This window comes from Pseudophryne corroboree, chromosome 3 (assembly GCF_028390025.1).
Source record: "Pseudophryne corroboree isolate aPseCor3 chromosome 3, aPseCor3.hap2, whole genome shotgun sequence".
In the NCBI taxonomy this organism is placed as follows: domain Eukaryota; kingdom Metazoa; phylum Chordata; class Amphibia; order Anura; family Myobatrachidae; genus Pseudophryne; species Pseudophryne corroboree.
Window position 1 is genome coordinate 377,204,376 of NC_086446.1, and position 575,991 is coordinate 377,780,366.

The window sequence follows — 575,991 nt, forward strand, 5'->3', positions numbered from 1 at the left end:
CTGCTGTTTATATTGATTTTTGCGCCTAATTATGTGCCCCCCCTCTCTTTTTACCCTCTTCTACCGTGTAACTGCAGGGGAGAGACTGGGGAGCTTCCTCTCAGCGGTGCTGTGGAGAAAAAACATGGCGCTGGTGAGTGCTGAGGAAGAAGCCCCGCCCCCTCGATGGCGGGCTTCTGTCCCGCTTTCATGTACAATTTTGGCGGGGGCTCATACATATATACAGTGCCCAACTGTATATTATGCAAACTTTTGCCAAGAGGTTCTCTAATTGCTGTCCAGGGCGCCCCCCTCTGCGCCCTGCACCCTACAGTGACCGGAGTATGTGGGTTTAGTGTGGGAGCAATGGCGCACAGCTGCAGTGCTGTGCGCTACCTCATATGAAGACTGGAGTCTTCTGCCGCCGATTTCGAAGTCTTCTTGCTTCTGTCACCGGCTTCTGTCTTCCGGCTCTGCGAGGGGGACGGCGGCGCGGCTCCGGGATCGGACGACCAAGGGTGCGATCCTGTGTACGATCCCTCTGGAGCTAATGGTGTCCAGTAGCCTAAGAAGCAGGACCTATCTTCAGTGAGTAGGGCTGCTTCTCTCCCCTCAGTCCCACGTAGCAGAGAGTCTGTTGCCAGCAGATCTCTCTGAAAATAAAAAAACCTAACAAAATACTTTCTTATAGCAAGCTCAGGAGAGCTCACTAAGTAGCACCCAGCTCGTCCGGGCACAGATTCAAACTGAGGTCTGGAGGAGGGACATAGAGGGAGGAGCCAGAGCACACCAGTATCCAAATTCTTTCTTAAAGTGCCCTGTCTCCTGCGGAGCCCGTCTATTCCCCATGGTCCTTACGGAGTCCCCAGCATCCACTAGGACATTAGAGAAAACATAATACTAAAGCAATGTGTTGGCAATTCTATATTTAATTTTTCTGACTATGATAAGACATTTAAGCCGATCTATAATATTTAAATCTGGGTAGGAGTCATTTGGGATGATCTTCTCTGCGGAATTTGATGTTAAAACCCCAGTGACCTTTGTCCAGACAACAATTCTTTTAACAAGAAGCATTTATTATGATTATCATTATTATTATTATACTTTCTTTATATGGCGCCACAAGGATTCCGCAGCACCCAATTACAGAGTACATAAACAAGGACAAGTACAGGGTAAATAAACATAGCTGCATCCGCAGGTGACATAAGTATCAGGGTGGCAGAGAAGCGAGGGATTTGGTGCAGTTGAAGATTATTAAAGTAAGAAAAGGTTAACACATGAGGGAAGAGGGGCATACTCATGAGAGCTTACATTCTATGGGTGGAATTCAATTATTTGAAAAGTCAGTTGGGTGTCTGTTTTTTTTCCTGTTTATTAGATAGGAAAAAAACAGACACCCATCTGACTTTTCAAACAATTGAATACCCCCCTATAAGTCTATTTTTAAGACAATACATGATATGTATTGCCTTGAAATATAAAAATAATCAGTGCATTAAATCCAACGGCAAACAGGGCAAAAACCAACAATAGTAAATAAGCTCCCAAAAAGCAAAAAAACACACAAATTAATATATGACAGTGCAAAGCCTTCAGTAGAGCACATGCAATTTTTACCTATATTTTCACAAATGCGCCCCTTTGTACAAGGAAACACATGAATTTAAGTAACAAGAAGTTGGTATGGGTAGGGATGCAAAATGTTGTATTTTATTACCTAGTTGTTCTTTTTAACAAGAAGTATGAGTCTATTTGTAAGACAATGGGCCTAATTCAGAGTTGATCGCAGCAGCAAATTTGTTAGCAGTTGGGCAAAACCATGGTGGTCATTCCGAGTTGTTCGCTCGTTGCTGATTTTCGCTATGTTGCGTTTTGTTGCTAAATGCGCATTGTACGCAGCGCGCATGCGCTTAGTTATTTAACGAAAAACTTAGCAGTTTTGCTGTTGATCCTGCGGCGCTTTTCAGTCGCACTGCTGATCGGTGAGTGATTGACAGGAAAGAGGCGTTTCTGGGTGGTAACTGAGCGTTTTCCGGGAGTGTGATAAAAAAACGCAGGCGTGTCAGGGAAAAACGCGGGAGTGTCTGGAGAAACGGAGGAGTGGCTGGCCGAACGCAGGGCGTGTTTGTAACGTCAAACCAGGAACTAAACGGACCGAGCTGATCGCAATCTAGGAGTAGGTCTGGAGCTACTCAGAAACTGCATAAAATATTTAGTAGCAATTCTGCTAATCTTTCGTTCGCACTTCTGCTAAGCTAAGATACACTCCCAGACGGTGGCGGCCTAGCGTTTGCAATGCTGCTAAAAGCAGCTAGCAAGCGAACAACTCGGAATGAGGGCCCATGTGCACAGCAGGAGGGGGGGCAGATATAACATGTGCAGAGTGAGATTTGGGTGGGGTGTGTTCAAACTGAAATCTAAATTGCAGTGTAAAAATAAAGCAGACAGTATTTACCCTGCACAGAAACAATATAACCCACCCAAATCTAACTCTCTCTGCAAATGTTCTATCTGCCCCGCCTGCAGTGCACATAAGGGGTCATTCCGAGTTGTTCGCTCGGTAAATTTATTCGCATCGCAGCGATTTTCCGCTTAGTGCGCATGCGCAATGTCCGCACTGCGACTGCGCCAAGTAAATTTGCTATGCAGTTAGAAATTTTACTCACGTTTTTTTCTTCGTTCTGGTGATCGTAATGTGATTGACAGGAAGTGGGTGTTTCTGGGCGGAAACTGGCCGTTTTATGGGTGTGTGTGAAAAAACGCTACCGTTTCTGGGAAAAACGCGGGAGTGGCTGGAGAAACGGAGGAGTGTCTGGGCGAACGCTGGGTGTGTTTGTGACGTCAAACACTGAACTGATCGCAGATGCCGAGTAAGTCTGGAGCTACTCAGAAACTGCTCAGAAGTGTCTATTCGCAATTCTGCTAATCTTTCGTTCGCAATTTTGATAAGCTAAGATTCACTCCCAGTAGGCGGCGGCTTAGCGTGTGCAAAGCTGCTAAAAGCAGCTTGCGAGCGAACAACTCGGAATGACCCCCATGGTTTTGCCCAACTGCTAACAAATTTGCTGCTGCAATCCACTCTGAATTACCCCCTATACACAATAAATATTGCATTAAAAAGAAAATAAATTGGGCACAAAATGTCCAGTTTGTAAACCACCATACTAAACAAGCCCCAGAGAGAGAGTTTTGTGGGTAAAAAATATTTAAAATAAAATAAAATTAAGATAAAAACAATATAAAGCTTGGTACACACTTAGAGGGGTATCCAATTAGCCCTGATGCTGTTTCAGGCAATCAAAACGGGTGGATATCGCGATTAATGACCAATGGTCATTATCACGGTATTCAATTAGAGGCAGCTTTGATCGGTCAAAATTGGACCAGTGATCATGCGAAAACACATAGGATCGGGGTTAAGTCCCTGATCCAATGAGATATCGCGGGCCGGCAGGCCACTTAGCATGGATTATGCTTCGGGTGCCGGAGGAGCCCGCAACATTGGGGATAATTTGATACCTTCCTTAGGGCCTAATTTAGGTTGGATCATTATTGAGACAGAAATTGCGATTTTCTCAATCCTGTTTCTACTAATAAACGCATGTGAAGAGCCACCCAGAAGGGTAAAACACACACAGATGCATTTGCAAATTTGCGTAAGCATTCGCATAATTGCACTACATACGCAGAAACCGATAATCATCGCCCACCATCGACAATACCGGTTGACCCATGCCTAAGCAGGATATATGCAGCTGCAGTTGCAGCGGCGCCATGTTTTTAATCACAGCTGTCAGATGCCCACCACAAAAACGGCCATGACACACTTGCATTTTTTTTTACCTACTCCCCACAAACGCCATGTAACTTCCCACAAACTGACATTTCCTGGCAATCGCCAATCGATTGCAGATAGCTGGCCCTGTGATCGCAATGCGTTTGCATTTCCGCCTTCGTGCACGCAGCACAGTCATCCGATAATCGGACTGCAACTGAACGTGAATAAGGCCCTTAATGGTGTGTGTAACCAGCGACCAGCATGGCTGATTGAATTATATATCAGCCATGCCGTACACATTCACCTGTAACTCATCGTTTGCCAGGACAACCCGGCAAATGACCAGCGGGAGCACGCAGTAGTGGGTACACACTGATTATTCGATCTGCCGGATCTCACCTATCCTGCAGCCTAACTCTAACCATCCCCTTCGGCAGCCTAACCCTAACCATACCCTACTGCAGCCTAATCCTAACACTGCCCCTAATCCTAACACTGCCTAACCCTAAAACTAATCCTAATACGCACCGCCGGGATCTGTTGGCATTGTGATTGTCAGGATTCTGACCATCGGGATCCTGACCAGATCCTACAACAGGTCATGTTTTGTGGATTTCGATAATAATTCAAAGGTGAGTTAATCTGTTTTGCTGGGGTAGCAATTATCCCACCTGCTACCACTGACCGAAATTCCCAAAACATGACCTTTTGAGAGTTCTTGATTTCTGGAGTTGTCAACCACTGTAATAGAGTCTATGAATGTTAAGATAAGAGGGTTAACGCCAGAGCCATACTAAAAGTATACATAAAAAGCTGATCTGCTCTGACTATACGCTAAAAGTTGGATCAGCACTAAATTCAACAAACACGCATTCATCTTGGCCATAGCTTCATTGGCTTCAGCAGTGTGAATTACCCGGTCATCCTGAGTAACCTAAGGGTTTTGGGCCCCATTCATCAGTCGGCCTGTTTCCCCAACCTGCCGTCACTGCCGATCGGCGGCCAACGATGATCGGCCATCTGTGCACTGATGTTGCTTGCTGACTGGTAGCTGCATTAGAAGTTGTTGCATTCCACAGGAGCTAGCTGCATATATCAGCCAGGGTATCAAACTTGTAGAATTTTACAAAAGTGTTTGAACCCGACCAAGTAGCAGCTCGGCACAACTGCAATGCCGAGACGCCTCGGGCAGCCGCCCAAGAAGAGCCCACCTTCCTAGTGGAATTGTTAGGGTCTCCTGCTCTGTGCTGCCACGTCGTCATGGCAACCGGGAGACAAGTGCTAGCGGAGTAACCTGAGCGTAGCTGATACTCCGGTTCGGGTCTTTTGCTGTGCAGTGGTTACAGGCTCTGTGCACGGCAGGGGATCCGGTGCTGGTTTTTGTGCTCACAGTCTGTGAGGTCTGAGTGGGGCGTGGACAGCACCTGCTATATAAACCCTCTTCTCAGGTTAGGCAGATGCTGCTGAATCTTGTTGGTTAGTCAGTTCCTGAAAGCTAGCTAGTACTGTGTAAACTTTGTATTTGTTTGTTGCTTACTGCAAATAGGCCTTGGGATTTGGTATTACACTCTGCCAATCCAGACCTAGCAGTAAGACTGGAGTCAGTCGTTTAACCTGCTGGGGTTCTTTTGCTACTCTGTGAACCTAGCAAGTTTGCGGCTGCATTCTCAGACTTGCCTGCCAAAATCCTTTCTCACTGTGCAAGGTGTTCAGGTGCAGTGGCGTCACAAGGCGGGTGCGGGGGGTGCGGCCCGCACCCGGGTGTGACACCTGGAGGGGGTGACACCAAATGTCAGCTCCTCCGCAGTGACAGGAGCCAGGTGCTGCAGTGTGAAATTCCGTTACAGCACCCGGCTCCTGTCATAGCAGAGGAGCCGACAGCACACTGAGACCGTCTCTGGGGGAAGCCCAGCATCTCCGGAGATGCTGGGCACGCCCCCAGAGTGACGATCCCGGTATCCCCGCGAAGCCACGCCCCTAGCTGTAAGGCCACGCCCCCTTTTTTGCCGCCCCCTTTTTTGCCGCGATCGCGGCAGTACATCAGGGGTGCGCACCGGGTGTCACCACACCTGGTGACGCCTCTGTTCAGGTGTCAGTTTAGTGGCAGTAAGCTGAACCAGTGCACTGCAAGTGAGAACTAGGATTGTGGAGACTCTCCTTGTGTCTATTATTCCATCTCTGACCAAGGAGTTTACTGCCACACCCGTTGATAACCCTTTTGGGTTTTGCTGTTGCCCTTAGCAACAGCATTTCGGGTTCTCTACGTATTAAATCACTACATCTCGCTTCTTTCCATCTGAGCATTCCTAATACTAGGGAGACACCCAGTTTCTTAGCCTTTGGGCTTCTCTGTTCACTTTGTGTTTATTTTGTTACCCTATCACCTTCTGTGTATGTAATGTCATATTCCCCAGTCTGTCTGTGAGTTCATTTGTTTTGCATCCCTCTCCGTTCAGACACCAGTACATTCCTGCTGGCACTGGTGTGCATAACATATTCAGCAGCCAAATACTCCTGTTGAAATTTTGTGGGAATATGGAGCATACCCCTCAAAATACTTTGCAACAGGTGGTCGATCAGGTGCAGGTCCTGACTCGACAATTTAATGATTTGTCCATTAAAATGCACACCTCGCAGGCCGCTGGCGGAGCTCCCGCAGCAGCAGTACCTTCAGGGGTTAAGGAGCCGAAAGTAAATCTCCCGGATCGTTTTTCTGGAGATCGCTCGCAGTTCTTTTGTTTTAAGGAGAGCTGCAAGCTATATTTCCAGCTTAGGCCTCAGTCTTCTGGGTCGGAGATTTAGCGGGTGGGCATAGTGATTTCCTTGCTACAAGGAGACCCACAGGTCTGGGCATATGGGTTGCAGCCTGACTGTCCGTCGCTTAAAAGTGTTGATGCTTTTTTTACGGCACTGGGCATGTTGTATGATGACCCTGACAAGACTGCCTCAGCCGAGGCTCAGATTTCGATCCTTAAGCAAGGGCGAAGGCCAGTTGAGGTTTATTGTACGGAGTTTCGGAGGTTGGCCCATGATACCCAGTGGAATGACCCAGCCCTGAGACACCAGTACCGAAGAGGTCTTTCTAACCAGTTAAAAGACCAAGTGGTACAATATCCCTTGCCTGATAGCTTGGATCAGCTCATGCAGTTATCCATTCGGGTGGATAGACGGCTGAGAGAGCGCAGGCTTGAAAGGGAGACCGAGGTTTCTTTCTTTCCCAAGGGAACCTCAGACTCTGAGGAATTTTCCGAGGAGCCTATGCAGATTGGGGCTACCCGCCTCTCCTCGCGTGAGAAGACGCGGAGGAGACAGCAGGGGTTATGTTTGTACTGTGGGAATAAAGGTCATGTGGTAGTATCATGCCCAGAAAAGCCGGAAAACTTCAGGGCCTGAGGGTGATGGGAAATATCCTGTCAGGCCAGAAGTCAGAATTTCCCAAGAAGACTTTTATCATTCCGGTGACCTTGAAGATCCTCGGTCAAACTGTCAAGACTGAGGCCTTTGTGGACAGTGGGGCCGACGGGGTTTTTATGGACCGCCAATTCGCCCTGAAACACTCTGTTCCCTTAGTACCCTTGGCATCGGAAATTGAGATTTGTGGGTTAAACGGGGAACCATTATCCCAGGGTAAAATTACCTCTTGCACTAGCCAGATTTCTTTGTTTATTGGAGCCACACACTCTGAAAAATTGTCCTTTTATGTGACTGTCTGTACTTTTGCCCCATTGGTGTTGGGGTTACCCTGGTTAAGGGCCCACAATCCTCAATTTGACTGGGTCTCTGGGGAGATTCTTAGTTGGGGTACTGATTGTTTCAGGAGTTGCTTGAGCCTTCCAGTCAGGCTTTCGCTGCTAAGTTTGCCAGGATTGCCAGGATGTTATGCAGATTTTGCGGACGTGTTCTCCAAAAGAGTTGCAGAGGTACTACCTCCCCATCGCCCCTATGACTGTGCCATTGATTTGTTGCCGAATGCTAAGCTTCCCAAGAGCAGGTTGTACTCCCTGTCACGTCCTGAGACTCAGGTTATGGCAGAGTACATTCAGGAGAACTTGGCTAAGGGATTTATCAGACCTTCACAGTCTCCAGTTGGGTCGGGGTTCTTCTTCGTGGGTAAAAAGGACGGTTCGTTGCGACCCTGCATCGACTTCAGGGAATTGAACCGTATCACGATTAAAAACTCATACCCACTGCCTCTCATTTCGGTCTTGTTTGACCAGCTTCGTACTGCCACCATTTTTTCTAAGATTGACCTACGCGGTGCGTACAATCTAATCCGAATAAGAGAGGGGGATGAATGGAAGACTGCCTTTAATACCCACTCAGGGCATTATGAATATTTGGTGATGCCTTTTGGGCTCTGTAATGCCCCGGCAGTCTTCCAGGACTTCATGAACGATGTGCTCAGGGAATATTTGGATAGATTCTTAGTTGTATACTTAGATGACATCCTAATATTCTCCCATTCCCTGGAGGAACATCGGAAGCATGTACGCTTAGTCCTCCAGAAACTCAGAGACCACCGGCTTGGGGCGAAGCTGGAGAAGTGCGAATTTGAAGTTCAGCAAATCGCATTTCTAGGATATATTATCTCCCCAGAAGGTTTCCAAATGGAGGGTTCCAAGGTACAGGCAGTCCTGGATTGGGTGCAGCCCACTAGTTTGAAGGCGCTTCAGCGATTTCTGGGCTTTGCAAATTTTTATAGACGATTTATCGCTGGATTTTCGTCTATAGTGGCGCCCTTGGTGGCACTCACTAAGAAAGGGGCGGATGTTGCTCACTGGTCTTGTGAGGCCAAAGTGGCTTTTGCCCGTCTCAAAAGGGCATTTGTCTCGGCCAAGGTGCTGCGACACCCAGATCCAGAGCGTCCTTTTGTGGTGGAGGTGGATGCCTCTGAGATGGGTATTGGGGCAGTGGTCTCTCAGATGGGGGTGTCTGATAATCGCCTTCATCCCTGTGCTTACTTTTCCCGTAAATTTTCGCCTGCCGAGATGAATTATGACGTGGGTAACCGGGAATTGTTGGCTATTAAGGATGCACTCGAGGAGTGGAGACACTGGCTTGAGGGGGCTAAGTTTGTGGTCTCAATTCTCACCGACCATAAGAATTTGGCATATTTAGAGTCAGCGAAGCGCCTCAATGCCAGGCAGGCACGATGGGCTTTGTTTTTTGCTCGCTTTCATTTTTTGATAACATATCGCCCTGGGTCAAAAAACATCAAGGCTGATGCGCTCTCGCGGAGTTTTGCTCCAATCCAGGAGACCACCGAGGAGCCATTGCCCATTGTGTCCCCATCATGTATTAAAGTGGGCATTACCCAGGACCTCTTGTCATTAGTCCTTAGAGCACAGGAGCAGGCTCCTCCAGACCTTCCGGTAGGTCTTTTGTTTGTGCCTCCTAGGTTAAGACAGCGAGTGTTCCTGGAATTCCATGCCAAGAAGTCGGCAGGTCACCCGGGTATTGCCAGAACTCGGGAGTTGCTATCTAGGGCGGTGTGGTGGCCCTCGTGGCTAGGGATGTGGATCAGTGGGTTCGGGCATGTGACATCTGTGCCCGAAATAAGACTCCTAGAGGGGTTCCTGTTGGCCCATTACATCCACTCTCTATTCCATCTAAGCCATGGACCCACATTTCAATGGATTTTGTGGTGGACTTGCCCAAATCCTCGGGGATGACAGCCATCTGGGTTGTCGTTGACAGGTTTTCGAAGATGGCGCACTTCGTTCCATTGGTTGGGCAGCCATCGGCCAGACGCCTGTCTGAATTATTTATGCTGCATGTTGTGCGCCTCCACGGGTTGCCACTTGATGTGGTCTCTGACCGCGGATCCCAGTTTGTGGCCAAATTCTGGAGGGCATTTTGTTCCGATCTCCAGATTTCTGTCAGCTTGTCGTCAGGCTACCATCCGCAGTCTAATGGGCAGACTGAAAGGGTGAACCAGTCCTTGGAGCAGTTCCTCAGGTGTTATGTCTCCAAGTGTCAGACTGACTGGGTTGGTCATCTGTCCATGGCGGAGTTTGCCTATAACAACGCGGCTCACTCTGCTACAGGGATCTCTCCCTTCCTTTGTGTGTATGGGCATCATCCTAAGGCCAATTATTTTGACCCCCTGGACTCCACGCCTGGTGGTTCCTCTGTGGTTTCGGTCCTTAGAGGTATTTGGAGGAAAGTGAAGAAAGCCCTTGTGTCTGTGTCATTAGTGACCAAAAGGGTTTTTGATAAGCGGAAAAGACCCTGCAGCTTCAAATTAGGAGACTTCGTCTGGTTGTCTACCAAGAATTTGAAGTTGAGACAGCCATCTCATAAGTTAGGCCCCCGGTTCATCGGTCCTTATAAGATCACTAGGGTTATCAATCCGGTGGCATTTCAGTTAGATCTACCCCGTTCTTTGGGTATCAATAAAACATTTCATTGTTCCCTTTTAAAACGGGCGATTAGTAATCCTTCTTCCAGTGGAAGACCTTCCCTTCTTCTGATACGTGGCCAGAGGGAGTTTGTTGTTGAAAGGATTCTTGACTCCAAGATGGTTCGGGGTCGGCTGTCATTTTTGGTGCACTGGAAGGGGTATGGCCCGGAGGAGCGATCGTGGGTGCGCAGTTGTGATCTTCATGCCCCCAGACTGTTACGCTCTTTCTTCTCGCAGTTCCCCGATAAACCCGGTGGTAGGGGTTCTTTGACCCCTCGTCAGAGGGGGGGTACTGTTAGGGTCTCCTGCTCTGTGCTGCCACGTCGTCATGGCAACCGGGAGACAAGTGCTAGCGGAGTAACCTGAGCGTAGCTGATACTCCGGTTCGGGTCTTTTGCTGTGCAGTGGTTACAGGCTCTGTGCACGGCAGGGGATCCGGTGCTCACAGTCTGTGAGGTCTGAATGGGGCGTGGACAGCACCTGCTATATAAACCCTCTTCTCAGGTTAGGCAGATGCTGCTGAATCTTGTTGGTTAGTCAGTTCCTGAAAGCTAGCTAGTACTGTGTAAACTTTGTATTTGTTTGTTGCTTACTGCAAATAGGCCTTGGGATTTGGTATTACACTCTGCCAATCCAGACCTAGCAGTAAGACTGGAGTCAGTCGTTTAACCTGCTGGGGTTCTTTTGCTACTCTGTGAACCTAGCAAGTTTGCGGCTGCATTCTCAGACTTGCCTGCCAAAATCCTTTCTCACTGTGCAAGGTGTTCAGGTGTCAGTTTAGTGGCAGTAAGCTGAACCAGTGCACTGCAAGTGAGAACTAGGATTGTGGAGACTCTCCTTGTGTCTATTATTCCATCTCTGACCAAGGAGTTTACTGCCACACCCGTTGGTAACCCTTTTGGGTTTTGCTGTTGCCCTTAGCAACAGCATTTCGGGTTCTCTACGTATTAAATCACTACATCTCGCTTCTTTCCATCTGAGCATTCCTAATACTAGGGAGACACCCAGTTTCTTAGCCTTTGGGCTTCTCTGTTCACTTTGTGTTTATTTTGTTACCCTATCACCTTCTGTGTATGTAATGTCATATTCCCCAGTCTGTCTGTGAGTTCATTTGTTTTGCATCCCTCTCCGTTCAGACACCAGTACATTCCTGCTGGCACTGGTGTGCATAACAGGAATGGGCCTATACCGAATTTGGTACCGGCAATCCAGCCGTAGAATGAGCCTGCTGAATCGTGTTACAGATCCAGCGAGCAATAGTCTGTTTAGAAGCATGCGCGCCAATCTTGTTGGCTGCCTACAGGAAAAACAGAGCCTCTGTTTTCCTAACCCTAGCCGTCCTGGCTACTTAGATTTTTAAGGCCCTGACCACATCCAGGGACTTGGAATCCTCCAAGTCACCCGTAGCCACAGGCACCACAATAGGTTGGTGCAAATGAAAAGAAGAGACCACCTTAGGCAGAAATTGAGGACGAGTCCTCAATTCTGCTCTATCCACATGAAAAATCAAGAAGGGGCTCTTGTGAGATAAGGCCGCAAACTCCGACACCCGCCGTGCAGATGCCAATGCTAATAACATAACAACCTTCCAGGTGAGAAATTTTAATGCCACCGTTTGAAGAAGTTCAAACCATTGTGATTTAAGGAACTGTAACACCACGTTAAGGTCCCATGGTGCCACTGGTGGCACAAAAGGAGGCTGGATGTGCAGCACTCCCTTCACGAAAGTTTGGACTTCAGGGAGAGAAGCCAATTCCTTTTGAAAAAATATAGATAGGGCCGAAATCTGTACCTTAATGGAGCCTAATTTTAGGCCCATATCCACTCCCGTCTGTAGGAAGTGGAGAAAACGGCCCAGATGGAAACCTTCCGCAGGAGCATTCTTGGTTTCACACCAAGATACATACTTCCTCCAGATACGGTGATAATGCTTCGCCGTTACCTCCTTCCTAGCCTTTATCAGAGTAGGGATAACTTCCTCCGGAATACCTCTCTCTGCTAGGATTCGGTGTTCAACCGCCATGCCGTCAAACGCAACCGCGGTAAGTCTTGGAACATGCAAGGCCCCTGTTGTAACAGGTCCCCCCTGAGAGGAAGAGGCCACGGATCTTCTGTGAGCATTTCCTGAAGATCCGAATACCAGACCCTTCGAGGCCAATCTGGAACCACGAGTATTGCTTGTACTCTGTTTGGTTTTATGATTCTCAACACTTTTGAGATGAGAGGTAGAGGAGGGAACACATAGACCGACTGAAACACCCGTGGTGTCACTAGGGCGTCTATCGCTACTGCCTGAGGGTCCCTTGACCTGGCACAATACCTCCGAAGCTTTTTGTTGAGGCGTGACGCCATCATGTCTATTTGAGGAAGTCCCCAAAGACTTGCTATCTCTGCAAAGACATCTTGATGAAGTCCCCACTCTCCTGGATGGAGATCGTGTCTGCTGAGGAAGTCTGCTTCCCAGTTGTCCACTCCCGGTATGAAGACTGCTGACAGAACGCTTACGTGATTTTCTGCCCAGCGCATAATTCTGGTGGCTTCCACCATCGCCACTCTGCTCCTTGTCCCGCCTTGGCTGTTTACATGAGCCACTGCTATGATGTTGTCTGATTGGATCAGAACCGGTAGGTCGCGAAGAAGATACTCCGCTTGTCGTAGGCCGTTGTATATGGCCCTCAAGTCCAGTACGTTGATGTGTAGACAATCCTCCTGGCTTGACCATGCCCCCTGAAAATTTCTTCCTTTTGTGACTGCTCCCCATCCTCGGAGGCTCGCGTCCGTGGTCACCAAAACCCAGTCTTGAATGCCGAACCTGCGACCCTCTAGAAGGTGAGTACTCTGCAGCCACCACAGGAGAGACACCCTGGCCCTGGGGGACAGGCTTATCTTTCGATGAAGGTGTAGATGGGACCCCGACCATTTGTCGAGAAGGTCCCACTGAAACGTCCTCGCATGGAACCTGCCGAAGGGAATGGCCTCGTAGGCTGCCACCATTTTTCCCAGAACTCAAGTGCATTGATGAACAGACACTCTTTTTGGTTTTAGCAGGTCCCTGGCCATGTTCTGGATGTCCTGGGCTTTTTCTATTGGTAGAAAAACCCTCTTTTGTTCCGTGTCCAGAATCATGCCTAGGAATGATAGTCGAGTCGTTGGAAGCAACTGTGACTTTGGCAGATTGAGAATCCAACCGTGTTGATGTAACACTCTCAGGGAGAGTGACACGCTTTTCAGCAATTGATCCCTTGATCTAGCCTTTATCAGGAGATCGTCCAAGTACGGGATAATTGTGACACCCTGCTTGCGCAGGAGCACCATCATTTCCGCCATTACCTTGGTGAAAATCCTCGGGGCCGTGGAAAGCCCAAACGGCAACGTCTGAAACTGGTAATGACAGTCCTGTACCACGAAACGCAGGTATTCTTGATGAAGAGGAAATATGGGGACATGAAGGTAGGCATCCTTCACGTCCAGCGACACCATAAAATCCCCTGCTTCCAGACTGGATATCACAGTCCGGAGTGATTCAATCTTGAATTTGAACTTTTTTTCAAGTATAGGTTTAGTGATTGGCCTAGGGGAACCTTGACAATCAATTGCTGTTGACACAGCTTTTGAATTGCATCTAATACCACTTCTCTCTCCGGGGGAGAGGTTGGCAAGGCCGACTTGAGAAATCGGCAAGGGGGCACCTCTTCGAACTCCAGTTTGTAACCTTGGGATACAATTTCCAACGTCCAAGGATCCAAGCCTGACAGGACCCAGACCTGGCTGAAGAGACGAAGATGTGCCCCCACCGGTGCAGACTCCCTCCGTGGAGCCCCAGCGTCTTGCGGTGGATTTAGCAGAAGCCAGGGAGGACTTCTGCTCCTGGGAACTAGCCGAAGCAGGTGTTCCCTTACCTCTGGTGAGGAAAGAGGAGCCCCGACCTCTTCTGGACTTATGCGACTGAAAGGACTGCATCTGATATTGTGGGGTTTTCTTTTGCTGTGGGGGAACATAAGGCAAAAAAGTAGATTTACCCGCGGTAGCTGTGGAAACCAGGTCCGCGAGACCGTCCCCAAACAAAACTTCACCCTTGTAAGGTAAAACCTCCATATGCTTTTTTGAGTCGGCATCACCCGACCATTGGCGGGTCCACAGAGCTCGCCTTGCCGAAACTGCCATGGCGTTGGCTCTGGAGCCAAGCAGTCCCACGTCTCTTTGAGCGTCTCTCATATACAAGGCTGCGTCCTTAATGTGGCCCAAAGTCAGGACAACGGTATCCTTGTCCAGGGTATCCATGTCAGCCAACAAGATATCTGTCCATGCTGCAACAGCGCTACAGACCCATGCCGATGCTATTGCCGGTCTGAGTAAAGCCCCTGTATGTGAATAAATAGACTTTAAGGTAGTCTTCTGTCTACGATCTTCAGGATCCTTAAGGGCCGCGGTATCAGGAGACGGTAGCGCCACCATCTTGGACAGACGCGTTAATGCCTTGTCCACCCTGGGCGAGGATTCCCAACGTGCCCTGTCCTTTGCAGGGAAAGGATACGCCATAAGGATCCTCTTGGGAATCTGCAGTTTTTTGTCTGGAGTTTCCCAAGCTTTTTCAAATAATTCGTTCAGTTCATGAGATGGAGGAAACGTTACCTCAGGTTTCTTTTCCTTATACATGCATACCCTCATGTCAGGGACAGAGGGGTCATCTGTGATATGTAAAACATCTTTTATTGCCATAATCATAGAATGAATACTTTTGGCCACCTTAGGGTGCAACCTTGCCTCATCGTAGTCGACACTGGAGTCAGAATCCGTGTTGGTATCAGTGTCTACTATTTGTGATAAGGGACGCTTTTGAGACCCTGACGGGCCCTGTGACCCAGCCACATCCGCGGATTTACTCCCTGCTGTTTCCTTGGACTCAGCTTTGTCCATTCTCTTATGTAATAAGGTCACATTAGCATTTAAAATATTCCACATATCAGGGGTAATTCCAAGTTGATCGCAGCAGGAATTTTTTTAGCAGTTGGGCAAAACCATGTGCACTACAGGGGAGGCAGATATAACATGTGCAGAAAGAGTTAGATTTGGGTGGGTTATTTTGTTTCTGTGCAGGGTAAATACTGGCTGCTTTATTTTTACACTGCAAATTAGATTGCAGATTGAACACACCACACCCAAATCTAACTCTCTCTGCACATGTTATATCTGCCTCCCCTGCAGTGCACATGGTTTTGCCCAACTGCTAAAAAAATTCCTTCTGCGATCAACTTGGAATTACCCCCATCATACCAATCATGAGTCGGCGTTGCCGACGGAGACACCACAATCATCTGCTCCACCTCCTCCTTGGATGAGCCTTCAGCTTCAGACATGTCGACACACGCGTACTGACACCCTCACACAGGGATATATCTATAAGGGGACAGTTCTCCAACAAGGCCCTTTGGAGAAACAGAGAGAGAGTATGCCAGCACACACCGAGCGCCAACTGACACTGGAAACAATTCCCAGATTTAGCGCTTCTATATTAAGTCAATCGTGTAATACACTCACTGCGCCAAAATGTGCCCCCCCCCCCCCTCTGTTTCTGCCCTGTATCACCGTTCTGCAGGGGAGAGTCCGGGGAGACAGCTTCTCTTCAGCACACTGTGGAGAAAATGGCGCTGGTTAGTGCTGTGCGACCAAGCTCCGCCCCCCTCTAGTGGCGGGCTTCGGTCCCGCTCAAATTCACAAACAATGGCGGGGGATGAACATATTCACTGACACCGCAGCCCATATGTATCTAACATGCCAAAACAAGAAGTATATATTGCTGCCCAGGGCGCCCCCCCCTGCGCCTTGCACCCATCAGTGCCTGCGTGTGTGTAACTTGTGGGAGCAATGGCGCGCAGCGGCTTACCTCATTGAAGATCTGAAGTCTTCTGCCGCCTTAGAAGTCTTCTTTCTTCGTTATACTCACCCGGCTTCTATCTTCCGGCTCTGCGAGGAGGACGGCGGCGCGGCTCTGAGACGAACGGCAGGGGGAGACCTGCGTTCCGATACCTCTGGAGCTAATGGTGTCCAGTAGCCTAAGAAGCAGAGCCTATCATTTAAGTAGGTCTGCTTCTCTCCCCTCAGTCCCACGATGCAGGGAGCCTGTTGCCAGCAGTGCTCCCTGAAAATAAAAAACCTAACAAAATTCTTTTATCAGAGAAACTCAGTAGAGCTACCCTGTAGAGCACCCATTATCCTCTGGGCACAGAATCTAACTGAGGTCTGGAGGAGGGGCATAGAGGGAGGAGCCAGTGCACACCCATACTTAAAGTTCTTTAGAGTGCCCATATCTCCTGCAGAGCCCGTCTATACCCCATGGTCCTTACGGAGTCCCCAGCATCCTCTAGGACGTAAGAGAAAGGAGAAGGAAAACACAATATGATCAATGGCACTGCAGTAAAAATAAGTTGACATATCACTGGAACAACACAGAGCAAATAGCCAGCAAACTAAGTAGTATGCGCGCAAGGGGCGAGTGTTGAGTAATTAATTCACTGTATCTTGACAGGCAAGGGACTTTGACTCACAGGCAATAGAAGGGAGGTTAACACTCAGTGGGGAGAATTCAATACAAAGTGATATGGCGCTGCGCACATTTCGTCTATTCGGTAGTGCCAACATCGCAAATTTTCAATTTGCACCCCATAGAAGTAATAAAAATAAGATTTTACTTACCGGTAAATCTATTTCTCGTAGCCCGTAGAGGATGCTGGGGACTCCGTAAGGACCATGGGAACAGACGGGCTCCGCAGGAGACATGGGCACCCCAAGAAAGAATTTAGTTCCTGGTGTGCACTGGCTCCTCCCTCTACGCCCCTCCTCCAGACCTCAGTTAGAGAAACTGTGCCCAGAGGAGCTGACAGTACAAGGAAAGGATTTTTGTTAATCCAAGGGCAAGATTCATACCAGCCACACCAATCACACCGTAAAACTTGTGATAACAACCCAGTTAACAGTGTGACAAATAACATAGCATCAGTTCATGCCCTGATGCAACAATAATGTAACCCTTATTGAAGCAATAACTATATACAAGTATTGCAGAAGAAGTCTGCACTTGGGACGGGCGCCCAGCATCCTCTACGGACTACGAGAAATAGATTTACCGGTAAGTAAAATCTTATTTTCTCTAACGTCCTAGAGGATGCTGGGGACTCCGTAAGGACCATGGGGATTATACCAAAGCTCCCAAACGGGCGGGAGAGTGCGGATGACTCTGCAGCACCGATTGAGCAAACATAAGGTCCTCCTCAGCCAAGGTATCAAACTTATAGAATTTTGCAAAAGTGTTTGAACCCGACCAAGTAGCAGCTCGACACAGCTGTAGTGCCGAGAACCCCCGGGCAGCCGCCCAAGAAGAGCCCACCTTCCTAGTGGAATGGGCCTTGACCGATTTTGGTAACGGCAAACCAGCCGTAGAATGCGCTTGCTGAATTGTGTTACAGATCCAGTGAGCAATAGTTTGCTTTGAAGCAGGAGCACCAATCTTGTTGGATGCATACAGGACAAACAGCGACTCCGTTTTCCTGACCCTAGCCGTCCTGGCCACGTAAATTTTCAAAGCCCTGACTACATCAAGTAACTCGGAATCCTCCAAGTCACGTTTAGCCACAGGCACCACAATAGGTTGGTTCATATGAAAAGATGATACCACCTTTGGCAGAAATTGTGGACGGGTCCGCAATTCCGCTCTATCCATATGGAAAACCAGATAGGGGCTTTTATGTGACAAAGCTGCTAATTCTGACACACGCCTAGCCGAAGCCAAGGCTAACATGACCACCTTCCACGTGAGATATTTTAACTCCACCGTTTTAAGTGGTTCACACCAGTGTGACTTTAGGAAACTTAACACCACGTTAAGATCCCAGGGTGCCACCGGAGGCACAAAAGGAGGCTGAATATGTAGTACTCCTTTTACAAATGTCTGAACTTCTGGTAGAGAAGCCAACTCCTTTTGAAAGAAAATGGATAGGGCCGAAATCTGGACCTTAATGGAGCCTAATTTTATGCCCAAATTAACTCGGGACTGTAGGAAGTGAAGAAAACGGCCCAGCTGGAATTCCTCCGTAGGAGCATTCCTGGCCTCACACCAAGAAACATATTTTCGCCATATACGGTGATAATGTTTAGATGTCACGTCCTTCCTAGCCTTTATCAGCGTAGGAATGACCTCATCCGGAATGCCTTTCTCTGCTAGGATCCGGCATTCAACCGCCATGCCGTCAAACGCAGCCGCGGTAAATCTTGGAACAGACAGGGCCCCTGTTGCAACAGGTCCTGTCTTAGAGGAAGAGGCCACGGTTCTTCTGTGAGCATTTCTTGCAGATCTGGATACCAAGTTCTTCGTGGCCAATCTGGAACAATGAGGATTGTTCTCACTCCTCTTTTTCTTATTATCCTCAGCACCTAGGGTATGAGAGGAAGAGGAGGAAATACATAGACCGACTGGAACACCCACGGTGTCACCAGGGCGTCTACAGCTACTGCCTGCGGGTCTCTTGACTTGGCGCAATACCTCTGTAGCTTTTTGTTGAGGCGGGATGCCATCATGTCCACCTGTGGCAGTTCCCACCGACTTGTAATCTGTGCGAAGAACTCTTGATGAAGTCCCCACTCTCCCGGGTGGAGGTCGTGTCTGCTGAGGAAGTCTGCTTCCCAGTTGTCCACTCCCGGAATGAACACTGCTGACAGTGCGCTTACATGATTCTCCGCCCAGTGAAGAATTCTGGCGGCTTCCGCCATCGCCACTCTGCTCCTTGTGCCGCCTTGGCGGTTTACATGAGCCACTGCGGTGATGTTGTCTGACTGGATCAGAACTGGTTGGTCGCGAAGCAAGGTCTCCGCTTGACGCAGGGCGTTGTATATGGCCCTTAGTTCCAGGATGTTGATGTTCTCTTGACTTGACCACAGACCTTGGAAATTTCTTCCCTGTGTTACTGCTCCCCAACCTCGGAGGCTTGCGTCCGTGGTCACCAGGACCCAGTCCTGAATGCCGAATCGGTGGCCCTCGAGAAGGTGAGTACTCTGCAGCCACCATAGCAGTGACACCCTGGCCCTGGGGAACAGGGTGATTAACCGATGCATCTGAAGATGTGACCCGGCCCACTTGTCCAGTAAATCCCATTGGAAAGTCCTCGCATGGAACCTGCCGAAGGGAATGGCCTCGTATGATGCCACCATCTTTCCCAGGACTCGAGTGCAGTGATGCACAGACACCTGTTTTGGTTGCAATAGGTTCCTGACCATGGTCATGAGTTCCTGGGCTTTTTCTATCGGGAGATAAACCCTTTTCTGGTCTGTGTCCAGAATCATACCCAAGAAAGGCAGACGAGTCGTAGGAACCAACTGCGACTTTGGAATATTGAGAATCCAGTCGTGTTGCCGTAACACTTCCAGTGAAAGTGATACGCTGTTCAGCAACTGCTCTCTTGATCTCGCTTTTATGAGGAGATCGTCCAAGTACAGGATAATTGTGACACCTTGCTTCCGCAGGAGCACCATCATTTCCGCCATTACCTTGGTGAATATTCTCAGTGCCGTGGAGAGACCAAACGGCAACGTCTGAAATTGGTAATGACAATCCTGTACCGCAAATCTCAGGTACGCCTGATGAGGTGGATAAATGGGGACATGAAGGTATGCATCCTTTATGTCTAGAGACACCATAAAATCCCGCCCTTCCAGTCAGGGCCAGTGCTAGGGTGTTCGGCGCCCCCCTGCAAACTATAAATTTGCGCCCTCCCATATTCCTTTGGCACGCGCCGGGAAAAGGGGTGTGGGCTCACAAGTAAGGGGCATGGCCACACGATAGTACCCCCATTTAAAATGACACCACAATGTAGCACAATCTTATTCCTCCGATACATAATGCCCCACCCGTAGTAGTAGCGTCATATGTAATGCACCCCAGTAGTAGTAGCATCCTTATACATAATGCCCCCCCAGTAGTAGTAGCCTCCTTATACATAATGCCCCCCCAGTAGTAGTAGCATCCTTATATGTAGTGCGCCCCCAGTAGTAGACGCGTCTTTATACGTAATTCCCCCCTAGTAGTAGTAGCAGCGTCCTTATACGTAATGCCCCCCCAGTAGTAGTAGCGTCATTATGCGTAATGCCCCCTCTGTAGTAGTAGCGTCCTTATACGTAATGCCCCCCCAGTAATAGTAGCGTCCTTATACATAATGCCCCCCTAGTAGCGTCCTTATACGTAATGCCCCCCCAGTAGTAGTAGCGTAATTATGCGTAATGCCCCCACTGTAGTAGTAGCGTCCTTATACGTAGTGCACCCCCAGTAGTAGTAGCCTCCTTATACATAATGCCCCCCTAGTAGTAGTAGCGTCATTATGCGTAATGCCCCTCCTGTAGTAGTAGCGTCCTTATACGTAATGCCCCCCTGTAGTAGTAGCGTCCTTATACGTAGTGCACCCCCAGTAGTAGCAGCCTCCTTATACATAATGCCCCCCTAGTAGTAGTAGCATCCTTATATGTAGTGCGCCCCCAGTAGTAGACGCGTCCTTATACGTAATTCCCCCCTAGTAGTAGTAGCGTCCTTATATGTAATGCCCCCCCAGTAGTAGTAGCGTCATTACGCGTAATGCCCCCCCTGTAGTAGAAGTGTCCTTATACGTAATTCCCCCCTAGTAGTAGTATCGTCCTTATACGTCATGGCCCCCCCAGTAGTAGCGTTGTTTCACAAAATGCCCCCCCCCTGTAGTAGCGTCCTTACATGTAATGCCCCCCCTCAGTAATATCGTCATTATACGTAATGCCCCCCCAGTACTACCATCCATAAAGTGCGCGTACACAGACATACCTCACACACACACACATATATACACACACACAAATACACACCCACCATATATACAAACACACACTTCTCTCTCACCCTCTACTTACCTAAGCCAGTCTCCCTCGGTACAGCAGCCTGGTCCGTGTAGCTCCACCCCTTCTGGACCGTTTAGCTCCGCCCCTTCCGTCCCATTTAGCTCCGCCCCCTTCCATCCCGTACACAGCCGCTGTCACACAGGTGAGGGGAGGGAGGAGACTTTTCATGCTGCAGGCGCCGCTGCCAGTGACTGTCATACAGTGACAGACACAGCAGCAGCAGCAGCAGGGGGGCCAGGACGGCGCAGCAGGGAAGGGATGCAGAGCAGGGGGAGCGCCTCTCTGTCCCAGCGCCTCCCTGCACTGCATCCCTTCGCTGAGCGGGTAGCGCCGGGCCTGCTTCCAGTCTTGCGATGACCGCTCTTAGCGATTCCATCTTGAACTTGAACCTTTTGAGGTATAGGTTCAGGTATTTTAAATTCAATATGGGTCTGACCGAACCGTCCGGTTTCGGGACTACAAACATGGTCGAATAATAACCCCTTCCCTGTTGAAGGAGGGGAACCTTGACCACCACCTGTTGAAGATACAATTTTTGAATTGCTTTTAACACTATTTCCCTCTCTTGGGGGGAAGCTGGTAGGGCTGATTTGAAATATCGGTGAGGGGGCATCTCTTCGAATTCCAGCTTGTAGCCCTGAGACACAATTTCTATTGCCCAGGGATCCACCTGGGAGTGAACCCACATGTGGCTGAAATTTCGAAGACGTGCCCCCACCGGGCCCAGCTCCGCCACTGGAGCCCCAGCGTCATGCGGTGGATTTCGTAGAGGCCGGGGAGGACTTCTGTTCCTGGGAACTAGCTGTGTTGTGCAGTTTCTTTCCTCTGCCTCTACCTCTGGCAAGAAAGGACGCACCTCGGACTTTCTTGTTTCTATGTGATCGAAAGGACTGCATTTGATAATGCGGTGCTCTCTTAGGCTGTGAGGGAATATAAGGCAAAAAATTTGACTTTCCAGCTGTAGCTGTGGAGACCAGGTCCGAGAGACCCTCCCCGAACAATTCCTCACCCCTTTAAGGTAAAACCTCCATATGCCTTTTTGAGTCGGCATCACCTGTCCATTGCCGAGTCCACAGGACCCTTCTGGCAGAAATCGACATAGCATTTATTCTAGAACGCAGAAGACTAATGTCTCTTTGAGCATCTCTCATATATAGGACAGCGTCTTTAATATGCCCCAGGGTCAATAATACAGTATCCTTATCTAGGGTATCAATCTCCTCAGATAAAGTATCCGTCCATGCTGCTACAGCACTACACACCCAGGCCAACGCGATTGCCGGTCTTAGTAAGGTACCCGAATGTGTATAAATGGACTTCAGGGTAACCTCCTGCTTGCGATCAGCAGCATCTTTAAGGGTAGCCGTATCCTGTGACGGCAGGGCTACCTTCTTGGATAAGCGTGTTAAAGCTTTGTCCACCCTGGGGGAGGATTCCCATCGTAACCTGTCCGTTGGCGGGAAAGGATACGCCATAAGAATCCGTTTGGAAATCTGCAGTTTTTTATCTGGAGATTCCCAAGCCTTTTCACATGACTCATTCAGTTCGTGTGAGGGGGGGGGGGGGTACCTCAGGCTTCTTTCCCTTATACATATGCACCCTCTTGTCAGGGACAGGGGTTTCCTCAGTGATGTGCAAAACCTCTTTTATTGCTATAATCATATATCGAAGAGACTTAGCCAATTTTGGCTGTAACTTTGCATCATCGTAATCGACACTGGAGTCAGAATCCGTGTCGGTATCTGTGTCAACAATTTGGGATAGTGGGCGCTTTTGAGACCCTGACGGTCCCTGCAACATAGGGTCAGGCACGGGTTGAGACCATGACTGTCCCAATGCCTCAGCCTTGTCAAATCTTTTATGCAAGGAATTAACATTATCATTTAAAACCTTCCACATATCCATCCAATCAGGTGTCGGCGCCGTCGGCGGAGACACCACATTCATTTGCTCCCGCTCCTCTCCCATATAGCCTTCCTCATCAGACATGTCGACACAAGCGTACCGACACACCACACACACAGGGAATGCTCTTTCTGGAGACAGTTCCCCCACCAGGCCCTTTGGAGAGACAGAGAGAGAGTATGCCAGCACACACCTCAGCGCTATAAATCCCAGGAATAACACAGTAACTTAATGTTAACCCAGTAGCTGCTGTAAGTATAGTTTTTTGCGCCTAATTATGTGCCCCCCTCTCTTTCCAACCCTCTTCTACCGTGTATCAGCAGGGGAGAGCCTGGGGAGCTTCCTCTCAGCGGTTCTGTGGAGAAAAAATGGCGCTGGTGAGTGCTGAGAAAGAAGCCCCGCCCCCTCGGCGGCGGGCTTCTGTCCCGCTTAAACTGTACTTTTTGGCGGGGGCTCATACATATATACAGTGCCCAGCTGTATATATGTGTACTTTTGCCAATATAAGGTCCCCAATGCTGCCCGGTTCCGGTATGAATGGTCGACCATGTTATTGTCGACAGTCATTAGGTCGACCACTATTGGTCGAAGTTCCCCAAAAGAAAAAAAAAACGTAAAAAAACTCATGTCGACCTTTTCATGCGTCGACCATGTGTCCATGTCAATGTCGACCAATAGTGGTCGACCTAATGACTGTCGACCATAATATGGTCGACCATGTGAATGGATACCATGCTTCCCAGGGCGCCCCCCCCCCCCCCCTCCCCCCTTACAGTGACCGGAGTATGTGAGGAGTGTGGAGCAATGGCGCACAGCTGCAGTGCTGTGCGTTACCTCTCGTGAAGATCATGAAGTCTTCTGCCGCCTGTGAAGTCTTCTTTGCTTCTCATACTCGCCCGGCTTCTGTCTTCCGGCTCTGCGAGGGGGACGGCGGCGCGGCTCTGGGATGGACGGCGAGGGTGAGATCCTGCGTACGAATCCCTCTGGAGCTAATGGTGTCCAGTAGCCTAAGAAGCAGGACCTAGCTTCAGAGAGTAGGGCTGCTTCTCTCCCCTCAGTCCCACGGTGCAGGGAGTCTGTTGCCAGCAGAGCTCCCTGAAAATAAAAAACCTAACTAAAATACTTTCTAACAGCAAACTCAGGAGAGCTCACTGAAAAGCACCCAGCTCCTCTGGGCACAATATCAAACTGAGGTCTGGAGGAGGGGTATAGAGGGAGGAGCCAGTGCACACCAGGAACTAAATTCTTTCTGGGGGTGCCCATGTCTCCTGCGGAGCCCGTCTGTCCCCATGGTCCTTACGGAGTCCCCAGCATCCTCTAGGACGTTAGAGAAACATGCAATGCCGACAGGCACAGTGTGCCATTCCAGAATTACATATTATGTCCATCACTTTCAGTTGAATTTCCCCCAGTGAGACTATACCCAACATACAATACAATACAAGCACACTTGCGACACGCGATGGGAGCCGGCACTGGCAAGTGCATACACACTTGCCGCTGCCAGGGGTGACGTTGGCGGCCATTCTGCATTTGGCAGCGTTGCCCTCATTAGCAATGTCTTCTATTGGCACTGCAGGAGGGTTCACAAATAGAGCGCACACACTTACCGATGTGGCAGATATATCGTTCCGATCTGCTTACAAAAGCTATAGGTAAGATCTTTTCAATTATATAGAAAGTCAGTTGAGGAGTGAACTTTTGGGGCGTGGGGCTCCTTGGGGCATCACCACCTGACTAGGGAGGCCAATCCTGGGACACTTTTTCAATCCCGGGTATCAGGATTGAAAAAATGGTCAATCTTGGGATTCCCGGAATACGTTTGCTTCCAGTGTCGTCGAACCCCCCCGTGCCCATAACTTACCACCATAGTACCTGGGCAGGCAGGTAGCCAACTTCCTCTGGTTCGAGGTCCGTGCAGCGGGCGGGTGACTGGCTGTGACCTCTGACTTCACATCACGATTACATAGAGGACATTATAGAGCACATCGCATAGTGTGTACCCACCTTAATACTCAGCAGCTACTTTCACTTGCCTAACACTGATTTCTCACTTCTATCCCTTATTTGTGTGATGCCCTGGGGTGGTATGGCTGTGGTGGATTGAGGGTGCTCTGCGCCAAAGAGGCGAACCCCTATAATGTTAGGGACCTGTCCGATGAGGTCACCGTGAAGAAGGTGGGCAGGCTCATATGTTGGCCAATCTATGCGAAGAACCTCGGATATGATGGTTGTTATAATTTTAATGGTGTATGGTGCACCTGCGGTCTTGTTCCTATACTGCTCGGTTAAATGCCTGGAGCTATGCAATTGCCACTCACGGTAAACTTGCGTCTAGTCCCGGCAGCACTATAAGGGTAAAAGCAGAAATCTGTATTAAGTGCACCCTTTGGGATAAGTTGCGGGTTTACGGCAGGCAGTAATTAAATAGCTCTGGGCACGTAATCTGGGAGCCTGCGTGGAAGGAGGGCCCTGAATGTGAGAGCTACATGCTAAGATATGTGGTGGTGTGAGATTACCCCATCACTTATCTGCACCTTGAGCCGGACTACAGGCTAAAGGTGCAGATAAGTGCCAGAAGAAACCACCAGTACCCTATAAAACAATTTCTGTTGATTGAATTTTGGGAAATAAATAAATAATGCACCTTCCAAAAGTGTGATCCTTGCAAATTTCCAAAGCTGTTTACTACCAGGGGCTTGCAAAGCTTGTATAGCAACCATCTGTGATTGTCTGAACATATTTCATGGGGGGTAGGGGGAACGGGAGTTAGTAAAATCATACTTCCTGTTGCCCTGTAAACTAGGCATGCACCACATCAGCCAGCAACTCCATTTCGTTAGCCACATATGGCTGTGAAGTCAGCCATAATGGTTACTTCAGACAAATGTACAGGATACATCAAATAGTTTGATGCTGTTTCGGAATTATAGGGGGTAATTCTGAGTTGATCGCAGCAGCAAGTTTGTTAGCAGTTGGGTAACACCATGTGCACTGCAGGGGGGACAGATAAAACATTTGCAGAGAGAGTTAGATTTGGGTGGTTATTTGGTTTCTGTGCAGGGTAATTACTGGCTGCTTTATTTTTACACTGCAATTTAGATTTCAGTTTGAATACACCCCACCCAAATCTAACTCTCTCTGCACATGTTATATCTGTCCCCCCTGCAGTGCACATGGGGATCATTCCGAGTTGTTCGCTCGCTAGCTGCTTTTAGCAGCATTGCACATGCTAGGCCGCCGCCCTCTGGGAGTGTATCTTATCTTAGCAGAATAGCGAATGAAAGATTAGCAGAATTGCGAATAGAAATTTCTTAGCAGTTTCTGAGTAGCTCCAGACTTGCTCCTACACTGCGATCAGCTCAGCCCGTTTCGTTCCTGGTTTGACGTCACAAACACGACCTGCGTTCGGCCAGCCACTCCCCCGTTTCTCCAGACACTCCCGCGTTTTTCCCTGGCACGCCTGCGTTTTTCCACACACTCCCAGAAAACGGCCAGTTTCCGCCCAGAAACACCCACTTCCTGTCAATCACACTCCGATCACTTCAACAATGAAAATTCTTCATTCGGACGTGAGTAAATCTACTAAGTTTTGAGCAAAAATACTTAGCGCATGCGCACTGCGTACCATGCGCATGCGCATTTTCGCCTTAATCGCTCCGTTGCGAAAATCGACAACGAGCGAACAACTCGGAATGACCCCCATGGTTTTGCCCAACTGCTAACAAATTTGCTGCTGCGATCAACTCAGAATTAGGCCCATAGTTCACAGATTTGGGAAAATTGGTGTTTATTACACAATTAGCAGGTGATTCCATTAAGCGCAAAGTCCTGAGGAAGCCTCGTATTATGCATCTTCACGGGATATTACAAGCATAGCATAGTTGCCTACCCTCCCTCATTCTGCAGGAGACTCCCGGAAATAGTAGCAATCTCCCTGACTCCCTGAATAGACCAGCAATCACCCTGATTGCACCTTACCCCCATACTGTAGCTTTTACATTCTTGGGGAAAAAAAGAAAAAGAAATCAGAGATACATACATTCAAATGGGCTCATCAGTGCCATTACCCTGTATTGGTTATAAGGCACAATGATCCCTATAGCTACATGCATTTTAAAATAGAATTTTAATTACTTACCGGTAAATCCTTTTCTCGTAGTCCGTAGAGGATACTGGGGTTCCATTTAGTACCATGGGGTATAGACGGGTCCACTAGGAGCCATGGGCACTTTAAGAATTTGATAGTGTGGCTCCTCTCTCTATGCCTCTCCCACCAGACTCAGTTTAGGAAACTGTGCCTGAGGAGACGGACATACTTTGAGAGAAGGATATAAAGGATAGTGGTGAGATTCCGAACCAGCACACACAAACTAGAGGAAAGCTATGCTAACCCAACTTTAAACAGGAACAGCAACAGCTGAACCAACAATACTTAACCAAGAAACAGTGCAGGAAGAACGAAGCACCGGGCGGGCGCCCAGTATCCTCTACGGACTACGAGAAAAGGATTTACCGGTAAAAAAAACTATTTTCTCTTACGTCTTAGAGGATACTGGGGTTCCATTTAGTACTATGGGGATGTACCAAAGCTCCCAACGCGGGTGGGAGAGTACTGAGGTTCCTGCAGAACTGACTGACCAAACTGAAGGTCCTCAGAGGCCAAAGTATCAAACTTGTAGAACTTAGCAAACGTGTTCAAACCAGACCAAGTAGCCGCTCGGCAGAGCTGTAAAGCTGAGACACCCCGGGCAGCCACCTAGGAAGAACCCACCGATCTAGTAGAGTGGGCCTGTACAGATTTTGGAACCGGCAAACCTGCCGTGGAATAAGCATGCTTGATAGTGAGCCTGATCCAGCGTGCAATTGTCTGCTTTGAAGCAGGACACCCAATTTTATTGGGATCATAGAGAACAAATAGCGAGTCGGATTTTCTGTGACGAGCTGTCCTATTTACGTATACCTTCAAAGCCCTCACAACATCCAAACACTTTGAAGTAGCAGAAGTGTCGGTGATAACATGAAACCACAATAGGTTGTTTAATGTGAAACGCAGACACCATTTTAGGAAGAAATTGCTGACGAGTTCTGAATTCGGCTCTGTCCTCATGGAAAATTAAATAGGGGCTCTTGTGAGACAAAGCACCCAGCTCCGACACACGTCTTGCCGACGCCAAGGCCAACAGTGTGACAGTCTTCCACATAAGATATTTTACGTCCACCTCCTGTAACGGTTCAAACCAGTCCGATTGGAGGAATTGCAGCACCAAATTGAGATCCCAAGGTGCCGTGGGAGGCACAAAGGGAGGTTGGATGTGCAGAACACCTTTCAAGAACATCTGGACCTCAGGGAGAGAAGCCAACTGTTTTTGAAAGAAAATGGACAAGGCCGAAATCTGGACTTTTATGGAGCCCAGACGTAGGTCAACATCCACACCTGCCTGCAGAAAAAAGCAGGAAACGTCCCTGATGAAATTCCACCGCAGAAAAGATTCTGCTCTCACACCAAGAGACGTATTTCTTCCAAATACGGTGGTAATGCTTAGACGTTACCCCCTTCCTGGCTTGGATCATAGTTGGAATAACTTTGTTAGGGATCCCTCTTCTGGCTAGAATTAGCCATTCAACTTCCATGCCGTCAAACGTAGCCGCGGTAAGTCCTGTTAGACGAACGGGCTCTGTTGCCGAAGATCCTCGCCAAGAGGAAGAGGCCACGGATCTTCGAGGAGCATCTCCAGAAGGTCCGCGTACCAGGCCCTTCTTGGCCAGTCCGGTGCAATGAGTATTGCTTGAACCTTTTACCTTTTTATTCTTTTTAGAATTCTTGGGATCAGAGGAAGCAGAGGAAACATGTACACCATCTGATAGACTCATGGAGTCGTCAGAGCGTCTACCGCCACTGACTGTGGGTCTCTCGACCTGGAACAAAACCGCTTGAGCCTCTTGTGGAGACGAGAGGCTATCATGTTGATTTGTGGAAATCCCCATCGAAGTGTCAAGCACCTGAACACTTCCGGGTGAAGGCCCCACTCCCCCAGGTGCAGGTCGTGTCTGCTGAGGAAGTCTGCTTCCCAGTTGTCTACTCCCAGAATGAAGACCACTGACCGCGCCACAACATTTTTTTCTGCCCAGAGGAGAATTCTTGACACCTCTGACATTGCTGCTCTGCTTTTCGTTCCACCCTGTCAGTTTATGTACGTCACTGACGTCACATTGTCCGACTGGACCTGAATGGCCCGATCTTTAAGAAGATATGAGGCTTGCAGAAGGGCATTGTATATGGCCCTGAGTTCCAGAATCTTGATTGGAAGGACAACTTCCTGACATGACCATCTTCCTTGAAACTGCACCCCCTGGGTGACTGATCCCAACCTCGGAGGCTTGCGTCTGTGGTTAACAGGATCCAGTCCTGAATTCCGAACCTCCGACCCTTGACGAGGTGAGAGGTCTGTAGCCACCACAGAAGGGAGATCCTGGCTTTTGGCGACAGACGAATCCTCTGGTGCATCTGAAGATGCGATCCGGACCATTTGTCCAACAGATCGAGTTAGAAGGGTCTTGCGTGAAACCTTCCGTATTGTAGCACCTCGTAAGACGCCACCATTTTCCCCAGTAGGCGAATGCATAAATGCACCAATATCCAGGTTGGCTTCAGGACATCCCGAACCATTGACTGGATTACCATTGCCTTTTCCAACGAAAGGAACATTTTCTGCGACTCCATGTCTAGTATCATTCCCAGGAATGGGAGCCTCCGTGTTGGCTCTAGGTGAGATTTCGGAAGGTTCAGAATCCACCCGTGATCCTGGAGAAGTTTGGTTGAGAGGCCAATGCTGTCCAGCAACCTCTCCCTGGACGGCGCCTTTATCAGAAGATCGTCCAGGTACGGAATTATGTTCACTCCCTGCTTGCGAAGTATAAACATCATCTCTGCCATCACCTTGGTGAACACCCGCGGTGCCGTGGAGAGACCAAATGGCAGGGCCTGGAACTGGTAGTGACAGTCCTGTAGTGCAAACTGTAGATAAGCCTGGTGAGGCGGCCAGATCGGAATGTGAAGGGACGCACCTTTGATATCCAGGGACACAAGGAATTGCCCTTCCTCCAGACCTGAGATCACCGCTCTCAGGCACTCCATCTTGAACTTGAACACTCTTAAGAACAGGTTCAAGGACTTGAGGTTCAGAATTGGTCGTACCGAACCGTCCGATTTCGGTACTACAAACAAGTTGGAATAGTACCCTTTGTTGTGTAGATGAGGTGGAACTGGAACAATGACGTGAGTCTGTACCAGTTTTTGAATGGCCTGCTGTAAAGTTATACTTGCCTCTTGTGAAGCTGGTAAGCCTGATTTAATGAATCTGCGAGGTGGGAGCTCTTGGAACTCCAGTCTGTAGCCCTGCGAAATAAGATCTATTACACAGGGATCCCGGCACGAACTTGACCAGATGTGACTGAAAAATTGTAGTCGTGCTCCCACCTGACAGACCTCCAGGCCTCGCGGTCCACCGTTATTCTGAAGGCTTTGAGGAAGCAGAGCCTGAGCTCTGTTCCTGAACACCTGCAGTTGCTGGTTTGCGTGGTTTATCTCTTGCGCCTCTGGAGGCTGTAGAATCACCTCTGGATTTTCCCTTAAACTTGGCTGTCCGAAAGGACTGTAAATTTGAAGCTGAATAAGCTTTCCTGGCTGGGGGAGCTGCCGAAGGAAAATACGTAGACTTACCCGCAGTAGCTTTGGAGATCCATTTGTCTAGTCTGTCTCCAAACAAGGCCTCTCCTGTGAATGGTAGGCCTTCCACGCCTTTCCTGGAGTCCGCATCAGCAGTCCACTGGCATAGCCACAAGCCCCTGCGTGCTGACACTGCCACAGCGGTGGTGTGTGCATTAAGCAAACCAATCTCTTTTATGGCTTCCACCATAAAGTTTGCAGAGTCCTGTATATACTGCAGTAAAACAACATCCCCCCTAGACAAGGAATCTAACCCCCTTATTAGGTTACCTGACCATTTAGCAGTGGCTTTTGTCATCCACGCACATGCAATAGTGGGTCTTTGGGCCACCCCAGCAGCTGTGTACAATGATTTGGGGGTAGTCTCAATTTTACGATCAGCCATATCTTTTAGGGAGGCTGCACCAGGGACAGGCAATACAATTTTATGTGAAAGCCTAGAGACTGATGCGTCCACTATCGCGGATTTTCCCATTTTTTCCTATCCTCCAGAGGAAGAGAAAAAGATGAGAGCAACCTTTTAGGGATTTGAAATTTCTTATCAGGATTAACCCACGGCTCTTCAAACAGGGTATTCAATTAATTTGACGCAGGACTTCTTTTTTTTACATTAAAATAAGAATTTACTTACCGATAATTCTATTTCTCATAGTCCGTAGTGGATGCTGGGGACTCCAAAAGGACCATGGGGAATAGCGGCTCCGCAGGAGACTGGGCACAAAAGTAAAAAGCTTTAGGACTACCTGGTGTGCACTGGCTCCTCCAAGCCTCAGTTAGGATACTGTGCCCGGACGAGCGTACACAATAAGGAAGGATTTTGAATCCCGGGTAAGACTCATACCAGCCACACCAATCACACCGTACAACTTGTGATCTGAACCCAGTTAACAGCATGATAACAGAAGGAGCCTCCGAAAAGATGGCTCACAATAACAATAACCCGATTTTTGTAACAATAACTATGTACAAGTAATGCAGACAATCCGCACTTGGGATGGGCGCCCAGCATCCACTACGGACTATGAGAAATAGAATTATCGGTAAGTAAATTCTTATTTTCTCTGACGTCCTAGTGGATGCTGGGAACTCCGTAAGGACCATGGGGATTATACCAAAGCTCCCAAACGGGCGGGAGAGTGCGGATGACTCTGCAGCACCGAATGAGAGAACTCCAGGTCCTCCTCAGCCAGGGTATCAAATTTGTAGAATTTAGCAAACGTGTTTGCCCCTGACCAAGTAGCTGCTCGGCAAAGTTGTAAAGCCGAGACCCCTCGGGAAGCCGCCCAAGATGAGCCCACTTTCCGTGTGGAATGGGCTTTTACAGATTTTGGCTGTGGCAGGCCTGCCACAGAATGTGCAAGCTGAATTGTACTACAAATCCAACGAGCAATCGTCTGCTTAGAAGCAGGAGCACCCAGCTTGTTGGGTGCATACAGGATAAACAGCGAATCAGATTTTCTGACTCCAGCCGTCCTGGAAACATATATTTTCAGGGCCCTGACTACGTCCAGCAACTTGGAATCCTCCAAGTCCCTAGTAGCTGCAGGCACCACAATAGGCTGGTTTAAGTGAAAAGCTGAAACCACCTTATGGAGAAATTGAGGACGAGTATGAAAAATTAGGTAAGGGCTTTTATAGGATAAAGCCGCCAATTCTGAGACACGCCTGGCTGAAGCCAGGGCTAACAGCATTACCACTTTCCATGTGAGATATTTTAAGTCCACAGTGGTGAGTGGTTCAAACCAATGTGATTTTAGGAATCCCAAAACTACATTGAGATCCCAAGGTGCCACTGGAGGCACAAAAGGAGGCTGTATATGCAGTACTCCCTTGACAAACGTCTGAACTTCAGGAACAGAAGCCAGTTCTGTTTGGAAGAATATTGACAGGGCCGAAATTTGAACCTTAATGGACCCTAATTTGAGGCCCATAGACAGTCCTGTTTGCAGGAAATGACCCAGTTGAAATTCCTCTGTAGGGGCCTTCCTGGCCTCGCACCACGCAACATATTTACGCCAAATACGGTGATAATGTTGTACGGTTACATCCTTCCTGGCTTTGATCAGGGTAGGGATGACTTCATCCGGAATGCCTTTTTCCTTCAGGATCCGGCGTTCAACCGCCATGCCGTCAAACGCAGCAGCGGTAAGTCTTGGAACAGACATGGTCCCTGCTGGAGCAGGTCCTTTCTTAGAGGTAGAGGCCACGGGTCTTCCGTGAGCATCTCTTGAATTTCCGGGTACCAAGTCCTTCTTGGCCAATCCGGAGCCACGAGTATAGTCTTTACTCCTCTCCTTCTTATGATTCTCAGTACTTTTGGTATGAGAGGAAGAGGAGGGAACACATACACTGACTGGTACACCCACGGTGTTACCAGAGCGTCCACAGCTATTGCCTGAGGGTCCCTTGACCTGGCGCAATATCTGTCCAGTTTTTTGTTGAGGCGGGACGCCATCATGTCCACCTTTGGTTTTTCCCAACGGTTCACAATCATGTGGAAGACTTCTGGGTGAAGTCTCCACTCCCCCGGGTGAAGATCGTGTCTGCTGAGGAAGTCTGCTTCCCAGTTGTCCACTCCCGGAATGAACACTGCTGACAGTGCTATCACATGATTCTCCGCCCAGCGAAGAATCCTTGCCACTTCCATCATTGCCCTCCTGCTTCTTGTGCCGCCCTGTCTGTTTACGTGGGCGACTGCCGTGATGTTGTCCGACTGGATCAACACCGGCTGACCCTGAAGCAGAGGTCTTGCCTGACTTAGGGCATTGTAAATGGCCCTTAGTTCCAGGATATTTATGTGAAGTGACGTTTCCATGCTTGACCACAAGCCCTGGAAATTTCTTCCCTGTGTGACTGCTCCCCAGCCTCTCAGGCTGGCATCCGTGGTCACCAGGACCCAATCCTGAATGCCGAATCTGCGGCCCTCTAGGAGATGAGCACTCTGTAACCACCACAGGAGAGACACCCTTGTCCTTGGAGACAGGGTTATCCGCTGATGCATTTGAAGATGCGATCCGGACCATTTGTCCAGCAGATCCCACTGAAAAGTTCTTGCGTGGAATCTGCCGAATGGAATCGCTTCGTAAGAAGCCACCATCTTTCCCAGGACCCTTGTGCATTGATGTACTGACACTTGGCCTGGTCTTAGGAGGTTCCTGACTAGGTCGGATAACTCCTTGGCCTTCTCCTCCGGGAGAAACACCTTTTTCTGTACTGTGTCCAGAATCATCCCTAGGAACAGCAGACGTGTCGTCGGAATCAGCTGCGATTTTGGAATATTTAGAATCCATCCGTGCTGTCGTAGTACTACTTGAGATAGTGCTACTCCGACCTCTAACTGTTCTCTGGACCTTGCCCTTATCAGGAGATCGTCCAAGTAAGGGATAATTAAGACGCCTTTTCTTCGAAGAAGAATCATCATTTCGGCCATTACCTTGGTAAAGACCCGGGGTGCCCTGGACAATCCAAACGGCAGCGTCTGAAACTGATAGTGACAGTTCTGTACCACAAACCTGAGGTACCCTTGGTGAGAAGGGCAAATTGGGACATGGAGGTAAGCATCCTTGATGTCCAGAGACACCATATAGTCCCCTTCTTCCAGGTTCGCTATCACTGCTCTGAGTGACTCCATCTTGAACTTGAACCTTTTTATGTAAGTGTTCAAGGATTTCAGATTTAAAATGGGTCTCACCGAGCCGTCCGGCTTCGGTACCACAAACAGCGTGGAATAATACCCCTTTCCCTGTTGTAGGAGGGGTACCTTGATTATCACCTGCTGGGAATACAGCTTGTGAATGGCTTCCAATACCGCCTCCCTGTCGGGGGGAGACGTTGGTAAAGCAGACTTCAGGAACCGGTGAGGGGGAGACGTCTCGAATTCCAATTTGTACCCCTGAGATACTACCTGCAGGATCCAGGGGTCCACTTGCGAGTGAGCCCACTGCGCGCTGAAATTCTTGAGACGGGCCCCCACCGTGCCTGAGTCCGCTTGTAAGGCCCCAGCGTCATGCTGAGGACTTGGCAGAAGCGGGGGAGGGCTTCTGTTCGTGGGAAGAGGCTGTCTGCTGCAGTCTTTTTCCCCTTCCTCTGCCCCGGGGCAGATATGAGTGGCCTTTTGCCCGCTTGCCCTTATGGGGACGAAAGGACTGAGCCTGAAAAGACGGTATCTTTTTCTGCTGCGAGGTGACTTGGGGTAAAAAGGTGGATTTTCCAGCCGTTGCCGTGGCCACCAGGTCAGATAGACCGACCCCAAATAACTCCTCCCCTTTATACGGCAATACTTCCATATGCCGTTTGGAATCCGCATCCCCTGACCACTGTCGCGTCCATAATCCTCTTCTGGCAGAAATGGACATCGCACTTACTCTTGATGCCAGAGTGCAAATATCCCTCTGTGCATCTCGCATATATAGAAATGCATCCTTTAAATGCTCTATAGTCAATAATATATTGTCCCTGTCCAGGGTATCAATATTTTCAGTCAGGGAATCCGACCAAGCCACCCCAGCACTGCACATCCAGGCTGAGGCGATTGCTGGTCGCAGTATAATACCAGTATGTGTGTATATACTTTTAAGGATATTTTCCAGCTTCCTATCAGCTGGTTCCTTGAGGGCGGCCGTATCAGGGGACGGTAACGCCACTTGTTTTGATAAGCGTGTGAGCGCCTTATCTACGCTAGGGGGTGTTTCCCAACGCGCCCTAACCTCTGGCGGGAAAGGGTATAATGCCAATAACTTTTTAGAAATTAGCAGTTTTTTATCGGGGGAAACCCACGCTTCATCACACACCTCATTTAATTCATCTGATTCGGGAAAAACTACGGGTAGTTTTTTCACACCCCACATAATACCCTTTTCTCTATCGTCCTAGTGGATGCTGGGGTTCCTGAAAGGACCATGGGGAATAGCGGCTCCGCAGGAGACAGGGCACAAAAGTAAAGCTTTACGATCAGGTGGTGTGCACTGGCTCCTCCCCCTATGACCCTCCTCCAAGCCTCTGTTAGATTTTTGTGCCCGGCCGAGAAGGGTGCAATCTAGGTGGCTCTCCTAAAGAGCTGCTTAGAAAAGTTTAGCTTAGGTTTTTTATTTTACAGTGAGTCCTGCTGGCAACAGGATCACTGCAACGAGGGACTTAGGGGAGAAGAAGTGAACTCACCTGCGTGCAGGATGGATTGGCTTCTTGGCTACTGGACATTAGCTCCAGAGGGACGATCACAGGTACAGCCTGGATGGTCACCGGAGCCTCGCCGCCGGCCCCCTTGCAGATGCTGAAACGAGAAGAGGTCCAGAATCGGCGGCAGAAGACTCCTCAGTCTTCTAAAGGTAGCGCACAGCACTGCAGCTGTGCGCCATTTTCCTCTCAGCACACTTCACACGGCAGTCACTGAGGGTGCAGGGCGCTGGGAGGGGGGCGCCCTGGGAGGCAAATGAAAACCTAATTTGGCTAAAAATACCTCACATATAGCCTCCGGGGGCTATATGGAGATATTTAACCCCTGCCAGAATCCACTAAAGAGCGGGAGACGAGCCCGCCGAAAAAGGGGCGGGGCCTATCTCCTCAGCACACAGCGCCATTTTCCTTACACAGCTCCGCTGGTCAGGACGGCTCCCAGGCTCTCCCCTGCACTGCACTACAGAAACAGGGTAAAAAAGAGAGGGGGGGGCAAAATTGTGGCAAAAATATATTATTAAAGCAGCTATACAGGGAGCACTTATTATAAGGCTATCCCTGTCATATATAGCGCTTTTGGTGTGTGCTGGCAAACTCTCCCTCTGTCTCCCCAAAGGGCTAGTGGGGTCCTGTCTTCGTTAAGAGCATTCCCTGTGTGTCTGCTGTGTGTCGGTACGTGTGTGTCGACATGTATGAGGACGATATTGGTGTGGAGGCGGAGCAATTGCCAAATATGGGGATGTCACCTCCTAGGGGGTCGACACCAGAATGGATGCCTTTATTTATGGAATTACGGGATAGTGTCAACACGCTAAAGCAGTCGTTTGACGACATGAGACGGCCGGACAATCAATTAGTGCCTGTCCAGGCGCCTCAAACACCGTCAGGGGCTGTAAAACGCCCTTTGCCTCAGTCGGTCGACACAGACCCAGACACAGGCACTGATTCTAGTGGTGACGGTGACGAATCAACCGTATTTTCCAGTAGGGCCACACGTTATATGATTTTGGCAATGAAGGAGGCGTTACATATAGCTGATACTACAGGTACCACTAAACAGGGTATTATGTGGGGTGTGAAAAAACTACCTATAGTTTTTCCTGAATCAGAAGAATTAAATGAGGTGTGTGATGAAGCGTGGGTTGCCCCCGATAAAAAAATGCTAATTTCAAAGAAGTTATTGGCTTTATACCCTTTCCCGCCAGAGGTTAGGGCGCGCTGGGAAACACCTCCTAGGGTGGACAAGGCGCTCACACGCTTATCAAAACAAGTGGCGTTACCCTCTCCTGAGACGGCCGCACTTAAAGATCCAGCAGATAGGAGGATGGAAAATATCCAAAAAAGTATATACACACATACAGGTGTTATACTACGACCAGCTATAGCGACAGCCTGGATGTGCAGTGCTGGGGTAGCTTGGTCAGAGTCCCTGATTGAAAATATTGATACCCTGGATAGGGACAATGTTTTACTGTCTTTAGAGCAAATAAAGGATGCATTTCTTTATATGCGTGATGCACAGAGGGATATCTGCACACTGGCATCACGGGTAAGTGCTATGTCCATTTCGGCCAGAAGAAGTTTATGGACGCGACAGTGGTCAGGCGATGCGGACTCAAAACGGCATATGGAAGTTTTGCCGTATAAAGGGGAGGAGTTATTTGGAGTCGGTCTATCGGATTTGGTGGCCACGGCTACAGCCGGGAAATCCACCTTTTTACCTCAAGTCACTCCCCAACAGAAAAAGACACCGACTTTTCAACCGCAACCCTTTCGTTCCTTTAAAAACAAGAGAGCAAAGGGATATTCATATCTGCCACGAGGCAGAGGAAGGGGGAAGAGACAGCAACAGGCAGCTCCTTCCCAGGAACAGAAGCCCTCCCCCGCTTCTACAAAAGCCTCAGCATGACGCTGGGGCTTCTCAAGCGGACTCGGGGGCGGTGGGGGGTCGTCTCAAGAATTTCAGCGCGCAGTGGGCTCACTCGCAGGTAGATCCCTGGATCCTGCAGATAATATCTCAGGGGTACAGGTTAGAATTAGAGACGAATCCACCTCGCCGTTTCCTGAAGTCTGCTTTACCAACGTCCCCCTCCGACAGGGTGACGGTCTTGGAAGCCATTCACAAGCTGTACTCTCAGCAGGTGATAGTCAAGGTACCTCTTTTACAACAAGGAAAGGGGTATTATTCCACTCTATTTGTGGTACCGAAGCCGGATGGCTCGGTAAGACCTATTCTAAATCTGAAGTCCTTGAACCTGTACATAAAGAAGTTCAAGTTCAAGATGGAGTCACTCAGAGCAGTGATAGCGAACCTGGAAGAAGGGGACTTTATGGTATCCTTGGACATCAAGGATGCGTATCTCCACGTTCCAATTTACCCCTCACACCAGGGGTACCTCAGGTTCGTCGTACAGAACTGTCACTATCCGTTTCAGACGCTGCCGTTCGGATTGTCCACGGCACCTCGGGTCTTTACCAAGGTAATGGCCGAGATGATGATTCTTCTTCGAAGAAAAGGCGTATAAATTATCCCATACTTGGACGATCTCCTAATAAGGGCAAGGTCCAGAGAACAGCTAGAGATGGGTTTAGCACTGTCTCAAGAAGTGCTAAAACAGCACGGGTGGATTCTGAATATTCCAAAATCCCAGTTAATTCCGACAACACGTCTGTTGTTCCTAGGGATGATTCTGGACACGGTTCAGAAAAAGGTTTTTCTCCCGGAGGAAAAAGCCAAGGAGTTATCCGAGCTTGTCAGGAACCTCCTAAAACCAGGAAAGGTGTCTGTACATCAATGCACAAGAGTCCTGGGAAAAATGGTGGCTTCTTACGAAGCAATTCCATTCGGCAGATTCCACGCAAGAATTTTCCAGAGGGATCTGTTGGACAAATGGTCAGGGTCGCATCTTCAGATGCACCAGCGGATAACCCTGTCTCCAAGGACAAGGGTATCTCTTCTGTGGTGGTTACAGAGTGCTCATCTATTGGAGGGCCGCAGATTCGGCATACTGGATAAGGTTAAATTCATTTTCTTCACCTAATTCACTCATACCTAATTCACTCATAAAAAAACTCGACAATTTCTGAGCGTTATTTGGGGGGGAAAAATCGTCAGTTAAGTGGTTAAAACACCCCTGTATGGAAGTGTCCATAGTAGGATCCCCTTAAAGACATTATGGCTCCCTGATAAAACGCATCGATATGAGCAGTGATCAATAACGATTTACAGATGTTAGTGGCACCTGGGTTGCTAACAGCAAGAAACTCACATTTGCATCTGTCAGAAAGAGAAAAAAACCCATATCTGTAAAAATCTTAAATCTTACTGGGTGAGGTATGAGGCTCGTACACATGGGCATTTTGCCTTCAACGAGGTGCTCTCGGTTTGACCATCATAACTGGCTCATGAAACCCTATGAAGGGGATGCTGACATTTCAAAAATGAATGCTGTACGTACTCTGCATACATCAGTACAAACTGCATCCGTGTCTGCCGAGCATATACTCTGAAAGCTTCTGTGTAATGCTGGCACTTTCTTCACAATGCTCAATAATCCCTATCTGAAGTGCTGGCCCAGCAGCGACCACGGTGAATGGAGATGACGCTAAATGGACCACATGCACCAGGCAAGTTCTTCTGTATGCGCCCTTACACATACCCTTCAACTGTACCTTTTTCGCAGGTACAGTAACTTTTTTTTATGGTCTGTACCTATTTTTGACTCTCCAAATTTCCATTAAAAGTATAGAAAAAGGGGCGTGGCCATGCCCCCTTTACCCATGCTCACGCCCCTTTTCCTAATTTGTACAGATTTTTATGTGTAAAATGTTGGAGGGTATGCCTTACATGAACATGTAGCAAACTAATTATGGAATAGCATTTTGAGGGTGAATCTAAAATGCAGGCAAATTGGTTGTTTTTGCGTGATGCCGCGAAAACCTGATTACCTTATGATATGGTGAAGATCTGAGTAACATCAAGCGGGAAGACGTTCTGCACACTGTTTTTCCATCTACAGCCACAACTGCCATCATTAGGTGTAAGAGACCAATCAAAATAAGGTTTTTTTGTATGCACAACAATCACGCTACACTGCCACAGGACAGAACAGCTCTATGCAATCACATTATTGAGAAGAGAGACCTGGCAAAACAAACCCGACCAACCAATCAGCTTCTAGCTGTCATTTTACTGGCTTGTAAAATTACAGTGACAGTCACAAGCTGATTGGTTGGTACTGTATTTCTCTCCAAGCATTGACAAATGTCCCCCCCCCCAAGGTCTAAGTACCTCTCAAGAATACCAGCCATAGTAAATATTACTGAAGCACATAAAAGTAACAAACAGCAGTTTTAATACATCTCCCCCATAGTGACAAAAAATTCCTTATATCGATGATTCAACTCAACATGTATTTTATACCATTTAACCACTTTGTTTCCATCACCGATTTACACTTGTCATCTGCATATACTTTAAGAGGGTGATTAAATTGTTGTTTGGGCACCAGCCACTGGAATGTGCCCGCCGGCAGCTATTCAATTGTTCTGCCATTCAGGCGCGAGTGAGGCGGCCGTAGACATTTTTGTCTGTAGCCTTCCAAGGTCAGGTTGCAGACTTTTTGGGTGGCCCCTCTGGGAGAGGGCAACCAGCTTGGCGCAGTAGGGGGCGGGGAGAGCTGGGGTGACGTGGCATAGGGATAACGGAGTATAGCTACATAGTGGAGGCAGCACATTGTTCTACAAAGCCAACATTACAGGCATTGTACAGTGGGGGGCATGGCTGCGATGACACAATTAAGCTGTTAGTCGGCAGCCGAGGCCCGGGACTGGTACACGTTTTTCGGGAGCCTCCCGGCTGTTCTGGGAGGGTAGGCAAGTATGCCCATGGTGGTGAGCAGAAATGTGCAAAGTATGATATTTGGACGCCCAAATGGCACTTTTCACGCTGCATGCAGGATTTTAGTCAGGTTTAGCCACTTTGCACAGCTAAAATTGGTGCTTTTGGGCATATCAGAAGTAAATGCGCATTTGATAGAAGCAACAAATAAAACGCTCAACCAAAAAATAAGAATTTACTCACCGGTAATTCTATTTCTCGTAGTCCGTAGTGGATGCTGGGGACTCCGTCAGGACCATGGGGAATAGCGGCTCCGCAGGAGACAGGGCACAAAATTTAAAAGTTTGACCACTAGGTGGTGTATACTGGCTCCTCCCCCTATGACCCTCCTCCAAGCCTCAGTTAGGATACTGTGCCCGGACGAGCGTACACAATAAGGAAGGATTTTGAATCCCGGGTAAGACTCATACCAGCCACACCAATCACACCGTACAACTTGTGATCTGAACCCAGTTAACAGTATGATAACGTAGGAGCCCCTGAAAAGATGGCTCACAACAATAAACAACCCGATTTTTTTGTAACAATAACTATGTACAAGTATTGCAGACAATCCGCACTTGGGATGGGCGCCCAGCATCCACTACGGACTACGAGAAATAGAATTACCGGTGAGTAAATTCTTATTTTCTCTGACGTCCTAGTGGATGCTGGGGACTCCGTCAGGACCATGGGGATTATACCAAAGCTCCCAAACGGGCGGGAGAGTGCGGATGACTCTGCAGCACCGAATGAGAGAACTCCAGGTCCTCCTTAGCCAGGGTATCAAATTTGTAGAATTTTACAAACGTGTTCTCCCCTGACCACGTAGCTGCTCGGCAGAGTTGTAATGCCGAGACCCCTCGGGCAGCCGCCCAAGATGAGCCCACCTTCCTTGTGGAGTGGGCATTGACAGATTTAGGCTGTGGCAGGCCTGCCACAGAATGTGCCAGTTGAATTGTGCTACAAATCCAACGAGCAATCGTCTGCTTAGAAGCAGGAGCACCCAGCTTGTTGGGTGCATACAGTAAAAACAGCGAGTCAGATTTTCTGACTCCAGCCGTCCTTGAAATATATATTTTCAATGCTCTGACAACGTCCAGCAACTTGGAATCCTCCAAATCGCTAGTAGCCGCAGGCACCACAATAGGCTGGTTCAGGTGAAACGCTGATACCACCTTAGGCAGAAAATGAGGACGCGTCCTCAATTCTGCCCTGTCCGAATGGAAAATCAGATATGGGCTTTTATACGATAAAGCCGCCAATTCCGACACTCTCCTGGCTGAAACCAGGGCCAGTAGCATGGTTACTTTCCATGTAAGATATTTCAAATCTACCGATTTGAGTGGCTCAAACCAATGGGATTTGAGAAAATCCAAAACTACATTGAGATCCCACGGTGCCACTGGGGGCACAACCGGGGGCTGTATATGTAGTACTCCTTTTACAAAAGTCTGGACTTCAGGAACTGAAGCCAATTCTTTCTGGAAGAAAATCGACAGGGCCGAAATTTGAACCTTAATGGACCCTAATTTAAGGCCCATAGATAATCCTGTTTGCAGGAAATGTAGGAATCGACCCAGTTGAAATTCCTCTGTCGGGGCCTTCCTGGCCTCACACCATGCAACATATTTTCTCCAAATGCGGTGATAATGTTGTGCAGTCACCTCCTTCCTGGCTTTGACCAGGGTAGGGATGACCTCTTCCGGAATGCCTTTTTCCCTTAGGATCCGGCGTTCAACCGCCATGCCGTCAAACGCAGCCGCGGTAAGTCTTGGAATAGACACGGTCCCTTATAATTCTCAGTACCTTGGGTATGAGAGGCAGAGGAGGGAACACATACACTGACTGGTACACCCATGGTGTTACCAGAGCGTCCACAGCTATTGCCTGAGGGTCTCTTGACCTGGCGCAATACCTGTCCAGTTTTTTGTTGAGGCGGGACGCCATCATGTCCACCATTGGTCTTTCCCAATGGACTACAATCATGTGGAAGACTTCTGGATGAAGTCCCCACTCTCCCGGGTGAAGATCGTGTCTGCTGAGGAAGTCTGCTTCCCAGTTGTCCACTCCCGGGATGAACACTGCTGACAGTGCTATCACATGATTTTCCGCCCAGCGAACAATCCTTGCAGCTTCTGCCATTGCCCTCCTGCTTCTTGTGCCGCCCTGTCTGTTTACGTGGGCGACTGCCGTGATGTTGTCCGACTGGATCAACACCGGCTGACCCTGAAGCAGAGGTTTTGCCAGGCTTAGAGCATTGTAGATTGCTCTTAGTTCCAGTATATTTATGTGAAGAGACGTTTCCAGGCTTGACCACACGCCCTGGAAGTTTCTTCCTTGTGTGACCGCTCCCCAGCCTCTCAGGCTGGCATCCGTGGTCACTAGGACCCAGTTCTGTATGCCGAATCTGCGGCCCTCTAACAGATGAGCACTCTGCAACCACCATAGCAGAGAGACCCTTGTCCTTGTCGACAATTTTATCCGCTGATGCATCTGCAGATGCGATCCGGACCATTTGTCTAGCAGATCCCACTGAAAAATTCGTGCATGGAATCTGCCGAATGGAATCGCTTCGTAAGAAGCCACCATTTTTCCCAGGACTCTTGTGCATTGATGCACAGACACTGTCCCTGGTTTTAGGAGGTTCCTGACGAGTTCGGATAACTCCCTGGCTTTCTCCTCCGGAAGAAATACCTTTTTCTGAACAGTGTCCAGAATCATCCCTAGGAACAGCAGACGTGTCGTCGGGATCAGTTGGGATTTTGGAAAATTCAGAATCCACCCGTGCTGTTGGAGCACTACTTGAGTTAGTGCTACTCCGACCTCCAGCTGTTCTCTGGATCTTGCCCTTATCAGGAGATCGTCCAAGTAAGGGATAATTAATACGCCTTCTCTTCGAAGAAGGATCATCATTTCGGCCATTACCTTGGTAAAGACCCTGGGTGCCGTGGACAATCCAAACGGCAGCGTCTGAAACTGATAATGACAGTTTTGTACCACGAACCTGAGGTACCCTTGGTGTGAAGGGCAAATTGGGACATGAAGGTAAGCATCCTTGATGTCCAAGGACACCATAAAATCGCCTTCTTCCAGATTCGCTATCACTGCTGAGTGACTCCATCTTGAACTTGAATTTTTGTATGTACAGGTTCAGAGATTTCAGATTTAGAATAGGTCTTACCGAGCCGTCCGGCTTCGGTACCACAAATAGCGTGGAGTAATACCCCTTTCCCTGTTGTAGAAGGGGTACCTTGATTATCACCTGCTGAGAATACAGCTTGTGAATGGCTTCCAATACCGTCGCCCTGTCTGAGGGAGACGTTGGCAAAGCAGATTTTAGGAACCGGCGAGGTGGAGACTTCTCGAATTCCAACCTGTAACCCTGAGATACTACCTGCAGGATCCAGGGGTCCACCTGCGAGTGAGCCCACTGTGCGCTGAAATTCTTGAGGCGACCCCCCACCGCCCCTGAGTCCGCTTGTAAGGTCCCAGCGTCATGCTGAGGCCTTTGCAGAAGCCGGGGAGGACTTCTGCTCCTGGGAAGGGGCTGCTTGCTGCAGTCTCTTACCCTTTCCTTTGCCTCGGGGCAAATATGAATGTCCTTTTGTTCTTATAGGAACGAAAGGACTGCGGCTGAAAAGACTGCGTCTTTTTCTGCTGGGAGGGGACTTGAGGTAAAAAGGTGGACTTCCCGGCTGTTGCCGTGGCTACCAAATCCGATAGACCGACCCCAAATAATTCCTCCCCTTTATACGGCAATACTTCCATATGCCGTTTGGAATCCGCATCGCCTGACCACTGTCGTGTCCATAGACTTCTTCTGGCAGATATGGACATCGCACTTACTCTTGATGCCAGAGTGCAGATATCCCTCTGTGCATCTCGCATATAAAGGAATGCATCCTTTAATTGCTCTATAGTCAATAAAATACTGTCCCTATCCAGGGTATCAATATTTTCAGTCAGGGAATCCGACCAAGCCACCCCAGCACTGCACATCCAGGCTGAGGCGATTGCTGGTCGCAGTATAACACCAGTATGTGTGTATATACTTTTTAGAGTATTTTCCAGCCTCCTATCAGCTGGATCCTTGAGGGCGGCCGTATCAGGAGACGGTAGCGCCACTTGTTTGGATAAACGTGTGAGCGCCTTGTCCACCCTAGGGGGTGTTTCCCAGCGCGCCCTAACCTCTGGCGGGAAAGGGTATAACGCCAATAACTTCTTTGAAATTAGCAGTTTTTTATCAGGGGTAACCCACGCTTCATCACACACGTCATTCAATTCCTCTGATTCAGGAAAAACTACAGGTAGTTTTTTCAGACCCCACATAATACCCCTTTTTGTGGTACTTGCAGTATCAGAGATATGCAAAGCCTCCTTCATTGCCGTGATCATATAACGTGTGGCCCTACTGGAAAATACGTTCGTTTCTTCACCGTCGACACTAGATTCGGTGTCCGTGTCTGGGTCTGTGTCGACCGACTGAGGCAAAGGGCGTTTTACAGCCCCTGACGGTGTTTGAGACGCCTGTACAGGTACTAACTGGTTTGCCGGTCGTCTCATGTCGTCAACCGACTTTTGCAGCGTGCTGACATTATCACGTAATTCCATAAACAAAGCCATCCATTCCGGTGTCGACTCCCTAGGGGGTGACATCACCATTACCGGCAATTGCTCCGCCTCCACACCAACATCGTCCTCATACATGTCGACACACACGTACCGACACACAGCAGACACACAGGGAATGCTCTGATAGAAGACAGGACCCCACTAGCCCTTTGGGGAGACAGAGGGAGAGTTTGCCAGCACACACCAAAGCGCTATAATTATATAGGAACAACCTTATATAAGTGTTGTTTCCTTATAGCTGCTTAAATATATATAATATCGCCAAAAAATGCCCCCCCCTCTCAGTTTTTTACCCTGTTTCTGTAGTGCAGTGCAGGGGAGAGCCTGGGAGCCTTCCTAGCAGCGGAGCTGTGTAGGAAAATGGCGCTGTGTGCTGAGGAGATAGGCCCCGCCCCCTATTCCGGCGGGCTCTTCTCCCGGTTTTTCTGAGACCTGGCAGGGGTGAAATACATCCATATAGCCTCATGGACTATATGTGATGTATTCTTTTTAGCCAGAAAATAAGAATTTACTTACCGATAATTCTATTTCTCGTAGTCCGTAGTGGATGCTGGGGACTCCGTCAGGACCATGGGGGAATAGCGGGCTCCGCAGGAGACAGGGCACATCTAAAAAGCTTTTTAGGTCACATGGTGTGTACTGGCCCCTCCCCCTATGACCCTCCTCCAAGCCTCAGTTAGGTACTGTGCCCGGACGAGCGTACACAATAAGGAAGGATCTTGAATCCCGGGTAAGACTCATACCAGCCACACCAATCACACCGTACAACTTGTGATCTGAACCCAGTTAACAGTATGATAACAAAACGAAGTAGCCTCTGAAAGATGGCTCACAACAATAGTAATAACCCGATTTTTGTAACAATAACTATGTACAAGCATTGCAGACAATCCGCACTTGGGATGGGCGCCCAGCATCCACTACGGACTACGAGAAATAGAATTATCGGTAAGTAAATTCTTATTTTCTCTAACGTCCTAGTGGATGCTGGGGACTCCGTCAGGACCATGGGGATTATACCAAAGCTCCCAAACGGGCGGGAGAGTGCGGATGACTCTGCAGCACCGAATGAGAGAACTCCAGGTCCTCCTTAGCCAGAGTATCAAATTTGTAAACTTTTACAAACGTGTTCTCCCCTGACCACGTAGTCGCTCGGCAAAGTTGTAATGCCGAGACCCCTCGGGCAGCCGCCCAAGATGCGCCCACTTTCCTAGTGGAGTGGGCCTTTACAGATTTAGGCTGTGGCAGGCCTGCCACAGAATGTGCAAGTTGGATTGTGCTACAGATCCAACGTGCAATCGTCTGTTTAGACGCAGGAGCACCCATCTTGTTGGATGCATACAATATAAACAGCAAGTCAGACTTTCTGACTCCAGCCGTCCTAAACTATATATATATAAATATATTTTTAGGGTCCTGACAACGTCTAGTAACTTGGAGTCCTCCAAGTCCCTAGTAGCCGCAGGCACCATAATAGGTTGTTTCAGGTGAAAACCTGACACCCCCTTAGGAAGAAAACTGGAGACGAGTCCCAGTTCTGCCCTGTCCGAATGGAAAATTAAATATGGCTTTTGTAAGACAAAGCCGCCCATTCTGACAATCGCCTGGCCGAGGCCAGGACCAACAGCATGGTCACTGTCCATGTGAGATATTGGTCAACAGCATGTTCACTTTCCATGTGAGATATTTCAAATCCACAGATTTGAGCGGTTCAAACCAATATGATTTTAAGGAATCCCAACACTATGTTGAGATCACACGGTGCCACTAAAGGCACAAAAAAGGGGTGTATATGCAATACTCCCTTGACAATCTGGACTTCAGGAACTGAAGTCAATTCTTTCCGGAAGAAATTCTACAGGGCCGAAACTTAAAACCTTAAAGAACCCCAATTTTAGGCTCAAAACACTCCTGTTTTCAGGAAGTGTAGAAATCGACCTAGTTGAATTTTCTTCGTGGGGCCTTCCTGGCCTCACCCACGCAACATATTTTCACCACATGTGGTGATGACGTTGTGCGGTCACCTCCTTCCTGGCTTTGACCAGGGTAGGTATGACCTCTTATGGAATGCCTTTTTCCTTCAGGATCCGGCATTCAACCGCCATGCCGTCAAACGCAGCCGCGGTAAGTCTTGGAATAGACATGGTACCTGCTGAAGCAAGTCCCTTCTTAGCTCCCCAGGCCCTTAGTCCTCTGTGAGCATCTCTTGAAGTTCCGGGTACCAAGTCCCTCTTGGCCAATCCGGAGTCACGAGTATAGTTCATACTCCTCTATGTCTTATAATTCTCAATACCCTGGTTATGAGAAGGAGAGGAGGGAACACATACACCGACTGTTACACCCACGGTGTTACCAGGACATCCACAGCTATCGCCTGAAGGTCTCATGACCTGGCGCAATACCTGTCCCGTTTTTTGTTCGGGCGGGACGCCATCATTTCCACCTTTGGTCTTTGCCAATGGTTCACAATCATGCGGAAAAACTTCCCTATGAAGTTCCCACTCTCCCGGGTGGAGGTCATGCCTGCTGAGGAAGTCTGCTTCCCAGTCGTCCACTCCCGGAGAGAACACTGCTGACAGTGCTATCACATGATTTTCCGCCTAGCGAAAAATCCTTGCAGTTTTTTCACTGCCCTCCAGCTTCTTGTGCCGCCCTTTCTGTTTACGTGGGCGACTGCCGTGATGTTATCCCACTGGATCAATACCGGCTGACCTTGAAGCAGAGGTCTTGCTAAGTTTAGAGCATTATAATTTTGCTCTTAACTCCATCTATGTGGAGAGAATTCTCCAGACTTGATCACACTTTCCTGGAAATTTTTTCCCTGTGTGACTGCTCCCCAGCCTCTCAGGCTGGCCTCCGTGGTCACCAGCATCCAATCCTGAATGCTGAATCTGTGGCCCTCTAGAAGATGAGCACTCTGTAATCACCACAGGAGAGACACCCTTGTCCTTAGATATAGAGTTATCCGCTGATGCATCTGAAGATGCGATCCGGACCATTTGTCCAGCAGATCCCACTGAAGAGTTCTTGCGTGAAATCTGCCGAATGGAATTGCTTCGTAATAAGCCACCATTTTTACCAGGACTCTTGTGCAATGATGCACTGACACTTTTCCTGGTTTTAGGAGGATCCCGATTAGCTCGGATAACTCCCTGGCTTTCTCCTCTGGGAGAAACACCTTTTTCTGGACTGTGTCCAGAATCATCCCTAGGAACAGTAGACGTGTCCTCGGAAAAGCTGCGATTTTGGAATATTTAGAATCCACTCGTGCTGTCGTAGAACTATTAAAGATAGTGCTACTCCGACCTCCAACTGTTCTCTGTACCTTGCCCTTATCAGGGAAGCGTACCAGTTTCTTTTAAGAAGAATCATCATTTCGGCCATTACCTTGGTAAAGACCCGTGGCGCCGTGGACAATCCAAACGGCAGCGTCTGAACTGATAGTGACAGTTCTGTACCACGAACCTGAGGTACCCTTGGTGAGAAGGGCAATTTTGGACATGTAGGTAAGTGTCCCTGATATCCAGTGACACCATATCGTCCCCTTCCTGGTTCGCTATCACTGCTCTGAGTGACTCCATCTTGATTTGAACGCTTGTATGTAAGTGTTCAAATATTTCAGATCTCACCGAGCCGTTTGGCTTCAGTACCACAATATAGTGTGGAATAATACCCCCTCCCTTGTTGTAGGAGGGGTACTTTGATTATCACCTGCTGGGAATACAGCCTGTGAATTGTTTCCAATACTACCTCCCTGTCGGAGGTAGACGTTGGTAAAACAGACCTCCGGAACTTGTGAGGAGGAGACATCTCGAATTTCCAATGTACACCTGGGATACTACATGTAGGATCCAGGAGTCCCCTTGCAAGTGAGCCCACTGCGTGCTGAAACTCTTGAGATGACCCCCTACCGCACCTGAGTCCGCTTGTACTGCCCCAGCGTCATGCTGCGGACTTGGCAGAAGCTGTGAAGGGCTTCTGTTCCTGGGAATGGGCTGCTTGCTGCAGTCTTCTTCCCTTTCCTCTACCCCTGGGCAGATATGACTGGCCTTTGCCCGCCTGCCCGTATGGAGACGAAAGGACTGAGACTGAAAAGACTGTGTCCTTTTCTGTTGAGATGTGACTCGGGGTAACAAAAGGTGGATTTTTCAGCTGTTGCCATGGCCACCAGGTCCGATGGACCGCCCCTTTATACGGCAATACTTCCATGTGCCGTCTGGAATCTGCCTCACCTGACCACTGTCGTGTCTTCGTCTGGCAGATATGGACATCACATTTACTCTTGATGCCAGAATGCAAATATCCCTCTGCGCATCACGCATATATAGAAATGCATCCTTAAAATGCTCTATAGACAATAAAATCTTGTCCCTGTCAAGGGTATCAAAATTTTCAGTCAGGAAATCCGACCAAGCCCCCTCAGCGCTGCACATCCAGTCTGAGGCGATTGCTGGTCGTAGTATAACACCAGTATGTGTGTATATACTTCTTAGGCTATTTTTCAGCTTCTTATCAGCTGGCTCCTTGAGGGCGGCCGTATCTGGAGACGGTAACGCCACTTGTTTTTATAAGCGTGTGAGCGCCTTATCCACCCTAAGGTGTGTTTCCCAACTCGCCCTTACTTCTGGCGGGAAAGGGTATACCGCCCATAACTTTCTATCGGAGGAACCCCACGTATCACCACACACTTCATTTAATTTATCTGATTCAGGCAAAACTACAAGTAGTTTATTCACACCCTACAAAATACCCTTATTTGTGGTACTTGTAGTATCAGAAATATGTAACACCTCCTTCATGCCCTTAACATGTAACGTGTGGCCCTAAAGGAAAATACGTTTGTTTCTTCACCGTCGACACTGGAGTCAGTGTCCGTAAATGGGCGTTTTTACAAGCCCCTGACGGTGTCTGAGACGCCTGGACAGGTACTAATTTGTTTGCCGGTCGTCTCATGTCGTCAACCGGCTTGCAGCGTGTTGACATGATCACGTACTTCCACAAGTAAGCCATCCATTCTGGTGTCGACTCCCTAGAGAGTGACATCACCATTACAGGCAATTTGCTCCGCCTCCTCACCAACATTTTCCTCATACATGTCGACACACACGTACCGACTTACAGCACACACACAGGGAATGCTCTGATAGAGGACAGGACCCCCTAGCCCTTTGGGGAGACAGAGGGAGAGTTTGCCAGCACACACCAAAATGCTATAATTATACAGGGACAACCTTTATATAAGTGTTCCTCCCTTATAGCATTTAATATATATTTATATCGCCAAATCAGTGCCCCCCCTCTCTGTTTTAACCCTGTTTCTGTAGTGCAGTGCAGGGGAGAGCATGGGAGCCTTCCCCTCAGCCTTTCTGTGAGGGAAAATGGCGCTGTGTGCTGAGGAGAATAAGCTCCGCCCCTTTCTCGGCGGGCTTTTCCTCCCGTTTTTTTAAGAACTGGCCTGGGTTAAAATACATACATATAGCCTTAATGGCTATATGTGATGTATTTATTTTGCCAAATAGGTATTTATATTGCTGCCCAGGGCGCCCCCAGCAGCGCCCTGCACCCTCCATGACCATGTCAGTGAGCCGTGTGACAACAATGGCGCACAGCTGCAGTGCTGTGCGCTACCTCTCTGAAGACTGTGAAGTCTTCTGCCGCCTGTTTCCGGACCTCCGTCTCTGCCGTCTTCAGCGTCTGTAAGGGGGATCGGCGGCGCGGCTCCGGGACGAACCCCAGGCTGACCTGTGTTCCGACTCCCTCTGGAGCTCAGTGTCCAGTAGCCTAAGATCCCAATCCATCCTGCACGCAGGTGAGTTGGAGATCTCTCCCCTAAGTCCCTCGTTGCAGTGATCCTGTTGCCAGCAGGAATCACTGAGTGAAAACCTAAAAAAACTTTTCCAAACAGCTCTTTAAGAGAGCCATCCAGATTGCACCCTTCTCGGACGGGCACAAAAACCTAACTGAGGCTTGGAGGAGGGTCATAGGGGGAGGGGCCAGTACACACCATGTGACCTAAAAAGCTTTTTAGATGTGCCCTGTCTCCTGCGGAGCCCGCTATTCCCCCATGGTCCTGACGGAGTCCCCAGCATCCACTAGGACGTTAGAGAAAGGTATTAACATTGCTGCCCAGGGCGCCCCCCCCAGCGCCCTGCACCCTCAGTGACCGCCGGTGTGAAGTGTGCCTGAGCGCAATGGCGCACAGCTGCAGTGCTGTGCGCTACCTCATGAAGACTGAAAAGCCTTCAGCCGCCGGTTTCTGGACCTCTTCTTACTTCGGCATCTGCAAGGGGGTCGGCGGCGCGGCTCCGGTGACCCATCCAGGCTGTACCTGTGATCGTCCCTCTGGAGCTAGTGTCCAGTAGCCTAAGAAGCAAATCCATCCTGCACGCAGGTGAGTTCACTTCTTCTCTCCTAGGTCCCTCGTTGCAGTGAGCCTGTTGCCAGCAGGACTCACTGAAAATAATAAAACTATCAAAACTTTTACTCTAAGCAGCTCTTTATGAGAGCCACCTAGATTGCACCCTGCTCGGACGGGCACAAAAACCTAACTGAGGCTTGGAGGAGGGTCATAGGGGGAGGAGCCAGTACACACCACCTAGTGGTCAAACTTTTAAATTTTGTGCCCTGTCTCCTGCGGAGCCGCTATTCCCCATGGTCCTGACGGAGTCCCCAGCATCCACTAGGACGTCAGAGAAAATAAAATAAAAAATGTAATCACCACATTAAAGTTTCAACCACAGTGACAGAGCATTAATTAGCTTCTTTCCAGCAATCCTGCCCACAGTGCGTATGTAACGAGCGCAAACGTGGTACATGAGTGAGAAAGCTATCAGGTGGACACAGCTACAGCATGCAGCAGTCAGTTCTGGCTCGGTGGGTCGTTTTCTATTATAACTCGCCCATGTCATATTATTCCTAATAGTTGGAACCCCTAAGTACAAGTGTGGATATGTTATATAAATTAAGATATACTGAACCCAAAACTATACTGGGGTGTTTTCATCCTGATCGTTGCTGTAAACATGACCAGGGATAAGGAAACAATTATGATAGGAAAAATGTATCTTCTCCCCGCCATCTTCCAAACACCCTGCCCTTACCGCCGGGCGGGAAATAAACGATTGCCTGTGTGCACGAGATTTCTTCCGCCCTGCTACTGTCTACCGCACAACAGCCTAGCAAGCGCACAACGATTGGCCAGTCGCTCATGTTGTCAGCCAATAGGCGGGCATATCGGGAGGGACTGTTGCCGGGATGGTTTTGGTCCACGAGACAGGCCCTTTTGACTAACGGCCGCTCGGGGGCGGGGCCATGCTGTTTTACAAGTGACTGGAGCGCGGCGTTACCTTCTGGTCAGTGTCAGTCCGCCGACTGAGGACGGGGACCGGCGATTGCCATGGAGGTGAGACACCATTACTGTAATACTACCACCACCACCACGTACTGTACATCTCGGCTGTTGCCTCGGTAGTCGTGTTTATGATGTTACAGGGCAAGATTTGTAGGTAGCCTCCCCTATAGTCAACCAGTTTAAGGTCGCCCCTCGTGAGCTCCTAATCAGGACAATGGTAGACGATTTGTTTTTTCTTCCAGTAGTTGGGGCATGCTGGGAATTGTAGTTTCTCAACAGGTGTCAATATTTCTAATGCCAGAGCTGCATGTGGTGTTTCACTGCCATACGGGTAGACACATGCCCAGTCCTGTGGTAAATACCCAGCTGATCTCATTCGGAGCAATAGTTCCCTGATCCTCTATTGAAATTGTAGGGGAGCAGCAGCGGGTGTGCAGTTCCCGAACATAAAACATCTCAGCATTTCAAGTGAGGGGCACTTAAATCATTTCATGCCTTCATGTAGCAGTAAACTGCAGACTGTTTGTACTGGTCTGGTTTTATCCCAGTTTAGGATATGAAGGGTGGTTTTATCCCAGTTTAGGATATGAAGGGCAATATGTTCTGTACAACAATAATACATTTGGTTCCACAATGGTTTTGACATAATCTCTCATTTACAAAACAACATGGCTTAACCCCACTGGTTGATATCATGCAAGCTGCAAAGTATGCAATATGCAGTTCAGAGGGGGTTCAGTATGGTATACCGGCGGTCGGGCTCCCGGCGACCAGCATGGCCGCCGGCTTACTGACAGTGTGGCGAGCGCAAATGAGCCCCTTGCGGGCTCGCTGCGCTCGCCACGCTACGGGCACGGTGGCGCGCTACGCGTGCCACGCTATTTTATTCTCCCTCCAGGGGGGTCGTGGACCCCGACGAGGGAGAATAAGTGTCGGTATGCCGGCTGTCGGGATTCCGGCGCCGGTATACTGTGCGCCGGGATCCCATCAGTCGGCATACTGAAGAACACCCGTTCTGAGGATACAGAGAGCGATTGACTGCCCCACCACCGCTCCAGTGGCTTCAGTTACACCCAAGCCACTATCTATGCGATGTACATTCCTTCAGGTGCTCCGTGTTCTCCCCCCCCCCCCCCCCCCCCTCCAGTCCAAAAACATTTTGGTATACTAATTGGCCTATTGCATAATGTTAGGTGCGAAAAAAGTCAGTGGACGCTAAACCCAGTGCTTTTGGGTGCCCAATAAAACAATTACCGTATATACTCGAGTATAAGTCGACCCGAATATAAGCCGAGGCACCTAATTTCTCTGACGTCCTAGTGGATGCTGGGAACTCCGTAAGGACCATGGGGAATAGACGGGCTCCGCAGGAGACTGGGCACTCTAAAGAAAAGATTAGGTACTATCTGGTGTGCACTGGCTCCTCCCTCTATGTCCCTCCTCCAGACCTCAGTTAGAATCTGTGCCCGGCCAGAGCTGGGTGCTCCTAGTGGGCTCTCCTGAGCTTACTAGTAAAGAAAGTATTCATTAGGTTTTTTATTTTCAGTGAGCTTCTGCTGGCAACAGACTCACTGCTACGTGGGACTAAGGGGAGAGAAGCAAACCTACCTGCTTGCAGCTAGCTTGTGCTTCTTAGGCTACTGGACACCATTAGCTCCAGAGGGTTCGAACACAGGCACCTGTCCTCGATCGTCCGGAGCCGCGCCGCCGTCCCCCTCGCAGAGCCAGAAGATCAGAAGCTTGAAGACGAGGAAATCGGCGGCAGAAGACTCCTGTCTTCATTTAAGGTAGCGCACAGCACCGCAGCTGTGCGCCATTGCTCCCAGCACACTTACACACTCCGGTCACTAGGGTGCAGGGCGCTGGGGGGGGGGCGCCCTGGGCAGCAATTGAAGTACCTTTTGGCAATAAAAATACATATATACAGTCTGGCACTGTATATATGTAAAAACCCCCGCCATTTTTTTACACAGAAAGCGGGACAGAAGCCCGCCACTGAGGGGGCGGGGCCTTCTTCCTCAGCACACCAGCGCCATTTTTTCTTCACAGCTCCGCTGGAAGCAGCTCCCCAGGCTCTCCCCTGTAGTATCCAGGTACAAGAAGGGTAAAAAAGAGAGGGGGGGGGGGGGTACATAAATTTAGGCGCAAATAAAACATATAAGGCAGCTATTGGGTAATCACTTATTATAAGTGAAAATCCCTGTGTTATATAGCGCTGTGGTGTGTGCTGGCATACTCTCTCTCTGTCTCCCCAAAGGACTTTGTGGGGTCCTGTCCTCAGTCTGAGCATTCCCTGTGTGTGTGCGGTGTGTCGTTACGGCTGTGTCGACATGTTTGATGAGGAGGGTTACGTGGAGGCGGAGCAAGGGCAGATAAGTGTGGTGTCGCCCCCGTCGGGGCCGACACCTGATTGGATGGATATGTGGAAGGTCTTAAACGACAATGTCAACTCCTTACATAAAAGGTTTGATGACGCTGCAGCCTTGGGACAGCCAGGGTCTCAGCCCGCGCCTGCCCAGGCGACTCAGAAACCGTCAGGGGCTCATAAACGCCCTCTATCTCAGATGGTTGACACAGATGTCGACACGGAGTCCGACTCCAGTGTCGACGATGATGAGGCACATTTACAGTCTAAAATGACCAAGGCCATCCGACACATGATTATTGCAATGAAAGATGTATTACACATTTCTGAGATTAACCCTGTTAATACCAAGAGGGTTTATATGTTTGGGGAGAAAAAGCAGCCAGTGACTTTTCCCCCATCTGATGAATTAAATGAATTATGTGAAGAAGCGTGGAGTTCCCCTGATAAGAAACTAGTGATTTCTAAGAGGTTACTGATGGCGTACCCTTTCCCGCCAACGGACAGGTTACGTTGGGAAACATCCCCTAGGGTGGACAAGGCGCTGACACGCTTATCTAAAAAGGTGGCCCTGCCGTCTCAGGATACGGCCGCCCTAAAGGAGCCTGCGGATAGAAAGCAGGAAGCTATCCTGAAGTCAGTGTACACACACTGGTACTCTACTGAGACCTGCTATTGCTTCAGCCTGGATGTGTAGTGCTGTAGCAGCATGGACAGATACTCTGTCAGACGACATAGATTCCCTCGACAGGGATACTGTTTTGCTAACCCTGGGCCATATAAAAGACGTCGTCTTATATATGCGGGATGCTCAGAGGGACATTTGCCTGCTGGGCTCTAGAATTAATGCTATATCCATTTCTCTGACGTCCTAAGTGGATGCTGGGGACTCCGTCAGGACCATGGGGATTAGCGGCTCCGCAGGAGACAGGGCACAAAACTAAAGCTTTAGGATCAGGTGGTGTGTACTGGCTCCTCCCCCTATGACCCTCCTCCAAGCCTCAGTTAGGTTTTTGTGCCCGTCCGAGCAGGGTGCAATCTAGGTGGCTCTCTTAAGGAGCTGCTTAGAAAAAGTTTTTAGGTTTCTTATTTTCTCTATCGTCCTAAGTGGATGCTGGGGTTCCTGAAAGGACCATGGGGAATAGCGGCTCCGCAGGAGACAGGGCACAAAAAAGTAAAGCTTTTACCAGATCAGGTGGTGTGCACTGGCTCCTCCCCCTATGACCCTCCTCCAGACTCCAGTTAGATTTTGTGCCCGAACGAGAAGGGTGCAATCTAGGTGGCTCTCCTAAAGAGCTGCTTAGAGAAAGTTTAGCTTAGGTTTTTTACTTTACAGTGAGTCCTGCTGGCAACAGGATCACTGCAACGAGGGACTTAGGGGAGAAGTAGTGAACTCACCTGCGTGCAGAGTGGATTTGCTGCTTGGCTACTGGACACTAGCTCCAGAGGGACGATCACAGGTACAGCCTGGATGGTCACCGGAGCCGCGCCGCCGGCCCCCTTGCAGACGCTGAAGAGAGAAGAGGTCCAAAATCGGCGGCTGAAGACTCCTGAGTCTTCATAAAGGTAGCGCACAGCACTGCAGCTGTGCGCCATTTTCCTCTCAGCACACTTCACACAACAGTCACTGAGGGTGCAGAGCGCTGGGGGGGGCGCTCTGAGAGGCAAATAAAAACCTTATTAGAGGCAAAAAATACCTCACATATAGCCCACAGAGGCTATATGGAGATATTTAACCCCTGCCTAACTTCAAAAATAGCGGGAGACGAGGCCGCCGAAAAAGGGGCGGGGCCTATCTCCTCAGCACACAGCGCCATTTTCTCTCACAGAAAAGCTGGAGAGAAGGCTCCCAGGCTCTCCCCTGCACTGCACTACAGAAACAGGGTTAAAACAGAGAGGGGGGGCACTGATTTTGGCGATATTGTATATATATATAAAAGATGCTATAAGGGAGAAACACTTATATAAGGTTGTCCCTATATAATTATAGCGTTTTTGGTGTGTGCTGGCAGACTCTCCCTCTGTCTCCCCAAAGGGCTAGTGGGTCCTGTCCTCTGTCAGAGCATTCCCGGTGTGTGTGCTGTGTGTCGGTACGTGTGTGTCGACATGTATGAGGACGATGTTGGTGAGGAGGCGGAGAAATTGCCTGTAATGGTGATGTCACTCTCTAGGGAGTCGACACAGGAATGGATGGCTTATTTAGAGAATTACGTGAGAATGTCAACACGCTGCAAGGTCGGTTGACGACATGAGACGGCCGACAATCTATTAGGACCGGTCCAGGCGTCTCAGAAACACCGTCAGGGGTTTTAAAAACGCCCATTTACCTCAGTCGGTCGACACAGACACAGACACGGACACTGAATACAGTGTCGACGGTGAATAAACAAACGTATTTCTCATTAGGGCCACACGTTAAGGGCAATGAAGGAGGTGTTACGTGTTTCTGATACTACAAGTACCACAAGAAAGGGTATTATGTGGGAGTGAAAAAACTACCTGTAGTTTTTCCTGAATCAGATAAAATAAAATGAAGTGTGTGATGATGCGTAGGGTTACCCCGATAGCAAATATTGGCGTTATACCCTTTCCCGCCAGAAATTAGGGTACGTTGGGAAACACCCCTTAGGGTGATAAGGCGCTCACACGCTTATCAAGTGGCGTTACCGTCTCCAGATACGGCCGCCCTCAAGGAGCCAGCTGATAGGAAGCTGGAAAAATATCCTAAAAAGTATATACACACATACGGTGGTTATACTGCGACCAGCGATCGCCATCAGCCTGGAGATGCAGTGCTGGGTTGGCTTGGTCGGATTCCCTGACTGAAAATATTTTATTCATGTAGAGCATTTAATAGGATGCATTCTATATATATGTATGTGAGATGCACAGAGGGATATTTGCTCTCTGGCATCAAGATACGTGCGTTGTCCATATCTCCCAGAAGATGTCAGGGACACGACAGTGGTCAGGTGATACAGATCCCATACGGCAGATGGAAGTATTGCTGTATAAAGGGAAGGAGTTATTTGGGGGTCGGTCCATCGGACCTGGGGACCACAGCAACAGCTGGGAAATCCAACCTTTTTTACCCCAAGTTACATCTCAGCTAAAAAAGACACCGTCTTTTCAGCCTCAATCTTTCCTTTCCCATGAGGGCATGCAGGCAAAAGGCCAGTCATATCTGCCCAGACATAGAGGTAAGGGAAGTAGACTGCAGCAGGCAGCCCTTTCCCAGGAAAAGAAGCCCTCCACCGCGTCTGCCAAGTCCTCAGCATGACGCTGGGGCCGTGCAAGCGGACTCAAGGTGGGGGGGTAGTCTCAAGAGTCTCAGGGCGCAGTGGGATCACTCGCAAGTTGACCCCTAGATCGTACGAGTATTATCCCAGGGGTAAAGATTGGAGAGTCGAGACATCTTCTCCTCGCAGCTTCCTGAAGTCTGCTTTACCAACGGCTCCCTCCGACAGGGAGGCAGCATTGGAAACAATTCACAAGCTGTATATCCAGCAGGTGATAATCAAAGTACCCCTCCTACGACAAGGAAAAGGGTATTATTTTTCCACACTATATTGTGGTACTGAAGCCAGACGGCTTGGTGACACATAGTCTAAATCTAAAATGTTTTGAACACTTACATAAAAGGTTCAAATCGAGATAAAGTCACTCAGAGCAGTGATAGCGAACCGGAAAAAAGGGGACTATATGGTGTCCCTGGACATCAAGGATTACCTCCATGTCCAAAATTTGTCCTTCTCATCAAGGGTACCTCTGGTTCGTGGTACAGAACTGTCAATATCAGTTTCAGACGATGCCGTTTGAATTATCCACGGCACCCCGGGCCTTTTTACCAAGGTAATGGCCGAAAAGATGTTTCTTCAAAGAAAAAAGGCATCTAAATTATCCCTTACTTGCACGACCTAAAAAGGGCAAGTTCCAGAGAACAGTTGGAGGTCGGAAGAGCACTATCTAAAGTAGTTCTTCGACGGCACGACTGGATTCTAAATATTCCAAGAATCGCAGCTGTTTTCCGACGATACGTCTGCTGTTCCTAGGGATGATTCTGGACACGGTTCAGAAAAAGGTTTTTCTTCCCGAGGAAAAAGCCAAGGAGTTATCCGACCTGTCAGGAACCTCCTAAAACCAGGAAAGGTGTCTGTACATCAATGCACAAGAGTCCTGGGAAAAATGGTGGCTTTTTACGAAGCAATTCCATTCGGCAGATTCCATGCAAGAATTTTCCAAAGGGATCTGTTGGACAAATGGTCAGGGTCGCATCCTCAGATGCACCTGCGAATAACCCTGTCGCCAAGGACAAGGGTATATCTTCTGTGGTGGTTGCAAAAGGCTCATCTATTGGAGGGCCGCAGATTCGGCATACAGGATTTGATCCTGGTGACCACGGACGCCAGCCTGAGAGGTTGGGGAGCAGTCACACAAGGAAGAAACTTCCAGGGGGTATGGACGAACCTGGAAAAGTCTATTCACATAAACATTCTGGTACTAAGAGCAATCTAAAATGCTCTAAGCCAGGCGGAACCACTCCTGCAAGGAAAACCGGTGTTGATTCAGTCGGACAACATCACGGCGGTCGCCCATGTAAACAGACAGGGCGGCACAAGAAGCAGGAGTGCAATGGCAGAAGCTGCCAAGATTCTTCGCTGGGCGGAGAATCACGTAATAGCACTGTCAGCAGTGTTCTTCCCGGGCGTGGACAACTGGGAAGCAGACTTCCTCAGCAGACACGATATACACCCGGGAGAGGGGGGTCTTCATCCAGAAGTCTTCCACATGCTAATAAACTGTTGGGAAAGACCAATGGTAGACATGATGGCGTCTCGCCTCAACAAGAAACTGGACAAGTATTGCGCCAGGTCAAGAGATCCACAGGCAATAGCTGTGGACGCACTGGTAACACCTTGGGTGTACAAATCAGTATATGTGTTTCCTCCTCTGCCTCTCATACCAAAGGTATTGAAGATTATACGGTGAGGAGGAGTAAGAAATACTAGTGGCTCCGGATTGGCCAAGAAGGACTTGGTACCCGGAACTTCAAGAGTTGGTCACGGACGACCCGTGCCCTCTACTTCTGAGAAGGGACCTGCTACAACAGGGTCCCTGTCTCTTTCAAGACTTACCGCGGCTGCGTTTGACGGCATGGCGGTTGAACGCCAGATCCTAAAAGGGAAAGGCATTCCAGAAGAAGTCATTCCTACCTTGATTAAGGCAAGGAAGGAAGTCACCGCGAAACATCACCGCATTTGGCGAAAATATGTCGCGTGGTGCGAGGATCGGAGTGTTCCGACGGAGGAATTTCAACTGGGTCGTTTCCTACATTTCCTACAATCAGGATTGTCTAGGGGTCTCAAATTGAGATCTATTAAGGTTCAAATTTCGGCCCTGTCAATATTCTTCCAAAAAGAATTGGCCTCAGTTCCTGAGGTACAGACTTTTGTTAAAGGAGTACTGCATATACAGCCTCCTGTGGTGCCTCCGGTGGCACCGTGGGATCTAAATGTAGTTTTAGATTTCCTCAAATCCCATTGAAAAAGGTGGATTTTAAATATCTCACATGGAAAGTGACTATGTTACTGGCCCTGGCTTCCGCCAGGAGAGTATCTGAATTGGCGGCTTTATCTTATAAAAGCCCTTATCTAATCTTCCATTCGGATAGGGCAGAACTGAGGACTCGTCCGCATTTTCTCCCTAAGGTGGTATCAGCGTTTCACCTGAACCAACCTATTGTGGTGCCTGCGGCCACTGGCGACTTGGAGGACTCCAAGTTGTTGGACGTTGTCAGAGCCTTAAAAATATACATTTCAAGGACGGCTGAAGTCAGAAAATCTGACTCGCTGTTGATACTATATGCACCCAACAAGTTGGGTGCCCCTGCTTCTAAGCAGACGATTGCTCGTTGGATTTGTAACACAATTCAACTTGCTCATTCTGTGGCAGGCCTGCCACAGCCTAAATCTGTTAAGGCCCATTCCACAAGGAAGGTGGGCTCATCTTGGGCGGCTGCCCGAGGGGTCTCGGCATTACAATTCTGCCGAGCAGCTACGTGGTCGGGGGAAAACACGTTTGTAAAATTCTACAAATTTGATACCCTGGCAAAAGAGGACTTGGAATTCTCTCATTCGGTGCTGCAGAGTCATCCGCACTCTCCCGCCCGTTTGGGAGCTTTGGTATAATCCCCATGGTCCTTTCAGGAACCCCAGCATCCACTTAGGACGATAGAGAAAATAAGAATTTACTTACCGATAATTCTATTTCTCGGAGTCCGTAGTGGATGCTGGGCGCCCATCCCAAGTGCGGATTATCTGCAATACTGTACATAGTTATTGTTAACAAATTCGGGTTATATTGTTAAGGAGCCATCTTTAAGAGGCTCTTTCTGTTATCATACTGTTAACTGGGTTTAGATCACAAGTTGTACGGTGTGATTGGTGTGGCTGGTATGAGTCTTACCCGGGATTCAAATTGCCTCCCTTATTGTGTACGCTCGTCCGGGCACAGTACCTAACTGGAGTCTGGAGGAGGGTCATAGGGGGAGGAGCCAGTGCACACCACCTGATCTGGTAAAAGCTTTACTTTTTTGTGCCCTGTCTCCTGCGGAGCCGCTATTCCCCATGGTCTTTTCAGGAACCCCAGCATCCACTACGGACTCCGAGAAATAGAATTATCGGTAAGTAAATTCTTATTTTCAGTGAGTCCTGCTGGCAACAGGCTCACTGCATCGAGGGACTTAGGGGAGAGAAGTTCAACTCACCTGCGTGCAGGATGGATTGGCTTCTTAGGCTACTGGACACCATTAGCTCCAGAGGGAGTCGGAACACAGGTCTCACCCTGGGGTTCGTCCCGGAGCCGCGCCGCCGACCCCTCTTGCAGATGCTGAAGATTGAAGGTCCAGAAACCGGCGGCAGAAGGCTTTTCAGTCTTCATGAAGGTAGCGCACAGCACTGCAGCTGTGCGCCATTGTTGTCACACACTTCACACCAACTGTCACGGAGGGTGCAGGGCGTTGCTGGGGGCGCCCTGGGCAGCAATGTATAATACCTTATTCTGGCTAAAAATACATCACATATAGCCCCTGGAGGCTATATGGATGTATTTAACCCCTGCCAGGTCTCAGAAAAACGGGAGAAGAAGCCCGCCGAAAAGGGGGCGGGGCCTATTCTCCTCAGCACACAGCGCCATTTTCCCTCACAGAAATGCTGGTGGGAAGGCTCCCAGGCTCTCCCCTGCACTGCACTACAGAAACAGGGTTAAAACAGAGAGGGGGGGCACTTATTTGGCGATATGTATATATATATATTAAAATGCTATAAGGGAAAAACACTTACATAAAGGTTGTCCCTGTATAATATAGCGTTTTTGGTGTGTGCTGGCAAACTCTCCCTCTGTCTCCCCAAAGGGCTAGTGGGGTCCTGTCCTCTATCAGAGCATTCCCTGTGTGTGTGCTGTGTGTCGGTACTTGTGTGTCGACATGTATGAGGACGATGTTGGTGAGGAGGCGGAGCAATTGCCGGTAATGGTGATGTCACTCTCTAGGGAGTCGACACCGGAATGGATGGCTTATTTAAGGAATTACGTGATAATGTCAACACGCTGCAAGGTCGGTTGACGACATGAGACGGCCGGCAAACCAATTAGTACCTGTCCAGGCGTCTAAAACACCGTCAGGGGCGTTAAAACGTCCTTTTTACCTCAGTCGGTCGACACAGACACGGACACTGACTCCCGTGTCGACGGTGAAGAAACAAACGTATTTTCCTTTAGGGCCACACGTTACTTGTTAAGGGCAATGAAGGGGATGTTACATATTTCTGATACTACAAGTACCACAAAAAAGGGTATTATGTGGAGTGTGAAAAAACTACATGTGGTTTTTCCTGAATCAGATAAATTAAATGAAGTGTGTGATGATGCGTGGGTTTCCCCCGATAGAAAATTATTGGCGGTATACCCTTTCCCGCCTGAAGTTATGGCGCGTTGGGAAACACACCTTAGGGTGATAAGGCGCTCACACGCTTATAAAAACAAGTGGCGTTACCGTCTCTAGATACGGACGCCCTCAAGGAGCCAACTGATAGGAGGTTGGAAAATATCCTAAAAAGTATATACACACATACTGGTGTTATACTGCGACCAGCGATCGCCTCAGCCTGGATGGGCAGCGCTGGGGTGGCTTGGTCGGATTCCCTGACTGGAAATATTGATACCCTTGACAGGGACAGTATTTTATTGACTATAGAGCATTTAAAAGATGCATTTCTATATATGCGAAACTCTGGCATCAAGAGTAAGTGCGATGTCCATATCTGCCAGACGATGTTTATGGACACGACAGTGGTCAGGTGATGCAGATTCCAAACGGCACATGGAAGTATTGCCGTATAAAGGGGAGGAGTTATTTGGGGTCGGTCCATCGGACCTGGTGGCCACGGCAACAGCTAGAAAATCCACCTTTTTTACCCCAAGTCACATCTCAGCAGAAAAAGACAGTCTTTTCAGCCTCAGTCCTTTCGTCCCCATAATATCTGCCCAGGGATAGAGGTAAGGGAAGAAGACTGCAGCAGGCAGCCCATTCCCAGGAACAGAAGCCTTCCACCGCTTCTGCCAAGTCCTCAGCATGACGCTAGGGCCGTACAAACAGGTGCGGTGGGGGGTCGTCTCAAGAGTTTCAGCGCGCAGTGGGCTCACTCGCAAGTGGACCCCTGGATCCTACAAGTAGTATCCCAGGGGTACAGATTGGAAATTCGAGACGTCTCCCCCTCGCAAGTTCCTGAAGTTTGCTTTACCAACGTCTACCTCCGACAGGGAGACAGTATTGGAAACAATTCACAAGCTGTATTCCCAGCAGGTGATAATCAAAGTACCCCTCCTACAACAAGTAAAGGGGTATTATTCCACACTATATTGTGGTACTGAAGCCAGACGGCTCGGTGAGACCTATTCTAAATGGAGTCACTCAGAGCAGTGATAGCGAACCAGGAAGAAGGGGACTATATGGTGTCCCTGGACATCAAGGATGCTTACCTCCGTGTCCAAATTTGCCCTTCTCACAAAGGGTACCTCAGGTTCGTGGTACAAAACTGTCACTATCAGTTTCAGACGCTGCCGTTTGGATTGTCCACGGCACCCCGGGTCTTTACCAAGGTAATGGCCGAAATGATGATTCTTCTTCAAAGAAAAGGCGTCTTAATTATCCCTTACTTGGACGATCTCCTGATAAGGGCAAGGTCCAGAGAACAGTTGGAGGTCTGAGTAGCACTATCTCAAGTAGTTCTACGACAGCACGGGTGGATTCTAAATATTCCAAAATCGCAGCTGTCTCCGACGACACGTCTGCTGTCCTTAGGGATGATTCTGGACACAGTCCAGAAAAGGGTGTTTCTCCCGGAGGAGAAAGCCAGGGAGTTATCCGAGCTAGTCAGGAACCTCCAAAAACCAGGAAAAGTGTCAGTGCATCATTGCACAAGGGTCCTGGGAAAAATGGTGGCTTCTTACGAAGCGATTCCATTCGGCAGATTTCACGCAAGAACTTTTCAGTGGGATCTGCTGGACAAATGGTCCGGATCGCATCTTCAGATGCATCAGCGGATAACCCTGTCTCCAAGGACAAGGGTGTCTCTTCTGTGGTGGCTGCAGAGTGCTCATCTACTAAAGGGCCACAGTTATGCATTCAGGACTGGGTCCTGGTGACCACGGATTCCAGCTTGAAAGGCTGGGGAGCAGTCACACAGGGAAGAAATTTCCAGGGAGTGTGATCAAGTCTGGGGACTTCTCTCCGCATAAATATACTGGAGCTAAGAGCAATTTACAATGCTCTAAGCTTAGCAAGACCTCTGCTTTAAGGTCAGCCGGTATTGATCCAGTGGGACAACATCACGGCAGTCGCCCACGTAAACAGACAGGGCGGCACAAGAAGCAGGAGGACAATGGCAGAAACTGCAAGGATTCTTCGCTGGGCGGAAAATCATGTGATAGCACTGTCAGCAGTTTTCATTCCGGGAGTGGACAACTGGGAAGCAGACTTCCTCAGCACGACCTCCACCCGGGAGAGTGGGGACTTCATCGAGAAGTTTTTTCCACATGATTGTGCACCGTTGGGAAAGACCAAAGGTGGACATGATGGCGTCCCGCCTGAACAAAAAACTGGACAGGTATTGCGCTAGGTCAAGAGACCCTCAGGCAATAGCTGTGGACGTTCTGGTAACACCAGGGGTGTACCAGTCGGTGTATGTGTTCCCTCCTCTGCTTCTCATACCAAAGGTACTGAGAATTATAAGACATAGAGGAGTAAGAACTATACTCGTGGCTCCGGATGGGCCAAGAAGGACTTGGTACCCGGAACTTCAAGAGATGCTCACAGAGGACTCAGGGCCTCTGCCGATAAGAAGGGACTTGTTTCAGCAAGTACCATGTCTGTTCCAAGACTTACCGCGGCTGCGTTTGACGGCATGGCGGTTGAACGCCGGATCCTAAGGGAAAAAGGCATTCCGGAAGAGGTCATTCCTACCCTGGTCAAAGCCAGGAAGGAGGTGACCGCACAACATTATCACCACATGTGGCGAAAATATGTTGCGTGGTGTGAGGCCAGGAAGGCCCCACGAAGAAATCTCAACTCGGTCGATTCCTGCATTTCCTGCAAACAGGAGTGTCTATGGGCCTCAAATTGGGGTCCATTAAGGTTCAAATTTCGGCCCTGTCGATTTTCTTCCAGAAAGAATTGGCTTCAGTTCCTAAAGTCCAAAAAAAATTGACAAGGGAGTACTGCATATACAACCCCCTTTTGTGCCTCCAGTGGCACTGTGGGATCTCAACGTAGTCCTGGGATTCCTCAAATCACGTTGGTTTAAACCGCTCAAATCTGTGGATTTGAAATATCTCACATGGAAAGTGACCATGATGTTGGCCCTTGCCTCGGCCAGGCGAGTGTCAGAATTGGCGGCTTTGTCTCACAAAAGCCCATATCTGATTGTCCATTCGGACAGGGCAGAGCTGCGGACTCGTCCCCAGTTTCTCCCTAAGTTGGTGTCAGCGTTTCATCTGAACCAGCTTATTGTGGTACCTGCGGCTACTAGAGACTTGGAGGACTCCAAGTTGCTAGATGTTGTCAGGGCCCTGAAAATATAGATTTCCAGGACGGCTGGAGTCAGGAAAACTGACTTGCTGTTATCCTGTATGCACCCAAAAAACTGGGTGCTCTTGCTTCTAAGCAGACGATTGCTAGTTGAATGTGTAGTACAATTCAGCTTGCACATTCTGTGGCAGGACTGCCACAGCCAAAATATATAAATGCCCATTCCACAAGGAAGGTGGGCTCATCTTGGGCGACTGCCCGAGGGGTCTCGGCTTTACAACTTTGCCGAGCTGCTACTTGGTCAGGGGCACACCCTGGCTGAGGAGGACCTGGAGTTCTCTCACTCGGTGCTGCAGAGTCATCCGCACTCTCCCGCCCGTTTGGGAGCTTTGGTATAATCCCCATGGTCCTGACGGAGTCCCCAGCATCCACTTGGGACGTCGGAGAAAATAAGATTTTACTTACCGATAAATCTATTTCTCGTAGTCCGTAGTGGATGCTGGGCGCCCATCCCAAGTGCGGATTGTCTGCAATACTTGTACATAGTTGTTGTTACAAAAAAATCGGGTTGTTATTGTTGTGAGCCGTCTGTTCAGAGGCTCCTACGTTTGTCATACTGTTAACTGGGTTCAGATCACAAGTTATACGGTGTGATTGGTGTGGCTGGTATGAGTCTTACCCGGGATTCAATATCCTTCCTTATTGTGTACGCTCGTCCGGGCACAGTATCCTAACTGAGGCTTGGAGGAGGGTCATAGGGGGAGGAGCCAGTACACACCACCTGATCCTAAAGCTTTAGTTTTGTGCCCTGTCTCCTGCGGAGCCGCTAATCCCCATGGTCCTGACGGAGTCCCCAGCATCCACTACGGACTACGAGAAATAGATTTATCGGTAAGTAAAATCTTATTTTCTGCCAGGAGGGTCTTATGGACTCTGCAATGGACAGGAGATGCTGATTCTAAAAAACACATGGAGGTTTTGCCTTATAAGTGTGAGGAATTGTTTGGGGACGGTCTATCGGACCTCGTGTCCACAGCGACAGCTGGAAAGTCGACTTTCTTGCCTCAGGTTTCCTCACAGCCTAAGAAAGCACCGTATTATCAAATGCAGTCCTTTCGTTCTCAGAAAGGCAAGAGGGTCAGGGGCGCATCCTTTCTTGCCAGAGGCAGGGGTAGAGGTAAGAAGCTGCACCATGCAGCCAGTTCCCAGGAACAAAAGTCCTCCCCTGCTTCCACTAAGTCCACCGCATGACGTTGGGGCTCCACAGGCGGAGCCAGGTGCGGTGGGGGCGCGTCTCCGAAACTTCAGCAACCAGTGGGTTCGCTCACAGGTGGATCTCTGGGCTGTACAAATTGTATCTCAGGGATACAAGCTGGAATTCGAAGCGACTCCCCCCCGCCGTTACCTCAAATCAGCCTTGCCAACTTCCCCCATGGAATGGGAGGTAGTACTGGCGGCAATTCACAAGCTGTACCTCCAGCAAGTGATTATCAGGGTCCCCCTCCTTCAACAGGGAAGGGGTTACTATTCCACACTGTTTGTGGTACCGAAACCGGACGGTTCGGTGAGACCCATTCTGAAGTTAAAATCCTTGAACACTTATATAAAGAAATTCAAGTTCAAAATGGAATCGCTCAGAGCGGTTATTGCAAGCCTGGAAGAGGGGGATTTTATGGTGTCGCTGGACATCAAGGATGCTTACTTGCATGTCCCCATTTACCCACTTCACCAGGAGTACCTCAGGTTTGTGGTACAGGACTGTCATTACCAGTTCCAGACGTTGCCGTTTGGCCTGTCCACGGCACCGAGGATATTTACCAAGGTAATGGCCAAAATGATGATACTCCTTCGGAAGAAGGGAGTTAGTTATCCCGTACTTGGACGATCTCCTCATAAAGGCGAGGTCCAGAGAGCAGTTGTTGATCAGCGTAGCACTCTCTCAGGAAGTGTTGCAACAGCACGGCTGGATTCTGAATGTTCCAAAGTCGCAGCTGATTCCTACGACGCGTCTGCTTTTCCTGGGCATGATTCTGGACACAGAACAGAAGAATGTGTTTCTCCCGGTGGAGAAGGCCCAGGAATTAGCATCTCTGGTCAGGGACCTCCTGAAACCAAAACAGGTATCGGTGCATCACTGCACGCGAGTCCTGGGAAAGATGGTGGCTTCATACGAAGCCATTCCCTTCGGCAGGTTCCATGCCAGGATCTTTCAGTGGGATCTGTTGGACAAGTGGTCCGGTTCGCATCTTCAGATGCATCGGCTGATGACCCTGACCCCAAGGGCCAGGGTGTCTCTTCTGTGGTGGCTGCAGAGTGCTCACCTTCTCGAGGGCCGCATGTTCGGCATACAGGACTGGGTCCTGGTGACCACGGATGCAAGCCTCCGAGGATGGGGGGCAGTCACTCAGGGAAGAAACTTCCAAGGGCTGTGGTCAAGTCTGGAGACTTCTCTACACAAATATACTGGAACTAAGGGCCATTTACAACGCCCTGAGTCAAGCAGAGCCCCTGCTTCGAAACCGGCCAGTGCTGATTCAGTCAGACAACATCACGGCGGTCGCCCATGTAAACCGCCAGGGCGGCACAAGAAGCAGGATGGCAATGGCAGAAGCCACAAAGATTCTTTGGTGGGCGGAGAATCACGTGCAAACACTGTCAGCAGTGTTCATTCCGGGAGTGGACAACTGGGAAGCAGACTTCCTCAGCAGACACGACCTCCACCCGGGAGAGTGGGGACTTCATCAAGAAGTTTTCACACAGATTACAGTGATCGCAAAAACGCGCTATAGCGCGTATTTTACCCGCTTCTGCTGTCCAGGGACTCACTTATCTAAAATGGGAGGGTCCCTGAGGACGCGCTCCGTAGCAGCAAATCAGTGAGCCTGTGCTTTTAAATAGAGGAGGTGGAGCCTTACCGCTCCTCTCCTGGTTGCGTGCAGTGCCTTCACAGGGTCCCGGCATGATGGCGCGGCTCCCTGGAACAGTGTCACGAAGACGGTGCGTCTCTGCTATGGCCGTATTTCAGGGGGATCCAGCGGCTGGCAGGTGCGTGTGTGAGCGCCGGTGCCTGTATGTGGTTGCTGTGTATGTGCTGCGGGGATGGGGGGAGGTGAGTGCCGGTGACTGTGTGCGGGGGGAGAGGTGTGAGCTGGTTGCTATGTATGTGATGGGGTGAGGTGAGTGCCGGTGACTGTGTGCGGGGGGAGAGGTGTGAGCTGGTTGCTATGTATGTGCTGCAGGGGTGGGGGGTTATTAGAGGTGAGCAGCCACCTACATGTTTCACACTGGGCTCAGACGCACTGACCCTGGTCTGGCCCCCCTGTACCCTGACCGGCTATGAATCCTGGCAGCACAGGAGGGACTTTGTCTCAGAGATGGAGACTGCCTCCGTCTCTACAGTAAGCTCCGCCCCCTCGTGGATATAATGCCACGATTCGCGGGTGCATGGGGAAGGGGGCGGAGCCTAACACCATTAAGTGCCTTACACATATCAGTGACCTACTGCTGCTGTAGCCCAACAGGTATTGTTTATCCAGCTTTATTCATCTCTCCCCCTCCTCCCCCACTTGGATCCCCTCCCCCTGTCTTCCTGACTCTCCCTCTCTATCTTCCTGACTCTCTCTCTCTCTCTCTCTCTACCTCACTGACACCCTCTGTCTCTGGCTTGGTCCCCCCCCCCCCCCCCCCCCTTCTGTCTTCCAGGCTCTCTCTATCTCCCTCCCTGACATCCTCTTTTCCTCGCTTGTTTCCCCCTCTCGCTCTGTCTACCTCCCTGACTCTCTCCTGCTCGCACCCCCTCCCTATTTCTGTCATTTTGACTCTCTCCCTCTCTTGCTCCCTCTTCTCTATCTCACTCTCTCACTCTCTGACACCCTTTATCTCTCTCACTCACTCGCTTGTACCTCTCTGTCTTTCTCTCACACCGTCTTAATCGCTCGCCCTCTCCCTCTCTCATGATAGCAACAGTGTGCACAGTCAGTTTTATTGGTGGGGGCCTTTGTTGCCTGGAACCCCCACTAGCCTTAATACGTCAGTCGTTGTCACTCCTCCCCTTGGCACCCCCACTGACATACGCGATGACTGTGGGCACCCCCTTCCCTCGCTGACACTCACGATCACTGTGTATAAGTGCTCTACCTGGCACAGTGTGAGTGATGTACTGCAAACTGGTACTATTATGTGGCCACACCCCCTCCCCCACGAAGTCACACCCCTAAATTTTTGCAGCGCGCCTTCGGCGCGCACAGTCTATACTTTATTTGTGGTACGGGGGCACCAAAATGTCTAGTTACAGCTTTGGTGCAAGTGTCATGTATACTACACAGCCCAGCAACATAGTCACCCCTTTCCAACACTTTAGTAGTGTCCACATCAAGTCCTTGATTTTATATTTGAATAATTAATAAGAATATTCTTTCCGGTGGGACCCAAAAAAGGACAGGTAGGACCCCAATTTTTAAAAGTATGGGGTCCCTGGGACCCACTTTTTTTTTTTGCTCAGCGCGATCACTGAGATTGCAAAGCGATGGGAACTGCCACAGGTGGACATGATGGCGTCCCGCCTCAACAAAAAGCTAAAAAGATATTGCGCCAGGTCAGGGGACCCTCAGGCGATAGCTGTGGACGCCCTAGTGACACCGTGGGTGTACCAGTCGGTATATGTGTTTCCTCCTCTTCCTCTCATACCCAAGGTACTGAGAATAGTAAGAAAGAGAGGAATAAGAACAATACTCATTGTTCTGGATTGGCCAAGAAGGACTTGGTAACCGGAACTGCAAGAAATGCGCACAGAGGACCCATGGCCTCGGCCTCTCAGACAGGACCTGCTGCAACAAGGGCCCTGTCTGTTCCAAGACTTACCGCGGCTGCGTTTGACGGCATTGTGGTTGAACGCCGGATCCTAGCGGAAAAAGGCATTCCGGATGAAGTTATTCCTATACTGATAAAAGCTAGAAAGGACGTGACAGCAAAGCATTATCACCGTATATGGCGAAAATATGTTGCTTGGTGTGAGGCCATAAAGGCCCCTACAGAGGAATTCCAGCTGGGTCGATTCCTGCACTTCCTACAGTCAGGGGTGACTATGGGAATAAAATTGGGGTCTATAAAGGTCCAGATTTCGGCCCTATCCATTTTCTTTCAAAAAGAACTGGCTTCACTGCCTGAGGTTCAGACGTTTGTTAAGGGAGTGCTGCATATTCAGCCCCCTTTTGTGCCACCAGTGGCACCCTGGGATCTTAACGTTGTGTTGGATTTCCTGAAATCCCACTGGTTTGAGCCACTTAAGACCGTGGAACTAAAGTATCTCACGTGGAAAGTGGTCATGCTATTGGCCTTAGCATCGGCTAGGCGTGTGTCGGAATTGGCGGCTTTGTCATGTAAAAGCCCATATCTGATCTTCCATATGGACAGGGCAGAATTGCGTACTCGTCCCCAATTTCTCCCAAAGGTGGTATCATCGTTTCATTTGAACCAACCTATTGTGGTGCCTGCGGCTACTCGGGACTTGGAGGACTCCAAGTTGCTGGACGTAGTCAGGGCTTTGAAAATATGTTTCCAGAACGGCTGGAGTCAGGAAGATTGACTCGCTGTTTATCCTGCATGCACCAAACAAGCTGGTTGCTCCTGCTTCAAAGCAAACTATTGCTCGCTGGATCTGTAGCACGATTCAGCTGGCTCATTCTGCGGCTGGATTGCCGCATCCAAAATCAGTAAAAGCCCATTCCACAAGGAAGGTGGGCTCTTCTTGGGCGGCTGCCCGAGGGGTCTCGGCTTTACAGCTTTGCCGAGCGGCTACTTGGTCGGGTTCAAACACCTTTGCAAAGTTCTACAAGTTTGATACCCTGGCTGAGGAGGACCTTGTGTTTGCTCATTCGGTGCTGCAGAGTCATCCGCACTCTCCCGCCCGTTTGGGAGCTTTGGTATAATCCCCATGGTCCTTACGGAGTTCCCAGCATCCACTAGGACGTCAGAGAAAATAAGAATTTACTCACCGGTAATTCTGTTTCTCGTAGTCCGTAGTGGATGCTGGGCGCCCGTCCCAAGTGCGGACTTTCTGCAATACGTGTATATAGTTATTGCTTAAATAAGGGTTATTGTTATGAGCCATCCGTTGAGTGAGGCTCAGTTGTTGTTCATACTGTTAACTGGGTAGGGTTATCACAAGTTGTACGGTGTGAGTGGTGTGGCTGGTATGAGTCTTACCCTGGATTCCAAAAATCCTTTCCTTGTAATGTCAGCTCTTCCGGGCACAGTTTCCCTAACTGAGGTCTGGAGGAGGGGCATAGAGGGAAGAGCCAGTGCACACCAGATAGTACCTAATCTTTTCTTTAGAGTGCCCAGTCTCCTGCGGAGCCTGTCTATTCCCCATGGTCCTTACGGAGTTCCCAGCATCCACTACGGACTACGAGAAATAGAATTACCGGTGAGTAAATTCTTATTTTTACCACAAAAACCTGGGAAAACTTATTGACTCGAGTATAAGCCTAGGGTGGGAAATGCAGCTCTAGCCGTACACAGCCCTCATACTGCCAGATATGCCCCCACAGTGCCAGATATGCACTCATGCTGCCAGATATTCCCCCACAGTGCCAGATATGCACTCATACTGCCAGATATTCCCCCACAGTGCCAGATATGCCCCCTCAGTGCCACATATGCCCCCCCCAAGTGGCAAATATGCTCCCCCAGTGCCAGGTACAACTTGCCCTCCGCCGCTCCCACGCTGTTTTGTGAAGGAGGGACACGGAGGACACAGTGCACGCCTCTCCTGTGTTCCTCCTGCATCTCCGGCGGCGGGTCTGTTATATGAAGTGCCGGTTCGTGAGCCAATCAGAGCTCACTAACGGGTATTTTATTTAATAGACCCACCGGAGACGCAGGTGAGACACAGGAGAGGCGCGCGCTGTGCCTTCCGTGTCCCTCCTTCCCAAAGACTCGAGTATAAGCCGAGGGGGCTTTTTCAGGAAAAAAAATGTGCTGAAAAAGTTGGCTTATACTCGAGTATAAATTGCCCCCATAAGCTCTAATGGAACTGGAAATTGTTACATATGTTCTACGCAGTGCTGCTTGAAAGAGTTTGGTGGCTCTATACATAAATGGTGGTACATGACACCACATACATGACAAGAAGAATGTCTCGCCTTTGGAACTACAGTACATCTGAAAATTCTCGGTATGGCCATTGGTGAGGTTTGCAGGTCCACAGGGAAATTCACATGGTCTAAAAAGAATAAAATCCACCCAGTTACCACTTCAAGGACCATCCCCAATACTGTATTAACAAACCTTTCGATTTCTATTTAATATTCCCTGTTCTCAACACTTCTGTTTTGCACATGTGATATCCATGTATATGCTCTGGAAAGAAACACTGAACACTTTGCACAAAATGCATTTTTAGGAAAATTACACACTCATTTTTGTAAATGATGTCAACCTGGCCCAATCCATATTTCTCTAACGTCCTAGTGGATGCTGGGGACTCCGTAAGGACCATGGGGAATAGACGGGCTCCGCAGGAGACTGGGCACTCTAAGAAAGATTTAGTACTACTGGTGTGCACTGGCTCCTCCCTCTATGCCCCTCCTCCAGACCTCAGTTAGAATCTGTGCCCGGCCAGAGCTGGGTGCTTTTAGTGAGCTCTCCTGAGCTTGCTAATAAGAAAGTATTTTAGTTAGGTTTTTTATTTTCAGAGAGCTTCTGCTGGCAACAGACTCTCTGCTACGTGGGACTAAGGGGAGAGAAGCAAACCTACTAACTGCGGCTAGGTTGCGCTTCTTAGGCTACTGGACACCATTAGCTCCAGAGGGATCGAACACAGGACCTGACCTTGTCGTCCGTTCCCGGAGCCGCGCCGCCGTCCCCCTCGCACAGCCAGAAGTCAGAAGCCGGCGGGTTGAAGCAAGAAGACGTCAAAATCGGCGGCAGAAGACTCCTGTCTTCATATGAGGTAGCGCACAGCACTGCAGCTGTGCGCCATTGCGCCCACATTACACCCACACACTCCGGTCACTGTAGGGTGCAGGGCGCAGGGGGGGGGGCGCCCTGGGCAGCAATTGAGTACCTCCTTGGCAAAAGCAGCATATATACAGTTGGACACTGTTATATGCATGAGCCCCCGCCATTATTTTTACAGAAAATCGCGGGACAGAAGCCCGCCGCTGAGGGGGCGGGGCCTTCTTCCTCAGCACTCACCAGCGCCATTTTCTCTCCACAGCTCCGCTGAGAGGAAGCTCCCCAGGCTCTCCCATGCAGACTAACTGTAGAAAGAGGGTAAAAAGAGAGGGGGGGCACATAAATTTAGCGCATTAATCATATATACAGCAGCTACTGGGTAAACACTAAGTTACTGTGTGATTCCTGGGTCATATAGCGCTGGGGTGTGTGCTGGCATACTCTCTCTCTGTCTCTCCAAAAGGCCTTGTGGGGGTCCTGTCCTCATATAAAGCATCCCCTGTGTGTGTGGTGTGTCGGTACGCGTGTGTCCACATGTTTGACGAGGAGGGCTATGTGGAGGCAGAGCAAGTGCAGATGGATGACGTGTCGCTGCCGACAGTGCCGACACCTGATTGGATGGATATGTGGAAGGTGTTAAATGATAATGTAAACTCCTTGCATAAAAGGTTGGATAAAGCTGATGCCTTGGGACAGTCAGGGTCTCAACCCATGCCTGATCCTACAACGCAGGGGCCAACAGGGTCTCAAAAGCGCCCACTATCCAAAATTGCTGACACAGATATCTACACGGATTCTGACTCCAGTGTCGATGACGATGATGCAAAATTGCAGCATAAAATGGCTAAGGCCATCCGCTACATGATTATAGCAATGAAGGATGTTTTGCACATTTCAGAGGTAAACCCTGTCCCTGACAAGATGGTTTATATGTATGGGGAGAAAAAGCAAGAGGTGACTTTTCCCCCGTCACATGAGTTAAATGAATTATGTGAAAGAGCGTGGGATTCCCCCGATAAGAAAGTGCTGATTTCCAAAAGGTTACTTATGGCGTACCCCTTCCCGCCAACGGACAGGATGCGCTGGGAATCCTCCCCTAGGGTAGATAAAGCTCTCACACGCTTATCTAAGAAGGTGGCCCTGCCGTCACAGGATACGGCCGCCCTAAAGGATCCTGCAGATAGAAAGCAGGAAGGTATCCTGAAATCTGTTTATACACATTCAGGTACTCTACTGAGGCCGGCAATTACGTCGGCTTGGATGTGTAGTGCTGTAGCAGCATGGGCAGATAATCTGTCTGAGGAGATGGATACCTTAGACAAGGATACCATTTTGCTGACCCCGGGGCATATAAAAGACACTGTCCTATATATGAGGGATGCCCAGAGGGATATTTGCCTACTGGGCTCTAGAATAAATGCAATGTCAATTTCTGCCAGTAGGGTCCTGTGGACTAGGCAGTGGACAGGTGATGCCGACTCCAAGAAGCACATGGAGGTGTTACCTTACAAGGGTGAGGAATTGTTTGGGGACGGTCTCTCTGACCTGGTTTCCACAGCTACGGCTGGGAAGTCAAACTTTTTGCCATATATTCCCTCACAGCCTAAGAAAGCACCGTATTACCAAATGCAGTCCTTTCGATCACAAAGAAGCAAGAAGGTCAGAGGTGCGTCCTTTCTTGCCAGAGGCAGGGGTAGAGGAAAGAAGCTGCACCATACAGCTAGTTCCCAGGAACAGAAGTCCTCCCCGGCTTCCACTAAATCCACCGCATGACGCTGGGGCTCCACAGGAGCCAGGAGCGGTGGGGGCGCGTCTCCAAAATTTCAGCCACCAGTGGGTGCGCTCACAGGTGGATCCCTGGGCTATACAGATTGTGTCTCAGGGATACAAGCTGGAATTCGAAGTGATGCCCCCTCACCGTTACCTAAAATCGGCCCTGCCAGCTTCCCCCATGGAACGGGAAGTAGTGTTAGTGGCAATTCACAAGCTACATCTCCAGCAGGTGGTGGTAAAGGTTCCCCTTCTTCAACAGGGAAAGGGATGCTATTCCACAATGTTTGTGGTACCGAAACCGGACGGTTCGGTCAGACCCATATTGAATTTAAAGTCCCTGAACATTTATCTGAAAAGATTCAAGTTCAAAATGGAATCGCTCAGAGCGGTCATTGCAAGCCTGGAAGAGGGGGATTTTATGGTGTCTCTGGACATCAAGGATGCTTACTTGCATGTCCCCATTTATCCACCTCATCAGGAGTACCTCAGATTTGTGGTACAGGACTGTCATTACCAATTCCAGACGTTGCCGTTTGGGCTCTCCACGGCACCGAGAATATTTACCAAGGTAATGGCGGAAATGATGGTGCTCCTTCGAAAGCAAGGAGTCACAATTATCCCATACTTGGACGATCTCCTCATAAAGGCGAGGTCCAGAGAGCAGTTGCTGATCAGCGTAGCACACTCTCAGACAGTGTTGCAACAGCACGGCTGGATTCTGAATATCCCAAAGTCGCAGCTGATTCCTACAACGCGTCTGCCCTTCCTGGGCATGATTCTGGACACGGACCAGAAGAAGGTGTTTCTCCCGGCGGAGAAGGCTCAAGAGCTCATGACTCTAGTCAGAGACCTCTTGAAACCAAAACAGGTGTCGGTGCATCGCTGCACACGAGTCCTGGGAAAGATGGTGGCATCATACGAAGCCATTCCCTTCGGCAGGTTCCATGCAAGGATCTTTCGATGGGATCTGTTGGACAAGTGGTCCGGATCGCATCTTCAGATGCACCGGCTGATCCCCTGTCCCCCAGGGCCAGGGTGTCTCTTCTGTGGTGGCTGCAGAGTGCTCACCTTCTCGAGGGCCGCAGGTTCGGCATACAGGACTGGGTCCTGGTGACCATGGATGCGAGCCTCCGAGGGTGGGGGGCAGTCACTCAGGGAAGAAACTTCCAAGGGTTGTGGTCAAGTCAGGAGGCTTGTCTGCACATAGATATCCTGGAGCTAAGGGCCATATACAACGCCCTGAGTCAAGCGGAGCCTCTGCTTCGCAACCAACTGGTGTTGATTCAGTTAGACAACATCACCGCAGTGGCTCATGTAAACAGCCAGAGCGGCACAAGAAGCAGAGTGGCGATGGCGGAAGCCACCAGGATTCTTCGGTGGGCGGAGAATCACGTGCAAGCACTGTCAGCAGTGTTCATTCCGGGAGTGGACAACTGGGAAGCAGACTTCCTCAGCAGGCACGACCTCCACCCGGGAGAGTGGGGACTTCATCACGAATTCTTCACTCAGATTACAAATTCATGGGAACTGCCACAGGTAGACATGATGGCGTCCCGTCTCAACAAAGAGCTACAAAGGTATTGCGCCAGGTCAAGAGAACCTCAGGCGATAGCTGTGGACGCACTGGTAACACCGTGGGTATTCCAGTCGGTCTATGTGTTTCTTCCTCTCATACCCAAGGTGCTGAGAATCGTAAGAAGAAGAGGAGTGAGAACAATACTCATTGTTCCGGATTGGCCAAGAAGGACTTGGTATCCGGAACTGCAAGAAATGCTCACAGAGGACCCGTGGCCTCTGCCTCTCAGACAGGACCTGTTGCAACAGGGGCCCTGTCTGTTTCAAGACTTACCGCGGCTGCGTTTGACAGCATGGCGGTTGAACGCAGGATCCTAGCGGAAAAAGGCATTCCGGAGGAAGTTATTCCTACGCTGATACAGGCTAGGAAAGACGTGACGGCAAAGCATTATCACCTTATATGGCGAAAATATGTTGCCTGGTGTGAGGCCAGGAAGGCCCCTACAGAGGAATTCCAGCTGGGCCGGTTCCTGCACTTCCTACAGTCTGGAGTGACTATGGGCTTGAAGTTGGGATCCATAAAGGTCCAGATTTCGGCCCTATCCATTTTCTTTCAAAAGGAACTGGCTTCTCTTCCTGAAGTTCAGACGTTTGTTAAGGGAGTGCTGCATATTCAGCCCCCTTTTGTGCCACCAGTGGCGCCTTGGGATCTCAACGTGGTATTGGGTTTCCTGAAATCCCACTGGTTTGAGCCACTTAAGACCGTGGAGCTGAAGTATCTCACGTGGAAAGTGGTCATGCTATTGGCCTTAGCTTCGGCTAGGCGTGTGTCAGAATTGGCGGCTTTGTCATATAAAAGCCCCTATCTGGTTTTCCATATGGACAGGGCAGAATTACGGACTCGTCCGCAATTTCTGCCAAAGGTGGTGTCATCTTTTCATTTGAACCAACCTATCGTGGTGCCTGCGGCTACTCGTGACTTGGAGGATTCCAAGTTGCTTGATTTAGTCAGGGCTTTGAAGATATATGTAGCCAGGACGGCTGGAGTCAGGAAAACTGACTCGCTGTTTATCCTGTATGCCCCCAACAAGCTGGGTGCTCCTGCTTCAAAGCAAACCATTGCCCGCTGGATCTGTAACACGATTCAGCAGGCTCATTCTGTGGCTGGATTGCCGCATCCAAAAACTGTGAAAGCCCATTCCACAAGGAAAGTGGGCTCTTCTTGGGCGGCTGCCCGAGGGGTCTCGGCATTACAGCTTTGCCGAGCCGCTACTTGGTTGGGTTCAAACACATTTGCTAAGTTCTACAAGTTTGATACCCTGGCTGAGGAGGACCTTGTGTTTGCCCATTCGGTGCTGCAGAGTCATCCGCACTCTCCCGCCCGTTTGGGAGCTTTGGTATTATCCCCATGGTCCTTACGGAGTCCCCAGCATCCACTAGGACGTTAGAGAAAATAAGATTTCTCTGACGTCCTAGTGGATGCTGGGAACTCCGTAAGGACCATGGGGAATAGCGGCTCCGCAGGAGACTGGGCACAAAAGTAAAGCTTTAGGACTACCTGGTGTGCACTGGCTCCTCCCCCTATGACCCTCCTCCAAGCCTCAGTTAGATTTTTGTGCCCGAACGAGAAGGGTGCACACTAGGGGCTCTCCTGAGCTGCTTAGTGAAAGTTTAGTTTTAGGTTTTTTATTTTCAGTGAGACCTGCTGGCAACAGGCTCACTGCATCGAGGGACTAAGGGGAGAAGAAGCGAACTCACCTGCGTGCAGAGTGGATTGGGCTTCTTAGGCTACTGGACACCATTAGCTCCAGAGGGATCGAACACAGGCCCAGCCATGGAGTCCGGTCCCAGAGCCGCGCCGCCGGCCCCCTTACAGAGCCAGAAGCAAGAAGAGGTCCGGAAAATCGGCGGCAGAAGACATCCTGTCTTCACCAAGGTAGCGCACAGCACTGCAGCTGTGCGCCATTGCTCCTCAGCACACTTCACACTTCGGTCACTGAGGGTGCAGGGCGCTAGGGGGGGGCGCCCTGAGCAGCAATAAAAACACCTTGGCTGGCGAAAATACATCACATATAGCCCCCAGGGCTATATGGATGAATTTTAACCCCTGCCAGATTACACTGAAAAACGGGAGAAAAGGCCGTCGAGAAGGGGGCGGAGCCTATCTCCTCAGCACACTGGCGCCATTTTCCCTCACAGCTCCGTTGGAGGGAAGCTCCCTGGCTCTCCCCTGCAGTCACTACACTACAGAAAGGGTTAAAAAAGAGAGGGGGGCACTAATTAGGCGCAGTATTAACAATACAGCAGCTATAAGGGGAAAAACACTTATATAAGGTTATCCCTGTATATATATATATATAGCGCTCTGGTGTGTGCTGGCAAACTCTCCCTCTGTCTCCCCAAAGGGCTAGTGGGGTCCTGTCCTCTATCAGAGCATTCCCTGTGTGTGTGCTGTGTGTCGGTACGTTTGTGTCGACATGTATGAGGAGGAAAATGATGTGGAGGCGGAGCAAATTGCCTGTAATAGGGATGTCACCCCCTAGGGGGTCGACACCTGAGTGGATGAACTGTTGGAAGGAATTACGTGACAGTGTCAGCTCTTTACAAAAGACAATGATTGACACAGCCGGCTACTCAGCTTGTGCCTGTCCAGACGTCTCATAGGCCGTCAGGGGCTCTAAAGCGCCCGTTACCTCAGATGGCAGATACAGATGCCGACACGGATACTGACTCCAGTGTCGACGGTGAAGAGACAAATATGACTTCCAGTAGGGCCACACGTTACATGATTGAGGCAATGAAAAATGTTTTACACATTTCTGATAATACGAGTACCACCAATAGGGGTATTATGTTCGGTGAGGAAAAACTACCTGTAGTTTTCCTGAATCTGAGAAATTAAATGAGGTGTGTGATGAAGCGTGGGTTTCCCCCGATAAAAAAACTGATAATTTCTAAAAAGTTATTGGCATTATATCCTTTCCCGCCAGAGGTTAGGGTGCGTTGGGAAACACCCCCTAGAGTGGATAAAGCGCTCACACGCTTGTCAAAACAAGGGCTCTACCCTCTCCTGAGATGGCCGCCCTTAAGGATCCTGCTGATAGAAAGCAGGAGGGTATCCTAAAAGGTATTTACACACATACTGGTGTTATACTGCGACCAGCAATCGCCTCAGCCTGGATGTGCAGTGCTGGGTTGGCGTGGTCGGATTCCCTGACTGAAAATATTGATACCCTAGATAGGGACAGTATATTATTGCCTATAGAGCATTTAAAAGATGCATTTCTATATATGTGTGATGCACAGCGGGATATTTGCCGACTGGCATCAAGAGTAAGTGCGCTGTCCATTTCTGCCAGAAGAAGGTTATGGACACGACAGTGGTCAGGTGATGCGGATTCCAAATGGCATATGGAAGTATTGCCTTATAAAGGGGAGGAGTTATTTGGGGTCGGTCTTTCAGACCTGGTGGCCACGGCAACAGCTGGGAAATCCACGTTTTTACCCCAGGTCGCCTCTCAACATAAGAAGACGCCGTATTATCAGGCCCAGTCCTTTCGTTCCCATAAGGGCAAGTGGGCAAAAGGTTCCTCATTTCTGCCCCGTGACAGAGGGAGAGGAAAAAGGCTGCAGAAATCAGCCAGTTCCCAGGAACAGAAGCCCTCTCCCGCCTCTGCCAAGCCCTCAGCATGACGCTGGGGCTTTACAAGCAGACAGGGAGGCAGTTTTGGAAGCCATTCACAAGCTTTATTCCCAGCAGGTGATAATCAAGGTACCCCTCCTGCAACAGGGAAAGGGGTATTATTCCACACTGTTGTGGTACCGAAGCCGGACGGCTCGGTGAGACCGATTTTTAAATCTAAAATCTTTGAACACTTACATACAGAGGTTCAAATTCAAGAGAAGGGGACTACATGGTGTCTCTGGACATCAAGGATGCTTACCTTCATGTCCCAATTTACCCTTCTCACCAAGGGTACCTCAGGTTTGTGGTACAGAACTGTCACTATCAGTTTCAGACGCTGCCGTTTGGATGGTCCGCGGCACCCCGGGTCTTTACCAAGGTAATGGCCGAAATGATGATACTCCTTCGCAGGAAGGGAGTTTTAGTTATCCCTTACTTGGACGATCTCCTGATAAGGGTAAGATCCTAAGGTGGTTTCAGCGTTTCACTTGAACCAGCCTATTGTGGTACCTGCGGCTACTAGGGACTTGGAGGACTCCAAGTTGCTGGACGTAGTCAGGGCCCTGAAAATATATGTTTCCAGGACGGCTGGAGTCAGAAAATCTGACTCGCTGTTTATCCTGTATGCACCCAACAAGCTGGGTGCTCCTGCTTCTAAGCAGACTATTGCTCGTTGGATTTGTAGTACAATTCAGCTTGCACATTCTGTGGCAGGCCTGCCACAGCCAAAATCTGTAAAAGCCCATTCCACACGGGAAGTGGGCTCATCTTGGGCGGCTGCCCGAGGGGTCTCGGCTTTACAACTTTGCCGAGCAGCTACTTGGTCAGGGGCAAACACGTTTGCTAAATTCTACAAATTTGATACCCTGGCTGAGGAGGACCTGGAGTTCTCTCATTCGGTGCTGCAGAGTCATCCGCACTCTCCCGCCCGTTTGGGAGCTTTGGTATAATCCCCATGGTCCTTACGGAGTTCCCAGCATCCACTAGGACGTCAGAGAAAATAAGAATTTACTTACCGATAATTCTATTTCTCATAGTCCGTAGTAGATGCTGGGCGCCCATCCCAAGTGCGGATTGTCTGCAATACTTGTACATAGTTATTGTTACAAAAATCGGGTTATTGTGGTTGTGAGCCATCTTTCCAGAGGCTCCTCTGTTATCATGCTGTTAACTGGGTTCAGATCACAGGTTGTACGGTGTGATTGGTGTGGCTGGTATGAGTCTTACCCGGGATTCATAAATCCTTCCTTATTGTGTACGCTCGTCCGGGCACAGTATCCTAACTGAGGCTTGGAGGAGGGTCATAGGGGGAGGAGCCAGTGCACACCAGGTAGTCCTAAAGCTTTACTTTTGTGCCCAGTCTCCTGCGGAGCCGCTATTCCCCATGGTACTTACGGAGTTCCCAGCATCCACTACGGACTATGAGAAATAGAATTATCGGTAAGTAAATTCTTATTTTTACTCACCGGTAAATCTATTTCTCTGACGTCCTAGTGGATGCTGGGGACTCCGAAAGGACCATGGGGAATAGCGGCTCCGCAGGAGACTGGGCACAAAAGTAAAAAGCTTTAGGACTACCTGGTGTGCACTGGCTCCTCCCCCTATGACCCTCCTCCAAGCCTCAGTTAAGATTTTGTGCCCGAACGAGAAGGGTGCAATCTAGGTGGCTCTCCTGAGCTGCTTAGAGTAAAAGTTTAAATAGGTTTTTTTATTTTCAGTGAGATCTGCTGGCAACAGGCTCACTGCATCGAGGGACTAAGGGGAGAAGAAGCGAACTCACCTGCGTGCAGAGTGGATTGGGCTTCTTAGGCTAATGGACATTAGCTCCAGAGGGACGATCACAGGCCCAGCCATGGATGGGTCCCAGAGCCGCGCCGCCGTCCCCCTTACAGAGCCAGAAGACTGAAGAGGTCCGGAAAATCGGCGGCAGAAGACGTCCTGTCTTCACTAAGGTAGCGCACAGCACCGCAGCTGTGCGCCATTGCTCTCAGCACACTTCACACTCCGGTCACTGAGGGTGCAGGGCGCTGGGGGGGGGGCGCCCTGAGACGCAATAAAAACACCTTTTTTGGCAAAAAATACATCACATATAGCTCCTGGGCTATATGGATGTATTTAACCCCTGCCTATTTTTACATAAAAAGCGGGAGAAAGGCCGCCGAAAAAGGGGCGGAGCCTATCTCCTCAGCACACTGGCGCCATTTTTTCCTCACAGCTCCGTTGGAGGAAGGCTCCCTGACTCTCCCCTGCAGTCCTGCACTACAGAAACAGGGTAAAACAAGAGAGGGGGGGGGGCACTAAATTGGCATATAAATATATACAGCAGCTATATTAGGGAAAAACACTTATATAAGGTTATCCCTGTATATATATAGCGCTCTGGTGTGTGCTGGCAAACTCTCCCTCTGTCTCCCCAAAGGGCTAGTGGGGTCCTGTCCTCTATCAGAGCATTCCCTGTGTGTGTGCTGTGTGTCGGTACGTTGTGTCGACATGTATGAGGAGGAAAATGGTGTGGAGGCGGAGCAATTGCCTCTGTTAGTGATGTCACCCCCTAGGGAGTCGACACCTGACTGGATGGTCTTATGGAAAGAATTACGTGATAGTGTCAGCACTTTACAAAAGACTGTTGACGACATGAGACAGCCGACAAATCAGTTAATACCTGTACAGGCGTCTCAAACACCGTCAGGGGCTCTAAAGCGCCCCTTACCTCAGGTGGTCGACACAGACCCAGACACGGACACTGACTCCAGTGTCGACGGTGAGGAAACAAACTTATTTTCCAGTAGGGCCACACGTTACATGATCACGGCAATGAAGGAGGTTTTGAACATTTCTGATACTACAAGTACCACAAAAAAGGGTATTATGTGGGGTGTGAAAAAAAAACTACCCGTAGTTTTTCCCGAATCAGATGAATTAAATGAGGTGTGTGATGAAGCGTGGGTTTCCCCCGATAAAAAACTGCTAATTTCTAAAAAGTTATTGGCATTATACCCTTTCCCGCCAGAGGTTAGGGCGCGTTGGGAAACACCCCCTAGCGTAGATAAGGCGCTCACACGCTTATCAAAACAAGTGGCGTTACCGTCCCCTGATACGACCGCCCTCAAGGAACCAGCTGATAGGAAGCTGGAAAATATCCTTAAAAGTATATACACACATACTGGTATTATACTGCGACCAGCAATCGCCTCAGCCTGGATGTGCAGTGCTGGGGTGGCTTGGTCGGATTCCCTGACTGAAAATATTGATACCCTGGACAGGGACAATATATTATTGACTATAGAGCATTTAAAGGATGCATTTCTATATATGCGAGATGCACAGAGGGATATTTGCACTCTGGCATCAAGAGTAAGTGCGATGTCCATTTCTGCCAGAAGAGGATTATGGACGCGACAGTGGTCAGGGGATGCGGATTCCAAACGGCATATGGAAGTATTGCCGTATAAAGGGGAGGAGTTATTTGGGGTCGGTCTATCGGACCTGGTGGCCACGGCAACGGCTGGAAAATCCACCTTTTTACCCCAAGTCACCTCGCAGCAGAAAAAGATACCGTCTTTTCAGGCTCAGTCCTTTCGTCCCCATAAGGGCAAGCGGGCAAAAGGCCACTCATATCTGCCCCGGGGCAGAGGAAGGGGAAAAAGACTGCAGCAGACAGCCTCTTCCCACGAACAGAAGCCCTCCCCCGCTTCTGCCAAGTCCTCAGCATGACGCTGGGGCCTTACAAGCGGACTCGGGCACGGTGGGGGCCCGTCTCAAGAATTTCAGCGCGCAGTGGGCTCACTCGCAAGTGGACCCCTGGATCCTGCAGGTAGTATCTCAGGGGTACAAATTGGAATTCGAGACGTCTCCCCCTCGCCGGTTCCTGAAGTCTGCTTTACCAACGTCTCCCCCCGACAGGGAGGCGGTATTGGAAGCCATTCACAAGCTGTATTCCCAGCAGGTGATAATCAAGGTACCCCTCCTACAACAGGGAAAGGGGTATTATTCCACGCTGTTTGTGGTACCGAAGCCGGACGGCTCGGTGAGACCCATTTTAAATCTGAAATCCTTGAACACTTACATAAAAAGGTTCAAGTTCAAGATGGAGTCACTCAGAGCAGTGATCGCGAACCTGGAAGAAGGGGACTATATGGTGTCTCGGGACATCAAGGATGCTTACCTCCATGTCCCAATTTGCCCTTCTCACCAAGGGTACCTCAGGTTTGTGGTACAGAACTGTCACTATCAGTTTCAGACGCTGCCGTTTGGATTGTCCACGGCACCCCGGGTCTTTACCAAGGTAATGGCCGAAATGATGATTCTTCTTCGAAGAAAAGGCGTCTTAATTATCCCTTACTTGGACGATCTCCTGATAAGGGCAAGGTCCAGAGAACAGTTAGAGGTCGGAGTAGCACTATCTCAAGTAGTACTACGACAGCACGGATGGATTCTAAATATTCCAAAATCGCAGCTGATTCCGACGACACACCTGCTGTTCCTAGGGATGATTCTGGACACAGTACAGAAAAAGGTGTTTCTCCCGGAGGAGAAGGCCAAGGAGTTATCCGACCTAGTCAGGAACCTCCTAAGACCAGGCCAAGTGTCAGTACATCAATGCACAAGGGTCCTGGGAAAGATGGTGGCTTCTTACGAAGCGATTCCATTCGGCAGATTCCACGCAAGAACTTTTCAGTGGGATCTGCTGGACAAATGGTCCGGATCGCATCTTCAAATGCATCAGCGGATAACCCTGTCTCCAAGGACAAGGGTGTCTCTCCTGTGGTGGTTACAGAGTGCTCATCTCCTAGAGGGCCGCAGATTCAGCATTCAGGATTGGGTCCTGGTGACCACGGATGCCAGCCTGAGAGGCTGGGGAGCAGTCACACAGGGAAGAAATTTCCAGGGCTTGTGGTCAAGCATGGAAACGTCACTTCACATAAATATCCTGGAACTAAGGGCCATTTACAATGCCCTAAGTCAGGCAAGACCTCTGCTTCAGGGTCAGCCGGTGTTGATCCAGTCGGACAACATCACGGCAGTCGCCCACGTAAACAGACAGGGCGGCACAAGAAGCAGGAGGGCAATGATGGAAGTGGCAAGGATTCTTCGCTGGGAGGAGAATCATGTGATCGCACTGTCAGCAGTGTTCATTCCGGGAGTGGACAACTGGGAAGCAGACTTCCTCAGCAGACACGATCTTCACCCGGGGGAGTGGGGACTTCACCCAGAAGTCTTCCACATGATTGTGAACCGTTGGGAAAAACCAAAGGTAGACATGATGGCGTCCCGCCTCAACAAAAAACTGGACAGATATTGCGCCAGGTCAAGGGACCCTCAGGCAATAGCTGTGGACGCTCTGGTAACACCGTGGGTGTACCAGTCAGTGTATGTGTTCCCTCCTCTTCCTCTCATACCAAAAGTACTGAGAATCATAAGAAGGAGAGGAGTAAAGACTATACTCGTGGCTCCGGATTGGCCAAGAAGGACTTGGTACCCGGAAATTCAAGAGATGCTCACGGAAGACCCGTGGCCTCTACCTCTAAGAAAGGACCTGCTCCAGCAGGGACCATGTCTGTTCCAAGACTTACCGCGGCTGCGTTTGACGGCATGGCGGATGAACGCCGGATCCTGAAGGAAAAAGGCATTCCGGATGAAGTCATCCCTACCCTGATCAAAGCCAGGAAGGATGTAACCGTACAACATTATCACCGTATTTGGCGTAAATATGTTGCGTGGTGCGAGGCCAGGAAGGCCCCTACAGAGGAATTTCAACTGGGTTGTTTCCTGCATTTCCTGCAAACAGGACTGTCTATGGGCCTCAAATTAGGGTCCATTAAGGTTCAAATTTCGGCCCTGTCAATATTCTTCCAAAAAGAACTGGCTTCTGTTCCTGAAGTTCAGACGTTTGTCAAGGGAGTACTGCATATACAGCCTCCTTTTGTGCCTCCAGTGGCACCTTGGGATCTCAATGTAGTTTTGGGATTCCTAAAATCACATTGGTTTGAACCACTCACCACTGTGGACTTAAAATATCTCACATGGAAAGTGGTAATGCTGTTAGCCCTGGCTTCAGCCAGGCGTGTCTCAGAATTGGCGGCTTTATCCTATAAAAGCCCTTACCTAATTTTTCATACGGACAGGGCAGAATTGAGGACTCGTCCTCAATTTCTCCCTAAGGTGGTTTCAGCTTTTCACTTAAACCAGCCTATTGTGGTGCCTGCGGCTACTAGGGTCTTGGAGGATTCCAAGTTGCTGGACGTAGTCAGGGCCCTGAAAATATATGTTTCCAGGACGGCTGGAGTCAGAAAATCTGATTCGCTGTTTATTCTGTATGCACCCAACAAGCTGGGTGCTCCTGCTTCTAAGCAGACGATTGCTCGTTGGATTTGTAGTACAATTCAGCTTGCACATTCTGTGGCAGGCCTGCCACAGCTAAAATCTGTAAAAGCCCATTCCACACGGAAAGTGGGCTCATCTTGGGCGGCTGCCCGAGGGGTCTCTGCTTTACAACTTTGCCGAGCAGCTACTTGGTCAGGGGCAAACACGTTTGCTAAATTCTACAAATTTGATACCCTGGCTGAGGAGGACCTGGAGTTCTCTCATTCGGTGCTGCAGAGTCATCCGCACTCTCCCGCCCGTTTGGGAGCTTTGGTATAATCCCCATGGTCCTTTCGGAGTCCCCAGCATCCACTAGGACGTTAGAGAAAATAAGAATTTACTTACCGATAATTCTATTTCTCATAGTCCATAGTGGATGCTGGGCGCCCATCCCAAGTGCGGATTGTCTGCAATACTTGTACATAGTTATTGTTACAAAAATCGGGTTATTGTTATTGTGAGCCATCTTTTCGGAGGCTCCTTCTGTTATCATGCTGTTAACTGGGTTCAGATCACAAGTTGTACGGTGTGATTGGTGTTGCTGGTATGAGTCTTACCCGGGATTCAAAATCCTTCCTTATTGTGTACGCTCGTCCGGGCACAGTATCTTAACTGAGGCTTGGAGGAGGGTCATAGGGGGAGGAGCCAGTGCACACCAGGTAGTCCTAAAGCTTTTTACTTTTGTGCCCAGCCTCCTGCGGAGCCGCTATTCCCCATGGTCCTTTCGGAGTCCCCAGCATCCACTACGGACTATGAGAAATAGAATTATCGGTAAGTAAATTCTTATTTTCTCGTAGTCTGTTGTTGATGCTGGGCGCCCGTCCCAAGTGCGGATTTTCTGCAATACGTGTATATAGTTATTGCTTAATAAAGGGTTATGTTATGTTGGCATCCATTGTTGATGCCTATTGTTGTTCATACTGTTGACTGGGTAAGTTTATCACAGGTTATACGGTGTGATTGGTGTGGCTGGTATGAGTCTTACCCTGGATTCCAAAATACTTTCCTTGTAATGTCAGCTCTTCCGGGCACAGTTTCCTTAACTGAGGTCTGGAGGAGGGGCATAGAGGGAGGAGCCAGTGCACACCAGTAGTACTAAATCTTTCTTAGAGTGCCCAGTCTCCTGCGGAGCCCGTCTATCCCCCATGGTCCTTACGGAGTCCCCAGCATCCACTACGGACTACGAGAAATAGATTTACCGGTGAGTAAAATCTTATTTTACTTCTCACCTAACTATTTATGCAAATGGATACATTGTTTGTGCTGAGCTTTATGCACTTATATGAATGTTTGTATTTTCTACAGAATCTACTACTGCCTTTAGGAAAATTGGTGATCCTAAAGCTATGCCTTAAGGGACTAGTTATCGAGCATTTTTTTGTAAAATATGTAGAAATAGCGTTTTCTGTATAATTTAATTTACTGTTGCTAAATACTAACAGATTAATGCAGGAGGTTTCACAGAAATCGAATGCAGAGGCTAGTTATCACTGCAGACTGCAGTCCCCATTTTCTCTTACGTCCTAGAGGATGCTGGGGACTCCGTAAGGACCATGGGGTATAGACGGGCTCCGCAGGAGATAAGGCACCTAAAAAGAACTTTGACTATGGGTGTGCACTGGCTCCTACCTCTATGCCCCTCCTCAAGACCTCAGTTAGATCTTGTGCCCAGAGGAGAATGGGTGCACTGCAGAGAGCTCTCCAGAGTTTACTGTGGGAAAAATAATTTTGTTAGGTTTTTTATTTTCAGGGAGTCCTGTTGGCAACAGGCTCCCTGCATCGTGGGACCGAGGAGAGAGAAGCAGAGCTGGCTTGTAAAGTTGGGCACTGCTTCTAGGCTACTGGACACCATTAGCTCCAGAGGGAGTCGGAACACAGGTCTCACCTGGGGTTCGTCCCGGAGCCGCGCCGCCGTCCTCCTCACAGATGCTGAAGATAGAAGCCGGGTGAGTATTGAGGAAAAGACTTCAGGCGGCAGAAGACATCAGATCTTCATGAGGTAAGCGCGCAGCGGTAAGCTGCGAGCCATTGCTCCCAGTCACACACACAAAGCAGGCACTGAAGGGTGGAGGGCGCAGAGGGGTGGGGGGCGCCCTGGGCAGCAATAAACCTCGATTTGGCCATGAATACGATGGATTAGGCTGTAGGACAGTAAATCCGCGGACCCCCGCCATTTTATTAGTATATGATGAAGGGACCGAAGCCCGCCGTCGGGTGGGCGGGGCTTGATCCTCAGCACTAATCAGCGCCATTTTCTCCACAGAGGCTGCATGAAAAAACGCTGGCTCCCTGTTCTCTCCCCTGCTGAGCTTCACAGGTTGGAAAAAGGAGGGGGCACTTTGGCAACGCAGTGAGTGGAGATTACAATTATAAACATATAACAGCGCTATCTGGTCATATATTCCAGTGTTTTTAAGCGCTGTTTGTGTGCTGGCATACTCTATCTCTCTATCTCTCCTAAGGGCCTGGTTGGGGTTTTGTCCCCTTATAGGTAACTCCCTGTGTGTGTTGGGTGTCGGTACGTGTGTGTCGACATGTCTGAGGCGGAAGGCTTCTCCAAGGAGGAGGTGGAGCAAATGAGTGGTGTGTCCCCGTCGGTTGTGCCGACTCCAGATTGGATGGACATGTGGCATACGTTGCATGCAAGTGTGGCATCTTTACATAAAAGGCTTGATAAGGCTGGTTTAGGGGGGACATCAGGCGGTCAATCCTCAGATTGGACCGACTCACAGGGCCCGTCGGTGTCTCAAAAGCGTCTCTTAACACAAGACACTACTACCGACACGGATTCTGATTCCAGTGTCGACTATGACTAAGTAAAATTGCACCCTAGGGTGACTAAAACTATTCAGTGTATGATTGTGGCAATAAGGGATGTGTTGCATATTATGGATGAACCCTCAGTCCCCGACACAAGGGTACACATGTTTAAGGAAAAGAAACAGATTATTAATTTTCCCACATCTCATGAGTTAAATGAGTTCTTTGGAAAAGCTTGGGAGACTCCGGATAAGAGACCCCAGATCCCCAAAATAATTTTTATGGCATACCCTTTCCCTAAGCAGGACAGGGAGATTTGGGAATTACCCCCCACTGTGGACAAGGCCCTGACGCGCTTATCCAAGAAAGTGGCGCTACCGTCTCCTGACACAGCGGCCCTTAAAGACCCAACAGATCGCAGGCAAGAAACTACCTTAAAGGGTATTTATTCTCATACGGGTGCTGTGATAAGACCGACGATTGCGTCGGCATGGGTGTGTAGCGCAATTGCAGCTTGGACAGATGAGCTGACAGATCAATTTGATACTATGGATAAGGATACTATATTCCTAACTCTAGCCCATTTAAAAGACGCAGTCTTATTTATGAGGGATGCTCAAAGGCACATTGGATTGCTAGCTTCTAGGGCCAATGCCATGTCTATCTCAGCGAGAAGATCCTTATGGACTCACCAATGGACGGGTGATGCGGATTCCAAGAAACATATGGAAGTACTACCCTATAAGGGGGATGTATTGTTTGGGGATGGGCTGACGGACCTGGTTTCCACAGCTACAGCAGGTAAATCAAATTTTTTACCATATATTCCCCAACAGCAAAAGAAACACCATATCAGATGCAGTCCTTTCGGTCGCACAAGTCCAAAAGAGGTCGGGGATCATCTTTCCACGCCAGAGGTAAGGGCAGTGGCAAGAGAGCACCTGCTTCGGCAGGTGCCCAGGAACAAAAGTTCTCCCCGGCTGCTCCAAAACCCACAGCATGACGCTGGGGCTCCCCTGAGGGAGTCCGCACCGGTGGGGGCACGTCTTCGACTTTTCAGTCAGTCCTGGGTCAGTTCGGACCTGAATCCCTGGGTGTTGGAAATAGTTTCCCAGGGTTACAAATTGGAATTCGAGGAGGTGCCCCAGCGTTGATTTTTCAAATCGGCCCTACCAGCTTCCACATCGGAAAGGGATGTAGTGTTAGCTGCAATTCAAACGCTGTGTATACAGCAAGTGATAATCAAGGTTCCCCTGCACCAGCAGGGAAGAGGTTACTACTCAACCCTATTTGTGGTCCCGAAACCGGACGGTTCGGTCAGACCGATTTTTGAATCTGAAATCCCTAAACCTGTACATAAAAAGATTCAAATTCAAAATGGAATCACCCAGAGCGATAATAGCCAACATGGAGGAGGGGGAGTTTATGGTGTCTCTGGACATGAAGGATGCGTACCTTCATGTCCCCATATATGCCCCCCATCAGGAATACCTGAGATTCGCTGTACAGGATTGTCATTACCAATTTCAGACGTTGCCGTTTGGACTTTCCACGGCCCCAAGGATTTTCACTAAGATAATGGCGGAAATGATGGTGGTCCTGCGCAAGCATGGAGTCACAATTATCCCATACTTGGACGATCTCCTGATAAAAGCGAGATCAAGAGAGAAATTGCTGAGCAGTGTGGCGCTCTCTCTGAGAGTGCTCCAGCAACACGGTTGGATTCTAAATCTACCGAAGTCACAGTTGATTCCGACAACTCGTCTACCGTTCCTAGGTATGATACTGGATACGGAACAAATGAAAGTCTTCCTCCCAATAGAGAAAGCCCAAGACATCCAGAACATGGTCAGAGACCTGCTAAAATCGAAAAGGGTGTCAGTTCACCAATGCACTCGATTTCTGGGGAAAATGGTGGCGGCCTACGAGGCCATTCCCTTCGGAAGGTTCCATGCAAGAACTTTTCAATGGGACCTTCTAGACAAGTGGTCGGGGTCCCATCTGCATTTACATCGGAAAATAACTCTGTCCCCAGGAACCAGAGTGTCCCTCCTGTGGTGGTTGCAGAGTGCTCACCTGCTGGAGGGTCGCCGGTTCGGGATTCAAGACTGGATCCTGGTTACCACGGACGCGAGCCTCCGAGGATGGGGAGCGGTCACACAGGGAAAGACCTTTCAGGGTCTTTGGTCAGACCAGGAGTCCTGTCTACACATCAATGTGTTGGAACTCAGGGCCATTTACAACGGCCTTCGACAAGCGGAGAGTTTTCTTCGAAACCTTCCGGATCTGATTCAATCAGACAATGTCACAGCAGTGGCTCATGTGAACCGCCAAGGCGGGACAAGAAGCAGAGTCGCAGTGGCGGAAGCCACAAGGATCCTTCGCTGGGCAAGAAATCACGTAAGCGCTCTGTCGGCTGTCTTCATTCCGGGAGTGGACAACTGGGAAGCAGACTTCCTCAGCAGACATGATCTCCATCCAGGAGAGTGGGGACTTCATCAAGAAGTCTTTGCAGACGTAACACATCTTTGGGGAACTCCTCAAATAGACATGATGGCGTCACGCCTCAACAAAAAACTTCGGAGGTATTGCGCCAGGTCTCGGGACCCTCAGGCAGTAGCAGTAAACGCACTGGTAACACCGTGGGTGTTCGACTCGGTCTACGTGTTCCCTCCTCTTCCTCTCATCACGAAAGTGTTGAGGAACATAAGACGAAGAAGAGTACAGACGATACTCGTTGTCTCAGACTGGCCTCGAAGGGCTTGGTACTCGGATCTACAAGAGATACTCACAGGAGACTCCTGGCCTCTTCCTCTGAGGGTAGACCTGTTGCAGCAGGGGCCCTGTGTATTTCAAGACTTACCGCGGTTACGTTTGACGGCATGGCGGTTGAACGCCGAATCCTATCAAAAAACGGGATTCCAGAAGAGGTCATCCCTACTTTAATAAAGACTAGGAAGGAGGTGACGATAAAACATTATCACCGTATCTGGCGAAAGTATGTGTCTTGGTGTGAGACCAAGAATGCACCTACGGAAGATTTTCATTTGGGTCGTCTTCTCCACTTCCTACAGACAGGAGTGGATATGGGCCTGAAATTAGGCTCGGTTAAGGTACAGATTTCGGCCCTCTCGATTTTCTTTCAGAAGGAATTGGCTTCTCTTCCAGAAGTCCAGACGTTTGTAAAGGGAGTGCTGCACATCCAGCCCCCTTTTGTGCCTCCAGTGGCACCATGGGACCTGAACGTGGTGTTGCAGTTCCTTAAATCACACTGGTTTGAACCGCTTAACAAGGTTGAATTGAAATTTCTTACCTGGAAGGTGGTCATGTTGTTGGCCTTAGCATCAGCAAGGCGAGTGTCAGAATTGGCGGCTCTATCACACAAGAGCCCCTACTTGATTTTTCATGTGGATCGAGCTGAATTGAGGACACGTCCGCAATTTTTGCCTAAAGTGGTTTCGTCGTTCCATATGAATCAACCTATTGTGGTGCCTGTGGCTACTGGTGACCTGGAGGATTCCAGATCCCTGGACGTAGTCAGGGCCTTAAAAATGTATGTAGCCAGGACGGCTAAAATTAGGAAAACAGAGGCTCTGTTTGTCCTGTATGCGGCCAATAAGATTGGCGCTCCTGCTTCAAAACAGACTATTGCTCGCTGGATCTGTAATACGATTCAGCAGGCTCACTCTACGGCTGGATTGCCGGTACCAAATTCGGTTAAGGCCCATTCCACTAGGAGGGTAGGCTATTCTTGGGCGGCTGCCCGAGGCGTCTCGGCTTTACAACTTTGCCGAGCTGCGACGTGGTCGGGGTCAAACACTTTTGCTAAATTCTACAAGTTTGATACCCTGGCTGATGAGGACCTAGCGTTTGCTCAGTCGGTGCTGCAGAGTCATCCGCACTCTCCCGCCCGATTGGATGCTTTGGTATAAACCCCATGGTCCTTACGGAGTCCCCAGCATCCTCTAGGACGTAAGAGAAAATAAGATTTTAAACCTACCGGTAAATCTATTTCTCCTAGTCCGTAGAGGATGCTGGGCGCCCGTCCCAGTGCGGAAACTCTGCAAGACTTGTATATAGCTGTTGCTTACATAATGGTTATGTTACAGTTGACATCGGTCTTGGACCGTTACTGTCGTTTGTTCATACTGTTAACTGGTTATGTATATTCCAGGTTACATGGTATAATTGGTGTGGGCTGGTATGAATCTTGCCCTTGGATTGCTAAATCCTGCCTTGTTATTGTCAATCTCCTCTGGGCACAGTTCTCTAACTGAGGTCTGGAGGAGGGGCATAGAGGGAGGAGCCAGTGCACACCCATAGTCAAAGTTCTTTTTAGGTGCCCTATCTCCTGCGGAGCCCGTTTATACCCCATGGTCCTTACGGAGTCCCCAGCATCCTCTACGGACTAGGAGAAATAGATTTACCGGTAGGTTTAAAATCTTATTATTATCAATAGGGATCCCTGTGTACCAAACTCTGAAAAGCAAAGCTTTATGGAGTTTGGCCCAGTTGGTTTATGCCATCTTCAGATGGTGTAAACTTCTTTCATGTTCGAAGGAATGGGATCTATCAGTCCCTGTACTGCAGACTCCAGATACTGACATTGGGGGTAATTCTAAGTTGATCGCAGCAGGATTTTTGATAGCAATTGGGCAAAACCATGGGGGTCATTCCGAGGAGTTAGCTCGGTAAAAATCTTCGCATCGCAGCGATTTTCCGCTTAATGCGCATGCGCAATGTCCGCACTGCGACTGCGCCAAGTAAATTTGCTATGCAGTTAGGATTTTTACTCACAGCTTTTTCATCGTTCTGGCGATCGTAATGTGATTGACAGGAAATGGGTGTTACTGGGCGGAAACAGGCTGTTTTATGGGCGTGTGGGAAAAAACGCTACCGTTTCCGGAAAAAACGCAGGAGTGGCCGGAGAAACGGAGGAGTGTGTGGACGAACGCTGGGTGTGTTTGTGACGTCAAACCAGGAACGACAAGCTGTGAAATGATCGCAGATGCAGAGTAAGTCTGGAGCTACTCAGAAACTGCTACGAGGTGTGTAATCGCAATATTGCGAATACTTCGTTCGCAATTTTAAGATGCTAAGATTCACTCCCAGTAGGCGGCGGCTTAGCATGAGCAAATCTGCTAAAATCCGCTTGCGAGCGAACAACTCGGAATGACCCCCCATGTGCACTGCAGGGGAGGCAGATATAACATGTGCAGAAAGAGTTAGATTTTGGGTGGGTTATTTTATTTCTGTGCAGGATAAATACTGGCTGCTTTATTTTTACACTGCAAATTAGATTCCAGATTGAACACATCACACCCAAATCTAACTCTCTCTGCACATGTTATATCTGCCTCCCCTGCAGTGCACATGGTTTTGCCCAATTGCTAACAAAAATCCTGCTGCGATCAACTTGGAATTACCCCCATTGTGTACATACACAGGGGTAAATTTACTAAGGTGGGAGATTTTTAGAACTGGTGATGTTGCTCTTAGCAACCAATAGCTTATATCTATTTTCTCTGACGTCCTAGTGGATGCTGGGGACTCCGTAAGGACCATGGGGGATAGCGGCTCCGCAGGAGACTGGGCACAGCTAAGAAAGATTTAGGACTACCTGGTGTGCACTGGCTCCTCCCACTATGACCCTCCTCCAGACTTCAGTTAGAATCCTGTGCCCGGCTGAGCTGGATGCACACTAGGGGCTCTCCTGAGCTCCTAGAGAGAAAGTATATTTTAGGTTTTTTATTTTACAGTGAGATCTGCTGGCAACAGACTCACTGCAGCGAGGGACTAAGGGGAGAAGAAGCGAACGTACCTAACTGGTGGTAGCTTGGGCTTCTTAGGCTACCATTAGCTCCAGAGGGATCGACCGCATGGAACCGGCCATTGGTGTTCGGTCCCGGAGACGCGCCGCCGGCCCCCTTACAGAGCCAGAAGCAAGAAGAATCCGGAAAATCGGCGGCAGAAGACATCAGTCTTCACCAAGGTAGCGCACAGCACTGCAGCTGTGCGCCATTGCTCCTCATACACACTTCACACTCCGGTCACTGAGGGTGCAGGGCGCTGGGGGGGGGCGCCCTGAGAAGCAATAAATACACCTTGGCTGGCAAATATATCACAATATATAGCCCCAGAGGCTATATATGTGATAAATACCCCTGCCAGAATCCATAAAAAAGCGGGAGAAAAGTCAGCCGAAAAAGGGGCGGAGCTATCTCCCTCAGCACACTGGCGCCATTTCTCCCTCACAGCTCCGCTGGAAGGAAGCTCCCTGGTTCTCCCCTGCAGTCTACACTACAGAAAAGGGTAAAAAAGAGAGGGGGGGGGGGGCCACTAAATTTAGGCGCAATATACATATAGCAGCTATAAGGGATATAATTTAGTTAATCCCTGATTTATATAGCGCTCTGGTGTGTGCTGGCATACTCTCTCTCTGTCTCCCCAAAGGGCTTTGTGGGGTCCTGTCTTCTGTCAGAGCATTCCCTGTGTGTGTGCGGTGTGTCGGTACGGCTGTGTCGACATGTTTGATGAGGAGACTTATGTGGAGGAGGAGCAGGTGCCTATAAATGTGTTGTCACCCCCTGCGGGGCAGACACTGGAGTGGATGGACTTGTGGAAGGAATTACGCGAAAGTGTCAACTCCTTACATAAAAAATTTGACGACATGCCAAATGCGGGGCAGCCGGCTTCTCAGCCCGTGCCTGCCCAGATGTCTCAAAAGTCATCAGGGGCTCTAAAACGCCCGCTACCTCAGATGGCAGACACAGATGTCGACACGGATACTGATACCAGTGTCGACGACGAAGAGACTAATGTAATGTCCAATAGGGCCACTCGTTATATGATTGAGGCAATGAAAAATGTTTTACACATTTCTGAGGTGACCCCAGGTACCACAAAAAAGGGTATTCTGTTTGGGGAGAAAAAACTACCAGTAGTTTTTCCCCCTTCTGAAGAATTGAATGAAGTGTGTGAACTAGCGTGGGCTTCCCCCGATAAAAAATTGGTAATTTCAAAAAAATTACTAATGGCGTACCCTTTCCCGCCAGAGGATAGGTCACGTTGGGAAACACCCCCTAGGGTGGATAAAGCACTTACGCGCTTATCAAAAAAGGTGGCACTGCCGTCCCAGGATACGGCCGCCCTAAAGGAACCTGCTGACAGAAAGTAGGAGGCTCTCCAGAAAGCTATATATACACACACTGGTATTATACTGAGACCAGCTATTGCCTCAGCATGGATGTGCAGTGCTGCAGCTGCATGGTCTGACTCCCTGTCAGAAAACATTGACACCCTAGACAGGGACACTATATTGCTAAACGTAGAGCATGTTAAAGACGCTGTCTTTTACATAAGAGATGCACAGAGGGATATTTGCCGGCTGGCATCAAAAATAAGTGCACTGTCCATTTGTGCCAGGAGAGGGTTATGGACCCGGCAGTGGACAGGTGATGCAGATTCTAAAAGGCACATGGAAGTTTTGCCTTATAAGGGTGAGGAGTTGTTCGTGGATGGTCTTTCAGACTTAGTGTCCACAGCAACAGCTGGGAAGTCAGCGCTTTTGCCACATGTCCCCTCACAACCAAAGAGAGCACCGTATTATCAGGTGCAGTCCTTTCGCCCCCAAAAGAGCAGACGGGGTAGAGGCGCGTCCTTTCTGCCCAGAGGTAGGGGAAAAAAGCTGCATACAGCCACTTCCCAGGAACAAAAGTCCTCCCCCGCTTCTTCTGCTAAGTCCGCCGCATGACGCTGGGGCTCAGCAGGCGGAGCCAGGTACGGTGGGGGGCCGTCTCAAAAACTTCAGCAATCAGTGGGCTCGCTCACAGGTAGATCCCTGGATCCTTCAAGTGGTATCTCAGGGGTACAGGCTGGAATTCGAGACATCCCCCCCCCCCCGCCGTTTCCTCAAATCTGCCTTACCAACGACTCCTTCAGAAAGGGAGGCCTTGTTAGAGGCAATTCACAAGCTGTATTCCCAGCAGGTGATAGTCAAGGTGCCCCTACTTCAACAAGGACGGGGTTACTATTCCACAATGTTTGTGGTACCGAAACCGGACGGTTCGGTGAGACCCATTTTAAATTTGAAATCCTTGAACACATATTTAAGAAAATTCAAGTTCAAGATGGAATCGCTCAGGGCGGTTATTGCAAGCCTGGAAGAGGGAGATTACATGGTATCTCTGGACATCAAGGATGCTTACCTGCATGTCCCCATTTACCATCCTCACCAGGAGTACCTCAGATTTGTGGTACAGGATTGTCATTACCAATTCCAGACGTTGCCGTTCGGCCTGTCCACGGCACCAAGGGTATTTACCAAGGTAATGGCCGAAATGATGATACTCTTTCGGAAAAAGGGAGTTTTAATTATCCCATACTTCGACGATCTCCTGATAAGGGCGAGGTCCAGAGAGCAGTTGTTGGTCGGCGTAGCATTATCTCAGGAGGTGCTACACCAGCACGGTTGGATTCTGAATATTCCAAAGTCTCAGCTGGTTCCGGCGACACGTCTACTGTTCCTGGGGATGATTCTGGACACAGTCCAGAAAAAAGTGTTTCTCCCAGAGGAGAAAGCCAAGGAGCTGTCGTCTCTAGTGAGAGGCCTCCTGAAACCAACTGGGTCCTGGTGACCACGGATGCCAGCCTTCGGGGCTGGGGTGCAGTCACACGGGGAAGAAACTTCCAAGGACTTTGGTCAAGTCAGGAGACTTCCCTACACATAAATGTTCTGGAACTGAGGGCCATTTACAATGCCCTAAGTCAAGCAAAGCCCCTGCTTCAAAACCAGCCGGTTCTGATCCAGTCAGACAACATCACGGCTGTCGCCCATGTAAATCGACAGGGCGGCACAAGAAGCAGGACGGCGATGGCAGAGGCCACAAGGATTCTCCGATGGGCGGAAAATCACGTGTTAGCACTGTCAGCAGTGTTCATTCCGGGAGTGGACAACTGGGAAGCAGACTTCCTCAGCAGGCACGACCTCCCACGGGAGAGTGGGGACTTCATCCAGAAGTCTTCCAACTGATTGTAAACCGTTGGGAAAGGCCACAGGTGGACATGATGGCGTCCCGCTTAAACAAAAAGCTAGAAAAATATTGCGCCAGGTCAAGAGACCCTCAGGCGATAGCTGTGGACGCTCTAGTGACACTGTGGGTGTCCCGGTCGGTTTATGTGTTCCCTCCTCTTCCACTCATACCCAAGGTACTGAGGATAATAAAGAAAAGAGGAGTAAGAACTATTCTCATTGTTCCAGATTGGCCAAAAAGGTCTTGGTTCCCGGAACATCAAGAATTAATCTCAGAGGACCCATGGCCTCTGCCGCTCAGACAGGACCTGCTGCTGCAGGGGCCCTGTCTGTTCCAAGACTTACCGCGGCTGCGTTTGACGGCATGGCGGTTAAACACCGGATCCTAAAAGAAAAGGGTATTCCGGAGGAAGTCATTCCTACGCTTATAAAAGCTAGAAAAGATGTAACCGTACAACATTATCACCGCATATGGCGAAAATATGTTGCGTGGTGTGAGGCCAGGAAGGCCCCAACGGAGGAATTCCAGCTAGGTCGATTTCTGCACTTCCTACAGTCAGGGGTGACTATGGGCCTAAAACTGGGTTCCATTAAGGTCCAGATTTCGGCTTTGTCGATTTTCTTCCAAAAAGAACTGGCTTCACTGCCTGAAGTTCAGACATTTGTCAAGGGAGTGCTGCATATTCAGCCTCCTTTTGTGCCTCCAGTGGCACCGTGGGACCTCAACGTGGTGTTGGGTTTCCTAAAGTCACATTGGTTTGAGCCACTCAAAACCGTGGATTTAAAATATCTCACGTGGAAAGTGGTCATGCTTTTGGCCTTGGCTTCGGCAAGGCGTGTGTCAGAATTGGCGGCTTTGTCATGTAAAAGCCCCTATTTGATTTTCCATATGGATAGGGCAGAATTGAGGATTCGTCCCCAGTTTCTTCCTAAGGTGGTATCAGCTTTTCACTTGAACCAACCTATCGTGGTGCCTGCGGCTATTAGGGACTTGGAGGACTCCAAGTTACTGGACGTAGTCAGGGCCTTGAAAATTTATGTTTCCAGGACGGCTGGAGTCAGGAAGACTGACTCGCTATTTATCCTGTATGCACCAAACAAGATGGGTGCTCCTGCTTTAAAGCAGACTATTGCTCGCTGGATTTGTAGCACAATTCAGCTTGCACATTCAGTGGCTGGCCTGCCGCAGCCTAAATCTGTAAAAGCCCATTCCACGAGGAAAGTGGGCTCTTCTTGGGCGGCTGCCCGAGGGGTCTCGGCTTTACAACTTTGCCGAGCTGCTACTTGGTCAGGGGCAAACACGTTTGCAAAATTCTACAAATTTGATACCCTGGCTGAGGAGGACCTTGAGTTCTGGTGCTGCAGAGTCATCAGCACTCTCCCGCCCGTTTGGGAGCTTTGGTATAATCCCCATGGTCCTTACGGAGTCCTCAGCATCCACTAGGACGTCAGAGAAAATAAGATTTTACTCACCGGTAAATCTATTTCTCGTAGTCCGTAGTGGATGCTGGGCGCCCGTCCCAAGTGCGGACTGTCTGCAATGCTTGTATATAGTTATTGTTAACTACAAGGGTTATTGTTGAGCCATCTTTTGAGAGGCTCTGTTGTGTTCATACTGTTAACTGGGTATATTATCACGAGTTATACGGTGTGATTGGTGTGGCTGGTATGAGTCTTACCCGGGATTCAAAATCCTTCCTTATTGTGTCAGCTCTTCCGGGCACAGTATCCTTACTGAAGTCTGGAGGAGGGTCATAGTGGGAGGAGCCAGTGCACACCAGGTAGTCCTAAATCTTTCTTAGCTGTGCCCTGTCTCCTGCGGAGCCGCTATTCCCCATGGTCCTTACGGAGTCCCCAGCATCCACTACGGACTACGAGAAATAGATTTACCGGTGAGTAAAATCTTATTTTCTCTGACGTCCTAGTGGATGCTGGGGACTCCGTAAGGACCATGGGGAATAGACGGGCTCCGCAGGAGACTGGGCACTTTAAAAGAAAGATTAGGTACTATCTGGTGTGCACTGGCTCCTCCCTCTATGCCCCTCCTCCAGACCTCAGTTAGAATCTGTGCCCGGCCAGAGCTGGGTGCTCCTAGTGGGCTCTCCTGAGCCTGCTAGTTAAAGAAAGTATTTGTTAGGTTTTTTATTTTCAGTGAGCTTCTGCTGGCAACAGACTCACTGCTACGTGGGACCGAGGCGAGAGAAGCAAACGTACCTGTTCACAGCTAGGTTGCGCTTCTTAGGCTACTGGACACCATTAGCTCCAGAGGGTTCGAACACAGGCAGCTGTCCTCGATCGTCCGTTCCCGGAGCCGCGCCGCCGTCCCCCTCGCAGAGCCAGAAGATCAGAAGCTGGAAGAAGGTGAAATCGGCGGCTGAAGACTCCTGTCTTCATTGAAGGTAGCGCACAGCACCGCAGCTGTGCGCCATTGCTCCCACTGCACACTACACTCTCCGGTCACTGTCGGGTGCAGGGCGCTGGGGGGGGGGGGGGGCGCCCTGGGCAGCAATTAGAGTACCTTTGGCATAATATACACATAATACAGTCAGGTACTGCATATGTGTAAACTCCCCCGCCATTTTTCAGTCACAGACAGCGGGACAGAAGCCCGCCGCTGAGGGGACCGGGCCTTCTTCCTCAGCATACCAGCGCCATTTTTTCTTCACAGCTCCGCTGGAAGGACGCTCCCCAGGCTCTCCCCTGCAGTCTCCTGGCACTAGAAGGGAAAAAAGAGGGGGGGCACATAACTTTAGGCACAAAAGGTGTATATTAAGCAGCTATTGGGAAATCACTTGTGTAGTGTGTATCCCTGAGTTATATAGCACTGTGGTGTGTGCTGGCATACTTTTTCTCTGTCTCCCCAAAGACCTTGTGGGGTCCTGTCCTCAGTCAGAGCATTCCCTGTGTGTGTGCTGTGAGTCGGTACGGCTGTGTCGACATGTTTGATGAGGAGGGTTATGTGGAGGCGGAGCAAGTGCAGATAAATGTGGTGTCGCCGCCGTCGGTGCCGACACCAGATTGGATGGATATGTGGAAGGTCTTAAATGACAATGTAAACTCATTACACAAAAGGTTTGATGATGTTGCAGCCGGGGGACAGCCGGGCCCTCAACCCGGGCCTGCCCAGGCGCCTCAGAGGCCGTCAGGGTCTCAAAAACGCCCACTATCTCAGTTGGTTGACACTGATGTCGACACGGAGTCCGACTCCAGTGTCGACGATGATGAGGCACAATTACAGCCTAAAATGACCAAGGCCATCCGATACATGATTATTGCAATGAAAAATGTATTACACATTTCAGAGGTTGACCCTGTCCCTGCAAAGAGGGTAAATATATTTGGGGAGAAAAAGCAGCCAATGACTTTTCCCCCATCACATGAATTAAATGAGTTATGTGAAGAAGCGTGGTCATCCCCTGATAAGAAAGTGGTGATTCCCAAGAGAATAATAATGGCGTACCCTTTCCCGCCAACGGATAGGTTACGCTGGGAATCCTCCCCTAGGGTTGACAAGGCGCTGACGCGCTTATCTAAGAGGGTGGCCTTGCCGTCTCAGGATACGGCCGCTCTAAAGGAGCCTGCGGATAGAAAGCAGGAAGGTATCTTGAAGTCAGTGTATACACACTCTGGTAGTCTACTGAGACCGGCTATTGCTTCAGCCTTGATGTGCAGTGCTGTAGCAGCATGGACAGATACTCTGTCAGAGGAGTTAGATACCCTGGACAGGGATACCGTATTGCTGACCCTTGGCCATATTAAAGACGTTGTCTTGTATATGCGGGATGCCCAGAGGGACATTTTCCTGCTGGGCTCTAGAATAAATGCAATGTCCATTTCTGCCAGGAGGGTCTTATGGACTCGGCAATGGACAGGGGATGCCGACTCTAAAAAACACATGGAGGTTTTGCCTTATAAGGGTGAGGAGTTGTTTGGGGACGGTCTATCGGACCTCTTTTCCACAGCGACAGCTGGAAAGTCGACTTTCTTGCCACAGGTTTCCTCACAGCCTAAGAAAGCACCGTATTACCAAATGCAGTCCTTTCGTTCTCAAAGAAGCAAGAAAGTCAGAGGTGCATCCTTTCTTGGCAGGGGTAGAGGAAAGAAGCTGCACCATGCAGCTAGTTCCCAGGAACAAAAGTCCTCCCCGGCTTCCACTAAGTCCACCGCATGACGCTGGGGCTCCACAGGCGGAGCCAGGAGCGGTGGGGGCGCGTCTCCGAAACTTCAGCAATCAGTGGGTTCGCTCATAGGTGGATCCTTGGGCTATACAGATTGTATCGCAGGGATAAAAGCTGGAGTTCGAAGTGACCCCCCCTCACCGTTACCTAAAATCTGCCTTACCGGCTTCTCCCACGGAGAGGGAGGTAGTCCTGGCGGCAATCCACAAGCTGTACCTCCAGCAAGTGATAATAATGGTACCCACCCTTCTGCAGGGAGAGGGTTACTATTCCACACTGTTTGTGGTACCGAAACCGGACGGTTCGGTAAGACCCATTCTAAATTTAAAATCCTTGAACGTCTACATGAAAAAGTTCAAGTTCAAAATGGAATCGCTCAGAGCGGTCATTGCAAGCCTGGAAGAGGGGGATTTTATGGTATCTCTGGACATCAAGGATGCGTACTTGCATGTCCCCATTTATCCACCTCACCAGCAGTACCTCAGGTTTGTGTTACAGGACTGTCATTATCAATTCCAGACGTTGCCGTTTGGTCTGTCCACGGCACCGAGAGTATTTACCAAGGTAATGGGCGAAATGATGGTACTCCTTCGGAAGCAAGGAGTTACAGTTATCCCGTACTTGGACGATCTCCTCATAAAGGCGAGGTCCAGGGAGCAGTTGTTGATCAGCGTAGCACACTCTCAGGAAGTGTTGCTACGGCACGGCTGGATTCTGAATATTCCAAAGTCGCAGCTGATTCCTACGACGCGTCTGCCCTTCCCGGGTATGATTCTGGACACAGAACAGAAGAAGGTGTTTCTCCCGGAGGAGAAGGCTCAGGAGTTGGTGATTCTGGTCAGGGACCTCCTGAAACCAAAACGGGTGTCGGTGCATCACTGCACGCGAATCCTGGGAAAGATGGTAGCGTCTTACGAAGCCATTCCTTTCGGCAGGTTCCATGCCAGGATCTTTCAGTGGGATCTGTTGGACAAGTGGTCTGGATCGCATCTTCAGATGCATCGGCTGATCACCCTGTCCCCAAGGGTGTCTCTTCTGTGGTGGCTGCAGAGTGCTCATCTTCTCCAGGGCCGCACGTTCGGCATACAGGACTGGGTCCTGGTGACCACGGATGCAAGCCTCCGCGGATGAGGGGCAGTCACTCAGGGAAGAAACTTCCAAGGCCTGTGGTCAAGTCAGGAGACTTGTCTGCACATAAACATACTGGAATTAAGGGCCATATACAACGCCCTGAGTCAAGTGGAGCCCCTGCTTCGAGACCAACCAGTGCTGATTCAGTCAGACAACATCACGGCAGTCGCCCATGTAAACCGCCAGGGCGGCACAAGAAGCAGGGTGGCGATCGTGGAAGCCTCCAGAATTCTTCGCTGGGCGGAGAATCACGTAAGCGCACTGTCAGCAGTGTTCATTCCGGGAGTGGACAACTGGGAAGCAGACTTCCTCAGCAGGCACGACCTCCACCCGGGAGAGTGGGGACTTCATCAAGAAGTCTTCGAGCAGATTGCAAATCGGTGGGAACGGCCACAGGTGGACATGATGGCGTCCCGCTTAAACAAAAAGCTAAAAAGATATTGCGCCAGGTCGAGGGACTCTCAGGCGATAGCTGTGGACGCACTGGTAACACCGTGGGTGTTCCAGTCGGTCTATGTGTTTCCTCCTCTTCCTCTCATACCCAAGGTGCTGAGAATAGTAAGAAAAAGAGGAGTGAGAACAATTCTCATCGTTCCGGATTGGCCAAGACGGACTTGGTACCCAGAGCTACAAGAGATGATCACAGAGGACCCATGGCCTCTGCCTCTCAGACAGGACCTGTTGCAACAGGGGCCCTGTCTGTTCCAAGACTTACCGCGACTGCGTTTGACGGTATGGCGGTTGAACGCCGGATCCTAGCGGAAAAGCGTATTCCGGAGGAAGTAATTCCTACGCTGATAAGAGCTAGGAAGGATGTGACAGCAAAGCATTATCACCGCATATGGCGAAAATATGTTACTTGGTGTGAGGCCAGGAAGGCCCCTACAGAGGAATTCCAGTTGGGTCGATTTCTGCACTTCCTACAGTCAGGTGTGACTATGGGCCTCAAATTAGGGCCCATAAAGGTCCAGATCTCGGCCCTATCCATTTCCTTTCAAAAAGAACTGGCTTCACTGCCTGAGGTTCAGACATTTGTAAAGGGAGTGCTGCATATTCAGCCTCCTTTTGTGCCACCAGTGGCACCTTGGGATCTTAACGTTGTGTTGGATTTCCTGAAATCCCACTGGTTTGAGCCACTTAAGACCGTGGAGCTAAAATACCTCACGTGGAAAGTGGTCATGCTGTTGGCCTTAGCATCGGCTAGGCGGGTGTCAGAATTGGCGGCTTTGTCATGTAAAAGCCCCTATCTGATCTTCCATATGGACAGGGCAGAATTGCAGACTCGTCCCCAATTTCTCCCTAAGGTGGTATAATCGTTTCATTTGAACCAACCTATTGTGGTGCCTGCAGCTACGCGTGACTTGGAGGAATCCAAGTTGCTGGACGTAGTCCGGGCTTTGAAGATTTATGTAACTAGAACGGCTAGTGTCGGGAAGACTGACTCGCTGTTTATCCTGTATGCACCCAACAAGCTGGGTGCCCCTGCTTCAAAGCAAACTATTGCTCGCTGGATCTGTAACACGATTCAGCAGGCTCATTCTGCGGCAGGATTGCCGCATCCAAAATCAGTGAAAGCCCATTCCACAAGGAAGGTGGGCTCGTCTTGGGCGGCTGCCCGAGGGGTCTCGGCTTTACAGCTTTGCCGAGCCGCTACTTGGTCTGGTTCAAACACATTTGCTAAGTTCTATAAGTTTGATTCCCTGGCTGAGGAGGACCTTGAGTTTGCTCATTCGGTGCTGCAGAGTCATCCGCACTCTCCCGCCCGTTTGGGAGCTTTGGTATAATCCCCATGGTCCTTACGGAGTCCCCAGCATCCACTAGGACGTCAGAGAAAATAAGAATTTACTCACCGGTAATTCTATTTCTCGTAGTCCGTAGTGGATGCTGGGCGCCCGTCCCAAGTGCGGACTTCTTCTGCAATACGTGTATATAGTTATTGCTTACTAAAGGGTTATTGTTATGAGCCATCCGTTGAATGAGGCTCAGTTGTTGTTCATACTGTTAACTGGGTATGGTTATCACAAGTTGTACGGTGTGATTGGTGTGGCTGGTATGAGTCTTACCCTGGATTCCAAATCCTTTCCTTGTTTTGTCAGGTCTTCCGGGCACAGTTTCCCTAACTGAGGTCTGGAGGAGGGGCATAGAGGGAGGAGCCAGTGCACACCAGATAGTACCTAATCTTTCTTTTAGAGTGCCCAGTCTCCTGCGGAGCCCGTCTATTCCCCATGGTCCTTACGTAGTCCCCAGCATCCACTACGGACTACGAGAAATAGAATTACCGGTGAGTAAATTCTTATTTTCTGCTGCGCGGATACAACTGGGGTTCCACAGGGAAAAACATCGGGTGTAGAGTAGGATCTTGATCCGAGGCACCAACAGGCTAAAAGCTTTGACTGTTCCCAGAATGCATAGCGCCGCCTCCTCTATAACCCCGCCTACGTGCACTGGAGCTCAGTTTTGTAGTTGGTGCCTGCAGTGCAGGCAGACAACGGGCAGGGCTGCTCCAGCAACCCTCAGAAGAGCTTTTTAAAGTGAATTTTGAATACTTCAAGGGCTGCAGCAGAGACACTGTTAGTGTTAGATGTCAGTGAGACATCTCCTGCTGCAGCTCCATCACCTCCCCCAGCGGCGCTGTATACTCCCGCGCCCTGGTTGGAGGCTTCGGTTTTCTTCAGTCAGACACACACATACGCAAAAACAGTTTGTTATATGGCCCACAGTACCCGGTGGTGAAGTCCAGCAAGGGGATATGGCTTTGACCTGTAGCCCCTCCCCCAGGGCGCCATTTAGAGTAAATGTTCCCGCCCTGGAGCTGCATCTCTCTCTCCCCCTCACTTCCTGTCAGCGTTTGGGTGCCATTTTCACATGCTGAGCTGATACTGGGACTGCTTGGGCAAATCCTCCTCTGTAAAGCCGCCTACATGTCAGCGCTGTACATTTTACAGGACACTTAAGTATTCTACATGTCTATTGACAGTGTTAGTTAAGAAACAGTGCATTTATTCAGGGTAATATAGTACAAGTTCCCTATGCTATACATCCAGTCTTTACTGTGCATTGTTATATCTGTTAATCTGTATAGCTTTCCTTAGTGTTACTTAGTATTGCTAGTCCAGTGCAGTTTTATTGCCTGTCATAATTTCTGCATTGTACATGTGACTGAGTGTGTGTCCATATACAGCTGCTGCGTGACTTCCATTCCGTGTATCTCACTCAGATTGCTATCCCTATATTCTGTACCCTGCAGAGGGCTAAGTGCGTCAGGGTTACTAGTTAATATAGGTGTCTCACAGGATAATACTCTTTGTGTATTTTGGGTGGTCTTCTGTTTGCCAGCGGCCGGCTCCCGACGTCCAGCATACCGGCGCCGGAATCCCGACCGCCGGCATACCAGCATTTTTTATTCTCCGTCTTGGGGGTCCACGACCCCTCTAGAGAGAGAATAGCTAGTGTGGCCACCGTGCCCGCAGCGTGGCGAGCGCAGCGAGCCAGCAAGGGGCTCATTTGCGCTCGCCCAGCTGTCGGTATGCCGGCAGTCGGGATTCCGGCGCCGGTATGCTGGTTGCCGGGAGCCTGGCCGCCGGCATACCCTACTACACCCGTGTATTTCTGGTGCGGGGTACACTGGGCTCCACAAGGATTAACATCGGGGTGTAGAGTAGGATCTTGATCCGAGGCACCAACAGGCTCAAAGCTTTTGACCAGAGAAAAAGAAAAAAATGGGAACTCCTATCACAATGGCGCCTATAAGCTGCCCTGAGCCCCGCGCCCTTTCTTAGAGTGTCACTACACTCCCACACAAATGGTAAGTACAGAAAGATAGAAGGGATGCAACTCCTGGCGCTATAACATAATATTTAACACTCTTAGTGTACATATATCAACAATTACACAATACGTTCCTTTCAGTAGATCCTCAGGATTTTTTTCCTCTTATCTTCTTCTAATATTCATCCAGTGTTATATTCCAATGGTGTGAATGATATGTAAAAAATAAAGATAATACATGTGTAGAACAGTCTGTCTCTATATAAAACACTGTGCAAAAAGTCCTTTAAATAAATGATCAGAAGCGTGGTCTAGGCGTACCCCAACTCACACTATTCAATGATTATTTCTAATGATTATTCATAATATAAAGCTGGCCCCAAGATCCCTATCTGGCACAGTACAGCACCTCCCGCTAAAGTGGTGCATCAGACAATGCACTAATCGCGCACTCGGAGCAGATAAGCTCCGGGGCCCGCGTGTGCTCAGGATGACGCACTTCCTCCAGACCGCGGTGCATTGCAGCGCCGACGTTGCCATGGTGTCTCCTACGACGCGGAAGTCGTCATCTAACGCAACTTCCATAGGCGTGGAGCGCAGATAAATGTCAACATTAACAGGATGTATCTTGTTATGTGGAAGTTGTCATCCGGCATCACTTCCGGAAAATGGAACGCAAACCAATCCGGTTGCCTAAAAAAACATTTTATATGGTGCGCATATATAAAAATCATATTTCTCTAACGTCCTAGTGGATGCTGGGAACTCCGTAAGGACCATGGGGAATAGCGGGCTCCGAAGGAGGCTGGGCACTCTAGAAAGATCTTAGACTACCTGGTGTGCACTGGCTCCTCCCACTATGACCCTCCTCCAAGCCTCAGTTAGATTTCGTGCCCGGCCGAGGTTGGATGCACACTAGGGGCTCTCCTGAGCTCTTAGAAAGTTATAGTCTTAGAATTTGTTCTTTTCAGTGAGACCTGCTGGCAACAGGCTCACTGCAGCGAGGGACTAAGGGGAGAAGAAGCGAACTCGCCTGCTTGCAGCCGGATTGGGCTTCTTAGGCTACTGGACACCATTAGCTCCAGAGGGATCGACCGCAGGCCCAGCCTTGATTTTCGGTCCCGGAGCCGCGCCGCCGTCCCCCTTACAGAGCCAGAAGCAAGAAGATGGTCCGGAAAATCGGCGGCATGAAGACTCAGTCTTCACCAAGGTAGCGCACAGCACTGCAGCTGTGCGCCATTGCTCCTCTCACACACTTCATACTCCGGTCACTGAGGGTGCAGGGCGCTGGGGGTGGGCGCCCTGAGGCAGCAATAAAAACACCTTGGCTGGCAAAAATACCTCAATATATAGCCCCAGGGGCTATATATGAGGTAAATACCCCTGCCAGAAGTCCATAAAAAACGGGAGAATAGGCCGCGAAAAAGGTGCGGAGCCTATCTCCTCAGCACACTGGCGCCATTTTCCCTCACAGCTCCGTTGGAGGGAAGCTCCCTGGCTCTCCCCTGCAGTCTACAAGGGTTAAAAAAAAAGAGAGAGGGGGCACTAAATTTAGGCGCAGTATACATTATATATATAGATATAAAGCTATAGGGGACATAACTCAGTTAGTCCCTGCAGTATATAGCGCTCTGGTGTGTGCTGGCATACTCTCACTCTGTCCCCCCAAAGGGCTTTTGTGGGTCCTGTCCTCGTTTAGAGCATTCCCTGTGTGTCTGCGGTGTGTCGGTACGGCTGTGTCGACATGTTGAATGAGGAGGCTTATATGGTGACGGAACAGAGGCCGATATATGTGATGTCGCCCCCTGTGGGGCCGACACCAGAGTGGATAGAGAGGTAAAAGGTATTAACCGACAGTGTCAACTCCTTACATAAAAGGGTGGATGACGTAACAGCTGTGGGACAGCCGGCTTCGCAGCCCGCGCCTGCCCAGGCGTCTCAAAAGCCATCAGGGGCTCAAAAACGCCCGCTCTCTCAGATGGCAGACACAGATGTCGACACGGAGTCTGACTCCAGTGTCGACAAGGTTGAGACATATACACAATCCAATCCGTGACTTGATCCCGGCAATAAAAAAAGTGTTATACATTTCTGACTTTAACCTCTATAAATGGGTTTTAGGTTTGGGGAGAAAAAACAGGCAGTGTTTTGTTCCCCCATCAGATGAATAAATGAAGTGTGTAAAAAGCGTGGGTTCCCCCGTTAAGAAACTGGTAATTTATAAAAAGTTACTGATGGCGTACCCTTTCCCGCCAGGAGGATAAGTTACGCTGGGAGATATCCCCTAGGGTGGATAAGGCGCTCACACGTTTGTCAAAAAAGGTGGCACTGCCGTCTTAGGATACGGCCACTTTAATAGGTACCTGTTGATAAAAAAAAACAGGAGGCTATCCTGAAGTCTGTATTTACACACTCGGGTACTAGACTGAGACCTGCAGATAGTGCTGCTGCAGCGTGGTTGGTGACCCTGTCAAACAGGGATAATAGTTGGCAAACATAAAAACATATTAAAGACGTTGTCTTATATATGGGGGATGCACAGAGGGATATTTTGCCGGCTGGCATCCAAAATAAATGTAATGTCCATTCTGTCAGGAGGGTATTAGAGACCTGTCACTGGACAGGTGATGCTGACTTAAAAAGCGCATAGAGAGCCTTATAAGAGTGAGGAATTATTTGGGGATGGTCTCTGGGACCTCGTATCCACAGCAACTGCTGGGAAGAAATAATTTTACCTCAGGTTTCCTCACAGAAAAAGGTACAGTCCTTTCGGCTTCAGAAAAGCAAGCGGGTCAAAGGCGCTTCCTTTCTGCACAGAGACAAGGGAAGAAGGAAAAAGCTGCACCAGACAGCCAGTTCCCAGGATCAAAAATCTTCCCCCGCTTCCTCTGATTCCACCGCATGACGCTGGGGCTCCACAGGTGGAGACAGGTGCGGTGGGGGCGCGTCTCGGGAACTTCAGGGACCAGTGGGCTTGACCACAGGTGGATCCCTAGGTTCTGCAAGTAGTATCACAGGGATACAGGCTGGAGTTCGAGGCGACTGCCCCTCGCCGTTACCTCATATCAGCCTTGCCTGCTGCCCTCGGAGAAAGGGAGGTAGTACTGGCGGCAATTCACAAGCTGTACTTCCAGCAGGTGAAATCAAGGTACCCCTCCTTCAACAAGGCCGGGGTTACTATTCCAAAATGTTGTGGTACCGAACCAGACGGTTCGGTGAGACCCATTCTAAAATTTAAATCCTTGAACACTTATATACGAAGGTTCAAGTTCAAAATGGAATCGCTCAGGGCGATTATTGCAAGCCTGGAGAATTTCATGGTATCACTGGACATCAAGGATGCTTACCTGCATGTCCCTATTTACCCTCTTCACAAGGAGTACCTCAAAATTGTGGTACAGGATGGTCATTACCAATTCCAGACGGTGCCGTTGGTCTGTCCCCGGCACCGAGGGTATTTACCAAGGTAATGGCCGAAATAATTATCCCGTGCTTGGACGATCTCCTTATAAAGGCGAGGTCCAGGGAGCAGTTGTTCGTCGGAGTAGCACTATCTCGGGAAGTGCTACAACAGCACGGCTGGATTCTGAATATTCCAAAGTCGCAGCTGGTTCCTACGACGCGTCTACTGTTCCTGGGTTTGATTCTGGATACAGAACAGGATAAAAAGGGTTTCTCCCGGAGGAGAAGTCCTAGGAGTTGTCGTCTCTAGACAGAGACCTCCTAATACAAATACAGGTGTCGGTGCATCAATGCACGCGAGCCCTGGGAAAGATGGTAGCTTCTTACGAAGAAATTCCATTCGCCAGGTCCCATGCAAGGATCCTCCAGTGGGATCTGTTGGACAAGTGGTCCGGGTCGCATCTTCAGATACATCGGCGGATAACCCTGTCTCCAAGGGCCAGGGTGTCGCTGTTGTGGTGGCTGCAGAGTGCTCATCTTCTAGGGGGCCGCAGATTCGGCATACAGGACTGGGTCCTGGTGACCACGGATGCCAGCCTTTGAGGCTGGGGGGCAGTCACACAGGGAAGAAACTTCCAAGGACTATGGAAAAGTCAGGAGACTTCCCTACACATAAATATTCTGGAACTAAGGGCCATTTACAATGTCCTAAGTCAGGCTAGACTTAGGACATTGTAAATGGCTAGACAATGTCCTAAGTCAGGCCGGTGCTGATCTGGTCAGGCAACATCACGGTGGTCGCTCATGTAAACCGACAGGGCGGCACAAGAAGCAGGATGGCGATGGCAGAAGCCACAAGGATTCTCCGATGGGCGGAAAATCATGTGTTAGCACTGTCAGCAGTGTTCATTCCCGGAGTGGACAACTGGGAAGCAGACTTTCTCAGCAGACACGACCTCCACCCGGGAGAGTAGGGACTTCATCCAGAAGTCTTCCAAATCATTGTACACCGTTGGGAAAGGCCACAGGTGGACATGATGGCGTCCCACCTCAACAAAAAGCTACAAAGATATTGCGCCAGGTCAAGGGACCCTCAGGCGATAGCTGTGGACGCTCTGGTAACACCGTGGGTGTACCAGTCGGTGTATGTGTTCCCTTCTCTGCCTCTCTTACCCAGGGTAATGAGAATAATAAGAAGGAGAAGAGTAAGAACTATACTCATTGTTCCGGATTGACCAAGAAGAGCTTGGTACCCAGAACTCCCAAGAAATGATCTCAGAGGACCCATGGCCTCTGCCGCTCAGACAGGACCTGCTGCAGCAGGGGGCCTGTCTGTTCCAAGACGTACCGCGGCTGCGTTTGACGGCATGGCGGTTGAACGCCGGATCCTGAAGGAAAAGGGCATTCAGGAGGAAGTTATCCCTACGCTAATTAAAGCTAGGAAAGAAGTGAACGCAAACCATTATCACCGCATATGGCTGAAATATGTTGCGTGCTGTGAGGCCAGGAAGGCCCCAAAGGAGGAATTTCAGCTAGGTCGATTTCTGCACTTCCTACAGTCAGGGTGACTATGGGCCTAAAATTGGATTCCATTAAGGTCCAGATTTCGTCTGTATCGATTTTCTTCCAAAATAGAACTGGCTTCACTGCCTGAAGTTCAGACTTTTATTAAGGAAGTGCTGCATAGTCAGCCCCCGTTTGTGCCTCCAGTGGCACCGTGGGATCTCAACGTGGTGTTGGATTTCCTGAAGTCGCATTGGGTTGAGCCACTTAAATCCGTGGAGCTACAATACCTCACGTGGAAAGTGGGCATGCTGTTGGCCTTGGCGTCGGCCAGGCGTGTATCAGAATTGGCGGCTTTGTCATGCAAAAGCCCTTAACTGTTTTTCTCTAACGTCCTAAGTGGATGCTGGGGACTCCGTCAGGACCATGGGGTTTAGCGGCTCCGCAGGAGACAGGGCACAATAATAAAAGCTTTAGGATCAGGTGGTGTGCACTGGCTCCTCCCCCTATGACCCTCCTCCAAGCCTCAGTTAGATTCTTGTGCCCGGCCGAGAAGGGTGCAATCTAGGTGGCTCTCCTGAGCTGCTTAGAATAAAAGTTTAAGTTAGGTTTTTTATTTTCAGTGAGTCCTGCTGGCAACAGGCTCACTGCTACGAGGGACTTAGGGGAGAGAAGTAAACTCACTTGCGTGCAGGATGGATTTGCTTCTTAGGCTACTGGACACCATTAGCTCCAGAGGGAGTCGGAACACAGGTCTCACCCTGGGGTTCGTCCCGGAGCCGTGCCGCCGACCCCCCTTGCAGATGCCGAAGTTGAAGAGGTCCAGAGGTCCAGAAACAGGCGGCAGAAGACTTTCAGTCTTCATAAGGTAGCGCACAGCACTGCAGCTTTGCGCCATTGTTGTCAGCACACTTCATACCAGCGGTCACTGAGGGTGCAGGGCGCTGGGGGGGGCGCCCTGGGCAGCAATGTATTATACCTTTTTTTATGGCTAAAATACATCACATATAGCCCTTGAGGCTATATGGATGTATTTAACCCCTGCCAGATCTCACAAACTCCGGGAGAAGAGCCCGCCGTTTTAGGGGGCGGGGCCTATTCTCCTCAGCACACGGCGCCATTTTCCTGCTCAGCTCTGCTGTGAGGAAGGCTCCCAGGCTCTCCCCTGCACTGCACTACAGAAACAGGGTTAAAACAGAGAGGGGGGGCACTTATTTGGCGATATGATTACATATGTGAAAATGCTATAAGGGAAAACACTTGTATAAGGGGTTGTCCCTGTATAATTATAGCGTTTTTGGTGTGTGCTGGCAAACTCTCCCTCTGTCTCCCCAAAGGGCTAGTGGGGTCCTGTCCTCTATCAGAGCATTCCCTGTGTGTGTGCTGTGTGTCGGTACGTGTGTGTCGACATGTAGGAGGACGATGTTGGTGAGGAGGCGGAGCAAATTGCCTGTATTGGTGATGTCACTCTCTAGGGAGTCGACACCGGAATGGATGGCTTATTTAGGAATTACGTGATAATGTCAACACGATGCAAGGTCGGTTGACGACATGAGACGGCCGGCAAACAAATTAGTACCTGTCCAGGCGTCTCAGACACCGTCAGGGGCTTGTAAAAACGCCCATTTACCTCAGTTGGTCGACACAGACACAGACACGGACACTGACTTCAGTGTCGACGGTGAAGAAACAAACGTATTTTCCTTTAGGGCCACACGTTACATGTTAAGGGCAATGAAGGAGGTGTTACATATTTCTGATACTACAAGTACCACAAATAAGGGTATTATGTAGGGTGGGAATAATCTACTTGTAGTTTTTCCTGAATCAGATAAATTAAAGTGTGTGATGATACGTGGGTTTCCTCCGATAGAAAATTATTGGAGGTATACCCTTTCCCGCCAGAAGTGAGGGCGAGTTGGGAAACACACCTTAGGGTGGATAAGGCGCTCACACGCTTATAAAAACAAGTGGCGTTACCGTCTCCAGATACGGCCGCCCTCAAGGAGCCAGCTGATAGGAAGCTGAAAAATATCCTAAAAAGTATATACACACATACTGGTGTTATACTACGACCAGCAATCGCCTCAGCCTGGATGTGCAGCGCTGGGGGGGCTTGGTCGGATTTCCTGACTGAAAATATTGATACCCTTGACAGGAACAATATTTTATTGACTATAGAGCATTTTAAGGATGCATTTCTATATATGCGAGATGCGCAGAGGGATATTTGCATTCTGACATCAAGAGTAGATGTGATGTCCATATCTGCCAGACGATGTTTATAGACACGACAGTGGTCAGGTGATGCAGATTCCAGACGGCACATGGAAGTATTGCCGTATAAAGGGGCGGTCCATCGGACCTGGTGGCCATGGCAACAGCTGGAAAATCCACTTTTGTTACCCCAAGTCACATCTCAGCAGAAAAGGACACAGTTTTTTCAGTCTCAGTCCTTTCGTACCCATAAAGGCAGGCGGGCAAAAGGCCAGTCATATCTGCCCAGGGTTAGAGGAAAGGGAAGAAGACTGCAGCAGGCAGCCCATTCCCAGGAACAGAAGTCCTCCACAGCTTCTGCCAAGTCCGCAGCATGACGCTAGGGCCATACAAGCGGACTCAGGTGCGGTGGGGGGTCATCTCAAGAGTTTCAGCACGCAGTGGGCTCACTCGCAAGTGGACTCCTGGATCCTACACATAGTATCCCAGGTGTACATTGGAAATTCGAGACGTCTTCCCCTCACAAGTTCCCGAAGTCTGCTTTACCAACGTCTCCCTCCGACAGGGAGGCAGTATTGGGAAAAAATTCACAGGCTGTATTCCCAGCAGGTGATAATCAAAGTACCCCTCCTACAACAAGGGAAGGGGTATTATTCCACACTATATTGTGGTACTGAAGCCAAACTGCTCGGTGAGATCTAAAAGATTTGAACAATTACATACAAGGGTTCAAATCAAGATGGAGTCACTCAGAGCAGTGATAGCGAACCAGGACGATATGGTGTCACTGGATATCAGGGACGCTTACCTACATGTCCAAATTTTGCCCTTCTCACCAAGGGTATCTCAGGTTCGTGGTACAGAACTGTCACTATCAGTTCAGACGCTGCCGTTTGGATTGTCCACGGCACCCCGGGTCTTTACCATGGTAATGGCCGAAATGATGATTCTTCCTAAAAGAAATATGGACGCTTTCCTGATAAGGGCAAGGTCCAGAGAACAGTTGGCGGTCGGAGTAGCACTATCTCAAGTAGTTCTACGACAGCAGGAGTGGTTTCTAAATATTCCAAAATCGCAGCTTTTCCGACGACACGTCTAATGTTCCTAGGAATGATTCTGGACACAGTCCAGAAAAGGATGTTTTCTCCCGGAGAAGAAGGCCAGGGAGTTATCCGAGCTAGTCAGGAACCTCCTAAAACCAGGAAAAGTATCAGTGCATCATTGCACAAGGGTCCTGTGAAAAATGGTGGTTTCTTACAAAGCGATCCCATTCGGTAGATTTCACGCAAGAACCTTTCAGTGGAATCTGCTGGGAAAATGGTCCGGATCGCATCTTCAGATGCATCAGCGGATAACCCTGTCTCCAAGGACAAGGGTGTTTTCTTCTGCGGTGGCTGCAGAGTGCTCATCTATGAAAGGGCCGCAGATTCGACATTCAGGACTGGGTCCTGGTGATCACGGATGCCAGCCTGAGTGGCTGGGGAGCAGTCACACAAGGAAAAAATTTCCAGGGAGTGTGATCAAGTCTGGAGACTTCTCTCCACATAAATATACTGGAGCTAAGGGCAATTTACAAGGCTCTAAGCTTAGCAAGACCTCTGCTTCAAGGTCAGCCGGTATTGATCCAGTGGGACAACCTCACGGCAGTCGCCCACGTAAACAGACAGGGCGGCACATGAAGCAGGAGGGAAATGGCAGAAACTGCAAGGATTCTTCGCTGGGCGAAAAATCATGTGATAACACTCTCAGCAGTGTTAATTCCGGAAGTGGAAAACTGGGAAGCAGACTTCCTCAGCAGGCATAACCTCCACCCGGGAGAGTGGGGACTTCAGCGGGAAGTCTTCCACATGATTGTAAACCGTTGGGAAAAACCAAAGGTGGACATGATGGCGTCCCGCCTGAACAAAAAACTAGACAGATATTGCGCCAGGTCAAGGGACCCTCAGGCAATAGCGGTGGACGCTCTGGTAACACTGTGGGTATACCAGTCAGGGTATGTGTTCCCTCCTATGCATCTCATACCAAAAGTACTGAGAATCATAAGAAGGAGATGAGTAAGAACGATACTCGTGGTTCCGGATGGGTCAAGAAGGACTTGGTACCCGGAACTTCAAGAGATGCTCACGGAAGAACCGTGGCCTCTACCTTTAAGAGAGGACCGGCTCCAGCAGGGGCCTTGTCTGTTCCAAGACTTACCGCGGCTGCGTTTGACGGCATGGCAGTTGAACGCCGGATCCTGAAAGGGCATTCCAGATGAAGTCATCCCTACCCTGGTCGAAGCCAGGAAGGATGTAATCGCAAAACATTTTCACCGCATTTGGCGAAAATATGTTGCGTGGTGTGAGGCCAAGAAGGTCCCTACAGAGGAATTCCAACTGGGTCGTTTCCTACATTTCCTGAAAACAGGACTGTCTATGGGCCTAAAATTAGGGTCCATTAAGGTTCAAATTTCGACCCTGTCGAATTTCTTCCAGAAAGAACTGGCTTCAGTGCCTGAAGTTCAGACGTTTGTAAAAGGGGTACTGCATATACAGCCTCCTTTTGTGCCCCCAGTGGCACCTTGGGATCTCAATGTTGTTTTGAGTTTCCTAAAGTCACATTGGTTGGATCCACTCACCACTGTGGAATTAAAATATTTCACATGGAAGGTGAAGATTCTATTAGCCCTGGCTTCAGCCAGGCGTGTGTCAGAATGGGCGGCTTTATCATATAAAAGCCCTTACTTAATTTTTCATTCTGACAGGGCAGAATTGAGGACTCGTCCTCAATTTCTCCTTAAGGTGTTTTCTGTTTTTCACATGAACCAACCTATTGTGGTACCTGCGGCTACTAGGGACTTGGAGGACTCCAAGTTACTTGACATTGTCAGGGCCCTGAAAATATATGTTTCCAGGACGACTGGAGTCAGAAAATCTGACTCGCTGTTTAGCCTGTATGCACCCAACAAGATGGGTGTTCCTGCTTCTAAGCAGACGATTGCTCGCTGGATTTGTAGTACAATTCAGCTTGCACATTCTGTGGCAGGCTTGCCACAGCCAAAATCAGTAAAAGCCCATTCCACAAGGAAGTGGGCTCATCTTGGGCGGCTGCCCGAGGGGTCTCGGCTTTACAACTTTGCCGAGCTGCTACTTGGTCAGGGGCACACCCTGACTGAGGAGGACCTGGAGTTCTCTCATTCGGTGCTGCAGAGTCATCCGCACTCTCCCGCCCGTTTGGGAGCTTTGGTATAATCCCCATGGTCCTGACGGAGTCCCCAGCATCCACTTAGGACGTTAGAGAAAATAAGAATTTACTTACCGATAATTCTATTTCTCGTAGTCCGTAGTGGATGCTGGGCGCCCATCCCAAGTGCGGATTGTCTGCAATACTTGTACATAGTTATTGTTACAAAAATCGGGTTATTCTTGTTGTGAGCCATCTTTTCAGAGGCTCCTTCGTTGTTATCATACTGTTAACTGGGTTCAGATCACAGGTTGTACGGTGTGATTGGTGTGGCTGGTATGAGTCTTACCCGGGATTCAATATCCTTCCTTATTATGCACGCTCGTCCGGGCACAGTATCCTAACTGAGGCTTGGAGGAGGGTCATAGGGGGAGGAGCCAGTGCACACCACCTGATCCTAAAGCTTTTATTATTGTGCCCTGTCTCCTGCGGAGCCGCTAAACCCCATGGTCCTGACTGAGTCCCCAGCATCCACTACGGACTACGAGAAATAGAATTATCGGTAAGTAAATTCTTATTTTTTATATGGATAATGCGGAATTGAGGACTCGTTCCCAATTCTTTCCTAAGGTGGTATCAGTTTTTCATGTGAACCAACCTATTGTGGTGCCTGCGGCTACTTAGGACTTGGAGGATTCCAAGTTACTGGACGTAGTCAGGGCCCTGAAAAGTATATGTTTCCAGGACGGCTGGAGTCTGGAAAACTGACTCGCTTTTTATCCTGTGTGCACCCAACAAGCTGGGTGCTCCTGCTTCTAAGCAGACTATTGCTCGCTGGATCTGTAGCACGATTCAGCTTGCACATTCTGCGGCTGGACTGCCGCATCCTAAATCAGTGAAAGCCCATTCCACGAGGAAAGGGGCTCTTCTTGGGCGGCTGCCCGAGGGGCCTCTGCTCTACAACTTTGCCGAGCAGCTACTTGGTCGGGGTCAAACACATTGCTAAATTCTACAAGTTTGACACCCTGGCTGAGGAGGACCTAGAGTTTGCCCATTCGGTGCTGCAGAGTCATCCGCACTCTCCCGCCCGTTTGGGAGCTTTGGTATAATCCCCATGGTCCTTACGGAGTCCCAGCATCCACTTAGGACGTTAGAGAAAATAAGATTTTACTCACCGGTAAATCTATTTCTCGTAGTCCGTAGTGGATGCTGGGCGCCCATCCCAAGTGCGGATTGTCTGCAATACTTGTTTATAGTTATTGCCTAACTAAAGGGTTATTGTTGAGCCATCTGTTGAGAGGCTCAGTTATATTTCATACTGTTAACTGGGTATAGTATCACGAGTTATACGGTGTGATTGGTGTGGCTGGTATGAGTCTTACCCGGGATTCAAAATCTTTCCTTATTGTGTCAGCTCTTCCGGGCACAGTATCCTAACTGAGGTCTGGAGGAGGGTCATAGTGGGAGGAGCCAGTGCACACCAGGTAGTCCTAAAGCTTTCTTTAGTTGTGCCCAGTCTCCTGCGGAGCCGCTATTCCCCATGGTCCTTACGGAGTCCCAGCATCCACTACGGACTACGAGAAATAGATTTACTGGTGAGTAAAATCTTATTTATTCCTGGGTTTATAGCGCTGGGGTGTGTGCTGGCATACTCTCTCTCTGTCTCTCCAAAGGGCCTTGTGGGGGAATTGTCTTCAGATGAGCATTCCCTGAGTGTGTGGTGTGTCGGTACGCGTGTGTCGACATGTCTGAGGTAAAAGGCTCCCCTAAGGAGGAGATGGAGCAAATGTGAGTGGTGTCTCCGTCGACAACGCCGATACCTGTTTGGATATGTGAAATTAAGTGCTAAGGTAAATTTATAGCACAAAAGATTAGAGAACAGACAGGGAATCTACCCATGTCTGTCCCTATGTCGCAGAGACCTTCAGAGTCTCTCAATGATCACTATCCAAAATAATAGACACTGATATCGACACGGAGTCTGACTCCAGTTTCGACTACGATAATGCAAAGTTACAGCTAAAATGGCAGGAAAGCTTTCAATATATGATTATTGTAATAAAAAATGTTTTGCATATCACTGATGACTCATCTGTCCCTGACACAAGGGTACACATGTTTAAGGGGAAGAAAGCTGAGGTAAATTTCCCTCCTCTCGTGAAGAAAAAGAGCGGGAATCTCCAGACAAGAGACTGCAGTTTCCCACAAAGAATTCTCAGGGAGTATCCTTTCCCTACTAGGGCCAGGATACGATGGGAATCTTCCCCTAGGGTGTCACGTTTGCCCAAAAGGAAGCGCTAACTTAACAGCTATCCTCGGGGATCCTGCAGATAGCATGCAGTAAAAGTACTTTGAAGTCCATTTACACATTCTGGTACACTACTCAGACCGGCGATTGTGTCGGCATGGGTTTATAGTGCTGTAGCAGCGTGGACAGATACCTTATCAGCAGAGATTGAGACCCTAGTATGTATATATATATATATATATATATATATATATATATATATATATATATATATATATATAAAGATGCTGTCTTAGATATATATATATAAAACATGCCCAAAGAGACATTAGTCTACTGGGTTCTAGAGTCAACGCTATGTCGATTTCTGCTTGACGTGTCCTGTGGAACATGCAATGGACAGGTGATGCCGACTTAAGAGGCATATGGAAGGTTTACCTTACATGGCTGAAGGATTATGTGGAGAAGGGTTCTCGGACCTGGTCTCCACAGCTATGGCTGGTAATTCTGATCTTTTGCCTTATATTCCCACACAGCCTAGGAAAGCACGACATTATCAATTGCAGTCCTTTCGATCACAAAGAAACAAGAAAGTCCGAGGTGCGTCCTTTCTTGCCAGAGGCAGGGGCAGAGGAAAGAAGCTGCACAACACAGCTAGTTCCCAGGAACAGAAGTCTTCCCCGGCCTCTACAAAATCCACCACATGTCGCTGGGGCTCCACAGGCGGAGCTAGGCCCGGTGGGGGCACGCCTTCGAAATTTCAGCCACAAGTGGGTTCACTCCCTGTTGGATCCCTGGGCAATAGATATTGTGTCTCAGGGATACAAGCTGGACTTCGAGGAGATGCCCCCTCACCGACGGCCCTGCCGGCTTTCCCCCCACGAGAGGGAAATAGTGTTAACTGCAATTCACAAATTGTATCTTCAACAGGTGGTGGTCAAGGTTCCCCTCCTTCAACAAGGAAGGGGTTATTATTCGACCATGTTTGTAGTCCCGAAACCGGACGGTTCGGTCAGACCCATATTGAATTTAAAATCCCTGAACATATACCTTAAAAGGTTCAAGTTCAAGATGGAATCGCTGAGAGCGGTCGTCGCAAGCCTGGAAGGGAGGGATTTTATGGTGTCTCTGGACATAAAGGATGCATACCTTCATGTCCCCATTTATCCACCTCATCAGGCGTACCTCAGATTTGTGGTACAGGATTGTCATTACCAATTTCAGACGTTGCCGTTTGGTCTCTCCACGGCACCGAGAATATTTACCAAGGTAATGGCGGAAATGATGGTACTCCTGCGGAAGCAAGGGGTCGCAATTATCCCATACTTGGACGATCTCCTCATAAAAGCGGGATCAAGAGAGCAGTTGCTGATCAGCGTAGCACTTTCTCTGGAAGTGTAACGGCAACATGGCTGGATTCTAAATATTCCAAAGTCGCAGTTGATTCCTACGGCTCGTCTGCCTTTCCTAGGCATGATTCTAGACACAGACCAGAAAAGGGTTTATCTCCCAATAGAGAGAGCTCAGGAGCTCATGACACTGGTCAGGAACCTATTAAAACCAAAACAGGTGTCAGTGCATCACTGCACTCGAGTACTGGGAAGGATGGTGGCATCATACGAGGCCATTCCCTTCGGCAGGTTCCATGCGAGGACCTTTCAATGGGACTTACTGGACAAGTGGTACGGATCACATCTTCAGATGCATCGGTTAATCACCCTATCCCCCAGGGCCAGGGTGTCTCTCCTGTGGTGGCTGCAGAGTGCTCACCTTCTCGAGGGCCGCAGATTCGGCATACAGGACTGGGTCCTGGTGACCACGGATGCAAGCCTCCGAGGGTGGGGAGCAGTCACACAGGGAAGAAATTTCCAAGGTCTGTGGTCAAGTCAGGAGACTTGCCTTCACATCAACATCCTGGAACTAAGGGCCGTATACAACACCCTACGTCAAGCGGAGACCCTGCTTCGCGACCAACCGGTTCTGATTCAGTCAGACACCATCACCGCAGTGGCTCATGCCAGAATTGTTCGCTGGGCGGAAATTCACGTAAGCGCACTGTCAGCAGTGTTCATCCCGGGACACGACCTCCACCCGGGAGAGTGGGGACTTCATCAGGAAGTCTTCGCACAGACTGCATGTCGGGGGGAACTGCCACAGGTGGACATGATGGCATCCCGCCTCAACAAAAAACTACAGAGGTATTGCGCCAGGTCAAGAGACACTCAGGCGATAGCTGTAGACGCCCTGGTGACACCATGGGTGTTGCAGTCGGTCTATGTATTTCCTCCTCTTCCTCTCATACCCAAGGTGCTGAGAATAATAAGAAAAAGAGGAGTGAGAACGATACTCATTGTTCCAGATTGGCCACGAAGGACTTGGTATCCAGATCTGCAAGAAATGCTCACAGAGGAACCGTGGCCTCTTCCTCTAAGACAGGACTGGTTGCAACAGGGGCCCTGTCTGTTCCAAGACTTACCGCGGCTGCGTTTGACGGCATGGCGGTTGAACGCCGGATCCTAGCGGAGAAAGGCATTCTGGAGGAGGTCATTCCTACGCTGATAAAGGCTAGGAAGGACGTGACAGCTCAATATTATCACCGTATATGGCGAAAATATGTTGCTTGCTGTGAGGCCAGGAATGCCCCTATGGAGGAATTCCAGCTGGGCCGTTTCCTTCACTTCCTGCAGTCAGGAGTGAATTTGGGCCTAAAATTGGGTTCCATTAAGGTCCAGATTTCGGCCCTATCCATTTTCTTTCAAAAGGAGTTGACTTCTCTACCTTAAGTTCAGACGTTTGTAAAGGGAGTGCTGCATATTTAGCCCCCTTTTGTGCCTCCAGTGGCACCTTGGGATCTTAACGTGGTGTTGAGTTTCCTGAAATCACACTGGTTTGAACCACTCAAAACGGTGGAGTTGAAATATCTCACGTGGAAGGTGGTCATGCTATTAGCCTTGGCTTCGGCTAGGCGTGTGTCAGAGTTGGCGGCTTTGTCACATAAAAGCCCCTATCTGGTTTTCCATGCGGATAGAGCAGAATTGCGGACCCGTCCACAATTTCTGCCGAAAGTGGTTTCATCCTTTCATATATACCAACCTGGTGCCTGTGGCTACTACTGACTTGGAGGATTCCGAGTTGCTTGATATGGTCAGGGCTTTGAAGGTTTATGTAGCCAGAACGGCTAGGGTCAGGAAAACAGAATCTTTGTTTGTTGCTTCCAACAAGCTTGGTGCTCCTGCTTCAAAGCAAACTATTGCTCGCTGGATCTGTAACACGATTCAGCAGGCTCATTCTGCGGCTGGATTGCCGCATCCAAAATCAGTTAAGGCCCATTCCACTAGGATGGTGAGCTCTTCTTGGGCGGCTGCACGAGGGGTCTCTGCATTACAGCTTTGCCGAGCGGCTACTTGGTCAGGTTCAAACACTTTTGCAAAGTTCTACAAGTTTGATACCCTGGCTGAGGAGGACCTTGTGTTTACTCAATCGGTGCTGCAGAGTCATCCGCACTCTCCCGCCGTTTGGGAGTTTTGGTATAATCCCCATGGTCCTTACGGAGTCCCCAGCATCCACTAGGACGTTCGAGAAAATAAGATTTTACTTACCGGTAAATCTATTTCTCGTAGTCCGTAGTGAATGCTGGGCGCCCGTCCCAAGTGCGGACTTCTTCTGCAATGCTTGTTATTGCTTCAATAAGGGTTATGTTATGGTTGCATCAGGGTTGGACCTTTTGCTCTGTTGTTCATACTGTTGACTGGGTCAGTTTATCTCAAGTTATACGGTGTGATTGGTGTGGCTGGTATGAATCTTGCCCTGGATAACCAAAATCCTTTCCTTGTACTGTCAGCTCTTCCGGGCACAGTTTCTCTAACTGAGGTCTGGAGGAGGGACATAGAGGGAGGAGCCAGAGCACACCAGAATCTAAATTCTTTCTTAAAGTGCCCATGTCTCCTGCGGAGCCCGTCTATTCCCCATGGTCCTTACGGAGTCCCCCAGCATCCACTACAGACTACGAGAAATAGATTTACCGGTAAGTAAAATCTTATTTTTTTTACATATCATTCACACCATTGGAATATAACACTGGATGAATATAAGAAGAAGATAAGAGAGGAAGAAAATCCTGAGGATCTACTGAAAGTAACGTATTGTGTAATTGTTGATATATGTACACTTATGGCCCATACACATTAGACGATGTCGCTCTGTGAGTGACATCGTCTAATGTTTCCCCCTCCCGGGCCGGCCGGTCGGCGGCCGCCTGTTCGCACTGAGCGATATGACCGCTCATATCGCTCAGGGACCTCACGCCCCCGCCAGCCCTGCATGAAGGTCGTGGACGACAGTCCACATCCTTCATGCATGCCCTACCGACAGCGACGATCGTTGCCGACCCGCGGGGCCGCTCATCGGTCGTCGCTGGCGGCATACACACTTGACGATAAAATGAGCGACGTCGCTCAAGGAGGGGGAAAATGAGCGACGTCGCTCATTTTATCGTTAAGTTTGTATGGACCTTTAGAGTGTTAAATATTATGTTATAGCGCCAGGAGTTGCATCCCTTCTATCTTTCTGTACAGGCTCAAAGCTTTTGACTGTACCCAAGATGCTCAGCGCTGCCTCCTCTATAACCCCGCCTCCATGCACAGGGAGCTCAGTTTGTAAGTTGGTGCCATGCAGTAAGCAGGCACTTAACAGGGCGCTGCCTCAGGCAGCCTATTCATAGCTTTATTTTAAAGAAAGAAGAAGATTTTTTTACAACATCTACAAGGGCTGCAGCTCCGGCACCCCCAGCGGCGCTGTATACTCCCGCGCCCTGGTTGCCGGGTCACTGCAGCGGAGGCGCCGGTTTCTTCAGATGTCAGTCACACACACACGCCGCCGTCCTCCCGGATCGTGGGGCCGCAGTTAAGGGGGAGGTAAGGGGCTTCTGTGCCTGCACTTTACCTCAATCCAGCGCGGCCGTAGGAGGCGGGCCGCGCGCGCGCTGGCGTGGACACTGAGTACTGGGCAGCCGCTCCACTAGCCACCAGAGACAGTTAAGGGGCACAGGTCTGGGGGTTTTTCTACTATATTAACCCCGCTTTTTACTGCCCGCAGCGCCCGGTGGGGATGCCAGCAGGGGGAGCAGGTCAGACCTGAGGCCCCTCCCCCCAGCCCCAGGGCGCCATTTCTGCAATGTTCCCGCCTTGGAGCTTCATATCTCCCTCACTCCTGACCAGCGGCTCACTCCTGACCAGCGGCCATCACAGATTGAGCTGAGCTGTTTCTAGGACTGCTGGGGCACATCCTCCTCTGTAGAACCGCCTGTTTGCCAGTGCTGTGCTTCTTACAGGACACTTAAGTATTCTACCGGTCACTGGGACAGTGTTGGTTAACAAAGAGTGCATACATTCAGGGTTGTGTGGTTCAAACACCCTGTGATATACATCCAATGTTTATTGTGCTTTGCTAAATCTATTGTTAACACATATAGCAATACTAAGTATTACTGTGTATTGCTAGTCCAGTGCAGTTTTATGGTACATCATTTCTGCATGGTACGCTTGTGACTATATGTGTGTGTGCATGTAGCTGCTGCGTGGTTGCCTTATAAAAGGGTATTTCACTCAGTGGGCTATTCCTATATTGCTATACCTGAAGGGGCCAAGTGTTTCAGGTTTTCTCTGTTTAATATAGGTTTGTATCACAAGATATACTGTCAGTGTATTTTTACTTCTGATTTATAGTCACCAAATAGTTTATATCTCTTGAACTCCCGGTTCATAAGCTATCATAGGCTTTATTGAGAGTTCTTGCTAGGTATAATGCTGCTACACTTTGTACCAGGTTGCGCAGTATTGTGCACATAGTTATGTCTGCTACACATGGCAACGACGCTGGGGTTTATCCCACACTGCGTGGTAGTAAGGCCGCGGACGTTACGGAGGATAGTATGGCAGCTGAGAGTTCAGGTTCAGGGGGTTCCTTACCCCCCAGTGGGTCGGTAGCACCTGGGGCATCCCAAGACAAACCTTGGGCTACATTTTCCACATTGTTATACACGCTTGTAACTTAACTGACGCCCCCTGTGGGACCACCTGTGCCACTGCAACAGTTTATGGTCCCTGCTGTTAACCCGCCATGGGCGGATCAGCTTTCCACTCAGTTACAGCATTTGAAACGGTCTATGACTAAATCTAAGTGTCACTCTCGCCCGTCTAAGACTAAGTCGTCTTCTAAACGGGCCATTACCTCCTCTCAATCCACTGCTATTCCAGACACGTCCTCTGACGAGGACGGTGTATATACTGACCCCACAGACACGGACACTGATGCTTCTGATGTGGACGGGAAGTCATTGGTGGATGTCCTGGATTTGATTGAGACAATCTGCTTATTTTTCAGGTGTCTGATGATCCTGAGCCTGATGCTGTCTCCAAGAAACCGTATAGGTTTAAACATAAGAAGGTGGTTAAACAAGTTTTACCTCATTCTGAACACCTGGTTGACATACGTCAGGAATCCTGGGAAAATTCGGGGACAAAATTCACACCGAATAAAAGACTGTTGGCTCGCTATCCTCTCTCTGCGGAGGTCTGTAAAAATTGGGAAACACCTCCACCTGTAGATTCTCGTGTGGCGCGTATGGTTGTTTCCTCTGCTCTGCCAGTAATTACCGTCACCTCTCTGAAGGAACCGACGGATCGACGTGTGGAGGGCTGTTTAAAAGCGATTTATACCCTAACGGGGGCTGTGCATAGGCCAACGATTGCAGCGACTTGGGCTGCTGAAGCTGATGAGGTGTGGGCTCAGGAACTTGAGGCGGAACTGCCTTCCAATGCATCTGTGCATGCTCGACAATGTCTCTCGTATATTGCCACGGCTTCTCTGTACTTTAAGGAGGCGGCCTCCGATACCGGGGTGCTCGCGGCCAAGGCTTCTACTACGTCCGTCTTGGCCAGATGTATCCTTTGGTTGAGATCCTGGTCGGTGGATATAGATTCCAAGAAAACCCTGGAGGTGCTTCCTTTCAAGTGAGACATTCTCTTTGGAGAAGACCTCAATAAGATTGTGGCTGATTTGGCTACTGCTAAAACAGCTTGCCTACCTAGTACGGCTCCTTCAGCACAGAAGGCTAAAAGTACTATCCCTCGGCCCTTTCGGCCTCCAGGAAAAGCAAAAGGTCAGGCGTACCCAAAGCAAGCTCTTGCTTCCAGACCTGCCAAGCCCAGACAGAAGCGTGCCTGGGCTGCCCGTCAGCCAGCTTCCAAGGCTGACAAGACTGACGCACGACGGGGCGGGCCTCCCTCTGGGGGATCCCAGGGTGGGGGCCCGACTTCTAGGTTTTGCCCAGGAATGGTTGAAGACCACTTCAGGTACCGGGGCAAGGGAAGTCGTCGCTCGAGGTTACGCCATACCCTTCAAGAATCGTCCCCTGACAGATGTGCCTTTGGATCCGGCAAAAGCAAACACGTTGCACTCGGTGGTACATTCCCTTGTGACCACAGGAGTGGTAGTTCAGGTGCCTCTGGCTCGGAGAGGCAGGGGGTTCTATTCACCGCTATTTCTAATCCCGAAACCGAACGGGTCCTCGCGGCCCATTCTCAATCTGAAGTCCTAAAACAAGCATGTGCGGATCTCCAAGTTTCGTATGGAAACGCTGCGCTCTATTGTTCTGGCCATGGAGCCTTGGGACTATATGGTCTCCCTGGACATACAGGATGCCTGCCTACATATTCCTATTGCGGTATCTTATCAGCAGTACCTGCGGTTTGCGGTGGGCAACCTTCATTACCAATTTCGGGCGTTACCCTTTCGTTTGACAACGGCTCCGCTAGTTTTAACCAAAGTTATGGCGGTCATGACGGCTACACTCCGCCGTCAAGGGGTCATGATCCTACCGTACTTGGACGATTTATTGATCCTGGCAAATTCCCTGGAACTTCTCCTGTGTCATCTCAATCTGACGGTCCAGTGCATGAAAGCCCATGGGTGGCTGATCAACTGGAAGAAATCCTCCCTGGTTCCTGCTCGGAGCATGTTACATCTGGGAGCGTTATTGGACACTCGCAACCAACGGTTGTTCCTGTCTCAGGAGAAAGTCCTGAAGCTTCAGGACAAGATTCGATGCTTCCTATATCGTCCGCAAGTGTCGATACATTCGGCAATGCAAGTGCTGTGTCTCATGGTGTGTGCTTTCGACATGATGGAGTATGCTCAATTCCACTCTCGCCCTCTGCAGAAGTTAATTCTGACCAAGTGGGACGGCCTGCCTCACCGGATCAGATCTCACATGATCTCATTGTCTCCGGAGGTCTGCCTTTCACAGAGCTGGTGGCTTCAGGACCAACAATTGAGCAGGGGCCGTCCCTTCTGGATATCCAACTGGGTCCTTCTGACGACGGATGCCAGTCTGAGAGGTTGGGGCGCGGTGTTGGAACAACACTCTCTTTAGGGTCGGTGGACCAAGGAGGAGTCTCTGCTCCCGATCAATATTCTGGAACTGTGAGCAGTGTTCGATGCGTTGACAATGGCCCAGCATCTAATAAAGAACAGACCTGTTCAAGTACAGTCGGACAACGTCACTACGGTGGCGTACATAATTCATCAAGGCGGCACTCGAAGCCGCATAGCAATGAAGGAGGTATCACGGATTCTTCAGTGGACGGAGCGCCATTTGCCAGCCATATCCGCAGTGTTCATTCCGGGCATCCTGAACTGGGAAGCGGACTATCTCAGTCGTCAGGACGTACATGCCGGAGAGTGGAGCCTCCATCCGGAGGTGTTTCAACTTCGCGTGGACAAGTGGGGTCTTCCAGATGTGGATCTTGTTAGATTCAGATTCATTTCTAATAAATATTTATAATGCCAGCGTTAATATATGCTGCGGACGCACAGCGCATCTTATTACCATATACGATAAAAGTGCGCTGTACGTCGCAAACACTACATCCCTTAGGAGAAAACAAGCACTTGCGCACATTGGCCCTCATTCCGAGTTGATCGCTCGCAAGGCGAATTTAGCAGAGTTGCTCACGCTAAGCCTACGCCTACTGGGAGTGTATCTTAGCTTCTTAAAATTGCGACCGATGTATTCGCAATATTGCGATTACAAACTACTTAGCAGTTTCAGAGTAGCTTCAGACTTACTCGGCATCTGCGATCAGTTCAGTGCTTGTCGTTCCTGGTTTGACGTCACAAACACACCCAGCGTTCGCCCAGACACTCCCCCGTTTCCCCGGCCACTCCTGCGTTTTTTCCGGAAACGGTAGCGTTTTTTCCCGCACGCCCATAAAACGGCCTGTTTCCGCCCAGTAACACCCATTTCCTGTCAATCACATTACGATCGCCGGAGCGATGAAAAAGCCGTGAGTAAAAATACTATCTCCATTGTAAAATTACTTGGCGCAGTCGCAGTGCGATTATTGCGCATGCGTACTAAGCGGAATTTCACTGCGATGCGATGAAAAATACCGAGCGAACGACTCGGAATGAGGGCCCTTGTCTGAGTTCCAACGCTCATTCATATATATATTTGATATTTAAAAGGATATGCATACAATATAACACATGTACAGTATATATAATAAGATTTTACTTACCGATAAATCTATTTCTCGTAGTCCGTAGTGGATGCTGGGACTCCGTAAGGACCATGGGGATATAGCGGCTCCGCAGGAGACAGGGCACAATAATAAAAGCTTTAGGATCAGGTGGTGTGCACTGGCTCCTCCCCCTATGACCCTCCTCCAAGCCTCAGTTAGGATACTGTGCCCGGACGAGCGTGCATAATAAGGAAGGATATTGAATCCCGGGTAAGACTCATACCAGCCACACCAATCACACCGTACAACCTGTGATCTGAACCCAGTTAACAGTATGATAACAACGAAGGAGCCTCTGAAAAGACGGCTCACAACAAAAATAACCCGATTTTTGTAACAATAACTATGTACAAGTATTGCAGACAATCCGCACTTGGGATGGGCGCCCAGCATCCACTACGGACTACGAGAAATAGATTTATCGGTAAGTAAAATCTTATTTTCTCTGACGTCCTAGTGGATGCTGGGACTCCGTAAGGACCATGGGGATTATACCAAAGCTCCCAAACGGGCGGGAGAGTGCGGACGACCCTGCAGCACCGAATGAGAGAACTCCATGTCCTCCTCAGCCAGGGTATCAAACCTGTAGAATTTAGCAAACGCGTTTGCCCCTGACCAAGTAACTGCTCGGCAAAGCTGTAAAGCCGAGACCCCTCGGGCAGTCGCCCAAGATGAGCCCCCTTCCTTTTGGAATGGGCTTTTACAGATTTTGGCTGTGGCAGGCCTGCCACAGAATGTGTAAACTGAATTGTATTACAAATCCAGCGAGCAATCGTCTGCTTAGAAGCAGGAGCACCCATCTTGTTGGGTGCACACAGGCTAAACAGCGAGTCAGATTTTCTGACTCCAGCCGTCCTGGAAACATATTTTTCAGGGCCCTGACAACGTCAAGTAACTTGGAGTCCTCCAAGTCCCTAGTACCCGCAGGTACCACAATAGGTTGGTTCATGTGAAAAACAGAAAACACCTTAAGGAGAAATTGAGGACGAGTCCTCAATTCTGCCCTGTCAGAATGAAAAATTAAGTAAGGGCTTTATATATGATAAAGCCGCCAATTCTGACACACGCCTGGCTGAAGCCAGGGCTAATAAAATATCTCACATGGAAGGTGACGATGCTAAGTCCACAGTGGTGAGTGGTTCAAACCAATGTGACTTTAGGAAACTCAAAACAACATTGAGATCCCAAGGTGCCACTGGGGCACAAAAGGAGGCTGTATATGCAGTACCCCTTTTACAAACATCTGAACGTCAGGCACTAAAGCCAGTTCTTTCTGGAAGAAATTCGACAGGGCCGAAATTTGAACCTTAATGGACCCTAACTTTAGGCCCACAGACAGTCCTGTTTTCAGGAAATGTAGGAAACGACCCAGTTGGAATTCCTCTGTAGGGGCCTTCTTGGCCTCACACCACGCAACATATCTTCACCAAATGCGGTGAAAATGTTTTGCGGTTACATCCTTCCTGTCTTCGACCAGGGTAGGGATGACTTCATCTGGAATGCCCTTTCAGGATCCGGCGTTCAACCGCCATGCCGTCAAACGCGGCCGCGGTAAGTCTTGGAACAGACAAGGCCCCTGCTGGAGCAGGTCCTTTCTTACAGGTAGAGGCCACGGGTCTTCCGTGAACATCTCTTGAAGTTTCGGGTACCAAGTCCTTCTTGGCCAATCCGGAACCACGAGTATCGTTCTTACTCATCTCCCTCTTATGATTCTCAGTACTTTTGGTATGAGAGGCATAAGAGGGAACACATACTCTGACTGGTACACCCACAGTGTTACCAGAGCGTCCACCGCTATTGCCTGAGGGTCCCTTGACCTGGCGCAATATCTGTCTAGTTTTTTGTTCAGGCGGGACGCCATCATGTCCACCTTTGGTTTTTCCCAACGGTTTACAATCATGTGGAAGACTTCCCGATGAAGTCCCCACTCTCCCGGGTGGAGGTCATGCCTGCTGAGGAAGTCTGCTTCCCAGTTTTCCACTCCCGGAATGAACACTGCTGAGAGTGTTATCACATGATTTTTCGCCCAGCGAAGAATCCTTGTAGTTTCTGCCATTTCCCTCCTGCTTCTTGTGCCGCCCTGTCTGTTTACGTGGGCGACTGCCGTGATGTTGTCCCACTGGATCAATACCGGCTGACCTTGAAGCAGAGGTCTTGCTAAGCTTAGAGCATTGTAAATTGCCCTTAGCTCCAGTATATTTATGTGGAGAGAAGTCTCCAGACTTGATCACACTCTCTGGAAATTTTTTCCTTGTGTGACTGCTCCCCAGCCACTCAGGCTGGCATCCGTGGTCACCAGGACCCAGTCCTGAATGCCGAATCTGCGGCCCTTTCATAGATGAGCACTCTGTAGCCACCGCAGAAGAAACACCCTTGTCCTTGGAGACAGGGTTATCCGCTGATGCATCTGAAGATGCGATCCGGACCATTTTTCCAGCAGATCCCACGGAAAGGTTCTTGCGTGAAATCTACCGAATGGGATCGCTTTGTAAGAAACCACCATTTTTCACAGGATCCTTGTGCAATGATGCACTGATACTTTTCCTGGTTTTAGGAGGTTCCTGACTAGCTCGGATAACTCCCTGGCTTTCTTCTCCGGGAGAAAACATCCTTTTCTGGACTGTGTCCAGAATCATCCCTAGGAACAGTAGACGTGTCGTCGGAAAAAACTGCGATTTTGGAATATTTAGAATCCACTCGTGCTGTCGTAGAACTACTTAAGATAGTGCTACTCCGACCTCCAACTGTTCTCTGGACCTTGCCCTTATCAGGAAAGCGTCCATATTTCTTTTAAGAAGAATCATCATTTCGGCCATTACCTTGGTAAAGACCCGGGGTGCCGTGGACAATCCAAACGGCAGCGTCTGAACTGATAGTGACAGTTCTGTACCACGAACCTGAGGTACCCTTGGTGAGAAGGCAAATTTGGACATGTAGGTAAGCGTCCCTGATATCCAGTGACACCATATCGTCCCCTTCTTCCTGGTTCGCTATCACTACTCTGAGTGACTCCATCTTGATTTGAACGCTTGTATGTAAGTGTTCAAATATTTCAGATCTCACCGAGCCGTCTGGCTTCAGTACCACAATATAGTGTGGAATAATACCCCTTCCCTTGTTGTAGAAGGGGTACTTTGATTATCACCTGCTGGGAATACAGCCTGTGAATTGTTCCCAATACTGCCTCCCTGTCGGAGGGAGACGTTGGTAAAGCAGACTTCAGGAACTTGTGAGGGGGAGACGTCTCGAATTTCCAATGTACACCTGGGATACTACGTGTAGGATCCAGGAGTCCACTTGTGAGTGAGCCCCCTGCGTGCTGAAACTCTTGAGATGACCCCCTACCGCACCTGAGTCCGCTTGTACGGCCCCAGCGTCATGCTGCGGACTTGGCAGAAGCTGTGGAGGGCTTCTGTTCCTGGGAATGGGCTGCCTGCTGCAGTCTTCTTCCCTTTCCTCTACCCCTGGGCAGATATGACTGGCCCTTTTGCCCGCCTGCCCTTATGGGGACGAAAGGACTGAGACTGAAAAGACTGTGTCCTTTTCTGCTGAGATGTGACTTGGGGTAACAAAAGGTGGATTTTTCAGCTGTTGCCATGGCCACCAGGTCCGATGGACCGCCCCTTTATACGGCAATACTTCCATGTGCCGTCTGGAATCTGCATCACCTGACCACTGTCGTGTCTTCGTCTGGCAGATATGGACATCACATTTACTCTTGATGCCAGAATGCAAATATCCCTCTGCGCATCTCGCATATATAGAAATGCATCTATAGTCAATAAAATCTTGTCCCTGTCAAGGGTATCAATATTTTCAGTCAGGAAATCCGACCAAGCCCCCTCAGCGCTGCACATCCAGGCTGAGGCGATTGCTGGTCGTAGTATAACACCAGTATGTGTGTATATACTTTTAGGATATTTTTCAGCTTCCTATCAGCTGGCTCCTTGAGGGCTGCCGTATCTGGAGACGGTAACGCCCCTTGTTTTTATAAGCGTGTGAGCGCCTTATCCACCCTAAGGTGTGTTTCCCAACTCGCCCTAACTTCTGGCGGGAAAGGGTATACCGCCAATAATTTTCTATCGGAGGAAACCCACGTATCATCACACACTTCATTTAATTTATCTGATTCAGGAAAAACTACAAGTAGTTTATTCACACCCTACATAATACCCTTATTTGTGGTACTTGTAGTATCAGAAATATGTAACACCTCCTTCATTGCCCTTAACATGAAACGTGTGGCCCTAAAGGAAAATACGTTTGTTTCTTCACCGTCGACACTGGAGTCAGTGTCCGTGTCTGTGTCGACCGACTGAGGTAAATGGGCGTTTTTACAAGCCCCTGACGGTGTCTGAGACGCCTGGACAGGTACTAATTTGTTTGCCGGCCGTCTCATGTCGTCAACCGACCTTGCAGCGTGTTGACATTATCACGTAATTCCTAAATAAGCCATCCATTCCAGTGTCGACTCCCTAGAGAGTGACATCACCAATACAGGCAATTTGCTCCACCTCCTCACCAACATCGTCCTCCTACATGTCGACACACACGTACCGACACACATCACACACACAGGGAATGCTCTGATAGAGGACAGGACCCCACTAGCCCTTTGGGGAGACAGAGGGAGAGTTTGCCAGCACACACCAAAAACGCTATAATTATACAGGGACAACCCCTTATACAAGTGTTTTCCCTTATAGCATTTTTATATATGTAATCATATCGCCAAATAAGTGCCCCCCCTCTCTGTTTTAACCCTGTTTCTGTAGTGCAGTGCAGGGGAGAGCCTGGGAGCCTTCCTCACAGCAGAGCTGAGCAGGAAAATGGCGCCGTGTGCTGAGGAGAATAGGCCCCGCCCCCTTTTCGGCGGGCTCTTCTCCCGGAGTTTGTGAGATCTGGCAGGGGTTAAATACATCCATATAGCCTCAAGGGCTATATGTGATGTATTTTAGCCATAAAAAGGTATTATACATTGCTGCCCAGGGCGCCCCCCCCCAGCGCCCTGCACCCTCAGTGACAGTTGGTGACTGTTGGTGAAGTGTGCTGACAACAATGGCGCACAGCTGCAGTGCTGTGCGCTACCTTATGAAGACTGAAAGTCTTCTGCCGCCTGTTTCTGGACCTCTTCAACTTCGGCATCTGCAAGGGGGGTCGGCGGCACGGCTCCGGGACGAACCCCAGGGTGAGACCTGTGTTCCGACTCCCTCTGGAGCTAATGGTGTCCAGTAGCCTAAGAAGCAAATCCATCCTGCATGCAGGTGAGTTTACTTCTCTCCCCTAAGTCCCTCGTAGCAGTGAGCCTGTTGCCAGCAGGACTCACTGAAAATAAAAAACCTAACTTAAACTTTTATTCTAAGCAGCTCAGGAGAGCCACCTAGATTGCACCCTTCTCGTCGGGCACAAAAATCTAACTGAGGCTTGGAGGAGGGTCATAGGGGGAGGAGCCAGTGCACACCACCTGATCCTAAAGCTTTTATTATTGTGCCCTGTCTCCTGCGGAGCCGCTATATCCCCATGGTCCTTACGGAGTCCCAGCATCCACTAGGACGTCAGAGAAATATGGTTACAATTACACAGGAAGCAAGAATCCATACAGTTACAACAACAGCCAGCATACGATACCATTTCCCTGTCCCTCAATGCACACTTCGCTCCATTTCCTCAATCTCTGGATCTGCCTCAACACCAACAAACAGCAACTACCAGCAGCAGAATAACAGCAAATCAGAACCTCTTGTGAGTCTGCAATCGGCTATACACTGTGTATATTTGGGGAGTACAGGTCTGGGATATAGGCCCTCATTCCGAGTTGATCGCTCGCAAGGCGATTTTAGCAGAGTTACACACGCTAAGCCGCCGCCTACTGGGAGTGAATCTTAGCTTCTTAAAATTGCGAACGATGTATTCGCAATATTGCGATTACTAACTACTTAGCAGTTTCAGAGTAGCTTCAGACTTACTCTGCCTGTGCGATCAGTTCAGTGCTTGTCGTTCCTGTTTTGACGTCACAAACACACCCAGCGTTCGCCCAGACACTCCCCCGTTTCCTCGGCCACTCCTGCGTTTTTTCCGGAAACGGTAGCGTTTTTTCCCGCACGCCCATAAAACGGCCTGTTTCCGCCCAGTAACACCCATTTCCTGTCAATCACATTACGATCGCCGGAGCGATGAAAAAGCCGTGAGTAAAAATACTATCTCCATTGTAAAATTACTTGGCGCAGTCGCAGTGCGAATATTGCGCATGCGTACTAAGCGGAATTTCACTGCGATGCGATGAAAAATACCGAGCGATCAACTCGGAATGAGGGCCATAGTCTTCTGTTTTTGGTCCAGGGGAGGGAACTTTCTCATTCATGATGTGTTATTGGTCAGTTCATATGCAAGCAATGTACAGCCTTGAAGATGACATCATAGGGGTTGGTCACTGGTTTCCTGGCCACATGCTTTCTTTCAGGAATGTTCTTTGTTCCAATAAGAGTGACTTCATATTCCATCTTGTTCCGTTCCATTAATACATATGCATGATGTTATACTCCATGTTATACTCCATTATATAATTTAAAGCCTTATAATGTCTAGTGCTTGACATGTTTAATTTATGTGTGTTATGAAATATGTGTTGAATATATCCTTGTGGCGTGTCTGTGAGTGCGTATGCTACCATATATCGCTGTGCACGCTGCGCATATTCGCACGCACAGCGACTCATCCGTGTGGAGTTTGTATGTTCTCTGTATGCAATATTTTTTGACTTCGACAATCTGATAGCGTCTCGACACAATCACAAGGTTACGGTCTTCAGAGCAAGGACAAGGGATCCTCAAGGTGCGTTCGTGGACGCTCTGGCAATTCCATGGATCTTTCAGCTACCGTATGTGTTCCATCCGGTGTCACTCCTGCCCAGAGTAATACGGAAGTTCAAGCAAGAAGGAGGAAACCTGCTTCTGGTCGCTCCAGCGTGGCCCAGATGGATCTGGTACTCCCATCTCCTGGATCTCGTGGGATCGTCCCCTTCTACTTCCACAACGACCAGACCTCCTCCTTCAGGGCCCTTGTGTTTACCAGGATTTGGTCCATCTGGCTTTGACAGCATGGCTCTTGAAACTTCCGTCCTGAGGGCCAAGGGTTTTTCTGAGGCGGTCATTCAAACTATGTTGAAGGCCATAAGCCGGCTTCTGCTCGAATCTACCATAGGGTCTGGAATGCTTACTTTACTTGGTGTGCGTCTCATAATCACGGCGTTTTCAAGTTTAGCACAGCCAAGCTTTGGGCCTTTCTGCAACAGGTCCTGAACTTGGGCCTTCGTCTGGCCTCCATCAAGGTTCATATTTCTGCTTTGTCTATTTGGTTTCAGGGAAAAACTGCGACTCTACCTGATGTTCATACATTCACTCAGGGTGTGTTACGGATTCAACCTCCTTACGTCCCAACTGTGGCACCTTGGAATTTGTTGGTGATTCTGGAGGCATTACAAGGGTCTCCGTTTGAGCCTCTTGAATCAGCAGACCTTAAGTGGGTTTCCCTTAAGGTATTGTTTCTACTGGCTATTGCCTCTGCTAGATGGGTGTCGGATTGAGGTGCTTTGTCTTGTAGGCCCCCCAATCTGATTTTTCACAGTGACCGGGCGGTTCATAAAACACGTCCCGGGTACCTACCTAAGGTGGTGTCTTCTTTCCACCCTAATCGGGAGATTGTAGTTCCGGCCTTTGTCTTTCCTGAATTGTCTTCCAGAGAGCAGTCTTTGGATGTGGTACAGGCTCTCCGTATCTATGTGAAGAGGACAGCTCCCATTAGGAAGTCGGGTTCTCTCTATGTACTGTTTGGTTTTCACAACGTGGCTGACCTGCTCACAAGCAGACCCTGGCCAGTTGGATTAGAATGGTGATTGCACATGCTTATGTACAGGCTGGTCGTCCTGCTCCTGATACTATCAAGGCCAATTCTACTCGGTCTGTTGGACCTTCTTGGGTGGCCCGCCGTGGTGCGACCCTTGAACAATTGTGCAAGGTGGCTACGTGATCGTCAGTGAACACGTTCATAAGGTTCAATGCCTTTGATACATCTGCATCCCAGGATGCTTCCTCTGGATGCCGGGTTCTTGTCCCCTCCCATGAGGAACTGCTTTAGGACATCCCCGATGTTGTTTCATGTGGAACCCAGTGTACCCCGCTGCAGAAAACGAGATTTATGGTAAGAACTTACCGTTGTTAAATCTCTTTTTCTGCGTTCCACGGGGCGCCCACCCTGACGCACTTAGTTTCTTTGGGTTTGTATGGCATTAGCCACTGATACCTTCTCCTGTCGTGAGAATGTGGTGTACGTGGCTACTAACGGTTGTCGTCTCTTTTACCTGCTACTGCATTGGACTGGTTAACAAAACTGAGCTCCTGTGCACGGAGGTGGGGTTATAGAGGAGGCGGCGCTATGCATCCTGGGAACAGTCAAAGCTTTGAGCCTGTTGGTGCCTCGGATCAAGATCCTACTCTACACCCCAATGTTATTCCCTGTGGAACCCAGTGTACCTCTCAGAAAGATTTAAAAACGTTAAGTTGTTACCATAAATCTCGTTTTCACCTTCAACAACTAGGGAACACTGGAGGCTTAAGACAGTGGGGTATGGATGGGTGATCAAGTGGAGCCGGCACTTTAAATTTTAGAAGTGTGACTGGCTCCTTCCCCTCTCTGCCCCCCCTCCAGACCAGTTTTAGAAATGTGCCCGAGGGAGATGGATCTCTATTGGCTGCTTCACAGTTTAATGAAATTGTATTCTATCTCTGAAGAATTCTGCTTCTGCAGCTTAGGACAGACAGGCAGCCCATTGCCCCTGCCTGTCTGCAACGAGGAAGCTGCCGTGGGGGACCCTAAAACAGTTTATTTAAGCTGGCGCCAGGGTCCTCGGCTGTAGGGATCACAGTCCCTAGGGTACACCCAACGGAGCTGCATGCAGCTGCCTTTAGGGTTCCTTCAGCCAGTGCCGCTGGCTTGAAGGATGGCAGGTCTGTAAATATTTCCCGGTACCTTGACTTGCAGGGTGACCGGGAGTGAAACCAGTTACAGGTGGCACATGCCTATTGTCAGTTTGCAGATCCCCGTTTGGAGGGATATGGGCGCTGTGTCACAGGGCACTGGACCGCTTCGAATCGGGGCACTCAGCAGCACGCTAGACGCGATTACAATGGCGCTTGAGAACTTTCAAAATCGGCGATAGGGGGGAACTTAGTTCTGTGCTAAAGCAACTGTCTCCCAGCTGACCCGTCGCTTCCTCTGCACATGGCAGTGGCCATTTTCTGTACACAGCGGAGCTTCCCGACAGTGCTGCCAGCGGGGTACAATGGGATTCCACAGGGAATAACATCGGGGTGTAGAGTTGGATCTTGATCTGAGGCACCAACAGGCTATAGGCTTTGGCTGTTCCCAGGATGCAACGCACCACCTCCTCTATAACCTCGCCTCCGTGCACAGGAGCTCAGTTTTAAAGTTGGTGCCTGCAGTGCGGGTCGCTAACAGGGGGGGCTGCACTAGGCAGCCCTGAAAAAAGCTTTTATGAAGACTTCAAGGGCACTTCTTATTTCTCTAACGTCCTAGTGGATGCTGGGGACTCCGTCAGGACCATGGGGAATAGCGGCTCCGCAGGAGACAGGGCACAAAAGTAAAAGCTTTAGGATCAGGTGGTGTGCACTGGCTCCTCCCCCTATGACCCTCCTCCAAGCCTCAGTTAGATTTTTGTGCCCGGCCGAGAAGGGTGCAATCTAGGTGGCTCTCCTAAAGAGCTGCTTAGAGTAAAAGTTTTGTTAGGTTTTTTATTTTCAGTGAGTCCTGCTGGCAACAGGCTCACTGCATCGAGGGACTTAGGGGAGAGAAGTGAACTCACCTGCGTGCAGGATGGATTGGCTTCTTAGGCTACTGGACACCATTAGCTCCAGAGGGAGTCGGAACACAGGTCTCACCCTGGGGTTCGTCCCGGAGCCGCGCCGCCGACCCCCTTGCAGATGCCGAAAAGTGAAGAGGTCCAGAAACCGGCGGCAGAAGACTTTTCAGTCTTCATAAGGTAGCGCACAGCACTGCAGCTGTGCGCCATTGTTGTCAGCACACTTCATAACAGCGGTCACTGAGGGTGCAGGGTGCTTGGGGGGGCGCCCTGGGCAGCAATGATAGTACCTTATTCTGGCTAAAAATACATCACATATAGCCCCTGGGGGCTATATGGATGTATTTAACCCCTGCCAGGTCTCAGAAAAACGGGAGAAGAAGCCCGCCGAAAAGGAGGCGGGGCCTATTCTCCTCAGCACACAGCGCCATTTTCCCTCACAGAAATGCTGGTGGGAAGGCTCCCAGGCTCTCCCCTGCACTGCACTACAGAAACAGGGTTAAAACAGAGAGGGGGGGGCACTGCCATGGCGATATGACTACATATATTAAAATGCTATAAGGGAAAAGCACTTATATAAAGGTTGTCCCTGTATAATTATAGCGTTTTTGGTGTGTGCTGGCAAACTCTCCCTCTGTCTCCCCAAAGGGCTAGTAGATCCTGTCCTCTATCAGAGCATTCCCTGTGTGTGTGCTGTGTGTCGACATGTATGAGGACGATGTTGGGAGGCGGAGCAAATTGCCTGTAATGGTGATGTCACTCTCTAGGGAGTCGACACCGGAATAGATGGCTTATTTAAGGAATTACGTGATAATGTCAACACGCTGCAAGTCGGTTGACGACATGAGACGGCCGGCAAACATATTAGTATCTGTCCAGGCGTCTAAAACACCGTCAGGGACGTTATAATGCCCATTTTACCTCAGTCGGTCGACACAGACACAGACACGGACACTGACTCAAGTGTCGACGGTGAAGAAACAAACGTATTTTCCTTTAGGGCCACACGTTACTTGTTAAGGGCAATGAAGGAGGTGTTACATATTTCTGATACTACAAGTACCACAAAAAAGGGTATTATGTGGGGTGTGGAAAAACTACCTATAGTTTTTCCTGAATCAGATAAATTAAATGAAGTGTGTGATGAGGCGCGGGGTTCCCCCGATAGAAAATTATTGGCGGTATACCCTTTCCCGCCAGAAGTTAGGGCGCGTTGGGAAACACCCCTTAGGGTGGATAAGGCGCTCACACGCTTATCAAAACAAGTGGCGGTACTGTCTCCAGATACGGCCGCCCTCAAGGAGCCAGCTGATAGGAGGCTGGAAAATATCCTAAAAAGTATATACACACATACTGGTGTTATACTGCGACCAGCAATCGCCTCAGCCTGGATGTGCAGCGCGGGGGTGGCTTGGTCGGATTCCCTGACTGAAAATATTGATACCCTTGACAGGGACAGTATTTTATTTACTATAGAGCATTTAAAGAATGCATTTCTATATATGCGAGATGCACAGAGGGATATTTGCACTCTGGCATCAAGAGTAAGTGCGATGTCCATATCTGCCAAAAGATGTTTATGGACACGACAGTGGTCAGGTGATGCAGATTCCAAACGGCACAAAGATGTATTGCCGTATAAAGGGGAGGAGTTATTTGGGGGTCGGTCCATCGGACCTGGTGGCCACGGCAACTGCTGGGAAATCCACCGTTTTTACCCTAAGTCACATCTATGCAGAAAAAGACACCGTCTTTTCAGCCTCAGTCCTTTCGTCCCCATAAGCATATCTGCCCAGGGATAGAGGAAAGGGAAGAAGACTGCAGCAGGCAGCCCATTCCCAGGAACAGAAGCCTTCCACCGCTTCTGCCAAGTTCTCAGCATGACGCTGGGGCCGTACAGGACCCCTGGATCCTACAAGTAGTATCCCAGGGGTACAGATTGGAAAGTCGAGACGTTTCCCCTCGCAGGTTCCTGAAGTCTGCTTTACCAACGTCTCCCTCCGACAGGGAGGCAGTATTGGAAACAATTCACAAGCTGTATTCCCAGCAGGTGATAATCAAAGTACCCCTCCTACAACAAGGAAAGGAGTATTATTCCACACTATATTGTGGTACTGAAACCAGAAGGCTCGGTGAGACCTATTCTAAATCTGAAATATTTGAACACTTACAAAGGTTCAAATCAAGATGGAGTCACTCAGAGCAGTGATAGCGAACCAGGAAGAAGGGGACTATATGGTGTCCCGGGACATCAGGGATGCTTACCTCCATGTCCCAATTTGCCCTTCTCACCAAGGGTATCTCAGGTTCGTGGTACAGAACTGTCACTATCAGTTTCAGACGCTGCCGTTTGGATTGTCCACGGCACTCCGGGTCTTTACCAAGGTAATGCCCGAAATGATGATTCTTCTTCGAAGAAAATGGACGACCTCCTGATAAGAGCAAGGTCCAGAGAACAGTTGGAGGTCGGAGTAGCACTATCTCAAGTAGTTCTACGACAGCACGGGTGGATTCTAAATATTCCAAAACCGCAGTTGTTTCCGACGACACGTCTGCTGTTCCTAGGGACTGGACACAGTCCAGAAAAAGGTGTTTCTCCCGGAGGAGAAAGCCAGGGAGTTATCCGAGCTAGTCAGGAACCTCCTAAAACCAGGAAAAGTGTCAGTGCATCATTGCACAAGAGTCCTGGGAAAAATGGTGGCTTATTACGAAGCGATTCCATTCGGCAGATTCCACGCAAGAACTTTTCAGTGGGATCTGCTGGACAAATGGTCCGGATCGCATCTTCAGATGCATCAGCGGATAACCCTATCTCCAAGGACAAGGGTGTCTCTCCTGTGGTGGTTACAGAGTGCTCATCTTCTAGAGGGCCGCAGATTCGGCATTCAGGATTGGATGCTGGTGACCACGGAGGCCAGCCTGAGAGGCTGGGGAGCAGTCACACAGGGAAAAAATTTCCAGGGAGTGTGATTAAGTCTGGAGACTTTTCTCCACATAAATATACTGGAGCTAAGGGCAATTTATAATGCTCTAAGCTTAGCAAGACCTCTGCTTCAAGGTCAGCCGGTATTGATCCAGTGGGACAACATCACGGCAGTCGCCCACGTAAACAGACAGGGCGGCACAAGAAGCAGGAGGGCAATGGCAAAAACTGCAGGGATTCTTCGCTGGGCGGAAAATCATGTGATAGCACTGTCAGCAGTGTTCATTCCGGGAGTGGACAACTGGGAAGCAGACTTCCTCAGCAGGCACGACCTCCACCCGGGAGAGTGGGGACTTCATCGGGAAGTTTTCCACATGATTGTGAACCGTTGGGAAAGACCAAAGGTGTACATGATGGCGTCCCGCCTGAACAAAAAACTGGACAGGTATTGCGCCAGGTCAAGAGACTTTCAGGCAATAGCTGTGGACGTTCTGGTAACACCGTGGGCGTACCAGTCGGTGTATGTGTTCCCTCCTCTGCTTCTCATACCCAAGGTATTGAGAATTATAAGACGTAGAGGAGTAAGAACTATACTCGTGGCTCCGGATTGGCCAAGAAGGACTTGGTACCCGGAACTTCAAGAGATACTCACAGAGGACTCATGACCTCTGCCGCTAAGAAGGGACTTGCTTCAGCACGTACCATGTCTGTTCCAAGACTTACCGCGGCTGCATTTGACGGCATGGCGGTTGAACGCCGGATCCTAAGGGAAAAAGGCATTCTGGAAGAGGTCATTCCTACCCTGGTCAAAGCCAGGAAGGACGTGACCGCACAACATTATCACCACATGTGGCGAAAATATGTTGCGTGGTGTGAGGCCAGGAAGGCTTCACGAAGATATTTCAACTCGGTCGATTCCTGCATTTCCTGCAAACAGGAGTGTCTATGAGCCTCAGATTGGGGTCCATTAAGGTTCAAATTTCGGCCCTGTCGATTTTCTTCCAGAAAGAATTGGCTTCAGTTCCTGAAGTCCAGAAGTTTGTCAAGGGAGTACTGCATATACAACCCCCTTTTGTGCCTCCAGTGGCACTGTGGGATCTCAATGTAGTTCTGGGATTCCTCAAATCACATTGGTTTAAACCGCTCAAATCTGTGGATTTGAAATATCTCACATGGAAAGTGACCATGATGTTGGCCCTGGCCTCGGCCAGGCGAGTGTCAGAATTGGCGGCTTTGTCTCACAAAAGCCCATATCTGATTGTCCATTCGGACAGGGCAGAGCTGCGGACTCGTCCCCAGTTTCTCCCTAAGGTGGTGTCAGCGTTTCACCTGAACCAGCTTATTGTGGTACCTGCGGCTACTAGGGACTTGGAGGACTCCAAGTTGCTAGATGTTGTCAGGGCCCTGAAAATATCGGTTTCCAGGACGGCTGGAGTCAGGAAAACTGACTTGCTGTTATCCTGTATGCACCCAACAAACTGGGTGCTCTTGCTTCTAAGCAGACGATTGCTAGTTGGATGTGTAGTACAATTCAGCTTGCACATTCTGTGGCAGGCCTGCCACAGCCAAAATATGTAAATGCCCATTCCACAAGGAAGGTGGGCTCATCCTGGGCGGCTGCCCGAGGGGTCTCGGCATTACAACTCTGCCGAGCAGCTACGTGGTCGGGGGGAGAACACGTTTGTAAAATTCTACAAATTTGATACCCTGGCTAAAGAGGACCTGGAGTTCTCTCATTCGGTGCTGCAGAGTCATCCGCACTCTCCCGCCCGTTTGGGAGCTTTGGTATAATCCCCATGGTCCTGACGGAGTCCCCAGCATCCACTAGGACGTTAGAGAAAATAAGATTTTACTTACCGATAAATCTATTTCTCGTAGTCCGTAGTGGATGCTGGGCGCCCATCCCAAGTGCGGATTGTCTGCAATACTTGTACATAGTTATTGTTACAAAAATCGGGTTATTATTGTTGTGAGCCATCTTTTCAGAGGCTCCGCTGTTATCATGCTGTTAACTGGGTTCAGATCACAGGTTGTACAGTGTGATTGGTGTGGCTGGTATGAGTCTTACCCGGGATTCAAAATCCTTCCTTATTGTGTACGCTCATCCGGGCACAGTATCCTAACTGAGGCTTGGAGGAGGGTCATAGGGGGAGGAGCCAGTGCACACCACCTGATCCTAAAGCTTTTACTTTTGTGCCCTGTCTCCTGCGGAGCCGCTATTCCCCATGGTCCTGACGGAGTCCCCAGCATCCACTACGGACTACGAGAAATAGATTTATCGGTAAGTAAAATCTTATTTTCTCTTGCGTCCTAGAGGATTCTGGGGACCACATTAGTACCATGGGGTATAGATGGGTCCCTTGGGAACCATGGGCACTTTAAGTGTTTAATAATGAGGGCTGGTCCTCCCTCTATGCCCCTCCTACCAGACTCAGTTTAGAAACTGTGCCCGAGGAGACGGACAAACTTCGAGAGAAGGAAATACATATAGTGGTGAGATTCACACCAGCTCACACATAACAAGGCAAACCAGGCTAACCCGCCTGAACAACTTCAGCAACAGCTGAACAACAGTACTTAACCAAGTAACAATGTAGTACTTAACCAAGTAACAATGTAGTACTTAACCAAGTAACAAGGCAGTACTGAACTAACTACTGCAGGAAAACGAAGCGCTGGGCGGGCGCCCAGCATCCTTTATGGCAGCGGTGGCCAACCCACGGCTCTCGAGCCGCATGAGGCTCTTTCATCCTCCGCATGCGGCTCGATCCGCTCCCGGCCACCGCTGCCCGACACACAGCCCGGCACAGACAGGTAAAGGTCTCCTCCGGCGTTGGTGATTATCTTCAATTCAGCGCCGGACCGTGAGCCAATCAGTGCTTACGGACCGGCAGTTGAGGGTCCTGATTGGCTGCCGGACCGTGAGCTCTGATAGGCTCACGGCCCGGCGCCGAATTGAAGATATTCACCGCCACCGGAGAGTGAGACTGAGGGGCAGGAGAGGCGCATGCTGCGCTCTCCTCCCCTCATACGCAGCAGCGTGGTGAGCAGCTCTGGGTGGGGGGGTGCGCACTGTGGGGGCATATCTGGCACTGCAGGGACATTTGTATCTGGCACTGGGGGCATATCTGGCTGACACTGGGGGCATATCTGGCACTGCAGGGACATGTATCTGGCACTGCGGGGGCATATCTGGCTGGCACTGCGGGTCATATCTGGCACTGGGGGCATATCTGGCTGGCACTGCGGGGGCATATCTGGCACTGTGGGGGCATGTGTATCTGGCACTGTGGGCATATATGTTCTTGTTTGTTCCACAGCATACAGCCTTGATCAAGCATCCTGCGTGGCGCTGAAACGTTGACAAACTATGCCACATTGAAATTTTTGATGCACTAAAGTCTTGATGAAAAAATAAAGTCCGTTGAGTGCCGCCTGGTTCTTTACTATCCCTCTCTATTGGACCACTTGCATCTACATGTTACAGATAGGAGGGCACTACGGCAGTTGATACATATCAGGGGAGTGCCGACCTCATTCCATGTCCCTCTCCATCCCTCCCCCTATTCTTATTAAATACTTTGTTCTTTACATAGTTGAATGTGCTGACAACAAAATCACACAAAAATTACCAATGGAAATCAAATTTATTAACCCATGGAGGTCTGGATTTGGAGTCACCCTCAAAATTAAAGTGGAAAAACACACTACAGGCTGATCCAACTTTGATGTAATGTCCTTAAAACAAGTCAAAATGAGGCTCAGTAGTGTGTGTGTGTGGCCTCCACGTGCCTGTATGACCTCCCTACAACGCCTGTGCATGCCCCTGATGTGGCGGCAGATGGTCTCCTGAGGGATCTCCTCCCAGAACTGGACTAAAGCATCCGCCAACTCCTGGACACTGTGGTGCAATGTGGCATTGGTGGATGGAGCGAGACATGATGTCCCAGATGTGCTCAATTGGATTCAGACCTGGGGAACGGGCGGGCCAGTCCATAGCATCAATGCCTTCGTCTTGCAGGAACTGCTGACACACTCCAGCCACATGAGGTCTAGCATTGTCTTGCATTAGGAGGAACCCAGAGCCAACCGCACCAGCATGTGGTCTCAGAAGGGGTCTGAGGATCTCATCTCAGGCTACCTCTGGCGAGCACATGGAGGGCTGTGCGGCCCCCCAAAGAAATGCCACCCCACACCATTACTGACCCTCTGCCAAACCGGTCATGCTGGAGGATGTTGCAGGCAGCAGAACGTTCTCCTTGGCGTCTCCAGACTCTGTCACGTCTGTCACGTGCTCAGTGAGAACCTGCTTTCATCTGTGAAGAGCACAGGGCGCCAGTGGCGAATTTGCCAATCTTGGTGTTCTTTGGTAAATGCCAAACGTCCTGCACGGTGTTGGGCTGTAAGCACAACCCCCACCTGTGGACGTCGGGCCCTCATACCACCCTCATGGAGTCTGTTTCTGATCGTTTGAGTAGACACATGCACATTTGTGGCTTGCTGGAGGTCATTTTGCAGTGCTCTGGCAGTGCTCCTCCTGTTCCTCCTTGCACAAAGGCTGAGATAGCGGTCCTGCTGCTGGGTTGTTGCCCTCCTACGGCTTCCTCCACGTCTCCTGATGTACTGGCCTGTCTCCTGGTAGCGCCTCCATGCTCTGGACACTATCGTGACAGACACCACAAACCTTCTTGCCACAGCTCGCATTGATGTGCCATCCTGGATGAGCTGCACTACCTGAGCCACTTGTGTGGGTTGTAGACTCCGTCTCATGCTATCACTAGAGTGAAAGCACCGCCAGCTTTCAAAAGTGACCAAAACATCAGCCAGAAAGTATAGGAGCTGAGAAGTGGTCTGTGGTCACCACCTGCAGAACAACTCCTTTATTGGGGGTGTCTATAATGTGGACACCTATAATTTCCACCTGTTGTCTATTCCATTTGCACAACAGCATGTGAAATTGATTGTCAATCAGTGTTTCTCCCTAAGTGGACAGTTTGATTTCACAGAAGTGTGATTGACTTGGAGTTACATTGTGTTGTTTAAGTGTTCCTTTTCTGCCGCGGGGTACACTGGGCTCCACAAGGAAAGATATTGGGGTGTAGAGTAGGATCTTGATCCGAGGCACCAACAGGCTGAAAAGCTTTGACTGTTCCCAGAATGCACAGCGCCGCCTCCTCTATAACCCCGCTACCCTAAACAGGAGCTCAGTTTTGTAGTTGGTGCTGCAGCAAGCAGGCACATAACAGAAGGGCTACTCCAGGCAGACCTAAGAAGAGCTTTTTTTGAAGAAAAAAGTGAAGACTTCAAGGGCAGCAGCGGTGGTAAATGTCAGAAGACATTCACTGCTGCAGCTCCAGCTCTCCCTAGCGGCGCTGTACACTCCCGAGCCCTGGTACAGCAGGAGGCTCCGGTTTTCTTCTCGTCAGGCACACACGACGGGGGCTTTCCGGGATCGCGTGGCCGCGCTTCGGGAGGTGGTAAGTGGGTCCCGCTTGCGGTCTTTATCGCGATCCGGCGCGGTCAGTGGGAGGTGGGCTGCGCGCGCTGGCGGTGGACACTGTGGCAGTACATGCGATCCCACTAGATCACCAGTGCATGGGCGCAGGTCAGGTTTTCTCTCTAAACCATTTTCAGTAGCCCACAGTACCCGGTGGTTTTGCCAGCAGGGGGGATAAGGCTTAGACCTGAAGCCCTAGCCCCAGGGCGCCATTTCCCGCAAATGTTCCCGCCCTGGAGCTGCATTTCTGTCTCTCCCTCACTCCCTGTCTGTGTCTGGGCACCATTATCTCTCAGCTTCACTGTTCCTGGGACTGCTTGGGCAAATCCTCCTGTGTAAAGCCGCCTGGTTGTCAGTGCAGTGACTTTACATGACACTTAAGTATTCTACCTGCCTTTTTAGACAGTGCTAGTTAAGAGAGTGTATTTAGTCAGGGTTTTCTAGTACAATTAACCCTGTGATATACATCCAGTTCTTACTGTGTAGTGTTATATCTATTGACTATATAGCTATATATATATATATATATATATTATAGTCCAGTGCAGTATTATTGTTAGTAATAACCTCTGCATTGTACAAACTGTGACTATCTGTGTGTGCATTAGATAGCTGAGTGGTGTCCATTTCGTGTCTATCACTCAACTTGCTATCCCTATATTCTATAACCTGAAGGGGCTTGGTGCGTCAGGTTTTTATATTGATATAGGATTTTCACAAAGATATACTTTAATACGTATTTCTCTAACGTCCTAGTGGATGCTGGGGACTCCGAAAGGACCATGGGGAATAGCGGCTCCGCAGGAGACTGGGCACAAAAGTAAAAGCTTTAGGACTACCTGGTGTGCACTGGCTCCTCCCCCTATGACCCTCCTCCAAGCCTCCGTTAGATTTTTGTGCCCGCCGAGAAGGGTGCAATCTAGGTGGCTCTCCTGAGCTGCTTAGAGTAAAAGTTTAAAATGGTGTGGAGGCGGAGCAATACCCTGTGTTAGTGATGTCACCCCCTAGGGAGTCGACACCTGACTGGATGGTCTTATGGAAAGAATTACGTGATAGTGTCAGCACTTTACAGAAGACTGTTGACGACATGAGACAGCCGGCAAATCGGTTAATACCTGTACAGGCGTCTCAAACACCGTCAGGGGCTCTAAAACGCCCGTTACCTCAGGTCGATACAGACACTGACACGGACACTGACTCCAGTGTCGACGGTGAGGAAACAAACGTATTTTCCAGTAGGGCCACACGTTACATGATCACGGCAATGAAGGAGGTTTTGAACATTTCTGATACTACAAGTACCACAAAAAAGGGTATTATGTGGGGTGTGAAAAAACTACCCGTAGTTTTTCCTTAATCAGATGAATTAAATGAGGTGTGTGATGAAGCGTGGGTTTCCCCCCGATAAAAAACTGCTAATTTCTAAAAAATTATTGGCATTATACCCTTTCCCGCCAGAGGTTAGGGCGCGTTGGGAAACACCCCCTAGGGTAGATAAGGCGCTCACACGTGGCGTTACCGTCTCCTGATACGGCCGCCCTCAAGGAACCAGCTGATATGAAGCTGGAAAATATCCTAAAAAGTATATACACACATACTGGTATTATACTGCGACCAGCAATCGCCTCAGCCTGGATGTGCAGTGCTGGGGTGGCTTGGTCGGATTCCCTGACTGAAAATATTGATACCCTGGACAGGGACAATATATTATTGACTATAGAGCATTTAAAGGATGCATTTCTATATATGCGAGATAACCAGAGGGATATTTGCACTCTGGCATCGGGATCAGTACTAATTGCCGCCGGTCGGAATCCCGGCGGTCGAAATACCGACGCCGGAATCCCGACCACACAATCCCGACCACACAATCCCGACAGGGGTGGTGAGCGGAACGAAGCCCCTTGCGGGCTCGCTTCGCTCGCCACGCTGCGGGCACGGTGCCTCGCTACGCTCGGCACACTATTATATTCTCGCTCTATGGGTGTCGTGGACACCCACGGAGGGAGAATATGTCGGGATTGTGGCGGTCGGGATTCCGGCGTCGGTATTTCGACCGCCGGGATTCCGTCCGGCGGCATCCTGACCGCATCCCCTGGCATCAAGAGTAAGTGCGATGTCCATTTCTGCCAGAAGAGGGTTATGGACGCGACAGTGGTCAGGTGATGCGGATTCCAAACGGCATATGGAAGTATTGCCGTATTAAGGGGAGGAGTTATTTGGGGTCGGTCTATCGGACCTGGTGGCCACGGCAACGGCTGGGAAATCCACCTTTTTTCCCCAGGTCACCTCTCAGCAGAAAAAGATACCGTCTTTTCAGGCTCAGTCCTTTCGTCCCCATAAGGGCAAGCGGGCAAAAGGCCACTCATATCTGCCCCGGGGCAGAGGAAGGGGAAAAAGACTGCAGCAGACAGCCTCTTCCCACGAACAGAAGCCCTCCCCTGCTTCTGCCAAGTCCTCAGCATGACGCTGGGGCCTTACAAGCGGACTCAGGCACGGTGGGGGCCCGTCTCAAGAATTTCAGCGCGCAGTGGGCTCACTCGCAAGTGGACCCCTGGATCCTGCAGGTAGTATCTCAGGGGTACAAATTGGAATTCGAGACGTCTCCCCCTCGCCGGTTCCTGAAGTCTGCTTTACCAACGTCTCCCCCCGACAGGGAGGCGGTATTGGAAGCCATTCACAAGCTGTATTCCCAGCAGGTGATAATCAAGGTACCCCTCCTACAACAGGGAAAGGGGTATTATTCCACGCTGTTTGTGGTACCGAAGCCGGACGGCTCGGTGAGACCCATTTTAAATCTGAAATCCTTGAACACTTACATAAAAAGGTTCAAGTTCAAGATGGAGTCACTCAGAGCAGTGATAGCGAACCTGGAAGAAGGGGACTATATGGTGTCTCGGGACATCAAGGATGCTTACCTCCATGTCCCAATTTGCCCTTCTCACCAAGGGTACCTCAGGTTTGTGGTACAGAACTGTCACTATCAGTTTCAGACGCTGCCGTTTGGATTGTCCACGGCACCCCGGGTCTTTACCAAGGTAATGGCCGAAATGATGATTCTTCTTCGAAGAAAAGGCGTCTTAATTATCCCTTACTTGGACGATCTCCTGATAAGGGCAAGGTCCAGAGAACAGTTAGAGGTCGGAGTAGCACTATCTCAAGTAGTACTACGACAGCACGGATGGATTCTAAATATTCCAAAATCGCAGCTGATTCCGACGACACGTCTGCTGTTCCTAGGGATGATTCTGGACACAGTACAGAAAAAGGTGTTTCTCCCGGAGGAGAAAGCCAGGGAGTTATCCGACCTAGTCAGGAACCTCCTAAGACCAGGCCAAGTGTCAGTGCATCAATGCACAAGGGTCCTGGGAAAGATGGTGGCTTCTTACGAAGCAATTCCATTCGGCAGATTCCACGCAAGAACTTTTCAGTGGGATCTGCTGGACAAATGGTCCGGATCGCATCTTCAAATGCATCAGCGGATAACCCTGTCTCCAAGGACAAGGGTGTCTCTCCTGTGGTGGTTACAGAGTGCTCATCTCCTAGAGGGCCGCAGATTCGGCATTCAGGATTGGGTCCTGGTGACCACGGATGCCAGCCTGAGAGGCTGGGGAGCAGTCACACAGGGAAGAAATTTCCAGGGCTTGTGGTCAAGCATGGAAACGTCACTTCACATAAATATCCTGGAACTAAGGGCCATTTACAATGCCCTAAGTCAGGCAAGGCCTCTGCTTCAGGGTCAGCCGGTATTGATCCAGTCGGACAACATCACGGCAGTCGCCCACGTAAACAGACAGGGCGGCACAAGAAGCAGGAGGGCAATGACAGAAGTTGCAAGGATTCTTCGCTGGGCGGAAAATCATGTGATAGCACTGTCAGCAGTGTTCATTCCGGGAGTGGACAACTGGGAAGCAGACATCCTCAGCAGACACGATCTTCACCCGGGGGAGTGGGGACTTCACCCAGAAGTCTTCCACATGATTGTGAACCGTTGGGAAAAACCAAAGGTGGACATGATGGCGTCCCGCCTCAACAAAAAACTGGACAGATATTGCGCCAGGTCAAGGGACCCTCAGGCAATAGCTGTGGACGCTCTGGTAACACCGTGGGTGTACCAGTCAGTATATGTGCTCCCTCCTCTGCCTCTCATACCCAAGGTACTGAGAATCATAAGAAGGAGAGGTGTAAAGACTATACTCGTGGCTCCGGATTGGCCAAGAAGGACTTGGTACCCGGAAATTCAAGAGATGCTCACGGAAGACCCGTGGCCTCTACCTCTAAGAAAGGACCTGCTCCAGCAAGGACCATGTCTGTTCCAAGACTTACCGCGGCTGCCTTTGACGGCATGGCGGTTGAACGCCGGATCCTGAAGGAAAAAGGCATTCCGGATGAAGTTATCCCTACCCTGATCAAAGCCAGGAAGGATGTAACTGTGCAACATTATCACCGTATTTGGCGTAAATATGTTGCGTGGTGTGAGGCCAGGAAGGCCCCTACAGAGGAATTTCAACTGGGTCGATTCCTGCATTTCCTGCAAACAGGTCTATGGGCCTCAAATTAGGGTCCATTAAGGTTCAAATTTCGGCCCTGTCAATATTCTTCCAAAAAGAACTAGCTTCAGTTCCTGAAGTTCAGACGTTTGTCAAGGGGGTACTGCATATACAGCCTCCTTTTGTGCCTCCAGTGGCACCTTGGGATCTCAATGTAGTTTTGGGATTCCTAAAATCACATTGGTTTGAACCACTCACCACTGTGGACTTAAAATATCTCACATGGAAAGTGGTAATGCTGTTAGCCCTGGCTTCAGCCAGGCGTGTATCAGAATTGGCGGCTTTATCCTATAAAAGCCCTTACCTAATTTTTCATACGGACAGGGCAGAATTGAGGACTCGTCCTCAATTTCTCCCTAAGGTGGTTTCAGCATTTCACTTAAACCAGCCTATTGTGGTGCCTGCGGCTACTAGGGACTTGGAGGATTCCAAGTTGCTGGACGTAGTCAGGGCCCTGAAAATATATGTTTCCAGGACGGCTGGAGTCAGAAAATCTGACTCGCTGTTTATCCTGTATGCACCCAACAAGCTGGGTGCCCCTGCTTCTAAGCAGACGATTGCTCATTGGATTTGTAGTACAATTCAGCTTGCACATTCTGTGGCAGGCCTGCCACAGCCAAAATCTGTAAAAGCCCATTCCACACGGAAAGTGGGCTCATCTTGGGCGGCTGCCCGAGGGGTCTCGGCTTTACAACTTTGCCGAGCAGCTACTTGGTCAGGGGCAAATACGTTTGCAAAATTCTACAAATTTGATACCCTGGCTGAGGAGGACCTGGAGTTCTCTCATTCGGTGCTGCAGAGTCATCCGCACTCTCCCGCCCGTTTGGGAGCTTTGGTATAATCCCCATGGTCCTTTCGGAGTCCCCAGCATCCACTAGGACGTTAGAGAAAATAAGAATTTACTTACCGATAATTCTATTTCTCATAGTCCGTAGTGGATGCTGGGCGCCCATCCCAAGTGCGGATTGTCTGCAATACTTGTACATAGTTATTGTTACAAAAATCGGGTTATTATTGTTGTGAGCCATCTTTTCAGAGGCTCCATTGTTATCATGCTGTTAACTGGGTTCAAATCACAAGTTGTACGGTGTGATTGGTGTGGCTGGTATGAGTCTTACCCGGGATTCAAAATCCTTCCTTATTGTGTACGCTCGTCCGGGCACAGTATCCTAACTGAGGCTTGGAGGAGGGTCATAGGGGGAGGAGCCAGTGCACACCAGGTAGTCCTAAAGCTTTTACTTTTGTGCCCAGTCTCCTGCGGAGCCGCTATTCCCCATGGTCCTTTCGGAGTCCCCAGCATCCACTACGGACTATGAGAAATAGAATTATCGGTAAGTAAATTCTTATTTTCTCTTACGTCCTAGAGGATGCTGGGGACTCCGTAAGGACCATGGGGAATAGACGGGCTCCGCAGGAGACATGGGCACTTTAAGAAAGACTTTAGGTATGGGTGTGCACTGGCTCCTCCCTCTATGTCCCTCCTCCAGACCTCAGTTTACTACTGTGCCCAGAGGAGACTGGGTGCATTACAGGGAGCTCTCTTGAGTTTCCTGAAAGAAAGTATTTTGTTAGGTTTTTTATTTTCAGGGAGCCTGCTGGCAACAGACTCCCTGCATCGTGGGACTGAGGAGAGAGAAGCAGACCTACTTCTGTGAGTTTCAAGGCTCTGCTTCTTAGGCTACTGGACACCATTAGCTCCAGAGGGAGTCGGAACACTGGTTTTACCCTGGAGTTTGTCCCGGAGCCGCGCCGCCGTCCTCCTCACAGAGCCGGAAGATAGAAGCCGGGTGAGTATGAGAAGAAAGAAGACTTCAGAGGCGGCAGAAGTCTTCAGATCTTCACTGAGGTAACGCACAGCAGTTAAGCTGTGCGCCATTGCTCCCACATAGCACACACAAACGGCAGTCACTGTAAAGGGTGCAGGGCGCAGGGGGGGCGCCCTGGGCTGCAATATAACCTCATTTTCTGGCAAAAGTAGATATATACATCTAGGCACTGTTTATATAAAGAGCCCCCGCCAGTTTTTTTATATATTTTAGCGGGACAGAAGCCCGCCGCTGAGGGGGCGGGGCTTCTTCCTCAGCACTCGCTAGCGCCATTTTCTCCACAGCGCAGAGAGGAAGCTTCCCGGACTCTCCCCTGCTTATCCACAGTGAAAGAGGGTTTTAAAGAAGGGGGGGCAAATAATTTGGCGCAAAAATAAAGATTACAGCGCTATCTGGGTAAACATATTGTGTGTGTATTTTTCTTGGGTCATATAGCGCTGGGTGTGTGCTGGCATGCGCTCTCTCTCTGTCTCTCCAAAGGGCCTTGTGGGGGAACTGTCTTCAGATAAGAGGATTCCCTGAGTGTGTGGTGTGTCGTTACGCGTGTGTCGGCATGTTTGAGGTAAAAGGCTCTCATAGGGAGGAGGTGGAGTTAATGACTTTGGTGTCTCCATCGGCAACACCGACACCTGACTGGTTGGATATGTGGAATGTCACAGGGACCTCCGGGGTCTCAAAAGCGCCCACTATCCAAAATAGTAGACACTGACGCCGACACGGATTCTGACTCCAGTGTCGACTACGATGATGCAAAGTTACAGCCAGAATTGGCAAATAGTATTCAATATATGATTATTGTAAAAAAAGATGTTTTGCATATCACAGAGAAACCCCCTGTCCCTGACACGAGGGTACACATGTATAGGGTAAAGAAACCTGAGGTAACCTTTCCCCCATCTCATGAACGAGTTATTGAAAAGGCTTGGGAATCTCCTGACAAGAAACTGCAGATTCCCAAAAGGATTCTTAGGGTGTATCCTTTCCCGACTAAGGACAGGATACGGTGAGAATCTTCCCCAAGGGGGGAAAAAAGCGTGGACACGCTTATCCAAAGGAGTAAAGTTGCCATCCCAAGATATGGTTACCCTCAGGGATCCTGCTGATCGCAAACAGCAGGCTACCTTAAAGTCCATTTACACATATTCTAGTACCTTACTCAGACCGGCAATAGTGTCGGCTGGAGTTTGTAGCGCTGTAGCAGCGTGGATAGGTACCTTATCGACGGAAATTGATACCCTGGATAAGGTTACCATTTTATTGACCGGGGGTCATATTAACGATGCTGTCTTATATATGAGAGATGCTCAAAGAGACATTGGCCTACTGGGTTCTAGAATCAACGCTATGTCGATTTCTGCTAGACGAGTCCTATGGACCCGGCAATGGACAGGTGATGCCGACTCAAAGAGGCATATGGAGGTTTTACCTTACAAGGGTGAGGAATTGTTTGGGGAAGGTCTCTCGGACCTGGTCTCCACAGCTACAGCTGGTAAATCAAAATTTTTGCCTTATATTCCCTCACAGCCTAAGAAAGCACCACATTATCAAATGCAGTCCTTTCGGTCACAAGAAACAAGAAAGTACGAGGTGCGTTCTTTCTTGCCAGAGGTAAGGGCAGAGGGAAAAAGTTGCACAACACAGCTAGTTCCCAGGAACAGAAGTCCTCCCCGGCCTCTACAAAATCCACCGCATGACGCTGGAGCACGTCTTCGAATTTTCAGCCACATCTGGGTTCACTCACAGGTGGATCCCTGGGCAATAGAAATTGTTTCTCAGGGTTACAAGCTGGAATTCGAAGAGGTGCCTCCTCGCCGGTTTTTCAAATCGGCCCTGCTGTCTTCTTCCCCAGAAAGGGAGATAGTGGTAAATGCAATTCACAAATTGTATCTTTAACAGGTAGTGGTCAAGGTTCCCCTACTTCAACAAGGGAGGGGATATTACTCAACCCTGTTTGTAGTCCCGAAACCGGACGGTTCGGTCAGACCCATTTTAAATTTAAAATCCCTGAACCTATACTTGAAAAGGTTCAAGTTCAAGATGGAATCGCTCAGGGCGGTCATCGCCAGCCTGGAAGGGGGGGATTTTATGGTATCTCAGGACATAAAGGATGCGTACCATCATGTTCCCATATATCCACCTCATCAGGCGTACCTGAGATTTGCGGTACAGTATTGTCATTATCAATTTCAGACGTTGCCGTTTGGGCTTTCCACGGCCCCGAGAATTTTCACCAAGGTAATGGCGGAAATGATGGTGCTCCTGCGCAAGCAGGGTGTCACAATTATCCCGTACTTGGACGATCTCCTCATAAAAGCGAGATCACGAGAGCAGTTACTGAACAGCGTGTCACTTTCACTGAAGGTGTTACAGCAACACGGCTGGATTCTCAATATCCCGAAGTCGCAGCTGGTTCCTACGACTCGTCTGATCTTCTTGGGCATGATTCTGGATACGGACCAGAAAAGGGTTTATCTTCCAACGGAAAAGGCTCAAGAACTCATGACTCTGGTCAGGAACCTATTGAAACCATAACAGGTGTCAGTGGACCACTGCACTCGAGTCCTGGGAAAGATGGTGGCATCTTACGAGGCCATTCCGTTCGGCAGATTCCATGCGCGGACCTTCCGATGGGACCTACTGGACAAGTGGTCCGGGTCACATCTACAGATGCATCGGTTGATCACACTGTCCCCCAGTGCCAGGGTATCTCTCCTGTGGTGGCTGCAGAGTGCTCACCTTCTAGAGGGCCACAGGTTCGGCATTCAGGACTGGGTTCTGGTGACCACGGACGCGAGCCTCCGAGGTTGGGGAGCAGTCACACAAGGAAGAAACTTCCAGGGTCTTTGGTCAAGTCAAGAGACTTGTCTTCACATCAACGTCCTGGAGCTGAGGGCCATATACAACGCCCTTCGTCAAGCGGAGACCTTGCTTCGTGATTTACCAGTTCTAATCCAGTCAGACAACATCACCGCAGTGGCTCATGTAATCCGCTGGGGCGGCACAAGGAGCAGAATGGCAATGGCGGAAGCCACCAGGATTCTTTGCTGGGTGGGAAATCATGTAAGCGCACTGTCAGCAGTGTTCATTCTGGGAGTGGACAACTGGGAAGCAGATTTCCTCCGCAGACACGACCTGCATCCAGGAGAGTGGGGACTTCATCAGGAAGTCTTCGCACAGATTGCAAGTCAGTGGGGACTGCCCAGATAGACATGATGGCGTCCCGCCTCAACAAGATGCTGTAGAGGTATTGCGCCAGGTCAAGAGACCCTCAGGCGGTAGCTGGGGACGCCCTAGTGACACCGTGGGTGTTCCAGTCGGTCTATGTGTTTCCTCCTCTTCCTCTCATCCCAAAGGTGTTGAGAATAATAAGAAAAAGAGGAGTACAGACAATTCTCATTGTTCCAGATTGGACACGAAGGGCCTGGTATCCAGATCTGCAGGAGATGCTCACAGGAGAGCCATGGCCTCTTCCTCCAAGACAGGACCTGTTGCAACAGGGGCCCTGTCTGTTCCAAGACTTGTTGCGTTTGACGGCATGGCGGTTGAACGCCGGATCCTAACGGAAAAGAGCATTCTGGATGAGGTCATTCCTACTCTGATAAAGGCTAGGAAGGACGTGACAGCTAAACATTATCACCGTATATGGCGAAAATATGTTTCTTGGTGTGAGGCCAGGAATGCTCCTACGGAAGAATTCCATCTGGGCCGTTTCCTTCACTTCCTACAAACTGGAGTGAATTTGGGCCTAAAATTAGGCTCCATTAAGGTTCAGATTTCGGCCTTATCCATTTTCTTTCAAAAAGAATTGGCTTCTCTCCCAGAAGTACAGACTTTTGTGAAGGGAGTGCTGCATATTCAGCCTCCTTTTGTACCTCCGGTGGCGCCTTGGGACCTTAACGTGGTGTTGAGTTTCCTTAAGTCGCACTGGTTTGAACCACTTAAAACAGTGGAGTAAAAATATCTCACTTGGAAAGTGGTCATGTTGTTAGCCTTGGCTTCGGCTAGGCGAGTGTCGGAATTGGCGGCTTTGTCTCATTAAAGGCCCTATCTATTTTTCCATATGGATAGAGCGGAATTGCGGACCCGTTCTCAATTTTTACCTAAGGTGGTGTTGTCTTTTCATATAAACCAACCTATTGTGGTGCCTGTGGCTACATGAGACTTGGAGGATTCCGAGTCCCTTGATGTGGTCAGGGTTCGAAAACTTACGTTGCCAGAACGGCTAGAGTCAGAAAAACAGAAGCACTGTTTGTCCTGTATGCAGCCAACAAGGTTGGCACTCCTGCTTCAAAGCAGACTATTGCTCGCTGGATCTGTAACACGATTCAGCAGGCACATGCGACGGCTGGATTGCCGTTACCAAAATCGGTCAAGGCCCATTCCACAAGGAAGGTGGGCTCGTCTTGGGCGGCTGCCCGAGGGGTCTCGGCACTACAGCTGTGCCGAGCTGCTACTTGGTCAGGTTCAAACACATTTGCAAAGTTCTATAAGTTTGATACCCTGGCTGAGGAGGACCTCCTGTTTGCTCAATCGGTGCTGCAGAGTCATCCGCACTCTCCCGCCCGTTTGGGAGCTTTGGTATAATCCCCATGGTCCTTACGGAGTCCCCAGCATCCTCTAGGACGTAAGAGAAAATAAGATTTTAATCCTACCGGTAAATCTTTTTCTCGTAGTCCGTAGAGGATGCTGGGCGCCCGTCCCAAGTGCGGACTACTTCTGCAAGACTTGTATATAGTTTTGCTTACATAAGGGTTATGTTATAATTTTCATCGGTCTCTGACTGATGCTAATGTTTTTTCATACTGTTAACTGGTTTGTTTATACACAAGTTATACGGTGTGAATGGTGTGGGCTGGTATGAATCTTGCCCTTGGTTTAACAAAAATCCTTTCCTCGTACTGTCCGTCTCCTCTGGGCACGGTTTCTCTAACTGAGGTCTGGAGGAGGGGCATAGAGGGAGGAGCCAGTGCACACCCATACCTAAAGTCTTTCTTAAAGTGCCCATGTCTCCTGCGGAGCCCGTCTATCCCCATGGTCCTTACGGAGTCCCCAGCATCCTCTACGGACTACGAGAAAAATATTTACCGGTAGGTTTAAAATCTTATTTTCCCTCCTCACGAGCTAAATACTCTTTTTGAGGGAGTTTGGGCAAACCCTGAAAATAAATTTCAGATTCCCAAAAGGATTCAGGTTGCTTATCCTTTCCCGGCAGAGGACAGGAAAAGGTAGCAGTCACACCCAGTTTTAGACAGTGCCCTGTCACAGTTAACAAAAATGGTGATTCTCCCTGCACCTGGGACGGCTTTACTAAAGGAGTCGGCAGACCGCAAGTTGGAGACTACGTTAAAATCTATTTATGTGGCCAATGGTACGCTGCTCAGGCCCATCATTGCTTGCGCGTGGGTGAGTAGGGCTATCGAAAAATGGTCAAATAACTTGTCATCTGAAATTTACACGATAGATAGAGACGAGATTCTCTATCCTTCATGGCCTCTAGCATGTACGCTGCTGCATACATGCTAGAGGCCATGAAGGATATTGGGCTTTTAGGTTCAAAAGCCGCTACCATGGCAGTCTCGGCTAGGTGGCGTTGTGGATTCGCCAGTGGAATGCTGACGCAGATTCCAAGAGAAATATGGAGGTTCTCCCATATAAAGGGGAGGCTTTGTTTGGAGATGGGTTGGATGCGTTAGTCTTTGCGGCTACCGCAGGTAAGTCGACATTCTTGCCTTTCTTGACATTCAGCACCGACAAAAAAGACACCACTCTCAGATGCAGTTCTTTCGGCCCAACAAATATAAAAAGGCCAAAGGTTCTTTGCAGGTAGAGGGAGAGGACGCAGAAAAAAGTCCACAGCTTCTTCCGGATCGCAGAAGCAGAAGTCCACCCCTGCTTCTGCCAAATCTGCAGCATGACGCTGGGGCTCCCTTGCGGGAGTCCGCTTGGGTGGGAGCACGTCTGAAACTTTTCAGTCAGATCTGGGCTCAATCTGGCCTGGACCCTTGGGTTTTGCAAATAGTGTCCGAGGGATACCAGCTGGAGTTTCAAGATGTCCCCCCATGCCTATTTTTCAAATCGAACTTGCCAGCTTCTCTACCAGACAGAGTAGTAAAGGCTTCAATACAAAAATTATGTCAGGATCAAGTCATTGTCCTGGTACCCTTGTCACAGCAGGGAGGAGGTTTTTATTCAAGCCCCTTCGTAGTTCTGAAGCTGGACGCCTCGGTCAGACCAATTCTGAACCTAAAATCTCTGAATCTCTACCTGAAAAGGTTCAAGTTCAAGATGGAATCTCTGAGGGAAGGGATTTCCAGTCTGGAGGAAGGAGATATCATGGTGTCGGTAGACATAAAAGATGCCTACTTACATGTTCCCATTTATCCTCCACATCAGGCTTATCTGAGGTTTGCGATACAAGATTGCCATTACCAGTTCCAGACGTTGCCGTTCGGACTCTCCACGGCACCGAGGGTATTCACCAAGGTGATCGCAGAGATGATGGTCCTCCTTCGACAACCAGTAGTCCATATAATTACTTACCTGGACGATCTCCTGATAAATGCGAGATCCAAGGAACGGTTGGTGCAGAACATTGCACTCTCCCTGTCAGTGCTCCAACAACACGGTTGGATTTTTAATTTTCCAAAGTCACAGTTGGAACCAACAACAAGATTGTCTTTTCTGGGGATGATACTGGACACAGAAGTTCAGAGGGTATTTCTTCCAGTGGAAAAAGCTCTGGAGATCCAGAGAATGGTCAAACAAGTTTTTAAACAGACAAGAGTGTCAATACACCAATGCATTCGGTTGTTGGGAAAGATGGTAGTGGCCTACGAGGCCATACAGTTTGGCAGATTCCATGCCAGAGTTTTCCAGTGGAATCTGTTGGACAAGTGGTCCGGATCCCACCTACACATGCACCAGGGGATAATCCTGTCATCCAAAGCCAGGATTTCACTCCTGTGGTGGCTGCACAGTTCTCATCTATTAGAGGGACGCAGATTTGGGATTCAGGACTGGGTCCTAGTAACCACGGATGCAAGTCTCCGAGGCTGGGGAGCAGTCACACAGGGAAGAAGCTTCCAAGGAAAATGGTCAAGTCAGGAATCCTGTCTTCCAATAAACATTCTGGAATTGAGAGCCATTTACAACGGCCTTCTACAAGCAGTGCATCTTCTACAAGATTGGCCAGTGCAGATCCAGTCGGACAATGTGGCAGCAGTCGCGTACATAAACAGTCAGGGCGGAACGAAAAGCAGAGCGGCAATGGCAGAGGTGACAAAGATCCTACTCTGGGCAGAAAAACATGCAAAAGCTCTGTCAGTAATTTTCATTCCGGGAGTGGACAACTGGGAAGCAGACTTCCTCAACAGGCACGATCTCCCGGAGAGTGGGGCCTCCACCAAGAAGTCTTCGCAGAGATTGCAAGTGTTTGGGGAGTTCCTCAAGTAGACATGATGGCATCTCATCTAAACAAGAAGCTTCAGAGATATTATTCCAGGTCGAGAGACCAAGCAATAGCAGTGGATGCACTGGTGACCCAGTGGGTGTTTCGGTCGGTATATGTCTTCCCTCCTCTTCCACTAATACAAAAGTTCTCAAAATAATAAGAACAAGGGTTTGAGCAATCTTCATTGACCTGGACTGGCCAAGGAGGGCTTGGTATCCAGATTTTCAGGAGTTACTCATGGAAGATCCTCGGCCTCTTCCTCCTCGAGAGGACCTACTACAGCAGGGGCCGTGTGTGTATCAAGACTTACCGCGGCTACGTTTGACGGCATGGCTGTTGAGCGCCGGATCCTAGCCCGAAAGGGTATTCCCAAAGAAGTCATTCCCACTCTTATTCAGGCCAGGAAGGGAGTAACGTCAAAACATTACCACCGTATTTGGAGAAAATATGTGTCTTGTTGTGAATCCAAGAAGGCTCCTACGGAAGAATTTCAGTTGGGATGTTTTCTCCATTTTCTGCAGGCAGGTGTGGATGCGGGCCTAAGATTGGGTTCAATCAAGGTTCAAATTTCGGCCTTATCAGTTTTCTTTCAAAATTTTTTTTCCTCCTTTCCAGAAGTTCAGACGTTCGTGAAAGGGGTTCTGCACATCCAGCCTCCATTTGTGCCTCCAGTGGCACCATGGTTCCTTAATGTGGTGTTGCAGTTCTTTCAATCAGATTGGTTTGAACCTCTGCAGGAGATAGAATTGAAGTTTCTCACTTGGAAAGTGGTGATGCTCTTGGCATTGGCATCCGCAAGGCGGGTGTCTGAGTTGGGGGCCTTGTCTCGAGCCCTTTCTTGATCTTTCATGAAGATAGGGCGGATTGAAAAACTCGTCAACAATTTCTTCCGAAGGTGGTTTAATCTTTCCACATAAACCAACCTATTGTGGTGCCAGTGGCTACTGACTTTCGCTGAGTAAAAGTCTCTAGATGTGGTTAGAGCTTTGAAGATTTATGTCGGAAGAACAGCTTGGATACGGAAAACAGAGGCTCTGTTTGTCCTGTATGCTCCCAGCAAGATTGGGTGTCCTGCTTCTAAGCAGACTATTGCGCGCTGAATTAGAGGTACGATTCAGCATGCTCATTCTACGGCAGGCTTACCGGTACCAAAGTCGGTGAAGGCCCATTCTACTAGGAAAGTGGGCTCATCCTGGGCGGCTGCCCGGGGCGTCTCGGCTTTACAACTTTGCTGAGCAGCTACTTGGTCAGGGTCAAACACATTTGCTAAATTTTATACGTTTGATACCTTGGCCGACGAGGACCTCAAGTTTGGTCATTTGGTGCTGCAAGGTTATCCGCACTCTCCATCCCGTACTGGAGCTTTGGTATAACCCCATGGTACTGAAGTGGACCCCAGCATCCTCTAGGACGTATGAGAAAACAGGATTTTAATACCTACCGGTAAATCCTTTTCTCCTAGTCCGTAGAGGATGCTGGGCACCCGACCCAGTGCGTACTTTACTTGCAGTTTGTTCATTATAGTTTCTCTGACGTCCTAGTGGATGCTGGGGACTCCGTAAGGACCATGGGGAATAGACGGCTCCGCAGGAGACTGGGCACATCTAAAGAAAGATTTAGGACTATCTGGTGTGCACTGGCTCCTCCCCCTATGACCCTCCTCCCCCTATGACCCTCCTCCAAGCCTCAGTTAGATTTCTGTGCCCGGCTGAGCTGGATGCACACTAGGGGCTCTCCTGAGCTCCTAGAAGAAAGTATAGTTTAGGTTTTTTATTTTCAGTGAGACCTGCTGGCAACAGGCTCACTGCAACGAGGGACTAAGGGGAGAAGAAGCGAACCTACCTAAGTGGTGGTAGCTTGGGCTTCTTAGGCTACTGGACACCATTAGCTCCAGAGGGATCGAACACAGGACCCGACCTCGTCGTCCGTTCCCGGAGCCGCGCCGCCGTCCCCCTTACAGAGCTAGAAACAAGAAGGTGGTCCGGAAAATCGGCGGCTGAAGACTTCTGTCTTCTCCAAGGTAGCGCACAGCACTGCAGCTGTGCGCCATTGCTCCTCATGCACACCACACACTGCGGTCACTGATGGGTGCAGGGCGCTGGGGGGGGGCGCCCTGAGCAGCAATAATAACACCTTGGCTGGCAAAACTAACACCATATATAGCCCCAGAGGCTATATAGGTGTATATTAACCCCTGCCAGAAACGATAAAATAGCGGGAGAAAGCCCGCCGAAAAAGGGGCGGAGCCAACTCCCTCGGCACACTGGCGCCATTATTCCCTCACAGCTTCGCTGGAAGGAAGCTCCCTGGCTCTCCCCTGCAGTCATGCACTACAGAAAGGGTAAAAAAGAGAGGGGGGGCACAATTTAGGCGCAGTATATATATATTATAGGCAGCTATAGGGGAAAACACTCTGTATAGTGATATCCCTGTGTTATATAGCGCCCTGGTGTGTGCTGGCATACTCTCCCTCTGTCTCCCCAAAGGGCTCTGTGGGGTCCTGTCCTCTGTAAGAGCATTCCCTGTGTGTCTGCTGTGTGTCGGTACTGCTGTGTCGACATGTATGATGAGGATAATGATGTGGAGGCGGAGCAAATGCCTGTGAATGTGATGTCACCCTCTGCGGGGTCGACACCAGTGTGGATGGACTTATGGAAGGATTTACGTGACAGTGTCAGCTCCTTACATAAAAGGTTTGACGACATAGGACAGCCGGCTACTCAGCTTGTGCCTGTCCAAACGTCTCAAATGTCATCAGGGGCTATAAAACGCCCGCTACCTCAGATGACAGATACAGATGTCGACACGGATACCGACTCCAGTGTCGACGATGATGAGACGAGTGTACCCTCCAATAGATCCACCCGTTATATGATTGAGGCTATGAAAAATGTATTACACATTTCTGATGATACCCCAGGTACCACAAAAAAGGGTATTATGTTTGGTGAGAAAAAACTACCAGTAGTTTTTCCTGCATCTGACGAATTAAATGAGGTGTGTGAGGAAGCGTGGACTTCCCCAGATAAGAAATTGATCATTTCTAAACGGTTAATGGCTGCGTACCCTTTCCCACCAGAGGATAGGTCACGCTGGGAAACACCCCCTAGGGTAAATAAAGCGCTGACACGCTTATCAAAGAAGGTGGCACTACCGTCTCCGGATACGGCCGCCCTAAAAGAACCTGCTGATAGAAAGCAGGAAAGTACCCTAAAAGCTATATACACACACACTGGCATTATATTGAGACCCGCTATTGCATCAGCTTGGATGTGCAGTGCTGCTGCTGCGTGGTCAGACTCCCTGTCGGAAAACATTGATACCATGGATAGGGACAATATTTTGCTAACGATTGACCATATAAAAGACGCGGTCTTATACATGCGTGATGCACAGAGGGGATATTTGCTGGCTGGCATCAAAAATAAGCTCTATGTCCATTGCCGCCAGACGGGGGTTATGGACTAGGCAATGGTCAGGTGATGCCGACTCCAAGCAGCACATGGAAGTTTTACCCTATAAAGGGGTGGAACTTTTTGAGGAAGGTCTTTCAGACCTCGTTTCCACAGCTACTGCTGGGAAATCGACTTTTTTGCCACAGGCTACCCCACAGCAAAAGAAAGCACCGTATTATCAGGTACAGTCCTTTCGACCCCAGAAAAATAAGCGGGCTAGAGGCTCATCCTTTCTGCCGAGGGGCAGAGGAAGGGGGAAAAAGCTGCAGCACACAGCTAGTTCCCAGGAGCAGAAGTCCTCCCCTGCGTCCGGTAAGTCCACAGCATGACGCTGGGGCTGTTCAGGCGGAATCGGGAACGGTGGGGGCACGTCTCAGGTTTTTCAGCACACAGTGGGCTCTCTCACAGGTGGATCCCTGGGTCCTTCAAGTGGTATCTCAGGGGTACAGGCTGGAATTCGAGACGTCTCCCCCCCGCCGTTTCCTAAAATCTGCCTTGCCAGCAACTCCCTCTGCCAGGGAGGCAGTGTTGGTGGCTATTCAAAAACTGTATTCACAGAAATTGATTGTCAAGGTACCCCTCCTTCAGCAAGGAAAGGGTTACTACTCCACAATGTTTGTGGTACCGAAACCGGACGGTTCGGTGAGACCCATCTTAAATTTAAAAGCCTTGAACACTTATATCAAAAGGTTCAAGTTCAAGATGGAATCGCTCAGGGCGGTTATTGCGAGCCTGGACGAGGGGGATTACATGGTCTCCCTGGACATCAAGGATGCGTACCTGCATGTCCCCATTTACCCTCCGCACCAGGAGTACCTCAGATTTGTGGTACAGGACTGTCACTATCAGTTCCAGACGCTGCCGTTTGGGTTATCCACGGCACCGAGGGTCTTTACCAAGGTAATGGCCGAAATGATGATACTCCTTCGCAAGAAGGGAGCTTTAATTATCCCGTACTTGGACGATCTCCTGATAAAGACGAGGTCCAAAGAACAGTTGATAGTGGGGTTGGCACTTTCTCAGGAAGTGCTACAACAGCACGGCTGGATTCTAAACATTCCAAAGTCACAGCTGGTCCCGACGACACGTCTTCTGTTCCTGGGAATGATTCTGGACACAGACCAGAAAAAAGTGTTTCTTCCACTGGAAAAAGCCGAGGAATTGTTATCTCTGGTCAGAAACATCCTAAAACCAGGAAAAGTGTCGGTACATCAATGCACACGAGTCCTGGGAAAAATGTTAGCTTCGTACGAAGCAATTCCATTCGGAAGGTTCCACGCAAGGACGTTCCAGTGGGACCTGTTGGACAAATGGTCCGGGTCCCATCTCCAGATGCAACAGCGGATAACCCTATCGGCCAGAACCAGGGTGTCGCTGCTGTGGTGGCTGCAGAGTGCTCATCTACTAGAGGGCCGCAGATTCGGAATACAGGACTGGGTCCTGGTGACCACGGATGCCAGCCTTCGGGGCTGGGGGGCAGTCACAAAGGGAAGAAATTTCCAAGGACTGTGGTTAGATCAGGAGATTTCTCTTCACATAAATATCCTGGAGCTAAGGGCCATTTACAATGCCCTAAGCCAGGCAAGACCCCTGCTTCAAAACCAGCCGGTACTGATCCAGTCAGACAACATCACGGCGGTCGCCCATGTAAACAGACAGGGCGGCACGAGAAGCAGGATGGCAGAAGTCTTCCATATGCTGGTCAACCGGTGGGAAAAACCACAGGTAGACATGATGGCGTCCCGCCTCAACAAGAAGTTGACAAGATATTGCGCCCGGTCAAGAGACCCTCAGACGATAGCGGTGGACGCTCTAGTGACACCATGGGTGTATCAGTCGGTTTATGTGTTTCCTCCTCTACCTCTCATACCCAAGGTACTGAGAATAATAAGAAGGCGAGGAGTGAAAACCATACTCGTGGTTCCGGATTGGCCAAGAAGAGCTTGGTACCCGGAACTTCAAGAAATGAGGTGGGCTCATCTTGGGCGGCTGCCCGAGGGGTCTCGGCTTTACAACTTTGCCGAGCAGCTACTTGGTCGGGGGCAAACACGTTTGCAAAATTCTACAGATTTGATACCCTGGCTGAGGAGGACCTGGAATTCTCTCATTCGGTGCTGCAGAGTCATCCGCACTCTCCCGCCCGTTTGGGAGCTTTGGTATAATCCCCATGGTCCTTACGAAGTCCCCAGCATCCACTAGGACGTCAGAGAAAATAAGAATTTACTCACCGGTAATTCTATTTCTCGTAGTCCGTAGTGGATGCTGGGCGCCCATCCCAAGTGCGGATTGTCTGCAATACCTGTACATAGTTATTGTTACAAAAATCGGGTTTTGTTGTGAGCCATCTCTTCAGAGGCTCCATTTGTTATCATACTGTTAACCGGGGTTCCTATCACATGTTATATGGTGTGATTGGTGTGGCTCGTATGAGTCTTACCCGGGATTCAAAAATCCTTCCTTATTGTGTCAGCTCTTCCGGGCACAGTTCCTAACTGAGGCTTGGAGGAGGGTCATAGGGGGAGGAGCCAGTGCACACCAGATAGTCCTAAATCTTTCTTTAGATGTGCCCAGTCTCCTGCGGAGCCGTCTATTCCCCATGGTCCTTACGGAGTCCCCAGCATCCACTACGGACTACGAGAAATAGAATTACCGGTGAGTAAATTCTTATTTTTACATTTGTTTTCAGCATGTTGCTGCAAATGGTTCATGCCTGTTGGCATGTGTTATGTTGAATGTCATGTTGGGCGGCATGGTTGAGATGTGAGCTGGTATGAATCTCACCATTAGTATAAAAGTAAATCCTTTCCTCGAAATGTCCGTCTCCCTGGGCACAGTTCCTATAACTAAGGTCTGGAGGAGGGGCATAGAGGGAGGAGCCAGTTCACACCCTTGAAAAGTCTTAAAGTGCCCATAAGCTCCTGCGGAACTGTCTATACCCCATGGTATTGAAGTGGACCCCAGCATCCTCTACGGACTAGGAGAAAAGGATTTACCGGTAGGTATTAAAATCCTGTTTTTTCCTGCCTGTAGTCGCTATCCACTGGATCTAGGTTCCTCCAGAGCTTTCTCCAGCTGTCCGTACGGTACCAGGGGGCTGTAGAAGGTAGGGGAGGCTGTATAATAGGCTGTGTCACCTATTAAGGGACACAGTCAGTGCTGGGAAGGGACTCCGTTGGCCTAAAAAGCGCTGTGTGTGGGTTGGCTCCAATCTCTATGTCTATCTGCTTTTCTTGGGGGGGATCTCTGCCTACATAATACCCTGTGTGTTTGTGGGGTGTTGTGTGTGTGTGTGGTAACATGTCTAGGGACAATGTGTCATATGCTGCAGAGGATTTGTCCTCCCAGGAGGACTCCATACCATGTAATCAGGATTGCACAGTTTTAGTACACAAAGTGGAAAGCTGCTCAATCAGATTGTAATGTCACTCAGGTGCTAAAAGGGGAGGGGTAATTCTGTGTAGGAAAAAAACTATGTTCCCTAATGCACACCGAGTGAATAATATTTCTACATAATAATAGTCAGATAATACGGAGATCTTAGTTGCGTATATCTGCAGATATAGGGTTAAGCCCCCAGGCCGATCGACAAGGCTTCTCCGTCACTGGGGGTCCCTAATACTAGGTATGGGCCGGGGGTGCAGGACCCCACGATGTCGGCACAGGTCGGCCACCCCAGGTCAGCACACAGGTGAAAATTAATAAGGGTTAATAAGAAGCACAGAAGTGCTATGTAAGTGGTGTGATTAAAATAATGTATACAAAGTGATAGGAAAAATATTAAGTGTTAATAAAGTGTTAGGGTGTGCCGACCTGAAGCAGCCCAGCCATACCGACACAGGGGCCACCGCACCCCACACCCACCCCATAAATAATTACAAATATATCTGGGTTAAATTCCCAGTGTAAGATCACATGGTAATGGCACCTACAGCATCTGAGAGCCAGCTTACCTGGGGATACCCCTGGCTTCCCCTATGGCACTTCTGGAGTCAGCAATCCCTCCTAATGCTGACCCATTTATGCCTCTCTATATACAATACACAAAGTGGAAAGCTGCTCAATCAGATTGTAATGTCACTCAGGTGCTAAAAGGGGAGGGGTAATTCTGTGTAGGAAAAAAACTGTGTTCCCTAATGCACACCGAGTGAATAATATTTCTACATAATAATAGTCAGATAATACGGAGATCTTAGTTGCGTATATCTGCAGATATAGGGTTAAGCCCCCAGGCCGATCGACAAGGCTTCTCCGTCACTGGGGGTCCCTAATACTAGGTATGGGCCGGGGGTGCAGGACCCCACGATGTCGGCACAGGTCGGCCACCCCAGGTCAGCACACAGGTGAAAATTAATAAGGGTTAATAAGAAGCACAGAAGTGCTATGTAAGTGGTGTGATTAAAATAATGTATACAAAGTGATAGGAAAAATAATAAGTGTTAATAAAGTGTTAGGGTGTGCCGACCTGAAGCAGCCCAGCCATACCGACACAGGGGCCACCGCATCCCACACCCACCCCATAAATAATTACAAATATATCTGGGTTAAATTCCCAGTGTAAGGCCACATGGTAATGGCACCTACAGCATCTGAGAGCCAGCTTACCTGGGGATACCCCTGGCTTCCCCTATGGCACTTCTGGAGTCAGCAATCCCTCCTAATGCTGACCCATTTATGCCTCTCTATATACAATACACAAAGTGGAAAGCTGCTCAATCAGATTGTAATGTCACTCAGGTGCTAAAAGGGGAGGGGTAATTCTGTGTAGGAAAAAAACTGTGTTCCCTAATGCACACCGAGTGAATAATATTTCTACATAATAATAGTCAGATAATACGGAGATCTTAGTTGCGTATATCTGCAGATATAGGGTTAAGCCCCCAGGCCGATCGACAAGGCTTCTCCGTCACTGGGGGTCCCTAATACTAGGTATGGGCCGGGGGTGCAGGACCCCACGATGTCGGCACAGGTCGGCCACCACGGTTCAGCACACAGGTGAAAATTAATAAGGGTTAATAAGAAGCACAGAAGTGCTATGTATGTGGTGTGATTAAAATAATGTATACAAAGTGACCTGGGGTGGCCGACCTGTGCCGACATCGTGGGGTCCTGCACCCCCGGCCCATACCTAGTATTAGGGACCCCCAGTGACGGAGAAGCCTTGTCGATCGGCCTGGGGGCTTAACCCTATATCTGCAGATATACGCAACTAAGATCTCCGTATTATCTGACTATTATTATGTAGAAATATTATTCACTCGGTGTGCATTAGGGAACACAGTTTTTTTCTTGCACAGATCCCAGCTAGAGAGCCAGAATGGTTAGTGTCTCTGAGGGGGACTATTTCCCAGATTTCTGATAGAGTCGCTAGGACTGAGCACGCCACTCAGGTCCTCCTGTCCTCTATGGTGGTATGGTCTGATTCTGCCTCCTCGGGGTCCCCGGCAGTACATTCTCATAAACGGGCGCTTGCAATTATGCAGGATGACACGGACACCGACTCTGACACTGCAGACTGTGATGGGGATGTGTTTTGCGGGGGACGGCATCACTTGCCAAGGGGGTTCAGTTGATGATTGAGGCTGTTAGGGATGTTTTACACATTTCAGACACAGCTCCGGAACAGGTGGAGGAGGCCTTCTTCACAGATAATAAGAAGCCCCCCCTCACTTTCCCGGCATTCAAAGAATTGAATGCTATCTTTGAAAAGGCATGGGAAACTCCGGAAAAGAAATCCCAGATTCCCAAGAGGGTGTTGGTGGCTTTTCCCTTCCCAGAGGAAGAAAGGAAGAGATGGGAGTTCCCGCCGATAGTCAACGCCTCTGTGTCCAGGCTGTCCAAACAGGTAGTTTTACCGGTCCCGGGATCTACCGTGTTAAAGGACCCGGCAGATAGCAAGGTGGATGCTACTCTGAAATCCATTTACACGGCTTCGGGGGCTATATTGAGGCCTACTATAGCCTGTGCTTGGATTGCTAAAGCTATTGCCAGGTGGTCGATCACTCTGCAGGAGGAATCGTCTACGCTGGACAAAGGTGACATTGATTTGTTTTTGCGTAATATTCAGGATTCTGCAGGGTTCCTGGTGGATTCCATGAAGGACCTGGGTTCCGTGGCTGCGGGGATCTCCTCCATGTCAGTCTCGGCTCGCAGAGGTCTCTGGCTGCGAAACTGGTCTGCGGCGCGGAATCCAGGAAGTGTGTGGAAGGCCTTCCGTACAAAGGTCATTTGGGGAGGCGCTGGATGCGTGGTATGCCACAGCTACCGCGTGTAATTCTCCTTTTCTCCCCTCAGCTGCGCCAGCTACGAAGAAGCCCTTTTCTTCTAACACGTGACAGTCCTTTTGGGCCGCGAGACCTAGAAAGAATAAGCCTTCGAACACCTTCTTCAGAGGTGGTCATGCCAAAGGAAAGAAACCCGCTCCTGCAGGTTCCCAGACCCAGAAGCCTGCTTCTGATACCCCTAAGTCCTCCGCATGACGGTGGATAGCAAGGCCTGGAGGAAGTTCAGGGGGATCGAGACTCAGGCAGTTCAGCCACGTCTGGGTGTCGTCGGGTTCTGGATATAGTGTCCAGGGGGTACAGACTGGAGTTTCAAGAGCCCCCGTCTCACCGTTTCTTCAAGTTAGGCTTACCAGCTCTGCTGGCGGACAGGACAATTTTTCTGGAGGCTATCAGGAAATTGGTGGTGTCAGAGGTCATTGTTCAGGTCCCTCTTCAGCAACTGAACAAGGGTTATTATTTGAACCTTTTTGTGGTACCGAAGCCGGATGGGTCGATACGGCCTATTCTAAATTTAAAATCTTTGAACCCTTATCTCAAGTAGTTCAAATTCAAGATGGAATCTCTGAGAGCTGTCATTTCAGGGCTGTTGGAGGGGGAGTTCCTGGTGTCCCTGGACATCAATGATGCTTACCTCCACATTCCCATTTGGGCGCCGCATCAGGCTTATCTCAGGTTTGCGCTGATGGACGATCACTATCAGTTCCAGGCGCTGCCGTTTGGCCTCTCAACAGCACCAAGGATCTTCACCAAGGTGATGGCGGAGATGATGGTTCTCCTCCGCAAACAGGGGGTGAACATAATTCCATATCTGGACGATCTCCTGATCAAGGCGTCATCCAGGGAGAGGTTGTTGCGGTCCATCGCACTCGCGACACAGCTGCTCAGGAAGCACGGTTGGATCCTGAATCTTCCGAAGTCTCATCTGGAGCCGACAAGGCGGCTGTCTTTCCTGGGAATGATCCTCGACACGGAAGTGCAGAGGGTATTTCTCCCTGCAGAGAAAGCGTTGGTGATTCAAACAATGGTCCGGGATGTCCTACGGCCTACCTGGGTATCGGTTCATCAATGCATACGCCTTCTAGGGAAGATGGTTGCCGCCTACGAGGCTCTGCAGTACGGCAGGTTTCATGCTCGACCTTTTCAACTGGACCTCTGGGACCAGTGGTCGGGCTCTCACCTACACATGCACAAGCGGATACGCCTGTCTCCGAAAGCCAGGATTTCACTTCTCTGGTGGCTGCATCTACCACACCTTCTGCAGGGGCGAACGTTTGGAATTCAAGACTGGATCCTTTTGACCACAGATGCAAGTCTAAGAGGTTGGGGAGCGGTCGCTCTGGAGGAAACCTTTCAAGGACGATGGTCGGCTCAAGAGTCACTTCTCCCAATAAACATCCTGGGCCGTTTACAATGCCTTTCTGCACACAGCACACCTTCTACAGGATCGGGCTGTTCAAGTGCAGTCGGACAACGTGACCACAGTGGCCTACATAAACCGCCAAGGTGGAACGAAGAGCAGAGCTGCCATGGCAGAGGTGTCAAAGATCCTCATCTGGGCAGAAAGGCACACGGTGGCGATGTCGGCAATCTTCATTCCGGGAGTAGACAACTGGGAAGCAGACTTCCTCAGAACACACGATCTCCATCCAGGGGAGTGGGGCCTCCATCCGGAGGTGTTAGAGGAGGTAACCGGTTGGTGGGGGTTTCCTCACATATACATGATGGCCTCCCTACTCAACAAGAAGCTACGGAGGTACTGTACTGTTCCAGGTCAAGAGATCCACAGGCAGTGGCGGTGGACGCACTGGTAACACCTTGGGTGTTCAAGTCAGTGTATGTGTTCCCTCCACTTCCTCTGATACCAAGGGTTCTTCAACTCGTGAGAAGAACAAATGTTCTGGCAATCCTCATTGCTCCGGACTGGCCACGGAGGGCTTCGTACACGGATCTGCTGGATCTTCTGTTGGAAGATCCACGGCCTTTACCTCTTCGGGAGGATCTGCTTCTGCTGGGGCCGTTCGCTTATCAAGACTTACCGCTGCTTCGTTTGACGGCATGGCGGTTGAACGCCAGACCTTAGCTCTGAAGGGTATCCCTAGTGAGGTCATTCCTACCCTGATACAGGCCAGGAAGGGGGTAACTTCTAAGCATTACCATCGCATTTGGAAAAAATAAGTTTCTTGGTGTGAGGCCAAGAAGTTTCCGGCGGTGGAGTTTCAACTTGGTCGTTTTCTCCTTTTTCTGCAGGCAGGGGTGGATATGGGGCTGAGACTGGGCTCCATCAAGGTCCAGATCTCAGCTTTGTCCATCTTCTTCCAAAAACAATTGGCTGTTCTTCCTGAGGTTCAGACCTTTTTGAAAGGGGTTCTGCACATCCAGCCTCCCTTTGTGGCACCTACGGCTCCATGGGATCTTGAGCTGGTGTTGCAGTTCCTACAATCCGCTTGGTTTGAGCCTCTACAGGAGGCTGATCTCAAGTTTCTCACGTGGAAGGTGGTCACCTTGTTGATCTTGGCTTCTGCACTACTCATGTCGGAATTGGGGGCTTTATCTTGTAAAAGCCCCTATCTGATCTTCCATGAAGACTGGGCAGAACTTTGGACTCGTCCACAGTTCCTACCTAAGGTTGTGTCGGCTTTCCACATCAACCAACCTATTGTGGTGCCAGTGGCTACTGACTACTCAATTACTTCAAAGGCCTTGGATGTAATGAGTACTTTGAAGATTTACGTGAAGAGGACGGCTCATCATAGGAAGAGTGACCCTCTGTTTGTCCTCTATGATCCAAAGAAAATTGGATGTCCTGCTTCTAAGCAGTCTATTTCACGCTGGATCAAGTTCACTATCCAGCATGCTTATTCCACGGTAGGATTGCGGTGTCCGAAATCCGTAATGGCCTACTCTACTCATAAAGTGGGTTCTTCCTGGGCGGCTTCCCGGGGTGTCTCGACGTTACAACTCTGCCGAGAAGCTACTTGGTCTTGGTCGAACACGTTTGCCAAGTTTTACAAGTTCGATAATCTGGCCTCTGATGACCTCAAGTTTGGTCAGGCAGTGTTGCAGGAACCTCCGCGCTCTCCCTCCCGTAATGGGAGCTTTGGTACATCCCCTTGGTACTAATATGGACCCCAGCATACTCTAGGATGTTAGAGAAAATAGGATTTTGGTTACGTACCAGTAAATCCTTTTCTCGTAGTCCGTAGAGGATGCTGGGCGCCCGCCCAGTGCACCGTTTTCCTGCATTGGTTTATGGTTCAGTGTTACCTGGTTCCTAGGTAAGTTCTGCGTTATTTACTGTTCAGTTGTTTGTGAGTTGTTCCGGCATGTGTGCCGGCTTTTCATGTTTGTGTGAGGTGGTGTGAATCTCTCCACTATCTGTGCAATTCCTTCTCTCGAAATATGTAATCTCCTCGGGCACAGTTTCTAGACTGAGTCTGGTAGGAGGGGCATAGAGGGAGGGGCCAGCCCACACTATTAAACTCTTAAAGTGCCAATGGCTCCTGGTGAACCCGTCTATACCCCATGGTACTAATATGTACCCCAGCATCCTCTACAGACTACTAGAAAAGGATTTACCAGTAGGTAACCAAAATCCTATTTTCTTGAAATGTTGAGTTCAGCAAAAATTGTATAGATGTGCCACCTACGACTGGAGTGTCAGATTAGGCATGTACAAGCTCAACTGTTTTACAAGTATGGCACACACCCTGCAAATGATGATCGTCGGCAACAGGAACCAGGAAGCGTTATACAAAGTATTCAATCAAAAACCATGATTAGATGAACATCAGATCAATTCATATGCTTACATATTCCCCCAATCTACAATCCATGATTAATATAAGCCATAAAACAATCAATTAAAACTTGATATATGGATATTTCTTACCCTTATTTCCAGGGAGCTCTGCTTGCAACAGACTCCCTGCATCGTGGGACAGAGGGGAGAGAAGCAGCCCTACTCTCTAAAGATAGGTCCTGCTTCTTAGGCTACTGGACACCATTAGCTCCAGAGGGATCGTACACAGGATCTCACCCTCGTCGTCCGATCCCAGAGCCGCGCCGCCGTCCCCCTCGCAGAGCCGGAAGACAGAAGCCGGGTGAGCATAAGAAGCAAGAAGACTTCGAAATCGGCGGCAGAAGACTCCAGTCTTCACTGAGGTAGCGCACAGCACTGCAGCTGTGCGCTATTGCTCCCACACACACCTCACATACTCCGGTCACTGTAAGGGTGCTGGGGGGGGGGGGGGGCCCTGGGCAGCAATTGGGACCTCTTTGGCAAAAAGTGCACATATATACAGTTGGGCACTGTATATATGTATGAGCCTCCGCCAAAAATTGTATATTGAAGCGGGACATAAGACCGCCGCTGAGGGGGCGGGGCTTCTTCCTCAGCACTCACCAGCGCCATTTTTTCTCCACAGCTCCGCTGAGAGGAAACTCCCCAGGCTCTCCCCTGCAGATACACTGTAGAAGAGGGTAAAGAGAGGGGGGGCATATAATTAGGCGCAACAATCATATAAACAGCGGCTATTGGGTTAACATTAAGTTACTGTGTTATTCCTGGGTTATATAGCGCTGGGGTGTGTGCTGGCATACTCTCTCTCTGTCTCTCCAAAGGGCCTTGTGGGGGAACTGTCTTCAAAAAGAACATTCCCTGTGTGTGTGGTGTGTCGGTAGGCTATGTGGAAACAGAGCGGGAGCAAATGAATGTGGTGTCTCCGCCGACGGCGCCGACACCTGATTGGATGGATATGTGGAAGGTTTTAAATGATAATGTTAATTCCTTGCATAAAAGGTTGGATAAAGCTGAAGCCTTAGGACAGTCAGGGTCTCAGCCCGTGCCTGATCCTATGTCGCAGAGGCCGTCAGGGTCTCAGAAGCGCCCACTATCCCAAATTGTTGACACAGATACCGACATGGATTCTGACTCCAGTGTCGATTACGATGATGCAAAGTTACAGCCTAAATTGGCTAAATCCATCCATTATATGATTATAGCAATTAAGGATGTGTTGCACATCACAGAGGAAACCCCAGTCCCTGACAAGAGGGTTCATATGTATGGGGCAAAAAGGCAGGTGGTGACCTTTCCCCCTTCACACGAGCTAAATGAGTTATGTGAAAAGGCTTGGGAATCTCCAGATAAAAAACTGCAGATTTCCAAACGGATGCTTAGGGCGTATCCTTTCCCGCCAACGGACAGGCTATGCTGGGAATCCTCCCCTAGGGTGGACAAAGCTTTAACACGCTTATCCAAGAGGGTAGCCCTACCGTCACAGGATACGGCCACCCTCAAAGATGCTGCGGATAGAAAGCAAGAGGGTACCCTGAAGTCCATTTATACACATTCAGGTACCTTACTGAGGCCAGCGATTGCGTCGGCCTGGGTGTGTAGTGCTGTAGCAGCATGGACAGACACCCTGTCTGAGGATCTTGATACCTTAGACAAGTATACTATATTAATGACCCTGGGGCATATAAAAGACGCTGTCCTATATATGAGAGATGTTTAAAAGGACATTAGTCTACTGGGTTCTAGAATAAATGCTATGTCAATGCTATGTTGTTTGGGGAGGGTCTCTCGGACCTGGTCTCCACAGCTACTGCTGGAAAGTCAAATTTTTTGCCATATGTTTCCTCACAACCTAAGAAAGCACCATATTACCAAATGCAGTCCTTTCGATCACAAAGAGGCAAGAAAGTCCGAGGTGCGTCCTCTCTTGCCAGGGGCAGGGGCAGAGGAAGGAAGCTGCACAACGCAGCTAGTAACCAGGAACAGAAGTCCTCCCTGGCTTTCACTAAATCCACCGCATGACGCTGGGGCTCCACAGGCGGAGCTAGGCCCGGTGGGGGCGCGTCTCAGAAATTTCAGCCACAAGTGGGTTCACTCCCAGTTGGATCCCTGGGCAATAGATATTGTGTCTCAGGGATACAAGCTGGAATTCGAAGAGATGCCCCCTCACCGATACCTCAAATCGGCCCTGCCAGCTTCCCCCCTCGAGAGGGAAATAGTGTTAACTGCAATTCACAAATTGTATCTTCAACAGGTGGTCAAGGTTCCCCTCCTTCAACAAGGAAGGGGTTATTATTCGACCATGTTTGTAGTACCAAAACCGGACGGTTCAGTCAGACCCATATTGAATTTAAAATCCCTGAACAGATACCTGAAAAGGTTCAAGTTCAAGATGGAATCGCTCAGAGCGGTCATCGCAAGCCTGGAAGGGGGGGATTTTATGGTGTCTCTGGACATAAAGGATGCATACCTTCATGTGCCCATTTATCCACCTCATCAGGCGTACCTCAGATTTGTGGTACAGGATTGTCATTACCAATTTCAGACGTTGCCGTTTGGTGTCTCCACGGCACCGAGAATATTTACCAAGGTAATGGCGGAAATGATGGTACTCCTGCGGAAGCAAGGGGTCACAATTATCCCATACTTGGACGATCTCATAAAATCGAGGTCAAGAGAGCAGTTGCTGATCAGCATAGCATGCTCTCTGGAAGTGTTACGACAACACGGCTGGATTCTAAATATTCCAAAGTCGCAGTTGATTCCTACGACTCGTCTGCCTTTCCGGAGCATGATTCTGGACACAGACCAGAAAAGGGTTTATCTCCCGGTGGAGAAGGCTCAGGAACACATGACACTGGTCCGAAACCTATTAAAACCAAAACAGGTGTCGGTGCATCACTGCACGCAAGTCCTGGGAAAGATGGTGGCATCATACGAGGCCATTCCCTTCGGCAGGTTCCATGCGAGGACCTTTCAATGGGATTTACTGGACAAATGGTCCGGATCACATCTTCAGATGCATCGGTTAATCACCCTATCCCCCAGAGCCAGGGTGTCTCTCCTGTGGTGGCTGCAGAGTGCTCACCTTCTCGAGGGCCGCAGATTCGGTATTCAGGACTCGGTCCTGGTGACCACGGATGCAAGCCTCCGAGGGTGGGGGGCAGTCACACAGGGAAATTTTTTTCCAAGGTCTGTGGTCAAGTCAGAAGACTTGCCTTCACATCAACATCCTGGAACTAAGGGCCATATACAACGCCCTACGTCAAGCGGAGACCCTGCTTCGCGACCCACCGGTTCTGATTCAGTCAGACAACATCACCACAGTGGCTCATGTAAACCGCCAAGGCGGCACAAGGAGCAGGGTGGCGATCGTGGAAGCCTCCAGAATTCTTCGCTGGGCGGAGAATCACGTAAGCGCACTGTCAGCAGTGTTCATTCCGGGAGTGGACAACTGGGAAGCAGACTTCCTCAGCAGGCACGACCTCCACCCGGGAGAGTGGGGACTTCATCAAGAAGTCTTCACGCAGATTGCAAGTCGTGGGAACTGCCACAGGTGGACATGATGGCATCCCGCCTCAACAAAAAGCTACAGAGGTATTGCGCCAGGTCAAGAGACCCTCATGCGATAGCTGTGGACGCACTGGTGACACCGTGGGTGTTCCAGTCTGTCTATGTATTTCCTCCTCTTCCTCTCATACCCAAGGTGCTGAGAATCATAAGAAAAAGAGGAGTGAGAACAATACTCATTGTTCCGGATTGGCCAAGAAGGACTTGGTATCCAGATCTGCAAGAAATGCTCGCAGAGGACCCGTGGCCTCTGCCTCTAAGACAGGACTTGTTGCAACAGGGGCCCTGTCTGTTCCAAGACTTACCGCGGCTGCGTTTGACGGCATGGCGGTTGAACGCCGGATCCTAGCAGAAAAAGGCATTCCGGATGAGGTTATTCCTACGCTGATAAAGGCTAGGAAGGACGTGACGGCTCAACATTATCACCGTATATGGCGAAAATATGTGGCTTGGTGTGAGGCCAGGAATGCCCCTACGGAGGAATTCCAGCTGGGCTGGTTCCTTCACTTCCTACAGTCGGGAGTGACTTTGGGCCTAAAATTGGGTTCCATTAAGGTCCAGATTTCGGCCCTGTCCATTTTCTTTCAAAAGGAACTGGCTTCTCTGCCTTAAGTTCAGACGTTTGTAAAGGGAGTGCTGCATATTCATCCCCCTTTTGTGCCTCCAGTGGCACCTTGGGATCTTAACGTGGTGTTGAGTTTCCTGAAATCACACTGGTTTGAACCACTTAAAACGGTGGAGTTAAAATATCTCACGTGGAAGGTGGTCATGCTATTAGCCTTGGCTTCGGCTAGGCGTATGTCAGTATTAGCAGCTTTGTCACATAAAAGCCCCTATCTGGTTTTCCATATGGATAGAGCAGAATTGCGGACCCGTCCACAATTTCTGCCAAAAGTGGTGTCATCTTTTTATATGAACCAACCTATTGTGGTGCCTGTGGCTACTCTTGACTTGGAGGATTCCGAGTTACTGGATGTGGTCAGGGCTTTGAAGATTTATGTAGCCAGAACGGCTAGAGTCAGGAAAACTGAGTCGCTGTTTATCCTGTATGCATCCAACAAGCTGGGTGCTCCTGCTTCAAAGCAAACTATTGCTCGCTGGATCTGTAACACGATTCAGCAGGCTCATTCTGCGGCTGGATTGCCGCTGCCAAAATCAGTAAAAGCCCATTCCACAAGGAAGGTGGGCTCTTCTTGGGCGGCTGCCCGAGGGGTCTCGGCATTACAGCTTTGCCGAGCGGCTACTTGGTCAGGTTCAAACACTTTTGCAAAGTTCTACAAGTTTGATACCCTGGCTGAGGAGGACCTTGTGTTTGCTCAATCGGTGCTGCAGAGTCATCCGCACTCTCCCGCCCGTTTGGGAGCTTTGGTATAATCCCCATGGTCCTTACGGAGTCCCCAGCATCCACTAGGACGTTAGAGAAAATATGATTTTACTTACCGGTAAATCTATTTCTCGTAGTCAGTAGTGGATGCTGGGCGCCCGTCCCAAGTGCGGACTTCTTCTGCAATGCTTGTATATAGTTATTGCTTAAATAAGGGTTATGTTATAGTTGCATCAGGGTTGAACTGATGCTCTGTTGTTGTTCATACTGTTAACTGGGTAAGGTTATCACAAGTTATACGGTGTGATTGGTGTGGCTGGTTTGTATCTTGCCCTGGATTATCAAAATCCTTTCCTTGTACTGTCAGCTCTTCCGGGCACAGTTTCTCTGGCTGGGGTCTGGAGGAGGGACATAGAGGGAGTAGCCGGAGCACACCAGAATATAAATTCTTTCTTAAAGTGCCCATGTCTCCTGCGGAGCCCGTCGATTCCCCATGGTCCTTACGGAGTCCCCAGCATCCACTACGGACTACGAGAAATAGATTTACCGGTAAGTAAAAATCTTATTTTAATTTCCATTTCTCGATTATTACCAGTGCTTGGGAGTGTGCACACTTGTTCGCACATTAGGTGAGGACAGGAGTGCATACATTTGGTGTCTTTATGTACAGAATGGAAGATTGCCTTGAGAACTTTATATCTATGTTTGGGATCTCTAAATGTAGGACTTTCAACTTTTTTATATATAGACTATGATAGCCAGTGGAGAGCTCAGTCTGATCCAATATAACTTCCTTTGTTCCTCTAGATCCAAGAGGGGTGGTAAGTAAAATTTCGGTCAGTGACTAACCCTTGGTTGCTCGTCTTTTTCTTTTATAGCATACAGCTGCCTACAGAGCAAATAGTCGGTGTTGGAGTGACATGGATGCTGGCAGCAAGCTTATGGATGAGTTTACCAGCACTACATTGTTCAAACCTTGCTCCACTTACAGCCCTTACAAAGTTCAGGTATACTGGAAGTGATCACAAAATTCTCAAATATCAAACATAAAAGTTATTGTTCTAAATGTGTTAATTTGTGTATGTGTAACATATAGTGTATGCATGTCTATGCAATACTGCCCTCTCCTAGCTGTTTTCCTACCTCTGACCATTCGTTCTCTGTCCTCTCTGAACTCTGCTTCCACTAACAGTAAGTGGCCTCCAAGGTTCTATTATTATACCTTTCCTATTCTCCCTCTACATATCCTCATTGGGTAAGCTCATCAGCTGACCTCTCCCTCTCTTTCTCTCTCTTCACTGGTATCTCCATCTGTGTCTTTGCTCTAACTTCCTGGATTTCCCAGTGCTTAATTTAACTTAGCAGTCTAAAACTGAGCTGATAATTAACCCACCTTCCTTGTAGCCTCACGTCCCACAATTTCATTATCTATTGACAGCACAACCATCTCTTCTGGCCCCCAAGTGTACTGTCTTGGCTTTATCCGTGACTCCTTCAAACCACACTTTCAGAGTAACTTTTGCAATCCTCCCGCTTCCATCTTTTCCAGGATCAGACCCTTTCTTACTCTGGATGCTATGAAGACCCTTATCCACTCACTGGCCATCTTTATTTTGGAGTACCGTAATCACTTCCTATCTGGCCTTTCTGATCTCTCGCCACTCTGATCTGTTCATAATGCTGCTGCCCGGCTCGTCTTCCTCTTCAAGCATACTATGTCTGCCTACCCTTCCTTACAAGCCCTACACTGGTCAGCTTCAGAACCCAATTCAAGCTTCTCACACTGACAAAACCTTTGCTTAATCCTTTCCCATTTACATCCCTGGCCTAATCTCCCTTGTCACTCCTGCCCACCCTCTTTGCTCCACAATGAGTGCAGCCTTTCCTGCCAACTGATTTACTTCTGTGTCACCCTTCTTTGTGTTTTCCCTTTTGAATGTTAGATCTCACAAGCAGGACCTTCTGCCCTCATGTGTTTTTCCTTCACAGAGTGGTAAAATTGGATCCCAGAAGCCATACTAGGGGGTTGGGGTCCCAGTCGGACCTCCTGTTGGTTTAAGCTGGCCAGAACTTTGACCCAGGGTGCCTGTTCTGAGACTTCCACTAGATGGATTTGGAAGAAAACTTTACAGTGGTAACATTGGATACCAGAAGACATGCTAGGGGGTTGGAGTCCAAGTCGGACCTACATTTGTTGTACGCTGGCAACAACTTTAACCCAACCAATGTGAAAAAAATCAAATGTTATTTTGATAATTGCAGAAATGATACTGTCAGAAGCTGAGGAACAAAAAAGAATTAGAATTCTGAGAGAGGAGCAACTAGCTATCGAAGTAACACATGGCAGAGAGTCCTATTTAAGAGGAATTGGCAAAAGTTCTATAAACCAGAGAGATTTGAAATACCTACTCAAAATAGGTTTGATACTTTTTAATTGACCAAATGTTTGATATAAGAATTTTTTACAGAGGTGTGAATTGGAGAGGCAGGAGAGAACCGACAGACAGATTTTTTTTCTGTATAGTCCAGGACAGAGTTTAAAAAAGGAAAAAAACAGGATGATTTAAGAGAGGAAAGAGTGCAAATAAGAACAAACAAAGTGAAAAGGGAGGATTGTTAACACAAACGGATATTTAACTTATCTGACCATAAATTGACACTAAATGAAGTAAAATTATTGTTCAAAGGTCTATTATTTGCTCCAAGTAAACCAAATGGTTTCCAACTCTTTATAGATGCTAATAAATGTGTTAGGACTATGACATTAAAAGGGACTTTCTCTTACGTCCTAGAGGATGCTGGGGTCCATATTAGTACCATGGGGTATAGACTGGTCCACCAGGAGCCATTGGCACTTTAAGAGTTTAATAGTGTGGGCTGGCTTCTCCCTCTATGCCCCTCCTACCAGACTCGGTTTAGAAAATGTGCCCGGAGGAGCCGGTCACAGCTAGGGTAGCTCTACAGAGTTCTTCTGGTAAAGAGTAATTTTTTTCTTTCAGGTTTTTTTTTATTTTACAGGGAGGCTGTTGGCGACAGCCTCCCTGCAGCGTGGGACTGGGGTGGGGGGGAGCAGTGTCTGCCACGCGGGGTCTTGAGCCACTGCTCCCGCTGACTGGACGGTGGCTCCATAGGGGTCTGATCGCGCCCCACCACAGGGGAACGCTCGCCCCGGCAGCAGGCCGCCACCCCCTCAGAAGCTGAAGTGTGGCGAATCAGGCACTGTCCCCCCTTGCAAGCGGGGGGACAGTGTGTAGAGGGCGGCTACGGGTCAGGAGCGTGGTTGTGCCCGCGCTCCTGGAAGGCTCAGCGGTACCTTGGTGCGGCGCTTGGGAGGGAGCGCCCTGAGCCAGCTCCGGACCCTGCACTGGTTTTCTTCAGCGTGTCGGGGTCTGCGGACCCAGGTCAGCATATTCCTCCGGCCAGTATGCTCATCTTGTGAGCGGGAAGACAGCTCCATTCAAGGGGGCGGAGCTTCTCAGAGCGGACGCAGCAGCGTTCCGCGCCATTTCTCTTACGTCCTAGAGGATGCTGGGGACTCCGTAAGGACCATGGGGTATAGACGGGCTCCGCAGGAGACATGGGCACTATAAAGAACTTAAGAATGGGTGTGCACTGGCTCCTCCCTCTATGCCCCTCCTCCAGACCTCAGTTAGATCCTGTGCCCAGAAGAGATTGGGTGCACTACAGGGGAGCTCTCCTGAGTTTCTCTGAAAAAGAATTTTGTTAGGTTTTTTATTTTCAGGGAGCACTGCTGGCAACTGGCTCCCTGCATCGTGTGATTGAGGAGAGAGAAGCAGACCTACTTAAGTGATAGGCTCTGCTTCTTAGGCTACTGGACACCATTAGCTCCAGAGGGAGTCGGAACGCAGGTCTCCCCATGCCGTTCGTCCCAGAGCCGCGCCGCCGTCCTCCTCACAGAGCCGGAAGATTGAAGCCGGGTGAGTATAAGAAGAAAAGAAGACTTCTAAGGCGGCAGAAGACTTAATAATAATAATAATTAATAATTTTATTTATATAGCGCTCTTTCTCCAATAGGACTCAAGGCGCTTAACAGATACATAGCATAATATAGTACAGAAAATAATGAAGTACATTTTCATAAAATACAGAAGCATGAAGATACTAAAAGGGACATTATGGAAATGCTTGAGTAAACAGGAAAGTCTTGAGTCTACTTTTGAAGGATTCTATAGTTGGGGCCTCTCGCACTGTGCGGGGAAGTGAGTTCCATAGAGTCGGAGCCGCATGACTAAAAGCTCGACCCCCAGATGAATTACGGTAGATTCTAGGTACTGCTAAAAGTCCTTCATCTACAGATCGCAGTAATCGAGTGGGGCAGTATGGGGTCAGAAGCTGTTTCAGGTACCTTGGGCCTTGGTCATGTAATGCTTTGAAACTCAGTAAGCCAATCTTGAAGATGATTCGCCATCTTACAGGCAGCCAGTGAAGGGAGTAGAGGATGGGTGTTATGTGGCTAGAACGGGGCTGGTTGGTTAATAGCCTGGCAGCTGTGTTTTGCACCAGCTGTAAGCGTTGCAATTCTTTTGCTGGTAGACCAAGGTAGAGGGCATTACAGTAGTCTAAACGAGATGATACAAATGCATGTATGACTTTTGGCATGTCATCTGAGGGAATTAAGTGCTTGATTCTGGCTATGTTCCTCAGGTGAAAGAATGAGTATTTGATTGTGGCTGATATCTGATGTTTAAGTGTCAAGCCACCATCCAGGACAACGCCAGGATTCCGCACACGATCACTGGTCTGTAATTCTGAATCCCCGAGTGTAAGTCCAGTCTGTTGGCTATGCTGCAGTCTTGTCCTTTGATGTTGCGGTCGTATCATAAGGACCTCTGTTTTATCCGGGTTCAGTCGCAGCCAACTGGCGCTCATCCACTCCTGTAGTTCAGCTAGACAGCCATTTAGGGTTGCTATTGGGTTATCAGTGCCCGGAGCAAAGGACAAGTACAGTTGTGTATCATCTGCATAGCAGACTTCAGATCTTCCCTGAGGTAAGCGCGCAGCGGTAACGCTGCATGCCATTGCTTCCACACATTACACACACTACCAGTTACTGATGGGTGCAGGGCGCAGGGGGGGCGCCCTGGGCAGCAATATAAACCTTTAAGTCTGGCAATATGGATATAGGCTGTGGCGGCAGTAAGGGTATAAATCCCCCGCCAGTTTTATAAAATTGAGCGGGACCGAAGCCCGCCGCTGAATGGGGCGGAGCTTGGTCCCTCAGTACTAACCAGCGTAATTTTCTCCACAGAGCACTGCAGAGCAGCTGGCTCCCCGGACTCTCCCCTGCTGAACACGGTGACACAGGGCTGAAAAGAGGGGGGGCACTTGTAAGGCGCAGTGAGTGTATTACACGATTTATTATATATAAAAGCCCTATTATCTGCGAATTCTGTTTCCAGTGTCAGTTGGCGCTGGGTGTGTGCTGGCATACTCTCTCTCTGTCTCTCCTGAGGGCCTTGTTGGGGAACTGTCTCCTTATAGATATATCCCTGTGTGTGTGGGGGTGTCGGTACGCGTGTGTCGGCATGTCTGAAGCGGAAGGCTCATCTAAGGAGGAGGTGGAGCAGATTGTGGTGTCTCCGTCGGCAACGCCGACTCATGATTGTGTGGACATGTGGAATATTTTAAATGCAAATGTGAACTTATTACATAAGAGAATGGACAAAGCAGAGTCAAGGGAAAAGGCAGGGAGTCAATCCACGGATTGGACTGTGTCACAAGGCCCTTCAGGGTCTCAAAAGCGTCCCCTAACCCAAATAGCAGACACTGATACCGACACGGATTCTGACTCCAGTGTCGACTACGATGATGCGAGGTTACACCCAAGGGTGGCCAAATGTATTCATTATATGATTATTGCAATAAAAGATGTTTTGCATATCACAGATGACCCTTCTGTCCCTGACACGAGGGTATGCAAGTTTAAGGAGAAGAAACCTGAGGTAACCTTTCCCCCATCTCATGAGCTGAACGCGTTATTTGAAAAAGCTTGGGAAACTCCAGACAAGAAACTGCAGATTCCCAAGAGAATTCTTATGGCGTATCCTTTCCCTGCACAGGACAGGTTACGGAGGGAATCCTCACCCAAGGTGGACAAGGCTTTAACGCGCTTGTCCAAAAAGGTGGCGCTACCGTCTCCAGACACGGCAGTCCTCAAAGATCCTGCTGATCGCAGACAGGAGACTACCTTAAAATCAATTTATACACATACGGGTGCCTTGCTCAGATCGGCAATAGCGTTGGCTTGGGTTTGTAGCGCTGTAGCAGCTTGTGCAGATACCTTGTCAGCTGACATTGATACCCTAGATAGGGATACCATTTTATTGACCTTAGGTCACATTAAAGACGCAGTCTTATATATGAGAGACGCTCAGAGAGACGTTGGGCTGCTAGGTACGAGAGCCAACGCCATGGCGATTTCTGCTAGGTGAGCCCTGTGGACCCGCCAATGGACGGGTGATGCCGACTCAAAGAGGCATATGGAAGTTTTGCCTTACAAGGGTGGGGTTTTATTTGGGGAAGGTCTCGTGGACCTGGTTTCCACAGCTACCGCGGGTAAAACTACTTTTTTACCTTGTGTTCCCCCACAGCAAAAGAAAACACCACAATATCAGATGCAGTCCTTTCAGTCGCATAAGTCCAGAAGAGGTTGGATCTCTTCCTTCCTCGCCAGAGGTAAGGGTAGAGGGAAAAGAATGCCTGCTACGGCTAGATCCCAGGAGCAGAAGTCCTCCCCGGCTTCTACTAAATCCACCGCATGACGCTGGGGCTCCACTGGGGGAGTCCGCGCCGGTGGGGGCACGTCTTCGACTCTTCAGCCAGGTCTGGGTTCTGTCAGACGTGGATCCTTGGGCGATGGATATTGTATCCCAAGGCTACAAACTGGAATTCGAAGAGGTGCCCCCTCGCCGATTTTTCAAGTCGGCCTTGCCAGCTTCTTCCCCAGAGAGGGAAGTAGTGTTATCTGCAATTCAAAAGCTGTGTCAACAGCAAGTGATTGTCAAGGTTCCCCTAGTCCAACAGGGGAAAGGGTACTTTTCGACCCTGTCCGTGTTCCCGAAGCCGGATGGTTCGGTCAGACCCATTTTAAATCTAAAATCCCTAAACCCGTACTTGAAAAAGTTCAAATTCAAGATGGAATCACTCCGGGCTGTGATCTCCAGTCTGGAAGGGGGGGATTTTATGGTGTCACTCGACATAAAGGATGCATACCTTCATGTCCCCATATTTCCTCCTCATCAGGCGTACCTGAGATTCGCTGTACAGGACTGTCATTACCAGTTTCAGACGTTGCCGTTTGGGCTTTCCACGGCCCCGAGGATTTTTACCAAGGTGATGGCGGAGATGATGGTGCTCCTGCGCAGGCAGGGAGTCACAATTAGCCCATACTTGGACGATCTCCTAATAAAAGCAAGATCGAGAGATCAATTGCAGAAGAGCAGGTCACTCTCCCCGAGAGTGCTACAACAGCCCGGTTGGATTTTCAATCTGCCAAAGTCACAATTGATTTCAACGACTCGACTATCATTCCTAGGCATGATTCTGGACACGGAACAGAAGAGGGTTTTTCTCCCGATGGAAAAAGCCTAGGACCTCCAGAACATGGTCAGAGACTTGCTAAAACCAAAAAGAGTGTCTGTTCATCAATGCACTCGAGTTCTGGGGAAAATGGTGGCAGCCTACGAGGCCATCCCCTTCGGCAGTTTTCATGCAAGGATGTTTCAGTGGGACCTCCTGGACAAGTGGTCCGGGTCCCATCTACTAATACATCAGAAGATAAGCCTGTCCCCCCGGGCCAGGGTGTCTCTCTTGTGGTGGGTTCTGGTGACCACGGACGCGAGCCTCCGAGGATGGGGAGCAGTCACACAAGGAAGAAATTTTCAGGGGCTATGGTCAAGCCAGGAGGCTTGTCTACACATGAACATACTGGAATTGAGGGCCATATACAACGGCCTACGACAAGCGGAGAATCTTCTTCGCGACCTACCGGTTCTGATTCAATCAGACAATGTCACAGCCGTGGCTCATGTAAACCGCCAAGGCGGGACAAGGAGTAGAGTGGCAATGGCGGAAGCCACCAGGATTCTTCGCTGGGCGGAAAATCACGTAAGCGCTCTGTTAGCGGTCTTCATTCCGGGAGTGGACAACTGGGAAGCAGACTTCCTCAGCAGACACGATCTCCATCCAGGAGAGTGGGGACTTCATCAAGAAGTTTTTGCAGAGATAACAAGTCTTTGGGGAATACCTCACATAGACATGATGGCGTCACGCCTAAACAAGAAGCTTCGGAGGTAATGTGCCAGGTCAAGGGACCCTCAGGCAGTAGCGGTGGACGCCTTGGTGACACCTTGGGTGTTTCAGTCGGTCTATGTGTTCCCCCCTCTTCCTCTCATCTCAAAAATATTGAGAATCCTAAGACAAAAAAGAGTGAAAACAATACTCATTGTTCCAGATTGGCTTCGAAGGGCCTGGTATTCAGATCTTCAGGAGATGCTCACAGAAGATCCACGGTCTCTTCCTCTCAGGGAGGACCTGTTACAACAGGGGCCCTGCATGTTCCAAGACTTACCGCGGTTACGTTTGACGGCATGGCGGTTGAACACCGAATCCTAGCTGGGAAAAGTATTCCGGAGTAAGTCATCCCTACTCTGATAAAGGCTAGGAAGGAGGTGACGGCAAAACATTATCACCGTATTTGGAGGAAATATGTTTCTTGGTGTGAAGCCAAGAATGCTCCTACGGAAGATTTCCATCTGGGCCGTTTTCTCCACATTCTACAGACAGGAGTGGATATGTGCCTAAATTTAGGCTCCATTAAGGTTCAGATTTCGGCCCTGTCTATTTTCTTTCAGAAGGAATTGGCTTCTCTCCCAGAAGTCCAGACTTTTGTAAAGGGAGTGCTGCACATCCAGCCTCCTTTTGTGCCCACAGTGGCACCTTGTGACCTTAACGTGGTGTTACGGTTCCTGAAGTCTCACTGGTTTGAACCTCTTCAAACGGTTGAATTGAAATTTCTCACGTGGAAGGTGGTCATGTTGTTGGCCTTGGCATCTGCAAGGCGGTGTCCGAATTGGCGGCCTTGTCTCACAAGAGCCCCTATTTGACCTTCCATGTGGATAGAGCAGAGTTGAGGACTCGTCCTCAATTTTGGCCTAAGGTGGTTTCTTCATTTCATATGAACCAACCTATTGTGGTGCCTGTGGCTACGGGTGACTTGGAGGATTCCAAGTCCCTGGATGTAGTCAGGGCCTTAAAAATCTATGTAGCCAGGACGGCTCGGGTTAGGAAAACAGAAGCACTGTTTGTCCTGTATGCAGCCAACAAAGTTGGCGCTCCTGCTTCGAAGTATTGCTCGCCGGATCTGTAACACGATTCAGCAGGCTCATTCTACGGCAGTATTGCCGTTAACAAATTTGGTAAAGGCCTATTCCACTAGGAAGGTGGCCTCTTTTTGGGCGGCTGCCCGAGGCGTCTCGGCTTTACAGCTTTGCCGAGCAGCTACCTGGTCAGGTTCAAACACTGTTGCAAAGTTCTATAAGTTTGATACCCTGGCTGATGAGGACCTTGCGTTTGCTCAGTCTGTGCTGCAGAGTCGTCCGCACTCTCCCGCCCGGTCTGGAGCTTTGGTATAAACCCCATGGTCCTTACGGAGTCCCCAGCATCCTCTAGGACGTAAGAGAAAATAAGATTTTAAACCTACCGGTAAATCTTTTTCTCCTAGTCCATAGAGGATGCTGGGCGCCCGTCCCAGTGCGGACAAAATCTGCAAGGCTTGTATATAGTTGTTGCTTACATAAGGGTTATGTTACAGTTGAGATCAGTCTTTAGCTGACACTGTTTTGTTCATACTGTTAACTGGTTGCGTATAGTCCAGGTTATACGGTGTGGATGGTGTGAGCTGGCATGAATCTTGCCCTTAGATTTACAAAATGCTTTCCTCGTATTGTCCATCTCCTCTGGGCACAGTTTCTCTAACTGAGGTCTGGAGGAGGGGCATAGAGGGAGGAGCCAGTGCACACCCATTCTAAAGTTCTTTATAGTGCCCATGTCTCCTGCGGAGCCTGTCTATTCCCCATGGTCCTTACGGAGTCCCCAGCATCCTCTACGGACTAGGAGAAAAAGATTTACCGGTAGGTTTAAAATCTTATTTTTTCCTGCCTGCAGTCACTGTTCACTGGATCCAGGTCCCTCGAGAGCTTTCTCCAGCAGTCTGTATGTTACCAGGGGGCTGTAGAAGGGGGGGAAGGCTGCTTAAAGGCTGTGTCACCTATTAAGCGAGGTGTTGCAGGGAACGGCAGCGCTTGCCAGGGGGGTTCAGTTTATGATTGAGGCTGTTAGGGATGTTTTACTAATTTCAGACACAGCTCCGGAACAGGTGGAGGAGGCCTTCTTCACAGATAATAAGGCGGCCCCCCTCACTTTCCCGGCATCCAAGGAATTGAATGCTATCTTTGAAAAGGCATGGGAAACTCCGGAAAGAAATTCCAGATTCCCAAGAGTTTTGGTGGCTTTTCCCTTCCCAGAGGACGATAGGAAGAGGTGGGAGTACCCGCCGATCCGATAGTCGACGCCTCTGTATCCAGGCTGTCCAAACAGGTAGTTTTTACCGGTCCCGGGATCTACCGCGTTAAAGGACCCGGCAGATCGCAAGGTGGATGCTACGCTGAAATCCATTTACAAAGCTTCGGGGGCTATATTGCGGCCTACTATATACTGTGCTTAGAAACATAGAATTTGACGGCAGATAAGAACCACTTGGCCCATCTAGTCTGCCCCTTTTTTTTATCCTTTAGGTAATCTCAACCCTCTTTGAACCTTAATTCTTTTTAAGGATATTCATATGCCTATCCCAAGCATGTTTAAATTGCTTTACAGTCTTAACCTCTACCACCTCTGATGGGAGGCTATTCCACTTATCCACTACCCTTTCTGTGAAGTAATTTTTCCTTAAATTTCCCCTGAACCTGCCTCCCTCCAGTTTTCAGTGTATGTCCTCGAGTTCTAATACTTCTCTTCCTTTGAAGAATGTTTCCCTCCTGAACTTTGTTAAAACCTTTGGTATATTTGAAAGTTTCTATCATGTCTCCCCTTTCCCTTCTCTCCTCCATACTATACATGTTAAGATCTTTTAACCTTTCCGGGTAAGTTTTGTGATGTAGGCCATGCACCATTTTAGTTGCCCTTCTTTGTACACTCTCTAATGTATTTATATCCTTCTGGAGATATGGTCTCCAGAACTGGACACAGTATTCCAGATGAGGCCGCACCAATGACCTATACAGTGGCATTATTACTTCTCTTTTCCTGCTACTGATTCCTTTTCCTATGCAACCAAGCATCTGACTTGCCTTTCTCATTGCTTTGTTGCATTGCTTTCCTGCCTTTAAGTCACTTGAAATAGTGACTCCTAATTCCCTTTCCTCCTCAGTAGTTTCCATTACAGTACCCTTGATACTATATTTAGCCTTTGGGTTTTTGAGACCCAAGTGCATGATTTTGCATTTTTTAGCATTAAACTGTAGTTGCCATGTTCTTGACCATTTTTTAAGTCTAGCTAGGCCATCCATCATTTGTTTTACCCCTCCTGATGTGTCTACCCTGTTGCATATCTTTGTATCATCTGCAAAAAGGCATACTTTCCCTTCAATACCATTTGCAATGTCACCAACAAAGATATTAAAGAGAACTGGTCCGAGTACAGATCCCTGGGGTACTCCACTGGTAACATTTCCCTCCATAGATTGCACTCCAAACTGTCAGTTTCCTATCCTGCAACCAGTTTCTTATCCATTTAACTATTTTATAATCCACCCCCACACTTTCAAGTTTATTTATCAGTCTGCGATGTGGGACAGTGTCAAATGCCTTACTAAAGTCTAGCTATGCTACATCTACAGCTCCCCCTTGATCTATTATTTTCATCACAGAGTCAAAACAGTCAATAGGTTCCTGTCCAAATCCTGCCCCTAAAGCTATTGCCAGGTGGTCGATCACTCTGCAGGAGAAATCGTCTCTACGCTGGACAAAGGTGACGTTGATTTGTTTTTGCAGAATATTCAGGATTCTGCAGGGTTCCTGGTGGATTCCACGAAGGACCTGGGTTCCATGGCTGCGGGGATCTCCTCCATGTCAGTCTCGGCTCGCAGAGGTCTCTGGCTGCGCAACTGGTCTGCGGATGCGGAATCCAGGAAGTGTGTGGAGGGCCTTCCGTACAAAGGTCAGGCTCTATTTGGAGAGGCGCTTCCTTAGGATGACAGGAAAAAATGGGAAAACCCACTGATAGTTGACGCATCGGTTTCTAGGCTGTCACGTAAGATAGTTTTACCTGTCCCTGGGGCAGCTTTTTTGAGGATGCTGCAGACCGCAAGATTGAGACCACTCTCAAATCTCTGTACACAGCTGCGGGGGTGGCCCAGAGACCCACTATAGCTTGTGCATGGATCTCTAGGGCCATTGCGAAATGATCAGGTAATCTAATTGACGGGTTACTTTCCTTATCCAGGGGAGAGGTAATTTTACTCCTACAGCATATACAGGATTCTGCTAACTTTATGGTGGAGGACATAAACGAAATTTGTTTACTCAATGCACGCACCACTGCCATGGCAGTGTCAGCACACAGGGGCTTGTGGCTTGGACTGTGGACGCGGATTCCAGGAAAGGCGTGGAAAGCCTACCTTTCACAGGTGAAGCCCTTTTTGGAGATCAACTGGATACGTGGATATCCAAGGCAACGGCGGGTAAGTCTACATACTTTCCTTCCGCAGCTCCCCCGGCTAGAAAATCCTACACTGCTCCAACTCTGCAGCCCTTTCGGACAGCGAAGTTTAAAAACAAAACCAAAGGATCTTCTACGGCCTTCAAAGGCAATAGAGGTAAACCCAGAAAATCAGCAACTGCAGGTTTACAGGAACAGAACTCCGGTTCTGCTTCCTCTAAGCCTTCAGCATGACAGTGGACAGCATTGCCTGGAAGACAGGAAGGTGGGAGCCCGTTTGAGATTCTAAAGTCACATATCTGAAACGTCATCCCATGATCCCTGGGTCAAAGATCTTATAACCCAGGGATACAGACTGGATTTTCAGAAACTACCACCTCACATATTCTTCAAATCAGGCTTTCCAGCTTCTCAAGAAGCAAGTATGACTTTACAGGAAGCAATTCAGAAACTGGTACGGACTCAGGTCATTGTTCCAGATCCACTTCACCTGCAAAACCAGGGTTATTATTCCATCCTGTTTGTAGTTACGAAACCGGACGGTTCGATAAGACCCATTTCAAATCTCAAGTCGTTGAACCCGTACTTACTGGTGTTCAAGATGGAGTCTCTGAGAGCGGTGATCTCCGGTCTGGAAGAGGGGGAATTCTTGGTGTCTCTGGATATCAAAGATGCATACTTTCAGATTCCGATTTGGCCGCCTCATCAGGCTTATCTAAGGTTTGCATTACAGGACTGTCACTACCAGTTCCAGGCCCTGCCATTTGGCCTCTCTACGGCACCGAGGGTGTTCACCAAGGTAATGGCAGAGATGATGTTTCTCCTCCGCAAACAGGGAGTGAACATAATACCATACCTGGACGATCTTCTGCTAAAAGCACAATCCATCCAGGAGAGGTTGTTAGTCAACATTGCCCTCTCAACCCGACTACTCCAGGATCACGGGTGGATTCTGAACCTACCAAAACTCATCTGGAATCAACACGGAGGTTTCCGTTTCTAGGATGATATTGGATACTGAGGCGCAGAAGGTATTCCTTCCGTTGGAAAAAGCATTGGTGATCCAGTCGAGGGTGCGAGATGTTGTAAGACAAACCCGGACATCGGTGCATCTATGCATTCGCCTTCTGGGAAAGATGGTAACCGCTTACGAGGCGTTGCAGTACAGAAGGTTTCATGTAAGGCCCTTCCAGCTGGATCTGTTGGACAAATGGTCTGGATCGCATCTTCACATGCACCAGAGGATCCGTCTGTCGCCAACAGCCAGGATTTCTCTTCTGTGGTGGCTTCAGACTTCTCACCTGACCGAGGGCTGAAGGTTCGGGATTCAAAAATGTATTCTGCTAAACACAGACGCAAGCCTCAGAGGTTGGGGAGCAGTCACCCAGGGGGAACACTTCCAAGGAAAATGTTCAAGTCAGGAAGCCATTCTTCCAATCAACATTCTGAAACTAAGGGCCATATACAACGCCCTTCTACAGCCATCGCATCTTCAAGATCAAGCCAATCAGGTTCAGTCGGACAGTGTGACGGCAGTAACGTACATAAACCGACAAGGCGGAACGAAGAGCAGGTCAGCAATGTCAGAGGTAACAAGGTGTCTGAGCAGAAAGACACGGTGTGGCGTTGTCCTCGATCTTCATTCCGGAAGTAGACAACAGGGAAGCAGACTTCTCCAGCACACACAACTTCCACCCAGGAGAGTGGGGCCTTCACCCGGAAGTGTTCGGGTGCTTGACACGTTGGTGGGGAATGCCCCAAATCGACATGATGGCCTCTCGTCTCAACAAGAAGCTCACGCGGTATTGTTCCAGGTCGAGTCACCCGCGAGCAGTGGCGGTGGACGCTCTGGTGACTCCATGGGTCTACCAGATGGTGTATGTGTTTTCACCACTCCCATTGATCCCAAGGATTCTCAAAAGAATTAATTGGGAAAAGGTTCAAGCACTTTTCATTGCTCCGGACTGGCCAAGAGGGGACTGGTATTCGGATCTTCTGGAGATGCTCCAAGAGGGGCCGTTGGTCTATCAATACTTACCATGGCTACGTTTGATGGCATGGAGGTTGAGCGTCAAATTCTAGCCCGGAAAGGGATCCCAGATAGGGTTACTCCAACCCTGATCCAAGCCAGAAAGGGGGTAACGTCTAAACATTACCACCGTATTTGAAAAAAATACATCTTTTGGTGTGAGTACACAAAATTTCCTGCTGTGGAATTTCAACTTGGACGTTTTCTCCTTTTTCTGCAGTCAGGTATGGATGTGGGCCTACGTTTGGGCTCCATGAAAGTCCAGATCTCGGCCTTATTCATTTTCTTCCAGAAACAACTGGCTTCTCTCCCCCTGAGGTTCAGACATTTTTGAAAGGGGTTCTGCACATCCAACCACCCTTTGTGCCTCGTGCGGCACATTGGGATCTCAACGTGGTGTTGCAGTTCCTGCAATCGGAATGGTTTGAGCCTTTAAAGGACGTTGAAGTCAAGTTTCTTATGTGGAAGGCCGTCACGCTATTGGCCTTGGCTTCTGCGAGGCGTGTGTCGGAGCTGGGGGCGTTGTCTCACAAAAGCCCCTATTTGATTTTTCATGAAGATAGGGCTGAACTCAGAACTCGTCAGCAATTTCTTAAAAAGGTTGTGTATGCGTTTCATGTTAACCAACCTATTGTGGTTTCGGTGGTAAGCGACACCTCTGCTACTTCAAAGTCCTTGGATGTCATGAGGGCTTTGAAGATCTATGTGAAACGGACAGCTCGTCACAGAAAATCTGACGCTCTGTTTGTTCTCTATGCCACCCGGTTTGGGACCTTTGGTACATCCCCATGGTACTAATGTGGATCCCAGTATCCTCTAGGACGTAAGAGAAAATAGGATTTTAATTACCTACCGGTAAATCCTTTTCTTGTAGTCCGTAGAGGATACTGGGCGCTCGCCCAGTGCTTAGTTTCTTCCTGCATTGTTACTTGGTTCAGTATTATTGGTTCAGCGGTTGCTGTTCCTGGTTTAAAGTTTGGTTAGCTTGGCTTTCCTCTAGTTTGTGTGTTTGCTGGTTCAGAATCTCACCACCATCCTTTATATCCTTTTCTCAAAGTATGTCTGTCTCCTTGGGCACAGTTTCCTAGACTGAGTCTGGTAGGAGGGGCATAGAGGGAGGAGCCAGCGCACGCTATCAATTTCTGAAAGTGCCCATGGCTCCTACTGGACCCGTCTATACTATACCCCATCGTACTAATGTGGACCCCAGTATCCTCTACGGACTACGAGAAAAGATGTTACCGGTAGGTAATTAAAATCCTATTTCTGCATTGGGGTACACTGGTATTCCACAGGGAATAACATCGGGGTGTAGATTTGGATCTTGATCCGAGGCACCAACAGGCTAAAGCTCTGACTGTTTCTAGGATGCCTTACACCGCTTCCTCTATAACCCCACCTCCATACACTGGAGCTCAGTTTGTAAGTTAGTGCCTGCAGTGCAGGCAGCTAACAGGGAGGGCTGCGCTAGGCAGCCCTGGAAAGAGCTTTTCTGAAGAAAGAAGACTTCAAGGGCCGCAGCACAGGCACTTAGAAGTGCTATATGTCAGTCCCCTTTAAGGGAGACATCCTGTTTGGGGAAGTTCTGCACAAGATTGTTGCTGACTTAGCGTCTGCTAAAACTGCATGTTTGCTGAGTACTAGTCCTTCGGTTCAGAAGGCTAAGAGTACCACCTTTCGTTCATTTCGACCTCCAAGTAAAGCAAAGGGTCAGGCGTACCCGAAACAGGCTTGCACTTCCAAAATCTCTAAGCCCAAACCTAAAGGTTCCTGGGCTTCCCTTCAGCCTACTTCCAAACCAGACAAGCCTGCTGCATGACGGGGCGGGCCTCCCTCTGGGGTACCCCATGGTGGAAGGCCGACTTCTACGGTTTGATCAGGTATGGTTACAGACTTTTTCAGATGCCTGGGTAAGGGAAGTCGTCACTCACGGATACGTCATCTCTTTCAAGAAGCGTCCCCCTCGCCAGTTTTGCTTGACAAATATCCCTTTGGATCAGTAAAAGCAAAAACTCTCCATTTGGTGTTACAATCCCTCCTGGACACAGGAGTAGTAGTGCCGATGCCTCTGGCTCAGAGAGGCAGGGGGTACTATTCAATGCGGTTCCGAAACCGAATGGTTCCTGCTGACCCATTCTCAACCTCAATTCTCTGAACAAGTTTGTGAAGGTTTCCAAGTTCCATATGGAAACTCTTTGCTCTGTTGTTCTGGCCTTGGAGCCCATGGACTATATGGTTTCCCTGGACATACAGGGTGCCTACCCACATATACCTATTGCCGTATCGCATTAGCAATAGCTGCAGTTTGCTATTGACAACCTACATTATCAATTCCAGTCCTTGCCTTTTGGACTGAGCACGGCTCCACAAATCTTCACCAAGGTCATGGCGGTTATGACGGCTCTGCTCCGCTGTCAGGGTATCAGGATCCTGCCGTATCTGGACAACTTGTTGATCCTGGCGAACTCCCCAGAGGTTCTCCTCCGTCATCTGGAACTGACCGTCCGATACCTGCAAGCCCATGGGTGGCTCATCGACTGGAAGAAATCATCCGGGTCCCTGCTCAGAGCACGGTGCACCTGTGGGCATTGTTGGACACACACAACCAGCTGTTGTTCTTGTACCGAGAGAAGGTCCTGAAGTTTCAGGACTGGATAAAATGCTTCCTTTCTCGTCAGCGAGTGTCGATACACTCGGTAATGCAAGTACTAGGCCTTATGGTGTCGGCTTTCGACATGGAAGAGTATGCTCAAGTTCATTCTCTCCTTCTGCAGAAGCTAATCCTTTCCAAGTGGGACGGCCTGTCTCGCATGATTTCCTTGACTCCGGAAGTTCGTCTTTCACTGAGCTGGTGGCTACAGGACCAACAATTGAGCAGGGGTCGTCCCTTCTGGATCTCCAACTGGGTCCTCATAACGACGGATGCCAGTCTGCGGGGTTGGGGCGCGGTGTTGGAGCAACACTCTCTTCAGGGTTGGTGGACCAGGGAGGAATCTCTCCTCCCAATAAATATTCTGGAATTGCAAGCAGTGTTTAATGCTTTGAAACTGGCCCTGCCTCTGGTACTGAACAGGCCTGTTCAAGTACAGTCGGACAACACCACCACGGTGGCATGCAGAAATCATCTATACTGCACTCGAAGCCGCATGGCGATGTTGGAAGTGTCAAAGATTCTTCAATGGGCGGAACGCCATCTGCCAGCCATATCGGCAGTGTTCATTCTGGGGTCCTCAACTGGGAAGCAGACTTCCTCAGTCGTCAGGACGTACACGCCAGAGAGTGGAGTCTTCATACAGAAGTATTTCAACTCCTAATGGACAAGTGGGGCCTACAAGATGTGGACCTGATGGCATCTCGACACAATCACAAGGTACCAGTCAAGTTCAAGGGATCCTCAAGCAGTGTTCGTGAATGCCCTGGTAATTCCATGGAACTTTTGGCTGCCGTACGTGTTCCCTCCGGTGTCACTCCTGCCCAGGGTAATAAGGAAGTTCAAGCAAGAAGTAGGATTCCTACTTCTGATCGTTCTGGCGTGGCCCAGACGGCATTGGTTCTCAGACCTACAGGGTCTCTCGATAGAGCGTCCTCTTCTACTTCTTCAACGCCCAGACCTCCTCGTTCAGGGCTCCTGTGTTTACCAGGATTTAGCCTGACTGGCTTTGACGGCGTGGCTCTTGAAGCTTCAGTTCTGAGGGCCAAAGTTTTTTCTGAGGCGGTCATTCAAACGATGTTGAAAGCCCGTAAACCGGCATGGGCTCGGATTTATTATAGGGTTTGGAATTCTTACTTCACCTGGTGTGCGGCTAAGAATTTTGATGCATGTAAGTTCAGTGCTACCACACTACTGGCGTTTCGGCAACAGGGCGTGGACTCAGGCCTTCGTCAGGCCTCCCTCAAGGTTCATGTTTCTGCCTTGTTGGTGTGGTTTCAGAGTAAAATTGCGACTCTGCCTGTCGTTCATACCTTCACTCAGGGTGTTTACGGATTCAACCTCCCTATGTTACACCTGTGGCTCCTTGGGATTTGTCGGTTGTTCTGGACACCCTACAAGAGTCTCCGTTTGAACTTCTTGAGTCTGTGGACCTTTTATGGGGTTCGCTTAAGTTCTTATTTTTACTGGCTATTGCCTCTGCTAGACGGTTTTCAGATCTGGGTGCCTTATCCTGTAGGTCTCCCTTTCTGATTTTACACCGTGACCGTACGGTTCTTATAACTCTCCCTGGTTATCTACCTAAGGTGGTGTCGTCTTTCCACCTTAACCAAGAGATTGTGGTTCCTGCTTTTATCTCTCCTGATTTGTACTCCAAAGAACGATCTTTGGATGTGGTACGGGTTCTCCGTATCTATGTGACGAGAACCGCCTCCCTTCGGAGATCTGATTCTCTTTGTCCTTTTTAGTTTTCATAAACGTGGCTGGCCTGCGAATGAGCAGACCTTGGCCAGATGGATTAGAATGGTGATTCCACAAGTTTATGTACAGGCTGTACTTCCATCTTCAGCTACTTTCAATTCTACTTGGTGTGTTGGACCTTCTTTGGCGGCACGCCGTGGCGGGTCCCTAGAAGAATTGTGCAAGGCGGCTACGTGGTCCTCAGTGAACATGTTCATTGGGTTCTATGCCTTTGATACTTCCGCCTCCCAGGATGCTTCCTTCAGACGCAGGTTTCTTGTGCCTCTACAGTGCGTCCCCTCTCATGAGGACCTGCTTTAGGACATCCCGATGTTATTCCCTGTGGAATACCAGTGTACACCGCTGCAGAAAAGGAGATTTATGGTAAGATCTTACCTTTGTTAAATCTTTCTGCGAGGTACACTGTAGAATCCCTGTGGAATCCAGTGTACCTCGCAGAAAGAGATTTAAAAGTAAGTTCTTACCATAAATCTCATTTTTCTGCACGCTGTAAGCAAGTAAACCCTGTAAGTATTACCTGACAGAACATTATATTTATGTGCACTAATATTCTTATGGGTCTATATCTAGTAAACAGTGTTACTGCTGTCCTAGGTCTTTCCCTAACGCTTGTTACCTATATAGAATATAATTTTCGAAAATAAAGCATGGCTACATTTTGCTCTCCATACCAGGTGTAAACTGATGATCACATATCCTTATTTTTAAATACTTTGTCCAAACCAGGATTTTCTTCTTGTGCCAGTTGTAGCTGGTTTGTCCTGTTGCAATGTCCAAGGGTCTTGCTTACTACTCCCCATTATGCAGAAGCTACACAGAGGGTACAATCATGATAAAAACCTATAGTTGGTTATTACAGGTATTGGTAAAATAAATTGTAAGTACATAAGGTGCCCTGTATTTAGAGTTTGAAATAAACCATTTAATTTTAAAGATAAAAAAGTCACAGTGGTTTAAACCTGCCAACAGTCAACATTCAGTTCACACAAATCCATTGGAGTACTTAATTTGCCAATCCCCATTTTTCTTGTAAAAAAGCCATTTTTTAAAGCTCCAGTTCTGTGGTAAGGAAATTATTGGATAAGGCAGGCTGGGTAACTTATGGCCTTCTCCCTGTTGAACTACAACAAAGTACTACTACGTTACTTTGTCTTGTCAGCCGTAAGCTGCCAGGCTATGCTAACACATGGAATTTTACAACAACTGGATGGCAATAGGTTGTCCACACCTACAATACAGTATGTGTTATCATGGTATCCGTATGATAGTTCGACAGGTAAAAGGTTGACACCAAATGGTCGACACGACAATGGTCAGCACAGCATATGGTCAACATGAGGTGGTTGGGGTTTTTTTTTTTTTTTCAATTGGGAAAAGTAACCTGTGCCATTTGCTGGCCATGCGAGGGTACGCAGTACACTAATTGGGGTTCCTCATGCTGCAAGGTAATATTTGACACCAAAAACACACAAAAAGCTGGTGTGGACCTTTTAATGTGTTGACTGCTTGGTGTCGACATATTACACCATAACCGTTTATTATCATCATCTCCCTTAGTTGCAAAGTATGTATTTTTATTTGAACTGGGCCTATTGGTAATGTTACCAATGATGGAGTTCATGAATTCTGTTTCCACTAAAACTATAATTGGAGTATATGAGTTTGAGCCTTGTCAACAATGTTGGCCTCAGCTGTATTTACATCTGAGTTCTTTAAAATATGCAAATATGATGGGGTTTTTTGCAGAGTGAGGAACCATTTGACATGCACCACAGTTATGAGTTTTCAATTCCTACCAGTTCATGTAATTACTCTACAAACTACGCTGATTCTTCTCTTTTCTACGCACCTTGGTCAACATACCCTGATGAGATGAAGCAAGCAGCTTCTACACAGCTCAAGTCCAAGTTAGTGAAAGTTTAATTTTTATTGTATGAACAAATGAGTTGTACTTTATAATTGTCTAAATATTGTAAAATAGCATTCTGCTGTCAAATATGGCTTTAATAAAGGTTATGTTTATCTGTCTTTGTTTCTGCTGCGGGGTACACTGGGCTCCACAAGGATTACCATCGGGGTGTAGAGTAGGATCTTGATCCGAGGCACCAACAGGCTCAAAGCTTTTGACTGTTCCCAAGTTGCACAGCGCCGCCTCCTCTATAACCCCGCCCCCATACACAGGAGCTCAGTTTGTAAGTTGGTGCTATGCAGTATGCAGGCACTTAACAGGAGGGATGCCTGAGGCAGTCCATTGATAGCTTAAATGACAGCATTGATAGCTTAAATGAAAGAAGAAGATTTCTGCTGTGGGGTACACTGGGCTCCACAAGGAATTACATTGGGGTGTAGAGTAGGATCTTGATCCGAGGCACCAACAGGCTCAAAGCTTTTGACTGTTCCCAAGATGCACAGCGCCGCCTCCTCTATAACCCCGCCTCCATGCCAGTGAGCTCAGTTTGTAAGTTGGTGCCTTGCAGTATGCAGGCACTTAACAAGGGCTGCTCTAGGCAGCCTTTTCAGAGCTTCATTTACAGACTGAAGACAGAAGAAATGTATGAAGATTTACAGGGCTGCTGCAGGCAAAGTCTCATAGACTTTCCTGCGTGCAGCTCCATCACCCCCAGCGGCGCTGTATACTCCCGCGCTGCAGTTGCCGGGTCACTGCAGCGGAGGCGCCGGCTTCTTCCCTCTTCACGTGAGTCACACACACGCCGCCGTCTCCCGGATCACGGGGCCGCTGACAAGGGGGAGGTAAGGGGCTTCTGTGCTGCACTTTGCACCGCGATCCCGCCCGGTGGGGATGCCAGCAGGGGGAGCAGGCCGGACCTGAGGCCCCAGACCCAGGGTGCTATTTATGCAATGTTCCCGCCCCGGAGCTGCTTCCTTCTCCCTCACTCCCAGTCAGCAGCCATTACAGATAGAGCCTTGATGTTCCTGGGATTGCTGGGGCAAAGCCTCCTCTGTGGAACCGCCTGACTGCCAGTGCTGAGCTTCCTACAGGACACTTGAGTATTCTACGTGTCACTGGGACTGTGTTAGTTAAGAATGAGTGCATACATTCAGAGTTGTGTTGTCCAAACACCCTGTGATATACATCCAGTACTTACTGTGTTTGTTATATCTATTGTTATCACATATAGCCATACTGAGTATTACTTTGTAATGCTAGTCCAGTGCAGTTTATGGTACATAATTTCTGCATGGTACGCTTGTGACTATATATACGTGTGTGTGTGTGTGTGTGTGCATGTAGCCGCTGAGTGGTTGCCTTACTGCAGGGTATTTCACTCAGCGTGCTATTCCTATATTGCTATACCTGTCCGGGCTAAGTGTTTCAGGTTTTCTCTGATGATAATATAGTATTGTTTCACAAGGATGTAACCATACAACATTATCACCGTATTTGGCGTAAATATGTTGCGTGGTGCGAGGCCAGGAAGGCCCCTACAGAGGAATTTCAACTGGGTCGTTTCCTGCATTTCCTGCAAACAGGACTGTCTATGGGCCTCAAATTAGGGTCCATTAAGGTTCAAATTTCGGCCCTGTCAATATTCTTCCAAAAAGAACTGGCTTCTGTTCCTGAAGTTCAGACGTTTGTCAAGGGAGTACTGCATATACAGCCTCCTTTTGTGCCTCCAGTGGCACCTTGGGATCTCAATGTAGTTTTGGGATTCCTAAAATCACATTGGTTTGAACCACTCACCACTGTGGACTTAAAATATCTCACATGGAAAGTGGTAATGCTGTTAGCCCTGGCTTCAGCCAGGCGTGTCTCAGAATTGGCGGCTTTATCCTATAAAAGCCCTTACCTAATTTTTCATACGGATAGGGCAGAATTGAGGACTCGTCCTCAATTTCTTCCTAAGGTGGTTTCAGCATTTCACTTAAACCAGCCTATTGTGGTGCCTGCGGCTACTAGGGACTTGGAGGATTCCAAGTTGCTGGACGTAGTCAGGGCCCTGAAAATATATGTTTCCAGGACGGCTGGAGTCAGAAAATCTGATTCGCTGTTTATCCTGTATGCACCCAACAAGCTGGGTGCTCCTGCTTCTAAGCAGACGATTGCTCGTTGGATTTGTAGTACAATTCAGCTTGCACATTCTGTGGCAGGCCTGCCACAGCCAAAATCTGTAAAAGCCCATTCCACACGGAAAGTGGGCTCATCTTGGGCGGCTGCCCGAGGGGTCTTGGCTTTACAACTTTGCCGAGCAGCTACTTGGTCAGGGGAAAACACGTTTGCTAAATTCTACAAATTTGATACCCTGGCTGAGGAGGACCTGGAGTTCTCTCATTCGGTGCTGCAGAGTCATCCGCACTCTCCCGCCCGTTTGGGAGCTTTGGTATAATCCCCATGGTCCTTTCGGAGTCCCCAGCATCCACTAGGACGTTAGAGAAAATAAGAATTTACTTACCGATAATTCTATTTCTCATAGTCCGTAGTGGATGCTGGGCGCCCATCCCAAGTGCGGATTGTCTGCATTACTTGTACATAGTTATTGTTACAAAAATCGGGTTATTGTTGTTGTGAGCCATCTTTTCAGAGGCTCCTTCTGTTATCATGCTGTTTTTCAGAGGCTCCTTCTGTTATCATGCTGTTAACTGGGTTCAGATCACAAGTTGTACGGTGTGATTGGTGTGGCTGGTATGAGTCTTACCCGGGATTCAAAATCCTTCCTTATTGTGTACGCTCGTCCGGGCACAGTATCCTAACTGAGGCTTGGAGGAGGGTCATAGGGGGAGGAGCCAGTGCACACCAGCTAGTCCTAAAGCTTTTACTTTGTGCCCAGTCTCCTGCGGAGCCGCTATTACCCATGGTCCTTTCGGAGTCCCCAGCATCCACTACGGACTATGAGAAATAGAATTATCGGTAAGTAAATTCTTATTTTCTCATACGTCCTAGAGGATGCTGGGGTCCACTTCAATACCATGGGGTAAAGACGGTTCCGCAGGAGCCTTGGGCACTTTAAGACTTTTCAAGGGTGTGAACTGGCTCCTCCCTCTATGCCCCTCCTCCAGACCTCAGTTTAGAAAATGTGCCCAGGCAGACTGGATGCACTCCAGGGGAGCTCTACTGAGTTTCTCTGAAAGACTTTATGTTAGATTTTTTATTTTCAGGGAGGACTGCTGGCAACAGTCTCCCTGCTTCGTGGGACTTAGGGGGCAGAAGTAGGAACCAACTTCCTGAATAGTTTCATGGCTCTGCTTCTGGCTGACAGGACACCATTAGCTCCTGAGGGGCACTGAACGCTAGATGCGGCTATGTGGTCACTCCCACAGCGCTCCGTCACCCCCCTTACAGAGCCAGAAGTCAGAAGACAGGTGAGTGTACAAGAAGAAGGATCTTCATCGTGACGGCTAAAAGGTACCGCGCAGCGGGCGGGAACACTGCGCGCCATGCTACCCAGTAACACAGGCACAGCAGGGTGCAGGGGGGGGCGCCCTGGGCAGCATGAAACCTACTCAAAACTGGCAGATAAGGGGACATAAGATGCTGAGGCACAGTCCTACCCCCGCCAGTATAAAAATTAGTATTAAAAAATATGAGAGGGAACACGCTATTACGGGGGCGGGGCTTCCTCCTCAGGCAGCCAGCACACTGCTTAGCGTTATTTTCTCTCCTAGCAAGCTGCAGAGAAGAACGCTGGTCCTCCTCCACTTCTGAGCCAAGTATCAGGGTGAAAAACAGGGGGGGGGGGGGCACAGTGTAATTTGGTGCTGTATTATGAATTATCAATTTAAAAGCATTATAGGTCTGTGGGCATTTTTTGTTTCACAGGATTTTTATAACTGGCGCTATTTTGTGAACTGGCAAATCCTATCTGTGTCCTTCTGACAGATTTTACTGTTTGTCTGTCCCCTTTAAGTTCCGCTCGGAGTGTCTGTGGTGTGGTTGTGCACGTGTGTGACATGTCTGAGGCAGGGAGCTCTTCCCCTGAGGGAGCCATTTTAGGGACACAGAGTTGTAATGTGGTGGAGCTACCGGCACACCACGAGCCTGAATGGGTGAAAGAATTACGTGATAGTGGGAATCATATCAGCAAGAGATTGGATAAGTCTGAGTCTCATGCAGAAAACTGGAGAAAATCAGTGGAAGATGTGATTTTTCATAGTTCTGCCTTTTCATCCACTGGAGACCCCTCTGGGTCACATAAAAGACCATTTGCACAAATAGTAATAACTGATACCGACACGGACTCTGATTCCCGTGTCGACACTAGTGATTCCAGGGCAATAGATCCTAAATTGGCAAAAAGCATTCAATACATGATTATTGCTATAAAGGAGGTCTTAGAAGTAACGGAAGCCCCTCCTTTACCTCAGGAGTAGGCTTATTTTTATAGGGAAAAGAAATTAAATGTAACTTTCCCTCCTTCTCACGAACTAAATACTCTCTTTGAGGGAGTTTGGGCAAACCCTGAAAAGAAGTTTCAGATTCCCATAAGAATTCAGGTTGCTTATCCTTTCCCGGCAGAGGACAGGAAAAGGTGGGAGTCACCTCCAGTTTTAGACAGTGCTCTGTCACGATTAACTAAAAAGGTGATTCTTCCTGCACCTGGGACGGCTTCACTGAAGGAGCCGGCTGACCGCAAGTTAGAGACTACATCTATTTATGTGGCCAATGGTATGCTACTCAGGCCCACCATTGCTTGTTTGTGGGTGAGTAGTGCTATCGAGAAATGGTCAGACAATTTGTCATCTGAAAATGACACAATAGATAGAGACGAGATACTCCTAACGTTAGGTGATATCAGACGCTGCTGCATACATGCTAGAAGCCATGAAAGATATTGGGCTCTTGGGTTCAAAAGCCGCTACCATGGCTGTCTCAGCTCGAAGGGCGTTGTGGATTAGCCAATGGAATGCTGACGCAGATTCCAAAAGAAATATGGAGGCTCTCCCGTATAAAGGTGAGGCCTTGTTTGAAGATGGGCTGGATGCGTTAGTCTCTGCGACTACCGCAGGTAAATCGACATTCTTGCCTTATGCTCCTGCGCCGGCAAAAAAGTCACATCACTCTCAGATGCAGTCCTTTCGGCCCAACAGATACAAAAAGGGTAAAGATTCCCCTTTCTTTGCAGGTAGAGGGAGGGGAAGAGGAAAGTAGGCCGCAGCGTCTCCAGGATCGTAGGAGCAGAAATCAACCCCTTCTTCTGCCAAATCTGCAGCATGACGCTGGGGCTCCCTTGCGGGAGTCCGCTCGGGTGGGAGCACATCTGAAATTTTTCAGTCAGCTCTGGGTTCAATCGGGCCTGGACCCATGGGTCTTGCAAATAGTGTCCCATGGATACAAACTGGATTTTCAAGACGTCCCCCCATGCCGATTGTTCAAATCGACCTTGCCAGTTTCTCTTCCGAACAGAGAAGTAGTTTCAGCTGCAATTAAAAAATTATGTCAGGATCAAGTCATTGTACTGGTACCCTTGTCGCAACAGAGAGAAGGGTTTTATTCAAGCCTCTTCGTAGTTCCGAAGCCGGACGGCTCGGTCAGACCGATTTTAAACCTGAAATCTCTGAATCTTTACCTAAAAAGGTTCAAATTCAAGATGGAATCTCTGAGAGAAGTGATTTCCAGTCTGGAGGAAGGGGACTTCATGGTATCAGTAGACATAAAAGATGCTTACTTACATGTTCCTATTTATCCTCCTCATCAAGCGTATCTGGGATTCGCAGTACAGGATTGCCATTACCAGTTCCAGACGTTGCCGTTCGGACTCTCCACGGCATCGAGGGTATTCACCAAGGTGATGGCAGAGATGATGGTCCTCCTTTGACAACGAGTCCATATTGGGGGTGATTCCGAGTTGTTCGCTCGCTAGCTGCTTTTAGCAGCATTGCACACGCTAAGCCGCCGCCTACTGGGAGTGTATCTTAGCTTAGCAGAATAGCGAACGAAAGATTAGCAGAATTGCGAATAGAAATTTCTTAGCAGTTTCTGAGTAGCTCCAGACCTACTCACAAATACTGATCAGTTCAGTCAGTTTCGTTCCTGGTTTGACGACACTCCCGCGTTTTTCCCTACGCTCCCAGAAAACGGCCAGTTTCCGCCCAGAAACACCCACTTCCTGTCAATCACACTACGATCAGCAGAACGATGAAAAAACTACGTTACGCCGTGAGTAAAATACCAAACTTTTGTGCTAATTTACTTGGCGCAGGCGCACTGCGTACATTGCGCATGCGCAGTTTGCGACTAATTGCTCCGTAGCGGAAAAAAATAACGAGCGAACAACTCGGAATGACCCCCATAATTCCTTACCTGGACGATCTCCTGATAAAAGCGAGATCCAGGGGACGGTTGGTGCAGAACATTGTACTCAAACTGTCAGTACTCCAACAACACTGTTGGATCATGAATTATCCAAAGTCACAGTTGGAACCGACAACAAGATTGTCCTTTTTGGGGATGATACTGGACACGGAAGTACAGAGGGTATTTCTTCCAGTGGAAAAGGCTCTGGAAATCCAGAGAATGGTCAAGCAAATTTTGAAACCAACAAGAGTGTCGATCCATCAATGCATTCGGTTGTTGGGAAAGATGGTAGCGGCCTATGAGGTGTAAATGCTGATTTACTTACAGGACTAAAAGCAATACCTTAATACACTCAATACACTTAAATTCGAGCCGCTGTATGTAATCCTTAACCTACGTACGTTTTACACAGTTAGCGTACAAAGGTCCGTACCGTGTACGCACTTTGCGTACACACGCCGCGACGGACGTACAAAGTACACGCAGTGCATACACACACACACCGACACACTGAGAGCACAATGCAGCTACACGTGTGTCTGAAATACACTTTAAACCTTAGCAGGAAGGAGGCACGACACCAATTGTATTTAAGATGTTGGGATCCGACCCACCAACATATAATTGCTGAAAGGGGGTTACAACAGATATACAATTACAATAACAGAAAAGAGGCTACAATCAATGGTACACAGTCCGTTGCTCAGTCAATCTAGCAAGATGACCTTCAGAGAGAGATGAATAACCGGCTAGGCAGCTTGGCTTTTATACAGTTCATCAAAACACAATACAATAGAAACTGTAACCTCTTCATCTATAGGACAAAGGGCTGGTCATTTACAGTACAGGAGGGGTCATAGGTTGGTTTGAATAGGTGGGCGATGTCTGGTCCAGGTGTGCTTGCAGTTGGTCTCCACTGGGTTCCCGCCAAATATCAGAGTACAGTAAACACAGTACAATATTAATATCCTGTTCTTGCGCATAATTATGCACAGGAGCGTGCTATCTTCTGCAAACTGCTACCGGAATGTTGCCCTTAAAGTACCCTACAGTTGGATACCAAACACCACCTCATAACCTAATGCTGTCCCCTCATATCCTGTAAAGGTGAATCCCTTTGTTGTTCTACCTTTTAAACAAGTATAACTTGCTGGTGTGGTGCGTGTGGGCTATGTGTACATTGTGCACTATGTGGATTAAATATGAAATATGTCTTTGTGGCTTTCCCATGCAAATACAAATGCTACCGTAATTACTCATACCACTCGCTAATACGCAGGACCGCGTGAGCGGTTATACGCAATTTGCGAATATGCGCACGCACGGCACAACAAATACGCGCACAGAGGCCATCTGTGTGGAGTTTGTACGTGATGTGTGTACTATAATATTTTCCGACTTCGACAGAGGCCATACAGTTTGGCCTATTCCATGACAGAGTATTCCAGTGGGACCTGTTGGACAAGTGGTCCGGATCCCACCTACACATGCGCCAGAAGATAATGCTGTCCTCCAAGACCAGGATTTCGCTCCTGTGGTTGCTGCACAGTTCTCACCTGTTAGAGGGACGCAGGTACGGGATTCAGGACTGGGTCCTTGTAACCATGGATGCAAGTCTCAGAGGCTGGGGAGCAGTCACACAGGGAAAAGCTTCCAAGGAAAATGGTCAAGTCAGGAAACCTGTCTTCATATAAACGTTCTGGAATAGAGAGCCATTTAAAATGGCCTTCTACAAGCGATGCATCTTCAAAATCAACCCGTGCAGATCCAGTCGGACAATCTAACAGCAGTCGCGTACATAAACTGTCAAGGAGGAACGAAAAGCAGAGCGGCAATGGCAGAGGTGACAAAGATCCTCCTCTGGGCAGAAAGACATGTGAGAGCTCTGTCAGCGATTTTCATTCCGGGAGTGGACAACTGGGAAGCAGACTTCCTCAGCAGACACGATCTCCATCCAGGAGAGTGTGGCCTCCACCAAGAAGTCTTCGCAGAGGTGACAAGTCTTTGGGGAGTTCCTCAAGTAGACATGATGGCATCTCGTCTCAACAAGAAGCTTCAGGGATATTGTTCCAGGTCGAGAGACCCTCAAGCAATAGCAGTGGATGCACTGGTGACCCAGTGGGTATTTCGGTCGGTATATGTCTTCCCTCCACTTCCACTAATACCAAAAGTTCTCAAAATAATAAGAACAAGGGTTCGAGCAATCCTCATTGCACCAGACTGGCCAAGGAGGGCTTGGTATCCAGATCTTCAGGAGTTACTCATAGAAGATCCTCTGCCTCTTCCTCCTCGCGAGGACCTGCTGCAGCAGGGGCCGTGCATGTATCAACACTTACCGCGGCTACGTTTGACGGCATGGCTGTTGAGCGCCGGATCCTAACCCGAAAGGGTATTCCCAAAGAAGTCATTCCCACGTTTATTCAGTCCAGGAAAGGAGTAACGACTAAACATTACCACCGTATTTGGAGAAAATATGTGTCTTGTTGTGAATCCAAGAAGGCTCCTACGGAAGAGTTTAAGTTAGGACGTTTTCTCCATTTTCTGCAGGCAGGTGTGGATGCAGGCCTAAGATTGGGTTCAATCAAGGTCCAGATTTCTGCCTTGTCAGTTTTCTTTCAAAAACAATTGGGCTCCCTTACAGAAGTTCAAACGTTCGTGAAGGGGTGCTGCACATCCAACCTCCATTTGTGCCTCCGGTGGCACCTTGGGACCTTTAATGTGGTGTTGCAGTTCCTTCAATCAGATTGGTTTGAACCTCTGCAAGATATATAGTTGAATTTTCTCACTTGGAAAGTGGTGATGCTCTTGGCCTTGGCATCTGCAAGGCGGGTGTCTGAATTGGGGGCCTTGTCTCACAAGAGCCCTTAACTAGTCTTCCATGAAGATAGGGCAGAGTTGAGAACTCGCCAACAATTTCTTCCAAAGGTGGTTTCGTCTTTCCATATAAACCAACCTATTGTGGTGCCAGTGGCTACTGACACCTTCACTGCATCAAAGTTTCTTGATGTGGTTAGAGCTTCGAAAATTTATGTCGCAAGAACAACTCGGATACGGAAAACAGAGGCTCTGTTTGTTCTGTATGCTCCCAACAAGATAGGGTGTCCTGCTTCTAAGTAGACCATTGCACGCTGGATCAGAGGGACGACTCAGCACGCTCATTCCACGGCAGGATTGCCGATACCGAAGTCTGTAAATGCCCATTCTACTAGAAAGGTGGGCTCATCCTGGGCGGCTGCCCGGGGGGTCTCTGCATTACAACTTTGCCGAGCAGCTACTTGGTCAAGTTTTACAAGTTTGACACCTTGGCCGATGAGGACCTCAAGTTTGGTCAATCGGTGCTGCAGGGTCGTCCGCACTCTCCCGCCCGTACTGGAGCTTTGGTATAACCTCATGGTACTGAAGTGGACCCCAGCATCCTCTAGGACGTATGAGAAAACAGGATCTTAACACCTACCGGTAAGTCCTTTTCTCCTAGTCCGTAGAGGATGCTGGGCACCCGACCCAGTGCGTACTTTACCTGCAGTTGTTAGTTTGTAGTTACACAAGTGTTGTGTTACGGTTATTTTTCAGCATGTTGCTGCAAGTTGTTCATGCCCGTTGGCATGTGTTATGTTGAATGCTATGTGGTGCGGCATGGTTGAGGTGTGAGCTGGTATGAATCTCACCGTTAAATTAAATGTTAATCCTTTCCTCAATGTCAGTCTACCTGGGCACAGTTCCTATACTGAGGTCTGGAGGAGGGGCATAGAGGGAGGAGCCAGTTCACACCCTTGAAAAGTCTTAAAGTGCCCATAGCTCCTGCGGAACCGTCTATACCCCATGGTACTGAAGTGGACCCCAGCATCCTCTACGGACTAGGAGAAAGGGATTTACCGGTAGGTATTAAAATCCTGGTTTCTCATACGTCCTAGAGGATGCTGGGGATGCTTCAAGAACCATGGGGTATAGACTGGATCCGAAGGAGACATGGGCACTTTAAGACTTTAAATGGTTGTGAACTGACTTCTCCCTCAATGCCCCTTCCCCAGACTCCAGTTAGATTCTGTGCCCAGTGAGACTGGATGCACACTGAGGAGCTGTCCAGAGTTTCTCAGAAAAAAGACTTTGTTAGGTTTATTATGTTCAGGGAGACCTGCTGGCAACAGGCTCTCTGCATCGTGGGACTGAGGGGAGAGAAGCAGCCCTACTTCTGTGAGTTCAACGGCTCTGCTTCTTAGGCTACTGGACACCATTAGCTCCAGAGGGTCCGATCACTTGGTACGCCTAGCTGCTCGTTCCCGGAGCCGCGCCGTCACCCCCCTTGCAGAGCCAGAAGAAAGAAGCCGGGTGAGTAAAAGAAGAGAAGAAGACTTCAGTGACGGCAGAAGACTTCAGTGTTGAGGTACCGCGCAGCGGTCGCGCTGCGCGCCATGCTCCCACACACACAGCTCCCACACACACAGCGGCAGGGCGCAGGGGGGGCGCCCTGGGCAGCATGAATACTGAAGTTTTAACTGGCAAATAAGTATATTAAAAGTGCCTAGGCACTAAATATAGACCCCAACCAGTATAATTATGTAGATTTGAGAAGGACTGAAGTGCGCCGGTGAGGGGGCATGGCTTAGCCCTCACAGCCCTGACCAGCGCCATTTTCTCTTCACAGAAGCTGCAGAGACGGTGGCCCTGACCTCCACACTTCTGTACAAGTAAACAGCCCTGACCAGCGCCATTTTCTCTTCACAGAAGCTGCAGAGACGGTGGCCCTGACCTCCACACTTCTGTACAAGTAACAGGGTGCAAAACTGGGGGGGGGGGGGCACAGTAGATTTGGTGCTATTATCTTATATAATAAAAGCGCTAGCAGGTCTGAGGCATTGTATGTAAGGTCTCAGTACCGGGTTGGGCGCTGGGTTGTGAGCTGGCAAACTCCCTCTGTGTCTTTCTAACAGGCTCTATAGCCCAGTGTGATTGTAGGTGTCGGTACGGGTGTGTCGACATGTCTGAGGCTGAGTGCTCTTCCCAGAAGGAAGCCGGAGTGGGGACAGAAAAGCAGGTGGGAGTGACCCTGTCGACACCGCCGACTGCTGAGTGGGTAAATATGTTGAATGTTTTGAATGCAAATGTGGCTCGGTTGACTAAGAGATTAGATAAATCAGAGACTAAGAACCAGACATGGAGGAAATCCATGGAAGATGCATTGTCACAAGCTCAGACCCCTTCAGGGTCACAGAAACGTGCATTTACCCAGATAGCAGATACAGATACCGACACGTAGTCTGATTCCAGTGTCGACTATAGTGATGCCAGATTAAATCCTAAACTGGCTAAGAGCATTCAGTACATTATTGTGGCGATAAAACACGTATTACATATCATGGAGGACCCTGCTGTTCCTGATACTAGGGTCTGTATGTTTAAAGGAAAGAAACCTGAGGTAACGTTTCCTCCCTCTCATGAACTGAACGCTCTTTTTGAAAAAGCTTGGGAAAATCCTGACAAGAAGGTACAGGTTCCCAAAAGAATTCCAGTGGCATATCCGTTCCCCTCATTGGACAGGGAAAAGTGGGAGTCAACCCCCACAGTGGACAAAGCTCTATCGCGTCTGTACAAAAAGGTGGCGCTTCCGTCTCCGGACACGGCAGCCCTAAAGGATCCTGCGGATCGTAAGCAGGAAAATACACTAAAATCCATTTATGTCACTACGTGATCGATACTCAGGCCCTGCTGTTGCTTCGGCATGGGTGAGTAGCGCTGTTGAAAAATGGCCAGATAACTTGTCATCTGAGATGGATACCCTGGACAGGGAAAACGCGCTTTTAACTCTGGGTCATATCAGGGATGCTGCAGCATATTTAAAAGAAGCTGCAAGGATATTGGCCTTTTGGGATCAAGGGCCAATGCCATGGCTGTTTCGGCGAGAAGGGCATTGTGGATTCATCAATGGAATGCTGATGCTGACTCGAAGAAGGCTATGGAGTCTCTACCGTTTAACGGTAGTGTCTTGTTTGGTAACAGCCTCACTGACCTGGTATCTACGGCTACCGCGGGTAAGTCGTCATTTTTACCTTATGTTCCTGCGCAACAAATGAAAACGCCCCACTATCAGATGCAGTCCTTTCGGCCCAATAAATACAAAAAAGGATGAGGATCCTCCTTCCTTGCCGCGAGAGGCAGAGGAAAGGTAAAAAGGTCACAGGCTGTGGTAAGTTCCCAAGAACAGAAGTCCTCTCCGGCTTCTACCTAATCCACCGCATGACGCTGGGGCTACTCTGCGGGAGTCCGCACCAGTGGGGGCACGTCTAAAACTCTTCAGTCAGGTCTGGGCTCGCTCGGCCCTGGATCCTTGGATATTAGAAATAGTAACCCAAGGGTACAAATTGGAGTTTCAAGACGTGCCCCCTCACCGATTTTTCAAATCGGCCTTGCCAGCTTCTCTTCCAGAAAGGGAGGTGATATGCGCTGCAATGCTAAAGCTGTGTCAAAATCAAGTCATTGTCACGGTACCCCCGTCACAACAGGGGGAGGGTTTTTATTAGAGTCTGTTCGTGGTACCAAACCCGGATGGCTCAGTCATACCGATTCTGAACCTAAAATCCCTCAATTTATTTCTTAAAAAATTCAAATTCAAGATGGAATCTCTCCGAGCAGTGATCTCCAGTCTGGAAGAAGGGGATTTTATGGTGTCGGTCGACATAAAGGATACCTACTTACACGTTCCTATATATCCTCCACATCAGGCTTACCTGAGGTTTGCTGTTCAGGATTGTCATTACCAATTTCAGATGTTGCCGTTTGGTCTGTTCACGGCTCCGAGCATTTTCACCAAGGTTATGGCGGAAATGATGGTTCTCCTGCGCAAGCAGGGAATCACAATTATCCCGTACTTGGACGATCTCCTCATAAAGGCGAGATCCAAGGAGCAATTACTTAAAAACGTTGCGCTCTCTCTGACGATTCTGCAACAACATGGTTGGCTCCTAAACTTGCCAAAATCACAATTGGTTCCGATGACATGGCTGTCGTTCCTGGGTATGATTCTGGATACAGAATTACAGAGAGTCTGTCTTCCAGTGGAAAAGGCTCTGGAAATACAGAACATGGTAAAACAGATTCTGAAACCGGCAAGAGTGTCGATTCTTCAATGCACTCGGTTGCTGGGGAAGATGGTGGCGGCCTACGAGGCCATTCCGTATGGCAGGTTCCATGCCAGGGTGTTTCAGTGGGACCTGTTGGACAAGTGGTCCGGGTCTCACCTGGACACGCACCGAAAATAATTCTATCTTCCAGGACCAGGATCTCCCTTCTGTGGTGGCTGCACAGATTTCACCTTCTGGAGGGACGCAGGTTCGGGATTCAGGATTGGATCCTGGTGACCACAGATGCAAGTCTCCGAGGCTGGGGAGCAGTCACACAGGGGAGAAATTTTCAGGGAAAATGGTCAAGCCAGGAAACTTGTCTACACATAAACATTCTGGAATTAAGGGCCATTTACAACGGCATTCTGCAAGCGGAACATCTTCGCGGTCTGCCCGTCTTGATTCAGTCAGACAACATAACAGCAGTGGCGTACATAAACCGCCAGGGTGGAACAAAGAGCAGAGCGGCAATGGCCAAGGCCACGAAGGTTCTTCGCTGGGCGGAGAGACATGCCAGCACTCTGTCAGCGGTCTTCATTCCAGGAGTCGACAACTGGGAAGCAGACTTCCTCAGCAGACACGATCTCCATCCAGGAGAGTGGGGTCTTCATCAAGAGGTCTTTGCAGAAGTGACAAGTCGTTGGGGAATTCCTCAAATAGACATGATGGCGTCCCGCCTCAACAAGAAACTTCAGAGATATTGTTCCAGGTCAAGGGACCCTCAAGCGGTAGCGGTGGACGCCCTAGTGACACTGTGGTTGTTTCCGTCGGTATATGTGTTCCCTCCATTTCCTCTCATTCCAAAAGTGATAAAGATGGTAAGAAGAACAAGGGTTCAGGCGATACTCATTGTTCCAGATTGGCCAAGGAGGGCCTGGTATCCAGATCTTCAAGAATTACTCATAGAAGATCCCTGGCCTCTTCCTCTACGGGAGGACCTGTTACAGCAAGGACCGTGCGTGTATCAAGACTTACCTTGGCTGCTTTTGACGGCATGGCGGTTGAACGCCAAATCCTAGCCCGGAAGGGTATTCCCAGTGAAGTCAAAGCATTACCACCGTATTTGGAGGAAATGTGTCTTGGTGTGAATCCAAGAAGGCTCCTGCGGAAGAGTTTCAGCTGGGGCGTTTGCTCCATTTTTTGCAAGCAGGTGTGGCGGGTCTAAAGTTGGGCTCTATTAAAGTACAAATTTCGGCTTTGTCAATCTTCTTTCAGAAAGAATTGGCCTCCCTTCCAAAAGTTCAGACCTTCGTGAAAGTCGTGCTGCACATCCAACCTCCATTTGTGCCTCCTGTGGCACCTTGGGATCTTACTGTGGTATTGCAGTTCCTGCAATATCCTTGGTTTGAACCTTTACGTAAGGTTGAGTTAAAATTCCTTACTTGGAAAGTAGTCATGTTGTTGGCCTTGGCTTCCGCAAGGCGGGTATCTGAGTTGGCGGCTTTGTCTCACAAAAGCCCCTATTTAATCTTCCATGCTGATAAAGCGGAGTTGAGAACTCATCAACAATTTCTGCCAAAAGTGGTTTCATCATTTCACGTAAACCAGCCTATTGTGGTGCCAGTGGCTACGGACGCCTTGGCGGAATCGAAGTCTCTCGATGTGGTCAGAGCTTTGAAAATCTATGTCGCCAGAACGGCGCAGATTAGGAAAACAGAGGCTCTGTTTGTCCTGTGGGCTCCCAACAAGATTGGGGCTCTTGCTTCCAAGCAGACTATTGCGCGCTGGATCTGTAATACGATTCAGCAGGCTCATTCTACGGCAGGATTGCAGTTACCGAAATCGGTGAAAGCCCATTCTACCAGAAAGGTGGGCTAATCCTGGGCGGCTACCCGAAGGGTTTCGGCATTACAGCTTTGCCGAGCTGCTACTTGGTCAGGTTCAAACACCTTTGCGAAGTTTTACAAGTTTGATACTCTGGCTGAGGAGGACCTCTTGTTTGGTCAATCGGTGCTGCAGAGTCATCCGCACTCTCCCGCCCGTTCTAGAGCTTTGGTATAAACCCCATGGTACCTGAAGCATCCCCAGCATCCTCTAGGACGTATGAGAAAATAGGATTTTAATACCTACAGGTAAATCCTTTTCTCTTAGTCCGTAGAGAATGCTGGGCGCCCGTCCCTCTGCGGACGTTATCTGCAGTACTTGTTTAATAGTTATTGCTTGTGTTACACAAAGGTTGTGTTTCGGTTATGGTCAGCCTGTTGCTGATTTTGTTCATGACGTTGACTGGACTGTTTGCTAATGCCATGTTGTACGCCGTGTTTTGTGGTGTGAGCTGGTGTGTATCTCACACTTAGTTTAACAATAAATCCTTTTCCTCTAAATGTCCGTCTCCCTGGGCACAGTTCCTAAAACTGGAGTCTGGAGGAGGGGCATAGGGGGAGGAGCCAGTTCACACCCATTTAAAGTCTTAAAGTGCCCATGTCTCCTGCAGATCCCGTCTATACACCATGGTTCTTGAAGCATCCCCAGCATCCTCTACAGACTAAGAGAAAAGGATTTACCGGTAGGTATTAAAATCCTAATTTTTTTTTTACTTGTGAATTATAGTCACCATATGTTCTATTCCTATTGAACTCTCGGTCTGTGCCATCTTGGCTGTTTCTCTGAGAGTTCTTACTCGGTGTAGGGCTGCTACAATTTGTACCGGGTTTCCCATTACTGTGCGCATAGTTATGTCTGCTACACGTGGCAACGACGTTGGGGCCTCTCCCACACTGCGTGGTAGTGAGGCCACTAATGGAATGGAGGATCATTTTGCAACAGAGTTCAGGTTCAGGGGGTTCCTTGCCCCCCAGTGGGTCGGTAGCACTTGGGGCATCACAAGATCCACCTTGGGCTATATTTTCCACATTGTTAAACACGCTTGTGACAAAATTGACGCCCCCTGTGGGACCACCTGTGCCACTACCACAGTTTATGATCCCCGCTGTGAACCCACCATGGGTGGATCAGCTTTCCACTCAGTTACAGCATTTGAACCAATCCATTTCTAAATCTAAGGGTCACTCTCACCCGCATAAGACTAAGTCGTCTCCTAAAAGGGCCGTTACCTCCTCCCAATCCGCGGCCTTAACGGACACGTCTTCCGAGTAGGATGGTGCATATACTGACCCCTCAGACACTGACACTGATGTTTCAGACGGGGAGAGGAAATCATCCGTGGATGTCTCGGATTTGATTGAGGCGATACGGCTCATTCTTCAAGTGGCTGATGACTCTGAGCCTCAGACTGCCTCCAAGAAACCTGATAGGTTTAAGTGTAAGAAGGTGGTTAAGCAGGTTTTACCCTACTCTAAACACCTGATTGACACACGTCAGGAATCCTGGGCAAATCCTGGGACAAAGTTTACACCGAATAAAAGACTGTTGGCTCGCTATCCTCTCTCTGCGGAGGTGTGTAAAAATTGGGAAACTCCTTCGCCTGTAGATTCTCATGTGGCGCGCATGGTTGTTTCCTCTGTTCTGCCAGTAACTACCGTCACCTCTCTGAAGGAACCGACGGATTGTCGTGTTGAGGGCTGTTTAAAAGCGATTTATACCCTTTCCGGGGCTGTGCAAAGGCCAACTATTGCAGCGACTTGGGCTGCTGAAGCTGTTGAGGCGTGGGCTCAGGAACTCGAGGCGGAACTGCCTTCTTATGCATCTGAGTATGCTCGACAATGTCTCTCATATTGCTACGGCTTCTCTGTACCTTAAGGAGGCGGCCTCCGATGCCGGGGTGCTCTTGGCCAAGGCTCCTACTGCGACCGTTTTGGCCAGACGTATCCTTTGGTTGAGATCCTGGTCGGTGGATTTGGATTCCAAGAAAATCCTGGAGGTGCTTCCTTTCAATGGAGACATTCTCTTTGGAGAAGACCTCAATAAGATTGTGGCCGATCTGGCTACTGCTAAAACAGCTTGCCTACCTAGTACGGCTCCTTCCGCACAGAAGGCTAAAAGTACTTTCCCTCGGCCCTTTCGTATCCAGGTAAAGCAAAAGGTCAGGCGTACCCAAAGCAAACTCGTGCTTCAAGGCCTGCCAAGCCCAGACCGAAGCGTGCCTGGGCCGCCCGTCAGCCAGCCTGGGCCGCCCGTCAGCCAGCTTCCAAAACTGACAATCCGGCCGCATGACGGGGCGGGCCTCCCTCTGGGGGATCCCAGGGTGGGGGGCCGACTTCTAGGTTTTACCCAGGAATGGTTAAAGACCACTTTGGATACCTGGGTGAGGGAGTTGTTGCTCGAGGTTACGCCATACCCTTCAAGAATTGTCTCCCTCATCGATTTTGCCCGACAGATGTGCCTCTGGATCCGGCAAAAGCAAACACCTTGCACTCGGTGGTACATTCCCTCCTGTCCACAGGAGTGGTGGTACAGGTGACTCTGTCTCAGAGGGGCAAGGGGTTCTATTCACCGCTGTTTCTCGTCCCGAAACCGAACGGGTCCTCGCGGCCCATTCTCAATCTGAAGTCCTTGAACAAACATGTGCGGATCTCCAAGTTCCGTATGGTAACACTGCGCTCTATTGTTCTGGCCATGGAGCCTGGGGACTATATGATCTCCCTGGACATACAGGATGCCTACCTACATATTCCTATTGCGGTATCTCATCAGCAGTACCTGCGGTTTGCGGTGGACAACCTACATTACCAATTTCTGGCGTTACCCTTTGGTTTGACAATGGCTCTGCGAGTTTTCACCAAAGTTATGGCGGTCATGGCGGCTACACTCCGCCTTCAAGGGGTCAGGATACTACCATATCTAGACTATTTGTTGATCCTGGCGAGTTCCCCAGAACTTCTCCTGTGTCATCTCGATCTGACGGTCCAGTGCTTGAAATCGCACGGCTGGCTGATCAACTGGAAGAAATCCTCCCTGGTTCCTGCTCGGAGCATGATACATCTGGGAGCGTTATTGGACACTCACAACCAACGGTTGTTCCTATCTCAGGAGAAAGTCCTGAAGCTTCAGGACAGGATTCGATGCTTCCTATCTCGTCCGCAAGTGTCGATACATTCGGCAATGCAAGTGCTGTGTCTCATGGTGTCTGCTTTCGACATGGTGGGGTATGCTCAATTCCACTCTCGCCCTCTGCAGAAGTTAATTCTGACCAAGTGGGACGGCCTGCCTCACCGGATCAGATCTCACATGATCTCATTGTCTCCGGAGGTCCGCCTGTCACTGAGCTGGTGGCTTCAGGACCAACAATTGAGCAGGGGCTGTCCCTTCTGGATATCCAACTGGGTCCTTCTGACGACGGATGCCAGTCTGAGAGGTTGGGGCGCGGTGTTGGAACAACACTCTCTTCAGGGTCGGTGGACCAAGGAGGAGTCTCTGCTCCTGATCAATATTCGTGAACTGCGGGCAGTGTTCAACGCGTTGACAATATCCCAGCATCTAATACAGAACAGACCTGTTCAAGTACAGTTGGACAAACGCCACCACGGTGGTGTACATAAATCATCAATGCGGCACTCGAAGCCACATGGCATTGAGGGAAGTATCACGGATTCTTCAGTGGGCGGAGCGCCATCTGCCGGCCATATCCGCAGTGTTCATTCAGGGCGTCCTGAACTTGGAAGCGGACTATCTCAGTCGTCAGGACATACACGACGGAGAGTGGATCCTCCATACGGAGGTGTTTCAACTTCTCGTTGACATGTGGGGTCTTCCAGATGTGGATCTGATGGCGTCTCGACACAATCACAAGGTTCCGAGCAAGGACAAGGGATCCTCAAGCTGCGTTCGTGGACGCTCTGGCAATTTCATGGAACGTTCATCTAACGTATGTGTTCCTTCTGGTGTCACTCCTGCCCAGAGTAATACGGAAGTTCAAGCAAGAAGGAGGAAACCTGCTTCTGGTCTCTCCAGCGTGGCCCAGATGGCACTGGTTCTCCAATCTACTGGGTCTCTCGTTGGATCTTCCCCTTTTCTCTGACGTCCTAGTGGATGCTGGGAACTCCGTAAGGACCATGGGGAATAGCGGCTCCGCAGGAGACTGGGCACAAATAGAAAGCTTTAGTACTACCTGGTGTGCACTGGTTCCTCCCCCTATGACCCTCCTCCAAGCCTCAGTTAGATTTTTGTGCCCGAACGAGAAGGGTGCACACTAGGGGCTCTCCTGAGCTTCTTAGTGAAAGTTTTAGTTTAGGTTTTTTATTTTCAGTGAGACCTGCTGGCAACAGGCTCACTGCATCGAGGGACTAAGGGGAGAAGTAGCGAACTCACCTGCGTGCAGAGTGGATTGGGCTTCTTAGGCTACTGGACACCATTAGCTCCAGAGGGACCGATCACAGGCCCAGCCTTGGAGCTCGGTCCCAGAGCCGCGCCGCCGGCCCCCTTACAGAGCCAGAAGCAAGAACAGGTCCGGAAAATCGGCGGCAGAAGACATCCTGTCTTCCACAAGGTAGCGCACAGCACTGCAGCTGTGCGCCATTGCTTCTCAGCACACTTCACACTCCGGTCACTGAGGGTGCAGGGCGCTAGGGGGGGGCGCCCTGAGCAGCAATAGAAACACCTTGGCTGGCGAAAATGCATCACATATAGCCCCCTGGGCTATATGGATGAATTTTAACCCCTGCCAGATTTCCACAAAAAGCGGGAGAAAGGCCGCCGAGAAGGGGGCGGAGCCTATCTCCTCAGCACACAGGCGCCATTTTCCCTCACAGCTTCGCTGGAAGGACGTCTCCCTGACTCTCCCCTGCAGTCCTGCACTACAGAAACAGGGTAAAAAAGAGAGGGGGGCACTAATTGGCGGGATATTAACAATACAGCAGCTATAAAGGGAGAAACACTTATATAAGGTTGTCCCTATATATATATATATAGCGCTCTGGTGTGTGCTGGCATACTCTCCCTCTGTCTCCCCAAAGGGCTAGTGGGGTCCTGTCCTCTATCAGAGCATTCCCTGTGCGTGTGCTGTGTGTCGGTACGTTTGTGTCGACATGTATGAGGAGGAAAATGATGTGGAGGCGGAGCAATTGCCTATAATAGAGATGTCACCCCCTAGGGAGTCGACACCTGAGTGGATGGCTTTATGGAAGGATTTACGTGACAATGTCAGCTCTTTACAAAAGACAGTTGATGACATGAGACAGCCGGCTAATCAGCTAGTCCCTGTCCAGGCGTCTCAGAAACCATCAGGGGCTCTAAAACGGCCGTTACCTCAGATGGTAGATACAGACGTCGACATGGATACTGACTCCAGTGTCGACGGTGAGGAGACAAAAGTGACTTCCAGTAGGGCCACACGATACATGATCACGGCAATGAGAGAGGTTTTAAACATTTCTGATACTGCAAGTACCACTAAAAAGGGTATTATGTGGGGTGTGAAAAAACTACCCGTAGTTTTTCCTGAATCAGATGAATTAAATGAGGTGTGTGATGAAGCGTGGGTTTCCCCCGATAAAAAACTGATAATTTCTAAAAAGTTATTGGCATTATACCCTTTCCCGCCAGAGGTTAGGGCGCGTTGGGAAACACCCCCTAGAGTGGATAAAGCACTCACACGCTTATCAAAACAAGTGGCGTTACCGTCTCCTGATACGGCCGCCCTCAAGGAACCAGGTGACAGAAAACTGGAGAATATCCTAAAAAGTATATACACACATACTGGTGTTATACTGCGACCAGCAATCGCCTCAGCCTGGATGTGCAGCGCTGGGGTGGCTTGGTCGGATTCCCTGACTGAAAATATTGATACCCTGGATAGGGACAGTATATTGTTGACTATAGAGCATTTAAAAGATGCATTTCTATATATGCGAGATGCACAGAGGGATATTTGCACTCTGGCATCAAGAGTGAGTGCGCTGTCCATTTCTGCCAGAAGAGGGTTATGGACGCGACAGTGGTCAGGTGATGCGGATTCTAAACGGCATATGGAAATATTGCCTTATAAAGGGGAGGAGTTATTTGGGGTCGGTCTATCGGACCTGGTGGCCACGGCAACTGCTGGGAAATCCACATTTTTACCCCAGGTCGCCTCTCAGCATAAAAAGACGCCGTCTTACCAGGCTCAGTCCTTTCGTCCCCATAAGGGCAAGCGGGCAAAAGGTTCCTCTTTTCTGCCCCGGGGCAGAGGAAGGGGAAAAAGACTGCAACAGACAGCCAATTCCCAGGAACAAAAGCCCTCTCCCGCTTCTGCCAAGTCCTCAGCATGACGCTGGGGCCTTACAAGCGGACTCAGGCACCGTGGGGGCCCGTCTCAAGAATTTCAGCGCGCAGTGGGCTCACTCGCAAGTGGACCCCTGGATCCTTCAAGTAGTATCTCAGGGGTACAAATTGGAGTTCGAGACGTCTCCCCCTCGCCGGTTCCTGAAGTCTGCTTTACCAACGTCTCCCTCCGACAGGGAGGCAGTATTGGAGGTAGTTCACAAGCTGTATTCCCAGCAGGTGATAATCAAGGTACCCCTCCTGCAACAAGGGAAGGGGTATTATTCCACGCTGTTTGTGGTACCGAAGCCGGACGGCTCGGTGAGACCTATTTTAAATCTGAAGTCTTTGAACACTTACATACAGAGGTTCAAATTCAAGATGGAGTCACTCAGGGCAGTGATCGCGAACCTGGAAGAGGGGGACTATATGGTGTCTCTGGACATCAAAGATGCCTACCTCCATGTCCCCATTTACCCTTCTCATCAAGGGTACCTCAGGTTTGTGGTACAAAACTGTCACTATCAGTTTCAGACGCTGCCGTTTGGATTATCCACGGCACCCCGGGTCTTTACCAAGGTAATGGCCGAAATGATGATTCTTCTTCGAAGAAAAGGCGTTTTAATTATCCCTTACTTGGACGATCTCCTGATAAGAGCAAGATCCAGAGAACAGTTAGTAGTCGGAGTAGCCCTATCTCAAGTAGTGCTACGGCAGCACGGCTGGATTCTAAATATCCCAAAATCGCAGCTGATTCCGACAACACGTCTTCTGTTCCTAGGGATGATTCTGGACACAGTCCAGAAAAAGGTGTTCCTTCCGGAGGAGAAAGCCAGGGAGTTATCCGAACTGGTCAGAAACCTCCTGAAACCAGGGCAAGTCTCAGTGCTTCAATGCACAAGAGTCCTGGGAAAGATGGTAGCTTCCTACGAAGCGATTCCATTCGGCAGATTCCACGCAAGAACGTTCCAGTGGGATCTGCTGGAAAAATGGTCCGGATCGCATCTTCAGATGCATCAGCGGATAACCCTGTCCCCAAGGACAAGGGTGTCTCTTCTGTGCTGGTTGCAGAGTGCTCATCTTCTAGAGGGCCGCAGATTCGGCATTCAGGACTGGGTCCTGGTGACCACGGATGCCAGCCTGAGAGGCTGGGGAGCAGTCACACAAGGAAGAAATTTCCAGGGCTTGTGGTCAAGCCTGGAGACAACACTTCACATAAATATACTGGAGCTAAGAGCAATTTACAATGCTCTAAGCCTAGCAAGGCCTCTGCTTCAGGGTCAGCCGGTATTGATCCAGTCGGACAACATCACGGCAGTCGCCCACGTAAACAGACAGGGCGGCACAAGAAGCAGGAGGGCAATGGCAGAAGTTGCAAGGATTCTTCGCTGGGCGGAAAATCATGTGATAGCACTGTCAGCAGTATTCATTCCGGGAGTGGACAACTGGGAAGCAGACTTCCTCAGCAGACAGTGGACGCTCTGGTAACACCGTGGGTGTACCAGTCAGTGTTTGTGTTCCCTCCTCTGCCTCTCATACCCAAGGTACTGAGAATCATAAGAAGGAGAGGAGTAAGGACTATACTCGTGGCTCCGGATTGGCCAAGAAGGACTTGGTACCCGGAACTTCAAGAGATGCTCACAGAGGACCCGTGGCCTCTACCTCTAAGAAGGGACCTGCTCCAGCAGGGACCCTGTCTGTTCCAAGACTTACCGCGGCTGCGTTTGACGGCATGGCGGTTGAACGCCGGATCCTGAAGGAAAAAGGCATTCCGGATGAAGTCATCCCTACCCTGATCAAAGCCAGGAAGGATGTAACCGTGCAGCATTATCACCGTATTTGGCGTAAATATGTTGCGTGGTGCGAGGCCAGGAAGGCCCCTACAGAGGAATTTCAACTGGGTCGTTTCCTGCATTTCCTGCAAACAGGACTGTCTATGGGCCTAAAATTAGGGTCCATTAAGGTTCAAATTTCGGCCCTGTCGATTTTCTTCCAGAAAGAACTGGCTTCAGTTCCTGAGGTTCAGACGTTTGTCAAAGGGGTACTGCATATACAGCCTCCTTTTGTGCCTCCAGTGGCACCTTGGGATCTCAATGTAGTTTTGGGGTTCCTAAAATCACATTGGTTTGAACCACTCACCACTGTGGACTTAAAATATCTCACATGGAAAGTGGTAATGCTGTTGGCCCTGGCTTCAGCCAGGCGTGTCTCAGAATTGGCGGCTTTGTCATATAAAAGCCCTTACCTAATTTTTCATACGGACAGGGCAGAATTGAGGACTCGTCCTCAATTTCTCCCTAAGGTGGTTTCAGCGTTTCACTTGAACCAGCCTATTGTGGTACCTGCGGCTACTAGGGACTTGGAGGACTCCAAGTTGCTGGACGTAGTCAGGGCCCTGAAAATATATGTTTCCAGGACGGCTGGAGTCAGAAAATCTGACTCGCTGTTTATCCTGTATGCACCCAACAAGCTGGGTGCTCCTGCTTCTAAGCAGACTATTGCTCGTTGGATTTGTAGTACAATTCAGCTTGCACATTCTGTGGCAGGCCTGCCACAGCCAAAATCTGTAAAAGCCCATTCCACACGGAAAGTGGGCTCATCTTGGGCGGCTGCCCGAGGGGTCTCGGCTTTACAACTTTGCCGAGCAGCTACTTGGTCAGGGGCAAACACGTTTGCTAAATTCTACAAATTTGATACCCTGGCTGAGGAGGACCTGGAGTTCTCTCATTCGGTGCTGCAGAGTCATCCGCACTCTCCCGCCCGTTTGGGAGCTTTGGTATAATCCCCATGGTCCTTACGGAGTTCCCAGCATCCACTAGGACGTCAGAGAAAATAAGAATTTACTTACCGATAATTCTATTTCTCGTAGTCCGTAGTGGATGCTGGGCGCCCATCCCAAGTGCGGATTGTCTGCAATACTTGTACATAGTTATTGTTAACTAAATCGGGTTATTGTTGTAGTGAGCCATCTTTTCTAGAGGCTCCTCTGTTATCATACTGTTAACTGGGTTCAGATCACAAGTTATACGGTGTGATTGGTGTGGCTGGTATGAGTCTTACCCGGGATTCAAAATCCTTCCTTATTGTGTACGCTCGTCCGGGCACAGTATCCTAACTGAGGCTTGGAGGAGGGTCATAGGGGGAGGAGCCAGTGCACACCAGGTAGTACTAAAGCTTTCTATTTGTGCCCAGTCTCCTGCGGAGCCGCTATTCCCCATGGTCCTTACGGAGTTCCCATCATCCACTACGGACTACGAGAAATAGAATTATCGGTAAGTAAATTCTTATTTTACTTCCACAACGACCAGACCTCCTCGTTCAGGGCCCTTGTGTTTACCAGGACTTGGCCCGTCTGGCTTTGACGGCATGACTCTTGAAGCATCCGTCCTGAGGGCCAAGGGTTTTTCTGAGGCTGTCGTTCAAACTATGTTGAAGGCCCGTAAGCCGGCTTCTGCTCGAATCTACCAAAGGGTCTGGAATGCTTACTTTACTTGGTGTGCGTCTCGCAATCATGACGTTTTCAAGTTTAGTATGGCTAAACTATTGGCCTTTCTACAACAGGGCCTGGACTTAGGCCTGCATCTGGCCTCCCTCAAGGTTCACATGTCTGCCTTGTCTGTTTGGTTTCAGAGAAAATTTGCTACCCTTCCTGATGTGCATACATTCACTCAGGGTGTGTTGCGGATTCAGCCTCCTTATGTGCCACCTGTGGCTCCTTGGGACTTGTCTGTGATTTTGGAGTCCTTGCAAGAGTCTCCGTTTGAGCCTCTTGCATCTGCTAAGCTTAATTGGCTTTCCCTTAAGGTTCTGTTCTTGCTGGCGATTGCTTCAGCTAGAAGGGTCTCGGACTTGGGTGCCTTATCCTGTAAGTCTCCCTATTTGATTTTTCACCATGACCGGGCGGTTCTTAGAACGCGGCCAGGTTATTTACCTAAGGTGGTGTCTTCCTTCCACCTTAACCAGGAAATTGTGGTTCCGGCCTTTAATTCTCCTGAGTTGTCTTCCAAAGAGTGGTCTTTGGTTGTGGTATGGGCTCTCCGTATTTATGAAGAGAACTTTCTCCATTGGGAAATCTGATTCTCTTTTTGTATTGTTTGGTTTTCACAAACGTGGCTGGCCTGCTTCCAAGCAGACTTTGGCCAGATGGATTAGAATGGTGATTGCACATGCTTGTGTACAGGCTGGTCGTCCGGTTCCTGCTACCATTAAAGCCCATTCTACTTGGTCGTTTTGGACCTTCTTGGGCGGCCCACTGTGGTGCGACCCTTGAACAATTGTGCAAGGCGGCTACGTGGTCCTCAGGGAACACGTTTGTAAGGTTCTATGCCTTTGATCCTGCCGCTTCCCAGGATGCTTCCTTTGGACGCCGGGTTCTCATGCCCGCTATAGTGCGTCCCCTTCCATGAGGAACTGCTTTAGGACATCCCCGATGTTAAGCCTTGTGGAGCCCAGTTTACCCCGCAGCAGAAAACGAGATTTATGGTAAGAACTTACCGTTGTTAAATCTCTTTCTGCGAGGTACACTGGGCTCCACAAGGTGCCCACCCTGACGCACTTAGCTTCTTTGGGTTGGTATTGGCATAGCCGCTGACACCCTCTCCTACGGTGAGTTTGTGGTGTAATTGGCTACAAGCGATTGTCGTCTCTGGTACCTGCTACTGCATTGGGCTGGTTAACGAAACTGAGCTCCTGTGCATGGGGGCGGGGTTATAGAGGAGGCGGCGCTGTGCATCTTGGGAACAGTCAAAAGCTTTGAGCCTGTTGGTGCCTCGGATCAAGATCCTACTCTGCACCCCGATGTTAATCCTTGTGGAGCCCAGTGTACTTCGCAGAAAAACATTTAACAACGGTAAGTTCCTACCATAAATCTAATTTTTTCCCTTGTATGTCATTATTGGTGATATTCATTTACCCCGACTTGCTGTCGGTTGTAATGTATCGCCGGGTGGGCTATCTAATTAGCCCCGATAAGCCAGAGCGTACCGCGACATATCAGGAATTATGTTTCACCAGGCGAAGCAAAATCCCCGATAACAGCCCTGTTTTCATCTGAAACCGGGGCTTTTTCACCCGTAAACACACAGGTTTCACTAAACTTGTGTGTTTTTGGGTGAAAATGCACATTTTTTTATTGCCGATTAAATCAAATAGGTCGAATGCAAACAAAGAACGTAAAGAAACATCGGGAGTTTTTTACTCCCGTTGTCTCATTGGGGGTAATTGAATATCCTGGAATCTCTTTCAAGTGGACGTTTTAAAATGAAATGTATAGGAAGCAAAATACCGTGCTTGAATAAAAGCTGTGCCATGTTTATTTGACTTTCAAACATCTTCGTCCAACATTCATCTTTGTAAATATTACTTTATACGCAAGTGAGATCATCCTCACATTTTCAGTATATTGTATTTTTTTTATAGTTCTGAGGGCTTTATTCTAGTGGTGAAGCAGATACCCTATTTTGATCATTTATTAACTAATCATAATTATAACAGTTTATTAATGGCAAACTCGCAAAGTTATAACCAGGAATATGCCTGCTTAAATATTACAAAGACAATTCTATTCATATCTAGATAGATTTAACACATGACGTAATTTCACTTTAGAGTGCTTTCTTCAACAATAAGGGGTGAATGTAAAGGGGTACAATAATTTACAAGGCCAAACCAGGTTTTTTTTACTTGTAAATGATTGCCGTTTTAAAAATACATACATTCTCCCAGGACCTCCCGCACCTCTGGCTTTTTGCACTGATATACATTTACCTCCAAGTATTTAAGGAGTTATAAGCCTGATATAAAACATGGTATTCAAGCATGATATATTTCATCATCAAATGCAATATAAAAAGATTGAATACACTGACATAGGAGCTATGGGCCGTTCCAGAGCAGCACTTTGAACCCTCCAGCATTGTAAGATTTTCCTTGCACAGTATAGAGGTTCGAGGGAAACCTTGCAATGTCTGTACTTCTGTAGGAGCACGATATGGTCATAGCTTGGCAGCACTTCCTATTGAATTCCCCCTATATATCTATTGGGGGAATTCAATTGTTTTCTGGCGCCAGATCTCCCGTCTATAGTGATGGTAGATCGTGGGGCGATATTCAGTTTCTCTCCCACCCAAACGTTAGGTCCACTTATATTCCGACACTGACACAATTTTGATCATTTTAGCTGTTTACCATTACATATTTAAGTAACATATTATCTGAGGTTGAAAAAAGACAATTGTCCATCGAGTTCAACCTATTTGTGGTCTCCTATGCATGATGATTTGACTAAAATTTCTGACTGATGCTGCTGTCAGCCGTTGCATTTTATCCCTATTTATAGTAACTATAATGCATGACTATGCACCATACCCCTGGATATCCTTATCCATTAGGAATTTATCTAACCCATTCTTAAAGGTATTGACAGATTCCGCCATTACAACTCCCTCGGGCAGGGAATTCCAAACACGTATTGTCCTTACCGTGAAAAAGCCTTTACGCCGTATTGTGTGGAATCTCCTCTCCTCTAACCTGAGCGAGTGTCCACGAGTCCTCTGTGTTGATCTAACCAAAAACAGGTCCCGCGCAAGCTCTGTGTATTGTCCCCTTATATATTTGTAGATGTTGATCATATCCCCTCTTAGTCTCCGCTTTTCCAATGTAAACATGCCTAGTCTTTCAAGCCTTTCCTTGTATTCCGTCGTCTCCATGCCCTTAATTAGTTTGGTCGCCCTCCTCTGTACCTTTTCTAGCTCCAGGATATCCTTTTTGTAGTACGGTGCCCAGAATTGTACACAGTATTCAAGGTGTGGCCTCACTAGTGATTTATATAACGGGAGTATAATACTCTCGTCCCTAGCATTAATACCCCTTTTTATGCATGCTAATATCTTATTAGCCTTCTTTGCTGCAGTCCTACTTTGGGTACTACTGCTTAGCTTGCTATCTATGAGGACACCTAAGTCCTTTTCCAGTACAGAATCCCCTAATTTTACCCCATTTAGTAGGTAGGTGTAATTTTTGTTCTTGTTACCACAGTGCATTACCTTACACTTGTCTGTGTTGAAGCGCATTCTCCATTTGGCTGCCCATGCTTCTAATTTAACCAAGTCGTTCTGAAGAGACTCTGCATCCTCCTCTGTATTTATAGCCTTACACAGTTTGGTATCATCTGCAAAAATTGACACCATGCTCTCTAGACCTTCTGTTAGGTCGTTAATGAAAATATTGAACAATAGCGGTCCTAATACTGAGCCTTGCGGCACACCACTTAGCACTTCAGTCCAAGTTGAAAAAGATCCATTAACCACAACGCTCTGCTCCCTATTATCTAACCAGTTTTTGACCCAAGTGCATATTGTGCTTCCTAGCCCTGATTCTTGTAGCTTGTAGATAAGTCTCATGTGTGGTACAGTATCGAACGCTTTGGCAAAGTCTAAAAAGATTACATCCACGTCTTTACCCTGATCTAGGTTTGCGCTTACTGTTTCATAAAAGCCAAGTAAGTTGGTTTGACAGGATCTGTCCTTCATAAACCCATGTTGATTCCTTTTAATGACCTTATTGGTTTCAAGGAACTTCTGAATACTATCTCTTAGAATACCTTCCAATACTTTCCCCACTATAGATGTAAGACTAACTGGTCTATAATTACCTGGTTCAGCTTTACTTCCCTTTTTGAATATAGGCACTACTTCCGCTATACGCCAGTCTTTGGGAACCATACCTGATATAACTGAATCCTTAAAGATCAAAGATAGCGGTTTTGCCAGTTCAGAGTGAAGCTCCATTAGAACCCTTGGATAAATGCCATCGGGCCCTGGTGATTTATTAATCTTTAAATGTTTTAATCGGTCACAGACTACTTCCTCGCTTAAATAAGTACCTATCAGTGTGATATTCTCATTATTGAGATTGTGTGTCAGTCCCTGAATTGGGTCCTCTCTAGTGAATACTGTTGAAAAAAACTCATTTAGTGTGTCCGCTATGTCATTATCATTTTTGCTTAAGACTCCCAACTTGTCTTTTAAAGGGCCTATACTCTCCTTCTTTAATCTCTTGCTGTTAATGTATTTAAAGAATTTTTGGGGATTCGCTTTGCTTTCCTTTGCTACTAGTTTTTCAGTTTCTACTTTAGCCGCTCTTATTTCCTTTTCTCTGACGTCCTAGTGGATGCTGGGAACTCCGTAAGGACCATGGGGAATAGACGGGCTCCGCAGGAGACTGGGCACTCTAAAAGAAAGATTAGGTACTATCTGGTGTGCACTGGCTCCTCCCTCTATGCCCCTCCTCCAGACCTCAGTTAGATTTCTGTGCCCGGCCGAGCTGGATGCACACTAGGGGCTCTCCTGAGCTCCTAGAAAGAAAGTATATGTTAGGTTTTTTATTTTACAGTGAGACCTGCTGGCAACAGGCTCACTGCAACGAGGGACTAAGGGGAGAAGAAGCGAACCTACCTGCTTGCAGCTAGCTTGGGCTTCTTAGGCTACTGGACACCATTAGCTCCAGAGGGATCGACCGCAGGACCTGTCCTTGGTGTTCGTTCCCGGAGCCGCGCCGCCGTCCCCCTTACAGAGCCAGAAGCATGAAGATGGTCCGGAAAATTGGCGGCAGAAGACTTCAGTCTTCACCAAGGTAGCGCACAGCACTGCAGCTGTGCGCCATTGCTCCTCATACACACTTCACACTCCGGTCACTGAGGGTGCAGGGCGCTGGGGGGGGGGGCGCCCTGAGCAGCAATAAAAACACCTTGGCTGGCAAAATAATCACAATATATAGCCCCAGAGGCTATATATGTGATAATTACCCCTGCCAGAATCCATAAAAAAGCGGGAGAAAAGTCCGCGAAAAAGTGGAAGACAGCTCCCCATGCTCTCCCCTGTAGTTTTCAGGCTCAAAGGGTTAAAAAGAGAGGGGGGGCACTAAATTTAGGCGCAATATTGTTTATACAAGCAGCTATTGGGGAAAATTCACTCAGTGATAGTATTTATCCCTACATTATATAGCGCTCTGGTGTGTGCTGGCATACTCTCTCTCTGTCTCCCCAAAGGGCTGTGTGGGGTCCTCTCCTCAGTCAGAGCATTCCCTGGGGTATATTTACTAAGCTCCCGATTTTGACCGAGATGCCGTTTTTTCATCAAAGTGTCATCTCGGTCAATCTCGGTCATTTACTAAACACTAATCACGGCAGTGATGAGGGCATTCGTAAAACAGACCTGCTTTTTTTATTCGTGATTTGAGATGCATGCAGGGATCCATGAGATCCGTGCATGTATATCAATGGGAAGGGGTGGGAAAGTGTTTTTTGTTGTTAAAAAAAATTGCGTGGGGTCCCCCTCCTAAGCATAACCAGCCTCGGGCTCTTTGAGCCGATCCTGGTTGCAGAAATATGGGGAAAAAAATGACAGGGGTTCCCCCATATTTAAGCAACCAGCATCGGGCTCTGCGCCTGGTCCTGGTCCCAAAAATACGGGGGACAAAAAGAGTAGGGGTCCCCCGTATTTTTAAAACCAGCACCGGGCTCCACTAGCTGGACAGATAATGCCACAGCCGGGGGTCACTTTTATACTGCGCCCTGCGGCCGTGGCATCAAAAATCCAACTAGTCACCCCTGGCCGGGGTACCCTGGGGGAGTGAGGACCCCTTCAATCAAGGGGTCCCCCCCCCCAGCCACCCAAGGGCCAGGGGTGAAGCCCGAGGCTGTCCCCCCCCATCCAATGGGCTGCGGATGGGAAGGCTGATAGCCTTTGTTGACAGCGTTTTTTTTATTTTATTCAAGTACGTGGATTAACCCTGGATTTGCCGAGGAGCCTGGACCACTGGATCTCGTGAGTATAATTTTTTCAACAGGTACCCCTTGGATTCTACTGGACAAGAGGACCGACCTGCGTGGGAACTTAAGGTAAGTATGTATGTATGTATGTATGTGTGTATGTAATAAAATTATACTTTCACGGTGTGTGTGTCTTGTGTTTTTTTGGGTATTTTTTTAGTAATAGTACTACAGGTACCAGCGGGCCAGTTTTTCCGCCGCATGCTGGTACTTGTGGTTCTCCAAGTACCAGCATGCGGGGGAGGCTTGCTGGGACTTGTAGTACTGCTACTAAAAACAATATCTTTTATTTTTCAACAAAGGCTATCAGCCCTCCCATCCGCAGCCCATTGGATGGGGGGGGGGACAGCCTCGGGCTTCACCCCTGGCCCTTGGGTGGCTGGGGGGGGGGGACCCCTTGATTGAGGGGGTCCCCACTCCCCCAGAGTACCCCGGCCAGGGGTGACTAGTTGGATTTTTGATGCCACGGCCGCAGGGCACTATATAAAAGTGACCCCCGGCTGTGGCATTATCTGTCCAGCTAGTGGAGCCCGGTGCTGGTTTTAAAAATACGGGGGACCCCTACTCTTTTTGTCCCCCGTATTTTTGGGACCAGGACCAGGCGCAGAGCCCGATGCTGGTTGCTTAAATATGGGGGAACCCCTGTCATTTTTTTCCACATATTTCTGCAACCAGGATCGGCTCAAAGAGCCCGAGGCTGGTTATGCTTAGGAGGGGGGACCCCACGCATTTTTTTTTAAAAAATTACATTGTTTACTTTAAAAAAAAAAAAAAAAAAAAACCCCAGCACGGATCACACAAATCCGGCCGAGATTGATTGTAAAAAAAAACGGCAGTGTTTTGCTAATCACTGCCGTTAAATTAGGTAAAAAAACACGAATGACATCGACATCGGAAGCAAAGAAAAACACGAATACGACAGCTTAGTAAATTAGTCGTAATCCATTCAAAAAGTTGCAGTTTTACACTGTCGATGTCATTCGTGATTGAACTTTGACCTTTTTTCGGAAATTACGAATCTTAGTAAATAAACCCCCCTGTGTGTGTGCGGTGTGTCGGTACGGCTGTGTCGACATGTTTGATGAGGCTTATGTGGAGGCGGAGCAGATGCCGATAAATGGGATGTCGCCCCCTGTGGGCCGACACCAGAGTGGATGGATAGGTGGAAGGTATTAACCGACAGTGTCAACTCCTTACATAAAAGGCTGGATGACGTAACAGCTATGGGACAGCCGGCTTCTCAGCCCGCGCCTGCCCAGGCGTCTCAAAGGCCATCAGGGGCTCAAAAACGCCCGCTCCCTCAGATGGCAGACACAGATGTCGACACGGAGTCTGACTCCAGTGTCGACGAGGTTGAGATATATACACAATCCACTAGGAACATCCGTTACATGATCCCGGCAATAAAAAATGTGTTACACATTTCTGACATTAACCCAAGTACCACTAAAAAAGGGTTTTATGTTTGGGGAGAAAAAGCAGGCAGTGTTTTGTTCCCCCATCCAATGAGTGAATGAAGTGTGAAAAAGCGTGGGTTCCCCCGATAAGAAACTGATAATTTCTAAAAAGTTACTGATGGCGTACCTTTTCCCGCCAGAGGATAAGTTACGCTGGGAGATATCCCCTAGGGTGGATAAGGCGCTCACACGTTTGTCAAAAAAGGTGGCACTGCCGTCTTAGGATACGGCCACTTTGAAGGTACCTGCTGATAAAAAGCAGGAGGCTATCCTGAAGTCTGTATTTACACACTCAGGTACTAGACTGAGACCAGCAGATAGTGCTGCTGCAGCGTGGTCTGTAACCCTGTCAAACAGGGATACTATTTTGCGAACATAAGACGTCGTCTTATATATGAGGGATGCACAGAGAGATATTTTACCGGCTGGCATCCAGAATTAATGCAATGTCCATTCTGTCAGGAGGGTATTAGAGACCCGACACTGGACAGGTGATGCTGACTTTAAAAGGCACATAGAGCCTTATAAGGGTGAGGAATTGTTTGGGGATGGTCTCTGGGACCTCGTATCCACAGCAACAGCTGGGAAGAAATTTTTTTACCTTAGGTTTCCTCACAGCCTAAGAAAGCACTGTATTATCAGGTACAATCCTTTCGGCTTCAGAAAAGCAAGCGGGTCAAAGGCGCTTCCTTTCTGCACAGAGACGAGGGAAGAGGGAAAAAGCTGCACCAGTCAGCCAGTTCCCAGAATCAAAATTCTTCCCCCGCTTCCTCTGAGTCCACCGCATGACACGGGGGCTCCACAGGCGTAGCCAGGTACGGTGGGGGGCCGCCTCAAAAATTTCAGCGATCAGTGGGCTCGCTCACAGGTGGATCCCTGGATTCTTCAAGTAGTATCTCAGGGGTACAGGCTGGAATTCGAGGCGTCTCCCCCCCGCCGTTTCCTCAAATCTGCCTTGCCGACAACTCCCTCAGGCAGGGAGGCTGTGCTAGAGGCAATTCACAAGCTGTATTCCCAGCAGGTGATAGTCAAGGTGCCCCTACTTCAACAAGGACGGGGTTACTATTCCACACTGTTTGTGGTACCGAAACCGGACGGTTCGGTGAGACCCATTTTAAATTTGAAATCCTTGAACACATACATAAAAAAATTCAAGTTCAAGATGGAATCGCTCAGGGCGGTTATTGCAAGCCTGGAGGAGGGGGATTACATGGTATCCCTGGACATCAAGGATGCTTAGCTACATGTCCCCATTTACCATCCTCACCAGGAGTACCTCAGATTTGTGGTACAGGATTGCCATTACCAATTCCAAACACTGCCGTTTGGACTGTCCACGGCACCGAGGGTCTTTACCAAGGTAATGGCAGAAATGATGATACTCCTTCGAAAAAAAGGGAGTTTTTAATTATCCCGTACTTGGACGATCTCCTTATAAAGGCGAGGTCCATGGAGCAGTTGTTGGTCGGAGTAGCACTATCTCGGGAAGTGCTACAACAGCACGGATGGATTCTATACATTCCAAAGTCATAGCTGGTTCCTACCACACGCCTGCTGTTCCTGGGGATGGTTCTGGACACAGAACAGAAAAAAGTGCTTCTCCCGCAGGAGAAAGCCAAGGAGCTGTCATCTCTAGTCAGAGACCTCCTGAAACCAAAACAGGTATCGGTGCATCACTGCACACGAGTCCTGGGAAAAATGGTAGCTTCTTACGAAGCAAAATTCCATTCGGCAGGTTCCATGCAAGAACCTTTCAGTGGGACCTCTTGGACAAGTGGTCGAAATCGCATCTTCAGATGCATCGGCTGATAACCCTGTCTCCAAGGACCAGGGTATCTATACTGTGGTGGCTGCAGAGTGCTCATCTTCAAGAGGGCCGCAGATTCTGCATACAGGACTGGGTCCTGGTAACCACGGATGCCAGCCTTCGAGGCTAGGGGGCAGTCACACAGGGAAGAAATTTCCAAGGACTTTGGTCAAGTCAGGAGTCGTCCCTACACATAAATATTCTGGAACTGAGGGCCATTTACAATGCCCTAAGTCTGGCAAGGCCTCTGCTTCAAAACCAGCCGGTACTGATCCAATCAGACAACATCACGGCAGTCGCCCATGTAAACCGACAGGGCGGCACAAGAAGCAGGATGGCGATGGCAGAAGCCACAAGGATTCTCCGATGGGCGGAAAATCACGTCTTAGCACTGTCAGCAGTGTTCATTCCGGGAGTGGACAACTGGGAAGCAGACTTCCTCAGCAGACACGACCGACACCCGGGAGAGTGGGGACTTCGTCCAGAAGTCTTCCAACTGTTGGTAAACCGTTGGGAAAGGCCGCAGGTGGACATGATGGCGTCCCGCCTAAACAAAAAAACTAGATATTGCGCCAGGTCAAGAGACCCTCAGGCAATAGCTGTGGACGGTCTAGTGACACCGTGGGTGTACCAGTCGGTTTATGTGTTCCCTCCTCTGCCTCTCATACCAAAGGTACTGAGAATAATAAGAAAACGAGGAGTAAGAACGATACTCGTGGTTCCGGATGGACCAAGAAGAGCTTGGTACCCAGAACTTCAAGAAATAATATCAGAGGACCCATGGCCTCTACCGCTCAGACAGGATCTGCTACAGCAGGGGCCCTGTCTGTTCCAAGACTTACCGCGGCTGCGTTGGACGGCATGGCGGTTGAATTCCGGATCCTAAAGCAAACGGGCATTCCGGAGGAAGTCATTCCTACGCTGATAAAAGCCCGGAAAGAAGTAACCTCAAACCATTATCACCGTATTTGGCGAAAATATGTTGCGTGGTGTGAGGCCAGGAAGGCCCCAACAGAGGAATTTCAGCTGGGTCGTTTTCTGCACTTCCTACAGTCAGGAGTGACTATGGGCCTAAATTTGGGTTCCATTAAGGTCCAGATTTCGGCTCTGTCGATTTTCTTCCAGAAAGAACTGGCTTCACTGCCTGGAGTTCAGACATTTGTAAAGGGAGTGCTACATATTCAGCCCCTTTTTTGTGCCTTCTGTGGCACCTTGGGATCTCAACGTGGTGTTGAGTTTCTTAAAATCACATTGGTTTGAGCCACTTAAAACTGTGGATTTGAAATATCTCACGTGGAAAGTGGTCATGTTATTGGCCTTGGCTTCGGCCAGGCGTGTGTCAGAATTGGCGGCTTTGTCATGTAAAAGCCCTTATCTGATTTTCCATATGGATAGGGCAGAATTGAGGACTCGTCCCCAGTTTCTCCCTAAGGTGGTATCAGCTTTTCACTTGAACCAACCTATTGTAGTGCCTGCGGCTACTAGGGACTTGGAAGATTCCAAGTTACTGGACGTAGTCAGGGCCTTAAAACTTTATATTTCCAGGACGGCTGGAGTCAGGAAAACTGACTCGTTTTTTATCCTGTAGGCACCCAACAAAATAGGTGCTACTGCTTCTAAGCAGACTATTGCTCGCTGAATTTGTAGCACAATTCAGCTGGAGCATTCTGCGGCTGGATTGCCGCATCCTAAATCAGTAACAGCCCATTCCACGAGGAAAGTGGGCTCATCTTGGGCGGCTGCCCGAGGGGTCTCGGCTTTACAACTTTGCCGAGCTGCAACTTAGTCAGGGGCAAACACGTTTGCTAAATTCTACAAATTTGATACCCTGGCTGAGGAGGACCTTGAGTTCTCTCATTCGGTGCTGCAGAGTCATCCGCACTCTCCCGCCCGTTTGGGAGCTTTGGTATAATCCCCATGGTCCTTACGGAGTTCCCAGCATCCACTAGGACGTCAGAGAAAATAAGATTTTACTCACCGGTAAATCTATTTCTCGTAGTCCGTAGTGGATGCTGGGCGCCCATCCCAAGTGCGGATTGTCTGCAATACTTGTATATAGTTATTGCCTAACTAAAGGGTTATTGTTGAGCCATCTGTTGAGAGGCTCAGTTATATTTCATACTGTTAACTGGGTATAGTATCACGAGTTATACGGTGTGATTGGTGTGGCTGGTATGAGTCTTACCCGGGATTCAAAATCCTTCCTTATTGTGTCAGCTCTTCCGGGCACAGTATCCTAACTGAGGTCTGGAGGAGGGGCATAGAGGGAGGAGCCAGTGCACACCAGATCGTACCTAATCTTTCTTTTAGAGTGCCCAGTCTCCTGCGGAGCCCGTCTATTCCCCATGGTCCTTACGGAGTTCCCAGCATCCACTACGGACTACGAGAAATAGATTTACCGGTTAGTAAAATCTTATTTTTGCAAATTTTGTTACATTCCTTATAGTGCTGAAATGACTCTGCTTCCCCGTCAGATTTGTATTTTTTAAATGCTCGCCTTTTCTTGCCCATAAGTTCCTTAATCTTTTTGTTAAGCCACATCGGTTTATGATTTTTATTCCTTTTTTTGCTACTCATAGGAATACATTTGAGTGTATTTTTAGCTAGCAGGAATTTTAGTACCTCCCATTTCTCCGTAGTATTTTTTCCTAAAAACAAACCTTCCCATTCAATATCCCTGAAAAATACTCTCATCTTTTCAAAATTTGCTTTGCTAAAGTTTAAAGTCCTAGTTGAGCCAGTATAGGGCTGTTTATAGAAACTGATATTGAATGTGACCATATTGTGGTCGCTGTTTCCTATGGGTTCCCCTACTATAATCCCTAATACCAAATCCCCATTGTTTGTTAATACCAGGTCTAAGATTGCATTGTACCTAGTTGGTTCCTCAATTAGTTGGACTAAGTAGTTATCATTAATTGTGTTCAAAAACATTTCTCTGACGTCCTAGTGGATGCTGGGGACTCCGTAAGGACCATGGGGATTAGCGGCTCCGCAGGAGACTGGGCACAAAAGTAAAAGCTTTAGGACTACCTGGTGTGCACTGGCTCCTCCCCCTATGACCCTCCTCCAAGCCTCAGTTAGATTTTTGTGCCCGGCCGAGAAGGGTGCACACTAGGGGCTCTCCTGAGCTGCTTAGTGAAAAGTTTAGTTTTAGGTTTTTTATTTTCAGTGAGACCTGCTGGCAACAGGCTCACTGCATCGAGGGACTAAGGGGAGAAGAAGCGAACTCACCTGCGTGCAGAGTGGATTGGGCCCCTTACAGAGCCAGAAGACAGAAGAGGTCCGGAAAATCGGCGGCAGAAGACGTCCTGTCTTCAACAAGGTAGCGCACAGCACTGCAGCTGTGCGCCATTGCTCTCAGCACACTTCACACTCCGGTCACTGAGGGTGCAGGGCGCTGGGGGGGGGCGCCCTGAGACGCAATATAAACACATTGGATGGCAAAAAATGCATCACATATAGCTCCTGGGCTATATGGATGCATTTAACCCCTGCCAGAATACTTAGAAAAACGGGAGATAAGGCCGCCGATAAGGGGGCGGAGCCTATCTCCTCCGCACACTGGCGCCATTTTCCCTCACAGCTCCGTTGGAGGGAAGCTCCCTGGCTCTCCCCTGCAGTCACTACACTACAGAAAGGGTTAAAAAAGAGAGGGGGGGCACTAATTACGCGCAGTATAAAAGATACAGCAGCTATAAGGGGAAAAACACTTATATAAGGTTATCCCTGTATATATATAGCGCTCTGGTGTGTGCTGGCAAACTCTCCCTCTGTCTCCCCAAAGGGCTAGTAGGGTCCTGTCCTCTATCAGAGCATTCCCTGTGTGTGTGCTGTATGTCGGTACGTTTGTGTCGACATGTATGAGGAGAAAAATTATGTGGAGACGGAGCAGATTGCCTGTAATAGTGATGTCACCCCCTAGGGGGTCGACACCTGAGTGGATGAACTGTTGGAAGGAATTACGTAACAGTGTCAGCTCTGTATAAAAGACAGTGGTTGACATGAGACAGCCGGCTACTCAGCTTGTGCCTGTCCAGACGTCTCATAGGCCGTCAGGGGCTCTAAAGCGCCCGTTACCTCAGATGGCAGATATAGACGCCGACACGGATACTGACTCCAGTGTCGACGGTAAAGAGACAAATGTGACTTCCAGTAGGGCCACACGTTACATGATGGAGGCAATGAAAAATGTTTTACACATTTCTGATAATACGAGTGCCACCAAAAAGGGGTATTATGTTCGGTGAGGAAAAACTACCTGTAGTTTTCCTGAATCTGAGAAATTAAATGAGGTGTGTGATGATGCGTGGGTTTCCCCCGATAACAACTGATAATTTCTAAAATGTTATTGGCATTATATCCTTTCCCGCCAGAGGTTAGGGTGCGTTGGGAAACACCCCCTAGGGTGGATAAAGCGCTCACACGCTTGTAAGGGCTCTACCCTCTCCTGAGATGGCCGCCCTTAAGGATCCTGCTGATAGAAAGCAGGAGGGTATCCTAAAATGTATTTACACACATACTGGTGTTATACTGCGACCAGCAATCGCCTCAGCCTGGATGTGCAGTGCTGGGTTGGCGTGGTCGGATTCCCTGACTGAAAATATTGATACCCTAGATAGGGACAGTATAATTTTGCCTATAGAGCATTTAAAAGATGCATTTCTATATATGCGTGATGCACAGCGGAATATTTGCCGACTGGCATCAAGTCTAAGTGCGTTGTCCATTTCTACCAGTAGAGGGTTATGGACACGACAGTGGTCAGGTGATGCGGATTTCAAACGGCATTTGGAAGTATTGCCTTAAGGGGAGGAGTTATTTGGGGTCGGTCTTTCAGACCTGGTGGCCACGGCAACAGCTGGGAAATCCACGTTTGTACCCCAGGTCGCCTCTCAACATGAGAAGACGCCGTATTATCAGGCGCAGTCTTTTCGTGGACAAGCGGGCAAAAGGTTCCTCATTTCTGCCCGTGACAGAGGGAGAGGAAAAAAGGCTGCAGAAATCAGCCAGTTCCCAGGAACAGAAACCCTCTCCCGCCTCTGCCAAGCCCTCAGTATTACGCTGGGGCTTTACAAGCAGAATCAGGCACGGTGGGGGGCCCGTCTCAATGAATTTCAGCGCGCAGTGGGCTCACTCGCAAGTAGACCCCTGGATCCTTCAGGAGGTCGGTGTAGCACTATCTCAGGTAGTGTTGCGGCAGCACGATTGGATTCTCAATATTCCAAAATCGCAGCTGGTTCCGACGACTCGTCTTCTGTTCCTAGGGATGATCCTGGACACAGTCCAGAAAAAGGTGTTTCTCCCGGAGGAGAAAGCCAGGGAGTTATCCGAGCTAGTCAGGAACCTCCTAAAACCGAGCCAACTCTCAGTGCATCAATGCACAAGGGTTCTGGGTAAAATGGTGGCTTCCTATGAAGCAATCCCATTCGGCAGATTCCACGCAAGAACTTTCCAGTAGGACCTGCTGGACAAATGGTCCGAGTCGCATCTTCAGATGCAACAGCGGATAACCCTGTCACCAAGAACAAGGGTGTCCCTCCTGTGTTGGTTGCAGAGTGCTCATCTTCTAGAGGGCCGCAGATTCGGCATTCATGACTGGGTCCTGGTGACCACGGATGCCAGCCTGCGAGGCTGGGGAGCAGTCACACGGGGAAGGAATTTCCAGGGCTTATGGTCAAGCCTGGAGACATCACTTCACATAAATATCCTGAAGCTAAGGGCCATTTACAATGCTCTAAGCTTAGCAAGACCTCTGCTTCAAGGTCAGCCGGTGTTGATCCAGTCGGACAACATCACGGCAGTCACCCACGTAAAACAGACAGGGTGGCACTAGAAGCAGGAGGGCAATGGCAGAAGCTGCAAGGATTCTTCGCTGGGCGGAAAATCATGTGATAGCACTGTCAGCAATTCCGGGAGTGGACAACTGGGAAGCAGACTTCCTCAGCAGACACGACCTCCACCCGGGAGAGTGGGGACTTCACCCAGAAGTCTTCCACATGATTATAAACCGTTGGGAAAAACTCGACAGGTATTGCGCCAGGTAAAGGGACCCTCAGGCAATAGCTGTAAACGCTCTGGTAACACCGTGGGTGTACCAGTCAGTGTATGTGTTCCCTCATCTGCCTCTCATACCCAAGGTACTGAGATTGATAAGATGGAGAGGAGTAAGCACTATATTCGTGGCTCCGGATTGGCCAAGAAGGACTTGGTAACCGGAACTTCAAGAGATGCTCACGGAGGATCCGTGGCCTCTACCTCTAAGAAGGGACCTGCTCCAGCAAGGACCCTGTCTGTTCCAAGACTTACCGCGGCTGCGTTTGACGGCATGGCGGTTGAACGCCGGATCCTGAAGGATAAAAGGCACTCCGGATGAAGTCATCCCTATCCTGATCAAAGCCAGGAAGGATGTAACCGCAAAACATTATCACCGCATTTGGCGAAAATATGTTGCGTGGTGCGAGGCCAGTAAGGCCCGACGGAGGAAATTCAACTGGGTCGATTCCTACATTTCCTGCAAACAGGAGTGTCTATGGGCCTGAAATTGGGGTCCATTAAGGTTCAAATTTCGGCCCTGTCAATTTTCTTCCAAAAAGAACTAGCTTCAGTCCCTGAAGTTCAGACGTTGTAAAAGGGGCACTGCATATACAGCCTCCTTTTGTGCCTCCAGTGGCACCTTGGGATCTCAATGTAGTTTTTGGGTTCCAAAAGTCACATTGGTTTGAACCACTTAAATCTGTGGAGTTAAAATATCTCACATGGAAAGTGGTCATGCTGTTGGCCCTGGCCTGGGCCAGGCGCGTGTCAGAATTGGCGGCTTTATCCTGTAAAAGCCCTTATCTGATTTTCCATTCGGACAGGGCGGAATTGAGGACTCGTCCTCAGTTTCTCCCTAAGGTGGTTTCAGCGTTTCACCTGAACCAACCTATTGTGGTGCCTGCGGCTACTAGGGACTTGGAGGACTCCAAGTTGCTAGACGTTGTCAGGGCCCTGAAAATATATATTTCCAGGACGGCTGGAGTCAGAAAATCTGACTCGCTGTTTATCCTGTATGCACCCAACAAGCTGGGTGCTCCTGCTTCTAAGCAGACTATTGCTCGTTGGATTTGTAGTACAATTCAGCTTGCACATTCTGTGGCCTGCCACAGCCAAAAATCTATAAATGCCCACTCCACAAGGAAGATGGGCTCATCTTGGGCGGTTGCCCGAGGGGTCTCGGCTTTACAACTTTGCCGAGCAGCTACTTGGTCAGGAGCAAATACGTTTGTAAAATTCTACAAAATTGATACCCTGACTGAGGAGGACATGGAGTTCTCTCATTTGGTGCTGCAGAGTCATCCGCACTCTCCCGCCCGTTTGGGAGCTTTGGTATAATCCCCATGGTCCTTACGGAGTCCCCAGCATCCACTAGGACGTCAGAGAAAATAAGAATTTACTTACCGATAATTCTATTTCTCGTAGTCCGTAGTGGATGCTGGGCGCCCATCCCAAGTGCGGATTGTCTGCAATACTGGTACATAGTTATTGTTACCAAAAAAATCGGGTTATTGCTGTAGTGAGCCATCTTTTCTAGAGGCTCCTCTGTTATCATGCTGTTAACTTGGTTTAGATCACAAGTTATATGGTGTGATTGGTGTGGCTGGTATGAGTCTTACCCGGGATTCAAAATCCTTCCTTATTGTGTACGCTCGTCCGGGCACAGTATCCTAACTGAGGCTTGGAGGAGGGTCATAGGGGGAGGAGCTAGTGCACACCAGGTAGTCCTAAAGCTTTTACTTTTGTGCCCAGTCTCCTGCGGAGCCGCTAATCCCCATGGTCCTTACGGAGTCCCCAGCATCCACTACGGACTACGAGAAATAGAATTATCGGTAAGTAAATTCTTATTATTGCCCCTAGCAGTATCACATAAGTCGTTTTTCCAGTTTATCTCTTAAGTTACAGTTATATAATGAATACAGTTTTAAAGTATTTTAATTAGTGATGAGCGGGTTCGGTTTCTCGGAAACCGAACCCCCCCGAACTTCACCCTTTTTACACGGGTCCGAGCCATACTCGGATTCTCCCGTATTGCTCGGGTATCCCGAGCGCGCCCGAACGTCATCATCCCGCTGTCGGATTCTCGCGAGATTCGGATTCTATATAAGCAGCCGCGCGTCACCGCCATTTTCACTCGTGCATTGGAAATGTAAGGGAGAGGACGTGGCTGGCGTCCTCTCCGTTTATGTTGAACTTGATTGTGCATTATTGCTTAATTGTGGGGAGGACTGGGGAGCAGCTGTATAATATAGGAGGAGTACAGTGCAGAGTTTTGCTGATCAGTGACCACCAGTTATCCGTTCTCTGCCTGAAAAATAACGCTCCATATCTGTGCTCAGTGTGCTGCATATATCTGTGCTCACACTGCTTAATTGTGGGGACTGGGGAGCAGCTGTATTATATAGCAGGAGTACAGTGCAGAGTTTTGCTGACAGTGACCACCAGTATACGTTGTCTGCCTGAAAAATAACGCTCCATATCTGTGCTCAGTGTGCTGCATATATATCTGTGCTCACACTGCTTAATTGTGTGGACTGGGGAGCAGCTGTATATTATATAGCAGGAGTACAGTGCAGAGTTTTGCTGACAGTGACCACCAGTATACGTTGTGTGCCTGAAAAACACTCCATATCTGTGCTCAGTGTGCTGCTTTATTGTGGGGACTGGGGACCACCAGTATAATTAATATTATATAGGAGGAGTACAGTGCAGAGTTTTGCTGACCAGTGACCACCAGTATATAATATATAGCAGTACGGTACGGAAGGCCACTGCTGTACCTACCTCTGTGTCATTAAGTGTACTATCCATCTACATTCTATACCTGTGGTGCATTTTAGTTTTGCAGTTTGCTGACACAGTGACCACCAGTATACTATATATAGCAGTACGGTACGGAAGGCCACTGCTGTACCTACCTCTGTGTCATTAAGTGTACTATCCATCTACATTCTGTACCTGTGGTGCATTTTAGTTTTGCAGTTTGCTGACACAGTGACCACCAGTATACTATATATAGCAGTACGGTACGGAAGGCCACTGCTGTACCTACCTCTGTGTCATTAAGTGTACTATCCATCTACATTCTGTACCTGTGGTGCATTTTAGTTTTGCAGTTTGCAGACACAGTGACCACCAGTATACTATATATAGCAGTACGGTACGGAAGGCCACTGCTGTGCCTACCTCTGTGTCGTCATTAAGTGTACTATCCATCTACATTCTATACCTGTGGTGCATTTTAGTTTTGCAGTTTGCTGACACAGTGACCACCAGTATACTATATATAGCAGTACGGTACGGAAGGCCACTGCTGTACCTACCTCTGTCATTAAGTGTACTATCCATCTACATTCTATACCTGTGGTGCATTTTAGTTTTGCAGTTTGCTGACACAGTGACCACCAGTATACTATATATAGCAGTACGGTACGGAAGGCCACTGCTGTACCTACCTCTGTGTCGTCATTAAGTGTACTATCCATCTACATTCTATACCTGTGGTGCATTTTAGTTTTGCAGTTTGCTGAAAGTGACCACCAGTATACTATATATAGCAGTACGGTACGGAAGGCCACTGCTCTACCTACCTCTGTGTCGTCATTAAGTATACTATCCATCTACATTCTATACCTGTGGTGCATTTTAGTTGTGCGCAGTATATATAGTAGTAGGCCATTGCTATTGATACTGGCATATAATTCCACACATTAAAAAATGGAGAACAAAAATGTGGAGGTTAAAAAAATAGGGAAAGATCAAGATCCACTTCCACCTCGTGCTGAAGCTGCTGCCATTAGTCATGGCCGAGACGATGAAATGCCATCAACGTCGTCTGCCAAGGCCGATGCCCAATGTCATAGTAGAGAGCATGTAAAATCCAAAAAACAAAAGTTCAGTAAAATGACCCAAAAATCTAAATTAAAAGCGTCTGAGGAGAATCGTAAACTTGCCAATATGCCATTTACGACACGGAGTAGCAAGGAACGGCTGAGGCCCTGGCCTATGTTCATGGCTAGTGGTTCAGCTTCACATGAGGATGGAAGCACTCATCCTCTCGCTAGAAAAATGAAAATACTTAAGCTGGCAAAAGCACAGCAAAGAACTGTGCGTTCTTCGAAATCACAAATCCCCAAGGAGAGTACAATTGTGTCGGTTGCGATGCCTGACCTTACCAACACTGGACGGGAAGAGCTTGCGCCTTCCACCATTTGCATGCCCCCTGCAAGTGCTGGAAGGAGCACCCGCAGTCCAGTTCCTGATAGTCAAATTGAAGATGTCACTGTTGAAGTACACCAGGATGAGGATATGGGTGTTGCTGGCGCTGGGGAGGAAATTGACAAGGAGGATTCTGATGGTGAGGTGGTTTGTTTAAGTCAGGCACCCGGGGAGACACCTGTTGTCCGTGGGATGAATATGGCCATTGACATGCCTGGTCAAAATACAAAAAAAAATCACCTCTTCGGTGTGGAATTATTTCAACACAAATGCGGACAACAGGTGTCAAGCCGTGTGTTGCCTTTGTCAAGCTGTAATAAGTAGGGGTAAGGACGTTAACCACCTCGGAACATCCTCCCTTATACGTCACCTGCAGCGCATTCATCATAAGTCAGTGACAAGTTCAAAAACTTTGGGTGACAGCGGAAGCAGTTCACTGACCACTAAATCCCTTCCTCTTGTAACCAAGCTCCTGCAAACCACACCACCAACTCCCTCAGTGTCCATTTCCTCCTTACCCAGGAAAGCCAATAGTCCTGCAGGCCATGTCACTGGCAAGTCTGACGAGTCCTCTCCTGCCTGGGATTCCTCCGATGCATCCTTGAGTGTAACGCCTACTGCTGCTGTTGTAGCTGCTGGGCGTCGATCGTCATCCCAGAGGGGAAGTCGGAAGACCACTTGTACTACTTCCAGTAAGCAATTGACTGTTCAACAGTCCTTTGCGAGGAAGATGAAATATCACAGCAGTCATCCTGCTGCAAAGCAGATAACTCAGGCCTTGGCAGCCTGGGCGGTGAGAAACGTGCATCCGGTATCCACCGTTAATTCAGAGGCAACTAGAGACTTGATTGAGGTACTGTGTCCCCGGTACCAAATACCATCTAGGTTCCATTTCTCTAGGCAGGCGATACCGAAAATGTACACAGACCTCAGAAAAAGACTCACCAGTGTCCTAAAAAAATGCAGTTGTACCCAGTATCCACTTAACCACGGACATGTGTACAAGTGGAGCAGGGCAGACTCAGGACTATATGACTGTGACAGCCCACTGGGTAGATGTATTGCCTCCCGCAGCAAAAACAGCAGCGGCGGCACCAGTAGCAGAATCTCGCAAACGCCAACTCATTCCTATGCAGGCTACGCTTTGTATCACCGCTTTCCAGAAGAGGCACACAGCTGACAACCTCTTACGGAAACTGAGGAAGATCATCGCAGAATGGCTTACCCCAATTGGACTCTCCTGGGGATTTGTGACATCGGACAACGCCAGCAATATTGTGCGTGCATTACATCTGTGCAAATTCCAGCACGTCCCATGTTTTGCACATACATTGAATTTGGTGGTGCAGAATTATTTAAAAAACGACAGGGGCGTGCAAGAGATGCTGTCGGTGGCCCGAAGAATTGCGGGCCACTTTCGGCATTCAGCCACCGTGTACAGAAGACTGGAGCACCACCAAACAGTCCTGAACCTGCCCTGCCATCATCTGAAGCAAGAGGTGGTAACGAGGTGGAATTCAACCCTCTATATGCTTCAGAGGATGGAGGAGCAGCAAAAGCCCATTCAAGCCTATACATCTGGCCACGATATAGGCAAAGGAGGGGGAATGCACCTGACTCAAGCGCAGTGGAGAATGATTTCAACGTTGTGCAAGGTTCTGCAACCCTTTGAACTTGCCACACGTGAAGTCAGTTCAGACACTGCCAGCCTGAGTCAGGTCATTCCCCTCATCAGGCTTTTGCAGAAGAAGCTGGAGACATTGAAGGAGGAGCTAAAACAGAGCGATTCCGCTAGGCATGTGGGACTTGTGGATGGAGCCCTTAATTCGCTTAACCAGGATTCACGGGTGGTCAGTCTGTTGAAATCAGAACACTACATTTTGGCCACCGTGCTCGATCCTAGATTTAAAACCTACGTTGTATCTCTCTTTCCGGCAGACACAAGTCTGCAGAGGTTCAAAGACCTGCTGGTGAGAAAATTGTCAAGTCAAGCGGAACGTGACCCGTCACCATCTCCTCCTTCACATTCTCCCGCAACTGGGGGTGCGAGGAAAAGGCTAAGAATTCCGAGCCCACCCGCTGGCGGTGATGCAGGGCAGTCTGGAGCGAGTGCTGACATCTGGTCCGGACTGAAGGACCTGCCAACGATTACTGACATGTCGTCTACTGTCACTGCATATGATTCTCTCACCATTGAAAGAATGGTGGAGGATTATATGAGTGACCGCATCCAAGTAGGCACGTCAGACAGTCCGTACGTATACTGGCAGGAAAAAGAGGCAATTTGGAGGCCCTTGCAGAAACTGGCTTTATTCTACCTAAGTTGCCCTCCCTCCAGTGTGTACTCCGAAAGAGTGTTTAGTGCAGCCGCTCACCTTGTCAGCAATCAGCGTACGAGGTTACTTCGAGAAAATGTGGAGAAGATGATGTTCATCAAAATGAATTATAATCAATTCCTCCGTGGAGACATTCACCAGCAGCAATTGCCTCCACAAAGTACACAGGGACCTGAGATGGTGGATTCCAGTGGGGACAAATTAATAATCTGTGAGGAGGGGGATGTACAGAGTGAAAGGGGTTAGGAATCGGAGGATGATGATGAGGTGGACATCTTGCCTCTGTAGAGCCAGTTTGTGCAAGGAGAGATTGATTGCTTCTTTTTTTGGTGGGGGCCCAAACCAACCAGTCATTTCAGTCACAGTCGTGTGGCAGACCCTGTCGCTGAAATGATGGGTTTGTTAAAGTGTGCATGTACTGTTTATACAACATAAGGGTGGGTGGGAGGGCCCAAGGACAATTACATCTTGCACCTCTTTTTTCTTTAATTTATCTTTGCATCATGTGCTGTTTGGGGACTATTTTTTAAATCTGCCATCCTGCCTGACACTGCAGTGCCACTCCTCGATGGGCCAGGTGTTTGTGTCGGCCATTTGTGTCGCTTAGCTTAGTCACACAGCGACCTTGGTGCGCCTCTTTTTTTCTTTGCATCATGTGCTGTTTGGGGACAATTTTTTTGAAGTGCCATCCTGCCTGACACTGCAGTGCCACTCCTAGATGGGCCAGGTGTTTGTGTCGGCCACTTGTGTTGCTTAGCTTAGTCACACAGCGACCTTGGTGCGCCTCTTTTTTTTCTTTGCATCATGTGCTGTTTGGGGACAATTTTTTTGAAGTGCCATCCTGCCTGACACTGCAGTGCCACTCCTAGATGGGCCAGGTGTTTGTGTCGGCCACTTGTGTCGCTTAGCTTAGCCATCCAGCGACCTCGGTGCAAATTTTAGGACTAAAAATAATATTGTGAGGTGTTCAGAATAGACTGTAAATGAGTGGAAATTATGGTTATTGAGGTTAATAATACAATGGGATCAAAATGACCCCCAAATTCAATGATTTAAGCTGTTTTTTAGGGTTTTTTGAAAAAAACACCCGAATCCAAAACACACCCGAATCCGACAAAAAATTTTCGGTGAGGTTTTGACAAAACGCGTCCGAATCCAAAACACGGCCGCGGAACCGAATCCAAAACCAAAACACAAAACCCGAAAAATGTCCGGTGCACATCACTAATTTTAATATGTATCCCCTTCTTTTTCAAGAGTAATTGTTCAATTGATGTAAAAGCTGCTTCATGCACAGGTCTGGTCTATATCTTGGTTATTTCTCTATCAATAAAACAGGCAAAAGGCCTGGAGTTAATTCCAAGTGTGACATTTGCATTTGCAAGCTGTTGCTGTGAACCCACGACGTTCAGCCAAAGGAGCTCTCAATGCAAGTGAAACAGGCCATCCTTTAAGGTGCAATAAAAAAACAAAACATAAACCTATCAGAGAGACAGCGAGAACCTTAGAAGTGGCCAAATCGACATTTTAGTACATTCTGAGAACATACGTACTGCTGAGCTCGGCAACACAACAAGGCCTGGACATCAATGGAATACAACAGTGGTGGATGATCGCAGGATCCTTTTCATGGTAAAGAAAAACACCAAATCTACCGTAAAGAGAAGACTTCATGAGAGGATTCACCACAAGTTGAAAACCATTCATAAGCCTTATGAATAGAAAGGCTAGATTAGATTTTTCCAAAAACACATCTAAAATAGCCACACCAGTTATGAAAAAGCATTCTTTGGACCGATGAGATTAAGGTCATCCTGTACCAGAATGATGGGAAGGAAAAGAAAGAAGTAATAATGCCACTGCATAGGTCAGCGGTGGCCAACCTGTGGCTCTTGAGCCACATGCGGCTCTTTCTTTCTTCAAATGTGGCTCCTAACACACAAAGTCACTTGACCACAACAAATCCGGTAACCCCTGCTCTCCAGAAAAACATGCAGCAGCACTACATGGACTTAGAACTGAGGGAGCCAGATACTAGAGATGAGACACCCACCAGCAAACGGAGGACACATAATGGGCTGCTGCAGTGGCATGAATTGGGGGAAGCTGAAGTGACACATGAGGGTGCTGGCTGAAGTGACACATGAGGGTGCTGGCTGGAGTGACAGGAGGGTGCTGGTTGGAGTGACAAGAGGGTGCTGTTTGGAGTGACACATGGGGGAGCTGAAGTGTATTATGTGGATCTGGATTTTTCAATATATTTTATGTGGATCTGGCTTTTACAATTTTATGTGGAAGTGGCTTTTTCAATGTATTTTATGTTGGCTTTGGCTTTTTCAATGTATTTTATACCAGGGGCGTGGCCTAGAAGGCACTAGGCCACACCCCATTTTTGCATGTGTGCCTTCGGCTCGATGTCGGCTCTTTGACGTACCAAACACCCTTTTTTTGGCTCTTTGTCTCTGACTGGTTGGCCACCCCTGGCATAGGTCATTGGTACGGCCACATCTAGAATACCTTATTCCGTTCTGGGGGTATATTTACTAAGCTCCCGATTTTGTGGTTTTTTTTTTTTCAAAGTGTTATCTCGGGAATTTACTAAAGTCAAATCTCGGCAGAGATGAGGGCATTCGTATTTTTTTTGATACCAAAGAAAAAAATACGAATGAATACACCATCGGTCAAACACGCCTGTTTTATACAACTCGATAATTTACTAAAAATTCGTATTCACAATCACTGCCGGCAATAGCCAAACACTGCCGTGAAAAAATACAATTCGTATTCCACTAGTCAGAGAAATAATGCCACAGCCGGGGGACCCTTTTATATCGGTCCCTGCGGCCCTGGCATTAAATCCCCAACTAGTCACCCCTAGCCGGGATACCCTGGAGGCCCGAGGCTGTCTTCCCCCCCCCAATCCAAGGGCGGTGGATGGGAGGCTGATAGCCTTTTGTGTAAAAAAAAAGTATTGTTTTTTATAGCAGAACTACAAGTCCCAGCAAGCCTCCCCCGCAAGCTGGTACTTGGAGAACCACAAGTACCAGCATGCGGGGTGAAAACGGGCCCGCTGGTACCTGTAGTTCTACTACAAAAAAAATACCCAAATAAAAACAAAACACACACTGTGATAGTAAAATTTTATTAAACATACATGCACACATACATACATACTTACCTATGTTGACACGAAGCAATCGGTCCTTTTCTCCAGTAGAATCCAGGGGTACCTGTAAATAAAATTATGCTTACAAAAAATCCGGGGTAGATCTGTCCTCTTCTTCAAAGTTATAATACACGTACTTGGTAAAAAGAATTAAAACGAAATACCCGCTCCACGCACTGAAAGGGGTCCCATGTTTACACATGGAACCTCTTTCCCCGAATGTCTGGACCCCCCCGTGACTCCTTTCAAAGAGGGTCCCTTCAGCCAATCAGGGAGCGCCACGTCATGGCACTCTCCTGATTGGCTGTTCGCTCCCGAACTGTCAGTCAGGCGGCGCACTGTGAATACAATGTAGCGCAGCAGCGCTACATTATATCCAATGGTGGGAACTTTGCGGGAAGATATTCAGGAGGGGACTGAAGATACTGTTGAGACGTTATGGGTAGAAATTGCATGCGGGGATAAAGGAATTAAAAAGTTGGTATTGGGTGTATGCTATAGGCCGCCTGGTATTAATGTATCTGATGAGGAATTGTTACTGAAGCAAATTAAAAGAGCAGCAGGAGTAGGTGACATAGGGGGGTATATGCAATTGCGGTCGAATTCCCGAAATTGTCGAATTTCGGGTCATTTTCGCCAAAAAAAAAAAAATCGTCAATGCAATTCAGTGCTTTCCGTCAAAAAACGGACTTTCAAAATTCGACTTTTTGAAATTCGACTTTGCAAATTCGACTTTTCTGCAATGATACAAGTGCTGCAATTCGACAAAAGCATATTCAATTCAAGTTTGGAAATTTGACAGCAGTGCTTTTAGACAGTAAATTCGTCATTTTCAATCCGCCACACTTTGGAGGGTGAAAACAATAAAAAAAAAATTTAAACATGTTTTTTTTGGTGTTTTTTTTTGGGGGGGAATAGCATATCTATTTATATTAGAAGGGATTAGGTACTTTTTTTTTTTTTTTTGGAGGCACAAGTATTATTTATATATTTTTTAAAATATTTTTTTTTTTTTTTTTAGTGCTGGAAGGGTAAAATTTTTTAAAAAAAGGCGTGGGGTCCCCCCTCCAAAGCATAACCAGCCTCGGGCTCTTCGAGCTGGTCCTGGTTCTAAAAATGCGGGGAAAAATTGGGCAGGGATCCCCCGTATTTTTAAAACCAGCACCGGGCTCTGCGTCTGGTGCTGGTGCAAAAAATACGGGGGACAAAACGAGCAGGGGTCCCCCGTATTTTTCAAACCAGCATCGGGCTCCACTAGCTGGACAGATAATGCCACAGCCGGGGGTCACTTTTATACAGTGCCCTGCGGCCGTGGCATTAAATATCCAACTAGTCACCACTGGCCGGGGTACCCTGGGGGAGTGGGGACCCCTTGAATCAAGGGGTCCCCCCCCCAGCCACCCAAGGGCCAGGGGTGAAGCCCGAGGCTGTCCCCCCCCATCCAAGGGCTGCGGATGGGAGGCTGATAGCCTTGAGTAAAATGACAAGAATATTGTTTTTTTCCAGTAGTACTACAAGTCCCAGCAAGCCTCCCCCGCAAGCTGGTACTTGGAGAACCACAAGTACCAGCATGCGGGAGAAAAACAGGCCCGTTGGTACCTGTAGGACTACTGGGAAAAAAAATACCCAAATAAAAACAGGACACAGACACCGTGACAGTAAAACTTTATTACACACTGCCGACACACACATACTTACCTATGTTCACACGCCGACATCGGTCCTCTTCTCCATGTAGAATCCACGGATACCTGAAAAGAAAAGTTCAATATACTCACCTCAGCCAGGGTCCAGAGATAAATCCACGTACTTGGCAAAAAAAGAAAACGGACACACGGACCACCGGACTGAAAGGGGTCTGTTAGGGTCTCCTGCCCTGTGCTGCCACGTCGTCATGGCAACCGGGAGACAAGTGCTAGCGGAGTAACCTGAGCGCAGCTGATACTCCGGTTCGGGTCTTTTGCTGTGCAGTGGTTACAGGCATGGGTTCCGGTGCTGGTTTTTGTGCTCACAGTCTGTGAGGTCTGAGGGGGGCGTGGACAGCACCTGCTTTATAAGGCCTCTTCTCAGATTAAGCAGATGCTGCTGAATCTTTGTTGGTTAGTCAGTTCCTGAAAGTTAGCCAGTACTGTGTAGCTTTGTATTTTGTTATTGCTTACTGCAAATAGGCCTGGGCATTTGGAACTACACTCTGCCAATCCAGACCTAGCAGTAAGACTGGAGTCAGTCGTTTAGCCTGCTGAGGTTCTTTTGCTATTCTGTGAACCCAGCAGGTTTGTGGCTGTACTTTCAGACCTGCCTGCATAATCCTCTCTCACTGTGCAGGGCGTCCATGTGTCAGTTTAGTGGCAGTAAGCTGAACCTGGGCCCTGCAAGTGAGAATTAGGATTGTGGAGACTCTCCTTGTGTCTATTATTCCATCTCTGACCAAGGAGTTTACTGCCACACCCGTTGGTAACCCTTTAGGGTTTTGCTGTTGCCCTTAGCAACAGCATTTCGGGTTCTCTACGTATTAAAACACAACATCTTGCTTTTTCCATCTGAGCATTTCTAATACTAGGGAGACACCCAGTTTCTTAGCCTCTGGGCTTCTCTGTTCACTCTGTGTTGGTTTTGTTACCCTATCACCTTCTGTGTACGTTATGTCATATTTCCCAGTCTGTCTGTGAGTTCATTTGTTTTGCATCCCTCTCTGTTCAGACACCAGTACATTCCTGCAGGCACTGGTGTGTATAACAGTTCAAACACCAGTACATTCCTGCAGGCACTGGTGTGCATAACATGGTCCCATGCTGACACATGAGATCCCTTACCCCGAATGCCGGGACACCACGTGACTCCTGTCACTGAAGTCCCTTCAGCCAATCAGGAAGCGCTACTTCCGTGGTGCTCACCTGATTGGCTGTGCGCTGTCTGTGCTGTGACAGCGCATCGCACAGCTCGGTCCATTACTTTCAGTGGTGGGAACTTTGCCGTCAGCGGTGGGGTTGTCCGCGGTCAGCCGCTGACCGGCGGGTGACCTCACCGCTAGCCGCAAAGTTCCCACCATTGAATATAATGGACGGAGCTGTGCGATGCGCTGTCAGAGCACAGACAGCGCACAGCCAATCAGGTGAGTGCCACGGAAGTAGCGCTTCCTGATTGGCTGATGGGACTTCAGTGACAGGAGTCACGTGGTGTCCCGGCATTCGGTGTAAGGAGTCTCATGTGTCAGCATGGGACCCCTTTCAGTCCGGTGGTCCGTGTGTCCGTTTTCTTTTTTTGCCAAGTACGTGGATTTATCTCTGGACCCTGGCTGAGGTGAGTATATTGAACTTTTCTTTTCAGGTATCCGTGGATTCTACATGGAGAAGAGGACCGATGTCGGCGTGTGAACATAGGTAAGTATGTGTGTGTCGGCAGTGTGTAATAAAGTTTTACTGTCACGGTGTCTGTGTCCTGTTTTTATTTGGGTATTTTTTCCCCAGTAGTACTACAGGTACCAGCGGGCCCGTTTTTCTCCCGCATGCTGGTACTTGTGGTTCTCCAAGTACCAGCTTGCGGGGGAGGCTTGCTGGGACTTGTAGTACTACTGGAAAAAACAATATTCTTGTCATTTTACTCTAGGCTATCAGCCTCCCATCCGCAGCCATTGGATGGGGGGGACAGCCTCGGGCTTCACCCCTGGCCCTTGGGTGGCTGGGGGGGGGGACCCATTGATTGAAGGGGTCCCCACTCCCCCAGGGTACCCCGGCCAGGGGTGACTAGTTGGATATTTAATGCCACGGCCGCAGGGCACTGCATAAAAGTGACCCCCGGCTGTGGCATTATCTGTCCAGCTAGTGGAGCCCAATGCTGGTGTAAAAAATACGGGGGACCCCTACTCTTTTTGTCCCCCGTATTTTTTGCACCAGGCGCAGAGCCCGGTGCTGGTTTTAAAAATACGGGGGATCCCTGCCCAATTTCCCCCCCGCATTTTTGGAACCAGGACCAGCTCGAAGAGCCCGAGGCTGGTTATGCTTTGGAGGGGAGACCCCACGCCATTTTTTTTTCGTGTTTTTCCCGTTTTTCCCCGTTTTTTTTAAATCGCTGCAAAATCCGGCAAATCGGCCGTTTTTCGCCCGCGGGACTGTCGAATCCGTTTTTCATTGAATATGGTGAATTCACCTGTCGAATTGTGTCGAATTTAAAAACGGCGATAATTTGCCGCGATTCGCCGTGAATTGCATATACCCCATAGTAGTGTTGGGAGATTTTAACTATCCTGAGATAAACTGGAAAAACGATTCATGTGACACTGCTAGGGGTAATATGTTTTCTCATACGTCCTAGAGCAGGGGTAGGCAAGTAATTTTTAATGTAGTCCGGATGTTATCTAATTATTTTGACCGAGGTCCAAAAAAACCACAAAATCAAATATCTGGAAAGTAAATAATAACGGGGGTCATTCCGAGTTGTTCGTTCGTTATTTTTTTCTCGCAACGGAGCCATTAGTCGCTAATGCGCATGCGCAATATCCGCAGTGCGACTGCGCCAAGTAAATTTGCTATGCAGTTAGGTATTTTACTCACGGCATTACGAGGTTTTTTCTTCGTTCTGGTGATCGTAATGTGATTGACAGGAAGTGGGTGTTTCTGGGCGGAACCTGGCCGTTTTATGGGTGTGTGCGAAAAAACGCTACCGTTTCTTGGAAAAACGCGGGAGTGGCTGGAGAAACGGAGGAGTGTCTGGGCGAACGCTGGGTGTGTTTGTGACGTCAAACCAGGAACGAAACTGACTGAACTGATCGCAGTGGCCGAGTAAGTGTGGAGCTACTCAGAAACTGCTAAGAAGTGTCTATTTGCAATTTTGCTAATCTTTCGTTCGCAATTTTGATAAGCTAAGATTCACTCCCAGTAGGCGGCGGCTTAGCGTGTGCAAAGCTGCTAAAAGCAGCTTGCGAGCGAACAACTCGGAATGAGGGCCAACAAGCTTTTATTTTGTTGCTGAAACAAGCAATATACTACATTCCTTAAAAGCAATTTTAAGCCTTAAATAAAACTTTACTATACATTACGAGTCTTTATGTTACTATTAGGCAGTGATTCAGGTTGGTTTGCAAAAGCAAACTCCTTTAATGGACAAAACCATGGGGGTAATTCAGAGTTGATCGTAGCAGCAAAATTGTTAGCAGTTGTGCAAAACCATGTGCACTGCAGGTGTGGCAGATATAACATTTGCAGGGAGCGTTAGATTTAGATGGGTTATTTTGTTTCTGTGCAGGGTAAATACTGGCTGCTTTATTTTTACACTGCAATTTCGATTTCAGTCAGTTTGAACACACCCCACCCAAATCTAACTCTCTGCACATGTTATATCTGCCCCCCCTGCAGTGCACATGGTTTCTCTTACGTCCTAGAGGATGCTGGGCACTCCGTAAGGACCAACGGGTATAGACGGGCTCCGCAGGAGACATGGGCACTATAAAGAACTTTTCGTATGGGTGTGCACTGGCTCCTCCCTCTATGCCCCTCCTCCAGACCTCAGTTAGATTTTGTGCCCAGAGGAGATAGGGTGCATTACAGGGGAGCTCTCCTAAGTTTCTCTGAAAAATAATTTTGTTGGGTTTTTTATTTTCAGGGAGCACTGCTGGCAACAGGCTCCCTGCATCGTGGGACTGAGGAGAGAGAAGCAGACCTACTTAAATGATAGGCTCTGCTTCTTAGGCTATTGGACACCATTAGCTCCAGAGGGATTTGGAACGCAGGTCTCATCCCGCCGTTCGTCCCAGAGCCACGCCGCCGTCCTCCTCGCAGAGCTGGATGATAGAAGCCGGGTGAGTATAAGAAGAAAAGAAAACTTCAAGGCGGCAGAAGACTTCAGATCTTCACTGAGGTAAGTTACCGCTGCGCGCCATTGCTCCCACACACTACACACACACTGAAGGCACTGATGGGTGCAGGGCGCAGGGGGGGCGTCCTGGGCAGCAATATAAACCTCTGGAATGGCAACAGGGTACATTAGGCTGCGGAGGCAGTAAATGAAAAAAATCCCCTGCCATTTTTTGTATATTGGAGCGGGACCGAAGCCCGCCGCTGGAGGGGGCGGAGCTTGATCCCTCAGCACTAACAGCGCCATTTTCTCCACAGAACGCTGCAGAGAAGCTGGCTCCCCGGACTCTCCCCTGCTGCACACGGTGACAGAGGGCTGGAAAGAGGGGGGGGGGGGGGGCATTTGTAAGGCGCAGTGAGTGTATACACATTTATTATACATATAAAAAGCGCTATATCTGGGTTTTTATTCCAGTGTCAGTTGGCGCTGGGTGTGTGCTGGCATTCTCTCTCTGTGTCTCCAAAGGGCCTTGTTGGGGAATTGTCCCCTTATAGATATATCCCTGTGTGTGTGGGGGTGTCGGTACGTGTGTGTCGGCATGTCTGAAGCGGAAGGCTCGTCCAAGGAGGAGGTGGAGCAGATGAGTGGTGTGTCTCCGTCGGCAACGCCGACTCATGATTGGATGGAAAGTGGCATATGTTAAATGCAAGTGTGACCTCATTACATAAGAGAATGGACAAAGCAGAGTACAGGGAAAAAGCAGGGTGTCAATCCACGGATTGGACTGAGTCACAGAGCCCTTCTGGCTCTCAAAAACGTCCCCTATCCCAAATAGTAGACACTGGTACCGACACGGATTCTGACTCCAGTGTCGACTACGATGATGCAAAATTACACCCAAGGGTGGCAAAAAGTATTCAGTATATGATTATTGCAATAAAATATATTTTGCATATCACTGATGACCCCTCTGTCCCTGACATGAGGGTGCGCATGTATAAGGAAAAGAAACCTGAGGTAACCTTTCCCCATCTCATGAGCTTAACGAGTTATTTGAAAAAGCTTGGGAAACTCCAGATAAAAAACTGCAGATTCCCAAAAGGGTTCTTATGGCGTATCCTTTCCCTGCACAGGACAGGGTACGTTGGGAATCCTCTCCCACGGTGGACAAGGCTTTAACACGCCTGTCCAAGAAGGTGGTGCTACCGTCTCCGGACACGGCAGCCCTCAAGGATCCTGCTGATCGCAGACAGGAAACTACTTTAAAGTCTATTTATGCGCATACAGGTGCTTTGCTCAGACCGGCAATAGCATCGTTATGGGTGTGTAGTGCAGTTGCAGCGTGGACAGATACCTTGTCAGCTGACCTTGATGCCCTGGACAGGGATACCATTTTATTGACCTTAGCCCACATTAAAGACGCAGTCTTATATATGAGGGACGCTCAAAGAGACGTTGGGCTGCTGGGTTCCAGAGCCAATGCCATGGCTATTTCTGCGAGACGAGCTCTATGGACCCGCCAATGGACGGGTGATGCAGACTCAAAGAAGCATATGGAGGTTTTACCTTACAAGGGTGAAGTGTTGTTTGGGGATGGGCTCGCGGACCTGGTTTCCACAGCTACCGCGGGTAAATCTACCTTTTTACCTTTTGTTACCCAACAGCAAAAGAAAACTCCACAGTATCAGATGCAGTCCTTTCGGTCGCATAAGTCCAGAAGAGGTCGGGGCTCCTCCTTCCTTGCCAGAGGTAAGGGTAGAGGAAAGAGAACGCCTGCTTCGGCTAGTTCCCAGGAGCAGAAGTCCTCACCGGCTTCTACAAAATCCACCGCATGACGCTGGGGCTCCACTGAGGGAGTCCGCACCAGTGGGGGCACGTTTTCGACTTTTCAGTCAGATCTGGGTTCTTTCAGACGTGGATCCTTGGTCTACAAGCTGGAATTCGAAGAGGTGCCCCCTCGCCGATTTTTCAAGTCGGCCTTGCCAGCTTCACCCCCCGGAGAGGGAAGTAGTGTTAGCTGCAATTCAAAAGCTGTGTCAACAGCAAGTGATTGTCAAGGTTCCCCTGATACAACAGGGAAAAGGGTACTATTCAACCCTGTTCGTGGTCCCGAAGCCGGATGGTTCGGTCAGACCCATTTTAAGTCTAAAATCCCTAAACCTGTACTTGAAAAAGTTCAAATTCAAGATGGAATCACTCCGAGCTGTAATATCCAGCCTGGAAGGGAGGGATTTTATGGTGTCACTAGACATAAAGGATGCATACCTTCATGTCCCCATATATCCCCCTCATCAGGAGTACCTGAGATTCGCTATACAGGACTGTCATTACCAGTGTCAGACGTTGCCGTTTGGGCTTTCCATGGCCCCGAGGATTTTCACCAAGGTGATGGCGGAGATGATGGTACTCCTGCGCAGGCAGGGAGTCACAATTATCCCATACTTGGACGATCTCCTGATAAAGGCGAGATTGAGCAATCAATTGCTGAAGAGCGTGTCGCTCTCCCTGAGAGTGCTGCAACAGCCCGGTTGGATTCTCAATCTGCCAAAGTCTCAATTGGTTCCAACGACTAGGCTATCATTCCTAGGCATGATTCTGGACACGGAACAAACAAGGATTTTTCTCCCATTGGAAAAAGCCCAGGACCTCCAGAACATGGTCAGAGACCTGCTAAAACCAAAAAGAGTGTCTGTTCATCAATGCACTCGAGTTCTGGGAAAAATGGTGGCAGCCTACGAGGCCATCCCCTTCGGCAGGTTCCATGCGAGGACATTTCAGTGAGACCTTCTGGACAAGTGGTCCGGATCCCATCTACAAATACATCAGAAAATAAGCCTGTCCCCCAGGGCCATGGTTTCTCTCTTGTGGTGGCTGCAGAGTGCTCACCTTCTAGAGGGTCGCAGGTTCGGCATTCAAGACTGGGTTCTGGTGACCACGGACGCGAGCCTCCGAAGATGGGGAGCAGTCACACAAGGAAGAAATTATCAGGGACTATGGTCAAGCCAGGAGGTTTGTCTACACATGAACATACTGGAATTGAGGGCCATATACAACGGCCTACGACAAGCGGAGAATCTTCTTCGCGACCTACCGGTTCTGATTCAGACAACGTCACAGCCGTGGCTCATGTAAACCGCCAAGGAGAGTGGGGACTTCATCAAGAAGATTTTGCAAAGATAACAAGTCTTTGGGGAATTCCTCAAATAGACATGATGCGTCACACCTCAACAAGAAGCTTCGGAGGTATTGTGCCAGGTCACGGGACCCTCAGGCAGTAGCGGTGGACGCCTTGGTGACACCATGGGTGTTTCAGTCGGTCTATTTGTTTCCTCCTCTTCCTCTCATCTCAAAAATATTGAGAATCATAAGACTAAAAAGAGTGCAGACAATACTCATTGTTCCAGATTGGCCTCGAAGGGCCTGGTACTCAGATCTTCAGGACATGCTCACAGAAGATCCGTGGCCTCTTCCTCAGGGAGGACCTGTTACAGCAGGGGCCCTGCGTGTTCCAAGACTTACCGCGGTTACGTTTGACGGCATGGCGGTTGAACCCCCGAATCCTAGCTGGGAAAGGTATTCCGGAGGAAGTCATCCCTACTCTGGTAAAGGCTAGGAAGGAGGTGATGGCAAAACATTATCACCGTATCTGGAGGAAGTATGTATCTTGGTGTGAAGCCAAGAATGCTCCTACGGAAGATTTACATCTGGGCCGTTTTCTCCACATTCTACAGACAGGAGTGGATATGGGCCTGAAGTTAGGGCCGAAATCTGTACCTTAATGGAGCCTAACTATATTCTTCCCAGAAGTCCAGATGTTTGTGAAGGGAGTACTGCACATCCAGCCCCCCTTTGTGCCCCCAGTGGCACCGTGGGACCTTAACGTGGTGTTAAGTTTCCTAAAATCTTACTGGTTTGAACCTGTTCAAACGGTTGAATTAAAATTTCTCACGTGGAAGGTGGTCATGTTATTGGCCTTGGCATCTGCAAGGCGGATGTCCGAATTGGCGTCATTGTCCCACAAGAGCCCCTATTTGATTTTCCATGTGGATAGAGCGGAGTTGAGGTCTCGTCCTCAATTTTTGCCTAAGGTGGTTTCTTCATTTCATATGAACCAACCTATTGTGGTGCCTGCGGCTACAGGGAACTTGTAGGACTCCAAGTCCATGGATGTAGTCAGGGCCTTAAAAATGTATGTAGCCAGGACGGCTAGGGTTAGGAAAACAGAGGCTCTGTTTGTCCTGTATGTAGCCAACAAAGTTGGCGCTCCTACTTCTAAGCAGACTACTGTTCGCTGGATCTGTAACACGATTCAGCAGGCTCATTCTACGGCTGGATTGCCGTTACCAAATTCGGTAAAGGCCCATTCCACTAGGAAGGTGAGCTCTTCTGGGGCGGCTGCCCGAGGCGTCTCGGCATTACAGCTTTGCCGAGCAGCTACTTGGTCGGGTTCAAACACTTTTGCCAAATTCTACTTGTTTGATACCCTGGCTGATGAGGACCTTGCGTTTGCTCAGTCGGTGCTGCAGAGTCATCCGCACTCTCCCGCCCGATTTGAATCTTTGGTATAAACCCCATGGTCCTTACGGAGTCCCCAGCATCCTCTAGGACGTAAGAGAAAATAAGATTTTAAACCTACCGGTAAATCTTTTTCTCCTAGTCCGTTGAGGATGCTGGGAGCCTGTCCCAGTGCGGACTAAATCTACAAGACTTGTATATAGTGGTTGCTTACATAAGGGTTATGTTACAGTTGGAATAGGTCTTTGACTGATACTGTTTTTTGTTCATACTGTTAACTGGTTGCGAATTTTCCAGGTTATATGGTATGATTGGTGTCGGCTGGTATGAATCTTGCCCTTAGATTAACAAAATTCTTTCCTCATGTTGTCCATCTCCTCTGGGCACAGTTTCTCTAACTGAGGTCTGGCGGAGGGTCATAGAGGGAGGAGCCAGTGCTCACCCATACTAAAAGTTCTTTATAGTGCCAATGTCTCCTGCGAAGCCCGTCTATACCCCATGGTCCTTACTGAGTCCCCAGCATCCTCTACGGACTAGGAGAAAAAGATTTACCGGTAGGTTTAAAATCTTATTTTTTCCCAACTGCTAACAAATTTGCTTCTGCGATCAATTCTGAATTAGGCCCCATGTGCACTGCAGGTGGGGCTGATGGAACGTGCAGAGATGAATTACATTTTGGTGAGTTATTTTGTTTCTGTGCAGGGTAAATACTGGCTGCTTTATTTTTACACTGCAATTTAGGTTTCAGTTTGAACACACCCCACCCAAATGTAACTCTCTCTGCACATTTTACATCAGTCCCACCTGCAGTGCACATGTTTTTGTACATTAAAGAAGAACTTTGCTTTTGCAAACCAACCTGAATCACTCCCTTAATGCGAGAAATTGCACTTCCGATACTGAGACAGTTGTTCAAACAACTAATACGCAGAGTGTCTTCAAGGTGGGCATCTGTTAACCTTGATCGATGTCTGTTTTTCAGAAAATTCATCTTGGCAAAAGAGCTCTCGCATATGTATGTGGAGCCAAACATGGTGGCTATGTTGTTAGCCAGTTTTTTACAATTTGCGTACTTGTCTAAAACATGCTTAGCCCAAAAATCTTCAGTGGATGCAGTTTTGTACATTTTCAAGGAAGCATCTTCTTGCATGTCGATTATCTCCATTTGAAGGGTAGGTTTTGAAATTCCGAACAACTTCTCAGCTACATCAGTCCATTCTCCCGCTGGAGAAACTTCATAAGGAGTTTTTATAAAATGTGACAGTTTCCCTATCTCTGAAAAGTCTTGGAATCTTGCTGCAAATTCCCTCCTAAGATCTGAGACAAAACTTGAAAATACTGCATTGTCCATTTCAGAATAATTTTTCTTAATTGAAGAGTAGTTGGAAAATTAATAAATTCTTGCTTTTCAATGTCTTTTTCAAATATATCAAGCTTGCGACGGGAAGCAGAGACACTTTGTATCAGATCACATATTAACTTTCGTTCCCTTGCAACTCGGTATTAAGCTCATTTAAATATTTGAGAATGTCTTTCAGAAAAACAAAGCTAGCATATTGCACTTGTTGGCTAGGAACTCTATGTACTTCCTTGCTTCTTCGGTATTCAAATTTTCCAGCAATGCTGTCACTTCGTCTTTTATGTGCCAAGATCGTTCAATAACTTGGCCTTTACTCAGCCAGCGAACATTGTTGTGTTGTAATTAATCAGAATAGGCCGAATCACATTCAGACAAGAACTCTTTGAACTGTCTGTGCTGAAGAGTAGAGCGAGACCTCATAAAATTGATCAACTTAATCAAGGTGTCCATTACGTCTTTCAATGTAGCACTGAGTTTGCCACAAAGGGATGTCTGATGAATTATGCACTGATAAGATAATATCCAGCATTCTTATCCCTGATTCTCTTTACCAAACCTTTTTCTTTGCCTATCATGGCCAGGGCGCCGTCAGTGGAAATGGACACAATTTTATCATAGCTAATGTTTGATTTTGTAATGAATTCATCAAAAATCTTGAACAAATCTTCTCCGCGAGTCTTGCCTTTAAATGGCAATATTGCTAGCAACTCATCTCTAAATAGTTTACTTTCAACGTCATAAAATCGCACAAAAATGGACATTTGTTCATTGTCAACAATGTCGCAAGATTCGTCAAGTGCAATGGCGTATCAAGGTGCCTTATGTAGAAGTTCGAGCAAGCTGCTTTTGTTCTTGTATTGCTTCTTGATGACAAAGGAATGCCTTGAATAGCCGCAAGAATGTCCTTCTTCTCTTCAAAAAGTGCTGTGACTGTTTCCAACATACATTCTTTTATGATCTCAGAGTCCGAAAATGGCTTCTGGTGCTTACTAAGCGTCCAGGATATGTGTAACGCTGCTTCTGCAGATTTTTGTTGTTCGCTCATGCACCGAACTAGTATAGCCGTACTATTTTTGTAAGAAGACAGACAAGACTGCAGTTTGTCTTTACGCGCTGCACTACCAGGGGGAAACTTTTTATTAAAATCCTGATGATTTGTTTCATAGTGTTGCTTTAAATTTCCACTTTTAATAGCGACCGTCTTGTTGCATATGAGGCAAAGTGGAACAGCTCCAGTTCTTTCAGGCAGCGTAAAACAGTATAGTTCGGTCCACTCCGACAGAAACTTCCTATTTTCAGTGTCAACTTTACGCTTTTTATAAAACATGTTTATCCACAGCACGATATTTGAGTAACTTAGTAATTCGTACTCACGGATGCTCCACGGATACTGCAGCGTCACCGGGTGCCCTTTGTACAGTTCCAGACTAGGTTCGGATGCAGGATTCACCTGATCTACAATAAGCAAGTAGAAAGGACTCAGCTGCTTTGATACACCACTCCACAGGGGGGGGAGAAAACACCAATTTCCTTAGAATAGTATACAAATGAAAAAAGTGAAGTATCACTGGCGCTAGGACAGTCATTAAAGATGTGTAATCGTCCATTAGTGTGGAATATCACAGCCCAGGGTTTTACTTCACACACAACACAATGGGATGAAAATCCAGTAATAAAAATCAATTTATTATAATAAAACAAATACACACTGCACTGAGAAGTTTGTGTATTTGTTCTTGTTTGTGTATTTGTTCTTGTGAATGTCCCATTGTGTTTGGATTAAAACCCTGGGCTGTGATATTTCCCCACTAATGGGCGATTTACACATCTTGCGCCAGTGATACTTCACTTTTTCATTTGTATATATTTGTAATACCTAATTGTAATCTTATGTATACGATGAATTAATTGCGTCCCAAACCCCTACAGTGGAGCGCAGTATCTTTTCTTGTACAATACAGACACAAAATATGTTTCAAAATATGACTGCTCACCCTTATGTACAAAGCCCGCGTACTAAAAAGTGCCTCCCAGCTCCGCCGCCTGGTAGCTTGGTTTCATCTTGAGAGGGTGAGTCCCCTGGGTGTGGGGGCTGGGTCCAGTCGGGGCTCCTCCACGCTGTGGTGCGGTGCGCGGGATCCACTCAGCGCCTCAGCCTCCATCAGTCCTGTGACGCCGCGTCAGCCCGCTCACAAGGGACGCCGCGTCAGCCCGCTCACGTGGGACGCCGCGTCAGCACGCTCTGCAGGGGAAGGAAGATGGACGCTCTTGCCTCTCTGCGTCATTACAGTGTGACTGCCATCTTCCTTCCCCTGCCAGTATTTATAATTACAGTCTATCTTAGATTAGTAAACCGGTCCGCTGTTTTGTCCTTTGCGGTCCGGAGATGGACCGCGGTCCGCCAGTTGCCGGTTCCTGTCCTAGAGGATGCTGGGGTATAGATGGGATCCGCAGGAGACATGGGCACTTTAAGACTTTGAATGGGTGTGAACTGGCTCCTCCCTCTATGCCCCTCCTCCAGACTCCAGTTTAAATTCTGTGCCCAGTGAGACTGGTCACACACAGGGGAGCTCTACTGAGTTTCTCTGAAAAGACTTTGGGGGTAATTCCAAGTTGATCGCAGCAGGAAATTTTTTAGCAGTTGGGCAAAACCATGTGCACTGCAGGGGGGTCAGATATAACATTTGCAGAGAGGGTTAGATTTGGGTGGGTTATTTTGTTTCTATGCAGGGTAAATACTGGCTGCTTTATTTTTACACTGCAATTTAGATTGCAGATTGAACACACCACACCCAAATCTCTCTCTCTGCACATGTTATATCTGTCTCCCCTGCAGTGCACATGGTTTTGCCCAATTGCTAACAGAATTCCTGCTGCGATCAACTCAGAATTGCCCCCTTTGTTAGGTTTATTATTTTCAGGGAGACCTGCTGGCAACAGGCTCCCTGCATCGTGGGACGGAGGGGAGAGAAGCAGACCTACTTCTGTGAGTTTCAAGGCTCTGCTTCTTTGGCTTCTGGACACCATTAGCTCCAGAGGGTCTGATCGCTAGGTACGCCTAGATGCTCGTTCCCAGAGCCCGCCATCACCCCCCTTGCAGAGCCAGAAGTCAGAAGACAAAAGAAGACTTCAGTGACGGCTTTTGAGGTACCGCACAGCGGCAGCGCTGCGCGTCATGCTCCCACACACACAGGCACTGTCGGGTACAGGGCACGGGGGGAGGGGGGAGGGGGGGGGGGTACCTGGGCAGCAGATAAATCCTCATATAAGACTGGCAAATGATAATATAGGTGCCTAGGCACTATATACAACCCCCGCCAGTATAAATATTTTAAAGAAAAAGCGGGGCTGAAGTGCGCCATTAAGGGTGCGGGGCTTAGCCCACACAGCTCATTTCAGCGCCATTTTCTCTTCATAGAGACGCTGGTCCTTCCGCACTACTGTACAGAGTGAAAAACGAGGGGGGCACAGTTGGTTGGTGCAATATATGTTAATATAAAAAAGCACAATGTATAATGAGCGCTGAAAAATGAGCTGGTTAACTCTTTCTGTGTTTCCCTGACAGAATGTACTGAGGTCTATCCCTTATAGCCAGTGCAATGTCGGTAGGTGTTGGTACACGTGTGTCGGCATATCTGAGGCTGAGTGCTCTGCCACAAACGGCTGGGGGGATGACTGTCGGCACCGCCGACTCCTGATGGTACTTGGTACATGTAAATATGTGTCAGCATGTAAGTAGATGTATGTTTTTCCCAAAAGAAAACTATATGGGAGACACAGACGTGTGTGGGTGACCCTGTTGGCACCAACAATATGTGACCGGGTAAAAAAAATAAAAATATGATACTGTGATGCATATCAGAAAGGGCTATACCTATATGTATGTATATATGTATAGTAAGGTTGCATAGATCTGTGGCACAAACACAGACGGTGTAATATTTATGAAGGGTGTCATATTCGTAGAATATATTTCCCTCAGATCCCTCGGGGTCAAAAAACTGTTATTTTGCCCAGTTGCTACTCCCTGAGATCGACACGAATACTGTTTCTCATATCGACCATAATGTTTCCTGATTAGATCCACACAGTCAGCATTCGCTACATGTTTAATACACATTTAGGACGTATTAACGTCACTAGGGACCCTGCTGTTCCTAAAGAAAGGATCTATATATATATGAGATATGTATATATGTGTGTATATGAGTATTTAAATGTGTGTGTGTGTATATGTATATATATGTGTATATATATATATATATATATATATATATATATATATATAGAAAATTTATAATGAATGCTGAGGTAAAGTTATTCCATTTCATGTGCTGAGCGCTCTGTTGAAAAAGCTCTGGATCATCCGTGACATGATGGTTTCAAATCCTCAAGAGGAGGCCGGGTGTTTATTCTTTTCCCGCCGTGGATAGAATAAAGTGAGAGTCACACCCTGTTCTGCAGGGGACTCTGTTACAAAGGATCGTATGCAGGAAGCTATGTGATATTCTAATTATGTGTCCACGTGTGAGCTGATTTATACTTGCATTACATGCGCATGGGGGAGTAGTTGTATTCAGGAATGGTCGGGTACCTTGTCATCCGATATAATTACCCTGGGGAGAGATTGGGTACTCCTTAGGTTGAGTCATATCTAGCACATTTCAGCATACTGCCGTGCGACTACAAGGGATATAGGGCTCTTGGGTTCAAGAGCCAATTCCATGGCGGTCCCGGCTAGGAGGGCGTTGTGGATTCACCAATGGAATGCTGATGCTGGCTCCGAGAAGAACTGGAGTCTCTTCCCTAGGGAGGTGAAGCCTGGTTTGGTGATGGCCTTGTTAGTTTGATCTCGGAGAGGCCACTGGTAAGTCTACCTTCTTGCCGTGTTCCCTCACAATGGTTGGTGACGCATTATTGTGGGATGCAGTCACTTTGACCGTGTAGATACGGATTCCCCTTTCTTTGCAGGTAGAGGAAGGTGAAAATGTAAGAGGTCAGCAGCCTTTACAAGTTTACAGGAGCAGAAATCATCCTCTGTTTCTGCCACATCCACCGTCTGACACTGGGGTCTGTCTTACGGGAGCACACGACGGTGGGACCATGTCTGAAACTCTTCAGTCAGTCCTGGAACGGACATGGACCAGTGAGTTTTAAGAATAGTATCCCAAGGGGGAAATACTGGAGTTTCCAGACGTTTCCCCTCGCCGATTTTTCTCTAACGTCCTAGTGGATGCTGGGCACTCCGTAAGGACCATGGGGAATAGCGGGCTCCGAAGGAGGCTGGGCACTCTAGAAATATTTAGGACTACCTGGTGTGCACTGGCTCCTCCCACTATGACCCTCCTCCAAGCCCCAGTTAGATTTCGTGCCCGGCCGAGGTTGGATGCACACTAGAGGCTCTCCTGAGCCTTTAGAAAGAAAGTATAGTTTTAGGTTTTTTATTTTCAGTGAGACCTGCTGGCAACAGGCTCACTGCAGCGAGGGACTAAGGGGAGAAGAAGCGAACTCGCCTGCTTGCAGCCGGATTGGGCTTCTTAGGCTACTGGACACCATTAGCTCCAGAGGGATCGACCGCAGGCCCAGTCCTTGGTGTTCGGTCCCGGAGCCGCGCCGCCGTCCCCCTTACAGAGCCAGAAGCAAGAAGAGGTCCGGAAAAACGGCGGCAGAAGACATCAGTCTTCACCAAGGTAGCGCACAGCACTGCAGCTGTGCGCCATTGCTCCTCATGCACACTTCACACTCCGGTCACTGAGGGTGCAGGGCGCTTGGGGGGGGGGCACCCTGAGCTGCAATAAAAACACCTTGGCTGGCAAAAATACCACAATATATAGCCCTAGAGGCTATATATGTGGTAAATTCCCCTGCCAGAATCCAGAAAAAAGCGGGAGAATAGGCCGCGGAAAAGGGGCGGAGCTATCTCCCTCAGACACACTGGCGCCATTTCTCCTTCACAGATCCGCTGGAAGGAAGCTCCCTGGCTCTCCCCTGCAGTCTACACTTCAGAACAGGGTAAAAACAGAGAGGGGGGGCACTAAATTTGGGCGCAATACATATATAATATAAAAAGCAGCTATAGGGGACATAACTCAGTTAGTCCCTGCATTATATAGCGCTCTGGTGTGTGCTGGCATACTCTCACTCTGTCCCCCCAAAGGGCTTTTGTGGGTCCTGTCCTCATTCGGAGCATTCCTTGTGTGTGTGCGGTGTGTCGGTACGGCTGTGTCGACATGTTTGATGAGGATAATGATGTGGAGGCAGAGCAGATGCCTTTAGAAGGGATGTCACCCCCTGCGGGGCAGACACCTGAGTGGATGGGCTTATGGAAAGTAATGAGTGCACGTATAGACTCCTTATATAAGAAAATCGACGACATGCCAAATGTGGGACAGCCGACTTCTCAGCTCGTGCCTGCCCAGGCGTCGCATGGGTCGTCAGGGGCTCTAAAACGCCCGCTACCTCAAGCAGACCCAGATGTCGACACTGATACTGACACCAGTGTCGACGACGATGAGTCAAACCTGATGCCCACTAAGGCCATTCACTGTATGATTTAGGCAATGAAAGAGGTGTTAAACATTTCTGATATAACTACTGGTACCACTAAAAAGGGTATTATGTTTGGAGAGAAAAAACTACCCGTAGTTTTTCCCCCATCAGATGAATTAAATGAAGTGTGTGAAGAAGCGTGGGCTTTCCCTGATAAAAAAAATTGGTAATTCCTAAGAAGGTACTAATGGCGTTCCCTTTCCCGCCAGAGGATAGGTCACGTTGGGAAACACCCCCTAGAGTGGATAAAGCGCTCACACGTTTGTCTAAAAAGGTGGCACTACCGTCTCCGGATACGGCCGCCCTCAAGGAACCTGCTGATAGAAAGCAGGAGGCGATCCTGAAGTCTGTATACACACACACAGGCATTATACTTAGGCCAGCTATTGCGTCAGCTTGGATGTGCAGTGCTGCCGCTGCGTGGTCAGATAAACTGTCAGAAAATATTGACACATTAGACAGAGACACGATCCTGTTAACCATAGACCATATAAAAGACTCAGTCTTATATATGAGTTATGCACAAAGGGAAATCTGCCGATTGGCATCTAAAGTAAGTGCATTGTCCATTTCTGCTAGGAGAGGCTTATGGACTCGCCAGTGGACAGGAGATGCAGATTCAAAAAAGCACATGGAAGTGTTACCATATAAGGGTGAGGAATTATTTGGGGATGGTCTCTCGGACCTAGTTTCCACAGCAACGTCTGGGAAGTCAGCATTTTTACCCCATGTCCCCTCACAGCCTAAGAAGGCGCCGTTTTATCAGGTTCAGTCCTTTCGGACCCAGAAAAACAGGCGTGGAAAAGGCGGGTCCTTTCTGTCCAGAGGCAGAGGTAGGGGAAAAAGACTGCAACAAACAGCAGGTTCCCAGGAGCAAAAGTCCTCCCCCGCTTCTTCTTCCAAGTCCGCCGCATGACGGTGGGGCTCCACAGGCGAAGCCAGGTACGGTGGGGGGCCGCCTCAAGATTTTCAGCGATCAGTGGGCTCGCTCACAGGTGGATCCCTGGATCCTTCAATTAGTATCTCAGGGGTACAAACTGGAATTCGAGGCGTCTCCACCCCACCGGTTCCTAAAATCTGCCTTGCCGATTGCTCCCTCAGACAGGGAGGCGGTGCTAGCGGCAATTCACAAGCTGTATTCCCAGCAGGTGATAATCAAGGTACCCCTACTTCAACAAGGCCGGGGTTACTATTCCACACTATTTGTGGTACCGAAACCGGACGGTTCGGTGAGACCCATTTTAAATTTGAAATCCTTGAACACATACATAAAAAAATTCAAGTTCAAGATGGAATCGCTCAGGGCGGTTATTGCGAGCCTGGACGAGGGGGATTACATGGTATCCCTGGACATCAAGGATGCTTACTTGCATGTCCCCATTTACCATCCTCACCAGGAGTACCTCAGATTTGTGGTACAGGATTGCCATTACCAATTCCAGACGCTGCCGTTTGGACTGTCCACGGCACCGAGGGTATTTACCAAGGTTATGGCGGAAATGATGATACTCCTTCGAAAAAAGGGAGTTTTAATTATCCCGTACTTGGACGATCTCCTAATAAAAGCGAGGTCCAAGGAACAGTTGTTGGTGGGAGTAGCACTATCTCAGGAGGTGCTGCACCAGCACGGCTGGATTCTGAATATCCCAAAGTCACAGCTGGTTCCGACGACACGGCTACTGTTCCTGGGTATGATTCTGGATACAGTCCAGAAAAAAGTGTTTCTCCCGGAGGAGAAAGCCAGGGAGTTGTCATCTCTAGTCAGAGACCTCCTGAAACCAAAACAGGTATCAGTGCATCGCTGCACGCGGGTCCTGGGAAAGATGGTGGCTTCTTACGAAGCAATTCCCTTTAGCAGCTTCCATGCCAGAATCTTTCAGTGGGACCTGTTGGACCAGTGGTCCGGATCGCATCTTCAGATGCATCGCTTGATAACCCTGTCTCCGAGAACCAGTGTGTCACTACTGTGGTGGCTGCAGAGTGCCCATCTTCTAGAGGGCCGCAGGTTCGGCATACAGGACTGGGTCCTGGTGACCACGGATGCCAGCCTTCGAGGCTGGGGGGCAGTCACACAGGGAAGAAACTTCCAAGGACTATGGTCGAGTCAGGAGACTTCCCTTCACATAAATATTCTGGAACTAAGGGCCATCTACAATGCCCTAAGTCAAGCAAAATCCCTGCTCCTACACCAGCCGGTGCTGATCCAGTCAGACAACATCACGGCAGTCGCCCATGTAAATCGACAGGGCGGCACAAGAAGCAGGATGGCGATGGCGGAAGCCACAAGAATTCTCCGATGGGCGGAGAATCATGTACTAGCACTGTCAGCAGTGTTCATTCCGGGAGTGGACAACTGGGAAGCAGACTTCCTCAGCAGACACGACCTCCACCCGGGAGAGTGGGGACTTCATCCAGAAGTCTTCCAGATGCTGGTAAACCGTTGGGAAAAACCACAGGTGGACATGATGGCGTCCCGCCTCAACAAAAAGTTAAAAAGATATTGCGCCAGGTCAAGGGACCCTCAGGCGATAGCTGTGGACGCTCTAGTGACACCGTGGGTGTACCAGTCGGTTTATGTGTTCCCTCCTCTGCCTCTCATACCAAAGGTATTGAGAATAATAAGAAAGCGAGGAGTAAACACCATTCTCGTGGTTCCGGATTGGCCAAGACGAGCGTGGTACCCGGAACTTCTAGAGATGCTCTCAGAGGACCCGTGGCCTCTACCGCTCAGACAGGACCTGCTACAACAGGGGCCCTGTCTGTTCCAAGACTTACCGCGGCTGCGTTTGACGGCATGGCGGTTGAACACCGGATCCTAAAGGAAAAGGGTATTCCGGAAGAAGTCATTCCTACGCTTATTAAGGCCAGGAAAGATGTTACGGCAAAGCATTATCACCGCATATGGCGGAAATATGTTGCATGGTGCGAGGCCAAAAAGGCCCCAACAGAGGAATTTCAACTAGGTCGATTTCTGCATTTCCTGCAAGCAGGAGTGAATATGGGCCTAAAACTAGGCTCCATTAAAGTACAGATCTCGGCTCCGTCGATTTTCTTTCAAAAAGAACTAGCTTCAGTACCTGAAGTTCAGACATTTGTGAAAGGAGTGCTGCATATTCAGCCCCCATTTGTGCCTCCTGTGGCACCTTGGGATCTCAACGTGATGTTGAGTTTCTTAAAATCACATTGGTTTGAGCCACTAAAAACCGTGGATCTGAAATATCTCACGTGGAAAGTGGTCATGTTATTGGCCTTAGCTTCAGCCAGGCGAGTGTCAGAATTGGCGGCTTTATCATGTAAAAGCCCTTATCTGATTTTCCATATGGATAGGGCAGAATTGAGGACTCGTCCCCAGTTTCTCCCTAAGGTGGTGTCAGCGTTTCACCTGAACCAGCCTATTGTGGTGCCTGCGGCTACTAAGGATTTGGAGGACTCCAAGTTGCTAGACGTTGTCAGGGCCCTGAAAATATATGTTTCCAGGACGGCTGGAGTCAGAAAATCTGACTCGCTGTTTATCCTGTATGCACCCAACAAGCTGGGTGCTCCTGCTTCTAAGCAGTCTATTGCTCGCTGGATTTGTAGTACAATTCAGCTTGCACATTCTGTGGCAGGCATGCCACAGCCAAAATCTGTAAATGCCCATTCCACAAGGAAGGTGGGCTCATCTTGGGCGGCTGCCCGAGGGGTCTCGGCTTTACAACTTTGCCGAGCAGCTACTTGGTCAGGGGCAAACACATTTGCAAAATTCTACAAATTTGATACCCTGGCTGAGGAGGACCTGGAGTTCTCTCATTCGGTGCTACAGAGTCATCCGCACTCTCCCGCCCGTTTGGGAGCTTTGGTATAATCCCCATGGTTCTTACGGAGTTCCCAGCATCCACTAGGACGTTAGAGAAAATAAGAATTTACTCACCGGTAATTCTATTTCTCGTAGTCCGTAGTGGATGCTGGGCGCCCATCCCAAGTGCGGATTGTCTGCAATACTTGTAAATAGTTTTCTCTAACGTCCTAGTGGATGCTGGGGACTCCGAAAGGACCATGGGGAATAGCGGCTCCGCAGGAGACTGGGCACAAAAGTAAAAAGCTTTAGGACTACCTGGTGTGCACTGGCTCCTACCCCTATGACCCTCCTCCAAGCCTCAGTTAAGATTTTGTGCCCGAACGAGAAGGGTGCAATCTAGGTGGCTCTCCTGAGCTGCTTAGAGTAAAAGTTTAAATAGGTTTTTTTATTTTCAGTGAGACCTGCTGGCAACAGGCTCACTGCATCGAGGGACTAAGGGGAGAAGAAGCGAACTCACTGCGTGCAGAGTGGATTGGGCTTCTTAGGCTACTGGACATTAGCTCCAGAGGGACGATCACAGGCCCAGCCATGGATGGGTCCCAGAGCCGCGCCACCGTCCCCCTTACAGAGCCAGAAGACTGAAGAGGTCCGGAAAATCGGCGGCAGAAGACGTCCTGTCTTCACTAAGGTAGCGCACAGCACCGCAGCTGTGCGCCATTGCTCTCAGCACACTTCACACTCCGGTCACTGAGGGTGCAGGGCGCTGGGGGGGGGGGGCGCCCTGAGACGCAATAAAAACACCTTTTTTGGCAAAAAATACATCACATATAGCTCCTGGGCTATATGGATGTATTTAACCCCTGCCTATTTTTACATAAAAAAGCGGGAGAAAGGCCGCCGAAAAAGGGGCGGAGCCTATCTCCTCAGCACACTGGCGCCATTTTTTCCTCACAGCTCCGTTGGAGGAAGGCTCCCTGACTCTCCCCTGCAGTCCTGCACTACAGAAACAGGGTAAAACAAGAGAGGGGGGGCACTAAATTGGCATATAAATATATACAGCAGCTATATTAGGGAAAAACACTTATATAAGGTTTTCCCTGTATATATATATATAGCGCTCTGGTGTGTGCTGGCAAACTCTCCCTCTGTCTCCCCAAAGGGCTAGTGGGGTCCTGTCCTCTATCAGAGCATTCCCTGTGTGTGTGCTGTGTGTCGGTACGTTGTGTCGACATGTATGAGGAGGAAAATGGTGTGGAGGCGGAGCAATTGCCTGTGTTAGTGATGTCACCCCCTAGGGAGTCGACACCTGACTGGATGGTCTTATGGAAAGAATTACGTGATAGTGTCAGCACTTTACAAAAGACTGTTGACGACATGAGACAGCCGACAAATCAGTTAATACCTGTACAGGCGTCTCAAACACCGTCAGGGGCTCTAAAGCGCCCGTTACCTCAGGTGGTCGACCCAGACACGGACACTGACTCCAGTGTCGACGGTGAGGAAACAAACGTATTTTCCAGTAGGGCCACACGTTACATGATCACGGCAATGAAGGAGGTTTTGAACATTTCTGATACTACAAATACCACAAAGAAGGGAATTATGTGGGGTGTGAAAAAACTACCCGTAGTTTTTCCCGAATCAGATGAATTAAATGAGGTGTGTGATGAAGCGTGGGTTTCCCCCATAAAAAACTGCTAATTTCTAAAAAGTTATTGGCATTATACCCTTTCCCGCCAGAGGTTAGGGCGCGTTGGGAAACACCCCCTAGCGTAGATAAGGCGCTCACACGCTTATCAAAACAAGTGGCGTTACCGTCCCCTGATACGGCCGCCCTCAAGGAACCAGCTGATAGGAAGCTGGAAAATATCCTTAAAAGTATATACACACATACTGGTATTATACTGCGACCAGCAATCGCCTCAGCCTGGATGTGCAGTGCTGGGGTGGCTTGGTCGGATTCCCTGACTGAAAATATTGATACCCTGGACAGGGACAATATATTATTGACTATAGAGCATTTAAAGGATGCATTTCTATATATGCGAGATGCACAGAGGGATATTTGCACTCTGGCATCAAGAGTAAGTGCGATGTCCATTTCTGCCAGAAGAGGATTATGGACGCGACAGTGGTCAGGGGATGCGGATTCCAAACGGCATATGGAAGTATTGCCGTATAAAGGGGAGGAGTTATTTGGGGTCGGTCTATCGGACCTGGTGGCCACGGCAACGGCTGGAAAATCCACCTTTTTACCCCAAGTCACCTCGCAGCAGAAAAAGATACCGTCTTTTCAGGCTCAGTCCTTTCGTCCCCATAAGGGCAAGCGGGCAAAAGGCCACTCATATCTGCCCCGGGGCAGAGGAAGGGGAAAAAGACTGCAGCAGACAGCCTCTTCCCACGAACAGAAGCCCTCCCCCGCTTCTGCCAAGTCCTCAGCATGACGCTGGGGCCTTACAAGCGGACTCAGGCACGGTGGGGGCCCGTCTCAAGAATTTCAGCGCGCAGTGGGCTCACTCGCAAGTGGACCCCTGGATCCTGCAGGTAGTATCTCAGGGGTACAAATTGGAATTCGAGGCGTCTCCCCCTCGCCGGTTCCTGAAGTCTGCTTTACCAACGTCTCCCCCCGACAGGGAGGCGGTATTGGAAGCCATTCACAAGCTGTATTCCCAGCAGGTGATAATCAAGGTACCCCTCCTACAACAGGGAAAGGGGTATTATTCCACGCTGTTTGTGGTACCGAAGCCGGACGGCTCGGTGAGACCCATTTTAAATCTGAAATCCTTGAACACTTACATAAAAAGGTTCAAGTTCAAGATGGAGTCACTCAGAGCAGTGATAGCGAACCTGGAAGAAGGGGACTATATGGTGTCTCTGGACATCAAGGATGCTTACCTCCATGTCCCAATTTGCCCTTCTCACCAAGGGTACCTCAGGTTTGTGGTACAGAACTGTCACTATCAGTTTCAGACGCTGCCGTTTGGATTGTCCACGGCACCCCGGGTCTTTACCAAGGTAATGGCCGAAATGATGATTCTTCTTCGAAGAAAAGGCGTCTTAATTATCCCTTACTTGGACGATCTCCTGATAAGGGCAAGGTCCAGAGAACAGTTAGAGGTCGGAGTAGCACTATCTCAAGTAGTACTACGACAGCACGGATGGATTCTAAATATTCCAAAATCGCAGCTGATTCCGACGACACGTCTGCTGTTCCTAGGGATGATTCTGGACACAGTACAGAAAAAGGTGTTTCTCCCGGAGGAGAAGGCCAAGGAGTTATCCGACCTAGTCAGGAACCTCCTAAGACCAGGCCAAGTGTCAGTACATCAATGCACAAGGGTCCTGGGAAAGATGGTGGCTTCTTACGAAGCGATTCCATTCGGCAGATTCCACGCAAGAACTTTTCAGTGGGATCTGCTGGACAAATGGTCCGGATCGCATCTTCAAATGCATCAGCGGATAACCCTGTCTCCAAGGACAAGGGTGTCTCTCCTGTGGTGGTTACAGAGTGCTCATCTCCTAGAGGGCCGCAGATTCGGCATTCAGGATTGGGTCCTGGTGACCACGGATGCCAGCCTGAGAGGCTGGGGAGCAGTCACACAGGGAAGAAATTTCCAGGGCTTGTGGTCAAGCATGGAAACGTCACTTCACATAAATATCCTGGAACTAAGGGCCATTTACAATGCCCTAAGTCAGGCAAGACCTCTGCTTCAGGGTCAGCCGGTGTTGATCCAGTCGCACAACAACACGGCAGTCGCCCACGTAAACAGACAGGGCGGCACAAGAAGCAGGAGGGCAATGATGGAAGTGGCAAGGATTCTTCGCTGGGCGGAGAATCATGTGATAGCACTGTCAGCAGTGTTCATTCCGGGAGTGGACAACTGGGAAGCAGACTTCCTCAGCAGACACGATCTTCACCCGGGGGAGTGGGGACTTCACCCAGAAGTCTTCCACATGATTGTGAACCGTTGGGAAAAACCAAAGGTGGACATGATGGCGTCCCGCCTCAACAAAAACTGGACAGATATTGCGCCAGGTCAAGGGACCCTCAGGCAATAGCTGTGGACGCTCTGGTAACACCGTGGGTGTACCAGTCAGTGTATGTGTTCCCTCCTCTTCCTCTCATACCAAAAGTACTGAGAATCATAAGAAGGAGAGGAGTAAAGACTATACTCGTGGCTCCGGATTGGCCAAGAAGGACTTGGTACCCGGAAATTCAAGAGATGCTCACGGAAGACCCGTGGCCTCTACCTCTAAGAAAGGACCTGCTCCAGCAGGGACCATGTCTGTTCCAAGACTTACCGCGGCTGCGTTTGACGGAATGGCGGTTGAACGCCGGATCCTGAAGGAAAAAGGCATTCCGGATGAAGTCATCCCTACCCTGATCAAAGCCAGGAAGGATGTAACCGTACAACATTATCACCGTATTTGGCGTAAATATGTTGCGTGGTGCGAGGCCAGGAAGGCCCCTACAGAGGAATTTCAACTGGGTCATTTCCTGCAAACAGGACTGTCTATGGGCCTCAAATTAGGGTCCATTAAGGTTCAAATTTCGGCCCTGTCAATATTCTTCCAAAAAGAACTGGCTTCTGTTCCTGAAGTTCAGACGTTTGTCAAGGGAGTACTGCATATACAGCCTCCTTTTGTGCCTCCAGTGGCACCTTGGGATCTCAATGTAGTTTTGGGATTCCTAAAATCACATTGGTTTGAACCACTCACCACTGTGGACTTAAAATATCTCACATGGAAAGTGGTAATGCTGTTAGCCCTGGCTTCAGCCAGGCGTGTCTCAGAATTGGCGGCTTTATCCTATAAAAGCCCTTACCTAATTTTTCATACGGACAGGGCAGAATTGAGGACTCGTCCTCAATTTCTCCCTAAGGTGGTTTCAGCTTTTCACTTAAACCAGCCTATTGTGGTGCCTGCGGCTACTAGGGACTTGGAGGATTCCAAGTTGCTGGACGTAGTCAGGGCCCTGAAAATATATGTTTCCAGGACGGCTGGAGTCAGAAAATCTGACTCGCTGTTTATCCTGTATGCACCCAACAAGCTGGGTGCTCCTGCTTCTAAGCAGACGATTGCTCGTTGGATTTGTAGTACAATTCAGCTTGCACATTCTGTGGCAGGCCTGCCACAGCCAAAATCTGTAAAAGCCCATTCCACACGGAAAGTGGGCTCATCTTGGGCGGCTGCCCGAGGGGTCTCGGCTTTACAACTTTGCCGAGCAGCTACTTGGTCAGGGGCAAACACGTTTGCTAAATTCTACAAATTTGATACCCTGGCTGAGGAGGACCTGGAGTTCTCTCATTCGGTGCTGCAGAGTCATCCGCACTCTCCCGCCCGTTTGGGAGCTTTGGCATAATCCCCATGGTCCTTTCGGAGTCCCCAGCATCCACTAGGACGTTAGAGAAAATAAGAATTTACTTACCGATAATTCTATTTCTCATAGTCCGTAGTGGATGCTGGGCGCCCATCCCAAGTGCGGATTGTCTGCATTACTTGTACATAGGTATTGTTACAAAAATCGGGTTATTGTTATTGTGAGCCATCTTTTCGGAGGCTTCTTCTGTTATTATGCTGTTAACTGGGTTCAGATCACAAGTTGTACGGTGTGATTGGTGTGACTGGTATGAGTCTTACCCGGGATTCAAAATCCTTCCTTATTGTGTACGCTCGTCCGGGCACAGTGTCTTATCTGAGGCTTGGAGGAGGGTCATAGGGGGAGAAGCCAGTGCACACCAGGTAGTCCTAAAGCTTTTTACTTTTGTGCCCAGTCTCCTGCGGAGCCGCTATTCCCCATGGTCCTTTCGGAGTCCCCAGCATCCACTACGGACTATGAGAAATAGAATTATCGGTAAGTAAATATTGCTAACTAAAGGGTTATTGTTGAGCCATCTGTTGAGAGGCTCAGTTGTTTTCATACTGTCAAACTGGATATAGTATCACGAGTTGTACGGTGTGATTGGTGTGGCTGGTAAGAGTCTTACCCGGGATTCTAAATCCTTCCTTATTATGTCTGCTCGTCCGGGCACGGTGTCCTAACTGGGGCTTGGAGGAGGGTCATAGTGGGAGGAGCCAGTGCACACCAGGTAGTCCTAAATCTTTCTAGAGTGCCCAGCCTCCTTCGGAGCCCGCTATTCCCCATGGTCCTTACGGAGTGCCCAGCATCCACTACGGACTACGAGAAATAGAATTACCGGTGAGTAAATTCTTATTTCTCTGACGTCCTAGTGGATGCTGGGGACTCCGTAAGGACCATGGGGAATAGCGGCTCCGCAGGAGACTGGGCACAAAAGTAAAGCTTTAGAACTACCTGGTGTGCACTGGCTCCTCCCCCTATGACCCTCCTCCAAGCCTCAGTTAGATTTTTGTGCCCGAACGAGAAGGGTGCACACTAGGTGGCTCTCCTGAGCTGCTTAGTGAAAAGTTTAGTTTTAGGTTTTTTATGTTCAGTGAGACCTGCTGGCAACAGGCTCACTGCATCGAGGGACTAAGGGGAGAAGAAGCGAACTCACCTGCGTGCAGAGTGGATTGGGCTTCTTAGGCTACTGGACATTAGCTCCAGAGGGACCGATCACAGGCCCAGCCATGGATAGGTCCCAGAGCCGCGCCGCCGGCCCCCTTACAGAGCCAGAAGACAGAAGAGGTCCGGAAAATCGGCGGCAGAAGACGTCCTGTCTTCAACAAGGTAGCGCACAGCACTGCAGCTGTGCGCCATTGCTCTCAGCACACTTCACACTCCGGTCACTGAGGGTGCAGGGCGCTGGGGGGGGGCCCTAAGACGCAATAAAAACACCTTGGATGGCAAAAAATGCATCACATATAGCTCCTGGGCTATATGGATGAATTTAACCCCTGCCAGAATACACAGAAAAACGGGAGATAAGGCCGCCGAGAAGGGGGCGGAGCCTATCTCCTCAGCACACTGGCGCCATTTTCCCTCACAGCTCCGTTGGAGGGAAGCTCCCTGGCTCTCCCCTGCAGTCACTACACTACAGAAAGGGTTAAAAAAGAGAGGGGGGCACTAATTACGCGCAGTATTAAAAATACAGCAGCTATAAGGGGAAAAACACTTATATAAGGTTATCCCTGTATATATATAGCGCTCTGGTGTGTGCTGGCAAACTCTCCCTCTGTCTCCCCAAAGGGCTAGTGGGGTCCTGTCCTCTATCAGAGCATTCCCTGTGTGTGTGCTGTGTGTCGGTACGTTTGTGTCGACATGTATGAGGAGAAAAATGATGTGGAGACGGAGAAGATTGCCTGTAATAGTGATGTCACCCCCTAGGGGGTCGACACCTGAGTGGATGAACTGTTGGAAGGAATTACGTGACAGTGTCAGCTCTGTATAAAAGACAGTGGTTGACATGAGACAGCCGGCTACTCAGCTTGTGCCTGTCCAGACGTCTCATAGGCCGTCAGGGGCTCTAAAGCGCCCGTTACCTCAGATGGCAGATATAGACGCCGACACGGATACTGACTCCAGTGTCGACGGTGAAGAGACAAATGTGACTTCCAGTAGGGCCACACGTTACATGATTGAGGCAATGAAAAATGTTTTACACATTTCTGATAATACGAGTACCACCAAAAAGGGGTATTATGTTCGGTGAGGAAAAACTACCTGTAGTTTTCCTGAATCTGAGAAATTAAATGAGGTGTGTGATGATGCGTGGGTTTCCCCCGATAACAACTGATAATTTCTAAAATGTTATTGGCATTATATCCTTTCCCGCCAGAGGTTAGGGTGTGTTGGGAAACACCCCCTAGGGTGGATAAAGCGCTCACACGCTTGTAAGAACAAGGGCTCTACCCTCTCCTGAGATGGCCGCCCTTAAGGATCCTGCTGATAGAAAGCAGGAGGGTATCCTAAAATGTATTTACACACATACTGGTGTTATACTGCGACCAGCAATCGCCTCTGCCTGGATGTGCAGTGCTGGGTTGGCGTGGTCGGATTCCCTGACTGAAAATATTGATACCCTAGATAGGGACAGTATATTATTGCCTATAGAGCATTTAAAAGATGCATTTCTATATATGCGTGATGCACAGCGGAATATTTGCCGACTGGCATCAAGTCTAAGTGCGTTGTCCATTTCTGCCAGTAGAGGGTTATGGACACGACAGTGGTCAGGTGATGCGGATTCCAAACGGCATTTGGAAGTATTGCCTTATTAAGGGGAGGAGTTATTTGGGGTCGGTCTTTCAGACCTGGTGGCCACGGCAACAGCTGGGAAATCCACGTTTGTACCCCAGGTCGCCTCTCAACATAAGAAGACGCCGTATTATCAGGCGCAGTCCTTTCGTGGGCAAGCGGGCAAAAGGTTCCTCATTTCTGCCCCGTGACAGAGGGAGAGGAAAAAGGCTGCAGAAATCAGCCAGTTCCCAGGAACAGAAGCCCTCTCCCGCCTCTGCCAAGCCCTCAGTATGACGCTGGGGCTTTACAAGCAGAATCAGGCACGGTGGGGGCCCGTCTCAATGAATTTCAGCGCGCAGTGGGCTCACTCGCATTTAGACCCCTGGATCCTTCAGGTGATATCTCAGGGGTACAAATTGGAATTCGAGACGTCTCCCCCTCGCCGTTTCCTAAAGTCGGCTTTACCGATGTCTCCCTCTGACAGGGAGGCAGTTTTGGAAGCCATTCACAAGCTGTATTCCCAGCAGGTGATAATCAAGGTACCCCTCCTGCAACAGGGAACGGGGTATTATTCCACACTGTTGTGGTACCGAAGCCGGACGGCTCGGTGAGACCGATTCTAAATCTAAAATCGTGAACACTTACATACGGAGGTTCAAATTCAAGATTGAGTCACTCAGAGCAGTGATTGCGAACCTGGAAGAAGGGGACTACATGATGTCTCGGGACATCAAGGATGCTTACCTTCATGTCCCAATTTACCCTTCTCACCAAGGGTACCTCAGGTTTGTGGTACAGAACTGTCACTATCAGTTTCAGACGCTGCCGTATGGATGGTCCACGGCACCCCGGGTCTTTACCAAGGTAATGGCCGAAATGATGATACTCTTTCGAAGGAAGGGAATTTTAGTTATCCCTTACTTGGACGATTCCCTGATAAGGGTAAGATCCAGGGAACAGTTGGAGGTCGGTGTAGCACTATCTCAGGTAGTGTTGCGGCAGCACGATTGGATTCTCAATATTCCAAAATCGCAGCTGATTCCGACGACTCGTCTTCTGTTCCTAGGGATGATCCTGGACACAGTCCAGAAAAAGGTGTTTCTCCCGGAGGAGAAAGTCAGGGAGTTATCCGAGCTAGTCGGGAACCTCCTATAACCGAGCCAAGTCTCAGTACATCAATGAAAGGGTTCTGGGAAAAATGGTGGCTTCCTACGAAGCAATCCCATTCGGCAGATTCCACGCAAGAACTTTCCAGTGGGACCTGCTGGACAAATGGTCCGGGTCGCATCTTCAGATGCATCAGCGGATAACCCTGTCACCAAGCACAAGGGTGTCTCTCCTGTGGTGGTTGCAGAGTGCTCATCTTCTAGAGGGCCGCAGATTCGACATTCAGGACTGGGTCCTGGTGACCACGGATGCCAGCCTGCGAGGCTGGGGAGCAGTCACACAGGGAAGGAATTTCCAGAGCTTATGGTCAAGCCTGGAGACATCACTTCACATAAATATCCTGAAGCTAAGGGCCATTTACAATGCTCTAAGCTCAGCAAGACCTCTGCTTCAAGGTCACCCGGAGTTGATCCATTCGGACAACATCACGGCAGTCACCCACGTAAACAGACAGGGTGACACAAGAAGCAGGAGGGCAAGGCAGAAGCTGCAAGGATTCTTCGCTGGGCGGAAAATCATGTGATAGCACTGTCAGCAGTATTCATTCCGGGAGTGGACAACTGGGAAGCAGACTTCCTCAGCAGACACGACCCCCACCCGGGAGAGTGGGGACTTCACCCAGAAGTCTTCCACATGTTTATAAAACTCGACAAGTATTGCGCCAGGTCAAGGGACCCTCAGGCAATAGCTGTAGATGCTCTAGTAACACAGTGGGTGTACCAGTCAGTGTATGTGTTCCCTCCTCTGCCTCTCATACCCAAGGTACTGAGAATTATAAGATGGAGAGGAGTAAGCACTATATTCGTGGCTCCGGATTGGCCAAGAAGGACTTGGTAACCGGAACTTCAAGAGATGCTCACGGAGGATCCGTGGCCTCTACCTCTAAGAAGGGACCTGCTCCAGCAAGGACCCTGTCTGTTCCAAGACTTACCGCAGCTGCGTTTGACGGCATGGCGGTTGAACGCCGGATCCTGAAGGAGAAAGGCATTCCGGATGAAGTCATTCCTATCCTGATCAAAGCCGGGAAAGATATAACCGCAAAACATTATCACCACATTTGGCGAAAATATGTTGCGTGGTGCGAGGCCAGTAAGGCCCCGACGGAGGAATTTTCAACTAGGTCGATTCCTACATTTCCTGCAAACAGGAGTGTCTATGGGCCTGAAATGGGGGTCCATTAAGGTTCAAATTTCGGCCCTGTCAATTTTCTTCCAAAAAGAACTAGCTTCAGTCCCTGAAGTTCAGACGTTTGTGAAAGGGGTACTGTATATACAGCCTCCTTTTGTGCCTCCAGTGGCACCTTGGGATCTAAATGTAGTTTTTGGGTTCCAAAAGTCACATTGGTTTGAACCACTTAAATATGTGGAGTTAAAATATCTCACATGGAAAGTGGTCATGCTGTTGGCCCTGGCCTGGGCCAGGTGCGTGTCAGAATTGGCGGCTTTATCCTGTAAAAGCCCTCATCTGATTTTCCATTCGGACAGGGCGGAATTGAGGACTTGTCCTCAGTTTCTCCCTAAGGTGGTTTTCAGCGTTTCACCTGAATCAACCTATTGTGGTGCCTGCGGCTACTAGGGACTTGGAGGACTCCAAGTTGCTAGACGTTGTCAGGGCCCTGGAAATATAGGTTTCCAGGACGGCTGGAGTCAGAAAATCTGACTCGTTGTTTATTCTGTATGCACCCAACAAGCTGGGTGCTCCTGCTTCTAAGCAGACTATTGCTCGTTGGATTTGTAGTAAAATTCAGCTTGCACATTCTGTGGCAGGCCTGCCACAGCCAAAATCTGTAAAAGCCCATTCCACAAGGAAGGTGGGCTCATCTTGGGCGGCTGCCCGAGGGGTCTCGGCTTTACAACTTTGCCGAGCAGCTACTTGGTCAGGAGCAAATACGTTTGTAAAATTCTACAAATTTGATACCCTGGCTGAGGAGGACCTGGAGTTCTCTCATTTGGTGCTGCAGAGTCATCCGCACTCTCCCGCCCGTTTGGGAGCTTTGGTATAATCCCCATGGTCCTTACGGAGTCCCCAGCATCCACTAGGACGTCAGAGAAAATAAGAATTTACTTACCGATAATTCTATTTCTCGTAGTCCGTAGTGGATGCTGGGCGCCCATCCCAAGTGCGGATTGTCTGCAATACTGGTACATAGTTATTGTTACCAAAAAATCGGGTTATTGCTGTAGTGAGCCATCTTTTCTAGAGGCTCCTCTGTTATCATGCTGTTAACTGGGTTTAGATCACAAGTTATATGGTGTGATTGGTGTGGCTGGTATGAGTCTTACCCGGGATTCAAAATCCTTCCTTATTGTGTACGCTCGTCCGGGCACAGTATCCTAACTGAGGCTTGGAGGAGGGTCATAGGGGGAGGAGCCAGTGCACACCAGGTAGCGGAGCCGCTATTCCCCATGGTCCTTACGGAGTCCCCAGCATCCACTACGGACTACGAGAAATAGAATTATCGGTAAGTAAATTCTTATTTTTTTCAAATCGATTTTACCGATTCTCCTCCGGACGAGGAGGTAGTATGCGACGCAATACAAGAGTTGTGTCAGGATCAGGTCATTGTCCTGCTGTCCCGGTTAAAAAAAAAAAAAAAAAAAAAAAAGAGGCTGTTATTCAAGTTTTTTCGTGTTCCCGAGGCCGGACGGCTCGGTCAGACCAATCCTATATCTGAAATCCCAAAATTTCTACATAAAGAAGTTAAAATCCAAGATGGAATCTCTCTTGGCAGGGATCTCCAATCTAGAAAGGGAAAAAGGCAGTCTAATTTCTGTTTCTTCCGCATTAGGCTTTCCTGGGGTTGTTGCAATTCAGGATTGTCATTACCGATTCACCAGAGTGAGGGCGGTATGATGGTTTTCCTTCGCTAGTAAGGAGTCATTATTATCCTGTACTGGGACGCTCTCCTGATTATGGCGAGTTCAAGAAGCCGAGTGGTTGTTTTCTTCCAGTGGATAAGACTCTGAGGATCCAGAGTCTGGGCAGTCCTGCGCTAGTGTCAATCCATCAATGCGTTCAGTTGCTGAAAAAGATGGTTGCGGCCTACGAGGCCATATAGTGGGCAGGTTACATACCAGGGTGTTTTGGCGGGACCAGTTGGACCTGTGGTCCGGTTCCCACTTGGGTTAATTCTGTTTTTCAAGACCAGAATATCACTCCTGTGGTGGCGGCGCAGCTCTCATAAGCACAGGTTCGGGTTCCAGGACTGGATCCTAGTGACCACAGATGCATGCCTCCGAGGCGGGGCAGCTGTCGCACAGGTGGATAACTTCAAAGGAAGAGGGTCAAGTTTGCATACTTGTCACCGCATTAACGGTCTGGAATAAAGGGCCGTTTATAACGGTTTTCTACAAACGGAAAACGGAGCAGTAATGGCAGAAGCCAGACAGATTTTCCACGGAGCGACGAAACATATACGTACTCTGTCAGCGAGGTTCGTTCCCAGAGTGGACAACTGGGAAGCAGGATTCCTCGCAGACACGTTCTCCATCCAGGAGAAAGGAGTCTTCATCAAGAATTTTTCACAGAAGTGACAAGTGGTAGGGGAATTCCTCAAATAGACAGGATGGCGTTTCGACTCAACAAGAAACTTCAGAGATATTGTTTCAGGTCAAGGGACCCTCAAGCAATAGCGGTGGAAGCCCTAGTGACACCATGGGTGTTTTAGTCGGTTTATGGGTTCCCTCCGTTTCCACTCATTCCAAAAGTGTTAAAGATCATAAGAGGAACAAAGGTTCATGCACTGCTCATTGGGGGTCATTCCGAGTTGTTCGCTCGTTGCCGATTTTCGCAACGGAGCGATTAAGGCAAAAATTTTCATGCATGCGGTTAGTATTTTAGCACAAAACTTAGTAGATTTACTGACGTCCGAACGAAGATTTTTCGTCGTTGAAGTGATCGGAGTGTGATTGACAGGAAGAGGGTGTTTCTGGGCGGAAACTGGACGTTTTCTGGGAGTGTGCGGAAAAACACGGGAGTGGAGAAACGGGGGAGTAGCTGGCCGAACGCAGGGCGTGTTTGTGACGTCAAACCAGGAACGAAACGGCCTCAGCTGATCGCAATCTGTAAGTAGGTCTGGAGCTACTCAGAACTGCTAAGAAATTTCTATTAGCAATTCTGCTAATCCTTTCGTTCGCAATTCTGCTAAGCTAAGATACACTCCCAGAGGGCGGCGGCCTAGCGTGTGCAATGCTGCTAAAATCAGCTAGCGAGCGAACAACTCGGAATGACCCCCATTGTTCCAGACTGGCCAAGAAGGGCCTGGTATCCGGATCTTCAGGAATTACTCATAGGAGATCCCTGGCCTCTTCCTCTAAGAGAGGATCTGTTACAGCAGGGGCTGTGCGTATACCAAGACTTACCGCGGCTTTGTTTGATGGCTTGGAGGTTGAACTCCGGATCCTAGCCCTAAAGGGTTTTTCCCAGTGAAGTCATCCCTATTCTTCTTCAGGCCAGAAAAGGAGTAACGTCAAAACATTACCACCGTATTTAGAGAAAGTATGTGTCTTGGTCCGAATCCAAGAAGGCTCCTACGGAAGAATTCCATTTGGGTCGTTTTCTCCATTTTTCACATGATGGTGTGGATGCGGGTCTTAAGTGGTGCTCGATTAAGGTTCAGATTTCAGCCTTATCGGTTTTCTTCCAAAAACAATTGGCCTCCTTTACAAAAGTTCAAACTTTCGTAAATGGAGTGTTACACATCCGACCTCCCTTTGTGCCCCCTGGGGCTCCATGGGATCTTAACGTGGTGTTGCAGTTCCTGCAATCTCATTGGTTGAACCTTTACGTAAGGTATAGTTGAAATTTGTCACTTGGAAAGTGGTCAGGCTGTTGGCCTTGGCATCCGCAAGGCGGGTGTCTGAATTAGCGGCTTTGTCTCACAAATGCCCTATTTAATCTTCCATGCTGATAGAGCGGAGTTGAGAACTCGTCAGCAATTTCTACCTATAGTGGTTTCATCGTTTTATATGAACCAACATATTGTGGTGCCAGTGGCTACTGAAGCCGTGGCGGAAACGAAGTCTCTCGATGAGGTCAGAGCTTCGAGGATTTATGTCGCCAGAACGGCTCAGATTAGGAAAACGGATGCTCTGTTTGTCCTGTTTGCTCCCAACAAGTTTGGGGTTTCTGCTTCCAAGCAGACTGTTGCGCATAGGATCAGAGGTACGATTCAGCATGCTCATACTACGGCTGGATTGCTGTTACCGACGTCGGTAAAGGCCCATTCTACTAGAAAGGTGGGCGCATCCTGGGTGGCTGCCAGAGGGGTTTCAGCATTGCAGTTTTGCTGAGCAGCTACTTGGTTGGGTTCAAACACCTTTGCAAAGTTTTACAAGTTTGATACCCTGGCTGATGAGGACCTCTTGTTCGGTCAATCGGTGCTGCAGAGTCATCCGCACTCTCCCGCCCGTGCTAGAGCTTTGGTGTAAACCCCATGGTTCTTGAGCATCCCCAGCATCCTTTAGGACGTATGAGAAAATAGGATTTAAATACCTACCGGTAAATCCTTTTCTCTTAGTCCGTAGAGGATGCTGGGTGCCCATCCCAGTGCGTACTGTGTCTGCAGTTATTGGTGTCAAAGCCGAAAAATATGGCGACCTATGATGCCTTGTACTAACCCCATGCGCTTGCCCGCTGCACGTGCACATTCTCTCCCGTGCGTGCGCATATTCGCATTTGCGTGACGGCGCCTCCACGGTCGTGCGCTCAGGCGCGTGATATGCGCATTTACGGTAGAGTTTGTGTGCGTCTGGCGGGCGACTCGATCGTTACATAGTTAATCTAAATAGTGTATTTTATAGGTTATGGTCCCCTTAATAATATCAGTAAGTTTGTTTAGTGTAACTGGTTCATGGACAGAGAGATCCCTCTTTACATGATACGAAGGGTCAGACAGGTTTTGAGCAGTGGTGTTTAGTATGCAACGGAAGAGTATATTATCAGTAACATTCCGGTGTTGGTTTGAAAGAGATTAATCGCTCCTGCTTATAGTTATGTTTATAAGAAGTTTATGGACATTTACTGTATTTGCAGTTCATTATCCATGCGGCGGGAAACCTAAGATTCCCTCCCACCTGAGCAGTTTGAAATAGTCACAGCCCACCTGTTCGAATCAACCTATGACCTTTTGTTATAATGTGAAGACAGATTCCTGTGTCCAATGAACAATGAGATTGTAGGGCCCTTTGTAGTGTACTGTATGTAGTGTATATAAGAACAGCCAGCCAGGGACAGCTCAGTCTACTCTCCACAACGGTTTTCATCATTGACTAACTAGAGAGCTGGTTCCAGGACTGCGCAGCGATCATTCCCCAGTGTGTAAGTTTTTCTCTGTAACCAACTTATTCTCTGTTTGTATTTGCCATACTCTCTCTCTCTCTCTGTTATTATTTAGGATTAAGACGCTGTTGTATATTGTATATTTTCAGTTATTCTGTTTAGGTGTTTTATGTTAGTGCTGTAGTGTATAAGCTGTAACTGTTTTCCCCTTTTTACATAGCTAAATCTCGTTAGTAAAGGTGTTGGAACCTCAGCAAGGTGTCTGTGTTTCTCTAGCTAGTATAGAGGGTTTCTGTGCGTCTCAATCGCTCAATCAGCTTTCATGTAATAGAGGTTAATCAGCGTTACATTGTGTTAACATTACAAGACCAAGGTTTACAGTATAAGCTTAGCCTTTCAGTGTGTTGCATACAAGGTTTACTGTGTGTCATCCTGTGAGCGTCTGCGCCGCTCGTGTTCCTCTCGTGGACACAGCGTCCGCTACGCTAGTAGCGTTGCATTACGGTGCTCGGGCCGCCTATAGCGTGCTCGATACCCAGCGTAAGCCGTGAGCGAACGTGCCGCTCGTGCGTCTCGACCACGGCCTAGCGTCTGCTACGCTAAGTGCGTACCAGTACGGTACCCCGTACGCCCATTGCGTACTGAGTCTCTTACCAATATATAGTGAATGTTATAAGATAAATAATTAGCTTTATCATTGGTTATGGTTACACACATGTTGTGTTGCGTTCAGTCAGCCTTTTGCTGACGTTGTTCATGACGTTACATGCGTTATGCTGTTATTGGTTGTGTTTACATGCAGGTTGTGTTACACTTTCTGTCAGCGTATTGCTGCATATTTTTTTTGCCGTCGGCTGGTGTTCTATTGAATGCCACGTTCTGCGGCATACTTGAGGTGTGAGCTGGTAAGATGCTCACCGTGTTTTAACAATAAATTCTTTCCTCTAAATGTCCATCTCCCTGGGCACAGTTCCTTAAACTGGAGTCTGAAGGAGGGGCATAAAGGGAGGAGCCAGTTCACACCCATTCAAAGTCTTAAAGTGCCCATGTCTCCTGCGGATCCCGTCTATACCCCATGGTTCTTGAAGCATCCCCAGCATCCTCTACGGACTAAGAGAAAAGGATTTACCGGTAGGTATTAAAATCCTATTTTTAAACACTAAATGATAACTACTTAGTTCAACTAATTGAGGAACCTATAGAAGAAAAGAATTGTAGCAGGGATCAGTTTCTTAGGGTGCACTCCATCCCATTCACGAATATATATCTGTAATATTTAATAATTTCATGAATTTGTTGCTGAGTATATATTCTCAAACATAAATAACCAATACCCACGTGGAATACTTCCCTTGCTTTTATTCCACATGTGATATTATTATGGCCTGGATATTTGACCATACAAAAGCGAAATATTTAAAAACAATATAGAAATAGAAAAACGTGAAGAAAAGAACATCTTTATTAGACAGATTTCTGTCTTGTGTACAAATAAAATATTGTTAAAACCAAATCGTGTGCCGCCTGTTATTTCTTATATATTCAATATACTCTTATGATGAGTATAAATGTTTAAAGCTCCAAATGTTTATATGTATCTCCCATGAATAGTAATGTATTGTTATCCTTGCCATAGATTTCTATGCATAATACATAACTGCACCTATACCCGAATGGTATACCACATAAAGTATTCAATATAATCTGTGTTGATCTCAATGAATTATAAAGAGAAAAGGAGGAGTAAATATAAGGTTTAATGTTTCAATCACAGCCTTGGTATTTGTAATGTGTCTATTCACTTTATTGTACTAGCAACAATTATTTTCAATATTGTATTGCTTTATATACAGAGACTGGCAACAAATGTTGCCGTATGAGTTTCAATTGGAGATCTTGGCAGTCTGCCCTTATTTCTGTACCGGGGACATTAAGCAGGCATTACACATACCAAAATTTTTTGGCTGTTCATAATGTTTTGCCCCAGACACTTATTGTCTCAATCTGTGTCCCTGTGTGTATCCCTGCTTGGCACAGATGTGTGGAGTTACACAAATATAGTTGCTGATACTATCCAACAACAGGGGAAGTACGTCCCAGATAATATACCAGTCAGTTTATATAGGTCATATTAGATGTTCCAGTATGCTTCGAGATACATCTACTCCTGTGCTTTTATGCACAGCGTTCTATAATTCCCCATACATCATGTGCACTAGATGTAATAATTGCTGCAGGGACTGCTGTCTGCTCCTAATACAAATAAATAGTAATAAGATATATCAGAGTCAGCGATTAATATATATTAGATCTTTTACGATAGTGCTTGAGCTCAAAGTATGCTGACTCTGCTTCTTATAGATATGTACTATTAGGCATGGCAGTAGGTCTAGAAATAATGGTACATAAATGACTAGCACATTTTTAATATAAATACGTGATCAGGCTTCCTGTCACTAAATCTCCTCCACACACTACACGGCATATACAGTAAGGGCAAGTCACTTATGAGCTATAAACATTTAACATAGCACTGGCGGCACACGGCTAACCAGGTACTTCCCCTGTTGTTGGATAGTATCAGCAACTATATTTGTGTAACTCCACACATCTGTGCCAAGCAGGGATATACACAGGGACACAGATTGAGACAATAAGTGTCTGGGGCAAAACATTATGAACAGCCAAAAATATTTTGGTATGTGTAATGCCTGCTTAATGTCCCCGGTACAGAAATAAGGGCAGACTGCCAAGATCTCCAATTGAAACTCATACGGCAACATTTGTTGCCAGTCTCTGTATATAAAGCAATACAATATTGAAAATAATTGTTGCTAGTACAATAAAGTGAATAGACACATTACAAATACCAAGGCTGTGATTGAAACATTAAACCTTATATTTACTCCTCCTTTTCTCTTTATAATTCATTGAGATCAACACAGATTATATTGAATACTTTATGTGGTATACCATTCGGGTATAGGTGCAGTTATGTATTATGCATAGAAATCTATGGCAAGGATAACAATACATTACTATTCATGGGAGATACATATAAACATTTGGAGCTTTAAAAGTGTATACTCATCATAAGAGTATATTGAATATATAAGAAATAACAGGCGGCACACGATTTGGTTTTAACAATATTTTATTTGTACACAAGACAGAAATCTGTCTAATAAAGATTTTCTTTTCTTCACGTTTTTCTATTTCTATATTGTTTTTAAATATTTCGCTTTTGTATGGTGAAATATCCAGGCCATGATAATATCACATGTGGAATAAAAGCAAGGGAAGTATTCCACGTGGGTATTGTTTATTTATGTTTGAGAATATATACTCCAATTCATGAAATTATTAAATATTACAGATATATATTCGTGAATGGGATGGAGTGCACCCTAAGAAACTGATCCCTGCTACAATTCTTTTCTTCTATATATACCTTTGGATTAGTGGGTAGCATCGATGTTTATATACACATGTGTTATGCACATTAAGAACTTAACATACAATCCCCAATATTAAAATTAATTACCATTAGTTCAGGTGCGGGATATTCTCTCGTATAATTGAGGAACCTACCAGGTACAATGCAATCTTAGACCTGTTATTAACAAACAATGGGGATTTAGTATCAGGTATTATAGTAGGGGAACCCATTGGAAAGAGCGGCCACAATATGGTCACATTCAATATCAGTTTTCATAAACAGTCCTATACTGTCTCGACTAGGACTCTAAACTTTAGCAAAGCGAATTTTGAACAGATGAGGGTATATTTCAGGGATATTGAATGGTAAGGTTTGTTTCTAGGAAAAAATACTACGGAGAAATGGGATGTACTAAAATTCCTGCTAGCTAAAAATACTCTCAAATTTATTCCTACAAGCGGCAAAAAAAAGGAATAAAAATCAAAAACTGATGTGTCTTAACAAAAAGATAAAGGAACTTATGGGCAATAAAAGGCGAGCATTTAAAAAATACAAATCTGACAGGGAAGCTGAGTCATTTCAGCACTATAAGGACTGTAACAAATTATGCAAAAAGGAAATAAGAGCGGCTAAAGTAGAAACTGACAAACTAGTAGCAAAGGAAAGCAAAGCGAATCCCCAAAAAAATCTTTAAATACATTAATAGCAAGAGATTAAAGGAGAGTATAGGCCCTTTAAAAGACAAGTTGGGAGTCTTAAGCAAAAATGATAATGACATAGCGGACACACTAAATGAGTTTTTTTCAACAGTATTTACTAGAGAGGACCCAATTCAGGGACTAACACATAATCTCAATAATGAGAATATCCCACTGATAGGTACTTATTTAAGTGAGGAGGTAGTCTGTGACCGATTAAAACATTTAAAGATTAATAAATCACCAGGGCCCGCTGGTATTCACCCAAGGGTTCTAATGGAGCTTCACTTTGAACTGGCAAAACCGCTATCTTTGATCTTTAAGGATTCAGTTATATCAGGTATGGTTCCCAAAGACTGGCGTATAGCGGAAATAGTGCCTATATTCAAAAAGGGAAGTAAAGCTGAACCAGGTAATTATAGACCAGTTAGTCTTACTGGGGAAAGTATTGGAAGGTATTCTAAGAGATAGTATTCAGAAGTTCCTTGAAGTCAATAAGGTCATTAAAAGGAATCAACATGGATTTGTGAAGGACCGATCCTGTCAAACCAACTTACTTGGCTTTTATGAAACAGTAAGTGCACACTTAGATCAGGGTAAAGAGGTGGATGTAATCTTTTTAGACTTTGCAAAAGCTTTCAACACTGTACCACACATGAGACTTATCTACAAGCTACAAGAAATAGGGCTAGGAAGCACAATATGCACTTGGATCAAAAATTGGTTAGATAATAGGGAGCAGCGCGTTGTGGTTAATGGATCTTTTTCAAATTGGACTGAAGTGTTAAGTGGTGTGCCACAAGGCTCAGTATTAGGACCGCTATTGTTCAATATTTTCATTAACGACTTAACAGAAGGTCTAGAGAGCATGGTGTCAATTTTTGCAGATGATACCAAATTGTGTAAAGTTATAAATACGGAGGGGGATGCTGAGTTGCTTCAGAACGACTTCGTTAAATTAGAAGCATGGGCAGCGAAATCAAGAATGCGCTTCAATACAGACAAGTGTAAGGTAATGCACTATGGTAACAAGAACAAAAATAACACCTACATACTAAATGGGGTAAAATTAGGGGATTCTGTACTGGAAAAGGACTTAGATGTCCTCATAGATAGCAAACTAAGCAGTAGTACCCAAAGTAGGATTGCAGCAAAGAAGGCTAATAAGATATTAGCATGCATAAAACGGGGAATTGATGCTAGGGACGAGAGTGTTATACTCCCGTTGTATAAATCACTAGTGAGGCCACACCTTGAATACTGTGTACAATTCTGGGCACCATACTACAAAAAGGATATCCTGGAGCTAGAAAAGGTTCAGAGGCGGGCGACCAAACTAAGGGCATGGAGACGCTGGAATACGAGGAAAGGCTTGCAAGGCTAAGCATGTTTACATTGGAAAAGAGGAGACTAAGAGGGGACATGAGCAACATCTACAAATGTATCAGGGGACAATACACAGAACTTGCGGGAGACCTGTTTTTGGTTAGATCAGCACAGAGAACTCGTGGACACTCGCTCAGGTTAGAGGAGAGGAGATTCCGCACAATACGGCGTAAAGGCTTTTTCACGGTAAGGACGGTACGTGTTTGGAATTCCCTGCCTGAGGGAGTTGTAATGGTGGACTCAGTCAACACCTTTAAGAATGGATTAGATAAATTCCTAATGGATAAGGATATCCAGGGTTATGGTGCATAGTAACGCACTATAGTTATTATAAAAAAGAGGGATAAAACGTAACGCCAGGCATCAGCATCAGTCAAAATTTTATACCAAATAATCCTGCATAGGAGATCACAAATAGGTTGAACTTGATGGACAAATTGTCTTTTTTCAACCTTAGATACTATGTTACTATGTATGTGGTACCAGCGGCCCCCCCCCCCCCCCCCTGCATGCTGGTACTTGTGGTTCTCCAAGTACCAGCTTGTGGGGGAAGCTAAATACTCTTGTTTTTTTTTTACACAAAAGGCTATCAGCCTCCCATCCACCGCCCTTGGATGGAGGGGGGGGGGGGGGGGACAGCCTCGGGCTTCACCCCGGGTCCTTGGGTGGCTGGAGGGGGGGACCCCTTGATTTAAGGGGTCCCCACTCCAGGGGTGACTCCAGGGGTGACTAGTTGGGGATTTAATGCCAGGGCCGCAGGGACCAATATAAAAGTGTCCCCCGGCTGTGGCATTATCTCTCTGACTAGTGGAGCCCGGTGCTGGTGTTAAAAATACGGGGGACCCCTACGTTTTTGTCCCCCGTATTTTTTGCACCAGGACCAGGCGCAGAGCCCGGTGCTGGTTGTTTAAATATGGTGGGACCCCAGTCAATTTTTCCCCTGTATTTTTAAAACCAGGACCGGCTCAAAGAGCCCGAGGCTGGTTATGCTTACGCATTTTTTTTTCTGATTTTTAACTCTTTCTTCACCTAATATACACAATGAAGCCCTGCACGGATCTCAGAGATCCAGCCGGGATTCATTGCGTTAAGTCCGTCAGTGTTTTACTAATCACTCCCGTCAAACACTGCCAGAAATTACGAATGACATCGGCATCGGAAAAAAAGAAAATGCAGAATACGACATCTTAGTAAATGAATCACACAAAAAACAAAAAGTTGCAGATTCACACTACCGATGTCATTTGTGTTTTAATCTCCCTTCAAATCCTGTCAATTATGAATTTTAGTAAATATACTCCCTGGAATATTCTGGAAGAATATTAATACATTAGTTGCCCTTCTTTGTACAGTTTCTAAAGTGGTGTATGGCATACATCACAATTCTTACCCGGAAAGACTAAAAATTCTTAACCACTTGCCTGGCATGGTCGCGTCAGATGCGACCATACCAGCAAGTGCTTTATCTGACCTGGTCACACAGGATGCAACCAGTCAGATAAACAGTGTTAGCAGCGGCAGGGAAGGGAAACTTCCCTTCCCTCTGCTGCTGCTCTCAGAAGTACCAGTGTTTGCCGTGCAGCTGATCACTTCTGATCAGTCAGCACTGCAGGACCCCCCACTGAGCGATTGCAGACAATAGCAGCCACAAGGAAAGTGTAACACCCCCCCCCCCCCCCCCCCCCATCCCCAGCACCTCCCCTGTGTACCTGGCAGGTGTAAAAAAGTAACGTTGTGATGTTGCTGATGTTTGAGAAAAATATTTCTGCAGCAGGGTACACTGGTATTCCACAGGGAATAACATCGGGGTGTAGAGTTGGATTTTGATCCGCGGCACCAACGGGCTAAAGCTTTGACTTAGCCTGTTGGTGCCTAGAGGAGGCAGTGCAATTCCCAGGATGCATTGCATTGCCTCCTCTATAACCCCGCCTCCAGGCACTGGAGCTCAGTTTTGTAAGTAGGTGCCTGCAGTGCAGGTCACTTACAAGTGGGGCTGCGCTAGGCAGCCCTGAAAGAGCTTTTTTTTAGAAGACTTCAAGGGCAGCAGCACTATTTATGTCAGTCTGAGCTTTTGCTGCGGCTCCATCACCTCCCCCAGCAGCGCTGCAAACTCCTGCGGCCTGGTTCCCGGGTACTTGCAGTGGAGGCGCACCGGACTTCTGGCACAAACCGCTGACGCTCTCCTGGATTGCGTGGCTGCACATCAGGCAGGAGGTAAGAGGGTCCCCCAGGTGGGTCCCGCCGGTAAATCGCAGTCTGGTCGCAGTCCCAGGAGACAGACCGCGCCGCTGACGTGGACACTGTACTGCACAGGCACCCCACTATGGGGGTAATTCTGAGTTGATCGCAGCAAGTTTGTTAGCAATAGGGCAAAACCATGTACACTGCAGGGGGGGGGCAGATATAACATTGGCAGAGAGTTAGATTTAGGTGGGTTATTTTGTTTCTGTGCGGGGTAAATACTAGCTGCTTTATTTTTACACTGCAATTTAGATTTCAGTTTGAATACACCACACCCAAATCTAACTCTCTCTGCACATGTTATATCTGTCCTCCCTGCAGTGCACATGGTTTTACCCAACTGCTAACAAATTTGCTGCTGCGATCAACTCGACATTAGGCCCTATATCCACCAGGGCAGAAAGCACAGGTCGGATTTACTAAAATCCGTTTACAATAGGCTCCATAGTACCTGGTGGTGAAGTCCAGCATAGGGGATAAGGAGCTGACCTGTAGCCCCTCCCCCAGCTCCGGGCGCCATCTACTGCTGGTGTTCCCGTCCTGGAGCTGCATCTCTCTCTCCCTCACTCCCTGACAGAGATTTTGGTGCAATCTTCACTACTAGCTGGGCTGATCTCCAGGACTGCAGGGCTCTGTCTCCTCTATAAAGCCGCCTGTCTCATCAGCGCTGTGCTTTTACAGACACCTTAAATATTCTACATGTCGTCATTTTAGACAGTGTTCGTTAAGAACAAGTGTACTGCTAGCTGAATATTTGGTACAAGTATTCTGTGATATACATCCAGTGTCTACTGTGCATTGTTATACCTATACTCATACATAGTTATATGTAAATTACTAGTCCATTGCAGTTTTATTGTTTATATGTAATGACTTCTGCATTGTACATGTGACTGAGTGTGCCTGTAGCTGTTGTGTCTGATTCCATTCTCCTGTATCACATATTTCTCTTACGTCCTAGAGGATGCTGGGGTCCACATTAGTACCATGGGTTATAGACGGGTCCCTTGGGAACCATGGGCACTTTAAGAGTTTAATAGTGTGAGCTGGCTCCTCCGGCTATGCCCCTCCTACCAGACTAAGTTTAGAAAATGTGCCCGGTGGATCCGGGCACAGCTAGGGGAGCTCCATAAGATTTTTTCTAGTTTTATTATTTCTCTAACGTCCTAGTGGATGCTGGGGACTCCGGAAGGACCATGGGGAATAGACGGGCTCCGCAGGAGACTGGGCACTCTAAAGAAAGATTAGGTACTATCTGGTGTGCACTGGCTCCTCCCTCTATGCCCCTCCTCCAGACCTCAGTTAGAATCTGTGCCCGGCCAGAGCTGGGTGCTCCTAGTGGGCTCTCCTGAGCTTACTAGTAAAGAAAGTATTTTGTTAGGTTTTTTTATGTTCAGAGAGCTTCTGCTGGCAACAGACTCTCTGCTACGTGGGACTGAGGGGAGAGAAGCAAACCTACTCACTGAAGCTAGGTTGCGCTTCTTAGGCTACTGGACACCATTAGCTCCAGAGGGATCGAACACAGGTACCTGACCTTGATCGTCCGTTCCCGGAGCCGCGCCGCCGTCCCCCTCGCAGAGCCAGAAGACAGCAGCAGCAGAAGAAGACATCGAAATCGGCGGCAGAAGACTCCTGTCTTCACTAAAGGTAGCGAACAGCACTGCAGCTGTGCGCCATTGCTCCCACAGCACACCGCACACTCCGGTCACTGTAGGGTGCAGGGCGCAGGGGGGGGCGCCCTGGGCAGCAATTTAATACCTTTTTTGGCAAAAGAATAGACATATATACAGTCAGGGACTGTATATATGTCCGAGCCCCCGCCATTTTTACACATGGAAAGCGGGACAGAAGCCCGCCACTGAGGGGGCGGGGCCTTCTTCCTCAGCACTAACCAGCGCCATTTTCTCTTCACAGCTCCGCTGGAAGCAGCTCCCCAGGCTCTCCCCTGCAGTATCCAGGTACAGAAAGGGAAAAAGAGAGGGGGGGCACATAAATTTAGGCGCAAAAGATATAAAATATCAGCAGCTATTGGGTAATCACTATTATAGTGTAAATCCCTGGGTGATATAGCGCTGTGGTGTGTGCTGGCATACTCTCTCTCTGTCTCCCCAAAGGCCTTGTGGGGTCCTGTCCTCAGTCAGAGCATTCCCGGTGTGTGTGCAGTGTGTCGGTACGTCTGTGTCGACATGTTTGATGAGGGTTACGTGGAGGCGGAGCAAGTGCAAATAAATGTGGTGTCGGGGCCGACACCTGATTGGATGGATATGTGGAAGGTCTTAAATGATAATGTAAGCTCCTTACATAGAAGGTTTGATAACGCTGCAACCTTGGGACAGCCGGGGGCTCAACCCGTGCCTGACCAGGCGACTCAGGCCGTCAGGGTCTCATTAAACGCCCACTATCTCAGATGGTTGACACAGATGCCGACACGGAGTCCGACTCCAGTATCGACGATGATGAGGCACATTTACAGCCTAAGATGACCAAGGCCATCCGCTACATGATTATTGCAATGAAGGGGGTATTGCACATTTCAGAGGATAACCATGTCCCTGACAAGAGGGTGTATATGTTTGGGGAGAAAAAACAGGCAGTGACTTTTCCCCCTTCACATGAATTAAATGAATTATGTGAAGAAGCGTGGAGTTCCCCTGATAAGAAAGTAGTGATTTCCAAAAAGCTACTTATGGCGTACCCTTTCCCGCCAACGGACAGGTTACGTTGGGAATCCTCCCCTAGGGTAGACAAGGCGCTGACACGCTTATCTAAGAAGGTGGCCCTGCCGTCTCAGGATACGGCCGCCCTAAATGATCCTGCGGATAGGAAGCAGGAAGCTCTCCTGAAGTCAGTGTATACACATTCTGGTACTCTACTGAGACCTGCTATTGCTTCGGCCTGGATGTGTAGCGCTGTAGCAGCATGGACAGATACTCTGTCAGAGGAGATAGATACCCTGGACAGGGACACTGTTTTGCAAACCCTGGGCCATATAAAAGACGCCGTCTTATATATGCGGGATGCCCAGAGGGACATTTGCCTGCTGGGCTCTAGAATAAATGCAATGTCCATTTCTGCCATAAGGGTCTTATGGACTCGGCAATGGACAGGGGATGCCGATTCTAAAAAACACATGGAGGTTTTGCCTAATAAGGGTGAGGAATTATTTGGGGACGGTCTCTCGGACCTCGTGTCCACAGCGACAGCTGGAAAGTCAACTTTCTTGCCTCATGTTTCCTCACAGCCTAAGAAAGCACCGTATTACCAAATGCAGTCCTTTCGTTCTCAAAAAAGCAAGAAGGTCAGAGGTGCATCCTTTCTTGCCAGAGGCAGGGGTAGAGGAAAGAAGCTGCACCATGCAGCTAGTTCCCAGGAACAAAAGTCCTCCCCGGCTTCCACTAAGTCCACCGCATGACGCTGGGGCTCCACAGGCGGAGCCAGGAGAGGTGGGGGCGCGTCTCCGAAAATTCAGCAACCAGTGGGTTCGCTCGCAAGTGGATCCTTGGGCTGTACAAATTGTATCTCAGGGATACAAGCTGGAATTCGAAGTGACCCCCCCTCACCGTTACCTAAAATCGGCTTTGCCAGCTTCCCCCATGGAAAGGGAGGTAGTGCTGGCGGCAATTCACAAGCTATACCTCCAGCAGGTGATAATAAAGGTTCCCCTCCTTCAACAGGGAAGGGGTTACTATTCCACAATGTTTGTGGTACCGAAACCGGACGGTTCGGTAAGACCCATTCTGAATTTAAAAACCCTGAACACTTATCTGAAGAAATTCAAGTTCAAAATGGAATCGCTCAGAGCGGTCATTGCAAGCCTGGAAGAAGGGGATTTTATGGTATCTCTGGACATCAAGGATGCTTACTTGCATGTCCCCATTTATCCACCTCATCAGGAGTACCTCAGGTTTGTGGTACAGGACGGTCATTACCAATTCCAGACGTTGCCGTTTTGGCCTGTCCACGGCACCGAGAATATTTACCAAGGTAATGGCGGAAATGATGGTACTCCTTCGGAAGCAAGGAGTTACAGTTAACCCATACTTGGACGATCTCCTCATAAAGGCGAGGCCCAGGGAGCAGTTGTTGATCAGCGTAGCACACTCTCAGGATGTGTTGCGACAGCACGGCTGGATTCTGAATATTCCAAAGTCGCAGCTGATTCCTACGACGCGTCTGCCCTTCCTGGGCATGGTTCTGGACACAGAACAGAAGAAGGTGTTTCTCCCGGAGGGGAAGGCTCAGGAGCTCGTGACTCTAGTCAGGGACCTTCTAAAACCACGACAGGTATCGGTGCATCACTGCACGCGAGTCCTGGGAAAGATGGTGGCGTCTTACGAAGCCATTCCCTTCAGCAGGTTCCATGCAAGGATCTTTCAGTGGGATCTGCTGGACAAGTGGTCCGGATCGCATCTTCTGATGCATCGGCTGATCACCCTGTCCCCCAGGGCCAGGGTGTCTCTTCTATGGTGGCTGCAAAGTGCCCACCTTCTCGAGGGCCGCAGGTTCGGCATACAGGACTGAATCCTGGTGACCACGGATGCAAGCCGCCGCGGATGGGGGGCAGTCACTCAGGGAAGAAACTTCCAAGGGCTGTGGTCAAGTCAGGAGACTTGTCTGCACATAAATATACTGGAACTAAGGGCCATATACAACGCCCTGAGTCAAGCGGAGCCCCTGCTTCGAGACCAACCAGTGCTGATTCAGTCAGACAACATCACGGCAGTCGCCCATGTAAACCGCCAGGGCGGCACAAGAAGCAGGTTGGCAATGGAGGAAGCCACAAACATTCTTCGTTGGGCGGAGAATCACGTGCAAGCACTGTCAGCAGTGTTCATTCCGGGAGTGGACAACTGGGAAGCAGACTTCCTCAGCAGACACGACCTCCACCCGGGAGAGTGGGGACTTCATCAAGAAGTCTTCACACAGATTGCAAATCGATGGGAACTGCCATAGGTGGACCTGATGGCGTCCCGCCTCAACAAAAAGCTAAAAAGATATTGCGCCAGGTCAAGGGACCCTCAGGCGATAGCTGTGGACGCACTAGTAACACCGGTCTATGTGTTTCCTCCTCTTCCTCTCATACCCAAGGTACTGAGAATAGTAAGAAAAAGAGGAGTGAGAACAATACTCATTGTTCCGGATTGGCCAAGAATGACTTGGTACCCAGAACTACAAGAGATGATCACAGAGGACCCATGGCCTCTGCCTCTCAGACAGGACCTGTTGCAACAGGGGCCCTGTCTGTTCCAAGACTTACCGCGGCTGCGTTTGACGGCATGGCGGTTGAACGCCGGATCCTAACAGAAAAGGGCATTCCGGATGAAGTTATTCCTACGCTGATAAGTTCTAGGAAGGACGTGACAGCAAAGCATTATCACCGTATATGGCGAAAATATGTTGCTTGGTGTGAGGCCAGGAAGGCCCCTACAGAGGAATTCCAGCTGGGTCGATTCCTGCACTTCCTACAGTCAGGGGTGACTATGGGCCTAAAATTGGGGTCCATAAAGGTCCAGATTTCGGCCCTATCCATTTTCTTTCAAAAAGAACTGGCTTCACTGCCTGAGGTTCAGACGTTTGTTAAGGGAGTGCTGCATATTCAGCCCCCTTTTGTGCCACCAGTGGCACCTTGGGATCTTAATGTGGTGTGGATTTCCTGAAATCCCACTGGTTTGAACCACTTAAGACTGTGGAGTTAAAGTATCTCGCGTGGAAAGTGATCATGCTGTTGGCCTTAGCTTCGGCTAGGCGGGTGTCAGAATTAGCGGCTTTGTCGTGTAAAAGCCCCTATCTGGTTTTCCATATGGACAGGGCAGAATTGCGGACTCGTCCCCAATTTCTGCCAAAGGTGGTATCATCGTTTCATTTGAACCAACCTATTGTGGTGCCTGCGGCTACTCGGGACTTGGAGGACTCCAAGTTGCTGGACGTAGTCCGGGCTTTGAAGATTTATATATCCAGAACGGCTGGAGTCAGGAAGACTGACTCGCTGTTTATCCTGTATGCACCCAATAAGCTGGGTGCTCCTGCTTCAAAGCAAACTATTGCCCGCTGGATCTGTAGCACGATTCAGCAGGCTCATTCTGCGGCTGGATTGCCGCATCCAAAATCAGTGAAAGCCCATTCCACAAGGAAGGTGGGCTCTTCTTGGGCGGCTGCCCGAGGGGTCTCGGCTTTACAGCTTTGCCGAGCTGCTACTTGGTCGGGTTCAAACACCTTTGCTAAGTTCTACAAGTTTGATACCCTGGCTGAGGAGGACCTTGTGTTTGCCCATTCGGTGCTGCAGAGTCATCCGCACTCTCCCGCCCGTTTGGGAGCTTTGGTATAATCCCCATGGTCCTTACGGAGTCCCCAGCATCCACTAGGACGTTAGAGAAAATAAGAATTTACTCACCGGTAATTCTATTTCTCGTAGTCCGTAGTGGATGCTGGGCGCCTGTCCCAAGTGCGGACTTTCTGCAATACGTGTATATAGTTATTGCTTAATAAAGGGTTATTGTTATGAGCCATCCGTTGAGTGATGCTCAGTTGTTGTTCATACTGTTAACTGGGTAAGGTTATCACAAGTTGTACGGTGTGATTGGTGTGGCTGGTATGAGTCTTACCCTGGATTCCAAAATCCTTTCCTTGTAATGTCAGCTCTTCCGGGCACAGTTTCCCTAACTGAGGTCTGGAGGAGGGGCATAGAGGGAGGAGCCAGTGCACACCAGATAGTACCTAATCTTTCTTTAGAGTGCCCAGTCTCCTGCGGAGCCCGTCTATTCCCCATGGTCCTTACGGAGTCCCCAGCATCCACTACGGACTACGAGAAATAGAATTACCGGTGAGTAAATTCTTATTTTCTCTTACGTCCTAGAGGATGCTGGGGTCCACATTAGTACCATGGGGTATAGACTGGTCCACAAGGACCCATTGGCACACTAAGAGTTTGCGAGTGTGGGCTGGCTCCTCCCTCTATGCCCCTCCTACCAGACTCCGTTTAGAAAATGTCCCTGGAGGAGCTGGTCAGAGCTAGGGGAGTTCTACAGAGCTTCTTGTCAAAGTCGAAAAATATCATGATTCACATGCCTTGTACTAACCCCAATGCACATGCCCGCTGCTCGTGCACCCACTCCCCCGTGCGTACGCATCCCCTCAGGTTGCGTAAGGGACGCTCCAACGTCTCGTGCGCATGGAGATGTGTATTTACGGCGAAGTTTGTAAGCGTCTAGCGAGCGACTCGATCGCAACATATTTAACCCATATAGTGTGTTTTATAGATAATATTCCCATAAACAATGTCAGCAAGTATGTTTAGTGTAAATGGTTCGTGGACATAGAGATTCCTCTTTGCATGATAGGAAGGGTCAGATAAAGGTTGAAAGGTGGTGTCTAGTATCCAGCTGTAGGGTATTTTAAGGGTAATATTCCTATGATAGTTAGGAAAGATTCGCATATTCCTGCGCATAGTTATGCACAGAAGTAGAAAATAGATATAAAATTGTATTTAAAATATATTACAAATGGGGAGAGGATGAGAATGGAATTCACACATAAATTTCCCACAGACTGAGATACAATGGCCTTATTTACACTAAGCTTTGAGATTCTATGAAGAGGGCACACACCTTTGTTTATGAATAGGGCCAGGTTTCTCTCCAGAATAATGAGTGCTGAGTTGCCATTGTCTCAACTGAAAGAGACATAAACAAGGGTGAACAATATCTAGGAACAGAATTTGTTTGGAAGATCCAAAAAAATAGCTTTCCACAACATAACCAGACAGAGAGGAATTTAGAATACTAACAAGTCCTAGCCATCGCCCACTTCTTGAACTAACCAATGATCCCCGGTGCAGGACATGTCCCACCCCCTAACCAATGGAAAAAGAGCACACAGTGTCTATTGTATTATGTCTTGAGCTAGTGAATAAATATAGCTTGCAGCAGGCTTTGACACACAAGACTCTCTCCAAAAGGCTTTCTCTTTGAATGCTGAGGGCTGGAATCCAGGACACGCTTGCGTATCATCCCCCCGTATGTATATTTCTCTGTAGCCATTTTGTTATCCTTAGTGTTTGCCATTTATTCTCATTCTGTTTGCTCGTGTTTGTGATCGTATGCTATTGTTCATATTATTCCTTGTTATTCTGTTTAGATTTTGATGTTAGTTTTGTAGTGTATAAGCTGTACTGTTTTTCCCTTTTTACTCTAAAGAATCATCCACGAAGGTGTTAGAGTCGGAGTGGTTTTTAAATCCAAACCAGGTCTTGTGTTTTCACTAGTTACTGTAAAGGGTTTTCGTAGCGTCTCAATCGCTCAAACAGCTTTCATATTATCAAGGTTAATAAGCGTTACATCATTGTAGTATTACATTGCTAAGGTTTAGAGTATAAGCATACCCTTACTGTGTGTTGTTAACAAGGTTTACTGTGTGTCATTCTGTGAGCGTCTGCGCCGCTCGTGTCTCACTCGCACGGCGCAGCGTCCGCTACGCCAATAGCGTAGCATTACGGTACTCGGGACGCCTATAGCGTGCTCGATACTAAGCGTGAGTCCGTGAGCGTACGTGTCGCTCGTGTGTCGCGCCCACGGCCTAGCGTCTGTACTTAGTCCGTAATAGTATATAGCTTATGTTTAAAGGTAATATTTGACATTGTCAATTGGGGGACTCGTCCGGTTCTCCTCATATCTGCAGCCTAGTAGGACAAGGCAGACTTTATCTATCAGCAAAGGTCGGGAAGGTAGTATCCCCCTGTTAGCCGTTTGGTGGCCGGGGATACAGTAGTGCTGATTAGATAAGCGTCTGCTCCGCTTGATTTGTAGGGATGCTGGTGGGATCCGGATCTGAAAGGTAAGAACGTTAAGCTATTGTCTTTTACACCTGTTTTAATTTCTGTATTGGTGCAAATTGCACACGCAACACACGCACACACCTGTATTTTCATTTGTGTACTTTCACATATCTACCTTTCTGTTTGCCATTAGCATTGATCACGTGCTGAGAAAATTTGTTGCTATTTAGTTAAAAGTAAGATTAATACTTAAGGGAGTAATTGTAAAACACGCACGCAGCCTGACCCAGTTATAAAGGTTATACAGGAGATACTGTGTGGTGCTTGGTAAACGATTATAGTTAAATATCGTTTGCATTTATAGGAGCGTGTTATTTGTGTTACTGTGGGAGTATCCGGCCTGTGTACACGTGTCTCTGACCGAGTGCGAGACAGCGTACGCGACGCAAAGGCCTACACACGTGGCGTAAATTACGCAACGTGCGTACAGATACGCCCACTAGATACAAATCACATGATAGCATTGTTTTAGTAGGCGATACGGAAGCCACGCGATAATAGCACAGATTTGTTCAGTTTCCAAAATTTTAGTTTAAAAAGATCCTTCTCTCGTTGCATCACCTCTGGGATTAGCCTGTGAGACCTGAATGAAAGAAATTTTCTGTACAGAAAAATCAAAGTGTATATGAAGTGAAAGAGCGTGTGTATGCAAATAAAGGTTTTTGTGTGAACCCCGGAATTCGAGATCTCGTCGAAGGACACCCATGAAGTGAACACGTGGTGGCGTGGGAGAAGGCCATCTCACGTTAACAGTGTATAAGGTAAAAGGAGCAATTAGTAGTACAGCAGACCAAAAGGTCCGCGAGAGTCAGAAATCCGTTTAAGGTAAGTAACGAAGCTCTGAAGACCCTGACTTAAGAAAGGTCAGAGGTAGTGAGCGCAGCCCCGGGGGTTGGCGCAGTACCCATATAGGCCCGTTTTGAGAAGACGCTCCGGCTGAAGGTTTCGCAGCCTAAACAATCGATTCCGCTGGTCGTGCAGCGGATAAGTAATAGTTACTTATACGCAGTGCGACTGTACCGCATGTAATTGTGTGCATTAGTTGGTTACCTTGATACCCATTACGTAATTTGCGTACGCTTTGCGGGATCAAAAACGCTATTTGTACACTTTGACGTGATTTGTGTAAGTTTTTTTTTTATTTTAAGGGAGGTTCGCTGATCACTCAGGAATTCTCCAGCAACTGATACTTACTGGGGAGGGTAGCATACTCCCACACGCCCCAGTAAATAGAGGTTACATAGGGGCCCTGGGTTGAGTACGCCAGCGCTAAGGCAGTGTGTGGGCGTATTGGTCGACGTGGGCGAGAGTGGGTGAAAGCACTCGGACTTTCACCGTTGCCTTACCTCTGAGAACGTGGTTTTTGTAGGAATTCGCTGAGAAGGCAATACCTGCAAAGAATGGGGGCCAGTTGCTCAAGTAAGGAACGATCAACCAAGGTTCAGGTTGATATAATTCCGCGGCCAGTAGGGTCGGCGAGGTATATAATGTGTGAAAAATATGGATCACACGCCGAGGTTTTATGCAATGAGTGGGAACGTATAACTGTGAACGATGGGGAGAATTTCCGTAGGGTAGGCAGTTTTAATCCTGAGGTTTTGCAAAATTTAAGGAAAAGGATATTGTTAGGCGCCGAGGGTCCGCCCGTCAGTGCTGCCCGGCGCCTAGCAACTAGGGACGCCGCATGCGGACAGCCGCCGGCTCCCTAGCAACGCTAGACGCCGGGCGCACGGAGCCGCTCAGACCCTAGCAACGGGGACGCCACTGTCGGACCGCGTTCCCCGTTGCTGGGTCTAGATTAATCACCTCATTGGTATCCTGGCCGTGCAGCATGCAGCTGCACGGCATGATTGTTAATTACCCTGTCTGGCTCCTGATTGGAGAGCTCCCAGTTAAAAGCACTCTCTGGACATCTCACAGACGCCGGTAATAGCTTCCTGTTTGCTGTGTCTGTTGCAGAGAGTTTTCCAGTCCTGTCTATCCGGTCGTTCCTGTCCTCAGTGGTCCAATACTCGGAAGTTGTCATCCTTTCCTGGAGTCCTGACCGAGCACCTTTAACATCCTGTGGTGTTCGTGAGTCGCGGCGTAGCCGTGTGTTGCGGCTTGACCGCTTACTATTTATTATTTTGTTATATTGTGTTTCGGAGCTTTTGCGGAGGATTCCGCTCCCACAAATCCACTCTGGTATCCAGCGGTGCTGGATAGGAGTAACGGATTCGTGGATTTTTGGTTGTCCTTTTCCCTGGCGGTTTGTCCGCACATACTTCTGGTTTAAGTTAGTTAGCTTGTAGCCCCTGGCCTGGTTGCTTAGTCAGAGGGCCCCTTGTTATCACCCTGTCTCGGATTTCCCTTTGTCTCCCATTAAGACCTGAGGGGGCATCGGAGTTGGGCAGACATAATCCGCCCTTCAAACGCGGCTGCCATGGGCTCAAGCAACCATAGTCTCGCAGGGGATTTCTGATAACACGGGCGAGACAACGGAGTTAGGGCGCCAGGGGTTACTAAGCTTTCCTGCTCCCGTAACCAGCATTCCATTCCAGTACTCTGACCTCCGTCATAAGATCACCTCTGGTCAGACGTACTGGTATCATAACATTATTACCGGCCAAACTAAAATTTAAAATTAAACAGGGTTTGATTTTTTCCCTTATTTCAGTTTGGAAGATTTGTCGGCCTCATGAATCCCACTGGTGTAGGGCCAAATCCTGGCCAGCTTCTAGTTAGTCAGATTCAAGAACTTACTCAGATGGTTCAGGATCTATCCCTTCGGGTGAGGTCACAGGAAGATCTGTTACGGACTTCCCCGAGGGTCGTTCCTGAACCAAAAATGCATTTGCCTGACCGTTTTTCTGGGGATAGAAAGCAGTTTTTTAATTTTAAAGAGTCTTGTAAACTTTATTTTCGTTTAAGACCAGTCTCCTCAGGTACGGAATCTCAGCGGGTCGGAATTATTATTTCTTTACCTCAGGGGGATCCCCAGACCTGGGCTTTTGGTTTAAGAACTGACGATCCGGCATTGTTGTCTGTAGACGCCTTTCTGGGGTCTTTAGGGCTATTGTATGATGACCCTGATAGAGAGGCATCCGCCGAGAGTCATTTGCGTGCTCTCAGACAGGGTAAGAATCCCGCAGAGATTTATTGTACGGAGTTTCGCCGTTGGTCGAACGACTGTGGATGGAATGACCCAGCCCTGCGCAGTCAGTTTCGCCTCGGCTTATCTGAGTCTATAAAAGACAGTCTCCTTCAGTATCCCGCTCCTGAGACTCTTGATAAACTCATGGAGCTTTCTATTAAGATTGATCGTCGTCTCAGAGAGCGGAGGGCTGAAAAAGGAGCATCTGTCGGGTCTACTCCTGGTGTTTTTTCCATTCCTGTGGACATAGAGGAGCCCATGCAGATAGGTCTCTCCAAGCTGTCTCCTGAAGAAAGAACCAGAAGGCAAAATTCTGGTCTTTGTTTGTACTGTGGGAGTAAGGGACATTTTGCCCGTAATTGTCCGAACAAGTCGGGAAACGCCTCGACCAAGTGAATTGTGAGGGGGTTCACTTTGGTCTACAGCTTATCTCCTCAAATAATTCACTGTTAGTCCCAGCTAAAGTTTCCTTTGGCAGCCTCTGTTCCTCGGTGTCGGCTTTTGTTGACAGTGGAGCTGCAGGGAACTTTATGGACTTAACGTGGGCCAAGGCCTTAGGTATTCCTCAGTTAGCCTTGGGTAGGTGTATCACCATGCATGGTTTAGATGGGAGTCCCTTGTCCAATGGGGTTATTTCTCTCTGTACACCTCCTGTACTAGTTTCGGTAGGAGCTCTTCATTCCGAAAAGATTGAATTTTTCCTTACCCATTGCCCAGCAGTTCCAGTGGTTCTGGGTCACCCTTGGCTGGCCTTTCATAATCCCATCATTGATTGGCAGTCGGGGGAGATCTCACAGTGGGGTACCATCTGTAATAAGGAATGTATTACGCGTCCCATCAGAATAGCTGCTGTCATTCCCGCACCCATTCCTGTGGAATACCAGGATTTTGTTGATGTATTTTCCAAGGGCAATGCGGACATTCTGCCTCCCCATCGGCCTTATGATTGTGCTATTGAGCTAATTCCTGGTGCCACTTTGCCTAAGGGAAGGTTATATGCATTGTCCTGACCAGAAACTGTGGCCATGAATGAATATATTAAAGAAAGCCTAGGGAAAGGATTTATCAGGCCGTCTAAATCCCCTTTAAGTGCAGGCTTCTTCTTTGTGGAGAAGAAGGATGGATCACTCAGACCTTGCATTGACTTTAGAGCCTTGAATAAAATCTCAGTAAAAAATACTTACCCTTTGCCGCTGATTTCTGTCCTCTTTGATCAGCTACGTTCGGCTGTGATTTTTTCTAAGATTGACCTGAGAGGAGCATATAACCTCATCCGAATCAAGTCAGGGGATGAGTGGAAAACGGCATTCAGTACTTAGTCGGGTCACTATGAGTATCTGGTTATGCCATTCGGCCTTTCTAACGCTCCGGCAGTTTTCCAGGATCTCATTAACGATGTGCTCCGTGATTTTCTTGGAAGATTCGTAGTAGTCTATTTAGACGATATCTTGATATATTCTGACTCTATTGAACAACACGTTACCCAGGTGCGTCAGGTTCTAAAAAAATTACGTGAAAATCACCTATATGCCAAGCTGGAGAAGTGTGAATTTCATGTCACGGAGGTATCCTTTTTAGGGTACATTATTTCCCCTCTGGGATTCTGTATGGAACCGAAGAAGCTCCAAGCCATCCTTAGTTGGGCGCAACCCACCAACTTAAAAGCAATTCAGCGCTTTTTTAGGGTTTGCGAATTATTATAGAAGATTTATTCACTCTGTCTCCGACCTAGTTGCTCCCATTGTGGCACTGACTAAGAAGTGAGCGGATCCAACCAACTGGTCACGTGAAGCTGAGTTATCTTTTCAGGCCTTGAAACAAGCCTTTGTCTCAGCCCCGGTCCTCAGACATCCCAACCCAGAATTGCCTTTCATTGTTGAGGTTGATGCCTCGGAGGTTGGAGTAGGGGCTATCCTATCTCAGAAGGATCCGGATTCTCTAGAATTACATCCTTGTGCCTTTATGTCCAGGAAATTCTCATCTGCTGAATCCAACTACGATGTTGGTAACCGGGAATTAATGGCTATTAAATGGGCTTTCGAGGAGTGGAGGCATTGGCTTGAGGGAGCAACACATACCATTTCAGTTTTGACTGATCACAAAAATCTTCAGTACATTGAATCAGCTAAACGGCTGAATGCCCGGCAAGCTCGGCTTTATTTTTTACTCGTTTCAAGTTTATTATCACCTTCAGGCCAGGTTCCAAGAATGCCAAGGCGGATGCCCTGTCACGCAGTTTTCTTCCAGTTCATGATAACAGTCCTGTTACTCCCATACTTCCGTCTTCAGTCATTCGGGCAGGCCTCACACAAGATTTATTTACCCAGTTAAAGCAGCTTCAACATCAAGCTCCTGGAAATACTCCTGCTGGTCGTCTTTTATGTCCCTGAGTTTTTGAGAGCAACTGTTTTGACGGAGTTTCATGATAGCAAAGTTGCCGGGCATCCGGGGATCGCTAAGACTTTGGAATTAGTCTCCCGCTCAGTATGGTGGCCTGGTCTTTCCAAAGACATTAAGGAGTTTGTTTTTTCGTGTCAGGTCTGTGCACAGCATAAAGTTCCCCGTTCCTTGCCTATCGGTCAACTTATGCCCTTGAATGTTCCTCTCAGGCCATGGTCTCATAATTCCATGGATTTTGTGGTGGACCTCCCTCTGTCAGCCGGATGCCGAGTCATATGGGTGGTAGTTGACCGTTTTAGCAAGATGGCCCATTTCATTGCTCTTCCCCGATTGCCATCTGCCCAGGGATTGGCAGTTTTGTTCCTCCGCCATGTTTTCAGACTCCATGGATTACCCACTGATATTGTTTCTGATCGGGGTCCACAATTCATTGCACAATTTTGGAAGTCTTTTTGTGCCTCTTTAAAGATGAAATTGTCTTTAACGTCTGGCTACCATCCCCAATCCAACGGGCAGACTGAGCGAGTTAATCAATCATTAAAACAATATTTGCGTTTGTACTCGGCCAAACTCCAAAATGACTGGTCCGAGTTTCTTCCGTTGGCGGAGTTTGCTTACAATAATGCCTGTCATTCCTCCACCAATGTGTCTCCATTTTTTACAGTTTTTGGTTTTCACCCCAGAGCTAATTCCTTTTTTCAACATTCCTCTGTCTCCTCACTGACCTTGACCGCTCATCTCAGACTCATTTGGAGAAAAGTGCACCTTGCTCTCAGAAAAGCGGCATTTCGGGAGAAAAAAATTTCTGACAGGCTCCAGCGGCCGTGCACTTTTAAAGTTGGAGATAGGGTGTGGTTGTCGACTCGCAACATTAGACTTCGACAAACCTCAGCCAGATTGGGCCCTAAATTTATTGGACCATTTCATATTATAAAAAAAATCAATCCAGTTGCTTTCCGGTTACGTTTACCAAGAACTCTCCGGATCGGAAATACTTTCCATTGCTCCCTGTTGAAACCATACGTTTCTTCCAGTAGATTTCCTCGGAAGATCTCTCAGGGGAAATCATCAATAGATGTACAGGGTCAGCAGGAGTTCTTGGTGGAGAAGGTTCTCGATTCCAAGTTGTCCCGGGGTCGGCTTTATTTTTTGGTACATTGGAGAGGTTATGGTCCAGAAGAAAGGTCTTGGGTCCTGGATGAGGATCTCCATGCCCCGAGGCTCAAAAAGGCATTTTTTCGAGAATTTCCTCAGAAACCTGGCCTTAGGGGTTCCTTGACCCCTCCTCAAGGGGGGGGTACTGTTAGGCGCCGAGGGTCCGCCCGTCAGTGCGGCCTGGCGCCTAGCAACTAGGGACGCCGCACGCGGACAGCCGCCGGCTCCCTAGCAACGCTAGACGCCGGGCGCACGGAGCCGCTCAGACCCTAGCAACGGGGACGCCACTGTCGGACCGCGTTCCCCGTTGCTGGGTCTAGATTAATCACCTCATTGGTATCCTGGCCGTGCAGCATGCAGCTGCACGGCATGATTGTTAATTACCCTGTCTGGCTCCTGATTGGAGAGCTCCCAGTTAAAAGCACTCTCTGGACTTCTCACAGACGCCGGTAATAGCTTCCTGTTTGCTGTGTCTGTTGCAGAGAGTTTTCCAGTCCTGTCTATCCGGTCGTTCCTGTCCTCAGTGGTCCAATACTCGGAAGTTGTCATCCTTTCCTGGAGTCCTGACCGAGCACCTTTAACATCCTGTGGTGTTCGTGAGTCGCGGCGTAGCCGTGTGTTGCGGCTTGACCGCTTACTATTTATTATTTTGTTATATTGTGTTTCGGAGCTTTTGCGGAGGATTCCGCTCCCACAAATCCACTCTGGTATCCAGCGGTGCTGGATAGGAGTAACGGATTCGTGGATTTTTGGTTGTCCTTTTCCCTGGCGGTTTGTCCGCACATACTTCTGGTTTAAGTTAGTTAGCTTGTAGCCCCTGGCCTGGTTGCTTAGTCAGAGGGCCCCTTGTTATCACCCTGTCTCGGATTTCCCTTTGTCTCCCATTAAGACCTGAGGGGGCATCGGAGTTGGGCAGACATAATCCGCCCTTCAAACGCGGCTGCCATGGGCTCAAGCAACCATAGTCTCGCAGGGGATTTCTGATAACACGGGCGAGACAACGGAGTTAGGGCGCCAGGGGTTACTAGGCTTTCCTGCTCCCGTAACCAGCATTCCATTCCAGTACTCTGACCTCCGTCATAAGATCACCTCTGGTCAGACGTACTGGTATCATAACAGATATGTCTGATAAAATCCCAAAAACAGAGAATCAGACACACAAACTGTTTACATTTATGGCAACAGGAAGGTGAGATACAAAGGGGATTAGCTCAAGCAGCTGGTTCCCATCTAAGCAGGAAACTGATGGCAACTGGAGAAACAATGGCTACAGAGAATGGCATACTGGGATATGATGATAATAGTGCACTTAATAAATGTATTAATGATGATAATAGTAAGCGTAATAAATGTGTTAATAACGATAGAAGTAAAACTGATAAATGTACAAATTCTAACCCGTGCAAGTTGCTCCCCATGTTAAACTTCCCTCAGGATTACAAGCAAGAAAGTGAGCCCAGCACGATGTCGGCACTTCATCCAGCAGCCATCATACGAGACACCCAGGTGGGCACGGCCCAATCGGTAAAGGCAGTAGTAAAGCCCCCTTACGGAGGGTCAGGTGAGGTTGTGTCCACAGGTAAGTACGGTATTGTTTGTTATGCACAGACAATTGCACCTCACATTGTAGAGTATAGAGAAGTAGCAGTTTCTGTATTAATGGATGGTTTAAAGGAAGTGTTGAGAAGGGTACAGAACACTCAACCTAACTGGAGGGGTATCTCGGTGGCTGCATTAAGGGAGTCCGCTATCGAGCATGACCGTAATATCCAAAGAACCAGGGAAGCACAGGGAGAGCGGTTGATGGTGATGAGCATCCAAGCACTAGAAGAGGCATCAAATCGACCAAAACCCCAGGCCCCTGGCACATGGAGGAAGCCAAGGGTTTGTTATCTGTGTAAAAGGGAAGGAGGGCATTATGCCAGCAACTGTAACAGCACACATAAAGTCAGACCTCCTAGACAAGAACACGAGCAAAGTTATGACACACTGTATGACACACGTAATTCTAATCAGGGATCATCTAGAAAAAAATTTTGGGCCGCACCTGTAATTTGCAGCCAAAGAAGTTGATTGTTAGCCTTGATAGTAAGCCTGAGATTACAGTCGATGTAATTGGTAGGTCATTCCTTGTAGACACAAGGGCGGCCAGGTAAACTCTGTGATTATCTTTAAATGTTTCCTTTTCATCTCTGACGTTCACCAGCAGAACTACAGCTCAAACGTCACATGTCTACTTGGTCTTTTCAGAGGTCTACCCAACCCCAGTATATCTTACCAGCATCATTGTGCCTGGCCACGCACAGAGGGTGGAGAGTGGAAATACTGTTGGGGGAGACTGTGCAGAGATACCAATGGACATGTTGGTGTGACAGCCTGATGGTGAACGGAAATCTGACAATGTTTTTTTTTTTTTCTATTGTTCTCTCTCTTTTTGTTCTTTCATGTTTTACGGATGGTATGTCACACAACAGTTAGACAAATGGTAATGCAAGATTTATGCTCCTTACAGAAAGATCGCTGATTCGGAAAGAATACCGTATCACTGGAGTGTTCGTTTTGGGAAGACTGAGAGACAGCACTGTTGAGACGACATCTGAGCATGAAGAACAACAAGACTAGAGGACAAATTATCGTAACAAGTTTCTTTCCCTTCAATTATTTTCTGTACCCCCATTACAACTTTCTTTCTCCTCCTGTAAGATGGACTTGCCCCAAGAGACTGCATTCCGTGTTTTCCTGTTGACCCTGTTGTTGACCAGAGCAGTCTGTTTCGGTGAGAGTATCAGAGAGGTCGAGAAAGGATCTGGAATGGGTTCTGATGACCAGGATGGATTCGTAGAATTCCAAGAGCAACACAATCACCGAGTAAAGGCGAGTATCAAAAAACGATCTGGTAGCCATGACACTAAGAGACATTGTGAAGGATTGTTAGCTGAAGAGAATTGTATCTGTAGAAATTGGGAAAACATAGTTGAGGACGGGTGCATCCAGAGATGTCAGTCCAGCCTTAATATCAACATGGACCGTCATCCATTGAGTGACTATCACTCATTAGTGGGTAAGGTTTTAAACCAAACGGAATGCTGGGTGTGCTCACAAGTACCTCAAGGTCATAGAAAGTCAGGACTAGTGCCATACTCTTTAACGATAGATGAGGTACTTGAATTAAGGGGTGGGAGACCGGTGGACAAGAAATTTAATATTTCTAGGCCTCCTAGTTTGAAGCTCCACCAATATCATGTGGATAGGTCCCTAATATGTTTTAACATTTCCAATCCCCGAAAACCGGGAAATTGGGAAGTGACATGTAACAACCGAACCATGACATTCTCACACAGAGCCGATAGAATGCCCATTGACTCAGAGCTTATACGCCAAATAGCCAACGGTGGGAGATATTTTCAGTATAGGTACACTCTAGGAAGTAGGCCCATGCGAGTTGGAGAAGTATCACCAGGATACTGTGCGCATATCATACAACCTGATACGTGTACTAGACAAATGAGAGTTAGGGATAGGATTTTTCACCTGGAAGGTTTGTAATATGGGGATGTCATTTTCTGTCCCATATGTCCTCCCCGATGATGCATATTTCATATGTGGGAGGAAGGCGTATAAGTGGCTTGCCCCAAACTCAGAGGGATTGTGTTACATTGGAAGAGTGTTACCGGAAGTAATGACCATTACCCATGATAGAATGAAAGACGTTCACCGCAATGCTCAAGCTCCTTACTGTCAGGAACTGGTGCAGAATTCGGGATCAGGTACCAAGTGGTTGACGTTACCCAGAACAGAGGCGCGGAGTCTAACACGCCGGAAGGTTTTCACCAGGGAACCACGCAAGGGGATATGGGCTTCGCGGCTTCCGACGTGCAGGTCGCGGCCCCCCGTCTGGTTCACTTGATACCTGAACTGGACTAGAGTTATGGTAGAGGTGTTGTATATGACCAACCGCAGAGATACACAGGAACAAACAGGAACTGGAGAAGGTGGCAGGGTGCACACGGCCAGATGGTATGCTGGGGCCGTGGAGATGGAACAGCAGCAGGCACTCCAGTGGTGACACAGGAGGTAGCGGCACACGGACGGACTGGGGTGCAGACACTTGGAGACAGGGTAACGGCAGTCGGCAGACTAAAGTCGTCAGCAAGATGTTGAAGCTGGAATTCAATACTGGAACAAGGCAATACCCACTGGACAGATGAACTGAGACCAGAGATGAACCAGAGAGCAGAACACCACATGGAGTAGCTATAACTGGCAAAGCCTCTTGGGATTGAGAGGCTTAAAAGAACAGGCTGGACCAATCAGTTGTGAGCACCAGACAGGCCCCCAGTAATTGATATAACATGCAGCTGCAGTGCAGACTGAGCAGGCTGACAAGCTGAATAGTAGTTTTCAGGTAACGAGCTGTAATTACAGAATCCAGACACCTGTGAAGTCAGTTGCTGAGTGCAGGAGCAAAGGCACTGGGAGACAACAATGCAGGAGCTAGCTGTGACCTGTAGTTCCACAAACTGAAGCAAAGGTAATTTAAACAATAACAAAACATGAGTGCTCAGGATTGTAACACTTACACTCACACCCATTACGAACACATTGTAAAGAGACACCTTATAGATAGGACAGAGCATGCAGCCTCTGATTTGATCCACGAATCCACCAGGATTCAACTCCTACTCGCGCTAGATATCACCCGTACCGCCAGAGGAGTTATAAATTTTAGGTACATAACTGCGCTAGCGAATCTGATAGACAATATCACCGAGATGTATGATGACACCTTCAGGTATACTGGGAGAGAATTGCAAGCTTACAAAACGGAACTGATCCAGCACAGGATGGTTCTAAATTACATCACAGCGGTGACAGGAGGGTATTGTGTCACCATAGCAACTCAGTATGGTGTGAAGTGTTGTACGTATATCACAAACAGCACTGAGGACCCAACAGAGGTCATAGATCAAAAGATGGACGATATCTTGCAATTGAAGTGGGAGTTCCGAAGGAGACACAACCTTACCCTTACTTCTGTGGGTAATGAACTGACCGGCTGGGTTTCATGGTTGAACCCACGTAATTGGTTCTCAGGGTTAGGAGAATGGGCTCAAAATGTTATCGTTACTGTAGGGAAATTTCTCTTATGTATCCTAGGAGTTGTCATAATGATTGGTCTGATATTCGGATGTGTTCGGATTTTAATGAATTGCAAGCGCAGTACCAAATTGATGAGTTTGAGGAGCGAGGGCATTGTAACAACAACTGGTTTAATTTATGACCCATCAATCGATACAATGTTGTGATAAGACGTGATTCCACGGTCCGTTTCTTTCACCCATTTCTTCTTTGTTTTTCTACAAGGTAAAAAGACACCCACTCGGAAGAAGAATTTGATGACCCTTTTACACAGACCATTGATGAACTTTGTCACAGCCATTTGATGAACTTTTAGAGACTTTAACTTTTATAGACACTTTAAAAACTTTGCTTGCCACTTACAGCAAAGATACAGCAATCCGGACAAGACACCAACAAGACACCCAAGGACAAGCACATACAATAATCATAAGAATGCATTTATAACGCATGTTTCTTATCTTCATCTCTACTATCTTCAGGTAGTGACACACATAGTCGACAGGTAATATTAGCACATATATTAGCACTCACATATTTTCCCCCTTCATGTATCATCAACTAATGTGCACCCCATTTGTTGGAACTAAAAAGCCGAAAAGAGCTCGGTAGAGTTTGTTAGCCCACTTACAGACCCTTAATACGGGATAAGAAGGATTCAATGTATACTTCGCAATACCTCGAAGCTTATTTTAGAACATGTACGGCACGATGATACATGACCCCTCAGACATGGATTTCATACATACATGCTTTTTACTATCTCACTTGGTCATACATTTCCCACCTTCTCCTCTCCTCCCTACACCCAATCATATATAGGTATTTTACGGTATTATATATTTTTCTGCTTAATTGTTTAGATAGTGGCAGTTATTATTGACTGCCAAAGGGTGGACTGTCAAAGTCGAAAAATATGATTCACATGCCTGGTACTAACCCCAATGCACATGCCCGCTGCTCGTGCACCCACTCCCCCGTGCGTACGCATCCCCTCAGGTTGCATAAGGGACGCTCCAACGTCTCGTGCGCATGGAGATGTGTATTTACTGCGGAGTTTGTAAGCGTCTAGCGAGCGACTCGATCGCAACATATTTAACCCATATAGTGTGTTTTATAGATAATATTCCCATAAACAATGTCAGCAAGTATGTTTAGTGTAAATGGTTCGTGGACAGAGAGATTCCTCTTTGCATGATAGGAAGATAAAGGTTGAAAGGTGGTGTCTAGTATCCAGCTGTAGGGTATTTTAAGGGTAATATTCCAATGATAGTTAGGAAAGATTTGCATATTCCTGCGCATAGTTATGCGCAGAAGTAGAAAATAGATATAAAATTGTATTTAAAATATATTACAAATGGGGAGAGGATGAGAATGGAATTCACACATAAATTTCCCACAGACTGAGATACAATGGCCTTATTTACACTAAGCTTTGAGATTCTATGAAGAGGGCATACACCTTTGTTTATGAATAGGGCCAGGTTTCTCTCCAGAATAATGAGTGCTGAGTTGCCATTGTCTCAACTGAAAGAGACATAAACAAGGGTGAACAATATCTAGGAACAGAGTTTGTTTGGAAGATCCAAAACAATAGCTTTCCACAACATAACCAGACAGAGAGGAATTTAGAATACTAACAAGTCCTAGCCATCGCCCACTTCTTGAACTAACCAATGATCCCCGGTGCAGGACATGTCCCACCCCCTAACCAATGGAAAAAGAGCACACAGTGTCTATTGTATTATGTCTTGAGCTAGTGAATAAATATAGCTTGCAGCAGGCTTTGACACACAAGACTCTCTCCAAAAGGCTTTCTCTTTCAATGCTGAGGGCTGGAATCCAGGACGCGCTTGCGAATCATCCCCCCGTATGTATATTTCTCTGTAGCCATTTTGTTATGCTTAGTGTTTGCCATTTATTCTCATTCTGTTTGCTCATGTTTGTGATCGTATGCTATTGTTCATATTATTGCTTGTTATTCTGTTAAGATTTTGATGTTAGTTTTGTAGTGTATAAGCTGTACTGTTTTTCCCTTTTTACTCTAAAGAATCATCCACGAAGGTGTTAGAGCCGGAGTGGTTTTTAAATCCAAACCAGGTCTTGTGTTTTCACTAGTTACTGTAAAGGATTTTCTTAGCGTCTCAATCGCTCAAACAGCTTTCATATTATCAAGGTTAATAAGCGTTACATCATTGTAGTATTACATTGCTAAGGTTTAGAGTATAAGCATACCCTTACTGTGTGTTGTTAACAAGGTTTACTGTGTGACATTCTGTGAGCGTCTGCGCCGCTCGTCTCACTCGCACGGCGCAGCGTCCGCTACGCCAATAGCGTAGCATTACGGTACTCGGGACGTCTATAGCGTGCTCGATACTAAGCGTGAGTCCGTGAGCGTACGTGTCGCTCGTGCGTCGCGCCCACGGCCTAGCGTCTGCTACGCTAAGTGCGTACCCTCACGGTACTCAGTGCGCCAATAGCGTACTTAGTCCGTAATAGTATATAGCTTATGTTTAAAGGTAATATTTGACATTGTCATTCTTTAGTTTTTTTTTTTTCTAAGAGTTAGTTAGGCACAGGGAGGCTGCTGACAACAGCCTCCCTGCTTTGTGGGCCTTAGGTGGGGAGTAGTGTCCGCCCTGCAGGTTTCGAGCCGCTATCTCCTCTGACAGGACACTGAGCTCCTGAGGGTGATGATCGTTGACCGCTCACTCCCGCAGCACTGCTGCCCCCCCTAACAGAGCCAGAAGATTCCTCTGGCGAGTGAGTCACCGGCCCCCCAGAGCAAGCGGGGAGCCGGTGTGAATATGGCGGCAACAGGGTGGGAGCGCAGTATTAATCGCGCTCCGGAGGCTCAGTGGTACATAGTGCGGCGCTGTGAGGGGCGCCCTGAGCCAGCGCCTATACCCTACACTGGTCACCAAGGCTGTCAGGGACCTCGGTAACGCTGAAAGCACAATTTCTCAGGCCAGTATAAAGAAGTGAAGAGCGGGAAGCAGTGCCATGTTCAGGGGGCGGAACGTCTCCTCAGAGCGGACCCAACAGCGTTCAGCACCATTTTCCTGCCTGCAGATCCTGTAAAGAGACGCTGACAGGGAGAGCTGTCCCTCCAAGCAACTCCAGCTATCCTGGGCGGTACCAGGGGTTTTTAGAAGGGGGGGGGGGGAACTGTGTACATACTGTGTAGTCTTTTAAGGTACACAGTAAGTGCCAGGTAGTTGTATTTATCTACCTGTGAAAGCGTTGTGTGTGGGTTGGCTCCAATCTCTGTGGCATATTTGGGGGAAAACTGTGTCTGACATTTCCCTGTGTGTGTGTGTGTGTGTGTGTGTGTGTGTGTTGTCTCACATAGCCATGTCTAGGGACTCTGACTTATGCTGCAGAGGACATTTCCTCTCAGGAGGAATCCGTTCCATGTACTCAGGAATGTAATGTCTTGTCTCAGATCCCTATTAATGAGCCTGAGTGGTTAACCTCTATTAAGGGTATGATCTCTCAGATCTCTACTAGAGTAGCTCATACTGAGACTGAAACTCAGGTTTTAAAGAAGTCTATGGCAGTTTGGTCAGGTTCTGTTCCTAATCCTCCAAAATCCCCTAGCATATACCCACAGAAACATGCACTTGCCCAGATTATGCAAGATGACACGGATACTGATTCTGACACGGCAGACGGTGATGGAGATGTCCTTGGTAAACCTGGAGAAAAAATTCCAGAGTCCCAAAAAGATTCTGGTTGATTTTCCCTTCCATGAGGAAGATAGAAAAAAAATGGGAAAACCCACCCATAGTTGAAGCATCTGTTTCCAGACAGTCAAAAAAGGTGGTTTTACCTGTCCCTGGATCTTCTGCGTTAAAAGAACCGGCTGATCGTAAGATTGACACTACGCTCAAATCCCTATACACTGCTTCAGGGGTGGCGTTGAGGCCTGCTATTGCCTGCTTATGGATCTCTAAAGCTATAGTAATGTGGTCAGGCACGTTACCAGAGGATTTGGATTCAATGGATAGAAGTGACATTGAATTATTTTTACGTAACATACAGGATTCTGCAGGGTTCATAGTGGAATCCATGAAGGACCTGGGTACGCTGACTGCAAGGATATCTTCCATGTCGGTCTCAGCTCGCAGGGGACTCTGGCTACGCCAATGGTCTGCAGACGTGGAATCCAGGAGAAGTGTGGAGAACATACCCTACACAGGTCAGGCTCTATTTGGGGAAGCATTGGATTTGTGGATTTCTACGGCAACCGTGGATAGTCACCTTTTCTTCCCTCAGCTATGCCTTCTACGAAGAAACCCTTTTCTTCATCTGCATCGCAGTCCTTTCGGACTGCTAAGACAAAAAAGTCCAAGCCGCCTACCACCTTCTTTAGAGGTGGGTGGGAGAAATCCAAAAGCCTGCACCCGCAGGCTCCCACGACCAGAAGCCTGCTTCTGGTACCTCAAAATCCTCAGCATGACGGTGGACCACATAGCCTGGAGGCCGTGCTGGTGGGGACGAGACTCAGATGTTTCAGCCACGTCTGGGTTTCTTCCGGCTTGGATCCTTGGGTACAGGATATTGTGTCCCAGGGGAACAAACTGGAGTTTCAAGAAACCCCACCTCACTGATTCTTCAAATCAGGCTTGCCAGCTTTACTGACAGACAGAACTGTCCTATTGAAAGCTATCCAAAAATTGGAAATGTCAGAGGTCATTGTTCCAGTTCCACCTCATATGCACAACGTGGGTTACTATTCAAACCTTTTTGTGGTACCGAAACCGGATAGTTCAGTCAGACCAATTTTGAGATGATGGTTCTCCTCCGCAGACAGGGATTGGACATAATTCCATACCTGGACGATCTGCTGATAAAGGCGTCGTCCAGGGAGAAGCTGTTGCAAGTCCATTGCTTTCACGACTCATCTGCTCCGGGTCCATGGTTGGATCCTGAACCTTCCAAAGTCACATTTTGAGCCGACAAGGAGATTGTCTTTCCTGGGGATGATCCTCGACAAGGAAGTGTAGAGGGTGTTTCTACCGGTGGAGAAAGCGTTGGTGATACAATCAATGGTTTGAGATGAAGCCAGCCCGGGTATCGTTTCATCAGCGCATTCGTCTTCTGGGGAAGATGGTTGCCTCTTATGAGGCTCTGCAGTTCGGAAGGTTTCATGCTCGTTCCTTCCAATTGGATCTCCTACACAAGTTGTCGAGTTCTCATCTACATATTCACCTGAGGATACGTCTGTTGCTGAAAGCAAGGATTTCACTCCCCTGGTGGCTACAATATCCTCACCTTCTGGAGGGCCGCAGGTTCGGGATTCAGGACTGGGTCCTTCTAACCACGGATGCATGTCTCCGGGGCTGGGGCGCAGTCACTCAAGGGGAAACCTTCCAAGGAAGGTGGTCAAGTCTGGAATCCAGTCTTCCAATAAACATTCTGGAACTAAGAGCCGTATACAACGGTCTTCTCCAAGCGACACATCTTCTGCAAAATCGACCCATTCAAGTGCAGTCGGACAATGTAACGACAGTGGACTACATAAACCGACAAGGCGGAACAAGTAGCAGAGCTGCAATGTCAGAGGTAACAAGAATCATCCTCTGGTCAGAAAAGCACGCGTTAGCGCTGTCAGCAATTTTCATTTCGGGAGTGGACAAGTGGGAAGCGGACTTCCTCAGCAGACACGATCTCCATCCGGAGGCGTTCACGGAGTTGACAAATCTTTTTTTTTGGGGGGGGGGGGGGGTTTCCTCAAATAGACATGATGGCCTCCCGCCTCAACAAAAAACTTTGGAGGTATTGCTCCAGGTCAAGAGACCCGCAAACAGTGGCGGTGGACGCCCTGGTAACTCTATGGGTGTTCCAGTCGGTGTACGTGTGTCCTCCACTTCCACTAATTCCAAGGGTTCTAAAGCTCATAAGGAGAACAAGAGTTCAAGCAATCCTCATTGCTCCGGACTGGCCAAGAAGGGCTTGGTACGCGGATCTTTTTGATCTACTGCAAGAAGAGCCAAGGCCTCTTCCTCTTCGGGAGGACCTGCTGCAGCAGGGGCCGTTGGCCTATCAAGACTTACCTCGGCTATGTTTGACGGCATGGAGGTTGAACGCCAGATACTAGCTTGGAAGGACATTCCGAACAAAGTTATTCCTACCCTGATACAGGCTGGGAAAGGAGTAACGTCTAAACATTACCATCGCATTTGGAAAAAATATGTATTTCTGCTGCGGGGTACACGGGGCTCCACAAGGATAGACATAGGGGTGTAGAGTAGGATCTTGATCCGAAGCACCAACAGGCGCTTTGACCTTCTACACAAGATGCATAGCGCCGCCTCCGTGCACAGGAGCTCAGTTTGTAGTTGGTGCTTCCAGGGCAAGCACGTGACAGGAAGAGCTGCTCACAGCATCTCTAGAAAGCTTTTTCTGAGGAAAAAATAAGACTACAAGGGCTGCAGCAGAGGCACAGATTGTGCTGGATGTCAGTAGACATTGCCTGCTGCAGCTCCATCTCTCCCCCAGCGGCGCTGTACACTCCCGTGCCCTGGTTGCCGGGTACCTACAGCAGGAGGCTCTGGTTTTCTTCCAAGTTAGTCACACACGGCTCGGGCTCTCCGGGATCGCATGGCCGCACTTCGGCAGGAGGTAAGTGGATCCCGCTCGCGGGACCCGCACTTCATCGCGATCCGGCGCTGCCGGTGGGAGGCGGGCTGCGCGCGCTGGCGCTGGACACTGTGGCAGTACAGGCGATCCCACTAGATCACCAGGGCATGGGTGCAGGTCAGGTTTTCTCTCTAAACCTTTTTTTACAAGTAGCCCGCAGTACCCGGTGGTTTTGCCAGCAGAGGGGATAAGGCTTAGACCTGTAGCCCCAGCCCCAGGGTGCCATTTCCCGCAAATGTTCCCGCCCTGGAGCTGCATATCTGTCTCTCCCTCACTCCCTGGCAGTGTCTGCGGCGCCATTATCCCTCAGCTCACTGTTCCTGGGAATGCTTGGGCAAATCCTCCTATGTAAAGCCGCCTGGTTGTCAGTGCTGTGACTTTACAATACACTAAAGTATTCTACCTGCCTTTTTTAGTCAGTGTTAGTTAAGAAAGAGTGCATTTAGTCAGGGTTTCCTAGTACAATTACCCTGTGATATACATCCAGTTCTTACTGTGTACTGTTATATCTATTGTTATATAGCTGTGTAAGCTAGTCCAGTGCAGTATTATTGTTAGTAATAACCTCTGCATTGTACAGACTGTGACTATTTGTGTGTGCATTTGATAGCTGAGTGGTGTCCATTTCGTGTCTTTCACTCAACCTGCTATCCCTATATTCTATAACCTGAGGGGGCTTGGTACGTCAGGTTTTATCTAATGTAGGATTTTCACAAAGATATACAGTATTACGTATTTTTCTCTGTGATTTAGTCACCACATCTCTCCTTTATCTCTGCTGGTGCTGACTACACTGCACAGGGGTTTGGGCTAGGGATATTGTGCTGCCGACAAATTGTACTGTGTTACCTGATACTTCAAGTTATATCATGTCTGCTTCTGAGGGTAACGGTTCTGGGGCTGAACACACTGCCGGTGTTGCTGAAGCCGCAGATACCTATGAGGAGAATATAGCAGCTTTGGGCTCTGGTTCTGGGGGCTCCTTGCCCCCCAGTAGTACGGTGGCAACGGTGGCAAATAATGACTCGCCGTGGGCCACTTTTTCCACGCTTCTGCATACGCTAGTTCATAAACTAACACCCCCTATGGGATCCCCAATGCCGGTGCAACCGTTTGCGGTCCCTGCAGCTAACCCGCCGTATACGGCTGATGGGGAGGGTGGTTCACATGTGGATGTTCCTGATCTTTTGGAGGCTATTAAGTTGATTTTACAGTTTACGGATGATCCCGAGCCATCGGTTTGTTAGGTTCCTGGTGCTCAGAACAAGGGAGATGTTGCGTATTGAGTCCTGAGCACCAGAACGTGACGCTGAAATAAGGTGTGGTGTGGAAATAGCCCCTAGCACCCTACCTCCGTTGTTTTACCAGTGTGGTCAGTTCACGCCTGAGTGACTATGGTTTCTTGGGCCCACGGTAGCCGCGTTTGAAGGGCGGATTATGTCTGCCCAACTCCGATGCCCCCAGGTCTTAGCGTGAGACAAGGCGTGAACCGAGACAGGATAATAACAAGGGGACCTCTGACTAAAACAACAGAAAGCTAGGGGCTACTAACTACCCTAAAACTAAATATATGTGCGGCACGCCGCCAAAGGAAAAGAACAACAAAGGAAATGCTGTCCACACGCCGACACAATACTTTTGTGTACCGGCGGTGACAGCATAAGCAGAACCCTCTGCAAAACACCAGTAACTAAATATAACAAAAGAATACTGCGGCCTAGGCCGACGGACGCGGCAAAGCCGCTACTCACGGAACTGGTACAAATGCTGGCAAACAGACAGGAACCCCCAATGTAGCCGACACAGACTCTCAGAACCGGAGGACTGGCAGAATCCCAAACGACAGACCGGTGGACACCAAGAAGCTAGATACTCGACCAGGCACAGACAAAGCCACAGGTCTTCTGGACAGGAACACTTCACGGCAGGACACGGGAACCGACACAGGAATCGAAACAGGAACCGACACTCAAAGCAGCTAGACAGACACTGCTAGACAGGAGCTCAGGAACTGGCAGGGACAAGCTCAGAACTCAAGAACTCTGGAACCCAGGAAATATCACCAGCGTCTGTGAATTGCACTGAGCCAGAATATAACAGAGAGTCTTAATTAATTATGTCGTGCAGCTGCCCTGCTGCACAACTGAGAGGTGCAATCAACAGACAGGTGAGGCTGAACACATGGGAACAAGCTGCAATTACACAGACTCACCACTGGCAGCAAACAAGAATCTTCTTAAACCAGAGCAACGGGAAATCCTGGCCTGCAAGACAACTATAAACATAAAATAGGAATGAACCACTACCTGTGGTTCATAACAGTACCCTTTCCTTAAGGGTGAGCTCCGAACACCCCATGACACCCACGGGGAACATAAACAGAAGTATTAACATAAAATGCAAAACAGGAATGAGCCACAGCCGTGGCTCATAACACCGTTCCTCCTAAGAAACCAGATAGGTTTAAGCGTCAGAAGGTGATTAAACAAGTTTTACCTCACTCTGACCACCTAATTGATATACGTCAGGAACCCTGGGAAAACCCGGGTACGAAGTTTGTGCCTCAAAAGAAGATGCTGGCTCGCTATCCTCTCGCGCCGGAGCTGTCTAAGAATTGGGAAACGCCTCCTCCAGTGGACTCACATGTGGCTAGGATGGTGGTTTCCTCAGCTCTACCGGTCACCACCATCAAGTCTCTAAAAGAGCCTACAGATAAACGTGTGGAGGGTTGTCTGAAAGCGATTTACACCCTCACGGGTGCTACACAAAGGCCCACTATTGCAGCTGCTTGGGCTGCAGAGGCCATTGAAGCATGGGCCTTGGAGTTAGATGCTGAAATCTCCTCTGACCATGCTAGACAATGCTTGTCTTATATTGTCACAGCTTCTCGTTGTATTAAAAAGGCGGCTTCTGATGCCGGTATCCTGGCAGCCAAGGCCTCTACTACGTCAGTCCTGGCTCGCCGGATATTGTGGCTGAGATCCTGGTCTGTGGATCTGGACTCTAGAAAAACCCTGGAGGTACTCCCTTTTAAGGGAGATATTCTGTTTGGGGAGGATTTAAATAAGATTGTGGCTGACTTGGCTACTGCCAAAACTGCCTGTCTGCCAAGTACTGCTCCTTCTGTGTCGAAGGCTAAAGGTACTTCCTTTCGCCCCTTTCGTCCTTCAGGTAAAGCAAAAGGTCAGGCGTACAACAAGCAGGCCCGCACTTCCAAACCTGGTGAGCCTAAGCCCAAAAGAGCCTGGGCGGCCCGTCAGCCAGCTTTCAAGACAGATAAGCCTGCCGCATGACGGGGCGGGCCTCCCTCTGGGGGATCCCAGGGTGGGGGGCCGGCTTCTAGGGTATACCCAGGAATGGTTGAAGACCACTTCAGATGCCTGGGTATGGGATGTCGTCACTCGAGGTTACGCCATAGCCTTCAAAAACCGACCCCTTCATCGATTTTGCCAGACAGATGTCCTGTTGGACAAGACAAAGGCAAACACTCTACATTCGGTGGTACAGACCCTCCTGGATACAGGAGTCGTAGTACGGGTGCCTCTTGCGCAGAGGGGCCGGGGGTACTATTCTCCGCTGTTTCTAGTCCCGAAACCGAATGGGTCCTCCCGGCCCATTCTCAACCTCAAGGCATTGAACAGGTTTGTGAAGTTTTCCAAGTTCCGTATGGAAACCCTTCGCTCTATAGTTCTGGCCTTGGAACCTGGGGACTTTCATGGTCTCCCTGGATATACAGGATGCTTACCTGCATATTCCTATAGCAGTGTCTCATCAGCAATACCTGAGATTTGCGATTGGCAACTGCCATTACCAGTTTCGGGCGTTACCTTTTGGTTTAACAACGGTTCCGCGAGTCTTTACAAGTCATGGCAGTGATGACGGTGGTACTCCTCCGTCAAGGGGTCAGGATACTGCCGTATTTGGACGACTTGTTAATCCTGGCAAATTCCCCAGAATTTCTCCTGCGTCATCTAGATGTGACGGTCCGGCTTCTGCAAGCCCACGGGTGGCTCATCAACTGGAAGAAGTCATCCCTGATCCCTGCTCAGAGCATGGTGCATCTGGGAGCACTATTGGACACTCACAACCAGCGGTTGTTCCTGTCTCATGAGAAAGTCCTGAAGCTTCAGGACAGGATTCGTTGCTTCCCATCTCGTCCGCAAGTGTCGATACATTCGGCGATGCAGGTGCTGGGCCTCATAGTGTCAGCATTCGACATGGTGGAGTACGCTCAATTTCGCTCTCGCCCTCTCCAGAGCCTGATTCTAGCCAAATGGGACGGCCTGCCTCACCGGATCAGGTCTCAAATGATCTCATTGACTCCGGAGGTCCGTCTGTCTCTGCTCTGGTGGCTCCGGGACCAGCAACTGTGCAGGGGCCGTCCGTTCTGGATATCCAACTGGGTCCTGTTGACGACAGATGCCAGTCTAAGAGGTTGGGGCGCGGTGCTGGAGCAACACTCCCTTCAGGGGCGGTGGACCAAGGAGGAGTCCCTGCTCTCGATCAATATTCTGGAGTTGCGGGCGGTCTTCAATGCCTTGAACCTAGCCCAGCATTTAATTCAGAACCGTCCTGTTCAAGTACAGTCGGACAACGCCACCACAGTGGCTTACATAAATCATCAAGGCGGCACTCGAAGCCGCCTAGCAATGAAGGAAGTCTCACTGATTCTACAGTGGGCAGAACGCCATCTACCGGCCATATCGGCAATATTCATTCCGGGAGTCCTTAATTGGGAAGCGCACTTTCTCAGTCGTCAGGACGTGTATGCCGGCGAGTGGGGCCTTCATCCAGAAGTGTTTCAACTCCTAGTGGAAAGGTGTGGCCTTCCAGACGTAGATCTGATGGCGTCTCGACACAATCACAAGGTTCCGGTCTTCGGAGAAAGGACAAGGGATCCTCAAGCAGCATTCGTGGATGCACTGGCGGTACCGTGGAGGTTTCGGCTGCCGTACGTGTTCCCTCCGGTGTCACTCCTGCCCAGGGTAATTCGGAAGTTCAAGCAAGAAAAAGGAATTCTGCTTCTCATAGCTCCAGCGTGGCCCAGACGGCACTGGTTCTCAGACCTGCAAGGCCTATCCTCAGAGCGTCCAATTTTACTTCCACGCCCACACCTCCTCGTTCAGGGCCCCTGTGTCTACCAGGACCTAGCCTGGCTGTCTTTGACGGCGTGGCTCTTGAAGCTTCCGTCTTAAGGGCTAAAGGGTATTCTGAGGCGGTCATTCAAACTATGTTGCGGGCCCGGAAACCGGCTTCTGCTCGGATTTACTATAGGGTCTGGTATTCTTACTTTGTTTGGTGCGCATCTAACGATTATGATGCTTCCAAGTTTAGTATAGCCAAGTTGTTGGCTTTTCTTCAGCAGGGCCTGGACTTAGGCCTGCGTCTGGCCTCCCTCGAGGTTCAAATATCTGCCTTGTCGGTGTGGTTTCAGAGAAAAATTGCGACCTTACCTGATGTGCATACCTTTACTCAGGGCGTGTTGCGTATCCAACCTCCCTATGTCCCGCCTGTGGCTCCTTGGGACTAGTCGGTGGTTTTGGGGGCGTTACAAGAGTCTCCGTTTGAACCTCTTGGTTCAGCTGACCTTAAGTGGCTTTCCCTTAAGGTGGTGTTTCTGCTGGCTATTGCTTCAGCTAAAAGAGTGTCGGATTTGGGTGCCTTGTCCTGTAATTCCCCATATCTGATATTTCACCGTGACCGGGCTGTTGTTAGGACTCGTCCCGGCTATCTACCTAAGGTGGTCTCTTCGTTCCACCTTAATCAGGAGATTGTAGTTCCGGCACTTGTTTCTCCTGAGCTGTCTTGCAAAGAGCGGTCTTTGGATGTGGTACGGGCTCTCCGTATCTATGTGAAGAGAACTGCTCCTATTAGGAAATCTGATTCTCTTTTTGTTGTGTTTGGGTTTCTCAAACGGGGCTGGCCTGCTCACAAGCAAACTCTGGCCAGATGGATTAGAATGGTGATTGCACATGCTTATGTGAAGGCTGGTCTCTCTGCTGCTGATCACATTAAGGCCCATTCTACTCTGTCTGTTGGAACTTCTTGAGCTGCCCAACGTGATGCGACCCTTGAACAATTGTGCAAGGCGACTACGTGGTCCTCTGTGAACACGTTCATAAGGTTCTATGCCTTCGATACTGCCGCTTCCCAGGATGCTTCCTTTGGACGCAGGGTTCTTGTGCCCGCTACAGTGCGTCCCCTCCCATAAGGAACTGCTTTAGGTCATCCCCTATGTCTATCCTTGTAGAGCCCAGTGTACCCTGCAGCAGAAAATTAGTTTTATGGTAAGAACTTACCTTTGTTAAAACTCTTTCTGCGAGGTACACTGGGCTCCGCAAGGCACCCACCCTGACGCGCTTAGCTTCTTTGGGTTGGTATGGCATTAGCCGCTGACACTTCTCCTGTCGGGAGAGTGTGGTGTTTGTGGCAACTGGCAGTTGTCGTCTCTTTTACTTGCTACTGCATTGGGCTGGTTAACAAAACTGAGCTCCTGTGCACGGAGGCGGGGTGATATAGCAGGCGGCGATATGCATCTTGGGAAGAAGGTCAAAGCTTTTGTGCCTGTTGGTGTTTCGGATCAAGATCCTACTCTACACCCCTATGTCTATCCTTGTGGAGCCCAGTGTACCTCGCAGAAAGAGTTTTAACAAAGGTAAGTTCTTACCATAAAACTCGTTTTTGGTGTGAATCCAAAAAAGTTTCCTACGGTGGAGTTTCAACTGGGACGTTTTCTCCTCCTCCTGCAGGCAGGTGTGGATATGGGCCTGAGGTTAGGATCCATAAAGGTCCAGATTTCGGCCCTATCCATTTTCTTCCAAATACAGTTGGCTGTCCTCCCTGAGGTTCAGACTTTTTTGAAAGGGGTTCTGCACATCCAACTTCTTTTTGTGCCACCTACGGCGCCCTGGGATCTCAACGTGGTGTTGCATTTTCTCCAATCGGACTGGTTTGAGCCTCTACAGGAGGTTGAAGTCAGTGAGCTCTGGACACGTCAGCAGTTCCTTCCAAAGGTTGTGTCCGCTTTTCATATTAACCAACCTATTGTGGTGCCAGTTGCTACTGGCTCCTCAATTCCATCAAAGTCCTTGGACGTTGTAAGGGCGCTTGAAATCTATGTGAAGAGGACTGCTCGTCACAGAAAATCGGACTCTTTGTTTGTCCTGTATGATCCCAAGAAACTTGGGTATCCTGCTTCTAAGCAGACTATCTCTAGCTGGATTAAGTTCACTATCCAGCATGCGTATTCTACGGCAGGATTGCAGTGTCCAAAGTCTGTTAAGGCCCACTCTACTCGTAAGGTGGGGTCTTCCTGGGCGGCTGCCCGGGGTGTCTTGGCTTTACAGCTTTGCCGAGCGGCTACTTGGTCTGCTAAATTCTACAAGTTCGATACTTTGGCCTCTGAGGACCTTAAGTTTGTTCAATCAGTTCTGCAGGAGCCTCCGCGCTCTTCTTCCCGTTCTTGGAGCTTTGGTACATCCCCATGGTACTAATGTGGACCCCAGCATCCTCTAGGACGTAAGAGAAAATAGGATTTTAATTACCTACCGATAAATCCTTTTCTTGTAGTCCGTTGAGGATGCTGGGCGCCGGCCCAGTGCTTAGTTATCCTGCAGTGGTTACTTGGTTCAGTACTGCTTTGTTCTTAGGGGGTAATTCCAAGTTGATCGCAGTAGGAATTTTTTTAGCAGTTGGGCAAAACCATGGCCCTCATTCCGAGTTGATCGGTCGCAAGGCGAATTTAGCAGAGTTACACACGCTAAGCCTACGCCTACTGGGAGTGTATCTTAGCTTCTTAAAATTGCGACCGATGTATTCGCAATATTGCGATTACAAACTACTTAGCAGTTTCAGAGTAGCTTCAGACTTACTCTGCCTGTGCGATCAGTTCAGTGCTTGTCGTTCCTGGTTTGACGTCACAAACACACCCAGCGTTCGCCCAGACACTCCTCCGTTTCTCCAGCCACTCCTGCGTTTTTTCCGGAAACGGTAGCGTTTTCATCCACACGCCCCTAAAACGCCGTGTTTCCGCCCAGTAACACCCATTTCCTGTCAATCACATTACGATCGCCGGAGCGATGAAAAAGCCGTGAGTAAAAATACTATCTTCATTGTTAAATTACTTGGCGCAGTCGCAGTGCGAATATTGCGCATGCGTACTAAGCGGATTTTCATTGCGATGCGATGAAAAATACCGACCGATCAACTCGGAATGAGGGCCTATGTGCACTGCAGGGGGGGAGGGGGGGGCAGATATAACATATGCAGAGAGAGAGTTGGGTTTGGGTGGGTTATTTTGTTTCTGTTCAGGGTAAATACTGGCTGCTTTATTTTTACACTGCAATTTAGATTGCAGATTGAACTCACCTCACCCAAATCTATCTCTCTCTGCACATGTTATATCTGCCGAGTTGTTCGCTCGCAAGCTGCTTTTAGCAGCTTTGCACACGCTAAGCCGCCGCCTACTGGGAGTGAATCTTAGCATAGTAAAATTGCGAACGAAAGATTAGCAAAATTGCGAACAGACACTCCTTAGCAGTTTCTGAGTAGCTCCACACTTACTCGGCAACTGCGATCAGTTCAGTCAGTTTCGTTCCTGGTTTGACGTCACAAACACACCCAGCGTTCGGCCAGACACTCCTCCGTTTCTCCAGCCACTCCCGCGTTTTTCCCAGAAACGGTAGCGTTTTTTCGCACACACCCATAAAACGGCCAGTTTCCGCCCAGAAACACCCACTTCCTGTCAATCACATTACGATCACCAGAACGAAGAAAAAACCTCGTAATGCCGTGAGTAAAATACCTAACTGCATAGCAAATTTACTTGGCGCAAACGCACTGCGGACATTGCGCATGCGCATTAGCGACTAATCGCTCCGTTGCGACAAAAAAATAACGAGCGAACAACTCGGAATGACCCCCATGGTTTTGCCTAACTGCTAAAAAAATTTCCTGCTGCGATCAACTTGGAATTACCTCCTTAGTTAAGTACTGCGTTATTACTAGGTTCAGTAATGTTATTCAGCTGTTTTTTTTCAAGCTAGTTAGCTTGGTTTGCCTTGTTTGTATGAGGTGGTGTGAATCTTGCCACTATCTGTGTAAAATCCTTCTTTCGAAGTTGTCAGTCTCCTCGGGCACAGTTTCTAGACTGGGTCTGGTAGGAGAGGCATAGAGGGAGGAGCCAGCCCACACTCTCAAACTTAAAGTGCCAATGGCTCCTAGTGGACCCATCTATACCGCATGGTACCAATGTGGACCCCAGCATCCTCTACGGACTACGAGAAAAGGATTTACTGGTAGGTAATTAAAATCTTATTTTTTTCCATCCAAAAAGTGCAGACCTGTGTGTTTTCGTGGCAGTGATCATGGAGTAAAAGGCAGGTGCCAGATCGGGAATAATTGGGCTAGGTAATTATCCACGGTAACAGGATACCTCCCTTAATGTATTAGGAAATAATAGGTGAGTGAATGTATTATTTTACCTCCAGTTGGGTATACGTCAACAGTCATAATGGCGACATTGACCATTCATTATGTAGACGGTTATGAAATGCTGATGTTGGAATGTCAGTTTATTATTCCTGCCCAATGGTTGCAGCACCCACAGTGGTGTTTTCCGAGTCCTAACGGTCATGTGACCGTCACTTTCAGGTCAGACCTCCGCCGTTCAGGTGAGTATTTCTCCATTATCTTTATTCCTTCTTCTAATACACCCTACAGTGTCTAATGCTAACCCCCTTCCTCCCCCTGTTAACATTATGAATGACGACCTGGTCATCGTATACATTGTGACTACATCCCTTATTTTTCATATGTTAATAGTTCAGTGTTATGTTTTTAAATTTCAAAGAATATGCCAAATTGTTACACTAATACTGTAAATTTTTTCACACTTCTCAGGATACAAGCTGAGAAGAACGAATACGGAAGTGAGGCTGATCTCTATGGGCTAGTATCTAATATTCTTGATGAAACTGAAAAAACACAGCCTTATTTTAGTCAGGGGTATGTACTCATGATGGATAACTTTATTGTGTTAGTCACAAGCAATTTTCATGTTTTTCAATTCCCTGATCCTTTTTTTTCCCCTCTTGATCTATCTTTATTTCTTGGCTGACACGTATGGGTGCGGGCTCGGAACTTGAGACTGCATTTGATGAATACTTTGTTACAAACCGGGACTCGGGTCCACTACAGGTGCTATGGGTTGCTTTCAAAACCTTTCCAAGGGGTACATATCTCGGCGCTGAGATACAGACCAAAGTATGCTGAGAGCACCGGAGCAGAGAGTGACAACCCAGTCAGGAAAGAAGAACTGCACGGGTTTTGAAAGGTGCAGGGTGCTAGAATGAGCACTAGTACTCTGAGCAGTGGTGCTAGAGAGGAAGGGGGGCGGTACTCTTTACCCGGGCCTTTTGGAGGGGCCAGGGTCCCGCTACCACCGCCCCCCGTTGCAGAAGTTTTGTGTGCCAGGTAGAGAGAGGACTGGCTTCAGCAGCAGCCTCTCTCCCCAGCACAGCACATGCTGCTGTGTGCTGAGCTGGGGAGAGATGCAGAAGTCAGTCAGTCCTCTATCCCCTTGCGTAATGTGCGGGGGGAGCGATTGCGTCAAGGCCGCACACGCCCACTGCTTTCTCGTCCCCCTCCGCTGCACATTGGGGACTTTTACCCCCCTGCAGTGTCGAACCCCCTGCTCCCCAAGTGGCGGTGCCCCTAACTCTGATTACGAACGTAGCTGATTTTAAGTCCTTTCTCATACGTCCTAGAGGATGCTGGGGATGCTTCAAGAACCATGGGGTATAGTTGGGATCCGCAGGAGAGATGGGCACTTTAAGACTTTAAAAGGGGTGTGAACTGGCTCCTTCCTCTATGCCCCTCCTCCAGACTCCAGTTAGATTTTGTGCCTTGTGAGACTGGAAGCACACTGAGGAGCTCTCCAGAGTTTCTCACAAAAAAGACTTTGTTAGATTTATTATTTTCAGGGAGACCTGCTGGCAACAGGCTCCCTGCATCGTGGGACTGAGGGGAGAGAAGCAGACCTACTTCTGAGTTCAAAGGCCCTGCTGCTTAGGCTACTGGACACCATTAGCTCCAGAGGGTCCGATCACTTGGTACGCCTAGCTGCTCGTTCCCGGAGCCGCGCCGTCACCCCCCTTGCAGAGCCAGAAGATAGAAGCCGGGTGAATATTAGAAGATCAGAAGACTTCAGTGACGGCAGAAGACGGCTTTTGAGGTACTGCGCTGCGCGCCATGCTCCCACATTCAGAACGGCACTGCAGGGCGCAGGGGGGGCGCCCTGGGCAGCATTAATCCTCAATTTAGCCACTGGCAAAAGTGTATAACATGCTGGGCACTGATTACAGACCCCCGCCAGTATAAAAAATATGAAAATAAGCGGGACTGAAGCGCCCCATGACGGGGGCGTGGTTTAGCCCTCACAGCTCTGACCAGCGCCATTTTCTGTTCACAGAAGCTGCAGAGACGCTGAGCCTGGCCTCCCACATTACTGTACAAGTAAAAGGGTGCAGGACTGGGGGGGGGGGGGCACGAGTTTGGTGCTAATTATTGTAATGTAAAAGCGCTAGCAGGTCTGGGCAGTATTTTAATCGCTTCAGAACCGAGTCAGGCGCTGGGTTGTGAGCTGGCAGAACTCCCTCTGTGTTTGTCTAACAGGCTTTGTTGTGAGTCTGTCTCCTATAGCCCCAGTGGGGTTCAGGGTGTCGGTACGTGTGTGTCGACATGTCTGAGGCTGAGTGCTCTTCTCAGGAGGAGGCTGGAGTGGGAACAGAAAAGGCTGGGGGAGTGACAGTGTCGGCACGCCGACGGCTGATTGGGTAAATATGTTGTGTGTTTTGAATGCTAATGTGGCTCGGTTGACAAAGAGATTAGATAAATCTGAGTCTAAAAGCCAGACATGGAGGAAATCCATGGAAGATGCATTGTCACAAGCTCAGACCCCTTCAGGGTCACAGAAACGTGCATTTGCCCAGTTAACTGATACCGACACGGACTCTGATTCCAGTGTCGACTATAGTGATGCCAGGTTAAATCCTAAACATGCTAAGAGCATTAAGTGCATGATTGTGGCGATAAAAGAAGTGTTGCATATAACAGAGGACCCTGCTGTTCCTGATACTAGGCTCTGTATGTATAAAGGAAAGAAACCTGCGGTAACTTTTCCTCCCTCTCATGAACTGAACGCTCTCTTTGAAAATGCTTGGGAAATCCTGACAAGAAGTACACAGGTTCCCAAAAGAATTCCAGTGGCATATCCGTTTCCCTTTGGGGACAGGGAAAAGTGTGAGTCAACCCCCACAGTGGATAAAGCTCTATCGTGTCTATCCAAAAAGGTGGCGCTTCCGTCTACTGACACGGCAGCCCTAAAGGATCCTGCGGATCGTAAGCAGGAAAATACACTAAAATCCATTTATGTCACTACGGGTGCGCTACTCAGGCATGCCGTTGCTTCGGCATGGGTGAGTAGCGCTATTGAAAAGTGGGCGGATAACTTGTCATCTGAGATAGATTCCCTAGACAGGGATAACGTGCTGTTGACTCTGGGTGATATCAGGGACGCTGCAGCATATTTAAAAGAAGCTGTAAGGGATATTGGCCTTTTGGGATCAAGGGCCAATGCCATGGCAGTCTCAGCTAGGATAGCATTGTGGATTCATCAATGGAATGCTGATGCCGACTCTAAGAAGGCGATGGAGTCTTTACCGTTTAATGGCAGTGTCTTGTTTGGTGACTGCCTCACTGACCTGGTATCTATGGCTACCGCGGGTAAGTCGTCATTTTTACCTTATGTTCCTGCACAACAGAAGAAAACGCCCCACTATATCAGATGCAGTCCTTTCGGCCCAATAAATTAAAAAAAGGACGAGGGTCCTCCTTTCTTGCTGCGAGAAGAATAGGACGGGGAAAGAGGTCACAGGCTGTGGCAAGTTCCCAAGAGCAAAAGTCCTCTCCGGCTTCTACCAAATCCACTGCATGACGCTGGGGCTTCTCTGCGGGAGTCCACACCGGTGGGGGCACGTCTCAAACTCTTCAGTCAGGTCTGGATACACTCGGACCTTGATCCTTGGATATTAGAAATAGTAACCCAAGGGTACAAATTAGAGTTTCAAGACATGCCCCCTCACCGATTTTTCAAATCGGCCATGCCAGCTTCTCATCTAGAAAGAGAGGTGGTATGCGCTGCAATACTAAAGCTGTGTCAAAATCAAGTCATTGTCACGGTACCCCCGTCACAACGGGAGGAGGGTTGTTATTCGAGTCTGTTTGTGGTCCCGAAGCCGGTTGGCTCAGTCAGACCGATTCTGAACCTAAAATCCCTCAATTTCTTTCTGAAAAAGTTCAAATTCAAAATGGAATCTCTCCGAGCAGTGATCTCCAGTCTGGAGGAGGGGGATTTTATGGTTTCGGTCGGCATAAAGGATGCTTACTTACAATATATCCTCCACATCATGCATACCTGAGGTTTGCTGTTCAGGATTGTCATTACCAATTTCAGACGTTGCCGTTTGGTCTGTCCACGGCACCACGGATTTTCACCAAGGTTATGGCGGAAATGATGGTTCTGCGCAAGCAGGGAATTACGATTATCCCGTACTTGGATGATCTCCTCATAAAGGCGAGATCCAAGGAGCAATTGCTGAAGAATGTTGCGCTCTTTACTGACGATTCTGCAACAACATGGTTGGCTCCTAAACTTGCCAAAATCACAGTTGGTTCCGATGACACGGCTGTTGTTTCTGGGTATGATTTTGGATACAGAATTACAGAGTTTTTCTTCCAGTGGAAAAGGCTCTGGAAATACATTACATGGTAAAACAGATTCTGAAACCAGCAAAAGTGTCAGTTCTTCAATGCACTCGGTTGCTAGGGAAGATGGTGGCGGCCTATGAGGCCATTCCGTATGGCAGGTTCCATGCCAGGGTATTTCAGTAGGACCTGTTGGACAAGTGGTCTGGGTCTCACCTGGACATGCACCGGAAAATAATCCTATCTTCCAGGACCAGGATCTCCCTTCTGTGGTGGCTGCACAGTTCTCACCTTCTGGAGGGACGCAGGTTCGGGATTGAGGATTGGATCCTGGTGACCACAGATGCAAGTCTCCGAGGCTGGGGAGCAGTCACACAGGGGAGAAACTTTCAGGGAAAATGGTCATGCCAGGAAGCTTGTCTGCACATAAACATTCTGGAATTAAGGGCCATCTACAACGGCATTCTGCAAGCGGAACATCTTCTGCGCGGTCTGCCCGTCTTGATTCAGTCAGACAACATTACAGCAGTGGCGTACATAAACCGCCAGGGTGGAACAAAGAGCAGAGCGGCAATGGCCGAGGCCACGAAAGTTCTGCGCTGGGCGGAGAGACATGCAAGCGCTCTGTCAGTAGTCTTCATTCCAGGAGTGGACAACTGGGAAGCAGACTTTCTCAGCAGACACGATCTCCATGCAGGAGAGTGGGGTCTTCATCAAGAGGTCTTTGCAGAAGTGACAAGTCGTTGGGGAATTCCTCAAATAGACATGATGGCGTCCCGCCTCAACAAGAAACTTCAGAGATATTGTTCCAGGTCGAGGGACCCTAAAGCGGTAGCGGTGGACGCCCTAGTGACACCGTGGGTGTTTCCGTCGGTCCATGTGTTCCCTCCACTTCCACTCATTCCAAAGGTGATAAAGATTATAAGAAGAACAATGGTTCAGGCGATACTCATTGTTCCAGACTGGCCAAAGAGGGCCTGGTATCCAGATCTTCAGGAGTTGCTCATAGAATATACCTGGCCTCTTCCTCTACGGGAGGACCTGTTACAACAAGGTCCGTGCGTGTATCAAGACTTACCGCGGCTGCGTTTGACGGCATGGCGGTTGAACGCCAAATCCTAGCCAGAAAGGGTATTCCCAGTGAAGTCATTCTCACACTTCTTCAGGCTAGAAAGGAAGTAACGGCAAAGCACTACCACCGTATTTGGAGAAACTATGTGTCTTGGTGTGAATCCAAGAAGGCTCCTACGGAAGAATTTCAGCTGGGCGTTTGCTCCATTTTTTGCAAGCAGGTGTGGATGCGGGCCTAAAGTTAGGCTCTATTAAAGTACAAATTTCGGCCTTATCAATTTTCTTTCAGAAAGAATTGGCCTCTCTTCCAGAAGTTCAGACCTTCGTTAAAGTTCAGATCTCCTGTGGCACCGTGGGATCTTAATGTGGTATTGCAGTTCCTGCAATCTCCTTGGTTTGATCCTTTACGTAAGGTTGAGTTAAAATTCGTTACTTGGAAAGTAGTCATGTTGTTGGCCTTGGCATCCGCAAGGCGGGTTTCTGAGTTGGCGGCTTTGTCTCACAAAAGCCCCTATTTAATCTTCCATGCTGATAGAGCGGAGTTGAGTACTCGTCAGCAATTTCTGCCAAAAGTGGTTTCCTCGTTTCACGTAAACCAACCTATTGTGGTGCCAGTGGCTACTGACGCCTTGGCTGAATCGAAGTCTCTCGATGTGGTCAGAGCTTTGAAAATCTATGTCGCCAGAACGGCGCAGATTAGGAAAACAGAGGCTCTGTTTGTCCTGTGGGCTCCCAACAAGATTGGGGCTCCTGCTTCCAAGCAGACTATTGCACGCTGGATCTGTAATACGATTCAGCAGGCTCATTCTACGGCAGGATTGCCGTTACCAAAATCGGTAAAAGCCCATTCTACCAGAAAGGTGGGCTCATCCTGGGCGGCTGCCCGAGGGGTCTCGGCATTACAGCTTTGCCGAGTTGCTACTTGGTCGGGATCAAACACCTTTGCGAATTTTTACATGTTTGATACCCTGGCTGAGGAGGACCTCTTGTTTGGTCAGTCGTTGCTGCAGAGTCATCCGCACTCTCCTGCCCGTTCTAGAGCTTTGGTATAAACCGCATGGTTCTTGAAGCATCCCCAGCATCCTCTAAGACGTATGAGAAAATAGGATTTTAATACCTACCGGTAAATCCTTTTCTCTAACGTCCTAAGTGGATGCTGGGGACTCCGTAAGGACCATGGGGATTAGCGGCTCCGCAGGAGACTGGGCACAACTATAAAGAAAGCTTTTAGACTACTGGTGTGCACTGGCTCCTCCCACTAAGACCCTCCTCCAGACCTCAGTTAGATTCTTGTGCCCGGCTGAGCTGGATGCACACTAGGGGCTTTCCTGAGCACCTAGAAAGAAAGTATATTTAGGTTTTTTATTTTCAGTGAGATCTGCTGGCAACAGACTCACTGCAGCGAGGGACTAAGGGGAGAAGAAGCGAACCTACCTAACAGGTGGTAGTTTGGGCTTCTTAGGCTACTGGACACCATTAGCTCCAGAGGGATCGACCGCAGGACCCGACCTTGGTGTTCGTTCTCGGAGCCGTGCCGCTGTCCCCCTTACAGAGCCAGAAGCACGAAGAAGGTCCGGAAAATCGGCGGCAGAAGACTTCGGTCTTCACCAAGGTAGCGCACAGCACTGCAGCTGTGCGCCATTGCTCCTCATGTACACCTCACACTTCGGTCACTGATGGGTGCAGGGCGCTGGGGGGGGGCGCCCTGAGGGCAATAAATAACACCTTGGCTGGCAAAATATACATCATATATAGTCCCAGAGGCTATATAGATGTAAAATTACCCCTGCCAGTATCACAGAAAAAGCGGGAGAAAGTCCACCGAAAAGGGGGCGGGGCTTCTCCCTCAGCACACTGGCGCCATTTTTCCCTCACAGTTCCGCTGGAAGGAAGCTCCCTGGCTCTCCCCTGCAGTCTGAAAATACTACAGAAGGGTAAAAAAGAGAGGGAGGGCACTAAATTTAGGCGCAGTATAGATATATATATATATGTAATATATATAAAAAAGCAGCTATAGGGAAAACACTCATTGATAGTGGGATCCCAGTGTTATATAGCGCTCTGGTGTGTGCTGGCATACTCTCTCTCTGTCTCCCCAAAGGGCTTTGTGGGGTCCTGTCCTCTGTCAGAGCATTCCCTGTGTGTTTGCGGTGTGTCGGTACGGCTGTGTCGACATGTTTGATGAGGAGGCTTATGTGGAGGCAGAGCAGATGCCTGTAAATGTGATGTCACCCCCTGCTGGGTCGACACCTGAGTGGATGGTGCTGTGGAAGGAATTACGTGATAGTGTCGACTCCTTACATAAAAGGTTTGACGACATACCTAATGTGGGACAGCCGGCTTCTCAGCCTGTGCCTGCCCAGGCGTCTCAAAAACCATCAGGGGCTCTAAAACGCCCGCTACCTCAGATGGTTGACACAGATGTCGACACGGATACTGACTCCAGTGTCGACGACGAAGAGACTAATGTAACTTCCAGTAGGGCCACACGTTACATGATTGAGGCAATGAAAAATGTGTTGCACATTTCTGATGTTACCCCCGGTGTTAGGCGCCGGGGTCCGCATGTCCGCGCGGCCCGGCGCCTAGCAACTAGGGACGCCGTGCGCGTTCAGCCGCCGGCTCCCTAGCAACGCTAGACGCCGGGCGCGCTGAGCCGCACGGACCCTAGCAACGGGGACGCCACGGGCGGACCGCATTCCCCGTTGCAGGGCCTAATTAACAAGCACACACACTTGTCCTCTGGCCGTGCAGCAAGGCAGCTGCACGGCATTTATTCCCAATCAGGCTCTAAGCAGCTGATTGGAGGACTCCCTGTTAAATACCTTCCCAGTACTTCTCACAGACGCCGGTAATAGCTTCCTGCATGCTGCTTTGGTTTGCTGAGAGTCTGTTCCAGTCCTGCTGTATCCGGTCATTCCTGTCCTCAGAAGTCCTGTATTCGGGAGTTGTCATCTCATCCCAGGAAGTCGTTTGGTCCCCAGTTGTCCTGACTGATCACCTTTGTATATCGAGTGGTGTTCCGTGAGTTGCGGCTGTGCCGTGTGTTGCGGCTCAGCCGCTTTATCTTTATATATTCTGTTTTTGGAGCATTTGCGGAGGGTTCCGCTTCCACAAGTCCTCTCTGGAACTCGGCGGTGCTGGGTAGGAGAAGTGGACAAGTGGATATTTTGGTTGTCCTTTTCCCTGGCGGTGATTCCGCACATATTCTAGTTTTAAGTTAGCTTGTAGCCCCTGGCCTGGTTGTTTAGTCAGAGGGCCCCTTGTTATCACCCTGTCTCGGATTTCCCTTTGTCTCTCATTAAGACCTGGGGGGGCATCGGAGTTGGGCAGACATAATCCGCCCTTCAAACGCGGCTGCCATGGGCTCAAGCAACTATAGTCTCGCAGGGGATTTCCGACAGCACGGGTGAGACAACGGAGTTAGGGCGCCAGGGGCTATTTTCCATTCCCGCTCCCTTCCCCAGCATTTCGTTCCAGTGCTCCGGTCCTCGCAAAAGATCTCCTCAGACCAGAGTGCTGGAATCATAACATTACCGGCCATACCAAAAAATTTAAATTAAACAGGGCTTTAATTTTTTCCTCTCATTCAGTTTTTGTTAAAATTTTTTGGCCTCATGAATCCGACAGGTTTAGGGCCAAACCCTGGCCAGCTCTTAGTCAATCAGATTCAAGAACTTACTCAGATGGTTCAGGATCTTTCTCTTCGGGTGAGGTCGCAGGAAGATCTTTTGCGAGCCTCCCCAAAGGTAGTCCCTGAACCAAAGATGCATTTGCCTGACCGTTTTTCTGGCGATAGAAAATAATTTTTTAGTTTTAAAGAATCCTGTAAACTTTATTTCCGTTTAAGACCTACTTTCTCTGGTTCTGAATCTCAGCGGGTTGGGATTATTATTTCTTTACTCCAGGGGGATCCTCAGACCTTGGCGTTCGGTTTAAGGGAAGAGGATCCTGCGTTGTTGTCAGTAGACGCTTTCTTTAAGTCTTTAGGGCTTTTGTATGATGACCCAGATAGAGAGGCGTCCGCTGAAAGTCAGCTGCGCGCTCTCAAACAAGGAAGAAATCCTGCAGAGGTTTATTGTACTGAGTTTCGCCGTTGGTCGAACGACTGTGGCTGGAATGACCCAGCCCTGCGCAGTCAGTTTCGCCTCGGCTTATCAGAGTCTATTAAAGACAGTCTCCTTCAGTACCCCGCTCCTGAGACTCTCGATAAACTCATGGAGCTTTCTATTAAGATTGATCGTCGTCTCAGAGAGCAGAGGGCTGAAAGAGGAACACCTGTAAGGTCAAGTCCTTGTGTTTATTCCATTCCAGAAGACGTAGAGGAGCCCATGCAGATGGGTCTCTCCCGGCTGTCTCCTGAGGAAAGGGCCAGAAGGCAAAATTCCGGTCTTTGTTTGTACTGTGGTGGTAAGGGATATTTTGCTCGTAACTGTCCGAACAAGTCGGGAAACGCTTTGACCAGGTGAATTGTGAGGGGGTTCACCTAGGTCTGCAGCTTATCTCCTCGAATAACTCTCTTTTAGTCCCAGTTAAGGTTTCCTTTGGCAGCCTCAGTTCTTTGGTGTCGGCTTTTGTTGACAGTGGAGCTGCAGGAAACTTTATGGATTTAACTTGGGCTAAGGCCTTAGGCATTCCTCAGTTACCATTGGGTAGGTGTGTCACCATGCATGGCTTAGATGGGAGTCCGCTTTCCAACGGGGTTATTACTCACCGTACACCTCCCTTAGTACTTACAGTAGGAGCTTTACATTCCGAAAAGATCGAGTTCTATCTAACACATTGCCCAGCAGTTCCAGTTGTTCTGGGTCACCCTTGGCTGGCCTTTCATAATCCCACCATTGATTGGCGGTCCGGGGAGATTTCACAATGGGGTACTTTTTGTGCTAAGGAATGTATTTCGTTTCCAGTTAGAGTAGCAGCTATCATTCCAGAACTCATTCCTGTGGCATACCAGGAGTTTGCCGATGTATTCTCCAAAGGCAATGCGGACATTCTGCCTCCCCATCGGCCTTATGATTGTGCTATTGAGCTAATCCCTGGTGCCGCATTGCCAAAGGGGAGATTATATGCATTGTCCGGGCCAGAAACTTCGGCTATGAATGACTATGTTCAGGAGAGCTTACAGAAAGGTTTTATTAGACCATCAAAATCCCCTTTAAGTGCTGGTTTTTTCTTTGTGGAGAAAAAGGATGGCTCGCTTAGACCATGCATAGATTTTAGAGCCTTGAATAAAATCTCAGTCAAAAACACCTATCCTTTGCCGTTGATTTCTGTACTCTTTGATCAGTTACGTTCTGCTGTGATTTTTTCTAAAATTGACCTGAGAGGAGCTTACAACCTCATCCGAATTAAATCTGGAGATGAGTGGAAGACGGCTTTCAGTACTCAGTCGGGTCACTACGAATACCTGGTGATGCCGTTCGGCCTGTCTAATGCTCCAGCAGTTTTTCAAGACCTCATTAACGATGTGCTCCGTGACTTCCTAGGGAAATTCGTGGTCGTTTATTTAGACGACATCTTGATTTTTTCTGAATCGATGGAACAACATATCACCCAGGTGCGTCTGGTTCTTCAAAAGTTACGTGAGAATCATTTATATGCCAAGCTGGAGAAGTGTGAATTTCACGTCACGAAAGTATCTTTTTTAGGGTACATAATTTCCCCTCAGGGATTTTCCATGGAACCTAAGAAGCTTCAGGCCATCCTTAATTGGGCGCAGCCCACCAATTTAAAAGCAATTCAGCGCTTTTTAGGGTTTGCAAATTATTATAGGAGGTTCATTCATTCTTTTTCTGACCTGGTTGCTCCCATTGTGGCTCTGACAAAGAAAGGAGCGGATCCTACCAACTGGTCGCATGAAGCTGAGTTGTCCTTCCGGGCTCTGAAACAAGCCATTGTCTCAGCTCCAGTCCTCAGACATCCTAATCCGGAATTGCCCTTTGTTGTGGAGGTTGATGCCTCAGAGGTTGGAGTGGGGGCTGTCCTTTCTCAAAAGGATCCGGTGTCTTTGGACTTACATCCTTGTGCCTTTATGTCCAGGAAGTTCTCCTCCGCTGAATCCAATTATGACGTTGGTAATTGGGAGTTACTGGCGGTAAAGTGGGCTTTTGAGGAGTGGAGGCATTGGCTGGAAGGAGCAAAGCATACTATTTCGGTATTTACTGACCATAAGAACCTGCAATACATTGAATCAGCTAAACGGCTTAATGCCCGGCAGGCACGTTGGGCATTATTTTTTACTCGTTTCAAATTTATAATCACTTTAAGGCCTGGTTCCAAGAATACTAAAGCTGATGCCCTGTCACGTAGTATTCTTCCGGTTCACAATAACAATCCTGTTGTTACCCCAATACTTCCATCTTCGGTCATCCGGGCAGGCCTCACACAGGATTTATTTACCCAGTTAAACCAGCTTCAACACCAAGCTCCTAGATTTACTCCTGCTGGTCGTCTTTACGTTCCTGAATTTTTGAGAGCTACTGTTTTAACTGAATTCCATGACAACAAGGTTTCAGGGCATCCGGGAATCACTAAGACATTGGAGTTAGTCTCTCGCTCAGTATGGTGGCCTAGTATGTCTAAAGACGTTAGGGAACTTGTTTTTTCATGTCAGGTTTGTGCACAGCATAAGGTTCCCCGTTCCTTGCCTATCGGGCAACTTATGCCCTTAAGTGTCCCTCTCAGGCCATGGTCTCATATTTCCATGGATTTTGTGGTTGACCTTCCCCTTTCAGCCGGATTCCGAGTCATATGGGTGGTAGTGGACCGTTTTAGTAAAATGGCTCATTTTATTGCTCTTCCCCGATTGCCTTCTGCTCAAGGGTTGGCAATTTTGTTCCTCCGCCATGTGTTTAGGCTTCATGGGTTACCCACTGATATTGTTTCTGATCGGGGTCCACAATTCATCGCACAATTCTGGAGATGTTTTTGTGCTTCATTAAAGATGAAACTGTCATTAACATCCGGTTATCACCCACAATCCAACGGGCAAACCGAACGAGTTAACCAGTCATTAAAACAATATCTGCGCTTGTATTCAGCCAAACTCCAGAATGATTGGTCCGAGTTTCTTCCTTTGGCTGAATTTGCTTACAATAATTCCTGTCATTCCTCCACTAAAGAGTCTCCATTCTTTTCAGTTTTTGGTTTTCACCCCAGAGCTAATTCTTTTTTTCATCATTCTCCAGTCTCCTCGCTGGCATTGACCTCCCATCTCCGAGCAATTTGGAAAAAAGTGCACCTTGCCCTCAGAAAAGCGGCCTTTCGAGAAAATAAATTTTCTGACAGGCTCCGACGTCCTTGCACTTTTAAGGTGGGAGACAAGGTGTGGTTGTCAACTCGCAACATCAGGCTTCGGCAATCCTCGGCTAGACTGGGACCCAAATTTATTGGACCATTTCTTATTATTAAAAGAGTCAACCCAGTTGCCTTTCGGCTACGTTTACCAAGATCTCTCAAGATTGGAAATACGTTTCATTGTTCCCTGTTGAAACAATACGTTTCTTCCAGTAGATTTCCTCGGAGGATCTCTCAGGGTAGATCTCCAGTGGATGTACAGGGACAACAGGAGTTCTTGGTAGAGAAAGTTCTTGATTCCAAATTGTCCCGGGGTCGGCTTCATTTTTTAGTTCACTGGAAAGGCTATGGTCCGGAGGAAAGGTCTTGGGTCCTAGATAAGGATCTTCATGCCCCTAGGCTCAAGAGGGCATTTTTTTTTTCGGGAATTTCCTCAGAAGCCTGGCTTTAGGGGTTCCTTGACCCCTCCTCAAGGGGGGGGGGTACTGTTAGGCGCCGGGGTCCGCATGTCCGCGCGGCCCGGCGCCTAGCAACTAGGGACGCCGTGCGCGTTCAGCCGCCGGCTCCCTAGCAACGCTAGACGCCAGGCGCGCTGAGCCGCACGGACCCTAGCAACGGGGACGCCACGGGCGGACCGCGTTCCCCGTTGCAGGGCCTAATTAACAAGCACACACACTTGTCCTCTGGCCGTGCAGCAAGGCAGCTGCACGGCATTTATTCCCAATCAGGCTCTAAGCAGCTGATTGGAGGACTCCCTGTTAAATACCTTCCCAGTACTTCTCACAGACGCCGGTAATAGCTTCCTGCATGCTGCTTTGGTTTGCTGAGAGTCTGTTCCAGTCCTGCTGTATCCGGTCATTCCTGTCCTCAGAAGTCCTGTATTCGGGAGTTGTCATCTCATCCCAGGAAGTCGTTTGGTCCCCAGTTGTCCTGACTGATCACCTTTGTATATCGAGTGGTGTTCCGTGAGTTGCGGCTCTGCCGTGTGTTGCGGCTCAGCCGCTTTATCTTTATATATTCTGTTTTTGGAGCATTTGCGGAGGGTTCCGCTTCCACAAGTCCTCTCTGGAACTCGGCGGTGCTGGGTAGGAGAAGTGGACAAGTGGATATTTTGGTTGTCCTTTTCCCTGGCGGTGTTTCCGCACATATTCTAGTTTTAAGTTAGCTTGTAGCCCCTGGCCTGGTTGTTTAGTCAGAGGGCCCCTTGTTATCACCCTGTCTCGGATTTCCCTTTGTCTCTCATTAAGACCTGGGGGGGCATCGGAGTTGGGCAGACATAATCCGCCCTTCAAACGCGGCTGCCATGGGCTCAAGCAACCATAGTCTCGCAGGGGATTTCCGACAGCACGGGTGAGACAACGGAGTTAGGGCGCCAGGGGCTATTTTCCATTCCCGCTCCCTTCCCCAGCATTTCATTCCAGTGCTCCGGTCCTCGCAAAAGATCTCCTCAGACCAGAGTGCTGGAATCATAACACCCGGTACCACAAAAAAGGGTATAATGTTTGGAGAGAAAAAACTACCAGTAGCTTTTCCTCCATCTGAAGAGTTAAATGAAGTGTGTGAAGAAGCGTGGGCTTCCCCTGATAAAAAGATGGTAATTTCTAAGAGGTTACTAATGGCGTACCCTTTCCCGCCAGAGGATAGGTCACGCTGGGAAACATCCCCTAGGGTGGATAAAGCGCTCACACGCTTGTCAGAGAAGGTGGCACTACCGTCTCCGGATACGGCCGCCCTGAAGGAATCTGCTGATAGAAAGCAGGAGGCTATCCTGAAATCTATATATACACACACAGGTATGATACTGAGACCGGCTATAGCTTCAGCCTGGATGTGCAGCGCTGCTGCTGCGTGGTCAGATTCCCTGTCAGAAAATATAGATACCCTAGACAGGGACACTATTTTGCTAAACGTAGAGCATATAAAAGACGCACTTTTATACATGAGGGATGCACAGAGGGATATTTGCCGGCTGGCATCCAAAATTAGTGCAATGTCCATTTCTGCCAGGAGAGGGTTAGGGACTTGGCAGTGGACAGGTGATGCAGATTCCAAACGACACATGGAAGTTCTGCCTTATACGGGTGAGGAATTGTTCGGGGATGGTCTCTCGGACCTTGTTTCCACAGCAACAGCTGGGAAGTCTACATTTTTACCCCATGTTCCCTCACAACCAAAGAAAGCACCGTATTATCAGGTACAGTCCTTTCGGCCCAATAGGGTCAAGCGGGTTAAAGGCGCGTCTTTTCTGCCCAGAGGCAGAGGGAAAAAGCTGCAGCATACAGCCAGTTCCCAGGAGCAAAAGTCCTCCCCCGCTTCCTCTAAGTCCACAGCATGACGCTGGGGCTCCACAGGCGGAGCCAGGTACGGTGGGGGCCCGTCTCAAAAATTTCAGCAATCAGTGGGCTCGCTCACGGGTGGATCCCTGGATCCTTCAAATAGTATCTCAGGGGTACAAACTGGAATTCGAGACGTCTCCCCCCCGCCGTTTCCTCAAATCTGCCTTGCCAACCACTCCCTCAGGCAGGGAGGCAGTGTTACAGGCAATTCAAAAGCTGTATTCACAACAAGTGATAGTAAAGGTGCCCCTACTTCAACAAGGAAGGGGTTACTATTCCACAATGTTTGTGGTACCGAAACCGGACGGTTCGGTGAGACCCATTTTAAATTTGAAATCCTTGAACACATATATAAAAAAATTCAAGTTCAAGATGGAATCGCTCAGGGCGGTTATTGCAAGCCTGGACGAGTGAGATTACATGGTATCGCTGGACATCAAGGATGCTTACCTACATGTCCCCATTTACCATCCTCACCAGGAGTACCTCAGGTTTGTGGTACAAGATTGTCATTACCAATTCCAGACGTTGCCGTTCGGTCTCTCCACGGCTCCGAGGGTCTTTACCAAGGTAATGGCGGAAATTATGATACTCCTTCGAAGGAAGGGAGTTTTAATTATCCCGTACTTGGACGATCTCCTGATAAAGGCGAGGTCCAGAGAACAGTTGTTGGTAGGGGTAGCACTATCTCGGGAAGTGCTACAACAGCACGGCTGGATTCTAAACATTCCAAAGTCACAGCTGGTCCCTACGACACGCCTGCTGTTCCTAGGGATGGTTCTGGACACAGAACAGAGAAAAGTGTTTCTCCCGGAGGAGAAGGCCAAGGAGCTGTCATCTCTAGTCAGAGGCCTCCTTAAACCAAAACAGGTGTCGGTGCATCACTGCACGCGGATCCTGGGAAAAATGGTAGCTTCCTACGAAGCGATTCCATTCGGCAGGTTTCATGCAAGAACCTTTCAGTGGGACCTGTTAGACAAGTGGTCCGGATCGCATCTTCAGATGCATCGTCTGATAACCCTGTCTCCAAGGACAAGGGTGTCTCTGCTGTGGTTGCTGCAGAGTGCTCATCTTCAAGAGGGCCGCAGATTCGGCATACAGGACTTGGTCCTGGTGACCACGGATGCCAGCCTTCGAGGCTGGGGAGCAGTCACACAGGGAAGAAACTTCCAAGGACTATGGTCAAGTCAGGAGACTTCCCTGCACATAAATATTCTGGAACTAAGGGCCATTTACAATGCCCTAAGTCAGGCAAAACCCCTGCTTCAAAACCAGCCGATACTGATCCAGTCAGACAACATCACGGCGGTCGCCCATGTAAATCGTCAGGGCGGCACGAGAAGCAGGACGGCGATGGCAGAAGCCACAAGGATTCTCAGATGGGCGGAAAATCACGTGTTAGCACTGTCAGCAGTGTTCATTCCGGGAGTGGACAACTGGGAAGCAGACTTCCTCAGCAGGCACGACCTCCACCCGGGAGAGTGGGGACTTCATCCAGAAGTCTTTCAAATGATTGTAAACCAGTGGGAAAAACCACAGGTGGACATGATGGCGTCCCGCCTAAACAAAAAGCTAGAAAAATATTGCGCCAGGTCAAGAGACCCGCAGGCGATAGCTGTGGACGCTCTGGTAACACCGTGGGTGTACCGATCGGTTTATGTGTTCCCTCCTCTTCCTCTCATACCAAAGGTACTGAGGATAATAAGGAGAAGAGGAGTAAGAACTATACTCATTGTTCCGGATTGGCCAAGAAGAGCGTGGTATCCGGAACTTCAAGAAATGATGTCAGAGGACCCATGGCCTCTACCGCTCAGACAGGACCTGCTGCAGCAGGGGCCCTGTCTGTTCCAAGACTTACCGCGGCTGCGTTTGACGGCATGGCGGTTGAACACCGGATCCTGAAGGAAAAGGGCATTCCGGAGGAAGTCATTCCTACGCTGATAAAAGCTAGGAAAGAAGTAACCGCGAACCATTATCACCGCATATGGCGAAAATATGTTGCGTGGTGTGAGGCCAGGAAGGCCCCAACGGAAGAATTTCAGCTGGGCCGGTTCCTGCACTTCCTACAGTCAGGGGTGACTATGGGCCTTAAATTGGGTTCCATTAAGGTCCAGATTTCGGCTCTATCGATTTTCTTCCAGAGAGAATTGGCTTCACTACCTGAAGTTCAGACTTTTGTTAAGGGAGTGCTGCATATTCAGCCCCCTTTTGTGCCTCCAGTGGCACCTTGGAATCTCAACGTGGTGTTGGATTTCCTAAAGTCACATTGGTTTGAGCCACTGAAAACCGTGGATTTGAAATATCTCACGTGGAAAGTGGTCATGTTGTTGGCCTTGGCTTCGGCCAGGCGTGTTTCAGAATTGGCGGCTTTGTCATGTAAAAGCCCTTATCTGATTTTCCATATGGATAGGGCAGAATTGAGGACTCATCCCCAGTTTCTCCCCAAAGTGGTATCAGCTTTTCATCTGAACCAACCTATCGTGGTGCCTGCGGCTACAAATGACTTGGAGGCTTCCAAGTTGTTGGATGTAGTCAGGGCCCTAAAAATTTATGTTTCCAGGACAGCTGGAGTCAGGAAGACTGACTCGCTCTTTATCCTGTATGCGCCCAACAAGTTGGGTGCACCTGCTTCTAAGCAGACTATTGCTCGCTTGATCTGTAGTACGATTCAGCTTGCACATTCTGCGGCTGGACTGCCGCATCCTAAATCAGTGAAAGCCCATTCCACGAGGAAAGTGGGCTCTTCTTGGGCGGCTGCCCGAGGGGTCTCGGCTCTTCAACTTTGCCGAGCTGCTACTTGGTCAGGGGCAAACACGTTTGCAAAATTCTACAAATTTGATAACCTGGCTGAGGAGGACCTTGAGTTCTCTCATTCGGTGCTGCAGAGTCATCCGCACTCTCCCGCCCGTTTGGGAGCTTTGGTATAATCCCCATGGTCCTTACGGAGTCCCCAGCATCCACTTAGGACGTTAGAGAAAATAAGAATTTACTCACCGGTAATTCTATTTCTCATAGTCCGTAGTGGATGCTGGGCGCCCATCCCAAGTGCGGATTGTCTGCAATACTTGTATATAGTTATTGCTTAACTAAAGGGTTATTGTTGAGCTATCAGTTGTTATCATGCTGTTAACTGGGTATTGTATCACGAGTTATACGGTGTGATTGGTGTGGCTGGTATGAGTCTTACCCGGGATTCAAAATCCTTCCAAATTGTGTCCGCTCTTCCGGGCACAGTATCCTAACTGAGGTCTGGAGCAGGGTCTTAGTGGGAGGAGCCAGTGCACACCAGTAGTCTAAAAGCTTTCTTTATAGTTGTGCCCAGTCTCCTGCGGAGCCGCTAATCCCCATGGTCCTTACGGAGTCCCCAGCATCCACTACGGACTATGAGAAATAGAATTACCGGTGAGTAAATTCTTATTTTCTCTTAATCCGTAGAGGATGCTGGGCGCCCGTCCCAGTGCGGGCTGTATCTGCAGTTTGGTTTTGGTTACACTCATGTTGAGTTAAGTACAGTCAGTCTGTGGCTGATGTTGGTCATGCCGTTGCATGCATTGTTGTTAAATGCCATGTTGTACGGCGTGTTTGAGGTATGAGCTGGTATGTATCTCACCTTAGTTTAAAAATGAAATAACTCATTTTCCTCGAAAATGTCCGTCTCCCTAGGCACAGTTCCTATAACTGGAGTCTGGAGGAGGGGCATAGAGGGATGAGCCAGTTCACAACCCTTTTAAAGTCTTAAAGTGCCCATGTCTCCTGCGGATCCCGTCTATACCCCATGGATCTTGAAGCATCCTCTATGGACTAAGAGAAAAGGATTTACCGGTAGGTATTAAAATCCTATTTTTACCGATGCTGGGAAGTAGAACTCGAAGCCTTTTGTAGATCTTTAGAGGTGGCATACCTTGCTGATGGACTAGAGTCCTTACAAAATGGTTTGGTTATCTGCTCACAAGGAATGGAATGACCATCTACTTGAGAAAACCCAGTATACTGTACTTTAATGCACACTCCCATTATGCCACAGGGGAATTATCTCACTAACCTAGCCAGGGCTGAATGATCCTCAGTGACGATGGTGGTGGAGATCACTGGTGAAGTGTTCACCCTAAGCTGTTTTAGCAGGGCGCCACACCCTGTCCTGCCTGATTTTTTTTAAAGGACAAAATACCCGAATCCTAGCAGAAACACTACTGGTGCAGATGGTACGGCTTGTGTACAAACTCCAGATATTGTGGCGAGATTTGCTCGCTTTTATCTACAATTATATAACACTCAGTTAACCTGTAACTTGCAGGAACTACGTGCCTATCTTGCTGCCCCACTCTGTCAGCAGAAGCAGAGGACTTTTTGGACTCCCTACTAACTGCTGAAGAGATATGTGTGGCCAGTTGATCATTTCCAGGAGGCAAGGTTTCTGGCTTTGATTGGGGTTACCCTGGAATTATATAAAAAGCATACTCTGTTCTTTGTGCCTCACCTACTTGACTTCTTTAACCGACTATATGAAGGTGATCACCTTCCTCACACTATGTCTGAGGCTCTAATAATTGCCATACCAAAGCCAGGGAAAGACCATGCTGACTCCTACAGCCCCATCTCTTTACTACCCACAGATGTTAAGATACTAGCTAAAGTATGGGCTACTAGACCCAGACATGTAATTACTCAACTGATCCACCCAGAGCAGACTGGATTCATGCCTGGCAAGTCAATCTGTTGAGTCCTCCTCTCCCTTCCCTCACAGAGATGCTGAACAGCCATTTTACTTTATGCTTGATTCAGCTAGTCTCCAGACTTCTGGTCTCCCTGTATACCTCACCCTTAGAGGTCAGGTTATACAGATAGCTCCTTCCTACCAATTGTGGTTTGGTTTATTGAGCAATTACTGCCCTTTATTACCTTCATTTAATCTTTGTGTGCATGTTCTTCACTATTTAGGAGTACTTTTTTTTTTTTATCTCTGATTCTGTTTTGTCTGACAATTTATGGTTCTGCCTGACTTAATACTGTTCTGTCTGTCATTTTTACTGTGTAGATTGCTATTTGTATTCATTGTTGTGGGTTTCAGTGTTAATACCACCTTCTGCAGTGCCCCACTTATTCTGGTGCGTACATGTTCATTGCACTATCCCTTATTTGCACACCACTGTACGCTTTGTGTGTGGGGACTGCCTAAGATTTCTGTTCCTTGTCTCCCAAGAGCAAAGCACCCAGGGAGGTGGGTGCTCCTGTGTTGCATAAATGCGGGACTTGTACCACTGTACTCTATCCTCAGGCTCCAGACCATGATGGTCACTGTGTACAGTGTTTCACAGCTAAGCCCAAAGTGCCCATCGTGCACAGCTTCCAGCCGTGAACCAGCTTGGGCTTCCTCACTTTTACAGGTAATGGTGCAGTTTGTTAATAAACTTGCAACCCTGGGCCCGCTTTCCCTGTTTGTATCTTTACAGGGGCCTAGCAGCTGACTGCCATAGAATCACTATGAATACATTCCTTCATGCAGTCAGTGCAGGGCTTGGCGCCGGTGTCCGCAAATTTACAACAGACGCTAGACAAAGACTGCACTTCCAAGCACAGGTGGGACATTTCTACACCCCTGTCTGATCATGATTTGTTTCGTCAGATCACAAGGAAAAATGTGTCCGTTACTTCAGATGTTGAGACCTTCTCTGTCCCGAGGGCTCCCTATACCAAGTAGACGTAGCTGCCCTGATTAATGCGGTTAAATCTATCCTTCCAATCAAGGATACTGAGCAGGCCCTTGAGGCTAGTGCTTGGGTGTTCAATCATCAGAAGAGGGTTTCTTCAGAGTTCCCGTTTTCTGCACAACTGGAGGACCTTCTAGCAGAGGCATGTGCTCGGGTGATCTTCGGTATGCTGCTGGCCGGGATCCTGGAGGGAGAATAAATTGCGTGGCGCCGCAGTGTGGCGAGCATAGCGAGCCCGCAAGGGGCTCATTAGCGCTCACCTAGCTGTCGGTATGCTGGCCCCTGGGATCCCGGCCGCCGGCCACTCATACTACACCCCATGGGCTCAAATGCATTACTTTCTTTTATCTGTTAACTGCCGCAGACCAGGCAAAATGGAAATCTCCGCCCCTTGTCAATGCTTACATTGCCCGTCTAGTTAAAAACACTCCCTACCTATTCCTAACACAGCATGCCCCTATACAGCGTATAGAAAGCTTGAGACTTTCTTCAAGGGGATTTATTCTCATGCTCTTGCTATCGCATACTCAGCCCTAGCATTCGCTTGGGTGGCTAAAGCCATTGGAGGTTGGAAGATGGCCTCAGTTATGGTACCCACAGGATTGAGCTATTGTCTCTAGTGGAGCATATCAAGTAGGCAGCCTCCTATCTTGATGAAGCAGCAAAAGACACTGGTTTGCTAATGTGCCAACTTCCTCCATGTCAGCTAGTCGAGCCCTCTGGCTTCATTCCTGGCATGCTGACACAGACTTTAAGAAGACCCCTGAGAATTTTTCTTATTCAGGGGATATTCTCTTTGGTTTAGAATTGGACAAGATCATGGCCATAGTAGCAACATAGGTCGCGGGTGTCTAATTTGTGCTCCTATTGTGTTCAAGAAAAAGCCATTTTGCATTCCTTTTTCTCTGACGTCCTAGTGGATGCTGGGAACTCCGTAAGGACCATGGGGAATAGCGGCTCCGCAGGAGACTGGGCACAACTAAAGAAAGCTTTAGGACTACCTGGTGTGCACTGGCTCCTCCCTCTATGACTCTCCTCCAGACCTCAGTTAGAATCTTGTGCCCGGCTGAGCTGGATGCACACTAGGGGCTCTCCTGAGCTCCTAGAAAAGAAAGTATAATTTTAGTTTCTCTGACGTCCTAGTGGATGCTGGGGACTCCGTAAGGACCATGGGGAATAGACGGGCTCCGCAGGAGACTGGGCACTCTATAGAAAGATTTAGGACTATCTGGTGTGCACTGGCTCCTCCCCCTATGACCCTCCTCCAAGCCTCAGTTAGATTTCTGTGCCCGGCTGAGCTGGATGCACACTAGGGGCTCTCCTGAGCTCCTAGAAGAAAGCATAGTTTAGGTTTTTTATTTTCAGTGAGACCTGCTGGCAACAGGCTCACTGCAACGAGGGACTAAGGGGAGAAGAAGCGAACCTACCTAAGTGGTGGTAGCTTGGGCTTCTTAGGCTACTGGACACCATTAGCTCCAGAGGGATCAAACACAGGACCCGACCTCGTCGTCCGTTCCCGGAGCCGCGCCGCCGTCCCCCTTACAGAGCCAGAAACAAGAAGGTGGTCCGGAAAATCGGCGGCTGAAGACTTCTGTCTTCTCCAAGGTAGCGCACAGCACTGCAGCTGTGCGCCATTGCTCCTCATGCACACCACACACTGCGGTCACTGATGGGTGCAGGGCGCTGGGGGGGGGGGGCGCCCTGAGCAGCAATAGTAACACCTTGGCTGGCAAAACTAACACCATATATAGCCCCAGAGGCTATATAGGTGTATATTAACCCCTGCCAGAAACGATAAAATAGCGGGAGAAAGCCCGCCGAAAAAGGGGCGGAGCCAACTCCCTTAGCACACTGGCGCCATTTTTCCCTCACAGCTCCGCTGGAAGGAAGCTCCCTGGCTCTCCCCTGCAGTCCTGCACTACAGAAAGGGTAAAAAAGAGAGGGGGGGCACAATTTAGGCGCAGTATATATATATTATAGGCAGCTATAGGGGAAAACACTCTGTATAGTGATATCCCTGTGTTATATAGCGCCCTGGTGTGTGCTGGCATACTCTCCCTCTGTCTCCCCAAAGGGCTTTGTGGGGTCCTGTCCTCTGTAAGAGCATTCCCTGTGTGTCTGCTGTGTGTCGGTACTGCTGTGTCGACATGTATGATGAGGATAATGATGTGGAGGCGGAGCAAATGCCTGTGAATGTGATGTCACCCCCTGCGGGGTCGACACCAGTGTGGATGGACTTATGGAAGGAATTACGTGACAGTGTCAGCTCCTTACATAAAAGGTTTGACGACATAGGACAGCCGGCTACTCAGCTTGTGCCTGTCCAAGCGTCTCAAATGTCATCAGGGGCTATAAAACGCCCGCTACCTCAGATGACAGATACAGATGTCGACACGGATACCGACTCCAGTGTCGACGATGATGAGACGAGTGCACCCTCCAATAGATCCACTCGTTATATGATTGAGGCTATGAAAAATGTATTACACATTTCTGATGATAACCCAGGTACCACAAAAAAGGGTATTATGTTTGGTGAGAAAAAACTACCTGTAGTTTTTCCTGCATCTGACGAATTAAATGAGGTGTGTGAGGAAGCGTGGACTTCCCCAGATAAGAAATTGATCATTTCTAAACGGTTAATGGCTGCGTACCCTTTCCCGCCAGAGGATAGGTCACGCTGGGAAACACCCCCTAGGGTAGATAAAGCGCTGACACGCTTATCAAAGAAGGTGGCACTACCGTCTCCGGAGACGGCCGCCCTAAAAGAACCTGCTGATAGAAAGCAGGAAAGTACCCTAAAAGCTATATACACACACACTGGCATTATATTGAGACCCGCTATTGCATCAGCTTGGATGTGCAGTGCTGCTGCTGCGTGGTCAGACTCCCTGTCGGAAAACATTGATACCATGGATAGGGACAATATTTTGCTAACGATTGACCATATAAAAGACGCGGTCTTATACATGCGTGATGCACAGAGGGATATTTGCCGGCTGGCATAAAAAATAAGCGCTATGTCCATTGCCGCCAGACGGGGGTTATGGACTAGGCAATGGTCAGGTAATGCCGACTCCAAACGGCACATGGAAGTTTTACCCTATAAAGGGGTGGAACTTTTTGGGGAAGGTCTTTCAGACCTCGTTTCCACAGCTACTGCTGGGAAATCGACTTTTTTGCCACAGGCTACCCCACAGCAAAAGAAAGCACCGTATTATCAGGTACAGTCCTTTCGGCCCCAGAAAACCAAGCGGGCTAGAGGCTCATCCTTTCTGCCGAGGGGCAGAGGAAGGGGGAAAAAGCTGCAGCACACAGCTAGTTCCCAGGAGCAGAAGTCCTCCCCTGCGTCCGGTAAGTCCACAGCATGACGCTGGGGCTGCTCAGGCGGAATCGGGAACGGTGGGGGCACGTCTCAGGTTTTTCAGCACACAGTGGGCTCTCTCACAAGTGGATCCCTGGGTCCTTCAAGTAGTATCTTAGGGGTACAGGCTGGAATTCGAGACGTCTCCCCCCCCCGCCGTTTCCTAAAATCTGCCTTGCCGGCAACTCCCTCTGCCAGGGAGTCAGTGTTGGTGGCTATTCAAAAACTGTATTCACAGAAAGTGATTGTCAAGGTACCCCTCCTTCAGCAAGGAAAGGGTTACTACTCCACAATGTTTGTGGTACCGAAACCGGACGGTTCGGTGAGACCCATCTTAAATTTAAAAGCCTTGAACACTTATATCAAAAGGTTCAAGTTCAAGATGGAATCGCTCAGGGCGGTTATTGCGAGCCTGGAGGAGGGGGATTACATGGTATCCCTGGACATCAAGGATGCGTACCTGCATGTCCCCATTTACCCTCCGCACCAGGAGTACCTCAGATTTGTGGTACAGGACTGTCACTATCAGTTCCAGACGCTGCCGTTTGGATTATCCACGGCACCGAGGGTCTTTACCAAGGTAATGGCCGAAATGATGATACTCCTTCGCAAGAAGGGAGTTTTAATTATCCCGTACTTGGACGATCTCCTGATAAAGGCGAGGTCCAAAGAACAGTTGATAGTGGGGGTGGCACTTTCTCAGGAAGTGCTACAACAGCACGGCTGGATTCTAAACATTCCAAAGTCACAGCTGGTCCCGACGACACGTCTTCTGTTCCTGGGAATGATTCTGGACACAGACCAGAAAAGAGTGTTTCTTCCACTGGAAAAAGCAGAGGAATTGTCATCTCTGGTCAGAGACATCCTAAAACCAGGAAAAGTGTCGGTACATCAATGCACACGAGTCCTGGGAAAAATGTTAGCTTCGTACGAAGCAATTCCATTCGGAAGGTTCCACGCAAGGACGTTCCAGTGGGACCTGTTGGACAAATGGTCCGTGTCCCATCTCCAGATGCAACAGCGGATAACCCTATCGGCCAGAACCAGGGTGTCGCTGCTGTGGTGGCTGCAGAGGGCTCATCTACTAGAGGGCCGCAGATTCGGAATACTGGACTGGGTCCTGGTGACCACGGATGCCAGCCTTCGGGGCTGGGGGGCAGTCACAAAGGGAAGAAATTTCCAAGGACTGTGGTCAAATCAGGAGATTTCTCTTCACATAAATATCCTGGAGCTAAGGGCCATTTACAATGCCCTAAGCCAGGCAAGACCCCTGCTTCAAAACCAGCCGGTACTGATCCAGTCAGACAACATCACGGCGGTCGCACATGTAAACAGACAGGGCGGCACGAGAAGCAGGATGGCGATGGCAGAAGCCACAAGGATTCTCAGATGGGCAGAGAATCATGTGTTAGCACTGACGGCAGTGTTCATTCCGGGAGTGGACAACTGGGAAGCAGACTTCCTCAGCAGGCACGACCTCCACCCGGGAGAATGGGGACTTCATCCAGAAGTCTTTCAAATGCTGGTCAACCGGTGGGAAAAACCACAGGTAGACATGATGGCGTCCCGCCTCAACAAGAAGTTGAAAAGATATTGCGCCCGGTCAAGAGACCCTCAGGCGATAGCGGTGGACGCTCTAGTGACACCATGGGTGTACCAGTCCGTTTATGTGTTTCCTCCTCTACCTCTCATACCCAAGGTACTGAGAATAATAAGAAGGCGAGGAGTGAAAACCATACTCGTGGTTCCGGATTGGCCAAGAAGAGCTTGGTACCCGGAACTTCAAGAGATGCTTACAGAGGACCCTTGGCCTCTGCCGCTCAGACAAGACCTGCTGCAGCAGGGACCCTGTCTGTTCCAAGACTTACCGCGGCTGCGTTTGACGGCATGGCGGTTGAACACCGGATCCTGAAGGAAAAGGGTATTCCGGAGGAAGTCATCCCTACCCTGATCAAAGCCAGGAAGGATGTCACCGCAAGACATTATCACCGCATTTGGCGAAAATATGTTGCTTGGTGTGAGGCCATGAAGGCCCAGACGGAGGAATTTCAACTGGGTCGATTCCTGCACTTCCTGCAAGCAGGGGTGACGTTGGGCCTCAAATTGGGGTCCATAAAGGTCCAGATTTCGGCTCTGTTGATTTTCTTCCAAAAAGAACTGGCTTCACTGCCTGAAGTTCAGACTTTTGTCAAAGGAGTACTGCATATTCAGCCTCCTTTTGTGCCCCCAGTGGAACCTTGGGATCTCAATGTGGTTTTGGCATTCCTGAAATCACATTGGTTCGAACCACTTAAGACTGTGGATTTAAAATATCTCACGTGGAAAGTGGTTATGCTGTTGGCCCTGGCGTCGGCCAGGCGGGTTTCAGAATTGGCGGCTTTGTCTTGTAAAAGCCCTTATCTGATTTTCCATATGGATAGGGCAGAATTGAGGACTCGTCTTCAGTTTCTCCCAAAGGTGGTCTCAGCTTTTCACTTGAACCAACCTATTGTGGTGCCTGCGGCTACTAGGGACTTGGAGGAGTCCAAGTTGCTGGACGTAGTCAGGGCCCTAAAAATTTATATTTCCAGGACGGCTGGAGTCAGAAAGACTGACTCGCTGTTTATCCTGTATGCACCCACCAAGCTGGGTGCTCCTGCTTCTAAGCAGTCTATTGCGCGCTGGATTTGTAGCACTATTCAGCTGGCGCATTCTGCGGTAGGCTTACCGCAGCCTAAATCTGTAAAAGCCCATTCCACACGGAAGGTGGGCTCATCTTGGGCGGCTGCCCGAGGGGTCTCGGCTTTACAACTTTGCCGAGCAGCTACTTGGTCGGGGGCAAACACGTTTGTAAAATTCTACAGATTTGATACCCTGGCTGAGAAGGATCTGGAATTCTCTCATTCGGTGCTGCAGAGTCATCCGCACTCTCCCGCCCTTTTGGGAGCTTTGGTATAATCCCCATGGTCCTTACGGAGTCCCCAGCATCCACTAGGACGTCAGAGAAAATAAGAATTTACTCACCGGTAATTCTATTTCTCGTAGTCCGTAGTGGATGCTGGGCGCCCATCCCAAGTGCGGATTGTCTGCAATACCTGTACATAGTTATTGTTACAAATATCGGGTTTTGTTGTGAGCCATCTCTTGAGAGGCTCCATTTTGTTATCATACTGTTAACCGGGGTTCCTATCACGTGTTACATGGTGTGATTGGTGTGGCTGGTATGAGTCTTACCCGGGATTCAAAAATCCTTCCTTATTGTGTCAGCTCTTCCGGGCACAGTTCCTAACTGAGGCTTGGAGGAGGGTCATAGAGGGAGGAGCCAGTGCACACCAGATAGTCCTAAATCTTTCTATAGAGTGCCCAGTCTCCTGCGGAGCCCGTCTATTCCCCATGGTCCTTACGGAGTCCCCAGCATCCACTACGGACTACGAGAAATAGAATTACCGGTGAGTAAATTCTTATTTTTTTTTATTTTCAGTGAGATCTGCTGGCAACAGACTCACTGCTACGAGGGACTAAGGGGAGAAGAAGCGAACCTACCTGCTTGCAGCTAGCTTGGGCTTCTTAGGCTACTGGACACCATTAGCTCCAGAGGGATCGAACACAGGGCCCGACCTCGATCGTCCGTTCCCGGAGCCGCGCCGCCGTCCCCCTTACAGAGCCAGAAGCAAGAAGATGGTCCTGAAAATCGGCGGCAGAAGACTTCGGTCTTCAACAAGGTAGCGCACAGCACTGCAGCTGTGCGCCATTGCTCCTCATGCACACCTCACACTCCGGTCACTGATGGGTGCAGGGCGCTGGGGGGGGCGCGCCCTGAGCAGCAATATTAACACCTTGGCTGGCATAAAAAATCACAATATATAGTCCTAGAGGCTATATATGTGAAAAATACCCCTGCCAGAGATCCATAAAAAAGCGGGAGAAGTCAGCCGAAAAAGGGGCGGGGCTATCTCCCTCAGCACACTGGCGCCATTTTCTCTTCACAGTGCAGCTGGAAGACAGCTCCCCAGGCTCTCCCCTGTAGTTTTCAGGCTCAAAGGGTTAAAAAGTGAGGGGGGGCACTAAATTTAGGCGCAAATCTGTGTATTATAGCAGCTATAAGGGAAAAATCACTGTGGGTAGTGTGAATCCCTGCATTATATAGCGCTCTGGTGTGTGCTGGCATACTCTCTCTCTGTCTCCCCAAAGGACTTTGTGGGGTCCTGTCCTCAGTCAGAGCATTCCCTGTGTGTGTGCGGTGTGTCGGTACGGCTGTGTCGACATGGTTGATGAGAAGGCTTATGTGGAGGCGGAGCAGATGCCGATAAATGTGATGTCGCCCCCTGTGGGGCCGACACCTGAGTGGATGGATAGGTGGAAGGTATTAACCGATAGTGTCAACTCCTTACATAAAAGGCTGGATGACGTAACAGCTGTGGGACAGCCGGCTTCTCAGTCCGCGCCTGCCCAGGCGTCTCAGGCCATCAGGGGCTCAAAAACGCCCGCTACCTCAGATGGCAGACACAGATGTCGACACGGAGTCTGACTCCAGTGTCGACGAGGTTGAGACATATACACAATCCACTAGGAACATCCGTTGCATGATCTCGGCAATGAAAAATGTGTTACACGTTTCTGACATTAACCCAAGTACCACAAAAAAAGGGGTTTTATGTTTGGGGAGAAAAAGCAGCCAGTGTTCTGTTCCCCCATCAGATGAGTGAATGAAGTGTGTGAAGAAGCGTGGGTTCCCCCGATAAGAAACTGGTAATTTCTAAAAAGTTACTGATGGCGTACCCTTTCCCGCCAGAGGATAGGTCACGTTGGGAGATATCCCCTAGGGTGGATAAGGCGCTCACACGTTTGTCAAAAAAGGTGGCACTGCCGTCTTAGGATACGGCCACTTTGAAGGAGCCTGCTGATAAAAAGCAGGAGGCTATCCTGAAGTCTGTATATACACACTCAGGTACTATACTGAGACCTGCAATTGCCTCAGCATGGATAGGGCTGCTGCAGCGTGGTCTATTACCCTGCTAACCATAGAGCATATTAAAGACGTCGTCTTATATATGAGGGATGCACAGAGGGATATTTGCCGGCTGGCATCCAGAATTAATGCAATGTCCATTCTGCCAGGAGGGTATTAGGGACCCGGCAGTGGACAGGCGATGCTGGCTTTAGAAGGCACATGAAGATTCTGCCTTATAAGGGTGAGGAATTGTTTGGGGGATGGTCTCTGGACCTCGTATCCACAGCAACAGCTGGGAAGAAAGAAAGAAAAATTTTACCTCAAGTTTCCTCACAGCCTAAGAAAGCACCGTATTATCAGGTACAGTCCTTTCGGCTTCAGAAAAGCAAGCGGGTCAAAGGCGCTTCCTTTCTGCACAGAGACAAGGGAAGAGGGAAAAAGCTGCACCAGACAGCCAGTTCCCAGGATCAAAATCTTCCCCCGCTTCCTCTGAGTCCACCGCATGACGCTGGGGCTTCACAGGTGGAGCCAGGTGCGGTGGGGGCGCGTCTCGGGAACTTCAGCGACCAGTGGGCTCGCTCACAGGTGGATCCCTGGGTTCTGCAAGTAGTATCACAGGGATACATGCTGGAGTTCGAGGCGACTCCCCCTCGCCGTTACCTCAAATCAGCCTTGCCTGCTGCCCTCGAGGGGAGGTAGTACTGGCGGCAATTCACAAGCGGTACTTCCAGCAGGTGATAATCAAGGTACCCCTCCTTCAACAAGGCCGGGGTTACTATTCCACAATGTTTGTGGTACCGAAACCAGGCGGTTCGGTGAGACCCATTCTAAAATTGAAATCCTTGAACACTTATATACGAAGGTTCAAGTTCAAAATGGAATCGCTCAGGGCGGTTATTCCAAGCCTGGTCGAAGGGGATTACATGGTATCACTGGACATCAAGGATGCTTACCTGCATTTACCCTCCTCACCAGGAGTACCTCAAAATTGTGGTACAGGACTGTCATTACCAATTCCAGACGTTGCCGTTGGTCTGTCCCCGGCACCGAGGGTATTTACCAAGGTAATGGCCGAAATGATGATACTCCTTCGAAAAAAGGGAGTTATAATTATCCCGTACTTGGACGATCTCCTTATAAAGGCGAGGTCCAGGGAGCAGTTGTTGGTCAGAGTAGCACTATCTCGGGAAGTGCTACAACAGCACGGCTAGATTCTGAATATTCCAAAGTCGCAGCTGGTTCCTACGACGCGTCTACTGTTCCTGGGTATGGTTCTGGACACAGAACAGGAAAAAGTGTTTCTCCCGGAGGAGAAGGCCAAGGAGTTGTCATCTCTAGTCAGAGACCTCCTAAAACAAATACAGGTGTCGGTGCATCAATGCACGCGAGTCCTGGGAAAGATGGTAGCTTCTTACGAAGAAATTCCATTCGACAGGTACCATGCAAGGATCTTCCAGTGGGATCTGTTGGACAAGTGGTCCGGGTCGCATCTCCAGATGCTTCGGCTGATAACCCTGTCTCCAAGGGCCAGGGTGTCGCTGTTGTGGTGGCTGCAGAGTGCTCATCTTCTAGAGGTCCGCAGTTTCGGCATACAGGACTGGGTCCTGGTGACCACGGATGCCAGTCTTCGAGGCTGGGGGGCAGTCACACAGGGAAGAAACTTCCAAGGACTATGGTCGAGTCAGGAGACTTCCCTACACATAAATATTCTGGAACTAAGGGCCATTCAGGCTAGACCCCTGCTTCAACACCAGCCGGTGCTGATCCAGTCAGTCAACATCACGGCGGTCGCCCATGTAAACCAACAGGGCGGCACAAGAAGCGGGATGGCGATGGCAGAAGCCACAAGGATTTTCCGATGGGCGGAAAATCATGTGTTAGCACTGTCAGCAGTGTTCATTCCCGGAGTGGACAACTGGGAAGCAGACTTTCTCAGCAGACACGACCTCCACACGGGAGAGTGGGGACTTCATCCAGAAGTCTTCAAAATGATTGTACACCATTGGGAAAGGCCACAGGTGGACATGATGGCGTCCCGCCTCAACAAAAAGCTACAAAGATATTGCGCCAGGTCAAGGGACCCTCAGGCGATAGCTGTGGACGCTCTGGTAACACCGTGGGTGTACCAGTCGGTGTATGTGTTCCCTCCTCTGCCTCTCATACCCAAGGTACTGAGAATAATAAGAAGGAGAGGAGTAAGAACTATACTCGTGGTTCCGGATTGGCCAAGAAGAGCTTGGTACCCGGAACTTCAAGAAATGATCTCAGAGGACCCATGGCCTCTGCCGCTCAGACAGGACCTGCTGCAGCAGGGGCCCTGTCTGTTCCAAGACTTACCGCGGCTGCGTTTGACGGCATGGCGGTTGAACGCCGAATCCTGAAGGAAAAGGGCATTCCGGAGGAAGTCATTCCTACGCTGATTAAGGCTAGGAAAGATGTGATCGCAAAATATTATCACCGCATATGGCGAAAATATGTTGCTTGGTGTGAGGCCAGGAAGGCCCCAACGGAAGAATTTCAACTGGGTCGTTTTCTGCACTTCCTACAGTCAGGAGTGACTTTGGGCCTAAAACTGGGTTCCATTAAGGTCCAGATTTCGGCTCTGTACATTTTCTTCCAAAAAGAACTGGCTTCACTGCCTGAAGTTCAGACTTTTGTTAAGGGAGTGCTGCATATTCAGCCCCCGTTTGTGCCTCCAGTGGCACCGTGGGATCTCAACGTGGTGTTGGATTTCCTGAAGTCACATTGGGTTGAGCCACTTAAATCCGTAGAGCTAAAATACCTCACATGGAAAGTGGTCATGCTGTTGGCCTTGGCGTCGGCCAGGCGTGTATCAGAATTGGCGGCTTTGTCATGAAAAAGCCCTTATCTGATTTTCATATGGATAGGGCGGAATTGAGGACTCGTTCCCAATTCCTTCCTAAGGTGGTATCAGCTTTTCATGTGAACCAACCTATTGTGGTGCCTGCGGCTACGTGGGACTTGGAGGACTCCCAAGTTACTGGACGTAGTCAGGGCCCTGAAAATATATGTTTCCAGGACGGCTGGAGTCAGGAAAACTGACTCGCTATTTATCCTGTATGCACCCAACAAGCTGGGTGCTCCTGCTTCTAAGCAGACTATTGCTCGCTGGATCTGTAGCACGATTCAACTTGCACATTCTGCAGCTGGACTGCCGCACCCTAAATCTGTAAAAGCCCATTCCACGAGGAAAGTGGGCTCTTCTTGGGCGGCTGCCCAAGGGGTCTCGGCTTTACAACTTTGCCGAGCTGTTACTTGGTCGGGTTCAAACATTTTTGCAAAAGTCTACAAGTTTGATACCCTGGCTGAGGAGGACCTTGAGTTTGCTCATTCGGTGCTGCAGAGTCATCCGACCTCTCCCGCCCGTTTGGGAGCTTTGGTATAATCCCCATGGTCCTTACGGAGTTCCCAGCATCCACTATGACGTCAGAGAAAATAAGATTTTACTCACCGGTAAATCTATTTCTCGTAGTCCGTAGTGGATGCTGGGCGCCCATCCCAAGTGCGGATTGTCTGCAATACTTGTATATAGTTATTGCCTAACTAAAGGGTTATTGTTATGAGCCATCTGTTAGTGAGGCTCAGTTATATTTCATACTGTTAACTGGGTATAATATCACGAGTTATACGGTGTGATTGGTGTGGCTGGTATGAGTCTTACCCGGGATTCCAAATCCTTTCCTTATTGTGTCAGCTCTTCCGGGCACAGTATCCTAACTGAGGTCTGGAGGAGGGTCATAGAGGGAGAAGCCAGTGCACACCAGGTAGTCCTAAAGCTTTCTTTAGTTGTGCCCAGTCTCCTGCGGAGCCGCTATTCCCCATGGTCCTTACGGAGTTCCCAGCATCCACTACGGACTACGAGAAATAGATTTACCGGTGAGTAAAATCTTATTTTCTTGGTTCCAGAGTTTCTGCTCCAAGGGCTCCAAGTCCCAAGGTAAACAGCCGTGGTCTACCAGATGCTCTGCCGCCAAGCCAGCTGACAAATCCACTACATAACAGGGTGGGCCTTCACCTGGGGGACCCCACTGTGGGAGAAACGTTTCAGCTTTTCTCCTAGACCTTGATTTCGACCACATCGGATGCCTGGGTACGAGGTGTAGTCTCACAAGGCAATGCTCTAATCTTTCGAGATTGTCCATCTGCTCAATTTTTTTCCACAGGCCGTCTGGTAGATCGCAGCACTGCGAGAGTCCATTCACTTCCTACTAGCCTCCAAGGTAATTGCTCACCTGTCGCAGAGAGGCATGGGCTTTTGTGCTAACCTGTTCTTGTTGCCGAAGCCCAACGGTTCCTTCCAGCCAATCCTCAACCTGATGGCACTCAACAGGTACTTGTGGGTCTCCAAGTTCCACATGGAGTCTCTGCTTTCCATCAAACTGGCTCTGGAGCCGTGGAATTTCATGGCCTCTTTGGACATGCAGTATGCATGTTTCCATCTGGGTTGAGTCAACGACACTTCCTCAGGTTTGTGATTTGGGAGGAACATGTCCAATTTCAGGCATTGCTATCTGGTCTTTCCACGGCTCCCCATGTCTTCATGAAAGTCATGGCAGAGCATCTTCGGCACAGGGGTATCACTGTATATCCTCAGGGAACACATCCATTTCACAATAGATCTTCTACAGTCCCACGGATGGATCATCAATTGGAAGAAATCCTCTTTGACTCCTTTGCAGGTGATGTTACATTTGGGGGCTTTGTTGGATTTCAGAGTTCAGCATGTGTTCCTCCCTGCAGACATATGTTCGTCTGTTCGAAGTCACCGCCGAGTGTTAAAAAACACTCTTGCATGCATATTGTGGGCTCTCTAGTTTCTACCTTGGGACATGATGCTCCGTTTCACTCCCAGCTTCTTCAGATGGAAGTTCTGGCCCGGAGGAATAGATCCCATCTGAAGCTAAAGATACAAACGATCATCCTCTCTTGGGAGGTCTGATCCTCCCTCATGTGGTGGCTCCAGGTGTCCCACTTGGACAAGGCCCACCCCTTTTGGAATCAGGACTGGGTCCTCCTCACCACCAATGCAAGTCTTCACGGATGGGGGGCAGTCACCTGTCAAAAGACATTTCAGGGTTGGTGGTCAGCTCAGGAGAGCCAGCTACCAATCAACATTCTGGAACTCTGACCGGTCTTCAGAGCTCTCTGCCTAGCTCTACCACTCCTCCAACATCGTCCGGTCCAGGTACATTAGCTCTACCAGTCCTTCAACATCGTCCTGTCCAGGTACAGTCCGACATTGCGACAGCCGTCGCCTACATAAACAATTCCAGGGTGACACTCACAATCACAAATTACAGGCAGGTCTAGTTTTTGGCCTCCATCTATCTTTCTTGTAGGTGCAGGTTTCAGCCCTTTCTGTCTTCTTCCAGAGACAAACTGCGCTGATGTATGGACTTCCCTACAGGGTGTCCTTTATGTGTTTCCCCGTTTAGTCCTCCCGTGGCTCCTTGGAACTTGACTTTTGTTCTTTGAGTTCTTCAGTTGTCACCGTCTGAGCCATTACACACTGTTGACATTCGTTGGCTTACATGTAAGACTGTCTTCCTGCTTGCCATAGCATCATCCGACGTGTCGGACATGAGTGCGTTATTTTGTTGCTCTCCATTTCTGATCCTTCTCTCTGACCAGGCCACTCTTCGGACACGATTGGGCTTCCCCCCCAGGTGATTACTTGGTTTCATATCAACAAAGAGATCGTGGTCCCTGCTTATTTGCTGGAGGAGGTCTCTTTGCATGTCGTTCGAGCCCTTCCGGCTTTATTTGGACAAGTCAAGGGATCTCTATAAAACTGAGTTTCTCTTTGTCCTGTATGACTTTCACCAATGGGGCTGGCCAGCTACTAAGCAGACTTGGGCCAGATGGCTCTGTTTAAATGTCCACCACACTTATTCTGTGGCGGACCTTCCTGCATCGAACGTGGTCACAGGTCATTTCACCGGGTCGGTTTGAACTTCTTGGGCAGCTCGACGTGGCGCATCTGTGGAGCAGCTTTGTAAAGTAGCCATGTGGTCATCTGCCCATACGTCTATCAAGTTCTAATCCTTTGACACCTTCGCTTCCTCAGATGTAGCTTTCAGGTTCTCAGTGAAGAGAATAGCGCTGGGACGTCCCAGTGTAAAGCCTGTATCCTTTATGGTGTGAGGAAGAAAAGGAGATTTATGTCCTTGGTTAAATTCTTTTCTTTGAAATCCATAGGGGACACAGGGTGCCCACCCTGATGTACCTGGCTGGCAGGGTTTGCTCTTCTTCCAGTTCCCCTGTCCGTATCTTCTGTGCATGTGTTTGGACCTGTGTGTGCTGGTCTTCCTTCTTTTTCTCGCTTCTGCCTTGTGCTTGGTAACTTACTGTATACCACTTTTCCACTGACTTTAAAATCCTGCTTTATTGAACAAGAACGCGCAACAACCTTTGATTATTTGTCGGGGGAATCTGCTCCATCTGGGATCCTGTCACCCGGGAATCCTTCCTGGGTACTTAACAGGGTTTTACACTGAAAGGACCCGTGGGAGCTTCAGTGTAAACGGGTAACCTGGGTCGTCTGACCCGGGTCCCGTTTACAGCATGGGAGAGCTGCATTCCGGAGATGATGTGATCTGCAAGGGCCGGCACCTGTACCCATGTGCAGTATTAACGGAGCCGATCTATTAATAACCCGCATCGGTGCCACGGTGGAAAAGGATCTGTCCCGGGTCTTGTCTGATTTGGAACTGTATTGGGTTGGACCCTGGACTTTGGTGGAAATTAAGTGTTAACTGACTGCCTGTGGCTTGGGGCTGGCTATAAAGGAGAAGGAGCCTTGGTTGCTGGGAGAGAATAAAGTAAACTATTTGGTGACCAGGCTCCTACTCAGAGCCTATACCCAGCAACCTGTGTCACCTCTGGATTTAGAAGAAAATTATTTAATGGCAGACAGCATCCCTTCTACGTCTTTATTTCCCAGACTGGAAGTGATAATTATCTCTATCTCTATATATCAATAACATAATTCTCACAGCATTTAACCACGCAAACCTGCCAAGATATCAAGCTATAGCTGCTGTGTTAGAGAATCATCACCCTTCTAAAATCGCAACTTAATGCAGATGGGAAAAAGGGAATGTGGCGGACTTACAAGTGTGTGTGTGATTGAATATATGTGTACAGTGCCTATAGAAAATCGTCATAGCCTGTCAAAATTCACATTACACCTTGGAAAATAAAATAAATGAAATCAAACTTTTTCCAGCTTTACAATGTATTTCATTTCAAATGCTGGCTGCACATATCTCCTCATGCCATCACCTGCTCATATAATCTTCTGGCTGCAGTATCTTGCCACTATTACTCCTGGATTGACCCAGGCCACTCAACTCATGTGGCCAAATGTTGCTTGCCTTAGGTTTTTTTCACTGTATGTTTCTACCTTCACCATAATGCTAAATTTGTGCATGTTGACAATAGGTGCTTTGATAATTGTTGCGGTTTGCATGTACTATCATATACTAAGTATTTACTATTTATTTTATGTTTTGCTTTGTAGAAGGAAGCATAAAGAATAATTTTAAAACTAGCTTCTTACCTGGTGTCTACATTGTTTATTTATTTTTTAATAGAATATGCTCTCCCACTATGAAATCTGTGTGGTCTTTGAATATGAATAGACTGTCTGATCACGAGGAACTACTGCACGATATTACGCAAGCTGAGGATCTGGCAGTATTGCAGCAGAATGTCTATGGCACTGAGTCAATGCCCAGCACAGAAACACAGCAGTTAGAGGATTTATACCATGATCTGGAACAAGATGGACATTGGCTCTCTTCCTGTCATACTGATAATCATGGCAGCTGTAATCTAAACCCCAAAATGAGCATTCAGGAGTTCTCTCTTCCCAAGAACGGCTTTACAGTGTCGGCTGCATTGCCCGAAACATCCAAAGACTGTTTTCAGAAGAGGGATTCATTGGTTTCACCATTAAACAAATATAACTTTGACACTGAACTTGGAAGATATGATATGATAAATCATGGTAAAACCAAGCAGAGTAAATGCTCAGTCTTTCAGGATTTTAAAAATTGCACTAATGTATCATCTGAATTTTCTGCTTTTGATGCAGAAGCCTATGCCAGATTCTTCCAAGCAAAACAAAACATTCAAAGACATGAAGATTTTTTGCTAGATCAAAATAACACTGCTGCTAAGGTCACACAGCTAATGACAGCTAGGCCTTTCCCAAAAGATTCCCTATTTGCGTCTGAATACGATCACAAGACTGATTATGGAGTGAAAACACTGTGTGGAGGTAGTAGTGCTTTTGTTAATCACTTACAGAAACTGAACCACATAAGACATGATCTCCAAAATTCAGATTACTTTAAGTCTGCCAGTCTTATGTCCTCTACAACTAGTGGTAATTCAAACAAGTCATCATGGCTAAATGGCCATAGTGAGAGCAATTCTCACAGCACTTATTGCAATCAGAAGTTAAACAGTGTTTTATCTAATTCCCAGAGAAATCCTACTCTTGGCTCCAGTTATTCTTCAGTGGCCTGTCCACTTACACCTACTAGAAGTTTCCAAAAATATAGCAATGTAATCCCAACAGTTTTACCTTTTGAATACAGTTTCAACAGTACCGATAGGGCACAGGACAGATTTGGCAAAACTAGGGAGGAACTAATGTTGGAATCCATCTCTGAAAAAAAGTTGAAGCCATTAAATGGTGTCTGTGAGAAACTATCAAGCCACTACAATCCATTAAACAGCACTGTCAAGAAGATACCAGAGAAAAAACAAAGCATGCAGTGCAATGTAGATGAACACACCTATGATAGCGTAGCCCATAGTTATAAGGAGTTGCTTGGCAGTTTACTAAACTACAATAATCAAAGACCAGTAAGTGGTGATAAGCCACTTAATGGCAGCAAGTTGACACATCATCAGGACAAATGTTTTTCTAATGGATTGATGATGGGCGACATACATAACAACTTTACCACACAATCTTCCAATAACTGCAGGTCGCACTTTTCTCATAATTTGGGTAACACAATCTATCCCATAATGGACAACTATGACCCATATCCTTATGAAGACCTGGGCCAAGTGTGTCCACGGCTCAATGACCTCTTACATGGGGATGCCTCCATTCGTGCGTTGGTACCAATGTTCAGCACTCAGAGATCAATGAAGCCTCGAAGTATACCTGCAGGTGAACTCCACTTCCATCTGGAAGAATGTTATGAGCAATGTAGAGCTCTGGAAAAAGAGCGGAAAAGGGTAAGTACAAAGGGACAAGGCAATCTAAAAGGTATATTATTCAGTATATACATATGTATTCGCTGCAAAGCTATAATGAAAAAAATGTGCCCATAGGAAATGTATTGTGCGATCACTGTGTACGAATAGTCGCACATGGTCGCAGCAAGCCGCTCCCGCCATGCGTGCGTATGCATCGCACAATAAATTAAAATGGCAACATCTGTATTGCTGGAAAGCTTATTTTTACTTTTATAAATTGGGATTATTTAGTTTTGTCCTCTTCCATTGTACTATAGTACCATGGAAAAATAGACATAGTACATAATCATATAAGAGTAGTGGGCACAAATCACTTAATTTATTATGTTGATATAAACACAATAACTGATATAGCTGCCCCCACATAGTGTATCTGGATCTACACCACATAAACAATAACTACAAAAAGAAATGGGAGCAATTGGTACACATCTGCTGGTTTTAAAAAATATGTTTTTCCATTTTAATAAACAGTTAAAAATACAATATAAAATGCAACATATGTGAGATATGCAGGTGGATGAAATAAATTAACTGGCCACAATTATTCATATAGTATTGCACAGATCCAACTATTGTTGAATGTCAATGAGTGTACATTTTGTACAAAGGCGGATAGGCAGGTGATAAGACGTTAGTAGCCAAGCAGAATGTCATTATGTTAGAGCAATTGCTACAGTTCAGTCACAGCATATAAGCAGATAGAGATATAAATGTTACGAGACAACAACAAGATTTCAGTAATCACACTACAGCGTTACAAGTAGTAGTTTATAAACTTCTGTGAAGACTTGGCGTTATCAGTCTTGTACCTTTACCCTCGGCTGGGGGGGGATAAGTTGTTATTCCTGTCAGCTGCCAGCTACTTGTGCAGCTTAATGCATGGACGACACACTGATGCCGAAGTGTGCATATTCTGTGGTGGGGAATGCCTTGCCTCAAGGTAGAGGGACCTCTTCTCCTAAAGTCCCTCTACCTTGGGACATGGCAAGGTAGAACAGGACAAATACCCTAAAGAAACCTTTATGAGCATCACTATACGCATTAAGCTGTGAGTAGGGTATGCCATTTTCTCTTACGTCATAGAGGATGCTGGGGTCCACATTAGTACCATGGGGGTATAGACGGGTCCACTAGGAGCCATTGGCACTTTAAGAGTTTGAGAGTGTGGGCTGGCTCCTCCTTCTATGCCCCTCCTACCAGACTCAGTTTAGAAAATGTGCCCGGAGGAGCAGGTCACAGCTAGGGAAGCTCTACAGAGCTTCTTTAGAAAAAGTTTATTTTAGAGTTTATTATTTTACATAGAGGCTGCTGGCAACAGCCTCCCTGCTTCGAGGGACTAAGGGGGGGAGTAGTGTCCGCCCTGCGGGGTTTGAGCCACTATCTCCGCTGACAGGACACTGAGCTCCTGAGGGGATCGAACGTTCCCCGCCACAGGGGATCACTCACCCCGTCAGCATGCCGCCACCCCCTTACAGAGCCAGAAGAGGCGAGATATGGTGGCACAAGGGTAGGAGCGCAGCTCTGAGCAGCTGCGCTCCGGGAAGGCTCAGCGGCACACAGTGTTGGCGCTTTGAGGGGCGTCCTGAGCCAGCGTCTTAATACCCTACACTGGTCACAGACGCTAACTGGATACTGAATCCCAAGGCTAGCATCAGAATCCTCCGTACTCAGATGCTCACAGGGGACAGAATCCCCCGCCTTGCGACGGAGTCCTCAGGCCAGTATAAAGAATTTGTGCAGGAAGACACCATCTTCAAGGGGCGGAGCTTCTCAAAGCGGACCCAGCATCGTTCAGCGCAATTTTCCTGCCTGCAGTTCCTGTACACAGACGCTGACAGAGCTGTCCCTCCAAGCAACTCCAGCTATCCTGTGCGGTACCAGGGGGTTGTAGAAGGGGGGGAGGCGGTGAATTAGATCTGTGTAACTATTACAGTACACAGTGGGCGCTGATAAGGGGTGTCCTTTATATATAACAGCGCTGTGTGTAGGTTCTCTCTGAACTGTGTCTCGCCATTCTCAGGTGGGAAACTTTGTCTAACCTTCCGTGTGTGTGTGTGTGTGTGTGTGTGTGTGTGTGTGTGTGGAGTGTTTGGGGTCTCCAGTTAGCTATGTCCAGGGACTCTGTGTCATATGCAGCTGAGGATATGTCCTCTCAGGATGATCTCATTCCATGTAATCAGGATTGCACTGTTATAGCGCAGATACCAGCAAGGGAGCCTGAATGGTTATCCTCTATCAAATCTATGATTACTCAGATTTCTTCTAGGGTTGCTCAGAATGAATCTGCAACTCAGATTTTACAGAATTCTATGGCAGTTTGGTCTGGTTCTGTTACCTCAGGACCCCACTCTGTGAGTTCCCACAAACGTGCTCTTGCCCAGATCATGCAAGAAGACACGGATACCAATTCTGACACTGCAGACGGTGATGGGGACGTGCTCAGAGGGGCCGCATCTCTTGCAAAAGGGGTGCAGTTGATGATAGAGGCTATTAGAGATGTGTTGCATATTACTGATACAACACCTGAACAGGTTGAGGAGGCTTACATAATTGACAATAAGAAAGCCTCACTAACCTTCCCTGCGTCCAAAGAATGAAATGCTATTTTCTTTTTCATCCACTAGGGGTCACTGGAGTACTCTTGGGATATGGACGGCTTCCACAGGAAGAAGGCACTGAATAAATTAATTTTGAAACTACACCTCCCCTCCATATCCCTGAGTACCTCAGTGTTTTTTCTGTGCTCGACACAGTTAGAAGGCTTGTGGCGTTTGTCCACATTTCATTGGAATTTTTTCTAAGTTTTTTCTTTTTTTAACGATTTACCACATCCCTTCCCCCCTTCCAATAGGCGTGGGTCCGGGATAGTGAAGGCTGCTATAGCAGCTGTGGGTGTCGGACCTCTCTAAAAAAGAGCTCCCTCACTACCACGTGCAGGACTAAAAAACCTGCAGTAAAGGCTGGACGGAACTTACAGAGAATCCCCGTCATAGCCCTCACCACAGGGTCCAGGTATGTTGAACGGGGCGGTGAGCTCACGCTGCCGCCCCGCTGTGTGGGATACTGTGTGTGTGTGTGTGGCCGCCCGCCGCTGCCTTCAGCCGGCCGCCGCCGCTTCCAGCGCCGCTGTTTAGGCTGTCTCCCCCGCCGCTCTGAGCCACGTCGGCCACATGGTTTTATGCATAGGCCGCTCCACGGCTCTATACAGTGCGCTCCCCGGCCCTCGATGCCGATTCGGCCTCCCTCTCCACCATAGCCCGGCTCCGTGTATAGAGAACGGTACACGGAGCACGGGGGGGGGCACTCAAATGAGAGTCAAAAGGCAGGCTCCATAGCCTAGTGAGTAACTTTGCTGCCACAGTGATGTTCCCTGCACACAGAAATGTCAGGGTCACTGGATAAAATCTCATGATTCAACTCTTATTGATAAAGGGAATACAGCAGCGCTGCATATGTATTACAATAGGCTATGAAGTCTTTGTTAAAACAGGATACAAGTTATATGTGCAGGTTTGAGTGCAACATAAGATGTTTATTAAATCTGCCTACATAATTATAAGTCGGCACTTTGTGTTATACTGTGAGCATGGGGACATATTAACCATGCTTCCTGTTGTTTTTCCTGTTGTATTTCCAGAATTTCCTGTGTTACATCTTTCCTCCATTGAAGGCGCAGGGGTGTTAAGGGGAATTTGGGATCAGGCATATTGCTGGCGTGCACTGCACTTGGCCAGATATATATATTTATAGAGACACCTTAGTGCTATTTACTGAGTCGCGCAAGTTGTCTGTCTTTGTATTTTTTGTATTGTCTGTCTGCATGAGTAAGACACCAGCAATTACTAATAAGCAGTTTCCCTGCCATGTCTAAAACATGGATATACACTCACTTCTCTTACTATTATTTATATCATAACTGTTTATAATGATATTATCCTAAAGACTGCAAATCTGAATCATGGCCGTGGCAGCCAAATACTGGCTTTGTTCACTGTTGTAAAGTAAGATATGTTATAACAATTGGTCAGCACCTGGTGCTTATAAAACAGTATCTGTGGAGCACTGCAAGCATTGTGAGTTCAGGTCTCACCTGCAGCAGCTTTGGCTTAATTCACTTGGCCACACCACACTGGATACGCCCAATCTCATCTGATTTTGGAAGCTAAGCAGTGTTGGGCCTGATTAGCCACCTGGGAGTACAAGGTGCTGTAGGTATTTTTTAATCTACAGCCACACCACACTGGATACGCCCAAACTCATCTGATCTTGGAAGCTAAGCAGTGTTGCATATTGTTTTGCCATCTGGGGGAAACTGGTGATCCAACTAGATTGCATACTAATGCATGCTAGTTTAAACTGTTAAAAAAAAAAAAATACATTCTGGTTAGCTCAGTTTGAGCTTACACTATCAATATAAACCTACCATAGGTTTTACAGTCATGATAGCTCTCCAGAGCCCGCTCCCGGCACCGGCCACTAGATAGGGCCCATTAACTAAGCTGTGGTTAAGCAGCAGTCATCTCAGGTTTTAAGCCTGTGTGAGGTCACATTTAGTTTCAGACTTCTAAAAATTATTACCTCTGTATCAGGATGTATCTGGATATATGTATATGGGTATATAATATATATGTGTATGTATGCATATATGGAATATATATATATTTATTAAGGTCTGAGTATGTGTGAATATACATTGTTGTATGTATGTGTAGATATATATATATATATATATATATATATATAATATGCTGACATTAAAAATATATTTTGCAGTAAGCAAGACTAATTGGTCAGCACACAGTGCTTATTAAACAGTATCTGTTGAGCACTGCAAACATGGTGAGTTCAGGCCTCACCTGCAGCAGCTTTGCTTATTGTTTTTACAGGTGGCTCTGTAGCCAAGTGGTTAGGCTTCCCGGCCACAGTGAACATTGTGATTGCATGGACACTGGTTCAGATCCTGGTTTAATAGGTGTTAAAAAATGGTGTCCTACCATGTTTTTTTTAAACGTTACTTCCTGGCTCTTTCCCGGAGGTTGCTGCCCTACAACACTTAGCCTCTGGAGGAGCGGGGTGTTGTTAGTTTAATTTATTAATTGTTTTTGTACAGCATGACTCTACAGGAATATTCACTATTGCTGGTAACCACATGCACGGTAATGCAGGTTTATACACACGTTACTTCCGTGGTGTACTTACTGGTTGGGGTACATGATCACTAAGTCTAATGCATAGCCAAACAAGCAGCTTCGCTGCAAAGTCGGTCACACAGTGTGTCGGACAAATACGAATCTGGGCCAGTGGCGCAAGGTATAACGCATCTGACTACGGATAACAAGATTGTAGGTTCGTCTCCTACCTGGCTCGTTTAAGTTGCCGTGATCGTATAGTGGTTAGTACTCTGCGTAAAAACTGCACAGACAGACCCTTACCGGTCCTCTTTGGGGGGAATGTACTGCCTGAGAAAAAAAATAAAAAAAAAATTATTATTTTTTTTTTTACTGTTTCAGTTAGATTGTTGCGGTCGATTTGCCGCCAGCCCTCATAGCACCAGGCCAGTACGTCAGGTTCTCAGCGAAGGCTGAACAATTTTCAATGAGAGACAATTGCAATTATTGGGCGTTTAATTACCTATCGGAGTGTACCCTACACAGCAGTAGGGCTGTTGCTTCGCCCTGCTTTGGTAAGGGTTTGAGGTAACACGGCTGTAGTGGCAGGGCACTCCTGTTCAGGTTTGCCCTAAATAAAGACCACCTTACACTTCTTGCTGCCTACAGCTTCTTTCGCTAGTGGCGCATAACGTCCACTTTGGCTATGTTCCTAACAGGCGGAGTCGGATTCCAAACGAGATAGATCGCAGACCAAGTGGGGGGGGAAATCTGATTTCCTACCATTGTCTACGCGAATTCCTGAATGATTCCGTCTCAACGACTTCAATTCCTAGGTATGATTCTCGATACGGTAAATCAAAGAATTTACCTACCCGAACAGGAAGTACAGGTCATTCGTCATCTGGTACAATTAGTGCTCAAGCCACGCACAGTCTCGGTTCATTTGTGCTTTCGCCTATTAGACACAATGGTGGCGGCTTTCGAAGCGCTTCAGTTCGGAAGACTTCACTCACGTCCTTTTCAATTGGATGTGCTCGCACAGTGGTCGGGCTCGCATCTGCAGTTTTACCGCAGGGTGAGGTTGTCTCCAAGGGCCAGAGTGTCTCTACTCTGGTGGCTCAAAGTACAGAATCTAACCGCAGGGAAACGGTTCGGCGCCTAGAATTGGATAATTCTCACGGCGGACGCGAGTCTCAGAGGTTGGGGAGCTGTAGTTCAAAATTATCAGCTCCAGGGTCTCTGGGCGGATCACGAAAGATTGCTGTCTATAAATGTCCTGGAACTCCGGGCAATTTACAATGCGCTACGACAAGCAGTGCACAGGCTGCAGGCTCAGGCTGTTCAGGTGCAGTCAGACAATGCGATGGCGGTCACATACATCAACAAACAAGGAGGAACGAAAAGCCGTATGGCAATGCGGGAAGTAGCTTGAATCCTCTATTGGGCCGAGTATCACCAAATGATATTGTCGGCAGTAGTCATTCCGGGAGTGGACAACTGGGAGGCGGATTATCTCAGCCGTCGGAATTTTCATCCAGGAGAATGGGCATTAAATCCAGAAGTGTTTCACATGCTGGTCCAGAAGTGGAGTTACCCGCAGGTGGACCTGATGGCATCTCGCCACAATCATCAAACGCCCCAGGTCGTGTCCAGAACGAGAGATCCAAGGGCAGTGGCGGTGGATGCTCTCACAATCACGTGGCCATACAGTCTCGTGTATCTGTTTCCACCGTTTCCGCTGCTCCCTCTGTGGCTAAAACGCATCAAAGGAGAGTCCGTCACAGTTATACTAGTGGCGCTTCTTTGGCCTCGGAGAGCTTGGTTCTCGGATCTCCACGGTCTACTCGCAGTCGGTCTTTGGCCGCTCCCACTACGTTCGGACCTGTTACAGCAGGGTCCGTTCCTTTACCCCGATTTAGCGCGGCCGCGTTTGACGGGGTGGCTGTTGAGACAGCCCTCTTAAGAAGAGAGGGCATTCCAGAATCGGTTATACCAACCATGTTACGAGCTAGGAAGCCGGTTACGGCAGCTCATTATTACAGAATTTGGCGTGCCTATGTAGGTTGGTGTGAAGCTCGGAAGTTTCCGACATCTTTTAAGTTATCCCGTCTTTTGTTATTTCTATAGATGGGTTTAGATGGAGTTCTGAGTTTATCCACACTAAAAGTGCAGATATCGGCGTTGTCAATTTATTTTCATAGTAGATTGGCCCTATTGCCGTCGGTTCACACCTTTATGCAGGGTGTCCTCAGAGTTCAGCCTCCATTCACTCCACCTACTGCGCCATGGGACTTGAATCTGGTTTTTAGATTTCTTACAGTCTTTTTATTTTGAACCCTTACAACAAGTGGATATTAAATTTCTCACCTGGGAAAACAATTTTTCTTTTAGCCATAGCGTCAGCAAGGCGTGTTTTCAGATTTGGGTGCTTTGTCGTGCAAGCCACCGTATTTAGTGTTTCATGATGATAGAGCGGAACTTCGGACGAATTTCGCTTTTCTACCAAAGGTAGTCTCATCTTTTCACATCAATCAACCAATAGTAGTTCCTGTGTTAACAGGAGACTCTGGTAGGTTGGATGTGGTACGCGCATTACGCATTTATGTATCCCGAACGTCGACAGTTCGTAAGACGGATACGTTGTTTGCTCTCTATGATGCTGCCAAGATGGGTTGGCCAGCTTCTAGGCAGACCTTATCCAGTTGGATTAAACTGACCATACGTCAGGCTTACCTTCATGCCGCCTACATCAGTAACAGCTCATTCCACACGTGCTGTGGGAACGTCATGGGCAGCGAGTCGTGGAGCTTCTACGACACAGCTTTGCCGGGCGGCTACATGGTCTTCGGTGCACACGTTTGTGCGCTTCTACAAGTTTGATACGTTTGCAGCATCAGCATCTAGCTTTGGCCGCCTAGTGTTACAGGTGCCAAACAGCTCTCCCGCCCACGGTGGAAACTTTGGTTCGTCCCAAGAGTACTCCAGTGACCCCTAGTGGATGAAAAAGAAAATAGGATTTTGGTACTTACCAGGTAAATCCTTTTCTTTGAATCCATAGGGGGCACTGGACGCCCACCCAGAGCAGTTTACCTGGTTTGGGGTAGGTTCAGTAGATCTTATGGTAACACATTTTCACCGACTGGTTCAGATTAACAAGTTCTAATCGGTTATGGTGTCAACTGTTTAGTTGTCAGTAATGTTGTGTCAACTTTATTGTTGTCCGTTATGTTATATGTAATTCTCCATTGTCAACCTCTCTATCGCTCCTGTTCGGCTCAGTAAAAAACACTGAGGTACTCAGGGATATGGAGGGGAGGTGTAGTTTCAAAATTAATTTATTCAGTGCCTTCTTCCTGTGGAAGCCGTCCATATCCCAAGAGTACTCCAGTGCCCCCTATAGATTCAAAGAAAAGGATTTACCTGGTAAGTACCAAAATCCTATTTTCTCATACGTCCTAGAGGATGCTGGGGACACTTCAAGAACCATGGGGTATAGGCGGGATCCGTAGGAGACATGGGCACTTTAAGAGTTTGAAAGGGGTGTGAACTGGCTCCTCCCTCTATGCCCCTCCTCCAGACTCCAGTTTAGAATCTGTGCCCAGGCAGACTGGATGCACACTGAGGAGCTCGGAAAAGACTTTGTTAGGATTTTTATGTTCAGAGAGCACTGCTGGCAACAGTCTCCCTGCATCGTGGGACTTAGGGGAGAGAAGTCAGACCTACTTCTAGTGAGTTTAAAGGCTCTGCTTCTTGGCTACAGGACACCATTAGCTCCTGAGGGTTTGGAACACTGGGTACGCCTAGGGGTTCACTCCCAGAGCCCGCCGTCACCCCCCTTGCAGAGCTAGAAGTCAGAAGACAGGTGAGTAGAAGAAGAAAAGAAGACTTCAGTGACTGCTTCTGAGGTACACACAGCAGCACTGTAGGGTGCAGGGCGCTGGGGGGGGGGGGGGCGCCCTGGGCAGCATAAAAATCCTCTTTCTCTGACGTCCTAGTGGATGCTGGGAACTCCGTAAGGACCATGGGGAATAGCGGCTCCGCAGGAGACTGGGCACAAATAGAAAGCTTTAGTACTACCTGGTGTGCACTGGCTCCTCCCCCTATGACCCTCCTCCAAGCCTCAGTTGGATTTTTGTGCCCGAACGAGAAGGGTGCACACTAGGGGCTCTCCTGAGCTTCTTAGTGAAAGTTTTAGTTTAGGTTTTTTATTTTCAGTGAGACCTGCTGGCAACAGGCTCACTGCATCGAGGGACTAAGGGGAGAAGAAGCGAACTCACCTGCGTGCAGAGTGGATTGGGCTTCTTAGGCTACTGAACACCATTAGCTCCAGAGGGACCGATCACAGGCCCAGCCTTGGAGCTCGGTCCCAGAGCCGCGCCGCCGGCCCCCTTACAGAGCCAGAAGCAAGAACAGGTCCGGAAAATCGGCGGCAGAAGACATCCTGTCTTCCACAAGGTAGCGCACAGCACTGCAGCTGTGCGCCATTGCTTCTCAGCACACTTCACACTCCGGTCACTGAGGGTGCAGGGCGCTAGGGGGGGGCGCCCTGAGCAGCAATAGAAACACCTTGGCTGGCGAAAATGCATCACATATAGCCCCCTGGGCTATATGGATGAATTTTAACCCCTGCCAGATTTCCACAAAAAGCGGGAGACAGGCCGCCGAGAAGGGGGCGGAGCCTATCTCCTCAGCACACAGGCGCCATTTTCCCTCACAGCTCCGCTGGAAGGACGTCTCCCTGACTCTCCCCTGCAGTCCTGCACTACAGAAACAGGGTAAAAAAGAGAGGGGGGCACTAATTGGTGGGATATTAACAATACAGCAGCTATAAAGGGAGAAACACTTATATAAGGTTGTCCCTATATATATATATAGCGCTCTGGTGTGTGCTGGCATACTCTCCCTCTGTCTCCCCAAAGGGCTAGTGGGGTCCTGTCCTCTATCAGAGCATTCCCTGTGCGTGTGCTGTGTGTCGGTATGTTTGTGTCGACATGTATGAGGAGGAAAATGATGTGGAGGCGGAGCAATTGCCTATAATAGAGATGTCACCCCCTAGGGAGTCGACACCTGAGTGGATGGCTTTATGGAAGGATTTACGTGACAATGTCAGCTCTTTACAAAAGACAGTTGATGACATGAGACAGCCGGCTAATCAGCTAGTCCCTGTCCAGGCGTCTCAGAAACCATCAGGGGCTCTAAAACGGCCGTTACCTCAGATGGTAGATACAGACGTCGACATGGATACTGACTCCAGTGTCGACGGTGAGGAGACAAAAGTGACTTCCAGTAGGGCCACACGTTACATGATCACGGCAATGAGAGAGGTTTTAAACATTTCTGATACTGCAAGTACCACTAAAAAGGGTATTATGTGGGGTGTGAAAAAACTACCCGTAGTTTTTCCTGAATCAGATGAATTAAATGAGGTGTGTGATGAAGCGTGGGTTTCCCCCGATAAAAAACTGATAATTTCTAAAAAGTTATTGGCATTATACCCTTTCCCGCCAGAGGTTAGGGCGCGTTGGGAAACACCCCCTAGAGTGGATAAAGCACTCACACGCTTATCAAAACAAGTGGCGTTACCGTCTCCTGATACGGCCGCCCTCAAGGAACCAGGTGACAGAAAACTGGAGAATATCCTAAAAAGTATATACACACATACTGGTGTTATACTGCGACCAGCAATCGCCTCAGCCTGGATGTGCAGCGCTGGGGTGGCTTGGTCGGATTCCCTGACTGAAAATATTGATACCCTGGATAGGGACAGTATATTGTTGACTATAGAGCATTTAAAAGATGCATTTCTATATATGCGAGATGCACAGAGGGATATTTGCACTCTGGCATCAAGAGTGAGTGCGCTGTCCATTTCTGCCAGAAGAGGGTTATGGACACGACAGTGGTCAGGTGATGCGGATTCTAAACGGCATATGGAAATATTGCCTTATAAAGGGGAGGAGTTATTTGGGGTCGGTCTATCGGACCTGGTGGCCACGGCAACTGCTGGGAAATCCACATTTTTACCCCAGGTCGCCTCTCAGCATAAAAAGACGCCGTCTTATCAGGCTCAGTCCTTTCGTCCCCATAAGGGCAAGCGGGCAAAAGGTTCCTCTTTTCTGCCCCGGGGCAGAGGAAGGGGAAAAAGACTGCAACAGACAGCCAATTCCCAGGAACAAAAGCCCTCTCCCGCTTCTGCCAAGTCCTCAGCATGACGCTGGGGCCTTACAAGCGGACTCAGGCACCGTGGGGGCCCGTCTCAAGAATTTCAGCGCGCAGTGGGCTCACTCGCAAGTGGACCCCTGGATCCTTCAAGTAGTATCTCAGGGGTACAAATTGGAGTTCGAGACGTCTCCCCCTCGCCGGTTCCTGAAGTCTGCTTTACCAACGTCTCCCTCCGACAGGGAGGCAGTATTGGAGGCAGTTCACAAGCTGTATTCCCAGCAGGTGATAATCAAGGTACCCCTCCTGCAACAAGGGAAGGGGTATTATTCCACGCTGTTTGTGGTACCGAAGCCGGACGGCTCGGTGAGACCTATTTTAAATCTGAAGTCTTTGAACACTTACATACAGAGGTTCAAATTCAAGATGGAGTCACTCAGGGCAGTGATCGCGAACCTGGACGAGGGGGACTACCTCCATGTCCCCATTTACCCTTCTCATCAAGGGTACCTCAGGTTTGTGGTACAAAACTGTCACTATCAGTTTCAGACGCTGCCGTTTGGATTATCCACGGCACCCCGGGTCTTTACCAAGGTAATGGCCGAAATGATGATTCTTCTTCGAAGAAAAGGCGTTTTAATTATCCCTTACTTGGACGATCTCCTGATAAGAGCAAGATCCAGAGAACAGTTAGTAGTCGGAGTAGCCCTATCTCAAGTAGTGCTACGGCAGCACGTCTGGATTCTAAATATCCCAAAATCGCAGCTGATTCCGACAACACGTCTTCTGTTCCTAGGGATGATTCTGGACACAGTCCAGAAAAAGGTGTTCCTTCCGGAGGAGATAGCCAGGGAGTTATCCGAACTGGTCAGAAACCTCCTGAAACCAGGGCAAGTCTCAGTGCTTCAATGCACAAGAGTCCTGGGAAAGATGGTAGCTTCCTACGAAGCGATTCCATTCGGCAGATTCCACGCAAGAACGTTCCAGTGGGATCTGCTGGAAAAATGGTCCGGATCGCATCTTCAGAAGCATCAGCGGATAACCCTGTCCCCAAGGACAAGGGTGTCTCTTCTGTGGTGGTTGCAGAGTGCTCATCTTCTAGAGGGCCGCAGATTCGGCATTCAGGACTGGGTCCTGGTGACCACGGATGCCAGCCTGAGAGGCTGGGGAGCAGTCACACAAGGAAGAAATTTCCAGGGCTTGTGGTCAAGCCTGGAGACAACACTTCACATAAATATACTGGAGCTAAGAGCCATTTACAATGCTCTAAGCCTAGCAAGGCCTCTGCTTCAGGGTCAGCCGGTGTTGATCCAGTCGGACAACATCACGGCAGTCGCCCACGTAAACAGACAGGGCGGCACAAGAAGCAGGAGGGCAATGGCAGAAGTTGCAAGGATTCTTTGCTGGGCGGAAAATCATGTGATAGCACTGTCAGCAGTATTCATTCCGGGAGTGGACAACTGGGAAGCAGACTTCCTCAGCAGACACGACCTCCACCCGGGAGAGTGGGGACTTCACCCAGAAGTCTTCCACATGATTGTGAACCGTTGGGAAAAACCAAAGGTGGACATGATGGCGTCCCGCCTCAACAAAAAACTAGACAGGTATTGCGCCAGGTCACGGGACCCTCAGGCAATAGCTGTGGACGCTCTGGTAACACCGTGGGTGTACCAGTCAGTGTATGTGTTCCCTCCTCTGCCTCTCATACCCAAGGTACTGAGAATCATAAGAAGGAGAGGAGTAAGGACTATACTCGTGGCTCCGGATTGGCCAAGAAGGACTTGGTACCCGGAACTTCAAGAGATGCTCACAGATGACCCGTGGCCTCTACCTCTAAGAAGGGACCTGCTCCAGCAGGGACCCTGTCTGTTCCAAGACTTACCGCGGCTGCGTTTGACGGCATGGCGGTTGAACGCCGGATCCTGAAGGAAAAAGGCATTCCGGATGAAGTCATCCCTACCCTGATCAAAGCCAGGAAGGATGTAACCGTGCAGCATTATCACCGTATTTGGCGTAAATATGTTGCGTGGTGCGAGGCCAGGAAGGCCCCTACAGAGGAATTTCAACTGGGTCGTTTCCTGCATTTCCTGCAAACAGGACTGTCTATGGGCCTAAAATTAGGGTCCATTAAGGTTCAAATTTCGGCCCTGTCGATTTTCTTCCAGAAAGAACTGGCTTCAGTTCCTGAGGTTCAGACGTTTGTCAAAGGGGTACTGCATATACAGCCTCCTTTTGTGCCTCCAGTGGCACCTTGGGATCTCAATGTAGTTTTGGGGTTCCTAAAATCACATTGGTTTGAACCACTCACCACTGTGGACTTAAAATATCTCACATGGAAAGTGGTAATGCTGTTGGCCCTGGCTTCAGCCAGGCGTGTCTCAGAATTGGCGGCTTTGTCATATAAAAGCCCTTACCTAATTTTTCATACGGACAGGGCAGAATTGAGGACTCGTCCTCAATTTCTCCCTAAGGTGGTTTCAGCGTTTCACTTGAACCAGCCTATTGTGGTACCTGCGGCTACTAGGGACTTTGAGGACTCCAAGTTGCTGGACGTAGTCAGGGCCCTGAAAATATATGTTTCCAGGACGGCTGGAGTCAGAAAATCTGACTCGCTGTTTATCCTGTATGCACCCAACAAGCTGGGTGCTCCTGCTTCTAAGCAGACGATTGCTCGTTGGATTTGTAGTACAATTCAGCTTGCACATTCTGTGGCAGGCCTGCCACAGCCAAAATCTGTAAAAGCCCATTCCACACGGAAAGTGGGCTCATCTTGGGCGGCTGCCCGAGGGGTCTCGGCTTTACAACTTTGCCGAGCAGCTACTTGGTCAGGGGCAAACACGTTTGCTAAATTCTACAAATTTGATACCCTGGCTGAGGAGGACCTGGAGTTCTCTCATTCGGTGCTGCAGAGTCATCCGCACTCTCCAGCCCGTTTGGGAGCTTTGGTATAATCCCCATGGTCCTTACGGAGTTCCCAGCATCCACTAGGACGTCAGAGAAAATAAGAATTTACTTACCGATAATTCTATTTCTCGTAGTCCGTAGTGGATACTGGGCGCCCATCCCAAGTGCGGATTGTCTGCAATACTTGTACATAGTTATTGTTAACTAAATCGGGTTATTGTTGTAGTGAGCCATCTTTTCTAGAGGCTCCTCTGTTATCATACTGTTAACTGGGTTCAGATCACAAGTTATATGGTGTGATTGGTGTGGCTGGTATGAGTCTTACCCGGGATTCAAAATCCTTCCTTATTGTGTACGCTCGTCCGGGCACAGTATCCTAACTGAGGCTTGGAGGAGGGTCATAGGGGGAGGAGCCAGTGCACACCAGGTAGTACTAAAGCTTTCTATTTGTGCCCAGTCTCCTGCGGAGCCGCTATTCCCCATGGTCCTTACGGAGTTCCCAGCATCCACTACGGACTACGAGAAATAGAATTATCGGTAAGTAAATTCTTATTTTTTTAGCCTGGCAAAGTTAGATTGGAGTGCCTTTGCACTAAATTCTTGCCCCCGCCAACATTGTTAGTTTAAAAAAGAGCGGGCTGAAGCGCGCCGTGCAGGGGACGGGGCTTAGCCCTCACAGCTCACTTCAGCGCCATTTTCTCTCCAGAGCTGCAGAGACGCTGGTCCTTCCTCACCACTGCTATATACAAGTAATAGGGTTCAAAACGAGGGGGGGGGACATTAAATTTGGTGCTAAATTAAGTGTTTATAAAGCGCTGCAGGGTCTGAGGCATTATATAGTAAAGTTTCAGAATCGGGACAGGCGCTGGGTTGTGAGCTGGCAAACTCCCTCTGTGTTTCTCTGACAGGCTTTACTGTGGGTCTATCCCCCTTTTGGCCCATTGTGTCTGGGTGTCGGTACAGGTGTGTCGGCATGTTTGAAGCGGAGTACTCTTCCCAGGAGGAGACTGTGTTGGGGGCAGAAACGGCTGTGGGAGTGACCTTGTCGGCACCGCCGACTCCTGACTGGGTAAATGTGTTGAATGCTTTGAATGCTAATGTGGCTTTTATTAATAAGAGATTAGATAAATCTGAGTCTCAGAACCAGGTATGGGAAAAAATCGGTGGAGGATGTGTTATCACAGGTCCAGACCCCCTCGAGGTCACATAAACGTTCGTTTTCTCAGTTAGCAGAAACAGATACCGACACGGACACTGACTCCAGTATCGACTATAGTGATGCCAGATTAGACCCAAAATTGGCAAAGAGCATTCAGTACATGATTGTGGCAATAAAAGACGTGTTGCATATCTCCGAGGACCCTGCTGTTCCTGATACTAGGGTCTGTATGTTTAAGGGAAAGAAACCTGAGGTAACGTTTACTCCCTCTCATGAACTGAATACCCTTTTTGAAAAAATTTGGGAAAATCTTGACAAAAAGTTTGATTCCCAAAAGCATTCAAATGGCGTATCCGTTCCCCTCTGGGGATAAATAAAAGTGGGAGTCGCCTCCCATTGTGGACAAGGCGCTATCACGGTTGTCTAAAAAGGTGGCTTTACCGTCTCCTGACATGGCAGCCATTAAGGATCCTGCGGATCGTAGACAGGAAAATACGTTAAAATCCATTTACGTCACCACAGGTACACTACTCAGACCAGCTATTGCATCTGCGTGGGTGAGTAGTGCTATCCAAAAGTGGGCAGTTAACTTGTCATCTGATATAGATACCCTAGATAGGGATAACATCCTTTTAACGCTGGGTTATATCAGGGACGCTGCAGCCTACCTAAAGGAAGCGGCGAGAGATATTGGCCTTTTGGGATCAAGGGCCAATGCCATGGCGGTCTCAGCTATAAGAGCATTATGGCTTCATCAATGGAATGCTGATGCTGACTCTAAGAAAGCTATGGAGTCTCTACCGTATAAAGGTGGTGTATTGTTTGGTGAAGGTCTCGCTGAGTTGGTATCTACGGCTACTGCGGGTAAGTCGTCATTTTTGCCTTATGTTACTCCACAACAAAAGAAAGCACACCACTTGCAGATGCAGTCCTTTCGGACAAATAAATACACAAAAGGCCGAGGTTATTCCTTCCTTGCCAATAGAGGAAGAGGAAAAGGTAAAAGATCTCTGGCTGTGGCAGGTTCCCAGGAGCAGAAGTCCTCCCCAGCTTCTGCCAAATCCACCGCATGACGCTGGGGCTCCTCTGCGAGAGTCCGCACCGGTGGGGGCACGTCTCAAGCTCTTTAGTCAATTCTGGGCTCGTCAGGCCCTAGACCCGTGGATTTTAGAAATAGTGTCCCAGGGGTACAAACTGGAGTTTCAAGACGTTCCCCCTCTACGTTTTTTCAGATCAGCCTTACCAGCTTCTCTTCCGAACAGGGAGGTAGTTTGTGATGCAATACAAAAATTGTGTCTGAATCAAGTCATTGTCAGGGTTCCCCCGGCACAACAGGGAGAAGGCATTTATTCAAGCCTGTTTGTGGTCCCGAAGCCGGACGGCTCGGTCAGACCAATTCTGAACCTGAAGTCCCTCAATCTTTACCTAAGAAAATTCAAGTTCAAGATGGAATCTCTCCGAGCAGTGATCTCCGGTCTCGAGGAAAGGGATTTCATGGTGTCGGTCGACATAAAGGATGCCTACTTACACATCCCCATATATCCTCCGCATCAGGCTTACCTGCGGTTTGCTATTCAGGATTGTCATTACCAATTTCAGACGCTGCCGTTTAGTCTGTCCACGGCTCAGTGGATTTTCACCAAGGTAATGGCGGAAATGATGGTTCTTCTTCGCAGGCAAGGAGTCACAATTTATCCCTTACCTGGACGATCTCCTGATAAAGGCGAGGTCCAAGGACAAGCTGGAGCAGGACATTGCGCTTTCCCTGACAGTTCTGCAACAACATGGGCCAAGTGGTTCTTATCTGCCGTCAAATTCTATGTTTCTATGTAACATGGTTGGCTCCTAAACCTGCCAAAGTCACAGTTAAATCCGACGAAGCGGCTGTTGTTTTTGGGAATGATTCTGGACACTGAATTACAGAGGGTTTTTCTTCCAGAAGAGAAGGCTCTGGAAATTAAGAGTTTGGTCAAACAAATTCTGAAACCAGCGAGCGTATCAATTTATCAATGCACTCGGTTGCTGGGGAAGATGGTGGCGGCCTACGAGGCCATTCAATTTGGCAGATTCCATGCCTGGGTGTTTCAGTGGGACCTATTGGACAAGTGGTCCAGATCCCATCTGCACATACACCGGAAAATAATCCTATTCTCCAAGACCAGAATCTCACTCCTGTGGTGGCTACATAGCTCTCACCTCCTAGAGGGACGCAGGTTCGGGATCCAGGACTGGATACTATTAACCACGGATGCGAGTCTCCAAGGCTGGGGAGCAGTCACACAGGGGGAAACCTTCCAGGGGGAATGGTCAAGCCAGGAAGTTTGTCTACACATAAACGTTCTGGAGTTAAGGGCCATTTACAACGGCCTTCTTCAAGCGGAACGTCTTCTTCGCAACCGGCCCGTCCTAATACAATCGGACAACATAACTGCAATAGCGCACATAGGGGGTCATTCTGAGTTGTTAGCTCGTTGCCGATTTTCGCAACGGAGCGATTAAGTAAAAAATGCGCATGGTACGCAGTGCGCATGCGTTAAGTATTTTAGCACAAAACTTAGTAGATTTACTCACGTCCGAACGAAGAATTTCCATCGTTGAAGTGATCGGAGTGTGATTGACAGGAAGTGGGTGTTTCTGGGCGGAAACTGACCGTTTTCTGGGAATGTGCGGAAAAACGCAGGCGTGCCAGGATAAAACGTGGGAGTGTCTGGAGAAACGGGGGAGTGGCTGGCCGAACGCAGGGCGTGTTTGTGACGTCAAACCAGGAACGAAACGGGCTGAGCTGATCGCAGTGTAGGAGTAAGTCTCGAACTACTCAGAAACTGCTAAGAAATATTTATTCGCAATTCTGCTACTCTTTCGTTTGCAACTCTGCTAAGCTAAGATACACTCCCAGAGGGCGGCCGCCTAGCGTGTGCAATGCTGCTAAAAGTAGCTAGCGAGCAAACAACGGAACAAAGAGCAGGGCGGCAATGGCAGAGGCCACAAAAGTTCTCCGCTGGGCGGAAAGACATACAAACGCTCTGTCAGCAATCTTCATTCCAGGAGTGGACAACTGGGAAGCAGACTTCCTCAGCAGACACGATCTCCATCCAGGAGAGTGGGGTCTTCATCAAGAGGTCTTCACAGAAGTGACAAGCCTTTGGGGAATTCCTCAAATAGACATGATGGCATCCCGCCTCAACAAGAAACTTCAGAGATCTTGTTCCAGGTCGAGGGACACTCAAGCAATAGCACCATGGGTGTTTCAGTCGGTGTACGTGTTTCCTCCGCTTCCACTCATTCCAAAGTTGCTAAAGATCATAAGAAGAACAAAGGTTCAGATGATCCTCATTGCTCCGGACAGGCCAAGGAGGGCTTGGTATCCAGATCTTCAGGAATTACACATAACAGATCCCTAGCCTCTTCCTCTATGAGAGGATCTGTTACAGCAGGGACCGTGCGTGTACCACGACTTACCGCGGCTACGTTTGACGGCTTGGCGGTTGAACGCCGGATCCTAGCCCGAAAAGGGTATTCCCAGTGAAGTTATTCCCACACTTCTTCAAGATAGAAAAGGAGTAACGTCTAAACATTATCACCGTATTTGGAGAAGATATGTGTCTTGGTGTGAATCCAAGAAGGCTCCTATGGAAGAATTTCAGCTAGGGCGTTTTCTCCATTTCCTGCAAGCAGGTGTGGATGCGGGCCTAATGTTGGGCTCGATTTAAAGTACAAATTTCGGCCTTATCGGTTTTATTTCAAAAACAATTGGCCTCCTTTCCAAAAGTTCAGACTTTCGTGAAAGTAGTTTTGCACATCCAACCTCCATTTGTGCCCCCAGTGGCACCATGGGATCTTAACGTGGTGTTGCATTTTCTTCAATCACATTGGTTTGAACCTTTACAGAAGGTGAGTTGAAATTTCTCACTTGGAAAGTGGTCATGCTATTGGCCTTAGCATCCGCAAGGTGGGTGTCTGTGTTAGCGGCTTTGTCTCACAAGAGCCCTTATTTAATCTTCCATGAGGATAGAGCGGAGTTGAGGACTCGTCAACAATTTCTGCCGAAGGTGGTTTCATCGTTCCACATGAACCAGCCTATTGTGGTACCAGTGGCTACTGACGCCTTCGCGGACTCAAAATCTCTCGATGTTGTCAGGGCCTTGAAGATTTGTCGCCAGAACAGCTCAGCTTAGGAAAACGGAAGCTCTGTTTATCCTGCATGCTGCCAACAAGATTGGAACGCCTGCTTCAAAGCAGACTATTGCGCACTGGATCTGCAATACGATTCAGCATGCTCATTCTGCGGCTGGATTGCCGTTACTGAAATCAGTGAAGGCCCACTCTACCAGGAAAGTGGGCTCATCCTGGGTGGCTGCCCGCGGAGTCTTGGCATTAAAACTCTGCCAAGCAGCTACTTGGGTTCAAACACTTTTGCGAAATTTTACAAGTTTGATACCCTGGCTGATGAGGACCTCATGTTTGGTCAATCGGTGCTGCAGAGTCATCCGCACTCTCCCGCCCGTTCTAGAGCTTTGGTATAAACCGCATGGTTCTTGACGTGTTCCCAGCATCTTCTAGGACGTATGAGAAAGAAAATAGGATTTTCTCTAACGTCCTAGTGGATGCTGGGGACTCCGAAAGGACCATGGGGAATAGCGGCTCCGCAGGAGACTGGGCACAAAGTAAAAGCTTTAGGACTAGCTGGTGTGCACTGGCTCCTCCCCCTATGACCCTCCTCCAAGCCTCAGTTAGATTTTGTGCCCGAACGAGAAGGGTGCAATCTAGGTGGCTCTCCTGAGCTGCTTAGAGTAAAAGTTTAAATAGGTTTTTTATTTTCAGTGAGACCTGCTGGCAACAGGCTCACTGCATCGAGGGACTTAGGGGAGAGAAACGAACTCACCTGCGTGCAGAGTGGATTGGGTTTCTTAGGCTACTGGACATTAGCTCCAGAGGGACGATCACAGGCCCAGCCATGGATGGGTCCCGGAGCCGCGCTGCCGGCCCCCTTACAGATGCTGAAGCAAGAAGAGGTCCATAAATCGGCGGCAGAAGACTTTCCTGTCTTCATAAGGTAGCGCACAGCACTGCAGCTGTGCGCCATTGCTCTCAGCACACTTCACACTCCGGTCACTGAGGGTGCAGGACGCTGGGGGGGGGGGGGCGCGTCCTGGGAAGCAATGAATTTACCTTAGTTGGCGAAAAATACATCACATATAGCTCCTGGGCTATATGGATGTATTTAACCCCTGCCAGTTTTCCAGTAAAAAGCGGGAGAAGAGCCCGCCGTGAAGGGGGCGGGGCCTATCTCCTCAGCACACAGCGCCATTTTTCCCACACAGCTCCGCTGGTAGGAAGGCTCCCAGAATCTCCCCTGCATCCTGCAACTACAGAAACAGGGTAAAAAAGAGAGGGGGGCACTTATTTGGCAAAATAACAGATATAAGCAGCTATAAGGGATAGACACTTATTGTAAGGTTGTCCCTATACATATATAGCGCTCTGGTGTGTGCTGGCAAACTCTCCCTCTGTCTCCCCAAAGGGCTAAGTGGGTCCTGTCCTCTATCAGAGCATTCCCTGTGTGTGTGCTGGGTGTCGGTACGTGTGTGTCGACATGTATGAGGAGGAAAATGATGTGGAGGCGGAGCAGAGTGTCTGTAACAGTGATGTCACCCCCTAGGGGGTCGACACCTGAGTGGATGTACTGTTGAAAATTACGTGACAGTGTCAGCTCTATATAAAAAAAACAGTGGTTGACATGAGACAGCCGGCTACTCAGCTTGTGCCTGTCCAGACGTCTCATAGGCCGTCAGGCAGATGGCAGATACAGACGCCGACACGGATACTGACTCCTGTGTCGACGGTGAAGATACAACCGTGATTTCCAGTAGGGCCACACGTTACATGATTGAGACAATGGAAAATGTTTTATACATTTCTGATAATACGAGTACCACCAAAAAAGGGGTATTATGTTCGGTGAGGGAAAAACTACCTGTAGTTTTCCTGAATCTGAGAAATAAAATGTGTGATGATGCGTGGGTTTCCCCCCGATAACAATTAATAATTTCTTAAAAAGTATTGGCTGCATACCCTTTCCCGCCAGAGGTTAGGATGCATTGGGAAACACCCCCTAGGGGGGATAAGGCGCTCACACGCTTGTAAGAACAAGGGCTCTACCCTCTCATGAGATGGCCGCCCTTAAGGATCCTGCTGATAGAAAGCAGGAGGGTATCCAAAAAAAGGTATTTACACACATACTGGTGTTATACTGCGACCAGCTATCGCCTCAGCCTGGAGGTGCAGTGCTGGGTTGGCATGGTCGGATTCCCTGACTGGAAATATTGATATCCTAGATAAGGATAGTATATTATTGCCTATAGAGCATTTAAAAGATGCATTTCTATATATGCATGATGCACAGCGGAATAATTGCCGACTGGCATCAAGTATAAGTGCGTTGTCCAATTCTACCAGTAAAATGGTCAGGTGATGCGGATTCCAAACGTCATTTGGAAGTATTGCCTTTGAAAGGGGACATTTGGGGTCGGTCTTTTAGACCTGGTGGCCACGGCAACAGCTGGGAAATCCACGTTTGTACCCCGGGTCGCCTCTCAAAATAAGACGCCGTATTATCAGGCGCAGTCCTTTGTTGGCAAGCGGACAAAAGGTTCCTCTTTTCTGCTCGTGACAGAGGGAGAGGAAAAAGGCTGCAGAGATCAGCCAGTTCCCAGGAACAGAAACCCTTTCCAGCCTCTGCCAAGCCCTCAGTATGACGCTAGGGCTTTACAAGCTCAGGCACGGTGGGGGCCCGTTCTCAATGAATTTCAGTGCGCAGTGGGCTCACTCGCAAGTAGACCCCTGGATCCTTCAGGTAATATCTCAGGGGTACATATTGGAATTCGAGACGTCTCCCCCTCGCCGTTTCCAAAAGTCGACTTTACCGACGTCTCCCTCTGACAGGGAGGCAGTTTTGGAAGCCATTCACAAGCTGTATTCCCAGCAGGTGATAATCAAGGTACCCCTCCTGCAACAGGGAACGGGGTATTATTCCACACTATTGTGGTACCGAAGCCAGACGGCTCGGTGAGACCGATTCTAAAATCTTTGAACACTTACATACAGAGGTTCAAATTCAAGATTGAGTCACTCAGAGCAGTGATTGCGAACCTGGAAGAAGGGGACTACATGATGTCTCGGGACATCAAGGATGCTTACCTTCATGTCAAAATTTACCCTTCTCACCAAGGGTACCTCAGGTTTATGGTACAGAACTGTCACTATCAGTTCAGACGCTGCCGTAGGGATGGTCCACGGCACCCCGGGTCTTTACCAAGGTAATGGCCGAAATGATGATGTTCCTTCGAAGGAAGGGAATTTTAGTTATCCCTTACTTGGACGATTCCCTGATAAGGGTAAGATCCAGGGAACAGTTGGAGGTCGGTGTAGCACTATCTCAGATAGTGTTGCGGCAGCACGATTGGATTCTCAATATTCCAAAATCGCAGCTGGTTCCGTCGACGTGTCTTCTGTTCCTAGGGATGATCCTGGACACAGTCCAGAAAAAGGTGTTTCTCCCGGAGGAGAAAGCCAGGGAGTTATCCGAGCTAGTCAGGAACCTCCTCAAACCGAGCCAAGTCTCAGTGCATCAATGCACAAGGGTTCTGGGTAAAATGGGGGCTTCCTACGAAGCAATCCCATTCGGCAGATTCCACGCAAGAACTTTCCAGTGGGACCTGCTGGACAAATGGTCCGGGTCGCATCTTCAGATGCATCAGCGGATAACCCTGTCACCAAGGACAAGGGTGTCCCTCCTGTGGTGGTTGCAGAGTGCTCATCTTCTAGAGGGCCGCAGATTCGGCATTCAGGACTGGGTCCTGGTAACCACGGATGCCAGCCTGCGAGGCTGGGGAGCAGTCACACAGGGAAGGAATATCCAGGACTTATGGTCAAGCCTGGAGACATCACTTCACATAAATATCCTGAAGCTAAGGGACATTTACAATGCTCTAAGCTTAGCAAGACCTTTGCTTCAAGGACAGCCGGTGTTGATCCAGTCGGACAACATCACGGCAGTCACCCACGTAAACAGACAGGGTGGCACAAGAAGCAGAAGGGCAATGACAGAAGCTGCAAGGATTCTTCGCTGGGCGGAAAATCATGGGATAGCACTATCAGCAGTATTCATTCCGGGAGTGGACAACTGGGAAGCAGACTTCCTCAGCACGACCTCCACCCGGGGAGAGTGGGGACTTCACCCAGAAGTCTTCCACAGGATTATAAATTGTTGGGAAAAACTCGACAGGTATTGCGCCAGGTCCAGGGACCCTCAGGCAATAGCTGTAGACGCTCTGGTAACATCGTGGGTGTACCAGTCAGGGTATGTGTTTCCTCCTCTGCCTCTCATACCCAAGGTACTGAGATTGATAAGATGGTGAGGAGTAAGCACTATATTCGTGGCTCCGGATTGGCCAAGAAGGACTTGGTAACCGGAACTTCAAGAGATGCTCACGGAGGATCCGTGGCCTCTACCTCTAAGAAGGGACCTGCTCCAGCAGGGACCCTGTCTGTTCCAAGACTTACCGCGGCTGCGTTTGACGGCATGGCGGTTGAACGCCGGATCCTGAAGGAAAAAGGGCATTCCGGATGAAGTCATCCCTATCCTGATCAAAGCCAGGAAGGATGTAACCGCAAAAACATTTTCACCGCAATTGGCGAAAATATGTTGCGTGGTGCGAGGCCAGTAAGGCCCGACGGTGGAAATTCGACTGGGTCGATTCCTACATTTCCTGCAAACAGGAGTGTCTATGGGCCTGAAATTGGGGTCCATTAAGGTTCAAATTTCGGCCCTGTCAATTTTCTTCCAAAAAGAACTAGCTTCAGTCCCTGAAGTTCAGACGTTTGTAAAAGGGGTACTGCATATACAGCCTCCTTTTGTGCCTCCAGTGGCACTTGGGATCTCAATGTAGTTTTTTTTTGGATTCCAAAAGTCACATTGGTTTGAACCACTTAAATCTGTGGAGTTAAAATATCTCACATGGAAAGTGGTCATGCTGTTGGCCTTGGCCTGGGCCAGGCGCGTGTCAGAATTGGCGGTTTTATCCTGTAAAAGCCCTTATCTGATTTTCCATTCGGACAGGGCGGAATTGAGGACTCGTCCTCAATTTCTCCCTAAGGTGTTTTCAGCATTTCACTTAAACCAACCTATTGTGGTGCCTGCGGCTACTAGGGACTTGGAGGATTCCAAGTTGCTGGACGTAGTCAGGGCCCTGAAAATATATGTTTCCAGGACGGCTGGAGTCAGAAAATCTGACTCGCTGTTTATCCTGTATGCACCCAACAAGCTGGGTGCTCCTGCTTCTAAGCAGACGATTGCTCGTTGGATTTGTAGTACAATTCAGCTTGCACATTCTGTGGCAGGCCTGCCACAGCCAAAATCTGTAAAAGCCCATTCCACACGGAAAGTGGGCTCATCTTAGGCTGCTGCCCGAGGGGTCTCGGCTTTACAACTTTGCCGAGCAGCTACTTGGTCAGGGGCAAACACGTTTGCTAAATTCTACAAATTTGATACCCTGGCTGAGGAGGACCTGGAGTTCTCTCATTCGGTGCTGCAGAGTCATCCGCACTCTCCCGCCCGTTTGGGAGCTTTGGTATAATCCCCATGGTCCTTTCGGAGTCCCCAGCATCCACTAGGACGTTAGAGAAAATAAGAATTTACTTACCGATAATTCTATTTCTCATAGTCCGTAGTGGATGCTGGGCGCCCATCCCAAGTGCGAATTGTCTGCATTACTTGTACATAGTTATTGTTACAAAAATCGGGTTATTGTTGTTGTGAGCCATCTTTTCAGAGGCTCCTTCTGTTATCATGCTGTTAACTGGGTTCAGATCACAAGTTGTACGGTGTGATTGGTGTGGCTGGTAATGAGTCTTACCCGGGATTCAAAATCCTTCCTTATTGTGTACGCTCGTCCGGGCACAGTATCCTAACTGAGGCTTGGAGGAGGGTCATAGGGGGAGGAGCCAGTGCACACCAGCTAGTCCTAAAGCTTTTACTTTGTGCCCAGTCTCCTGCGGAGCCGCTATTCCCCATGGTCCTTTCGGAGTCCCCAGCATCCACTACGGACTATGAGAAATAGAATTATCGGTAAGTAAATTCTTATTTTAATACCTACCGGTAAATCCTTTTCTCTTAGTCCGTAGAGGATGCTGGGCGCCTGTTCCAGTGCGGACTCTATCTGCAGTTGTTAGTTATGTTTTCACACGGGTTGTGTTACGTTATGGTCAGCCTGTTGCTGACGTTGTTCATGCCGTTGACTGGAGTTTTCTGTTAAATGCCATGTTGTACGGCGTGTTTGAGGTGTGAGCTGGTATATGTCCTACCTTAGTTAACATTAAATTATTTCCTCGAAATGTCCGTCTCCCTGGGCACAGTTCCTATAACTGGAGTCTGGAGGAAGGGCATAGAGGGAGGAGCCAGTTCACACCCCTTTCAAAGTCTTAAAGTGCCCATGTCTCCTGCGGATACCGTCTATACCCCATGGTTCTTGAAGTGTCCCCAGCATCCTCTACGGACTAAGAGAAAAGGATTTACCGGTAGGTATTAAAATACTATTTTCTCTTACGTCCTAGAGGATGCTGGGGTCCATTTTAATACCATGGGGTATTTGACGGTACCATGGGGTAAGACTTTTCAACAGTGTGAACTGGCTCCTCCCTCTATGCCCCTCCTCCAGACCTCAGTTTAGAAAATGTGCCCGGGAGACTGGCTGCACATCAGTGAAGCTCTACTGAGTTTGACTGAAAAAGACTTTGTTAGGTTTTTTTATTTTACAGGGAACCTGCTGGCAACAGCTTCCCTGCTTCGTGGGACTTAGGGGTGGAAGTAGGAACCAACTTCTCAGTTAGTTTAATGGCTCTGCTTCCGCTTACAGGACACCATTAGCTCCTGAAGGGTACTGAACACAGCCCTTGCCTGGCTGCTGCTCACTCCCACAGCACTGCTGATACCCCCTAACAGAGCCAGAAGGCTGGTGAGTATTAACCGGAGACCTGCAGAGAGGGGCCCTCCGGTCATCATGGCGGCATAAAGGTAGCAGCACGGGACGCTGCGCAGCAACAAGTCTCTCAGCACAGGGTGCAGGGCGCGCTCTGAGGGACATGATAAATCCTTACTCTCACTGGCAAAATGTACATACATGGGAGCTGCTGATGCACACTACCCCCTGCCAGTATAAATATTACTGTTGCTGAACTGCGCCATTACAGGGGGCGGGGCTTCACCTCAGAATTGCTTGTAAACCCTCATTTGGCGCCATTTTCTCCTCACAGAGACGCCGGAGCGCTGATCCTGCAGGCTGCTTCTCCTCACACATCGCTGATACAAGTACCAGGGTGTTATAGAAGGGGAGGGGAGCACATAATTTATTGAAGTCTGCGGGCTTCACATAATTGGATATAAAGCGCTGTTTTGGTATATATGTATATTCATTGTATGTAATACATATAGGGCGCGTGGTGTGGACTGGCAATTCCCTCTGGGTCCCTCTGACAGACATTAGTGTAGGTCTGTCCCCATTAGCTCCCGTGTGTGTGAGTGGTGTGACTGTACACGCGTGTACCATGTCTAGAGTAAGTAGTTTCCCAGAGGAACCCATTTTGGAGGCACAAGAGTGTTCTGAGCCTGTGTGGGTGAGAAAGCTGCAGAGTAATATGGCTAAACTAGCAAGGAAATTCTCTGAGTCTGAAGAACAGACAAAGAATTGGAGACAGTCTGTGGAAGATGCTTTATTTGCTGATTCACCTACAACATCCACTCGGGTCCCCTCCAGTTCCCAGAAAAGGTCCCTGGCCCAAATTACGCAAAGGGACACTGTCACAGATTCCGACACTGACGTCGACACTGGGGATTTGAGGGGGGTAGATCCCAAACTGCCTAAGAGCATTCAATGTATGATAGTTGCTATAAAAGAGGTGTTGGAATTTCCTGACACAACACCTCCACCTGAGGAAAAAGATTATTTTAAATTAAATAAAAAACAGGTGGTGACTTTTCCTCTGTAAGAACTTAAATAAATTTTTTGAGGAATCCTGGGCTAACCCCGAAGATTTTTTTGCTATCACTAAAAGGTTGCGGGTAGCATACCCTTTCCCTGAAGAGGATAGGCGTAAGTGGGAGTCACCCCCAATGATAGACACCTCAGTCTCTAGGTTGTCAAAGAAAATAATTTTACCTGCCCCGGGGTCAGCTTCATTAAAAGAACCTGCTGACCGCAAATTAGAGACAACATTACTCAGGCCCACAATTGCTTCTGCGTGGGTAGGTAACGCAGTTGAAAAGTGGGAAGATAACTTGATTGTTAATATTGACACGTCGATAAAGATGACATGCTGCAAATTCTAGGTCATATCAAAGATTCTGCAGGTTACTTGGTTGAGGCTATGAAGGACGTAGTCTTACTGGGCTCACGGGCCTCTGCTATGGCTATTTCAGCCCGCAGGGCGCTCTGGATCCGACAATTGAATGCTGACGCAGAATCCAAAAGAAATATTGAGGCGCTCCCTTACAATGGTGAGGCCCTCTTTGGAGAGAAACTAGATGCCATGATATCAACTACTACATCTGGCAAATCAGCATTTCTGCCGTCAGTAGCTGCACCGGCTAAAAAAAGTATATCATTCTCATACTATGCAGTCCTTTCGGCCCAACAAGTACAAAAAGGCTAAAACTACCCCTTTTTTCACAGGAAAGGGGAGAGGAAAATGTAGAAAACCTACAACACCCTCAGGCTCCCAGGAGCAGAAGTCAACAACTACTTCTGCAAAAGCCACAGCATGACGCTGGGGCTCCTCTGCGGGAGTGCGATCGGGTGGGGGCACGTCTACTATTTTTCAGCCAGGCCTGGCTACGCTCAGACCTGGATCCTTGGATTTTACAGATAATATCCCAAGGTTACAAGTTGGAATTTCAAGACCTTCCCCCATGCCGATTTTTCAAATCAGCCCTGCCAGTTTCTGCTGAAGACAGCACAAATGTCCTGAACGCAATACACAAATTATGTCAGGACAAAGTAATTGCCTTGGTTCCTTGCCGAACAAAGGAACCAAGGCTTTTATTCAAGCCTGTTTGTGGTACCGAAGCCATTTTAAACCAAAAATCTCTGAATCTTTATTTGAAAAGATTCAAATTCAAGATGGAATCCTTGAGAGCAGTGATTTCCAGCTTGAAAAAAAAGGAATTTCTGGTGTCAGTGGACATCAAGGATGCTTACTTGCATGTCCCCATTTACCCGCCGCATCAAGCATACCTGAGGTTTGCGGTTCAGGATTGCCACTACCAATTCCAGACATTAACGTTCGGGCTCTCCACGGCTCCGAGAATATTCACCAAGGTGATGGCGGAGATGATGGTTCTCCTTCGCAAACAAGGAGTCAACATAATTCCATACTTGGACGATCTCATAAAAGCGAGATCCAGGGATAAGCTACTCCAGAACATAGCATTATCCCAGAAGGTGCTTCAACAGCACGGTTGGATCATCAACTTTCCAAAATCCCAGTTGGAACAGACAATGAGATTATCATTTTTGGGAATGATACTGGACACCGAGGTACAGAGAATATTTCTACCGGTGGAGAAGGCTCAAGAGATCTAGAGCATGGTCAAACATCTTTTAAGACCAAGAACAGTATCAATTCATCAGTGCATTCGCCTGTTGGGGAAAATGGTAGCGGCTTACGAGGCGCTACAATATGGCCGATTCCATTCAAGGGTCTTCCAGTGGGACCTACTGGACAAGTGGTCAGGGGCGCATCTCCACATGCATCAAAGGATAATCTTGTCAGCGATAGCCAGAATTTCGCTCCTGTGGTGGCTACAAATTTCTCGCCTCCTGGAGGGACGCAGGTTCGGGATTCAGGCCTGGATCCTGGTGACCACGGATGCAAGTCTCCAAGGATGGGGAGCAGTCACGCAAGGAGAAAGCTTCCAAGGAATATGGTCAAGTCAAGAAACTCGCCTTCACATAAACATTCTGGAGTTGAGAGCTGTATACAACAGCCTTCATCAAGCGGCACACCTTCTTCAAGGTCGTCCCATACAGATCCAGTCAGACAATGTAACAGCAGTAGCTTACATAAACAGTCAAGGCAGAACAAAAAGCAGGGGACATGCAAAAGCTCTGTCGGCAATTTTCATTCCGGGAGTGGACAACTGGGAAGCAGACTTCCTCAGCAGACACGATCTCCATCCAGGTGAATGGGGCCTCCACCCAGAAGTCTTTGCGGAGGTAATAAGTCGTTGGGGCATTCCTAAAGTGGACATGATGGCATCTCGTCTCAACAAGAACCTTCCGACATATTGTTCCAGGTCGAGAGACCCACAAGCAATAGCAGTGGATGCACTGGTGACCCAGTGAGTGTTTCAGTCTGTGTATCTGTTCCCTCCACTTCCACCTGTTCCAAAGGTTCTCAAGATCATCAAAAGAACAAGAGTTTGAGCAATTCTCATTGCTTCAGACTGGCCAAGGAGGGCCTAGTATCCAGATCTTTAAGAGTTATTACTGGAAGATCCTCTTCCTCTTCGCGAGGACCTGCTTCAGCAGGGGCCATTAGTTTATCAGGACTTACCGCAGCTGCGTTTGATGGCATGGCTGTTGAGCGCCAGATCCTAGCCAATAAGGGTATTCCCAATGAAGTCATTCCCACACTTATTCTGGCCAGGAAATGGGTAAGCATTACCATCGTATTTGGAGAAAATATGTATCTTGGTGTGAATCCAAGAAGTCTCCTGCGGTGGAGTTTCAATTAGGACGTCTTCTCCTATTTCTACAGCCGGGTGTGGATGCTGGATTGAGATTAGGATCTATCAAGGTTCAGATTTCGGTCTTGTCAGTTTTTTTCCCAAAAACAATTGGCTTCTCTTCCTGAATTCCAGACGTTCGTAAAAGGGGTTCTGCGCATCCAACCTCCCTTTGTGCCTGCTGCAGCGCCATGGGATCTTAATGTGGTGTTGCAGTTCCTTAAATCGGACTGGTTTGAGCCTCTACAAGACCTAGAGTTGAAGTTTCACACTTGGAAAGTGGTCATGCTATTGGCCTTGGCCTCAGGCAGATGGTTGTCTGAGTTAGGAGCTCTCTCACACAAGAGTCCTTACTTAATATTTCATGAAGATAGGGCTGAACTGAGAACACGTCAGCACTTTCTTCCGAAGGTTGTGTCATCTTTTCATATCAACCAACCAGTGGTGGTGCCAGTGGCTTCTGACACCTCAGCCGTCCCAAAGTCCTTGGATGTTGTCAGAGCGTTGAGGATTTGTTGCAAGAACGGCTAGGATAAGAAAAACAGAATCTTTGTTTGTCCTCTATGACCCCAACAAGATTGGGGTTCCTGCTTCTAAGCAGACTATTGCGCGCTGGATCAGGGGTACCATTCAGCACGCTCATTCCACGGCAGGATTGCCGTTACCGACTTCGGTAAAAGCCCACTCTACAAGGAAAGTGGGTTCTTCCTGGGCGGCTGCTCGGGGTGTCTCGGCTTTACAAATCTGCCGAGCTGCTACTTGGTCAGGTGCAAACACGTTTGCTAAGTTTTAGAAGTTTGACACCTTGGCTGCTGACGACCTAAGATTTGGTCAGTCAGTTCTGCAGGAACATTAGCACTTTCCCGCCCGTACTGGGAGCTTTGGTATATCCCCATGGTACTAAAATGGACCCCAGCATCCTCTAGGACGTAAGAGAAAATAGGATTTTAATTACCTGCCGGTAAATCCTTTTCTCATAGTCCGTAGAGGATGCTGGGTGTCTGCCCAGTGCTCATTTTTCCTGCTGAATACGTTTATCTTTTTGCACATTTTTCATGTGTTCAGATGTTAACAGCTGTTGCGTTATGCATGCTGGTTGGCATGACTTATGTTAAAGGCCATGTTAGCCGACATGTTGTTTATGGATGGTGTGAGCTGGTGTAAATCTCGCCACAAGTTTAATAGTAATTCCTCTCTCTCGAGATTGTCCGTCTCCTCGGGCACAGTTCCTATACTGAGGTCTGGAGGAGGTGCATAGAGGGAGGAGCCAGTTCACACTGTTGAAAAGTCTTAAAGGGCCGAAGGCAACTGCGGAACCGTCTATACCCCATGGTACTAAAATGGACCCCAGCATCCTCTACGGACTACGAGAAAAGGATTTACCGGAAGGTAATTAAAATCCTATTTTTTGAAAAAGCATGGGAAAATCTTGAGAAAAAAATCTAGATCCCTAGGAAAGTTCTGGTTGCTTTCCCCTTCCCTGGGGAGTTTAGAAAGAAATGGGAAAACCCACTCATAGTGGACGCGTCTGTATCCAGACTCTCAAAAAAGGTGGTTTTACCTGTTCCAGGATCGCAAAATTGATACTACGCTCAAATCCATATACACCGCTTCAGGGGCGATACTACGTCCCACTATTGCCTGTGCATGGATTTCCAAAGCTATAGTAAAGTGGTCTGGCATGTTACTTGACGATTTGGATACGTTAGATAAGGGTGACATTGAATTGTTTCTCCGTAACATTCAGGATTCTGCCGTTTTTTTTGGTGGAATCCATGAAAGACCTGGGTTCAATGGCTGCAGGAATGTCTTCCATGTCTGTCTCAGCTCGTCGATGACTGGCTGCGCCATTGGTCTGCCAACGCGGAATCCAGGAGAGGTGTGGAGACCCTACCCTACACAGGTCAGGCTCTCTCTTTGAGGAAGCGTTGGATGCGTGGATCTCCACGGCTACAGCGGGTAAGACCCTCTTCTCTCAGCAGCTCCTGCTACGAAGAAACCTTTTTCTTCACCTGCATCTCAGTCCTTTTGGGTTACTAAACCGAGAAAGGCCAAACCGCCCAACACCTTCTTTAGAGGGGGCCGGCCAAAATCCAAGAAACCTGTTGCAGCAGTTTCCCAGGAATAGAAGCCTGCTTCAGTTGTTCCAAAGTCCTTCGCATGACGGTGGACAGCGCAGCCTGGAGGTAGGACCGGTGGGGGCATGACTCAGACATTTCAGTGACATCTGGGTCATGTCTGCCCTGGATACATGGGTACTAGATATTGTGTCCCAGGGATACCGGCTGGAATTTCAAGATTTCCCTCCTCATCGATTCTTCAAATCGGGCTTGGCAGCTTTGCCGGCAGGCAGGGCTACCCTGCAGGGAGCCATCCAGAAGTTGGTGGAGGCACAGGTCATTGTACCAGTCCCTCCTCAAATGCAAAACACGGGATACTATTCGAACTTTTTTGTGTTACCGAAACCAGATGGTTCGGTCAGGCCCATTCTGAACTTAAAATCACTAAACCCCTTTCTGAGGGGGTTCAAGTTCAAAATGGAGTCTCTATGGGCATTGATATCAGGTCTGGAGGAGGGGGAATTCCTGGTATCCCTGGATATCAAGGATGCGTACCTCCACTTTTCCGATTTGGCTGCCGCATCAAGCTTATCTCCGATTCGCACTGTTGGACTGTCATTATCAGTTCCAGGCCCTACCATTCGGCCTCTCCATAGCACCTCGGGTATTCACCAAGGTGATGGCGGAAATGATGGTTCTCCTCCGCAGGCAGAGGGTGAACATAATGCCATATCTGGACGCCCTGCAGATAAAGGCATCGTCCAAGGAGAAGCTGTTACGGTCAATAGCTCTCACAACCCAGCTTCTCAGGGAACATGGTTGGATCCTGAATATCCTAAAATCACATTTTGAGCCAACCAGGAGGTTGTCCTTTCTGGGAATGATTCTCGACACGGAAGTGCAGAGGGTGTTTCTTCCGGAGGAAAAAGCGTTGGTGATACAAACAATGGTTCGGGGTGTCCTGAGGCCAGCCCGGGTGTCGGTTCATCAGTGCATTCGCCTTCTGGTAAAGATGGTGGCCTCTTACGAGGCTCTGCAGTACAGTAGGTTTCATGCTCGATCCTTCCAACTGGATCTTCTGGACAAGTGGTTGGGATCCCATCTACACATGCACCAGAGAATACGTCTGTCGCCAAAGGCCAGGATTTCACTCCTCTAGTGGCTACAATTACCTCACCTTCTGGAAGGCTGCAGGTTCGGGATTCAGGACTGGATCCTTCTAACCACGGATGCAAGTCTCCGGGGCTGGGGCGCAGTCACTCAAGGGGAAACCTTCCAAGGAAGGTGGTAAAGTCTGGAAGCCGGCCTGCCAATAAACATTCTGGAACGAAGAGCTGTCTACAACGGTCTTCTCCAAGCGGCCCCTCTTCTGAGAAATCGGACCATTCAAGTGCAGTCAGACAATGTAACGTCAGTGGCCTACATAAACCGTCAGGGCGGAACGAAGAGCAGAGCTGCAATGTCAGAAGTACAAGAATCATCCTCTGGGAAGAAAAACACGCGTTGGCGCTGTCAGCAATCTTCATTCCGGGAGTAGGCAACTGGGAAGCGGACTTCCTCAGCAGACACAATCTCCATCCAGGAGAGTGGGGTTTCCATCCGGAGGTGTTCAAGGAGGTAACAGATCTTTGGGGCGTACCCCAAATAGACATGGTGGCCTCTCGTCTCAACAAGAAGCTTTGGAGGTATTGTTCCAGGTCGAGGTACCCGCAAGCCGTGGCAGTGGACGCCCTGGTAACTCTGTGGGTGTTCCAGTCGGTGTACGTGTTTCTTCCACTCCCACTCATTCCAAGAGTTCTCATAATCATAAAGAGAACAGGGATTCAGGCAATCCTCATCGCTCTGGACTGGCCGAGAAGGGCTTGGTACGCGGATTTCTGGATCGACTGTAGAAGATCCGAGGCCTCTGCCTCTTCGGGAGGACCTGCTGCAGCAGGGACCGTTCGCCTATCAGGACTTACCGCGGCTATGTTTGACGGCATGGAGGTTGAACGCCAGATACTAGCTCGGAAGGGCATTCCGAACAAGGTTATTCCTACCCTGATACAGGCTAGGAAAGAAGTAACGTCAAAACATTACCATCGTATATGGAAAAAATATGTATCTTGGTTTGAGTCCAGGAAGTTCCCTGCGGTGGAGTTTCAACTGGGACGTTTTCTCCTCTTCCTGCAAGCAGGTGTGGATGTGGGCCTGAGGTTGGGATCCATAAAGGTCCGAATTTCAGCCCTATCAATTTTCTTTTCAGAAACAGTTGGCTGCCCTCCCTGAGTTTCAGACTTTTTTGAAGGGAATTCTGCACATCCAACCTCCCTTTGTACCGTCTACGGCGCCTTGGGATCTTAATGTGGTGTTGCAGTTTCTCCAGTCGGACTGGGTTGAACCTCTTCAGGAGGTTGAGGTCAAGTTTCTCACGTGGAAGGCTGTCACTTTGTTGGCCTTAGCTTCTGCTAGACATGTGTCGGAGTTGGGGGCTTTGTCATGTAAAAGCCCATACTTGATCTTCCATGAAGATAGAGCTGAGCTCCGGACACGTCCGCAGTCCTTCTGAAGGTTGTGTCAGCATTTCATATCAACCAACCTATTGTGGTGCCAGTTGCTACTGACTCCTCAGTTTCATCAAAGTCCTTGGATGTTGTAAGGGCTCTGAAAAGCTATGTGAAGAGGACTGCTCGTCACAGAAAATTGGACTCTCTGTTTGTCCTGTATGATCCCAAGAAACTTGGGTGTCCTGCTTCTAAGCAGACAATCTCTCGCTGGACCAGGTTCACTATCCAGCATGCGTATTCTACGGCAGGATTGCCGTGTTCTACGACTGTTAAGGCCCACTCTACTCGTAAGGTGGGTTCTTCCTGGGCCGCTGCCCGGTGTGTCTCGGCTTTACAGATTTGCCGAGCTGCTACTTGGTCTGGGTCGAACACGTTTGCAAAGTTCTACAAGTTCGATAGTATGGCCTCTGAGGACCTGAAGTTTGGTCAGTCAGTTCTGCAGGAGCCTCCGCGCTCTCCCTCCCGTTCTGGGAGCTTTGGTACATCCACATGGTGCTAATGTGGACCCCAGCATCCTCTAGGACGCAAGAGAAAATAGGATTTTAATTACCTACCGGTAAATCCTTTTCTCGTAGTCCGTAGAGGATGCTGGGCGCCCGCCCAGTGCTTCATTTTCCTGCAAGTGGTTATTTAGTTCAGTACTGCTTAGTTCTTGGTAAGTGCTGTTTTGTTACTTGGTAATAATCCTGTTCAGCCGTTGCTGATGTTTCAAGCTAGTTAGCTTGGGTTGCCTTGTGTGTGAGCTGGTGCGAATCTCGCCGCTATCTGTATAAACCTTCTCTCGAAGATGTCCGTCTCCTCGGTCACAGTTTCTAGACTGGGTCTGGTAGGAGGGGCATAGAGGGAGGAGCCAGCCCACACTCTCAAACTCTTAAAGTGCTAATGGCTCCTAGTGGACCCATCTATACCCCATGGTACTAATGTGGACCCCAATATCCTCTTTGGACTACGAGAAAAGGATTTATTGGTAGGTAATTAAAATCCTTTTTTTTTTTTCCTTTTTTTTTTGTTAAATCTGTTTATTCATTTTATAAGAATAATTCACTTAGGAAACAAGATATTTGTAGTCGTGAAACATACATATAGACAATATGAAAAGATGATATGACATAACATATACGGAGGATTTGAGGTACTCAATTAGTGACCATGTGAAAAGAGATATCCATACAATACATAACATTACAAAACACAATCTGAGAGTCACCGGAATAGTCCCAACCAAAGTGCTATTGAGCAATAAAATAGCTAATCCGTAGCCTATCAATAAAGGCACAATCCAAAAAATATAAATCTGTTCAGGAGCAAGCAAATATAGAAGGACATGTGTATCGATGCGTGAGTGTATTTCACAACTACAGTAATTATAAAATATACAATACAACCTACACTCTAAATCAAAATGTGAATGAAGAAAGGTTAATGAGAAAAGGAGCAGGGGGGGAGGCAAGTTGAGGGGACACACATGAGGGAGGGCTGGGATAAGAGAGTGACAATACATTAGTACCATCAGCACAGTAAGACTATATTGGTATACAATAATAGGAGCAGTAAGTACATAAGTCATAAAAGGACCAATGAACAGGAATTAGGGGGGGTCATATTGTGGAATCTTTCAACAGTCTTCTATAAAGAAACCATTCCATGTGTTCAAATACCTTAAATATTTGGGTTTGGGTCGACTGGACCCCCTGCAGTTCGCCTATCGATCAAATCGGTGTGTCGAGGATGCAGTCATCCTGGGCCTGCACTACATTCTACAGCACCTAGACATTCCCTGTACCTATGCGAGGGTCCTGTCTGTCGATTTCAGCTCGGCCTTCAATACAATCGTCCCCAGCATCCTCCACCCCAAATTACTTCGCCTAGGGGTCCCAGAAGCTACCTGTTCCTGGATAGTAGACTTCCTGACAGATAGGACACAGGTGGTGAAAGCGAGGGAATTCACCTCTCAAGCGAGGTCCATTAGTACAGGGGCCCCTCAGGGCTGTGTCCTCTCACCCCTGCTCTTCTCCCTGTACACAAATGACTGTACCTCAGAGGCGCAATCAGTAAAGATCATCAAATTCGCAGATGACACCACCGTCATCGGCCTCATCAAGGACGGGGACGAATCGGCCTATAGACGGGAAGTAGACCAGTTAGCCCAGTGGTGCATCCACAACAACCTTGAGCTCAACCCCCTCAAAACAGTCGAGATGATAGTGGACTTCAGGAAGAAGTCATCTAGTGCACCTCCGCTAATGATTGCTGACAGTGTGGTATCGTTAGTGGACTCCTTCAAGTTTCTAGGAACCACAATCTCCCGGGACCTTAAATTGGGGTCCAACGCTGACGCCACTGTTGGGAAAGCGCAGCAGAGGTTGTTCTTCCTCAGGCAACTAAGGAAGTTCAACATCCCACAGAAGCTTCTGCTCCTCTTCTACTCCGCAATTGTGGAGTCGGTACTGTGCTCCTCGATACTCGTATGGTACAGCTCCTACAGCGCGAGGGATAGATGCAGGCTCCAAAAGGTGGTCAGAACCGCAGAGAAGATCATCGGGGCCAACCTTCCCTCAGTCCAGGACCTGTACCTTTCCAGAGCTAAAAAGCGGACAATGAAGATAGTAAAAGACCAGCTACACCCCGGCCACAGCATGTTTAACTTGCTTCCTTCAGGCAGGCGTTACAGGGCCGTCCCCGCCAGGTCCACAAGAAGCCTCAAAAGTTTCTTTCCCCAAGCGGTCCGCCTGCTGAACTCCTGAACATTGACTGACTAGACGTACATGTAACTAACTTGTGTCCCTACCGTATACCTATATGTGTGACTTTACTCCCCCCCACCTGCTTATCTGTTACCTACTTGGCTGTAGCAAACCGAAGACAAATTCCTAGTATACGCAAGTATACCTGGCCAATAAAGCTGATTCTGATTGATCACGGGAGTCTATATAAAGGCCCCATTTTTTGTAAAAAGATTTAACTCCCAGTTCTATGTTGACTTGGGCTGATTTCCTGTCAAAATATAGTGTTTATAAAAGCTTTCCACGTACTTCCATCAATTTCGGGGAAGACGCTGAAAGCCATTGTGACAATATGATTTTCTTAGATACGGTGACTAAAACTGTCAAGAATGGTAGCCATTGTTGTCGTGAGGGACCTAGATCCCATTCATTATAGTTAGCGCAAAGACATGTCAATGGAGTTGCTCTAACCCTTAGTCCTAGTAATTGATTAACAAATGCGACCACTTTATGCCAGTAGAGGCGAATCAAACCACACTCCCAAAAGGTAGCAGTGCTCGCGTGACATTTGGGGCATTCTCCGGATTCAGTCGGGTGGAATCTGGCATGTTGGGTATGGGAGATATAAGCTCTTTGCAGAGTGCGTAGATGTACAGTACCTCCTGTAAATATGGGGAAGCTAGCCATATCATTATAGGAGTATAACAACCACTGAGTTGTTGATGATCAGTAAGATGCGGCAGATCTTTTGCCATTGCGGCAGAAGTTTATCCCATCTGACATCAGTGGAGGCAGACGTTAAAATGGAATAAAGCTGTCTAATGCGGGTAGGGCCTGATTTATGCACATTTAGAGACACTTGTAAGGGATTAAATGAGGTTGAGGTGTTACATAACACTTTTTGGAAAGAATTGATAGATCCCAAATAATGGCGGACCTGCAGGTACATGAAAGAATGTGAATACGGAAGGTTGTATTTCTTTCGAAGATCCGAGAATAGGAGAAGAGCGCCTCCAGGATCAAAGACTTTCGAGGAATTCGTCAAACCCTTCTCTTTCCAGACACGGAAATTGGAATTGGTGAGGGACGGAGGAAACATAGGATTACGCCATAATGGGATACATGGTGAGGTATGGGAATTACAGTGGAATTTCGTATGTAATGTGATCCAAGCATAATAAATATCATGAAAGAGAGGATTATGAAGTATGTGTGTAGGGATGGATGAAGCTTTGGACAATAAGAGAACACCCGGGGAATAAGGATAAAAAAGGCCTCATCTAAGACTGGGTCAGTAAATAGGTCCCTGTTGAACCGCCAATCAGCAGCACATCGAAATCAAGTGGCCATGGAGTATGAGGCAAAATCTGGGACACCGATTCCCCCCGCCGATGTTGGAGCCATAAGTTTATCTAAAGCTATGAATGATTTTCTACCCTTCCATAAAAATCTGGACATTATTTTGCGCAGGTATTGTATGTCTCGTTTAGAAAGACCAATAGGGAGTATTTTCATGAGATAGAATAGTTTCGGGAAAACTATACTGTGCAGTACAGCCACTCTCCCCAAAAGAGATAGAGGGCGTAACTTTACTTCCAGTAAAGCAGTGATACGGGTCAACATGGGAGTGAAATTTTCCTCGTATAATCTAGAAAGATCTGTCAGGATCTGAATCCCTCAGTAAGTAATTTTCGTTCGGGCGACCTTAAAAGAGAAATTGGGGAGATGATCAGAAAGGGTACGGAGTGAAGTGCCCAGCGGAAGAAGCTCTGACTTGGTGATGTTGATCTTGTATCCCGCCCTGTCTCCAAAAGCTCCAATCAAACCTAATATTTCAGGAAGAGATGAAGCTGGATTTAAAACAAATAATAGCATCATCTGCGAAAAGAGCGAGACGCAGATCACCCACCCAGATTCCTGAAAATCTCTTCTTTTGCCTCAGCGCAATTGCCAGGTGCTTCAAGGCAATTGGACAAAGAGAAAATAGACCCCTAATGCGCTATATCACCAGTAGCAGCCTTGGAGAACCAAAAGAGAACCTTTCACCGTGATTCTAAATGATACGCAATATATAAACAACTTGGAACTCCACGTGGCGCTACTTAATCACCTTCAGAGAAAGCTTACATAGTAGGCATACCAAATTTCAGGTCTCACAGCTGTCTTGATTTGAGAATCAACTACAAAACATAAAATATATACAACACATAGTGCAACACTGTAAAATAATTAATGGGTGTTTTATTAATGGTCCCACTCACATATAAATGTGAAATAGATTGCATGTAGAAAATCACAAGACATGAAGGGTAGTTTTCACTCCACGGCTGAATCCTCCTCCATAGGACTCTTGAAATAAAAAATAAGTATAATAGTGCAACACCGTCTTTTTTCAAAGACAAAAATTTAATAAGGAATGCACTCACAAAACATCTAATTAAAATCAGCATAAAATATCCACATAGGACTGCAAGCCTGATAAGGTCTCCCGGGTATAATCACCGCAAAGTCCCCAAGTTCCAGCGTCTCCACCGGTCCCAGGTCGCAGCTCCAATCCTTGTCTGGCTCGTCTGTCTGCTTAAGCGCTTTCGGACTTACGTCCTTCCTCAGAAGCATCCATGTGGATATTTTATGCTGTCTTGTGATTTTCTACATGCAATCTATTTCACATTTATATGTGAGTGGGACCATTAATAAAACACCCATTAATTATTTTACAGTGTTGCACTATGTGTTGTATATATTTTATGTTTTGTAGTTGATTCTCAAATCAAGACAGCTGTGAGACCTGAAATTTGGTATGCCTACTATGTAAGCTTTCTCTGAAGGTGATTAAGTAGCGCCACGTGGAGTTCCAAGTTGTTTATATATTGCGCTTCAAGGCAATTGCAAAGAGCAGGGGGGATAGAGGACAAGCTTGCCTCGTGACTGTACCGATGGTAAAAGGAGAGAAAAGAATCCCATTACATGATACCTGGGTCTGAGGAGCAGAGTACAATATCTTTAGGAAGTTAATAAAGGAGTCAGGGATTCCAAATCGAGAGAGGGAATGGAATAGGTGGGCCCACTCGACCATGTCAAATGCTTTTTCAGCATCCAGGGAGAGTATGAGTGGGAGGCAAGGTATAAGCGTAATATATTGCTGAAAGTACCCAACGAACATTAATTTCAGCGTGTCGCCCCGCTATGAACTCGTTCTGGTCTCTCTGTATAATATGAGGAAGTAATAATTTAATGCGATCTGCCATGATTTTGGTGAGTAATTTGTAGTTGAGGTTAAGTAGCAATGTGGGACGGTAGGAACCAGGTAATGAGAGTTCCCTACCAGGTTTAGGGAGAATTTTAAGGATAGCCGTGTTCAAGGAGAGATGTAGACGAAAGCAAGGCATTCAGTACCCGTACCAGTGTATCGCCTAAACGGGGAAGAAGAATTTGATAAAAGTCTGTGCTGCAACCGTCAGGGCCAGGCGCCTTGTTACGACAAAGTTGACCAATTACTTGCCTAACTTCTGTAAGAGTTATAGGATCAAGAAGAGTCTGGACCTTGGACGGAGGAAGTTGTGGAGTTGGATCATCGTCCCAAAACGCTGGGGGCCAGGGTGAGTTGTCATGAGGGCATGAAGAGGACGAAGAGGTGGAATACAAGTCCTGATAGAAGAGTTTCATCACTTCAGTGATTTCCCTGTTGCTAGTTGTCATAGCACCTGAAGATGTATGCAATGGGCGATTGACCATCGGGCGGCATTAGCCATTGAGTAGATTTGTCAATAACCTCCCTGTTTTATTACCAAATTTATAATATCTATCATTCACAGAGAAAAGGTATTGATCACCCATTAATTTAATAAATTCATTAAAATGTGTTTTAGCATCTGTGTATAAAAGCAGAGTATGGGGTGACGGGGAGGATTTATACTGCTGGACGGCTGTTGACAAGTTTCCTTGAAATTCCAGATATTTGGAGGCATATTTTTTATCCGTGGCGGAGACATAAGATATAATATCACCCCGGAGGACTGCTTTTGCTGTCATTCAAAACAGAAGGGGGTCATTGTCCAAATGAGATAAAATTTTTATCCGGAAGGCTTCCCAATCAGATTCCAGACGTTGCTGGAATTTGAGAGATTTTGCTAAGTATGAGGGGAATCTCCACAGTCTAGGGGAGGAGGAAGTGTCTGGAAAGTGAAGGGTGGTTGTAACTAAGGCGTGATTTGAGAGGGCTATTGCCTCAATATGAGAACTTGTGACTTGTGGTAAAAGGCATTGTGAAAGTAAAATATAATCTGTTCTAGAAAGAGTGTGGTGAGCTGCGGATAAGCACATGTATTCCTTATCGATAAGGTGAAGGGCCCTCCAGATATCTACCGCCTGCAACCTCTCAGCTAGAAGTGGGACCCCTAGCTTCGGTAATGTAAGAGACCGAGTAGAGGTATGGGATCTGTCCAAATAAGGGGAAGAAATTAAATTTAAGTCACCATATAAAATTAACGGATCAGAAAGTAGGGGGCACAATTTGGCAAGCAGCAGTTGAAAAAAGGATTTGGAGTAAACATTGGGAGCATAGACATTACATAGTAAGTAAGATTTATCCAGAATCTTAACTGTAAGTATCACATAACGACCGCTTGGGTCAACTATAGTGGAAGTTATAACAGAGGGCAAATGGCGTTTGATCAGAATTACTACCCCTCTGGCCTTAGAATTAAAGGAGCTAGAACCCAGCACCTGCCAATTTAAACAGTTCAACAGATGTGTTTCCTGGAGAAACGCCAGATCCACATGTTTTTTAGTAAGATGGAGAAGTACCTTACGTCGCTTAGCCAGTGAATTAAAACCGCCAACATTCCACAACCCCACTACTAGATCAGGCATTACTCAGAGGAGAGTGCAAAATGAAGGTACCTATATCATGTATAGACAAAATGAATACAAAAAACAGTCCCAGCGAAGAGAAAGGGAGGGGGGAGGTGGGGAGGAGAGAGACAAAACAAAGGAGTGCGGGGCGGGAAAGAAAGATGAAGATCATCACTTGTAGATGGCAATACCATTGTTATTGACATTATAAGCAAATGCAAAATAGTAAATCCAGCCGTAGTCCTCAAGCTAGCAGACATGCAGGAGCAAAACATCAATACTCCGCTCTCGCACGGGTGCTAGATACCGGATAGATGGGTAGGGGGCCCCATCCGACCAAACATAGAGAGAACAACAACAGTAAAAACAACAAAAATAGAAATAGATGGTGCTCCGGGGAGAGCTGCCAAGCAATGAATTAAACCTGTAATAGAATCAAAATTAAACATAAAATGATGTTCCAGGTTGTCAACAGAGATCCATAGAAAAGCCATCTGTGAAATATGAAAGTAAGAAAAGTCAACTGTTCCCAGACTGAGTAAAAACTTGGAGCTGGTAATTAAACAGGATGAAAAATTCAGGCGTTGTAACAGTTCAATCAGGAGAAAATGCACATCAGTGACTCAGGTCAAAGCAGTAGAAAGCGAGACTCCTGCCTCGCATAAGTCATATAGAGGCCAGCAACTCAATAAAATAGAGTAAACATGAGAGGCAATAGCGAAATTCAAGAAGTAACCCTTTCAGGTGGCTGCTGCAGGTGGATCAGAGATGTCGGAGTGGTTCGCGTCAGCTAGGTAAGCAGTGGCATCAGCTGGCGACAAGAAACCTTTGTGAGAAGTCCCCTCATACAGGCGTAAATGGGCAGGATATAACAGACCAAACTTGCGGCCCTCTGACACAAGTTGCGAGCATATGGGAGAAAAGGCTTCCCGGGCCCTGGTCAACTCCACAGAATAGTCCTGAAAAATAAAAAACCTGTTCCCTTCCCATTGAATATTTTTTTAACTCGTGAAGCATACCAGAACACCACCTTGTGGAGGTAATTCAGACAGCGAAAAAGAGTCACCCGCGGTCTGTGCGGGCCCCACACGATGGACCCATTCTATAACCAGAATCTGACAGTCTTGCTCGATACCCAATAGGTAACTCGTACAAAATGGGCTAATGCTGTGCCTTTCACTGATTCAGGTAATCCCACCAGCCTTATATTATTTCTCCCTGATCTGTTTTCAAAGTCGTTTAATTTATTCCAGATGTCAGTGATTTTCCAGAATGATGTAGCCCTTCAATGTCATGAGAAGCTGCATGTAGTTGAGATTCAGTAAGAGTGACACGCTGTGTGAGCTGCTGCAGCTGCTGTGTGATATCAGACACAGCCTTGGAGAGAATGGGGTTACATAGTAGCTCTAATAGCCTCTACTACATTCCCATATGTCACTGGTGCGTCTGGGGAGCGGCATACTTGGGAGGAAGGAATCCCTGTGGCTTCAGCAGCCGTTTTCTTGGAGGCAGGGGTGAGGGTGTCAGCGCCAGCGTCTGGCACCATGTTGCCAGCTGCGCGGCGCTTCTCCTGTCTCACAGTGGCGCTGACGGGAGGCTGCGGGGCCGCGGACACAGGGGTCATAAAGCGATCCATAGCGATTACGGAGGTAGCAGGTCCGGGAGACGTGGAGGCGGAGAACAGCCTAGAAAAGGTGGTTCAGCGGGATGGCAGGGGACGGAGCTCTCACGGTGTGCTCCCTATCCCTTGAAGACCGGAACTGGAAGCCAAGGTATGCCAATCTTATTGGTTTCCTATACACTTTGAGTCTCTTCATATGGTGTGTCTTTGGAGACAAGGGACTGGAAAAGAAACCTTTATTGGTGTACCCCAGTGTTTCTTCATGTGAGTACGGTATACTACCTATATTATATGTATAGAGGTGGAGGACACAGTCATCCTTAACCTGTATAGTGCACACCTTGGGTGGGTACAAGATCAGCCTTTGACGTGTTACACTATTGCTGTTTTCTTTTTTGTTTATGTACATCGAAATAGCCAACATTGAGGATTTATTTATGTCATTTATGAGAGGGATTTATGTTCTTTAATTTGTATGTATTATAGATAGTGAGCACATGTAGTGGCTGGTGTCCCCTTCTCTTATATTGTTCCTCTTGTATGTTTGGTGGCATACAGTGAGCACAGCCCTTGCTGCAGCTCCTTGTGTGCTCAGTAATAATCCATACTTTGCTTGTTTTTTCTATATAAATAATCATGGCCACAGGTAATATATTTCATCCACCTGCATATCTCGCTAATGTTGTGTTTTATATTGTATTTTAAACTGTTTAAACACAATTTTAAAAAGTAATTTTTGAAACCAGCAGCTGTGTACCAAGTGCTCCCATTTCTTTTTAACGTCATATTACATAATTGTTCCGATATCCTACCCAATCTCTAGAACCCTAAATTGGATATACACTATGTGGCAGATGTATTAAGCCTGGAAACAACATAAGGAAGTGATAAACCAGTGATAAGTGCAAGGTGATAAACGCACCAGCCAATCAGCTCCTAACTGTTAATTTTATGTATTGGAGCTGATTGGCTGATTTGTTTATCACCTTGCACTTATCACTGGTTTATCACATCCTTATGCCTTCTCCAGGTTAATACATCTACCCCTATATGATATATTGGAAGATGATGCGATCTGCGACAGATCTTAATGACCACCGTTTAGTGTGTGTCCTCAAATCCACACAATACATCGTTTATATACATCCTGTGTAATAAAAGGCTAACGCTGCTTCTCACCTCTGTGGGGAGGAATTCAAGTGTTTAGCACACCGGCAGGCACTAGATAGCGCCCATCTAAGTGTTGCTCTGTTCGGGTGCGCACAGCTGCTGGCGCTTACTTTACTGTTCTGCTGTTCCGTCATTTTGACAGACTGGTAAATATTTTTTACATATACATGGTAGCTGCTGAATGGCAAAATACATATTTTATGTAAACTGAACCAAATACTGTAGGAATGCTAAAATAAGCACAGCTATATATATTTGTTTCAGACCGAATCTGTTCTTGTGAAGCATTATCCTGGGAAGAAGGTTTCCAGCACAAACAATACTCCTATCCCAAGACTTACCGCCAACCCCTCCAGAGTTGACCGTTTGATAGTGGATCAGTTGCGTGAACAGGCCAGAGTAAGCACTAAACTTTTCTGCTTTTAATGGTGACATGCTGCTACAGTATATTAGAAAGTTTAGGGTCTGATTCAGAGTCTCACACTGATGTGACCGCTTTTGTGTCTTTTGTTTTAGTTGCATCAGCGACTATATGCTAATAGTATCAGCCCTTCCACTGGTGTAAAAGCTTGCATCTGTATGTGCAAGGACTGATATGCACACTTTCAGCGTCTTCAGATGCTGTAATACTGCTTGGTGCACCAGCCATATGGTAGATGCAGATTTTCCATCTGAGTATGGCCACCAATGTGAGCAATTTAGCGTCTGTTTATGCAAACACTTTAGCAACATGCCCTTAAGACAGACCATCTTTCTTCGTCTGACTTGGGTATGCGGTCAGCAAATTTCCAACATTTCTCTAACGTCCTAGTGGATGCTGGGAACTCCGTAAGGACCATGGGGAATAGCGGGCTCCGAAGGAGGCTGGGCACTCTAGAAAGATTTATGACTACCTGGTGTGCACTGGCTCCTCCCACCATGACCCTCCTCCAAGCCTCAGTTAGATTTCGTGCCCGGCCGAGGTTGGATGCACACTAGGGGCTCTCCTGAGCCCTTAGAAAGAAAGTATAGTTTAGGTTTTTTATTTTCAGTGAGACCTGCTGGCAACAGGCTCACTGCAGCGAGGTACTAAGGGGAGAAGAAGCGAACTCGCCTGCTTGCAGCCGGATTGGGCTTCTTAGGCTACTGGACACCATTAGCTCCAGAGGGATCGACCGCAGGCCCAGTCCTTGGTGTTCGGTCCCGGAGCCGCGCCGCCGTCCCCCTTACAGAGCCAGAAGCAAGAAGAGGTCCGGAAAAACGGCGGCAGAAGACATCAGTCTTCGCCAAGGTAGCGCACAGCACTGCAGCTGTGCGCCATTGCTCCTCATGCACACTTCACACTCCGGTCACTGAGGGTGCAGGGCGCTAGGGGGGGGCGCCCTGAGCAGCAATAAAAACACCTTGGCTGGCAAAAATACCACAATATATAGCCCCAGAGGCTATATATGTGGTAAATACCCCTGCCAGAATCCAGGAAAAAGCGGGAGAATAGGCCGCGGAAAAGGGGCGGAGCTATCTCCCTCAGACACACTGGCGCCATTTCTCCTTCACAGATCCGCTGGAAGGAAGCTCCCTGGCTCTCCCCTGCAGTCTACACTTCAGAACAGGGTAAAAACAGAGAGGGGGGGCACTAAATTTAGGCGCAATATATATATATATATATATAATATAAAAAGCAGCTATAGGGGACATAACTCAGTTAGTCCCTGCATTATATAGCGCTCTGGTGTGTGCTGGCATACTCTCACTCTGTCCCCCCAAAGGGCTTTTGTGGGTCCTGTCCTCATTCGGAGCATTCCTTGTGTGTGTGCGGTGTGTCGGTACGGCTGTGTCGACATGTTTGATGAGGATAATGATGTGGAGGCGGAGCAGATGCCTTTAGAAGGGATGTCACCCCCTGCGGGGCAGACACCTGAGTGGATGGGCTTATGGAAAGTAATGAGTGCACGTATAGACTCCTTATATAAGAAAATCGACGACATGCCAAATGTGGGACAGCCGACTTCTCAGCTCGTGCCTGCCCAGGCGTCGCATGGGTCGTCAGGGGCTCTAAAACGCCCGCTACCTCAGACCGCAGACCCAGATGTCGACACTGATACTGACACCAGTGTCGACGACGATGAGTCTAACCTGATGCCCACTAAGGCCATTCACTGCATGATTGAGGCAATGAAAGAGGTGTTACACATTTCTGATATAAATACAGGTACCACTAAAAAGGGTATTATGTTTGGGGAGAAAAAACTACCCGTAGTTTTTCCCCCATCAGATGAATTAAATGAAGTGTGTGAAGAAGCGTGGGCTTTCCCTGATAAAAAATTGGTAATTCCTAAGAAGGTACTAATGGCGTTCCCTTTCCCGCCAGAGGATAGGTCACGTTGGGAAACACCTCCTAGGGTGGATAAAGCGCTCACACGTTTGTCTAAAAAGGTGGCACTACCGTCTCCGGATACAGCCGCCCTCAAGGAACCTGCTAATAGAAAGCAGGAGGCGATCCTGAAGTCTGTATATACACACACAGGCATTATACTTAGGCCAGCTATTGCGTCAGCTTGGATGTGCAGTGCTGCCGCTGCGTGGTCAGATAAACTGTCAGAAAATATTGACACATTAGGCAGAGACACGATCCTGTTAACCATAGACCATATAAAAGACTCAGTCTTATATATGAGAGATGCACAGAGGGAAATCTGCCGACTGGCATCTAAAGTAAGTGCATTGTCCATTTCTGCTAGGAGAGGCTTATGGACTCGCCAGTGGACAGGAGATGCAGATTCAAAAAAGCACATGGAAGTGTTACCATATAAGGGTGAGGAATTATTTGGGGATGGTCTCTCGGACCTAGTTTCCACAGCAACGTCTGGGAAGTCAGCATTTTTACCCCATGTCCCCTCACAGCCTAAGAAGGCGCCGTTTTATCAGGTTCAGTCCTTTCGGACCCAGAAAAACAGGCGTGGAAAAGGCGGGTCCTTTCTGTCCAGAGGCAGAGGTAGGGGAAAAAGGCTGCAACAAACAGCAGGTTCCCAGGAGCAAAAGTCCTCCCCCGCTTCTTCTTCCAAGTCCGCCGCATGACGGTGGGGCTCCACAGGCGGAGCCAGGTACGGTGGGGGGTCGCCTCAAAAATTTCAGCGATCAGTGGGTTCGCTCACAGGTGGATCCCTGGATCCTGCAAATAGTATCTCAGGGGTACAAGCTGGAATTCGAGGCGTCCCCACCCCACCGGTTCCTAAAATCTGCCTTGCCGATTGCTCCCTCAGACAGGGAGGCGGTGCTAGCGGCAATTCACAAGCTGTATTCCCAGCAGGTGATAATCAAGGTACCCCTACTTCAACAAGGCCGGGGTTATTATTCCACACTATTTGTGGTACCGAAACCGGACGGTTCGGTGAGACCCATTCTAAATTTGAAATCCTTGAACACGTACATTCTGAATATCCCAAAGTCACAGCTGGTTCCGACGACACGGCTACTGTTCCTGGGTATGATTCTGGATATACAGTCCAGAAGAAAGTGTTTCTCCCGGAGGAGAAAGCCAGGGATTTGTCATCTCTAGTCAGAGACCTCCTGAAACCAAAACAGGTATCAGTGCATCGCTGCACACGGGTCCTGGGAAAGATGGTAGCTTCTTACGAAGCAATTCCCTTCGGCAGGTTCCATGCCAGAATCTTTCAGTGGGACCTGTTGGACCAGTGGTCCGGATCGCATCTTCAGATGCATCGCTTAATAACCCTGTCTCCAAGAACCAGGGTGTCTCTTCTGTGGTGGCTGCAGAGTGCCCATCTTCTAGAGGGCCGCAGGTTCGGAATACAGGACTGGGTCCTGGTGACCACGGATGCCAGCCTTCGAGGCTGGGGGGGCAGTCATACAGGGAAGAAACTTCCAAGGACTATGGTCGAGTCAGGAGACTTCCCTTCACATAAATATTCTGGAACTAAGGGCCATCTACAATGCCCTAAGTCAAGCAAAAGCCCTGCTCCTACACCAGCCGGTGCTGATCCAGTCAGACAACATCACGGCAGTCGCCCATGTAAATCGACAGGGCGGCACAAGAAGCAGGATGGCGATGGCAGAAGCCACAAAAATTCTCCGATGGGCGGAGAATCATGTACTAGCACTGTCAGCAGTGTTCATTCCGGGAGTGGACAACTGGGAAGCAGACTTCCTCAGCAGACACGACCTCCACCCGGGGGAGTGGGGACTTCACCCAGAAGTCTTCCAGATGCTGGTAAACCGTTGGGAAAAACCACAGGTGGACATGATGGCGTCCCGTCTCAACAAAAAGTTAAAAAGATATTGCGCCAGGTCAAGAGACCCTCAGGCGATAGCTGTGGACGCTCTAGTGACACCGTGGGTGTACCAGTCGGTTTATGTGTTCCCTCCTCTGCCTCTCATTCCAAAGGTATTGAGAATAATAAGAAAGCGAGGAGTAAACACAATTCTCGTGGTTCCGGATTGGCCAAGACGAGCGTGGTACCCGGAACTTCAAGAGATGCTCTCAGAGGACCCGTGGCCTCTACCGCTCAGACAGGACCTGATACAGCAGGGGCCCTGTCTGTTCCAAGACTTACCGCGGCTGCGTTTGACAGCATGGCGGTTGATCACCGGATCTTAAAGGTAAAGGGTATTCCGGAAGAAGTCATTCCTACGCTTATTAAGGCCAGGAAAGATGTTACGGCAACGCATTATCACCGCATATGGCGAAAATATGTTGCATGGTGCGAGGCCAATAAGGCCCCAACAGAGGAATTTCAACTAGGTCGATTTCTGCATTTCCTGCAAGCAGGAGTGGATATGGGCCTAAAACTAGGCTCCATTAAAGTACAGATCTCGGCTCTGTCGATTTTCTTTCAAAAAGAACTAGCTTCAGTACCTGAAGTTCAGACTTTTGTAAAAGGAGTGCTGCATATTCAGCCCCCGTTTGTGCCTCCAGTGGCACCTTGGGATCTCAACGTGATGTTGAGTTTCTTAAAATCACATTGGTTTGAGCCACTAAAAATCGTGGATCTGAAATATCTCACGTGAAAAGTGGTCATGTTATTAGCCTTGGCTTCAGCCAGGCGAGTGTCAGAATTGGCGGTTTTATCATATAAAAGCCCTTATCTGATTTTCCATATGGATAGGGCTGAGTTGAGGACTCGTCCCCAATTTCTACCTAAGGTGGTGTCAGCGTTTCACCTGAACCAGCCTATTGTGGTGCCGGCGGCTACTAGTGAATTGGAGGACTCCAAGTTGCTAGACGTTGTCAGGGCCCTGAAAATATATGTTTCCAGGACGGCTGGAGTCAGAAAATCTGACTCGCTGTTTATCCTGTATGCACCCAACAAGCTGGGTGCTCCTGCTTCTAAGCAGTCTATTGCTCGCTGGATTTGTAGTACAATTCAGCTTGCACATTCTGTGGCAGGCATACCACAGCCAAAATCTGTAAATGCCCATTCCACAAGGAAGGTGGGCTCATCTTGGGCGGCTGCCCGAGGGGTCTCGGCTTTACAACTTTGCCGAGCAGCTACTTGGTCAGGGGCAAACACGTTTGCAAAATTCTACAAATTTGATACCCTGGCTGAGGAGGACCTGGAGTTCTCTCATTCGGTGCTACAGAGTCATCCGCACTCTCCCGCCCGTTTGGGAGCTTTGGTATAATCCCCATGGTCCTTACGGAGTTCCCAGCATCCACTAGGACGTTAGAGAAAATAAGAATTTACTCACCGGTAATTCTATTTCTCGTAGTCCGTAGTGGATGCTGGGCGCCCATCCCAAGTGCGGATTGTCTGCAATACTTGTAAATAGTTATTGTTAACTAAAGGGTTATTGTTGAGCCATCTGTTGAGAGGCTCAGTTGTTTTCATACTGTCAAACTGGATATAGTATCACGAGTTGTACGGTGTGATTGGTGTGGCTGGTAAGAGTCTTACCCGGGATTCTAAATCCTTCCTTATTATGTCTGCTCGTCCGGGCACGGTGTTCTAACTGAGGCTTGGAGGAGGGTCATGGTGGGAGGAGCCAGTGCACACCAGGTAGTCATAAATCTTTCTAGAGTGCCCAGCCTCCTTCGGAGCCCGCTATTCCCCATGGTCCTTACGGAGTTCCCAGCATCCACTACGGACTACGAGAAATAGAATTACCGGTGAGTAAATTCTTATTTTCTGTTACTGTGCAAATCAATCACAGTCTGAAAATTGAAAACGCGTGCCCAATAATGTGAAAAACTATAGCGTTAATTTGGCAGTACTCTTCTGTAATTGGATTTTATACTTCAATGTCCATAGGTATCCACAGGCATAACCCTGGGGTATGCTGGTAGAGACGAAGACAGGCACCGAACAGTTAAGCTTTTTGAAGCTTTCAGGTTGCACTGGACCCTTTTCACCCCCCCCCCATATCCCGGCCACAGTTCAGGTTCTTCAGTATTTGTTTGGTGCCAGCAGGAGATGGTCACCGTGCTAATAGTGGAGCTGCATTCTGCTGCCCAAGCAGCGCTGCTGCCCCATCACCCCTGCCGAAGCCGCGACTCCGGCCATGGTGACGAACTTTTGGCGGGGACCCCTGCAATACCTTTGCTAGCAGGGCACACAGGGGACCCCAAGACTGCCACTGGAGCACAGCGGACTAGAACGGCAGGGTCCCACGATCACAGCAGTTCATACCTCCTGTTCCAGGAGACAGACCGGAGGTTTGCTGATGTGTACCCAGACTATGGCCTTGGACTACACTAGACCACTAGGGCTAATTACACTGATGCTGGGGACAATTATACAGGCCAGGGAACCTGGTGGTTAAAGTCAGCAAGGGGAGGTCAGGGCTTACCCAGTGGCCCCTCCCCCAGCCCAGGGCGCCATTCCTCTTCCACCCTCAGAGAGTCGTTTGGCATCCAATTACAGCTTTGCAGGTCTCTGGGAACGCTGGGTCCAGTCTCCCTGTATACCTCTCCCTGGAGTCAGGTTATACTCAGCACTATTTTATACTAGTTACTGCAGCTGTGTAGTTGAATTCAGTGTCCATGGCGGTTAAATTGTAATTTCTGTATTGTATGTGACTTATATTAGCTCTGCTGTCTGCCTTTTCTTGCTGTACTGTTACATAGCTTTCCCTTTTCTCTTACATCCTAGAGGATGCTGGGGTCCACATTAGTACCATGGGGTATAGACGGGTCCACCAGGAGCCATTGGCACTTTAAAAATTTGAGAGTGTGGGCTGGCTTCTCCCTCTATGCCCCTCCTACCAGACTCAGTTTAGAATATGTGCCCAGAGGAGCCGGTCATAGCTATGGGAGCTCCATAGGTGTTTCTTTAGTTTCATTTTTTTTTTTTATAGAGTTTAGGCACAGGAAGGCTGCTGGCAACAGCCTCCCTGCTTTGTGGGACTGGGGGGGAGTAGTGTCCGCCCCTGAGCCACTATCTCCGCTGACAGGACTTTGAGCTCCTGAGGGGATCGATCGTTCCCCGCCACAGGGGATCGCTCACCCCAGCAGCATGCCGCCAACCCCCTTACAGAGCCAGAAGACGTCGGTGGCAAGTGAGTCACCGGGCCCCCTTAACTAGCGGGGAGCCGGTGTGAAGATGGTAACAGGGTAGGGAGCGCCCTGAGCCAGCGCCTATACCCTACACTGGTCGTCAAGCCTGTTGGGGACCCCAGATCTCTGCCAGCACAATTCCTCAGGCCAGCATAAAATTCAAACAAAGCAGGAAGCAGCGCCAGAAAAGGAGGCGGAGCTTCTCAGAGCGGACCCAGCAGCGTTCAGCGCCATCTTTCCTGCATGCAGAGACGCTGACAGGTGAGAGTTGTCCCTCCACATCAACTCCATCTATCTGTACGGTACCAGGGGGTGTTAGAAGGCGGGGAAGGCTGGCAATAGACTATGTAACCTATTAAGGTACACAGCTGGCGCTGGTAAAGGGTGTCCTTTATCTCCTAAAGCACTGTGTGTGGGTTGGCTCCAAGCTCTGTGTCTCTCTTGGCATTCTTAGGGGGGAAACTCTGTCTGCCATTTCCCTGTGTGTGTGTGTGTGTGTGTGTGTGTGTGTGTGTGTGTGTGTGTAGGGTGCTTGCTGTCTCACATAAGCCATGTCTAGGGATTCTGTGTCAAATGCTGCAGAGGATATGTCCTCTCAGGATGATCCCATTCCATGCAATCAGGATTGCTCTGGTTTAGCACATTCCAATAGGAGAACCTGAATGGTTAATCTCTATTAAGAGTATGATTTCTCAGATTTCTACTAGGGTAGCACAGAATGAAATTGCAACTCAGGTTTTACAAAACTCTATGGCTGTTTGGTCCGGGTCGGCACCTTCAGGCCCCCTGGCACTCACTCTCAAAAACGTGCTCTTGCCCAGATTATGCTAGACGACACGGATACCGACTCTGACACGGTAGACTGTGATGGGGACGTGCTGCGGAGGGCGGCATCTCTTGCAAAAGGGGTGCAGTTGATGATTGAAGCCATTAGAGATGTGTTAAATATTGCTGACGCAATATCTGAACAGGTTGAGGAGGCTTACTTCACGGATAATAAGAAAGCCCCACTAACCTTTTTTTGCGTCTAAAGAGTTAAATGCTATATTTGAAAAATCCTGGGAAAACCCAGAGAAAAAAAATCCAGATCCCAAGAAAGGTTCTGGTTGATTTCCCTTCCCTGAGGAGGAAAGAAAGAAATGGGAAAACCCACCCATAGTTGATGCATCTGTGTCCAGATTGTCAAAAAAGGTGGTTTTACCTGTCCCGGGATCTGCCGCATTGAAATAACCGACTGATCACAAAATTGACACTACGCTCAATTCCATATACACGGCTTTGGGGACGATATTACGCCCCAATTATTGCCTGTGCATGGATTTCTAAGGCTATAGTAAAGTGGTCTGGCACGTTACGTGAGGAATTGGATACAATGGATAAAAGTGACGTTGAATTGTTCTTACGTATCATACAGGATTCTGCGGGATTTACGGTGGAATCCATGAAAGACCTGGGTTCGATGGCTGCAGGGATATCTTCCATGTCTGTCTCGGCTCGTAGAGGACTCTGGCTGCGCCAATGGTCTGCCGACACGGAATCCAGGAGAGGCGTGGAGAACCTACCCTACACAGGTCAGGTTCTATTTGGGGAAGCGCTAGATGTGTGGATTTCCACGTCAACTGCGGGTAAGTCACCTTTTCTTCCTTCAGCTGCGCCTGCTACGAAGAAACCCTTTTCTTCAGCTAAGTCACAGTCCTTTCGGACTCCTAAAACAAGAAAGATCAAGCCACATAACACCTTCTTTAGAGGAGGGTGGGCAAAAAACCTAGACCAGGAGCCTGCTTCTGGTACGTCAAAATCCTCAACATGACGGTGGACCGCACGGCCTGGAGGAGGGGTCGGTGGGAGGCGAGGCTCAGATGATTCAGCCATATGTGGGTGTCGTCCTGCCTGGACCCCTGGGTACAGGATATTGTGTCCCAGGGGTACAGGCTGAAGTTTCAAGAACTCCTGCCTCACTGATTCTTCAAATCAGGCTTACCAGCTTTGCTGACAGACAGGGCTATCCTACAGGAAGCCATCCAAAAATTGGAAGGGTCACAGGTCATTGTCCCAGTTCCATCTCATATGCACAACAAGGGTTACTATTCGAACCTTTTCGTGGTACCGAAACCGGATGGCTCGGTCAGGCCAATTTTTAATTTGAAATCGTTAAACCCCTATCTGAGGGAGTTCATATTCAAAATGGAATCTCTGAGAGAGGTAATCTCAGGTCTGGAGGAAGGGGAGTTTCAGGTTTCCCTGGATATCAATGATGCGTACCTCCACATTCCAATGACAGCCGCATCAGGCTTATCTCCGATTCACACTGTTAGACAGTCACTTTCAGTTCCAGGCACTGCCGTTCGGTCTCTCCAGGGCAAGGTGATGGCAGAGATGATGGTTCTCCTCCGCAGGCAGGGAGTGAACATATTTCCATACCTGGACAATCTACTGATAAAGGCAGTGTCCAGGGAGAGGTTATTGCAGTCCATCACTCTTACGACTCAACTACTCAGGAGTCACAGTTGGATCATGAAACCTTTCCGAAATCACATCTGACGCCGACAAGGAGATTGTCTTTCCTGGTAATGGCCCTCTACACGGAAGTGCAGAGGGTGTTTCTACCGGTGGAGAAAGCGTTGGTGATACAATCCATGGTCTGGGATTTCTTGAAACCTGCCCGGATATCAGTTCATCTGTGCCTTCGCCTTCTGGGGAAGATGGTTTCCTCCTACGAGGCTCTAAAGTACGGGAGATTTCATGCTCGACCCTTCCAACTGGATCTCCTAGACTAATGGTCGGGATCTCATCTGCACATTCACCAGAGGATACGTCTCTCACTAAAGGCAAGGATTTCGCTCCTCTAGTGGTTGCAAATGCCTCACGTTCTGGAGGGCCGCAGGTTCGGAATCCAGAACTGGATCCCTCTGACCACAGATGCAAGTCTCAGAGGTTGGGAAGCGGCCACCCAAGGGGAAACCTTCCAAGGAAGATGGTCAAAGATCATATAGAGAACAAGGGTTCAGGCAATTCTCTTTGCTCCGTGGTACGCAGATCTTCTGGATCTACTGCTGGAAGAACTGTGGCCTCTTCGCGAGGACCTTCTGCAACAGGGGCCGTTCGCTTATCAGGACTTACCGCAGCTACGTTTGACGGCATGGTGGTTGAACGCCAGATCTTAGCCCGTAAGGGTATTCCGAGCAAGGTTACTCCTACCCTTATACAGGCGAGGAAAGGGGTAATGTCTAAATATTACCTTCGCATATGGAAAAAATATGTGTCTTGGTGTGAATCCAAGAAATTTCCTACGGTGGAGTTTCAACTTGGACGGTTTCTCCTCTTCCTGCAAGCAGGTGTGGATATGGGTCTGCGTTTGTGATCCATAAAGGTCCAGATTTCGTCCTTATCTTATCTCCCTGAGGTTCAGACCTTTTTTGAAAGGGGTTCTGCACATCCAGCCTCCCTTTGTGGCGCCGACTGCACCCTGGGATCTTAACGTGGTGTTGCAGTTCCTGCAATCGGATTGGTTTGAGCCTCTACAGGAGGTTGAGGTAAGTTTCTCACGTGGAAGGCTGTCACTTTGTTGGACTTAGCTTCGTGTCGGAGTTGGGGGCTTTATCCTGTATTATTCCATTTCATATTTATTCCATTATTCTATATCTTATTCCATGCAGATAGACCTGAGCTCAGGACGCGTCAGCAGCTCCTTCCAAAGGTTGTGTCGGCATTTCATATCAACCAACCTATTGTGGTGCCAGTGGCTACTGACTCCTCAGTTCCATCAAAGTCCTTGGACGTGGTGAGGGCTTTGAAGATCTATGTGAAGAAGACTGCTCATCACAGAATATCGGACTCTTTATTTGTCCTGTATGATCCCAAGAAAATTGGGTGTCCTTCTTCTAAGGTGACGATTTCTCGCTGGATTAGATTCACTATCCAGCATGCATATTCTCCGGCAGGCTTGCCGTGTCCTACGTCTGTCAAGAACGCTCAATCCCGGGATTGAGTTAGTGATGCCACTGGCAGGCAGCAGCAGGACTCAGTAGCTGCACTACATCCTCCTCCCGTCCCTCAGCAGTTTATTTACTAAGCCTTGGATGGAGATAAAGTGTACAGACATTAAGTAGCAGCCAACCAGTTCCTAACTCATTTTTCAAACACAGCCTGTAAATGGCCGTTAGGAGCTGATTGGTTGGTACTTTAGCTCCATCTACTGTATCTCCATCCAAGGCTTAGTACATAGACCCCTTAGTTCTTATTTCTCTCCCCCTCTCAGTCCTTTATCTCTATCCACCGCCCCTCTGTCCTTATAGCTCTCTCTTCCTCATCTCTCAGTCCAAATGTATCCCCCCCCCCCTTAGTCATTCTATGTTTCCACCCCCCCAGTCCTTATATCTATCTCCCGGCCCAGTCCTTATATCTTACACCCTTCCCCATCTCCTCGAGTACCGTCCTCCGCTTGTGTACTCCTATCTCTGCGGCTGGCTCCTGCTAAGCAGCACACAGTCCTTCTCTGCTTGGCCTTTAATGTGGTGCTTGTGCGGGAGGACGGATAGATGCAGCTGGCGTCAGGCCTGCGCAGCGTGACCTCTGACATTATGTCACGATTTGCACAGCCAGAGGGCAGGAGCAGCCGGGCAACATCTGAGGCACCTGCCGGAAGTGCTTAGCGCTACCTGGCATTTTTAAGAAAAAAAAGGAAAGGAAAAAAGCATGCCCACAGTGACTAATCCCGGGATTGGAAGCTCCATTCCTGGGTCTCAAATCCCAACTTTTTAGCCAAAAAATCCCAATTGGCCTTCCTAGCCGGTATAATGTTGAAGTTTTGCTTGAATTTCTGCTGCGGGGTACACTGGGCTCCACAAGGATTAACATCGGGGTGTAGAGTAGGATCTTGATCCGAGGCACCAACAGACTCAAAGCTTTGACTGTTCCCAAGATGCACAGCGCCACCTCCTATATAACCCCGCCTCCGTGCACAGGAGCTCAGTTTGTAAGTTGGTGCCATGCAGTAAGCAGGCAATCAACAGGATGGCTGATATTGCAGCCCATATTATAGCTTATTTCAGAAGAAAAGAAGAACTTTTGAAGACTTCAAGGGCTTCAGCTTTTATGTATGTCAAATAGACATCAATTGCTGCAGCTCCATCACTCCCCCAGCGTCGCTGTATACTCCCGCGCCTTGGTTGCCGGGTAACTATAGCGGAGGCTCCGGTGTCCTTCTGTTAGTCACACACACTCGCCGCTGACCTCCGGGATCGTGTGGCTGCAGGTACAAGGGGAGGTAAGGGGTCTCTTTGGCCCGCTGTTAACCGAATCTGGCGCGGCCGTGGGACGCGAGAAGCGCGCGCAGGCGTGGACACTGTAAAGGGCAGCCGTTCCACTAGTCACCGGGACACAGGGCACAGGTGAGGTTTTTCTATTATAAAGACCAGTTTTTAACAAGCCCGCAGCGCCAGGTAGGGAAGCCAGCAGGGGGATAAGGCCTAACCTGTAGCCCCTCCCCCAGCCCCAGGGCGCCATTTGGGTAAATGTTCCCGCCCTGGAGCTGCATATCTCGCCCTCACTCCCTGTCAGCCACCATCACAACGGAGCTGCGCTGTTCCTGGGGCAAATCCTCCTCTGTAAAGCCGGCTGCTCGCCAGCGCTGTGCATTTTACAAGACACTTAAGTATTCTACCTGTCAAGGGACAGTGTTAGTTAAGAAAGGGTGCATACATTCAGGGTTGTGTGGTCCAAACACCCTGTGATATACATCCAGTATCTACTGTGGTTTGTTATATCTACTGTTTACAAATATAGCTATACTTAGTATTACTTTGTATTGCTAGTCCAGTGCAGTTTTATGGTTGTATAATTTCTGCATGGTACGCTTGTGTGTGTGTGTGTGTGTGTGTGTGTGTGTGTGTGTGTGCATGTAGCTGCTGCGTGGCTGCCATATCTGGTATTTCACTCAGCGTGCTACTCTTATATTCTGTAACCTGAGGGGGCTAAGTGTGTCAGGTTTTCTGCATAATATAGGTTTTTCACAAGATATACTTGCTGTGTATTTTTCTTTGTGATTTATAGTCACTTTCTCTCTCTCTCTCTCTCTCTCTCTCTCTCTCTCTCTCTCTCTCTCTCTATAATATAATATATTATCTTGGATTCCCGGTTTGTGCTGACAGGAATGTCACGCTACACTGGGAGTTCTTGCTAGGTATATCGCTGCTAAAGATTGTACCAGGTTGCCTGATATTGTGCTTATTGGTGGTCATCCCGAGTTTTTTGCTCGCTAGCAGTTTTTAGCAGCCGTGCAAACGCTATGCCGCCTCCCACTGGGAGTGTATTTTAGCTTAGCAGAAGTGCGAACGATAGGATCGCAGAGCGGCTGCAAAGTTTTTTTTGTGCAGTTTTAGAGTAGCTCAATACCTACTCAGCGCTTGCGATGACTTCAGACTGTTCAGTTCCTGTTTTGACGTCATAAACACTCCCTGCGTTCGCCCAGCCACACCTGTGTATTTCCTGGCACGCCTGCGTTTTGTCGAACACTCCCTGAAAACGGTCAGTTGACACCCAGAAACGCCCACTTCATGTCAATCACTCTGCGGCCAGCAGTGCGACTGAAAAACTTCGCTAGACCCTGTGTGAAACTACATAGTTTCTTGTAATAGTATGACGTGCGTGCATGCACAGAAGTGCTGTTTTTTTGCCTCATCGTTGCACAGCGAACGAATGCAGCTAGCGATCAACTCAGAATGACCACCATTATTATGTCAGCTACACAAGGCAACGGAGCTGGGGCGTCTCCCACATTGCGTGGTGGTGATGCTGCAGACATTTTGAAGGAAAATGTGGTAGCAGAGAGTTCAGGTTCAGGGGGTTCCTTACCCCCCAGTGGGTCTGCAGCACCGGGGGCAACAAATGACCCGCCTTGGGCTACCTTTTCCACGCTGTTGAATACACTAGTAACTAAACTGACGCCCACTGTGGGACCACCTGTGCCAATGCAGCAGTTTATGGTCTTTGCAGTTAATCCCCCATGGGCGGATGAAATCTCAACTCAGTTACAGCACTTGAACCGGTCACTGACTAAATCTAAATCTCACTCTCGCTGTTATGATCCTGATACTCAGGTCAGGGGAGATCTTATATGGTGGGACCTGAGTACCAGGACGTAATGCTGGAAAAGGGAAAAGGAATGGGAATAGCCCCTGGCACCCTATCTCCGTTGTCTCACCCGTGCTGTCAGTACACTCTTGCGAGACTATGGTTTCTTGGGCCCATGGCATCCGCGTTTGAAGGGCGGATTACGTCTGCCCAATTCCGATGCCCCCTCAGGTCTTAATGAGAGACAAAGAGTGAACTGAGACAGGGTGATAACAAGGGGCCCTCTAACTAAACAACAAGGCCAGGGGCTACTGGCAAACCTGAAACTAAAAGTATGCGCGGATTACCGCCAGGGAAAAGAACAACCAAAATATTCCACTTGTCCACTCTCCTACACGGCACCGCCGAGTACCGGAGAGGACTATGGAAGCGGAAACCTCTGCAAATGCACCAATACAATGAAATAATACTAAAGTGGCCTAGGCCGCAACATACGGCAGGGCCGTCACTCACGAAACCAAGAGAGAACCTCAATCGACTGCCACAGGTAACTTAAGGCCAGAAGAACTTCTTGGGACCAGGTGACTAACTCCAAGATTCAGGAACTCAGACAACTGGAGGGACCGGACACAGCTAACCAGACGTTCACCAAACATGAGCAGCATGCAGGAAGCTATCACCGGCGTCTGTGTGAGGCACTGAGGAGGCATTTAACAGGGAACCCTCCAATCAGAGTACAGAGCCTAATAACAATAAATGTCGTGCAGCTGCCTTGCTGCACGACCAGAAAACATGTGTGATCACTTTAATTAATCAACCCTGCAACGGGGAACGCGGTCCGCCTGTGGCGTCCCCGTTGCTAAGGTCCCGGCGCGCCCGGCGTCCTAGCGTTGCTAGGGATCCGGCGGCTCAGCGCGCACGGCGTCCTAGCGTTGCTAGGGACCCGGCGGCTCAGCGCGCACGGCGTCCCTAGTTGCTAGGCGCCGGGCAAGGAGGAAGCCCCAGACCGCGGCGCTTAACACTCGCCCACCTAAGACTAAGACGTCTTCAAAACGGGCCGATACTTCCTCACAATCCACTGCTATTCCGGACACATCCTCTGCGGAGGATGGTGCATATACTGACCCCACAGACACTGACTCTGATGCTTCTGATGGGGAAGGGAAGTCAATGGTGGATGTCCCTGATTTGATTGAGGCTATCAGGCTCATTCTTCAGGTGTCTGATGTACCTGAGCCTGTGGCTGTCTCTAAAAATCCGGACAGATTTAAACGTAAGATGGTGGTTAAACAAGTTTTACCTCATTCTCAACACCTGGCTGACATACGTCGGGAATCCTGGGAAAACCCGGGAACAAAATTCACACCGCATAAGAGACTGTTGGCTCGCTATCCTCTCTCTACAGAGCTATGTAAAAATTAGGAAACTCTTCCGCCTGTAGATTCTCATGTGGCACGCATGGTAGTTTCCTCTGCTCTGCCAGTAACTACCGTCACCTCTCTGAAGGAACCGACTGGTAGATGTGTGGAGGGTTGTTTTAAATCGATTTACACCCTAACGGGGGCTGTGCATAGGCCAACCATTGCAGCAACATGGGCTGCTGAAGCCGTTGAGGCGTGGGCTCAGGAGCTAGATGCGGATCTGCCTTCCAACACATCTGAGCATGCTCGACAATGTCTCTCATATATTGCCACGGCTTCTCTGTACATTAAGGAGGCGGCCTCCGATGCCGGGGTGCTGGCGGCCAAGGCTGCTACTACGTCCGTCTTGGCCAGACGTATCCTTTGGTTGAGATCCTGGTCGGTGGATATGGATTCCAAGAAAACCCTGAAGGTGCTTCCTTTCAAGGGAGACATTCTCTTTGGAGAAGACCTCAATAAGATTGTGGCTGATCTGGCTACTGCTAAAACAGCTTACCTACCTAGTACGGCTCCTTCCACGCAGAAGGCTAAAAGTACTTTCCCTCGGCCCTTTCGTCCTCCAGGTAAAGCAAAAGGTCAGGCGTACCCAAAGCAAGCTCGCGCTTCCAGACCTACCAAGCCCAGACCAAAGCGGGCCTGGGCTGCCCGTCAGCCTGCTTCCAAAACTGACAAGCCTGCCGCATGACAGGGCGGGCCTCCCTCTGGGGGATCACAGGGTGGGGGGCCGACTTCTAGGTTTTGCCCAGGAAAGTTTGAGGACGACTTCCGATGCCTGGGTAAGGGAGGTCGTCACTCGAGGTTACGCCGTACCCTTCAAGAATTGTCCCCCTCATCGATTTTGCCTGACAGATGTTCCTCTGGACCCGGCGAAGGCAAACACTGCATACGGTGGTACATTCCCTCCTGACCACAGGAGTGGTAGTACAGGTGCCTTTGGCTCAGAGAGGGAAGGGGTACTATTCACCGCTGTTTCTAGTCCCGAAACCGAATGGGTCCTCGCGGCCCATTCTCAATCTGAAGTCCTTGAACAAGTATGTGCGGGTCTCCAAGTTTTGTATGGAAACTCTGCGCTATATTATTCTGGCCTTGGAGCCTGGGGACTATATGGTCTCCCTGGACATACAGGATGCCTACCTGCATATTCCTATTGCAGTGTCTCCTCAGCAGTACCTGAGGTTTGCGGTGGGCAACCTTCCTTACCAATTTCGGGCGTTACCTTTTGGTTTGACAACGGCTCCGCGAGTTTTCACCAAAGTAATGGCGGTAATGACGGCTGTACTCCGCCGTCAAAGGGTCAGGATCCTACCGTACTTGGACGATTTGTTGATCTTGGCAAATTCCCTAGAACTTCTCCTGTGTCATCTATATCTGACGGTCCAGTTCATGAAAGCCTACGGGTGGCTAATCAACTGGAAGAAATTCTCCCTGGTTCCTGCTCGGAGCATGCTGCACCTGGGAGTGTTATTGGACACTCACAACCAGCGGTTGTTCTTGTCTCAGGAGAAGTCCTGAAGCTTCAGGACAGGATTCAATGCTTCCTATCTTGTCCGCAAGTGTCGATACATTCGGCAATGCAAGTGCTAGGTCTCATGGTGTCAGCTTTTGACATGGTGGAGTATCCTCAATTCCATTCTCACTCTCTACAGAAGTTAATTCTTACCAAGTGGGACGGCCTGCCTCACCGGATCAGATCTCGTATGATCTCCCTGTCTCCAGTTGTCCGCCTGTCACTGAGCTGGTGGCTTCAGGACCATCGATTGAGCAGGGGCCGTTCCTTCTGGATCTCCAACTGGGTCCTGCTGACGACGGATGCCAGTCTGAGAGGTTGGGGCGCGGTGTTGAAACAAAGGTCTCTTCAGGGTCGGTGGACCGAGGAGGAGTCTATACTCCCGATAAACATTCTGGAACTGCGGGCAGTGTTCAATGCGTTAAACCTGGCCCAGCATTTGATGCAGAACAGACCTGTTCAAGTACAATTAGACAACGCCACCACGGTGGCATACATCAATCATCAGGGCGGCACTCGAAGCCGCATGGCAATGAGGGTAGTATCACGGATTCTTCAGTAGGCAGAACGCCATCTGCCGGCCATATCCGCAGTGTTCATTCCGGGGGTCCTATACTGGGAACCGGACTTTCTCAGTCATCAGGACGTACAGGCTGGAGAGTGGCGCTTTCATCCAGAGGTGTTTTAACTTCTCGTGGACATGTGGGGCCTTCCAGATGTGGACCTGATGGCGTCTTGACACAATCACAAGGTTCCGGTCTTCGGAGCAATGACAAGGGATCCTCAAGCAGCGTTCGTGGATGCTCTGTTCAATCCCATGGAACTTTTGGTTGCCGTATGTGTATCCTCCGATGTCATTACTACCCAGAGTAATACAGAAGTTCAACCAAGAAGGCGGAAACCTACTTCTGATTGCTCCAGCATAGCCCAGGCGGCACTGGCTCTCCGATCTACAGGGCCTCTCGCTAGATCGTCCCCTTCTACTTCCACAACAACCAGATCTCGTTTAGAACCCTTGTGTTTACCAGGACTTGGCCCGTCTGGATTTGATGGCATGGCTCTTGAAGCTTCCGTCCTGAGGGCCAATGGTTTTTCTGAGGCGGTCGTTCAAACTATGTTGAAGGCCTGTAAGCCGGCTTCTGCTCGGTTTACCATAGGGTCTGGAATGCTTACTTTACTTGGTGTGCGTCTCACAATCATGACGTTTTCAAGTTTAGCACGGCCAAACTGTTGGCCTTCCTACAACAGGGCCTGGACTTAGGCCTTCGTCTGGCCTCCCTCAAGGTTCACATTTTTGCCTTGTCGGTTTGGTTTCAGAGGAAGTTTGCTGCCCTACCTGATGTTCATACATTCACTCAGGGCGTGTTGCGGATTCAGCCTCCTTATGTTCCTCCTGTGGCCCCTTGGGATCTGTCGGTGGTTCTGGAGGCCTTGCAAGAGTCTCCGTTTGAACCTCATGCCTCTGCTGACCTTAAGTGGCTTTCCCTTAAGGTGCTGTTTTTGCTGGCTATTGCTTCAGCTAGAAGGGTCTCAGACTTGGGTGCCTTATCCTGTAAGTTCCCTTATTTGATTTTTCACTGTGACCAGCCGGTTCTTAGAACGCGACCGGGTTATTTACCCAAGGTGGTGTCTTCCTTCCACCTTAACCAGGAGATTGTGGTTCTGGCCTGTAATTTTCCTGAATTGTCTTCCAAAGAGCAGTCTTTGGATGTGGTCGGGCTCTCCGTATCTATGTGAAGAAAACATCCTCCATTAGGAAATCTGATTCTCTGTTTGTACTGTTTGGTTTTCACAAACGTGGCTGGTTCCAAGCAGACCTTGGCTAGATGGATTAGAATGGTGATTGCACATGCTTATGTACAGGCTGGTCGTCCAGCTCCTGCTACCATTAAATCCTACTCGGTCGGTTGGACCTTCTTGGGCGGCCCACCGTGGTGCGACCCTTGAACTATTGTGCGAGGCGTCTACGTGGTCCTCAGTGAACACGTTCATAAGGTTCTATGCCTTCGATACTTCCGCCTCCCAGGATGCTTCCTTTGGATGCCGGGTTCTTGTGCCCGCTACAGTGCGTCCCCTCCCATAAGGAACTGCTTTAGGACATCCCCGATGTTAATCCTTGTGGAGCCCAGTGTACCCCTCAGCAGAAACGAGATTTATGGTAAGAACTTACCTTTGTTAAATCTCTTTCGGCGATGTACACTGAGCTCCACAAGGCGCCCACCCTGACGCACTTAGCTTCTTTGGGTCGGTATGGCATTAGCCGCTGACACCCTCTCCTGTAGTGAGTGTGTGGTGTAATTGGCTACGAGCGATTGTCGTCTCTGGTACCTGCTACTGCATTGGGCTGGTTAACGAAACTGAGCTCCTGTGCACGGAGGCGGGGTTATAGAGGAGGCGGCGCTGTGCATCTTGGGAACAGTCAAAGCTTTGAGCCTGTTGGTGCCTCGGATCAAGATCCTACTCTACACCCCGATGTTAATCCTTGTGGAGCCCAGTGTACCGCGCAGAAAGAGATTTAAAAACGGTAAGTTCTTACCATAAATCTCGTTTTTAGCACACTTGCGAAATATGCAGCTAAAATATACACACAGCCTATACGGGTTGGGTACGGGTAACCAGTGGTTGGAATCCCGGCAGTCAGCATACCGATGCTGGGATCCCGGCAGGCAGAATGCCGACGGGGGGTGAGTGAACAAAGTCCCTTGCGGGCTCACTGCGCTCGCCACACTGCTGGCTCGGTGGCTTGCTGCAGTCGCCACAGGTTCTATGCCCACTCTATGGGTGTCATGGACACAACGAGTGGTAATAGTCCTGGGCCCCCTGCCGGCATTGCCTGTTCAGCCAGGGAGAGTGTTTGAACAGGTGTGAAGCTGGATCAGGAAATAGGAACAAACTAGAAATACCTATGCAGCCTGAGATGTGGTTTGCACAGATGTGGAGCAGGATCATGAATCTGTGCAGCATTCAGGAACAAAAGTGCACCGGTTTGCCGGTATCCCACCGTCTGTATGCTGACCGCCAGGATCATAACTACATCCCGACTATATGGCAACAGCCTGTGATCTATTATAAGCTGGAACAAAAATCAGGAACAAAAGTGCACCGGTTTGCCGGTATCCCACCGTCTGTATGCTGACCGCCAGGATCATAACTACATCCCGACTATATGGCAACAGCCTGTGATCTATTATAAGCTGGAACAAAAACTGAGCATTTTCTCTATCGTCCTAAGTGGATGCTGGGGTTCCTGAAAGGACCATGGGGAATAGCGGCTCCGCAGGAGACAGGGCACAAAAGTAAAGCTTTTACAGGTCAGGTGGTGTGTACTGGCTCCTCCCCCTATGACCCTCCTCCAGACTCCAGTTAGATTTTTGTGCCCGGCCGAGAAGGGTGCAATTCTAGGTGGCTCTCATAAAGAGCTGCTTAGAGAGTTTAGCTTAGGTTTTTTATTTTACAGTGATTCCTGCTGGCAACAGGATCACTGCAACGAGGGACAGAGGGGAGAAGAAGTGAACTCACCTGCGTGCAGGATGGATTGGCTTCTTGGCTACTGGACATGAAGCTCCAGAGGGACGATCACAGGTACAGCCTGGATGGTCACCGGAGCCACGCCGCCGGCCCCCTCACAGATGCTGAAGCAAGAAGAGGTCCAGAATCGGCGGCTGAAGACTCCTGCAGTCTTCTTAAGGTAGCGCACAGCACTGCAGCTGTGCGCCATTTTCCTCTCAGCACACTTCACACGGCAGTCACTGAGGGTGCAGGGCGCTGGGGGGGGGCGCCCTGGGAGGCAAATGTAAACCTTTAAAAAGGCTAAAAATACCTCACATATAGCCCCAGAGGCTATATGGAGATATTTACCCCTGCCTAAATGTACTAAATAGCGGGAGACGAGCCCGCCGGAAAAGGGGCGGGGCCTATCTCCTCAGCACACGGCGCCATTTTCTGTCACAGCTCCGCTGGTCAGGAAGGCTCCCAGGTCTCTCCCCTGCACTGCACTACAGAAACAGGGTATAACAGAGAGGGGGGGCAAAATAAATGGCAATATATTAATATAAAAGCAGCTATAAGGGAGCACTTAATCATAAGGCTATCCCTGTCATATATAGCGCTTTTTGGTGTGTGCTGGCAGACTCTCCCTCTGTCTCCCCAAAGGGCTAGTGGGTCCTGTCTTCGTATAGAGCATTCCCTGTGTGTCTGCTGTGTGTCGGTACGTGTGTGTCGACATGTATGAGGACGTTATTGGTGTGGAGGCGGAGCAATTGCCAAATATGAGGATGTCACCTTCTAGGGGGTCGACACCAGAATGGATGCCTTTATTTGTGGAATTACGGGATAGCGTCAACTCGCTTAAGCAGTCGTTTGCCGACATGAGGCGGCCGGACACTCACTTAGTGCCTGTCCAGGCGCCTCAAACACCGTCAGGGGCTGTAAAACGCCCCTTGCCTCAGTCGGTCGACACAGACCCAGACACAGGCACTGATTCCGGTAGTGAAGGTGACGAATCAACCGTATTTTCCAAAAGGGCCACACGTTATATGATTTTGGCAATAAAGGAGATGTTACATTTAGCTGATACTACAGGTACCACTAAACAGGGTATTATGTGGGGTGTGAAAAAACTACCAGTAGTTTTTACCGAATCAGAAGAATTAAATGACGTGTGTGATGAAGCGTGGGGTGCCCCGATAAAAAACTGCTAATTTCAAAGAAGTTATTGGCTTTATACCCTTTCCCGCCAGAGGTTAGGGAGCGCTGGGAAACACCTCCTAGGGTGGACAAAGCGCTAACACGCTTATCAAAACAAGTGGCGTTACCCTCTCCTGAGACGGCCGCACTTAAAGATCCATCAGATAGGAGGATGGAAAATATCCAAAAAGGTATATACACACATGCAGGTGTTATACTACGACCAGCTATTGCGACTGCCTGGATGTGCAGTGCTGGGGTAGTTTGGTCAGAGTCCCTGATCGAAAATATTGATACCCTGGACAGGGACAATATTTTACTGTCGTTAGAACAAATAAAGGATGCATTTCTTTATATGCGTGATGCACAGAGAGATATCTGCACACTGGCATCACGGGTAAGTGCTATGTCCATTTCGGCCAGAAGAGCTTTATGGACACGACAGTGGACAGGCGATGCGTAGAGGAGTTATTTGGGGTCGGTCTATCGGATTTGGTGGCCACGGCTACGGCCGGGAAATCCACCTTTCTACCTCAAGTCACTCCCCAACAGAAAAAGGCACCGACCTTTCAATCGCAGCCTTTTCGTTCCTTTAAAAATAAGAGAGCAAAGGGCTATTCAAATCTGCCACGAGGCAGAGGACGAGGGAAGAGACAGCAACAGGCAGCTCCTTCCCAGGAACAGAAGCCCTCCCCGGCTTCTACAAAAGCCTCAGCATGACGCTGGGGCTTCGCAAGCGGACTCGGGGGCGGTAGGCGGTCGTCTCAAGAATTACAGCGCGCAGTGGGCTCACTCGCAGGTAAATCCCTGGATCCTGCAGATAATATCTCAGGGGTACAGGTTGAAATTAGAGACAGAGCCACCTCGCCGTTTCCTGAAGTCTGCTTTACCAACGTCCCCCTCAGAAAGGGAGACGGTTTTGGAAGCCATTCACAAGCTGTATTCTCAGCAGGTGATAGTCAAGGTACCTCTTCTACAACAAGGGAAGGGGTATTATTCCACTCTTTTTGTGGTACCGAAGCCGGATGGCTCGGTAAGGCCTATTCTAAATCTGAAGTCCTTGAACCTGTACATAAAGAAGTTCAAGTTCAAGATGGAGTCACTCAGAGCAGTGATAGCGAACCTGGAAGAAGGGGACTTTATGGTATCCTTGGACATCAAGGATGCGTATCTCCACGTTCCAATTACCCCTCACACCAGGGGTACCTCAGGTTCGTTGTACAAAACTGTCACTATCAGTTTCAGACGCTGCCGTTTGGTTTGTCCACGGCACCTCGGGTCTTTACAAAGGTAATGGCCGAGATAATATTTCTTCTTCGAAGAAAAGGCATATTAATTATCCCATACTTGGACGATCTCCTAATAAGGGCAAGGTCCAGAGAACAGCTAGAGATGGGTTTAGCACTATCTCAAGAGGTGCTAAAGCAGCACGGATGGATTCTGAATATTCCAAAATCCCAATTAATGCCGACAACTCGTCTGCTGTTCCTGGGGATGATTCTGGACACAGTTCAGAAAAGGTTTTTCTTCCCGAAGAAAAAGCCAAGGAGTTATCTGACCTGGTCAGGAACCTCCTAAAACCAGGAAAGGTGTCTGTACATCAATGCACAAGAGTCCTGGGAAAAAATGGTAGCTTCTTACGAAGCAATCCCTTTCGGCAGATTCCATGCAAAGGGATCTGTTGGACAAATAGTCAGGGTCGCATCTTCAGATGCACCTGCGGATAACCCTGTCGCCGAGGACAAGGGTATCCCTTCTGTGGTGGTTGCAGGAGGCTCATCTATTGGAGGGCCGCAGATTCGGCATGCAGGATTGGATCCTGGTGACCACGGGTGCCAGCCAGAGAGGCTGGGGAGCAGTCACACAGGGAAGAAATTTCCAGGGAGTGTGGTCGAGCCTGAAAAAGTCTCTTCACATAAGCATTCTGGAACTAAGAGCAATCTACAATGCTCTAAGCCAGGCGGAACCTCTGCTTCAAGGAAGACCGGTGTTGATCCAGTCGGACAACATCACGGCAGTCGCCCATGTAAACAGACAGGGCGGCACAAGAAGCAGGAAGGCAATGGCAGAAGCTGCCAGGATCCTTCGCTGGGCGGAGAATCACGTGATAGCACTGTCAGCAGTATTCATCCCGGGCGTGGACAACTGGGAAGCAGACTTCCTCAGCAGACACGACCTTCACCCGGGAGAGTGGAGACTTCATCCAGAAGTTTTCCACATGCTATTAAACCGTTGGGTAAAACCAATGGTGGACATGATGGCGTCTCGCCTCAACAAAACACTGGACAGGTATTGCGCCAGGTCAAGAGATCCGCAGGCAATAGCTGTGGACGCGCTGGTAACACCTTGGGTGTACCAGTCGGTATATGTGCTTCCTCCTCTGCCTCTCATACCAAAGGTATTGAGGATTATACGGCAAAGTGGAGTAAGACTAGTGGCTCCGGATTGGCCAAGAAGGACTTGGTACCCGGAACTTCAAGAGATGGTCACGGACGATCCGTGGCCTCTACTTCTGAGAAGGGACCTGCTTCAGCAGGGTACTTGTCTTTTTCAAGACTTACCGCGGCTGCGTTTGACGGCATGGCGTTTTGAATGCCAGATCCTAAAAGGAAAAGGCATTCCAGAAGAAGTCATTCCTACCTTGATAAAGGCAAGGAAGGAAGTCACCGCGAAGCATTATCGCCGTATTTGGCGAAAATATGTTGCGTGGTGCGAGCAGCGGAGTGCTCCGATGGAGGAATTTCAACTGGGTCGTTTTCCTACATTTCCTGCAATCAGGATTGTCTATGGGTCTCAAATTGGGATCTATTAAGGTTCAAATTTCGGCCCTATCAATATTCTTCCAAAAAGAATTGGCCTCAGTCCCTGAGGTCCAGATTTTTATCAAAGGAGTACTGCATATACAGCCTCCTGGGGTGCCTAAGGTGGCACCGTGGGATCTAAATGTAGTTTTAGATTTCCTCAAATCAAATTGGTTTGAACCACTAAAGAAGGTGGATTTGAAATATCTCACATGGAAAGTGACTATGTTACTGGCCCTGGCTTCGGCCGGGAGAGTATCTGAACTGGCGGCTTTGTTTTATAAAAGCCCTTATTTAATTTTCCATTCGACATAGGGCAGAGCTGCGGACGCGTCCGCATTTTCTCCCTAAGGTGGTATCAGCGTTTCACCTGAACCAGCCTATTGTAGTGCCTGCGGCTACAGACGACTTGAAGGACTCCAAGTTGTTGGACGTTGTCAGAGCCTTAAAAATATACATTTAAAGGACGGCTGGAGTCAGAAAATCTGACTCGCTGTTTATACTGTATGCACCCAACAAGTTGGGTGCACCTGCTTCTAAGCAGTCGATTGCTCGTTGGATTTGTAACAAAATTCAACTTGTACATTCTGTGGCAGGCCTGCCACAGCCTAAATCTGTTAAGGCCCATTCCGCAAGGAAGGTGGGCTCATCTTGGGCGGCTGCCCGAGGGGTCTCGGCATTACTACTCTGCCGAGCAGCTACGTGGTCAGGGGAGAACACGTTTGTAAAGTTTTACAAATTTGATACCCTGGCAAAGGAGGACCTGGAGTTCTCTCATTCGGTGCTGCAGAGTCATCCGCACTCTCCCGCCCGTTTGGGAGCTTTGGTATAATCCCCATGGTCCTTTCAGGAACCCCAGCATCCACTTAGGACGATAGAGAAAATAAGAATTTACTTACCGATAATTCTATTTCTCGGAGTCCGTAGTGGATGCTGGGCGCCCATCCCAAGTGCGGATTATCTGCAATACTTGTACATAGTTATTGTTAACTAATTCGGGTTATTGTTTAGGAAGCCATCTTTCAGAGGCTCCTCTGTTATCATACTGTTAACTGGGTTTAGATCACAAGTTGTACGGTGTGATTGGTGTGGCTGGTATGAGTCTTACCCGGGATTCAAAATCCTACCTTATTGTGTACGCTCGTCCGGGCACAGTACCTAACTGGAGTCTGGAGGAGGGTCATAGGGGGAGGAGCCAGTACACACCACCTGACCTGTAAAAGCTTTACTTTTGTGCCCTGTCTCCTGCGGAGCCGCTATTCCCCATGGTCCTTTCAGGAACCCCAGCATCCACTACGGACTCCGAGAAATAGAATTATCGGTAAGTAAATTCTTATTTTCGCTAAGTTGTTAATTCAGACTGTCAGGAACACAAACAGTGGCAGTCTATTGCTTACAGAGGACACTCAATCTTCTCGAAGCAACATTTGAGAAGTCACCAAAAAAAGAAAAAAAATTGTGTGGCTGACCACTTGGAAAAAAATTGCCAACTTATGTTCTCATAAAGATGATTTTGGTACAGTGAAGAGTTAAGCATCCTGAGCAAGTCTGCAACATCCAATTATAATCAGAATTTTACACCATAACTTCGGCTGAAGAACATATTGAGATCATCCAGCAATATTTCTGGATGATCGCTTCAAAAACACAGTAACAATTCCTGGGACCCAGAAATTCCATGCTTTCATACCTGCAGCATCCAGAACAAAAATCTTTGTGAAGACGTTTTCCTTCTCACAAAACTCTTTGGAACAGATAGTGACAATGGGGGTCATTCAGACCCGATCATAAGCTGACTTTTTTCGCAGCTGTACAATTGGGTCTGTACTGCGCATGCGTAAGGGCCGCAGTGCGCATGCGCGACGTCCGTCGCCTGGCAGTGACAAAAAGAATAAAGAACGCGTTTGCAGCGGCGAACGCAAGAAGATAGACAGGAAGAGGTCGTCCGGGGGTGTCAACTCACCGTTTCCTGGGAGTGTCCTGGAAAATGCAGGTGTGCCCGGCCATTTACACGGAGGGTTCATTACGTCAGGTACAGCAAGGATCATCGCAGCTGCTGAGTAAGTCTTAAGCTGTGCAGAGACTGCACAAACTTTTTGCTTATGCAGTTCTTTGCACAGCCGATCACAACCCTGTAAAGCTCTCCCCCCCCCCCCCCCCCCCCTCTCTCCCCTGTAGGCGGCGATTACCTGGTCGCAGCAGTGCAATAAATAGCCTGCGTGCGACCAGGTCTGAATTAGGCACAATATCCCAAGATAAGCTTACACTTGCTGAGGGTACAGATACATCTTTGCTGCAGTCACGCCAATCAGCCAGGTCGCATAAGAATATTCTAGCATCAGACGTCTTTATTTGCTTCCTTTTTTGCCGAAAATGCATCCTAGTCACAACACAATGCGACTGTGCTAATTAATTTGGTACATTACACTTGTATAGCTGTGTGTGACTTAGTCTCTGACTCTGCATACAAAGTTCTGTTCTGCTTCGTATACAGACTCAGTCAGACACGAAATACAAGTGTATTATATCAAATTAATCAGCAATCTCATCCTAGTCACACTGCGTTGCGAGTAAGACGCATTTGTGGCAAAAAAAGATGCCGATATTAGCAGAGTTGCGATCACGTGTACTCCGAGCTGCCAATAAACCCCTCAGTCAGCGGACAGCTGCAAATCTATTCGCAGCTCACTCACCATTGAATGGTTTTTCCTGTGTGTGCAGTGTGTGCACAGCCCAGAACTTGCGATGAGAACAGGCTGATCGGGTACGGAGTTGCCATCACGTACCCTCCCTGAAAACGCTTGGGAACGCCAGCATTTTCCCGGATACTCCAGTAAGTGGTCCGTTACCACTCCCCAAACGGCCTCTTCCTGTCAATCACCTTGCGAACGCCCGTGTGATCAAAATTTTCACACCATTCTCTCGCTGACGACGATGCCTGTTATTTGCCGATGCGCATTGCGGTGCATACGCATGCACAATCTATTGCTGATCGCCTGCTCTGCAAAAACACACAGCAGCGATCGGCTCTCACCCCCTACAACAAGAAATGGTGACTCGCATTTATTCTGGAGAAAGAGGGAAACATTGATGAAGTGAAAGTTATGACAATCCTCCTTTCAGCTAATCACCATCTTTCTCTTACGTCTTAGGGGGTATTGGGAATCCATTTAGTACCATGGGATATAGACGGGTCCACTAGGGTCCATGGGCACTTTAAGAAATTGGAGTGTGTGCTGGCTCCTCCCTCTATGCCCCTCCTACCAGACTCAGTTTAGAAAATGTGCCCGGAGGAGCCGGTCATGTCTCTGGAAGCTCCTGAATAGTTTTCTGCATTTATTTTCAGAGTTTATTTTCAGGCAGGTTTGGATGGTACCAGCCTGCCTGCTTCGTGGGACTTAGGGGAGGAGGTGTGGGGGGGGAACGCCCCCAACCTCATGAAGGGTTAATGGTCCCGTTCCCCGCTGATAGATCACTTATTCCTGAGGGAACTATTCGCAAGTCCCACCACGGCGAGTGTACATTCCCTCAGCACGTCGCCACACCTGACAGAGCCAGAAGAATCAAGATGGTGAGTACTAAGCCGGTGTCCCGGTTAGCGTGTCGCCGGCCATTATGGCAGCATGAGGGTACGGAGACGCACGGCTTCAAACGAGGCGGACTGTCTCCCGCCGTGTACGGACACAGTACCCAGACTGGCAACAAAGCCATAGAAAGAGTCTGTCTCCATTTTATGCACAAGACACATACAGCCAGTATAAAAAAAAGTGGGAAGACCATGCGCAATTGAAAAGGCGGGGCTTCACTATAAGCGGATACAGCAGCTCACCAGCGCCATTTTCCCTCTGCAGCTGACACAGATGCTGACTGACAGGGACGCGCAGCTCCAGATTACCTCAGCTGTACCAGGGGGTCATAGCATGGGGGGAGCGATTATTAGTGTACTTATGTACTTAGTCTGCGATCCGGCTAAGCTTGGCATTAGCGGTAAGGGCGCCGTGTGCTTGTTCCATACTCTCTCTGTGTCTCTCTCGAAGGGCTTTTTGTAGGTTAATTGTGCATTTAAGCTTTTCCTGTGTGTGTATGTGTGCTGTCACTGTTACAGTATGTCAGGCAAAGAGTGTGTTTCGTGTAAGGCACAGTGTTCCTCTTCCCCAGGGGGTTCACTACTGTATACTCAATGTAGTGTCCTTTCCCAGGCTAGTGGGGCAGAACCAGCATGGCTGGACTCAAATTAGGGGAATGATTTCCAAATTCTCTACTAAGTTATCTCGGAATGAGAAAGAGACGCAATACTTTAGACAATCTATGACTGGGTTTATGAAAAGAGACTCGGTACCCAAACTAGCGTCTCAGTCCCCTGCCATTTGTTCGCAAAAAACGCACTTTTGCATATCCTGCAGTCTGACTCGGATGATGAGGGGTCAGACATGGGGGAGGGTGAGGTGGACTCAGGTGCTGGAGGGTACTGTGTCACAGGGAATAGAGTCTCTTATAGAAGCTATCAGAGAAGTTCTGAATATCCCTGATAAGGTGACAGAGGAGAGTGAGGAAACTTATTTTAATATTAAAAAAAAATCCTCAGCCACTTATCCTGTGTCAAAGGAACTAAATACACTGTTTGAAGAACCATGGATTAATCCTCATAGGAAATTTCAAAACTCTAAACGGTTGTTATCCTTTCCTTTTCCTCCGGAGGATGGGAAAAAGTGGGAAAATCCACGATAGTGCATGCATCAGTATCCAGGCTATCACGTAAAATTGTATTGCCATTCCCAGGTGCAGCCTCCCTAAAAGACAATGCTGATCGCAAAATTGAGACTACGCTCAAATCTTTGTATACAGCTGCGGGGGTGGCCCAGAGACCCACTATAGCATGTGTGTGGATTAAGCGAGCCATTGCTAAATGGTCGGGTAACCTAATTGAGGGGTTAGATACCTTACCTCAAGGGGAGATTGTTTTGCTCCTGCAACATATACAGGACTCTGCGAACTTTATGGAGGAAGCCATAAAAGAAATAGGCTTGCTTAGTGCACACACTACAGCTATGACAGTGTAAGCACGCAATGGTCTATGGCTATGCCAGTGGACTGAATGTAAAACGATATTTATCACGTGTTCTAACCTGCGCTATTCTGCTTAAACATGTGTAAGATATATACCATAGGAGTGCAAGTATAAAAACAGATAATCATGCAACATAAATAGTGTACATGCAGAGCACCACATCCAAGTAAAATAAAAAAGTTACTGAGCTTTTGTAAATGGAAATGATTCACACGCTTCTGTGAGCAACTTCTTAATATATGTAGGAGACAAGATCATCCAAGAATTTCTGAAATCAGAAGAAAGTGCTTCCCTCTAATGGGTATGACCCTTGTCAGGGGGGGATCAGCACAGGGAATAAATCATAGTGCAGTATTTTGTATAAAATCAAAGGGGTTTTAATACAAATCGCACTTACAGCACATAAAGATAAAAATCACATGTAAAAACTCCTTTTCTGGCAGCAGCACTTGAACATTGTAAACATATCACCACAACTCCTGTTGATGTTCTCAGGATGGGGTTCGGCACACACAGCTCCGGAATCTGTGGGAGCCTCTCCAAGGTGACAGTGCAGAATAGATGAATGTCCAAGCAGGCAGGAGTTACAGGAACCACACTTAACGCGTTTCGGACCTCGTTGGGTCCTTCGTCAGACCCAGCGAGGTCCGAAACGCGTTAAGTGTGGTTCCTGTAACTCCTGCCTGCTTGGACATTCATCTATTCTGCACTGTCACCTTGGAGAGGCTCCCACAGATTCCGGAGCTGTGTGTGCCGAACAATGTTCAAGTGCTGCTGCCAGAAAAGGAGTTTTTACATGTGATTTTTATCTTTATGTGCTGTAAGTGTGATTTGTATTAAAACCCCTTTGATTTTATACAAAATACTGCACTATGATTTATTCCCTGTGCTGATCCCCCCCTGACAAGGGTCATACCCATTAGAGGGAAGCACTTTCTTCTGATTTCAGAAATTCTTGGATGATCTTGTCTCCTACATATATTAAGAAGTTGCTCACAGAAGCGTGTGAATCATTTCCATTTACAAAAGCTCAGTAACTTTTTTATTTCTCTGACGTCCTAAGTGGATGCTGGGGACTCCGTCAGGACCATGGGGATTAGCGGCTCCGCAGGAGACAGGGCACAAAAGTAAAAGCTTTAGGATCAGGTGGTGTGCACTGGCTCCTCCCCCTATGACCCTCCTCCAAGCCTCAGTTAGATTTTTGTGCCCGGCCGAGAAGGGTGCAATCTAGGTGGCTCTCCTAAAGAGCTGCTTAGAGTAAAAGTTTGTTAGGTTTTTTATTTTCAGTGAGTCCTGCTGGCAACAGGCTCACTGCTACGAGGGACTTAGGGGAGAGAAGTGAACTCACCTGCGTGCAGGATGGATTGGCTTCTTAGGCTACTGGACACCATTAGCTCCAGAGGGAGTCGGAACACAGGTCTCACCCTGGGGTTCGTCCCGGAGCCGCGCCGCCGACCCCCCTTGCAGATGCCGAAAAGTGAAGGTCCAGAAACGGCGGCAGAAGACTCTTCAGTCTTCATAAGGTAGCGCACAGCACTGCAGCTGTGCGCCATTGTTGTCAGCACACTTCATAGCAGCGGTCACTGAGGGAGCAGGGCGCTGGGGGGGGCGCCCTGGGCAGCAATGATAGTACCTTATTCTGGCTAAAAATACATCACATATAGCCCCTGGGGGCTATATGGATGTATTTAACCCCTGCCAGGTCTCAGAAAAACGGGAGAAGAAGCCCGCCGAAAAGGGGGCGGGGCCTATTCTCCTCAGCACACAGCGCCATTTTCCCTCACAGAAATGCTGGTGGGAAGGCTCCCAGGCTCTCCCCTGCACTGCACTACAGAAACAGGGTTAAAACAGAGAGGGGGGGCACTTATTTGGCGATGTGTATATATATATATTAAAATGCTATAAGGGAAAAACACTTATATAAAGGTTGTCCCTGTATAATTATAGCGTTTTTGGTGTGTGCTGGCAAACTCTCCCTCTGTCTCCCCAAAGGGCTAGTGGGGTCCTGTCCTCTATCAGAGCATTCCCTGTGTGTGTGCTGTGTGTCGGTACGTGTGTGTCGACATGTATGAGGACGATGTTGGTGAGGAGGCGGAGCAATTGCCTGAAATGGTGATGTCACTCTCTAGGGAGTCGACACCGGAATGGATGGCTTATTTAAGGAATTACGTGATAATGTCAACACGCTGCAAGGTCGGTTGACGACATGAGACGGCCGGCAAACAAATTAGTACCTGTCCAGGCGTCTCAAACACCGTCAGGGGCTGTAAAACGCTCATTTACCTCAGTCGGTCGACACAGACACGGACACTGACTCCAGTGTCGACGGTGAAGAAACAAACGTATTTTCCTTTAGGGCCACACGTTACATGTTAAGGGCAATGAAGGAGGTGTTACATATTTCTGATACTACAAGTACCACAAGAAGGGTATTATGTGGGTGTGAAAAAACTACCTGTAGTTTTTCCTGAATCAGATAAATTAAATGAAGTGTGTGATGATGCGTGGGTTTCCCCCGATAGAAAATTATTGGCGGTATACCCTTTCCCGCCAGAAGTTAGGGCGCGTTGGAAAACACCCTTTAGGGTGGATAAGGCGCTCACACGCTTATCAAAACAAGTGGCGGTACCGTCTCCAGATAGGGCCGCCCTCAAGGAGCCAGCTGAGAGTCTGGAAAATATCCTAAAAAGGTATATACACACATACTGGTGTTATACTGCGACCAGCGATCGCCTCAGCCTGGATGTGCAGCGCTGGGGTGGCTTGGTCGGATTCCCTGACTGAAAATATTGATACCCTTGACAGGGACAGTATTTTATTGACTATAGAGCATTTAAAGGATGCATTTCTATATATGCGAGATGCACAGAGGGATATTTGCACTCTGGCATCAAGAGTAAGTGCGATGTCCATATCTGCCAGAAGATGTTTATGGACACGACAGTGGTCAGGTGATGCAGATTCCAAACGGCACATGGAAGTATTGCCGTATAAAGGGGAGGAGTTATTTGGGGTCGGTCCATCGGACCTGGTGGCCTCGGCAACAGCTGGAAAATCCACCTTTTTTACCCCAAATCACATCTCAGCAGAAAAAGACACCGTCTTTTCAGCCTCAGTCCTTTCGTCCCCATAAGGGCAAGCGGGCAAAAGGCCAGTCATATCTGCCCAGGGATAGAGGAAAGGGAAGAAGACTGCAGCAGGCAGCCCATTCCCAGGAACAGAAGCCCTCCACAGCTTCTGCCAAGTCCTCAGCATGACGCTGGGGCCGTACAAGCGGACTCAAGTGCGGTGGGGGGTCGTCTCAAGAGTTTCAGCGCGTAGTGGGCTCACTCGCAAGTGGACCCCTGGATCCTACAAGTAGTATCCCAGGGGTACAGACTGGAAATTCGAGACGTCTCCCCCTCGCAGGCTCCTGATGTCTGCTTTACCAACGTCTTCCTCCGACAGGGAGGCAGTATTGGAAACAATTCACAAGCTGTATTCCCAGCAGGTGATAATCAAAGTACCCCTCCTACAACAAGGAAAGGGGTATTATTCCACACTATATTGTGGTACTGAAGCCAGACGGCTCGGTGAGACCTATTCTAAATGGGAAATCTTTGAACACTTACATACAAAGGTTCAAATCAAGATGGAGTCACTCAGAGCAGTGATAGCGAACCAGGAAGAAGGGGACTATATGGTGTCCCTGGACATCAAGGATGCTTACCTCCATGTCCCAAATTGCCCTTCTCACCAAGGGTACCTCAGGTTTGTGGTACGGAACTGTCACTATCAGTTTCAGACGCTGCCGTTTGGATTGTCCACGGCACCTCGGGTCTTTACCAAAGTAATGGCCGAAATGATGATTCTTCTTCAAAGAAAAGGCGTCTTAATTATCCCTTACTTGGACGATCTCCTGATAAGGGCAAGGTCCAGAGAACAGTTGGAAGTCGGAGTAGCACTATCTCAAGTAGTTCTACGACAGCACGGGTGGATTCTAAATATCCAAAATCGCAGCCGTTTCCGACGACACGTCTGCTGTTCCTAGGGATGGTTCTGGACACAGTCCAGAAAAAGGTGTTTCTCCCGGAGGAGAAAGCCAGGGAGTTATCCGAGCTAGTCAGGAACCTCCTAAAACCAGGAAAAGTGTCAGTGCATCATTGCACAAGAGTCCTGGGAAAAATGGTGGCTTATTACGAAGCGATTCCATTCGGCAGATTCCACGCAAGAACTTTTCAGTGGGATCTGCTGGACAAATGGTCCGGATCGCATTTTCAGATGCATCAGCGGATAACCCTATCTCCAAGGACAAGGGTGTCTCTCCTGTGGTGGTTACAGAGTGCTCATCTTCTAGAGGGCCGCAGATTCGGCATTCAGGATTGGATGCTGGTGACCACGGAGGCCAGCCTGAGAGGCTGGGGAGCAGTCACACAGGGAAAAAATTTCCAGGGAGTGTGATCAAGTCTGGAGATTTTTCTCCACATAAATATACTGGAGCTAAGGGCAATTTACAATGCTCTAAGCTTAGCAAGACCTCTGCTTCAAGGTCAGCCGGTATTGATCCAGTGGGACAACATCACGGCAGTCGCCCACGTAAACAGACAGGGCGGCACAAGAAGCAGGAGGGCAATGGCAGAAACTGCAAGGATTTTTCGCTGGGCGGAAAATCATGTGATAGCACTGTCAGCAGTGTTCATTCCGGGAGTGGACAACTGGGAAGCAGACTTCCTCAGCAGGCACAACCTCCACCCGGGAGAGTGGGGACTTCATCGGGAAGTCTTCCACATGATTGTGAACCGTTGGAAAAGACCAAAGGTGGACATGATGGCGTCCCGCCTGAACAAAAAACTGGACAAGTATTGCGCCAGGTCAAAAGACCCTCAGGCAATAGCTGTGGACGTTCTGGTAACACCGTGGGTGTACCAGTCGGTGTATGTCTTCCCTCCTCTGCTTCTCATACCCAAGGTATTGAGAATTATAAGACGTAGAGGAGTAAGAACTATACTCGTGGCTCCGGATTGGCCAAGAAGGACTTGGTACCCGGAACTTCAAGAGATGCTCACAGAGGACTCATGGCCTCTGCCGCTAAGAAGGGACTTGCTTCAGCAAGTACCATGTCTGTTCCAAGACTTACCGCGGCTGCGTTTGACGGCATGGCGGTTGAACGCCGGATCCTAAGGGAAAAAAGGCATTCCGGAAGAGGTCATTCCTACCCTGGTCAAAGCCAGGAAGGAGGTGACCGCACAACATTATCACCACATGTGGCGAAAATATGTTGCGTGGTGTGAGGCCAGGAAGGCCCCATGAAGAAATTTCAACTCGGTCGTTTCCTGCATTTCCTGCAAACAGGAGTGTCTATGGGCCTCAAATTGGGGTCCATTAAGGTTCAAATTTCGGCCCTGTCGATTTTCTTCCAGAAAGAATTGGCTTCAGTTCCTGAAGTCCAGAAGTTTGTCAAGGGAGTACTGCATATACAACCCCCTTTTGTGCCTCCAGTGGCACTGTGGGATCTCAACGTAGTTCTGGGATTCCTAAAATCACATTGGTTTAAACCGCTCAAATCTGTGGATTTGAAATATCGCACAGGGAAAGTGACCATGCTGTTGGCCCTGGCCTCGGCCAGGCGAGTGTCAGAATTGGCGGCGTTTGTCTCAAAAAGCCCATATCTGATTGTCCATTCGGACAGGGCAGAGCTGCGGACTCATCCCCAGTTTCTCCCTAAGGTGGTGTCAGTGTTTCACCCGAACCAGCTTATTGTGGTACCTGCGGCTACTAGGGACTTGGAGGACTCCAAGTTGCTAGATGTTGTCAGGGCCCTGAAAATATAGTTTCCAGGACGGCTGGAGTCAGGAAGACTGACTTGCTGTTATCCTGTATGCACCCAACAAACTGGGTGCTCTTGCTTCTAAGCAGTCGATTGCTAGTTGGATGTGTAGTACAATTCAGCTTGCACATTCTGTGGCAGGCCTGCCACAGCCAAAATATGTAAATGCCCATTCCACAAGGAAGGTGGGCTCATCTTGGGCGGCTGCCCGAGGGGTCTCGGCTTTACAACTTTGCCGAGCTGATACTTGGTCAGGGGCACACCCTGACTGAGGAGGACCTGGAGTTCTCTCATTCGGTGCTGCAGAGTCATCCGCACTCTCCCGCCCGTTTGGGAGCTTTGGTATAATCCCCATGGTCCTGACGGAGTCCCCAGCATCCACTTAGGACGTCAGAGAAAATAAGAATTTACTTACCGATAATTCTATTTCTCGTAGTCCGTAGTGGATGCTGGGCGCCCATCCCAAGTGCGGATTGTCTGCAATACTTGTACATAGTTATTGTTACAAAAATCGGGTTATTATTGTTGTGAGCCATCTTGTCAGAGGCTCCGCTGTTATCATGCTGTTAACTGGGTTCAGATCACAGGTTGTACAGTGTGATTGGTGTGGCTGGTATGAGTCTTACCCGGGATTCAAAATCCTTCCTTATTGTGTACGCTCGTCCGGGCACAGTATCCTAACTGAGGCTTGGAGGAGGGTCATAGGGGGAGGAGCCAGTGCACACCACCTGATCCTAAAGCTTTTACTTTTGTGCCCTGTCTCCTGCGGAGCCGCTAATCCCCATGGTCCTGACGGAGTCCCCAGCATCCACTACGGACTACGAGAAATAGAATTTTCTCTAACGTCCTAGTGGATGCTGGGGACTCCGTCAGGACCATGGGGGGATAGCGGCTCCGCAGGAGACAGGGCACAAAAAGTAAGCTTTTAGGATCACATGGTGTGTACTGGCTCCTCCCCCTATGACCCTCCTCCAAGCCTCAGTTAGGTTTTTGTGCCCGTCCGAGCAGGGTGCAATCTAGGTGGCTCTCATAAAGAGCTGCTTAGAAAAAGTTTTTTAGGTTTCTTATTTTCAGTGAGTCCTGCTGGCAACAGGCTCACTGCTACGAGGGACTTAGGGGAGAGAAGTGAACTCACCTGCGTGCAGGATGAATTTGCTTCTTAGGCTACTGGACACCATTAGCTCCAGAGGGATCGAACACAGGCCCAGCCATGGAGTCCGGTCCCGGAGCCGTGCCGCCGACCCCCCTTGCAGATGCCGAAGTTGAAGAGGTCCGGAAACAGGCGGCAGAAGACTTTTCAGTCTTCATAAGGTAGCGCACAGCACTGCAGCTGTGCGCCATTGTTGTCGGCACACTTCACACCAGCGGTCACTGAGGGTGCAGGGCGCTGGGGGGGGGCGCCCTGGGCAGCAATGTATAATACCTTTTTCTATGGCTAAAATACATCACATATAGCCCTTGAGGCTATATGGATGTATTTAACCCCTGCCATACATCGCAAACTCCGGGAGAAGAGCCCGCCGTTTTAGGGGGTGGGGCCTATTCTCCTCAGCACACAGCGCCATTTTCCTGCTCAGCTCCGCTGTGAGGAAGGCTCCCAGGACTCTCCCCTGCACTGCACTACAGAAACAGGGTAAAACAGAGAAGGGGGGCATATTTTGGCGATATTTTTATATATTAAGCGCATATAACAGAAACAACACCTTTTAGGGTTGTTTATATACATTTTTATAGCGCTTTGGTGTGTGCTGGCAAACTCTCCCTCTGTCTCCCCAAAGGGCTAGTGGGGTACTGTCTTTGATAAGAGCATTCCCTGTGTGTCTGCTGTGTGTCGGTACGTGTGTGTCGACATGTATGAGGACGATGTTGGTGTGGAGGCGGAGCAATTGCCGGTAATGGTGATGTCACCCCCTAGGGAGTCGACACCGGAATGGATGGCTTTAATTATGGAATTACGTGATAATGTTAGCACGCTGCAAAAGTCAGTTGACGACATGAGACGGCCGGAAAACCAGTTAGTACCTGTCCAGGCGTCTCAGGCACCGTCAGGGGCTGTAAAACGTCCCTTACCTCAGTCAGTCGACACAGGTACCGACACAGATGAATCTAGTGTCGACGGTGAAGAAAGAAACGTATTTTCCAATAGGGCCACACGTTATATGATCACGGCAATGAAGGAGGCTTTGCATATCTCTGATACTGCAGGTACCTCAAAGGGGGGGTATTATGTGGGGTGTGAAAAAACTACCTGTAGCTTTTCCAGAATCAGAGGAATTGAATGACGTGTGTGATGAAGCGTGGGTTAACCCCGATAGAAAACTGCTAATTTCAAAGAAGTTATTGGCATTATACCCTTTCCCACCAGAGGTTAGGGCGCGCTGGGAAACACCCCCTAGGGTGGATAAGGCGCTCACACGCTTATCAAAACAAGTGGCGTTACCGTCTCCTGATACGGCCGCCCTCAAGGATCCAGCTGATAGGAGGCTGGAAACTACCCTGAAGAGTATATACACACATACTGGTGTTATACTGCGACCAGCAATAGCCTCAGCCTGGATGTGCAGTGCTGGGGTGGTGTGGTCGGATTCCCTGACTGAAAATATTGATACCCTGGATAGGGACAGTATTTTATTGACTATAGAGCAATTAAAGGATGCTTTTCTTTATATGCGAGATGCTCAGAGGGATATTTGCACTCTGGCATCGAGAGTAAGTGCGATGTCCATATCTGCCAGAAGAAGTTTATGGACGCGACAGTGGTCAGGTGATGCGGATTCCAAACGGCATATGGAAGTATTGCCGTATAAAGGAGAGGAATTATTTGGGGTCGGTCTATCGGATCTGGTGGCCACGGCAACAGCCGGAAAATCCACTTTTTTACCTCAGGTCACCTCCCAACAGAAAAAGACCGTCTTTTCAGCCGCAGTCCTTTCGTTCCTATAAGAACAAGCGGGCAAAAGGACAGTCATATTTGCCCAGAGGCAAAGGAAGGGGTAAGAGGGTGCAGCAAGCAACTACTTCCCACGAACAGAAGCCCTCCCCGGCTTCTACAAAGCCCTCAGCATGACGCTGGGGCTGTGCAAGTGGACTCAGGGGCGGTGGGGGGTCGACTAAAGATTTTCAGCACACAGTGGGCGCGCTCACAGGTGGACCCTTGGATCCTGCAGGTAGTATCTCAGGGTTACAAGTTGGAATTCGAAAAGTCTCCCCCTCGCCGGTTCCTAAAGTCTGCTTTACCAACGTCTCCCTCAGAAAGGGCGACGGTATTGGAAGCCATTCACAAGCTGTATTCTCAGCAGGTGATAGTCAAGGTACCCCTCCTACAACAGGGAAAGGGGTATTATTCCACACTATTTGTGGTACCGAAGCCGGACGGTTCGGTAAGACCTATTCTAAATCTGAAATCCTTGAACCTGTACATACAGAAATTCAAGTTCAAGATGGAGTCACTCAGAGCAGTGATAGCGAATCTGGAAGAAGGGGACTTCATGGTGTCCCTGGACATAAAAGATGCTTATCTGCATGTCCCAATTTACCCTTCACACCAAGGGTATCTCAGGTTCGTGATACAAAACTGTCATTATCAGTTTCAAACGCTGCCGTTTGGTTTGTCCACGGCACCTCGGGTCTTTACCAAGGTAATGGCCGAAATGATGGTTCTTCTACGAAGAAAAGGCGTATTAATTATCCCTTACTTGGACGATCTCCTGATAAGGGCAAGGTCCAGAGAACAGCTGGAAGTCGGAGTAGCACTAACCCAAGTAGTGCGTCAACAACACGGGTGGATTCTGAATCTTCCAAAATCTCAATTGACCCCGACGACACGTCTGCTGTTCCTGGGAATGATTCTGGACACTGTTCAGAAAAAGGTGTTTCTCCCGGAGGAGAAAGCAAGGGAGTTATCCGAACTTGTCAGGAACCTCCTAAAACCAGGAAATGTGTCAGTACATCAATGCACAAGAGTCCTGGGAAAGATGGTGGCTTCTTACGAAGCAATTCCATTCGGCAGATTCCACGCACGAATATTTCAGTGGGATCTGCTGGACAAATGGTCCGGATCGCATCTGCACATGCATCAGCTTATAACACTGTCACCAAGAACAAGGGTGTCTCTTCTGTGGTGGTTGCAGAGTGCCCATCTGTTAGAGGGCCGCAGATTCGGCATACAGGACTGGGTCCTGGTGACTACGGATGCCAGCCTACGAGGCTGGGGAGCAGTCACACAGGGAAGAAACTTTCAGGGCGTGTGGTCGAACCTGGAGACGTCTCTTCACATAAATATACTGGAGCTAAGAGCGATTTACAATGCTCTAAGCCTGGCAAAACCGCTGCTTCAGGGTCAGCCGGTGTTGATCCAGTCGGACAACATCACGGCAGTCGCCCACGTAAACAGACAGGGCGGCACGAGAAGCAGAAGAGCAATGACAGAAGCTGCAAGGATTCTTCGCTGGGCGGAAAATCATGTCATAGCACTGTCAGCAGTGTTCATTCCGGGAGGGGACAACTGGGAAGCAGACTTCCTCAGCAGACACGACCTCCACCCGGGAGAGTGGGGACTTCATCCAGAAGTCTTCCACATGATTGTGAACCGTTGGGAAAAACCAAAGGTGGACATGATGGCGTCCCGCCTCAACAAGAAACTGGACAGATATTGCGCCAGGTCAAGAGACCCTCAGGCAATAGCTGTGGACGCTCTGGTAACACCGTGGGTGTACCAGTCCGTGTATGTGTTTCCTCCTCTGCCTCTCATACCAAAGGTACTGAGAATTATACGGCTACGGGGAGTAAGAACAATACTCGTGGCTCCGGATTGGCCGAGAAGGACTTGGTACCCGGAACTTCAAGAGATGCTCACGGAAGAGCCGTGGCCTCTACCGTTAATAAGGGATCTGCTTCAGCAGGGACCTTGTATGTTCCAAGACTTACCGCGACTGCGTTTGACGGCATGGCGGATGAACGCCGGATTCTAAAAGAAAAGGGCATTCCAGAGGAAGTTATTCCTACCTTGATTAAAGCCAGGAAGGAAGTGACCGCACAACATTATCACCGCATTTGGAGAAAATATGTTGCGTGGTGTGAGGCCAAGAAGGCCCCAACGGAGGAATTTCAATTGGGTCGATTCCTACATTTCCTGCAGGCAGGATTGTCTATGGGCCTCAAATTGGGGTCTATTAAGGTTCAATTTTCGGCCTTATCGATTTTCTTCCAGAAAGAATTGGCTTCAGTGCCTGAAGTACAAACCTTTGTCAAAGGTGTACTACATATACAGCCCCCGATTGTGCCTCCAGTGGCACCGTGGGATCTCAACGTAGTTTTGGATTTTCTCAAATCCCATTGGTTTGAGCCGCTCAAATCGGTAGATTTGAAGTATCTTACATGGAAAGTAACCATGCTACTGGCCCTGGCTTCAGCCAGGAGAGTATCAGAGTTGGCGGCTTTATCGTACAAAAGCCCATATCTGATTTTCCATTCGGACAGGGCAGAACTGCGGACGCGTCCTCAGTTTCTGCCTAAGGTGGTTTCGGCTTTTCACTTGAACCAGCCTATTGTGGTGCCTGCGGCTACTAGCGACGTGGAGGACTCCAAGTTGCTGGACGTTGTCAGAGCATTGAAAATATATATTTCAAGGACGGCTGGAGTCAGAAAATCTGACTCGCTGTTTATCCTGTATGCACCCAACAAGATGGGTGCTCCTGCGTCTAAGCAGACGATTGCTCGTTGGATCTGTAGCACAATCCAACTTGCACATTCTGTGGCAGGCCTGCCACAGCCTAAATCTGTAAATGCCCACTCCACAAGGAAGGTGGGCTCATCTTGGGCGGCTGCCCGAGGGGTCTCGGCATTACAACTTTGCCGAGCAGCTACGTGGTCAGGGGAGAACACGTTTGTAAAATTTTACAAATTTGATACTCTGGCTAAGGAGGACCTGGAGTTCTCTCATTCGGTGCTGCAGAGTCATCCGCACTCTCCCGCCCGTTTGGGAGCTTTGGTATAATCCCCATGGTCCTGACGGAGTCCCCAGCATCCACTAGGACGTTAGAGAAAATAAGAATTTACTTACCGATAATTCTATTTCTCATAGTCCGTAGTGGATGCTGGGCGCCCATCCCAAGTGCGGATTGTCTGCAATACTTGTACATAGTTATTGTTACAAAAATCGGGTTATTATTGTTGTGAGCCATCTTTTCAGAGGCTTCTTCGTTGTTATCATACTGTTAACTGGGTTCAAATCACAAGTTGTACGGTGTGATTGGTGTGGCTGGTATGAGTCTTACCCGGGATTCAAGATCCTTCCTTATTGTGTACGCTCGTCCGGGCACAGTACCTAACTGAGGCTTGGAGGAGGGTCATAGGGGGAGGAGCCAGTACACACCATGTGATCCTAAAAGCTTACTTTTTGTGCCCTGTCTCCTGCGGAGCCGCTATCCCCCCATGGTCCTGACGGAGTCCCCAGCATCCACTACGGACTATGAGAAATAGAATTATCGGTAAGTAAATTCTTATTATCGGTAAGTAAATTCTTATTTTTACTTGGATGTGGTGCTCTGCATGTACACTATTTATGTTGCATGATTATCTGTTTTTATACTTGCACTCCTATGGTATATATCTTACACATGTTTAAACAGAATAGCGCAGGTTTGAACACGTGATAAATATCGTTTTACATTCAGTTCCTTTGAGTGTTGGATGAACACTCTACTCACGTGTACTTCTGCTGCATGATTCTGGTTTTAACTGCGCATATTTGTTACACTCATATATAACTTTCATTATGCCAGTGGACTGCAGATGCGGACTCCAAGAAAGGCGTGGAAGGCCTACCTTTCACAGGTGAGGCCTTATTTGGAGATGAACTAGACAAATGGATCTCTAAAGCTACTGCGGGTAAGTCCACATTCCTTCCTTCTGCAGCTCCCCCAGCTAGGACCCAATTTACAGTCCTTCGGACTGCCAAGTTTAGGGGCAAACCCAGACGTTCTTCTACCAACATCAGAGGCGCTAGAGATAAACCACGCAAACCAGCAACTGCCGGTTCACAGGAACAGGGCTCAGGCTCTGCTTCCTCAAAACCTTCAGCAATGATGGTGGACCGCGATGGCTGGAAGACTGGCATGTGGGAGCCCGACAAAAATTCTTTAGTCACATCATGACAAAATCGAGCCAGGATCCCTGGGTCATAGAACTTATATCCCAGGGCTACAGACTGGAGTTTGGTAAGACCGATTCTGAACCTTAAGTCATTAAACCCGTACTTACGAGCGTTCAAATTCAAGATGGAGTCTCTAAGAGCAGTGATCTCAGGTTTGGAGGAGGGGGAATTCCTAGTGTCACTGGATATCAAGGATGCGTACCTTCACATTCCGATCTGGCCACTTCATCAGGCTTATCTACGATTTGCACTGCGGGACTGTCACTACCAGTTCCAGGCCCTGCCATTTGGTCTCTCCACAGCACCGTGTGTGTTCACCAAAGTGATGTCAGAGATGATGTTTCTACTTTGCAAACGCTCGCTAGCATTTTTTGCAGTCTGCGATTAGGTCAGAACTGCGCATGCGTATGCACCACAATGTGCAGGCGCGTTGCACGGGTACAAAGCGGATCCTTGCTGTGCGCTGGGTTTTACGAAGAATCCATTCGCACAGACGATCGCAAGGAGATTGACAGGAAGAAGGCGTTTTTGGGTGGCAACTGACCGTTTTCAGGGAGTGGTTGGAAAAACGCAGGCGTGTCCAAGCTTTTGCAGGGCGGGTGTCTGACGTCAATTCCAGCCCCGGACAGGCTGACGTGATCACAGCGGCTGAGTAAGTTCTGGTCAACTCAAAAACTGCACAAAGTATTTTTGTACCGCTCGGCTGCACATGCGATCGCACACTTGCACAGCTAAAATACACTCCCCGGTGAGCGGCGACTATGCGAACGAGGACTGCAAAAAAACACTAGCGATCGATCGGTTCTGACTTGCCCCCATAATTCCGTACTTGGACGATCTTCTGATAAAGGCACCGTCCAGGGAGCGGTTGTTGGACAGCATTGGCCTCTCAACCAGACTACTCCTGGATCACGGGTGGATTCTGAACCTACCAAAATCTCACCTAGAACCAACACAGAGGCTTCCTTTCCTGGGAATGATACTGGACGCAGAGTCTCAGAAAGTCTTCCTTCTCTTGGAAAAGGCTATGGTAATCCAGTTGATGGTTCGGGCTGTCTTGAAGGCAACTCAGATCTCGGTGCATCTGTGCATATGCCTTCTGGGGAAAATGGCGGCGTCTTACGAAGCGCTTCAGTATGGAAGGTTTCATGCGAGGCCCTTCCAGCTGGATCTGTTGGAAAAATGGTCTGGATCGCATCTTCACATGCACGAGAGGATCCGTCTGTCGCCAAAAGCCATGATCTCCCTTCTGTAGTGGCTACAGACTTCTCACCTAGTTAAGGGTCGGCTGTTCGGGATTCAGAATTGGATTCTGCTAACCACAGATGCAAGCCTCTGAGGTTGGGGAGCAGTCACCCAGGGGGTGCAGTTTCGGGAAGATGGTCAAGTCAGGAAGTCGTCCTTCCAATAAACATCCTGGAACACAGGGCTATCTACAATGCCCTTCTGCAGGCCTCCTCTCTTCAGAATCAGGCCATTCAGGTCCAGTCGGACAATGTGACAGCAGTGACGTACATAAACCGACAGGGCGGAACGAAAAGCAGAGGTCTCAAGAATTCTCTGGGCGGAAAAACACGCCGTGGCGTTGTCGGCAGTCTTCATTCCGGGAGTAGACATCTGGGAAGCAGACAGTAGACACGACCTGCACCCGGGGGAGTGGGGCCTTCACCCGGAGGTTTTCCGGTGGTTGACACATTGGTGGGGATGTCCACAAATCGACATGATGGCCTCTCGACTCAACAAGAAGCTCAAGCGGTATTGTTCCAGGTCGAGAGAACCACAGGCAGTGGCGGTAGACGCTCTGACAACTCTGTGGGTCTACCAGGTGGTGTACTTGTTTCCTCCACTTCCTCTGATCCCGAGAATTCTAAAAAGAATAAAAATGGAAAAGGTTCAAGCAATCCTCATTGCTCCGGACTGGCCTGGAAGGGCCTGGTACGCGGATCTTCTCGAGATGCTGATTGAAGATCCGTGGCCTTTACCTCTTCACGAGGATCTTCTGCAACATGGCCCGTTCGTCTATCAAGACTTACCGCCGCTACGTTTAACGGCAAGGAAGTTGAACGGCTGATTCTAGCCAGGAGAGGGATTCCTGACAAGTTCATCCTGACTATGATCCAAGCCAGGAAGGAGGTAACGTCTAAACATTACCACCATATATGGAAGAAATATATCTCTTAGTGCTAAAGCAGACAATATTCTGCAGTGGAATTTCATCTGGGACATTTCCTGCTTTTTCTGCAGTCGGGAGTGGATGTGGGCCTACGTCTAGGCTCCATTATAGTCCAGATTTCAGCCTTGTCTATTTACTTGCAGAAACAATTAGCTTCTCTCCCTGAGGTCCAGACGTTCTTGAAAGGTGTTCTGCACATCCAGCCTCCCTTTGTGCCTCCCACTGCACCTTGGGCAGAGGTGTATCTTCCTATTGGCCAGGATGGCACTTGCCAGGGGCGCCGGCCAGGGGGGGCGCCGCCCGGCAGTGCCACCCGCGCCAGGGGGTAGAGTGACATAGTACTCACTGAGTACATACCTTAGCAGTGCTTATCCACTGCCGGACTCTCAGAAGCTTATCGCACTCTGACAAGCTCTGTGACTATAGTCACAATGATGGTGAATATAGCCGGGGAACAGTGCACTTCCAGGTATGGGGAGGGGGCAAGGCACCTCCTCTTCCTCATCCACTCCCCTTCTCATTGGTCCCACGCGTTCTGTCACCAAACACCAGCCACTACAATCAGCACCAGTCAGCAGTGCAGCCTGAGCATACCTGTACATTTTCTGCGGTACCGTAGCTGCACTGCATGGTCTGTCCTGGCAGTCTGGATCACAGCTTACAAAGAGCTCTGTATGGTGGGGTATCTAGACCAGTGACTGTCTGTCTGTCCAGCTGTGTTGAGACTACAAATCCCAGCACACCTTGTCAACTGGATTTGCTGGGACATGTAGTGCCATCACACCTAGAGAGGGTTTTTTTAACTATATGTATGTGTGCATATATCCCCTCGGTGTCCCTGTCCCCACCCTCCTTGTAATTTCCCCTCAGTGTCCCTGCCCGCACCATCACTGTGTGATCCTGGCCATACGCTCCTGTAATTCCCTCTCAGTGTCCCTGCCTGCACACTTCCCATAATCCCCCCTCAGTATCCCTGCCCGCACCCTCCCCGTAATTCCCCCTCAGTGTCCCTACCCGCACCCTAACCGTAATTCCCCCTCAGTGTCCATGCCTGCACACTCCTCGTAATTTCCCCTCAGTCTCCCTGCCTGCACCCTCCCCATAATGCCATCACAGTGTCCCTGCCCGCACCCTCGTCATTCCTCCTCAGTGTCCCTGCCTGCACCCTCCTCATAATTCCCCCTCAGTCTCCCTGCCCGCACCCTCCCAGTAATTCCCTCTCAGTGTCCCTACCCGCACCCTAACCGTAATTCCCCCTCAGTGTCCCTGCCTGCACACTCCTCGTAATTCCATCTCAGTGTCCCTGCCCGCACCATCCTTGTAATTCCTCCTCAGTGTCCCTGTCTGCATCCTCCCTGTATTTCTCCCTCAGTGTTCCTGACCTCAGCCTCCCTGTGACTCCCCCCTCAGTGTCCCTGTCCGCACACTCCCGTAATTCCCTCTCCGTGTCCCTTCTCGCACCCTCCCTGCAGTGTCCTTGACCTCAGCCTCCCTGTAGGCCATACCTCTCATGTTCCCTACCTGAACCCTCGCTGTAATTGCCCCTTAGTGTCCCTGACCTCAGCCTCCTGTAATTCCAGCTCCGTGTCCCTGCCCGTACCCTCCCCGTAATTCCCCCTCAGTGTCCCTGCCCGTACCCTCCCCGTAATTCCCCCTCAGTGTCCCTGCCCACACCCTCCCTGTAATTCTCCCTCAGTGTCCCTGACCTCAGCCTATCTGTAACTACCCCCCTCTGTGTCCCTGGGTGGGGGGCGCCAGTTCCTTACTTTGCCAGGGGCGCTCAGACCCCTAGATACACCCCTGACTTTGGGATCTCATTTTGGTGCTGCAGTTCCTCCAATCGGACTGGTTTGAACCGTTACAGGAGGTAGAAGTAAAGTACTTTACATGAAAGATCGTCACACTGCTGGCCTTGGCTTCAGCAAGATGTTTGTTGGCGTTAGGAGCGTTGTCTTGCAAGAGCCCCTACTTAATTTTCCATAAGGACAGAGCTGAACTCAGGACTCATCAATTTCTTCCTAAGGTAGTGTCCGCTTTTCACATCAACCAACCTATTGTGGTTCCGGTTGTTACGGTGTTAATGCTGATTAACTTACAGGAAGAAAAAGCAATACTTTTAACTTATATTTGTGCAGGCCGATGCGACCGCTAAGCGTGTGTGTGTAACCCCTAACAGATGCGTACACGTTGCGTAAGCACGCCGTCACGCTGTAAGCACGGAGTAGCTACACGTGAGGCGGTATACACTTTATAACCCCTAGCAGGAAAGGAACACAGCACCAATTGTATTAAAAATGTTGGGATCCGACCCACCAACAGTTATTTACTAAACAGGGGGTTACAACAATAATACAATTACATAAGAGATACAGGCTACAATCAATGATACATACGTTTGTTTCGCCACCCGGTCCTCAGTCAATCTAGATAGATGACCTTTAGAGAATGTGACTGACCGGCCATGAGGCTTGGCTTTTATACAATATTCCAAAGCATAAAACAATAGAAACTGTATGCTCTTCTTCCATTGGTTCGGGGGTGGGACATATCCTGTGCACTGGGGATCATTGGTCAGCTCAAGCGGTGGGCGATGGCTAAGTCTTGAGATGTGTTTACTGTTGTTTACATCTGTGTCCCTGCCCCATGTTCCATGATTACAAAGCTTTGCGTAAACAAGACAGTCTGATACATTCAAGACACTGTTTGTGAATCGCCTTTCTATGCGTATGAGTGGTTTGATTAGTTTATGAGTGCACAGAGACTTGCTATTGAAGGATGTACAGACTGTGTGTGAGTTATGCACTATATGAATAAAATATTGAATATGGCTTTTGGGGCTTTTCTGTGCGAATGCGTATGTTACCGTATTTACTCATACCACGTGCTAACACTCAAGACCGCGTGAGCGATTATACGTAGCTTGCGAGTATGTGTATGCACAGCAGAAAAAGCACCCGCACGGAGGCCATCTGTGTGGTGTTTGTACGTGATGAGAGTGCCTAGAATATTTTCGACTTTGACAACGGACACCTCTGTTACTTCAGAGTCTTTGGATATTGTGAGGGCTTTGAAGGTGTATGTAAAGAGAACAGCTCGTCACAGTAAATCGGACTCGCTGTTCGTTCTCTATGATCCCAATAAATGTGGGTGTCCTGCTTCAAAGCAGTCAATTGCACGCTGGATCAGGCTCACTATCCAGCATGCTTATTCCATGGCAGGCTTGCCGGTTCCAAAATCTGTACAGGCTCACTCTACTATGTCGGTGGGTTCTTCTTGGGCGGCTGCCTGGGGTGTCTCGGCTTTACAGCTCTTCCGAGCAGCTACATGTTCAGGTTCGAACACGTTTGCTAAGTTTTACAAGTTCGATACTTTGGCATCTGAGGACCTTCAGTTTGGTCAGTCAGTTCTGCAGGAACCTCAGCACTCTCCCACCCAGGTTTGGGAGCTTTGGTACTTCCCCATGGTATTAAATGGATTCCCAGTATTCCCTAGGACGTAAGAGAAAATAGGATTTGAATTACATACCGGTAAATCCTTTTCTCGTAGTCCGTAGGGGATACTGGGAATCCATTTAATACCAGTGCTTCGTTCTTCCTGCGCTGTTACTTGATTAAGTATTCTGGTTTGTTCAGCTGTTGCTGTTCCTGTTTCAAGTTTGGTTAGCATGGCTTTCCTCTTGTTTTGTGTGCTGGTTAGTAATCTCACCACTTTCCTTATCTATCCTCCTCTCAAAGTATGTCCGTCTCCTCGGGCACAGTTTCACAGACTGAGTCTGGTAGGAGGGTCATAGAAGGAGGAGCCAGCGCACACTATCAATTTCTTAAAGTGCCCATGGCGCCTAGTGGACCTGTCTATACCCCATGTTACTAAATAGATTCCCAGTATTCCCTACGGACTAGGAGAAAAGGATTTACCAGTAGGTAATTAAAATCCTATTTTTTCATACCCAAGGAACCTGGATTTTTTTATGGATTCCTATGGTAGATGTTTTGTGTAGGTAGGGTGAATCAGTTAACTCAAATATGTCTAATGTATACCCTTTATGAAATGGAAATACTAAAAATAAATAAAGCCTTCTGCCAGTTCCAACCCACCAAGTTACACCATCCAACCAGAGCAGCAGTACCAAATTGTAATGTTCTGCAGTAAGCTTTCTTAAAATATGTAAAAGACATAAAATTATCTCAAAACTTTTAAGGGGGGTATGCAATTAGCTCTGATCATTTCGGAGCTAATGAATTTGCCCCACTGAGTATTCAATTAGGGCCATTTTCATACATTTTGAAAGCATTTTCGCCAATGCCTTTTCACCTTTTTTTTTTTTTTTTTTACATGAAAAGGCATTGGTGAAAAATGCCTCAAAATCGGTGAAAATGTCCCCATGTTTTCAACGGAAAACAAGTGGGTTCGCCAATCCACATGTTTCTCTAACGTCCTAGTGGATGCTGGGGACTCCGTCAGGACCATGGGGAATAGCGGCTCCGCAGGAGACAGGGCACAAAAGCAAGCTTTTAGGATCACATGGTGTGTACTGGCTCCTCCCCCTATGACCCTCCTCCAAGCCTCAGTTAGGTTTTTGTGCCCGGCCGAGAAGGGTGCAATCTAGGTGGCTCTCTTAAAGGGTTACTTAGAAAAAGTTTTTAGGTTCTTTATTTTCAGTGAGTCCTGCTGGCAACAGGCTCACTGCATCGAGGGACTTAGGGGAGAGATTTTCAACTCACCTGCGTGCAGGATGGATTGGATTCTTAGGCTACTGGACATAGCTCCAGAGGGAGTCGGAACACAGGGCTCGCCCTGGGGTTCGTCCCGGAGCCGCGCCGCCGACCCCCCTTGCAGACGCTGAAGATGAAGAGGTCCGGAACCAGGCGGCAGAAGACTCTCAGTCTTCATCAGGTAGCGCACAGCACTGCAGCTGTGCGCCATTGTTGTCAGCACACTTCACACAGCGGTCACGGAGGGTGCAGGGCGCTGGGGGGGGGGCGCCCTGGGCAGCAATGTATAATACCTGTATGGCGAAAAATACATCACATATAGCCCTTGAGGCTATATGGATGTATTTAACCCCTGCCAGATATCTAAAACTCCGGAGAAGAAGCCCGCCGAAAAGGGGGCGGGGCCTATTCTCCTCAGCACACAGCGCCATTTTCCCTCACAGAAAGGCTGGTGGGAAGGCTCCCATGCTCTCCCCTGCACTGCACTACAGAAACAGGGTTAAAACAGAGAGGGGGGGCACTGATTTGGCGATATGTATATATATTAAAATGCTATAAGGGAGGAACACTTATATAAAGGTTGTCCCTGGATAATTATAGCGTTTTGGTGTGTGCTGGCAAACTCTCCCTCTGTCTCCCCAAAGGGCTAGTGGGTCCTGTCCTCTATCAGAGCATTCCCTATGTGTGTGCTGTATGTCGGTACGTGTGTGTCGACATGTATGAGGAAAATATTGGTGAGGAGGCGGAGCAAATTGCCTGTAATGGTGATGTCACTCTCTAGGGAGTCGACACCGGAATGGATGGCTTATTTATGGAAATTACGTGACAATGTCAACACGCTGCAAGCCGGTTGACGACATGAGAGGGCCGGCGAACAAATTAGTATCTGTCCAGGCGTCTCAAACACCGTCAGGGGCTGTAAAATGCCCATTTACCTCAGTCGGTCGACACAGACCCAGACACGGACACTGATTTCAGTGTCGACGGTGAAGAAACAAACGTATTTTCTTTTAGGGCCACACGTTAAGGGCAATGAAGGAGGTGTTACATATTTCTGATACTCCAAGTACCACAAAAAAGGGTATTATGTGTGAGGTGAAAAAACTACCTGTAGTTTTTCCTGAATCAGATAAATTAAATGAAGTGTGTGATGATGCGTGGGTTTCCCCCGATAGAAAATTATTGGCGGTATACCCTTTCCCGCCAGAAGTTAAGGCGCGGTGGGAAACACCCCTCAGGGTGGATAAGGCGCTCACACGCTTATCAGAACAAGTGGCGGTACCATCTACGGATAGGGCCGTACTTAAGGAGCCAGCTGATAGGAGGCTGAAAAATATCCTAAAAAGTATACACACACATGCTGGTGTTATACTGCGACCAGCGATCGCCTCAGCCTGGATGTGCAGAGCTGAGGTGGCTTGGTCGGATTCCCTGACTAAAAATATTGATACCTTTGACAGGGACAGTATTTTATTGACTATAGAGCATTTAAAGGATGCATTTCTATATATGCGAGATGCGCAGAGGGATATTTGCACTCTGGCATCAAGAGTAAATGCGATGTCCATATCTGCAAGAAGATGTTTATGGACACGACAGTGGTCAGGTGATGCAGATTCCAAACGGCACAAAGATGTATTGCCGTATAAAGGGGAGGAGTTATTTGGGGTCGGTCCATGGGACCTGGTGGCCAGGGCAACTGCTGGAAAATCCACCGTTTTTTACCCTAAGTCACATCTCTGCAGAAAAAGACACCGTCTTTTCAGCCTCAGTCCTTTCGTCCCTATAAGAGTCATATCTGCCCAGGGATAGAGGAAAGGGAAGAAGACTGCAGCAGGCAGCCCATTCCCAGGAACAGAAGCCCTCCACCGCTTCTACCAAGTTCTCAGCATGACGCTGGGACCGTACAGGACCCCTGGATCCTACAAGTAGTATCCAAGGGGTACAGATTGGAATGTCGAGAGGTTTCCCCCCTCGCAGGTTCCTGTAGTCTGCTGTACCAATGTCTCCCTCCGACAGGGAGGCAGTATTGAAAACAATTCACAAGCTGTATTCCCAGCAGGTGATAATAAATTTACCCCTCCGACAACAAGGAAAGGGGTATTACTCCACACTATATGGTGGTACTGAAGGCTAGGTGAGACCTATTCTAAATCTGAAAAATTTGAACACTTACAAGGGTTCAAATCCAGATGGAGTCACTCAGAGCAGTGATAGCAAAGAACAAGGGGACTATATGGTGTCCCGGGACATCAGGGATGCTTACCTCCATGTCCCAAAATTTGCCTTTTCTCACCAAGGGTACCTCAGGTTCGTGGTACAGAACTGTCACTATCAGTTTCAAGACGATGCCGTTGGATTGTCCAAGGCACCCCGGGTCCTTACCAAGGTAATGACCGAAAGGAGGATTCGTCTTCAAAGAAAATGGACGACCTCCTGATAAGAACAAGGTCCAGAGAACAGTTGGAGGTCGGAGTAGCACTATCTCAAGTAGTTCTACGACAGCACGGGTGGATTCTAAATATTCCAAAACCGCAGTTGTTCCGACGACACGTCTGCTGGTCCTAGGGATGATTCTGGACACAGTCCAGAAAAAGGTGTTTCTCCCAGAGGAGAAAGCCAGGGAGTTATCCGAGCTAATCGGGATCCTCCTAAAACCAGGAAAAGTGTCAGTGCATCATTGCACAAGAGTCCTGGTAAAAATGGTGGCTTATTACGAAGCGCTTCCATTCGGCAGATTTCACGCAAGAACTCTTCAGTGGGATCTGCTGGACAAATGGTCCGGATCGCATCTTCAGATGCATCAGCGGATAACCCTATATCCAAGGACAAGGGTGTCTCTCCTGTGGTGATTACAGAGTGCTCATCTTCTAGAGGGCCGCAGATTCGGCATTCAGGATTGGATGCTCGTGACCACGGAGGCCAGCCTGAGAGGCTGGGGAGCAGTCACACAAGGAGTGTGATCAAGTCTGGAGAATTCTCTCCACATAAATATACTGGAGCTAAGAGCAAATTTATAATGCTCTAAGCTTAGCAAGACCTCTGCTTCAAGGTCAGCCGGTATTGATCCAGTGGGATAACATCACGGCAGTCGCCCACGTAAACAGAAAGGGCGGCACAAGAAGCAGGAGGGCAGTGGCAAAACTGCAAGGATTTTTCGCTAGGCGGAAAATCATGTGATAGCACTGTCAGCAGTGTTCATTCCGGGAGTGGACGACTGGGAAGCAGACTTCCTCAGCAGGCACGACCTCCACCCGGGAGAGTGGGAACTTCATCGGGAAGTTTTCCGCATGATTGTGAACCGTTGGGAAAGACCAAAGGTGGACATGATGGCGTCCCGCCCGAACAAAAAAATGGGACAGGTATTGCGCCAGGTCACGAGACCTTCAGGCGATAGCTGTGGACGTCCTGGTAACACCGTGGGTGTAACAGTCGGTGTATGTGTTCCCTTCTCTGCTTCTCATAACCAAGGTATTGAGAATTATAAGACATAGAGGAGTAAGAACTATACTCGTGGCTCCGGATTGGCCAAGAGGGACTTGGTAACCGGAACTTCAAGAGATGCTCACAGAGGACTAATGGCCTCGGGAGCTAAGAAGGGATTTGCTTTCAGCAAGTACCATGTCTGTTCCAAGAGGAACCGTGGCATCGGCCTTTAAGAAAGGACCTGCTCCAGCAGGGACCTTGTCTGTTCCAAGACTTACCGCGACTGCGTTTGACGGCATGGCGGTTTGAACGCCGGATCCTAAGGGAAAAGGCATTCCGGTAGAGGTCATACCTACCCTGGTCAAAGCCAGGAAGGAGGTGACCGCACAACGTTATCACCACATGTGGTAAAAATATGTTGCGTGGGTGAGGCCAGGAAGGCCCCACGAAAAAATTTCAACTAGGTCGATTTCTGCACTTCCTGCAAACAGGAGTGTCTATGAGCCTCAAATTGGGGTCCATTAAGGTTCAAGTTTCGGCCCTATAGATTTTCTTCCAGAAAGAATTGGCTTCAGTTCCTGAAGTCCAGACGTTTGTCAAGGGAGTATTGCATATACAGCCCTTGTGTGCCTCCAGTGGCACCGTGGGATCTCAACGTAGTGTTGGGATTCCTCAAATCATATTGGTTTGAACCACTCAAATCTGTGGATTTGAAATATCTCACATGGAAAGTGACCATGCTGTTGGCCCTGGCCTCGGCCAGGCGATTGTCAAAATTGGCGGCTTTGTCTTATAAAAGCCCATATTTGATTTTCCATTCGGACAGGGCAGAACTGCGGACTCGTCCCCAGTTTCTTCCTAAGGTGGTGTCAGCGTTTCACCTGAAACAACCTATTGTGGTGCCTGCGGCTACTAGGGACTTGGAGGACTCCAAGTTGCTAGACGTTGTCAGGGCCCTGAAAATATATATATATATATATATATAATTCCAGGACGGCTGGAGTCAGAAAGTCTGACTTGCTGTTTATATTGTAGGCACCCAAAAAGCTGGGTGCTCCTGCTTCTAAGCAGACTATTGCTCGTTGGATTTGTAGTACAATTCAGCTTGCACATTCTGTGGCAGGCCTGCCACAGCCAAAATCTGTAAATGCCCATTCCACAAGGAAGGTGGGCTCATCTTGGGCGGCTGCCCGAGGGGTCTCGGCTTTACAACTTTGCCGAGCAGCTACTTGGTCAGGGGCAAACACGTTTGCTAAATTCTACAAATTTGATACCCTGGCTGAGGAGGACCTGGAGTTCTCTCATTCGGTGCTGCAGAGTCATCCGCACTCTCCCGCCCGTTTGGGAGCTTTGGTATAATCCCCATGGTCCTGACGGAGTCCCCAGCATCCACTAGGACGTTAGAGAAAATAAGATTTTACTTACCGATAAATCTATTTCTCATAGTCCGTAGTGGATGCTGGGCGCCCATCCCAAGTGCGGATTGTCTGCATTACTTGTACATAGTTATTGTTACAAAAAAATCGGGTTATTATTGTTGTGAGCCATCTTTTTTAGAGGCTACTTCATTGTTATCATACTGTTAACTGGGTTCAAATCACAAGTTGTACGGTGTGATTGGTGTGGCTGGTATGAGTCTTACCCGGGATTCAAGATCCTTCCTTATTGTGTACGCTCGTCCGGGCACAGTACCTAACTGAGGCTTGGAGGAGGGTCATAGGGGGAGGAGCCAGTACACACCATGTGATCCTAAAAGCTTGCTTTTGTGCCCTGTCTCCTGCGGAGCCGCTATTCCCCATGGTCCTGACGGAGTCCCCAGCATCCACTACGGACTATGAGAAATAGATTTATCGGTAAGTAAAATCTTATTTTTCTGCCCCTGTCACATTTTTCGTCTATGCGAAAGTCCGGCCCTGCTTTTGCATAGGGCAAATCCCCATTCGCCCTAAAAATAGCAAAAAGATAATTTTTTTCACGTAGACGAAAAAAATGGAGTTAATTGCATACCCCTCTAAATATTTTAGTATTAACCTACTGTGTCATTGTACATAATATACATCAAAGGGAGATGCATTACATGAAAAGTAATGAATATGCTTAAATAGCTCTCATTTTCATTATTTTAACAAACAGTCCAAAGTGAAACCTCTTGTAGCAAATGATCCTATCATGATCCCAAAATTAAAAAATGTGGGTATTTATTAACAACAGTATGAACAACTTTTTCGATTTTTTATTTATTTATATATTTAAAAAGTTGGTTTTTTTTATTAAAAAAAATCCAAATCAAAACTTTGATTCTTTTTTCATTGCAGCTTTAAAAGGCATATAACTTGAAAACCAGTGTACTTATCAGACTAATGGGCTCATTTATCAATGAGTGATAAAACTCACTGTGAGTGATACATTGCACCAGCCAGTCAGCTCCTAACTGCCATTTTACAGGCTGTGTTTGAAAAAATGGCAGTTAGGAGCTGATTGTCTTTTTAAATTTATTACTCATTGATAAATGAGCCTATAAGATCATGAACTTAGCTTCACATTCAAGGCATCAACTAATATATAATCTGAAACGGTCACTTTGAAACCCTGTGTTTATTTGGTGTGGAATAACCAAACTATATTTTTCTCTTATGTCCTAGAGGATGCTGGGGTCCATATTAGTACCATGGGGTATAGACGGGTCCACCAGGAGCCATTGGCACTTTAAGAGTTTAACAGTGTGCGTTGGCTCCTCCCTCTATGCCCGTCCTACCAGACTCAGTTTAGAAAATGTGCCCGGAGGAGCCGGTCACAGCTAGGGGAGCTCTACAGAGCTTTCCTGGTAAAAGTTTATCTTAGAGTTAATTTTTTTACAGGAGGCTGCTGGCAACAGCCTGCCTGCAACGAGGGACTGAGAGGGGGAGCAGTGTCCGCCCTGCGGGGTCTGAGTCACTGTATCCGCTGACTGGGCATTGAGCTCCAGAGGGGACAGATCGCGCCCCGCCACAGGGGAACGCTCACCCCGGCAGCCAGCCGCCACCCCCTTGCAGAGCTGAAGTGTGGCGAGTAAGTCACTGTCCCCCCTTACAAGCGGGGGGTCAGTGTGAAGAGGGCGGCTTTAAGGGTAGGACCGCACTCCTGGACGGCTCAGCGGTACTGTGGTGCGGTGCGGCGCTGTGAGGGGCGCCCTGAGCCAGCACCTAACCCTACACTGACCATAATCTCACAGAGTGGGTGAGCCATTAAGGGGGCGGAGCTTCTCCTCAGAGCGGACCCAGCAGCGTTCAGGGCCATTTTCCTGCCTGCAGCTCACTGCCAGTGGAAGAACAGGTCCGTCCAGAGCACCTCCAGCTATCTGTACAGTACCAGGGGGTTGTTGAAGGGAGGGGAGGCTGTGTAAAGACTGTGTCACCTAGTAAGGGACACAGTCAGCGCTGGTTAGGGTCTCCCTATACCTATAATAGCGCTGTGTGTGGGTTGGCTCCAATCTCTGTGTTTCTCTGCCATTCTGGGGGGGGGGGGGGGGGGGAACGGTCTACCCAGTACCCTGTGTGTTTGTGGGGTGATTGGTGTGTATGTGCAAACATGTCTAGGGACACGGTTTCATATGCTGCAGAGGATTTATCTTCCCAGGAACACTCCATACCATGTAATCAGGATAGCACTGTTGTAGCGCAGATCCCAGCTAGAGAGCCAGAATGGTTAGTCTCTCTGAGGGGGGCTGTTTATCAGATTTACGATAGAGTTGCTAGGACTGAGCATGCCACTCAAGTTCTGCAATCCTCTATGGTAGTATGGTCTGATACTGCTTCCTCGGGGTCCCCTGCGGTACATTCTCACAAACGTGCACTTGCCAAACTTATGCAGGATGACACGGACACCGATTCTGACCCTGCAGACAGTGACGGGGATGCGTTGAGGTGGACTGCTTCACTTGCTAAGGGGGTGCAGTTGATGACTGAAGCTGTAAGGGATGTGTTACACATTACTGACACAGCTCCTGAGCAGGTAGAGGAGGCCTTTTTCACAGACAATAAAAAGTCCCCCCTCACCTTCCCGGCATCCAAAGAATTAAATGCTATCTTTGAAAAAGCCTGAGAAGAAATTCCAGATCCCTAAGAGGGTCTTCGTTGCTTTTCCCTTCCCAGAGGAAGATAGGAAAAAATGGGAGTCCCCGCCGATAGTCGACGCCTCTGTCTCTAGGCTGTCCAAACAGGTGGTGCTGCCAGTCCCGGGATCCACCGTGTTGAAGGACCCGGCGGATCGCAAGGTGGATGCTACGCTAAAATCCATTTACATGGCTTCAGGGGCTATATTGCGGCCTACTATAGCCTGTGCTTGGATTGCAAAAGCTGTTGCCAGGTGGTCAATCACTCTGCAGGAGGAATCTACTACGCTGGATAGAGGTGACGTTGATTTATTCTTACGTAATATTGATGATTCTGCAGGGTTCCTGGTTGATTCCATGAAGGACCTGAGTTCCATGGCTGTGGGGATCTCCTCCATGTCCGTCTCAGCTCGCAGGGTTCTCTGGCTGCGCCAATGGTCGGCGGACGCGGAATCCAGGAAGTGTGTGGTGGGCCTACCATATACAGGTCAGGCTCTCTTTAAAGAGGCGATGGATTGCCACGGCTACCGTGGGTAAGTCTCCTTTTCTCCCCTCAGCGGCTCCGGCTACGAAGAAGCCCTTTACACCAGCCACGTCACAGTCCTTTCGGCCTGCAAGATCTAGAAAGAACAAGCCTTCGAACACCTTCAGAGGTGGTCCTGCCATAGGAAAGAAACCTGCTCCCACAGGTTCCCAGGCCCAGAAGCTCGCTTCTGATGCCACTAAGTCCTCCGCATGACGGAGGCCTGGAGGAAGGTCAGGTGGGGGCAAGACTCCGGCATTTCAGCCACGTCTGGGTGTCATCTGGCCTGGACCCCATGGTCCTGGATATAGTGTCCAGGGGGTACAGACTGGAGTTTCAAAATCTCCAACCTCACCGTTTCTTCAAGTCAGGCTTGCCAGCTCTGCCGGCAGACAGAACAATTCTTCTGAAGGCCATCCGAAAATTGGTGGTTTCCGAGGTCATTGTCCCTGTTCCGCCTCAGCAGTGGAACAAAGGTTATTATTCGAACCTTTTCGTGGTACCGAAACCGGATGGTTCGATACGCCAAGTTTGAATCTAAAGTCTTTGAACCCTTATCTCAGAGAGTTCAAATTCAAGATGGAATCTCTGAGAGCTGTCATCACAGGACTGACGGAGGGGGAGTTCTTGGTGTCTCTGAACATCAAGGATGCCTACCTCCACATTCCCATTTGGTCGCTGCATCAGGCATATCTGAGGTTTGCACTGTTGGACGATCACTATCAGTTTCAGGCGCTGCCGTTTGGCCTCTCCACAACACCGAGGATCTTCACCAAGGTGGAGGTGAACAAAAGCAGGAGGTGAACAAAATTCCATATCTGGACCATCTCCTGATCAAGGCGTCGTCCAGGGAGAAGTTGTTGCGATCCATTGCTCTCACTACACATCTGCTCAGGAAGCACGGTTGGATCCTGAACCTTCCAAAGTCTCATCTGGAGCCAACGAGGAGGCTGTCTTTCCTGGGGATGATCCTAGACACGGAAGTGCAGAGGGTGTTTCTGCGGGTGGAGAAAGCATTGGTGATAAAGCCTACCCGGGTCTCGGTTCATCAGTGCATCCGCCTTCTGGGGAAGATGGTTGCCTCCTATGAGGCTCTACAATACGGAAGGTTTCATGCTCGATCCTTCCAGCTGGATCTCTTGGACCAGTGGTCGGGATCTCACCTACACATGCACCAGAGGATACGTCTGTCACTGAAAGCCAGGATTTCGCTCCTCTGGTGGCTACAACTACCACACCTTCTAGAAGGCTGAAGGTTTGGATTTCAGGACTGGATCCTTCTAACCACAGATGCAAGTCTAAGAGGTTGGGGAGCAGTCGCTCAGGGGGAAACCTTCCAAGGAAGGTGGTCGGATCAAGAATCCCTTCTCCCAATAAACATTCTGGAGCTAAGAGCCGTGTTCAACGGCCTTCTGCAGGCAGCTCACCTTCTACAGGATCGGGCTGTCCAGGTGCAGTCGGACAACGTGACCACAGTGGCCTACATAAACCGGCAAGGCGGAACGAAGAGCAGGGCTGCCATGTCAGAGTTGTCAAGAATACTCCTCTGAGCAGAAAGGCACGCGGTGGCGTTGTCAGCAATCTTCATTCCGGGAGTAGACAACTCTGAAGCAGACTTCCTCAGCAGACACGATCTCCATCCAGGAGAGTGGGGCCTCCACCCAGAGGTGTTCGAGGAGGTAACCGCTTGGTGGGGGGTTCCTCACATAGACATGATGGCCTCCCGCCTCAACAAGAAGCTATGGAGGTACTGTTCCAGGTTGAGAGACCCTTAGGCAGTGGCGGTGGACGCACTGGTAACACCGTGGGTGTTCACGTCAGTGTATGTGTTCCCTCCACTTCCTCTGATACCAAGGGTTCTTCAGCTGGTGAGAAGAACAAAGTTTCTGGCAATCCTCATTGCTCCGGACTGGCCAAGGAGGGCTTGGTACGCAGATCTGCTGGATCTTCTGTTGGAGGATCTGCTACTGCAGGGGCCGTTCGCCTATCAAGACTTACCACGGCTACGTTTGACGGCATGGCGGTTGAACGCCAGATCTTAGCTCGGAAGGGTATCCCGAGTGAGGTTATCCCTACCCTTATTTAGGCTAGGAAGGGGGTAACGTCTGAACATTACCACCGTATTTGGAAGAAATATGTTTTTTGGTGTGAATCAAGGAAATTTCCTGCGGTGGAGTTTCAACTTGGACATTTTCTTCTTTTCCTGCAAGCAGGTGTGGATATGGGCCTGAGATTGGGCTCCATCAAGGTCCAAATCTCTGCTTTGTCCATCTTCTTTCAAAAACAATTGGCTGTCCTCCCTGAGGTTCAGACCTTTTTGAAAGGGGTTCTGCACATCCAACCTCCCTTTGTGGTGCCATCGGCGCCCTGGGATCTTGATGTGGTATTGCAGTTCCTACAATCAGCTTGGTTTGAGCCTCTGCTGGAGGCTGACATCAAGTTTCTCACGTGGAAGGTGGTCACTTTGTTGGCCTTGGCATCTGCCCGACGCGTGTCGGAATTGGGGGCTTTATCTTGTAAAAGTCCCTATCTGATCTTCCATGAAGACAGGGGCGGATCTTAGGACTCGTCCACAGTTCCTGTCTAAGGTTGTATCGGCTTTTCATATCAACCAACCTATTGTGGTGCCAGTGGCTACTGACTCCTCAATTTCTTCAAAGGCTTTGGATGTTGTGAGGGCTTTGAAGATCTATGTGAAGAGGACAGCTCGTCATAGAAAAACTGACTCTCTGTTTGTCCTCTATGATCCCAAGAAAATTGGGTGTCCTGCTTCTAAGCAGTCGATTTCACGCTGGATCAGGTTCACTATCCAGCATGCATATTCTACGGCAGGATTGCCGTGTCCGAAATCGGTTAAGGCCCACTCTACTTGTAAAGTGGGTTCTTCCTGGGCGGCTGCCCGGGGTGTCTCGACCTTACATCTTTGCCGAACTGCTACTTGGTCTGGTTCGAACACGTTTTACAAGTTCGATACTTTGACCAAACTTGAGGTAATCAGATGCCAATCAGTCTTGCAGGAGCCTCCGCGCTCTCCCTCCCGTACTGGGAGCTTTGGTACATCCCCATGGTACTAATATGGACCCCAGCATCCTCTTGGACGTAAGAGAAAATAGGATTTTAATTACCTACCGGTAAATCCTTTTCTCATAGTCCGTAGAGGATGCTGGGCGCCCGCCCAGTGCTTTGTTTTCCTGCATTGGTTTTATAGTTCAATTCTACCTGGTTCCTAGGTAAGTTCTGCCTTGTTTACTATTTCAGCTGTTGCTGAGTTTTCCGGCATGTTAGCCGGATTTGTCTGTTGTGTGAGCTGGTATGAATCTCGCCACTATCTGTGTAATTCCTTCTGTCGAAGTATGTTGTCTCCTCGGGCACAGTTTCTAGACTGAGTCTGGTAGGAAGGGCATAGAGGGAGGAGCCAGCCCACACTGTTAAACTCTTAAAGTGCCAATGGCTCCTGGTGGACCCATCTATACCCCATGGTACTAATGTGGACCCCAGCATCCTCTATGGACTACGAGAAAAGGATTTACCGGTAGGTAATTAAAATCCTATTTTTTCATCTCTTTGAAATTCTCATTGTTTATGTGACTCACTAATCTGAAACACCTTTTTGGCATTCTTTCCCTTATATTGTAAACTCTTGTGTTTACAAGGTTGCAACTCTACTGGGTAAAATGGAGCGCTTCCGTAGCTCACCACTTCATGCAAACATTTCCACTGCCATTGACCGCTACTTGGAAGCAATTCACAGTGTTCAAACCCATCGCAAAGATGAGATAGCCAATACATCAAATCGCCAGAAGCATAGTAGACCTCGCCATCATGATGACAGAGGTATAGAGACTACTGAGAGGGATATTGTAATAATTATTTTGGGTATCTCATAGGACTTAAGTCATAATTCAAAAGATAATTTAGAATACTTTAAATGCATTAACATCTATTTCTCTAACGTCCTAGTGGATGCTGGGAACTCCGTAAGGACCATGGGGAATAGCGGGCTCCGAAGGAGGCTGAGCACTCTAGAAAGATCTTAGACTACCTGGTGTGCACTGGCTCCTCCCACCATGACCCTCCTCCAAGCCTCAGTTAGATTTCGTGCCCGGCCGAGGTTGGATGCACACTAGGGGCTCTCCTGAGCTCTTAGAAAGTTATAGTCTTAGAATTTGTTCTTTTCAGTGAGACCTGCTGGCAACAGGCTCACTGCAGCGAGGGACTAAGGGGAGAAGAAGCGAACTCGCCTGCTTGCAGCCGGATTGGGCTTCTTAGGCTACTGGACACCATTAGCTCCAGAGGGATCGACCGCAGGCCCAGCCTTGATGTTCGGTCCCGGAGCCGCGCCGCCGTCCCCCTTACAGAGCCAGAAGCAAGAAGATGGTCCGGAAAATCGGCGGCATGAAGACTCAGTCTTCACCAAGGTAGCGCACAGCACTGCAGCTGTGCGCCATTGCTCCTCTCACACACTTCATACTCCGGTCACTGAGGGTGCAGGGCGCTGGGGGGGGGGCGCCCTGAGGCAGCAATAAAAACACCTTGGCTGGCAAAAACACCTCAATATATAGCCCCAGGGGCTATATATGAGGTAAATACCCCTGCCAGAAGTCCATAAAAAACGGGAGAATAGGCCGCGAAAAAGGGGCGGAGCCTATCTACTCAGCACACTGGCGCCATTTTCCCTCACAGCTCCGTTGGAGGTAAGCTCCCTGGCTCTCCCCTGCAGTCTACAAGGGTTAAAAAAAGAGAGAGGGGGCACTAAATTTAGGCGCAGTATACATTATATATATAGATATAAAGCTATAGGGGACATAACTCAGTTAGTCCCTGCAGTATATAGCGCTCTGGTGTGTGCTGGCATACTCTCACTCTGTCCCCCCAAAGGGCTTTTGTGGGTCCTGTCCTCGTTTAGAGCATTCCCTGTGTGTCTGCGGTGTGTCGGTACGGCTGTGTCGACATGTTGAATGAGGAGGCTTATATGGTGACGGAACAAAGGCCGATATATGTGATGTCGCCCCCTGTGGGGCCGACACCAGAGTGGATAGAGAGGTAAAAGGTATTAACCGACAGTGTCAACTCCTTACATAAAAGGGTGGATGACGTAACAGCTGTGGGACAGCCGGCTTCGCAGCCCGCGCCTGCCCAGGCGTCTCAAAGGCCATCAGGGGCTCAAAAACGCCCGCTCTCTCAGATGGCAGACACAGATGTCGACACGGAGTCTGACTCCAGTGTCGACAAGGTGGAGACATATACACATTCCAATCCGTGACTTGTTCCCGGCAATAAAAAATGTGTTATACATTTCTGACTTTAACCTCTATAAATGGGTTTTAGGTTTGGGGAGAAAAAACAGGCAGTGTTTTGTTCCCCCATCAGATGAATAAATGAAGTGTGTGAAAAGCGTGGGTTCCCCCGTTAAGAAACTGGTAATTTATAAAAAGTTACTGATGGCGTACCCTTTCCCGCCAGGAGGATAAGTTACGCTGGGAGATATCCCCTAGGGTGGATAAGGCGCTCACACGTTTGTCAAAAAAGGTGGCACTGCCGTCTTAGGATACGGCCACTTTAATAGGTACCTGTTGATAAAAAAAACAGGAAGCTATCCTGAAGTCTGTATTTACACACTCAGGTACTAGACTGAGACCTGCAGATAGTGCTGCTGCAGCGTGGTTGGTGACCCTGTCAAACAGGGATAATAGTTGGCAAACATAAAAACATATTAAAGACGTTGTCTTATATATGGGGGATGCACAGAGGGATATTTTGCCGGCTGGCATCCAAAATAAATGTAATATCCATTCTGTCAGGAGGGTATTAGAGACCTGTCACTGGACAGGTGATGCTGACTTAAAAAGCGCATAGAGAGCCTTATAAGAGTGAGGAATTATTTGGGGATGGTCTCTGGGACCTCGTATCCACAGCAACGGCTGGGAAGAAATAATTTTACCTCAGGTTTCCTCACAGAAAAAGGTACAGTCCTTTCGGCTTCAGAAAAGCAAGCGGGTCAAATGGCGCTTCCTTTCTGTACAGAGACAAGGGTAGAGGGAAAAAGCTGCACCAATCAGCCTGTTCCGAGAATCAAGATTCTTCCCCCGCCTCCTGTGAGTACACACCATGACGCGGGTGCTCCACAGGTGTAGCCAGGTACGGTGGGGGGCCGCCTCAAAAATTTCAGCAATTAGTGGGCTCGCTCACAGGTGGATCCCTGTTTCTTCCAAGTAGTATTTCAGGGGTACAAGCTAGAATTAGAGATGTCTCCCCCCAGCCGTTTCCTAAAATATGCCTTGCTGACAACTCCCTCAAGCAGGGAGGCTGTGCTAGAGGCAATTAATAAGCGGTATTCCCAGCAGGTAATACTCAAGGTGCCCCTACTTCAACAAGGACGGGGTTACTATTCCACACGGGTTGGGGTACCGAAACCGCATGGTTCGGGGTGACCCATTTTATATTTAAAATCCTTGAACATAAAAAAATTCAAGTTCAAGATGGAATCGCTCAGGGCGGTTATTGCAAGCCTGGACGAGGGGGATTACATGGTATCCCGGGACATCAAGGATGCTTACCTGCATGTCCCCATTTACCATCCTCGCCAGGAGTACCTCAGATTTGTGGTACAGGATTACCATTACCAAGTCCAGACACTGCCGTTTGGACTGTACATGGCACCGAGGGTGTTTTATCAAGGTAATGGCCGAAATGATGATACTCCTTCAAAAAAAGGGAGTTGTAATTATCCCGTAATTGGACAATCTCGTTATAAGGGCGAGGTCCAAGGAGCAGTTGGTAGTCGGGGTAGCACTATTTTGGAAAGTGCTACAACAGCATAGGTGGATTCTAAACAGTCCAAAGTCACAGCTGGTTCCTATGACACGTCTACTGTTCCTGGGGATGGTTCTGGACATAAACCAGAAATAGTGTTTCTCCCGGAGGAGAAAGCCAAGGAGTTGTCATCTCTAGTCAGAGACCTCCTGAAACCAAAATAGGTAGCGGTGCATCATTGCACGCGAGTCCTGGGAAAAATGGTAGCTTCCTACGAAGCAATCCCATTAGGCAGGTTCCATACAAGAACTTTTCAGAGGGACCTGTTGGACAAGTGGTCCGGATCGCATCTTCCGATGCATAGGCTGATAACCCTGTCTCCAAGGACCAGGGTATCTCTACTGTGGTGGCTGCAGAGTGCCCATCTTCAAGAGGGCCGCAGGTTCGGCATACAGGACTAGGTCCTAGTGACCATGGATTCCAGCCTTTGAGGCTGGGGGGCAGTCACATAGGGAAGAAACTTCCAGGGACTTTGGTCAAGTCAGGTTATTTCCCTACACATAAATATTCTGGATCTGAGGGCCATTTACAATGCCCTGAGGCCAGCAAGGCCTCTGCTTCAAAACCAGCCGGTACTGATCCAATCAGACAACATCACGGCAGTCGCCCATGTAATCAACAGGGCGGCACAAAAAGCAGGATGGCGATGGCAGAAGCCACAAGGATTCTCCGATAGGCGGAAAATCATGTGTTAGCACTGTCAGCAGTGTTCATTCCCGGAGTGGACAACTGGGAAGCAGATCTTCTCAACAGACACGACCTCCACCCGGGAGAATGGGGACTTCCTCCAGAAGTCTTCCAATAGGATTGTACACCATTGGGAAAGGCCACAGGTGGACATGATGGCGTCCCGCCTTAACAAAAAGCTATAAAAGATATTGCTCCAGGTCAAGGGACCCTCAGGCGATAGCTATGGACGCTCTGGTAACACCGTGGGTGTACCAGTCGGTTTAGGTGTTCTCCACTCTGCCTCTCATACCAAAGGTACTGAGAATAATAAGAAGGCGAGGTGTAAGAACGATACTCGTGGATGGCCAAGAAGAGCTTGGTACCCAGAACTTCAAGAATTTATATCAGAGGACCCATGGCCTCTGCCACTCAGTCAGGACCTGCGGCAGCAGGGGCCCTGTCTGTTCCAAGACTTACCGCGGCTGCGTTTGACGGCATGGCGGTTGAACGCCGGATCCTGAAGGAAAAGGGTATTCCGGAGGAAGTAATTCCTACGCTTACTAAAGCCAGGAAAGAGGTTACAGCAACTCATTATCACCGCATATGGCGAAAATATGTTGCATGGTGTGAGGCCGAAAGGGCCCCAACAGAGGAATTTCAACTAGGTCGATTTCTGCATTTCCTGCAAGCAGGAGTGACTATGGGCCTTAAATTGGGTTCCATTAAGGTACAGATCTCGGCTCTGTCGATTTTCTTTCAAAAAAGAACTAGCTTCAGTACCTGAAGTTCAGACATTTATAAAAGGAGTGCTGCATAGTCAGCCCCCGTTTGTGCCTCCTGTGGCACCTTGGGATCTCAACGTGGTGTTGAGTTTTCTTAAAATCACTTTGGTTTGAACCACTAAAAACCGTGGATCTGAAATATCTCACATGGAAGGTGGTTATGTTATTGGCCTTGGCTTCTGCCAGGCGAGTATCAGAATTGGCGGCTTTGTCTTGTAAAAGCCCTTATTTGATTTTCCATATGGATAGGGCAGAATTGAGGACTCGTCCCCAGTTTCTCCCTAAGGTGGTGTCAGCGTTTCACCTGAACCAGCCTATTGTGGTGCCTGCGGCTACTAAGGATTTGGAGGACTCCAAGTTGCTAGACGTTGTCAGGGCCCTGAAAATATATGTTTCCAGGACGGCTGGAGTCAGAAAATCTGACTCGCTGTTTATCCTATATGCACCCAACAAGCTGGGTGCTCCTGCTTCTAAGCAGACTATTGCTCGTTGGATTTGTAGTACAATTCAGCTTGCACATACTGTGGCAGGCCTGCCACAGCCAAAATTTGTCAATGCCCATTCCACAAGGAAGGTGGGCTCATCTTGGGCGGCTGCCCGAGGGGTCTCGGCTTTACAACTTTGCCGATCAGCTACTTGGTCAGGGGCAAACACGTTTGCAAAATTCTACAAATTTGATACCCTGGCTGAGGAGGACCTGGAGTTCTCTCATTCGGTGCTGCAGAGTCATCCGCACTCTCCCGCCCGTTTGGGAGCTTTGGTATAATCCCCATGGTCCTTACGGAGTTCCCAGCATCCACTAGGACGTTAGAGAAAATAAGAATTTACTCACCGGTAATTCTATTTCTCGTAGTCCGTAGTGGATGCTGGGCGCCCATCCCAAGTGCGGTTTATCTGCATTACTTGTACATAGTTATTGTTAACTAAATCGGGTTATTGTTGAGCCATCTGTTGAGAGGCTCTATTGTTTCATACTGTTAACTGTGTTTCATATCACGAGTTGTACGGTGTGATTGGTGTGGCTGGTATGAGTCTTACCCGGGATTCAAAATCCTTCCTTATTGTGTACGCTCGTCCGGGCACAGTACCTAACTGAGGCTTGGAGGAGGGTCATGGTGGGAGGAGCCAGTGCACACCAGGTAGTCAAAGATCTTTCTAGAGTGCCCAGCCTCCTTCGGAGCCCGCTATTCCCCATGGTCCTTACGGAGTTCCCAGCATCCACTACGGACTACGAGAAATAGAATTACCGGTGAGTAAATTCTTATTTGTAAAAATCAAAACTTTTTTCTCCTCTATGCTAGATATATTTATACTCGCATCCTCAATCAAAGATATGGCTACAGCAACCCGCAAAGCACGGACGGCACTGTGGTGTGCTTTGCAGATGACACTACCTAAACTATCACCTGCACAGAATACCGGAGACATAGAAAGGGTTCTGCAGACCATAGGCAACGCACAGGATAAGGGCTGAGTACCAGGATCATATGAAATTTCACCTGTTTTATTGGATTAAGTAATCACATCCTGTTAGTTTGCTTTTATTTTTTTAATTAGGGGAGATTTTTTTCCTAATGAAGTAAATTAAAACGTTCTGGGTATTTCTCAGAAACTACTAATGTAAATGAAAAAAAAATGTAACCCCACCTGCTTTTAAATTTGCTGTAATAATGCTAAATATTCTAACACCTTTCTCTATTTATAGAAGCAGAAAGAATGGTCTATAGATGTATTACAGGATTTAGCTCTGTTTATGTCTGCCCAACATTCTTGTATTGTAGGGATAAGGCAGAATAATACAATGAAGGCCCTAATATTAATTTTAATGTGTTTATTTTAATTGTACAGATCTCCAAATTGTGCTCATTGCTTTGGGAGTATTCTCCCAGCTATTCTTGAGCAATGGTTCCACAAACGATGACTTGAGTTGATTTTGCATTGATGCTTCATGTTTTTGAGATCTGCAATGATTGTGGAATTAGGTTCTTTTCTGTACATTACTAAGCAAACACAAACATCTCAGTCCATCTTTCGTGTAGAAATATATTTAAAGCATCAGAGTATTTATTCAAATTCTTAAAACTCAAGTTGTGGATTGATTTAGAAATATTCTTCCAAATCTAGTTTTCACATTGATGATTATAAATAAGATGAACATTTATTTTGCAAACCATGCTCAATTATCTTATGCATTAAAAGTTATTCTTAGTTGCAGTCTTTGAAAAGCTGCTTTTTACCAGTTTTAAAATTCTTAATGAAAATCCCAGTTCATAATCTTCAGAAGATATAGAGAAAAACAAAAACAGTCTTTGGTTTACTGTAAAACCTTCATTTTAGTATATATGAAGTTGTAAAATAATAAGTAAAAAAAACGTAACTGTTTTGTTAACCTTTTACTTCTGTTTTAAAGTAATTATTAAATATTGTATTTTTTCTCATTTGACAAAAGTATCACATATTGCCTTTTGTGTGATCTCAATTGCTGTAGTGCAGATGTAATATATTGATGTCATATCTTGATGTATGTATGACACAGCAGTGTGAAAAGCATGTATTTCTGATCTAATAGACTGTTGGGTAACATTTCAGTGAAATTTGGTTTGAGGAAGAATCCTTAATATTATCATCGATTAATAAACTTCTGTCTTAATGATTTGGTCACACACTAGATCTTTAATGTACTTTATGGATAACCACATAAAACAGTTAAAACCTTTTTTTTATCCAGTGGTTATTAACATGTGGATGACATGTACCCATACAATGTACAATCTGAAAAAATAAAAAATAAAAGTGGTATTGTTAAATGCAAAATTGTCTGACTCGCATGTTTACTCCATAGAAAATTGAAATACTGTATTAATCAGTATGATTATTGACTATTTAGTGCTGTTAAAAGTACCATATATGAAGTTAACAGAAGTTATTTGTAATTAAATAACGATTTGTTATCTGCAAATATAGTAGTGGCCCGGGTGAGTCAATTAGCCATGGTAAGTTTTCTGTATAACTAGTAAAATAATATGTCTTTTACAAAGGGGATGCGGTCAAGATCCCGTCAGACGGAGTCCCTGCAGTCGGAATACCGACACCGGAATACCGACATATTCTCCCACTGTGGGTGTCCACGACACCCATAGAGGGAGAATAAATTAGTGTGCCGAGCGTAGCGAGGCACCGTGCCCGCAGCGTGGCGAGCCCGCAAGGGGCTGCGTTGCGCTCGCCCCCCCCCCCCTGTCGGGATTGTGCAGGTCGGGATTCCGACCACTGGGATCCTGTCCGGCGGGATTTTGTACTGATTCCTTACAAAGTAACAAGTTTCACAATCTATAGCAAACATTGTTAGGAAGTTCTTTTATTTTTACGGTCAATGGTCTTATGTCACTCTTTCGCTATATGTGCGCCTTATTTTGAATGAGTGTCAAAATGATTTGTAGAAATAAAATAATCTTGCTCGCTGGCTAAATACTTGAAACTTCTGTCCCTGACTCTATTTGATACAAAGGATGTTAGAAAGAAAATGTACACAATAGTGCAAAGTAGCACTATGTAAAGTGTTATACTATATAGGATAAATGACATTCCACTAGGATAGATTAATAATAAAATATTTCTCTTACGTCCTAGAGGATGCTGGGGTCCATTTTAGTACCATGGAGTATAGACGGTTCCGCAGGAGCCTTCGGCACTTTAAGACTTTTCAACAGTGTGAACTGGCTCCTCCCTCTATGCCCCTCCTCCAGACCTCAGTTTAGAAAATGTGCCCAGGAGACTGGATGCACACTAGTGGAGCTCTACAGAGCTTTGCTGGTAAAAGACTTTCTTAGGTTTTTTACTTTACAGGGAAGCTGCTGGCAACAGCTTCCCTGCTTCGTGGGACTTAGGGTTGGAAGTAGGAACCAACTTCTCAATTAGTTAATGGTTCTGCTTCCGCTGACAGGACACCATTAGCTTCTGAAGGGTACTGAACACAGCCCAAGCCTGGCCAGCGTTCACTCCCACAGCACTGCCGCCACCACCTAACAGAGCCAGAAGTCAGAAGGCTGGTGAGTATGGTTACCGGAGTCCTGCAGAGAGGGGATCCTCCGGTCATCGTTGGCGGCATACAGGTACACGGGCAGCGGCGGGACGCTGCGCGTCATGTCTCTCAGCGCAAGGGTGCAGAGTGAGGGAGGGGGGGCGCTCTGAAGGCATGTTTTAAAACCTTACTCACTGGCAAAAAGGGTACATACATTTCTCTGACGTCCTAGTGGATGCTGGGGACTCCGAAAGGACCATGGGGAATAGCGGCTCCGCAGGAGACTGGGCACAAAAGTAAAAGCTTTAAGACTACCTGGTGTGCACTGGCTCCTCCCCCTATGACCCTCCTTCAAGCCTCAGTTAGATTTTTGTGCCCGAACGAGAAGGGTGCAGTCTAGGTGGCTCTCCTGAGCTGCTTAGAAAAAAGTTTAGTTTTAGGTTTTTTATTTTCAGTGAGACCTGCTGGCAACAGGCTCACTGCATCGAGGGACTAAGGGGAGAAGAAGCGAACTCACCTGCGTGCAGAGTGGATTGGGCTTCTTAGGCTACTGGACATTAGCTCCAGAGGGACGATCACAGGCCCAGCCATGGATGGGTCCCAGAGCCGCGCCGCCGTCCCCCTTACAGAGCCAGAAGAGCAGAAGAGGTCCGGAAAAATCGGCGGCAGAAGACGTCCTGTCTTCAATAAGGTAGCGCACAGCACCGCAGCTGTGCGCCATTGCTCTCAGCACACTTCACACTCCGGTCACTGAGGTTGCAGGGCGCTGGGTGGGGGCGCCCTGAGACGCAATATAAACACCTTAGGGGGCAAAAAAATGCATCACATATAGCTCCTGGGCTATATGGATGCATTTAACTCATGCCTGTTTTTCCATAAAAAAGCGGGAGAATGGCCGCCGAGAAGGGGGCGGAGCCTATCTCCTCAGCACACTGGCGCCATTTTTCCTCACAGCTCCGTTGGAGGGAAGCTCCCTGACTCTCCCCTGCAGTCCTGCACTACAGAAACAGGGTAAAACAAGAGAGGGGGGGCACTAATTTGGCAGATAAATCTATACAGCAGCTATATAAGGGAAAAACACTTATATAAGGTTATCCCTGTATATATATAGCGCTCTGGTGTGTGCTGGCAAACTCTCCCTCTGTCTCCCCAAAGGGCTAGTGGGGTCCTGTCCTCTATCAGAGCATTCCCTGTGTGTGTGCTGTGTGTCGGTACGTTGTGTCGACATGTATGAGGAGGAAAATGGTATGGAGGCGGAGCAATTGCCTGTATTAGTGATGTCACCCTCTAGGGAGTCGACACCTGACTGGATGGTCTTATGGAAGGAATTACGTGATAGTGTCAGCACTTTACAAAAGACTGTTGACGACATGAGACAGCCGGCAAATCAGTTAATACCTGTACAGGCGTCTCAAACACCGTCAGGGGCTCGAAAGCGCCCGTTACCTCAGGTGGTCGACACGGACACTGACTCCAGTGTCGACGGTGAGGAAACAAACTTATTTTCCAGTAGGGCCACACGTTACATGATCACGGCAATGAAGGAGGTTTTGAACATTTCTGATACTACAAGTACCACAAAAAAGGGTATTATGTGGGGTGTGAAAAAACTACCCGTAGTTTTTCCTGAATCAGATGAATTAAATGAGGTGTGTGATGAAGCGTGGGTTTCCCCCGATAAAAAACTGCTAATTTCTAAAAAAAATTCTCTAACGTCCTAGTAGATGCTGGGGACTCCGTCAGGACCATGGGGATTAGCGGCTCCGCAGGAGACAGGGCACAAAAATAAAGCTTTAGGATCAGGTGGTGTGCACTGGCTCCTCCCCCCATGACCCTCCTCCAAGCCTCAGTTAGGTTTTTGTGCCCGTCCGAGCAGGGTGCAATCTAGGTGGCTCTCCTAAAGAGCTGCTTAGAAAAAGTTTTTAGGTTTTTTATTTTCAGTGAGTCCTGCTGGCAACAGGCTCACTGCAACGAGGGACTTAGGGGAGAAGAAGTGAACTCACCTGCGTGCAGGATGGATTGGCTTCTTAGGCTACTGGACACCATTAGCTCCAGAGGGATCGAACACAGGCCCAGCCATGGAGTCCGGTCCCGGAGCCGCGCCGCCGACCCCCTTACAGATGCCGAAAAGCGAAGAGGTCCAGAAACGGCGGCAGAAGACTTTTCAGTCTTCATGAGGTAGCGCACAGCACTGCAGCTGTGCGCCATTGTTGTCACACACTTCACACCAGCGGTCACGGAGGGTGCAGGGCGCTGCAGGGGGCGCCCTGGGCAGCAATGAGAATACCTTGTTCTGGCTAAAAAATACATCACATATAGCCCTTGGGGCTATATGGATGTATTTAACCCCTGCCAGGTCTCACAAACTCCGGAGAAGAGCCCGCCGAAATAGGGGGCGGGGCCTATCTCCTCAGCACACAGCGCCATTTTCCTGCTCAGCTCCGCTGCGAGGAAGGCTCCCAGGACTCTCCCCTGCACTGCACTACAGAAACAGGGTAAAAAAGAGAGGGGGGGGGCACTTTTTTTGGCGTTTTTGATATATATTAAGCTGCTATAAGGGAGACAACACTTCTATAGGGTTGTTCCTATATATTTATAGCGCTTGGGTGTGTGCTGGCAAACTCTCCCTCTGTCTCCCCAAAGGGCTAGTGGGGTCCTGTCTTCGATAAGAGCATTCCCTGTGTGTCTGCTGTGTGTCGGTACGTGTGTGTCGACATGTATGAGGACGATGTTGGTGTGGAGGCGGAGCAATTGCCGGTAATGGTGATGTCACCCCCTAGGGAGTCGACACCGGAATGGATGGCTTTATTTATGGAATTACGTGATAATGTCAGCACATTACAAAAATCAGTTGACGACATGAGACGGCCGGAAAACCAGTTAGTACCTGTACAGGCGTCTCAGACACCGTCAGGGGCTGTAAAACGCCCTTTACCTCAGTCGGTCGACACAGACCCGGACACCGAATCTAGTGTCGACGGTGAAGAAACAAACGTATTTTCCAGTAGGGCCACACGTTATATGATCACGGCAATGAAGGAGGCTTTACATATCTCTGATACTGCATGTACCACAAAAAGGGGTATTATGTGGGGTCTGAAAAAACTACCTGTAGTTTTTCCTGAATCAGACGAATTGAATGAAGTGTGTGATGAAGCGTGGGTTAACCCCGATAGAAAACTGCTAATTTCAAAGAAGTTATTGGCATTATATCCTTTCCCGCCAGAGGTTAGGGCGCGCTGGGAAACACCCCCTAGGGTGGATAAGGCGCTCACACGCTTATCAAAACAAGTGGCGTTACCGTCTCCTGAAACGGCCGCCCTCAAGGATCCAGCTGATAGGAGGCTGGAAACTACCCTGAAAAGTATATACACTCATACTGGTGTTATACTGCGACCAGCCATCGCCTCTGCATGGATGTGCAGTGCTGGGGTGGTTTGGTCGGATTCCCTGACTGAAAATATTGATACCCTGGATAGGGACAGTATTTTACTGACTATAGAGCATTTAAAGGATGCATTTCTATATATGCGAGATGCACAGAGGGATATTTGCACTCTGGCATCGAGAGTAAGTGCGATGTCCATATCTGCCAGAAGAAGTTTATGGACGCGACAATGGTCAGGTGATGCGGATTCCAAACGGCATATGGAAGTATTGCCGTATAAGGGGGAGGAATTATTTGGTCTATCGGATTTGGTGGCCACGGCAACAGCCGGGAAATCCACCTTTTTACCTCAGGTCCCCTCCCAACAGAAAAAGACACCGTCTTTTCAGCCGCAGTCCTTTCGTTCCTATAGGAACAAGCGGGCGAAAGGACAGTCATATTTGCCCCGAGGCAAAGGAAAGGGTAAGAGAGTGCACCAAGCAGCTTCTTCCCGGGAGCAGAACCCCCCCCCCCCCCCCCGGCTTCTGCAAAGCCCTCAGCATGACGTTGGGGCTTTACAAGCGGACTCAGGGGCGGTGGGGGGTCGACTCAAGAATTTCAGCGCACAGTGGGCTCACTCACAGGTGGACCCCTGGATCCTGCAGATAATATCTCAGGGTTACAGGTTGGAATTCGAGAAGTCTCCCCCTCGCCGGTTCCTAAAGTCTGCTCTGCCAACGTCTCCCTCAGACAGGGCGACGGTATTGGAAGCCATTCACAAGCTGTATTCTCAGCAGGTGATAGTCAAGGTACCCCTCCTACAACAGGGAAAGGGGTATTATTCCACACTATTTGTGGTACCGAAGCCGGACGGCTCGGTAAGACCTATTCTAAATCTGAAATCTTTGAACCTGTACATACAAAAATTCAAGTTCAAGATGGAGTCTCTCAGAGCAGTGATAGCGAATCTGGAAGAAGGGGACTTTATGGTGTCCCTGGACATCAAGGATGCTTACCTGCATGTCCCAATTTGCCCTTCACATCAAGGGTACCTCAGGTTCGTGGTGCAAAACTGTCATTATCAGTTTCAGACGCTGCCGTTTGGATTGTCCACGGCACCTCGGGTCTTTACCAAGGTAATGGCCGAAATGATGTTTCTTCTACGAAGAAAAGGCGTATTAATTATCCCTTACTTGGACGATCTCCTGATAAGGGCAAGGTCCAGGGAACAGCTGGGGGACGTAGTAGCACTAACCCAAATAGTGCTGCAACAGCACGGGTGGATTCTGAATTTTCCAAAATCTCAATTGACCCCGACGACACGTCTGCTGTTCCTGGGAATGATTCTGGACACGGTTCAGAAAAAGGTGTTTCTTCCGGAGGAGAAAGCCAAGGAGTTATCCGAACTTGTCAGGAACCTCCTAAAACCAGGGAAAGTGTCTGCATCAATGCACAAGAGTCCTGGGAAAGATGGTGGCTTCTTACGAAGCGATTCCATTCGGCAGATTCCACACACGAACTTTTCAGTGGGATCTGCTGGACAAATGGTCCGGATCGCATCTGCAGATGCATCAGCGGATAACCTTGTCGCCACGGACAAGGGTGTCTCTTCTGTGGTGGTTGCAGAGTGCTCATCTGTTAGAGGGCCGCAGATTCGGCATACAGGACTGGGTCCTGGTGACCACGGATGCCAGTCTGAGAGGCTGGGGAGCGGTCACACAGGGAAGAAACTTCCAGGGAGTATGGTCAAACCTGGAGATGTCTCTTCACATAAATATACTGGAGCTAAGAGCGATTTACAATGCTCTAAGCCTGGCAAAACCCCTGCTTCAGGGTCAGCCGGTGTTGATCCAGTCGGACAACATCACGGCAGTCGCCCACGTAAACAGACAGGGCGGCACAAGAAGCAGGAGAGCAATGGCAGAAGCTGCAAGGATTCTTCGCTGGGCGGAAGATCATGTGATAGCACTGTCAGCAGTGTTCATTCCGGGAGTGGACAACTGGGAAGCAGACTTCCTCAGCAGACACGATCTACACCCGGGAGAGTGGGGACTTCATCCAGAAGTCTTCCACATGATTGTGAACCGTTGGGAAAAACCAAAGGTGGACATGATGGCGTCTCGCCTCAACAAAAAACTGGACAGGTATTGCGCCAGGTCAAGAGACCCTCAGGCAATAGCTGTGGACGCTCTGGTAACGCCGTGGGTGTTCCAGTCAGTGTATGTGTTTCCTCCTCTGCCTCTCATACCAAAAGTACTGAGAATTATACGGCAAAGGGGAGTAAGAACGATACTCGTGGCTCCGGATTGGCCAAGAAGAACTTGGTACCCGGAACTTCAGGAGATGCTCACGGAAGATCCGTGGCCTCTACCTCTAAGACGGGACCTGCTTCAGCAGGGACCGTGTCTATTCCAAGACTTACCGCGGCTGCGTTTGACGGCATGGCGGTTGAACGCCGAATTCTAAGGGAAAAAGGCATTCCGGAAGAGGTCATTCCTACACTGGTAAAAGCCAGGAAGGAGGTGACTGCACAACATTATCACCGGATTTGGAGAAAATATGTTGCGTGGTGTGAGGCCAGGAAGGCCCCCACGGAGGAATTTCAATTGGGTCGATTCCTACATTTCCTGCAAACAGGATTGTCTATGAGCCTCAAGTTGGGGTCCATTAAGGTTCAAATTTCGGCCCTGTCGATTTTCTTCCAGAAAGAATTGGCTTCAGTTCCTGAAGTCCAGACTTTTGTAAAAGGAGTACTACATATACAGCCCCCGGTTGTGCCCCCAGTGGCTCCGTGGGACCTTAATGTAGTTTTGGATTTTCTCAAATCCCATTGGTTTGAGCCACTCAAATCGGCGGATTTGAAATATCTTACATGGAAAGTAACCATGCTACTGGCCCTGGCTTCAGCCAGGAGAGTGTCAGAATTGGCGGCTTTATCGTATAAAAGCCTATATCTGATTTTCCATTCGGACAGGGCAGAACTGCGGACGCGTCCTCATTTTCTGCCTAAGGTGGTGTCAGCGTTTCACCTGAACCAGCCTATTGTGGTGCCTGCGGCTACTAGCGATTTGGAGGATTCCAAGTTGCTGGACGTTGTCAGGGCATTGAAAATATATATATTTCAAGGACGGCTGGAGTCAGAAAATCTGACTCGCTGTTTATACTGTATGCACCCAACAAGCTGGGTGCTCCTGCTTCTAAGCAGACGATTGCTCGTTGGATTTGTAGCACAATTCAACTTGCACATTCTGTGGCAGGCCTGCCACAGCCTAAATCTGTCAAGGCCCATTCCACAAGGAAGGTGGGCTCATCCTGGGCGGCTGCCCGAGGGGTCTCGGCATTACAACTCTGCCGAGCAGCTACATGGTCGGGGGAGAACACGTTTGTAAAATTTTACAAATTTGATACCCTGGCTAAAGAGGACCTGGAGTCCTCTCATTCGGTGCTGCAGAGTCATCCGCACTCTCCCGCCCGTTTGGGAGCTTTGGTATAATCCCCATGGTCCTGACGGAGTCCCCAGCATCCACTAGGACGTTACAGAAAATAAGATTTTACTTACCGATAAATCTATTTCTCGTAGTCCGTAGTGGATGCTGGGCGCCCATCCCAAGTGCGGATTGTCTGCAATACTTGTACATAGTTATTGTTACAAAGAAATCGGGTTGTTATTGTTGTGAGCCGTCTGTTCAGAGGCTCCTACGTTGTCATACTGTTAACTGGGTTCAGATCACAAGTTGTACGGTGTGATTGGTGTGGCTGGTATGAGTCTTACCCGGGATTCAAAATCCTTCCTTATTGTGTACGCTCGTCCGGGCACAGTATCCTAACTGAGGCTTGGAGGAGGGTCATGGGGGGAGGAGCCAGTGCACACCACCTGATCCTAAAGCTTTATTTTTGTGCCCTGTCTCCTGCGGAGCCGCTAATCCCCATGGTCCTGACGGAGTCCCCAGCATCCACTACGGACTACGAGAAATAGATTTATCGGTAAGTAAAATCTTATTATTGGCATTATACCCTTTCCCGCCAGAGGTTAGGGCGCGTTGGGAAACACCCCCTAGGGTAGATAAGGCGCTCACACGCTTATCAAAACAAGTGGCGTTACCGTCTCCTGATACGGCCGCCCTCAAGGAACCAGCTGATAGGAAGCTGGAAAATATCCTAAAAAGTATATACACACATACTGGTATTATACTGCGACCAGCAATCGCCTCAGCCTGGATGTGCAGTGCTGGGGTGGCTTGGTCGGATTCCCTGACTGAAAATATTGATACCCTGGACAGGGACAATATATTATTGACTATAGAGCATTTAAAGGATGCATTTCTATATATGAGAGATGCACAGAGGGATATTTGCACTCTGGCATCAAGAGTAAGTGCGCTGTCCATTTCTGCCAGAAGAGGGTTATGGACGCGACAGTGGTCAGGTGATGCGGATTCCAAACGGCATATGGAAGTATTGCCGTATAAAGGGGAGGAGTTATTTGGGGTCGGTCTATCGCACCTGGTGGCCACGGCAACGGCTGGGAAATCCACCTTTTTACCCCAGGTCACCTCTCAGCAGAAAAAGACACCGTCTTTTCAGGCTCAGTCCTTTCGTCCCCATAAGGGCAAGCGGGCAAAAGGCCACTGGTATCTGCCCCGGGGCAGAGGAAGGGGAAAAAGACTGCAGCAGACAGCCTCTTCCCAGGAACAGAAGCCCTCCCCCGCTTCTGCCAAGTCCTCAGCATGACGCTGGGGCCTTACAAGCGGACTCAGGCACGGTGGGGGCCCGTCTCAAGAATTTCAGCGCGCAGTGGGCTCACTCGCAAGTGGACCCCTGGATCCTGCAGGTAGTATCTCAGGGGTACAAATTGGAATTCGAGACGTCTCCCCCTCGCCGGTTCCTGAACTCTGCTTTACCAACGTCTCCCCCCGACAGGGAGGCGGTATTGGAAGCCATTCACAAGCTGTATTCCCAGCAGGTGATAATCAAGGTACCCCTCCTACAACAGGGAAAGGGGTATTATTCCACGCTGTTTGTGGTACCGAAGGCGGACGGCTCGGTGAGACCTATTTTAAATCTGAAATCCTTGAACACTTACATACAAAGGTTCAAATTCAAGATGGAATCACTCAGAGCAGTGATAGCGCACCTGGAAGAAGGGGACTATATGGTGTCTCTGGACATCAAGGATGCTTACCTCCATGTCCCAATTTGCCCTTCTCACCAAGGGTACCTCAGGTTTGTGGTACAGAACTGTCACTATCAGTTTCAGACGCTGCCGTTTGGATTGTCCACGGCACCCCGGGTCTTTACCAAGGTAATGGCCGAAATGATGATTCTTCTTCGAAGAAAAGGCGTCTTAATTATCCCTTACTTGGACGATCTCCTGATAAGGGCAAGGTCCAGAGAACAGTTAGAGGTCGGAGTAGCACTATCTCAAGTAGTACTACGACAGCACGGATGGATTCTAAATATTCCAAAATCGCAGCTGATTCCGACGACACGTCTGCTGTTCCTAGGGATGATTCTGGACACAGTACAGAAAAAGGTGTTTCTCCCGGAGGAGAAAGCCAGGGAGTTATCCGACCTAGTCAGGAACCTCCTAAAACCAGGCCAAGTGTCAGTGCATCAATGTACAAGGGTCCTGGGAAAAATGGTGGCTTCTTACGAAGCGATTCCATTCGGCAGATTCCACGCAAGAACTTTTCAGTGGGATCTGCTGGACAAATGGTCCGGATCGCATCTTCAAATGCATCAGCGGATAACCCTGTCTCCAAGGACAATGGTGTCTCTCCTGTGGTGGTTGCAGAGTGCTCATCTTCTAGAGGGCCGCAGATTCGGCATTCAGGACTGGGTCCCGGTGACCACGGATGCCAGCCTGAGAGGCTGGGGAGCAGTCACACAGGGAAGAAATTTCCAGGGCTTGTGGTCAAGCATGGAAACGTCACTTCACATAAATATCCTGGAACTAAGGGCCATTTACAATGCCCTAAGTCAGGCAAGGCCTCTGCTTCAGGGTCAGCCGGTGCTGATCCAGTCGGACAACATCACGGCAGTCGCCCACGTAAACAGACAGGGCGGCACAAGAAGCAGGAGGGCAATGACGGAAGTTGCAAGGATTCTTCGCTGGGCGGAAAATCATGTGATAGCACTGTCAGCAGTGTTCATTCCGGGAGTGGACAACTGGGAAGCAGACTTCCTCAGCAGACACGATCTCCACCCGGGGGAGTGGGGACTTCACCCAGAAGTCTTCCACATGATTGTGAACCGTTGGGAAAAACCAAAGGTGGACATGATGGCGTCCCGCCTCAACAAAAAACTTGACAGATATTGCGCCAGGTCAAGGGACCCTCAGGCAATAGCTGTGGACGCTCTGGTAACACCGTGGGTGTACCAGTCAGTGTATGTGTTCCCTCCTCTGCCTCTCATACCCAAGGTACTGAGAATCATAAGAAGGAGAGGAGTAAGGACTATACTCGTGGCTCCGGATTGGCCAAGAAGGACTTGGTACCCGGAACTTCAAGAGATGCTCACGGAAGACCCGTGGCCTCTACCTCTAAGAAAGGACCTGCTCCAGCAGGGACCATGTCTGTTCCAAGACTTACCGCGGCTGCGTTTGACGGCATAGCGGTTGAACGCCGGATCCTGAAGGAAAAAGGCATTCCGGATGAAGTCATCCCTACCCTGATCAAAGCCAGGAAGGATGTAACTGTGCAACATTATCACCGTATTTGGCGTAAATATGTTGCGTGGTGTGAGGCCAGGAAGGCCCCTACAGAGGAATTTCAACTGGGTCATTTCCTGCAAACAGGACTGTCTATGGGCCTAAAATGAGGGTCCATTAAGGTTCAAATTTCGGCCCTGTCAATATTCTTCCAAAAAGAACTAGCTTCAGTTCCTGAAGTTCAGACGTTTGTCAAGGGGGTACTGCATATACAGCCTCCTTTTGTGCCTCCAGTGGCACCTTGGGATCTCAATGTAGTTTTGGGGTTCCTAAAATCACATTGGTTTGAACCACTCACCACTGTGGACTTAAAATATCTCACATGGAAAGTGGTAATACTGTTAGCCCTGGCCTCAGCCAGGCGTGTCTCAGAATTGGCGGCTTTATCCTATAAAAGCCCTTACCTAATTTTTCATACGGACAGGGCAGAATTGAGGACTCGTCCTCAATTTCTCCCTAAGGTGGTTTCAGCATTTCACTTAAACCAGCCTATTGTGGTGCCTGCGGCTACTAGGGACTTGGAGGATTCCAAGTTGCTGGACGTAGTCAGGGCCCTGAAAATATATGTTTCCAGGACGGCTGGAGTCAGAAAATCTGACTCGCTGTTTATCCTGTATGCACCCAACAAGCTGGGTGCTCCTGCTTCTAAGCAGACTATTGCTCGTTGGATTTGTAGTACAATTCAGCTTGCACATTCTGTGGCAGGCCTGCCACAGCCAAAATCTGTAAAAGCCCATTCCACACGGAAAGTGGGCTCATCTTGGGCGGCTGCCCGAGGGGTCTCGGCTTTACAACTTTGCCGAGCAGCTACCTGGTCAGGGGCAAACACGTTTGCTAAATTCTACAAATTTGATACCCTGGCTGAGGAGGACCTGGAGTTCTCTCATTCGGTGCTGCAGAGTCATCCGCACTCTCCCGCCCGTTTGGGAGCTTTGGTATAATCCCCATGGTCCTTTCGAAGTCCCCAGCATCCACTAGGACGTCAGAGAAAATAAGAATTTACTTACCGATAATTCTATTTCTCATAGTCCGTAGTGGATGCTGGGCGCCCATCCCAAGTGCGGATTGTCTGCAATACTTGTACATAGTTATTGTTACAAAAAAATCGGGTTATTATTGTTGTGAGCCATCTTTTCAGAGGCTCCTCTGTTATCATGCTGTTAACTGGGTTCAGATCACAAGTTGTACGGTGTGATTGGTGTGGCTGGTATGAGTCTTACCCGGGATTCAAAATCCTTCCTTATTGTGTACGCTCGTCCGGGCACAGTATCCTAACTGAGGCTTGGAGGAGGGTCATAGGGGGAGGAGCCAGTGCACACCACCTGATCCTAAAGCTTTATTTTTGTGCCCTGTCTCCTGTGGAGCCGCTAATCCCCATGGTCCTGACGGAGTCCCCAGCATCCACTACGGACTACGAGAAATAGAATTATCGGTAAGTAAATACTTATTTTACAGCCGCTGATGTGCCATCCCCAGCCAGTATAAATATTACATTGCTGAGGCTGAATCGCGCCATTACAGGGGGTGGGGCTTCTCCTCAGACTTGCCAGAACACTCACTGGGCGCCATTTTCTCCTGCAGAAACTAGTGTGAAGCTCCTGAACGCTGTTTTTCCTCATGACAACGCTGATACAAGTACAGGATGTTATAGAAGGGGTCTGTGGGCCTATTATTGGTATTTGCTCTGTAAGTGGGTAATATTTCCACTATTCATATAAGGCGCAGTGTGTGGACTGGCAAATCCCTCTGTGTCTCTCTGGCAGACTTTGGTGTGGGTCTGTCCCCAATAGCTCCCCTGTGTGATAGGTGTGTGTGTGTGTGTGTGTGTGTGTGTGTGTGTGTGTGTGTGTGTGTGTGTGTGTGTGTGTACAAGTGTGTAACATGTCAGACATTGTGGAGGGTTCTTCCCAGGAAGATCCCATTTCAGATGCACAAGAGGGTAATATGGTGGCCCTTCCCTCTCAGAAGGAGCCGGAGTGGGTGAGAATGTTGCAAAAGAATATGTCAATGCTTGCAAAGAAATTCTCTGAGTCGGAAAAACAGACTAAATATTGGAGGCAATCTGTGGAGGATGCACTGTTTACTGACCCCTCCATATTATCCACTAGGGTCCCATCCAGTTCCCAGAAAAGGTCTTTGGGCCAGATAATGCAAGGGGACACAGATTCCAACTCTGATGTCGACACTGGGGATTTGAGAGGGGTAAACCCCAAATTAGCCAAAAGCATACAATGTATGATAGTTAATAAATAATTATTTTAAAGTAAATAAAAAGCAGGTTTAACTTTTCCTCCTTCAAAGGATTTGAATGCGTTCTTTGAAGAATCCTGGGCTAACCCTGAGAAGAAATTTACCCTTCCCAGAAGGATACGTGTAGCGTACCCTTTCCCTGAGGAAGACAGGCACAAATGGGAGACACCCCCAATGATAGACACCTCAGTTTCTCGGCTGTCTAAGAAAATTGTTTTGCCTGCCCCTGGTTCAGCCTCTTTAAAAGATCCAGCTGACCGTAAATTAGAAACAACCCAAAAATCCATATATACGGTACCCCCTTGTTCGCAGGTAGAGGGCGACGGAGAGGTAGAAAATCTACTACACCATCAGGCTCGCAAGAGCAGAAGTCAACAGCTACTTCTGCTAAAACCTCAGCATTACGCTGGGGCTCCCCTATGGGAGTACGATCGGGCGGGGGCGCGTCTACTGTTCTTCAGCCAGGTCTGGGTTCACTCAGATCTGGATCCTTGGATATTACAGATAGTTTCCCAAGGTTACAAATTGGAATTTCAAGACCTTCCCCCCATGCCGATTTTTCAAATCAGCCTTACCAGTTCCTGTCCAGGACAGAACAAAAGTGCTGAACACAATACAGAAATTACGTCAAGACGGAGTAATTTCCTTAGTTCCTGCTGTACAACAGGAACAAGGATTTTATTCAAGCCTGTTTGTAGTGCCGAAGCCGGATGGCTCGGTCAGATCGATTTTTAAACCTAAAAACTCTGAATCTTTATTTAAAAAGGTTCAAATTCAAGATGGAGTCCCTGAGAGCGGTGATCTCCAGCTTGGTGGGAAAGGAATTTCTAGTGACGGTGGACATCAAGGATGCTTACTTGCATGTTCCCATTTTTCCTCCGCATCAAGCATACCTGAGGTTTGCGGTTCAGAACTGCCACTACCAGTTCCAAACATTACCTTTCGGGCTCTCCACGGCTCCGAGAATATTCACCAAGATGATGGCGGAGATGATGGTTCTCCTTCACAAGAAAGGAGTCAACATAATTCCGTACTTGGACGATCTCATAAAAGCGAGATCCAGGGAGAAGTTGGTACAGCACATTGCATTATCCCTGTTGGTGCTTCAGCAGCACGGCTGGATCATAAATCTTCCGAAATCACAGTTGGAACAGACAATGAGGTTATAATTTCTGGGAATGATATTGGACACCGAAGTACAGAAAGTATTTTTGTCAAACAAATTTTGAAACCAGCACGCGTGTCGATTCATCAGTGCATCCGCCTACTGGGGAAGATGGTAGCGGCCTACTAGGCTCTACAATATGGCCGATTCCATGCTAGGGTGTTCCAATGGGACCTACTGGACAAGTGGTCTGGATCGCATCTACACATGCATCAGAGGATAATCCTGTCGACAAAAGCCAGAATTTCACTCCTGTGGTGGCTACAAAGTTCTCGCCTCCTGGAGGGACGCAGGTTCGGGATTCAGACTTGGATCCTGGTGACCACAGATGCAAGCCTCCGAGGTTGGGGAGCAGTCACACAAGGGGAAAGCTTCCAAGGAAGATGGTCAAGTCAAGAAGTACTCCTTCACATAAACATTCTGGAATTGAGAGCTGTGTACAACAGCCTTCATCTAGCGGCACACCTTCTGTAAGGTCGTCCCATACAGATCCAGTCAGACAATGTAACGGCAGTAGCTTACATAAACCGCCAGGGCGGAACAAAAAGCAGAGCGGCAATGGCAGTGTGACAAAAATTCTCCTCTGGGCAGAAAGACATGCAAAAGCTCTGTCGGCCATTTTCATTCTGGTAGTGGACAACTGGGAAGCGGACTTCCTCAGCAGACACGATCTCCATCCAGGAGAATGGGGCCTCCACCCAGAAGTCTCTACAGAGGTAGCAGATCGTTGGGGCGTTCCTCAAGTAGACATGATGGCATCACGTCTCAACAAGAAGCTTCAGAAATATTGTTCCAGGTCGAGAGATGCACAAGCAATAGCAGTAGATGCACTGGTGATCCAGTGGGTGTTTCAGTTGGCGTTTCTGTTCCCTCCACTTCCACTAATACCAAAAGTTCTCAAGATCATCAGAAGAACAAGGGTTCGAGCAATTCTCATTGCTCCAGACTGGCCAAAGAGGGCTTGGTATCCAGATCTTCAGGAGTAACTACTGGAAGATCCTCGGACTCTTCCTCTTCGCGAGGACCTGCTTCAGCAGGGGCCGTTAGTTTATCAAGACTTACCGCGGCTACATTTGACGGCATGGCTGTTGAGCACCAGATCCTAGCCCGTAACGGTATTCCCAATGAAGTCATTCCCACACTTATTCTGGCCAGGAAAGGGGTAACGTCCAAACATTACCATCGTATTTGGAGAAAATATGTATCTTGGTGTGAATTCAAGAAGTCTCCGGCGGTGGAGTTTCAATTAGGATGTCTTCTCCTTTTTCTACAGGCGGGTGTGGATGCTGGCTTAAGATTAGGGTCTATCAAGGTCCAAATTTCGGCCTTGTCCATTTTCTTTCAGAAACAGTTGGCTTCCCTTCCTGAGGTCCAGACGTTCGTGAAGAGGTTCTGCGCATCCAACCTCCCTTTGTGCCTCCAGCGGCGCCATGGGATCTTAATGTGGTGTTGCAGTTCCTTAAATCGGACTGGTTTGAGCCTCTGCAAGAGGTGGAGTTGCAGTTTCTCACTTGGAATGTGGTCATGCTGTTGGCCTTGACTTCAGGCAGACGTGTGTCTGAATTAGGGGCTCTGTCACACAAGAGTCCTTGTTTGATTTTTCATGAAGATAGAGCTGAACTGCGGACGCGTCAGCATTTTCTTCCAAAGGTTGTGTCTTCTTTCCATATCAACCAAACTGTGGTGGTGCCAGTGGATTCTGACACCTCAGCCGTTTTCAAAAGTCCTTGGATGTCGTCAGAGCGTTGAGGACTTATGTTGCAGGAACGGCTCGGATAAGGAAAACAGAATCTTTGTTTGTCCTCTATGACCCCAACAAGATTGGGGGTCCTGCTTCTAAGCAGACTATTGTGCGCTGGATCAGAGGTACCATTCAGCACGCTTATTCCACGGCAGGATTGCCGTTACCGAGTTCGGTAAAGGCCCACTCTACAAGGAAAGTGGGTTCTTCCTGGGCGGCTGCCCGGGGTGTCTCGGCGTTGCAAATTTGCCGAGCAGCTACTTGGTCAGGGGCAAACACGTTTGCTAGGTTTTACAAGTTTGACACCTTGGCTGCTGACGACCTTCGGTTTGGTCATTCAGTTCTACAGGAACATTAGCACTTTCCCGCCCGTACTGGGAGCTTTGGTACATCCCCATGGTACTAAAATGGACCCCGGCATCCTCTAGGACGTAAGAGAAAATAGGATTTTAATTACCTACCGGTAAATCCTTTTCTCTTACGTCCTAGAGGATGTTGGGGACTCCAAAAGGACCATGGGGTATAGACGGGATCCGCAGGAGACATGGGCACACTATAAGACTTTGAATGGGTGTGAACTGGCTCCTCCCTCTATGCCAGACCTCCAGTTAGATTCAGTGCCCAGAGAGACTGGACACACACTAGGGGAGCTCTTCTGAGTTTCTCTGAAAATACTTTGTTAGGTTTTTTTATTTTCAGGGAGACCTGCTGGCTACAGGCTCCCTGCTTCATGGGAGTGAGGGGAGAGAAGCAGACCTACTTCTTCTGAGTTCAAAGGCTCTGCTTCTTAGGCTACTGGACACCATTAGCTCCAGAAGGTTCGATCACTTGGTGCCCCTAGCTGCTTGTTCCCGGAGCCGCGCCATCAACCCCCTCATAGAGCCAGAAGAAAGAAGCCGGATGAGTATAAAGAAGATCAGAAGACTTCAGTGACGGCAGAAAACTTCAGTGATGAGGTACCGCGCAGCGGTCGCGCTGCGCGCCATGCTCCCCCACACACTCCGGGCGGCACTTGCAGGGCGCAGGGGGTTCGCCCTGGGCAGCATGATTACTGAAGCTCAACACTGGCCAGAAGTGCCTAGGCACTAAATATAGCCCCCGCCAGTCTAAAGATTTACATTTGAGCGGGACTACAGCGCGCCGGTGAGGGGGGCGTGGCTTAGCCCTCACAGCTTACCAGTGCCATTTTCTCTTCACAGGAGTAGAGACGCTGGCCTGGACCTCCACTCTCCTGCACAAGTAACAGGGAGCAAAACGGGGGGGGGGCACAGTATTTTGGTGCGATTAACCCATTAATTACGGCGCAATTAGGTCTGAGGCACTGTGTTTTTGCTCTCAGTACCGGGGTGTAGGCGCTGGGGTGTGAGCTGGTAAGCTCCCTCTGTGTTTCTCTGACAGGCTTTCCTGTAGGTCTGTCCCCTATAGCCAGTGTGTTTGTGCGTGTCGGTACGTGTGTGTTGACATGTCTGAGGCTGAGTGCTCCTCCCCGGAGGAAGTTGCAGTGGGGGCAGATAAGGCGCTGGGAGTGACTCTGTCGGCACCGCCGACTGCTGATTGGGTGGATATGTTGAGTACATTGAATGCAAATGTGGCTTTATTGTCTAAAAGGCTGGATAAATCTGATTCTCAGACGCAAACGTGGAGAAAATCCATGGAGGACGCCTTGTCTCAGGTACAGGCCCCCTCAGGGTCACAAAAGCGTTCATTTACCCAGATGACGGATACTGATACCGATGCGGACTCTGATTCCAGTGTAGACTATAGTGAGACCAGTTTAAATCCAAAGCTGGTTAAGAGTATTCAGTACATGATTGTGGCAATTAAAGACATTTTACATATTTCAGAAGTACCTACTGTTCCTGATACAAGGGTTTGTTTGTATAAGGGAAAAAAGCCTGAGGTGACGTTTCCCCACTCTCATGAGCTGAACACTCTTTGTGAAAAGGCTTGGGAATCCCCTGATAAAAGGTGGCAGATTCCCAAGAGAATTCTAATGGCATATCCTTTCCCCTCTGTTGACAGGGAAAAGTGGGAGTCATCGCCCAATGTGGACAAGGCTCTATCACGACTGTCCAAGAAGGTGGCGCTTCCGTCTCCTGACACTGCGGCTCTAAAGGACCCTGCGGATCGTAAGCAGGAAACAACTTTAAAATCCATTTATGTAACTACGGGTGCACTGCTTAGACCGGCCGTGGCGTCAGCATGGGTGAGTAGTGCTATTGGCAAGTGGGCAGATAATTTGGCATCTGACATGGATACCCTGGATAGGGATAGCATTATTTTGACTCTCTGTTATATCAGGGACGCTGCTGCTTACCTAAAGGATGCAGCACGGGATATTGATCTCTTGGGATCAAGGGCCAATGCCATGGCAGTCTCGGCCAGGAGAGCGCTGTGGATTCATCAATGGAATGCTGATGCCGACTCTAAGAAAGCTATGGAAGCTCTCCCTTATAAAGGAAGGGTCTTGTTTGGTGACTGCCTCGCTGACCTGGTGGCTACAGTGGGTAAGTCATCCTTATGTTCCTGCACAACAGAAAAAGACGCCGCATTATAAGATGCAGTCTTTCGGCCTAATAAATACAAAAAAAGGAAGAGGGTCGTCCTTCATTGCCTCTAAAGGTAGAGGACAGGGAAAAAGGTATCCTGCGGTGAAAGGGTATTCCCGGGGAAGTCATCCCCACTCTCCTTAAGGCTAGAAAGGAGGTCACGGAGGAGTTTCAGCTGGGTCGTTTCCTCCATTTTTAGCAGGCAGGTGTGGATGCGGGCCTGAAATTAGGTTCCATTAAAGTGCAGATTTCGGCTTTATGTATTTTCTTTCAGAAAGAATTGGCCACCCTTCCTGAAGTTCAGACTTTCGTGAAGGGAGTGCTGCACATCCATCCTCCGTTTGTGCCACCCGTGGCACCATGGGATCTTGACGTGGTGTTAAAATTTCTTAAGTCTCACAGGTTTGAACCTTTACGAAAGGTTGAGTTGAAATTTCTCACTTGGAAGGTGGTCATACTTTTGGCCTTGGCGTCCGCAAGACGGGTGTCGGAATTGGCGGCTTTGTCTCACGAGAGCCCCTATCTGATTTTCCATGAGGATAGAGTGGAATTGAGAACGCGTCAACAATTTCTGCCGAAGGTGGTTTCTTCGTTTCACCTAAACCAACCTATTGTGGTGCCTGTGGCTACGGATGCCTTGGCTGTTTCAAAATCTCTCGATGTAGTCAGAGCTTTGAAAATTTATGTCGCCAGAACGGCTCAAATTAGGATATCAGAGGCTCTGTTTGTCCTATATGCTCCCAACAAAATTGGGGCTCATGCTTCCAAGCAGACTATTGCCTGCTGGATCTGTAATACGATTCGGCATGCTCATTCTACAGCTGGTTTGCCGTTGCCGAAGTCAGTGAAAGCCCATTCTACCAGGAAGGTGGGCTCATCTTGAGCGGCTGCCCGAGGAGTCTCGGCGCTTCAACTTTGCCGAGCAGCTACGTGGTCGGGTTCAAACACTTTTGCGAAATTTTACAAGTTTGATACCCTGGCTGATGAGGACCTCATGTTTGCTCAATTGGTGCTGCAGAGTCGTCCGCACTCTCCCGCCCGGTCTGGAGCTTTGGTATAGACCCCATGGTCCTTTTGGAGTCCCCAGCATCCTCTAGGACAGAGGTTCTCAAACTCGGTCCTCGGGGGCCCACACAGTGCATGTTTTGCAGGTCTCCTCACAGAATCGCAAGTGAAATAATTAGCTCCACCTGTGGACCTTTTAAAATGTGTCAGTGAGTAATTAATACACCTGTGCACCTGCTGGGTTACCTGCAAAACATGCACTGTGTGGGCTCCCGAGGACCGAGTTTGAGAACCTCTGCTCTAGGACGTAAGAGAAAATAGGATTTTAATACCTACCGGTAAATCTTTTTCTCCTAGTCCGTAGAGGATGCTGGGCGCCTGTCCCTGTGCGGACTGTTTTGCAGCAGTATTTATAGTTATTGCTTCTGTTACACGGAAGTTGTGTATCGGTTATGTTCAGCTTGTTGCTGTTTTTTTGGTTCATACTGTTAACTGCTATTGCTTAAAAGCCTTGTTGTACGGTGTGTTGTGGTGTGAGCTGGTGTGTATCTCACCCTTGGTTAACAAAAATCCTTTTCCACAAAATGTCCGTCTCCCTGGGCACAGTTCCTATAACTGAGGTCTGGAGGAGGGGCATAGAGGGAGGAACTAGTTCACACCCATTGAAAGTCTTATAGTGTGCCCATGTCTCCTGCTGATCCCGTAAATACCCCATGGTCCTTTTGGAGTCCCCAGCATCCTCTATGGAATAGGAGAAAAGGATTTACCGGTAGGTATTAAAATCCTATTTCTCTAACGTCCTAGTGGATGCTGGGGACTCCGTAAGGACCATGGGGAATAGACGGGCTCCGCAGGAGACAGGGCACTTTAAGAAAGAATTTGGATACTGGTGTGCTCTGGCCCTCCCTCTATGTCCCTCCTCCAGACCCCAGTTTGAATCTGTGCCCGGACAAGCTGGGTGCTACTTAGTGAGCTCTCCTGAGCTTGCTATAAGAAAGTATTTTGTTAGTTTTTTTTTATTTTCAGAGAGATCTGCTGGCAACAGACTCTCTGCAGCGTGGGACTGAGGGGAGAGAAGCAGCCCTACTCACTGAAGATAGGTCCTGCTTCTTAGGCTACTGCACACCATTAGCTCCAGAGGGATCGTACACAGGATCTCACCCTTTGTCGTCCGATCCCGGAGCCGCGCCGCCGTCCCCCTCGCAGAGCTGGAAGACAGAAGCCTGTGACAGAAGCAAGAAGACTTCAAAATCGGTGGCAGAAGACTCCAGTCTTCAAACTGAGGTAGCGCACAGCACTGCAGCTGTGCGCCATTGCTCCCACACAAACCCACATACTCCGGTCACTGTAGGGCGCAGGGGGGGCGCCCTGGGCAGCAATTAGGAACCTCTTGGCAAAAAGTGAGCATATATACAGTTGGGCACTGTATATATGCATGAGCCCCAGCCATTATATTACACAGAAACGCGGGACAGAAGCCCGCTGCTGAGGGGGCGGGGCTTCTTCCTCAGCACTCACCAGCGCCATTTTCTCTCCACAGCTCCGCTGAGAGGAAGCTCCCCAGGCTCTCCCCTGCAGAAACACGGTAGAATAGGGTAAAAAGAGAGGGGGGAGCACATAAATTAGGTGCAAAAGCTTCATATACGGCAGCTACTGGGTTAACACTAAGTTACTGTGTGATTCCTGGGACATATAGCGCTGGGGTGTGTGCTGGCATACTCTGTCTCTCCAAAGGGCCTTGTGGTGGAACTGTCTTCAAAAAGAGCATCCCCTGTATGTGTGTGGTGTGTCGGTACGCTTGTGTCGACATGTTTGACGAGGAAGGCTATGTGGAAGCAGAGCGGGAGCAAATGTGGGGTCGCCGCCGACGGCGCCGACACCTGATTGGATGGATATGTGGAAGGTTTTAAATGATAATGTTAATTCCTTGCATAAAAGGTTGGATAAAGTTGAAACCTTAGGACAGTCGGGGTCGCAGCCCATGCCTGATCCTATGTCGCAGAGGCCGTCAGGGTCTCAGAAGCGCCCACTATCCCAAATTGTTGACACAGATACCGACACGGAGTCTGACTCCAGTGTCGACTATGATGATGCAGGGTTACAGCCTAAATTGGCTAAAGCTATACGTTATAGGATTATAGCAATGAAGCAGGTGTTGCACATCACAGAGGAAACCCCAGTCCCTGACAAGAGGGTTCATATGTATGGGGAAAAAAGGCAGGTGGTGACCTTTCCCCCTTCACATGAGCTAAATGAGTTATGTGAAAAGGCTTGGGAATCTCCAGATAAAAAACTGCAGATTTCCAAACGGATGCTTATGGCGTATCCTTTCCCGCCAACGGACAGGTTACGCTGGGAATCCTCCCCTAGGGTGGACAAAGCTCTAACACGCTTATCCAAGAGGGTAGCCCTGCCGTCACAGGATACGGCCACCCTAAAAGATGCTGCGGATAGAAAGCAAGAGGGTACCCTGAAGTCCATTTACACACATTCCGGTACCTTACTAAGGCCGGCAATTGCGTCGGCCTGGGTGTGTAGTGCTGTAGCAGCATGGACGGATACCTTATCTGAGGATCTGGATACCTTAGACAAGGATACTATATTAATGACCCTGGGGCATATAAAAGACGCCGTCCTGTATATGAGAGATGCTCAAAGAGACATTAGCCTACTGGGCTCTAGAATAAATGCAATGTCGATTTCTGCCAGAAGGTTCCTGTGGACTCGGCAATGGACAGGCGATGCCGACTCAAAAAGGCACATGGAGGTTTTACTTTACAAGGTCGAGGAATTGTTTGGGGAGGGTCTCTCGGACCTGGTCTCCACAGCTACTGCTGGAAAGTAAAAAATTTTGCCATATGTTCCCTCACAAACTAAGAAAGCACCGTATTACCAAATGCAGTCCTTTCGTTCACAAAAAGGCAAGAAAGTCCGAGGTGCGTCCTTTCTTGCCAGAGGCAAGGGTAGAGGAAAGAAGCTGCACAACACAGCTAGTTCCCAGGAGCAGAAGTCCTCCCCGGCTTCTACTAAATCCACCGCATGACGCTGGGGCTCCACAGGCGGAGCTAGGCCCGGTGGGGGCGTGTCTCCGAAATTTCAGCCACAAGTGGGTTCACTCCCAGGTGGATCCCTGGGTAATAGAGATTGTGTCTCAGGGATACAAGCTGGAATTCGAAGAGATGCCCCCTCACCGATACCTCAAATCGGCCCTGCCAGCTTCCCCCTAAGAGAGGGAAATTGTGTTAGCTGCAATTCACAAATTGTATCTTCAGCAGGTGGTGGTCAAGGTTTCCCTCCTTCAAAAAGGAAAGGGTTATTATTCGACCATGTTTGTGGTTCCGAAACCGGACGGTTCGGTCAGACCCATATTGAATTTAAAATCCCTGAACATATACCTGAAAGGTTCAAGTTCAAGATGGAAGCCTGGAAGGGGGGGATTTTATGGTGTCTCTGGACATAAAGGATGCATACCTTCATGTCCCCATTTATCCACCTCATCAGGCGTACCTCAGATTTGTGGTACAGGATTGTCATTACCAATTCCAGACGTTGCCGTTTGGTCTCTCCACGGCACCGAGAATATTTACCAAGGTAATGGCGGAAATGATGGTGCTCCTGCGAAAGCAAGGGGTCACAATTATCCCATACTTGGACGATCTCCTCATAAAGGCGAGGTCCAGAGAGCAGTTGCTGATCAGCGTAGCACGCTCTCGGGAAGTGTTACAACAGCACGGCTGGATTCTAAATATTCCAAAGTCGCAGCTGATTCCTACGACGCGTCTGCCCTTCCTGGGCATGATTCTGGACACAGACCAGAAGAAGGTTTTTCTCCCGACGGAGAAGACTCAGGAACTCATGACACTGGTCAGAGACCTCTTAAAACCGAAACAGGTGTCGGTGCATCACTGCACGCGAGTCCTGGGAAAGATGGTGGCATCATACGAGGCCATTCCCTTCGGCAGGTTCCATGCGAGGACCTTTCAATGGGATCTGTTGGACAAATGGTCCGGATCACATTTACAGATGCATCGGCTGATAACCCTATCCCCCAAGGCCAGGGTGTCTCTTCTGTGGTGGCTGCAGAGTGCTCACCTTCTCGAGGGCCGCAGATTCGGCATTCAGGACTGGGTCCTGGTGACCACGGATGCAAGCCTCCGAGGGTGGGGGGCAGTGACACAGGGAAGAAATTTCCAGGGTCTGTGGTCAAGTCAGAAGACTTGCCTTCACATCAATATCCTGGAACTAAGGGCCATATACAACGCCCTAAGTCAAGCGGAGACCCTGCTTCGCGACCAATCGGTGCTGATTCAGTCAGACAACATCACAGCAGTGGCTCATGTAAACCGCCAAGGCGGCACAAGGAGCAGGGTGGCGATGGCGGAAGCCACCAGAATTCTTCGCTGGACGGAGGATCACGTAAGAGCACTGTCACCAGTGTTCATTCCGGGAGTGGACAACTGGGAAGCAGACTTCCTCAGCAGGCACGACCTCCACCCGGGAGAGTGGGGACTTCATCAAGAAGTCTTCGCGCAGATTGCAGGTTGGTGGGAACTGCCACAGGTGGACATGATGGCATCCCGCCTCAACAAAAAGCTACAGAGGTATTGCGCCAGGTCAAGAGACCCTCAGGCGATAGCTGTAGACGCACTAGTGACACCGTGGGTGTTCCAGTCGGTTTATGTATTTCCTCCTCTTCCTCTCATACCCAAGGTGCTGAGAATCATAAGAAAAAGAGGAGTGAGAACAATACTCATTGTTCCGGATTGGCCAAGAAGGACTTGGTATCCAGAGCTGCAATAAATGCTCACAGAGGACCCATGGCCTCTGCCTCTAAGACTGGACCTGTTGCAACAGGGGCCCTGTCTGTTCCAAGACTTACCGCGGCTGCGTTTGACGGCATGGCGGTTGAACGCCGGATCCTAGCAGAAAAAGGCATTCCGGATGAAGTTATTCCTACGCTGATAAAGACTAGGAAGGACGTGACGGCTAAACATTATCACCGTATATGGCGAAAATATGTGGCTTGGTGTGAGGCCAGGAATGCCCCTACGGAGGAATTCCAGCGGGGCCGTTTCCTTCACTTCCTACAGGCGGGAGAGAATTTGGGCCTTAAATTGGGTTCCATTAAGGTTCAGATTTCGGCCTTAAAAAGAACTGGCTTCTCTGCCTGAAGTTCAGACATTTGTAAAGGGAGTGCTGCATATTCAGCCCCCTTTTGTGCCTCCAGTGGCACCTTGCGATCTTAACGTGGTGTTGAGTTTCCTGAAATCACACTGGTTTGAACCACTCAAAACGGTGGAATTGAAATATCTCACGTGGAAGGTGGTCATGCTATTAGCCTTGGCTTCGGCTCGGCGTGTGTCAGAGTTGGCGGCTTTGTCACATAAAAGCCCCTATCTGGTTTTCCATGCGGATAGAGCAGAATCGCGGACCCGTCCACAATTTCAGACGAAAGTGGTTTCATCCTTTCATATAAACCAACCTATTGTGGTGCCTGTGGCTACTACTGACTTGGAGGATTCCGAGTCACTGGATGTGGTCAGGGCTTTGAAGGTTTATGTAGCCAGAACGGCTAAGGTCAGGAAAACAGAATCTTTGTTTATCCTGTATGCTTCCAACAAGCTTGGTGCGCCTGCTTCAAAGCAAACTATTGCTCGCTGGATCTGTAACACGATCCAGCAGGCTCATTCTGCGGCAGGGTTGCCGCTGCCTAAATCAGTTAAGGCCCATTCCACAAGGAAGGTGGGCTCTTCTTGGGCGGATGCCCGAGGGGTCTCGGCATTACAGCTTTGCCGAGCGGCTACTTGGTCAGGTTCAAACACCTTTGCAAAGTTCTACAAGTTTGATAAACTGGCTGAGGAGGACCTTGTGTTTGCTCATTCGGTGCTGCAGAGTCATCCGCACTCTCCCGCCCGTTTGGGAGCTTTGGTATAATCCCCATGGTCCTTACGGAGTCCCCAGCATCCACTAGGACGTTAGAGAAAATAAGATTTTACTTACCGGTAAATCTATTTCTCGTAGTCAGTAGTGGATGCTGGGCGCCCGTCCCCAAGTGCGGACTTCTTCTGCAATGCTTGTATATAGTTATTGCTTAAATAAGGGTTATGTATAGTTGCATCAGGGTTGATCTGATGCTCTGTTGTTGTTCATACTGTTAACTGGGTAAAGTTATCACAAGTTATACGGTGTGATTGGTGTGGCTGGTATGAGTCTTACCCTGGATTCCCAAAATCCTTTCCTTGTACTGTCAGCTCTTCCGGGCACAGTTTCTCTAACTGAGGTCTGGAGGAGGGACATAGAGGGAGGAGCCAGAGCACACCAGAATCCAAATTCTTTCTTAAAGTGCCCATGTCTCCTGTGGAGCCTGTCTATTCCCCATGGTCCTTACGGAGTCCCCAGCATCCACTACGGACTATGAGAAATAGATTTACCGGTAAAATCTTATTTTCTAAAACAAATCAATACTTATTGACAAATGTTTCTATGGAGAGAACGGAGTTCTATGGTTTATGAAGAAATGTTTGTTTTGTTTTTTGCTGTCCATGGGGTCACCAAGAGGGCTACTATCTTCAAGGGGAATTTTAGTGAGCAAATATGTAGGTTAAGGTTGCATCTACTTTAGGAACCCAATTCCACATAGCACCTCTTCGTCGTCAAATGGATACATACATACTTGTGTCTTAGGGGTACATTTACTAAGATGGGAGTTCTATTTAAAATAGGATGTTGCCCATAGCAACCATTCAGTTTCCTAGTATTATCTTCTAGAAGGTGCTAGATAAATGAGAAGTAGTATCTGATTTGTTGCTATGGGCAACATCCCATCTTAAATATAACTTCTATTTCTCTAACGTCCTAGTGGATGCTGGGGACTCCGTCAGGACCATGGGGAATAGCGGCTCCGCAGGAGACAGGGCACAAAAGCAAGCTTTTAGGATCACATGGTGTGTACTGGCTCCTCCCCCTATGACCCTCCTCCAAGCCTCAGTTAGGTTTTTGTGCCCGTCCGAGCAGGGTGCAATCTAGGTGGCTCTCCTAAAGAGCTGCTTAGAAAAAGTTTTTAGGTTTATTATTTTCAGTGAGTCCTGCTGGCAACAGGCTCACTGCATCGAGGGACTTAGGGGAGAGATTTTCAACTCACCTGCGTGCAGGATGGATTGGAGTCTTAGGCTACTGGACATAGCTTCAGAGGGAGTCGGAACACAGGTCACCCTGGGGTTCGTCCCGGAGCCGCGCCGCCGATCCCCCTTACAGATGCTGAAGATCGAGGGTCCGGAAACAGGCGGCAGAAGGCTCTTCAGCCTTCATGAAGGTAGCGCACAGCACTGCAGCTGTGCGCCATTGTTGCTACACACTTCACACTGAACGGTCACGGAGGGTGCAGGGCGCTGCTGGGGGCGCCCTGGGCAGCAATATTTAATACCTTTGATGGCAAAGAATACACCACATATAGCCATTGAGGCTATATGTATGTATTTAACCCAGGCCAGATATCTCAAAACCCGGGAGACAAGCCCGCCGAAAAGGGGGCGGGGCTTATTCTCAGCACACAGCGCCATTTTCCTGCTCAGCTCCGCTGTGAGGAAGGCTCCCAGGACTCTCCCCTGCACTGCACTACAGAAACAGGGTAACAAAGAGAAGGGGGGCATATTTTGGCGATATTTATATATTTAAAGCGCATATAACAAAAACAACACCTTTTAGGGTTGTTTATATACATTTTATAGCGCTTTTGGTGTGTGCTGGCAAACTCTCCCTCTGTCTCCCCAAAGGGCTAGTGGGGTCCTGTCTTCGATAAGAGCATTCCCTGTGTGTCTGCTGTGTGTCGGTACGTGTGTGTCGACATGTATGAGGACGATGTTGGTGTGGAGGCGGAGCAATTGCCGGTAATGGTGATGTCACCCCCTAGGGAGTCGACACCGGAATGGATGGCTTTAATTATGGAATTACGTGATAATGTTAGTACATTACAAAAGTCAGTTGACGAAATGAGACGGCCGGAAAACCAGTTAGTACCTGCTCAGGCGTCTCAGACACCGTCAGGGGCTGTAAAACGTCCCTTACCTCAGTCAGTCGACACAGGTACCGACACAGATGAATCTAGTGTCGACGGTGAAGAAACAAACGTATTTTCCAATAGGGCCACACGTTATATGATCACGGCAATGAAGGAGGCTTTGCAGATCTCTGATACTGCAGGTACCTCAAAAAGGGGTATTATGTGGGGGGTGAAAAAACTACCTGTAGCTTTTCCAGAATCAGAGGAATTGAATGACGTGTGTGATGAAGCGTGGGTTAACCCAGATAGAAAACTGCTAATTTCTATGAAGTTATTGGCATTATACCCTTTCCCACCAGAGGTTAGGGCGCGCTGGGAAACACCCCCTAGGGTGGATAAAGCGCTCACACGTTTATCAAAACAAGTGGCGTTGCCGTCTCCAGATACGGCCGCCCTCAAGGATCCAGCAGATAGGAGGCTGGAAACTACCCTGAAGAGTATATACACGCATACTGGTGTTATACTCCGACCAGCAATAGCCTCAGCCTGGATGTGCAGTGCTGGGGTAGTGTGGTTGGATTCCCTGACTGAAAATATTGATACCCTGGATAGGGACAGTATTTTATTGACTCTAGAGCAATTAAAGGATGCGTTTCTTTATATGCGAGATGCTCAGAGGGATGTTTGCACTCTGGCATCGAGAGTAAGTGCGATGTCCATATCTGCCAGAAGAAGTTTATGGACGCGACAGTGGTCAGGTGATGCGGATTCCAAAAGGCATATGGAAGTATTGCCATATAAAGGAGAGGAATTATTTGGGGTTGGTCTATCGGATCTGGTGGCCACGGCAACTGCCGGCAAATCCACTTTTTTACCTCAGACCCCCTCCCAACAGAAAAAGACACCGTCTTTTCAGCCGCAGTCCTTTCGCTCCTATAAAAACAAGCGGGCAAAAGGACAGTCTTATCTGCCACGAGGCAGAGGAAAGGGTAAGAGAGGGCAGCAAGCAGCCCCTGCCCAGGACCAGAAGCCCGCCCCGGGTTCTACAAAGCCTTCAGCATGACGCTGGGGCTTTACAAGCGGACTCAGGAGCGGTGGGGGGGTCGACTAAAGATTTTCAGCAATCAGTGGGCTCGCTCACAGGTGGACCCGTGGATCCTGCAGATAGTATCTCAGGGTTACATGTTGGAATTCGAAAGATCTCCCCCTCGCCGTTTCCTAAAGTCTGCTTTACCAACGTCTCCCTCAGAAAGGGCGACGGTATTGGAAGCCATTCACAAGCTGTATTCTCAGCAGGTGATAGTCAAGGTACCCCTCCTACAACAGGGAAAGGGGTATTATTCCACACTATTTGTGGTACCGAAGCCGGACGGTTCGGTAAGACCTATTCTAAATCTGAAATCCTTGAACCTGTACATACAGAAATTCAAGTTCAAGATGGAGTCACTAAGAGCAGTGATAGCGAATCTGGAAGAAGGGGACTTCATGGTGTCCCTGGACATAAAAGATGCTTATCTGCATGTCCCAATTTACCCCTCACACCAAGGGTATCTCAGGTTCGTGATACAAGACTGTCATTATCAGTTTCAAACGCTGCCGTTTGGTTTGTCCACGGCACCTCGGGTCTTTACCAAGGTAATGACCGAAATGATGGTTATTCTACGAAGAAAAGGCGTATTAATTATCCCTTACTTGGACGATCTCCTGATAAGGGCAAAGTCCAGAGAACAGCTGGAAGTCGGTGTAGCACTAACCCAAGTAGTGCTTCAACAACACGGGTGGATTCTGAATCTTCCAAAATCTCAATTGTCCCCGACAACACGTCTGCTGTTCCTGGGAATGATTCTGGACACGGTTCAGAAAAAGGTGTTTCTCCCGGAGGAGAAAGCAAGGGAGTTATCCGAACTTGTCAGGAACCTCCTAAAACCAGGAAATGTGTCAGTACATCAATGCACAAGAGTCCTGGGAAAGATGGTGGCTTCTTACGAAGCAATTCCATTCGGCAGATTCCATGCACGAATATTTCAGTGGGATCTGCTGGACAAATGGTCCGGATCGCATCTGCACATGCATCAGCGGATAACACTGTCACCAAGGACAAGGTTGTCTCTCCTGTGGTGGTTGCAGAGTGCCCATCTGTTAGAGGGCCGCAGGTTCGGCATACAGGACTGGGTCCTGGTGACTACGGATGCCAGCCTACGGGGCTGGGGAGCAGTCACACAGGGAAGAAACTTCCAGGGTGTATGGTCAAACCTGGAGACGTCTCTTCACATAAATATACTGGAGCTAAGAGCGATCTACAATGCTCTAAGCTTGGCGAAACCGCTGCTTCAGGGTCAGCCGGTGTTGATCCAGTCGGACAACATCACGGCAGTCGCCCACGTAAACAGACAAGGCGGCACGAGAAGCAGAAGAGCAATGACAGAAGCTGCAAGGATTCTTCGCTGGGCGGAAAATCATGTCATAGCACTGTCAGCAGTGTTCATCCCGGGAGTGGACAACTGGGAAGCAGACTTCCTCAGCAGACACGACCTTCACCCGGGAGAGTGGGGACTTCATCCGGAAGTTTTCCACATGATTGTGAACCATTGGGAAAAACCAAAGGTGGACATGATGGCGTCTCGCCTCAACAAAAAACTGGACAGATATTGCGCCAGGTCAAGAGACCCTCAGGCAATAGCTGTGGACGCTCTGGTAACACCGTGGGTGTACCAGTCAGTGTATGTTTTTCCTCCTCTGCCTCTCATACCAAAGGTACTGAGAATTATACGGAAAAGGGGAGTAAGAACAATACTAGTGGCTCCGGATTGGGCAAGAAGAACTTGGTATCCGGAACTTCAAGAGATGCTCACGGAAGATCCGTGGCCTCTACCTCTAAGAAGGGATCTGCTTCAGCAGGGACCTTGTATGTTCCAAGACTTACCGCGACTGCGTTTGACGGCATGGCGGTTGAACGCCGGATTCTAAAAGAAAAGGGCATTCCAGAGGAAGTTATTCCTACTTTGATTAAAGCTAGGAAGGAAGTGACCGCACAACATTATCACCGCATTTGGAGAAAATATGTTGCGTGGTGTGAGGCCAAGAAGGCCCCAACGGAAGAATTTCAATTGGGTCGATTCCTACATTTCCTGCAGGCAGGATTGTCTATGGGCCTCAAATTGGGGTCTATTAAAGTTCAAATTTCGGCCTTATCAATCTTCTTCCAGAAAGAATTGGCTTCAGTGCCTGAAGTACAAACTTTTGTCAAGGGTGTACTACATATACAACCCCCAATTGTGCCTCCAGTGGCACCGTGGGATCTAAACGTAGTTTTGGATTTTCTCAAATCTCATTGGTTTGAGCCTCTCAAATCGGTAGATTTGAAGTATCTTACATGGAAAGTAACCATGCTATTGGCCCTGGCTTCAGCCAGGAGAGTTTCAGAGTTGGCGGCTTTATCGTACAAAAGCCCATATCTGATTTTCCATTCGGACAGGGCAGAACTGCGGACACGTCCTCATTTTCTCCCTAAGGTGGTTTCGGCTTTTCACTTGAACCAGCCTATTGTGGTGCCTGCGGCTACTAGCGACTTGGAGGACTCCAAGTTACTGGACGTTGTCAGAGCATTGAAAATATATATTTCAAGGACAGCTGGAGTCAGAAAATCTGACTCGTTGTTTATCTTGTATGCACCCAACAAGATGGGTGCTCCTGCGTCTAAGCAGACGATTGCTCGTTGGATCTGTAGCACAATTCAACTTGCGCATTCTGTGGCAGGCCTGCCACAGCCTAAAACTGTAAAAGCCCACTCCACAAGGAAGGTGGGCTCATCTTGGGCGGCTGCCCGAGGGGTCTCGGCATTACAACTTTGCCGAGCAGCTACGTGGTCAGGGGAGAACACGTTTGTAAAATTTTACAAATTTGATACTCTGGCTAAAGAGGACTTGGAGTTCTCTCATTCGGTGCTGCAGAGTCATCCGCACTCTCCCGCCCGTTTGGGAGCTTTGGTATAATCCCCATGGTCCTGACGGAGTCCCCAGCATCCACTAGGACGTTAGAGAAAATAAGAATTTACTTACCGATAATTCTATTTCTCGTAGTCCGTAGTGGATGCTGGGCGCCCATCCCAAGTGCGGATTGTCTGCATTACTTGTACATAGTTATTGTTACAAAAATCGGGTTATTATTGTTGTGAGCCATCTTTTTTAAGAGGCTACTTCTTTGTTATCATACTGTTAACTGGGTTCAGATCACAAGTTGTACGGTGTGATTGGTGTGGCTGGTATGAGTCTTACCCGGGATTCAAGATCCTTCCTTATTGTGTACGCTCGTCCGGGCACAGTACCTAACTGAGGCTTGGAGGAGGGTCATAGGGGGAGGAGCCAGTACACACCATGTGATCCTAAAAGCTTGCTTTTGTGCCCTGTCTCCTGCGGAGCCGCTATTCCCCATGGTCCTGACGGAGTCCCCAGCATCCACTACGGACTACGAGAAATAGAATTATCGGTAAGTAAATTCTTATTTTTAGTAAATTTACACCTTAGGATTACACCAACTTTTATATAGCCTATTCCCATTTCTTTTACCACCTGAAATGTACTTAATGCTATTAATAATAACGTACCCTTGCTTACTAACCAAACTCACCAGAGCTGTTGCAATCCTATATATTGCTTCTAATATTTGCGTTTATTCACAGCTTGTTTTATATGTATAAGCTCTCACATGTATATCATCTTTATACAGATCTCAGTATCTCTGTTTGTGGCTTATTAATTAGTACTACAAACAAATAAGATAGGATTTCTCAGAGAAAATATATTTTCTGCAGTGGGGTACACTGGGGTTCCACAGGGATAACATCGGAGTGTAGAGTTGGATCTTGATCCGAGGCACAAACATCCTAAAAGCGTCGACTGTTCCCAGGATGCTTAGCTCCGCCTCCTCTATAACCCCGCCTCCGTGCACAGGAGCGCAGTTTGTAAGTTGGTGCCTGCAGGGCACCATTACACTCACAGCTGCGGGGCTAAGTGCATCAGTGTTTTCATATAATATAGTGTTTATCACAGGATATACTCTTTTGGCATTTTCTCTGTGTATTACAGTCACCATATACCTCTTAAATCCTCCGTGTGTGCTCTGCCTGTAGTCACACTATCTGGGGGGATTTTTGTTAGGTATTTTGTTTGCTTATATTGTACTGTGCCACCCTAAGGTAAAGCTTTCATATAATGTCAGCGCAGCAGGGTGATGGTTCTGTGGCTGACCCTGCATCCTGCAGTGCTCATGCCATGGATGTCTCTGAGAAAAAAAATACTGTAGCTGAGGGTTCAGGTGCTGGGGGCTTTGTACCCCTCAGTCACTCTACTACAACGGGGTCAACTACTGACCCACCGTATGCTACTTTTCTAATGTACCGACTATGCTGGTAACTAGACTTGCAGCCCCTATGGGACCTCCTGTGCCATTACAGCCACATATTGTCCGTGCTGTTAATCCGCCATGGACCGATACTCTCAGTTACAGCAATTGAATCAGTCTTTGGCCAAGCAAAATCCTAACCCTCGTCAGCCTAAGACCAAGGTGTCATCTAAGCGGGCCATTACGTCCTCACAGTCCACTCATGTTACTGATACTTCATCTGATGAAGATGGCGCATATATGGATTCCTCAGACACTGATGCAGATGCTTCTGATGGGGAATCTGTGACCCAAGTGGATGTTCCTGGCCTCTTAGAGGCTATTAGGCTGATTCTTCAAGTTGATGATGACAAAAAACCACCGGCTCCCTCTAAGAAACCAGATAAGTTCAAGAGCCAGAAGGTTACTAAGTTAGTTTTACAATTTTCTGACTATTTAGTTGACATACGTCAGGAATCCTGGGGATATCCAGGAAAGAAATTCTCTCTGTCTAAGAAGATGCTAGCTCGTTATCCCCTCGCTGCAAAGTTAAGCAAAAATTGGGAAACACCGCCGCCGGTGGACTCACAGGTCGCACGTCTAGTGGTATCATCTGCTCTGCCTGTCACTACGGTCACCTCTCTGAAGGAACTGACAGATAAGCGTGTGGAGGGTTGCTTGAAGTCCATTTACACTCTGGCTAGAGCTGTGCATAGGCCTACTATTGCGGCCTCTTGGGCTGCAAAAGCTATAGAGGCCTGGTTTCAGGAAGTTGAAGTGGAACTACCGTCTAATTTTCCTGATAATGCTAGACAGTATCTTTCTTACATTGTTACAGCCTCTCATAATATTCAGGAGGGGCATCTGATGCAGGTATCCTAGCGGCCAAAGCGTCTACCACCTCTATTCTGGCTTGCCGGATCCTCTGGTTGCGGTCCTGGTCTATAGATCTGGACTCGAAAAAGACCTTGGAGGTTATCCCTTTTAAGGGAAACATTCTTTTTGGGGGGAAGATCTCAACAAGATTGTCGCTGACTTAGTGTCTGCTAAGACTGCATGTCTACCTAGTACTACTCCTTCAGCTCCGAAGGCTAAGAGTACTTCCTTTCGTTCCTTTTGACCTCCAGGTAAAGCAAAGGGTCAGGCGTACACGAAACAGGCTCGCACTTCCAAATCCACTAAGCCCAAATCTAAATGTGCTTGGGCTACCCATCAGCCTGCTGCCAAAACAGACAAGCTTGCTGTATGACGGGGCGGACCTCCCCCTGGGCGATCCCAGGGTGGGAGGCAGTCTTCTACAGTTTGATCAGGTATGGTCACAGATCACTTTGGATGCCTGGGTAAGGGAAGTCGTCACTCATGGATACGCCATCTCTTTCAAGAAACGTCCCCCTCACCAGTTTTGCTCAACAAACGTCCCTTCAGATCCGGTAAAAGCAAAAACTCTCCATCTGGTGGTACAATCCCTCCTGAAAACAGCTCTGGCTCAGAGATGCAGGGGGTACTATTCAATGCTGTTCCTAGTTCCGAAACCAAATGGATCTTCCCGGCCCATTCTCAACCTCAAGTCTTTGAACAAATTTTTGAACGTCTCCAAATTCCGTATGGAAACTCTTCGCTCTATTGTTCTGGCCTTGGAACCCAAGGACTATATGGTGTCCCTGGACATGCAGGATGCTTACCTGCATATACCTATTGCAGTGTCGCATCAACAATACCTGCGGTTGCTATTGGCAACCTTCATTTTCAATTCCAATTTCCAGCCTTTTGGGCTGACCTCGGCTCGAGTTTTCACCGAGGTTATGGCGGTCATGACGGCCCTACTCCACCGTCAAGGTATCAGAATCCTATCGTATCTCGATGACTTGTTGATCCTGGTGACCTCTCCAGAGGTTTTTCCTTATCATCTGGAACTGATGGTCCAATTCCTGCAAGGCCACGGGTGGCTCATCAACTGGAAGAAGTCTTCCCTGGTTCCTGCTTAGAGCATAGTGCACCTGGGAGCACTATTGGACACCCACAAACAGCAGTTGTTTTGGTCTCCGGAGAAGGTCTTGAAGCTTCAGGACAAGATAAGATACTTCCTCTCTCACCCACGTGTGTCAATACACTCAGCGACGAAAGTACTGGGCCTCATGGTGTCGGCTTTTGACATGGTGGAGTACGCTCAATTTCATTCTCGCCCTCTGCAGAGGTTAATTCTCTCCGAATGGGACAGCCTGCCTCACCGGATCAGGTCTCACATGATATCCTTGACTCCGGCGGTCCATCTGTCACTGACCTGGTGGCTGCAGGACCAACAACTGAGCAGGGGTCATCCATTCTGAATCTCCAACTGGGTCCTTCTGACGATGGATGCAAGTTTGCGGGGTTGGGGCACAGTGTTGGAGCAACACTCTCCTTCAGGGTCAGTGGACCAGGGAGGAATCCCACCTTCCGATAAACATTCTGGAATTGCGGGCAGTGTCCAAAGCGTTGACACTAGCCCTGCCTCTAGTACAGAACAGGCCTGTTCAGGTACAGTCGGACAATGCCACCACAGTGGCGTACATAAATCATCAAGGCAGCACCCAAAGCCACAAAGCACTGATAGAAGTGTCAAAGATTCTTCGTTGGGCGGAACGCCATCTGCCAGCCATATCGGCAGTGTTCATTATGGGGGTCCTAAACTGGGAAGCGGACTTCCTCAGTCGTCAGGACCTGCACGCTGGAGAGTGGAGCCTTCATCCGGAGGTCTTTCAACTCCTCGTGGACAAGTGGGGTCTACCAGATGTAGAGCTGATGGCATCTCGACACAATCGCAAAGGTTCGTCCTTCGGAGCAAGGACAAGGGATCCTCAAGCAGCATTCGTGGATGCACTGGTAATTCCATGGAACTTTTGGCTGCTGTATGTGTTGCATCCGGTGTCACTTCTGCCCAGGGTGATACGGAAGTTCAAGCAAAAAGGAGGAATACTACTATTTGCTCCGGCGTGGCCCAGACGGCATTGGTTCTCAGACCTGCAGGGTCTATCGATAGAGCGTCCTCTTCTGCTTCCACAGCGCCCAGATCTCCTCGTTCAGGACCCTTGTGTCTACCAGGATTTGGCCCGGCTGGCTTTGACGTACTGAGTGCCAAAGATTTTTCTGAGGCGGTCATTCAAACTATACTGAAGGCCCGTAAACCGGCTTCTGCTCGGATTTATCATAGGGTCTGGAATTCTTACTTCGCCTGGTGTGCGACTCATAATTATGATGCATGCAAGTTCAGTACTACCAAACTTTTGGCTTTCCTGCAACAGGGCCTGGATTTAGGCCTTTGTCTGGCCTCCCTCAATGTTCATATTTCTGCCTTGTCAGTGGGGTTTCAGAGAAAAAATAAGAATTTACTTACCGATAATTCTATTTCTCGTAGTCCGTAGTGGATGCTGGGGACTCCGTCAGGACCATGGGGATTAGCGGCTCCGCAGGAGACAGGGCACAAAAGTAAAAGCTTTAGGATCAGGTGGTGTGCACTGGCTCCTCCCCCTATGACCCTCCTCCAAGCCTCAGTTAGGATACTGTGCCCGGACGAGCGTACACAATAAGGAAGGATTTTGAATCCCGGGTAAGACTCATACCAGCCACACCAATCACACTGTACAACCTGTGATCTGAACCCAGTTAACAGCATGATAACAGCGGAGCCTCTGAAAAGATGGCTCACAACAATAATAACCCGATTTTTGTAACAATAACTATGTACAAGTATTGCAGACAATCCGCACTTGGGATGGGCGCCCAGCATCCACTACGGACTACGAGAAATAGAATTATCGGTAAGTAAATTCTTATTTTCTCTAACGTCCTAGTGGATGCTGGGACTCCGTCAGGACCATGGGGAATAGCGGGCTCCGCAGGAGACAGGGCACATCTAAAAAAGCTTTTAGGTCACATGGTGCGTACTGGCTCCTCCCCCTATGACCCTCCTCCAAGCCTCAGTTAGGTTTTTGTGCCCGTCCGAGAGGGTGCAATCTAGGTGGCTCTCCTAAAGAGCTGTTTAGAAAAGTTTTTTTTTAGGTTTCAATCTCAGTGATTCCTGCTGGCAACAGGATCACTGCATCGAGGGACTTAGGGGAGAGATTTCCAACTCACCTGCGTGCAGGATGGATTGGAGTCTTAGGCTACTGGACACTTAGCTCCAGAGGGAGTCGGAACACAGGTCAGCCTGGGGTTCGTCCCGGAGCCGCGCCGCCGATCCCCCTTACAGACGCTGAAGAGACGGCAGAACGGAGGTCCGGAAAGCAGGCGGCAGAAGACTCCTCAGTCTTCTTGAAGGTAGCGCACAGCACGGCAGCTGTGCGCCATTGTTGTCACACGGCTCACTGACTCAGTCACGGAGGGTGCAGGGCGCTGCTGGGGGCGCCCTGGGCAGCAATATAATTACCTTTAGTGGCAAAATAAATACATCACATATAGCCATTAAGGCTATATGTATGTATTTTAACCCAGGCCAGTTTCTTAAAAACCGGGGAAAAGCCCGCCGAAAAAGGGGCGGAGCTTATTCTCCTCAGCACTCAGCGCCATTTTCCTGCTCAGCTCCGCTGGTGAGGAAGGCTCCCAGGTCTCTCCCCTGCACTGCACTACAGAAACAGGGTAACAAAGAGAAGGGGGGCATAAATTGGCGATATTTATATATTAAGAGCGCATATATAGTAAACAACACCTTCTAGGGTTGTTTATATACATTTATAGCGCTTTTGGTGTGTGCTGGCAAACTCTCCCTCTGTCTCCCCAAAGGGCTAGGGGGTCCTGTCTTCGATTAGAGCATTCCCTGTGTGGCTGCTGTGTGTCGGTACGTGTGTGTCGACATGTATGAGGACGATGTTGGTGTGGAGGCAGAGCAATTGCCGATGATGGTAATGTCACCCCCTAGGGAGTCGACACCGGAATGGATGGCTTTAGTTATGGAATTACGTGATAATGTCAGCACATTACAAAAGTCAGTTGACGAAATAAGACGCCCGGCAAACCAGTTAGTACCGGTTCAGGCGTCTCAGACACCGTCAGGGGCTGTAAAACGTCCTTTACCTCAGTCAGTCGACACGGGTACCGACACAGATGAATCTAGTGTCGACGGTGAAGAAACAAACGTATTTTCCAATAGGGCCACACGTTATATGATCACGGCAATGAAGGAGGCTTTGCAGATCTCTGATACTGCTGGTACCTCAAAAAGGGGTATTATGTGGGGGGTGAAAAAACTACCTGTATTTTTTCCTGAATCAGAGGAATTGAATGACGTGTGTGATGAAGCGTGGGTTAACCCCGATAGAAAACTGCTAATTTCCAAGAAGTTATTGGCATTATACCCTTTCCCACCAGAGGTTAGGGCGCGCTGGGAAACACCCCCTAGGGTGGATAAGGCGCTCACACGTTTATCAAAGCAAGTGGCGTTGCCGTCTCCTGATACGGCCGCCCTCAAGGATCCAGCAGATAGGAGGCTGGAAACTACACTGAAGAGTATATACACACATACTGGTGTTATACTGCGACCGGCAATAGCCTCAGCCTGGATGTGCAGTGCTGGGGTAGTGTGGTTGGATTCTCTGACTGAAAATATTGATACCCTGGATAGGGACAGTATTTTATTGACTCTAGAGCAATTAAAGGATGCTTTCCTTTATATGCGAGATGCTCAGAGGGATGTTTGTACTCTAGCATCAAGAGTAAGCGCGATGTCCATATCTGCCAGAAGAAGTTTATGGACGCGACAGTGGTCAGGTGATGCGGATTCCAAGAGGCATATGGAAGTATTGCCATATAAAGGAGAGGAATTGTTTGGGGTCGGTCTTTCGGACCTGGTGGCCACGGCAACTGCCGGCAAATCCATTTTTTTACCTCAGACCCCCTCCCAACAGAAAAAGACACCGTCTTTTCAGCCGCAGTCCTTTCGCTCCTATAAAAAGCGACCAAAAGGACAGTCTTATCTGCCGCGAGGCAGAGGAAAGGGTAAGAAAGGGCAGCAAGCAGCCCCTGCCCAGGAACAGAAGCCCGCCCCGGCTTCTACAAAGCCATCAGCATGACGCTGGGGCTTTACAAGCGGACTCAGGAACGGGGGGGGGGTCGACTCAAGATTTTCAGCAATCAATGGGTTCACTCACAAGTGGACCCGTGGGTCCTGCAGATAGTATCTCAGGGTTACATGCTGGAGTTCGAAAGGTCTCCCCCTCGCCGGTTCCTAAAGTCTGCTTTACCAACGTCTCCCTCAGAAAGGACGTCGGTTTTGGAAGCCATTCACAAGCTGTATTCTCAGCAGGTGATAGTCAAGGTACCCCTCCTACAACAGGGAAAGGGGTATTATTCCACACTATTTGTGGTACCGAAACCGGACGGTTCGGTAAGGCCTATTCTAAATCTGAAATCCTTGAACCTGTACATAAAGAAATTCAAGTTCAAGATGGAGTCACTCAGAGCAGTGATAGCGAATCTGGAAGAAGGAGACTTCATGGTGTCCTTGGACATAAAAGATGCTTATCTACATGTCCCGATTTACCCCTCACACCAAGGGTATCTCAGGTTCGTGATACAAGACTGTCATTATCAGTTTCAAATGCTGCCGTTTGGGTTGTCCACGGCCCCTCGGGTCTTTACCAAGGTAATGACCGAAATGATGGTTCTTCTACGAAGAAAAGGCGTATTAATTATCCCTTACTTGGACGATCTCCTGATAAGGGCAAAGTCCAGAGAACAGCTGGAAGTCGGTGTAGCGCTAACACAAGTAGTGCTTCAGCAACACGGGTGGATTCTAAATCTTCCAAAATCTCAATTGACCCCGACAACACATCTGCTGTTCCTGGGCATGATTCTGGACACGGTTCAGAAAAAGGTATTTCTCCCGGAAGAGAAAGCAAGGGAGTTATCCGAACTTGTCAAGAACCTCCTAAAACCAGGAACTGTGTCAGTACATTAATGCACAAGAGTCCTGGGAAAGATGGTGGCTTCGTACGAAGCGATTCCATTCGGCAGATTCCATGCACGAACATTTCAGTGGGATCTGCTGGACAAATGGTCCGGATCGCATCTGCACATGCATCAGCGGATAACACTGTCACCGAGAACAAGGTTGTCTCTCCTGTGGTGGTTGCAGACTGCCCATCTGTTAGTGGGCCGCAGATTCGGCATACAGGACTGGGTCCTGGTGACTACGGATGCCAGCCTACGAGGTTGGGGAGCAGTCACAAAGGGAAGAAACTTCCAGGGCGTGTGGTCAAACCTGGAGACGTCTCTTCACATAAATATACTGGAGCTAAGAGCGATCTACAATGCTCTAAGCCTGGCAAAATCGCTGCTTCAGGGTCAGCCGGTGTTGATCCAGTCCGACAACATCACGGCAGTCGCCCACGTAAACCGACAAGGCGGCACGAGAAGCAGGAGTGCAATGGCAGAAGCTGCAAGGATTCTGCGCTGGGCGGAGAATCATGTCGTAGCACTGTCAGCAGTGTTCATCCCGGGAGTGGACAACTGGGAAGCAGATTTCCTCAGCAGACACGACCTTCACCCGGGAGAGTGGGGACTTCATCCAGAAGTTTTCCACATGATTGTGAACCGTTGGGAAAAACCAAAGGTGGACATGATGGCGTCTCGCCTCAACAAAAAATTGGACAGGTATTGCGCCAGGTCAAGAGACCCTCAGGCAATAGCTGTGGACGCTCTGGTAACACCGTGGGTGTACCAGTCAGTGTATGTGTTCCCTCCTCTGCCTCTCATACCAAAGGTACTGAGAATTATACGGAAAAGAGGAGTAAGAACAATACTGGTAGCTCCGGACTGGCCAAGAAGAACTTGGTATCCGGAACTTCAAGAGATGCTCACGGAGGATCCGTGGCCTCTACCTCTAAGAAGGGATCTGCTTCAGCAGGGACCTTGTATGTTCCAAGACTTACCGCGGCTGCGTTTGACGGCATGGCGGTTGAACGCCGGATTCTAAAAGAGAAGGGCATTCCTGAGGAAGTTATTCCTACTTTAATTAAAGCCAGGAAAGAAGTGACCGCACAACATTATCACCGCATTTGGAGAAAATATGTTGCGTGGTGTGAGGCCAAGAAGGCTCCAACGGAAGAATTTCAATTGGGTCGATTCTTACATTTCCTGCAAGCAGGATTGTCTATGGGCCTCAAATTGGGGTCCATTAAAGTTCAAATTTCGGCCTTATCAATTTTCTTCCAGAAGGAATTGGCGTCAGTGCCTGAAGTACAAACTTTTGTCAAAGGTGTACTACATATACAACCCCCAATAGTGCCTCCAGTGGCACCGTGGGATTTGAACGTGGTTCTAAATTTTCTCAAATCTCATTGGTTTGAGCCTTTAAAATCGGTAGATTTAAAATACCTTACATGGAAGGTAACCATGCTGTTGGCCCTGGCTTCAGCCAGGAGAGTTTCGGAGTTGGCAGCTTTGTCATACAAAAGCCCATATCTGATATTCCATTCGGACAGGGCAGAATTGAGGACACGTCCTCAATTTCTCCCTAAGGTGGTTTCGGCATTTCACTTGAACCAGCCTATTGTGGTGCCTGCGGCTACTAGCGACTTGGAGGACTCCAAGTTACTGGACGTTGTCAGAGCATTAAAAATATATATTTCAAGGACAGCTGGAGTCAGAAAATCTGACTCGTTGTTTACATTGTATGCACCCAACAAGTTGGGTGCTCCTGCGTCTAAACAGACGATTGCACGTTGGATATGTAGTACAATCCAACTTGCACATTCTGTGGCAGGCCTGCCACAGCCTAAATCTGTAAAGGCCCATTCCACAAGGAAAGTGGGCTCATCCTGGGCGGCTGCCCGAGGAGTCTCGGCATTACAACTTTGCCGAGCAGCTACGTGGTCAGGGGAGAACACGTTTGTAAAATTTTACAAATTTGATACTCTGGCTAAAGAGGACCTGGAGTTCTCTCATTCGGTGCTGCAGAGTCATCCGCACTCTCCCGCCCGTTTGGGAGCTTTGGTATAATCCCCATGGTCCTGACGGAGTCCCAGCATCCACTAGGACGTTAGAGAAAATAAGAATTTACTTACCGATAATTCTATTTCTCATAGTCCGTAGTGGATGCTGGGCGCCCATCCCAAGTGCGGATTGTCTGCAATGCTTGTACATAGTTATTGTTACAAAAATCGGGTTATTACTGTTGTTGTGAGCCATCTGTTCAGAGGCTACTTCGTTTGTGTTATCATACTGTTAACTGGGTTCAGATCACAAGTTGTACGGTGTGATTGGTGTGGCTGGTATGAGTCTTACCCGGGATTCAAGATCCTTCCTTATTGTGTACGCTCGTCCGGGCACAGTACCTAACTGAGGCTTGGAGGAGGGTCATAGGGGGAGGAGCCAGTACGCACCATGTGACCTAAAAGCTTTTTTAGATGTGCCCTGTCTCCTGCGGAGCCCGCTATTCCCCATGGTCCTGACGGAGTCCCAGCATCCACTACGGACTATGAGAAATAGAATTATCGGTAAGTAAATTCTTATTTTCTCTGACGTCCTAAGTGGATGCTGGGGACTCCGTCAGGACCATGGGGATTATACCAAAGCTCCCAAACGGGCGGGAGAGTGCGGATGACTCTGCAGCACCGAGTGAGAGAACTCCAGGTCCTCCTCAGCCAGGGTGTGCCCCTGACCAAGTAGCAGCTCGGCAAAGTTGTAAAGCCGAGACCCCTCGGGCAGCCGCCCAAGATGAGCCCACCTTCCTTGTGGAATGGGCATTTACATATTTTGGCTGTGGCAGGCCTGCCACAGAATGTGCAAGCTGAATTGTACTACACATCCAACTAGCAATCGTCTGCTTAGAAGCAAGAGCACCCAGTTTGTTGGGTGCATACAGGATAACAGCAAGTCAGTTTTCCTGACTCCAGCCGTCCTGGAAACCTATATTTTCAGGGCCCTGACAACATCTAGCAACTTGGAGTCCTCCAAGTCCCTAGTAGCCGCAGGTACCACAATAAGCTGGTTCAGGTGAAACGCTGACACCACCTTATGGAGAAACTGGGGACGAGTCCGCAGCTCTGCTCTGTCCGAATGGACAATCAGATATGGGCTTTTGTGAGACAAAGCCGCCAATTCTGACACTCGCCTGGCCGAGGCCAACATCATGGTCACTTTCCATGTGAAATATTTCAAATCCACAGATTTGAGCGGTTTAAACCAATGTGATTTGAGGAATCCCAGAACTACGTTGAGATCCCACAGTGCCACTGGAGGCACAAAAGGGGGTTGTATATGCAGTACTCCCTTGACAAACTTCTGGACTTCAGGAACTGAAGCCAATTCTTTCTGGAAGAAAATCGACAGGGCCGAAATTTGAACCTTAATGGACCCCAATTTGAGGCCCATAGACACTCCTGTTTGCAGGAAATGCAGGAATCGACCGAGTTGAAATTTCTTCGTGGGGCCTTCCTGGCCTCACACCACGCAACATATTTTTGCCACATGTGGTGATAATGTTGTGCGGTCACCTCCTTCCTGGCTTTGACCAGGGTAGGAATGACCTCTTCCGGAATGCCTTTTTCCCTTAGGATCCGGCGTTCAACCGCCATGCCGTCAAACGCAGCCGCGGTAAGTCTTGGAACAGACATGGTACTTGCTGAAGCAAGTCCCTTCTTAGCGGCAGAGGCCATGAGTCCTCTGTGAGCATCTCTTGAAGTTCCGGGTACCAAGTCCTTCTTGGCCAATCCGGAGCCACAAGTATAGTTCTTACTCCTCTACGTCTTATAATTCTCAGTACCTTAGGTATGAGAAGCAGAGGAGGGAACACATACACCGACTGGTACACCCACGGTGTTACCAGAACGTCCACAGCTATTGCCTGAGGGTCTCTTGACCTGGCGCAATACCTGTCCAGTTTTTTGTTCAGGCGGGACGCCATCATGTCCACCTTTGGTCTTTCCCAACGGTTCACAATCATGTGGAAGACTTCCCGATGAAGTCCCCACTCTCCCGGGTGGAGGTCGTGCTGAGGAAGTCTGCTTCCCAGTTGTCCACTCCCGGAATGAACACTGCTGACAGTGCTAACACATGATTTTCCGCCCAGCGAAGAATCCTTGCAGTTTCTGCCATTGCCCTCCTGCTTCTTGTGCCGCCCAGTCTGTTTACGTGGGCGACTGCCGTGATGTTGTCCCACTGGATCAATACCGGCTGACCTTGAAGCAGAGGTCTTGCTAAGCTTAGAGCATTGTAAATTGCTCTTAGCTCCAGTATATTTATGTGGAGAGAAGTCTCCAGACTTGATCACACTCCCTGGAAATTTTTTCCTTGTGTGACTGCTCCCCAGCCGTTCAGGCTGGCATCCGTGGTCACCAGGACCCAGTCCTGAATGCCGAATCTGTGGCCCTTTAGTAGATGAGCACTCTGCAGCCACCACAGAAGAGACACCCTTGTCCTTGGAGACAGGGTTATCCGCTGATGCATCTGAAGATGCGATCCGGACCATTTTTCCAGCAGATCCCACTGAAAAGTTCTTGCGTGAAATCTGCCGAATGGAATCGCTTCGTAAGAAGCCACCATTTTTCCCAGGACCCTTGTGCAATGATGCACTGACACTTTTCCTGGTTTTAGGAGGTTCCTGACTAGCTCAGATAACTCCCTGGCTTTCTCCTCCGGGAGAAACACCTTTTTCTGGACTGTGTCCAGAATCATCCCTAGGAACAGCAGACGTGTCGTCGGAGACAGCTGCGATTTTGGAATATTTAGAATCCACCCGTGCTGTCGTAGAACTACTTGAGATAGTGCTACTCCGACCTCCAACTGTTCTCTGGACCTTGCCCTTATCAGGAGATCGTCCAAGTAAGGGATAATTAAGACGCCTTTTCTTTGAAGAAGAATCATCATTTCGGCCATTACCTTGGTAAAGACCCGGGGTGCCCTGGACAATCCAAACGGCAGCGTCTGAAACTGATAGTGACAGTTTTGTACCACGAACCTGAGGTACCCTTGGTGAGAAGGGCAAATTGGGACATGGAGGTAAGCATCCTTGATGTCCAGGGACACCATATAGTCCACTTCTTCCTGGTTCGCTATCACTGCTCTGAGTGACTCCATCTTGATTTGAACCTTTGTATGTAAGCGTTCAAATATTTCAGATTTAGAATAGGTCTCACCGAGCCGTCTGGCTTCAGTACCACAATATAGTGTGGAATAATACCCCTTTCCTTGTTGTAGGAGGGGTACTTTGATTATCACCTGCTGGGAATACAGCTTGTGAATTGTTTCCAATACTGCCTCCCTGTCGGAGGGAGACGTTGGTAAAGCAGACTTCAGGAACCTGCGAGGGGGAGACGTCTCGAACTTCCAATCTGTACCCCTGGGATACTACTTGTAGGATCCAGGAGTCCACTTGCGAGTGAGCCCACTGCGCGCTGAAACTCTTGAGACGACCCTCCACCGCAGCTGAGTCCGCTTGTACGGCCCCAGCGTCATGCTGAGGACTTGGCAAAAGCGGTGGAGGGCTTCTGTTCCTGGGAATGGGCTGCCTGCTGCAGTCTTCTTCCCTTTCCTCTATCCCTGGGCAGATATGACTGGCCTTTTGCCTGCTTGCCCTTATGGGGACGAAAGGACTGAGGCTGAAAAGACGGTGTCTTTTTCTGCTGAGATGTGACTTGGGGTAAAAAAGGTGGATTTTCCAGCTGTTGCCGTGGCCACCAGGTCCGATGGACCGACCCCAAATAACTCCTCCCCTTTATACGGCAATACTTCCATGTGCCGTTTGGAATCTGCATCACCTGACCACTGTCGTGTCCATAAACATCTTCTGGCAGATATGGACATCGCACTTACTCTTGATGCCAGAGTGCAAATATCCCTCTGTGCATCTCGCATATATAGAAATGCATCCTTTAAATGCTCTATAGTCAATAAAATACTGTCCCTGTCAAGGGTATCAATATTTTCAGTCAGGGAATCCGACCAAGCCACCCCAGCGCTGCACATCCAGGCTGAGGCGATCGCTGGTCGCAGTATAACACCAGTATGTGTGTATATACTTTTTAGGATATTTTCCAGCCTCCTATCAGCTGGCTCCTTGAGGGCGGCCGTATCTGGAGACGGTAACGCCACTTGTTTTGATAAGCGTGTGAGCGCCTTATCCACCCTAAGGGGTGTTTCCCAACGCGCCCTAACTTCTGGCGGGAAAGGGTATAACGCCAATAATTTTCTATCGGGGAAAACCCACGCATCATCACACACTTCATTTAATTTATCTGATTCAGGAAAAACTACAGGTAGTTTTTTCACACCCCACATAATACCCTCTTTTGTGGTACTTGTAGTATCAGAAATATGTAACACCTCCTTCATTGCCCCTAACATGTAACGTGTGGCCCAAATGGAAAATACGTTTGTTTCTCCACCGTCGACACTGGAGTCAGTGTCCGTGTCTGTGTCGACCGACTGAGGTAAATGGGCGTTTTAAAGCCCCTGACGGTGTTTGAGACGCCTGGACAGGTACTAATTGGTTTGCCGGCCGTCTCATGTCGTCAACCGACCTTGCAGCGTGTTGACATTATCACGTAATTCCCTAAATAAGCCATCCATTCCGGTGTCGACTCCCTAGAGAGTGACATCACCATTACAGGCAATTGCTCCGCCTCCTCACCAACATCGTCCTCATACATGTCGACACACAGCACACACACAGGGAATGCTCTGATAGAGGACAGGACCCCACTAGCCCTTTGGGGAGACAGAGGGAGAGTTTGCCAGCACACACCAAAACGCTATAATTATACAGGGACAACCTTTATATAAGTGTTTTTCCCTTATAGCATCTTAATATATATAATCATATCGCCAAATAAGTGCCCCCCCTCTCTGTTTTAACCCTGTTTCTGTAGTGCAGTGCAGGGGAGAGCCTGGGAGCCTTCCCACCAGCATTTCTGTGAGGGAAAATGGCGCTGTGTGCTGAGGAGAATAGGCTCCGCCCCCTTTTCGGCGGGCTTCTTCTCCCGTTTTTCCGAGACCTGGCAGGGGTTAAATACATCCATATAGCCCCAGGGGCTATATGTGATGTATCTTTTAGCCAGTATAGGTATTTCATTGCTGCCCAGGGCGCCCCCCCCAGCGCCCTGCACCCTCAGTGACCGCTGGTGTGAAGTGTGCTGACAACAATGGCGCACAGCTGCAGTGCTGTGCGCTACCTCATGAAGACTGAAAAGTCTTCTGCCGCCGGTTTCTGGACCTCTTCACTCTTCGGCATCTGCAAGGGGGTCGGCGGCGCGGCTCTGGGACCGGACTCCATGGCTGGGCCTGTGTTCGATCCCTCTGGAGCTAATGGTGTCCAGTAGCCTAAGAAGCCAATCCATCCTGCACGCAGGTGAGTTCACTTCTTCTCCCCTAAGTCCCTTGTAGCAGTGAGCCTGTTGCCAGCAGGACTCACTGAAAATAAAAAACCTAACAAAACTTTTACTCTAAGCAGCTCTTTAGGAGAGCCACCTAGATTGCACCCTTCTCGGCCGGGCACAAAAATCTAACTGAGGCTTGGAGGAGGGTCATAGGGGGAGGAGCCAGTGCACACCACCTGATCCTAAAGCTTTTACTTTTGTGCCGTCTCCTGCGGAGCCGCTAATCCCCATGGTCCTGACAGAGTCCCCAGCATCCACTTAGGACGTCAGAGAAATTGCGTCTTTGCCTGACGTTCATACTTTAACTCGGGGTGTTTTACGGATTCAACCTCCTTATGTCCCGCCTGAGGCTCCCTGGGATTTGTCCGTTGTTCTGGACGCCTTACAAGAGTCTCCGTTTGAACCTCTGGAGTCTGTGGACCTTAAGTGGCTTACTCTTAAGGTTTTGTTTCTGCTGGCTATTGCCTCTGCTAGATGGGTTTCAGACTTGGGTGCCTTGTCCTGTCGGTCACCCTTTCTGATTTTTCACCGTGACCGTGCGGTTCTTAGAACCCGCCCTGGTTATCTGCCTAAGGTGGTGTCATCTTCCCAACTTAACCAAGAGATTGTGGTTCCGGCTTTTACCTCTCCAGGTTTATCCTCCAAAAGAGCGGTCTTTGGATGTGGTACAGGCTCTCTGTATTTATGTGAAGAGGACAGCTTCTCTTCAGAGATCAGATTCCCTTTTTGGTTTTAACAAACGTGGCTGGCCTGCTAACAAGCAGACCTTGGCAAGATGGATTAGAATGGTGATTGCACATGCTTATGTACAGGCTGGCCTCCCAGCTCCTGCTACCATTAAAGCCCATTCTACTCGGTCTGTTGGACCTTCTTGGGAGGCCCGCCGTGGTGCAACCCTTGAACAATTGTGCAAGGCGGCTATGTGGTCCTTAGTGAACAGGTTTATAAGGTTCTATGCCTTCGATACTTCCGCCTCCCAGGATGCCAGGTTCTTGTGCCCACTTCAGTGCGTTCCCTCCCAGGAGGAACTGCTTTAGGACATCTCCGATGTTATCCCTGTGGAATCCCAGTGTACCCCGCTGCAGAAAAAGATTTATGATAAGAACTTACCTTTGTTAAATGGTACACTGGGTTCCACAGGGCGCCCACCCTGATGCACTTAGCTTCTTTGGGTTTGTATGGCATTAGCTGCTGATACATTCTCCTGTCGTGAGAATGTGGTGTATGTGGCTACTAACGGTTGTCGTTCTCTTTTACCTGCTACTGCATTGAACTGGTTAACAAAACTGAGCTCCTGTGCATGATGGCAGGGTTATAGAGGAGACGGCGCTAAAGCATCCTGGGAACAGTCAAAGCTTTTAGCCTGTTGGTGCCTCGAAATCAAGATCCAACTCTACACCCCGATGTTATCCCTGTGGAACCCAGTGTACCTTGCAGAAAGAGATTTAACAAAGGTAAGTTCTTACCATAAATCTCCCTATTTCTGTTCTGAAGTTAACCTTAAGATGGATAAAATATAGTAGTTTGCCACAAGGTGTGTTATTCTTAGGCCCATAGAACATAATATACAGTCACGTAGATTCACAAAAGTTATTTTGTAGAAGGAACATAAACTTCCTATTTATGCAGGTGGGTCAATAAGTAAAGTAACAAGACATTTCATGTGTGTAATGTTCTTTATTCCATTCTAATTTCCCACCATGCCAGAGCAGGTAAACCACGGCTTCCCGACACGGCCATTAGACCTCAGATCAGTCATACTGTGCCAACATCAGATGTAAGATGGTGGGGCTAACGGAAAGATAGCCAAACATTGAGGTGCGTAGTGTGACCAGATTTCGGGATTGGCTTTTACCTAGGTAGCCGCCCCCTCGCCCCACCCCGCCCATATAACTCACCATATACCGGGGGCGGGCGGGGAACACCGTGTGAACGCTGCTGGCGTCTCCCAGCAGCAGCTAACAGCACAGCGTGACCTCTCACGCTACGCTGGGGACCCGGAAGCAGGAAGCCGGGCAGCGTTTGAGCACCCTGTGGCCTCTCAACGTTGATCCCTCAATCCCCAGGATTGGAGCCCGGCCATTTTTGGGCCTAAATCCCGGGATCCCACGATTGGCCACTATATTACTGATGTATGAATGTTGTGTCTAGTACTTCCTGTCGATCTCATATAAAACAGCCTACCAGTCTGCTGTGATTCGTGTTTTAGTAAATACAGTTTAATACTTATTTTACTGGTCTTTATTGAGGCAATTTAAAAAAAAATCAGCACAGTGACATTTATAAATTTGTGAGGTTGGCAATTATCTCTTAATTCACTGCTGCAGATTAAGTACCTATATCTCGTGTCTAGCAGGTGCTTGGTAATTTCTTAAATTTTCCAAATGCTACAGGACACCTTTTGAGGTCCCGTAGAAACCATGACTTACAGTAAGGGTCAGAGCTGTTCTGTGAGCACAATGGGGACCAATGCAGTATTAGGCAAATAGCTTTAATGTTATGGATGATCAGTTATAAATATATACATAACACATTGATGCACATGTGTATATTCATAAATACACATACCTGTATATGTACAATACTGTGCAAAAGTTTTAGGCAGGTGAGGCAAAAAATGCTGCAAAGTAAGATGCCTTCAAAAATAGATATGTTAATAGTTTATTTTTATCAATTAACAAAATGCAAAGTAAATGAACAGAATAGAAATCTAAATCAGACCAATATTTGGTGTGACCTTCCTTTGCTTTCAAAACAGCATAAATTCTTCTAGGTACACTTGCACAAAGTCAATTATTTTGTAGGATTATAGTTAGGTTTATGATTAACCAATCATACCAAACACATGAAAATTATTATCATTTTTATATGTAGGTTTAAACAGTCATTAACAGAAACAGCTGTGTAGGAGGCTTAAACTGGGTGAGGAACAGCTGAACTGTTATAACAGTGAGGTTGTGGAAGACTGCTTCATGTCACAGGTCATATACCATGGACAGCAACAAGACACAAGGTAGTTTCAAAGCAGACTAGGGTTTCAAGATGTGCTGTTCAAGCTCTTTTGAAAAAGCATACAGAAACAAGCAACGTTGAGAACCGTAGACGCAGTGGGCGGCCAAGAAAACTTAGTGCATCAGATGAATGACAAATCATGCTTACTTCCCTTTGAAATCGGAAGATGTCTAGCTGTGCCATCAGCTGAGAACTGGCAAAAACCATTGGGACCCAGGTACACCCATCTACAGTTCAAAGAAGTCTGGACAGAAGTGGTCTTCCTGGAGGCATTGCGGCCAAAAAGCCATACTTTAGACGTGGAAACAAGGCCAAGCGACTCAACTATGCATGAAAACATATGAATCGGTGTGCAGAAAAAAAATAGGATTTTGGTTACCTACCGGTAAATCCTTTTCTCGTAGTCCGTAGAGGATGCTGGGGTCCACATTAGGACCATGGGGTATAGACAGGTCCACCAGGAGCCAATGGCACTTTAAGAGTTGAATAGTGTGGGCTGGCTCCTCCCTCTATGCCCCTCCTACCAGACTCAGTCTAGAAACTGTGCCCGAGGAGATGGACATCTTCGAGAGAAGGATTTTACACAGATAGTGGTGAGATTCAATGCAGTACGCAACTAAAACGAAGTTGTACTGAACCAAATAACGATAGCAGGAAAACGAAGCGCTGGGCGGGTGCCCAGCATCCTCTACGGACTACGAGAAAAGGATTTACTGGTAGGTAACCAAAATCCTATTTTCTCTTACGTCCTAGAGGATGCTGGGGTCCACATTAGTACCATGGGGATGTACCAAAGCTCCCAGAACGGGAGGGAGAGCGCGGAGGCTTCTGCAGAACAGATAGACCAAACTTCAGGTCCTCAGAGGCCAAAGTATCGAACTTGTAGAACTTTGCAAACGTGTTCGATCCTCAAAGGAAGAAAATTATCCAAAAAAAGTGTAATACAGTTTTTAATACAAACAAAACATCAACAGAAGCAGTAGTACTAGACTCTCACCCGGTGGAAAGATCTACTAGATGTTAGCAGACAAATGAGCATAAGCATGGAAAAACCAGGCGTCCCAGCAAACTCAAAGTCCAACCAGTTCGAATCAGGATTCCTGCCCCCAGCCTCCTTGCCTAGGAGGCTGGGGGCAGGAATCCTGATTTGAACCGGTTGGACTTTGAGTTGATGTTTTAGGTTTGTATTAAAAACTGTATTACGTTATTTTGGATCAGTTTCTTCCTTTGAGGACGGGTGTGTGACGAATCCAGTGTGGTATTTACCCCCTCAAAATTTTATGCTGTTCTGTCTACTTCATATGTAGACTTCTCTATATGGTAGGAGTCCATATTATCTGCTGTCATTGTAAAATACCTGCGGAGAAACAAAATGCATTGCCCTATGAGGTGTATTCTTTGGGGGGGGGGGGGGGGTTTGAGGATCAATCCGGAAGACAGTCATTCGTGTTGGGTTGGTTTACTCTAAATCGAGTTATCCTTTGAATTCAGTCAAACGCCAAGGGAGTCTACATTGATGATTGTGTTAGTATATATGTTATTGGAGTGTTGGTGACGCTTCACATCAATTGTTTCCCACAGGCTGCTTCTGTGGTCAGGTTCCCAATTTCCCTTTCACAGTTATCATATTTTGTAGTAAACATACGATTGGCAGCTTTATCATTCCTGACACTGCCTTTCAGAAAAATGTTTTTAGCTTTCATAAGACAGCAATCCAGGGTTCTGATTGAATACCTTCGCTGGAGAAACCCCTCTCAAACCTCATTTAATTGACCATCTCTCAAGTTCTCATCCAAGTTGATCCTCATTACCCGAAGGTATTGGGACACAGGGAGATTTTCCTTCAGAGAGGGTGGATGGCCTACTGGCCTGTAGGATGACCTTTCTATAAGTGGATTTACGAAACAGTGTGCTCACCAATCGATTGTCTTATATGTAGATAAGTACATCTAGAAAACTATTCTCTTTCGCTGAAACAGTAAATGTAAACCTAATGGGGCTAGTCAGATTATTAAGCTCGGTGACCATAGACGTAAACTCATCTTCCAAGCCATTCCATAAAAGGAATATATCGTCAATAAATAGTCTAAAGAAACAAATCTGATGCCATTTAGGGAAAATAACGAGATTTATGGTAAGAACTTACCATTGTTAAAATAGGATTTTAATTACCTGATACAGTAAATCCTTTTCTCGTAGTCCAAAGAGGATGCTGGGGTCCATTTTAGTACCATGGGGTATAGACGGGTCCACCAGGAGCCATTGGCACTTTAAGAGTTTAATAGTGTGGGCTGGCTCCTCCCTCTATGCCCCTCCTACCAGACTCAGTCTAGAAAACTGTGCCCGAGGAGACGACATACTTCGAGAGAAGGAAATACACAGATAGTGGCGAGATTCATACCAGCTCACACAACAGACCAACCCGGCTAACAAGCCGGAGAAACACAGCAACAGCTGAAACAGTACTGAAACAGTAAACAATGCAGAACTTACCTAGGAACCAGGTAGAACTGAACTATAAAACCAAAGCAGCAAAACAAAGCGCTAGGCGGGCGCCCAGCATCCTCTACGGACTACGAGAAAAGGATTTACCGTTTCAGGTAATTAAAATCCTATTTTCTCATACGTCCTAGAGGATGCTGGGGTCCATATTAGTACCATGGGGATGTACCAAAGCTCCGAGAACGGGAGGGAGAGCGCGGAGGCTTCTGCAAGACCGCTTGACCAAACTTGAGGTCATCAGAGGTCTAAGTGTCGAACTTGTAAAACCTGGCAATGTGTTCGAACCAGACCAAGTAGCAGCTCGGCAAAGCTGTAGTGCAGAGACACCCCGGGCAGCCGCCCAGGATGAACCCACTTTACGAGTAGAGTGGGCCTTAACCGATTTCGGACACGGCAATCCTGCTGTAGAATAGGCATGCTGGATAGTGAACCTGATCCAGCGTGAAATAGACTGCTTCGAAGCAGGACACCCAATTTTCTTGGGATCATAGAGGACAAACAGAGTCAGTTTTCCTATGACGAGCTGTCCTCTGCACATAGATCTTCAAAGCCCTCACAACATCCAAGGCCTTTGAAGCAATTGAGGAGTCAGTAGCCACTGGCACCACAATAGGCTGGTTGATATGAAAAGCTGATACAACCTTAAGCAGGAACTGCGGACGAGTCCTAAGTTCCGCCTTGTCTTCATGAAAGATCAGATAAGGGCTTTTACAAGATAAAGCCCCCAATTCCGACACGCGTCGAGCAGAAGCCAAGGCCAACAAAGTGACCGCTTTCAACGTGAGAAACTTGATGTCAGCCTCCAGTAGAGGCTCAAACCAAGCTGACTGTAGGAACTGCAAACACCACATCTAGATCCCAGGGTGCCGTTGGCGCCACAAAAGGACGTTGGATGTGCAGAACCCCTTTCAAAAAGGTCTGAACCTCAGGAAGGACAGCCAATTGCTTTTGAAAGAAGATAGACAAGGCAGAGATTTGGACCTTGATGGAGCCAAATCTCAGGCCCATATCCACTCCTGCTTGCAGGAAAAAGGAGAAAACGTCCAAGTTGAAAATCCACTGCAGGAAATTTTCTGGATTCACACCAGGAACATATTTTTTCCAAATACGGTGGTAATGTTTAGACGTTGCCCCCTTCCTAGCCTGAATCAGGGTAGGAATAACCTCGCTCGGGATACCTTTCCGAGCTAAGAACTGGCGTTCAACCGCCAAGCCGTCAAACGTAGCCGTGGTAAGTCTTGATAGGCGAACGGCCCCTGCAGCAGCAGATCCTCCCGAAGAGGTAAGGGCCTTGGATCTTCCAGAAGAATATCCAGCAGATCCGCATACCAAGCCCTTTGCGGCCAAGTCTGGAGCAATGAGGATTGCCAGAACCCTTGTTCTTTTTACCACCTGAAGAACCCTTGGGATCAGAGGAAGTGGAAGGAACACATACACTGATGGGAACACCCACGGTGCTGCCAGTGCGTCCACCGCCACTGCCTGAGGAGGAACCCCCCGCCAAGCGGTTACTTCCTCGAACACCTCTGGGTGGAGGCCCCACTCCCCTGGATGGAGATCGTGTCTGCTGAGGAAGTCTGCTTCCCAGTTGTCTACTCCCGGAATGAAGATTGCCGACATCGCTACAGCGTGCTTTTCTGCCCAGAGAAGGATTTTTGACACCTCTAACATTGCAGCCCTGCTCTTCGTTCCGCCTTGTCAGTTTATGTAGGCCACAGTGGTCACGTTGTCCGACTGTACCTGAACAGCCCGATCTTGTAGCAGATGTGCAGCTTGCAGGAGGGCGTCAAGGGATTCTTGAAACAACCACTTTCCTTGAAAGGTTTCCCCCAGAGCGACTGCTCCCCAACCTCTTAGACTTGCATCTGTGGTTAAGAGGATCCAGTTCTGAAATCCGAACCTTTGGCCTTCCAGAAGGTGTGGAAGTTGTAGCCACCAGAGGAGTGAAATCCTGGCTTTCGGAGACAGGCGTATCCTCTTGTGCACGTGTAGGTGAGAGCCCGACCATTGGTCCAAGAGGTCCAGTTGGAATGGATGAGCGTGAAACCTGCCGTACTGCAGAGCCTCGTAGGCGGCAACCATCTTCCCCAGAAGGCGGATGCACTGATGAACCGACACCCAGGTAGGCCGTAAGACCTCCCGGACCATTGTTTGAATCACCAATGCCTTCTCCACCGGGAGAAACACCCTCTGCACCGCCGTGTCGAGGATCATTCCCAGGAAAGACAGCCTCTGCGTCGGCTCCAGATGAGACTTTGGAAGGTTCAGGATCCAACCATGCTTCCTGAGCAGCTGTATCGTGAGATCACAATAACCTCTCCCTGGACGACGCCTTGATCAGGAGATCGTCCAGATAAGGAATTATGTTCACCCCCTGGTTGCGGAGAAGAACCATCATCTCCGCCATCACCTTGGTGAAAATCCTTGGTGCTGTGGAGAGGCCAAACGGCAACGCCTGGAACTGATAGTGGTCGTCCAACAGCGCAAATCTGAGATATGCCCGATGCGGTGACCAAATGGGGATGTGGAGGTAAGCATCCTTGATGTCCAGAGACACCAGGAACTCCCCCTCCGTTAGCCCTGAGATGACAACTCTGAGATTCCATCTTGAATTTGAACTCCCTGAGATAAGGGTTCAAAGACTTCAAGTTCAGAATAGGCCGTACCGAACCATCCGGTTTCGGTACCATGAAAAGGTTTGAATAAGAACCGAAACGACGACTTCGACACCACCAATTTTCTGATGGCCTCCAGAAGAATCGCTTTTTCCGCCAGCAGAGCTGGTAAGCCTGACTTGAAGAAACGGTGAGGCGTGGGGTTCTTAAAACTCCAGTCTGTACCCCCTGGACACTATAACCAGGACCCAGGGTTCAAGACCAGACGACACCCAGACGTGGCTGAACTGTCGGAGTCTCGCCCCCACCTGACCGTCCTCCAGACCCAGCCGTCCACCGTCATGCGGAGGGCTTAGTGGCATCAGAAGCGGGCTTCTGGGCCTGGGAACCTGCGGGAGCAGGTTTCTTTCCTTTTGTACGACCACCTCTGAAGAAGGTGTTCAAAGGCTTGTTTTTTCTTTGCCTCGCGGGCCGAAAGGACTGTGACGCGGCTGGTGTAAAAGGCTTCTTTGTAGCCAGTGCAGCTGAGGGGAGAAAAGGGAGACTTACCCGCGGTAGCCGTGGCAATCCACGCATCCAGCACCTCCCCAAAGAGAGCCTGACCCGTGTAGGGTAGGCTCTCCACGCTCTTCCTGGATTCCGCATCCGCAGACCATTGGCGCAGCCAGAGACCCCTGCGAGCCCAGACGGACATGGAGGAGATCCCCGCAGCCATGGAGCCCAGGTCCTTCATGGAATCCACTAGGAACCCTGCAGAATCCTGAATATAGCGTAAAAACATATCAACGTCATCTTTATCCAGCGTAGCCGATTCTTCCTGCATAGTGATAGACCACCTGGCAATAGCTTTTGCAATCCAAGCACAGGCTATAGTAAGCCTTAATATAGCCCCAGAAGCCGTGTACACGGATTTTAACGTAGCATCCACCATGCGATCCACCGGGTCTTCCAACGCGGTAGATCCTGGTACCGGCAGCAACACCTGTTTGGACAGCCTATATACAGAGGCATCAACCAACGGCGGGGACTCCCATTTTTTCCTATCTTCCTCTGGGAAGGGAAAAGCAACCAAAACCCTCTTAGGGATCTGAAAATAAGAATTTACTCACCGGTAATTCTATTTCTCGTAGTCCGTAGTGGATGCTGGGAACTCCGTAAGGACCAGGGGAATAGCGGGCTCCGAAGGAGGCTGGGCACTCTAGAAAGATTTATGACTACCTGGTGTGCACTGGCTCCTCCCACTATGACCCTCCTCCAAGCCTCAGTTAGGACACTGTGCCCGGACGAGCTGACATAATAAGGAAGGATTTAGAATCCCGGGTAAGACTCATACCAGCCACACCAATCACACCGTACAACTCGTGATACTATATCCAGTTTGACAGTATGAAAACAACTGAGCCTCTCAACAGATGGCTCAACAATAACCCTTAGTTAACAATAACTATTTACAAGTATTGCAGACAATCCGCACTTTGGATGGGCGCCCAGCATCCACTACGGACTACGAAAAATAGAATTACCGGTGAGTAAATTCTTATTTTCTCTGACGTCCTAGTGGATGCTGGGAACTCCGTAAGGACCATGGGAATTATACCAAAGCTCCCAAACGGGCGGGAGAGTGCGGATGACTCTGCAGCACCGAATGAGAGAACTCCAGGTCCTCCTCAGCCAGGGTATCAAATTTGTAGAATTTTGCAAACGTGTTTGCCCCTGACCAAGTAGCTGCTCGGCAAAGTTGTAAAGCCGAGACCCCTCGGGCAGCCGCCCAAGATGAGCCCACCTTCCTTGTGGAATGGGTATTCACAGATTTTGGCTGTGGCAAGCCTGCCACAGAATGTGCAAGCTGAATTGTACTACAAATCCAGCGAGCAATAGACTGCTTAGAAGCAGGCGCACCCAGCTTGTTGGGTGCATACAGGATAAACAACGAGTCAGATTTTCTGACTCCAGCCGTCCTGGAAACATATATTTTCAGGGCCCTGACAACGTCTAGCAACTTGGAGTCCTCCAAATCCTTAGTAGCCGCAGGCACCACAATAGGCTGGTTCAAGTGAAACGCTGACACCACCTTAGGGAGAAACTGGGGACGAGTCCTCAATTCTGCCCTATCCATATGGAAAATCAGATAAGGGCTTTTACATGATAAAGCCGCCAATTCTGACACTCGCCTGGCTGAAGCCAAGGCCAATAACATGACCACTTTCCACGTGAGATATTTCAGATCCACGGTTTTTAGTGGCTCAAACCAATGTGATTTTAAGAAACTCAACATTACGTTGTGATCCCAAGGTGCCACAGGAGGCACCAAAGGGGGCTGAATATGCAGCACTCCTTTCACAAATGTCTGAACTTCAGGTACTGAAGCTAGTTCTTTTTGAAAGAAAATCGACAGAGCCGAGATCTGTACTTTAATAGAGCCTAGTTTTAGGCCCATATTTACTCCTGCTTGCAGGAAATGCAGAAATCGACCTAGTTGAAATTCCTCTGTTGGGGCCTTTTTGGCCTCGCACCATGCAACATATTTCCGCCATATGCGGTGATAATGCTTTGCCGTAACATCTTTCCTGTCCTTAATAAGCGTAGGAATGACTTCTTCCGGAATACCTTTTTCCTTTAGGATCCGGTGTTCAACCGCCATGCCGTCAAACGCAGCCGCGGTAAGTCTTGGAACAGACAGGGCCCCTGCTGTAGCAGGTCCTGTCTGAGCGGTAGAGGCCACGGGTCCTCTGAGAGCATCTCTTGAAGTTCCGGGTACCACGCTCGTCTTGGCCAATCCGGAACCACGAGAATGGTGTTTACTCCTCGCTTTCTTATTATTCTCAATACCTTTGGTATGAGAGGCAGAGGAGGGAACACATAAACCGACTGGTACACCCACGGTGTCACTAGAGCGTCTACAGCTATCGCCTGAGGGTCCCTTGACCTGGCGCAATATCTTTTTAACTTTTTGTTGAGGCGGGACGCCATCATGTCCACCTGTGGTTTTTCCCAACGGTTTACCAGCATCTGGAAGACTTCTGGATGAAGTCCCCACTCTCCCGGGTGGAGGTCGTGTCTGCTGAGGAAGTCTGCTTCCCAGTTGTCCACTCCCGGAATGAACACTGCTGACAGTGCTAGTACATGATTCTCCGCCCATCGGATAATTCTTGTGGCTTCCGCCATCGCCATCCTGCTTCTTGTGCCGCCCTGTCGATTTACATGGGCGACTGCCGTGATGTTGTCTGACTGGATCAGCACCGGCTGGTGTAGGAGCAGGGATTTTGCTTGACTTAGGGCATTGTAGATGGCCCTTAGTTCCAGAATATTTATGTGAAGGGAAGTCTCCTGACTCGACCATAGTCCTTGGAAGTTTCTTCCCTGTGTGACTGCCCCCCAGCCTCGAAGGCTGGCATCCGTGGTCACCAGGACCCAGTCCTGTATGCCGAACCTGCGGCCCTCTAGAAGATGGGCACTCTGCAGCCACCACAGTAGCGACACCCTGGTTCTTGGAGACAGGGTTATCAAGCGATGCATCTGAAGATGCGATCCGGACCACTGGTCCAACAGGTCCCACTGAAAGATTCTGGCATGGAACCTGCCGAAGGGAATTGCTTCGTAAGAAGCCACCATCTTTCCCAGGACCCGCGTGCAGCGATGCACTGATACCTGTTTTGGTTTCAGGAGGTCTCGGACTAGAGATGACAACTCCCTGGCTTTCTCCTCCGGGAGAAACACTTTTTTCTGGACTGTATCCAGAATCATTCCCAGGAACAGTAGTCGTGTCGTCGGGACCAGCTGTGACTTTGGGATATTCAGAATCCAGCCGTGCTGGTGCAGCACCTCCTGAGATAGGGCTACTCCCACCAACAACTGCTCCTTGGACCTCGCTTTTATCAGGAGATCGTCCAAGTACGGGATAATTAAAACTCCCTTTTTTCGAAGGAGTATCATCATTTCCGCCATCACCTTGGTAAATACCCTCGGGGCCGTGGACAGTCCAAACGGCAGCGTCTGGAATTGGTAATGGCAATCCTGTACCACAAATCTGAGGTACTCCTGGTGAGGATGGTAAATGGGGACATGCAAGTAAGCATCCTTGATGTCCAGGGATACCATGTAATCCCCCTCTTCCAGGCTCGCAATAACCGCCCTGAGCGATTCCATCTTGAACTTGAATTTTTTTATGTATGTGTTCAAGGATTTCAAATTTAAAATGGGTCTCACCGAACCGTCCGGTTTCGGTACCACAAATAGTGTGGAATAGTAACCCCGGCCTTGTTGAAGTAGGGGTACCTTGATTATCACCTGCTGGGAATACAGCTTGTGAATTGCCACTAGCACCGCCTCCCTGTCTGAGGGAGCAATCGGTAAGGCAGATTTTAGGAACCGGTGGGGTGGAGACGCCTCGAATTCCAGTTTGTACCCCTGAGATACTATTTGAAGGATCCAGGGATCCACCTGTGAGCGAGCCCACTGATCGCTGAAATTCTTGAGGCGGCCCCCCACCGTACCAGGCTCCGCCTGTGGAGCCCCAGCGTCATGCGGCGGACTTGGCAGAAGAAGCAGGGGAGGACTTTTGCTCCTGGGAACCTGCTGTTTGTTGCAGCCTTTTTCCTCTGCCTCTGGATAGAAAGGATCCGCCTTTTCCACGCCTGTTTTTCTGGGTCCGAAAGGACTGAACCTGATAAAACGGCGCCTTCTTAGGCTGTGAGGGGACATGGGGTAAAAATGCTGACTTCCCAGACGTTGCTGTGGAAACTAGGTCCGAGAGACCATCCCCAAATAATTCCTCACCTTTATATGGCAACACTTCCATGTGCCTTTTAGAATCTGCATCTCCTGTCCACTGGCGAGTCCATAAGCCTCTCCTAGCAGAAATGGACAATGCACTAACTTTAGATGCCAGTCGGCAGATTTCCCTCTGTGCATCTCTCATATATAAGACTGAGTCTTTTATATGTATGGTCTATGGTTAACAGGATCGTGTCTCTGTCTAATGTGTCAATATTTTCTGACAGTTTATCTGACCACGCAGCGGCAGCACTGCACATCCAAGCTGACGCAATAGCTGGCCTAAGTATAATGCCTGAGTGTGTATATACAGACTTCAGGATCGCCTCCTGCTTTCTATCAGCAGGTTCCTTGAGGGCGGCCGTATCCGGAGACGGTAGTGCCACCTTTTTTGATAAACGTGTGAGTGCTTTATCCACCCTAGGAGGTGTTTCCCAACGTGACCTATCCTCTGGCGGGAAAGGGAACGCCATTAGTACCTTCTTAGGAATTACCAATTTTTTATCAGGGATAGCCCACGCTTCTTCATACACTTCATTTAATTCATCTGATGGGGGAAAAACTATGGGTAGTTTTTTCTCCCCAAACATAATACCCTTTTTAGTGGTACCTGTATTTATATCAGAAATGTGTAACACCTCTTTCATTGCCTCAATCATGCAGTGAATGGCCTTAGTGGGCATCAGATTAGACTCATCGTCGTCGACACTGGTGTCAGTATCAGTGTCGACATCTGGGTCTGCGGTCTGAGGTAGCGGGCGTTTTAGAGCCCCTGATGACCTGTGCGACGCCTGGACAGGCACGAGCTGAGAAGTCGGCTGTCCCACATTAGGCATGTCGTCAAATTTCTTTTGTAAGGAGTCTATACGTGCACTCATTTCTTTCCATAAGTTCAACCACTCAGGTGTCTGCCCCGCAGGGGGTGACATCCCTTCTAAAGGCATCTGCTCCGTCTCCACATCATTATCCTCATCAAACATGTCAACACAGCCGTACCGACACACCGCACACACACAAGGAATGCTCCACAGAGGACAGGACCCACAAAAGCCCTTTGGGGGGACAGAGTGAGAGTATGCCAGCACATACCAGAGCGCTATATAATGCAGGGACTAACTGAGTTATGTCCCCTATAGCTGCTTTTTCTATATAATTATATACAGCGCCTAAATTTAGTCCCCCCCCCCCTCTCTTTTTTTTACCCTTTTCTGTAGTGTAGACTGCAGGGGAGAGCCAGGGAGCTTCCTTCCAGTGGATCTGTGAAGGAGAAATGGCGCCAGTGTGCTGCAGGAGATAGCTCCGCCCCTTTTCCGCGGCCTATTCTCCCGCTTTTTTCTGGATTCTGGCAAAGGTATTTTCCACATATATAGCCTCTAGGGCTATATATTGTGGTATTTTTGCCAGCCAAGGTGTTATAATTGCTTCTCAGGGCGCCCCCCCAGCGCCCTGCACCCTCAGTGACCGGAGTGTGAAGTGTGTGTGAGGAGCAATGGCGCACAGCTGCAGTGCTGTGCGCTACCTTGGAGAAGACTGATGTCTTCTGCCGCCGATTTTCCGGACCTCTTCTTGCTTCTGGCTCTGTAAGGGGGACGGCGGCGCGGCTCCGGGACCGAACACCAAGGACTGGGCCTGCGGTCGATCCCTCTGGAGCTAATGGTGTCCAGTAGCCTAAGAAGCCCAATCCGGCTGCAAGCAGGCGAGTTCGCTTCTTCTCCCCTTAGTCCCTCGCTGCAGTGAGCCTGTTGCCAGCAGGTCTCACTGAAAATAAAAAACCTAAATCTATACTTTCTTTCTAAGGGCTCAGGAGAGCCCCTAATGTGCATCCAACCTCGGTCGGGCACAAAATCTAACCGAGGCTTGGAGGAGGGTCATAGTGGGAGGAGCCAGTGCACACCAGGTAGTCATAAATCTTTCTAGAGTGCCCAGCCTCCTTCGGAGCCCGCTATTCCCCTGGTCCTTACGGAGTTCCCAGCATCCACTAGGACGTCAGTGAAATTTATTTTCCGAAGTTTCCCAGGCCTTTTCAAAGATACCGTTTAATTATTTGAATGCTGGGAAGTTGAGGGGGGGGGGGCTCCACAAGGATTGACATCGGGGTGTAGAGTAGGATCTTGATCCGAGGCACCAACAGGCTCAAAGCTTTGACTGTTCCCAAGATGCACAGCGCCGCCTCCTCTACAACCCCGCCTCCGTGCACAGGAGCTCAGTTTCGTTAACCAGCCCAATGCAGTAGCAGGTACTAGAGACGACAATCGCTCGTAGCCAATTACACCACACACTAACACAGGAGAGGGTGTTTGCGGCTATGCCACACCAACCCAAAGAAGCTAAGTGCGTCAGGGTGGGCGCCTTGTGGAGTCCAGTGTACCTCGCCGAAAGAGCTTTAACAACGGTAAGTTCTTACCATAAATCTCGTTTTCTGCTGCGGGGTACACTGGGCTCCACAAGGAATAACAATCGGGGATGTCCTAAAAAGTTCCTTATGGGATGGGACGCACTGTAGCGGGCACAAGAACCCAGCGTCCAAAGGAAGCATCCTGGGAGGCGAAAGTATCGAAGGCATATAAACTTATAAACGTGTTCCCTGAGGACCACGTAGCTGCCTTGCACAATTGTTCAAAGGGTCGCACCACGGTTGGCCGCCCAAGAAGGTCCAACCGACCGAGTAGAATAGGCTTTGATGGTAACAGGAGCTGGACGACCAGCCTGTACATAAGCATGTGCAATCACCATTCTTATCCATCTGGCCAGGGTCTGCTTGGAAGCAGGCCAGCCACGTTTGTGAAAACCAAACAGTACAAACAGAGAATCAGATTTCCTAATGGAGGATGTTCTCTTCACATAGATACGGAGAGCCCGTACCACATCCAAAGACCACTCTTTGGAAGACAACTCAAGAGGATTAAAGGCCGGAACCACAATCTCATGGTTAAGGTGGAAGGTAGACACCACCTTAGGTTAATAACCCGGTCGCGTTTTTAGAACCGCCCAGTCACGATGAAAAATCAAATGGGGGGGACTAACAGGATAAAGCACCCAAGTCCTAGACCTGTCTAGCTGAAGCAATAGCCAGCAAAAACAGCACCTTAAGGGAAAGCCACTTAGGGTCAGCAGAGGCAAGAGGTTCAAATGGAGACTCTTGCAAGGCCTCCAGTACCGACAGATCCCAAGGGACCACATGAGGTACATAAGGAGGATGAATCCGCAACACGCCCTGAGTGACTGTATGAACATCAGGAAGGGCAGCAATCTTTCTCTGAAACCAAACCGACAAAGCAGAAATGTGAACCTTGAGGGTGGCCAGACGCAGGCCTAAATCCAGGCCCTGTTGTAGGAAGGCAAACAGTTTGGCCGTGCTAAACTTGAACACGTCATGATTGTGAGACACACACCAAGTAAAGTAAGCATTCCAGACCCTATAGTAAATCCGAGCACAAGCCGGCTTACGGGCCTTCAACACAGTTTGAACGACCACCTCAGAAAAACCCTTTGCCCTCAGGACAGAAGCTTCAAGAGCCATGCCGTCAAAACCAGACGGGCCAAGTCCTGGTAAACACAAGGGCCCTGAACGAGGAGGTCTGGTCGTTGTGGAAGTAGAATGGAACGATCTAGCGAGAGGCCCTGTAGATCGGAGAACCAGTGCCGTCTGGGCCACGCTGGAGCGATCAGAAGTAGGTTTCCTCCTTCTTGCTTGAACTTCCGTATTACTCTGGGCAGGAGTGACACTGGAGGGAACACATACGGCAGCCGAAAGTTCCATGGGATTGACAGAGCATCCCCGAACGCTGCGTGAGGATCCCTTCTCCTTGCTCCAAAGACCGGAACCTTGTGATTGTGTCGAGATGCCATCAAATCCAGTTGAAACACCTCGGCATCGGAGGCCGCCTCTTTAAGGTACAGAGAAGCCGTGGTAATATACGAGAGACATTGTCGAGCATGCTCAGATGCATTAGAAGGCAGCTCCGCCTCTAGCTCCTGAGCCCACGCCTCAACAGCTTCAGCAGCCCAAGTTGCTGTAATGGTTGGCCAATGCACAGCCCCCGTTAGGGTGTAAATTGCTTTCAAACAACCCTCCACACGTCTATCCGTCGGTTCCTTCAGAGAAGTGACGGTAGTTACTGGCAGAGCAGAGGAAACTACCAGACGTGCCACATGAGAATCTACGGGCGGAGGAGTTTCCCAATTTTTACATAGCTCCGCAGAGAGAGGATAGCGAGCCAACAGTCTCTTATTCTGTGTGAATTTCGTCCCCGGATTTTAACAGGACTTCTGACGTATGTCAGCCAGGTGTTGAGAATGAGGTAAAATTTGTTTAACCACCTTCTTACGTTTAAATCTGTCCAGCTTTTTAGAGAGACAGGCTCAGGTTCATCAGAGACCTGAAGAATGAGCCTGATCGCCTCAATCAAATCAGGGACATCCACCACTGACTTCCCTTCCCCATCAGAAGCATCTGAGTCAGTGTCTGTGGCAGGCATTCCCAACCACGGTCCTCGAGGCACACCAACAGTGCAGGTTTTAGTGATATCCAGGCTTCAGCACAGGTGACTTAATTAGTAGCTCAGTTATTTTGATTTAACCATGTGTGCTGCAGCCTGGATATCACTAAAACCTGCACTGTTGGTGTGCCTTGAGGACCGTGGTTGGGAATGCCTGGTCTGTGGGGTCAGTATATGCACCATCCTCCTCAGAGGATTTGTCTGGGATAGCAGCAGATGGTGAGGAGTAATGGCCCCTTTAGAAGACATCTTGGTCTTAGGTGGGCGAGAGTGAGATTTAGTCAGTGACCAGTTCAATTGCTGTAACCGAGTGGAGATTTGATCTGCCTATGGCGGATTAATTGCAGGGACCATAAATTGCTGCATTGGCACAGGTGGTCCCACAGGGGGCGCCAGTTTAGTTACAAGCGTGTTTAACAGCGTGGAAAAGGTAGCCCAAGGTGGGTCATTTGTTGCCCCTGGTGCTATGGACCCACTGGGGGGTAAGGAACCCCCTGAACCTGAACTCTCTGCTGCCATATTTTCCTCCAAAATGTCCGGGGCATCACCACCACGCAATGTGGGAGAAGCCCCAGCTCTGTTGCCTTGTGTAGCTGACATACTAGTAAGCACAATATTGGGCAACCCGGTACAATTCTAAGCAGCGATATACCTAGCAAGAACTCCAAGAGTAGTGTGACTTTCCCGTCAGCACAAACCGGGAATCCAAGAGATATATGGTGACTATAAATCACAAAGAAAAATACACAGCAAGTATATCTTGTGAAATACCTCGATTTAGAAAACCTGACACACTTAGCCCCCTCAGGTTACAGAATATAGGAGTAGCACGCTGAGTGAAATACCCGATATGGCAGCCACGCAGCAGCTACATGCACACACACACATATATAATCACAAACGTACCATGCAGAAATTATACACCATAAAACTGCACTGGACTAGCAATACAAAGTAATACTCAGTATAGCTATATATGTTAACAATAGATATAACAAAGCACAGTAGATACTGGATGTATATCACTGGGTGTTTGTACCACACAGCCCTGAATGTATGCACTATTTCTTAACTAACACTGTCCCTTGACAGGTAGAATACTTAAGTGTCCTGTATAATGCACAGCGCTGGCGAGCAGGCGGCTTTACAGAGGAGGATTTGCCCCAGGAACAGCGCAGCTCCGTTGTGATGGTGGCTGACAGGGAGTGAGGGAGACATGCAGCTCCAGGGCGGGAATATTCACTGAAATGGCACCCTGGGGCTGGGGGAGGGGCTACAGGTTAGGCTTTATCCCCCTGCTGGCTTCCCCACCGGGCGCTGCAGGCTTTGATTAACAACTGAGTTTTTATAAGAGAAAAAACCCCACCTGTGACTAGTGGAGCGGCTGCCCGGTTACAGTGTCCACGCCAGCACGTGCGGCCCGCCTCCCACGGCTGCTCCGGATCACGGGTAACAGCGGGCCAAAGAGACCCCTTACCTCCCCTTGTACCTGCGGCCACGCGATCCTGAAGGTCAGCGGCGGGTGTGTGTGACTAACAGAACGACACCGGAGCCTCCGCTGTAGTTAACCGGCAACCAGGGCGCGGAATATACAGCGCTGCTGGAGGAGTGATGGAGCTGCAGCAAAGGATGTCTTATGTGACATACATAAAAGCTGCAGCCCTTGAAATCTTCAAAATATCTTCTTTTCTTCTATTTAAGCTATAATATGGGCTGCAATGGCAAGCTTACTGCATGGCACCAACTTACAAACTGAGCTCCTGTGCACGGAGGCGGGGTTATAGAGGAGGCGGCACTGTGCATCTTGGGAACAGTCAAAGCTTTGAGCCTGTTGGTGCCTCGGATCAAGATCCTACTCTCAACCCCGATGTTAATCCTTGTGGAGCCCAGTGTACCCCGCAGCAGAAAAAATAATTTTCGTAGTGTGTCCTATACAAATTTGCATAAGCAGAGGCCAAATTAGATCCCTTCGCTGTCCCGGATGTCTGCATATAGAAGGTATCCTTGTATTTAAAATTATTAAATTTAAGGACCAATTCTGCTAATTCCAAAACATATTCAATAAGTATGGGTAATGCTGATGATTGTGGGAGAGCCTCATTCAGAACTTCCAAACCATCTGAATGTCGTTCACCCATACCAGAAAAAATAAGATTTTACTTACCGGTAAATCTATTTCTCGTAGTCCGTAGTGGATGCTGGGGACTCCGTAAGGACCATGGGGATAGACGGGCTCCACAGGAGACATGGGCACTTTAAGAAAGAATTTAGGTTCTGGTGTGCACTGGCTCCTCCCTCTATGCCCCTCCTCCAGACCTCAGTTAGAGAAACTGTGCCCAGAAGAGCTGACAGTACTAGGAAAGGATTTTGGTAATCCAGGGCAAGATTCATACCAGCCACACCAATCACACCGTATAACAAGTGATAACAACCAGTTAACAGTATGACAAATAACAGAGCATCCGGTCAAACCCTGATGCAACCATAACTTAACCCTTATTGAAGCAATAACTATATACAAGTATTGCAGAAGAAGTCCGCACTTGGGGACGGGCGCCCAGCATCCACTACGGACTACGAGAAATAGATTTACCGGCAAGTAAAATCTTATTTTCTCTAACATCCTAGTGGATGCTGGGGACTCCGTAAGGACCATGGGGATTATACCAAAGCTCCCAAACGGGCGGGAGAGTGCGGATGACTCTGCAGCACCGATTGAGCAAACACAAGGTCCTCCTCAGCCAGGGTATCAAACTTGTAGAACTTTGTAAAAGTGTTTGAACCTGACCAAGTAGCCGCTCGGCAAAGCTGTAATGCCGAGACCCCTCTGGCAGCCGCCCAAGAAGAGCCCACCTTCCTAGTGGAATGGGCCTTAACGGATTTCGGCAGCGGCAATCCAGCCGCAAAATGAGCCTGCTGAATCGTGTTACAGATCCAGCGAGCAATAGTTTGCTTTGAAGCAGGAGCACCAAACTTGTTGGAAGCATACAGGATCAACAAAGACTCTGCTTTCCTGACCCTAGCCGTTCTGGCTACATAAATCTTCAAAGCCCTGACCACATCAAGTAACTCGGAATCCTCCAAGTCAGTAGTAGCCACAGGCACCACAATAGGTTGGTTTATATGAAAGGATGAAACCACTTTCGGCAGAAATTGTGGACGGGTCCGCAATTCTGCTCTATCCTCATGTAAAACCAGATATTGGCTTTTATGTGACAAAGCCGCCAACTCTGACACACGCCTAGCCGAAGCCAAGGCTAATAGCATGACCACCCTCCACGTGAGATATTTCAACTCCACCGTTTTGAGTGGTTCAAACCAGTGGGTTTTCAGGAAACTCAACACCACGTTTAGATCCCAAGGTGCCACTGGAGGCACAAAAGGGGGCTGAATATACTGCACTCCCTTTACAAACGTCTGAACTTCAGGTAGAGAAGCCAACTCCTTTTGAAAGAAAATGGATAGGGCCGAAATCTGGACCTTAATGGAACCCAATTTTAGGCCCAAATACACTCCGGACTGTAGGAAGTGATGGAAATGGCCCAGCTGGAACTCCTCCGTAGGAGCACTCCTGGCCTCACACCAAGCAACATATTTTCGCCATATACGGTGATAATGTTGAGCTGTCACGTCTTTCCTAGCCTTTATCAGCGTAGGAATGACCTCATCCGGAATGCCTTTCTCTGCTAGGATCCGGCGTTCAACCGCCATGCCGTCAAACGCAGCCGCGGTAAGTCTTGGAACAGACAGGGCCCCTGTTGCAATAAGTCCTGTCTTAGATGAAGAGGCCACGGGTCCTCTGTGAGCATTTCTTACAGATCTGGATACCAAGTCCTTCGTGGCCAATCTGGAACAATGAGTATTGTTCTCACTCCTCTTTCTCTTATTATCCTCAGCACCTTGGGTATGAGAGGAAGAGGAGGAAATACATAGACCGACTGAAACACCCACGGTGTCACCAGGGTGTCTACAGCTATCGCCTGAGGGTCTCTAGACCTGGCGCAATACCTCTGTAGCTTTTTGTTGAGGCGGGATGCCATCATGTCCACCTGTGGCAGTTCCCACCGACTTGTAATCTGTGCGAAGACTTCCTGATGAAGTCCCCACTCTCCCGGGTGGAGGTCGTGTCTGCTGAGGAAGTCTGCTTCCCAGTTGTCCACTCCTGGGATGAACACTGCTGACTGCGCTTACGTGATTCTCCGCCCAGCGAAGAATTGTGGTGGCTTCCGCCATCGCCACTCTGCTCCTTGTGCCGCCTTGGCGGTTTACATAAGCCACTGCGGTGATGTTGTCTGACTGAATAAGAACCGGTTGGTCGCGAAGCAGGGTCTCCGCTTGACGTAGGGCGTTGTATATGGCCCTTAGTTCCAGGATGTGGCTGTGAAGGCAAGTCTCTTGACTTGACCACAGACCTTGGAAATTTCTTCCCTGTGTGACTGCACCCCAACCTCGGAAGCTTGTGTCCGTGGTCACCAGGACCCAGTCCTGAATGCCGAATCTGCGGTCCTCGAGAAGGTGAGCGCTCTGCAGCCACCACAGGAGAGACACCCTGGCCCTGGGGGATAGGGTGATTAACCGATGCATCTGAAGATGTGATCCGGACCACCTGTCCAGTAAGTCCCATTGAAAAGTCCTCGCATGGAACCTGCCGAAGAGAATGGCCTCGTATGATGCCACCATCTTTCCCAGGACACGAGTGCAGTGATGCACGGACACCTGTTTTGGTTTTAATAGGTTCCTGACCAGTGTCATGAGTTCCTGAGCTTTCTCCATCGGGAGATAAACCCTTTTCTGGTCTGTGTCTAGAATCATGCCCAGGAAAGGCAGACGAGTCGTAGGAACCAACTGCGACTTTGGAATATTTAGAATCCAGCCGTGTTGCCGTAACACTTCCAGAGAAAGTGCTACGCTGATCAGCAACTGCTCTCTTGATCTCGCTTTTATGAGGAGATCGTCCAAGTATGGGATAATTGGGACTCCTTGCTTCCGCAGGAGTACCATCATTTCCGCCATTACCTTGGTAAATAATCTCGGTGCCGTGGAGAGACCAAACGGCAACGTCTGAAATTAGTAATGACAACCCTGTACCACAAATCTGAGGTACGCCTGATGAGGTGGATAAATGGGGACATGAAGGTATGCATCCTTTATGTCCAGAGACACCATAAAATCCCCCCCTTCCAGGCTTGCGATGACCGCTCTCAGCGATTCCATCTTGAACTTGAACCTTTTCAGGTATATGTTCAGGGATTTTAAATTCAATATGGGTCTGACCGAACCGTCCGGTTTCGGGACTACAAACATGGTCGAATAATAACCCCTTCCTTGTTGAAGGAGGGGAACCTTGACCACCACCTGTTGAAGATACAATTTGTGAATTGCAGTTAACACTATTTCCCTCTCGTGGGGGGAAGCTGGCAGGGCCGATTTGATGTATCGGTGAGGGGGCATCTCCTCGAATTCCAGCTTGTATCCCTGAGACACAATATCTATTGCCCAGGGATCCAACTGGGAGTGAACCCACTTGTGGCTGAAATTTCGAAGACGTGCCCCCACCGGGCCTAGCTCCGCCTGTGGAGCCCCAGCGTCATGTGGTGGATTTTGTAGAGGCCGGGGAGGACTTCTGTTCCTGGGAACTAGCTGTGTTGTGCAGCTTCTTTCCTCTGCCCCTGCCTCTGGCAAGAAAGGACGCACCTCGGACTTTCTTGTTTATCTGTGATCGAAAGGACTGCATTTGATAATACGGTGCTCTCTTAGGCTGTGAGGAAACATATGGCAAAAAATGTGACTTTCCAGCAGTAGCTGTGGAGACCAGGTCGGAGAGACCTTCCCCAAACAATTCCTCACCCTTGTAAGGTAAAACCTCCATATGCCTTTTTGAGTCGGCATCACCTGTCCATTGCCGAGTCCACAGGACCCTTCTGGCAGAAATTGACATAGCATTTATTCTAGAACCCAGTAGACTAATGTCTCTTTGAGCATGTCTCATATAAAGGACAGCGTCTTTAATATGCCCCAGGGTCAATAAAACAGTATCCCTATCTAGGGTATCCAACTCCTCTGATAAGGTATCAGTCCATGCCGCTACTGCACTACAGACCCAGGCCGACGCGATTGCCGGTCTGAGCAAGGTACCCGAATGTATATAAATTGACTTCAGGGTACCCTCCTGTTTGCGATCAGCAGCATCCTTGAGGGTAGCCGTATCCTGAGACGGCAGGGCTACCTTTTTGGATAAGCGTGTTAAAGCTTTGTCCACCCTAGGGGAGGAATCCCATCGTAACCTGTCGGTTGGCGGGAAAGGATATGCCATAAGAATCCGTTTGGAAATCTGCATTTTTTTATCTGGAGATTCCCAAGCTTTTTCACATAACTCATTCAGTTCGTGTGAGGGGGGAAAAGTTACCTCAGGTTTCCTTCACTTATACATATAAACCCTTGTGTCAGGGACAGGGGTTTCCTCTGTGATGTGCAAAACATCCTTAATTGCTATAATCATATCGGAGTGATTTAGCCAACTTTGGCTGTAACTTTGCGTCATCGACACTGGAGTCAGAATCCATGTCGGTATCTGTGTCAACAATTTGGGATAGTGGGCGCTTCTGAGACCCTGACGGCCTCTGCGACATAGGATCAGGCACTGGTTGGGACCCTAACTGTCCTGAGGCTTCAGCTTTATCTAACCTCTTATGCAAGGAATTAACATTATCATTTAAAACCTTCCACGTATCCATCCAATCAGGTGCCGCCGCCGTCGGCGGAGACACCACATTTACTTGCTCCCGCTCTGCTTCCTCATAGCCTTCCTCATCAGACATGTCGACACAAGCGTACCGACACACCCCACACACAGGGAATGCCCTTTTTGAGGACAGTTCCCCCACAAGGCCCTTTGGAGAGACAGAGAGAGAGTATGCCAGCACACACCCCAGCGCTATAACCCAGGAATAACACAGTAACTTAATGTTAACCCATTAGCTGCTGTTTATATTGTTTTTGTGCCTAATTTATGTGCCCCCCCTCTCTTTTTACCCTCTTCTACCGTGAATCTGCAGGGGGAGAGCCTGGGGAGCTTCCTCTCAGCGGAGCGGTGGAGAAAAAAATGGCGCTGTTGAGTGCTGAGGAAGAAGCCCCGCCCCCTCGACGGCGGGCTTCTGTCCCGCTTAAATATGCATTTTCTTGGCGGGGGCTCATACATATTTAAAGTGCCTAACTGTATATAGGTTTACTTTTGCCAAAAAGAGGATCCAAATGCTGCCCAGGGCGCCGCGCCCTGCACCCTTACAGTGACCGGAGTATGTGAGGTGTGTGGGAGCAATGGCGCACAGCTGCAGTGTTGAGCGTTACCTCAGTGAAGAACGGAGTCTTCTGACGTCGATTTGAAGTCTTCTTGCTTCTCATACTCACCCGGCATCTGTCTTCCGGCTCTGCGAGGGGGACGGCTGCGCGGCTCTGGGATCGGACGGCGAGGGTGAGATCCTGCGTACGATCCCTCTGGAGCTAATGGTGTCCAGTAGCCTAAGAAGCAGGACCTAGCTTCAGAGAGTAGGGCTGCTTCTCTCCCCTCTGTCCCACGATGCAGGGAGTCTGTTGCCAGCAGAGCTCCCTGAAAATAAAAAAACCTAACAAAATACTTTCTCTCAGCGAACTCAGGAGAGCTCACTGAAAAGCACCCAGCTCGTCTGGGCACAGTATCAAACTGAGGTCTGGAGGAGGGGCATAGAGGGTGGAGCCAGTGCACACCAGAACCTAAATTCTTTCTTAAAATGCCCATGTCTCCTGCGGAGCCCGTCTATCCCCATGGTCCTTACGGAGTCCCCAGCATCAACTAGGACGTTAGAGAAATTACCAAGTTGCTCCAAAAAATCACCCGTATCTCTAATATAGCTACTACTACTCACGACCAAGGGTTGAAAGTTACTGTGAAGAAAACAGCCTAAGGCTGCAATAGAGAACCCTCTGCGGCAATGATCTGCCCGGAAGGCCTATTACGCAAACTCTTATGTACTTTATTGGACAACGCGGATTTTCAACAGATAGGTATGCTAAAAGATCTTTATTAAGCCATCCACCCTCATAACCAACCTTTAAACTTTGGTCGACCTTAGTCTTTAATTTAGGAATAGGATGACTACTCAACTGCATATAGGTGGATGTATCAGACAGTTGTCGTGTCACCTCACAATCATAATCATGCTAGTTTTGCACGACAACTGCCCCACCCTTGTCCGCAGGGAATATAACAAATTGGGAATTTTCTTTCAATTGCTTCAGTGCTACCCTTTCAACCGGGGATAGATTAATCATATATTTTTAGGGCAGATATCTGATTGATAATCATCTTTCACCAAACGCAAAAAAGTCTTAAGACCGGCATTACCCGAAACTGAATCAAAGGAAGAAGCTCTTTTAAATTTAGATGGAATATCATCCTGACGTGGTGTGTTCCTAAAAAACTCCTTAAGCCGTAAATTACGGCCAAACTTGTACAAATCTATGGTACCTTGGAATTTATTATGCCTAGTGGTGGGAACAAGATATAGTCCCCGTGCCAATAAACTCATTTCAGATTCGCTCAATCGTTCATCAGATAAATTGAACACAGTGGTTACAACCATCTCGGTCTTTCCCCTTCTCCTTATACCCCCCACGCCACGGGTGGGGCCTGCGGTTTCTCCAGAGCCTCCATTCATGCCTGAGGGGTTCTCAAAACCCGGATTTTCACGAGATCCCTCGCTAGGGTCGGTATACACACACACACACACACACACCTCCCTTAGCAAACAGCCTGTACCCCAGTGTCAGGATATGCAGGATTTAAGACAAGCAGGTGAATGTAATATGAAGCCACAGTGAATAGAGAGAATATTCAAACATTGTCAGCACACTGCTGTAGGTAAAGGTGGGTACACACTGGTAGATATATCTGCTGATCAATTGATCGGCAGATATATATGGACGGATCGGGCAGTGTGTTGAGCATACACACTTCCCAACCCGTCGGGGACTGACGTCATGAACTGGGCGGGCGTGTACACACGCCCACCCAGTTCAGCTGTCAATCACCGCTGGCTGCTGCAGCAGGTGTACGGTCGGTCAGCCGACCGCCCGTACACACAAAGCGACGCGCCAATATATTGGTAGAAATATTGGCCGTCAGCTGTGCTGCGGGGCCAACGCGATACGTCTGAACGACGGAGTACACAGACGTATCGCCCGTACACACTGGCCGACGGACCCGCGATGTATCGGCCGTTCAAGAGAACGACCGATATATCAGCCAGTGTGTACCCACCTTCAAGGGAGCAAGGCCCTGACTGACAGGGAAAAGCCCGCTCTTTACTGGCTGCAACCCACTCTGCCAATGTGGAACCTGAACTAAGGTAAACTTGCTGTGAATCAGCGCTAACAGTCAGCAAACAGCTGCTGGCTGTAGCCTTTATAATAAACAGCCGCCACGCTAAACAGTCCCTCTCCCCATTACGTGAGAGGGGGGGGGGGGGGGGGGGGAGATCTGTGCTCCTCCATCTATTGTGTGTGCTCTAATGTGGGAACAGGTGAACAGTTACTCGACTGCCGCACGCCTCAGGATTACGGCTGTCTGGTGTGGGTAACTGTGCTTCGCATATAAACACTGTTAATCCCTCTCCTGCGCACCAAGGAGAACCAGGGACCCGGACCCTACTTCTCACATAAGTGGGAAAGGGTTATACTGAGCCAAGAAACAAAAAGGAGAAAAGAATTCAAATAAAAATAAATCCAGGCTGGAGCTCAGCCAAGTGTGACCGGCTAATTCTAAAACCGAGGGCTGATTGGGGATAGAGGGTGGAGGAGCTTTCACACTTCTTTAAAATTTAAAGTGCCAGGCTCCCTATAGCCACCTGTCTATGCCCCAGTGGCAGCATGTTTCAGTGTTCCCTAGTTGCTGACTGAGAAAGTTATGTTTAATTTAAGAGATACAATGTTGTAACAAGCCAGGTGTAATTCCTTAGGAAGCACCCTTAAATAGAGCGGCAGGGTGGCAGCTATACATCCCAATGAGTCAATAAATAGATGGAGAATATAAATATAAAGTTAATTTCCCAATTATACAATTCTAGGACTTTTAAAAGGGTTAAACAGAAATGTCTTGCCCTACCTAGAGAATGAACCCCAATACCTTGATGAAGTAGAAACAACTCTCAGACAAAAATATCTGGGTGTAAGACTAAACCACAAGTAAGTACATATATCATAACTTTAGTAAAAAAAAAAAAAAATATCTGATCATATCTGAATACAGATCTAAAACTACCTCCATTACCAAGTATATCTTTAATACCCTACTTCAGGAGAGTAAGAAATATTAAGGACAAAGGGCCTGATTCAGAGGTGGACACAGTTGCTTTAATATACCGGATGCCATCAATACAGCATGATTTGCAAATGCTAATCTCAGCCTTCCCCTTGTCCACCAACATGTATTGAAACGCCCACTTTCGGATACTGGACTATGCAACTGCGATGGTAGTACCGAACAGTCTACCATCGAGAGTCCATCTCACTTAATTCTGAGATGTGGATCTGCATTGAGAACACAGCCGCATTCACAGGCAAGCCTTTATTTTTAGTGTGTGTGTGTGTGTGTGTGTGTGTGTGTGTGTGTGTGTGTGTGTGTGTGTGTGTGTGTGTGATCGTGAACACTTCAGGCCACCTCCTAATCACCACGCATGGTTATCCACCATTGTAAGATAACAATAGCATCTCAAATTTGACTGTAAAAGTTTGTGTACCTAGTTTTAAAAACTCATCACGAAATCTCTTAAACCACAAGGCCTACAATCTTGAAACTTGGCAGGTAGCTTCTCCTTAGGTCCCAGGTGCTTGCTAAGAACCAGTTTTACAAATGTCACTGCCCATCCACGTAAATCTACACAAATGTATGTATGTATGTATGTATGTATGTATGTATGTTACAGCCTAACTCCGGAATCCCAGCAGCAATTTACACCAAACTTGGTACACATACGACTTACAATCTGGGAACAAACACTGTGTGGGTAACACACCCCCTAGGGGTGTGGCAGCAGCACAAAGTATTTCAGTAGACAGCATAACTCTGGAATGCCTGGAGCAATTTACACCAAACTTGGTACACATACGATTTACAATCTGTGAATAAACACTGTGGGGTTAAGACACCCTTAGCACCCGTAGGGGTGGGCCAGCAGCACAGACTATATCAAGACATGCATGATATGTCAGTGACGACAGGGTTTCATGTGTCAGTGACATGTGAGGAGGGGAATGGAGGTAGCAGGAAGCCACACTCAGAGTCATATAGTGGTAGGAGCAGGGTCCCCAGCAGCACACAGTATATTAGGAGATGACTGATATGTCGGGCAGGACAGGGCTGCATGTGACAGGGGCAGTGACAATGTCAGGAGAGGAATAGAGGTAGCACGAACCCACACACCGAGAGTTATATAGTGGAAGTAGCAGGGTCCCCGAGCAGCACAGAGTATATCAGGAATGTGCTGCGCTATATAAGAAACTGTAAATAAATCGATAATTTCACAGGGGCAGACATGTTGCGAGGAGGGGAATGGAGGCGGCAAGAAGCCACAAACTGAGAGTTGTACAGTGGGAAGAGCAGGGTCCCTTGGGGGACCAAAAAGGAGTCCGGCCACTACACAAAGTGGGTCAGGGAAGCAAGATATGCCTATATACTAGATCTCCAATGTAAATTAACGAACTATAATTCTAATTTACCATCCTCATCACATAGCGAAGCACGGGTATTCAGCTAGTTTAATAATAATTAACTCAAGCCCTTAGTACTATTAGAAACAACCCTATTTCCTTATTGTCAGCAACTAAAGTGTCTTTGCATCAACAATTCAAACACTAAGGATAGTTTGCCTACTTTATAATCTTGATAGTTTTAACTAGGTACTATATTGATGCATATGCTCTATTATCCAAGCTTCAATCTTTGTTTTGAAAAGTTACAACTTGTCCATTTACAAAGGTCAGGGTGCCAGGCTGTGTTTTATTTGATATAATTTACAAATGTATAAATATATTTTCAGTGCCTATGAAAAGTTTCCACATTTTATCATTTTACAATCCCCTTATATCTTCTGCTGGTCAAGATGTGCCCTGTGAGCTAATGGCTATACCGTTTAGGCACCAGATAGAGGTCACTAGGTAAGGGGGAAAACAAAGACAATGTTTGGATTTATTAACAATCTCAACTCTTGTAAAATTAAGTTGGCATTTTCTTTTGCTTCCACTTCATTTACCATTAGTTTTGGCAACACAAGTTAATGTATAGAGGCAGGATTGACCAGAAATGAGGCATTGATTCAATTCTGAAGGACCTTACCATTCAACAGGAAAATTTCTGTAGTATCACTGCAGAAGTTATGTCCACTACAGCCCTCCACCCAACCTATGCCACAGTCTGTTGCACAGCCAACTTATCGCTTGCGCTCTCCCTTTTGTGTGCGCTTTTTCTCCTTTTCTTTGCGCTCCTGCTTGGCTTGTTTGTCCTTCTCCCGCTGCTGCTTGTCTTGCTCTTTTTTCTTCTGAGATGCCTCCCGCATTGCATCTCTTTCATGTTTCTTGGCATTGAGAATGTCTGTCAGGTTGGTATTCTTGAAGAGTGCTGAACTCCAGTTAAAGGTCCAAACTATATCATTATTTGAAGGTAGGCTGTATATAGATCGGTATAAATAATGTATATATCTATATCCTCCCCACTAAACTTTTGTTTTTCTAATCTTTCTAGCCTTCCTCCAATAAAGCAACAAACAGATGCCACTGTGTGCTTGCAGGGTGGGTACAGTGTCCATCCATCACTCTCTTACTAAACTATGAAAAAGGAAAATCAGCATGGTTATGCTCTCGCTTTACACTGCAAAAGCACAGCGTGGTCAGCTTATGCCAGTTTCAGATAAAGCTCAAGCTGCTGCATGTGGAAAGCCTGGTCAAAAGGGGTGGGAGGGGTGTTATAAATGTGAGTTTTACATTCAATACAATAGTTAACTACTTATTGGTTTAGAGAAAAAAAATGGGAATTTAATACCTACCGGTAATTCCTTTTCTGGTCTGTAGTGGATACTGGGGAACTGTACTTTAGTACCGTGGGGTATAGATCGGGTCCACTGGAGCCTGGCACTTTAAAAACCTTTAGTGTGTGTATGTGTGTGCTGGCTCCTCCCCTCTACGCCTCTCCTACCAGACTCAGTCTAGGAAAACTGTGCCCGAGGAGACGGACATACCATGAGAGAAGAAACATATACAACAGCGGTGAGCCAACAAGCCAACACACAACCATAATCAACAAAGGAGCGCTAACCGAAACAGAGGATAGCAACGTCCAGAACAAGGATAGCAAAGCTAACCCAACAAAACCAAGGGACCGCAACGGCAGGCCAACCAAAACACTTACAGGTAGTAAGCAGGATTCAAAGCACAGAGGCGGGCGCCCAGTATCCACTACGGACTACGAGAAAAGGAATTACCGGTAGGCATTAAATTCCTATTTTCTCTAACGTCCTAGTGGATACTGGGGAACTGTACTTTAGTACCGTGGGGAAGTCTCAAAGCTCCCAAAACGGATGGGAGAGTGCTGAGACCCCTGTAAAATCGCCTGACCAATATGAAGGACATCTTTGGCCAAGGTGTCAAACCTATAGAACTTTACAAAAGTGATTGAACCAGACCAAGTAGCAGCTCGGCACAACTGCAAGGCCGAGCCGCCCCGGAAGAACCCACCAACCTCGTCAAGTGGGCCTGATTGAACAGTCAACCTGAGCCAGTGAGCAACAGACACCAGATGACCAATCTTGGTGGCATCATAAAGGATAAACAGCAAGTCAAATTTCTGATGACGAGCTGTCCTCCTGACATAAAAACTCAGAGCCCTTCCCACATCCAAGGACTCTGGACCCACAGAAGCATCAGCCAACACCAGAACCACAATAGGCTGATTCACGTGGAAAGACGAAACCACCTTAGGCAAAAATTGAGGGCGGGTTCTGAGTTCAGCCCTATCCTCATGAAAAATCAAGTACAGGCTCTTACAGGATATAGCCCCAATTCAGAGACACGCCATGCAGATGCCAATGCCAGCAACATGACAGTCTTCCAAGTGAGGAACCTCAATTTCACTTTTTGTAAAGGTTCAAACCAGTCCGAATAAAGAAAGGACAAAAACACAATGAGATCCCACAGAGCCGTGGGAGGGATAAAAGGCGGTTGTAGATGAAGAACCCCTTTCAGGAAAGTCTGTACCTCCGGGAACAACGCAAGTTGTTTCTGAAAGAAGATCGAGAGCGCCGAAATCTGTACTTTGATGGAGCCCAATTGTAGACCCATATCCACACCTTCTTGCAGGAAAAGCAGAAAATGACCAATTCTAAATTCGACGAGAGAAACCTTTCTACCCTCACACCAAAAACATGTTTCTTCCAGATACGGTAGTGGTAGTGTTTTGACGTAACAGTCTTCTAAGCCTGTACCATAGTAGAAATAACCTTGGAGGGAGGGCCCTTCCTGGCTAAAATTTCCCTCTCAACTTCCAAACCACCAAACGTAGCCGCTGAAAGTCTGGATAGACGGACGGCCCTTGCTGAAGAAGATCTTGTTGAAGCGGCAGAGGCCAGGGTTCCTCCAGAAACATGGTCTGGAGGTCTGTTTACCAAGCCAGTCGAGCGCCAATCCGGGGCAATTAGAACTGCCTGAATGCTTTCCCTTTTGGAGTCTTTTTAGAACCCTTGGAATGAGCGGGATTGGAGGAAACAGGTAAACAAACTGGTAATTCCAAGGAGACGTCAGCACGCCCACTGCTACCGTCTGTGGATTGCTCATTCTGGAACAGTAACGGCATAGCTTTTTGTTCAGGAGAGAAGCCATCAGATCTATCTGCGGACACCCCCACCGGTGAATCAATTGATGAATCACTTGAGGATGAAGGCCATCCCTGCTGAGGAAGTCCGCCTCCCAGTTGTCCACGCCCGAAATGAATATGGCTGAGATGGCCCTTGCATTGGCTTCTGCCCAGAGGAGTATTTCTGACACCTCTTGCATTGCTGCCTTGCTTCTTGTTCCGCCTTGTCAGTTTATGTATGCCACCGCCATGGCGTTGTCTGACTGAACTTGGATAGCTTGATCCCGGAGGAGATAGGACGCTTGAAGAAGAGCATTGTAAAACGCCTTGAGTTCCAGGACATTTATCGGTAGTGCAGATACCTGACTCGACCACCTCCCCTGGAACTGGGTCCCTTGCGTCACAGCCCCCCAACCCCGGAGGCTCGCATCCGTCGTCAGTAGCGTCTGAGTGGGTACTGAAACTCCGGCCTTCCACCAGGTGAGGTACATGTAGCCATCATAACAGAGAAATCCGTGCCTTCGGGGATAAGGTCACCATCCAATGCATGTGCAGATGAAACCCTGACCATTTGTCCAGCAAATCCGGTTGAAAAGGGCGGGCAAAAACCTGCCGTATTGGACTGCTTCGTAAGCGGCCACCATCTTGCCCAGCAAACGTATGCAAAGATGTATTGATACCCTGCAGGGTCGGAGTACCGAGCGCACCATAGCTTGGAGAGCAAACGCCTTGTCCAAAGGAAGGAACATTTTCTGAGACACCGCTCCAGTATCATTCCTAGGAACTGCAGACGTTGGGACGGTTTCAAGTAAGATTTCCGAAAATTCAGAATTCATCCATGATTAATCAGCAGGCGGGTTGTCAGGTCGATGCTTTGCAGCAGACGTTCCCTGGACATTGATTTTATCAGGAGATTGTCAAAGTAAGGGATAATGTTGACACCCATTTTGCGCAGTTGCAGCATCATCTCCACCATGACCTTTGTGAAGGCCTGTGGTGCTGTGGAGAGACCAAAGGGTAAGGCCTGAAACTGGAAGTGGCTGTCCAAGATGGCGAACCTGAGGAAAGACTGATAAGGATGCCACATAGGGAAGTGTAGGTAAGCATCCTTGACATCCAGGGACACAAGGAATTCCCCCTCCTCTAGACCGGACACCCCTGCCCGCAGGAAATCCATCTTGAATTTTAAAACCCGCAGATACAGGTTCAAAACCTTCAGATTTAGGATGGGCCGCACCGAACAGTCTGATTTTGGCATGACAAAAAGACTGGAGTAAAACCCCCTGTTGCATAACAGAGGAGGTACTGGAACCACGACTCCCATCTGTAAGATTCTAAATGGCTTCTTGCAAGGTAACTTTTGCTGCGGGTAAAGCTGGTAAGCTTGACCTGAAAAATCTGTGAGGAGGAAGTGTTTGAAATTCCAGCCGGTATTCGTGAGAAATGAGGTCCCTCACCCAAGAATCCAGGCAAGATTTTGTTCACACATGGGCGAAGTGTTGAAGGCGAGCACCTGTTGTTGGGGCCAACCATCACATAGAAGGCTTTGTGGTAGAGGTTCCGGGGGTTTGGTCCAAGGAAGCTGCAGGTTATTGGAACTTACCACGAGATCCTCTAGTAGCATTGGAGGCTCCTCGGCCTCTGTCTCTGAATCTTGCCACACGAAAGGACTGCACAGAGGGTCTTGAGTAAGAGCGTCTAGCTGGAGGTGGAGCTTCTGGCAGATAGGTAGACTTAACCGCCGTTGCCTGAGAAATCCATTTATTCAACTCGTCTCCAAACAAAGCATCACCTGTAAAGGGAAGATTTTCCACCCCTGTTTTGGAATCAGCATCTGCTGACCATTAATGCAACCACAGAGCCCTGCGGGCCGAAACCGCTATAGCAGTAGTACGGCCATTTATCGGACACAATTCTTTAAAAGCTTTGCTCAAAGTTTGCAGCATCCTGTATATGTTGCAGCAGCGTAATGATCTTATTCTGAGGCAGCAAGTCAAAACCATTAATAATGTTATCAGACCATTTGACCATTGCCCTAGAGATCAAACCACAAACTATCGTGGGACGTTGTGTTATGCCCGCTGCAGTATATATTGCTTTGAGAATGGTCTCAATTTTACGGTCAGCCGAGTCTTTCAGGGATATTGCCTCCGGCAGCACCAATTTTCGTGACAGTCTGGACACAGAAGTATCTACTGACAGGGGATTTTCCCATACCTTCCCGTCCTCAGCGGGGAGGGGAAAGGAAGATAACAATCGCGGAGGAGTTTTGAATTTCTTGTAAGGGTTCACCCATGCCTCCCTGGCCAGGGAGTTTAATTCCTTTGACACCAGAAATGTGGCTAGGAATTTTGGCTTTACATTAAAGTACAATTCTTCGTCAGGTTCTGCCTCCTGATTGGGTATGTTAAGAACTTCCCTTACAGCATAAATGAGGGGCTCCATCCCCAGGGACAGAGAGCTGTCCTCATCATATCATCTGTTTCATCTAAATCATGCAAATCAGAATCAGACTGGAGCACCTGTGGGAGTGAGCGTTTATGAGAGCCCAACAGAGGAGGCTGAAAAGCCTTTCTGTTGTCAGCAGCCTTAGCAATACAATCCACACCTGTCCTCCTAGCTGCAGCCAGTTCTGAATTTACATTCTGAATCATGCTCTTAAAAGTATCCAACCAGTCAGGTGCTTGGGAGCTGTTTCCCCTTGGGGATAATGTACACTATTCACACATGAGGGACCCCTCAGAAGAAGGGGTAGAATTACATGCAGTATACATCAGTTTGTCAGCAGACATGGACACAATATTTAGAAAAAAGAAAGACCGCGCTATAGCCGGGATTTGAGTGTTTGAGCAGCCCTGAAAAAATAGGATTTTAATACCTACCGGTAAATCCTTTTCTCTTAGTCCGTAGAGGATGCTGGGGACTCCATAAGGACCATGGGGTATAGATGGATCCGCAGGAGCTTGGGCACACTAAAAAGACTTTGACTGGGTGTGAACTGGCTCCTCCCTCTATGCCCCTCCCCCAGACCTCCATTATAGAACTGTGCCCAGGAGAGACGGACATTTCGAGGAAAGAATTTATTAGTTAAACACGGTGAGTGTCATACCAGCTCACACCACGAACATACTGCAAAACGTGGCATTCAATAGAATACCAGCCAACGTTATGAAAAAAAAATACACAGCCACATGCTGACAGAATATGTAACACAACCTGTGTGTCAACACAACCAATAAAAAAACACCGCATGCCATGGCATGAACAACGTCAGCAACAGGCTGACAGAAAGAAACACCACCAGAGTGTAACCATAACCAATTACTGCAGACACAGTACGTACTGGGACGGGCACCCAGCATCCTCTAAGGACTAAGAGAAAAGGATTTACCGGTAGGTATTAAATTCCTATTTTCTCATACGTCCTAGAGGATGCTGGGGACTCCGTAAGGACCATGGGGTTTATACCAAAGCTCCAGACCGGGCGGGAGAGTGCGGACGACTCTGCAGCACCGATTGAGCAAACAAAAGGTCCCCATCAGCCAGGGTATCAAACTTGTGGAGCATAACAAAAAAGTGTTTGAACCCGACCAAGCAGCCGCTCGGCAAAGTTGAACCGCTGAGACTCCTCGGGCATTCGCCCAAGAAGAACCCATCGTCCTAGTAAAATGGGTCTCCACCGACTTCGGTAACGACAATCCAGCCGTAGAACGAGCACGCTGAATCGTATCACAGATCCAGCGTGTAATAGACTGCATAGACGCAGGCGCCCCAATCATGCTGGAAACACACCAGACAAACAGAGCCTCTGTTTTCCCAATCTGAGCCAAATTGGCGACCTAAATATTCACAGCCCTGACTACATCGAGAGACTTTGACTCAGCTAATGCCTAAGTAACCAACGGCATCAAAATAGACTGATTTCTGCGAAACCCAAAAAACACATTTGGCAGAACTATTATCCGAGTTCTCAAATCCTCTCTATTCACACGGAAGATCAAACGGGCTCTTGTGAGACAAGGCCGCTACTTCGAACAACCGCATTGCGGATGCCAAAGCCAATATCATGACCACTTTCCAAAGAGAAATTTTAACACAACCTTTCACAAAAGGTTCCAAACAGTGTGACACAAGAAAACGCAACACCACGTCAAGGTCACATGGTGCCAACGGGGGCACAAATGGAGGTTGGATGTGCAGTACTCCTTTCACGAAGGTCCGAACTTCCGGAGAGGCTGCCAATTCTTTCTTGAAAGAAAATTTATAAGGCCAAAAACCGCACTTAAATGGAGCCAAACTTTAGGCCTGCACCCACACCTGCTTGCAAAGAATGGAGAAGAACGACCCAGCTGAAAGTCTACCGTAGGAGCCTCCTTAGAATCCCACCAAGACACATATTGTCTCCAAACACAGTGGTAAGGCTTTGCCGTTACTGCTTTTTGGCTATGATATGGCATTAAACCGCCACGCCGTCAAACGCAACCGCGGTGACTCTTGATACATGCCCGGATCTTGCTGTAACAGTCCCTCACGTAGAGGAAGAGGCCATGGATCTTCTATGAGTAAATCTTGAAGAACTGGATACCGAGCCCTCCTTGGTTAACCGGAACAATGAGGATCACCTGAACCTTTGTTCTTCTTACGTTTATCACCTTCCAAAGAGTAAAAACGGAGGGGATACATAGCCCGACTGAAAACACCCAAGGTGTCCTGAGGACGTCCACTGCTATAGCTTGAGTGTCCCCTGAGCTGGAACAATATCCCAGAGGTCTCTCGTCGAGGCGAGATGCCAACCTGTGCAATTGAGGCACTCCTCAATGACTTGTCACTTCAGGGAAAACTTCTCTATGACGACTGCATCTTTTCCGGATGGAGACCGCGACTGCAGAGGAAACTATTTCTCCATCGTTCACCACCGGAACGAAGACCGCCGACCTAGCGTTTACCAGTCTTTTTTCGGCTTCTGCCATTGCCGCTTTTCTCCTTGTTCCGCCCTAGCGGCTTACTTACACCACTGCTGACAAGACGTCCTACAGAAGTAACACGGGCAGATCACCAAGCATATGTTCATTGAAAATAGCTCTTAATTCAAGAAAGCTTATTGCAGACAAGCTTACCAGCTTGACCTTTTCCTCTGGAAATACTTCCCAAACAAGTACTGCTCCCCAGTCTCTGAGATCTGCATGCATGGACACCAGGATCTCATCCTGGATTCCGAACCTTCGTCCCTCTAGGAGGTGAGAACTGAGCAGACACCACAGGAGCGATATCCTGGCCATTAGGAATATATTCCGGCGCATGTGCAGGTGAGACCTGAACCACATTCCTAAGTGACCCCGTGAAACCCACTCTGGCATTTGACCTGCTCACCGCAAAAGGCCTCTTAGGCCGCACTTATCTTCTTCATCAATGGAACATATTGATGGACTGTCACTGCAAATCTGATCCGACTCCGATCCTCAGACCTCTTTCCACAGGAACACAGAACTTCAACCGTTTCGTATCTACCCTGATACCCACCTCCGACGTCTGGGACGTTAGGAGTAACAGTCTTCCCCTGTGTTGAAGAACAGTCAGAGAGAAAACAACGATTTGCACCACTTGAGTCTTGACCTCGCCTTAATCAGGAGAGTGTCCCAGTACAGACTAACAATGGCTCTTACTATTAAAAGAATACCATCCTACTGCCATCACACAGGTGAAATAGCAAAGACAATCCTGGATATCCACCCAGGTAATCTAAATGCAGAGAACAACGCATTCAACCTCTAGTCTTTGGTTTGTTTTTGTTTGTTTGTTTTTTTAAACCAGGGACAGCAGGACAATGCCCTGAACCTGACGCACCTCTGGTATGGCGTCGTGCACTCCCTCCCCTTCCAGAGGGGAACGGCAAGATCTATTAGAAAAATCAGTGAGGGGAAACATCTGTAACCCCAGAATGTCCCCCTTAGGATTCTATAATTAATTCACAGGACCTAGTCTATTCCCGGACTGACTGAAAAGTAATAGACTAGTTCCCACCAGGGAGGCCTCCAGCCAGGTAGACTCCGCGACGTGTGTGGTAGAAACAGACGACATCCACTTCTGCGAACAGAACAAGGCTGCCGAACTCTTACCTTTTTCACCTTCCACTGTCAGCACAGAAAAGGAAAAAGAACGGTATCGAACCGATTAAAACGACTACATCCCACAAAAGAATGCGTCACCAACAGTCGTGAAGGAGACTAACTCACGAAGTTAGAATCACCAGCAGTATCCCCCGGGATTGACTGAACTGAGGTATCCCCAAACAGTAGTACAACGTCCCAGAGAAAACTTCAGTATCTCTCGGAGTCAGCCTCAGCATTTCCTCGGCAACACTTCCTGTATACGTATAGCAGCCTCCGCAATGTTATAAAGAACCAACAGAAGGAACAAACCTTACACACTTTAGGTTAATTCTATCGGATGCCTTTCCGAATATAAACACTCCCTCATGTGCATGTAATGCAAACAAGCTCAAAGCATAGAAATAAAATATCACTTAGCTTCCTGTATACGATCCTTTGTGACAGGGACCCGTGTCGACCAGGAGTTGACTTCCACAGTATTCTCTCCGCGTCGGGAAGAGAATAAACATTCTGACTCCTTGAGAGGATTGAAGACCAACTCGTCACTGCCAACCTAGAGCTTAATCAACAGAGCAACCAGCACATGAAAAAGAATACCATTACCTCAGCATTCATGAATATACAGAATGTAATACACAATATATCACACAAATCTTAACCATATTATAGTATAGTGCTCCAGTTTCCTACTTTCATCTTGACTTATGCTGAAAAGCTGAATCTTTTAACTGTGCTGCCTAAACCTTGAAAAAGGTCCTGGTGTGGACCGAAACGTTGGATACCTCCTGGGAACTGTGAGATTGACTTTGACATTAAATATGAACAATCTTTGATTTATTTGATACCCTAGTCTGGAGAGTGCTATAATTTCCACACTGTGGAGATAAGTTATGTTGTACTATGGGTCCCACCTTGTGTAAGGTTGGACTTTGATTGGCACCCCAGCTGCTGGCTGTGTTATGTGAGAGTGCGGGGATCCCTACATTATATATATATATATATATATATATATATATATATATATATATATATATATATATATATATATATATATATATATATACACACACACACACACACACATACATACACATATATATATATATATATATATATACATACACATATATATATATATATATATATATATATATACACATACATATATACACATACATATATACACACACACACGAGCTTCAATGGAACATTGAGAAAAATTTGCTTCAAAGGAAACTTAAACTCAAGGAATTTTTTAATAACAAAGACTCTGCACCCACCAGCACTGTTCCTAAGCAATTATTGAAGTTCCGATCACCATCAAATTTTGATCCCCTTTCTAATAACTCATCAATCAAGACCTACATGCGTATGGTGGAACAACAGGTTTCTACATCTATTGTATCTTTTGAAAGCCCACATCCCAATTTAACCAAACTTGAACGTGAAGCACTTCATACTTTGTCTAATAACCATAATCTCATTATCCGTCCTGCAGACAAGGGCGGTGCGATCGTATTACAAGATCTTTCCGATTACCGCCTTGAAGCTGAACGTCAATTATCTGATTCCTCAGTTTATCAAAAATTACATCATGATCCTACCGAGAAATTTAAGAGGGATCTTTGTGAAATTCTTCAACAAGGTGTAGATGCAAGTTTAATTACACAAGAACTGAAGGATATCCTTATTCCTTCTTTCCCTATTACCCCTTTGTTTTATACACTACCTAAGATACATAAAAAACTGGACCCCCCTCCTGGACGCCCCATCATTGGAGCATGTGGGTCTTTGTTTCAACCTGTGGCATCCTATATTGATTCTGTATTGCAGCCATTAGTTCAAAAAGAACCTACCTTCCTTTTGGACACTACTACATTGTTGAACAAGCTGTCTAATTGTTCTATTGATTTTGAGAATTGTTGGCTTATTAGTGTGGATGTAATTAATTTATACACCTCTATTCCGCATTGTTTTGGTCTTCATGTTGTCAGGAAATTCATGTTACAAAGTGGATTATTTTCTGCTTTGTATATTGAATTTTTTCTGACATTATTTGAATTGATTTTGACTAAAAATTTCTTTTTATATGATAATCAATTTTTCTTGCAGGTCAAAGGTTGCTCTATGGGCTCTAGCGCAGCCCCTGCTTATGCAAATACAGTAATGTTTGCTGTTGAGCATGATTTATTTTTCATTGATCCTGCAATTTCTAGTAGATTGTTATTTTTTTCACGTTTTATCGACGATCTGTTGATTGTCTGGCAAGGTGATATTGGTGATTTCATTAAGATCATTGAAACCCATAATGATGGGCTATCTCCTATCAAATTTACTTATACTTATAGTAGAGATCAGATCTCTTTTCTTGATGTCATGATTTCTGTGAATGATGGGCAAATTAACACATCATTATTTACGAAACCAACTGACCGTAATATGCTTTTACAAGCCACTAGTTGCCATCCTAAAAGCTTGATTCGTGGTTTGCCCTACTCGCAAATGATTCGATTGCACAGAATCAATTCTAATATTGAGGTTGCTGCTAAACAAATTGATACATTAATTACTAAATTTGTTCTAAGGGGGTATTCACTAGATGATCTGCTTGCTACTAAGGCTAGAGTATTAAAAATAGATCGCAATTCCTTATTGGTATCTAGTTCAAAAAGCTCTAATAAATCCGATAGATTCCCTTGGGTTAACAGATATAATGTATCTTCCCCTTTAATTAATAATATTACTAAAAAACATTGGCCTTTGATTGAGTCTGATCATCTTTTACCACTTAATCATACCAGTCTTATGCCTTGTTATTCCCGTGGCAGTAATTTACGT

The 575,991-nt window shown here is 48.6% G+C and overlaps 2 protein-coding genes across 5 annotated transcripts in view; one reads left to right on the plus strand and one right to left on the minus strand.

Moving 5' to 3' along the window:
* The first annotated feature begins 52,626 nt into the window (after window positions 1-52,626).
* MEIOC (meiosis specific with coiled-coil domain) lies at window positions 52,627-487,041 on the plus strand. 4 transcript variants are annotated; one of them, XM_063959968.1, is made up of 8 exons: window positions 52,630-52,796; window positions 181,891-182,019; window positions 201,938-202,098; window positions 335,084-335,188; window positions 371,272-372,937; window positions 418,312-418,446; window positions 479,627-479,807; window positions 485,539-487,041. In XM_063959968.1, exons 1-8 carry the CDS (start codon window positions 52,791-52,793, stop codon window positions 485,709-485,711), a joined length of 2,556 nt encoding a protein of 851 aa, XP_063816038.1. In that variant the 5' UTR covers window positions 52,630-52,790; the 3' UTR covers window positions 485,712-487,041. The 4 variants fall into 4 exon arrangements, with proteins under 4 accessions (XP_063816041.1, XP_063816040.1, XP_063816038.1 ...); XM_063959969.1 differs by lacking the exon at window positions 52,630-52,796 and adding an exon at window positions 183,275-183,430 and having other exon boundaries at window positions 181,935-182,019; XM_063959971.1 differs by lacking the exon at window positions 479,627-479,807 and having other exon boundaries at window positions 52,627-52,796; window positions 485,539-485,718.
* A 77,138-nt stretch (window positions 487,042-564,179) lies between these two features.
* The window catches only part of CCDC43 (coiled-coil domain containing 43), an 85,588-nt gene continuing 73,776 nt past the window's right edge, over window positions 564,180-575,991 (minus strand). The window contains exon 6 of the mRNA XM_063959974.1: window positions 564,180-564,817. Coding sequence (XP_063816044.1) covers window positions 564,630-564,817 — 188 coding nt within the window. The 3' untranslated portion in view covers window positions 564,180-564,629. The remainder of the gene's footprint in view (window positions 564,818-575,991) is intronic.

What these genes read in the sequence shown, in the direction of transcription:
- MEIOC (XM_063959968.1), top strand. An exon ending in TGGAAAAAGAGCGGAAAAGG is followed by an intron (nt 372,938 to 418,311) that starts GTAAGTACAAAG and finishes TATTTGTTTCAG; the next exon opens with ACCGAATCTGTTCTTGTGAA. An exon ending in AGTTGCGTGAACAGGCCAGA is followed by an intron (nt 418,447 to 479,626) that starts GTAAGCACTAAA and finishes TGTGTTTACAAG; the next exon opens with GTTGCAACTCTACTGGGTAA.